General features: G+C 39.8%; 14 protein-coding genes across 65 annotated transcripts; 6 read left to right on the top strand and 8 right to left on the bottom strand.

Annotated features, from left to right (window-relative positions):
* Positions 1-85,053: 85,053 nt before the first annotated feature.
* Positions 85,054-138,688, bottom strand: TTC8 (tetratricopeptide repeat domain 8). The gene is made up of 15 exons (XM_080395112.1): positions 129,340-138,688; positions 121,268-121,297; positions 116,772-116,892; positions 112,277-112,340; positions 111,964-112,123; positions 110,974-111,063; positions 107,240-107,284; positions 100,685-100,770; positions 98,067-98,154; positions 94,403-94,513; positions 92,232-92,371; positions 90,751-90,925; positions 89,303-89,425; positions 87,407-87,490; positions 85,054-85,718 (listed from the first exon to the last, which is right to left on the bottom strand). The coding sequence occupies exons 1-15, from the start codon at positions 129,451-129,453 to the stop codon at positions 85,602-85,604; spliced, it is 1,548 nt and encodes a 515-aa protein (XP_080251238.1). The 5' UTR covers positions 129,454-138,688; the 3' UTR covers positions 85,054-85,601.
* Positions 121,305-259,363, top strand: EML5 (EMAP like 5). 13 transcript variants are annotated; one of them, XR_013929399.1, is made up of 43 exons: positions 144,690-145,300; positions 166,458-166,617; positions 169,560-169,658; positions 170,223-170,291; positions 172,805-172,990; positions 180,784-180,919; positions 183,836-184,037; positions 185,151-185,288; positions 186,049-186,305; positions 188,984-189,196; positions 191,035-191,202; positions 192,960-193,066; positions 193,458-193,576; positions 200,126-200,312; positions 202,122-202,227; positions 203,351-203,444; positions 205,469-205,569; positions 207,423-207,625; positions 208,698-208,809; positions 209,554-209,681; positions 211,480-211,621; positions 213,364-213,516; positions 214,357-214,488; positions 215,500-215,588; positions 216,379-216,555; positions 217,476-217,677; positions 218,861-218,987; positions 220,569-220,583; positions 232,756-232,834; positions 233,914-234,043; positions 234,774-234,872; positions 236,929-236,949; positions 239,672-239,845; positions 241,252-241,460; positions 242,483-242,640; positions 244,966-245,080; positions 245,528-245,716; positions 245,923-246,095; positions 247,312-247,474; positions 248,348-248,451; positions 250,132-250,285; positions 251,063-251,727; positions 252,554-259,363. XR_013929399.1 is itself a non-coding variant. In XM_080395099.1 (43 exons), exons 1-43 carry the CDS (start codon positions 145,104-145,106, stop codon positions 251,498-251,500), a joined length of 5,925 nt encoding a protein of 1,974 aa, XP_080251225.1. In that variant the 5' UTR covers positions 144,690-145,103; the 3' UTR covers positions 251,501-259,363. The 13 variants fall into 13 exon arrangements, 12 of the variants coding, with proteins under 12 accessions (XP_080251228.1, XP_080251227.1, XP_080251225.1 ...); XM_080395099.1 differs by having other exon boundaries at positions 251,063-251,163; positions 251,464-259,363; XM_080395102.1 differs by lacking the exon at positions 144,690-145,300 and adding an exon at positions 121,305-128,973 and having other exon boundaries at positions 251,063-259,363.
* A 1,508-nt stretch (positions 259,364-260,871) lies between these two features.
* On the bottom strand, positions 260,872-285,619 carry ZC3H14 (zinc finger CCCH-type containing 14). The gene is made up of 17 exons (XM_080395109.1): positions 285,460-285,619; positions 284,551-284,593; positions 281,372-281,486; positions 277,588-277,628; positions 277,050-277,245; positions 276,272-276,692; positions 274,265-274,425; positions 273,051-273,151; positions 270,320-270,472; positions 269,395-269,469; positions 268,815-268,971; positions 266,838-267,061; positions 264,973-265,093; positions 263,916-264,052; positions 262,775-262,869; positions 261,768-261,874; positions 260,872-261,154 (listed from the first exon to the last, which is right to left on the bottom strand). Exons 1-17 carry the CDS (start codon positions 285,493-285,495, stop codon positions 261,148-261,150), a joined length of 2,190 nt encoding a protein of 729 aa, XP_080251235.1. The 5' UTR covers positions 285,496-285,619; the 3' UTR covers positions 260,872-261,147.
* Positions 285,620-287,150: 1,531 nt separating this feature from the next.
* On the top strand, positions 287,151-337,671 carry PTPN21 (protein tyrosine phosphatase non-receptor type 21). Of its 4 annotated transcripts, none has more exons than XM_080395103.1 (20): positions 287,151-290,463; positions 294,015-294,385; positions 305,682-305,851; positions 308,482-308,579; positions 311,106-311,173; positions 311,589-311,659; positions 312,968-313,055; positions 313,349-313,437; positions 315,574-315,661; positions 316,384-316,463; positions 317,628-317,729; positions 318,405-318,465; positions 318,985-319,069; positions 321,193-322,658; positions 324,974-325,111; positions 327,460-327,681; positions 328,891-329,019; positions 329,337-329,571; positions 330,098-330,258; positions 331,140-337,671. In XM_080395103.1, exons 2-20 carry the CDS (start codon positions 294,206-294,208, stop codon positions 331,266-331,268), a joined length of 3,660 nt encoding a protein of 1,219 aa, XP_080251229.1. In that variant the 5' UTR covers positions 287,151-290,463; positions 294,015-294,205; the 3' UTR covers positions 331,269-337,671. The 4 variants fall into 4 exon arrangements, with proteins under 4 accessions (XP_080251229.1, XP_080251231.1, XP_080251230.1 ...); XM_080395104.1 differs by lacking the exon at positions 287,151-290,463 and adding an exon at positions 290,471-293,224; XM_080395105.1 differs by lacking the exon at positions 317,628-317,729 and having other exon boundaries at positions 287,252-290,463.
* Positions 337,672-347,545: 9,874 nt separating this feature from the next.
* Positions 347,546-389,629, bottom strand: SPATA7 (spermatogenesis associated 7). 2 transcript variants are annotated; one of them, XM_080395110.1, is made up of 12 exons: positions 389,418-389,629; positions 379,746-379,826; positions 378,996-379,088; positions 377,479-377,526; positions 366,400-366,533; positions 355,532-356,010; positions 354,361-354,427; positions 352,650-352,720; positions 351,665-351,718; positions 350,218-350,295; positions 348,688-348,745; positions 347,546-348,356 (listed from the first exon to the last, which is right to left on the bottom strand). In XM_080395110.1, exons 1-12 carry the CDS (start codon positions 389,455-389,457, stop codon positions 347,862-347,864), a joined length of 1,698 nt encoding a protein of 565 aa, XP_080251236.1. In that variant the 5' UTR covers positions 389,458-389,629; the 3' UTR covers positions 347,546-347,861. The 2 variants fall into 2 exon arrangements, with proteins under 2 accessions (XP_080251236.1, XP_080251237.1); XM_080395111.1 differs by lacking the exon at positions 378,996-379,088.
* A 12,047-nt stretch (positions 389,630-401,676) lies between these two features.
* On the top strand, positions 401,677-418,039 carry LOC308067638 (transmembrane protein 178B-like). Of its 2 annotated transcripts, XM_080396840.1 has the most exons (4): positions 401,677-405,881; positions 412,804-412,917; positions 414,173-414,310; positions 416,118-418,039. In XM_080396840.1, the coding sequence occupies exons 1-4, from the start codon at positions 405,503-405,505 to the stop codon at positions 416,360-416,362; spliced, it is 876 nt and encodes a 291-aa protein (XP_080252966.1). In that variant the 5' UTR covers positions 401,677-405,502; the 3' UTR covers positions 416,363-418,039. The 2 variants fall into 2 exon arrangements, with proteins under 2 accessions (XP_080252966.1, XP_080252967.1); XM_080396841.1 differs by lacking the exon at positions 414,173-414,310.
* A 170-nt stretch (positions 418,040-418,209) lies between these two features.
* Positions 418,210-426,533, bottom strand: PSMC3 (proteasome 26S subunit, ATPase 3). Its single transcript, XM_080396824.1, has 12 exons — positions 426,369-426,533; positions 426,191-426,271; positions 421,980-422,105; positions 421,114-421,218; positions 420,960-421,022; positions 420,355-420,492; positions 420,085-420,228; positions 419,724-419,872; positions 419,123-419,219; positions 418,832-418,977; positions 418,567-418,648; positions 418,210-418,426 (listed from the first exon to the last, which is right to left on the bottom strand). The coding sequence occupies exons 1-12, from the start codon at positions 426,393-426,395 to the stop codon at positions 418,316-418,318; spliced, it is 1,269 nt and encodes a 422-aa protein (XP_080252950.1). The 5' UTR covers positions 426,396-426,533; the 3' UTR covers positions 418,210-418,315.
* Positions 426,534-426,765: 232 nt separating this feature from the next.
* Positions 426,766-435,514, bottom strand: RAPSN (receptor associated protein of the synapse). Of its 3 annotated transcripts, none has more exons than XM_080396825.1 (8): positions 435,293-435,514; positions 432,488-432,826; positions 431,873-432,031; positions 431,433-431,531; positions 431,213-431,335; positions 428,485-428,538; positions 427,653-427,852; positions 426,766-426,932 (listed from the first exon to the last, which is right to left on the bottom strand). In XM_080396825.1, the coding sequence occupies exons 1-8, from the start codon at positions 435,506-435,508 to the stop codon at positions 426,860-426,862; spliced, it is 1,263 nt and encodes a 420-aa protein (XP_080252951.1). In that variant the 5' UTR covers positions 435,509-435,514; the 3' UTR covers positions 426,766-426,859. The 3 variants fall into 3 exon arrangements, with proteins under 3 accessions (XP_080252951.1, XP_080252953.1, XP_080252952.1); XM_080396827.1 differs by having other exon boundaries at positions 432,647-432,826; XM_080396826.1 differs by lacking the exon at positions 428,485-428,538.
* A 2,867-nt stretch (positions 435,515-438,381) lies between these two features.
* On the bottom strand, positions 438,382-502,047 carry CELF1 (CUGBP Elav-like family member 1). 24 transcript variants are annotated; one of them, XM_080396804.1, is made up of 16 exons: positions 501,873-502,003; positions 489,898-489,984; positions 484,903-484,943; positions 475,250-475,416; positions 468,966-469,153; positions 468,090-468,172; positions 467,637-467,685; positions 464,272-464,406; positions 464,004-464,083; positions 463,459-463,620; positions 461,972-462,053; positions 458,868-458,996; positions 452,153-452,266; positions 451,788-451,973; positions 450,771-450,914; positions 439,993-449,160 (listed from the first exon to the last, which is right to left on the bottom strand). In XM_080396804.1, the coding sequence occupies exons 5-16, from the start codon at positions 469,141-469,143 to the stop codon at positions 449,033-449,035; spliced, it is 1,470 nt and encodes a 489-aa protein (XP_080252930.1). In that variant the 5' UTR covers positions 469,144-469,153; positions 475,250-475,416; positions 484,903-484,943; positions 489,898-489,984; positions 501,873-502,003; the 3' UTR covers positions 439,993-449,032. The 24 variants fall into 24 exon arrangements, with proteins under 24 accessions (XP_080252941.1, XP_080252942.1, XP_080252930.1 ...); XM_080396802.1 differs by lacking the exon at positions 475,250-475,416; XM_080396805.1 differs by lacking the exons at positions 475,250-475,416; positions 501,873-502,003 and adding an exon at positions 500,399-501,830.
* Positions 502,048-502,142: 95 nt separating this feature from the next.
* On the top strand, positions 502,143-504,795 carry PTPMT1 (protein tyrosine phosphatase mitochondrial 1). 2 transcript variants are annotated; one of them, XM_080396843.1, is made up of 4 exons: positions 502,143-502,471; positions 502,548-502,628; positions 503,153-503,344; positions 504,596-504,795. In XM_080396843.1, the coding sequence occupies exons 1-4, from the start codon at positions 502,295-502,297 to the stop codon at positions 504,725-504,727; spliced, it is 582 nt and encodes a 193-aa protein (XP_080252969.1). In that variant the 5' UTR covers positions 502,143-502,294; the 3' UTR covers positions 504,728-504,795. The 2 variants fall into 2 exon arrangements, with proteins under 2 accessions (XP_080252969.1, XP_080252970.1); XM_080396844.1 differs by having other exon boundaries at positions 504,579-504,795.
* On the bottom strand, positions 504,765-513,538 carry KBTBD4 (kelch repeat and BTB domain containing 4). The gene is made up of 4 exons (XM_080396797.1): positions 513,410-513,538; positions 509,886-510,506; positions 507,266-507,372; positions 504,765-506,684 (listed from the first exon to the last, which is right to left on the bottom strand). The coding sequence occupies exons 1-4, from the start codon at positions 513,426-513,428 to the stop codon at positions 505,824-505,826; spliced, it is 1,608 nt and encodes a 535-aa protein (XP_080252923.1). The 5' UTR covers positions 513,429-513,538; the 3' UTR covers positions 504,765-505,823.
* Positions 513,538-519,045, top strand: NDUFS3 (NADH:ubiquinone oxidoreductase core subunit S3). The gene is made up of 7 exons (XM_080396839.1): positions 513,538-513,670; positions 513,794-513,856; positions 514,736-514,833; positions 515,099-515,248; positions 517,029-517,154; positions 517,451-517,570; positions 518,798-519,045. Exons 1-7 carry the CDS (start codon positions 513,625-513,627, stop codon positions 518,963-518,965), a joined length of 771 nt encoding a protein of 256 aa, XP_080252965.1. The 5' UTR covers positions 513,538-513,624; the 3' UTR covers positions 518,966-519,045.
* A 120-nt stretch (positions 519,046-519,165) lies between these two features.
* Positions 519,166-529,625, top strand: FAM180B (family with sequence similarity 180 member B). Its single transcript, XM_080396842.1, has 3 exons — positions 519,166-525,087; positions 527,573-527,652; positions 528,251-529,625. The coding sequence occupies exons 1-3, from the start codon at positions 524,895-524,897 to the stop codon at positions 528,695-528,697; spliced, it is 720 nt and encodes a 239-aa protein (XP_080252968.1). The 5' UTR covers positions 519,166-524,894; the 3' UTR covers positions 528,698-529,625.
* Positions 529,626-531,357: 1,732 nt separating this feature from the next.
* C1QTNF4 (C1q and TNF related 4) lies at positions 531,358-553,525 on the bottom strand. Of its 9 annotated transcripts, none has more exons than XM_080396828.1 (4): positions 550,153-550,663; positions 548,177-549,918; positions 536,278-543,298; positions 531,358-532,888 (listed from the first exon to the last, which is right to left on the bottom strand). In XM_080396828.1, exons 3-4 carry the CDS (start codon positions 536,312-536,314, stop codon positions 531,783-531,785), a joined length of 1,143 nt encoding a protein of 380 aa, XP_080252954.1. In that variant the 5' UTR covers positions 536,315-543,298; positions 548,177-549,918; positions 550,153-550,663; the 3' UTR covers positions 531,358-531,782. The 9 variants fall into 9 exon arrangements, with proteins under 9 accessions (XP_080252954.1, XP_080252956.1, XP_080252955.1 ...); XM_080396830.1 differs by having other exon boundaries at positions 548,177-549,233; XM_080396829.1 differs by lacking the exon at positions 550,153-550,663 and having other exon boundaries at positions 536,278-536,374; positions 542,028-543,298; positions 548,177-550,145.
* Positions 553,526-576,716: the final 23,191 nt, after the last annotated feature.

Here is a 576,716-nt window from a genome sequence, read left to right as displayed (position 1 = left end):
CAGTAGAATTATTCTTGTTCAACGAGGGTCCCTTTGTCCTGTAGCTGGAATCTGGGGCTGCTCTTGCCCTAGGACTGACAGGTCCATCCCCTTGAGGACTTAAAAAACCTTGCTGAAATATTTTCTGGTTGTTCTGCCTTAGCAGTGATGTGCAGTAGCAGAAGAACACAACAGAGTTTTAAGAGAACAGTATGGTAACAAATAATAACTTTTCATAAAATTTGGGGTTTTTTTTTGTTGGGCTTTTTGGGAGTTTTTCTGGGGTTTTTTAAGTAATGCTTAAATATGTTCTGGACTGCTTGTGCATTGATGAACCTGCATGACAGTCTCCAGTGGGGATTTCACTGACTTTCCCAAGTTCAAATGGGCATGTGGCAACTCGGGCTGACTGTGAAAAGAGGCATGCATGAGAAAATTGCAAGATCTTTTACAAGGTAATAAGATTTTTTGTTTCCCAAGGTGTAACAACTAATCATGTCAACATTATCTTGATAGTGAATAACATGCACACCTTTTGTTTTCTGCAACATTGCTTTCTTAAACTTCCATTGCATTAGACACATGCACACAGACACACACATGCACAAACACATCTATTATAAAGTTTTCTGCTGTGATTCCTCAATGCCATCTAGAAAAGCATCAAAGCTGCCACTGGCAGTTATCACAGCTTTGAAGACTGAAGCAACCTGCTTATTATCAAGTATAGTATCTCAAAGGAAACATGTCCTTAGCAAGAAACAACACAGCAAATAATGTCTAATTAATAGATGTACCTGTAATTTTAAGAAGACTGTCTTTGTCATGATGACTAGAAATACATCTTAGACTTTCTTGTTATTTCCAGAGTTAATACAGAATTAAGAGGACACTCTTAATGGATTTAAACTTATCTTCACTGAATATTTTCACAATAATTTGAATTCATACCCATGTAATGAATATCATTCAGTGAAGAAAATGGACCTCCCCCCTGTTGCTCAGTATCTACTATCTAGCTGCCCCATGGAGCTTTGTTTTCCAAGAGTCAGCAATAATTGTTCAGAGTTTAATTTCAAATTTTACTGCTGTCATTTATTACAAACTATCAGGGGGTTAATGTGAGAAAATCCTTTGATAGGAAAACTCTTTGGGCAGAAATCACATATTTATACATCTAGCACCCAGACTATTGCAGACCCTGATCCCGCTGTGGACTTTGGGATTTATTTCTATTGAATAACATTCTTTATAAGACTTCTCTAAGCCAAGGCAGGTTTATGAGCTATCCCATTGCATCCGTTTCCCACCCACTGATCCAAGTCTGAATTCTATAGAAATAGGTGTTGCTACAGAATCAAGACAGGGCCCTGAATACTGCTTTCTGAAAGGCATACGTCTGGAATTTAAATAATTTTACCTGCAAACAAAACCTCAGGCCAGCCATAAGCAATTGAAGCTCTTCTTAAGGCATCTGCTTTAATGTGTGCCACTAGGGGTGATGATATCCAGCACCAGCACTGGATGCAGTACACTTAAAACGGGTCCTACAGCACTGCTGCCATCCACCTTTTAGCTATTAGCTGAAGCTTCCACCTTCTGGCTCTGAACTCCATAACCCCTGCGATGATGGCCTGCAGGTACCCGGTGAGAGAATAAGTTAGAGATCTTCTCTAAGGCTAATGTTTAGCGTTGCCCAGGGGAGCCACGCAGCAAGTGGTGCTTAGAGAGCCCCGCGGGGCGCAGCACCTCTGTCCTTCAGCAGCGTTTCTCTAACTTCCCAAGACTACCCAGCCTCTTCCGAGAAAAGCACCCCGCACCGTCTTACACAGCTTTGTCACGGCAAGTTTTCACCTAACCTGTAAGAATCAGGCTGCATTTCAAACATTCACCTGCTCCTGATTTCTCCTCTTGTGGTCTTTTTTGGCTTGGCTGGATGCGTGCATTGCCGAGCAGCTTTATTTCTTGGTTTTGCAAACGCCCCAGGGACCGCCCCCCGCGGGCCGGGCGCGCCCCACGCAGCCGCGGCTTGGAAGCGCCGCGAGCGCCCGCCTGCTGCAGGGCAGCCGCCAGCCTCCCGCCGCGCCGGGAGCGGCTGCCGGCGGGCCGCGGGCTCCTCCCGGCGGCGGCCGCTGTGCCGCTCTGCAGGGCGGGCCCTTCCCCCCGGGGCCGGCGCAGCGGCGGCGGGCGGCGGGCGGGCGGGGTGAGGGCGGGGCGGCGGGGGGGCGCGGGGGGCCCGGCAGGGGGAGGCGCACGACCGCGGGTTAGGGGCAGGCGTAGAACGTTTCGAGCGGAGGCTCCATAGCTCAGTGGTTAGAGCACTGGTCTTGTAAACCAGGGGTCGCGAGTTCGATCCTCGCTGGGGCCTTGGTTTCTTTTCCCCCCTTTTTTTTTGTTGTTGTTTCTTTTTTCTTTTTCTTTCCCCACGTCGCGCTGCCCCCCGCCGCATACACGAGCCTGGTTTTGGGGTGTTGTGGTGGCGGCGGACCAGAGCGCGCGTGCGGGCTCCGTCGCCTTGTAGTAGGGGGACCACTTCGGAAACAAACACGGTAAAATCTGAGCATTAACCAGATTAACTCATGGCTGTGGTTCGTGCTGGCAGGGGAGTGGGGGGGACAACAATAAGCTCTTTGGGAAGCAGCGTGGGGATGGTTGAGTAAATATTTGTACAGCTCACAGCACAATCTCCCTGATGGGAGCTTTGGCAAAAGGCTGCTGAGGGGTTTAAAAGGAACAAATTGCCCCTGAGTGGAGAATAAGCTGGACAGGATTATCTGACTCTTCACAGCTTGTCAGGCAAGCTGGAGCTGTTGGTTTTATTCCTGTGCTTGAGGCTGGACAGAGGAGGTGTAATAATTCTTTGCCTTTTTTTTTTTAGGTTGTAGAAAGAGCTAGAAACATCCACACAAGTCCTATTGAGCACCACACTTTAAAAATACACATTTGGGTGTTTTTTGTTTTGGTTTGGTTTTTTTTGTTTCAGAAATGTTATGAGCAAGGCTTTTAGGTTCTAGCACCACAAACACCACAGCAATCGTTACCAACATCAAGCAGGGAAATTAATACATACGCTTTGGTGAGGGGAAAGGACATCTGCAGCGCACATGTTGCAAGGTGCTCAAACCATGGCAGAGCTGTTGAACACACAGGCTGCTGCTGGGGGCTGTTGCTCCGCATGCGGGAGGCTGCAGAACGGTGCGTGGGCTGTGGCGTAGTACTGCAGCCCCTGTTACACCCTCCTGGCTCCTATCACAGCTTCTCACCAGCCTCCGTTCTGTTGAGAGTAGATCAAAGCTGTGGTGGTGTACAGCCATTGCCATGGTGAGAGGAGCAGGGCTGACAGGCTGTTTCCCCCTTATGTCATGCTATACCACGACATCCAAAAAACATTTGAATTTGCTGTGCTTTGGGGTTCTTGCACATAGGAATTTGCTTGGAATGACTCCTTCTTTGCAGTGTTGCCTCCCCATCCCATCTGGGAACACAGTGCTTGGTCCTAATCTCACTGTTACCAGTTGACTATCATTGTAGCCAGTTCCTCAGCTCAGCAGTCCTCACAGCGTCCTTGCAGCAGGTTCACAGAGGTGGTGATAAAACCCATCCTTTGAGAGGATCTGTTCTCTCAGGAGGGGTCTGGACGAAGGCGGGATACAGTGCTTCTCCGTTGACAGGGCGCTGGGTTTCACCATGGCCAACCAGAGCATTATCAGACCCCTGGAATGCTACAGGCAGTCTTGAGAAGCCAGCAGTCAGGCCTCTGCTTGTAAGGGCTGTGTAGTTTGTTTAGTCTCTTGCAGGATCACCCAGAACGAACCTGCAGGAACTGCCCCTGCAGTTAGGTCTGGCACAGCCCAGCGTCATTGACATCTGCGGTCAGAGGACAGGGCTATGGCGCTTCAGCCGTTGAAAGGAAGCACAAGCGTGCAATGCTTGGCTGCTGTGTTCCCCACATCCACGACATATCACCGGAATAGGGTTCAGCTATTCCCTTTTGTCACAGCCACATATATATATATATATATATATGAGCTGTCACAGAGGCTTTTCCAAAGGCTGACAGGCTGCTGCGTGTGCTGTTACCGCCGCGAAGCAGCGCGCGTGAGACCCGCGCCGCCTCACCTCAGCTTTCCCGCCGCGCCGCCACCCCCGCACCCCGCCCGCGGCGCGCGCCCTTCCCGCCCGCGGCGCGCGCCCTTCCCGCCCGCGGCGCGCGCCCTTCCCGCCCGCGGCGCGCGCCGGTTGCGTAAGCGGCGGGCGATGCTGCCGCAGGCCTCCAGAGGGAGAGCCTGCCTTTCGCCGCCGCGCGCCCGCCCGGCGCTTCCCGCGCGCGGGAGCAGCGCTCGGGGGCAGCGGAGGCCGCCGGGGCACCTGCAAACTGCGCCCAGAGAGCGCGGCGTCGGTGCTAACAAGCAGAAAGGAGGGGGAGCCGCGGCGAGCGAAGGGGCAAGGGGCCGCGCTGCGCCCTCGCTTCCCAGAGGCCTGTATCTGCGACCCCCTCGCCGGCCAGTGCTGCGGCTGGGCCCTGCGGCGGGCGCGACCCGCCCCAGCACGTGCCGCTGAGGGGCTCGGGGTGCAGCCCGCCTCAGTGCCGGGCGGGCGGAGGACGGGGCGCGCTGCTGCGTGCTGCCTGACGTGCCGAGTTTTCTCCTGATGTGACTGAATTTTTATTTTCCAAAGACATTCATTACAGTTAAATGTGGCCTGTTGTAAAATAGCAGAATTGTAAGAAGAGTCTTACACACTGGTTCGGCTGTCCTGCTGTCCCTGTCGGCCGGGGTGACTGGCGGCTCCAGCAGGTGCCGCAGCAGGGGACAGGGTTGGGGGCAGCGCCGTGTGCGGTCCCCTCGGCGAGCGCGGCCGTACGGCCTCGAGCTAGTTGGCTGGCGGCACCGCTCCGCGCCTGCCCGTGGGACCCGGCTTAGCGCTGCCGTGCGGCCCGAGCAGCCGGTAGCAGCTCCCCCGCCGCCGGGGCGTGCAGACACATGCCTGAGTGGAACGCAGGAGGTGTGGCCAGGCCGCACCTGAGCGCTTTTTCCCCTGCCTTCTCCATCCCCCGTGGGACACCAATACACCATTGCCTGATCCCAGCCAAGGAGTGACCCCAAAATTTCTTCCATCCTCTACATGCAATGTCATCTGCACTCCATTTCTTGCTATAAAGGAAGCTTCATTAGTCGCTGTAGTTACAGAAGGTGAGAAACATGTCAAAGCTTTGCTCAAAAAGGCTGGGGTAACCTTCACTAGGTCCAGTGGTACAGTCATTGGTGATATCACTAGAAAATGCCTTTACGGTTTGTTTCTCCAAAGTGGTGAGGGGCCTGGATGGTACTAATTGTGTTTTCATTTTGGACTGCTAGCAGAGCCCCTGAGAATTACCCCAGCGTCTGGAAAGACACAAACCTTGCCATCCCTGCAAGGCATTCTGAGCTCATCTCAGAAATATTTCTCCTTATTATGTTTTTTCCAGGAAATTTATATCCATCTCGCTCAGTTCAACAGCAGGAGGCCTTGCACAAGAAGAGGCTGTTTTTTTCACGAGTCCACTATTTTTCTTTCCAGATATGTAACAAAAATTGACATATCTAAGCATAAGTTACTGCAGTGTGATATCATTTTTGACAACGGGAATAGGGAATGAAAGTCAATGACTGTGAAACTGGTTTAGCCAGCAGAGAAAAAATGAAACGTAAACCCTTTCAATATTCCACATGCTTTAGTATTGTACAGATGCTGCCAAAACATCATACATTTCTAAAAACCCCAACCAACCTCTCTCCCACCAAACTCCAAGCACTTTCAAAATCTAAGATTAATAAAGAATGTTTCTGTTTGTTTAGTCAGAAAAGAATGAAGAAATTCTGACTTGTGTTTCTGGACTTTCTGGAAGTACTTAAAGTTTGATGATTTTGTATTTGTGCCAGTGAGGTAAAGCCAAAAAGTGAAAGCTGAGACTTTTTTTTTTTCCCATCACCTGATGCAAATACAGCCATCAAGACAGTCTTCAATGAAGGGTGAAAATGTTTACTTGTAATAGGCTAAGGTGTTAACAGTAACACCAAACCAAAAAATGTGTTTGTCTTCTAAAGATACTATTTTTAGTCAGACATTGCTCTTTTACTTTATGTTCTTCTGGTTGCTAAAACAAGACAAAATTCCTTGTGCATGACAAGCTTATTACTTATTTTATTATTAATTAATTAATAAACTAATAATTTAACATTAACATTTAATAATTAATTAATTAATTAAAACCATTATATTATTATACTTATTACTTATTACTTGTGCATGACAAGCTCATTATTATGCTCCTAGTCAGGCTTTTCCAGGATGTTCCACACTTTGATGCCTGATCACTTATTTTTACAAGTTTAATGGTGCTGTTACTTTGTGTGGAGTTTCTTTCATAGGGTGCCATTAAAGAGTCCTTTAAAGGTGGGTAGAAGGAACTCTGAACACCACAATCACCAGCTATAATATTGATCCAGTCTAGTATATTCTGACCTCCAAACCAAGCTGTCTCCTTGTGACTTTTCCTCATCCTCTATCAATAAATCTCTCCCTTTTAAAAGAAAATAATTTAAATACAGCTGTTCAAGACCAGACGCAGGCCAAATGCATTCCCAGACAAAGTGAGAACTCAATGTTTTAGGACTTTGAATGATGATGCAGTGCAATCTTCACAGGGGAGTAACAGTAGATAAATCTGTGCTTACTGGTATTCTTGGCAAAAGACTGTGTTTCTGAGCTGGTTAGCTATGGATGGAGGGACAACTAATGAACCCATTTGGCTTCTTGTCTGGATGTTGTTTACTGTGATGTTAGCATATGAATAAGGATGCTTAAAAAGAACAGGGACATCTTTGGTAATGAGAAAGTGCAGATGAATGAAATCCTTCAGTGCTCACCACAAGAGTGACTCTTGGGTTTTAAAGAAAAATAATGTTTCCTATATTTTCAGGGAATCTTTCCTAACACTTGAAAAATAGAAGAAAAGTAAACAAATTTCTCATTGCAGCTTCCCAAGATATTTAACTAACAATGCAATAAGTGATACTAATCTTGCTTATATTTTAATATCGACATCTGTCTATAGGTTTTGATGTGCACTTCAGTAGAGAGATGTTGCCTATGATAAAAAAATGGCCTTTTTTCCATGCAGTTTATAATCTAATGATGGGAACACCAGGTTCTGACAGCATAGAATCTAGGCACAATACAATAGGTTTGAATACAATGAAATGCACAGAGCAGTAAAAGGGAGGGTCCTTTTAAAATCTTGTGTGTGTGTGTAATTTATTATGATTTGAGAATGGATGAAAAACAGCAAGAGAGCTTGAGTTCAGGAAGGATGAAGCACTGTTAATTTAGAATCTATGTATCTTATGTATAGGCAAAAAATCCCTGCTGACATCACTAAACTTGATGGACTTTTCAGATTATTCTGGCTTTCAGGTGACCAAAAATTAGTCTGTAAGTAGAACTAGTCTTAGGGAAAAGGTGAAGCTTAAATCAAATTTAGAAATGTGACACTGAAGTATTAAGAAAAATTAAAAGTAAGTTCAGCTTTCCTGCCTACTTCTCTAGGACAGGTTCTCTAAATGTATCTAGTTGCATAATTTCATATGAACATGAACATAAATTCATATGTAGACTGTAAATGGAGAACTTTTACTGTAAAATAAGGTTGGTACCAACTGGGTCAACCTCTAGTCAAAGCAGAGAAACTGCTCTGCTGACAACAGTGCAGGCAGAACACTAACTAATGCTGCAGGTATCTGACTGCCCATCCACATACATCTGGTTACCTCACAGACCCTGTGCATAGGCTTCTCACAAGTAAAGCACATTCACTCCTTCTGAAGATAAACAGAGGAGCTGTTCATTTTGCTCACCAAGTTACAGACTATTTTTGGACAAGGATGCTGTTGCTTGCAATCCCTCTGCTGCATCTGTGAGACTTACTAATGACCATGGTGCCTGTACATGTAAACAGTCTCAAATCAAGATACGTTCCCTCCTGAAAAGAGGCTATGAATGTCTGCTCATTCCCTTCAGAGGACTGGTACTGCTGATCACATCACCACATCAAGAACTTTAATCCATACCGAAAGCCGTTTGTAATAGAAATTAATGAGAAACAAACCCACAAGGACGAGTATTTATCACTGCATGTAGCAGCTGTATAGAGACAGCAGTCTCTACCAACATGCTAATTTTTTTTTAGATTGGTAAAACACAGCATTGAAAACCCATACAGTTGAACTATGCAATAAAGATACTATAATTTAAACGTGACCACATCCTTCTGTAGAGGCTTCCTCAAGACAGTGATGTAGAGCAGGGGTCCTCAAACTTTTTAACCAGCGGGCCAGTGCGCGGATGAAGTGGCAGGCAGTCATCTGCGGCTGCTTGGTTCCAACCCCGGGCATGGGGGGGGGGGGGGGCGGGGCAGGGGGTTTCTGTGAATACCGGGGGCCGGATTGAGGACCCTGGGGGGCCGTATCCGGCCCGCGGGCTGTAGTTTGAGGACCCCTGATGTAGAGTCTATATGCTTAATTTACACTGAAAGCACTGAGTGTTTTTTAAAACAAAGTAAATAACATGAGAAAGCTTAACTTTAAGACACTGAAGTGTAATCCATGAGAGACTTTCCTTGTCATTAGAAATTCCTTAGCTATTTATAACTTTTAAAGCATTGAGTAATGTGTGTATCACATTGGGCTCATCATTTTAGAGTTATCTGTATAAGAACTTGGGATGTGCATGTTTATTTTACTACTTGTAACTTGTTTTGTTGTAGAGGCAAGGTGAAAATAATCCCAGGAACTGGCTACATTAAAGAGTACCTACTATACTTGCAGAAGTGGGCTTCCATGAAGACTACTAATAGTTGGAAGAGTAAAACCAGATGATCTTCAGTACGTAAGTTTATTTTTAAAATCTTGGATTTGCAAGAAAGCAATACTATTTGCATCCAGCTATCATTCTGGGTGTTATCTGTATTATAAACTGTTCACTGCTTTTTGATCGTTACTCAGTTAAACTGTAAATATTTTTTGTGAATTAAAGAGTTTTGCTTTCTGGTGCAGAGAGCCCTGCGTTTGGTAATGTACCCTTCCCGTCAGCAGGCTACTAAGGAGCAGTATATGAGAAAGCTCTCCCTTCTTCTTTCATGTTTTGAACAAAAGGGGGTTTTCTTCCTAAGATTTTTATATTTTTCCTTATATTAAAGAGTTTCCTGGGCTCTGCAGATCTATTCTCCCATGAGGCTGATGGAAATGCTGGTATATTTGGGTCCTCTTTCAATGAATAATAGCAGCCATTACTCAGTCTAAAACTTTAAAAATTAAAATCACAGTGCATGTGCAGCAGATCTCCACGGCAATCAGATGTGTGTGTGCACTTCACCTTGCAAAGAAGGGCCTTTTGAGTCTACTAGATTTTTTTAACTTGCGAGGCTGGATTTATTGGGCAAAAAAAGCTTGTTCAGGTGTTATAATTAACTGTTTCATAACTGCAGGATCCTTACCAGCAGAATAGCAGGAACAAAAGGGTTCCTGTCCTGACATCAGTGGTTGACAGAGTCCCTTGTGAGATAGTTCTGAAGGGCCAAGGGGTCCAGGAAGGCCAGGCATTCTTCAGAAAGGTAGTCTTAAAGGCACAGGAGCAGGCTGTCCCCATACGCCAAAAGACAAGCCGGTGGGGAAGAAGACCAGCCTGGCTGAACAGACAGCTTTGGCTGGAACTCAGGGAAAAAAGGAGAGTTTACCACCTTTGGAAGAAGGGGAAGGAAACTCTGAAGGACTATAAGGATGCTGTGAGGTTGTGCAGGGCAAAGATTAGAGAGGTGAAAGCCCAGCTAGAACTCAGGCTGGCCATTGCCATAAAAGATAACAAAAGATATTTTTACAAATACATAGAAACAAAAGGAGGGCCAAGGATAACCCGGATAACCCCCATCCGTGACTGGATGCAGCGGGAAACGTTGCCACAAAGAATAAGGAAAAGGCTGAGGTAATTAATGCCTTCTTTGCCTCAGTCTTTAATAGCAAGACCAGCTTCCCTCTGGGTACCCAACCCCCTGAGCTGGAAGGTGTGGATGAGGAGGAGCAGAATGAAGTCCCCACAGTCCAGGAGGAAATGGTTAGTGACCTGCTGCTCCACTTAGATGTGCACAAGTCTGTGGGGCTGGATGGGATCCAGCCAAGGGTGCTGAGGGGGCTGGTGGAGGAGCTCACCAAGCTGTTCTCCATCATCAACAGTCCCAGCAAACTGGAGGTTAGTCAAAGTGATGCTCATCAACAAGAAGGGCAGAAAGGAGGATCTGGGGAACTACAGGCTTGTCAGCCTGACCTTGGTGCCGGGGAAGGTTATGGAGCAGATCAGCCCGAGTGCCATCACATGGCACGTGCAGGACAATTGAGGTTCAGGCCCAGCCAGCATGGGGTTATGAAAGGCAGGCCCTGCTTGACTAACCTGATCTCCTTCTATGACAAGATGACGTGCCTAGTGGATGAGGGAAAGGCTGTGGACGTTGTCTACCTGGACCTTAGTAAAGCCTTTGACACCATCTCCCACAGCATTCCCCCGGAGAAACTGGCTGCTCACGGCTTGGGCAGGTGCACTCTATGTTGGGTTAAAAGCTGCCTGGTCAGCCGAGCCCAGCTAGTGGTAGTAAATGGAGTTACATCTGGCTGATGGCCAGTCACAAGTGGTGCTCCCCAGGGCTCAGTATTGGGGCCAGTCCTGTTTAATATCTTTATTGATGATCTGGACAAGGAGTTTGAGTGCACCCTCATTAAGTTTGCAGGTGACACCAGGTTGGTGGGGAGTGTTGATCTGCTTGAAGGTAGGAAGGCTCTGGAGAGGGATCTGGACAGGTGGGTTGATGGGCTGATACTGATTGTATGAGGTTCAACAAGGCTCAGTGCCAGGTCACAACAACCCCACGCAATGCCACAGGCTTGGGCAGAGTGGCTGGAGATCTGCCTGGTGGAAAAGGACCTAGGGGTGCTGGTTGATGGCTGGCTGAACATGAGCCAGCAGTGTGCCCAGGTGGCCACAAAGACCAAGAGCATCCTGGCTTGTACCAGAAACAGTGTGGACAGCAGGACTAGGGCAGTGATTGCCCCACTATACTTATTACTGCTTGGGCCTCACCTTGACTGCTGTGTTCATTTTGGGCCCCTCACTTCAAGAGGGACATAGAGATGCTGAAACGTGTCCAGAGAAGGGCAACAAGGCTGGTGAAGGGTCTAAAGAACAATTCTTACAAGGATCAGCTGAGGGAACTGAGGATGATTAGCCTTGAGAAGAGAGAAGGTTTGGATTGGATATTAGGAAAAATTTCTTCACTGGAAGGGTGGTGAAGCATTGGAACAGGCTTCCCGGGGAGGTGGTAGAATCACCATCCCTGGAGGGATTTAAAAAACTCATCGATGTGGTGCTTAGAGACACAGTTTAGTGATGGACTTGGCAGTCCTGGGCTAACAGTTGAACTTGATCTTAAACATCTTTTCCAACCTAAATGATTCTATGATTCTATGAAAATTGGGAAGCACTGCCATGACTATTCTAACATCACCTGGTTGCCCCTTGAAAACATTTCTGCTGGGTACTGGCCTGAGCAGTGTGTCTTTGCTGCCTGCTCTGTGTACTCACAGGGGAAACATGTCTGCTTTTCTTCAAAAATCAAGCCATATTTCAAAGGCTGTGTGACAACTTTTGTCTTGCCATCAATGTGATTCTCAGAAGTGGTGAAATACCTGAGCAAGCTGTAACTTGTCCATGTTATGTACCAATGTCCGGGAAAATATAGCAATTTAGATTTCAGGAGCCTGACATCCAAGTCAGTGTCCAGCACCATGGGCTGGCTTTTTCAGTGTAAACTAAGCCTCTCATGCTTTGCTCCAAGTGTATCTTTTGGCTGGTTTTTGGAAGCTTGAGCTCACTGAGTCCAATGCACAACCTGTGAGTCTGAGCTCGTTCTTCTGGGCTCATGCTTCCCACTTGGTGAAGCGGTTTACCTGTTCCAGATCTGAGCCAGGGAGAAACCCAAAATGTGGGCCCTGTGGATGATAAAGGAGTTAGTGTTTGACAGAGAGCTTCAGTCCTGAGCAAGCACAGCAACATAAATGTAACGGGAGACAGTGAGCTAGCTGTGACATGCTGCAATACCACTGCTGCTTGTTTAACTTAAAAATGTCAGTCAGCCAATTAGTTCAGTGAAGCTTTTCAAAACATTGCCTGTGAGGTTATTATAATTAAAGTGCTAACACAAATAGCCCACATTCCAAGTTCTGAGCAGCAGAGAAGAAATCTCAACACGGAGCTGGACCTGATAGAAACTGTGCCGATAACCCCTTGATATTAGACAGAATCAGGGATTTTCAATGCCTGGTTTTCACTGTGATTTTTGTCTCTCTGCCCCACTGCATAGCTTGTTTAGCATGACAGCATGTTTACTCAATTCCCTTCCAGCCAGCTGATGAAAAAGAAGACTGCTGAAGTATTATACGTGTCCCTTATGAGCTGGGACTTTTACAGTATACTGCTCCATATAGTGCAGACAGGCTGTGTTCCAGCTGTGCTTCAGGGATGTAGGGAACTTGCTGTGCAGCTGTGCAGAGGAATTAGTGACTGCATCAAGCACAGCAACATCAATCAGGAAGAATCAATTCTTGCTCCTCCCCTCAAAGCTGCAAAGTGCCAGGGGCCAGCTGCCTCAGAGTTGATGATAAACACATCTAAGGAAATGTCAGCCCGGTTCAGGCAAACCTAATACTCCTAAACCACCACTGACAGGAGCCCGTATCTCATCCAGCCCTCCGTGATGCTGCTGTAACAGCTCAAGCCTCTGATACAGCATGTCTTTTATCCATTCTTCCATCCTCCCGTGGGCTTTCCACACATCCTTGCTCTCTTGGCTTCATGCTGCTTTGACCCTTCATTTGCATTTATCTCTTACTGTTCTAATCTGCTTTTTAAAAGCTGGTCTTTAATTTATATCTCTTTGTTGCTTTATCCCATCCCAAAAGCCCTTAGATATGCTTTTTCAATACACTCCCACAGACAAGTTCAATCTTCTTTTAAAAAAATGCCCCCCCTAAAAATAGATAGGTTTTCCTGTGATGATTTTTCAGTTTCTTTTTTTTTTTTGCAAGACATTTATATCCTACTATTCCAGCATTTCTAATGTCATTGAATATTCAGCTTGGGTTTTTCTGCTTCCTCAGGGGTTCAATTTCCTTTTGGCTAAGAAAGAGAATCTAGGTGAAGATGTAATGCAGCTGGACAATTAGCCACTAAAAATAGTTCACTAAAGGTCTGGGCAATACAGAGACCTCTACAAACATCAGCAAATGATGTGGATTCAGGCTGAGTAGTTTGCTTAATCCTCAGTGCTCTGCTAAACGATTTACCAAGGCTGCTTTTTAATAAACCTTCCTGAACCAACTGTATTCTCTTGCTATCAGCAGTCCCCAAACTTCTAAATACAGCTGCCCACCATGGCCTACAGAGTTTAAGTTAGAAATAAAATCGTAAAATAAAATTATAGTGAGATCTATATTGTTTTGTCTCATAAAATTTATGCCATATTTCCTTAAGTCAAAAGGACATCAGCAGTTACCTAATGCAATTGAATTAAAGTCATGTAACTGAACAGGTAAAATTGAAGTCCAGTGGGACTGAGTTACTAGAATTTGAGACCTACTTCGTTCAGCTGTGCCTCATTGGCTCAGTGTATTTCATTCAAATGAAACCGTTGTCAATTCACTTATACTTTGTGCTCTGTGGCAGCATCCTCAGCCAGCATTTTACTCATACCTACCTCAAAACTCCCACTGACTTTATCCTGAGAAAATGTTGGCTAGATGCAAAGTAAGGACTTCAGCATTTGGCTCTCAGTGTTGACAAGTCCATCAGTCCATATGTAAAAAGTGTATGGATAGAAGGAACTATTGACACTGAAAGTCAGTGAAGTGCAAGACTAAGAGCATGATTTACACTGTAAGTCTGCACAAGCTTGATTTTTAAAGGTAAGGTAAAAGGCACTGCTTTTTAGCCTGGAACATCAGAGTGGAAAGTTACTAAGTACTATTCTAGACACAGTGCTCATCTTTGGTTGTCACATGCCTTGAATTTCTGAGATGTGGTTTTGTTAAAGCTGCAGACAAGTTCTAAAATTGTTCAGACTCCTAAAGATCTCAACTAATCAGTTAAACTGTTGTTTTGTGGGTGAATCGAGGTTATTGCATAAATCTTAATTCATTACCTTCCCATGCACAATCATTCCTGTTTCACTTAATATTGCCTCAACTTTCTTTAATTTTCAGGTGTGTCAATCCCCCTCCCCCCCCCCCCCAAATCCATCAGAACATCCCCCCATTTCTGATCCTACAATGTGAAACTGTGTTTTCTAATGCTAGCTAGTAGGTATTGTCCTGAAAGAAGCATGAGAGGGTTTCTGACATATTTGAGTTAGCACAAAAGAGTTATGTGATAGCAAAGAGTGGTGGTGAGAAAACAGGGGAAAGGAAACCTTGCAGACAATGATAGGTTTTGTTTTTTCCTGAGGCTTCCAAAGCACAATAACTATGCAACATGCCAACTAATGCAAAGGATGATCAGACCTGTTATCTTGATAATGCTTACCTATTAAAAAATGAGTGAAGGATATAATTACACTGATTGTTAGCTGCATTCCAAATTACTATCTGTGACAATAACATTATTAACAGTTAAGCTTTAAAAAGCCAATCAACTAATTATCTCATGAGAACTATTCAAAACACTGTCCTTGTGATTATTATAATTAAATTTCTAATATATATAGCCTGTTTTTCAAACTTAAATTCTAGTATAGCTTGCTTCATGCAAATTGGCAAATGCCAGGACCTTGCAATATTGTAAAGAGTAGACCTGAGGCCCTCTTGTCCTAAAGTGGATGAAAGTATTCATTGAAATTTTAGTCAGTCACAAGAGCAGCTGAGTCTGGGTGGACAAAGAGAAAGAAGGGCTACAGAGGAATGATAGATGAGTCTGCTGAATCCAGAGATCAGGCGCACATTCACACGAGCAAATTTCTGAGCTGCAGGTCATCCCTAATGAGGTCTCAGCAGTGGTATCAACAATAGTGAACTCTGTAGCACCTCAAGGGCTGCATCTCTCTAGTGCCTTGACATTCAGCCAGTATACAGCACAGTGGAAAAAAACCCTACTCATCCCATTAACCTCTAGTACAAACTGTGGTACAACCTGGTCAACATAACCTGTAGTACAAACCCTCACAAACTCTTTTAACATTAACATTTATGTCATTGCTACCAATAATTGAGGGAGGAGACACTGAAGACAATTTCTTCAGAATGCTGGAAGTGAGAAAAACCAGAGGCTTCTTTTTCCCTTTCCCCTTGACCTCTTGACTGCTTTCTAATATCTTTCTGCTGAGCTGCTGCCTCTTCTACTGCAGTTCCTTTCCAGCTAAGTATGGCTTTGGCTGAATGATAACTTGGCATGGCAATTTTAGACTCCTGTCATTACTCTTCTTCCCCTCCAAGGCCCACAGAACAAATGATATTTTATGTAAAGTTGTTTTGCTAATGTAGGTAGTACTACTGTGATGGGAGATGCAGAAGCAAATTTGGTAAAACACCTTGCTGTTGAATCAAACATAATGAATACGGGCTGTCGTTTGGACTTACAATGAAGATTCCTTCCTTCCCTGCCCTCCACCCTTATTAAGCTGAGAACAGGAATCTAAGAAGCCAAAGATGTCATAACACTTGCTGTTTGACATAGGGCAGTCACCTGCCATTACACCTTTGTCTTAAATCATTGTTAATTACAGGCGTTCTGCCTTTGTACTGTTTGCCTTTGGATGAAGTCTTACCCTTTTTTTGAGTGTCCCTTTAGACAAGCCCTTAGGTGACTCTTGCTAATAACCTCATTTCTGTGACAGCAGGCTACAAGCAGAATCTATAGATCAGTTTCTACTTGAACCTAAATCAGACATAAAACCCTCCTGAGAGACAGATTAATCTTGCATGGTCTAGTAGCTGTCCCTGACCTTGATTATTGAAAGAAAATGACCCATAGGAAAGCTGATACAAAAAGAAGCATTTTAGTCACAGAATATTTATTATTAAAGATGTATTTTTACTTCATGGTAAGAATAGAACCTGTTACCTGATCTCCCATTTTTAACAGTCTGAACTGCTTTTATTAGTAAAGGACTATTATTATATTTTAATAAAGAAGCCTAGAAACGTTCAGGAAAGTTGTATAAAAATATAGTGAATTACATCCAGATGTGATACAGGGCTTAGGCACATGTGATCCATTCCAATGTAATCCATTTAACTATGGCAGACTGTCAGCTAATGTTACTATAGGGCACTACATGTATGCCTCAATTGCTCAGATAATTACTCAGTTCATGTTTCTCAACTGATGAAGATCAGTAACTTAGGAATATAATAAGTACTCCTTGTAAAAAAGAGGTACATCTCTTTGCAAACAAACCTACATATGCAAAATAATGCATGTTGTGTATTCGATAAATACCTTCATTCTTCCCATTTTATCTATTTTACAGGAATTTCATATAGATCAAAATTTGGGACTTGTCATTAATAACCTGAGTGTATCAGTTCTGTCACTGTGAATTAGTATATAATTGTACAATCTGTGGATCGGTGACTATTTTGACATAGTTGTAGATGCTTCAAATTATAAATAGTAAAGACCAGCTGGATGAATTTATATGGGCATGTGCCTTTCCCATCTGGGATTGTGTTACCAGACATTCATCAGGGGGCTAGTACAACCAGATTGAATTTGTTTGCTGTACCTCAAGGGTATGAGGTATTTGTCTCCTTCCTTTCTATTGACATGCTGAACAAGGTGCTTTTTGAGGTGCCTTCTGAGAGAGGTGTTTCTGTCACCTGCCAAAGTCATAGGATCTTCAGGCCAAAGGGTACCAGGGAAAAGAAAATCAAGCATAGGTAGATGCCACAGTGATGTAGCACGATACTAACCACTATTTCCTAGGAATATTTTGGTTTTATAGATGGAGATGAAACTGCTAATTGTGTTGACAGTTGCTGACAATTAGGGTCACTGGAACTCACTCATGGCTACTTCCCTTTGCCCTGACAGCACCGGTCACCCTGCATAGGCAAAGAACTGGCTTAGCAGTGGCCCTCCTGCAGAGATGTTTTAGTGCTTCCAGACTAACCATCTGCCTTGAGCTCCATCAGTTTGTCCCATGATGAGCACAAGTAGGGTCTGGCACTCTTCCTCTGCATAGGGCTGCTCTCGCTGCTGGCTAGCAGTCACCCCTTCCCATTACAGGTGTGCTGAGAACAGAAGCTCCATGCTGTGAAGGATTTCAGTATTTCAGAAGCTGGTGCAATTTTAAACTGGAATGACAATACTATTGACTGTTGTTCTTTGCACAGACCTTTTCCACAGCTGACAGGCTTATTTTATGGTGATATAATAGAGGCCACATTCCCTGAGTTTGCTTGTGGAGGTTGTCTGAGACTGCACCTTCACTAAATTGAACATCGATTTCCTCTGCTACCTTCCTCCACTCAAAAAGGCAATTTACTCTGAAAAGTCAGGTTATTCACTTGGAAAGAAGTTAGCTTGGTTTAACACTTTTATTTTGATAAATACAAGCTGGCTGCTTCTTATCACATTTATGTCTATAGATGCTTACACACAGATTGTTTCACATTTTGTTGTGGTATCTTTCCAGGTATTAAACTTAAGCTGACTAACTTACAATTTTCCAGCTTCTCCTTTTCCCTTTCTGCAGAAGAGCACTATAGTTGTTCTCATCAGTCTTCTGTGTGTCTTCAAAGTATTTCAGGTTTCAATTATTTCTTTAATCTTCTGAGGTGAATTTCAACAAGCTCCATTATCATGCACGTCTCAACTAAATGTTTGCTATCTGTTCTCTTCTAATTCTAGCCGGTGTTCCAGACCACTGACATGTTTCAAGAATCTGGTCACAACTACTCTATTTATGAAAGCTCAGGCACTGAACACTTTGTCCTTTTACATTCCTTCATACATTTTCCACTATTGCTGCTTAAGACCAGTGCAATGCTCTCCATCTTTTATCCTAAATGTATTTATAAAAGCTTTTCTCACTGCCTTTTATGTCCTTTGCTGGTTGCAGCTCATTTTATGCCTCAAATTTTCTGATGTTATCAGTAAATCATTTTAAGTTATGTTCAGTGAGTGTCCGTGTTTCCATTTTAAAACAATTAGTTTCTGATTTTATGTCATTAGCAAGCTTTTGATGTTCTCAATATTGAGCATTTACAATACTTCTTATCTCTCCTCTGCAGCTATTATTTTTTATCTCTCCTCCTCTGTTATTGTTTCAATATAGAACACTGCTGTATTCTATACCAAAAACGTCAAAAGGATATTTCAACACTGGCTGAACTTTTTTCCAGTTTTATTCTGTAAAATAGAAATCATAGCAAATCAATCCCATTTCAGAAGAATGTGGATTTTGACAGACTGCATATATGATGAAAATAAGATTTCATCAAACTTTTTGCAGCCAGCTGCTATTTTAATAATTGTGTTTAAAAAATGGACAACATCTGCAGGAACAGGAGAAAAGAAAGGGGAAATAAAAAATGGTCTGAATATATCTAACATGGCAAGAACATCAGATAATGCTCCATTACAGCAATGCTATTGAAGACCTACTGGCAATAGAAATCTGGCAAAGAAAGATCTTAGTGCCTTCTGCAGGATACAAGTGGTTGTGGGAGATCCATATCAAGGAACAAGCATGTTGCCCTAAGGCCATTTCTATGGGGAATGTAGATCATTAGGACTGTGGTACCAGATGGCAGAACTGGAAAACTTTTTCTATATGCACTAGTTATCCCTGCTAGTCTGCCAGGCCTCAATTATAGCTGAACTGTGTACCCTTTTCTTGGACAGCTCAGGTTTTCTGTTTCTAACTAAGTGATGAATTTTCTTAGGTGAAGAAAGCCCAACTAAGAACAAATCAGTCAGTGAGAACTGTCAAAATAGTGGAAAATGCTTTGTTGGAAAAAGTAGAGCTTAGGCCAAATAGATGTATGTCTGACTTTTACCTATGAATTAACTTTGGAAATCTGTCCTGCTATTTATTTCTTAACTTGAATAGACTGTAACTATAACTTGTAATCCATGTTAGATCCCTGTTCTGGAAGTATACTCTGCTGCTGAACTCAGCCACAGTGATGAAGCAGTCACAGGATCTGACCCATAAAACTCTGTGTCTTAATTGGGCATTGGCACAGCGTTTGCTCATTTGCTTTCCTCTGGGTATGTGGAGCCCCATGGTCCAACTGTCCTCAGCCCCAAGACCTGTGCTGACTCCTCAACTCGGTTAAGGGCATCCTCCTGTAGACCACCTCCATCCCCACCTGCATAGAGACTCTGATTAATAATTGCATCCTTCAAAGACTAGAAAAGTTTAATTAAGTTTTTCACATCTTTGTAAAAGCCCTTTTAAATTCACACCATTTTGCTGCTAGATATAGTGCACGAGACATGGCCAAAACCTGCAAAATCACCTCTAAGTTTTGGTGTCATATTTGAGAGAACTTCTAATTATGTCTTCCACAAATTAGAGCCTTCCTACTCCTTTGACCAAATCCAGAAGTTTGTTTCAAACTGAATTCCCTGAGTTTTTTTTTTTCTCTCCACTCTGCCACTTTCAATTCTCTGTGATTGTTACAGCAGATAAGCATCATTAGCAAATCAGTAGTGTTTGGCAGGCTGTCTTCATTCTCCTGCTAGGGCAGAGTTGTGCTGCTGTCAATAGCCCACCAGTTTTCCCAGATTTCCCAGCAGACACTGAGGCAAAGCATTCTGCTCTTCTAAACGAATTCTGTGACCCGGCTGGATCCAGTCTTCTTGAAAGAGCAGACTCTATAGCTCATTCTGGTGGCTGGGGAGAGGTGAATGCCACTGACTCACTGTTGATGTTATCTCAGTCCTGAAGGTGACAGAAGAAACATGAAATATATGCATGTACATGTGCTGTACAGCTTCCAGTACAGTATTGGGCCCAGGGCAGGGTGCTCTGGAGAGCTATGACACCAGAGAGCAGACTACCCTGAGCAGGCTTGGTTGGGTTAGTTCTCCTTACAGGCTGTACATAGTCTGTGAGTTGAAGGCTGAGCTCTTCTGATGTAATCATGAGTACAGAATAACAAACTGGAGTAAGGTTATAGACATATGCAGAGTTGATAAAGCCAGACTGAGTATATTGGTTTATACAGATAGTTCACGCTGTCAGGGGAACACTGTATGACTGACACAAATCAAAGTATATTTTTTTTGTGGAGAACCATCTGTTTGATAAAAATTAAATGCTTCCAAATGGTACAATGCACCTCACAAGGAATGTACTATATTTTTAGCATTAGTTAGAATGAACATTTCTTAACAACTGAAAATACTTGTATGAATGAGATGTAAGCAGTAAGTGTTAATTATGTCCAATTCTGCTAATTCTCAGATGAGTTCATGTATTGTGGCTTGTATCTCCGAAATGCAGAAGTAGTACAGAAGAGCTGTTCTCAGCCAGCCCAGTGGGGTGATCAGTACATAGTAAGTTGCAATTATAACACGATGTTCCAGGACTCTTGAGAGATATTGTCACTTCTGAGTGCATTTGTTTTTTATTCAGACACTCAGGTTTGCCTTATGCTTTGCAAACGCTTGGGGCAGACTGACATTTGACACAGCTTATGATCTGGTGTGTCTTAGCTCTGAATTTCAAACCAGCTGTGTCTTAGCTCACTGCTTAAAGCAGCTGATAATATCAGGCTGCCTTATAGTTTAGGCCAGATGGGACTCAGCTGACTTTCTTAGAACAGCTGGCATCTCAGTTGAAATAATTCTTGCAGCTAATCAGAAAAAGCTTGAAAGACCATATTAAAAAATAAATACATGAAGAAATCTGAAGCCTTTTGCATTTCTCTGACTGGAGTGTATTTGCTTTTCTGAGCTACCTCAGACTGGCCTTTTTTTATTACACTGCATCCCAACCCCACTGTAAGTTAAACTATTTAGCTAGTGCAAAAGATACAAAAGTTGTTACACTGTAAGTGCTTAAGACAAATACCAAGGCTGCATGCTGAAAGATTGTGTCTGATTGCCAGGGTTATGCATTGTGGAAGCAAAGCTTAGTTGAGGATTAACATGAGAGAAGCATGGGCATAAAGAGTAATGTATTGAAGGAAAGGAAAAGGTTGTTTACATGAACCTTGAAAATAGTACATTAACGAAAACAGTCATGTGGCTGAGTTTTGTTTTAGCTCAGTATCTAGAACTTATGCTGAAGCTGGTCAGAGTCATCTGGTTCTGTGAGTAATGCTGAGTGATTTAAGTAACATAAGGTCTCAGTGCTCTTGTTAAATTTCTGCTTTTGTAGATTGTTGACATTGCTTGTATTATGCTTACTTTTCTAGGAGAGTTTAGCTATGGCTGCTAATACTGTTTAGTGAAATGCTGTTATTTGTGTGCCTCTGTCAAAAATTGCCTTGTGCTGACACTGAAATGCGCTTCCCAGCCTCCAAACACTCTCCACTTTCCCATGGCTGGGTACTTTCAGCTAATTGTGATGGTACTCTGATATCCCTGGCCTGTGACAGGAGGTTTGCAAAATGAAGGCAAGGGTTTTGGACACGGTTAGATTAAATACAATGAGCAGAATATGCCATGAAATAGTATTTCTAATAAAAACATGGGAGTATGGGTCTCCAGTGGCTGTTGAAAATGGGCTGTGGAAAACATGAACAGTGTGTGTTCTGTCTCTTCCTAACTGGACCCTACCAGTTTTCCACAGATCTATACTGTTCATCATGGAGAATGCTCCTCAAAGTAAGTGTCCCGGACTGTGCAAGTGGTATGTAATGAAACCATAACAGTTCAAATAAGCATACAGATATTTGATTTTGTGACTGAAATGTACTACATCCTTGCTTACAAATTTCAAAGTCTACTTGCACTTAAAAAGGTGCATATAATGAGTTTTAAAACTGATGCCATTACTGCCACTCAAGTTGCTGGATTCATTGCTCTCATGTGCTAAGAGAAGGGAACAAGAAATAGTGACTGACCTCCAAAACATCCTTCGTGATTTGTATATATGCACTGTATCCCCTTAGTTATCACTAAATTTCCTGGGGTGGGTGGGGTGGGGTGTGAAGCTTCAAATGGACTTTGTTAGTTGAAAAAAAGCCAGCCTCTTAGGATTATCTGACTTGGCTGTTCTTCCCTCACTTTCAAACTTAGAGAGCTCTTTTTAAAAAAATTTGTAGCTGTTTCTAGCTGATTAGCCTTGCTTACACTGGAAAGCAGTGTGAGATTTTTCACCACAGAGCACATCTTCAAGTTTTCGGTTCTTTTTGATGTATAACACAGGTTGATAAGAACTGCTGTTGAAAGGAAAGAAAATTATGAGTGAAGAATAAAAATCTGCTGGTTAGATTTTCTTTGCAACACAAGCTGAAATAATTTTGACAGAACATTTAAAGAGACATGAAATAGGAATGTGGAAAATATTTTGTCCTCAAATTCTTTTTGACACAAAAATGAGGAAGAAAACTTGTTTATAGGTTAGAAATTCAGGATTTTTTTCTACTATGCTTATCCTGTTTTTTAATAAAAAATATCAAGGAAATAATGCTGAGCAACTGAAAGGGGAGGACTTGCTTGTCCTGTTTTAAAACACTTTGGCATTTTGTGTTGCCTGTCGTTGCAACATATCCTCTCAAACACATAAACAGGTAGTTGGGGGAAAAAGGTCTAATTTTTTTTTTCCTGTTAAAGGTCCAACATTCCTTCCTCCCATGAAGGAAATGATGAAAAATCTCCTCCAGTGGGGACAATTAGTGCCTGACATCTCAATATATTCAAGGTGGTAAATAATATCTAATACCTTATTTTTATTTGTTGTCAGAAGATGTTATTCCCCAGTACTCCATCTTTCATGCTTTACTTACATATTTTAAAAAGGAGTCAAATAATTGTTTTTTCTTTGGAAATCAGTATAAAAAGCCTGCACTATCCATATCAAAATTGCTGTTTACCCAGCTTTTCCTGTCCTCTTTCAAAATGTGTTAAGTGGACTGAAGTATGCATGCTGGGTCTGGATTCTAGTTGGGTATCTCTACGTAAACAAGGCCAGGTATATTTAGCATTTGATTAAGATGTACTTAAAGAAAATGTAGGATACTCTAAAAGTTTACTAATGTTGTAGTTTTTACTCTAATCAGTGTAGTACCAATTTTCCAGAATACTGATAGAAGCTAGGTGAAGTCAGTAAGGGCAGGCTTTGGATGAGAGTCAGACTCTACCTCTCCTTCCCTAAGAACAGAGCCATTAGCCGGATTAACCATTTCTAATTTGTGTAATACTGTCCTTCTTATCTCTACTTCCAATGCTATTTCAATGGATCACAGTGTTGTTTTCCCTACCATTTAATGCCTTGTGAAGTGGCACTGTGGGCTGTTGCCTTCCATCTCTGAGGGAGCAATGTGCTGGTTAGATGAAGTTACTTCTGAATCTATAAAGTGCACTGGAGTCACTTGAGAGTGTAAAGCGCTCAAGCATTATCAATATTTTTGCAACTTATTGGAGTCTGACATCTTTGATGCAGTTATGTTTATTTACAAAAGATATCTACAAAACAGTGTTTCTCAGAATTAGTCTTTGCTCTCAGTTCCAAGTTCAAGCAGTACTTTGTCCCAAAACTTAATTTCTAGACTTTCTAGGGTTTTCCCAGGGTAATATCTCATCAGTTTGTTCCTCTGCTGCATTCTCTAACACCGTTGTTGTTGTTCCTCTTGAATTCCCCTACTTCTCCAGCCTCTGCTAAAGCAGTATGCAGAAGCTGTTCTCCTGCATGATTCCAATTATTGACCAGACTTCTTTAGGCAATGATGTGTCTGGGTTTTTTTGATTTTTTAAGATGATAATTTTTTCCTTAGATTTATCCAAATGATGGATGACTTTTGTATTTCTCATTTTTCTTGAGGCTGATTACAGTCTGTACTGTATCTCGGGGGTGGGGTGGGGGGAGAGAAACATGCTGTGAAATGCAAGATATTAATTTTTTCTCTGCTGGTTTCTAAGATATGTCTAAACTGATGCAAGCCAACCATATTCTTCCCATCCATCAACTTCCACCCCCTTTCCTCTCCCCTTCCTTACTAACACTAGGCTTCTTCCTGAGCAGTGTGTAACCTGAGTTCACTTCTCAGTGGCCATGAGCACCTTCAGGTATTCAGACTGTGAAAGCGCTGCATAGCTTTCCAAATAGCTTGCACATATACTGGCCAATCAAGCTGTGGTAGAGTTGGTATTCTCAATATTGTCAACAAATGCTGGGCAGTACTTCTTGACTGAGAGACAGTTAAATTGTTCTCCAGCTCTACAAGGTGTTGCAAAACTCAACTTCTGATCTGCCACTGCTCTGAATGAGGAAGTCATACCAATGTGAATGAAGGTTGGAGTATATAAGCCTAGGAAACAGTACTAAACCTTCTAAGGGAGCTTGTGTATCTCTAAAGTAAATGAAAGTAGCCTAAAACACTTTCTGAAGGCCTATCTGTAACCTAACGTCTCTGTATTAATACTTGTCAGGAGCTGAAGTCATTTTCCTGTGGACTTTGTGCAGCATGTTAGGGAAGCTTAGCCTGTGCAAGAAGCTAGGCTGTAGTGAACTACTGGCTATCAAAAAGATTTAAGTTGCTTTAAATAGACTTGTAGGAATCTGAAATACTTTAATCGCCTAGCTTGCAGCAATCGCCTAGCATTTGCAGTGTCTGGATTTATTTATATTCTCCTAACATCGTCTGGAGCAGGAGATAATGGCTGATAACGTTTCCTTCTACCCCACTAACTTTCCACAATTATTGTACAAAGGTTTCTGCACGTCTTCCCAGACTTAAAGCACGGTGACAGGGCTGCCTGTGCAGAACAGGGATCTATTTACTGGCATAAATAGGAAGTGAAGAGTCAGGATTAGATACATATTTTATGATAAGCAATATGTGCAAAACAATTATGGTTGTGAAAGAGTAGGTGGTTCATTAAATTTTAAAGTCAAAGAATTTGAAGCTATCTGCTAGCTACAGCACAATAGGTTTGTCCTGGCCTTGGACAAGGGTAATGGTGTGGTGGAAACTTTGCTGTGAGGAAGAAAGCAATGTATATAATAGACATTACATCATAAGTACATATTTAATGTCCACTCTTTAAATCTTGTTTTGGATATTTCAGTGGCCTTCTTGACATCCCAACTCAGTTGTTTTCATCATTGCCGTGATTTGAACTTGAATTGCATGTTTGCCTGATGCAGGAGTTGGTTGGATGAAGCTCTGAATGACCCAGATTCAGGGTCCTGACGTCTGAACCCCTCAATGAGACACACAGGGCTTCGCATCTCCTGCTCCCAGCTGGGTTCAGCTACAAGCAGACGCAGATGAGGAGCTCGTTGTCGGGGCACTGATAGGCCTTACAGGCTCCAACTTGCCCAATTTGGGGTCTCCCCCATCCCACCCACAGCCCATGTCAGACTCCCAGAGCTGTCAGCCCATTGCCCCAGTGACACTGCAGTAGAGCTGGCCTCCAGCTCCCCACAGCCCGGCCCTACCTGGCCATGAGCCCCGCCAGGCTGGGCCTGCCCACAGCCCAGCCAGCCTTGGCCTGTCCCCATCCCCAGGGCAGTGCCTGGTGCCCGGGGCTGGGGCTGTCCCTGGTGCCTGGTGTCCTGCTCTGGGCTGGGGTGGTGGGACAGCCTGGGCTGCCAGGCCCCTGCACTGCTACCCTGGGGCACCCAGGCCACAGGGAGCTGCCGGCTATGGCTGCACCCTGCTGCCTCCTGTCAGTCCCGTTTCCAGCTCATGCCAGATGGGGTTTTCTTAATGAAATGTGAAATGCAACCTGGTATTTCTTTTTACCAGAATGGTCAACATAAAGCTCATTTGGGAATGCTCTTTCATGCCTTATATGCAGAGAGATCTCCCCGTAAGGTGGAAAACTCATTCATCCTGCAGGGCTGGGCCCAGTCTGAAATCAACATATCTGCATGAGACGTATCAATGGCTCATTTCAAACTTCACTCTCAGTTCATCCACATGCTGACACCCCAGACCTGCTGGTTCCTCCACATACTTTTCACTTCAGTGTTCTTTAATTTATGCTAAGTTTTTCCTTAATTTATACCATCCACAAAAGTTTGAGCTTATAATGCCCAAGAAGCATCCTGGAGTGAGACACAAGCGGTGGGCTGCTGCTGACAGGAAGGGAACAGCTGGAGTTACTGACTGTCTTGATCTCTGTCTTGATCTTTGGCTGGTCATTTGGGAGGCTATCCATGCCTGCTACATAGCTGCCAAGTTGACAGAAGAGAGCAGGTTTTGCTGCATAGAAAATTTCTAATGAGATTTTTCTGTTTCTCTGGAGTCAGAAAGCTAGGAGCTGTAATTGCTGCTCTCCTGCTAGGAAGATTTAAGCCTCTTGCAGAGGTGAATTCCCAATATCTGAGTCTTGGTTTTGAACACCCCAAAGTCTTGTGGACTGAAATACAGCAGTGATATATCAGTTTGGATTCTGTATTTTGATGGTATTCATCTCTAAGTGTAAAAAAATCAGTAGTCAGAAGACACCTCCTACTCAAATAGTCATATTCCTGTAATCACAAGGACACAGAGGAAAAAATGTCACCCGATTTGGCTGAATGTTCTCTGCTAATTCTCAGTGATGCTTATGCAGAAACAATGGTGGGTATTTTTATATATATACATACGTAATCTAACATCCTACCACCTATGTAAAATACTTAAGGTAGCGTGTGTGTGTGTGTGTGTGTGTGTGTAAAACTAGCTAGAAATAGTACTAAATGTAAGATGAGGAGCAAACAGCTTAAACACAGGGTCATATCACTGATGCTATTCGTGGACCAGCTACAGCTTTTTTTCTTTCTGCCTTTCTGCAAGGAACAATAGGTTCAACCAAGAGCTTTGTCAATGACAGGAGTTACTCGGAGTTAGCAGGAAAGTATTTTTTTTCATAAGGGACAGTGAAGAAAAGATTGGATTTGACTGACATGCACTTAAAGTTGTACATCATATTTCTGATCAAGGCAGAGGTGGAGATGAAACTTGTGTGGATTTCCTAGGTTCTTTCACTCTTCCCAAGATGGTCTGGATGGTTCATGCAGCTAAGCTGGTACCCCAGATGACTGCCTTGCTTTACACAGTGTGTGTTGCTCCCAGCTCTATCCCAAGTCATGCTAAACCTTGTTGATACAAGTGTAATGGCCCAGGATCTCCCTCCACGGGGTCTTCCTGTCACATCTTGAATAAGCATGACTATTATGTCATGGCAATTGGGTATAAAGGAGATCAGCAATATTCAAGTTAAAAAAAAAACCACTTGCTTCTAATTTGCATCTTTGGACTGAAAGTCATTAATTTCCAGCTATTTCTGTTATGGCTTCAGATTTCATTATCTTATTTTGGAAGACCTCTTGTCCCAAAACTGAGATTTTTTTCTTGACATTTTTTTTGGTGACACTTTATCACATATTATTATCAGTTGCAATTTTTCTTTTTCCTAGAATTTGTTACAATGTTCCAGAGATGTGTTATGTTAACAGAATTTTTAAAATACAGCAGTTAAATGCTTTTCATACATACACACAAAAAAACTTGTGTTAGAAAGGATGAATAGGACCTACATTCAGCTGCTGTTTGCATAGAATTGTAGAATTGTAGATTATCTTAAGTTGGAAGGAACCTGTCCATCCTCCTCACTGAGTCCGTCCTCCTACTCCTCACTGGACTACCTAAAACTAAACTATATGCCTAAGCGTGTCATAATAAAAATTAATTGGCCATAAAGAAATAAAATTTTATATACACTTGTAACAACTGGCAGGCTTCAAAAAGAACTTCTTAGATTTCCTATATTTATTAACATTTGGCCAAGATTTTAAGAATATGTAGTTCCTATGTGCAAGATATCATAAGTGGGTTTTGTGTTTATCATCAATCTATATGAAACATGGACATTTATAGTGTCTGTGATTAAAATCTCTCAATACTGACTTGTATATCATGTTCTGTTTCTCAAAATGGCAGAGGTTCACAGAATTAATAAAAAGAAAGCAATCAAACAGCAGACATCCATTGGCCTGATACAAAGTGGGACCAATAAGCCCATCACACACGGAAGCAGCCATCCGCGTTTCTCACAGTCCTTGCATGAAGTCCAGATAGCTGGGTCTTTCAATGACAAGCAAAGCTAGAATCAGCAGCAGTCACTCGCCTGAACCATCTGTTCTGTTCTCCATTCAGTGGGAAAGGAAAAATAAAATGGCATTGTAAAAGACTTGGTTAACATATTTATTGAACTCAGGTATCTGGAAGCATCCAAGGCACGTGCAGATTTTGTACTGGCATGAGACTTCTTTGAACTGATAATCTTTCATCTGGAAACTGGCATGGTTCTCAGTTTTGCATGTGTGTGTGTGCACGCGCGTGTGTATGCATTGAATCTGCAATGTGTTGTACATGCAGATGATTAAACATTTAGCAATGTTTCTCTATACTAAGATTATTAATTTGGGGCCATGAAGAAAAATGAGGTAAAGCATGGTTTAAAAGCTTTGAGGCAGAGCGTGCACTGCTTAAAATGGTCCTCTTACTTTTTGTTCATTTGGCATAATACAGACATAAATTCTCAAATGTGATCTGTAATAGAAAGCAGTATTAGCTCTATCAGTATAGAAGGTGGCTTTTGATATGCTACTTGTTTATTCAAATTTATCAAAAAGGACTGAAAATTTTAAATGCTTCTGCATATGCATAAGCATTTAAGAGCCAGATCAGAATTCAGTCTGGCTGTTCTGATTTAGTGCATTGAATGACTAATGGGATGAAAATCAAGAAAAGTGGGCTTTCTTCCACACTTTGCTGCTTGTTTGTCTAATTGTTTTAATCAGTTTGTGCTTTTGTTTCCCTATCTCTAAAAAGAGAAACATTTCACGTGTCCATATTTGTAAAGTGTTTTAAGACATCAACTAAATTTGGTCCATCAATGGAAAGTTTTATTTATCATCTCTTGTTCAGTGCTTGCTGCTTATGGACATTTTGGGAATGGATTCATCAGATGCAGATGCACTGATGTATTTGTGAGATCATTTAAGTTCAAGAACTAATTAGAAAACCTCAAAATATTTCTGAAGATGTTGAAAGAAAAATAATGCGAGATTTAACACAGGACTAAATTCTCAAGAGTGTAATGAATGAACGAATCTTGAGAAATGTAACAAACTAAATAACATGATAATGTTGACCAGTTTCATGCCTCATTTCTCTGTTAGCAGAATGGGATCAAGGAAATTAATGGCTTCCCAACAAAGCAGTGAGAACTCAATTCAGTCATTACTACCCAGTGAGTCAAAGACGTAAATTGCTAATCTTTGCTTTGTTGTTTTTTTTTAAGTCAAAATAAGGTAGAACTAAATAACTGAGACTTCCTTAAAAAAAAGAGGTGGCTTCAAGTGCATGTTTACAAAAAGGTTATTGGCTTCTTCAGGCGATCAGTTCCTTTTGACATCCACAACAGAAATTAGGTAGACTTTTCTGGAAATAGGATCAGATTCTTCTTCTGATACATCTAAATCTAATGTCGTGTTTTGGAACTCATATGGGTAACAGTTGGCAGTACTCAGACAGATATATGGACCCTGACAACACCCAGATGTATACCAGGAGCAGCAGACAAGCAGTAAAGGCTGCAAGTGAATATATAATGAAAGCCAGAGGATACGGTTCATGAAAGCAGTTGAAGAAATTTGGATGAAAACCCAGTGACCTTCCTGCTATTGGTTCCTGTCGACAAGTGGCAGACATCTGCCCTATCCCTCCTGCTATCTTGCTGGGTGTCTCACAATCACACAGGTTGAGCTGTGGAAATGGAAGAGTAAGGGAAATTGAGCCCTGTCCATTTAGAAGTGAACTTATGGGGCACGTGCTTTTATTTTTTTTATAGCTAGTTTCATGTAGCGATAATGAGCAGCCATGTGGCATTGCAACCTACTCTTTACTTATAGCATAAAACAGCTTTATTCCTGCAAGGGCAGAGCCAAATGTTTTGCAAGCAAGAAAGCAGTCATTTCAAATAAGATGTTTCTATAATTCTAGCACTTGGTAGTAAGAACTGAATAGCATAATTATAGGTAAGGAAGTGGTGGTTGGGAGGAGATGATGGAAAGGTTTTTCAGCAAACAAGCAGAGCTGGGTACTTGTATCCTGCCGCTGCTGAAGCACCACAGTGTCTCCAGAAGTCACCAAAGAAAATCTTTAAAACATAAGAACATACAATGAGCATGTCCTAAACAAAAGCATGTAGCATAAAATGGAGTACAAGCGTGTCTGGCCCATAATTAGCTTAGGAGATATGGAGAAGAGTCCTCTGATCTGAGGTCAAGGCTGGCAGATGGCTGCAGCCATAGAATCATAGAATATCTCAAGCTGGAAAGGACCCACAGGATCACATGCAAGTAGTTCTGAACAGATTACTTTTGAAAAGGAAATAAAAATCAGTAAGAAGTAGGGAGTAACAGGGTTTTTCTGTTTTGCTGCAGCAGCTCAAGTTTAAATTAATGATAGCTATACTAGGCTATTGTTTTCTTTTCCCACAACAGAAAATTTGAGAAAGGATGCTCTGTGCACCTTCCCAGGTGCTATGGGGTCTTGTATCCAATAAGAAAATATTTTAACAATTGCTTACTCCTGCACTATTTATAGGTGAGAATTTTATTTATTTGGTAATACATAGTTATACAGAGAGCGTAAAATTAGAAACAATATTTGGGCATGTCTCAAGATATGCTATGTAGATAGACAATGTCATATGTTGAACCAATTGTACTGCAACCCACTGTACTCCTCTCTAAAATAACTTTCTCTGTGTCACTATCTTCTGTCTCCTAAGTAGGGAGTCAATATGAATATGTTTATAATATGCAGAAGGGGTTTTTCACTGGTGTGAAATAATTACGTATAATCCACATTACACTGGGCGTTTAGCCAGCCAGGGTTGTAGGCAAGTGCCATATGTCATTTCTCAAGTACATGATACATCATTGCTTGAGACCCAAGCATATTTTACCACACACATTGCCCATCCATTTCTTGTTTTTATCTGTGGATTCTGAATGTTTTTCATTGCAAGCTCTCTGCCTTCTGTTCTCTTTGGAAATCACTTTGCTGATTATGGATATTATCAGCACAGCCAAGAGCAGAAATGATGCCATATCCTCATTTCATGTAAAATTGAAGGTTGTATTTGTGAAATTGATCTGTAATTATGATGCCCAGAGGAATTCTGCAAAACTAAGGAACAGTACAGATCCTTCATTAGCAGATTAAAAAGAGTAACGCTCAAAGCAGTTACTGAAAAAGGTAAAATTTTTCTCTGGAATCTACTTGCAGGTGTCTGGTATCTTCCATAAGTTATAAGGAGATAACAGTTTCCTTTTATCTGCCTGTCTATTCCTCTTGCAGGCTTCCTCTTCAAGAAACCTTTTTGGTTTAGTTGTAGGTTTATTACAGTATGAACGACCAAGTTCTTATTTACTTCTCAAATGGACCAAATAGGACTATCCGAATAGTGATGAGGACAAAGACATTTTAAAGTTAAACTGTTTCACATTGAACACCTCATGTATTTCTGCATGAGGTCCACTGGATCTGCAATAAAATACACTTTGCAGGTATGTGAGACTTAAAAAGGTGGTGAGTTAGAGTTGCAGTCTTGGAGGCAGAAGCCCTTAAGCCAGTAACTGTGTGATGACGATTTTCCCCCAGGACACAGGAAACTCAGATTCAGTTCTGTCCTTCTCATCAGGATTAATCTCATGTTTTCTGGTTTTCCTCCTGTCTGTGCAGGTAGACTTCTGGCTGATCTGTTTCATTTTGCATAAATCACAGAATGTCTGGGGTTGGAAGGGACCTCTGGAGATCATCTAGTCCAGCCCCCTGCTAAAGCAGGTTCTTCTAGAGCAGGTTGCACAGAGTTGCATGCAGGTGGGTTTTGAACGCCTCCAGAGAAGGAGCCTCCACAGCCTCTCTGGGCAGCCTGTTCCAGTGCTCTGGCACCCTCAGAATAAAGAAGTTCTTCCTCACATTTGGATGGAACTTCTTGTGTTGCAGTTTGTGCCTGTTGCCCCTTGTCCTGTCACTGGGCACCACTCAAAAGAGCCTGGCCCCATCCTCTTGACACTTGCTTTTAAGATATTTGTAGACATTGATAAGATCTCCTCTCAATTTTCTCTTCTCTAGACTAAACAGGCCCATCTCTCTCAGCCTTTCCTCACAAGGGAGATGCTCCAGTCCCCTCATGATCTAATTAATTAATTAATGAGTTTCCAGAACTGGGATTTGAGGTGTTTTCTCCAGGCTAGAATGTGATTCTCACAGTCTGGCTCCATGGTCAGAAAATGTTGTATCATCACTGGTGTTGCCCTGACAGCAGTGCTGTGGGTCTAGCCATGGAAATCTGGCCAAATCTAGCAAATGCACTGTGAATGTACAGATAGTCTGGGGAATGACTAAACTAGTGTTATTCATTTGTCTTTGTAGTGAACAGTTTCTACTTTAAAAGACACAAATAAAACTAAAGTGTCCAGAAGACTCCAAACTATCATTAATATGGTTGCACACTTTCTGTGTGGTATTTTCTCTTGTTTCTCACTGTGAAGGAGTTGATTATTTGATTTTGTGATAATTGCTAACAGATATAGTGGAGGAAGAGGGCTGAAGAAGGACATGAATAAGAAGTTAGAGATGCCAGTTATCATGAGACTACTTAGCTGCTTCATGCTTTAAGAATAGCAGAGGCACAGTGGCAAGACTGACAAAAATAATCCAGTTTGGCTCTTCTCCCATATTCTGTAGTGCCCTGCCATGAGCACAGCACCCTGTACCAGTTTCCCCTCAGTCACCAGCCTTCCCATCCTTGGTTACAGCTTCAGGTCCCTGGTCAGCCGTAAGCGAATGCCATTGCCAAGGGCTGGCTGTCACCCATGGAAATACACAGCATTTATTACCTGATGAGCATGTGTAGCCCTCGCAGAAACCAGCACTGCTTCTGGTATCGTTTGCCGATTAGTTTGAGATTATTAGTAGAAGTTCCCAAGCCATAAAACCCTAAAGAAAAGTGATTATTACAGTTACTTTATTATGTTCTCTTTTTTTTGAGAAGACTATTAATGGAATCCTAGGGAGAAACAGTCCCTGGATATGTGGGGTTTTTTAGCATTTGAGTATCTTAATTCACAATGAACTCTCCTTGTTAGGTAATTTGTACAGATTTGGTTAGTGTGGGGAGGTACCCGTGTTTGAGATTGTTAGCAATGCTGCAGATGATGCCAGTTTGCATGGTACAAGCTACTGAATGGATGAAAGAAATGTTAATAGGGTCTTACTTTGCAGTTTTGAATGGACTTTATATTAATAAAAATACTGACTTTCTAATCCTCGTCTGTTAAAACTCTCTTGTATGGTTTTCAAATGAGGTCCAAGGGAAATGCAGATATACTTGCAGAAAGAGTACTATAATTAAAAATACATTTTCAAAGCAATTAAAAGTGGCTAGGTTTCTGGATCATCTTTACTTTGATCCTGAAATCCCATATAATCTGAGTACAACTCACTTTTAATAGGATGATAATAGAATAGACCTCTGCTTCTCTTTTCTTTTTAAGCCACTGTGCTATGCTTTGGAATAGTCATGGTGTATTTGCTAAAGCTTTGAAACTGGGAATTCTCACAACTGCCCCTCACTGCTGGTTTTGTCAGAGGCTAAATATGTGCATTATAGGACACACTTTAGAACAGCACTTTTCCTTGTCACGGTGTCCTTATTTGTAGTCTGAAGATGATAACATTCCTGTACTTCAGTATTACAAAGATAAATTCATTAACATTTATTGCACCTGGGCTGAAGGCGCTATAGAAATGCAACCCTTGCCACAGTGCTGGTACTTGGATGGCACTTGGTAGTGTACATGATGGGTTTTGTGCACCCTTCAGCAGGCCATGGTTCAAGACCTGTCCTTTTAGCTGGGTTTGGCTGTTCTTCCTCCTTATCCTTTCTTTTCAAGAGTGTTTGGTTGTGAATCCCAGCTGTTAGTCCCAGTCGGTATCCCCATTTGCAGCAGAGGATATGTAGCATCGTGAACTTCATTCCTGCAGTCATGTGTCTAAACTACTTCACTGAGCGGGCCTTTACATTCCCTGCTAATGTAGTGTTTATCATCAGCTCCTTTTTTGGTATATTGTTCCACTGTCATGAAAGGAGTGGTTTAGGTTGGATTGCTTAAAGAATCACCACCAAAGAGTTTGAGTGAAATAGGTTTAATATGAATATGTGGAAATGCCTCTGCACAAGATTCGATGTCAAGGTTCATCTATTACTTATTGCATGGAGTAAATGCACAGAGATAAATCAAGTTGAAATTGAGTCAAATAGAGTTGGAAATAGCTTATATAGCTTATAAAGATCAAAGGTGTAAGAAGGTAAAGGAGATTGTCCTGTCGAGTCACAAGGTTTAGAGTGGACCACCTTGCTTTCTAAATTCTCACAGAGTTTAGGTGCATCTGGATCTTTTCCTAGTCTCAGACCTGGACAACAGTTTAGATCTACAGAAATATAAAGAGTAAGGGGAATTCTCCCGTTGACTCATGAGGTTCAGAATAGACCCCCTTGCTTTCTAAACCCTTATAGAATTTAGGTGCAGCTAGGTCCAATCTTAGTCTCAGACTTGGACATCGGTTTGTATGTGAAGGAAGGGGAGAGAGAGAGAGAATCTGTGCACAATTCAAGATTATCCATAGGACTTTAGCACCAAAGCAAATCAATAATACTTTTTTAAAATCACAAAAATAACCTAACGCTTCAAGCTTGCAATGCATATTATAATAAAGTATACCTGTTATAAGCTCCCCTTGAGTTCAGTGAAATGCTCATGTCCAATGCCTTTTGCATTCCTCAGTAGGTGAAGGGTTGAGCATTGAGGAACAGGGGTGTCAACCCAGGCCCCATGGTCAACTTTGCACAACAGCCCCTCTAGTACCACAGACCTGGTGGTTTGCAAGCTCTGAGTGGCATCCCACTGAGAGGGAGATGCTGGTCGCAGCCCGCTGCAGGCCAGGAGAGCTCAAAAGGGTCTCACTTTAGGACCACTGTTCATAAGGCTGTGAGATGACTGGCTTTAGTCATCAGCAAATTCCCATCCTGGCTACAACCTGAGTTGGGCATTTTGCCAAGAGTTACAAGAACTGTGGTCTCCTTGCACTCAGGTTACCCCTTGGGCTACAATCCGAGCAGGAGCGTGCCAGGGTTGTCAGGGAGTAGCTGATTGTCTCCATTCTCATTCCCTTCTTTGGCCAGTCAACGGGAGTTCCAGCACAGGCAGTGCCACTCTGCCTCAGTCGAGTAGGAGTTACTGGTATGGTCAAGGGGTGCTCAACTGCCTAACTCCTTACTCCAGGCACTGAGGCCTAGTCAGCAACTCCCGGGGTGTAGAACAGCCTGGAAAGGGAGAGAAATGCACCACCACAACCACTAATGGGGATGGAAGTAGCAAATGCATGAGACGGTATCAGTCAAAGACTCTGAAGTTCTTTTTCTTTGCTACTTGACTGCACAGGAACAAGACACAGTCTTGTTTTAGTCAGTAACAGTATCTTTACTTACAAGATGGAAATTCAGTGCTGATGATAATGTTGGGTTCTTACCCTTAGCTGAATTTTAATACATAAGCTGACATGTCAAAATGTAAGTATAAGCAAGATCTGAGATCTCTATTATTAGTTTTTTAAGTCTATCTCCCAACTTTAAGTTCAATGCAGGACAAAAGATATCTGAATTTAAATATATTACTGTTTTACTTGTCATCAATATAAATGTTAAGACGTTTTCTTTTCAGAATATGGGACTGCGCATCAGCACAAGTCATTAGCTGCAAACCCCTTTATGCAGCGTCATTTGCTGCTGGATTTGCATACATTTTTCTAATGACTCCACCTGTCAGCTGTCATGGTTTCTGCAGTATTTTAATATTTCACTGTTCAGAGTTAAGAAGGCTTATGAGATCTTGGTTCATTTATTGGTATTCAGTGTGGAGTTTCTTTATTGTGGGATGGATTATGGAAGCACAAACTGTTATTCTAATGGCTTCTTTGCAAGTGACTAACAATGTCTTATCAGGGGCATTTTATGTAGCTGTACAGTATGTTTAAAATAATACGATGTGGGGTGTGCAGTGGACAAGATACCAACATTTGTTTTATTTGTATTCTAGGACACAAGGGTATTAAGGAGAAATGAAATGGCAGCTGCAGCTGTTGTAGGCATTCCCCAAAGGGATAGCACTAATAGGATATATATCTTCATCCACAGCTGAGTTAATTTTGAAAGCAGAGAATGAAAAATGAAACTAACCACATATAACACAATCTTGGATAACAGGGGTGGGTAGGAAGTAGCTACCCTCACTAATCTGTGACATCATTGTCATAAAAAAGGAAATCTTTCAACTAGAAATCCTAAATGAGGAGGTTTTGTGAGGCAGCTGAAGTATTGGTCTGTCTGAAATAAAGAACACGCTGGGGAACTGTATGTCTAAAGGACAGTGTTTAAAGTCTGCCAGTACTGTAGATCTACACTGCTGGAAAAGCATTGTTCAGAAAAGGAATAACTTTAAGTCTTTTTTAGGCCTGGTATTAAAGGCTGTATTTTCAATGTTTATGCTGTAGATGAAATATAGTGATAGAAATACAAAGCCACAAAAATTACAAGAGAAATTTAGTTTTTAGTAAGGTCCTAACTTCATTCTGACTGGATTTATATTCTTCATTTCTTCTAAAATGGTGTAATTTTTTTAAATGGACCCAAATGTAGCTTTTCATTTTGTCTTTGAGAAGCTTTCAGTCTGTCTCCTACATCTCAGTTTATTTCTCTCTGGAAATTTGCCAGGTGCAATAGTGTGGGGGAAAATGCCTCAAACCTTTATTTAATCTTTACTTGAGTCTCCCACCCAAAAAGCATGATTCACAGTAAAATTTCCTCATGCCCAGTGATTTCTCCCCTGCACACTGATGGACTTGAATGTCTTAAAGCTGCATCTTTGCTGGCAATTCTGAAAAAATAAATGCTCCCAGAAGGACAGATTCACAAGCAGTGATGATGGCACGGGTGTTACATAGGCAAGACTAATTTACCACTTGGTAAGCTAATAGTACACAGAGCAGGTTTAGAAAAAGCACATCCATCTACAGGCTGGCTCTCTGAGGCACAGTCAACCTAACACACCATTCTGTTTCTTGAGTTCTGTTTTTAAACAGACTGATACTTAAGGAGCACAGCAACCTTGTCCTCTAAGGTTTCTGGCTGAAGGATTTCCTTTTTATCTCCACAGTCTGTCTCTATAAACCTACGGAAATGCCATGCTCTGGAATACTTGAGCCTTTATATAGAGCTGTCAAAATAGTCTTTGGCAGAGTCTAAGCAACAGATGTGTTTCCACGATCAAATGTTAGTTGATTTTGTGAAGTATCATCCTGCCAGTGCTCAGTCATTATAGACTTGTGCAGGTGCCTCCAAACCCGTTTTAGGCTTTTTGAGGAGCTCATGCAGGAGCAACACAAAACGTGTGGCTGAACTCTCTCCAACTGTAGGTATGTTTGAGCAGAAAACATTCACTGTTGGTATTAGACTATGGGAAAATCTTATGTTACAATGTGGATATGCCATATTATACATACTAAGACAATAGACAAGCACCTTACAGGAATGTCCTTTCATAGTGTGTGTCCTGTTACTTCTGAGTATGTCACAGCAGTGTAGGGTCCTTTGGAAAAGAGGTTGCCAAGCCTTGGTGGTAGGACTCTCAAAATCTGTAGATACTTTCTTATTGCTTTTCCCTTTTTTTACATTTTTTAGTTCCTAAGATATGTTTAGAAAATGAAATGACAGAGGGCAAATTATTAGTACTGAATTTCGTCAAAGGTTCTAGCTGCTCTTTCTGCTATACTTTGTGTGCCTTTTGTTTCAGTTCCTGTCATTCCAGGATTTTCTTCCCAGCTTGTGTGTCATTAAAGATGACTGTCACTAGCCCGTTCTCTAGTGTTGCATCTGGGCAGGTGCATGGGTAGATCTACATGTGTTCACAGTTCTACTGTGTTCACAATTCAAGGCTAGGCTATGTTCCCTGGGTTGAGCATGGTGAGTAAATAGGCCTGCGTCATTTATATTAAAATTGCAGATTGGGTCAAACTACAAAGGTCAAATCTGGGGTTTCAAACACCCATTAGCTGCTAAGATTCCAAAACTTCTCTTTATCCATTATCAACACTGAGGTTATTTTGTAAAATTTGAGTCTTTAGGGTCTACTTTTTCTGGGTTTGCTGGTCCAGAATACCATAACAATTTGGGAAACTGCTGATTTAAGTTGATTGTGTGCTAATTTTGGCTCAAACTGGAAGGAAAATATCTGCCCATTTAAATAAATTATAACTAATAAAATCTTGATTGGGCATAATGGAACATACTAAATTAGGTTATGTTAATACATAGAGCATTTGAAAGAGATAAAAAGCCTTTGTTCAATACAACATATAATCTTGGTAGGATATAAGAGTAAAGAAATCCTCTTTATAATGTTTAAAGGTATTCAAAGCAACAATTTTTTACATCTTCTATGAGAAGTAGAGTGAAAATATGATAAGCTTTCATTTCTGAAGATTCATTTGCTATGGTGAAGAAAAAATGTTTGGTTTTGCTCACTTGATCAAACTGTTTTCTGGGTTTTAATTTCCTTTTCCTGAAATGTCCAGAATGGGTTGCATTGATTCAGTGGCCCTTTGGGTTGGTTTTCTTTTTCTGTTTAGTCCCTGTAGAAACAGTGTAGAAGCTGTTGCTAAGAGCTTGTGGAAACAGAAGTGATGGTGGATTCTTTACTACCCTCCAGGAAGTTCATATTTTCCTTTGGTTCCCTTCCAATTTTGGAAACCTATCATATTTGCTAATAGGAAAGTTTTCCATGGATATAACCATTTCTCATTTATTTTTTCTCATCACTGTTGCTTTCTCCGTCAGCATAATTAGTTATACTAATTACAATATAATTACTTAGACTAAGTTCCATATTAAACCCATGTATATTACCAACTGTTCTGCAGGGGGAAAAAAAAGAGATACATGTTAAAAGCAATTTCTGAAGATCTGAAGCAATATTCTAATGGATCGGCAGCTACAGCTGCATAGTGGGACTTACCCAATAGAGAGAAGAGGGGTTTGTTTCTGATTTCACTGAGGCATGCGCAGTGCTGTTCTGCACCATGGAAACGCTTGTCTCAGTCCCTGCAGTGGAAGCAGTGAAAGATGAGGTTGTTTAAGTGACACAAATTATCTCTCCATCAGAGTGTGAGGTTGAGTTTTTCAAGCCCAGTGCTCAGAGGTTGCAGTAGCTCGGTGTCAGCACTGGCTCCTGCAGTAATACTTAGCATTGCATGGACAAAACCTTCCCCATGTACATACTTTCCAAGGTAACCACTTGTATTTCCGCAGGTCAATCAAAGCTCTTTGCAGGGCAAGAAGGAAAACTGAAAGAAACAACAAAGTAAAGAGAGAGAAAGCAATCAGCTATTCTGTAATACTTGTCTTAGACTCTGTGGCAAATTGCCTCTTGAATTTAATGGGGCCAAGTCTGGTTTCTGGGTAGTAAGGGAATTGTGCCCAGATATTTGAATGTAAAACTCATTGTACATGTGATACTAATTTGGGGGCAACATTTCTCATCATGCTGCAGTCCCTTTTCTGAAGCCTGCCTGTAACCTGGACTGTCACATTCCTATTAAAGAGTGTATCAAGGCCAATTACTGATATAATACCCTGCTTGGTTCAAGTTATTGTTTTATTAATTCATTGTAATGAGATAATGTCATATCTCACACCTCAAGTGCTTTTGCTTATCCTGGTGGTGCTTCACAGGTAATTGATAGTGACACAGCAGTGTCTTTGAACAGGGAGCTGCTCATTCAGGTTACAAAGCACTTTCTAGAGAAGGAGTCCTTTGATAAAACCTACTAGAAATAATTCTTTTCCCCTTTGGGAGAATGGAGTAACTCTCCTCCTACACCTGCCTTGCTTCACGCCCGGTGCCACACTGCCTGTGCTGTGGAGGCAGGGAACTCTGTCAAGCAATACACACTGCAAGACTGGAGCCAGAGCAACCATCTGGCTCATTAAGGTGTAGTGCTGGCAGAGATGAAGGTGAATCCTGCTAAATACTCATATGACTCTGTAGGGTATAAGAAGAAAACTAATGGGGCAAAGAGTCATTTGGACCTGAATGTGATCTGCTTTCCCCCGCTAATTGCTGAATAATTTGAGTAAAGGTTTTAAAGCATGAGGTTTTGGGTTTTTTATTTTGTCATTAGCCAGCAGCTTTATAAAGTAACATTTATGGTTAAGGCAGTCAAGACCCACTGTAGTCAAAATTCCTCTGTTCTGCTGCTGACTTAGCCACTCACTTCATACATGATGGCAAACGACACACCCACTGAATACTTCAGGTTATTCATAATCATTACCATCCTGTGATTCAGACAGAATATGGTATAGCTTCTTGGAAATCATTAAGAACAGGCTTTGCTCAAAACAAGAACTGGTTCTTTACTCAAACAACATGCCTGATGAAGTAATTATATGAACTTTGGTGTTTTGAAATAGCCTCCATATTATGTTCTGTTTAATGTTCTAATTATTCTTTAAGGGAAAATATTTTGAAATCCTGTAACTGAGCAGATCTTCTCCCTTTAATTTATTTGATGATAGCATGATGACTTCTATCTATATCTTCTGTAGCTATAGTTTGTCTTCAAGCTCATGGGAGGGAGAAACAAGAGTAGGTAAGTACATCAGCTACCAGATATATCTAGTGCTTTTTCTGTGAAAACTTTTTCAAATGACAGTAACCTAGCAATTTAGAAAATGATTGTGTTACCAAATAGTGCAACATGATGAGAATGGGTATGTAGAACAAAACTGCTGATGCTGTGGATCCGTTGTCCATACTACACACCTTCCAGGGGATTTCACTCCAGTCTATTTCTAGATCAGTCTTGAGAACTGAGTTCCTATTAGTGGTTCATGTAATGATCTTCCAGTTCATTTTAATTTGCAAAGAAACCAGGTTGTGTGTGCCAAGACAGCTTTCTGGTGTGACTCAAAGCACAGTGAAGTGAGCATTACTAGGAGTTCATTTCCCAAGTGCCCTCCGGATCTGAACTTAAACACTAGTGTAGATAAACCCGTCAGCTGATGCTGAATTAGCAGTAAGTATTTGAGGCATGTACCCATTAGAGGACTGTGCCTTGTTTGCTAAATGCAGAGGAAGTATCTCCAAAAACAACCTCTGTACTTTAAACTTCCCTAAGGCCTATGAAGTAGAGGAAATCTGTATTTATCTGTGATCTTAGTTAATTCAAACAGCAGTTATTTGGAAGAAATCGTAATCACTCCTTCTTGTAATGAATGCAAATGTTCAGATTGCCAGATGGATTTGAATGAGCGACAGCCTAATTTTGGCTTACAAAAATAACAATAAAAAAACTTAAATTGAAATATTTCTGGCCATCATCTACAGTTAGAGTTAAAAATGAACCACATGTGGAAATGTTTTGAGGAATAAGAGACCTCAGACCACTATGTAGCATTTGGGCCATGGATTCCACCATGTGGAGCCTTAATACGGTGTGGCAGAAAAATGTGATATTGCATAGAAGGTGTATGATTATCAGTCATGTCCATGTGTGTTCAGTGTTTATACAGTTTCCCCAAAAGGCCTTTGACTTCAGTAGCCTTAATCAAAAGTACCTTCCTGTTGACTAATGTCTAGTATTTATATTAAAAACTCATCAATTCTCAGAGTGACAAATAACCGAGTGTTGATCTTGGAGTATGAAATATGACTTTTTCCTAATAAGTGGAGTTACAGTTGCAATAAACCAAATGTCTTGGGATTAGCTAGAAATCTGAACAAAATCCATTATTACTAGTGTCTTTGCACCTTCTGCTACATTTGTCTGATTTGACAGTTTATTTTCATTGCAAAGTTGCTATTTCTTCACTGCTTCTATTGCTGTGTCTGCTTTAGATGGAGAATGTCTAGTTTTGCTGGAAACTATTTTCTGTGAGAATTACTGCACTCTGAGACACACCAAGAACAAGGGAAACATTTGTATTCACTGTGGGACCTCTTTTCTGGTGAAGTACCTATGTCAGAAGATAAGAGGTGGGGAAAACCACTACAAACAATAGGCCATTGAATATGTACTGTGTGTTGCTGCACTGCACAGAAGCCAATGAGGACTTCAGAGAACCACCACTTTTTTTTTTTTTTTTACTAGGTTGGTAAAAATACTTCTCTGAGATCAAACTTTCAGACTGATCCAGCCAAGTAGGACAGGAGAATGCATGGAGTAATAGGCAGTGAGACAGACAAAATAAGAAAGGGTTTTTTTGTTTGTTTTTTTTTTTTTTTGCAAATTAAGTATCTTTATCTTGAATCAAAGACAGTAAGTGCATCTTCAACATGCTATTCCATAAGAAGGCTGTATCTATATGCAATACTGATGTCTATAGGATGTAGCTGTGCATAAATAATAAAATAATCTCTCCAATTTGTTAAGTGGTGCATGTATTGCTCTTGGCCATAATAACAATACAGAAGGTGTAGGCTAGAGGCTAGAGGAAACTGCTGTTTCTGGATAACCCTGATGTGCATCTGACCAGGGCGAGATTTCTTTGGTGGAGATATTATCACATGCTCATATCAGCAGACTGTCTTTCAAGCCTCAGTGAGCCCTAAGGCTCCTCAACATGAAGGTGGCTGATAATAAAGCACTGGTTCTAAGGAGAGCTCTTTTTCTGTCTTGCTGTCTTAGCTACACACATTAATTGTCCTGCCGTTAGAGGAATAATTCACATTGTATAATTCAGTTCCAGGTACTGTCTAGGTATGGAAGGTGGCTGGTGTATATGTAAGGAAATCAAAGTGCCTTCTCTGTTCTAAGACAGTAGAAAGCAATAATGACCCATTTGCCTTTTCTGCTAAACAGAAATTATGAAACCCCTCTGTGCCAATGGACTTCTGATTGCAGGGGGACACAGAGTCAAAAGCCGTAGCTTTTTTTTTTTCTCTCTTTTTTAAAATTTATTTCTGACTTGTTCTTTTTATCTTAATTGCATGACATCCCCTTTGTGTCTCGGGTTCCTTCAAATCTCTGTAAAACAGCTATAAGAGGATTGCAGTATAACTTTTCTCATCAACAAAAATGCTCCTCATCAGATAAATTGCTACCTTGAACAATCATCTGAATGACAGCCAGAATCCTTGGAGCATGGGAAGGTGGTGAGAAAGGTAAGACTGTGTCCAGGCCCGGAATGGTCGGGTCTGGGGAGATTCTTTGTGATTCCCAGAGTGAGATTAAGACACAAACGAGGTCAAATGCCATAAAGAAAAGAAGTTTAATGGTACTCGCATAAAGGCAGGAAATGGAGAGAAAGAGAGGAAAAATAAAGTAAAGAGAGGTGCAATAGCTACCACCGCATGGAGCTGGGGATCCCGTCAGCCTGGATCGACTTCACGTCAGATGGGGAATTCCACTTGGTGCTGGTTGTCACGGTTCTTTTATAGATGTTCGAGAGTTGTTCACCCAAAAGTCTCTGCTCCTTCCAAGAGCTGTTTTGCATAGCCTCACCCCTCACTCGGCGGTGGTGCAAGCACCCATACTGTCTTATCAGAGAATTTTTCATCCTCTGGGGTCTGGGCGTACTTGCTGGGATGAGGGTACAAAACAGGAGATGTGTGGTTTTTGTGGTCAAGCAGATGCAGTGGTGTTTGGGTAAACGTCCGTGGTCCGCCGAAGCCAGATATAGACAAGTTCTCTACAGGGCCTCTGAGTCGGTTTGCGGTCATCCAGCAACGTTGAGACAGATAGTACAGTTCTAATAACGTCCTTCACAGACTGCCAGGACATTTGCAGAGATAGGGAAGAGTTCATATCATCTACTATCCACCCTACCTTGCTGACATTGCCCTCTCCATACTGCAGCAGCAGGCTCTACTGACATTTACCCAACATGGGATATGCTATCTTGAGAGCCCCATGTCCCGAGGTCACAGAAGTGACAGACAGAAACCAAGAGCTTGTGTATGCCTCTGCTGTGCTTCTCAGGGATGGAAACTTTTGCTACTAGAACTTTTCTGTGACATACTAATGATTCAGCATCCTCAGGACTGTGCAAAGAAAAGTGAAAATGCATTGCCTATGACGGTAACCAAAACCCAGGTCTCAGTGGAATTATCAAAAATGACACATTTCACCAAATGATACACTTCAATCTAAGAATGCCTTCAAGTAAGGAGATTATCATGTTCCTCTTGCAGCTCTCCCCAGTTTGCTAGCCCTTAGGCATAGCTGCTCACACACCCCCTTCTGCTTGTAAGCCCTCTTCCCTGCTGCTCTGCACCTCAAACCTAGAAAAAGAGCAGAGGTCAAATGGGCTCAGCAGTTCTGCTTCTCAGACTGTTTCTTAGTTTCACTTTGGGAGGTAATAGAAGGCCAGAGAAAGGGGAGCTTTTGTAAATGGATTGTAGTTGGCACTGCATGTACTGCTGCACAGAGAAGGTTCTGTCAGCTCTTCCCCTTTACCTCAGTGGTGAAAAACTGCTAGATGTTGAAATATGTCATTGGAAAGCTAAGCCTGAAAGGGCAGAGTTTTAGTTGTGAGGTGCAAAGTGGTATTTGTCTGTCTGTACCTTGAGGATTTTGTTTTAAAAGCCCCTTAATTTTAAAAAGCTATAGGTGTAATTCCTTCTGATGCTGGACACCCCCACCCATATCTAAATAACTTTGGAGGAGAAGTGAAGCAATACCTTATGACTCACTCTCCAAGTTTAGGGAAATTTGAACCTAACTAATAATTTTCATATTTAACATCATTTGCAATGTTTACTGATGCCAGTTCAGGTTATCCAGGTTTTTCCCACCCAATGAACTGTTAAGTTTCCTGACGTGGAAACATCTATACTCTAATAGAAGTCATCTAACAGGCAAGGCACACTCTTGGGAAGGCACTTGAAGAAGCCCGTCCTAGCAGTTGGGGGAATACTGAGAAAAGCAGTTAAGACTTATTAGTTTCAAAGTATTTAATGATAAGGAATTTCTATCCCCTGCATCCCTCGACAAACCCATCATAAATTGACAATAAGGTTGCAGTAACTGTTATTGACTATTTCACTGCTTAAAGTAACTAAAAAAAAATATCCTTCAGAAACTTGGGATAATAGAAAATGAATGCCATTTATTAGTTATTCTAATGAATCATGTTGCTATGAGACTTCTGGAAAGGCATAAAATGTCTTCTGATTTAAAATTAAGTATATTATCATATATGAGGGCCTGTTGGTATCAGTCAGCACAAGATTTCAAATTGCTTTGTGAAAAAGAAATGTTGATTCTTCATAAAAGATCTGCAAGGTAGGCTGGTATTGTCGGTTACTCCAAAAGGAGAGAAACTGAGGAGAAAGGGGGGCATGCCACTTGCTCATTTGCTAAAGCCTGAAGAGAAAGCCAGCACTTCTTCTTGCCAGTCTTCTGCTTTGGCCACAAGCAATTCCAACAACTTTAAAGAATTCCTGTTTGTGGTATGCCCCACTAGCATTAAAACTTTGACATATTTCAAGGTCCAGGAGGTATAAGTTATATATTATACCAGGAGGTATAAGTTAGGTCATGGGTCAGATCATGGTGTCTTATCTGTTATTTAATCTTTACATCATTAAATACTCACCAGAAATTTGCTAGAGTAAATAACAACTCAAGATGAGGCTGAAATTCTGTTACTCTTTCTCATTTGATGGGCTCGTGAGTGTTTCCAAGCTACTATGTCTGGGTACGCACCCTGACTGTGTCTTAGCACCATCTCAGGGTGATCTTTCCTGGTCGTCTGCCAGCAAGCTTCCTCAGGATTTCCAGGCAGCACTGGCTGCAATCAAGCCTCACCACCCTGGGCTAGAGGCCAAGCACAGATTCCCCTGATTGCACCTACTGCTCTTTTTACTCTTTCCTCTTAATTATCCAGATTTCCTACTAACGTAAGTGTAAAGTGTGAAGGATCAAGCCATCTGTACTTCAAGCTTTAGAGCTGGAGCCTATGTAAAGAATTCTGTGCTTGACATTTGGGTTTTACTTCAAACAAATAAAACTGCAGCTCAGATGATGCTGATAAGGTCATCAGTGCTCCAGAAGGAATCCTGCAGAGATGGTTCCATTGAGATGGGTTGCCTATGGAGACTTGCTATGACTATACTGTAATTAAGAGGACACCTGCCGATCCAATGAGTCTGAAATACAGAAGCCTTCCATGAAAAAATTCAACAGTCCCAGGCAGGTGATTTTCCCACTCACTGTATTGCTGGCAATAGATATGTTTTTTCCAAGTGTTGCTGCACTGCAGAGTGTGTCTGGGCCAAGATTTCTTTTTCTATAGATAACTGGAAATTAATGGCAGTTACATTCATAGGATTGAAGATAAAATTAGAACTTGAGAATATTTCATATGAATTGATCCAGATCAAGTGCCAAATTATCAACTAATTCACGTAAGGTTAACTTTGAGATTAGTCTTGTCAATGACTGTTCATCTCAATTATCACTTAAACCAAAGTATATTGTTATCCTATTATTTTAAAAAAATCACTTTATTGAATTTATGTATCATGCCTCGTCTTTGAGCAGCATCACACCTGAGACAGGCTTGTCTCACACACAGACTCACACTATATCCACTCGATCCCACCTTCAGCTTTCTTCCGTGATTCTGCTGTTTAACAAAATATTTTTTTCCATTTATTTTTTTGGTTTTAGACATAAAAAGCCAACTCCCAACAGAAAAAATGAAACTCCATCATTTGGATTTAGGAAATATTTTGCTTGTTTAAAAAAAGGTATAAAGAAATCTCAGCATTTTATAATGAAGAGCATTCCTGTGGTGATTTCAGTCTCATTATTCAATTATGTGTTCCTATAGCAGCCACAATATGGATAAGACATATACATAAATGGAAATAAATTGGGTAGAACTGTCAGGGCATCCATTTCATCTATAAATTTCAAATCTGTTCAAAGACTCTTTCCCATTGGGTTCTTGTCTTTTCAAGCTTTAACTGCTGCCAAAGAGATGGTGCAGCTTAACTGTCATAGATAAATAGAGGAAGTTTTACAGCAAATACCTTGTTGGAATGTACGTGTTTGTGGGTAGGATTCAGTTCTCTAGACTTAGATTCCTAATACCATTTTACATTTGCTGGGACATGCTGCCTGGCCTCCATTTGACACTGCAGATGTGGTGCATGTTTCCCAGGGTCTGTAGATGTTTAGGCAATGGAATCCAATGCTGCAGATACAGTGCATGGAGAAGTGTTATTCATGCTAGAGACCATGAAAGATGGGCCCTGGTGAAGGTATGGTAAAAAAAAATAACAATAAAAGGAGCTTTGTAGGGGCATCTTATGAAATTATTCTGAAATATCAAGGACAAGGAAAGCACTACTGGAACCACACCTGAAACTGTAGGTGTAAGTCAAGGAGGGGTACAGGTCAGGTAACCCCAGATGAAACTGTTCCAGTTAGCAAAATCATCTTGTGTGCTGTTCCTGCCCATGATTTTGAAGGACTTGCTTTCCTGCCATGTGATTGTCCAGTGATAGCAAAAATGTTGACCTCTCAGTCAAACAGAACTGATAGCTTTTCCCTTGTTTCCTACAGGGAGCACATTTTTCTAAGGTACCAGGGAGGAGAAAGGAAATTTGATAACACCCTTTATAATTTTCACTCTTTGCAATTAAAGGCAGTAAACAAGGTGTGAATTGACTTAATCCCTGCTCTGGATGTAGCTGTGATTTGATTTGGGAGAAATACAAACTCTGATTATAAACCCAAACTGCTAACTTTGTTTCATGAACAGGTATGTGCTCTCTGGTGCCTGGACCAAAGCTTTGTCTCTCAGAAAGTGTTTATTCCATGCTGTCATCACAACCAGAACTGCAGACCTTGAAAATCACATTTCCTGGTGTGTTTGTCATGCTGAGGTGTCATGAAAGGGACCTATGGAACCATGAATAGTTACTGAATGACAGGTCAGGAAATGAGTAATATAAAACACTCTTTTTCCTTAAACACAGGACACATTGAGACTGTCATTCAGGTTTTTGTGAGGGACACTCAGACATACTATGAACTGCTTATGACATCTCTAGCTCTTCCCTATACCTGAGTGATCCTACTTAAGCATAATGGTTCATATGCCAGTTAGTTGTTATGCTTTACTTACCTGTCTTGAAGCAGTGTCAACTGATGTCATGGATGAATAATGGAACAAACTTAAAACCATGTCCTCTGGCAAAAAAACCCCAACTTTCCAAGGCAAATAGGATGAATCATAGATAACATTGTTTAAAATATTTAAAAGTATGCCTGAAACCACCCCTGCATAAGCTTCCTTTAGCAAATCAGAACCTATGGTAGGATTATGAAAGCTAGACCATGTGTTTAGGTTCTTCACAGTCAGTTATTGCTGCTATTTGTGTAGATGACATCAAAATGACTTGTCAGAAAGGTAGGGAAAGAAGCTAGCAAAAAATTGTCGTTAACTTAGGTCTTCATGACTACACCATTGTATAAAGATAGGGCATGGAAACTTGGTGGCTAGTGCTTTTTGGTGGTATTTTGATGGCTGTGGGCATTGCCTAAGAATCCTAATGCCCCAATAAGCCTCTATTTCATATGCACATTTCTAAATGTGACTCCTGGTGGTAAGGGATCAATTCTGTCAGGTATCAGACTTCCCCTGAAAATGGCAAGTGCTGAATCAATTTCTTTGCTCTTGCCTTGCCTGCCATCCTTGTAACACTAAATAAGCTGGTATGTTGTGGTTATCTGTAGGAGAAGAAAAATGAGAGTACATGAGTGGATAGGTTTTTTTGAGCACTAGATTTCTGAAGGCCAAGAAGAGCAGCAAATACCTTCTTCTCTCTGTACTGTGCACACTCCTGCCTTTGGGGAAAGGAAGAAAGAAGAGTCAACACAGCACCCGCTTTAATAGCTAAGCTTAATTCACTGTCAAAAATATTAAAGTCATGACAATGTTATACAATCACATTAAGAAAAATATTGTTCCTATTTCAAAGACTGTCTCATGAGGATGATAAATTGTAAAATCCTGCTTGTCTCTTTTAAGTGAAACTATCCCTGAAAGAAGGAAGAAGCAAGTTGTTAGCTGCACAGTAGCTGGCTGCACTCATCTTTCAGCCCTGTTCCTCTCTAGGGGGAGGAGGAATTGGCAGTGGGTTGGCTTTGCTCTGCTCTGCAGGGATGGTGAGCAGGATATGCCAATCTGGAGAAGCCATACCAGCTTGCAAGTATACTCCAGACAGGTTTTCGTTTTCACCAGGAAATTTTGATCAGGTTGCCTGATGTCTAGAAGTCATGGAGAAAGTATCTTACTTATCCTGAAAATATGAAACATGAACAGTAATGTGCATGTGTTGGGCAATTCTATGGGTGCTACACAAAAGCTTCCTCTTCCCTTTGCAACCCAGATGAAGTATGATGCTATTTAGCATGGGTAAAGGAATCAGAAAATGATTGTCTGAAAATGATTTGTCTCCTCCCTGCAGGTCAATGCTTAACATGGATGTACCTGCTTCCACCAGCATGTAGAGCTGTCTGCAAAAGTTGATACCAAAATACGTTGAGTAATTACATTTGTCTTTCTGTTGTGTATTACAGAAACTGATGTTTAAGAGAGATGTAGTTTGAATGCACTTCTGGCAGTAAATATGATGTTGGATATGTGCCAGGCAGTACTATTACTGCAATTTTCTAGACATTATGTGATTTTTGAGAGTCTTGATTTTAAGTCAGCGACTGAAGCTGTTGTCAGGTTCCTTAGTGTGTCTCTGACATGGTGAAAGGAATTAACAGTATTAATTGTTGGCTCTGCCACCTAAAAGATCAAGGCTTTTCACATGTTTTGACAGCCTCTTTGTAGCTCTTTGGTGATGGTAGAAAAAAGTGCTGATGTAGATGGAAGTTCAAGGAATAAATATTGAATGTTCTTCACAACTTGCCCAGAAAAGAAGGTGAGTTTTAAAGTATTTCTTGAAGCATGCGGAAAGCACTTCTGTACATCACCAGGACTCATCATCATAAAGCTGCAGCTTTAGGCAGTACTTTATTCCTGATGATAATAATTCAAAGCTACAAAGAGTTTTTTTAGGCTCTCTGAGAACAGTAGCAAAAGCTCAGCAGGATCAGGAGCTCTAGATACCCTAGAGCTTTTTTTTGAGCAGGAAATCAAGAAAGGTGTCATGTCCTGAGCTCTTTGCATTTGGTGATTTCCCTGACCTTGCGACACAGTCCAAGGGAAGAAATATCAGTGGTGTCCCTCTGCAAGACAGCATTTAGGAAATACCAGGGATAACTTTTTTACCAAAGACATATCTGAGGTGCAATTTTTTCTGATACTTATCAGTAGTAATGCTGTATGCCAGTGATTCCACAATCATTCTTCTGCCTAAGTAAATAGGCATAATTTCTGGAAGTATCTGCAGACGGTGACTGATCCTCAGAATGTGGGATGGGCCTTGCACCTTCTTTGAAAAGATACGCATTTTGCTTGAGTTAATTTGATGGCATTTGCATCAGGGTGAGGCACAGTGCTTGTGCTGTTAGGTCAGTACTGAAGCAGCACTATCCACTTTGATGCCTTCTCACTCTGGCCTCTGGGGATTCATAACAAATTAATGCATCTAGTCAGTTAGGAGAGATGTTGGGCCATAGTCTTCTCAGGTTTCCACCCAGCTGCTCTGGAGTTGATTTCTTGTGAAATTTGCTGAGTCTCTGAACTGTTTAAAGTGCTAAGAATGTCTTAGCAGTTGAGGGACAGCGCCCTACACCCTCCCAGAGTTACTGTGCCAGAAGCAATGAGTTCAACACTTCAACGGACTTCATCTATGCAGAAGTTATTCTTTTTCTTCTGTGTGTTTGGAGATAGAAGCTACTCAGTTTTTTCTGTCTCTGTTAAAAGTGGGTCAAAGCCAAAAAGGCCGGGAACTGCACTGCATGTTGAGCATGTCAGGGTGCATGTGGTGTATTTGGTGTATTTGGAACGTGACCACATTGCATTCACGCTCTGAATACTCCCCAATGTGCTCCTCCTTCTGCCTAGAACTAGCTAGAAGTAATTTTTTTCCTCAGGTATTGACTTTATTTATTATACTGAAGTTATGTGGGTGGTTACTGAAAATGGTTTATTAAATCCCATTGCAGCAGAGCAGTTAAGCGGCTCCATGTCAGTGAGATAATGTGTATACAGTGCAGCTGTGGTTCAGCAGTGGAACAACATCCCCAAAAAACAGAAGCCCAGGTAGTCTGTGCTCTCCAGAATTTAACTGTACTTCAGATTACTACACTGAAGAAAGTGTTACTGTACAAGCAGGATGTAATTCCACATTTTCATAATTTACCTTTTCAAGGATATTACAGTTGCCTGTTCTGTAGTCCTAGTTCAAAAGCAACATATGTGCACAGGACACAAAGACAGTGAGAGCTTCAATCTCCTGGCTGTGCTGTAGCAGATGGTGCCTTTGGGATTTTCATCCACAAAATAAAATGGAATACACAGGGATTCTTATCTCATGTCCCTGACAGATCCACAGGCTAGGGATGAGGAAAGGAGAGATTGTTATGTGATTACTCATTGCAGCTCTGACTGCCTTGTGCTGCACTTGAGGTGGTGATTCATGAGGTCTCTCCTGGTGGCACAGTTCTAATCTAGGAGTTCCAGACAAAACTATAAATACTGGCCTTTGGACAACTGCCTCTATGGATGCAGGTAATAATCTCCAGTGCTACGGCAATAGTTGCCAGCTGCTTCTCTTTTTTGGAAACAAAGCACACACATAGACAAGGCATGAATGCTTTATTTGGCCACAAAAACATTCAGAAACATGCCCAACACAACAGCAGTATTCAACATGTTAAAGTAGCCTGCATGAAAAAATATATTTTCCTTCTATTCAGCAACTTGGCACAGATCCTATAACCTACTTCATTAGGCTGTATCAGTGTGTGCTACATGACATGATGTGATGTAGCTTGAGAGCATTGCTTCTCTCCACCACAAAGAGGTACATTGGATGCTTGGGCAGCAACTGTTATTAAATCCTCTGTTATCTGCATTTAGGCAAGTGATCCTTGCTCTGACGTATTTCCACCTAATAGCAAATTGTTTTCTTTGTGACAGCTAGGGGAAGCGGTTTTCTTACAGGGCACCTCCACTGCCATTGCTTTTGGAACTCATGTTGTGCACTCCCTTGATAGCTGACTCCCAGCGGAGTGCTTCAGAGACAATGCAGCAGTGAGTATGAAAAGCCTAAGCATACTACAGCATGTGCCAGGCCATTCCCACTGAACTAGGCAGTTAGATTCCTCCACGGCAACATTCAAATGGCAAGTATAAAAACAGAGGCGTCGTGGCTATCCACAGGTATTTAGAGTTCTGCACTAATTTCTTAAACCATAATGTTAAACCGTTGCAGGAAATAAATTTTGTGAAAACTCTGCTAAGAGGGCACCTTGCAAAAATAAAAAAGTTTGGGAAAATGTTGCAGATGAGCTCGAGGTGATTAACCAATCACCTTCAAGTATTACAGCCATACTCCCATTGATTTAGATCAGGGGTCCTCAAACTTTTTAAACAGGGGGCTGGCGCGCGGATGAAGTGGCAGGCAGCCATCTGTGGCTGTTTGGTTTCTCCCCATAACCCCCGACGGGGGGGATGCGGGGGGGTTCTGTAAATACGAGGGGCCGGATTGAGGACCCTGGGGGGTCGTATCCAGCCCGCGGGCTGTAGTTTGAGGTCCCCTGATTTAGATTATTCTATAGTTTTGTAGTTCAGTAACTTTTAGGTTGTACTTCTTTTGTTATGTCTTATTCTTGTTTGGTGGTGTGGTGTGTTAGACTTTGTCAAAAATCAAGGGTAAATGTTGTTCAAATAGATTGTACCTGCCCTGATAACTTTGAAGCTATTTCCAGACTCTGTAAAATTTATTATTCTCTAATGATAATATGGGTGTTGAAGTGAAAAACATACCAGGGCCTGATCCAAGTCCTTTTTGACTTCATTGATGTTAGTGGACTTCAAGTGAAAATACTGGATTGCAAATGCTACCAATGTATTATTTTATTTAAGAACAAAAATGTGCCTCACTTCAGATATTTTATGGATGTCTGGTTTAGATACAGAGAAAGAAAGTATGTGAAGAGTAACAAATGTCAGGAATTGTTATGAGTCTTATGTGGTCAGGCTAGTGGCCTCCCCAAACCTGTCTGCTGACTTAAACCCCCTAGTTACTTGGTTCAGACATTTTTATTCCTTGATTTTTTTCAAAAGCCTTGAAGTTGTCATCTCAACACAAACAGTGTCTGCTCAGTGTATTGCCTGACAGCTTAAATTGCAAGTCTTGCTTTATATGCTTTGAGCTGCTTGGAAGTATATTGGAGACTGTATGGCTGCTACCCACTGGGACCAGCATGATAACAGGAGAGATATTTTATGAGGCCACTTTATAAATAACTGCATTGATAATATCCTGCTATAATGAAGGCTCAGGCAATAAAAAAACAAGAGGAAGCACACTGCACATTACAGGAGTCAAATGAAATTCAAGGTGGAAAGCACAAACACATACTGTGGCATAGGATTGCCTATTTCCTCAGCATATTTGACCCTTAGCTAGAAGGGGTCCATTTCTGTGTCCTAACTGTGACACATCCTCTGAGAAAGACCAAACAACTTGCCAGGTGGGTGCAGGCTAGGGGATGGAGTTGTGGCTTGTGTAAAAATGGGCTAGAACGGAAAATACAAAAATTGTTGTTCCTACTGTTCTCAGACCCTGTGCATGTGCCTCTCTAGCCAGCGTGCATGACTTGTGGTGCAGCTCCCTGCTGACAGCCCTGGTTTTGTGCTCTGAGTGTCATGAGAGAAAGTCAATATTTTCCTAATCACGAGCACCAGGTCCGGAGCAGAGTGAGGACCAACCCAGGAAGCCATTGGAGAGCTAGCATTAGGCCACTGTAATGGCCTGATGTATGATGACTGTCTTGCATTGAAAAGTGAATTGGAGCATCACAGTTGGAAGCTGGAAGGGGACTGTGGCCAGAGAGAGACAGAAGCAAACTGAGATGCTTGGCCTGAAGTTTATGGGCTGACAACTGGGTGTGCACTGCCTTCTGTGGGTCACTGATAGCCAAGTCAAAGGGTTTAAAAGGAAGATTAAGGTGAAGCCTCAGGTACAGCATTTCCTCTATTAAATTTGTAAACTGGCTTTTCATACCTGTGTTGTTTAGTGCCCATGATCCGTACTGGAGTCAGAGGGGATGTGTGAGTCCAGACCCCTTTCTTTCTTGCCATGTTTAGAAGCAGCTACAATAGGAGCACTTGGGATCAAACTGGTAGTGCCATGACTAAGTAAATATCTAGGTCTCTGCTCTCCTGACAGCGACTTGCAAATATTTGAGCCATCAGACAGACAAGTTGCAACAAGAAGGAAAAAAACCCCAGGATACTGAATTTCTCTGAAAGCCTGGGGAGACCTAGTGACTGAATATGCGTGTAAAGCAGGGTAATGCTGCAGTCACCATGGCAGCATCTCAAATTGTACAGTAATATTTTGAAATGTAATATAAATTCTAATTTTTCAGTCTTAACCCATCAAATCAGTTTTACTATAAATATCCACACTATCCAGTCACTGAAAGAACTAAGGCTGACAGTTATTTTAAGACTGTCCAACCAAGGACCTAAAAATGCAATTTATATTCCCTGCCAAAACACACTCCTTCAATGAGAACAGAAGGATTTTGATTTTAGGCAGGCAAACCCAAAGAAATATAGAGATTACGGGAGGAACATGATCTGTACTTCCTCATACATCTGGATAATGACAACCTTTATTTGCTCAGCATCTGAAAACACTAGGGCAGGTTGTCCTCAAACTTTTTAAACAGGGGCCGGCGCGGATGCAGCGGCAGGCAGTCATCTGCGGCTGCTTGGGTTTCCCCCCCCAACCCCCGTCTGGGGGGGTGGGCGGGGGGGCTGTAAATACCAGGGGCCAGATTGAGGACCCTGGGGGGCCATATCCAGCCCGCGGGCTGTAGTTTGAGGACCCCTGCACTAGGGTGTTGTAGGCATGTACACAGGCATGGTTCTTACCATGGCTAGCAACACTATAGATCAACTAGAAAATGAAGGAAAGGAAATAATATATACACAGTAGTCTAGGTTAAAGTGAAGCATTAAGTTCCTTCAATAAACTTTCACTCAAAGGCTCTGTGTGCTGCCCTTTGCAGCCACTGACAAATTTAAATTAGCTTGTTTGTCAAAACCAAACAAGACACCATATAAGCATCTTGTGAGCCAAGTTACCCATGTACTGTAATGAGCTTGCAGACCCTCCAGGAATTTCACCCAGTTGTGCTGCCTCCATTTTGCTGTCTGACAGATGAAGATGTGCAGATGGACCCCAGGTAGCCTACAAGGTGGTTGTCTCCAGCCCCAAAGCTTTGTAACTTCAGTAGCTTGACTTTCTGCCTAAGCTAGGTACCCACCCAGGCTGTATTACCTGAATTTCCTCCTCCAGCTGATGTCTGGGTCTAGACTTCAGCGTACATACAAAAGGAAGGAACTAGCATTTTCTGGTCCTTGCTTTCCTTACCATGTTCTAAAAGCTATATCTGCATGAGTTTGTGGAAGTGGTCTCCATGGGTGCCCAGTCATATGGAAGGAGAAATAGTTACCAGAAAACAGGAGGCTGAAAAGAAGCAGATTTACACAGAGGGGTAACATGTGAAAGCCTCCCAAGAGCTCATAAGCACTGGAGACTTATGGTACTGTTGAATCCACAAGAACTTACAAATTCAGGACACAAAAAGGCTATATGCAGACAAAAACTGCAGTCCTAGTGAAACAAGGAACCCCAAGAGCTCTGCTGAACCCAGTAGTGTGTCAGTACTAGCCTCTGTGTCTGAGGAACCAGCCGGGGCCAGCCCCCTAGCTGTTGCTCCAAGCAGGTAACTGAGAGCATGTGTGCATACTTAAGGGAGTAATCGAATGTAGTCTGTGATGGTTGTCTGATCTCCATAATAACAGCTGGATTCCATTCAGAATAACAGCTTAATTGAGAAAAGGTGTTCTAGTGAATATCAGTTGTGATCTGTGTCTCCACCTGACTTTAACCTCTGTCAGGGAGATTCACAATAATCTTACGGGAGCTGTTGAAAAGTTATCAGTAGAAAACATGCCCTTATTCCTCAACATGCAAATGTAATTACTATGCAAAGAGCTGTAATTCGTTTTGCAGTTATTTGCATTTGTGGTGTAACTCTGTATACAGATGCTATTAGGTCTGAAATAATCACCCATTGTAGACCAGATTTTCTGACCCCACTCCCATTTTTGCCCCTGCATATGCAAGCCACATGGATATCTGAATCCCAGACTGCTCTTGCAGATTGGATGCTTTGAAGCCCAGATGAGAAAAGTTTTGGACAGAGATAAAGTGGTGTCCCCTATAAACACTGGAAGTCCAGTCTTATCCTTGGATGGAAAGCAATGGGCTACAATCAGGCATGATAGCTCTTACCCATGCTAGATCTACTAAGTTAAAAAACCAGTTTATTCGTACTCTTTGCAAGTTATATATTGCCATCTGTAGCAGCAGCTACATCACAGCCAGCATTTCTTTAGAAAATGAGTATTTTATTCTTTCTAATATCTGTAGAAACATTCAGGTGTTGCTAGAAGTTTTGCTGCTAATTACACTTACAACCAAAGCAATAAATAAATAAATAAAACATGAGATAATGACAAGGTGCTGAGGGTGTCAGATAAATAAAAGGATAATCAATAAACAAATATTTCTAATAACTGTTTCTGTGGAAACTGGAGATGCTGACTATCAAATGGAGATGCGAACTCTGTGACTCAAGTGCTGGGCCTGAGCCAAAGATCTGCTGAGTACTCACTACTCCTTCCCAATGCATTCAGTGTTTGTAGGATTAGGCCCATTTGCCAAGTGATGCTTGTAGTTAAATGAGGAAGAAGGGTTTGGCAAATGTTTGTCTATATGAGATTTTGGAATTCAGTCCATCCAGGATGAGGTTGAAGCCATCTCTGGATAAAAGATGGCATCCAAATAAGAAAGTGCAGGAAATGACACAACAGTGTGAAGACAGCATGGTACTCATTGCCAAAGTCAGGGAGCCAGTGCTGGCTGTGATGCTTGAGAGGATCCCTCTTGATCTCCCAGAGTTCCCATGTTATATCTGCTGGCCCTGTGTAGACACTTCACCTAACCTGAATGTGTGTGCATAGTCTGCATAGTCAGCAGACACTGAACACAGCTAAATGCCAGTTGTCATTTTTTGGTCAAGCATCTTCCCGTTGCACCTGCTGGTTTGCATGCAGTCCTCCTTTGGCCTTGCGTGTAGTCTCCTTCAGCTCTCAGGTGCTCACTGCAGGTCTGGATGGTGGCTGACATTGCTCCATCATTATCACTTTGGCGCCTCAGAGAGCCCCAGGAGACACTTGTGTGCTCAAGCTCTGTACAAGAGTAAGAGATGGCTCCACCTTCACCGGCAAAGGAGCAGATGGCAGGAACACATCTCAAACACTCAGAGCAGCCTTTGCCTGCCTTTCATCTATAGCCACATTGTGCACCCTCTGCAGCTGCCACCATCACCCATATGTCTGTGGCTGCTTTGTAAACACGAAGTCCCTTTCCCTTCAAGGCTGGATTTGTCTTGGGTAGGTCTCCTTGAGGTTGAGTTTTTTCTGTGTTTTTGTCCCTCTCCTTCAGCTGGAGTGAGCAGGCTGCAATGGGAGCCACACTCTCTCCTTCACCCAGTACCAGTCCCTACCACAACGCAGAGCCCCAGATCTGCCCATCTCCAGCCCACCAGCACCAGCACCCCAGCCCTAGGCAGGGAGGCAGGAGGGCTGAAAGCTAGCCCCTGATGAGAAGTGAAGGACAGCCCGATAACCGTGGGGGTCACCCATTGAGATGTGTGGGCAGCACAAACAATAACTGGCAGCACTGGCTGGTAGCTTCTGCCTGAGGAGGAGGAAGAGGAGGAAGAAAGCTTGTGTTACTGCATTTAAACACAAGCCAAATACTTACTCATGGTCATTTTCAGGCAGAAAATTTAGATGTGGTCTTCAGTCTTTTCTATTTGTACCACAGATGGTGAATACATTACCCAGCTGGTCCCATTTTTAGCTGTGAGTGCGTATGTTCTCTACACATATTCCTCCCTTTGCAGAGGCTCCCAGTGCAGGTGTTATTCTCCCCAAAACCTGAGCTGACTGGGAATTGCAGTCATGCACTTAGTGGTGGAAAAAGTGATGCATGTTAGAAGGTGGGAAGGTCACAGTTTCAATAACAACTCCCTGTCCCTCCTGCTTCTTTACAAGCCCTCTTTAAAACCTTCTCTCTTGCCAGGGGCTGAGTCTACCTCGTTATTTGTACAGCATCTGGTATTATCAAATACAAGTGTGGAGCCCTTGGTATTACCAGTGTATAAATGCTTTAAAAAATGTTCTTGGTTTAGGAGAAATGAGATTATTTCTCTCTGTTTATTTCCTAAGATCATACTTCTGACATTTGGATAATTTAAGTATAGGTAGCAGAAAGAATGAATAATTAGGAAAAAATTACATTTTTATAAATTTCTGTATAAAATATGAAAAAATGTTCAAAAAGCAAAGATGCTTCGCAGTTCCAGAGACACTTACAACTGCATATCCTTTCTTAATCTTCAGGTCAATCTGGAGCAATAATATGCTCAGTCAGAAAATTCAGTTGATAAAAGCAAACCTTAGCTCCCAGCTTAATGTGAAAACCTAAAACCCAGTATGTTGATTTAAAATAATCAGACACATCCTAGAGGTAAATATGAAATGCCACAGTTTCATACAGGACTGGATTTAATACAATAATAACATGAAATACAATGCAAAAGAACATTAAAAAAAATAATCAAAATCCTTTTCTAAAAAGTGCTGCCTCTTGCATGTTTATATATATTTTAGAGACAGATTTATTGTTCACAAAAGAAAATCTGTGAAAATATATTCGGGCTTTTAGCTGTTAAAGGCACCATGGAGAAGTCAAGGGAGACAAATATGTGGGGTTTTTTGTCAGTGGGGAAGTGGGGGACTTTTGTAATGGTTGATTTGGGAGCCTCAGAAAACTTTATTTTAGGATAAGCAAGGACCGAATCATGGAGAGTCACTTTTTATTTTATTCTACTTCACTTCTCTCTGGACAGATTCTAGGACATGCAGGACTCCCATTTTCTGGCTGATGCTGCTCACTGCTTGTTTCCCCTCGTTGCATAACCTGGTCCCAGCACCACACTACACACCATCACCCACCGCAGCAGTCGGTGGAGACCAGCCTGTTGAATTTGACTTCCTAAATAATGCATGGTGCTTAAATGACATGAGTTCTCGTTTCCAGACACAAGCCATTTCAAGCGTTGAAGTCCTTTGGGTGTCTTGTGTTGGTGGTGTCAATGTGGGCTGTGGCCCTGTGTGCGTCCCTCTGCCCTCCCTACAAAGCAAGGAGGTGAGGAGCCAGTGCTCGCTGCAACACTCTCCATCTCTCCTTATCCCTTCCTCCTGCAACCACACTTCTGCCTTTTGCAAGACCTCTGACACCCCACATGTGCCCATCTCTGCTGTCTGCCAGCTACTGCCAAGCACCCGTGCTGGCCTGGGGAGGGGTAGCAGCATCTCACCCGCAGCACTGTGGGCAGCATAAGAAATTCCTCTTGCTTCCAGATCCATACAGGCTTTCTGGGTGAAATCAATTAATGCCCATTGACCTCTAGTTCCTACAGACCCAGGGCTTCTGGCTCAGGTGGGCATTGTGTTTTTGGTGTGCATGGTCCCAGACTAGGCTTTGGACTCTGGGAACAATTATACAGAGATAATTGGCTGTACTTGGATTTCCATGTCTCTGGTGGAGATGTAGATGTAGCATTTAAGCATGAATTTGTTCTGCATGAATTTGCACAGGAGGCAAACAGAGAGGTCAGACTCTGCCGCGCTGAATCATGACGGCCTCTTAGTTCTGCTTGTTTGCCTGCCTGCTGATCAAGGTTAATAAGAGCTGGCAAGCTCCAGAGGCCCAGTTACACTGATTGCTTTTAAATTTTTTCAAAGGCCACACTGACTATCATGAGTAGAATCAACTATGCTGGTCTCACTGGAATGAGGTTTGCTTGCCCCAGTTGTCAGTTTATCTATTGAACAGGTGAACCTGCTGCTGAAATAAACCATCTTTCGTTGGTCAATATTGATTTAAGCTGAAATTGCATTGAAATGGGCATTGAAAGCATTTGAATAAATGGACCAATAGAAGGTCTACTTGCATTACAGTTTCTATATTGTACTTTCAACATCTGCCATGCAAAGAAAGTTACAGAATTAAATGAAATCTTATTCTGCTGTGGCTGACACCACACCCCCCGGTGACATGAGGACTGACAAGATTAGTCTTACTTTCACACTAGAGATGCTGCAAAAAAATCTATCATTAAACAGAATTCCTGCTCCATCAAATAAGTCTACAGAGCGTCTTCAGTTTGGCTTAGAAAGGCAACCCCCTGTTTCACACCTGAACTGAACTTCTTGAGCCTGCGTTACTGAGCTACAACCCAAGGCCCATATTCTCACAAGAATGAAGGCATCATTCAAGTTCAAGAGCACAGTCCCACAACCACTGCCTATGCCCTACACACTCAAAAGTCACAAGCCTCTAAGCAATTGCTACGGTAGTTCTTGGTGTTCTGCTACTGCCCATGCCTGAAATAGCTTCCTTATTGCATGGCTCAACGTTTTGATGTTTATCTTGCATTGGCACGTTGTTTAGAAATCATGATTTCTTCAGCTTAATCCTCCATGCACCACGCAAGCACAGTCCGACATAGCTAGTGCAGGTAACTGCTGTCCTGAGTTCAGGATAAAATTTAAATGTGATTTAATTTCAAACCAGTAACAGTGTTGCTGAGAGAAGAATGGGGAGAGATCATCCACTTTTTCTAGAGACTGTAAAGATGAATGTAGTATTGTATGGACTTTAAAAGGGCAAGCCTACTGCCTGTTCTGAAAAAGATGGTTCAGGTGTTTAAGTGTAAGGTGGGTACTGAGCTTTGAATACCAGGTTTACATAGGCACCTGTCTCAGGTTACAGAGAAATGTCTGCCTTCAAGGGTGAAAACAGGATTTCTGACACCTCTTCTCAACATTTCTGCCTGAGAGGACTCCCCCCCCTCAGCCTGCTGCCTGGCAGGAATCCTGTTTGGAGGTGGTTCACAGCCCCAGAGGACCTCAGCAGAGACCACCTAAGTAAAGCCACCCAGGTCCTGCATGCAGAGGATGGGGAAGATGTCAGCAAAAATACCATGCGGGAATTTCCAACAAAGTGCCTCAGGGCCAGCCACCCTCATCCTCACACCAAGGCACGGCAGGAGGATAATTCTCTGGGCTACATGAGACTACGAGGTGTATTTTCACCTACTGGGCAGAAGCAGCAGCACCAAGTGATTGCAGAGCCGTGATACCCTGGAGGAGAGGGTTCATGCTGCTGGGTTAGCTGCTCAGCATTAACATGTCCTCTCAGCCTTGACACTGGGCTGCCTTTTGGCTATCAAATACTGATCTAAAAGAAGGCATATGCAACCCAAACTATTTCATGGCTAAGCATTTGCAGACACTGCCCTCACAGTAAAGGCTCTGAGGCGATGTTATGTTAACAAGAGTCTGTGTGGGAGGGAACAGGGTACTGCCCTGCACTCAGTGCTAATGCTTTTGGTTAAGCATAATCCAGCTGAAGGCCTTTTCAGTACAGCAGAGTTCAGAGGAGGACTAGCTGACTGTGCTGGTTCAGAGGGCTCTAATGCAATTGTGTGATTAATTTACATCTGTGCTTTTGTTTGCTTTGAAGGCTGCATTTGGTGGAGATGGGCAGCACAATATGGCGTCATGGTTTTAACCCCAGCTGGCAACTAAGCCCCACACAGCTGCTTGCTCACTCTCCCCCACAGAGGGATGGGGGAGACAATCAGAAGTGTGAAAGTGGGAAAACTCATGGGTTGAGATCAAGACAGTTAAATAGGTAAAGGAAAAGTAAAGAAAAACAAGAAATTCATTCATTGCTTCTCATTGTCAGGCAGGTGTTCAGCCATCTTCAGGCAAGCAGGGCTCCATCATACATAATGGTTACTTGGGAAGACAAATGACATCTCTCCCAACATGCCCCCTTCCTTCTTCTTCCCCCAGCTGAGCATGACATCATATGGTCTGGAATATCCCTTTGGTCAATTGGGGACAACTGCCCAGCTGTGCCCCCGCCCAACTGCTTGTGAACCCTCAGCCTGCTTGCTGGCGGGGCTGTGTGAGGAGCAGAAAATGCCCTGACTGTGTAAGCACTGCTCAGCAATAGCTAAAACATCCCTCTGTTATCAACACTGTTTCCAGCACAAATCCAAAGCACAGCCTCAGACTAGCTACTATGAAGAAAATTAACTCTGTCCCAGCCAAACCCAGGACATATGGTCAGTCATTCCTACAGTACTCACTGTCCTCTGACAAGGATGACTACTGGCCTCTGCGAGCTGTCTGCTTCAGAGCAAGGATGAGTCACTGCCCCTGGGTAAATAGTGATTGCTACGATGACACAATTGAAAGAGGTGGAATGCACGAGGTAATTTCTTAATAAATATTTATTTAAAGGAAATACCTTGGGCTTAATCCTTCTTCCACTGATGTTAATAAAAGTTATGCAGTGACAAAAGGCACTGCACCTTTGTAATGTATTTTGACATCTGTGGATGAAAGGTTCTAAATAATAGCTAAGGATTATGTATTCCTCAGTGGGAACATGAACTAGCCCTCTGAATAAATTAATAAACACATTGTTATGTAAGTGTGGCAAAATGCTTCTGATGCTTAAACTTGACATGTTGACAAAAAGAAGCCGAGGATTTGGTTTATTTTGTTTTATTTTATTTTATTAAAATCTCATACTTGTAAGGCTTGCTTGAAAAATCCCCATGTGCTTTCAGTTTTAACACATTAATTCTCCAAACAGAGACAAATATTTCAGCTCTGTTTCACAGGTAAAGAAACTGAGATGTGCAAAAGGTCACTGAGACTTTAATGTCATGGGATCTGTGAATCAACAGCTGCACCCCTAGTCATTACAAAGATACAGGAAGATATTTAATCATTGTCATCATGAAAAAAATCCCCACAAAATGGTCTTATGAAAAGAAAGGCACCTTCCTGGTATAAAAATGTCAGAAAGCAGAAGTTCTTTGGGTTTAGATATTTAATAATGGCCAAGAAAATTTACTATGCACTCATTGCAGTATATCTTATATTCTACCCTAAATCTCACCATGAACAATGCAAGCATGGAAGACCCCAGATGGCTTTCTCTGGTGTATGAGATACACATTCCTGTCTCTGGGAGTTTCACCACTAATTTCTCAAAACTTCTAGGAAAGTTTTTCTCACCTCTCCACCCAGCTGAGTTTGCCATTGGAAACACCGCAGCACTGCTGGCACGTGCTAAAGCCTGTCCTTGCAGCCCCAGCACTGCAGATCTGCTAAGCGCCACTGTAATTAAGTCAAAGACCTTTCTTCCTCTCATCTTTCATCTAGATTTCTGAACTTATTTTAACCATTTGTATAGTGGTCCTCACTGTGATACTGGAGATTCATCTAAATATACCAAACTTGATCTCAAAACTGAAATGTCTACCACCTGAAAGTGGTATCTAGTGATAACACAAACTTGAAATCTGTTTTCAAGCATTAGACTACGTGGTAGTCTAGTGATTAGTGTTTGCTACCAAATGCTAGACAGCCTAGTATGGAGTATTACAAAATATATCATGGAAGTGCTTCTGTTTTCCAGATGCAGCCTACATCCTTCCTGCAAAGGAAGCCCATATAAATGACCAAAGGTTAAATTAGTTATCACCAGACAAGTTCTAGTGTTTCTGACTTAGTCTGGTATTGTATTTTCTGTATCTCCAGCAACTCCACAATTATTCTTCTGGAGCTGGACAAAGTAAAGATTAGAAGATGCTTTCCAGTGGTTGATAGTTTCCTTCAGAGTTGAAGAAGGATTTATTTGAGTTTTGGGTTTTTCCTTCAAATCTAGTGATTTGTACATGAAAGAATTTATTACCCTGCCTTCTGTTTCTGGAGCCCTAATCTACAAAGACTACTTTGATACCTATGCAACAATTTGTCAGGCTTTTTAAAGGCTATTTTTGTAAATTATTATACAGAGTAGATGCCCTGCCTTTCAGATGTTTGACTGGCAGCTTCTACTAAGAGAAAACCAAAAGATGCAACATCAGGTCACAGAAGGATGTAAGTAAATTACCAAACAGGCAATAAAAAAATATTAAAAATCAAGGAAACCTTATGATATTTCCTGCCATCCTGTTTTCTGTTCTACATGAAATTTGTTACTGTTTTTCTGTTGGAATGACAATTGGCATAATTATGCTGTCTATCTGTATGTCTTTTGGTATGTCTTCCAGTTTCAGTGACATTTGGCAGAGAGGTAATGGTCTGAAGGCTACGATGTTTTCACAGTTCTCATAAACACAGGTGGTTCTGTGCAGAAGGCTGACTCTAGTGCATTGACTGGGAGGGAGGTGGGGTGGGAATCTCATGCAGTATTAGCAAAGGATTCAAGTGATGAAGTATTTTTATATATGCTAATCATTGATAAAACTCAAGAACACATACCTTCTTCTATACAAAAACAATCACCTCAGAAAAAATGTCCTTGGGAAATCAGGTCTGCCCAGTCCTGGTGCTTAGGCATCTGCTTGTTCCCTGCCTTTTCAAAATGTTTTATCCACTTAGATGACTCATGGGGACAAGGACTGTCTCTTAATAGATGTCTGTACCTAGCACAGTGAGTACCAGTCTCAGCTGAGTCAAGGACTCTTCCACGGCAAGGCAATTATGCACTGATGGAGCCTGCTTGCTATGAAACAGTAATATGCAGATCAAACAGGTCAATCACTAATCTTCCTTTTCTTCTCTTAGACACAAATAATGGAGATTCTGCCTTCCATTACTCCTCTGGTATTAGTAGGAAGAATTATTTGTTACCACAGGAAATGAAAAAGCCAAAGATTAGACTGAAACTCTTTCCAACATAGTGGAGACTTTGATTCTTCTTTAAGTCTCTCATACCAGTAAGAGACTTCATGCACAAAGAAAAGGTGAAGTCTCAGTGTCGTGGGCTGGCAGTTCTAGATTGCGCTGCATTTGCTTGGAGGTAAGGGAGTATAAAAACCAAGGGTGGAAGAAAACCAGGCATTTTTCTGTTCTGTCTTTACGGGAGTGGGGCATATGTTCCCAAATGCATCTTCTCTTCATCCACCATTGTGGTCATTGGTGTCAAAAGGGTTCATTGCAAAGTTTTTATGTGCAAAGAAAGCGTCTGGCTGCTGAAGCAGCATCCACATCTGCTGTCACAGGCAGCACAGCTAGGGATGCCTCTTGGAGGTCAAAGTCTGTGGTTTGCTGCAGACAACCTAGGCCCAGCTGTTGGGTTTTTTCTCAGCTTTTAAACAGATACTCTGTTTGGTATGGGGTATTTCTCTCTGGACACAAATACAGCAGAGAGCAGCGCTTCCTTCCTCATGGCACAGCAGCTTGCGTGCAGCTTGCTTCCCTGCATCATGCCCTCTCTTCCTTTCCAAAATAATTGCAGGCAGAAAGCAATTACTTAAGCAATATTGTTGGTAGGATGATTTCTGTGCTACTGACCTTTTCCCAGCCCTGGGAGACCAGACAGGCCTTTTGTCTCCTGCTCAGCTCTGCCAAATGCAATATCTGCCTGTGCGAGACCAGTCTCTTGTTACCTCAGACTGTGATGGTCTTTTGACAGTATTACCTCTCTTTCTTTCCATTTTCTTCCTCCTTATCTGCCCCTTTCTCACCTGCTCCTTTCTCCATGCAAGCCCTGGCTGGTCTCTCTGCATGCCACACTCCAGCTGTCCTCTTCCCAGCATGGCTCCCACTCAGCCCCTTTTCCACCAGACTGGCACTCAGCCTGCCGGCTGCAGTGACCTTTCAAGCACATGTAGTGCTGTGTGTGCCATGAAAGCATGCTCCCCTCCACGTGTCACCACAGCCACAGCCTCTTGTAAACTTTTGACCCTTGCTTAGCCCTCTGCCATCCCCTGGCAGAAACAATGGCAGGGTTATACGCCTGGGTTTAGTTATCAGGGGCTGGAGACTGCCAGGGAATGCAGCGTTGCAGCTCTGATTACACTTACATGGGAGAAAAATACTCTTAAGGCAGTAGCTGCCATTTTCTTCTTGTTGGCATTTGCTTTCTAGGTTGTTTTTCCTCTGCTTTGATATGTGTTTTCTTTCTTTTTTTTCTATTATTTGTCTTTCGGTTGCTGCTCAGGACCCAGCTGTGAAAGGCTACATCCCTTGTAGTAATACAGCATAGTGCTCCCTGAGCTGTGTAAGAAGTCCCCATAAGAAGGAAGAGCATGGAAACAGAGAGGGCTGGCTGCAGTCCTTTTGGGATGGTGGGGAAAAGGCAGAAGCAGCAAGTCTGTGTATCTAAATTGGAGACTTAAAGAAATGACACTTTCCTTGATTCCAGGCAGCAGCAGAACAATTCCTCTGCAGTCAAAAGCTGCACAGGATGCTGTCCATTGCTTTTTTCCTGCCAGTAAATAAAAAAGTGACTTTCCAATGAGCTCCAGTGCAACCTTCAGTGCTCTAATCAGTGCTTTGCTTTTCTTATTTTCAGCACAACATTCTCCCACTGCAGTTGTGCTCTAAACAATTTATAAAGTTAAAAAGCCTTGCTTAGAAAACATTTTCAAAAGCGTTATCCTTTCACATAATTTATTTGCAATACAAGTTTGCTTTTCAGCTCCTGCCACCTTTGTATATCATACTCTACCTTCCTTCTCAATTCTAGCTGTTAGATGTGTGTTCCACCATTTCTTCCACCCTTTTACAAGGCCCATGTTATTTAATTGAAAAATAGTTAAGAAATGGATGGTGTGCTCTAAAAGATGTTGCATTGGGTGCAGTCATAGTGCAGAAGGGTTGGTTAAATGGCAAAAAGGCAATAGCATCATTCTTCCAAGGGAAATTAGCTACTGAAGATATGTTTAAGTACACAAGACAACTGGTAATCTACAGGACTTCTTTGAGAGCATTCATAGGCTGGGTTTCACTGGATAGTTCTTTAGAAGGAAATAAATCCCTCAGTCTGAGAGGTCCCTTCTGTGTAGAAATGTCATGCCTCACATCTTTGGCATGAGCTTTGCTTCTTTGGCCCCAGTCTCTGTTGTCTGTGTGGCTGGCCTCACACATGCTGCAGTGAGCTCTCCATCACTGTGCAAGCTTCTGTGCCTGGTTTGCCTCCTCCCCAGCCAGACCACCTGCGCCGGTGGGCAACATCTTGGAGTGGGAGACAATCTGGGACACTGCCTGGCAGGCAGCCTGGCTTGGAGGACCCTGGTCTCATTATGAACTAATGTTAGGGTCTGGAAAAGATGGAAGATGTCTGTCACTGAAGTTGTCCAAGTAATTAATCTGAGCAGATGACAAATGAGCATTCAACAAATAAGGGGGCAGTCTGTTCTCTTAAAAGAAAGTCTTTTGCTGGTTGCTTATACCACAGTGCTCAATTACATGGTCTCTGTTAACAAGAGCTCACCAATCCACTGACTACATGTCCTAGAAGTCATGGGAATCTGGCAAGGGCATATGGTTCATGTGGCATGTGTGTGTATATGTCCACATTGTATGTATGTACTGTATATATATTATAGTCACCTATAATGATTTTTTTCAGTTCTTTGAAACTGGTAGCCTGTGCATACTCTGGTGACTTTTTTACCACCCTTCAACCATTACTTTCCTTATCTACACCTGTCTTATTTGGGAAATAAAAATTGGACAGCTATTTCTCTAGTTTTATTTTGGTTTGGGTTTAAACATAAGTGATTCATTTTAATTGCTCCTTATACCATCTTGAGCAAACTCCTGAAGATTTTTTGTGACCCTTTATCCTCCTGTCCCTGTTCCTTCTTCCTATTTAATCAGTGCCTTCATGGGGAGGCTGAAGCCTTCTAGCTTCAAAGCCCTCGACATAGACCAAATTGATAGAGCTTATGGTTTCTTCCTCTCCAACATACATTCTTCCTGCAAGCATCGGTTTGAATATGTCTTCCAATAACAGAAACCTTTTTTAGTTGCTTCTTTCTTGGGCTCTAGCACTGCTTCCCTTAACACTCATTGCTTCTTAGCTATTGTAGATGCTGCCAGGCAAAAGCCACAGAGACAAACCAGCCCCTTGCACATTGCCTCCCTGCCATTACCCTTGCAGTCACCCAGCACCCCTGGGACCGCACCACGCTGCAGAGCTGGGGTGAGTTTGCCACCCTCTTCAGGTGATGCTGAGGGCTGATGCCTTGGTACCCCTTTTTTCTACCTCCACCTACAGCATTGCTGAGGAGGAAGAGCCTGGCTCCTTGCTCTGTGGAAATAGAAGTGAAAAGACTCAGCAGCTCTTGAGGCTAAGTTGCCACCTCTGTCTGAGTGGCCTGGATGGAGAAAGAGTAATAGCAACAAGCATGCTGTAGTGTTTGTTCCAGGAATGTGCTTAGTGAGAGCATATTTGTGAAGAAGGCTAAACCCATGGAAGGAAACACACACTTCTCCTTACCTGGGTTTAAAGCCCAGGCGGCCATCAGCTCTCCTACTCTTGCACCAGGCACAGTAAGCTGTGGTGCCTGCACACCCAAGAGTATCTTGGTTTTCCCCTGGAGCTGCCATTTGCTCTCAGTGAGTGGGCAAGCTCAGATTTCCTTTGAAACCAAATCTGTGGGATATTTCTTGCTGTTACAGAAAAGGCAGAAAGTTCTGGAATGTTTAGAATAGCATAGATCCAAACTGGTTTATATTTCAAGTTGCTTGACTTGGGAGGTGAGGCTGACTCAGGGCTTTCTTGTGCTTGACTTGGCAAAGTCCACCAGCTTTTACCAGCTGGGCTGTGCCTCATGCCTCAGCCTCTGAATATTTGTCTGTTTTACTCCAGACATGTATCCCTGCAATGCAGATTATAGGTAGGACAGGTTGTTGTTTATTTCTTTTCTACTTGGAAAAGTATTTTCCTTTTGTATACTTCAATGTCATCTGAATAAACAGTTCCTGTCTTCTTGTGTCATTTTAAAACACAAGTTGATTCTGCAGACAGCACAGCACACAGCATTCAATGTTTAAACTGTCTGTTCAGCTCCATGCAGACACCATGGCCTTGAAACGGGCACATTATGCCACAGCGTGAACCCACTGCAGAGAAATAAGACTAATTGTAGTTACTGGATTTAACAGATTATGTTTACAAAGCAGCTGTTTGATTCTTTTCATTTCTTGTCATGTCTTATTCCGTTTAAACTTGATATCCTATTTTTTAGCAGAACAGGTGCCACAACTTTAATGACTGAGACACAGTATCTCGTTATCCTAACAAAAAAAAAAAAAGTTTGCAGCTTATTGTTGACTTTCATGACAGAACTTGCAGACAGAGAAGGAAAGTGCAGCCAGGTTCAGGAACCCGATGAGTAATACAGAGAAATGTTAAATAAATTATTACTTATGCATTATTAAAAATAAGTCACACTTCTATAGCTCCTCTCAGATAATGAACTCAAAGCTATTTAAAATTAATTACTCAACTCCATGTAGGTGAAGGAACTATGCCATGTTGTTTTTATGAGAGGAGTAAGTGTTTAAAGTCATGTAGACCCCCCTCAAATAGCACCAGGGAGTTTTTCCCAAAGGGTGCTCTGCCAGGTAAGTGAGGTGGGCAGACATCCTGTTGGTTTTCTGGGTTTTAAGCTCCTGGAGCTGGGACTGTCGGTCTGGCTGGACTTGGCTGCAGTCTAGCCCAATGGGGTCTTCAGATTTTCCCACTGAGGCACTGACCCAGTATCCCTGACGCTGTGGGATACAGGCTGTTCAACTCATCATCCCAAAACCCAGAGCTGCCAAAAAGATGCCTCACAGTGCAATGCTGTGACAGGGTGCTGAGGGCTCCTGTCACTGTGGTTGAAGTCTGAAAAATTGTAATGCTGCACAGAAGAGGAAAAAAAGGCCACAACGCACAAATGCTGGTTTAACTCATGGGTAGGGGAGCTGCAACTGCCGAGACTGGAAGCTGTTGTGCCACATGCTGACAGGAGGCAGCAGGGCAGTATGGTCCAGTCTGCTGACATGCAGTGAGGAAAGCATTCAACTGCTGATGAACCAAATGAGAAAATTAAAATCCTACCCCAAATGATTTTCTGACACGGCATATTAAAAAAAAAAAAAAAAGGCAAAGACATTCGCTGGCATACTGACGATAACATGAACGTTACCCATAACACAACCGAGTTATTTTATCAGAGCTGAAGTGAACTGTACAGCCCGGATTACTTCCACTTTTGTAGACTGCATTGCAGAGAGTGCTGTGGGAAGCAGTATTTCGGGAAACATCATGGTTAGAGAATCTGAGCCCCACGAACCCAGGAGAGCGTGACTTGCCCTCCTTTCCCTGCGATGCTTGGGTTTGCAAGTGGCAGATGTTTATTTTTCCCAGCTTTAAGCCTTATTTTATTTCTCGTTGTCAATTGAGTCAAATTGCACTGTACACGTGATATCCTGTGACTGTGTTCCTTATCAGGCAATGGTAATCTTTCTGTGAAACAGCATATCTGAATATTTCCGTACATTATCAACCTTGCCCAGATGAAGATATGCTGCAGTCGGTACCTTCTGCACCTGCTCACTGCATCACAGAGGGAGCAGCAGTGAGACCCTGGAGGCAGAGAATGCTATTTTTGGTTCTGTGTTCTGAATCTGTATCTTTTTTCTCTCCTCCTAAACTTGTGTTTATTACCTAGTCATGTTTCAAAGAGGCAATGAATTTCTGCATTTAAAACACTTCCCTAGCAAGTGGTGGGCTTTCTTGATAAAGAGACAGATAGGAAGAACCAGTTCCGTTTCAAATCTCTGGAAATAAAGATCCTGGGAAATTATTGTCAAATCCTTCCTGTTTTGCTTTTACTTAAGCTGTTCCAGAGGCTTGTTATATGTGCATTGGGCAAGAGGTGCGTAGGAGTTGCCTCCAGTGTTGTGCTGCGAAGGGCCCAGGGGGTGTCAGAGAAGAGGATGATCATGATGAACACCCACCTTCTCCTGGGGCCAGTGGGCTTCCTCCAGGAGGTGAGATCCAGACGGTGAAAACAGGTGATTCAGATAGCAGTAGAAAGGCTGTCAGGACTTGTGGTGGTGCACTTCCCCCCCTCTCCAGGCTGCCATATGACCTTGGGAGCTACCGAGTAGGCCTCAGTGCCTGGAGTAAGGAGTTAGGCAGTTGAGCACCCCTTGACCATACCAGTAACTCCTACTCGACTGAGGCAGAGTGGCACTGCCTGTGCTGGAACTCCCGTTGACTGGCCAAAGAAGGGAATGAGAATGGAGACAATCAGCTACTCCCTGACAACCCTGGCACGCTCCTGCTCGGATTGTAGCCCAAGGGGTAACCTGAGTGCAAGGAGACCACAGTTCTTGTAACTCTTGGCAAAATGCCCAACTCAGGTTGTAGCCAGGATGGGAATTTGCTGATGACTAAAGCCAGTCATCTCACAGCCTTATGAACAGTGGTCCTAAAGTGAGACCCTTTTGAGCTCTCCTGGCCTGCAGCGGGCTGCGACCAGCATCTCCCTCTCAGTGGGATGCCACTCAGAGCTTGCAAACCACCAGGTCTGTGGTACTAGAGGGGCTGTTGTGCAAAGTTGACCATGGGGCCTGGGTTGACACCCCTGTTCCTCAAGGCTCAACCTTTTGCCTGTTGAGGAATGCAAAGGCATTAGACGTATGTGGCTGAATTCAAGGGCATATTATATATAATATTATATACTTACATGTATATTTATATTTATAAAGTGCCTATCACCATATTAATAAACATTCTTTGGAACCACTCTTGATGGCAGAGGTAAGAACAGGAGTCAGTCTGTTAGTACCTCAGCCCTTCTGTCTTCATCCAAGTTTAAAAAAAATAAAGCCACAAGACTTTGCTGCCAAATTTTTTTAAATTTAAAATTTTAATAAATATTTATTCAATATAATTTATTTAAATAAACAAATTTAAAAAGAAATAAAAAATATTTTAATTTAAAATTTCCAGAGGGCAAACTTTTAGTAGGTCTACCTCTGCTGTAATATATTGCAAGCTTGAAGTAGTTAGGCTGATTATGTAAACTTATGATTTGAAACAAATGTATTTGCTGCTAAAATCCTATGAAATGTGAATAAACTCTCTTTTCTCTCTCCCTCTGTTTCCCCACTTTAGATCTAATCCATTGTCCAGGGCTGAGACTAGGAATAGATCCAGCCTCACCTAAACTCTAGGAGAATTTAGAAAGCAAGGGTGTCTATTCTGAACCTTTGACTCAATAGGAAGATCTCGTTTACACTCTTACGTCTTTGACCTTTATAAACTATTTCCAACTCAACTTCAACTTAATTTACCTAAATGTGCTACAAAAACTGCCCATAAAAGGGATGATGTGAAGGTTTAATGAATATTATGACATTCTTAATAACCTGGTGAATAGTTGACTCTTATTTCTGTGTGTATATGGAAGAGCGTGAAGAGATGAAATCTGTGACGAGTAATGGCCATATGAATAATTTATTTGACACAAAATTATTTTGTATTTTGACAAATATTTTGTATCTCTATGAAAGCAGAAGTTCCTGAGGCAGTGCAGTTTACCTCTAGGGCAATATACTTTTTTCTTATCTTCATTTCCCATTTTCTAGCAACAATCTTGTTTACTTTGTCAGAATCCATCATTAATAATCACTTTTCAGGAGTTTTCTGACTGTACCAGCAATTATTTTGCCATTCTGGATTACACATTTCTGAAGTGAACAATAGCCTATACATTCCATATTTTGTAATAAAGATATCACAAGAAAACATTTATGGTTTTGTGAATAAACAGAACGGATGTAAGATCTGAACAGAACGATGTACAGGTTTGGGATTTGATTGCATTTTTACCAAGTGAAAAATGACATTAGGATTAGAAGAGAAATATTTGTTGAACATAAGAAAAGGTTACCTCAATGTTTTTGTATTTACAAGATGGTATTCAAAAGAGGTATTTTTATACTCATCAGGGAGCCGTCCAGAGTTTATGCAGATTTGACATTTTCTTCTTTCTTCTCTATTTGTATCTGGAGCCCAGGGTGAACGGCCGCCTTGTTTGCTCTCTCTAAATATCTTTGTCTGGGCATCTGTTGATTTAGGCCTTGTGAATAAATAAAATTAAGAGGACCTCCTGCATGATTTAAAAAGAAATGCTATTTTCTGAATCCTGACTTGCCATTTCTGGTGTTAGCATTATCTCACTTGGACAAACAAATGTCCTCTTCTCCCTCCACACAAACATATTAGCTTTTCCCTTGCAAAATCTGCAGCAAGTGAACTTTCCTGACATTAATGGGAGGTGACAGCAGGCAAGGGAAGATGCTGCCTTTGTCCAAGAGGAGGAGAAGCACTGTGAGCCCAGTGCACCCGCAGCGCTCCAGCTTCCTCCACAGCTTTTATTCTCCCAATGCTTGTGAGTGTTACTGACAGAAATCTAAGAAAAAATCCTTTAAGAGTTCAGTCCTGTTACCCCCCTGCACACTGCCTCTCATTGTTGCTTAAGGAGGACCACTAACACAAAATCCTAGTGCTCAGTGGGTGCAAGCATTGAAAAAGGGGGTCACCTGACAGAAAATCCATTAACTTATAACAATAATAGCAGCAACAATCCCGCTATTTTACACATATGGAAGTGGGGGCACAGAAAAGCACAGTGTGCTGAAGCTAGGAGCACCAGCTGGGGCTGGGGTGCAGATGCTCCCCTTTCCAGGTCTCTCTCCCCTAACAGCTAAACCAAATTGCATGATTTCAACCTGTGATTGCTACCTAATATCCTTTAGTAAGCAAGACTGTAACTTGTCAGGAGAGCCTCACACAGCTCTTTGAGGTTCAGGTATCCTCACTGACCCTCCATCATATTTATGTTGCATCTTCAGGAGAACCAGGCAGTTTGGATGAATGTTCCTCAGCTGGCAGCTCAGCGGCTTTGTTTGTATGATCTAACTCACCTGAGCCCTTTTTTTACATCCCATTTACATGTTTGAAGGCTACCATGCTAACTGTACCCTCTTCTAATATTTTAGCTCCCACTTTTTTCAGATAGTCCAAACCTAAAGAGGAAGGAGGTGAAAAGGACAAAATCATAGAGACAATACACCACACAACTGTGCAATGATAGATCATGTTGGATATGGAAAAATGCTAGTTATTTTAAGGTTGAAGGTGCTAAGAGTATCAGAAAAAAGTGCTGAGCATCTTCAGCATCTGTTGCCCTCAGCAGGAGCAGAGACACTCAACTTCTCTCAGCTGACACTAAGCACTCACCAGGATCATCCTGATAATGAGCTCAGACAAATCCGTGCTCCTTGGCTGGCACTATGGAAGGAGATATGAGAGCTGTCACACAGCAAGTGGAATGGACACTGTGGCTTCACCAGCCATGAAAGAAGCCTGGAAAGCCTTATGATTTATTGTCTTACATACAAATATGGTCTGTGAAAAACACTACCCCATGGCTGTAAAAGCTAAACAACACATTGAAGCTCCAGTCTCCAAGGCTCGTGCAAGTTGTGGGGGCTCCCTGGCAGGGTGGCTGCTTCGTCAGCTGCTCCTTTCTGCCCTGTGCTGGCGGACAGCCAGTGCAGAAGCTGCTGCTGATGGGGAAAGGGCTAACTGCAGCAGTTAGATGGCACATGTGTGTGACAGGAACAAGTGGGTAAATCGGGACTCTTCACCAGGTCAATTTGTTTTCAGGAATCTCTTCATGACTTCCTATTCCCCTTTGCTTTTTGCCAGATAAGGAGGATATGCAGGTGATGGGGAGGTGAGGGTGCTGACTCTTAGTAGATCTGGAATGACTCTTGTGTTTACTGTGTCCTCATTAATGCCCTTGAAGGGCACACTTCTGGCAGATCAAAGTACCGCTTCAGTGCTATTTAGCACATATTCTTCAATATTTGAAATCAGAAAGAAAGTTTCAAGTCCTCTCTCTGATCCAGAAGATTCTTGGTGGAATGATGTTACCAGCTGACTTCTCAGTTCTGCCTCATATTTTACCTTCCTCTAATATTTTCCAGGAGTTTAGTCACCGCAGTTTCTTCTCACCTGCCCTGTGCTGACCCTATGCTGAGAACATGGCCCATGTCTAACTGCTCAAAGAACTCTCCATCCCTTTCATACTCCATCCATTTCATGTTCCACCCCATTCCCTCCTGCCAGAGGGAACTCATTGCCACATGGCCTCCAGCAAGTCTCATTGCTCCAGCAGGAGCCCCGAGTACCTGTCTCTGTGTCCTGCAAATTCCCTTAGTGAAATGGATATTTGGTAGAATATGGAAATGACTTGTGGGGATGACACCTATCATCATTATCAAGACACTATCTGCAAACTTGCCTGTCCTATGTCCTATTTTCAGTACAACCCTTTCCTTTCTTAATTCTCTCAATCTTATCTGATACTGTTTATGGTCTTTGTCCCCCAGCACCTCTGCAACATGGTGCCACACTAAGATCCCTTCTCCCCAGCATCGCTTTCTCCAGGGCTTTTAGCCACTTTTTGGTGTGATGCACTCCCTGGCTGCCAGCTGGCTTGCATTTGACTATCAGCTGTCCTAGTTTCAGCTGGGACAGAGTTTATTTTCTTCTCAGTGGCTAGTGCAGTGCTGTGTTTTGGACTTGGTGTAGGAATGGTGTAGTTGTGGTCTTCTTGGTTTCTCAACGGGAGGGCTGGAGGGGCACAGGAAACTGGGCAGGAACACAGCCAGGGTCAAGAGGCTTTTCCTGTTGGAATACCAAGAGGTATTCCATACCATGGGGTGCCATGCTCAGTATATGAACTTGGGGGGTGTTGGCTGGAGCTGCTGGTCATTGCTCAGGGTCTGGCTGGGCATCGGTCAGCAGGCAGTGAGCAGCTGTATTGTGCATCACCAGTTTTCTCCCTTCCCTTTGGATTTCATTCCTCTCCCCTTCTTCCTCCTTTTCATCATAACATTACTGTTGTTATTATTATTGTTCTTTTCTTTTTATTTTATCTTAATTGTTAAACTGTTTTTATCTCAACCCTCGAGTTTTACATTCCTATCTGATTCTCCTCCCCAACCCCCTGAGTGAGGGGGGGAGTGAGAGAGCGGCTGTGTGGCACTTAATTGCATGGCACTTAATTACCAGCTGGGGTTAAAACACAACACAGGACTACATAAGCAAAGTTCTTGCTACTGGTGCACACCTTCCGCTTCATCTGGGTCCCTTCATATCACATCCAGCACAGCAGGGCCAGCAATGGCGGTGTGGGCTCATGCAATAGGAGCACAGGACAACCTTGGGCAACATAAGCTCTCCTGCAGGGTACAGCTACCCAAACTTGTGCTTGTCCAAGGACCTCATGTGGCATCTGAAGCTGGTGGGCTGGCCACTGACAAGTCCAGCTTTCTGTTTGTGACATGTAGGGTCACAAAGTGAAAAGCTACAGTATAGTGCTGTAAACACACAGTGAACTTGCACTGCGGAGGAGATGGGTCTGGAAAGTGTCCAAATAGCACATCTCATGCTTAGCAGGGGCAATTTGACAGCGCTGTTGTGAACATCTCAGGGAAGATTATTCTAAGCAATCTATTATCACCATACATTTTAGAAATTGCAGAGATTTAGTATGTTCTGGAGTTTCTGGTGTACTGCAGAAAGAGCAAGAACTTTGCTTATGTAGCCCTGCATGACAGCAGTCAAACACAAGCAGTGGAGATAGCTAAAAATAAATACTGTTCATGTCTGCTGTTGTGATCTTCTTCTAAACCTCCAGAACACGGGAGAAGGACACCAGATTAAATGCAGGTTATCAGGCTGGAAAAGGATGACATTCCTGATTGTCAGCATGATCAATTAAATGAAATTTAATTTGCTTTCCAAATGTGTGCACAGGACAAACCCAAAGCATCCAGTAGACAAGCCCAACCAAAATGGACTGTTCTGCAGTTCTCTTCAAGCAAATGGCAAATCTGAACCAATTCCAGAGTTATTGGTGGCTGTATGGCAAAGCTGGCCCGATATGGTGGCAGCTCAAGTGAATGGAGCTGAAGCTTGTCTGAGGAATGCATTTCTTTCTTTGGGAAAAGCCAGGCTTATACAGTCAGCAGCTGGAGGAAGAAAGGAATGCTTTTGGGATCATATAGACCAAACTGCCTGGAAACAGTCATGAAGAGTGCAAGTGCAGCGTGGCAGGATGAACACATTCTGAGAGAAAATATGAAACTAGGTCATAAAAACTGAGGAAAGAGGAGAAACCACACTTAATATTTGTTAGTGAATCCTAGGTTGCTTGGTAGCTCAGGTCAACTGTCTGATCCAGAGACGGAGTTCACAGTGATCAGAATCATTATTCCTGTTTTCAGCTTACTTTTAAGAAAAACTCTCAAACATTGCAAGTCTTATTCCAGAAACTAAAGGTGCTTCTTACACCAGCTGTCATGTGCCAGCCTGTTCCAGCCACACAGCTGAGCTGTAACTCCCAGGAAAGGGTTACAGCTCCCTGCCTTATCTCAGTGGTAGCAGTGTGCCAGCCAAGAGAAGTGGCAAGCAGCCTCCTGAGCCTTTCAGAGCTATGCAAAGCCCTGGGGCAACCACATCTTCTCAACAACTTCCTTTTAAAGGTAAGACAAGCCTTAAAACAACGTCTTGAGCTGTCTGTTGAGGTTTTTATCAAGTGTAACTTTAGCTGCTTAAAGCTTAATCAAAACCTGACCAGAGATGCTGTATGGATACTGAAGTTTACCCATGTAAGAGAGCTGCCCTGACCAGTTGGCAGCATCGCAGGGTGGTTGGTTTCTTCTTGCCCAGTGAGATGTACTCAGCCTGAGAGTGCTCTCATTCCTCAGCAGCTGTGAGGGGGTTATTGTATCTACTGGTTCTCTGCTGTAAGCAGTTTCATCACCTACGTAGAGATGAAAACATTGGTACAAGCCCCTGAAATCAGGATTGATGAAAAAAAGATGCTTTACTACAGGTATATATACAGTGCTGATGGGAAGCACATCACTGACTACCTGCTGTGCTTATGTGTGGAAAAAAGAGCATGAAAGAAGAACTTTTCTTCCTTGTATCGAGCTCCTTTGCTGTTTTTAAAACAAAATGGTTACACTCAGCATGGTGATAGGAACTCCTGAAGGGGCAGAAAAATGTTATGACTGTGCCTAGCTCTGACTTTCAAACATGCATGGTCAGAAAGACAAGTGCAGAGCTGCTCCCAGGAGCGTGGCAGCATGATGTTCACCTGTGCTCTGTGGACCCCTTAAAGACCAATACATTTATAACTATTTGAGGCCTGTTAAACTACCTGCTGTGGTATCTTAAACCTGAACAAAAGTGGGACTTTCAGAGGGGGAAAGAAAATTTATTTATAGTATGTACATCTTAAAGTACCATGTAACAAGATGCTTGAACACACTTGTATGGGTAAAGTTTGTCTGTTTGCATGTGTTTATAAACGTGATTGTGTTGCAACATAACTTAACCTTGGAAAAGGCAACTATGTTACTAGGTGAAAATCTCCAAAGGTGACTTCATATAACATGAGAACATTGTTTCCAATCCAAATAACACTGCAGTTTTTCTCTTACTCTTCTTCATGCAAGATCTGTGCCTGAATTACTTTGTTTGCCCAGAAACTTACAAGTATTCAAAAAAACCTGTAGATGTGGTACTTCGAGGCATGGTTTAGTGGTGAACTTGACTGTGTTAGGTTAACAGTTAGACTTGATGATCTTAAAGGTCTCTTCCCACCTAAATGATTCTATGATTCTGTGAAATGACAGATATTTAGCCAGAAAGGAATTTGCTTACAATGCGTGTATTGCTTCACATCATGTCATTGGCTCATGTTGTAGCACAGTAGGGTCCACCATGATAACATGATCTGAAGTTGTAGGTGATGACGTGACATGAGTCATGGGCTACTCCAAGAAACAACTCTCCATCCCCTTCAAAATCAAATAATCTGCCCTTACTCAGGTTTTGTTTCAAGTTCTTTCAAGTTTTGATCGAATGGTAAAGGTATCTATGCTGCTGCTGGTGTTTTTTTAGTTTTTAAAGTCTTTGGAGCATCTGAAGCTTCAGCTGAATTAGAACCACTTTCCAGGTTTGCTGAGTATGTCTAACTTTTTCTTTAAAGATGATGTTGTTTTCGGGTGGACAGTCTGAGACCCATCACATAATGCCAGGGGTTTGAAAGTTTCTGAACTTTGCTTGTAATTGCTTAAAAAATAATCTGTTTGATAAATATATACACATCTTCTAATAAAGATAATAAAGATTATTATAGGGGTGGTTGCAAAGTATAAATTACCGCAGTCATTTATAAATAGCCACATTATGTTTACCATTAATTTTCTATTTTTTACAAATATACATATACCCCTGCAAAACAGGATCTCTCATTCCACCCACCTTTCCCAATGTTCATTTAGACCGGGTTCTAAGGAACTCTTGGAGAGTTATTTCCTTCACTATCCAAACTACTGCCCAGTTTGAAGATACAGGCTCTTTGTGGATGTCTTGCGTATATGTAGTAATGATATTCCTGTATTACACTGCAGAGATTCTTGATATATGACCTTAGAATGGTTTGTGGTCCCCTGCTTATTAGCCTGCCTTCCCGGGATTTATGTTGAACTTCAAATATTGAGTTCATGCAAGCAGCTACCATTTAATACCATAATAAATAAGTGCTTAGTAATGATACAGCATTTTAAGTCTATCTCTTAGACATTACAGGATTGTGGGCAAAAGTCAGAAGCTTTTAATTTTTCTGCTAGGCCCACATCAGTATGTCTGGAAGAACCAACAATTACATCCTTAAAAGCCAGGACAAATACAGGCATCTGGTTTTGTTCTACCAATGAAAACAACATCATTAACCATGTATTTTAGATGATTGTGGTTTTATCTGAACCCTGAACTGTTAGCTTATGGTAATTCACAGGAATAAAAGCAGTCTAAGGTTATCTTCCTAAATTCGCTTTTGTGTGGTATCTCATATACAAATAGACCACAGTCACTTGGTGGAAGGTTTTATGACCCTTGGTTAGGATGATCTAAATGTATTGTATGTAAGGACTAATGAGTTAACGTGTAATTTCTTTGAAAGTGCTTGGCATTATTATAGGATATAGACCTGGCAGAATATGGAACTGACAGTATTATAAAATAATACCAAAGCTAAAATGTAAAATCTTGACAATTACTTTACAGTTGTTTATACTGAACAAGCTGAAAATGAGATGAAATTGCTGGGGTGGTCTGCTTGCTGGAACCAAGTTTCCTGGCTCTTAGTAAGTTTGCCCTTTCCATAGTGCTGAGCAAGGTTTACATCCTGCTGTTTCTTCTTGTACCTCATTTCTAATGGCTTCAAGACTTGTCTTTGAAGCAATATAATCAGTTTCACTGGCAATACCTGTCAAGAAGCAAGCAGGACATGGGGAAACCCCCCACAGTTTTATGTGCTGATACATTCACATGCACAATTAAATATAATGCATTTTGTGTTGGGAAGAGAGCTTTTTGCTATGAACTCATTGATTTGATCTCTTCTGTTTTTCTGATATATTCTATACAGATCCAATATCTAACTAGGAAGACTTTTTCAGCTAAACCTTTATGACCCTTTTTGAAACTAAATATAAGAAGGGAGAAGGCTGTGCGCTAAGCAATTGCTGTAACTAACCAACAGATAGAGAAGGTAAACATAGTACCTGCACAGATCATTCAGTTATTCAGTGCACTCCAGGGTATGTTTATGTGATAGTTTTGCAATAAAATCTGATTTCTCTGGTGAAATACTTACCAGATTTAACCTGATTACAGACACTTCTGAGCATTTGCAGCTCTTGGCACTCTCAACCTCTGAAAACATGAACAGCTAAATCAGTAATACAACTAACTTACCAGAACAGGAATTCAAATGCAATTGGAGAATGACTGGAGATACAAATCTGTCTATGACTTGAATACCAAGGTTTCTTGGCTTTTGCTTCATTCAACTTCTGAGGCACAAAGAGAAACTTAGTTTTGTTTTTATTTATAGCAAAAGAAGCATTTTGTATTTTACATCCACCATCTGCTCACTTGTTCCCAGTGATGGCTGGGATATCAGTAAAATACTGCTCTGTGGCCCACAGAGCTTGGTGGTGCAGAATTAGTGTGTGTACACGCAGGCATCTGCCGGGAACTAGAAGCTGCAGCAGCCCTAGACCTTAAATAAATTCCAACATTGTGCGAGTTGCCTCTTGCCCTGGCCCTTTGATGAAAGCTCACCCTTTCTTTGAGTCTGATTCCACAGCAGCTTCATGCCCCACTTTTTATATTGCTGTAATATGCCTTTCATCTGGAAACATGCTAAAATGGCAATTCTGAGACTTCCTCTGGAGTAGGTGAGGAACCAGGTGGGATCTCATAAAGCCTTTTACTTGGCTTGGTAACTTGCTGGGCAGGCAGATGCTTTTCCCCTGCACCTATCCGTTACCTTGAGCTGATTTTTGGCCTGCACTTCAGACTGTTCAGTTCTGTCCTTGCTGAATGGGGCACAGCTGATACCTGCCAGAAAGTTCTTTCACAGCAACTGCTTCTTGCTGCTTAGAGTAAAATGGCATGTCCAAGTGCATTGTCCAAGTGCATTGGGGCAATGGGTTCTTCTAAGCAATGTCATACTCTCTATGGTAGAGAAACAGTGTATTTGGTCAAAAATAACTGTCACAGATGCCAGTGATGGCTCTGGTGACAAAAGCAAAGCAGGCATTACCTAAAGGAGGCAAAATGGCCACGGTCCTACTCAGCTGTGGCACATCCAAATGATGGTTCAGCTGCTGGTGCTGGAGCATAACGAGTACCCCCACTGGCTGGGGGGTGGGTGAAGAGGGGGGATGGCACATGAATGAGCTTGAAATCATCCATCAGAAAGAAGACAAACAAGATTTTTTGTACCAAAACTTGCTGCTGCTCTGGCAGGTAATTACTAGTCAAGCACAAACTGGGTTCATTAAAAAGAGCTCCAGGCTTAAAATATTTGGCCTGTGTCATATCAGAGATCAGACTGAATGACCCCCAAATCTCACCCTCTAGCCTACAAAGACAGGAAGCAAAGAAAAAAAACAACACCAGGATCAAAGCAACAAAATGGGATCGTCATGCAAAGTCTTACAGTGCTTCTTGAACTGGCACCTAATGGCATGGCAACCTGCTTCTGTCCTGCCCAATGACCTCTCAGGATGCTTTTTGCAGCCAAAATGGTCCATAACCCTTAACTGTGAATTCGGATTAATTTCAGCCACAGTCTTGCGGCTGGTGCTGTGGCTATAACATCTTGCAAAACAATCAAAACTCATTAATAACTTAACCCTTCATTATCAACTTTTAAAAGGATTCATCCACCAGAAAGACTCCAGCAAGATGGCCAGTCAAAAGACCGACCAGAATAAATCGGTGGTAGCGTCCATAAACTGTACAGACCTTTCCTGCAGGGACATAGAAACTTCAAGACCTCCCAGACATCTGCTTTGATGCCTTCCAGGCAGCATTGTTGTGGACACCATCTCCCCTGTAGATTAAAAAATTGTGTTGTCTTTTTCATTGCATTTTATTTTCTACTCCTAAGAGGCTTTATAAATGCTGGCTGGACATAGCTGGAGCTGTGCTACAGGTTAGAGGAAACATGATTTCTGCATTACGAAAATGTTGCTTGCAATACTAAGGTCACACCGTCCTAACATGATCCTACTGCAGAAATGAATACAGATTTTGATGCATTGTGTTGTGCTATGTCGTCCTCAATTAACTGAAGGTGGTTTGCCCCAGGACCTGCCGATTCATCTGTTCATTGGAGCTCACACTAAATGAGCATATAACAAAATCGAAAGATTCTTCCATGGCAAACAGCCTGCTCATTCATCTGTTGTTTCACTGTGGTGCTGTACTCATTACCAGATTTCATTTAATTTGTACGTGTGCTAATTGTGAAAAAAGTGCTGTTGCACCCTTGCTTTGGGGCATGAAAGGTCAACAAAGCAAACAGGTGCTGGCTTTTGGGGCAATCAAAATACACTGTGTTAAAGTAGATTTGGAATGGCTTGCAGATGTTGCACATTAGGGAGTTAAAAGGTTTAATCCTTATTTAGAACTTTGTCTGTTTGTGTGTGGGATGGGGCTTTTTAATAATTAATTTGCACAAGCATCTTGTGTAAAGGATTCCTTACAATCCATAAACCTTCTTCCTTTCAGTCTCCACACATCCCCCAATATTAAAAGAATAATCATGTCAGATCTCTATGTCAGACTAAGGAGTACTGTCTGCTAAAAAGTGGAGTTATTCAGACCATTAACTTGAGCAGGATCACAGTAAGTGGTATCTTATAAGCACCTACGAGGAACTATTGAACTGTGACACTGGATTAAAAACTGAAGTTGTATTACTAGTGTCTGTTCCAGATCATGTAGAAATAATCTTATTTACTATGCAATTTTAAAAATACTTTAATAGTATGACATTCAAAAATTCTCAACAGTTGTGTTTAAACTGCCAAGACAAACATTTTATTTTCTGGTAGCTTCCTAAGTTTGGCGCTGTCAACTGGAAACGTATAACTACAGTAGATCAAAGGATGGAACTTCCCTATAAATTCTTCCCTTTCAGCAGAAAGCAAAATCTTATTTACGAAATGAAAATTACTGGTAACTAAGGTTCTCTCTTAATTAGTTTGTGACAAATTTCTGACAATATAAAGACCAATGTGGAAAAAATATTTCCATTAAAGATGCTGCATCTATTCACCCAGTAATGCTTTTGCATTTCACAACATGATGTGACAGCAGCTAATGGCAGTGTTTCCAACTGGCATCTACAGACTGCTCTGTAGGGAAGCCTGTGGGTACACTTCTCTAAGCAGTCCAGCATCTGCCTTCATCAGCTACAACAGTCATACAAAGATGAGGGTGGGGAAGTAACGACTGCCCAAAAGGAAGACATAATATTCATAAGCATGTTTAGGGTTGCTTCCTAAACCAGGATAATCCCTTCATGTATCAGAGAAACATGAAAACATTTTAAAGGCCTGTTTCAGGATGTGCCATTTCAGAATGCCTTACCATCCCACGTTTCTTAAAGGTCTTTTAAAAAAGTCAAGTTGGCAGGTCATGCAAATTTATCCCTTTTAGTCAGAACACAAAGATGTATGACAGAGAGAAAGTCTTTGTTGCTATTAGTGGTATTCTTGTAGTTAGGATGATCCAAATATTTATTTAGCAACAGTGCTTATGTGGTAGCACAAGTAACCACCCAAACACTGCTTTGTTCTCAATTACTAGTACTTAACCCTGCAAGCTTCTAAATATCCTTTGACCTCACAGAGATGAACAATAAACTCTCCTGGGTAGAGAGGAACACACATATTTATGCTATTTTGTCCCAGTTCTGTGGAGTCTTTCAAAATATGTTCAGATGGCTCACTAATTTTCACGGCCATAAGAATGTAACTTCAACTTATATAAACAAATGAGACAAACCATACAAACTGGAATTTATTTTATTCATACAGTACAACAAGGAATATAAGAACTTCTGCTTTACATATGTATTTTAAATTCTTTTTAGGAATTTTACTTTTAAAACTTAACATGCAGTTTGAAGACCAGATAGGAAGTACTCTAACTCTATATTACTTAACAGATTGTCACACAGGAATTGTTAAAAGCACTTTTTTCTGCAGAAAAGTCAGAAAAAAAAAATCCTTTACAATGTTCGTTAATATTAAATGGATACTTGCTCATATACCAGACAACTATTTCAAAGTTGTCATACTGACAGTATCCTGTCATTCCTGTAATATCTCATGTATGTAGCTGCAACATATTCTACCTGCTTTTTAGTAAGTGATATGTTTTGAGATGACAAAAACTAATCAGGACTTTTCAAACTTTCCTGCTACTCAAAGTAACACAGGCTTTGCCACAGGAACGCATTAAGTATAGTTTATCTACTTAGAGCTAGTATTTTCAAAAAGATGTATGGGACATTCGCTCTAGCTAACTTTTTATATAATAAAAAAAAAGCTAATCAGAGCATAGCGAAGTGCTGTTTTAACTGTTTGATGAGCTGTTGTGTATCAACATGGCCTGGAAATGCTTCTTCTGACTTCTGAGCAGCTGTGTAACTCCTCTGAAGATCTCCAACCTGTAAGAAACACACAAACTAATTTTGTAAATCCAAGCACTGCAGTATTTGCATCATGTATTCTGTGCAGTACATTTCTGATGCTCACAGATGTTTAGACATAGCTGGTCCTGAGAGTGAACGAATAAAAGTCAGTGTGGAGGCTTCTGAACTCAGGGTTCTGTTCCCCTTACATTAAGGGATGAGAATAAAAAAGACAGAAATATGATTTAATGGGAGGAATGCTTCAAGACAGTAATTTTATATCCCATTCCACATGACTTCCTGGAGAATGGACAAGGTACATCATGCCCAGTGCTTGAAGTCAGGAGGAATAAAACCCAGAAGATTTGGTTTTCACCTCCATAGAAGTGCTGTTGTATATACAGGCAAAACACACCAAATCAGGCCTCTGTAAAAGCGCCAACTCCACGTGATTTCCTGCTTTCTCACAGAGAGGCACAAGAGGGAGAGCTGATGTTGCTCCTCTGCTGCTTTTAGAAGTATGTTTCCACATTGTTTCTTACTTCGTGAACTTTCTTTTTTCCTTAAGAGCCATCATTTTTGGAAGGAGGAAGTGTATGTAGGGAAAGCATCTGAGAAAGTGGGTTCAGCAAGAAAGAACTCAAATGTTTGTGAACACATCTAGTAAAAGTGATAGCTCCTGGGTGGAAAGGAAGAAGCTATGGAAAATGGCAGTGGGAGGCCTCTGTTGCCTCTACATCAGTCAACATAGAGCTTCAGTGCAGCAAAAATTCTCTGAAGGGGAAGAAACCAGGGTCCTGGCCAGAGAAGTTATGTATTGTAAACCATGGCCTTACACCAAATCCAAGGATTACATTACCGCACTGCATCAACAGCTCGTTGATCTGGCCATCTGTCCCCTTCCATAACCTATACAGGGTCTTTGTGCAAAAGCTAAACAAGACATTTGCAGACTAGGATTTACTCCTTAATCACTAAGTACAGAATGCAATTATTCAAAATCGTCTTATATTTCACAATGGAGAGGATACACTTACAAATTAATGGGTTGTTCTCTCCTTGCTGCATGTACTTTAGTATCTGTAGGAGTTGAGCGGCCCACACAACACAGACTCATAACAGAATCTTGACGGTGTAGGCACAAGCAAAGGAGCAATTTTTTCTTGTGAAAAATGTAAAGACTTGTACAAGTTTCTCCTTATTAACAGGAAGGCTGGACATGCTGATAATTCAGTGTCTGAGACACTCTGTATGAAAGAGATTACTAACACACAAAATCCAAAGATTGTAAAGCTGAAGAACAGACTTTCCTTTTGAGATCAGTAAGATCAGGGGATGAACAAATTATACTCTTTCTATAATTACTGATAAATCATATGATACTATTTCACTTCACATTCTGAAAAAGCCAACAGCTAAAGACTGTAAATGGAATTGTTAACCAATTGTTCATCTTCTGGGTGTTTGGAAAAGCATAAAGTTTCTTTATAGCTCTATAGTACATAGTTGGCCTGACTTACTCTCAAAAGCAAACATTTGAATGCCTACTTTTACACACAAAGCTTCTGGGTATTAAAATGAGAATGTAACTTTAGTTTTCCTTGAGTTTATGCACTCTGTATTCTTTCATCTTACCTATTTGGAATTCTCAGTAATAACAATAAAAACCCAACTGCCCCACCAAGGCTCAATTTTTAGATTACAAGAACAGGATAGTGCATTACCTTCTCTGAGAGTATTGCAAAATTGAAATGGGGCTCATACATATGAGGTGCTAAAGATGAAGCAGTCTGCAGCAAAGCTCTTGCCTATGTAAAGAAAGAAAAAAATCACCAGTGAAATCTGGGAGGGAGGGAGGGGAACAAGAAACTAATGCAATTTTCATCATTCTTAAAAGAAATCATCCTGTGTCATCTTTACTAGGCCTTTACTAAGAAAGCCATCTCCAACTATGCAAGAGTTACACCAACAGTACATTTAGGCATAATACAGTCTAATAGCATTGAAATGAGTAAGACTCTTGGCTAAGTAAGAAAAGACATGTAGGAACTTAATTAAGCAATTCAGTCTGAAACAACGAACACAATATATTAATAGAAAAAAACTATTTACAGTCCCACTCCACTGTATTTATCTGTTGTCTTTGACAGCACCAATTTAAGCATCCCTGAAAACCTCAACTTTATCATAAAAAATGACTGTTTTCACACTCAAAAATTTTACAAATATTAACTCTTTATTTCTGCTAGCAAAATAGTAGCATTAAAAACTAATGAAAAATTAAGTCTCAGAGTGTGGATTTTCATGCTGTAAATCCAATACAAAATTAAGGTCAAATTGTGAATGCTTTTACTAAAAAATGTGGAACTTTGGGGGGAAAAATGATCTTTTAAAAACAAAGGTATCTGTAAACTGTTTGGGAAAGCAGAGTTAAGAACTTATTAAAACTCCCTGAATCTGACAATTTTGAGTACATGCACCAGTACTTACGAAACAACATTGTGAAATAAAATAAAATCCAAGATAAGCAAAACATCTTAACATTTTTTTTATTCTGTGCAGTATTTTATTGTTGTAATGATCCCAATTTTTAATTATACATGTGATACAAGAAGAAAATAGAAAATTTTAAGCTAAAACCTAAAATAGACAGGAAACAATTTATTATAATGGAAAGGCTCTGTAGTGTTAATTATTAGCAATTGCAGCCTCCACAACTGGACATTAAGTTCCACCTGGGAATTAAATATCTGTGAATTTACTGATTATGAAACTGAAACTAAACCCAAAGTTTATTTGTCACTAGAAACATCCAGTGCTGGGTTCATTTCAGTGTTTCCGTGGTAGTTGCTATGTTATCTGAACAAAGTTAACATAGAGAATTTGCTCTTAGAAGTATTTACAAGTCTCTGCATCACATTGTAGCTCTCTGATGTATATATGAATCTATCAAAATAGGCTTGCTCTGATAAGAATTAAAACAAGCCCACAGTAGTTCAAACTGTCCAACAAATGCATATTAATTCTCCCCGTGTGTGTATAAAAAATGCATGCATTTAATCCACTGTGCATGTCAATTATACACCTAAGTGCGATACAACTTAGTCTACTCACATTAGGTAAGATGAACCACCAAGCTTACTGATGCAATTTATCAAGAACCTGCTGCTTTGGGACAAAACTCTAAAGCAATCTCCTTGTTGAAAACAATCTTTTAAGAGCTGATGTGATTGCTCTCTTCTGCCACCCAACAAAAGTATATTATCTACATTTATAAACTGAATATATAGTTGAAGTTGTAATTTAAGTGACAATTACAGAGTGATGTGTTTTGTTTTGGGTATCAATTTAGAAAAAACATCTCGACAACTGCAAAGCCACTGCAAACCCTGTTTGTCTTTGATGAACCATTAGGGTATGCCTAAGAATGAGCACTTTAATAGGAGATGGCATGACAACATGGAGATTACACTGAAACATGCATAAAAGTTATCCATGTTTTCTGCCCGCAATAGCTGCGAGATGTTCATATGATGACTCCACCTCAGGGAAATGACATGTTTCTAAAGTACAAAAGAGCCAAAGGAAGCATTCTGCTGAGGCTGAGATTCAACACCAACCTGTTCAATGTGACCTTTTCGCATTTCTAGCACGGCCAAGTTGTTGTAAGCTTCTGCATAGTCGTTATTGTTGACTAATGTTAGCTTGAAACACTGGTAAGCCAGGTTCAGGTCTCCTATTCCCTAAAAGTAAGATTGTATTTTAATTCGTGAAAAGACTGGAAACAGCACGCATCTGTTTTGTCATCTGGAGTATCTTTTCACCCATATGTAATACCATGGAATACAAATTACAATAAAAACACATTGATCAGAACCATATGTGCTTTCTTCCCAGACCCTCTCATTTTCTACTTATTCATTCTTCCTCCAGACAGAATTGTTCCTCTCCAGCACAAACTTCCACACTCCAAGTGATATTCACTTCATCTAGTTCAACTTTTAGATGACTAAGGTGTCATCTAAAGACTACAGTATCTGCTAACGTCTATAGTAGGGTAAGGAAAACAGAGATTTCTCCAAAGGGGAAGTCATCTTGCCTCTCTGTCTCTACAGAGATTTTAAAAAATCACACATAAACCTAGTTTTTAGAAGATAAAAATTTAGGAAGGTTAATTTCTTTGTACGGAGCAGCTGACTACTCTTTCATGCTCTAGTGTTATGACCAACACTGATACAGCATCATGTTAAACATTAGAAGTGCCAAATGCTGAAAAATACAGGCACATTAGCTCAAATGTTTTAGGCAGTATAAATTAATGTTCTTATCCTAGTTGGAGTACAATCAAGATGAACAGTTGAGTTTCTCTCTGACTTAAAAATCATAATCAGCATTTGAAGACAGTTCTCATTGAAAACCTGTCACAAACTTTTATTCAGTAACCGCACTCAGCGCAAGCAGCTAAAGAGAAATCTAACACAACTTCTGGAAGAACATCTGCAAAAACAGGCAATGAATGCGAAGTAGTATAGAAATTTAGCAAACTTTATCACATAATTACACAGTATTCCTATAGCTGCCTCTAAGACAGAGGAACATGCCTTTTCAACTATGACATACATAGTGGTTTAGTGTCTGCTATATGCTGCTGAATATGTATTTTTATGACAACAAAATCAATCTAATGTTCCATGTAACACAAATAACAGCTCTGAGAAAAATATTTTAAATTCAATTTTTTTGTCAGATTAGCTTGTTTTGCAGCAAAGGCCTTCAAGGACTGATATGTGTTGCAATTTTTTTAGAAAGAAGGGAAGGTTAAAGACAGTGGGGAGGAAGAATCTTTTAGCAGGAATAAGCCACATTCTGTGAAGATTTACAGAACTTTTTTCTTTTGCCTCTTCCTCTCTACTGAATTGCAAATAAACCTTTAATGTGTACTGCACTTTACCCTGTACACAATCGGATTTCATATTTCAAAGTAGGGCAATGACTCCTTCCTAGTTATTCTTTTTCCAGTTTTTGTAAAACAGTACTTATTCAGAAAAGTGGTTAATATTTTTCATACCACAGCCACGTGTCCCAAGTTGTACCACACATCTGCTGTCTCCTCCTCATTTTCAGCCAAAAACAGTGCACGTTCAAATGAAGATAGCGTCATATCATATTGCTGGGCATAGAAGCAACAGAGGCCCAGATTGTTAAAAAGCTGGCAGTTATAAACACCCATCTGCAGGAGCCGTCTAGATTGAAAGAAAATATTTATTTTTTTAGATTCATTTCAAGTAAGAGTTCTGTTATAAATGACAAAGTTCTCTCCTCTGTTCTCCCTGTTCTGAGAATGTGCAACAACCAAGCGTTATAGTCTTAAACTTGGTAAAGGTTTCATGAAGAGCAGTCCAGGGCATTTTTTGATTAGTAAGAATCAAACTGTGCAAAACAGTTTTCATGTAAATTAGATAGCCTCTGTCTTTTTGGCTGTGCCACATGATCTGACTTTAAGACAGAGCTGTATGCAGACTTTTTCAATTTCCTCTTTCCAGTCTCTCAACCCCAATCAAGCTGCAATTTGTTTCAGTTGTAACTCTTCAGACTTCAGTATTTCGCTTGATTCCTGCACTTCAGCACTGCTCTTAATCAGTAAATCTAGCATGTGAATCTACACTAATCTTCCATTTGAAGCATAACTCAGATTTTGATTCAAATTTATGTTTAATGTGTCTTTAGAATGGAGATGTTTCATAAAAATTTTGTTTAATAATATTTATAGGAAAGCCAGATATGCTAAGAGGGCCAGGGAAAAAGAGGGCTGCTGTCAGGGGTGTGACTGTGAGTTTCTGAACGTAAAGCATAAAAGAGCTCTGGTCCAACAGAAATTAGGTGGTAGTGTTTATACTGACTTCATATGCTACTAGACTTAAGAACATGAGTCAGGCTCCTTTGCACTCTGACTGTATCGAAATACAAAGGAAGCAGCATCATTTGACACTATCTTTTTATTGCTTTCAATAAAACATGGGGAACCCCAGCCCATGTTCAAATAAGGAATTTTGTGGTCACAACTGCTTGTGACTTCAGGTGGAGTTTTTCCTTTTGAAAAGACTACTCTTTTTCAAAGGACTAAATAGCAAGTCCATGTGGCTTCTGAATGCAACTGAAGCTGAGAGTAAGGTCCAGTGTTCTCAAACTGCCTCATGATGTGAAAGATTATTTCTTGTTTGTTAATCAATTAAACTGTTTAGTAATCAACTGTAATCAATTTAATCTTGTTTATTAATGACTTAAATTGGTTTTATAATCTTTGTTGATACTACTACATACTCCATATGCAATGATGACAAATTTTTGACAGAAAGATGCAATTATCGCTGGCCAAGAAGATACCTAAGTTGGTAACCTGCTTTTACGGTGATATTGTGCAAATGATCAATCACCCTCCTATGCCCATCTCCTACTGTTCTTTTCTTGCTATCAGCATTACAAACCCCAAGCCTTTACATTACCCTCCCACACGTTCAGTTCCTCCTCCCTTCCCATAAGGGTAGATACCTATAAAATCGCAGAGCTATCTCAGGCTGGTCTGAATAAAAATGGTTACTACCAATGCATGCAATGGCTTCCACGTGAGTATTGTCTTGTTTTAAGACGTCTTTATAGTACTCGGCAGCCGAAGAGATATTGTTCATTTCCTATACATTTGGAAAAAAATCAGATTAATTCTACTTTTTATCACCGATTTTTAACATAAAACTTATTAAAATGTCACTCTACAGAGTGCTTTATCTATGACCTGTACAATACTTAACCAAGATTAATTACGTATGCTCCTGCAGTTCTCTGATCATACAATGCAACATCACCGATTGGCATCTTCACAAGTAACATGTGCATCCACAAGAAGAATGCATATTAATCTATCAGTGCAAGCTGTACCTGTCATTACTTCTATGCCACAGCTACAAAAAAGAGATTTTTTTATTTATTTTTTAGAAAGAAAGATTGTTCAGAAGCTTAGCATGTGCAATAGGCATTTGTTACTTTTTGCATAACGACTTCTAATACACAGTACTGTGCAGTCTGTTTCCCAGTATGGTAACATACAGTAGACTTATTTACCCAGTTAATGTCTCAATTATTTTCAGTGCTGTGTAAGTCAACTCATTAATTGCTCTGAACACAAATGAGAATATAATTGCACACGAAGAATTATCACAAGCCTTTGAAAACAGGAATCATGGATTTAATATCAAAACTTGTACTAGCTAGGATATGCCAGTGAAGAAAACTATATTGTATAAAATATATGCTTGGATGTATGCTACTTGGAAGATTAATTAGGGTGAACTCATTGTTGTAAACAATTACACTGCTTCTGAGCAGTGCAAGCCACCAGATGACTCTACCCCCTATCAGAAGAAAATAAATTAAAAGATCAAAACACACTCCCATGTTTAGAGAGGAATAATTTCTACCTGTGTGCTGCAGATACACTGTACTCTCAACATGACTAAAGAGTAAGTTTTTATTTAACCTCAGCATCATATTTAGCAATGAAAAAGGTATTTCCTGTGATTAAAGGAAATAGTACTAAAACAGCCCCTTTAAAAATAATGGGGTTTTTAAAACCAAAAAAGGTCTACATCTCTTCCCACTGTCAAAAGGTAGTGACATAGAAGAAAAGCTCTAATTAAGATGCCTGATGCATATATTCCACTTGTGAGTCTACGTGATGAGAACAGCCTTGTGCTGCAGTACAAATCTTTGCTAACGGAGCTCTAATCCTGTACTCGGGTATCAGTGCAAAACTAGATCCTGTCAACTATATGCTGCTTTTTAATAATTCCTTGAAGAGCTATGCAATGCTATGTATGGTTCTGAAGAATAATGTCCATATTAAAAACTGTTTAACAATTCATAAAGAAAAGCCTCCAAAAATTAGCAGCTGTTTTCTTCCTTGCTGAAGGACAAAAAGGATCTAATATGAAAATGAATTAATGCTTAGGGGTTAGATAAGAATGATGATATCAGGAAAGAATGCCAAGTATGAATTCAGACGCAAAAAAAAAAATAAATTCATGACTTTGTTTAAAACATTTGTTCTGGAAGAGCATCGTTACCAACTTTCACTGAAAGACAATATTAAGTTCACTATCTTTCATGAAAATACACACTTTTAAAATACAAAATAGATTGTTACCAAGCTAAAATGAAGCTAGTTTAAAATTAATCCTACTTAAAATAACATTTACTTCCTAAACTAAGAAACATTCACATTCCAACTGTTCTCACTGGCTTAAGGAACTAACAGTAACACATAGTGCTAATAAAGGCAACACTGATGAGTAGACTATTGTGCTGTTTAATCCTGCTAGCAGGCTGTTGGTGACTTGAGCAGTTTTAGTACGATTAAACATATATGAACTAGACCTAGCTACATGGACAACATCTGGACCACTTGACTTAATGCGGACTTGCTTTTGTGTGTCAAGGGTAAAAAGGACCTCACCAGTGTGATTAACCATTTAAACAAATAAGCCTGCAAGGCTCCCCTGACACCACTTTGGTATCTTTGTGCAATGTTACCTGTTTTGCATTAGCGGTACTGAAAATCAGCACAGTCAGTTTTTGATACCCTTACCATTATATTTAACTATTGGCTCTTTTTTCTTGCTCAGGCAGTGAACTTTGGCCACAATAAGGATTGCACAGTGGGTGCATACCTCGTAAATTCTGGCAATTCCACAAATAAGAGTCACTTCTCCAGGAAATCGATCTAACCCTTGCTTGAAAAGGTTCAAAGCTGTTACAGGCTGATCCAAGCGCAAATACACCTAAGCAAATAAAAAGTGTATATAAATGTTAAATGTCTGACTTTTATACTTGTACTGCTGTTTAACAAGGGATATAAATAAAAGGGATGACACCTCCCTTTATGCAGTAAACCATTAGTTGAGATGGTGAATTAATACTGGGAAAATAATGGAGTGAATACTGAATAAATCTCTGTAATACAGATAAAATAGGCTACTTAGGATAATTAAATTTGCATGCGTATCAACTAGACATTATTAATTCATCTGGACATCACTAATAAACCAAAAAAACTATCTTGTTATTTATTATCATATCAAAATAACATACTTTGACACTGAGGTGAAGGTATCACTCTGAATATTTTCCTGTTTAATGTATTTTTTAAAACTTACGTGTAATCTTGGATCTTCAGGTTGATAGTACTGAAATACCGAAATATTTTACTTAGTCAAATAAGACTGCACTGCACAGAGCAGTGACACTTTCAAACTTCCTTACTGCTCTGCCAACCTCCCCTGTCACAAACAATAAAATCCCGTAACAGAAAGAGGGCAGTTTTGCCTCTGTGATTTTGGCTCCCATGTTCATTATGACAATGTGTGATGTGGATAATGTAGTGTGAGAACTAGACAAAGGGTATCAACATACTGACAGAGACCACCTCTGCAGCTGTCTGAGAGTACAACTGTAAAGCCCTCCTGTTGTGGGGCATGGTAAATACAGCTACAGCAAAGGAAAAAACCCCGCACACCTCCTCTGGGAAACTACATGGCTAGAGGGATTAATCTGTCTCCTACTGAGTGGAACAGTGGTTTGAGTGCTCCTGTTGCATGAATATTACATTAAATAGTACTAATACTTGATATGACTAAAAAAGGAAAAGAATCTGTGACTGGTATCCTGACACAAACATTCTGTGATGCAATGTAAGAAAAATATCATTAACTGCTTCTGCCCTTGAGCTTCATGGACTTCTGAGAGCCAACAATCTAAATCCTAAATTCTTTATTTGCATCCCTACAGATACATACTGCTGTAGACATTTGCAAAGAATTCTTCCCTATGACCACTCAAGTGACATTCTTGTGAAAGAACTGTCCACTGTTAATTAAAGCTGATCACTGGCAAAAAGAAATAAAATACAAGCATTTTTTCCCCAGTCATTTCGCTAATGTCACTTGCTTTTCCTGTATTAAGTTAGAAAATTAATTCCTTCTTGTGAAAAGCAATAAAAGAGCGAGGGGGGTGGATTTTGGGGTGGTGGCGGTACTTGGTAGAGTACGACTGTACTACCACCACCATCAACGAATACATTTTAAATGGACAATGTATTCCTAATGCACTCTATCTGGGCATGTTGCTGTCTCTAAAATAGACTTCAACTCATTTGCTATAGTTTTTCATGTATAAACCATCCAGCAGTTTCTGATGAATATTATGTCTGCATTAAACTTAAAACTTTAAATAATTGTCCCATTGTGACTGTCATGCTCCTTATATTTTTCTAGCAGTTTTCCACAACTAAATTACTCTGTAAAGAGTTTCAGTGGAAAGTAAACAGATAAAAAGAGAATACATGATAGCTGATTATAACTTCTTAACTAAGAAGAACCTTGGTTGCTTGCTTTTACTCCTACATGACACCTATGTGAGTGACTTGTACAATTTATCCTAAATATGTGTAGTAAGCCAGTGCACACTGCCATAATTTCGTTATTTTCTTTGTTTGAACTGAGAGAAAATTTTAATTAGCAGGTTTTTTGGTTTGTTTACTTGCTTGTTTTTTGACCTGATCTAGCTATGAAGCACACCTATCTTCATATTTTGGGGGCAAAATGTGTAAAAAAAGGAGGACAGGAAACTCCACCAGATCTGCTCCTTTTTCATCTTTTTATGTTTGCTTATGAAGTACCTTTTCTGAGCATTATGACTCAGGTCTGCTCTACTGCTTCATCTGGAGATTCACTCCAAAGATGCACTCACTACAGGTCCTCTGTGTAAATATTACACTAAGTCAACACAGCCACAGTGCTCTTCTATGTAATTCTCACACCCAGTGGCATATCCCACTGTCCAACATCTCTGCAGACTGAAAAGCTGCTATACAGCTGAGTAGCAAAAGAAATTAAAAGAGAGGTGGGACAATTTCCACCTACTTACAGCTGCTCTGGGGAGACCTGCTCTTTAAGAGTGCTACAGCTATAGTCATTAAGTTTTAGCTGCCATACACAGAATGGTTCTATTTTCTTTTTGGTATCTCTCCGATCTCTTGTAAAAGTATCCCATTTCCAGCTCTTCTGGGTCATGAAAGACTTCATAACTTTACAGCAGCCTCGGTATTTTGTTTTCTTTGGTCTTTTATCTTTTTATAAATTACTTTTCAAGGGAGAGTTAGCTTTCAGGAAAATAAAAAAACAGATAGCTGTTGCAATAATGAATATAAACAGGAAACTAATTGGTACTGTAGTATTGGTCTGTTTGCACAGAACTTGATGCAATCCTATTTTTTCTAACAGCTGCTTAACTCAAGTAACTCTTATCTTTTCAGTACTGTCAGATTGAGCTGTATCTCAGTGCCCTACTCTATTGACTGTCCACCCACAGTCACTAAATCATGTTGTGTGATGCTTTATACTTCAGCGAGCTGGCCTATGGACTGGGAGGTGGAAGTTCAAACACATCTCCTACCTGAGCTAGTAACGATGTGGTGGGATGCCTATCTCCCATAACAAATCACTGTTAATCCAATTACTCTGCCAATTTAATCACTCTGTGTAGTGCGTATGTTTTGCAGAATGACTCCTGGTAGTGCCACAAATCTAAAATTTCTAAGCTCAATTGTGTAAACCAACTCCTGTATTGAAGACAAGTCTTCAGATAGCAATGATGATCATTTAAATACAAAATGTAAATTGCTTAAGAAATGTAAAGGTAAAGCAAGTATCACAATATGAATATCTGAATTATCCACTAGTAGTGATGACTTTTGATAGGCCTGTGACAGCTGGCTTAAAGGGAGCTGAAAAAGAGCAACTGATTTCATCTCTTTCTGGGACAGAAGGAAGAAAACTGCAGTTTAAGTTTCTCACAGGCCACCTTTCCTTGAATGTCTGGAAAAATGTTTAGCATCTGATGGGTACCTGGTAATTCTGAGGCTTTGATTCTTGTTTTGATTTTGCTTGTGAAACTTGGGATTTTGAGCTATACTCTTCACTTACTGATTTATTGCAGAGGTGTCCTAGGAAACCATATACAGCTACACTGTTCATACTGGAACTCCAGTAATTCTTAGCTATATAATCCTCATGGGAGTTTAGAGAATAGAATACAGTAATGCAGGAGTGTTTGGTGGTGGTTTTTTGTGTGAAATCTGGAAGCTCCAAATTTTTTTGTGAACTATAGACTTCCATTTCAACTGTTAGCATGTACTGCCTCAGGTCTATATGGAGATCACACACTATTAAACTTAATGGTGTATCAAGGTCAATACTCAGATATTCTGGTGTATGGTCTTCCCAGGGATAGTCTGGAATTTCACTTCATTCTTAAACAAAAAAATCTATGACTTACTTTTGCCAAATACAAGACTGTATCAACCATGTCCTGTTGCTTCAGAGCTGACTTAAATTGTTTTTCGGCTTCACGATATAATCCTAACCTAAAGAGACAACAGATGAGATACACAAGGTATTTGTTTGTTGGTTCTGTGTGTTGATTATTTTTTTAAATAAAAAAATAAATTAAATAATTAAGCAGTGCACAATAAGCCAAACATGTACCGCCCAAAGGCATACTTTAAGGTCAGGTATTTGTGTTCATGTTAACAAAAACCATGCTGTTAAATATATTAAGGTTACAATTCATTAAATTTGGCCCCCTTTTGTACATGTAGCCTTCTGGTGCTAACTGAATAACGACACACTCATTTTCATAGGACTCCTTGCTGCTCTTTGTACAGAATGGACAGTAGAAAATGAGCAATACGTCATGCCTCAACTTCTACCCATATAGTTTTGGAGCAGAATTTCCTCACTCACAGCAAAGAACAGGTAGATACTCTCCACTGTAAAGGTTAGGGAACACGTAATCATCTATAAAACACTCTCTCCTAGCCTCGTACAGGAAATGGTGAAACTTCTGTTACTGATGTTAAAAATCTTTAGCTGTGCTTTGAAAACATGTTGTATTGCAAATGGCACCACAGCTTATGACTGTTCATTAACACTGACCAAGGCTGAGCCCATCAGCGATGGTGGTAGCACCTCTGGGATAACGTGTTTAAGATGGGTGTGGAAACCTGCTGCAGAACAGCAGCCAGAGACAGGCGGGAGAATATGTGAGGGAGATAACTGCAGACACCGGGCCAATGCAGGAGGAGGGCCGGAGGCGCTCCAGGCACCAGAGCAGATTCCCCTGCAGCCCATGGCGAAGACCACGGTGAGACAGGCTGTGCCCTCAGCAGCCCATGGAGGGTAATGGTGGAGCAGATCTCCCCCTGCAGCCCCTGGAGGACCCCACACCAGAGCAGGTGGGTGCCCAAAGGAGGCTGTGACCCCTTGGGAAGCCCGTGCTGGAGCAGGCTCCTGGCAGGACCTGCGGCGCCATGGAGAGGAGCCCAGGCTGGGGCAGGTTTGCTGGCCGGGCTTGTGACCCCGTGGGGGACCCAGGCTGGGGCAGCCTGTGCCTGAGGGGCTGTGCCCCGTGGGAGGGACCCACACTCGAGCGGGTCATGGGAAGGACTCACGCCGGAGAAGTTTGTGGAGAACTGTCTCCCATGGGAGGGCCCCTGCTGCTGGAGCAGGGAGAGCGTGAGGAGGAGGGAGCAGCAGAGACAAGGTGTGATGAACTGAGGGCAGCCCCATTCCCCATCCCCCTGTGCCGCTGTGGGGGAGAGGGGGGAGAACTCGGGGGTGAAGTTGAGCCTGGGAAGAAGGGCAGGGGGGGGAGGGTGTTTTTAAGATTTAGTTTTTATTTCTTGTTACCCTGCTCTGATTTGATTGGTAATAAATTCAAGTAATTTTCCCCTGAGTCAAGTCTGTTTTACCCACAACGGTAACTGGTGAGTGATCTCTCCCTGTCCTTACCTCAACCCACAGACATTTCATCATATTTTCTCTCCCCTGGCCAGCCAAGGAGGGGAGCAATAGAGTGACTTTGTTTTTTGGCACCTGGCATCCAGCCAGGGTCAACTCACCACAGCTCAAAAAAACCAAACCACTCTAATCTTCTAAAGAACATCAAATAAAGGTTAAGGATAGTGAGGAATTTCATTAGTTAGAGCACCTAAAAAGAAGCAATAGTTTCATGCCAAGATAGAACATAGAATTTTAAAAGGCTAACTGCTTTGTATTATCAACCTGTTCCTACAAGAATTGCTTGTAGCATTGTAAAGACTGCAGATGATGCTTCAGTTTTTTAACAGTCAATATGGTATCCATATGTTTTATGTTCCTGGGACAAACACATTGTAAAGAATGAAACGGGGAGCTGCCTCAGTACTTGTTTGGTTTATGGGAAACAGGGCTGTATCAAGGAGGAGTTCCACCTGATTTGGTAGAACTGGCTGTTACAACCATAGCTAGATCCTCAGCAGCCATTCCGAATGGCTTGCAACAAGCTCTCCTCCCCGCTGCTGCCACTCCTTCCTCAGAGGCGTATCGTATCGCCGCAGTGTCAGGGTACCCCTAAGCCGTTAGTAACAGATGCTCAGGTATGGGGTGCCAGCCCTGAGGCCTTGTGGCTTTGGAACTGGTACTTAGTGGGCAATGTAACTCTGGCATAAAGTGTCTAATACGAATATTTCATTTTTTATAATTTCATCAATTTGAAGCCCTCATTGACAGTTAATTTCTCAAGCTAATATTGTAATAGTCATTTTGTGTGGTCTGTTTTAACAATAGTTCTTTGCATTTATTTACTGACTTTTCAAACAATGACTCTGAAACACATTAACAGAGGTGAAGATGCAACTAATTCAGTTACTTAAAGGTACTCAGAGCTGATGCCTTTACCTCAAGCAGTTGAACATTATCTCCTGTATATTAAAGGATATTTAACTGTAAGCACAGCGCTCTCCAACTAAATACTTACTGAACTGTTTCTCAGCGTTCAGCATTGTGTAATACACCCAGCAGTTCAGGCCCTGCACTCACACCAACTGATCATGGAAAAAATGAAAAATGGCTTACCTATAGTAGCACTTCCCAATTTGGACTTTCCACCACCAGTCCTTGAATTGTGCATGCTCAGTGGCAAGGGCTGCCAAATCTAGAGCCTTCCAAAACAAACCCATCATCTTAACATTAATACCTTCAATGTTTACACAGAGAAGAACAACACAAAGTGACCAATATAAAGATTTTTGTAAAGAGCAAATACTGAACAAAAAGTCCGGGTAAACTTGAGGTGGGGGCACTGCTTTATGTTTACTATTTTATAGCTTTAGTGCATAAAGTAGCTGAAAGGATAATTTGTCCCTGTAAGAACACGTAACCCAAGCAGCTTCTAGTAATTCAAAAAGAAAATATAAAATTAATTTTATCAGACTCCTGACATGCTGCTTATAGAATATTTGTGTCTGCCAACATGCTTTTTCTAAGCTTCCCATCATTGTTCACTAAAAGTTGTTAAAAACAAGTAAAAATATACTAAAATAAAAAAAAAATCAGTTCAGCCAGTTTGAAATACTGTAGAAACTGTCATCTCATTGCTAATATCAGGCTGCCTCCACTTCTGGGAACTCTCAGATATGTACAGTAAGAAATAATTATTCTTTTTAAAGTCCTATGACATAAATAATTGCTTTGTGACAGATCAGAAAAATAGATAAATATTCTAAGAAACAGACAGCTTTTGAAGAGGGTGGAGGTCTAAAATCTCTTTTATCTGGTATACTGGAAAATTAGGTATGCTAATCAATGTGCTACCATCAGCCACTACAGACAGAATCTATGGCTTTTCATGTTTTAGCTATAATTTCAATATTCCTGTTAAAACGAATAGATATGTGTTCTGTACCAAAACCTACCAAAGAAGCAATTGTTAGTGTCCCTTGTTTCAAAATTCCATTTTGTCCCAGAATGTATCAAAACATGCTATGTTATTTATATTTTCGTGGTATCTTCAGAAAAAGTCTAAAAAGCTTTAATGCAGTATTTTTATAGCAAAGAACTGACCTTTTTTTTTTTGTTTTCATAAACATTTTGCAGACCACAGAAATCAGAAACTAGCTACCTACTATGAACAACATGTAAAAGTTCTGTGCACTGGCCACTCAGTAGCAGAGGAACCAATAATTTCCAAGAAAAATAAAAGATCTGAACACTTGAAACACTAGAAAAAGCCTAGTTTAGTGACATCTACCTCTGCGTTTCATACCTATTCTTCCTGCTAGCAAAACGAGGCTGTAAGTAATCAACAGGTATAGATTTGACATAGCACAGCAAAGAGAGCAGAGCTATGACAACATAGACAAGTTGCTGTCTTCTGGCTCTGTGAGAAAGAATAATTTGTTTTCTGTAGCAATTCAGACTGAGAAGTTGTATTGATGCTGTCCTCAAAGAGGAGGAGATAGCTGTCATTCCCTGCCTCTGTGACAGGAGAGAGAAAACTGAGGAAATCTTACAACTCTGAAGTCACTATTTCTTCCAGTTAGGTGGAACCCTTGACCTCAGATGGCAGCTCTTATCTTGGTTGCCTTTTGTTTCTTAATGGCTTTGCAAATTGCACAACATCTATAATGGGGAAGAAGCTTGCTTCAAGACAGAAGTTACTGGTTTCCCTCCCAATCAAATACTTTCCTTCATCTGATGGTATATAAGCAATTTTTTCCCAGTACTGGGAAAATTTGGGAAAGTAGTTGATGTTAAAACATTGGTTACTTTTGTTGCATTTACAAATGTATAAACAATGTGCGTGTCTATCAAATACCACACCTGCTTCTAATGCAGCATGAGCAGTCACTTAAAATGAGTGAGGATCATCCTGCAAATAATGTGCTTCAAAGAGTTTTCCTTAGAGTGCTCTGATGACAAGTATTCAGGGAGAAGGACTGAACTTCAGAAAACGATCCCTTCTGCAGCTACACATTCAGCTTTCTTTCTGGTATCCTAATTATTTCTGATAAGTATTTTATGCAAGGCTAACAATTCTGGCTGCTCTTGGAAGGTGGGAACTAAGACTGCTTCAGGCTTAGTAGACACTAACATCAGCAGTTTATCTGTCAGTGCAGATCCTGAATTCTTACTGGGATTTTATTACTGACATCAAGAAGCAAAGTATGACTTCATTTTAAAGTTAGTTTTTGAAATTCAGTCCTGTTTTTATACTTTCCCATTAAGGAATTAGGAAAGGAATAGGAAAATCCTGTTTCTGACACTTTACTAGTGATCGCAAAGACTTTAATCCAAAAAACCTACAGATGTACCAATATTTCTAAAAAGTGCTTGCCTGAAAAGGCTTTGTTCTTATCGGTGTCAGCTTTTTGCATGGTAGTAGTTATAGACTTTCTGTTGTATTACAACACAATCTTTCGACAACATGGCCTTTGCAATGTTAGTAAATTGATTAAATTAGACTTTTGAGTCAAAGCCTTCACCTTGCCATGGCAATACCAACTGCTAACATATTTCAATTTGTTTGTTGCAAACTTTTTTTTTTTTAATTGCACAGTTTAGGTACAAATCAATGTTCAATCTGCACAGCATGTTAATTTAAAACCAATCTATAATAGCAGTACTAAGCATTATGCTTGTCCTGCACTCCTGTGCATTGCTGAATGTTGGTACAGTTGTACTAATAACTAGAAGGGAAAAACAGCATGGATTGTTGATTGGCAGATGCTGGTATGTCTTTTAAAGGATTTTTTTAGTTCTAGTGTACATATCAAAAAAACCCGAACTCCACGCTGATTGTCCCAGAAGCTTTAATAAACTTTAGGATATAACTGATCATCTGGACATGTTGGTCAGCTGAAATTGTTACTCTATAGAGTACTTAGTATAGTCAGTCACTCATGTATGCAGGAGCCCATTTCGATAACAGTCTTAGCCCTAGGAAGCCTTTCAGAACAAATTTATTTTACTCTGATTTTACTCTCTTATATTTGTGCAAATAAAAATAATAAAACCCCCCCATACTTAGTGTGTTTTCTGTTAACAAAAAGTTCTTAATGAATCAGGGCTGTTTTTAAAGGAAAAAGAACGTAGATTCTTGAATCGTAAATGTATGTAGCATGATTTTACCATTACTTTCCTCAGATAAACTATATTATAACTAAGAATTCCAAATTGTCTACCAGCTATAACTTGGTATAAAACATATTGTAGGGTTGTGGTAATTTACTATTGTATTGCAAAATTACATTGGTAAACGTACATTTGTTTGAAACTTAGTGATTTCATACACAGTATTGTATGCACCAAGAAATTAGATAGATGGAAATGACAGCAAGCATCTGATACTTCTTTCACGTGCTGTTGAATGCCAGTAATTCTCCCAGCAACAGTTATTGACTAAAGTCTATTTGTAGACAAATCAATACAGGTTAGTCTGTAAGATAACCGAGTAAATGACATTAGCCATAGTCAATTTAACACAATTTCTTGTCATGTCTTCCAGATTCCTATACTTTGTAAATCTAACAAAGTTCCATTATAAATAGATTTCTATCAGAAAGTATAATCTTCAGAGTATTGGGAAGAACTAAGGAAATATCAGAGCCCATGACTTCTGGCCCTAAGTATATATTGTACACTCATTGCTATTCTCAGGACAAAGTGTCTTGCCATCATTACCCACCTGGGAATAACAACAGAATATGATGTCACAGTCTACGGCTGAAAAAAGGAGCAGCTGAACTATTTCTGGACAAGTCTTTTTAACTGCCCTGCTCTTACAGCATTTAGCTCATAAAATGGCTTTCAGAAATAATTCAAGGAGTACAGAAAGTCAGTTATTAAATATATGTGTTCCAAAAGAAACAAGTCAAGAACAATAATGGAAGAGGTTATAGTAAATTCTTCAGAGAAGTATTTAATTTTTCATTAAATAAGATGAAAGACTTTTGAATACATTTTCAGGTGCTGAAAATGCTCAGTGCTTCTCTCTTCTTGCATCCCCATGTTTCTGATAATTGATAGATTACGGATGTATTTACTTTTAATTTGAACCAAGTTCCTAGCATTATTTGTCCAGTTAAATGCACACTGATTAATGACATTTCTCAACTGAAATTGCTGAGGCTTTTTCTTTTTTCTTTCCATATACGGGCTGAATATTAAACAGAAGATAAAGAAAAGTGCCTTTGCTTCTTAAATAATGCAGCCGAGAACAATACAGACTGTTCCAGATCAGCACAGTGACAAAGGAAGGATATTGTCACTACTACTTCTGTGTTTTATATGCAAAACGGCAGAAACTGATCTTCCAATTTTACCCTTGCAGAAAGTCTGCAAAGCAGAGTCTTTTCAGTCTATACAGTCACAAACTGAAGCCAGTTTCTCAGGCTTCCAAGCCTTTCAAGCTCTTTCACCTCATCTCATGCAGCAAAAGGTTGGTTGTTTTTTTTTTAAGAATGTGCAACATCACACAGTAGCAGGTGATACAAAGATGCAAGAGATGTCAGTGAATGTTCTAATAGATGATCAAGCAAGATCCAGATCAACTCTTTAACAGTTAACATAGGTACTGTTTCTTTGCTGAATCCTAAGTGACCAAATTATTTTCAGGGAGAAGCAAGAAAATTGAGTTGGTGAAATGCCATTGGTAGGACAGGTGTATAAACAGTGATGCAGCCAAGTTTAAGCAGAAGTTGAAGTACTTCTTTTTTTTTGTTGTTTAAGAAAAATGAATGCAGATGAGGTTCAAAAAGAAGGGAGGACAGTCTGGAGAATAAAATTACATTGAAAACAGTGTAGAAAGCACAGAAGAAAAGAGGAATGAAAACAAATGAGAGAAAGCAAACTGAACAGTTTAAAAGAAACCCCAACAACGCTTCAGAGATACGTGTTACATTATAACCACACTTTGTACTGTGAAGTGTGACACAATTTTTTTTCCCTACAAGATGCTGTCGTTAACCAAACATGTTGATCTCCTTCTCATTACATAATAAACAGTGGTGACTAAGCTGATGCTTCTTTGCTTAAGGATATTTATTTAAATGGATAGGGTGTACAAAAAATTATAGGCAAAACTTTTCCTGCAAGGCAGTGATTTGGCTTTCTCTGCAAGGATTTCAAAACACATGCAGTACAGTGTAAAAACATCTTCCAATCTTTTTTCTGGAGTGCTTGGAAAAATCCTTGTGTTATATGAAATCATCTGTCTAGCCTAGAGATCCTGCATGCCCTTAAAGTGTAAGCCACAGGCACGTGTGGCATCTTATGAAGTGACCCTTTTATTCTTAGTGAACTGAGTTCTCAGTAACAAACAACATAAATTTTAATTATTAGTGGCATAAAACCCAGGCACTTTCTTCATATTCAGTATCAGACTATTTAAATGTTAATTGCTATTTTTCTCTGACATTTATGACATTTGCACTTACTGTTTCATGCAATAAATTGACAGCATATAACTATAATCATTTGATACTAGATTAAAAAGCTTCACATAGCAGTACATTTGGAAATGTTTCTGATCTACGTCAACAAATACAAAATTTGTTGTGTGTGTTACCGACTAACTGGAAATTTTAAGTTCAGATCTAATCACACACCAGTCAGCAGTACTGCAGAAAATTCAATAACCATTTAGTCAGCTATGCATTATTGACACAAACAGTTCTTTCAAACAACCTTTAAGCAGAAGTTTTGATTCCATTTAAACTGAGTGCATATACTTAACATAGTAATGAAACATTTTGACATTTTATTCATTGAATAAATTAATTATTTCCCTGGGTCAACTGCCAAAGAAGTTCCGCAACCTCTATCTATTTCTGAAAGTTTAAACAGTATGTACCCAAACTTGATCCTACCCGTTCAGTGCAGTAACATATGAAGAAGCACAGAAGAACAACTTTGGGTAGGGTAAGAGGGAAATTGTATAATTAGGAAAACTTTTGGAGAATAAATGTTACAGCAATTGCATGGAAAATACAATCTTTCTCAATACCACAAAACACCTCAGCACTATGGAATAAAATTTCTAGAAAGAGTGTCCAAAGTCCTATTCATGTTTTATTTTTCCGCAGTTTCACCACATACCTTTTCTTTCTATCCACTCAAATGCATAAACAATCATCTCAGTAGTTTAAAATGTCAAACGATGTAAAGCTCAATCATTACCTATTTTGTCAGATATATTCACCTTCTTCTGTTAACGGACAGTCACCCGTAACTTATTGCTTATTCTCAAGCCTCAGGAACTCAGAACTTTCTAAGGCAGTTCAGCTACCTGACGTGTAGTTTCAGCTACTGCTCAGGTTCCAGTAAACTCCATCAACATGGAATCATTAGACACAGGGATCTTACCATGTTGATAGATGAGGGACCTGGTTTTAAGCATTAGAATGTTTTGCTTCTCAAAAAAGAGAGCAATCTGTACCTTGGTATTTGCAAATTATCATCCCTGATTATCACCTCTGTAAGAAAAGATTTCTCTCTCCTAAACAACTTTTAACATTTCACTTCTTACTCAGATGTGATGCACTACCTGGATCCTTAGTTTAACAGAATACTGGCAGAAATACCAGAATGATACTTAATAAAGACTGAAAACGGAACATATGAATTACTCACATTTTTTACGTCATTTTCATGGTGAAAAATATATTCGAACAATGCCTGTCAGAAGAACATTTAAAACAATGTCATATTTGAAGACAAAAATTGATATTATTTTAGGAATGCAGAATCTTGATTATGTTAGGCAGAAATTAATTCTTTGTGAAAGCAATCACATTCACACTTCACAGTTGCTGACATTTACATTTAATTAAGACTTGAAAAGACAAAAACTATAGATGTGCTACATTGTCATTACAGAAATGCATTTTAATTCTTAACTTGTTGCAAGAGATTAGTGGAATTGTCTCTTATCTTTGGTCCTTAAAGTCACTTTACAAAAAAAAAAGGCAGCTATAATTTGAAAGTGAATATAGATTTGAAAACCTAGTACCATTTTCATGACTTTTTAACCGTAAAACCACCAAGTGGTCTAACAAAGACATTTTGCTATGTATAGTTAGGTGCTTATGCAGTGCAAAATCTACTTAAACATAGGTTTATTAAGAATGTAAGCTAAGCGAATCTTGCCTTAGGGAAAAAAATAATCTAAACCCTTCAGAATCTTGGGATCTGTAAAGGAACAACCTATTGTTACTTGTAAATGATAAATGTTAATAATATTGTGCTTCTGAAACTCAAACACACCACCATAATATCAAAGCTTAAAGAAAATGCATGCATCAGCTGTGCTGTGGTAACTGCTCATAAGCCCCCCAACAATTGCCCGACACTGTAACTGCATCTTGTTTACTTCTGTAGAAAGCTAAGCCAGTCATACTACCTTGTAGCTGTTCTGCACCAGAATATAGAAAAGTATGTAACAGGTAATGGGGATGGCATTTTAAGTGAAGGAAATTATGTTGAAAAATAGAGACTGGAAGCCTCTATTCCCAGAAATGTAGGATGGGTGCTAGTAACACAAAGTTCCATTGAGCTGAATCTTGATCTTTTTCTGCATCCAAATCTCAGGTCTTAATTGCTTCAAAAGAACAAAATGTTTTTCTAAATTCTTATTATTCATTATGAAAAAAAACCCTAAAAGAAATTATTACCCCATGAGGAAAGAGATAAAGAATGAGACAAAAGTCTTCTAAGGGCTTCCATGACTCTTCTGCCAGCTTTTCTTAGACAAAATTCTTCAATTATTTACCTTATGGAAACTAGAGAATTACTAATGAATTGACACGTCTGGTGAGGAAAGTAAACCAGAACCTACTTTTCTTCTACTTTTGGTCAGAAAAGACTATGAACAGATGATTAATGAATAATTACACATAAAAACACATTTATAGGGAGAGGAGAATAAGTGGATAACAAAAGAATCAAAAATAAAGAAGTAGCAGAACATTTCCTCCTGTAGTTCAGGGAAGCATTCAGTAAAAGTGAGTAAATCTAAAGTGATAAAACAGATGTTTTCTTGCCCGTCTGGCACAAGGAATTTACTGCTGTTATCTACAGGCCCTGACCTTCAAAAGGATTTAAATGACTGAACATTCATTTGGATAAAAATACCTAGATTTATCTTAGTAACTATTAAAAATCCACAAGCTAAAAAAGAGAAAACTTCCTGTTTCATGCCATAAACCAGTTGCTAACTGAGATTTACCAGAGGCTTTGTCTGGCAACAGCTGATACTTCATATATCTACTATGGGGTTTCGGGTGACAGTCCTTAACATGGCTGATGCTAGGTCAGAGAGAAGCAACGTTCCTGTGTACTTCAAAACATCAGAAAACTTAGTCATGCAATGAAAAGATAGATAACCTAACTTAAAAAAAAGATGTGATAAATATACTTTGCAAACACATAAAGAAGAAGTAGGCAGGAGGAGTATATACCACCATGAATACACGGCTAATTATGTGAATTTAATAGTTGCAAGATTTACCGTCTTTTTGGACCTGTGAGAGATGACAGCTCAGAGTTTTAAAGCTTTAATCAATAACTCTTACACAGAGTGCAGTTTGCAGTCTCACCTCCTGCTTTAATGTTGTCTTTAGCCTTAATGTTGTCTTGTTTAAAAAAACTATAAATCCATGTAGCTCCAAATTTAAATTTAGATCTTACATTCTGCGTGAAGTGTTAATGTCATAACGTATTAGCTTCATAATACTGACAAGTACACTTGCTGCCTATGGATGTTTCTGTGTCTGCTGCTCTACATTTTCTGGCTTAAGACACTTTTCATACAAAACTGAAGGAAGACAGAACTACCCCATTGTTCCAGAAAATGCTAATTAAAATTGTTAAAAATATTTATGTTTCTCATTTCTGAGAGCTGTTGCTGAGAACTAAACATTTGGTATGAAAGCTAACCTACCTACTTAAATAGTATATAGAGTTACCAAATGATTAAAACCTAGCTGTCTTCAAGCAGAAGAACTAAGTCTAGTTTCTTATGGATGTGTCTTGTGTTTCTTAATCCTTCCCAGGTTTCTTACATTCTTCCTATATGTATACAGACTATGATGGATTTAGAATAACATGTGTGCTGGCTGACTGCTGGCAAGAACATATTCGACAAAAGGTCTGCAGTTTTTTCAAAGCTGATAAAGAACTGACTTATAACTGCCCTCAGACGATAGTTTGGAAGTCTTTCATTATCTCGCCAGACTAGAACTTACTATATTTGATATTGATTCTTCTGCCTGGTTTGGTTAAGTGGCTAAGGGACAGAGGTATAAGGAGTGGTGAAGAACCAGTGCAATCTCACAAAATTTATTACCTTTGAAAACCACATTGAAAAGCAATGCCCTATATCAGTCTAGATCAGGTTTTAAAAGCAAAGGAATTTGTTAATCATTAGGAAAATTTATTAATGGAAGTTTTGGACTGGAAGAGCTAATTTCCACCAGCAGATTATTATGTATTGCTAGTCTTCTAATGGTGTCCATCACTACGTTTCTCAAAATAGACTGAATACATATGGGTTCTTTCAGCTCTAGGTTGCTAGTCAAATGTAGCTCCTGAGAGTGTGTTTGATGGTTGTTTGATACCTTGTGCAAAAATGGGTTGTTGGTCTTAGACCAACAGTTGTTTTTTGTGAACAAAGAACACCTTCATCTATACAACTAACTGGTTGTGTTGGGGAAAGATTCAGCTGAAAAGCCACAGAGTGATAAAACATTACACAACCTTTAGGTCCCTTCCACTCAGAGCTAAAACCCGTAAGCTGGGCAGATAACCTTGATAAATTTGTGCTATTGGCAGCTAAGTCTTAGTTTCAATGTCTGTCAATCGTAAGATCTTAACTAACAATTAAGCAGAATTCTGAACAAAAAGATGATTTTTTTAATGTAAAAAGTATTAACTCATGCCATAAAAACAAAGAGAAAAATCAAAACCATTTGAACACTTTTAGGTCAGAACTGCCATCTATTTGTACACAGAACTGCATCTCCAGACACTAAAGTGAGTTCTGGTGTTTTTTTGCTTCCTTACTTTTTTTTTTTAGCCGTCCTTCATCATTCCTATGCATAGTTCAAAGTTATTTACCAATGGAGTATTTTATTCTATACAAGTGTTTTTCCCAAGTTATACTTTCAACGTAACCTCTTCAGACATATTTTCAATTTCAAGTCTTGTAATCACCACCAAAATATAAGTAACGCACTACTTTTTCTGAATTTCACGTCTATAACACAGTTCATCATTGTTTGTATGCCCAATCCCACATACCATTACATTAGAATCATAGCAGAAAATAAGTAAAAGACATCACAACATTAAGCAAAATAGTTACATACCTTTGCCAGTTTGGGTTTTTGAGCATATTTTGATAAATTCAGTCGAGACAGATTTATGAAAGGGCCATCTGGATTTGTTAGCATTGAAGCCTGAAGGGGAGAAAGAAGTTTTAAAGTGGGAAGATCCCCTACACTTCTTCTGAAAATTTTCAAAATATTAGTAGCACACAAAACAAAAATACCCAAAGAAAGCACTTGTAGAAGCATTGCTCTACTGTGCAGTACAGACTCTTCTTACTGAATTTCATCTTTTCTGAAAGCCAGGAATTTGTCCTTCTCCCATACAGTCCCTGAAAGAGGTTGCATGAATTACTTTCTGGAACTGCCTTTTTCTTCCTTCTCTCCACTACTTCCGTAATGTGCTTAAGCATGTATTTTGGACTAACTGGTGGATGGACTGAAGGGAGTTAGGATACACAACAAAAAAATCTTCAAGAAAGATTTAATAAGATCAGTTCATACCTGCAATAGTGAGAAGATATCACATTTTGTCATTAATGTGATGTTAATCTGTATTACATATTTGTGCCAGTTGCAGTTTATTGATCTTACCAATAGAATGAGAAAAAAATCATGTAGTTTATTTTCTTTATCTTCTGAAGTGACAGACACTGAGACATTAGTAACTATTTTCAGTAAACTGAAACACTCGGAGAAGGTTTCAACATAGTTATAGTGAAATCATGTCATATTCTTTTCATGTCCTTCAGTGAATAAAAACAAGCCTCACAGAACTTGTGACTTTGGAATTTATGTGATTTTTTGTAAACTTGTGAATTTATGTACATTTTTTTTATATAAACAGACTAGCAAACTAACAAGAAATAGTATTTTAAGACTCTTAATTTGAAAACAGTTTAAATAAAAAATTAAAACCGCTCAACTCTGAACTTGAGCTTAGATGCAGCTTTTAGGTCAACTACGATGACACTGTATCAGATACTATAACCAAGAAAGCCATAGTTTTGAGAACGGAGTCAAACAACTTACTGTTCCTAGCCTGGCGTATCTCCCAGAAGCACTAGTAATTGGACGAGCTGTGAGAGCTGTTCGAGGTGTTTTTATAGCTTGTTCCATAGTACTTGGCCGTCCACTTTGCGTGCTGGGTCTCACAAATCCTGTAATAGGTCTTCCTGATTGAGTTACTGGCCTGAAGATGTTAAGCACATTATCCTTACTTGAGTGGTATTTATCAATAGAGAATTTAAACACTTATATGTGAAGCACTTCATTTTCAGAAGTTAAATTTAGGATTTTCTTATTTGTAACTAGTCACATTTTAAAAAAATAAACAATCTCATACCTAACAGCTGGGCTGGGGCCTCCACCTTGGCTAGTTCCAGGGAGTTTCAAAGATGTTCCTGGCCCTATAAAATAAGAGCATTTCTCACTTCACATTGAGATACTACACTCTTGTCCAGGGGACTTTAAAAAATGATTGTGTTTTACAATGAACTCGAAATTTCTTTGCTCAAACTGAGGGGACATAGCACTAGACAAAGAAAACGAAAAAAAATACTGTACTGTACTACTGATGAATTGTCAGACTATTGCAAGAAACCTGCCACAATGAACTTGGGTTTCTCCCTTTTACCCTCCCCATTCTCTCCCCCACCCCACTTGGAGTGAGCGAGTGAACGGCTTACTAAGTGGGGCTTAGCTGCCTACTGGGGTTAGCCCACAATTCTCAAGAACATCTTAGCAGCAACAGGCAGCACCGAAGTAAGAAAGGTTACTGAACAATGAGATCATGCTGATTTGGAATGGCAGTTTTCTACCTGGGACTAAAATAGCAGCTAAGTAAAGTAAGCCCACACTTTCAGCTATAAGGCAGATGGGTAATGATCTCTCATGTCATTAGACCCATGTAGGACCCCACCTACAATTCAGCGCACCATAAAGTTCAAACTCATCCATATCCAAAGGTCACCAATGAAAATACGGAATTGGCTTGTGCTTAGGGGAACAGATGAAGGGTCCCTCTTTCCACATATTTGTTTTGACAGTGGATCAGTAAGAATTACTAGCTCCTGCATGTACACATTCCATCGCCTTCACTGACATTTGATTATAGTCAGTTTTTCTAACTTCCTGAGTGTCTGACAGACTGCTTTAAAAACTTGGTTAAAAGCAAGATATGACATTTATACCTTCTAGTCTGTTCACTGCTTGTTACCACGTACAGAAAGAAATGAGACTTAAGTTCACATAGCCAGTTTTTGACAAATCACCGTTACTCATTTACTAACTTTCCAGATACTTATGAAGTAGTTTTATTCCAAATGCTTCCAAGAACTGAAGTTGAACTGATAGGCAGAGTTTCCTTCCTTCTTTCCCCCCCCCCCCCAAGATAAACCCCAAGCTTGCCCTTTTTCAGTCTTTTCTCTCTCCCACCCTCAAGCTGCAATTATCTTTGCGATATTACCAGTCCACTGTTCAAGCAAATTTAGTAGCCTTGCTCAAATTGGTAAATTCTAACTCAATCTAAATAACTTCTAGCTTTTAATCCATGCTAACACCAAGCACCTCTGACTCTTTAATTATAGTAGCCACCTGGCTACAGCTGTATTTGAAGTTAAATAATACAAAACAGGTATTAGTTGCGATGTCCTTGGTAAAACCAACTAAACATGTAAGTGATGCTAAAATAACCACCAAAACTCAGCATTCTCTCTCTTCTGGCTGGTCGCACTTAGGATCTCTGTTGCTTACCCGCTCTTTATATTCCTGTGGATCTTGATTTATCGACTCCATAAGCGAAAGGGTGGACAGTCCACCCAGCAGAATTTCTTACATGATAACTAGGGCGCTCTTCTGAGAAATGGAGAAAGTGCCTTTCAACTTTACAAGCTAGCAGACAATGAACTGGTCTTCCACTTTATGAGCCTTTTTTTAAACAGTTACAATAATATAAAAAAGGTAGGGCATTAAAATCCATTTTCCAGACCTGTTCTTTTAGTAACTACAATTGTTTTGTGCTTTTGGTATACTGGCAGAATGTTTACAGCGTTCAGTTCCCTTGATCCCACCCCAGGCAACTCAGTTCTTACTTTAAGAATCCCAACTGAACTAGCCGTGAACAGGCATCAAGAGGCCACAGAAGTGCACATGGCCGCTAACAGCAACAGAATTTACGAGCGTAATTTCAGCAGACTGCAGATGACTCCCTTAACTCCCTAGTTAATGAAATAGCTGTGATTATCCATAACGCCTATCAGTATAAGTTTCTGAAAAAATATGTTGTCAAGATAACACTTTTAAACAAGGTTACAGCATTAGCTGATAAAATTGATGGTGTTAGGAGTCCAAAGGTAACGTACTGGGAATTTCCTGTAAAACAATGCTATAGAACATTTTTATTAATAAACAAGACTGATGAAGAATTAACACAGCAGAATTATAAAATTTAAAAACTGGCAGAAGATAGATTTCCTTATATATGTGTGAAAAGGAACCACAGAAAAGCAGTGGTTTCCAGTGGACCCTATACAATTTAGTAATTACTTAATAATGCAAGACTGAGAGCAAAATCATTAAGATGGTTTAATCTGGAAAATAAGATATGCACAGACACAAAACTGAAATGGAGATGCAACCGATGCAAAAGGATTTGAACTGCTTAGTAAGGAAAGTACAGGCAATACCAGTCGTAATATGGGAGGTATGACCACACACTTCTAAATTTGTAAGCTGTAATTATAGTGGGGGAGGATAGCCTGGAAGATTTGCCACAGTGAAAGACCCTGAGTCAAGATCAACTGGCTAACACACTTTTAACAGCAAAAGAAAAAGCTCACAGTCAGCAAGGACCCATTATTATTATTATTAAATCATATGTAAAAGTGGAAGTGATCACAGAATCACAGAATGGTTGAGGTTGGAAGGGACGTCTGCAGGTCATCTGGTCCAACCAGGCTCAAGCCAGGCCACCTAAAGCCAGCTTCCCAGGGCCCTGTCTAGATTGTTTATGAGTATTTCTAAGAAGGGAGACTCCACAACATCCCTGGGCAACCTGTACCAGTGCTCGGTGATCCTCACAGTAAGAGACAGTGTTTCCTGATGTTCAGACAGAGCCTCCTGTGTTTCAGTTTGTGCCCACTGCCTTTGGTCCTGTCACTGGGCACCACTGCAAAGACTGGATCTGTGCTCTTTGCACTCTCCCTAGTGAGATCTGTGCTTACCTTTTATATAAGTGTAACAAAAAACACTTCAGGTGTAAAGTAAAATCAAGCTGTAGAAGAAAAATGTATTTTCTATGTGTCAGTAGACTGTTGTCTGGTTTGATCACTGCAACTGAAAAAGCATGCAATTAATTGGAAAGGGTTAAGAAGAGAGTGTAAAGACAACTCAAAAATTAAAAAGATATACCTCAAAATGGAAGATTGTTTAGCTTATCAAAGGAAAGATCACTGGATGACTTAATGACAGTTTTAACTACTTACTTTGGAAATATACCTTTGAAAATAGAGACTTCATATCAGGCATAAAATGTGCACAAAGAAGCAACAGCTGGAGCTATAGCTGATAATTCCTACTAAAGATATGGCATACACTGATAAAAGCCAGCAAATTTAATAATTTACTAAAGACTGCAGGGGGTTCTTTCTCTCTGGGAAGTTCTTATACTTTCTGAAAAATTATATCCAAGCTCAGGCACATCTAGTGGATTTGAAGCACCAATAGCAAAGTCTTATCTCAGTGATTCAGGAGTGCAGGCTATATTATAATAATGGTTTTCTTTGGCTTTGAAATCTGTGACACATTATCCAGAAAGTCACCTTTTTCAGTTTAAATATAGTATGAACGTATTTTTCTAGAATGCCTTATATCTCAATAATATTCATCAAATAATTCTTCTTGGCAAATGGTCTCTACCACAGGGGGCATATAATCAAGTAAAAGTCTAAATTATATGATTATGCTGTTTTAAGACAGATACATGTAATTAGATTATTAAATTGCATAAACACAACTTGAGTACTGCTTGACTGTTTATATGTGACCAAGCATGTAATGACAATTTTTAAAAATTTAATCAGAGAAATATGCAATTTCCTACTTCTATCCAGATAAGAAAAGCTTTTAATGCTTCAAATATTAGTTCTGGTCTGCATCCAATTCTTTCCTTGAACTCCTTGACATGGTAGGCGGTTGAGAGATGTATAAGATGCATAAAAATTCCCATGTGGACTGTACGAAACAGAGAAAAATAGAAATAATGCCAAAATGTAGTGGAAGACTAATTACTGCCCACTTAGTAGGGACCTGACAAAGGTTAAAAGAGCTGCATAAAAGAAACAATGACAGGGCGGAAGAACTGCCCTGGGAACGAAGAAAGGAAAAAGTAGAGAAAAGCAGAATAGAGAAAAACAGTTCAGAAAATGTTTGTGGGAAATGATACAAAAAGGTGATGGCAAGTTTGGCCAGACTGTTGCCTACAGTACAGGCATATGGATGAGATTCACAGTACATCAAGGGTGTATCTTTTTCTGTAGTTTCCCACAGTGCCTAAAGAAGCCAGAAAAGAGTAAAAGAAATCAATGCACTGATAGAAAACAGCTAGTGAGTACAGAGATGTAGAGGAAAAGCTGACAAAACACTGTTTGCCTGACAGGCCTGAGGACTACGCCAAGCTCATTATCTCACCATTGCCATGCAACCATAAAACAAACTAAATCTTTTCTTGTAGCTAGAAGCCATGTAAGGTCACCTCAGTATGTACTACTTTATGCTAGATGACAATCCTGACCAAAAGCACTCTTGTTGCTTCAATGTATTTAAGTGAACGTCATTCTTACGTGCGACTTGAGCAATGGCATTTTCATCTAGTATCACCTCTGCGATTCCCTCTTCATCCATATCGATTTCATCCACGTACACCATTTCTGTCAAAGCTCGTGTTTTCAGGCTCCAGGCAGCCTGAATAAGGATAAAGTGAAAAGAAAAATATCTTCAAGACACCAAGCAAATAATCTAATCAGCAATTTTGCCTTTTTTAATTATTATTCCTGTCACATTTTTAATAGGCTTGAAGAAGGTACTGACTTAAAACAGCTGGGTATATCCATCAGTTGCCTGACGGAAGTGGAAAGGGGAATAAAACTTTAGACAACTCTTTTGGAGTGGAACAGCTACAGTCACTGAGTTTGGAGGACAGAATTTCATGCCTCATGAAAAGTTATGCCTAATTTAGGTCACAGGCAATCCTCTTGAGATCTTGTACTTTTGAAGAAACCCGCAGCTAGCAGTGCCATTCAAAACCCACCACTGACAGACACTTTATTTAAGTTGGGATGGGAGAGGAAAACCACTGTGCTGCAAATAATGCCCTTCTCAGGCACGTGTAGAGAAAGAAGGAAAATCTTTTAACCAGCAGTTAAAGATACAGTTTTTGTGGGTAAGTTACTATTTACAAGTGACAGGCATAGGTACAGGTAATCTAAAATTCCTTTGTTCAAAGCATCAGCTGTAAAAAATGTGTAAACCTATAAATTAAGCATCTCAGACTGTGAGATTACTGAAGTATTTGTTAGTGAACTGAACTGACAAACTACTAGATTAAATGTCTTGAAGGATTATGTGAGCCGTGTGGAAAGGCAAGCATAATTCTAGCCTATGTGACAAGTTTTGTGTAGATTGTAGATTCCCCAAATCAATGGGGAAAAGAAAACCAGGGGCAGACACACAGAAGTACCAACAAGCACAAGTGCAGATCCAACCACTCTGATAACTCAATATGCTTGTAATTTACTCACAGAGCTGGCACAATAAGGGGAGCCACAAGACCAATGCCTGATCTTCTGACAGATATTGAACATATCATCATAAATTTTCCAGAGTAAAAATCACTCCCAAAACAATTAGATTTTTTTCTTTTCTGACATGGACTACGGCAGTCTGGTGGAAAAGTATGTTTACTATTTGCTAAGGAGACATTTCAAAATAGAAACGAGACTGATATTACCTTAATAGAACTGAAGGTCAAACAGATGGAAACATTTGTTCTTTAAATAAGAGGTAGGAGAAGATCTTGACCTCAGGCTTATTTATAATTTAAGTAATCATTTAATGGGACACTTCTCGTTCATCATGTCTCAGACCATCCCTTCCACTACACTTCCCTCATATTTTTATTCAACTTCATAACTGTCTACCAAAAAGAAAGCGTATCTAAAAATGTTGAAACATTTAAGTCTCCTTTTAAAAAGTGCTTTCTTCCAAGCAGAAGGAGAGATTTAGCCAGACAGTTCAACCACAATCAGAAACCTTTGTTCAAGTATAAGGAGAAAGGTACAGGGCAGGATGATTTGAATCTAGGCCAGACAGACATAATCCAGATCTGCTTTATTATCTTTTAGTTTTGTCTTATGTAGTAGGGTGATAACCTTTAATTAGTATTGAGATTTGCAGTTAGATGTTCAACACTTAACTGTTTTTTCATTAGTCTATAGAAGTATTTAGTTTGTTGAATTCTTAACACCTTGACAGTACTCTGCTTTTTTTCAATAACATGTATGTCTGAAGTCAACATCACCATGTCCATATCAGGAACATGCTGAAATTAGAGCCCTCGGTATAGCCAAACACAGGCTAATTTCCTAGTGGAGATAAGAAAAGCTGCCCAAACACACAAAAGCACACCATAATTTCATATCAATACAGTTCATGTAAAGTCATCCTCAAAACCCATCTGTAATTAGAATTCTCCAAAGTAATGAACTTTTCCTAGGAAACGAAAATAGCAACTTCTCTATACTAATTGCTAAAACTGGGCCCAGTTTGTAACATAAGTGTATTATTGTGATTTTTCCAATAACAAACATGAGACAAGGTGTTTTTAAAAGCAACATCTCGTTGTCATTATCGGACAAATAACTGTCATAAAAAAATAGATTACTTAGGCTGCTTTTCCAGTCTTAAGTTCCTAGTCTGAGGATTCACAACCAACAAAAAATTAAAATACTGCATATTGTTCCTTAATTAAACATCAGTCTGTAGATTATACTATTGCCTGCAGCAGTGTTTGTTACAGGACTTCTGATCAAAACAGCAAGGGAGAAAAATGTCAAATTCACTACTTAAGCTATAGAAAGATGACTTTTACCATGGGAGACAAGACTACAATTCAAAATTCCTAACTACTAGTTACAAGATCCATATGAAACAAAAGAATCATTTCTGTGCATGCACAGTTATGCTGAATATTCAAAAAATCAAGGTGTGGGAAAAGGAATTAGAAATCTATATTGACACATAAACACAAAGGGAGATGTAGGAAAAAGCTTTTTTCACCGAAAGAATTAAATTAAATTCCTGATACCCTTTTCATTCATAACAAAATTGCTATTTACTCCTAAAATGTCCCATAGGACTTTGTCAAAATTGTGGCATATGGCTATTGTGTTACTTTTAAAAGAAAACCTGAGAGATGTACATTTCTCTGTTAAAACTGTCCCCAACAAATTTTAATATTTTTTCTTGTTCATAAAGTAAAAGTGTCTTCTATCACATGAGATGTAAAACTCTTGCAAGAATTTTCTTAACAGCTCAGTAATTTCAACTTCTGCTGAATTTCTATAAAGAATTTGTACCAGTAGTCCTGGTAGTTCGTATAGATACTTTATGCTTGTATGAAGTCCACTCTCTGCATTGCAGGTTTTAGTTATCCAGAAAAAAATTTAACAATTCTGTTCATAAGAAAGTACACAGTTTTAGTAATTTACTGTAGTACGATGCACAGATTTTTCACTCAGTGAAAACCTGTAAGGGTTTAATCTGAAACTAATGCAGAACTTCAGCTGAAAAACTTCAAATAAAATCAATGAGCAGCATAAAACTGGAAGAACCACGCTGTCAATAGTGAGGGGAAGGCTCACTTGTAATCATAAAATGCCATAAAAAGAAATGCACGCAGTTCTGAATAATCACATGACAATATTATTTACACTTTGAATTAGCACAAGTTTGTCCACTCAAACTGTTGCCTCAGATTCCATTTATATTATCTGCTCTGTCTTTGCAGGATCAGTAATTTGTTTTGTGACAAGCAACATGTCTAGTGTTTATGAAGAAGACTTGCACTTTTATGAAATAGGCACTTAAACAGTAGCAAGAAAGAGACAGCTCATTTCAGACAGCACACATTCACAACATAATAAAAGATTTAGCTTGCTTCACTCATAATCAGAACAGAACTTTATAATAACTAATAGTAATTAAAGAGGGAAGTGATATCATAAGTACCACAAGTACAGAAATACGATACAGTATTTCTTAAGAAGTCTAAACTCCAGAAAGAAAAGTGACAGTGTTTATCACGTAGCTCCTGAGAACTGGTTTGTCACTGAATTGAGTATCTTCCTCTTATTCCTGCAAAGTCCAAAAAACAAATTTAAAAAGATAAACTTAAAATCTAAATCTAAATGTATTTTCTGAATCTGGTAATGCACATTTCTAAGAGGTTTCATTCTCCAATAATCCTTTCCATTATCAGAAATTTTATTCCGTACACAATGAAAACCCCAGAATGCAACAACTACCTTGTGAAGCGTAACCTTTAAAGTCAAGAAGATACCTGACAGTATTTCACTGAAACCATTTTGTCTGCAAACAACTTGCATGACTTCATTGGAATATAATTGGAGACTTGTAAAATATGTTATTTAGGAGTATTTAAAGATGCAATTTCACATTGCATTCAATCTCTTCTGACTGTGGGCTGGAACCGAAAGATGCCACCACCTGCACATTACTATTTTTCCGAGTGCAGTATTTGGTGCTAATGAGTAAAGAGTGAAAACTAATCAATTAATTTCAGTCTTCCATCACTTACACAAAGCAACATCATGCAGCATGAAGCCTACCAGACTCGACACAAGGTAGGCCATGAGAATGAGCTGTAGGAGCCAGAAGGGCATGGGTAACAGCCCACCACTACACTGCATTAGATGACATATGAAAGTGAGCCAAAAGAGCATAAACATTGTTCTGTCTGTGAAATACACATTGGCTTTTTCCTAATCTCATCAGCAGATGAAGGTCATTCAGTTCAAGACAGATTCAATTTAGCTTTTACAAGGCATTAAGCTACTGAACTGCTGAATAAACCTATAGGAAATATATGAGGGATCAAATATAAAAGTTGCTTATTTAAATACCCCTTATCAAATGTACTGCCTTACCAATGATGAAAAACAATTTTATGCCATTAAGAACAAAACAAGTATTATTCAGTATATCAGAGATTCTTCCGAATGACTGTATCTAGTAATTGTATTTATGAAAATAATTTTACCTGAAAAACAGAGTATTCAGAATCAGCTTCCTGAAAAGAAAGGAAAAAGAAATTGAGGAATGGAAATGCCAAACAATAAAAAGAACCAAAAAAAAAAAAAAAAAAGGAATTATACTCTGTGACCACCTCATTTTGCACAAACATTTTATTTCTGACACATATATCCAAACTTCCATTTTATTACATTACCTCAACTTACACACCTTATGAAGCTAATCAAGTGTTTTACACAATGAAAGGAGATTTGCAGTAAGTACATTTTTCAGGTAACTTCTGTGTTCTTGCTTCTACTGGATCATGTTGGCCAAACTGCAGATTAGCATTACAGAGTTATTAAACCGAAAAATGGTACATTTAAAAAAAAAAAAAAAAGAAAAGAACAGAAAAACTCAGAAGATGTAAGCAAATCTCTCAGAAGTTCATCAGGTTATTAGGCCACAGGGTTCAGAATGCCTGTGTAATAAAATCCATCTTTGTGCATTTTTGTTAGCTGCTAATGGTGATCTCACTGACATCACTGAAGTACATAAAAGACAATTTCTGCACATGCTGGGTTTTTTTTTTTTTACTTTTATTATGGAAATTATGTATTTATTGTATTCTGGACAGTAATGCTGTAAGTGAATAAACATCAAACTAATGGCTTATTGCACCATCCAATAAACTAAAGGAAAACTATCCAATGTACAAGCCAAAAAGCAGGAACTTGCATCTGCTTGAAAACTTGAGGTAAAAGTGAGTAAATACTAACAACAGAAAATATAGGTTTATCATCATTTGTTGTATAATTATCAAGTTTATATAATTTTTAAACTATCCTTCAGGGATTCTACTGCTCACTTCCAAGGACTGGGGAGGAATTTTTCCTCTCTAACATATTAGCTTTAGGGGGAAAGACAAGGAAGGTAGGAGCTAGATGTTACTTTCTCTAAATCACTATTAGTCTTTTGTAGAGTCAGATCTTTTCTGTTCCTGGAGGTAGTGGAAAATTTCTTACATATCTGGCCTTCTGTAAATCTACCAGTTAAGCCAGCTACATTAGATTGAATATAGAACCTTAGAGTAATTCAGGCTAGAAAGGGTATTCGGGAGGTCTCTAGTCCAAAGCCCTGCTCCAAGCAAGGTCAGCTATGAGGTCAGTTGAGGTTGCTCAGAGCTCTGTCCAGTCGGGTCCTGAAAACTTCCAAGGACAGAGACTGCACAATGCCCCTGTACAACCTGCTCCACTGCCTGACTGTTCTTACAGAAGAACGTTCTTCCTTATATCAAGCCAAAGCCTCCTTCATTTCTATTTACGTTCACTGTCTTTCACTCCACGCACCACTGTGAGGGGCCTAGCTCCATCTTCTCGATAACTCCCCTGTATGTATTAGAAGGCTGCTATCAGACCACACCAAAGCCTTCTCCAAGCCGAAGCACTGCCAGCATGCCATTAGCTTCCTTTGCAGCCCAGGGACATTGTTGGCTCATGCTTCACCAACAGAATGGTAAGGTCAAGCTTGCTCTTTTCATCTACAGTGTGAGACATAGTTACTTCTTTCAATCTGAGCATCTTTACTCAGTAAATTCCATGACTGCTGGGACCTGAAGCCTGATGATGCTCCCACATCTTCCTTTTGCAGTGTACTGGAATTTCTCTGGCCTTTTAAGGATCATATTTGGAATCACAAACTCGTTCACTGGTGTTTGAATGCATAACACAGCTTATAAACTGAGTATTCTGTGGAAGTAAATGTTAATTTCAGCTGTCTGTGATGTACCTGGGCTTGACATAGGCACTGAAACTGCCTTTTTTATTTTAGATGTATGATTAAATAAGCTCCAAGTTCTTTTAATATGTTGTTTTATTTATAGTATTAGTCTTCTAAAAATTAAACTGTTCTAGCTTAAATAAGTAATAAAGGACACTGAGATATTTCAGCTTGCATTTTATTCACCCATTGTGTCCGAGTGTTCCAGCACATATGGTGTACTGGAAAACGGTTTAAGAGCAGTAGGTGATCTTCCATACCATATGTGCTACAGTAACTAATGAGGACAAGGTTAGGACTATTACATCAACACTTGCCTTGATGTTACAGATGTGTATCTTACTTCAGGCACTGTGCATTAGTTTAAAAAATAATCTAAAAATAAAACAAATTTGCTTATGTAGGAGCATTCATATTACTAAAAATTTCAGAAATAACAACCCTCATCACTTTGGAAAAAAAGTAGTTGACCAATAATACTTACTAAAAACATTGCGCTCTCATAATGGTAGGTGATAGTATGCATTGTTCATACATCCTAATATATCATTTCAGAATTTGACAAGTAATTTAAGATTTTAAATAACCCTAAAGAGGTGATAGAACCCTCCCATTAAACACAAGACTGGAACAACAAAAACTAACATTAAAATATGATCTATTTTAGCATGGGTGGATCTAGCAGTTGCTACTCATGCAAGTAATCCACTGGAACTAGATTCCGAATAAAGATTTCTTTGAGAGGATTAACAAATAGCATTGCCCTGTAAGCTTGTTTCTCAAAACAAAAGGTCAAATTTATTCTTCATTTACACGTATAAAGCTCCTTTGAAATTAATAAGATTGTAAAAGCAATGAAGGAAGGATTTAACCCAGATCTCTAAATCCACTGAGGGCATTTTAAAATTAAAGTTAATGTGTAAAGTCAGTTTATTTGAAGACAAAAAATATTTAGAAAAAATAAGTCTTCTGATGCTTATAGCCTACAAAACAGAATGAAACAAAATAACATAAAATATTCTTAAAAAAGCTTCATTCTATAATTAATTTCAGGTAAGTATGGCTTAATACATGCATAATACTAAAATAAGTATAGTCTGAAAATGCTCTTCAGATAATAAGAGCAGAAACACAGAAAAAACATTACCCAGGAACAATGACTTCACTATACATATTACTAATTTTGATGCACAAACTTAAATCATTAGTCTCTTGAATGAGTAACTGATTTCAGTTGAAGATGCTTTTTCAAATCAAGTTCCATGTACATGAACATATCCATGAGAACTTTATTATGACCTTACTAAAACCAGTGTGCAAGTAACAGTAGCTGAAATTTCACTGTGGGAGAGGAAAGGATGAATGAACAAAAGCAAATGCTCATGCTAGAACATTAATCAAGTTAAAGGCAGGCCATCCACTGTCTGTCTATTAATTAATTAATTAGGCAATTTTTAATTTTATCATTAAACTACAGCAGGTCTCATAAATCAGTGCTGGTTATTGCCTTGAATCTGACATATGGAACACAAAGAAGAGTAATCAGATTAGGTAACTAATCAGGATCATCAACAGAGACAGCCCTGGATTGTATTTCCTCTAGGTCATGCTATTACTATAAACGTAGAAGACAACGCCTGTTTACTTACAATAGGAAATAATTAAACTGAACATCAGTGCTTTATGCATTTGTGTGCCCAAATGCTAGTCCTAGAAAAGTATCTATCCTGAGACAAGATTGTCAACACAGAAGTAAATTCCATCAATAAAATTGATATTCCTAATTCTTAATTGAAGAAATGCGCAGGACATTTTAAAGAAAAAATAATTTCAGTCTTCCATAAAAATCTAACTCAGTAGTTAGATTTTTTAATAGTTAAATATGTTAAACTTTTAAAATGTAAATTTAATAGTTAAATATGTAAATAAGTTAACAATAGTTAAATTGTTCTTCTATCAAAATGTTCAGCACATTACATTCACTAAAAACTCTTCAGGAAAACATAATTGATTTTAAAATGTGTTCTTTATGAATTCAAGTTTGTAACAGCATAGCACCTGATACTGCTACATAAGAAAATTCCTGACTCATGCTCAGTTGGCTAAAAGGTCAACACTGCTCCTTAAAAACCTCCTGGGGCTTATTGCATCTGCTGACAGAATACAAAAAGAGTTATACACCAATTAAGTTAGTTTCTAAATATATGTAACTATTGATTGAATTATCAATAAAGTTATTTTTGAGACTTCCAGATAATCTTTTACCATTTTCTTAAAGAACTTCTTAAATATCATTACATTTGTGATGAAAACATAATCTGAATACTACGCTATATGTACAGAGAGTGGTAAATTAAGAGATATATCAAGAAGTACTGGTCCAGAAATCTTATTACCTTTATTAAGTGTGACTGGCAAAAATGCTTACTTTAAGGCTAATGTAGAAAGCTGATTTCAGCTGCCCATAGTTTTGTGACAGCGTTGTGGATGCAATGGAACAGGAGTGGTGCCATCAGTTAGCAGACCAGCTGACAGCTGGGAAAAATGGACAGGCTTTCAGACAAGCAAAATCATCTCTTTCAGGTATGAAAATACTCCCAGATTATGCACTTTCAGTCTCTTCCTTTAGTTACTGTTACATTACATGTCTTAGAAGGGAGAAGGCTAGTTACCTGAGCATGAAAAAGTTCTGACCTGTAACAGTCACAGTTTAACTCAATCATTCCTGAGAATCTCTTTAAAAAGATACCATCTCCTGTGGCTTTGTTTATGTCACATCCTAACGCACACTGTTCAGAGAAGTGAGTCCCTGAACAGTGACCAAGGCTACTGTTCTTTTAAGATCCTTCTCTCCCTAGTTGCAGGGTTGAGAGGCACATGCTTAGCAGAATATGGGACAAGAGGATGAGAACAGATGGCACAGTGATTACAGCAGTTGAATATTCCCTTGTGCTGCACAGCAGCTCACTTAATCCAAACTTTCCCTCAGTCTTGTCATTCATCTGTTTGCCTTCCTGGAATCAAACATGACATATCTTGGGCCTGATCTGCAGAAGTGCTCCCATTAAGGGTTTGACCATTAAATGTTTTAAAATTGCCGTGTGCTTTTTAAGCATAACGCATGGGTTAGGTACCAAAAATTATACTTAATTTTAGATATTTCTCCAGATCATATGAAAATACTACTAATGTAAGTCACAGATGGAAGACAGCACCATTTTCTGGTAGGCAGCTGAAGAAGACAGAAAAAAAAGTTCAATCAAAATATTTAGAACCACTGATTTCATTAACATGCCACCTTCACAAGTAACAGACTCCAGGTATTAACAGCCAATCTGCCTGAGAATGGTCTTGGACTCTTAATTAACTTTTTTAAAAAAGTAATCTTAGATCACTTTTCTAGTACTCTCAACTGTAGTAACTGATACGCTACCATTAGAATAAATACAGAATAATGTAAAATAGTATTAGACTAGGCACACCAGGAGAATTAAGCAATGCACATCACTTATTTCAGTTCCAATTACCTAGCGTTCAGCCTTGGAGTTTAGTATCTTTCGAAAGTTTTATAAAAATGTTTCCATTAAATGCAAAGTATACATGCTGCAATACACAAATACGATTTCCTTTTTTGTTCTGTTGTATTAAGTAGGTTCAAAATAGTTTGTAAGATAATTAGAAATTGTTTAACAGATTTCACATGTAAGATTTTGTGTGTTGAGTTAATTTGAGTTTGGTTCAAGTTGCAGTCTTGAAACTTATCTAACCAATATTCTGGTTTCTCCAACCTGCTGTATCAAAATAAACAGGTGGTATAAATAATGCTACATCTTCTCTGCCAGGAGCTGGGCTCTTTGTCTGGACTAAGAGAGGAATGATGGAAGAAAATTGTGTCACCGTTACATTATACACTATAAAGTACAGTATACTCCATGATCCTTCTGAAGAATCATGCTGAATTGCCACTTAATAACCACCTTTCCATTTATTTTGTTTTTAAAAAAACCTCTAAACTTCACTTATATAAAGTACTTAGAGGAAAACCCACTTGCTGGTGTCTGCAAACTGGCAATGTGCTTTACTTGAACACTGCTCTATGAAGTCGTTTCAAAGAAAGACTGAAACATCGTTCCATGCTCTTTTAAAGGATTGAAGAGGAAGACTGATATTTTCCAAGCTGAAGTAGATAATTTTTTATTACTTTTAAAAGTCATTAATTCCTGCTTAAAAAGAGCTCTTAATAAGGCTTCCTCAAGGAGATTACACAGGGCAAGACCCAAATATTTCAAGACTGCTTCTACAGAAAGCAAAGACATTTCTTTTCCATCTAAACTTTCAGGTAGGTTTGAAATACGCTGCTGCAGAAGGGTACCTTTTTCCAATAAAACTGAGAACAGGAATATAGTTCTGAAACAAATGTACTGAAGTTATAAAGTCCAGTCCTTTTCAGGCAACCATGACCTGGAACTCTTTTCAAAACACTGATAAAACTTGACCTTAAAAGTCAGAGACTTCATATAGGACCTCCTCTAAGAGCTTGTGATTTGATGTAGTGTAGACACCATTCATATACCCATCATCCACTGTTTCTCAAAGCATAATTATCTTAAACAGTTTCACTCTTTCATTTTTATAAGATGAAGCTTACAGGCTGGCATGATCACTTCAAAGATTAAATTAAGTGATCAATTTTTGTTCCAACTTTATATAGTATTTGGAAAAACTCTCATAGTGCTGGTATGTAAGGTCTGGGTTCTCTAAGCAGAATGTGCAGCTTTATCGAAGAAAACGATTCAATTTATATACTGTTTGTAGCATGTGTGGTCAATATTTAGAAGAAATTAGGAAAACCAAATGGAATCTCCATACTCTCATTGCTGTTTCGCTATTTTCCTCCCAAACTGTTTTCCCAGCCTTGTACACCACCTACTCCTTACCCCACTTCAACAAGTTCCCCATTGCAACTGGAAACTGCCCAGCAGAAGTCTGGAGTTGCCCAGTGTAACAAAACAGTTTTATACTTGAGCTCCAGCCCACAGCAGCAAAGCAGTTGTCTTTATATTATTATGTTGAGATCATTGACTAGAAAACATTTTACTAATTAAAAAAATTATTAATGAAGAGCAACAGAGCACTATGACGTTTACAACTCATATTTACTGTTATTATCTGTCTCAAAAGCTTCTATCACAAACCAAGTGCTGTACTTCCATATGCAAAGTTACATGTATCAAGACCCAATAATGTAAATACACATAAATGAACCAGGACTTACATAGAACTAATACTCAATCCCATTTAGTGTCCAGGACCAATTTTCTTGGAACGTCTTATCTGCTAAAAATTTTTCGGCTGATCGCTCATTAGTGCCTTAGAGCATATAACATAAACAAAAGCATCTTTTAAATATCTATTTTGAACCAGTTTAAACAATTATTGTGCTTTGCATATACACAATTGTGTGACTGTGCCGCTTGCTTTGATTCTTTTGTGAAAAGAACTGACTTGAAGATTCTTAAAATATGTAGCTATAGGATGCTTTGAAATACTAATTTACTGTAAAGTATTTATGGTGAAGATAAAATCCATTCAATTACTGTTTTCCAAATATAGCAGTAAAAACGTTTACATGCATACAAATATTAATTCAGAAACAATATTCCCAAACCCATACTTCTAAGAAAAGTGTGAGAAAATACGTAGGTATTGAACAATAATACATGGCCAACACTCCTGCAGGCTTTGCAGCCGGAGAACGAGCAGAGAGGCAGGGGAACGCCTCCGGTCCCGGGTAGCCCCGTGCAGGGGCACAGCCAAAGCGGGCGTTTCTCGGCCTTGGCGGTTCAGCCCACACAGCCCCTGTGACACTGAACACCTGCGCACAACCAGCAGCGGCAGACAGCCCTGATGGTTATTCGCTCCTGGCTTTTCCTCCTTTCACTCCACAGATCTCAGGTGAGGTAACGCTCCTGCTGCGGGGAGGCCGGCCCCCGCCGCTGTCCCGGCTGCACCCGCGGCGGCACCGGGTACCCGCCGCGCTCCCCCGGCGGGGCGGGGGCTGCCGGGCCGTGAGGAGCTGCCCCCGGACCGCGGTCAGGAGGGGCGCAGGGAGCCCGGTGAGAAGATGCGGCCCGGCCCGGGCCTCCCGGGCCGCTGGTGGCGTATCACGCCGCGCCGCGCCGGCGGAGCAACAGGCAGCGGGGCAGTCCCGTGTGCTCGCCCCGTCGGGCGGCCGGGCCGGGCCGGGCCGCCGCCGAGCGACGCCACCGCCTCCCGCCACGGCCGGCCGGGCCCGCGGCCTCCCAGCCCGGCCCGCGCTACCTGTCCGCCGGGCGGCCCCTCCAGCAGCTGCGCGCAGAGATCCGAGCACTGCCGGAACTTCCTCCGCCTGAAGCAGCTCCAGGCCTGGAAGAGCGGCTCCAGCTCCAGCCCCATCCCGCCGGCGGCAGCTCGAGCTGGGCCCCGGCGCCTCCCGGCCCGGGGCGGGGCGCGGGCGGCCCTCTGCTGCCGCGGGACCGGCAGGCTCCGCCTCGGCCTGGCCGGGCCTGCGCGCCGCGCCGGGAGGCGCCGGGCGGCCCGTGGGACCGGCCTCCGCGGGGCCCTGCGGCCGGGCCCGGACAGCCGCGGCCCGACTCCAGCCAGGGGCTGCGGCACCGCGCCTGGGCCGAACCCTGCCCGCAGGAGCCTCCCGCGGGCTGGTGCGTGGATGACCGAGAGCAGCGGCTGGTCTGTGACGCTGGGAACGGCAGCCGTCAAATAACTCCGCTGGTTTTACCTGTGTCCCATGATTTGCAGCCTCCCAGTTGCCAGGAATGAGGTTAAACATTCTGTGGACATCCAAAACTTTTTTTTTTTTTTACATGCCTTCCTTTTGGCCACCTTTTGCTCCTCTTCCTGGTCTGTTGAGACTTTTATTCCACTGCCAAGCCAGTGTACTGGCCTCTTACTCTTTCCCCTGTTGCTCTGCGTGGGTCTTACCTTTTTGGTTGGTTGGTTGGTTGGTTGTTGTTGGGGTTTTTTTGTTGTTGTTTGTTTAATGTGTAGCTTCTGTGTCTCTGATGGGAACTGCAAGCTCAAAGAAAATGCCAATGATGAGGGTAATGACTGAAAGCATGAGTAGGAGACTTGCCCTGCTGAATAGGTAGTAAAACTGGTGCAAAGATTATGAAGGGCCATTTCGAACTGGAATATATGCCTAAACAAGAGGATACAGTCATTGAATCCTTATTCGAGTAAAATGTCCTTTAGAGTCATGGGAGTCCTGGCTGAGGAAAGTACAGACTGCTGCAAACAACACTTTTCAGTCTTGCAGACGCCATTAGTTCCTTTAGTTCATTAGTTCTTGTAGGGGAACAATAAGACTGAGATATTTAGAGATGGAAAAAGCTGGAATCCAACTGCTTTTACTTTTTATGTATTGTAAGATGCTGATTGCAACCATCAGCCCAGGTAAAAGGAAGAAAAAAATCTCCAGGGATGCTTGGAGAAATAATTGAATTTGTGATGTGAAAATATCTGATGGGTGAACAGTAACAGGATAGCTAAAAGCATGTCATTGGCATTTTAACAGATCATTCTTGGTTTACTCCTTCTGTCTCAACTAAACTATCAGTTTGTCCAAGATCCATGAAATGGATATCCAGGCTAGCAAGATCAATGCCAGGTGGAAAGGTGGAGAAACAGAAGTGCCAGTCCCAGGACTACAGCTTCTTCTAATATGGGACTAAGTGGCTTGAACTGAAGTAGCAGCTATAGACGTCTGGGTTTTGGTTGTCCCATGGAGAGTACACCAGAGTATTGGGTTTGCGTGGCGACGTTTTAGTAGCAAGGTGTCTACAGGGGTGGCTTCTGTGAAAAGCTGCTAGAAGCTTTCCCTGTGTCAGGCAGGGCCAATGCCAGCCAGCTCCAAGATGTAGCCGCTACTGACCAAGGCTGAGCCCATCAGCGATGGTGGTAGCACCTCTGGGATAACGTGTTTAAGATGGGTGTGGAAACCTGCTGCAGAACAGCAGCCAGAGACAGGAGTAAGAATATGTGAGAAACAACTCTGCAGACACCAAGGTCAGTGCAGAAGAAAGGGAGGAGGTGCTCCAGGCACCAGAGCAAAGATTCTCCTGCAACCCGTGGTGAAGACCATGGTGAGGCAGGCTGTCCCCCTGCAGCCCATACAGGTTAATGGTGAAGCAGCAGAGCCCACACTGCAGCAGGTTTGCTGGCAAAACTTGTGACCCCACAGGGAGCTCATGCTGGAGCATTCCATTCCTGAAGAACGGCATCCTGTGGAAGGGACCCACACTGAAGTTCATGGAGAGCTGTTTCCCATGGGAGGGACCCCATGCTGGAGCAGGGGAAGAGTGTGAGGAGTCCTCCCCCTGAGGAGGAAGGACTGTCAGAAACTACATGTGATGAACTGACTGCAACCCCCATTCCTCATCCCCCTGTGCCCCTGGAGGGGAGGAGGTAGACAAAATTAAAAGTGAAGCCCAGGAAGAAGAGAGAGGTGGGGGGAAGGTGTTTTAAGATTTAGCTTTTATTTCTCATCATACAACTGTGATTTGATTGGTAATAAGGCTAATTTTTCCAGGTTGAATCTGTTTTGCCTGTGACAGTAATTGGTGAACAATCTCTCCCTGTCACTGTCTCAACCTACAAGCTTTTAGTTATGTTTTCTCTCCCCTGTGCAGCTGAGGAGGGGAGCGATAGAGCGGCTTTGGTGGGCACCTGGCATCCAGCCAGGGTCGATGCACTATAACAGGGGAGCAGTGGTCTGAGTGAAGTCTTTACTGGGGCCCGTGCCATCCGCAGTTAAGGAGGGTGGAAGGGAAACAGCACAATAGCCTCTATCCATTCTCTTTTTAAGTCATTGTAGGAGTCCACGTGTGGTGTATTCCCGCAAAATATTTAGGAGATTTGCACAAGGAGACACACAGTATACCTGAGGTTGCTCAGAAGAGTGAACAGTATTTCCTGTTGCTCTGTCCAGACTGTCTGCTGTGATACTGTATGCAGTTGTACTGCTGTGACTGAGTAACTACTGAACTGTACAATATTATCCCATTCTGTTTACAAATTCTTTCAAATGGTAAATCCTTCAGCATGTATTTTATGGTCTGGCTTAGCACAATGAGCGGGATGTGCTGTTCAGACAGACTGAACTTTGGTCAAAACCTAAAGATTTATTAAAAACACTAACTTGAAGTTCCTCCACTTTTGCATATATTTATGACATGATCTGTTTTTAAGTGCTTTACATGCTTGTTGAGTGAGTTACTGCATTAGGAAATTCAGCACATCTGGGCTGCCACTTTTTTATAGAACATAATGTGAATGGCACTTTTGGTTTGTAGAGATGTATTCTCAGGTCAGTACATTTCTTACAAAGTTGTTAGATTAAAACACCAAACTGGTGTTGGCTGGTTTACTGGAAACAAATAATGCCAGAATGTTTTATGCTTGGTGTTTTTAGAAGGCAGTTTTCTTTTGTGAACAGCCCACCACATCAGTTAAACATGCCATTTATCTACACAGGAAAACAGAGGAGACATAGCTCCTAAATGTATTGATTGCAACACTTCTGTCTTAAAAACCTCATAATTAAAGTGCTACATGTAATTTTTTCTCTGTGAGCACCTGTTTTAAGCCTTAATATCTTAATGACTACTTCCAGACTACAAAGTAAATTAAATGTCAAAGGATGCTCAGAATGTTTGATTATAACAGTCTTTTTAATTATTTTCATTTTGAGGTAGTGAATCAAAACAAAACACAAGGAAGCAGTGATTGTGGGCAGACACAACAGATTAAGGTTTCCAAGTACTCTGTCAACATGGGAACCATGCATTCAGGTGAGCAAGTAGTAGATCAGTTGTAGATATCATCGACTACTCTGTGCTGTGGATCACCTGAGGGTGTTTGGCTTGACAAGGAAACTGTTTCCTGGTGAAAACAATGGATCATCAAGGTGACTTGGCTTTCTAGCAGAAAGCAGTGGAGACCCAGAAAGAGGCATGAAGCTGTATGCTTTATATGGGGGGTGAACGTGGAGTCTCTCTGATGAAAGCTGGTGGCTTTTCAGCAGAAAAAAATGTGATGAGGCTGTGTGACTAGAAATCAAGGGGAACAAATTGTGAGTCATGTGAGCTGCCAGTCTATGGTCCCTGGTCATGGGAGGATGCCCCTGAAAGCAAGAAAACCAGTAAGCATTTCCAATAGCTGCCTTGGGAAGAGAGGTAGAAAATGAATGCTTTTCATATAAAAGAATTGCTGTATATTTAATCAGTAATTCATATATTACTGGACTTCAGCCATAGTTTTATAGCACCAAGATTCTACCTATAACAAGAAAGGTCACAGTCTTCCAAAGTTAGCCTTTTAGATACTGTCATATGGCTTCTCAGTAAAAGAAAGGGAAAGATGGTCCCAGAGCAATTTTTATTTATTGTATTTGGTAATCAAGCTGAAGTAATATTGTCCTATGGCAGCAATTAGATCAAAATGAATCTTCAGCTTTTTTACAACTAGGTTTTACAGTCTTGAGAATGACAGGAAAATTCTTTTTCTTTCTTTTCAAGCTGTAATGTGGAAAGGGATTTTGCTCTCTGTTTGGCTGCATATAGGAGAAGGAGTGGGTTTTTTTCAGTTTCTACATTATGATATGCATCTAATTCAAAGGTATGAAGCTGCAAAGAATTCTCCTGGCAAGCCTAATTCATCCACCCATGGCCATGTGAACACTCAGAACTAAAATCATGAATCAAAAAACTGTACCTTAACTCAAAGTTCAAAGAAAGATGAATCTAATAATTTTTCAGCAATACTTACATGAGGAAGAACCTTTGATTATTATAGTTCCAAATGTAAAGCAGCTGTGGTTCTGGATACTTAGCTTTTATAAAAACATTTACTTTCATGGCCTACCTACCAGCATGTAGAATAGAAACACAGTCAGTCTCCTCCTGCTTCCAGATCATATCACAGTTTTGTCTGAGTTCCAGAAGCTACACAGGGTGCATTGAACATTTCACTGATAAGTGCTCCAGACAGACAAGTTCATATAAGGCTAGGAAAAAGCAAAGATGGACAGAGAAATGTGTGTGCACCCAAGTCAGCAGTTATGGTACATAGAAGTCCCTGCTCATGTGTTGCCTTTCTACGTGCACTATTCAGAGGATGAATATAGGCCTGAGAATATCTGTGTTTGTCCTTCATAAAATGTTAGCGAATGTCAATTCTCTAAACTGTGGCACTGTTTTGGTCTTGGAAACAGCTGTCTAAAAACTACGTCATGATCCTGGAGCAACATTGCAAAGATGACTCAATCCAATATTGACAGATTTCTGTCTGAGCAGAGCACTTAGACATACAATTACATGTGATTCAACCTGTCCAGCCTTTCAAGTAAGGCGAATCCCATGGTGTAGATACTATTTGCATCCCTGGAGTCCAGTCCTACCTCAGTAGCAAGCATAAAAATGCGTTCTGTCTGTCACAGCCTGCTGCTGCTACTAGGTGAGGACAAATGCCCAAGGGTGCCACTGGTGTGCTTTCTTGGCACACTTATATCCTGGCTTGCCTCTAGTATTGGCACGGGGATCATCCTATGCATGTCACCTTTGAAGTCTTTTCCACTGATAATGTGGGCTTTCGCTTCTTGTGGAGTGTTCTGAGCTTTTTAGTATGGGGACTGTCATTTATCGTGATTATCAAAATCCCCAGATTCGAACCTTTTAACGAGACTAGTACTTCCTCCAAATAATAATCTCTGTGGGTAGCCACATTCCACTTCTCTAACTTACTGAAATACTCTAACTTACTGAATAAGACACACAAAGTCCCTGTCTCTGTGTGCTTTGTAGAGCCCTTTATGGCAGTACCCCTCCAGAGTAACTGCATGAAATCCGAGCAGCCAGCAATTAGATTCAGGGCCTGTGACCAGACTACCTGCAGGGAAAGAAAAAGATGTAATCTGTTGCAGCTGAAGTTAGGTGACATATAAATTTGGGACGTTTCATACCTGTTCAACTGAGCAAGTCACCATCCATTTGCCTACGATGTTTATTTTCAAATAAACCTGGATCTGAATACTTATTTCTGGCATGTGTAGAGGTACCCTTGCACACTTGTGTAATTCTCAGATACAGCACAGAAGCTAGATGGGCAGCCCAGCAAGTATTTCTAATACTTGCTGCCAACTTTCTGGAACACTGATAACAGGATTTTGGAAGCCAGTATATGGTAAATAGCACATTAAGGAATATGTCAAATAAGACTACATAGGAAAACTTGCAGGAACACAGAAGTCCTTGAAAGGATGTGTAAACTCCCTGGCTGACTTAAGTTATAAACAAATCCTGATCATGGTTTAGGACTAACTGTAGGACTGGTTGGTGGTGCTGATTAATTATCCTATGGCATATGAGAATATGCGTACCACTTACCCCATTTTTCTAAAGCCATTGGCTATCTTGAAGTTGGACTGGGTGAGTCTGAGCCAAAGGTCAGTGGAAATTTGTCCCTGCAAAAGTTTTCTACATCAAAGGTTTTTGTTCTTAGGGCTTCAAGTGGTTGCAACTCTGTACGCTAGTCCTTTGTATGTACACCTTTCTATGCATGAAGTAAGCCATGGGTGATTTCTGAGTTATCATAGTAATTTAAGCTGTATATGCTAGATCTAAAAAGAATTCAGCCAACTGGGCAGCAAATGAGTGTCTTTTGTCTGCTAAACATAGCCATGCTACACAACTGGCCTGTAAATAAAATGACTCTGCCATCAAATTGTATTCAGTGTTGGGCTGACAGAAGCCTGGAGAGCCCGTTTGGCTTCTCAGAGTTTTCTCACACTGCAGTACATGAGATGATGCTCAGTTGCCCTCAGATGGGTGACCTTTGTTGTTGGGAGTGCACAGTCACAGCTTGGGAGACTGAACATGCTGGCCCTCCCCCACAAAAGTGAGAACACGGTATTTTTCAGACTCTCACATTAGTACCTATGAAGTATTAAGGAGCAGTTTTAATCTCTGGAGCATTTCCTTTGTGATGTCATTTATTCAAAGATATATCTGACACCCTATCTGAAAGCTGGAAGTGTTATTTATCACAAGACCGCTATTCAGTGGCTTATGGGAAATTAGTGATTGGTTTCAGTAAAATCAGTCGTGCTTAAAAATCCATGTTATACTTCAGGAATTATCACTTCTGGCATACCTGTGTACAGTGTGTGGGAAAAGAATAATTTTGAATGTGTGTGGAAACTGCTTAGGTCCTTTCCCACAGGTCAGGGCTAAGACACTAAGTAGCTTGCTAAAGCTATCTGCTTTTCACACACTCTCCCAAAATGAGGAAAATCGATTCTGTGGAAAGATGGGACAAAATAAATTTGGGGGATCATACCTCGGATGTACTTAATTTGTGGGAGAAGAACAAACTATAAATGTCCTGTTTAACACTGATGGAAAAAAAAATCATAATTTAGTAACAGCGACATCCTGGGAGAGATTGTCTAGGTGGAAGACGGGTTCCACTGTGTGAAATGTTACAAGTAGTGTTTATACATTATATTATGAAAAGTGGAAGTTGTTTGGCTTGAGTGCAATATAGGCTTGTCTGCATTCTTTTTTCAAAAGTTTTGTAGTCTCGGGGTTAGTCCCTTCCGTTACTTTAAGTAGAAGTGGTTAATTTGGGTGTAATACTCTAATGTCTTCCAACCATAATGAATCCCTCTGTGTTCATGGTGTCAATGCTATCTTGGGGGATCAATAGGTATGTGATATAACTATAGAAATCATCAGGGTTTATGAAAGAACGGTCACATGCTTGTCTTGTGTAACTATGCATGTTTGTTGTATTAAAAGTGACCTGACCTTAGTTTGTGTGTTGTGAGAGACTATTTTCATCTTCAGTGAGAGGCCAGGAAATTCAGTGGTGCTGCTTTATTTACAGCTGGACTATTGTGATGATATCACTGTCTCCTAGGTAATTTGCAGCTTGCCTTAATTAATTTGAACAAAAAATAGAAAATTCAGGAATTAGAAGTAAGGGACAGTTTAATTCCTCTTCTGTCTGTTTGACAGAATGATGAATTCAGTCATCATGAATTCACATTATTCTGATAAAAACAGGAATAGAACCTAAAAATAGTTCTTAAAATTCTGTTGATATCTTAAAATTTCTGCTTCTGTCAGTTACTCATCTCAAGATGTAAGAATACAGAAGAAAGATGTAATTTGCTGCTCAATACAATTCACAAGGGTTTGAAAATGAACGTTGATGTTACTACATGTCTACCTGCAGATGGCCTCAGCCAGAGATCTCTGGGTTGCCTTTGAACAAGAGCTGGCATCATGGAAGATAACATGCAAAAAGGGTTCATTCTAATGATTCAGATTCATTTGATGTTGGTAGAATTGAGAGCAAAGAGCAAGTTTTGTCTTGTGTGCTTTGAATGAATGCAAACAGGACTACAGATGAGGCCACTCTGAGTGCTGCTTTCTGTGAAGGCCCATAGTCGTGGCAGAAGAGCACAAGGAGGAAGTTCCCTCTTTACATGCTATTTTCAGCAAGAACCCTGCCATCTGAAGTGCAGGTCACATAATAATTGCTTGTAGAACCCCATTCTTGCTGACTGTAGAAAATTAGGAGAGGTCATGCAAATGAAATCGCATTAAGAGCAGAGTTTCATGCTGAGGCTTAGATTTAGCATCAGGGAAAGTAATTTGTAGTAACAGTTGCAGGTTTCATTCTATGACCAGCCAAGACAACAATATGCATCAATAGCAACTATTGCTGTCACAAATAAGAATACTGCTGCTTTTTGCTGATCATAAATGATATCCTAACCATGGTCTAGCTGAGAAGGGATCATCCAGTGGCTGATAACAGAACTTAGGTGGCAATACTGTTCAGGTCCCAAGCCATTAACATTCATATGGCTTTAGGTGTCCCTTATACTATTAACGTCTGGACTGAATGTGATATTTGTGATCAGATCCACGCCTCTTTTACTGTACAGGATGAACAGGATGTTTTTCAAGTGAGATTGTTACCTTCCTTATCTTTAGTGTTTCATATGAGACACTATTTCTTGTTTGATGCGGATGCTCTGTTGGCTGCGCTGAATGTAGATTGGTGTTCATTACACTAGCAGGAATCAATGCAACTACAAAAAAAAACAGTGGTCTATGAAACAGACTGGTATGTTATTTCCATTTAAAGACAGGTTGCAAAAAAATTTTGCACTGACGAATGAATGCTCAGCTTAAAAAACTGGGCTTGACACTTTTCTTTCTTTTCAAGTTTAGAGCAGCTAAACTAGCACACTTATTTGCAGTGGTTCCTAAATATCAAAGTAGAAACCCTGATAATAAGTTAACTGTCATATCTGAAAAGTTTGCTGTAAATGTGTTTGCTCATACATAAATATGTACACACACATAAACATGAAAGCGGTGGAGAGAGAATACTCTTGGCACTCAGTCTACAGTATTAATTACAAAGCCTTTCCAGCATCATCACTTGATATATAGCTGTTCCCACAAAAAATTATGTAGGTGCCCTACAAATCTACTCTGTTCCTTTTTTCAAGGTTTGCATTCCACTGCTGGATTAATAGTGCTATGCTGTTTTTTAAGTTTCTCAGTATTGAGAGTTAATACTGTTACTTTTTAAAATGTTTAAATATTCTATTGAGTATTTATATTATCACTGGTAGATGATGTCATATTTGATAAACCTGCATTATTGCATGTTGACTTTATGTAGTGACATACGGCTAAGTTCCTTCATGATTCCTTTTGACAACTAAGCTTTTTGAGAGCTTTTGCAAAGTCGGTACTGTGCATTATATTTTTAAAAGCTTGTCAACTACTGTGTAAAAAGATGTTATCTTGACCTGGCAATTTTTAATCTAATAATTAGCATCAGCCAGCTGAAATTTTAATTCATCCCCCCCAAATATTAACAACATTATTTGGGGCTGATCATCCTACCCTATCCTAGTTGTAAAGAAAAAACTGAAAACAGGTAAAAAAATTACCCCTGCATGCAAACAAGGTGTTACTTCAAAGGTTTTTGATGACATCATAAGAGGGAGCCATAGATAACTGTCACATAAGCAGAGTTTAAAATAAATTGCATTCTATGTTTAGTTTAGTCAACAGTGGAAATCAATTGATTTTGAGAGTTCGGAATCAGATTTTCATCATAAGTCTATTGATAGAAAATGCATTGGAATTTAATCAGCCTCTCTTTATGGGCCTCATTTAAGCCTGTTTAGGTTGTCATATGTTATATCAAGTGCTGGTGCTTGATCTAAGTTCTTCAAATCACCTTGATGAATAACTTCAGTACACATGTACTTGTACATAAAATGCAAGCTGAAAAAAGCTGTTTAGATCCAAGTGCGTGTGTGGTGACTAGAGCCATGTTGTGTAAACACAATGTCATTGCTGAAAGAAACTGAATGCTTCACTGAGTGGCTTCAAAATGTATTCTGGTGTCAGATTGTTGGCAGTCTGAAACACAGTTTTTTCATTGTTTATAGACCAAGAAGAATTTTTTCACCGATGTGTTCCCATGTGCTAACACAGATTTTAGGGCCAATTTTTGAAGTTTGTGATAGACATTTTAAGAAAGAATACAAATGTTAGTGCCTAACTTCTGAGACTAATATTAAACATAATTTTCCTACAGTAACTTCAAATCTGGAACTAAATGTAGAAGTGCTTTTGCATTTATTTGGAAAATAAATGTGCTGTAATGGAAATTCTTAGACTGAGATTTTTGCCATTAAAGTCATGGTAGGAATCCTCTCAGTTTCAGAAGAGAGAGCTGTTGAACTTCGCATTACAGGAGAGACCCTAAAACAAGATCTTCTGGTAAAGATGTCACAGCTAATGAAGCCAGTATATGGTTTTCAGTAATTGAGGTAATTGTGTTCCCTCTGCAGTTTCAGCTGGTATTCTTTACTGATGTACTTGCATCACTTCCTGTCCTAAACACATGTATTTCTGCTTTAGAATGCCTAGAAGCTGTTCCTTTCTATACTAATGATGGATGAATTTAATTTCAGTAGTGTTTTTATCTTGTACATCCCTTTACCAGCCCTATGTTAGGAAACCATTATGTGAGGACATTTCTAAATCAAATTTCTGTGAATAAATATATCGCAGCCTTAGCTGCTGTCTGTACTGTGAAAATTACATGTTCTTATTCTTTTTAATAGGGTGCCTATTTCTTCCAGTGCCCAGAATGAATGTTTATCAAAAGCACAGGAATACAATTCCTATGATCATCAAGGTGTAATTTATTTTGCAGAAGCGGGACACATTAATGTCTGTAATACTTAATTTCATACACATATAGTTGTTTTATTTTCATTTCAACCATTGTATCTAGTTTATCAATCAGTACTGAAAGAAAACACATGGATTTGCTGTTACCAAGTTTAGAACCGCTATTAAAATGGTTACAATATTGGATGATGTTTCCCCATAGGACATGGTTTTAAAGAGCAATTGCATTTTTCTCTTCAGAGCATGTCAGCTACAACATTCTGAAATTGTCAGAATTTTTGGAGGTAAAGTATAATGTACTCGTGGCTTGCTGCTCTTTAGCTCATCATTTTCCCACACCTTGTTATAAAGGTATCTCCTTGTGTGACCATACCCTGTACATGTTCCCATCTTCTGTTTTGTAGACTCTTCTGTGTTGAGATTTGAAGAAATCACTGTTTTTCTGTGCCATTTTCTTAACCTTAATTCCTTTGCTTCTTGATGATGCAGTAGACTTACTGATTATTTTCAAGGATTCCTACTTGTAATGTTACTTTAAAAAAATATATCTCTATTGTTAATTTAATAATATATCTTAGTCTTTTAAAATGTCTTAATAATTTGCATCTTATGTGTTGGATGTTATGGTACAAAATCTTCCATTAAATTTTCCATTTTCTGAAAGACAGTTAACTCAAATAGTATTTGAGTTTGATGCTGTCTTTTTTTTTCTTGACTTCTTATTTTTATCCAGTAGTAAGCAGGCCTTTTTGATCCTTAGCTTTTACCTCAGTGCTATTGAATGGTAGCAGGTAATTCTCATTACTTTCTCTGTTAAATAGTTTTATTAGTTTTGCAAAATATTATTTTCAGACATTGTGTTCCCATAATGGACTGAGACCTTTTATCCCCAAGGATGTTGAAATGAACGTTGTCACTGTTGCTTATCTGCTGCATATTATATAATTACTACTTGAACCAGGTACCATTACTTAGGACTTAACAGAGAATAATCACTCATCTCGTGTGCTCTGGCATTAGCTGTTGCAAGAGCATTTGTTGAAGAAATCACTTATTTAAGCCTTGTTACATTTAGCAGAACTTGAGACGCATTGTAAATATATTTACAATATGCTAAGAAGTATGTCTTCTTATAAGTACGCGTTGTGAGACATTAAAATGCCACTTAGTTGATTTTCTTTAGAGAAATGATGTACTTGTGTCACTGTGTATTAACCAAACACAATTTGCCGTGATGTATCTGACATCATAGGAAAGACGTAAGCCCCATCACAGGTAGCTGAGGCAGAACAGCTAAATACCGTCTTTCACGTGTCAAATACCGTACTGGCAGCACACAAAATGTCTTATTTGGCTAAAAGCTTGTTTATTTTCCACTACAACCATGGGTTAATAAACCATATCTTTCCCTTCCCTGCGAATACCGCCCGACCTCACGGATCCTGCCGATGGAGATCAGCACCGCGGACAGCGCCGGCCGCCGGCACGTGCTAGCGCCGGGCCGCCCGCGCGCCCGCCCCGCCCCGCCTCGTCCCGCGGGGGGCTTGGAGAGCGGCTGGAAAGGGAGAGGCCGCGCTCGGTGTGTACATCCCACCAGAGAGCGAATGGAGAGGGACTGGTGTCAGTCCCAGCGCACCTCTGCGAGGTACACAAGGAGGCAGCGCTGGTGGCAGACGGCACGGCTGCCAGTGGCCCCTGAAGCCCTGGCTGCCCGCTACCAGGGACGCTGGGTGCAGACATCTAGGTTGGTAGCGGCTAGAGGAATTATGGTGTCAGGCCTGAGTGGGAACACTAGACAGAGTAAGGGTGGAGGAAGAGATGGTAATGCTACGCTGCTTCCTACTCCTGGCAAAAACAAATGCTGAGTGTGTAAAATTTCATTTGCACCCTGTATGTGTTAGGGGTTAGCATAAGGTTAGCAAACTACGGCCACGGGTAGTTTTCCCCTTGGAATCTCCTCTCAGCCGTTTCCCCATCTTAGAGGTGGTAGTCAATTCCAGGACAATCAAAAGGAAATATTGGCTGTGTGGGGTGTGACATGCAGCTCTTCCCATCCTCCTTGCATTGCATATATGTAGTTTTTCTGACTATCATTATGGGTTCTGCTGTTCATTATGGGAAACATGATCACCAACTGCAGTTAGAGCCAATGTCATTACATAATAAAGTTTCTTTCTGATTGCTGTCCAGAGGTCCAGAATTTCACTTTAAGTAATAATCTAACAAAAGTATGTATTTATATATAGAGAAGAAAGTACAGACACCATAATTATGTATTTTGGTACATTCATGTTTAAATATGCAATAAATTTGCAAATGTGTAAAGAGAAAATTTTTACACAAAAATATTCCCACTTTCAAATGAGCTTTTACAACAGCAGAAGTCAAATAAGTAAAATAAGTATCAAATGCCTATGTCTGTTGATAATCAATCCAATTAACATTTAAAAGCTTGAAACAAGTTTTTCCAGTCATCATGTACATTCGGTATTTTCAAATCTACTTTCTCATAAGCTTCATCTTATGAAGGAAACAGTCTTGCAGCTGTAATCTTATTTTTAGCCTCAATATATTTGTAACGTTATGGAGCTGCACAAAATCTTACTAGCAGTTTGATTAAATGTATATTGACATTCAAAACGTTCTGTGGAATTCAATGGGAAGCAACACAGAAATGCAAATTTTTGGGGGTTTTGTTTTTCAAAAGCACGCCAGTGTTCATTTCTTTCCCATATTATTTCCAGAATAGAACTAAGCATCATTGTTATAGACCTTTTCTGTAACCACCTTTCCTATCAAAAGAGCTGGGGTAGCAACAGCTGTACAGAGTTAACACCAGCGTAGAAGGAGTAATACATTTTGTACTTCTAAGACGAGCTGGTTGGGAATTTTCCAGTCTGTTTCCCTGGCTAGTCTCCCATCTTGGGGACTCCTGAGAAACTGCAGCTACACAGGTTCCAAGGTGATCTGGCTGTTTAGGAAGCAAACAGAATGGCAAAAGACTGCTTATGATTTCTGAGGAAGTAACATTTACTTTATCTGTTAGTGAACATATATGACTTTTTGTCCTGATTAGGGATAAAAGCCTTTTTCTTTCTTTCTCTCAAAAAAAATAATTTTTTCACGGAAGGGGAGGTTTCCTTGCCTTTATATTTGAGTCAAGTTTCAGGCTGCATGGGGAAGCTCTCTGCAGACTTCTGTTTTGCGCCTTGTGTTGTTTTCAATAAATGTGTGGGACTGAAAGCTGCATCTGATCCTGCTGTTATGAAAATCCTTATTGTCAGAGCCTGAGAAAAATACTGTCTTTCAGTCTTCTAGACTGTGGAAATATGTTAATATATAGCTAACTGACTAGAATGCCTAAATGCGTGTTTCCACAAAAGAACTCTTTTTCTAAAACAATGGAAGGAATAATATAATATTAAGTTTACTCAATACAGATTTAAGAGGAAACCTCCCACTAAAATGAAAATAGAGTAGCATGGAAAAAATGGCTTAACATGAAATAACTAGTTAGAAGTAAAAGTTTTGTGGAAGAAATGTCAATATGACTAATGAAATAATAGAAGAGAAACAGAAGTTAAAGAAATGGAGATTAACAGATAAATCCTGACAAAATACACACTTCGAAAGCCAAATCGGTGCTGGAAGTAATAGGAAAAGAATTGGGTTTATTTTCAATTCTCAAAACAGGCTAGTTATCCAGGACCTTTTAAAATAATTATTCAAGTTTTTCGTGCAAAACTGTTTGCATGATCACATAATGTACATTTATTTAGCCAGCTAGGTACTTGGTGGTGCGACAAAGCCGGGAAGCCGCACGTTCTGATCGAATTCTGGCCGCGGCGGCGGGCTCCCCGGCGCTGCTGCCTCACGCAGCACAGAGAGGTCACCTCCCGGTCCCCTCCCCACCTGTGAGACTGGACAACGGTGACTTTCGCATGTAAAACGCCTTGAGATCTATGGATGAGAAGTCGTGTCACGAGGAAATCAAGGCATGGATGGGGAAGTAACTTTTGTGTAGTCCATGAGGCAGGCGGTGGGCTTAAAGGGTTAAATATTAGTCATTACAGATTTCGGTTGGCATTTTCTTCTCGGATGAACGGGCCCTGGAGGCCGGCAGCGGCCGCGGGCTACGAGGCGGCTTCCACACAGGGCTGAGGGACCGATCGGCCCGGCAGGCGCCGGACGGAAAGGCAAGGGGCCGGTGAATTCCCGGGGGGGGCAGCAAAAACAGAAAGCCAAACTTGGGGAAAGGGGAGAAGACACAGGCTCGCTTAAAGAGAAAAAAAAAGGAAAAATTGTAAATAAAAAGCCCCCCCGAACGCACGAAGGCGCAGCCCGTTCCCCCCCCGCCCCTGCCCGCGCCGCCATCTCCTCACCGCCGCGCCTCGGCCCGCGCCTCGCGTCGCCCAGCGGCCGTGGCGGCGCGCGCCCTTCCCGCCGCCGCTGGCGCAGCCCGCCCGGCCGCCTGACGGCGCTGCCCTCGGCGCAGGCGCAGGCGCAGGCCGGGGCGCGGTGGGGGGGGCCGGCGCGGCACCGCGCCCTCGCTTCGCGTCCCGGGCGGTGTCTCAGTGCAGCCATGTCTGGCGGCGCGAGGCGGCGGGGCGGGCGCGGTCGGCGGCGCCCTCTGTGAGGCGGCGGCGGACGAGCGGCGGCGGCGGGCATTCATGTCGGCGGCCAGGGATTAGCGCGGCGGACTGCGAGCCAAGCGGAGGGGGCGGCCGACCCGCCGCCTCCTTCCCGCGGGGTCTCCGGCGGGAGAGAGCCGTACCCGGCTGGCGGGGGCGGGGGGACATGGCTGACCGGAGCGCGCCGAGCTGCCACCTGCGGCTGGAGTGGGTCTACGGTTACCGGGGCCACCAGTGCCGCAACAACCTCTACTACACGGCGGCCAAGGAGATCGTCTACTTCGTGGCGGGGGTTGGCGTGGTCTACAGCCCCCGGGAGCACCGGCAGAAATTCTACCTGGGGCACCAGGACGACATCATCAGGTACCGCCGCGGGCCGCCTGGCCGCATCCCGCCGCGGGCCCCCGGCGCCCGGCTAGCCCCCCGCCCGGCTCGCCCCCCGCCCGCTCCTCCCGGCGCCCTGGCGCGGGGCGCGAGTACCCACCGGCCGCCCTGGGAGCCGTCCCGGTCTCTCCGGCGATCCCTCCCGCCTCCGGTCCGGCGCCCCGGGGCTCGGGGGAGCGGATCGAAATACGTGAAGGACAGTCAGCGCTTCCTCGCCCCCGCCGCCCTCCCCGTCCAGGCTTCGCCGTGGGTAGAAACAGCCTGGAAATAGCTGTTGGTCGTCGGGTATAGCGGGCCGTGGCTGTGCCGGTCCCCCGTGCCGAAACTTGCCGGGGCGCCTGTGCGGCCGTCGCGGCAGCCCCAGGGTCGCCGCTCGGTCCCCGGCCGCCCCCGAACGTCAGCGGGCCGGCGGGAGGTGAGGGGGTAATCCCGTGTGTGCCCTGAAGTACTTGGGCTGCGGAGGAGGGTTAATCTACGGCAGGTAGACCTTTGGCTCACGTTTAAAAGGCAACGATTACGTGGGGAATTAGTGGTTTGCCTGTAAACTCATGCAACTTTTAGGGCAATCTTAAAAGATCAGCCTTTCTTGGAAAATTGTGGTATCCCCTGTAGCTCAGTAGTTCAGTTGGCAGAAAATGTTATCCGGTGCTGCAGTGCATTGAAAAAAAAAATTACAAACTGATGTCGCAGAAGAAATGTGCTGGTGTTATTTCTTAAATGTATTGTCACTCAAAGGATGCTTTTATGAGCCTAGTGGTGCTGTGAGATCAATGAGAGAATTTGAGGAGAATGAAGGGCAGATGTGAGCCTGAGTCATCAATCCTTTCCCTTCCAGTAGGTGTCATTGCGGATGGATTTTTAAATTCTGATTTCCTTTCTCTTCCTGTTAGGGTAAGAGGTAGCAGTAGACAATTTTTAAGGTAATTTACAGCACAAAATTTGTTTTCTATGATGCTTAGTTCTCCAAGGCATGTCTTTAGTGTGTGTTACTCATGTGAGTAACAGGTATTACCTGCAGAGAGCAGAATAGATGTTTTGTCTTTCATTTAAGCTTTTAGACACATGAGAAAGCTTGGTCATAATGGCCACTTTTTTTTTTTCTCATTGTTTAAATCTTCTTGCAGAAATGTAAGTAGTTTTGAAGTATGACCGTGAATGTCCCGTAGAAAGGTGTCATGTCTATAGTGTATTTTTCCTTGGTGCTAAAAATGTGAAGAAAAAGTAGGCAATGTACCATTATAGACGTTGTACTAGGGGAGTTGAATCAGAAGTTTGAATCCCTGTTATTCGCATCATTTAATGCTTTAACATTCTCATTCTAATCCATGAAAAAGTGTTTCTTAAGAACTGCTAGCCCTCTCAGATGTCAGGTGTTGCGGGAAATCCAGATCCACAAGTTCACATTGCACGGAGGAAGCAGTGGCTCATTACTTGTTCTGATCTAAGGTCCAAGGTTGCTGTAGTATAATAGTACACATTTAATACCATGTATTCATGCGTGCTTGTGAATGACACTATTTCAGTAGGGCTCCTTATAGTGTAAGAATTATGTGGTTTGAGCTACAACTGGGGAAGTTGTTTAGGTTTTCCTGTGGTAACAGTGTTTTGCTCACTCTCAGTTTTGCTACAGTGTGCAACATTTGGCCAAAATGGGACAGAACTCATTATTCAGAATGGCACTAAACCAAAACAATCTGTCTTAAGTCAACAAACCGGAGAGATACTATCTAATTTTTGTGGGGATGTACTTTGATTTTTGTGGTACCATGACCTGGCATACTGGAGTTTCTCCTGCTTTGAATTGCATGGATGCTGTGAGGATATAATTATGTTAAAGCATTACAGTTTTATGTAGTTGAATTTTGCATGCTTCTTAAATACAAAAGCTATACAGAAATGTTAGTATGCCTAAAGAAGAATACTCAACTTAAAAGCAGCATGGCTATTTCTAATAGTAAGATGAGACTTGCAGTGATCAGTGTTTCACTTGCTGCTTTTTCTAAAAGCAACATGGTACCATTAAATGCCATCATCCTGTACTTTTCCTGGCCGAATTTGGGTACCTAGACATGTTAGCTCTCTGTATTTAAAGTAGTCATAGTACAAAGGTTGAATTTTAAAAAAATGGATTTTTAAAATACCAGAAATGAGGTGCAAAAATTGCATTATATAATACAGTAATTAGTGTTACTGATTTTTCTCTCAGAAAATAGCAAATTTAACAGTTGTATTGCAAAAAATTGTGTTTTAATAGGCTCAGCAAGTACCTTCCAAATGCTGAGGCGTTTGTGATGTGTTAGAGAAAGCAATGGGAGGATTGAGTGTCTCTACAAATATGGGACCTCATTTGTGAAAGCAAGCCTAGTGTCTGAAAATCTTAGGTATTTAAAGAACCAAACTTCCATGAGCACAGCTCCATAGCTACAAAGATTAAGCAGTATATATTGCATGCTACATGGTGATGATATTAGTACTCTTCATTTTGAGAATTTTTATATTATTTGCATGATTTGATGACATTCTAATTTTATGTATCAGTCAGAAAGAGAGGAATTGCAATTCCAGAGACCGGTTCCTTAATAGTAGAAACAGTATTAGATTAATGGACAGCTAGAGGATATTTTCCTTTGGAAAATTTCTAGCACTAACAGTTTGTCTTCTGTTGTGAAGTTTTACCTCCTTTTATTAAACAGAAACCTATAAATTTGCTGTAAGATTGTTGTTATGATTAGATGTTTTAATGTAATTTATTTCCAGTGTAAATGTCTAATCTCAATTTTAATCACAGTATCCACCCCTCCACCCCCCCTACCCCCTCCCCGTCTCAGTTAATTGTGTATTGGAAATAGGAGAGCTCTCTTTCTGTATGTTGTCCCTCAGTTGTATCAAACAGTCTTTTGGAATAGAAGAGGGTAATTAGGATCACTTGTGGCCTCTTTTATTAGTCTGGCTTTTTAATTGAACAATCACAGTCATCCAGCTCCATTCTGTCACTAAAAGGGCTTCTCTTGCTTTCTGGTGAGCTTTTGATTCTTATATTTTGGGGTTTATCTCTTACGAGAATTAATTTCCAGAAACCAACCCACTATTCTGGAAGATAGAAAGTATCATGTTTTCAGTCTTATTTGCCTCACATTTCTTATGCATCTGCGCATTTTTATTGAGGTCCTGGGTGCGTGCAGACACCTGTGGAACACATCACTTAGATGCAGAAGTGCTTTGGAAATTGGCATCTTTTGGAAGTGCTGATGACTGAGGCTTTTTTCTTGCATTTTTAGGAGTAAATAAGAAGGAAAATCTTGTGCATGAAATCTCACGTGGCTTGCTTTAACGGTGCTGTCCATTGCCAGCAGCGTAACTTGGATGTACACTGTGTTTGCAGAAGATCCCCTGTCTGGCTTAGGCTGTGTATGTGTAGGAGATACTAATTTTGAATATACACATGAATTATTCCTTCAAAGTTACTGATTTAAACTGTGTGTTCTACAGGATTTTATAACCCACCAAACTAGCTTGTGCAGTGTAGATTGGTTTGCTTTATCGTAGAGGAGGAAGCAGCAGTGTCTTGGTATGTTCAGGTTAGAGCTTTCCTTTGTTCTCTCTTCATAATTTTAGTGGTTTAGAGGAGCATGGCTTTTTTAATGTAGGCTGTCCTTCCCTTGTCTGAGAGCTTAGGGTGATCATATTTAATCTTGATCTCTATAAAGATTTCAGAAAATGCCCCTTCAGAGTATTAACTTGTCATACTGGAAACTGATGCTGGTGTTGAGGCCCCTTATCTGCCTGGGCTAGCTAAAGCATGTTCATGTACCTTAGTTTCTCTGATGGAAGGTGAGAAAATTGGAAACCCTGAACACATCCATTTTTTAAAATGAATGTCTCCTGGCAAAAGCCTCTGATGTTACCTGGACTATTCTCTATGCTGACATGCTCCAAGGAGACTTTTAGAATATTTTTTTTCCTTTTGATGCATGTTTTCTCTTCCCCCCTACCCCCATACTAGGCCTGTGACCCATCCTTTTTTGTGAGCTTAAGAATACTGGAATTTTTCTGGGAATTAACTCTTCGTGTGACATTGATGATGCTATTGAAAAGCAAAAGCAAAACCTAAGATCGAACCAGTGCATCATTTGAGATCTTTAGTAGACTTGGCAAAAAGATGTTTTGCTTTCCTTGACATTTGTTCTTCAGTTCAAATGTTAGCACCCATTCGTAAGCCTGCCCTTGTGTACCGTTATCTCTATGCTGGTGCAAAAAAACTGCACAGCCATGCAGGTCAAAGAAGAAGAGGAACTATGTTTTTCTGTCAAAGGGAGACAAATCAGGAAAGAGTTGTTACCCCATCCTACTTTTTAAAAATCCATCATATGAGTTAGCGGGAAATAATAGCGCTGTTGTATGCTCATCCAAGAACTTTCTCACCAGTAAACTGTAACTACTTGATTAAGATATCTATGATACATTTAGGTTTTGTTCCTAAACATAGTAGCTGGCTCATCTTATGCTAGAAAAAAATGCTTGAATTTCTGCTGATAATACAATCTCTAGCTCTGCTGTAGAGCAACCATAGGCTGTGTTTAATAAGTTAATTTCCCTACTTGTCTAGAAATCTGTGTATTTTTCCTTGTCTTAGATTAAGTCGGGGGGAAGGAATCATGCATTGTCTACCCTGGGACTCGCAGAGTTCTGTTTTTAGGGCAGATAAAACTTCAAAAATCATGCAGAAAATATTAAAACTTTACTGTTAGGAGTTCTAGCACCAGAAACTAACAGATCCCTTGCCACAGAGACAGAGGACAAAGAAATTGGTACTATCTTTAGTTTGGTTAAAAAATCTGGTTCTTTTCCCCTTTGTGCGCCTCTGTGTCCAGGACTGTAGAGAGGTAAATTGCATGCGTATAGAAGGCAGAGATATATGCAAGATAGACAGAAAGAATTTCTCTGTATTCTGGCAGAAATAGGGTTTGTTTGTTTCCAGCAAAATAGTTCACTTGTCTTAACAAAAGCTCTGATTTGGACACTTTTTCTTATTTATTGATGTGAACTCTCTAGGCATCATCTTGGACTTTGTTTCCCAAGGAACAAAACGAAGCAACCAAAACTCTGGCCACTTTGAACTGCAGTCTTTATTTAAAACTGTCATCTTTCACATTTCAGAATTTGGCTCAATCTACAAGAGGTAGTCCTGCTGGAGATTCTGTGATATTGCTCCTGTATTTAAAGACAAAACAAGCCATTTCTTTCTAGTGCCAACAATTCTGAGGTTCTAGTGAAAATCAAAATGTTTAAAACCATGTCTGTTCCCTGGTGTTAGTGCTGTCCACCAGCTTGGTTTGAAGGAGATTTTTCTGCCTGTTGCTGCACCCTCAACATTAGTCTTAACCATCAGCATCCAAGAAATTGTTGGACTTTGTCAGCTGGTAAGACTGCTACTAGGTACTGCTCTCAGGAGGCAGGTCCAGGCATTCTTATGTGTGGCTGTCAACTGTGGTTTGCCATCAGAAATTCTAGCAGTGCAGTGATTAATCACATCCTAGTTTGGGATGATGATTCTGGTCTTTTCCTCATCCTCTCTTTTTGTTAAATATGCATTGTTACGACTTTTAGTTGTTGGACGACTTCTGTAAAGATGCTGTGTATTTCTACCACCTCCTTGTATCACTGCCTCTTTGTTCCCTTTTCATTATTAGATCCATGTCATGAGAAAACCTTAGGAAAGAAGATAGTATCTTTTATCAGAAAAAGAGCCAAACAGAAGGTTTCACAGGAATGTGGAAGGAGGGATATAGTTTTGTTTCCATCTTTTCTGCTTCTCTAGTAGACTGACACCCCAATATCCATGCTAGTTGTCAAAACCCTCAACAGATAATTGAAGTAATTTAAATTTAAGGTACCTGCTGTCAGATTTATTGTCTTGTCCTTGTCTGGAATAAATGGTGTATGTCTCTGACCTAACTCCAGATGACAGTCGAGCACAAATGTTAAGCAGTAGATACTATGTACAGCTACAAAAGTCTCTCAGATGGAATTCTATCAATTGGTTTGGCAGCAGGTCCGTGAATTTTCACCAGGAATTTCATGTTTAGTTGTGTATTTTGGATTCCAGGGAATGTAACTGAATGAATACCACAGTTGCCACATGTGGAGATATCTCTTAGTTATCCATTACATGTGCAACCTCTTCTGTCTTTTTGTGTAACTAATGTGATAGAGGGAAAACAAGCTTGTTCTGGTGAGGAATTCATTGCATGCCCTTGAATTCTATGCAGTCCCGATCTTTCTTTCTAGAAGAGAACTCTGTTGTTTATTTGTTTGTGAAATGTAATCTCCCAAATTATTTCAAGACTCACAGCTTTTGAAGAAGGCCAGTCATCCCCCTTTGGATCTTCTAATAACTTTACCGGAGGAAAACAGGAGTAAAATCAATCTTACGGTTTCACCTCAAATGAGAAATGGGTCATGCATAGAAACACCTCAAAATCTTGCTTGTGCTGTACTTATGAAATTTACAAGGTGCATACGTTCTGGATTATTAGGGATGGTCCTGGGAAACCAGTCTTTGTCCTTAAGTCCCAAAGAAAGTCTTTGGTAGGAATCCTTTCCCTCTACTCAGCACTGGTGAAGCCATGCCTGGAGTACCGTATCTGAGGTCCCTCGTCCAAGAGAGATATGGTGCTACTGGAGAGAATCCAGTGAAGGGCTGTGAAGTTGACTAAGGAACTGGACCATCTCTCTTGAGGAAAGGCTGGCAGAGTGGGGACCATTTAGCCTAGAGAAGAGAAGGCTCAGATAAGGTCTAATCAATGTATATAAATACCTGAAGAGCAAGTGTAAAGAAGATGGAGCCAGGCTCGTTTCAGTGGTGCCCGGTGACAGGTCAAGTGACTTTCCAACCAAAAATCAAAACTGGAGCCCCAAGCTCAACAGTAGGGGCTTCCAGAATTAGAGGTTCAATTCCAAAACTTCAGGATTTTGGCTACAAACATCAATTTATGAACATCTTCCTACGTGCAAATTCAAATAAAAATAATTTCACGTAACTATATAGTTAAGGAATTAATTTTATATTATTTTTTCTTGAAGAAAATTAGACATTGAGAATAGATTTTGTGTTTTTTTAGTATGTAATGGAATGTTTGCTGTGAAACCCAATAGCTTTAATAGTTTGTTTTCTTCAAAGAAGAGCAGGCTTTGGAGTACGTGCTGGAGCATGACAACTGAGGTTCGTTCTCCATTCACACTTGATGAGGCAACAGTGTTCTTGCATTAAAGATTGAAAGCAATGTAACACTGAAATGATATAATGTATAATGTTCAGATAAATTATTACAGCAACCCAAATCTCTTGAATAGATTAACTCACCAAGCTAATGTACTTTCTGAATAAGGCATTCTCCTTTTCTGAATACAATATGTTGAAGGACTGATTGGGTTTTTTTCCAAAACTTTGGATTTTAACTTCAAAATCAAGTTGTCTTCTTAGCTTATTCTTAGACTTACATGGTGCCATGTTTGTTTTGTTTATACTAAAGATAAATCCATCTACTCTTTGTAATCTCCAGATGATCTTTAAGGGCATAATCAGTTTATTTCCCTCCATTAAAGAGCTTGTGACTTAATAGGACCTAAATTATGTCATAATTAAACTAATCAGTACTCTTATGAACCTCTAGCTCAAGTAGCTTTTGACTGTCTATCAGCCAAAATGGCATTTCTTACAGCAGAAGTAATTGCTAGGACAAGGAGTGAGGTAATTACTCCATTGACCATTTCATTTTATGCCATGGTTCACAAGGAGAAAGTCCCAGTTAAGCTCTGTCCAGCTTTTCATGTTAAGTGAACTTTAATTGTCAAATGTGTAAAAGTCTGGAGGGAAGATTCGTGTTCAAATCTTAAACACATCAGCGGGAGAGAGGAGAGAGAATGATCTGATTTTTCCTTGAGGAAAACTGTTTTCTGGGTAGTTCTAGAGCTGTTCTGAAACATGTGTTATACCAGGCTGGAAGATCTTTGAGGGATTTATTGTCAGATCTTCATTTCAAGTTCTTCTTTACTGAGAGCTTTGTGTGTCATCTTTTTAAAAATATCTTTTGCTTGGATTTGGTTTGATAAAATTAAAATATTTTAGGAATATAGAATAAAATATTACCTGGATTCAGTTTTGAAATGGGACTAGAGTGTGCCTATCGGTTAATATGCCTGCATACCATTGAAAACTTTATTTTTTCTAATTAAAACTACATTAATAGAAATACCAAAAATATCCAATCAGAATTGAATATCTGAAACAGACTAGAAGTTGATTAAAGTAGATCAACGCAGCAAGGAGCTACAGGCTTATGAGCGTGCCTTCATGCATCGTGCTTTTCATAGCCAGCAGTCACATCACCTTCTGATCTGATTCTGTCAGCACTCACAGGCAGGGTCAGCTCAGGTCAATACTTAAATGAGGAAACATCTTGGTGCTGTAGAAAATGCTTTTCGTGATTTGGTAGGTGGCTCTTCTTCTCAGAACTGATACAACAGCATGAAGGTCTAGGACAACATCAGAGAACAGGAAGTATAACCAAAGGCTTAATAATGTTTGATCTTTAAAAAAATTAAGGGATTTTTCTGTAGAAGTTGTGAGGTCTGCCCTAATATTTTAACTTTTCCAAATTGCAGTCAGAGCAATTAAGATTCTGCTTACCTATGTTTTCAGTGTTTTATTTTGTTAGTCCTCCTTTTCATATAGGTAAGAAAGTAGATTGTATTGCTGGCTGCTTTTTAACAGCATGATGAAATTCACTTACTAGTGTGCTTACAAAGTTATGATAGTGATAGACCATAGCTTAGCATGTTTCAACAGAAGAATTCTTTTGAAGTGTTTGTCTGAAGTGAAATGTTTGGGTTTTTTTAATGCAAAATCTAAAGTTTCGGATAAGACATAAAATAAATTTCATTTTTAAATGTTAACTACTTAAGAGTTGATTTTTTTCCCCCTTTCTAAGTGTTTTAGATTGAAAAACATAGTATACTAATTCTGTCTGACATATCGAAAATTAGTTTAGATTTTACTGTGATTATTAGCAGAAGCACTGTAAGCTTTTTTAAAAAAATACATCAGTTGAAACAAAACCTGAAATAATTATAAAACCTTCCAAAACAACAACAATCATAAAAAGTTATTTCTAGTTTTATGTCATATACAGCTTTTGTTTTTTTAAAGTTTAAGCTGACATTGGCATAAAACTAAAAAAGCCAGGAGAATTTAGTTTTACACTTTGTAATATCTCAAGGGGTTGTTTTACTTCAAAATGTAGTTTACCCAGTTTTTCAAAATATTATATCACTTGTAGAGTTAATGTTTGTGATTTAGGACAGCACTTTTGTCTAGCATCAAGGACTTGAAAAGAAAAATAATTTGTTACTCATGAAAGTGGCAAAGCTGTCTAATCTGTATTGATAAGGATCAGTCAGATGCTCAATTTAAAATTTAGATTTCTTAAGTTACATTTAGAATTATGCTGTTGTAGTATTGGCAAGGAAATTGCTTTATGCACAATATATTTATTTGAGTTTGAATAATTGTTACTTTTGGTACTTCCACATGGTAGACCAAGTTACTGAGCACTTAAAATAACTTGAAAAGAAAAATTAAGTATCATTTCCTTTGAATTTATGTGGCAGAAAGTGAAAGTTCCCCGGCTACCTTAATAATTCAGTTGAATGTTTAACGTAGATGCTATTGAATGTTCTTTTCAAAATACATATAGTCAAGATTTTCTGCACAGTGAGGTTCTGATATGAGTGCCATCTGGTGTAGTATGAATTTCCCCAGGCGCATCAGTGAAGCACCTTAGAGGATGTTACAGATACATGTAAATTACTTGCATTGGGACACATTGCTCTGGTTACACCAGTGGCTAAAGGAGACTTTCATTTCTACAAGAAATAACCAATGTCCTTATTTGCATTGCTGTTGTAGTTATTAAGATAGTAATAGACTTTGAAAATGCAGTGCTTGATTTGCACAAAAAAAAGTCATAATCAGCCAAGACTGCCTTAACTCTTGGTGGTAAAAGGTACAATTTGAATTTTTAATCTGGGCTTATAACTAAACATAAATATTAGTTCTATATTGCAAAAGATACAAACCACAAAGAATTGCAGCGTGTGCACCATCTGATATCACATCCTTGGAATATTTTTGGTGTTGACCACCTTTACTTCCATTTCAAGTTCTTGTCTTTCTGCTTAAATTTTGGTCATGAAAATAGCAAAAATGATAACAGCATTACTAAGAGAGAGGACAAACTGATACTTGTTAGTAGCTGGTGTCAGAGTTGACCGAAATCACTTTTGGAGGTGTCTCCATCAGCCTGTGATCATGAGGAAAATCTGTCCTTTGAAGGCCCCGTCCTGACATACCTATTATTTTGGCAATGGGTAAGATATTCCCCTTCCTCTATGCTGCATTTAAAGCAAGTTGTCTTTGCCTGACAATTTCTCTTAGAAAAGCAGTTTTTGTTCTTTTGCCTAGCTGCTAGAGGATACCTGTATTATTAAATCTCTAGAGAAGTATTCTTCTTCTTCAGAATAACTTTCCTTGGCCTAGTTGAAAAAGACTTTCCTTTAACTGGAAATCCTCAGTACTGTTGAGAGGCTTCCTGGATCTGTAAGATGGTGCCTGATGCTTATCTTGCTATGAAAGCCCTGGGTATTCAGATGTTATTTCAAAAGATGGAGTGGACAATCCTTCCACCTGTTTTTTTCACAGTTTTCTAATTTCATGGCACTGCTTGATCTTCCAAGCATTTTCAGGAGTTTTCTTTATACTCTGTATTGCTTAAGCCTGCAGACATGATGGATCAAGACCCCTATCTGTATGCCCAGATCAGTCTGATTCTTTTGCTTTAGAAACATGTGTTACTTCCAGTCATTTTAGTCAAAACAAAACCAAAGTAATTCCATCCTAACAGCCATGTCCAGCTCCTTATTGCTTAAATATTCGTGCTTATTGCTTAAAAACACTTTGAGAAGTGTATTTGAGGACTCACTTTTTTGGAGGTATCTTGGTGTCATTTTTCTGTGGGTTAGCGTTGTTTTGCATAAGAATGATGTTCCTATGCTGAAAAGCAGTGGATTCATACAATGAAAGTAGTAACTCCTCTTGAGCTGTGAATTGAAATGCCTCTTTTTCTGAGCTGAGGTAAGCCAATTTGTTCACAGGATTTTTTTTTTTTACTTTAGACCATCTAAATATAAACAGAATGATTAGGTTTTGAGATAGTAAGTGGAAACAAAAGAATCTTACATGTACACTTTCAATTGGTTCCAAGAGATTTCTCTGCGTTTGATTCACCTAACAAACTGCTGGGATGAATATCCAGTCTTTAGAACCAGGACCTTCAGAAAATCGTCACCTATGCATCCTTCTAGAACAACCTGTGTCTAATCAGTGGATGGTGGGTAGGATTTTTGGCTGGCACTGGACACCTGAGCAGACCCTGGCATTCTGTTCAGATTTGAACTTTCTTCTGCACAAGGATTGCTGTGACTTTAGTGGATGTTCCTTGGAGCACTGAATTGAAGAGTCAAGAGAAATGGGTCCAAAGAGTTAGTGATGTAACTTTGGAGGAAATAATGTCATTTTGAGCAGTGTTTGGCTTTATAGGTACCACAAGTGGTACTTCCACTGATGGTTTAGCCAGATCTGTGACAGACAACTTGCAGGGAAATTTTTCATTTGCCTTTTACATTGTGTTGACTATAGGATGTACTGTAATTCAAGCTTCCCTTGCCTTCATACAAGCTATATTGATTAAATATTTAACATAAAATTATCTGTAAAAAAAGTGCTTGATTCAGGTGAAAAATTCAGCTGAGCAGAACAGAAACAAAACTGAGGCAAAGAACCAGGCCTAAAAATAAAGCAAAAGTGTCCAAGCTGAAAATCATGTATATAAGGTGCTCATGATTGTAGTAAAATCACTCTGTTCTTACCTCTAGCTCACACTTTTCACTTCTGATTATATTTTTTTTTTTCTACCAGAATTGCAGAATGAAATTTGCAGATATGGCATAGTTTTATAACAATGTTCTAGAAGAGTAGGTGTAAAAGAATTGTTTTACTGCTTTACTTCTTTCTGCTTACGTGGTCCATTTCTTGTGACTAAATCTAGTTGGATATAATGTTAAAAATAACAGTAACCCTTCAATTTGCTGAGTTACAGGTGCCTGAAAACATTACACATACATACAATTGGGAAAAAAACCCAAAACCTACTTAACAGTAGAAGTCACTTAAGAATACTTACATGTTTTAGATATTTAAGGTGAGTGGTGGTGAAGTGCCTTCATTATATCAAGATAGTATGCACGCAGAATGAGTGGATTACTTTTATGTTTTGGTTAGCTGACAACTGTATAAACCTTCTCCTGACTTTTAGAACTGCGTTAATCCTCATTCCCTGTTTATAATCCCTCTACAAGAGCAAGCAAGGTGATTGATGCTTTATCTTAGATCAAGACAAGGCATCTGACAGCATTTGGAAATTGCCTCAAGATTTATAGCGGTGAGTGTGACATTTAGCTAAGCAGTCATCCAGAGTACTCAGGGAAATAACAGGAAAATTTGAAGAACTGGTAAATGTTTGGTTTGGTGTTTTTTTAGATCGATGTTGCACTTCAGATGATATTTGCATTTTTAGTTACCAGTTCGTCTTTCACTTACTGCTTTATGAATTGCTGCTGCTTCTACCACAGAAATTAATGCCATAAAAATGAATAGCCTTTGGAATATTTTTCAGTAATAAATGAATTTTAAAATAATTGTGAATTTATATTTTGCTAGTTACAGCATATGCTTATGATAATGAATATACATTACATGACTGTTCCCAATGAGGTAAACTGGATCAGTATTCTTGAGATAAACACAATTTTAGAGCAGAAGAGTTGTATTTTCTTGAAAGTGCTGCTCATGAATATTCTTTATCCATCATCTTCTTTTTAGTGGCTTTTAGTAACTAACTTCATGAGCCCACGTGTGCAACAGTTTTCATTGCCTACCAAATACACATTGACCTTGGAGTCCTTGTAGTATTCTTACATTTTCCCATGCTGCTTTTCTGTTATGTTTATGGTTCTGGTATATGTGGGGAGCTGTTTGTTTTAGCAGACAGTATTTCATGTAAATACCTCTGTGGCCTCCATCACATTTTTTTATAGTTTTTCCAAACAATGGTTCAGATGTTGTTCCAACTTGTAAGTGGTGTCTTGGCTCATTTCACCATTCTGGGCATGAAGTTAGATGCTGGGATGGTAAATTTGAGACAAGTGTTATAGATGTCCTTAGCTTTTCTTTTCTGTAGGAGAACACCTCTGAGTTGGCAAGATAAAGATTGACTTAGTGTTCTGTTCTGCTCTAAACCTTCTTTGGTTGGTAATGAAGTACAGTCCATTGAAGCACAGAGCATTGTGCTTATCTCAGCCTATTTCACTAACAGCTCTGCCACTGCTTTCTTCCCACCATTCCTTATTTTAAGCCAACTGCTAATTTTATCAGGGTGACCTTTCTGTATAAAATAAGAACCTTTCAAAAGTTGTCACTAATTATTCTGTGACTCCACTCCTGAATATTCAGACGTTAAGTTCTCACATAGTCAGTTAGGTTTTTCATAATATATCCCATAGGAGAGAAGACTGAATTGATGTTTAATATACTTGTTCAGAAATATGAAAGAAAATTGTACAATCTGTGATTTTTTTTCTAATGTAATACTAGAAGATATAGTGTAAATTTCTACAATAATAGAAGATTAATCTTGTTAAAAACTGTGTATCTCTTGTGGAGAAGCATCAAACAGTAATGACTGGATAAAGGGTTGTTTGAAGGTTTTTATCATGATAGTGAAAGATTGTACCTCAAGCAAGTTCGGTTTTTTTGTTAACTTGAGGTCAGAAGCATCCAAAATAACCTTTTTCTGGAAAGAAATTTTTGAAATTTTCCTGTCTAAAAGATTTGAAGTAAATGATTCTTTGACCTTTAAATTATTTGTCCTGTGTATTTCTAATTTGGCAAACAGTGCAATGAGCATGCATAAAAAATGAGTGATTGTAACTGTGATAGGGATTTTTGTCATTCACTTTCCCTTTTTAGCCTGTATTTCATTGCAAACTTTATTCTAAAGTAAATCTTCTGATTTTACAACCATGCTTGTCTCAGTGTCCACATAATTAAGTGGCTACAGCATGATAATCTTTACTTCTGCTAATTAAGTTAGCTTGTAAAATGGTTAGAATGGGAAATCGGTTTTTTCACTTTAATTTTAGGCCACCTCAGTTTTTTGATCTATGATAATTTTTTAGGTTTGCATACTTTTCACCAGTTGTATTCAGGAGTGAAGAAGTGGTTTCTAACTTTGTGACTGACAGATACTAACCATATTATTTAAGAGTGCTTCCTGATTTGTTAAGGGATCTCTTTTGGGTCATCAAATGTAGTTGCCAAAAGGAGGTGAACAGCTGGGCTGCCTCCTCCTTATGTTATGGGCAGCTATTGAAGTACCTTTTCTCTCCATAGGTCTTGCTCTTCTATATTTTTTTTCTCTTCCCCCTCCTTTTGCTTTTTTGTTGCTGGTACTAGGGAGGTTATGTTTGACACTTTGTATCTAATAATGGTTTAAAGAATGATTCTTAAGTCCTTGCATTGTCTAATGAGGAAAGAAGGAAGTTGGATATTTTTTTAGGTGGGATTCCATTCCTTTATTATCTCCAGGCTTTAGTATGTCACATTATTGTACAACCAGTTGTTATAATCAGAATTGCTTCTTTTATATTAATAGCTAGTAAAAGATAATAGGACTTTGTCTTAGCAAATTTATCTCCAAGTCATTTTGGAGTATGTTATTTCTGACTTTTCTGTGAGAAGAGTTTTGCTAGGCAAATGCAAGTAATTTTGCTGCCTTCTCGTTCAAGGGTCATGTTAGAAAAGAAACTTTCCTCAGAGTGAAAACCTGGTGATGAAAGTGTTAAGATCACATAGAATTTGAAAAAAAACCTAGCACCCCTCTCAGTCAAAACATGAGGTCTCCTATTGGGACTTCCAAAATCATTCATATTTGAAAAGAAGGGGAATATCTTTCGTTCTAATTTCTTTGCTAGAGATGGTAACTCTTTCACTGGAAAGCTTAAGTCAGTCCCTTCCTTGGCAGTGGAGGAAATGACTATGCAATACAAAAATGGGCATCTGCATAAAGTGGTATACAGTTTGCAGAATCTTTTTCCTCAGTTTTGTTTGATGAGCTGGGAACTTTGCACCAGCATTAACTGTGCTCACTCTTTTTCCTTTTCTTTGAAGTTCATCTGCTCTTCCCCCTGCCTTCTGCTGAGTTTCAGAACAGATAGGAGCCCAAAGTAATTATTAAGGTCCTCTAGATTGCTTAAAAATGTTGCTTGTTAATATAAAACCATTCAGATTTGGCGGGGGGGGGGGGGGGGGGGGGGGATATGGAACAGTAAAGACGTAAGCTGTAGCTGGGAGTAATCAATGTACACTTTTAGTCTGCCTTCCCTGTCTCCAGTTCAGACTCTTACTTTGAAGTTGGATGTTTATATAATTTAAGGAAATATGGAAAGCTATATATATAAGGAATATAGAAAGCTGTATTTGACACTATTGATGCTATGACAGTAACTGTATGGAAGACCCAGTAGTGATGCTCCATCATGAGTACTGCTTTGTTTTGTCTACGGGAAGTAAGTGTGCTCTGACTTGATCTGTTTAAACTTTGATGAGAGATATTTGCTGATTAGAGCTCTTTCTGCTTTAACAACTTAAATAGTGTGACAGAAATGGTTCACAGTTTTTCCTGTCATACTTTCTGGGGAAATATGGATAAATGAAAGGAAATAAGAAAATATCCACAACTGTATGTAAAAAATATCTGTAAACATACAATGAAAATATTTTTTTTGTCTATTTACTCATGGAAACAATCACACACTTGAAATTAACTCTTAATGGGTATCTGAGATGCTGTTATTTCACTGCGGTACTCTTTTGTGCATTTTTACTGGTGCCCTAGTTTTATGAAGATCAGGAGTAGTCACATGAATATATTCTTGGATATTCATTGTTGCTAAGGAAACATCATCTTTAATACTGTATCCTTGTCTGCAGCTTGTCTGTATTAATCAATGCCTGTTAATGGCTCAGCACAAACCCAAGTAAAGATGGAAAAAATCTTCATTTTTTTAAATAAAAAAGTAGCTTATTATAGACTACTCTCCTTCAGGATCCCCTGCCACTACAGACCTTACACAAATCGGATGGTCATGTCCACATCTCTGGTTTCATCCCAAGCAGACACAGTATGGACAGTTTTTATACTTTTTTTCATAGACTGCCATTACTATATAATATCAGTAGTCTAACATAGGTATTGTACAGTGCATGGATCTGGTCAAAATGGTGGGAATGCTTATGTGCTGCCATAGAAGAGAGAAAGAACCTTTTCTGTACAAAGTATAAAAGAGGAGCTTGAATGCGCTAAATTGAGAAACATACCCCTTTTAAGTATGGTGTTAAAATTGTACTACGCTATTTCAGCCTGATTTGACTATGTCTAGGAAAAGACCTGTCAGTCAGAGATATCAGTAGAAATCTGTTTTCTGCAGGTCTATTTGGTTTTGTTGCAGTAGTGACAGGCAGATTTTTTAAATTTTCTACTTCTGAACTCTTCTGAGAAGTAACAGATTTTATATCCAATTTCAAAATTAACTTAGCAGTTTGTTAGCCTAGTTCCTGCTTTGTTTCAAGGTCACATTTGCCTTTCGGACATTTTCCTTCATATCTGCCTCTTCAGAGACACTACGTTATATCTAACATCTGCTCTTAAAGCCCAGGTCAGAAAGGCCAGAGGCAAGCAAGAAAGCCTGAAGAACTTGCCTCATTAGGAATGTTTGTTTCCTTTTTTGGACAAGCAGCAATATCTCGTTCATCAGCTTAGTCATCCTCAAGGAAGAGGAAAGATACCAGGCAGAAGTTTACAGTCTAGCTGTGTGGGCTAGATGCAAGCAGAGCATCAGCAGCCTAACCTGGATAGGTCATCCGAGCTTTCATTACTGGGGCAGTAAAAGGAACCTGAGTTCTGTCCTGAGTGCAGAGCTTCTCCTTCCACTAAGCAATATCCTCCTTCTCTGTAGGAGAAAAAATGCAAGGAAATCAATGTGCGGTGGACAGTGTACTTAAGTCTACAGAGCCCACACCAACAGATTTGGAAGCTGTCTTAAGAGCTAAGCTGCGCTCGTGCTTTTCTGCCCGTCCTCGGGGACTGAGTGGATGGTTAGTAGGCAACTACTTCAACTACCATCTTGGTAGTTGTACACTGTTAACACCTCAGTAGAGGTGTCTTGGAGATCTTACTAGGGATATCCAGACAGCTCTGCTCTCATTGCTTGATCCTGTTGCCCATGAGCCAACACGGTGTCTGTATGGCAAATGTTTATGGTTATCCATATCCAGGCACCCATTCTAGTTATATTTTTTCTTTCTGCCCTAAGAAGCTGTTTACAATGCATTGCTTGGGACTATTTTAATAATGGAAGTTCCTGAATGTGAGTTGTATCAATACTTTTACTTTAGAGGTTAGACCAAGATACTGTATTTTTGTATTAATTTCCATGCCTGTAATAGTTACTTAATCACTCATAGTCCAATCAAAGAATTAAAAAAGTCCTTCATATTGCTTAAAACTGGAGTCTAATCCTTGAATTTTGATCAGGACTCAAAATTTCAGACCTGGAATTCTGCATGGTGCCCTGTGGGTGTAATCGTAGCAAAGGCTTGCATATTAAGGAAAAAGCATCTTCTTATCAGTCACAGTTCAGATAAAAATAATGTAAATAAGAGTGTCAGTTTCTTTTCTTAGTGTTGATAATAGAAATTGCAGTCCCTTGACTCTTCCCATGCTTCCCTTTTCCATTTGTCCTGATAGCCAGTGAGATAAAATACATGCAAATAATACTTTAACCGATCCTTCGCAACTTGGTCTGGAAGAAATGATGAGGGAAGGTGTTTTCAGGTAAGGATTTCCTCAGCGACTGTGAATACCTCTGCTCTTCAGTTTCCCTGAAATCCCTCCATATTGGCGTTTTTGAAAAAGAAAAAAAACCAAAACTTGCATTTTCTTCTACTTCCAGTGACTGTCTAGAGTAGCAATTTACAGTAGAGACTGAAATGATAGGGGAATGGCGTTAGTAATTCTACAGCATTATCTGTTGTGACTAAAATACAGGCTTTGGATCTTAATATGTGCTGCATTATCCAATATCAAGGCAGAATTTGACCTCGGTTGTTTAAGTCAGTATTTTATATCATGATATAGAAAGAACTAATACTATGATATTACTATAGTTATTAGTTGACATTTATTAATTAGAAAAAGAGGAAACGTTCTTTATATTCGCCTAATATGCTTCAAGTGGGTTTAATTGGCACGCCTGGGCTAGGACAGTGTTTTCCTGGCCCTTGGTAGTGCATTTACCATTGTCCTTTCCATCTCTGATGCATTGCATTTGTCACTTTTGGTCTTTAAAACCATGCTAAGCTAATTTTTGGTTGCTGGCGTGTTTTGTAAAGTGTGGCATGTGGTTGCTTTTGCATGTGTGTGCATCCAGGGTGGGTGGTGCCTGAGCATTTTTCAAAGTCACAGTTGTGGGGTGGTTTTCACCTTCTGAACCCGCACAATGCACCAATAGCAGAGTTAAGTACAGGATTGAAGAGTCATGAATCAGTCATAAGACTGCTGTGTTTTTACTTTTTCTCTGAGTTTCAGTCTCTGTCTTCCCTGCTCCCCCCACTGCTTATTCTTTACACTTACTTTCTTTTCTTCAATTTTATTGCCCACGTGGTCTTATCTCTCCCCCTCTGTGGTGGCATTGTAAAAACTAGGCCATTTTGAACACAGCATTTTCTCCCCCTACAGATGCTTTTCTTTTTTCCCCATGTGTATGCCATCTGCCTGCGTGTGCTCTGGGAGATGGGCAGGTGTTGGTCAGCATTAGGTGGCAGAACTGAAGTGAAATGTGTTAAGTTTTTCATGCCAGCTCTTCTGCATTGCTCTTTAATGATGAAGTTGCCCTGTCAAATAAAGGGAGGGCAAGAACCTGAGAAATAACTCTGGAATTGAAGAGAAGCAAAGTGGGGCAATGTTGATTGCTTGATCCCAGTGCTGAGGATAATGCAGAGTAGCAAAGAAGAGGAATTCCCATAGAAAAGTTACAGCTGTCTCTCCAACCTGCCTGCCCTGCACCAGTAGGCTGGGAGTGGGCAAGATCTTAGAAGGGGACATAGCCAGGACAGCTGATCCAAAGTGACCAGTGGGATATTCTATACCATATGATGTCTGCTCAGATATAAAAGCTAAGAGTAAGTAGGAGGAAGGGGATGCATTAATTATTTACGACACTTGTCTCCTGGAGCAACTGCTAAGTGTACCAAAGCCCTGCTTCCTGGGAAGTGGCTGAACATCGCCTACTGATGGGAAGGACAGAATAACATATTTTGTTTTCCTTCACTTCTGTGTGCACGCCTTTTGCTTCATTAAACTGCCTTTATCTTGACCCACAAGTCTTCTTTTTTTCCCATCTTATTTTCTCCCTCCCTCTTCTGCTGAGGAGGAGAGTGATAGAGCAGCTTGGTAGGCACCTGGCACCCAGCTAAGGTCAACCCACCACGGAGGTCCAGAGATTTTTACCTTTTGTAGAGAGTTTGAAGTTAAAGGTTCCTCTGAGTTGTGCATGTGGAATACATCAAGAAATATTAAAAAGCTGTATTAAAGTAGGGGAGGGAAATGTATTGCATAATGTAGTATGAAATACTAAGCAACTTCTAACATGGCTTTCTCTTGCTGCTTTTTTTTAATATATATATTAAAAAAATGTATCTATCTTTTGAGATAGATCTTTCTTCTGGTCATTTCCTGATTAGCTTTATTCTGGCTATTTCTTCTGTGTTTATAGACTCCCCTTGTCTTCACCCTTTGAACTTCATTTATCAAGATCTGTGTTCAGGTGTCAGATCATCTTACTGTTGCAAAGTGCTTAACCTTTTTCCTTTCCAGGTGATGTTGAGAGGATAAATAGATACAGTATATATTGTTAGTGGTTCTGTCCTCTAGTTTCTCAAGATCATTACTCTATGTGGTATTTCTCACATGATTTTGGACTGCTATACCTAGTCTGTATAGAATGTTATGAAGTAGCTTGTTAGGGTTTCTGTTAAAATAGATTCTTTCTTCCTTTTCTTATTATGAAATATGAATCTACAGCTCTCATGTCCTCCCTTGCAGCTTGCTTGCATAAACAAAACAAAAAGTACCTTGCTGACTAGCATGCTTTCTAGCTTGATCCCAGATTTAACAAAACAGTTGTGCTGGTGCTCTGCGGACTTTGAAAGATGAAAATGCTAACTATAAGAAAATTCTCTACAATGTCAAAAATGTGAAAAATTATTAATTATTCAAAATCAACTATTCCGAATTGTTCTCTATTAAAGTTAAGATATTTAAATTAATCTTAATCTCACTTCAGTTTAGTCATCTGAAGTTGACATAACATCTAGTCTAAGATAGTCATGCTTTGGCTTGCTGTACAATCAGCAGAGAGATAACTTCAGAAGGCTATTCAATCCCCTCATAAAAAGGACATCATATAGTATGTGGAATGAAGTACTTACGGAGATGCATCTCTCTCCATTGACGATAGGTGCGTAGATAACTAAACACCAACCTTTGTTGTCCATCCTTTGTGGTTTTAAATGTTAAAAGAGCAGAGAAAGAAAGGGAAAACAGGTATTTTTTAGTGCATATAATAAACCCTGTATTTTGGAACAGAGGATTAGTGGCTATTCTGCAGGTAGTTTAATTGGAGAAGGCTTGAAGGTTCAAATTCAAGAAAGGTGGTGGCATGTACTACTGTATCAAGGGAATTTTACAGCTATTGTGGAATCTGTGATACAAAATTACTTGTTAGTATCTAGTATCATTGAGAAAATATTGTAAAATAATTTTAAAGGAAAAATATTAATGCAACCAACTAGGCAAATGTAAAAGTTTCATGCAAAAATATTTTATGTCTTTTTCTTTGGCAGCCTTGCTTTGCATCCTGAACGTGTGTTGGTGGCAACAGGTCAAGTTGGAAAAGAGCCATACATCTGCGTGTGGGACTCATACACTGTGCAAACTGTATCTGTTTTGAAAGATGTTCACACACATGGTATAGCTTGCTTGGCTTTTGATTTAGATGGTCAGGTATGTAATGACTATTCTTCTTTCAAGCACATAAATTGTTTATCTATCAGAAATCTTGTTATGTAGCTTTTTCTTTTTTTAAGGAAGTGTATTGACTCAGGTTTTTTCTGCTTATTCTGAAGTTGAGGAAAAAAGTTGAAATTAGTAGTGACTGACAAATAATCACATTTGGCAAGAACATTATAACTTCAAAAGAGTTTGAATGAAGATGCGATGTTAGGGAGATTCTTGTGTTCTGTGAGCCACAGTTTAGGGTTACACCAAATGGTTAGAGATAGTGGACCTCCCCTGTGCAGGGGCATGTCTTGTGCACAAAGGTAGTCCCATAGTGTTACTCATCTTGGACTCTGAATGTCTTCAGGCAGTATCCCCTTCTCTGTCACTCATTTTGCACTTGTTGATGGCTCTCCACATTTTGATTGTTTGTTCAGACTCATGTATCCTGGATCTAAGAGTCAGGAAAAAGGTTCTATTGGATTATAATTTTGTTACTTCAAAACATTCAAGAGCAGTAAATAGGTTCTCAGAGGTGCTACTTATAAGGGAGATGATTTTTACCAGACACTTGCTCCTGTGAGTAAAGAGGCTTTCTTGATTGACATGTTAGAAATGGAAAATACACATTAGGTAGCAGCTGAAGAGGTATTGGCCGTGAAAGTCCTTTCTGCAGTTCTGCTTGCATGGATTTATACAGCACTTCTTCCCTTCCCACTTAGCCTTGCAATGTGATGTTCAGATTTAGCTATGATCTCAGTTCTTTTTGCTTGCTAAAAAGGTCAATATCTGTTACTACTGATTTCTCAAGTAAGGATGTATTGTAGAGACCAGTTGCTGTCCTTAGTTAAGACAGTATCACATGGAGCTTTATTAAACACAAATAGAGGAAATCCTAGCTGTAACTTAGCTGTAACTTGTGGCTGTTAAAACATGCTGTAATTGTTCTCAGGAGGTTTTGAGTTTATTAGAACAGATTTTATCATTTAGATTTCTCATTGTTCAGGGAGTCAGCTTCTTTACAGAACTTAATTTCTACTTGACAGGGGTATCTTTTCTCTATGTTGTTCTTGTCTGTGTAAACTTGCATCACTTCCTCTTGAAGAGCCTTAATAATTTAAGGTCAAAAATATATCTTAGTTAGGATTGAAGTCCCCTAACTCTGTGTTCTAAAAAACACTGTCTGTGATGTGTTTTAGGAGTACCCAGTACTGATTCTTATGTTTAAAGCCATAAATGGTCAGAATTTAAGCTGTCCACTTTTCTCAGCATTTCTGTATGATCACCTTTCTCATTGCATTTTTTGTGGTTTCAAAGGAATGTTGGATACAGGTTTTTCAAGATCTGCATCTCCAGAATTGTCTCCATATGGAAATAGAGTAGAACACAAATCCAGTTCTGGAAGATCTGCAAAATATCTTTGTTTGCATCTTGCCTATCCTTTTACATCCAAATTTGTCAGAGTCACTGACCAGGTTCTTTTAGAGGGTTCAATGTTTGATATTAAACATACTTATTTGATACATTTAGCATTACATGGGGTTTTGATTTAATAGTGATACAGCAATATACTGAAATCACAACACAAACAATTGCAATATACAGATGAATCACAAGAAAAATGTGGTTCCTATTACTGGTTTGCTTCTATGTGATCACTGTAACGACGCTGGGCGGCATCTCCAGTCACTAGGAAGGAATATGTGGATTGAAGTGAGGTCAAGCTCAAGGTCTCTTCAAAGTTTGTTTTATTAGTTGTTCAGTTTTTATATTTTGTGTTGGGCTGTGCCACAAACACACACTCTCTTTCCCAGCCCCAACTAGTCTGGCTAGCTCAGGAAGACGTTATTTATTCTTGATTCACTTTTGTTAATTGTCTTGGGAACCTGATGATTCTCTGGTGCAGCTGTGTTATCTAAACCCAAGATTACCCTACAGTCTCTCTGGTTTTGAGAGAAGTTCAGCTTTCTTTATGGTATATTCTTGCCTGAGCTTGCTGGCTTTTTGCTCTTCTCTGGGCTATACTCCACTGTGGGGGTGTCCTGGTTGGTAACAAGATTTTCTAGTTCTCGGTTCTCCTAAGAACATAATTTAATCTCCCTTTTTGAGAAGTCCGTGTATCAGCTTCTGTCTGGAAAGGCATCACCCAATTTTTTTGTGATGGATATACATAGTGGTAAAACTATTCTGCATTTATGCCCCTCGTTCTGTGGTACGACTGGAATTGAACTGCTTGGAGGTGTAGCTGGAATTGAAACTGATGTTCCTTCTGAGATGAATTCAAGGTTTCTTCAAAGATGGAATAGGAAGGTTGGACTTTACAGTGTCTGAAAAATTGAAATTGGCATTAATAAATAGAGCATACGGATAGCATTTGTATTTAATTTGTTTCTTTTTCTTCTCATAATCTTGGAGCTTTTCAGACAGTAATTATGTTATTGGGAATAGTTTTCTGACTTTGGGGAAAAAATAATGAAGTTTGGGGTTTGCTTTTATTGTTGCAAACTCACTTTGATAATCTACATAAAAATTGAAACTCAGTTTGTCTTTAATGTGTGCAGGTATTAACTACTGAACAGTGAAAAAACCTTTGTCCTAAAATTTTCATTTATACAGATTAAGATGTCACAATTCATGCATAAACTGAACAAATTTCTCCTGGCTGCTGCTTGCCATGTGTGCTGTATATAATTTTATGTATTAAACTTTATAAATCAGAAATATATTCTTATCTGAGAAGATCTTTCTTCTTTATGATCATGATGTAACTGAAGAGAAGCATCTATGGAAGCTTTGGCATAAGATGTTGTATCTTTAGTTTTCTTCCATATCAAAATGTAGCTACTAGCTCAAATACGTTATGAATTTGTTATCAGTCAAAATGGTGACTACCTTTCATTAATATATTGAGTTAATTTTATTTATTTGTTTAATTTTGACATTTTTAGCGTTTGGTCTCAGTTGGTTTGGATTCAAAAAACACAGTTTGTGTATGGGACTGGAGAAAAGGAAAATTGTTATCAATGGCTCCGGGTCATACAGACAGAGTAAGTATAACTGAAGAATTTGGGTGTCAATACAATTTTAGTTTGTTAAACCATGTCTGTCGATACATACTAAAACTATGTCTGAACAAAAACCAGTTTGTTTTAGAAAATGAATTTGCATAAAGCTTGGATATGTATTAAAGTATGTAAAGATATTTAAGATATTTACCTCTCTTTCAAAAACAGAATGTGTAACTCACTGTTTATTTGTCTGTAGTCTGCTGAGACTGTAAGCATGTAGGGGAAGTGCAAAATTAATACACTTCCTAGACCCTAATCCCCATATAGGAAATCAAAATGCAAATAATCACTTAAATTTATCTAGTCTTTAAGTGAACCTTAATGTTGTTTGTACCATATGTTCTAATTACTGTAGGAAAAAATACCAAACAGAATATGAGCTATAGCAATTTCAGTATTGAATGAGGGGATTATAAAAAGACATCCCAATAGTTCCAATTAAAGCAGTTCAGACTGTTAATTTGCTACAAGTTTTTACTGTTTTAACTGTCCCATACTAGAAAGGCCATCTCTGCTGACATCCTTGGGTTCTTTTATGTGCAGATATTTGATATTTCTTGGGATTTGTACCAGCCAAACAAGCTCGTCAGCTGTGGTGTAAAACACATCAAGGTAATGAAATAAATGTTAATTCATTAAATATTTAAACTGCAGTTGTTTATACTCTATAAAATATGTAAAATAGACTCTAAAAGGAATATATAATTATAATATGAAAAGTCTTCTGTAAGAATAGCATTACTTCTTAGGAACTGGAATCATGGATCACACCTGACTACCCTAGACATTTTATAAGATACACATAGTGGAAAACAGGCCATTTCTACTCGAAAGAGTTCATGCCCTGACAGAAGGAATGAAAGAGTTGTTGGTAGCATTGTATGTAATGATCGTAATATAATTTAAAATTTAGGTTGTCTAAAATACACTGTTTGAAATCCCAAATAACAAAAACAGGATGTTTATGTTAAGGTGAGTCCAGATACACAAGTTTCTGATTCTTACACAATAGATGTTACACTGCGGAGGTGAAATGAGTTGAAAAACCATTTCTTACAGTTTGAGAGTATGAGGATACAGTGGAAAGAAAGGAAAATGCTTGATCTTTCTTTTAATTCTTTTTTTTCCCCCTGCTGTTCTTCTTACCTTTGTCATTTTGAGCACTCTGTACCTGTTACAGGATTCATAATTTGGACAGTTAATGTCTTTTTCAAGTAGTGTTTCATAGAAACACTTTGTTTGATCCATGTACCAACTGCCATGCAGAAACAGCTTTTTTTTCAGGTTTAGCTCTTTCAGCAGGATTATCAATGCTTGACTGCCATAAAATATGTTTCCTAAAGTCACTGCCTTTTCCCATGCACTGTCTTCTGTGTTACCACATAACAGCAGTAGATGGCAGCTTGAAAGTTCTGTATTGCTCTTATGTGTAGGTTCCTATAGCGAGGAAAAAATGTGTTGCTTTTTATACAACAAAATTTTAGATTAATATGTATTAATGGTTTATTGAAAAAAACTCGTTCAACACGTTGGCTAGATTGCATACATCTTTGATTTAGCATAACGTTTAGCATGTAATTTACAGATTTCCATAAGCTTGATTAATAATGATCTTTTTTTTCTACTTCAAGATCTAAAAGGACCATTATGCCAAGTGAGCTAATATTTGCCAGCCGTGATTTAGTATATTTAAGGTGGCTTTATGATATCAAAGCATATCTATTTAGATAAGCAAAAGTTTATCTGGACAACTTTTAAGGTTCTATGAAGCCTTTTTAAATACCAATAGCATTTTAAAAATAATTGGTGTTTCCTTTGAGAAAACATTAAGTAAAAATCTGAATCCTATAGATTTATAGGTGTTTGGATCAGGCAAGAGATTTTTGTTGTGCGTTTTTTTTAAGCTATCCCTTCTTGTTCTTTCAGGTATCAATAACTATCATGTTTGTAATACTAAGTTATGTAGATAATTCCAGCTGGGCTGATATTGAGGAATTACTTTTTTTAGATATGTTGCCTACTTCTATATTAGAGCTAGGTGTTTGATTTGTGCAGTGATTGTGCAATTACTTCTCAAGCAACTGTGCACTCTGGTTAAAGAAATACTAGTTAAGATACAGGGATTTGTCTAGTCAGTATATGGTTATTTCTTAATTACAGTATTGCTGGTACAAAAATCTGTTCATTGTAACTGCTAACATTGTCTTGTATTAATTGAAGTCTCTGCTCAGAATTTTGAATAGATTATTGGTAACAGAGAAACTTGCTGTGAAATATGTGAACATTATAAATAAACATGTACACAGGGAATATGCTGAGACAATGTAAGAGTAACCTGTCAGCAGTGATGAAATAAATCATTTTCACATTTTGCACTGCATTACTCAAGCAGCTTCTTGACTTTCCCGTGTTGCTTGTTTGTGGAGATCTCAGAAACTGGAGTGTAGCTGGATATTTGGTTGGCAGGTATTGTGCTCTCTCAATAGACTTTGCAAGTCTTCAGTTTCAGAGTCATTAGAACATGTTGCATCATCTAGGAGGAAATTCACTCTTATGTGATTGCTTTAATCACATGCTAATGGTTTATTAGAAAGTTCTCAAAAATGTCCGCCTTAGATGGCTGGTTTGCATGATCAGTGGTTCTGATGAGAAGTGGTAAGTCTATAATAAAACCAGCTGCTTTCAAACAGAGCAAATGGAACCTTATCAGAAATGTACGTGCTTAGATTGCATCTTTAAATGCTCAAAGTAACATAAAGTACAAATGCAGCATTTGCAAAGTGGAAGTCTGACATCAAAGACAGATCAGATAATTCTATTACGAAACACTTTTCAAAAATGTCTGAAAATACAACTGACTCACAAGTTATAATTTGAAATATTTTTTTGATTTAATACTGATAACCCGAAACTTCTTCCCAGCTAGTCTGCTAATGCTGATTTTATAGAAAGATAAAGTTAGTTAATAGCATAAAAAGTTGTTAATCAACTGGAGAGCTGAAGCAGGGAAAATGGTATGAATGATGTTGTCTTTTGGATGTAAGGTACTACTCTTTCAGGTGTATGCATTAAATTACAGGATATTAGCGAAGTATCCATTTTTTTTAAATCACTTTATGTTGCAGTTCTGGAGCTTGTGTGGCAATTCATTGACACCAAAACGTGGTGTTTTTGGCAAAACTGGTGATCTCCAAACTATATTGTGCCTAGCCTGTGCCAGGGATGAAGTGACATATTCTGGTGCACTGAATGGAGATATATATGTGTGGAAAGGAATCAACCTTGTACGGACAATACAGGGAGCACATGCTGTAAGTATATCTTTTTAAATTAATATAAAATGTTAGATAGATTTCTGGAGAGCTGGAAAGGGCAATGCAAGATCACGTGGTCTGTGTTCCTAAAAAATTTCAGTGACTGTTGCCTATGATTGCTGTTACGGTAGAAAGTGAGTGCTAGACTGAGAAATACATTCAGATGTCTATTTATGTCTCCCATTATCATTGATGAGGAACTTAGTAATCAATAAAGCCTGGAATGCATTTAAGTTTACTCTTAAGTAGACATGTATTAGTCTGTTCAATTACCATGCGTGGGTATATATAATGACATTTTATATACCAGAGTTGAGTATATAGCTGCTTGCCCCCAAAGAACAGGGATCTGCTTTGTCTGACTTTCTTTTGTGGATGCCTCATTAATCCAAAAGCATCTAAGGTGGCCTGGACACCTATATTTAGGCAATTGGTGTTGAAACAAAGAAACAGGTCGGCAGAGAGGCTGTGGACTCCATCCACTTCTCTGTCCATTTGGTGACACTTGCAACATGGCTGGGCACACCCCTGAGCAACTTGCTGTTATCTGAACCTGCTTTGAGCAGGGGTTTGAACTAGGAGCTCTGCAGTTTTCTCCCAACATCAACTATTCTGTCATTTTGTGAACTGAGTCCTGCTGGCTGGTTGTCTGGTAACTCTAGAGTCCATTGATTCTATGAACTGTAATGTAAGCCCAAACGCCTATCTCGTTTGTAGACACATATGTTTTAAGTAATTTTAGCTCGATTCAATCACTCTTCCTTGACCTATGTTTCTGCCTTTTACTGTATTCATTCAGCTTTTTAGAACAGTATACAGCTTTGAAAAGTGAAGACATATCAGTGAAAGTGTAATAAAATTTTTTCAAAAGTGCTTGGTAAGACTTCCTTTTACTTTTAATCAAAATGTTTAATGTAACTATGAAGTAACTATGGGTTTGCTGCATATTTTTTTTATTTTATTTTCCATATTCTTTCAAAGCATATGGTTTTGCGATTAAAGTAGGTAGCAAAAAAACACTTAGTGGTTTGCAATCTAATTTGTGTATGCCAGACTATGAGAGTCTTCATTTTCTGTCATAGCAGTAAGTCATATGTGGTTATATAATGCAAGATTCAATTTCTAACTTGACCAAGTATCAATTCAAAAACAAAGCAAATCAATTTCTGGTGGTTTTAACCTAAGCAGCATGAAAATGCCAAGGTAACTTTATGAAGCTATATTATTTGCTGGTTGAAGGTTGATTTTCATTTCAGAGAGCATTGTACTTTCTAGATAATGTTTGAAGTTCTCTTATTAACAATTGAAAATAGTGTGAAAACACAAGCATATGTGTTCCTATATTGCAACTTTGAAATTCTAGGTAAAATCAATAGCAATTATTCTTTCTTACATTAATGTGTTTGTTTTAACTGGCAGTATTGGACTGGATGGGATGATGTATATAACTGAAGTATTAAAATCACTCTTTATGATTTGAACAGGTAGAATGGAGGGGACCCAAAGTGATGAATAATATGTATGTGGGAGAGGTTGCAGTCAGTCTGTAGTAAGGAGACTCTTGGTTTACTGATGATTTAGAAATGTACATTCAGGACGGTTGCAGCTTGTTGAATTAACTAATAATTTAAAATTGATTGGACTGCTTATTCAGACAGCTGTATAATGACAGTGTATCTGATTATGAACAAAAATAAAGTTATGAAGAACATAAGTGTGGGAAACATAACCTAGACTATGTTCTGCACTTGAGATTTCATTACATACATGTAAGTTATGTGTATTAAAATACATATATACACACATGCATACCCTCCTATATGCATCTATAGAAATACTAAATATATTAAAGAAAGCCCAAATTATAAACCAAGAAGTAGGAAGGTATATTTTAGCTTTCAAATATTCCCTGATTCTTATTCTATACCTTCAGATTTGGTTTTAGTGTTCATATTTAGTATTCAATAGTGTTCTGTTCTGTGTTTTCCTAAGGTGATGTGCACATTTACTTTTTGATGTTGAAGTTAGTGGAAGTAAAATTTTTAAAATGCTTATACTGCATATGCACACCTGGATTCCCAGAGGCAAGAATGCACTTTGTCTTCTATCCGAAACTGATCAGGAAAATACACTCCCATCCTGTTAAATGCTGTAGTAGACACCAGTCCTGTATATTCATGTATTTGTTACTTGGAGTGTTAGAGTTCCAATAGTTTATTTCTCAGAATAACGCAGTGCTTTTCAGCTGTTTCAGTGTGAAATGACCCAACTGATAAAAGTAGGATGATGAGAGCTTGTTGCTCCATTAGCTTATGTGCTGTGTCGGTTCTTTGTTGACCACAAGATCAAATTTGAAGTGCCTTGCTCCTTACTTTCAGTAGCGTCGGTGGATGGAGCTCAGGTGACCTTGGAGTAGGTCTCATCTAGCCTTTTAGTTCTGCTTCTGTCCTTTAGGCTCAATGGAGTTGTAGTTTCCAGTACTGAAAATTAAGTAAGGGCACTAGTCCGTGGCTTTGGAATTGATTTTCAGAAGAGATTAGAACCACTACAAATCTCACCAATTTCAGGGGGGAAAAAAAAACCACAATAAAATCTCTTCTGGAAGCTTACTTTCCAACAAAATTAACCCTTTTTTTTTTCTTTTTTCTTTTTTTTTCCCCCAGAAGAATACTACCTTAAAGGATAATGTTGTCAGACTATGTAAGCACAAAATAGAGCAGCTTGGAGTAAGAGTGCCGCTTCAACCATACTAAACTATTACCATCATGTTTTACAGTTATTTTATACTTAATTTCAGAAATCATTTATCAATGGAGCTTCTCATCCACTCTTTTAAAAAAGAGATGCAAGTGTAAATGATAACATTTGTGATGTACATGTGTTAAAAGCACAGTGTGCCCATAGTAGGGAATTGATACAGATTTTTGTAGACTATATGACAGTGCTGGAATTGTCCCTGCATGCCTGTTTATCACCCTGCATTATTACTCCTCGACAGGCTTGAATTAAACTGCAAATTTATTCAAGGAAGGCATGTCTTATTATTTGCATAAAGTACCATGTATTCCTTTCTTGCAGCATAAACAGTAGGTATCTGAGATGCAGGAAACATTTTCTAAAGTACATTAGTGATATGAGGATATAGTTCATCCAGCTGGCAGTGGTCTACATTAATATAGAAAATGGGTTCTTCTCCAAACTTTGGCTATCTTTGTTACAGTTACCCTAGCTGAAAACATTTTTCATTTTATGAGTAATTCAATGTGAAAAATAAGCCATGCTGTCCTAGTATAAGCAACTGAGGAAACAGACAGCAACTTTAACACTAGCAAGCAAAATAAGAATTCACAGCTAAGCCAGATAATCTGTCATCTGTCACAGCAATACTAAGAACTGTAGACAAGAAAGAATAGTTTCCAGCAGATCCCTATCTGAGTTTGAGTAGTAACAAAGTTGAAAGCAAATAGGTTGGGATGACTGGGGAATTAGTTGGAATAGGACTGGAGAGTTCACTTAAAGTAGAAGTAGGGGTGAAAAGTAGAAAAAGATGGAAACGAGCAGGGGTTAAGAGTAAAGACACAGAGTTCATGCGCAGGGAACACTGGATAGCAATGGGAATCTCAAATTCTAGTTTTGCTGATATCTCCTAAATAATATGACTAATAATGAAAGCTTAAAAAGGGAGAAAGAAAACAGAGCAACATGAAAGCATATGTAAGTTCACTGGCACTGGTAGTACTTCAGGAGATTATTTGCAAGCAGCGCATCTGATTCTGGAAAGTTAACATATACCTTGGCTAAAAAAAAAATACAGTTTCTTAGATGTCTTATTTTTGTACCAGCGCAAAGAACAGACTATGGAGTCTTCTATTTATTTTATCATCTTATATGTTCTAAATTCAAGGTAGACCATGACTGTTAAGATACATATATACACACAAGATGTTACTTGGGTACTAAACCAAAATAGCATCTTTATTTAAAAACACTGTATGTTTTAAAGATTCTTGTATGCTATGCCTTTGCCTTGCATAGTAAATGTATATAAGATGCTTTCTCAGCAGCTGAATAATTTATTTTGAGATAGTCTTTCAGAGGTGCACATTAAAGTTGTGTGGATTGATGTCAGAAACTGAGGTTAAATAACAGGCTTGAGGTTAAATAACAGGCACACTGTTAAAACTATTGCACGCCTTTGTCAGTTTGCTGAATACTGATTAAATATAGATGGAAACAATATAATGAACTTAAATGAATGGTTTTAAGCTCGTATCATGTACCAACACATTAAGTTATGGCGTGTTTTTCTCCTACTGCTTAGACTAGTCATGAATTTGAAAGGTAACTGTCCATTTATTTCAGCCAATGAGAGGCTTATAGGCAACTATTTTAAATTCTTGTAGTAATATACCCATTTTCTAACTGTTCTGTGGGTGATTTGTTAGATAGGAAGATTAAATTTCACAGTAATGGCTCTCTATTGTAGACTTACTGACACCAACCTTAAATGTTTGCATTCCATTTCCTTGCTATGCAGTATATATTGGGAGAGACAGCGTCTTAGGATAAGTGCTGAACATACATGTTGCTTTACATGGTAGCATCTATGCCCTGAATTGTGTCTAGGAGTAAAAAGGAGGCACTGGGGTTCTTACTGAACTGTTATAATGTCTCTGTTCTCTGTGTTGCTCAGCTGTAGTCACTTCTGAAGTTTCCATAGGATTTTTCAAGCTTGATACTAATTATAGCAAACTGCAGTCATGTGTGTTAGGAATGGCATAGCCAGAGTTAGTGTGATGGATTTTATATAAACAATTGCATTTAGATAAATTACACGTGGTTTTTGTCTATTGGAGGCAAGATAGGTACAGCAGCAATAGAAACACTGAGACTACCTCACTATTGGAAGCTTCTTGGATATAAGGAGTGGCAAAATATTCATGCAATAGAGACCATCTTTGTCAAGTTCTTGTACTTCTCCAGCTTTGAACTATCATTTCTGATAAATCTGGGCATTTATTTCTTTGTTCTCATTCAACTCCTTTTTTTTTTTTTTTTTTTTAATTTGAGGGAACACAGATGTGATATCAACTGGTTATATTGGAAAAATAGGAAATATTCTGCATTCTGAGAAGACTGCTGATCAATTTGAGGCGTTATTTCCAGAATTTTTCCATTCATTAGGAAGTGTAATGAAAAATTTATAACAGAATAAGGCAGTCTGTATGTCAAACTTCGTAACTTTTAAGGTGGAAGACTTATCTACACCCTATATTTTGATTCAGGAGCACAGTCGATCTTTGTTGCTCACGCTATTCAGTTGGATCAAACAAAGTCAATGCAATTGTTTGCCTCTCATTTCTGGTAGAAGGCTATTGACTGTCAAGAATCACATTATGTTAATGACAGTTTCAGGCTGAATGATTAAGAGAAGCATGAAGAGTCCAAAGTTGAGTTGCATTAACAGTCTTGGCAGTTCCTAAAAGGAAAGATTTAGTGGAAGAATTATGACTGGCCAAGCTACCAGAGTAAAGAAACTGTCTTTTCCTCATTAAGTGTGAGCCTAACAATTAAGTGAAGACTAGCTAAGCTCAGCTTCTTCCATTAGGTACTTACAGTCTCCATTAATAAGGCACTTTTTTTGTAGCTTTCATCTAATAATTCTATTCCAGTGGCACATAGACTGAAATGAGAATGTCCTATTACATTTCAAGAGATTGAGCAAGCATAACATCTGTGAAATCTCCTTGACAACCAGTATGTCCTTTTCAAGATAAGAATATTCTGTGAAATGGAAAACAGATTAATCCTGGATCCACTTGATCTTATCTTCAGAACATTCAGCCAGCTTCCCACATGGCCAAATGTCTGATTCTTTTTTTAATACTGACTAATTAAATCATGGAATTCAGAATGAGTTAATTAAAGGAAAGGGAATAATTCTATTATCAAGGTTGCATTCCAAAAAGAGCTTTAAAATATTTAAATATGCCAGAACTTGGTCAGAAATCAGTATATGGTACAAAATGAGCCAAAATTCTTCTAGCCTTTTTTTTGCTTAATGGCACTGAAAAGTTAATGCAGTAAAACAGACAAACAGACACCACACCCCACCCCACACCCCCCCACACCCCCCCCCAAAAAAAAAAAATACAGTTTGAGTAGTATTTTCAAAAATCTCTAGGCTCCTAAAGAAACAGAAAGAGGATTTTCAGGACATTAGAGATAATGGGAGTTAGCCTTTTAATCTGCTTATGATTTAAAAATTGCACTACACTTCTGTTGAGGCAGATACTCCTCCTGAAAATATGGCTTGTCTTAAAAGCCTGTATCCTGAGGATGGACATGACATGTCAAGAAATTTGAGTTCTGTCACCCTAGTATTTAAATTTTGATTGTCATTTGACATTCTAATATGCTTTTTTTGTGAAAGCAGAGAGATTTCTTTTTTCTCAAGTTGGAAAGTGATATTCTTTCTACTTGATGCTGGAGAAGCAAACACAGTCCATATTATGATTAGTCTATTACGATATTTTCCTTAGTTATAATTTTAGAAAAAACAGATTAGTAGGAGAGAATACTCATGAGTACTTGGGAATTCTCACAAGCCACAACACTGGATGCTAATTTGTTCTGTAAGTATACAGCTTCTCCCAAAAGCCAATCTGTCCTTTGCAAATTGCTTTCACTTTTGGATTTACTGTGCTTTCTTACTGTGAAATTCAGACCCCCAGCCAAAGAAACTATTGGAAGTTTACAAACCTGAAATTTCATAAAGTATTCTAGAAGATATATGTATGGTATTGGCTCTTCTACCTTCTTTTGTGCAGGAGTTAGAGACAGATTTTCCCTTCCACCGTTTTTAATGCTCTCCTGTTTTCTTTTGTCATAGCTGAATATTAAATATTTTCAATAAAAATACATTTTTTAAAAAAAAATCTTGTAGGCTTATTAGCCAAAGTTGCCCTTTCAGTAGCTTTGCTTACTGAAATGTGTGAGCTACTACTGAAAATAAGACTAACGAGTTGTGTAAGTACGTGTGTACTTACGTAAGTAAGTGTAAACATGATACATTATCTAAATAGCATACATCAAATATAGTGGCTATGTGATACAGTATATTGATTTTAATAATGGATATATCCTCCTTATCTCTTCATTACCCTGAAGAAAACTTGTATCAAGTGAATTAAAGAAAATATGTTGGGGTTTTTTTCCTGATATCTAATTTTAAAATGAGTTTATATTATGTATTTTTAAATGTTGTAAAGAAATCACTGTTTTTCTTATATTTTGCTTCTAAACTTAAGTTTTACATCAGTAGTCTTTGGCTTAAAATTTTAAACAGTCCCAGATGTTTTTTATCTGGTTGCATAGAAGCTGCAACAAAGGCCCTGAACCAAGCCTAAGGGAGATCAGTGGAAATCTTCCTGCTGACATTTGTGAGAGTTGGACCAGATCCTAAGGCAAGAGGATACGAAACTAAACAAACTCGTTTCTAGGGATAAGAAGCAGCATCACTATGATCATCATCTTCAGGATGAAAGCAGTATTACAACAATTCTCTTACCTTACTGTTTATCATTGAATTTGAATTCTGCTTGGTTTGAGTTTGTTTCTATTTCTGACTCTTTCATATTTAAAGCTTGTATTAATTGCATGTTTATGCTATTTTCAACAGCGTAACACATAGGAAGACAATCAATACTGGCATGGACGAGAGTTCCACTTTCCCTAATGGTATCTCTAATATTTATATACTGTTAAAAACAACTTTCTTCTCTCTTCAGGCAGGAATTTTCAGTATGAACGCATGCGAAGAGGGGTTTGCCACTGGTGGCAGGGATGGCTGTGTTCGCTTGTGGGACTTAAATTTTAAACCAATTACTGTGATAGATCTCAGGGAAACAGACCAGGGATATAAAGGTAAAAAAGAAGTTTGTCACTTTTCATATACAAATAAGATAGGAAATTTACCAGTCTTTTGAACAAGAAAGGACTTTTAAAAGGTTGTTTCCTGTATGTTACTGTGAACTATTTGCTAGGAAGGAAGAAATTTGATCGTGCCTACTCATATGAAGGTTCCATAGTACTTCAAAGTTACTGTAAAACATAATATGAAGTTGTAATTTTTTTTCTTTTAAACCAATAAAATGCACATCTTTCTATAGCACAGCGGCTTTTACCTAGAAACAGTAATGCTTTAAGAGAAGTTAGAAGCAACAGTGAGATCCACAATGTAAAACAGTGGAGTACAAAAATTGCATTTGCTAGTTACACAAATTTTCATAACTATTTGGAAGTTACCTACAGTTTCTTAGGGCTTAGAACACTGCTTACACATTATACCTATGATTTCAATTACAGTTTATGGCATGCTAAAATTTTACATTTAGCAGTCTGTAGCATGTTTTGTCAGTGTTCTAGATATTGTTGCTGTAGTGATTCAGGAAGAGAATTCAGATGTATGCTAAAGTAGTAATGTCAGTTACGATATTGGTTTTGCTGGCATTTGGTTTTCTTTGCCCCCAGTCACTTTGTTATCTTCTAGTATCTTGCCATAAATTTGGCAATGTGCTAGAATGTCTGATGGCAATCAGATATTCAGGATCAATAAACAACTGATTACAAGTTAAATTTTCTTATCCTGTAATTGACTTCACATTCCCACCAAGATTATGAAATATTGCAATGAGATGGAACTCATTCCATTTTAAATGCCCTGTAGTACACCATCTCTGTTTTAAATTGAATTTTACTCAGCTGCTGTTTTTGAGCTCTGTTGCATGTAGTTGAAAGCTTTGTTTCATTCCCCGTTAATTCTTTCCAACTTGTTCTCCACTCCCGTTTGCCTCTCTTTTGATGGAACTTTCTTGCCATGAACTCTTTTGGTTCTTCTTTTGTCACTTACGTGAACGCCTTCCTCGCTTTTTGACTTGTCAGATGCCCTTGACAGAACTAATAGCTTCTTAAAAATGCTGAATTTAATAAATTCAGTTTTCTGAATTTCTTCCCTTCAGTCTTTTTTCGTATTGTATCCTTTTGAGGATTGCCTTTATGACCTGTCCTTCTACTCATTTTCTTAATTGCTTATTCTGCTGCTGCTATACCTTACCTCTTGGTAATCTGTGAACATGAACTCAAGTTCTGCATCCTTGTGCATGGTTCGTAGAGCAGTTAGCTCTAGATACTTCTGCAAGTAGTCAAACTGCTTTTCAAAATATCTACCAACACCAATAAGAAGCTCCAAATTACTAAAACAAGTATCTTAATCATCCTTCATCAAAGATTCTGATTGTTTCCTTCTTTACTTTTTAATCACTGTAGACAATACAGCCATATAATGTCTTGATTATAGGGCTGAATGGTAAGGTGGTTATATTCACCCGTGCAGCACAGTAGGAACAAATCTGTAAAGCAAAGCAGCTGGTGTGGAGGTAGAGTAACATAATAGACACATTTTGAAGGGCGTTTGAGGGGCATTAGGTCTAGTCTGGTTCAGTGGACTGGACATTGTATTGCAGTTGGGAGTGCACTGAACGCAATCCTGGATCACATCTTACAGTTCTGTTCATATGGAGGGAGTCTTATTTGTACATTTGAAGGCTATCTTGTGATGTAAAATATGGTAGGTAGGCATGATCAAGACCTTTGCTTTGAAAGCCACCTTTGTCAGAATAAAACCATCAGTGCAAATGCATAAAACTGGACTGCTAATAACCCATTCACTGTTTCCGAGTCTTGCAAAGTTTTTCCAATGTAGATTTAATAACAGAAGGCTCTTCTTTTCCCTCTACATAGTTAAACCTCCTTTTTTTCAGTACATCAACTCACACCATTGCATTATTCCTTTCTCTCATCCAGTAGATACAATTTTTCTCACATATTAATTCAGAGTAGTTTTTCAAAGATTATTTTTGAGCTACTGTCAACAAAATTCAGTGTTTAGGCAAAGGGGATTACATTAGGCATTGCTACTATCTGATTATCTACACTTTAAATTGGCAAAATTGAGTTGCACCATCAGAATGTGATAAATATAGTCTGTTTTAAAAGGTGCACACTGCTAAGATTGGGCATCTAAGACTAGACTGGGTTCACAGTATACAACTGTCCTAACTTCCATTTTATTATTCCCAACCTTATCTACAAAAAAGTGCAGCTTTTGAGTGCTCATTTCCACTGTAAGCCTGGAAACTAATTCAGTGTCTAGAAATACATGTTAAATTCCATCATAAACCCTTCTCATCTCTCTGTATGTCGTTTCTGTTTGATTTATTTTTATTTTCTATTTAGTGGGAAAAATAATTCCAGATACTATTAAGATGTTACAAAGATTTGCTTTAGGGGGAGCATCTCAGAAACAAGCTGGCAAGAATTAGGCTTTTTGACAGTCCTACATATAATGCATGTTCCACCAATGCTGCTGTCAAATACTTTATGTTCATCTAGCTAGTACTAAGGTCCATGGTTTGATCAGAAATTGTAATTTATGTTGTCTGCTACCTTTGATTAAAGATATTAAATGTGTAATTTCAGATGCAAATGTCAGTATTATTTTTCTTTGTCAGAGATCTTGTAATACAAGAATTGGGTACATGCCCGTTATTAAAATAAGGCTCACATTTTATTTATTTTAGAACTTTTGTAATGCTAAGCTTGAAATGTTAATGTTTCAAGGGCAGTCTCTGTTATATGGAATAGGTAAACAGAGTAAATGTAGGAGTAAGAGAAGGTATATGGATATTTCTTGATATTTTCTTTCATGTTTTGTCATGTGCTATGTTATCTTTATTTCACAAATTCTCAGGGTGTATTTCCTGGTAATAATCTCTTCTACAGGTCTGTCTGTAAGAAGTGTTTGCTGGAGAGGAGACCACATACTCGTTGGGACACAGGATAGTGAAATTTTTGAAATTGTGGTGCATGAGCGTAATAAGCCTTTCCTGATAATGCAGGGGCACTGTGAAGGGGAGCTGTGGGCTTTGGCTGTCCATCCTACAAAACCACTAGCAATGACTGGAAGTGACGATCGATCAGTCAGGTTAAATCTTGTTTGTTTGTTTAACTGCATACAGTTTTATACAAACAATTAATTTTGTAGATAGCCTTATTGAAATGTGTACATGTAAAAGGTATTAAAATGCAGCATTGAAGTGCTGCTGAGCCAATGAAGTTATACATGAAATTAGTACTCTCTAGTAATAAAATATAGTGGAAATGCATATTTCACAAAGATGAAATGTACAACATTTGAACAAATTTCATTTAGCCTAACATTAACCACTCATACACAGGTATCCTCTGTGTGTTTCCTTTCCAGGAGTTATGTTAGGTATTCACAGGTTACAATGAAAAAACATTGTAAAAAAAACTTACAATTTTTACTCTTGCCATACTCACTTTGTCACGTTGCAAATTAACTTTTAGCTGGGGCGTTTCGTCAAACTTAATGCATGCACAGTAAATAGAATCTATATTCTGAGAAGACCCAGTAAATTACTCCCTTTTACAGGGTCATCTTTCTTTTGTGTTAAAAACACCTTTTCTCTTCTTTCTTAGAAATTAAATGTGTTGGCATTTTTGTTAAATAAATTAAGCATAACATTGTTAAGCAAAGTAGTAGTTGAATTATGGATATTAAAATAATGCTGTAGAATTCCAAATATATCTTGTAAATTATAGATGTTGTAATGTATCTTGTAGTAAGAACTTACATGTTATAATATTGTCTAGTTATACGTAAGGATAATAATTACTTGTTAATAGGAAAGGCTATGTTTACAGTGAGCAAAGTCTTTAATTGTTCTTTAGTGTTCTTCTTGGCTAAAATGATTAGCAAAATAGTGGAATGTTCAGAGTGATCTAACAGTATATATTGTTATGTCATTCTTTTTATATTCAGAAAATGAAACAAAATTATTCTGCCCCTGCATTTTGTCATTAAATTAGATATGTAAAAAATCACTATTTTACATATAAGAATATTCACTGCTGAATGCAAAATTCACACTTTTGTCTTAGATTTTCCTTATGGAAATTTATTTTAGAATAGGACACTACTATGTCCAGCATTCTGCGGAAATTGGAGGCTTTATGATATCTATGACACCGCTACAAACCACTCCTTACATTTGTAATTATATCTTTATTTTAGAATTTGGAGTTTAATAGACCATGCTCTGATTGCCCGGTGCAACATGGAGGAACCCATTCGCTGTGCTGCAGTTAGTACTGATGGAATCCATCTTGCTCTTGGAATGAAAGATGGCTCATTCACTGTGCTTCGAGTCAGGTATGTTACAAAATTAAAAATAGATGTGTTACTAACTCTTTCAAGTGTGTTATGTAATTGCTTTTATAAATTGTATGGATATTGGCACTGTAGTGACCATACATGAGATCGCTTACATTTCTGTTTTAAATTACTGATCTTGAGGGTGTTCAGATTTTTTTAAATGTGTGTGCTACATGTATTCATGTTGTTCCATAACAACACATTTGAAAAAGTATATTTGTCTATTTGCGAAGAATGGCAGTCTTCTAGGAAGTGTTTTACTTCAGGTTTTAGCTTTACTGATTATTCTTAAATTATTAAGAAATATATCTCCATTACTTCCTAAATTGTTTCCATGTGTTGGAATGCTCCTGTCAGCACATCATGCATACAAACACAGCGCTGCTTTGCGGCTGTGATCCCACAGTTTTAAAGTGAAAATGAGATCTGTCTCTCATGTTAGTGAAGTTTTTCTTCCGAGTGAACAAAGATCTAGTAATCTACCTGGTTAACTTTTTCTGTGGACCTAGCTTGAACAGTTCCTTTTTTCCCTCTCCCTCAGCCCAGTGCAACATCTCCATGTGTTAGTGTTCCCTTCTCTTTTTTTGGCCAGAAGCCCTGCCCAAGTCTAAAAATAGGAGTGGGAGTGTTGTGTTTGTACGTATGATACTGAAGTTCACTTCATCATTTCACAATTTTCTCCCTTTCTAAAACCTGGGAATTTGACAGTGTGAAAAGGCTCTGCTATACTTATGACATGCTTTCTTTCATACTACAGAGATATGACTGAGGTTGTTCATATCAAAGACAGGAAAGAAGCTATTCATGAGCTCAAATATTCACCAGACGGGAACTTCCTAGCTGTTGGTTCCAATGACAGCTCTGTGGATATATATGGTGTTGTTCAGCGGTACAAGAAAGTTGGAGAATGTATTGGATCTTTAAGTTTCATCACCCATATGGATTGGTCTTCGGACAGTAAATACTTACAGACCAATGATGGCAATGGGAAGAGGCTTTTTTATAGAATGCCAGGTAAGATTCTGAGTTGCTTTTGTGATACTTGTTAGCCATTACTGAAAGAATATATAGTAGTTTTGTAAAAACAGCCAAGTACAGATCCTCGGTCAAAGCACTGGGTTATAGATACATTTTTTTTCTAAGTTCATATAAATATTTGTTTTATTAGAATAAGTACAGCATTTTCTAGCAAAGGTGCTTAAATAATTTCTATCCTTATGTGTTTACTCTTCTTCATAAAGCATCTTTTCATGGTAGAGATGCTGGCTTATAATGTATTTCTCAAAACTAAATCTTTACTCCTACTTTTTTAGAAAAAGTATTGCATTCAAATTCGATTTTGCAATAGCTTAATAGCTTTGTACTTACTAAGCTTGGTTATTAAATGGATTATCATTTGGTTGCACTGTATGTCTTTTAAAATGTGTGAAAAAATTAGTATGTTTCATCTCGTAAGAGTCATCTGGTTTTCTACAGCTATGTTTGTAGCAGAACTGAGGAATTTAACTTAAAAGAGGTTTTACAGTGAGAAATTTGTAATAGATAGAAACAGTTGGAATGCAAATGAATTTGGAAGTATAATGGAATTAGGTAACTGCAGAGAAAATAAAGAGTACCGGATGTAAGGATGCCAGAATGTTAGGAGTTGCTGGAAACAAAAAAATATTGAATATCATGTGATACACATGATTCAATCATGCAACCTTCAGAATGAATAAAAATATCAAAATGAAATTTAGCTGGGCAGTCTACTGATAACACAGGTTCAAATGTGTATTTTATGGCAGAGGACTGTTCAAGAAAATTAGTATATTATGTAAAGTTAAAATACACTTTTCAGTTTCAAAGTTTGTGACAACCCCAGTATTGTAAATATTTTCAAGACAACAGTCTTCAAAACTTGACTGAACTGTCCCATACTCTTGAAACAGTTTTCATCAAGATAATTCCCTCTGCGGAGGACGCATGCACAGAGTAGGTATAACTTCAAGCTTCGAGTTTAGTAGTCCTGATACAATATGTCAAGGGCAGTGTTTGTTACAAGGTTTGACTTGTTTGTTCCGTGTGTGTACACTCTTTACATAATATCATTATATATTATCACCACTTAGTATATTCTCCCTTCTTTTGTTGCACAATATTTATGCTTTGCACTGTACATTATTCATAGTTCCATGGAGGTTTTTATAACTGTCTTTGCTGAAGCATCTAATTCATTCAATGCACAAGTTCGATTTTGTGCACTGAGGCAGAAGATAGGTAAGAAAAAATATTAAGTGAGAATTTAATTAGACTGTAACAAATGCACACACATTGGAGGAGCAATTTGAAGTTATATAGGCAGCTTTCAGCCTGGTGTTTCTTGATACATTAGAATGTGAGGTTGTGAAGGCTTGTCTGTGAAAAGAGTTTAGCGAAGTCAGTGAAGTTAGAGGAATCTCCTAAATATTTCAAGGTAGTGATTGGAATTATATAACACTTGAAATTCCACTACAAATGAGTAAGGAACTTACAGTTGGCTAATACAAGATCTGTAGGATTTAGTCATGGATATAACCAGTATTAGTAGTCATCGTTTACATGGATTAATGATTGAAAGAGATTACAAGGTAAACCTTGTCAAAGGGTGCAGTTATTTCATCCAAGCTGAAGGATCTTCAAACAGGGCACTTGAGTTCCTTGCCAGTTTTTGGAGGGGTATATAGTAGTGTATACTTTTCCTCAAGTGTGGGGTTTTTTATGTTTTGTTTTTCTTAAGTTTTCCTTTCTGATTTATTTGCCGTTTTATCTTTTCTCTATGGCGGTTCTTTCTTTATTCCAGTCCACTTGAGTTCTCCCTTGCCCTATTCCTCTGTTGAATACTTACCTTCTTATAGTACCTGAGGCTGCTCACTCCTACATACTATTCCATCCCCTCCCACTAGCCAGAATGCAATTAGCAATAAGACAACTGAAAAAAAACCAGCCCAGTTGCCTTCAAATTTGTTGCTGCTGAAGACTGATGTGAATTGTTGGCACTGTCCTGCTCAGGTTCTGCAGTTGCACACTTAGTCTGACTCACAACTTTTACATTTGCTTGCATTGTTCTTGTGTTGCTCCTGCACTCTGCTTCTGGCCATTCCTATATATGTATTAAAATACGTATATTAAATGGGCAAAGCTTTGGTCTGACTCAGTTAAGCTCTTAGATGAAACTTTGTGGGATTGGAACAATCTTGCTACAGTTAAAGCTGCTGATGTGAAAGATAATGTAACAAGGTTCTAAGCATTAAATTGGTATTTTCAGTAACACACATTCTGGCCATATCTAAATGAGTTCTTCGGCTTTTGCTCTAGGTTGATCCAGGTTTCTAGAACAGTTCAGCAACAGAATTTTCCTAAACTTTATCTTAAAATGGCTACATGTATTTTTTCATAAACATTTAAAAATAACAAATCCTCAAGCAAATAACAAGAAATAATAAAAACTGTAAAGATCCAAACCCATGAACTTCTGTTAAATAGTCTTGAGAAGCCTTACTTCTGATCATCCTGTTGGTCATAATAGAGAATATTAGATCAGGACAGTTTTAGAAGTCAGGTTTTAATTCTGTCTCACTTGGATTTGATTTCTGGAGAACTTAAAACAATTCTACATTCTTTAAGATTGCGTAAGTGAATGCTGAAAAATAGTTCTTTATTTTTGTTCTTAGGTGGAAAAGAAGTAACAAACAAGGAGGAATTAAAAGGCATTCAGTGGGCATCATGGACCTGTGTTTCTGGCCTTGAAGTTAATGGAATCTGGCCCAAATATTCAGATATAAATGATATAAATTCTGTGGATGCAAATTTTATTGGGCAAGTTATGGTTACAGCTGATGATTATGGAATAGTAAAGCTCTTTCGATACCCATGTCTAAGAAAAGGTAGTACCTTCAAGTTCAGTTATAAACGTATATTTTTGAATTTTGGTTATTCAAGAAAAAGGTTTTAGAAATCTTGTTTTTTGAAAATTATAAATGGCAAATACTTATTTTTAAAAGTTTAGTTTGAGCTCAGAGGTGTAAAACAATAACAGGCCGGTATATTAACAGCTGTAATAGTTACTGTATTTTATTTGCATTTTGAATAGGATAGCCAAAAGTTCTGCCTGTATTTTATTTCGTAAAGTAGATATCTCTCTCTCTCTCCCCCTCCCTCCCTCCTTCCCATTTTAAAAATAGACTTTCATGAGGTGATGCAATATTTTATCTTTTATGAGATACATATATTTTAAGTATTTCAGCTTGGTCTTCAGGCAGTTTTCTTCCTCTGTGATGGAGATTTGGGCTAGGAACTAAAAAAAATTCCTAAGTGATTAGAGGCAATAAAGAAGTGAAGAGCAAAATGGTCCTGTAATCAGAGTATGCCACTGTATGTTATTTGAAGTTTAAAGACTTTTCCATCTCATTTTTCCTCAAAATTTTACTAGCAATAAGGACAAATCTCATGACAATTTTAAAACTGAAACCTCTGAAGCAAGGTATATAATTTTCAAGTTTACTGTTCAGGACTGAGTGAACAGGGGAGAGATGTGTATCTTTTCAGATGAGAAAGGCTTTATTTTTTCAGATCTGTTTGAAGACATCATTTAAGTTGAATGTTACAAATTACCAATACCAGAGATAATCTGTCTCCAAGCTGGTAACATGATGATGGTCTCAGAAAACCTGTGAAATGTTCCCTAGCTTTTAAGAAGAGCCCTTTTAACCTAAGAAGTTTGTCTGGGACTAGATCAAGTCTCTTCAAGTTTTGAAAGGGGATACAAAAAGCTGCACTGTTGCATCATTGCACTTTGCAGCATCATGTGTTTAATGCTGGCTATGACTGCATGATCTTTGTGATAACAGGTCTTAGGATATGTCTTCAAGCAACATGTGCTTACAGAAATGGTTCTTTTTTTTTTTTTTAAATGACTGATATTCCTCCACAGTTTTTCCGACTCTTTGTAAAAGGTGATATTAAAAAACATTTCATTTCAGTCTTTCCGGTTTTATTTTTAAAGTGATAAAGCTTTTCCTGGTACCTGAGGTAATCCAAAATACGTTCTTCAAAACAGTCTTCTGTCCATTTGAAGGAGACTGTTCATTCCCTTTTTATTGCACGAGAATTATAAAACCAAAGAAAAAAGGCGCAAGAATCTGTGTAATGGTGTGCTACTAGGAACATCTTTTTAGTAACTGATCCAAAGATTGTGTTGTAATTATGTAGCTGTCAGTGAAAACTTTAACTTGATGTAGTTATACCACTACTGCCACTCCTACTACTGCTGAAGGTGCAAGGATATGAATGGCTATAAGTGCTTACCACTCAAATTGCACAATGGGAATCAGTTCTACAGCATATTTAACATTTAAACAACTGCATCTTTTCAATATAGAAATAATAATTGGCAAAATCTTTGTAACAAATAGAATAAAACTAATACAATACATTTTTTTTTTAAAATCTTCCCTTAGCACACCTCGTACAGCACTGTCATATGTCTTCTCTCTGTGTTTGACTTAAAGATATTACATCCTGGAATCCAAATTTTTAAATTTATCTTAGATTAAAATTTAGGAATAGTACAAAAAGTTGCTGCTGTTAATTAAAATATCACTAGTAGTTATAATATCTTAATTAAACTATTACTTTTCATAAGGGTTCTTTGATATGTTTTCCTAAGGTGCTTCTGAAACGTTTATTCCATGTATGTTGAAAGAGACTTTTATTCTTGTTCTAGGAGCAAAATTTAAAAAATATCTTGGTCATTCTGCTCACGTAACAAATGTCAGATGGTCGCATGATCACCAGTGGGTTGTGTCCATTGGGGGAGCTGATCATTCTGTCTTTCAGTGGAAATTTGTCCCTGACCGGAAGTTGAAGGATGTTCTTCATATAGCACCCCAAGGTAAGTAACTTCATTAAAAAAAAAAAAAAGAGAAGTAAAATTCTTTGGTGCAAGTATAGAAATAAATATTCAGAATTGTCAGGGTGCACAAAATTGTTCTTTAAACTTTGCCGCTGCCTGAAGTACCTGATAGCATTGCCTAATACTTGCCTGTACCCTGTATGCTCAGTCTAGCAAGATTGTGAAAAAAGTTTAACCACTGTGTTCCCTGTGCAAAGGGAAATTTAAAACGTTGTGTTATAGATTTATGAGTTCTGTGCATACTAAATTGGCAACAACTGGATGCCCATATATCACTGGGAAAAAAAAAAGTAGATATTCATTTGATTAAAATTTTAATTAATATTTAGATGAAAATTTGAAAAAAGTTAATTACAATGCTTATTTTTTAAAGCAGACTATGGGTGTTTAATATTTGTAAAAATACATAGATCATGTTTCCACCAGTGACTTAATACAACAGTTATGATTGTTTTTCAAAAGCAAACAATTAAACTGAATGCCTCACTTGGAAATTCCTAAAGGAATGTGGAGAGTCCTTTTGGGAGATAAGTATGAAACAGACTGTTTCACCTCTAATTGCTAAGATGAGATGAAGATGTATCAGTGTGGACCCAGCTAATAGGTAGATGAATGCTGGTTCAATGGTGGCCTTGTCAGTGCCAAATGAGAAAGAAGCAATAGTTCTCTTCATCTCCTTGGTGAAGCCTCCAAAAAGCCTTTAACTGGTTTGATCGTTCATGGTATCAATTAATTTTCAACTAATTATTTCTCATAACCCCTAATTTCTCACTAGCTGCTGCTTCCCAAGGTAAAGTTTCTGTATCTTGTGTGGTTAAGATTCCTTGTTCCTGGATATATAACCTTAATTCTGGCTGTCTGGCAGTATGTGCGACACACTATTGATGTTAATGGCTTTCCTAACTCTGCAGTCTGCTACCATTATCAGTAGCGGTATTGTTTTTCTCTAGATCACTGATAAAAATGTTAAGTAGTATAGCTCCAACAATTGCTCTTTATTGCATATTTCTAGAAACATTTCTTACTGAGTGGTCATTCTCTCTTTGCAATTACATTTTGAGATATTTTAAAATCTGTTTGTGTTCTGGACTGATTTTGTGTCATGTTTCTTAATCAAAAAGTGTGCAATATTCAATCAAAGGTTGCAGAATGATCCAAATATATTACCATTTATCAGCCAGGACGTGCTTTTCAGTTTCTTTTGGAATGAAACTGCTACATTATCTGGCTTTTCCCAGAAACATTAAAAGACTACTCTTTTTCACCGCATTTCCCCCCAAATTTTAGGACTTCCCATATATGATTTTTTTTGTTTTGTTCTGTTCCTAATCTACCTGAAGGGTTGCTACATGCATCAGTGTCTCACTTAATCATAATTTTCTCTTTGGAGCCCTTTATTTCTCTTGTTAGTTTTTGGCAGGTGTTAGTTTCTGCTTTATACTCATTACTTCATTCTCTTCTGTTTTCCTTTCCTCTTAAATCTGATGGTGATAAAATTTTTTTAATGAATGAAAAGTAACTTGCTCTCAGAAAAAAAATAATATATCATACTGACAAGTTGGCTTGTTTCTACTGTATCAGCAGAGTTGACACTGTCACCCTGTCAATTATTAGCAGTTTATGTTGTAGTTAACACAAGCATTGATTATCAAATAAAACATTAAGCAGTTACTGTAAACACTTTCTGTTTTTTACTTAGGTTGCTTCATATTCTGTTTCTGTTTTCTTGCTGGCAGAGACTCTGGTTGATTCTAATAGTGATGAATCAGATTCAGATCAGTCTGATGTTCCAGAGCTGGACTCTGAAATTGAACAGGAGACACAGATCACCTATCGTCGACAGGTAAAGATTTTAGTTTTAATGGCAGTTGGAATGCTTCCCGGTGTTTAAGTTGGTCTTTTGTGAAGACTTGTTAAAATCTGAAAACTGGAGAGACTGAGATCTGAACCAGGAACAGGCCAACACCTTTAGAATTGTTATTATCTGATGCATTCAAAACAGTAAGATACAACAGAGGCAGGAGAAGTGATTACATGTATTCTGCCTCATTGTAGTAGAGGTTTGGTTGTAATTTAAAAGCAAGTTACACTATACAATAGCCACCTACAGTTACTGGGAGATTTTTTTCAATGATGTCAGTAAAACATTTTTGTGGGTGGTTACTGTAGTTGAATTTTCAGAAACATGCTTTTCTTCTGAATTTCTTAATTTATAAGTGTGCTCTTTCTTAAAGGTTTACAAAGAAGATCTACCTCAACTTAAAGAGCAATGCAAAGAAAAAAGAAAAAGTGCAGCTTCTAAGAGACGAGAGCGAGCTCCAGGGAACAGTATAAGATTACATTTTGTTCATGGGTATGAAAACTAGGTTTCTTTAAAATATACAAGCTACATTTTGTGTTTTGTAGATTGATGTTTATAATTCAATAATCTTATGAAAGACTTCTAGGTCACTTGCTTTGTGATTTACTGGTTTTATTTATTTCTGTAAAAATAAATTTACACTAAATTAATAGAAAGCTTTGATGCCAAGCTAGATGAATTATGAACATGAATTCTGAAGTGAATTTGTGCTGAAGCTTTAGCTAATACTTATTGTTCGAATAGAGGTTACTAAATATAGTATTTAGCTATCACCCATATTTTTCAGTTTCTGAAAAGTAATAGTTTTTTGGTGTATTATTTTGGAAGCTATGGCAGAGACTTGGTGTAGTTGAAGATGATTGGGTTCTGTACTAAGTGGTGTTTCTACCCAGTGTTTTATTAAAAAAAAAAAAGTATGAACTGTCTGTACCTAATCTGAAACAATTTACATGTTCCTCTGCTAGTTTAGGTATTAAATTTAATTCTTAATAGTACCTGTAAGTGTGTTAGAATTCAGTTCCACTTTATTTTTGGTGCTAATTTGACTAATAAAATTACTTTCAGATGCATCCTTGAAATCTTATGATTTCATTTTTAGGATTGGTAGTCTCACATAACTTTTCATAAGTGAAGACTTTTTCATCAGTACAAAGATGAGGTGTTTTAAAGCAAACTGGCAGTAGATGTTACTATATGTAAATAATAATCAGAAATATAAATTCCCTTGAGACAAAGCAAAACCAAAACTTTTATTAAATTAAGGCATTGGAAATCAGGTAATACTGTGTTTTTCTTTCTAAAGATACCTCTTTGCAAGAATACAACTTCTTTTCAGAGATATTTAAATGAGGAGATAAATTACTGTCTATAACGACACAAACATTTTTAGAAGGGCTCCACATGGAATGCTTAATAAATTAATTGACTAAGAATAGTTAATTGTTCAACTCAGCAATTTTTTCTGTAGAAGACATGGAGTCTGAGGAATAGCTTTGGAAATAATGACAAGTGGGCAGTTTGGTACAGAGTTGTTTTTTTTATTTTATTTTTGGTGCTCCAGAATTCTTAGTTGAAGATTTTTGTATCTGTGTAGAAAATGCATTAAGGTGGGTAGCTGTGTGTAGTCTTTAAAATTTAGCCTAAGAACCAAACCAAATGATCCTGAAGAAGATGTAGCACAAGCAAGGGCCCTGGATCTTTGGGATTATTGTTATTTCCTTCACAACAGAAGTGAAGCTTGACCAGAATATCCAGGAATGACCAGAAGTAGAATGTCCAGTTGAGTTCTGTCTGGTTACCCAATGGGCATCAAGGAAACAAATGAAGAATCCATGCTGAACAACAGATTTTTCTCAGTGTCCAGGCTGTTAACTTTAAAGTGACCCACATCCAAGTGAGTAATAGGCATATTCGCTGATTCAGGAAGTCTGCTTTGCTTCATCTTTCTTTAGCTGCAATGGAAATGTCTTGGATGCTCCTTGAAAGTGTAAGAAGTAGTGCTTTTTTGAACTAGGGGAATAGGAAGCCCTTTTTCCTTTCTTTGTTTTTGAGCACATTAGTTTTGTGTTTTGAATTTGTCAACTGCCTTGAAAGGTGAACTTGTAAAAAAAATATCTTCATAACCTGTAAGAAATCTTTTAAACCTCTGGTTACTTCCTGTTTTGGAAGGGTATAAAAACCATAATGCCGAGTATGTAATCCAGCAATTTGGCAATGAAAAAGCAACTCCTGTTAACAGGTTAATCTTTAAGTGCATCTTTCTAAAGAGATCCGATGCAGTCACTATCACAAACGTGTTATTAAAGTGGTGTACTAGTTTGGCCTCTTGACTATTCTTGTATTTTCTTTCTGCCATGTCTTTGGCAGTGGTGGTGGTTCAGAAATATAAAAAGGATGCATCTTTTGAGATATTCAGAGGAACAGAGGAGCCCCTTTTTCAAACTCAATGCTTATCATACTTTCTTTTTGCTGGCAGGGAATAAGGATGCAAGTGTAATACTTATGTCCTGTATTCTGCCAATGCTATGCTACTAATCTCACAAGAATGGTTTGGTTTTTACTGTTCAAGACGTTTAAGCAAAATCTAGTTTTGGGATATTCATTGAACTGACAAACATTGTAAGATGAAATTTGCTTGTGTTTTCAAGATGGCATGGGATTTCTCATGCTCTTAAATGAGAATCCTGTGATACCTTGCATGGATTCCTACCAGAGGGCTACAAATAGCATCTGAAGAGGGAGTAGGCTATGAGTGGGTCCTGTTGAGAAAACACTATTGCCATATGAAAATATTCTAAAAAAAAAAACCAACCAACAGCCTCTACCTTTGTGCTAAAGACTGACCTCAACCAAGTTTATTTTGACATTTGGTTCTGGAGATTTTTGGGGAAGGATTTTACTATTTTTGGAAATTTCCCATATATACTTTGAAGAGTAACATACAGTTTTTGAAATTCTTACAGCCTCAGCCAAACTATGGACATTGAGTCTTTTCCCAGAGAAGACACTACTTGTGAAGTTGCCCCTTAGTTGACTATAGATACATGACTTGCAACTGTGGGTGGGATCCAGCTTCACATTAAAGAATTTAGAGTTGTGTGCCTAGAAGTAGGTGGGTTGATGTGTGCGCCTAAACTTCCGTCAGTCAGTAGATACTCAGTCACTAGTCAGTGGAGCATAAGGAGTGATTTGGCTCAAGTAAAATTAAATGCTGACTGGTTGGTCAGCTGGGTAGCCCTGCAGGTTCAATTGACTGCATTGATTAGAACACTGTTGATTAAAGTATAGGTGTTAATGTATCTAACACACATGTCAACAGCTGCACTGACATGTCTTAATCTCAAACTGAATCCAGCCCCTGCTCTTCATGACCTTGGTAGTGGCAAATATTTTTTTCTACATAGTTTTGAGGTAGCTATCTTTTCTTCTGAAAGTTACTGTCATATTAACTTGAATCAGTCCTGGATTAGCTGTTGCTGAAGACCACTTGAAAATACCAATTACTGCAGAAAGCAGTGTTATGTTTATTGTGCTTTGTTATATATTTTCCAGTAACTGTGATGCAGAGCTTGCTTTCATTATTCTTTTGTTTCTAGTTGATAATCAAGATGCCTTGTAAATTACTTCTGTGGTTTGTTTTCTGCATGCAAAGATAGTATTTCTCTTCATGCTTTTTCCGAGATTAGTTTATAATCTTGGTTCTAAATTGGTTTAATAATATGGAGATATAAATATTTTGGAACTGTGTAGCATATTCTCAGGGAATGATCTTGTACACTGAAACATGCTGCTTTTCATCTCTGCTTGGACTATGTAAGCCCATCACTTTATCCTTCTGGTGAGAAGTACCTATGTAGTCAGGGAGTTAGTAAACTGGCATGTGGGAAAGACAAGTTGTGTTTAACTGGTTTACACAATGTCTTTGCACTGCTTGATACTTCAGTAAAATGTGGTTTACTTGAATTGTAAACAACTGATTCTACACTTTTTTTTTTAATTACTGGAGGAAGTGAACTAAAATTCAAACTTCTGATCATAAAAAAGTTATAGGTATGAGTAATAAGAACTGTTTTCCTGCATCCTAGATACGTTTTGGATGTTTGGGTAGTCCTGTGATATATGTGCCATTAACTACTCAGTTTCGCTATGCTTACCTTACGGTATATAGGCATTTGTTATAACAAAAGCTGGGAAAATTCTGAGTTTCAGGGTTGCAGGTAGAAGGATCTGAGACCCTTTTGCTGTCTTAATGCTTTTTACTTTTATAGGTGACTGCTCTACTTGTAAGAAATTGTTCATCTAAAGCATTATGTATTTCAGCATACATATTTTTGTAGCTGTTTTTTAAAATATTCTCATTTAGGGTAGTCAGCATTTTTTTTTTTTATTATTCTGTGCTTGCAAAGGAAATCCGGTTTTTAATAGAGCACAGTGCAGAGTGAAGCCAGAGGAAAACAACTGAGCATTGATAGATCCAGATATCCTCTTCGGCACTGTGCCCGCCTTTATAATCCCTGCTCCTCACTGAATGTTGTCATGTCCTTAAACTCTTGATGTTGCATACTGTGAGTTACTTCTGTTTTCTTTTGTCATAGTTACTGTAGGTCATTGTATATTATGTTTCTTTAAAAACTAATTGCTGGATATCAAAGCAGGATGCAGCCAGGCAGGGCAAGCAGGCAGCACTTTGGATCAGGCAGAAATCAGCTTCAAAGCATCTACACATGCTGCTGCTGGGGGAATTGTTAGTGAAGGATCTGGGTGGAGGAAGAGCAAAACATGACTGAAGAGTCTGCAGCTTGTTGTGAGTCTAAATTGTTGGTCACCTGGAGAAGAGCAGGGAGCAGACATACAGCTGAGCCTCAGACCTAAGGGAAAGAGATTTTACTAGAGACTGCAGGGACAGTAAGTCAAGAGACACTGAAAAATTGCTGGGCTGGGACCAAACCTGAAGTTAAGAACCAGCCTGTGAGTACTAATCTAAACAGTGGGTTGGAAGGAGGCTTATTTAAAAACTTTTATATCTGTGCTTCAACAGTTTTTGCTGAACTTTAAGAAGTTCAATTTTCTTGTTAGTGCTCTAATGAGACCCAGCTTTGGACTTCTCAGTATTGCAGACAGTCAAAATCCAGTGAAGTGGCTGATACACCAGATGGCTGTGCTGCCATCAAGAGGAACCTGGACAGGCTAGAGGAATGGGCAGGGATGAATTTCATGAACTTCAGAAAGGGGAAATGCAACGTTCTGTATCTGGGGCAAATGGACCTGGACTATCTGCTGGCCTGTTTAAAAGTTTTGTGAGGTGATTTTAGCATTTTTTCCCTAATCACATATGATCTGACATAAGTACCATTATGTGTAGTGTAGGTGAGCCAACAGAAATACAGTGTGTTCAGACCTGCTTCAGGTATGTGCTGTGGTGTTTTCCAGTAATGCACAGGTTTAGTAATTGTGAACATGGATCAACAGCTGGAGTTTTCAGAACAGTATTCATTGAGCTACAATTGGTCAGCTGCCTTAAAGATTCGTTGCTTAATCAGTGCATGTGGTTGCACTGTGTATGCAAGGAAAACTATGTATAATTTTATGAAAGGCTTTTCTACCTGGACTGCATAAATTCTGTCATTTAAACCTTTTAAGTGCCTCATATGCAGTAGTTGTCTTCATGCAATCCCATTCAATTTGCTGTATGACACTTACTGATGTGTGTACAGATGCTCTCTGTCTTATGTCATAAAGACCTGCAACTGCAGTGTTGCAAAAAGATCCTGCATTCGTTTTCTTCTTAAAAATAATGTAATTTTTCTGTTTATACATGCTTGTAATTAAGCAAATAATATAATGAGAAGTATAACATAGACATTGGAGATTTCTGATAGTTTGCAGCTGCTGATGGTGAAAGTTTAGTTATTTTATTTGCCCAGAATGACTTGTTGAACATCTTCAGAGCTCTTTTTAAAATTAGTTCCGTTAAAAGTTGAGTGCAAAAATACTCAGGGTAGAGCCTTATGATCCTTAAATAAAGATAATTCATGGCCAATTCAAACACATTCAAGTGTCATTCGCTTCCTGTAAATTTTACTTTGTATTTAGAAAAATAACCACATTTTGCCTGCATCTTTGTAAAATAATTAAAAAGTTGATTTAGTGAAGATCCATAAGAACAGAAAGAGGTTAGTTGGAGAATTAATAGAAACAGGATATGTCATGAATATAGTGTATTGTATATATCAGAAGAAAGGAAGGAAGGAATGCAAATAACATCTTTTAAATGTTATCTGCGTTGAATGGCAACAGCAGCATTTTTAAAACCACTATTTTAAAAATTGCTGTTTGTTTAATGTTTTTTAGGTTTCTGAACCTCTTAAATTACTTCTGAAATTAGGACCCTAGCCTTTCTGAAGATGCCACCCTTTGGTATTTCTGGGATGCTTAATCTTAATCACACCTAGGAGGAAATGTATATACTATGATAGTGCATACAGGCCTCAGTTGGAAATTCGCCAGCCTATGCCAGTTGCTGTATCAGTACAGAAAGGAGACAGGTTTTCCTTCAAAAAATAAACTGATCTGGAATAAAACACAGACATTTGTTTTCTGTTAGCAAGTTTCCAGAAACTTTGAGTTTTATGATATCTATGTTGTCCACATTCTTGTGGAAACTTTTGCTGCCTAATTTTTGAGCAGTAAGAGATAGAAAGTGTCCAAAGTATTGGTTTTGTCTGTTTCATTTAATTACAAGTTGCATGCCCAACAATTACTAACTATTGCTTCCTCTTCTAAACTGGTTGTGGAGAGTAACTATTAAATAGCAGCCACTTTCAAACTAATGCTAGTAGTACTGATGTCTGAATAGTAAATGAAATTGATAAATTGGTGTTCCTGTGGTAAAGAAAATTTGTTAATCTTAAAACACCAAAACACAAAATTGGTAAGTAATCTGAGTTTTGATGTGTGCAAAACGCATCTTGCATAATTTTGTCTCAAAGTTTCAGTATACGTGGTTATGACCTTGATGAACAAACTTTTTTCTTTTATTAGTTACAGAGGTTACGACTGTCGAAGCAATTTATTTTACACTCAGACGGGTGAAATTGTATACCATGTCGCAGCGGTGGGAGTGGTGTACAATCGACAGCAGAACACGCAGCGCTTTTATCTAGGTCATGATGATGACATTCTTTGCCTTGCTATTCATCCCTTAAAGGACTATGTGGCAACAGGCCAGGTAGGATGCATGTTTATCGGCAATAAGAATTTGAAGTTGTTACTACCGTATTTAGAAAAGCCAATTTTGGAGGAAGAAAGTCCAGTCTACATTTATTCAGGTGGAGGACTGCATTTCTGTTGCAGATGGAATCATGCTAAAAAACTGCAACATAAACTTTTTTTTCCCAGTTCGTTATATTAATTCTGATAAGAGACTATAGTTGATAGGTGGCAGGGTTTTAATCTCTTTTTAAGAATAGGTTGATATTTTTTATTTGGTACTGTGTTGCTGCTTCATGATAACAAGTAGAAGAAATGTGAAATTAAAATGTTTTGGGTTTTTTTTAGCTTAGTTGTGAAGTTAGCTATGTTATTGTTACTTTCTTGTGTTAGAAGTTAGCAGTTATTACATTCTGATGTTTCAGTTTCATGCATTACATTTTTTGTTATCGCCTATAATCAAATTATGTAACTATTTGTACATGTAACACAGGTATGTATGTTGCTAAAGTATTTATGATAGTTCATTTTAACTTTTGCCAGACAGTAATTTCAGGTAACTTTTTTTCACTCATTTTTTTGGACAAACATCTCTTAAAATAAATGTTTATACAGCAGGACTTGAAGGTTTTGAATTGATCTTGCAGGGTTTTAAAATTATAATTATCATTGTGTTTTTTATTATATAATAAATTGGAGAACATGTGAACTGAATTTTTTTTAATAGAAATGAACTTTTGCTTATAATGCCCTTTATTTGTGTAAAAATGTTTGAGATTAACATAATTTTGCAGGAGAGTTCAGCGATTAAAGCCCTAAACGTGAGAATTGATTCTATTTAATTTTGGAGTAGTAAAAACTATGAATAAAAATGTGCCTGGGTTTACTATATTTTAAAATACCTTATGCTATCAACAAAAAGATATATTCCATTATATACTATTTTATGTATGCACATTATATATTGTTGTGTGCTACGTTACCAGCAGAAATTAGATAATGCAGTCATCAAATTCCCCACGCAACACTAGTTCAGATTTTCCTGATAGTGGATGTTATGAAAAGCTTTCCAAATACCATATACTAAGTTTATAGCAAACCCAGAAATAGATCCTAGTTTTCTTGAGTTCTTCCCCTGGTCTTAAGCACAGGCGAGTGCTCTTCTGGTTTTGCGGCCCTCTTCTGTGTACTGAGGTGCAAAACCTTTGGAATAGCAAATAATCTTGTAAATGCTGACTAATAATGCTTGTACAGAGTTGAAAAGAATAAGTTGTATTCCATTTCTTACCAAGTTCTATTTACCTGCGTTGGTGCCATTCTAGTGGAGAATAGTCCACAGGTATCAATGCATTAGAATGTGACCTGTAGGCACTTGTAATGACACCAGAAAGGAACAGAAGTCACTTGGATTTCTCAAACACAGAGTAGCTTACATACTAGCAATAAAAATAACTTTGTGTTTTTAGACAAGGAATGATTGATAGGGAATTGATGGAATAAATATGCCACAGTGAGATCAATGAAGGGCTTCCCCCCGTGCCGTTCCCCCCCCCCCCCCCTTCCCCAAGAGGACTCTAGTTATTGTAATTAATGTGCCTAAGTTCCTTGGAGGGAAGAAAGAGCTGCTTTACAAATACTACTCCCCAGCTAGGAGAAGGAATCGTACTGCTAGCCAGACAGAAGTAATACTACATTTTATATACTAAGTTTTATAACTGTAATTTCTTTCAAATACTTTAAAAAGTAATTTTCAATATTATACTTTTAAATAACTGTGTGAAGTAACTGAGAAATGGAAAAAAATGGTTATAAATGTGTATACTTTCAGGTTGGTCGTGATTCTTCAATACACATTTGGGATACAGAAACAATAAAACCACTCTCAGTATTAAAGGGCTATCACCAGTACGGTGTTTGTGCTGTTGATTTTTCAGGTAATAAGTATTTATTTATTTATTTATAATTTTCCTTTTCTGTGTGAAAGTACAAGCTAATCAGTTCTAATGAGCAATTTGGAATTCCTTTACACTGAAGATTTTTTTTATTAGAGATACTCTGCAGTGCTCAGTTTCAAATGAGAGAGTCTGTCTTAAAGTGATCGTTCATTAAAAAGAGCTACTGTGGGCTCTTGCACATCAGGAAACACAAGAACAGATTCTGTACCGTTTTATAGCTGAGCTGATCACTTTTCAATTTCTTTTGGCTCTGTGAGGCAGGTGCACAGATCTTGAGTGCGATGTCTACCGTTTAAGCAAATTTTTGTGCAAGTTGATAATGTGTGCACTTTTTTAAATTAAATTCTGCAAGCCAATTGGGTAGCACACCAATAAATTCAGGAAGTTCAGTTACAGAGTTCTGGGAAGCAACCTAGCCTCTCTCTTCACCTTACATGAAAATAAGAGACGGTCAGTTAAATCTTTTGAAATATTTACACCCCATACATTGAATTCCTGTACCAGTATTAAATTTCCTCTTCTCCAATGGCTTCTATTCATTCTTTAATGGTTTGTACGTATTAAATAGGATCTCTAACCTCACAGTGAAAATGTGTGATCACAAAGATGAGTAGTCTGGGGTCTTTGATGCTTCTTACCTTTATTTGGTTCTCCTTTTCCAAGATGGGAAATAGATGTTACACTATTACTAAGTGTAAGGATATCTCGTAAACGTCATGGAATTGCTTCAATGCTTTCCTGTTTAGAAATTAACAGGGGCTTTCAGAGTGAACAGAAAATTCTCACAGTACAATCTGTGATGAAGGTTTTTGTGCAACTATGTCAGCAACTAGCTGAACAAAGGATTTGATACAAACACAGAGGATTGAAGTGCAGTTTTTAGACAGGGTAACATGATGTCCTAAACTCCATTCAACTGATCACTCAACTTTAAGACCAAACGATTGACAGGCATGCCTCTAAGCACATCATACAAATATTTACCTCTTTGTACATTCTTCTTACAATATTTGTGAAGTTATAATATTCTTTAATATGGTTTCTTATTACTGCAACATAATGTTATCTATCTACTCTCTTAATCATAAATTTATTTTTCTAGCGGATGGGAAACGATTGGCTTCTGTTGGAATAGATGACAATCACACTATTGTACTGTGGGATTGGAAGAAAGGAGAAAAGCTTTCAGCAGTAAGGTAGGAATTTAACTTTGCTTTAGAATTTCACCTAAATGTACTTTCAAATGACAGTAAGTAAAATGTATTCATTAAAGAATAATAGTTCTCTAAAAATTAGCTATTTGTATCACATAAGTAATACAGGTGATAACAGTTAGCACAGCCTTAAAACTTTCTTTGGAAGAAAAAACAGGCTCTGATAGTGTCAACAAAGATTATTACAGTGACAGCTCAACTGGTGAAGAAAGGAGACATAGAATATGAGGTTTTTACATTTATTTGATGTGGTCAGGAATAATTTCTTTAAAACTCACTCCATGTGCTTCTGTTGGCCCTTCCAGAGATGGTGATATATGCTCTGCTTTTTACATCCTTTTCATCAGAGGTCACATCTTTCTTGGGATTGTAGTTTGCAGTGATTTTGCTCAGTTCTCTTTTCTTCAGGGTTCTTTCCTTTTCCTTTCTGAGTCCTGAGCAGCCTGATCTAACTCTGAAGTTATCTCTGCTTTGAACAGCAAGTTGGACTAAATGACTTCCAAAAGTTAAATATTTTGGGTGTTTCTTTGACTCTGTGCAGATTAATTCGTATATGTTTATTACATAGAGTTTTAATCCACAGGATAGAATCTTATTTCTAATGTTGAATAATGTTTTTGACTTGTTTTTTCTAAGGAACTATTGCTTTAAATAGAGCAGTAATGTGAGTTGGTTTTCCTCCAATCTGCCTGGATTCAGTATGTATACTCTAAATATTGTTCTAGGTAGGTTTGAAAGGGATTTTTTTATTCTCTGCAGGTAAAATTTTAAAAGTAGCAACTTCTTTTTTATCCCTTAAGTTCATTGTTGCTCTTCAATGACATTGATTCTAGTTTTCTTTTTAAACACACTTTGAGTTTCTTACTCACTGAGGAATGAAAATCCTGAATAGGTGATGTAGATAACTGGGAAAGGAGTACTCTTCTTTATTTGTCAGAAGCCCTGTTAGCTTGGCTTCTCTGAAGGTAATGGTTTGGACCTTCCATTTGTCTGCTTTTTATGTGATTTCCCCTCCCCCCCTTTTTTTTTTGGTTTGAGTGTTGCGCCCCCCCCCCCCCCTTTTTAAATTCCTTTACTCTCTGAACCCACCAATCTCACTTAATTCTTTTTTTAAATCAAACTTTAACCAGTTTATACTGGATTAAGTTTCCGGAGTGTTTTTCCTCCTACCTACTCAAAGGAATTGAAGAGAATTTTTGAGAGCAGCATCTATACTTTGAAGATTACATTGTGAGTTTGGAAAGAAAGTGGTTCATGCTTTTACTACTATTTCATTCGGTGGTCTGAAAATGATGGAAGGCAAAAGATTATTGCCACTGTTGGACAGGGAGCAAAGGCATTAGAGGCTCTTTTGTATTTTAAAGAAAAAAACCCTGCTGGTAAGCATTTCTTTCCTTGCATAGGTAGCAAACAGTTGAAAGCTCTTTTTCAAACTGTAGGACTGAGGAAAAGCATTGGTTTTATAGAAGCATAGTAAGAAATCTAAAACGTACAACAAGTTTTAATGGTTTTGGAAACAACTGAAATTTTCCATTTAAAATGGATGTAGCAGCATATATTTTAATCCAACAAGAAAAACTGAAAAATTAATTAAAGGTGGATAAGAATAGAAATTTATTTTCAAAACAAGAGACTTTCAAACAAGATTTACAACTTCACACCTGTAAGTTTAATTATGAGCTGTCAGAGGTCTAAATGGCATATACTAACCTGAATGGAAATACATATTATTATGCAAATAAAATGCCACCTAGTGGATTGCTGAAGTAGCATAATCACTTGCCTACTTTGGAAACTGAAGGGTAATGAAATAGAAAGTAGAACCGGACTCAGTAAGTTGGTTCATCGACTTTCTTCCTCTTCTTAATAAATTATTGTTAAAGATTTGGAAGTAAATGTTAACAAAATAGAGGAGGTTTACATTAACAAAAAACCTTCAAACCATAACGTATTTTAAAATATGAATAGTTATATTTTTATTTAAAATATTTTGCTTTGCATTTCAGAGGAAGCAAAGATAAGATTTTTGTGGTTAAGATTAATCCTTATATGCCTGATAAATTGATTACAGTTGGAATTAAACACATGAAATTCTGGCGTAGAGCAGGTAAGGAAACTTTTTCTGTTATTTATACTATAAGAGAAGCAGTATTTATACTTTGTTTCATGCATTAAAGGCAAATGTTTTCTCTAGATGTCTGTTAAGTTAACTTGCCCTAGTAGAAATAACGTTAATTGGCATTATGGCAGTAGTGGGAATTCTTTTTCAGATCAATTTTCCATGTAGCTAGAGCTACACAGGTAGAAAGGACTCTGGGTTTCCTACTGGTTTTATATCTAATAATAATATAGCACATCTGAAAATGTTAGAGCTGCTCTAAAATCATAGAATGGTTTTTGGAAGAAGGACCTTCAGAACATATATGTTATAAAGAGGCACAGATGTAAATAAACTTAAGGTTATAAAAATCCATATACAAAAAATTCAGAGAAAGTACTGGAAGAGGATTCATGTGCCATTTGAGACATGTTTGTTTAGATAACTCTGCTGAACTTGGCAATTAAAGCCCAAGATAAAGCAGCTTGCTTTATCTGCTTGAAAAATTTTGAAGAAAAATCTATTCCCTGAGGAGCGTGAACTTCATTGTTTCAAAGCTCAAAACATATGTAAAGATATATGGCCACAGAACACTAGCTTATCTGCTAAGAAAGTTCTAATTATTCATGCAGAGTTTATGCACATCAACTCACATGAGTCCCTGGTAAAGATTAATTGTGGAGAGAATAGTCTGTGATGAAAAAATGACACTAGTTTTCTCAGTTCTGGCTCCAACAGAAAGTAATCAAGTTTGCCTGAGAGCAAGCTGTCAAAGTCTATATAAATTATTAATTTTAATATTTAAGCTTGCTATCTATAGAAAGAACAAAGTGCGTTGGAGTATTTACTGAACAAATTACTATAAATTCTTTAGAAAGAAATCTTAACTATGATAAAAGCCTGGAGATGGTGATTTTGATTAAAATGAAATTGTTTAAAATGCTTCTTTTCTCTCTGGCGTTGCTCAGTCAGCAGGAATCAAATTTCTCTAATGCTACAGCCCATCTGTGTGAAACCGCCATGGCACACTGGGCAAGGCAGTCACCATCAACCACACTTAGCAGTATTAGTGTGAGGAGCAGAGTATCAGTGCACTTTAACAAATGTCAAGGCTCTGAATTCTGTGCTAGAGCAGGTGCACTTGATGTGAGAAGTGACACCAAAGTATATGCTTTGGACTGAATTTCCATCAGTGCCAAGTGATGGCATAGTGGTTCAGAGACATTGCCTCTCTAAGCGTGAGAACAGTATGACGTGTCAGGTCCTGAGGGCCTTCTCTGTTTCTCTGAGTATGAAGTTTCTTGGAGGGTCATAAAAATATAAATCTGACTTTCTAGCCAGAAGTTACTATACTTCATACCTGCCAAGTGATTTTAGATATAGTACTTCAAAGAATTTTAAAATTTACACAGCTGTAACATTTCTATCATCTAGAGACCAATATAGAAAACCTCTAAAAATAAAATCAGAAATTCTCTCACTGAAGGCATATCATGAAAAGGGTGGGATGTCAAGATTTAAGCTTCTTTTTTTCAAGTTAATTTCATTAGGAATTTCTATGAACTTTGTGGTAGATGTTAAGCTTTTTGTTTAGATGTGAGTTTACAAATGCACTTTCTCTTTGTGTGTCTGTGTGGGTATATGTACATATTCAAGTAGTGAGTTAAAAGTAAGGTTTTTTTCTTGAAAGATGCCAAATGGTAGAAAAAAAATTTGTTTTGTGAGAACTCTTCTCAGGCTCAATTTTTTGGGGAGCACTGGTGAACTAGAAGAAAAGGACTTGTTACTCTGGGTAAGGTTGTATAGTTTTTGGACAATAATTCCAAGCAAACATCTGATGGCTTATTTTTTGTTTGAACCAGGAGGAGGACTAATTGGGAGAAAGGGCTGCATAGGTGCATTGGGAAGAACCGATACAATGATGTGTGCAGTATATGGCTGGACTGAAGAGATGGCATTCTCTGGAACTTCCACCGGGGATGTGTGTATTTGGAGAGATGTGTTTCTCATAAAAACTGTCAAAGCACATGATGGTCCTGTGTTCAGCATGCATGCATTGGAAAAAGTAAATAAACTGCTCATTATTTTTTTTTGATGTCTGGACAAAAAAGTCTGTGAATTTAGACCTTTCCCAAATTCAGGAATCCATGGCTTTATTTCCATTACAGAAGAGCCTTGTGAGGTCCAGATTCAAAATAGTGTTTTATGCATGTCTCTAATTCTTGTTATGTAGCGTACTGTTTCTCTAACCCTTGTGGTCCAGCGACAATCTTATTCAGTAATTTTCATGACCTTTTACTAAAGTAACAATAGTAACTTATGATAAGTAGAAGTACTTTCTGATTTAAGCATCCAGAAGTTTAATGCAGTATGTGAGCTTGTGAGAGAGGAAGATCATACGCTTACTATTTTGTGCTGTAATTATCATCTACTAGTAGAACCATTCAGTCTGTAGATCAGCAAATACTCTTACCTGATTGTCAGCTTATGTCAGTGAGTGTTCCAGTTAGATCACTTGTATGTTTGAAGTAATGTGTATATTTATGGTTTGCTAGGTTAAACCCAGTTACTCTACCTTTTAGTATTTGAGTTTCAGTATAGTAGCTTTGGACAAAGCATATGTTATTCATACTGCAAGAACTAATTACTCCAAAAGAAAGTATTAATTATTTGGTATTAAGTATACCTGTTGCTTCATTGAATAGTTGTAAATAATTTTTGAAGACAGAATGGCACAAATATGCATATATTTGAACAATTTAAGCACTAATCAAATTTTTGTGAGTGGTCTAAGTTTGGTTTGGAGTAATGAGGTGAAATGCCAAAGGGTTATTGAGGCTAAATACAAAGATAAACATTTCAGTATGTGAATTAATTTTTTCTAATGTGGTAGAAGCGTATTGGTTAGAACCTTGAAATCCAGCACGTGTGCATGGACTGTACAGAACTGTGCTGCCTTCATCAGGAGGAGAATTCAGTCACGTTGTTGCTCCTGATCTTTTCATTTATAAGATCTGTTGTTCTGTATATTACAGTGTGTTGTATATAATCAATTTTCAGTATTGGCAGGAATCACTGGAAAATTAAGGAAAGATAATTGATTATAACTTGTGATATTTATTTATTTATTTCTCCAGGGATTTGTCACTGGGGGAAAGGATGGGGTAGTAGCTCTCTGGGATGATACCTTTGAACGTTGTCTCAAAACCTATGCCATCAAAAGGGCTGCTTTGGCCCCTGGATCTAAAGGTAACACAGACTTGATGCTATTTTTTTATTCTATTTAAAATACTTTATTTAAACAACTCTTTCTGTGGAATTGCTTCCCCAACAGGAGAAAATCCACAATTGACATAATGAATACTAAAAATGATTTTTTTGTTTTGGAGAAAGAAGGGGAATTTAGAATTGTGGTCAGTTTTGTAAGTTATTAGTACATTTTATGACTTAATTTTCTGTAAATGTGTACGTCTTTAGAAATTTAAGAAGATTTTCATTCCTATTATTTCTACTTCTATTTATTCTTGATCTTACAGTTTTCCCTATCTGATAATTCTGGATAGCCTTTTCTTCACCCCCCTCCCCCATTACATTTGGTGTGTTCTAACGTATACGGCTTGATTTTTCAAAAATCATAAATGGAAACTCATACCTGTTTAACAAAAAAACTGGGTTTGAAGGTGCCATAAATGGTAGTAATATGTTTATATAGTTGATACTTCACATGCGCATTTTTTCACTAAGATTGCCAATGAGTCAGGCTGATTAAACTTCAAAGACAGTTCGTTGAGAAGAAAGGTTAGTGTCAGTTGGTAATCATTAAATACACCCAGCTGGATCCAAACATGTAAGTTCTTCCATGCAGGAGTATGTTTTTACATGTTTACTACTGAGTATCTTTTTCTACAGTGAGAAGTAATGTGCATATATGTGAAAAATCCTCTTTAAGACATATTTGAGAATCTTCTGTCATCTAACATTTTAATGTTCTAGGTCTCCTTTTGGAAGATAATCCTTCTATACGTGCCATATCTTTAGGACATGGTCATATTTTAGTGGGCACAAAGAATGGTGAAATACTGGAGGTGGATAAAAGTGGACCAATAACTCTGCTGGTTCAGGTACATGTTAAATATCAATCAAATATTCCATACCACAAACACTTGTATTTTTCAAGTAAAGACTGTTGTGAAATAACAAGCATTTAAATTACTATTGAAGTTAGTGAGTTACTGTCACTTCACAGAAAAAATCTTTTTTTTTTTTTTTGCTAGGCTAGATCATTATGACTCCTCAATGAGAAAAACAGATCACAGAATTTCATGTAGTAATTTGTTCAATAAATTTATCCTTTCAAACAGGCCAAGATCATATTTGTTTGTTTGTTTTTTAAAAAAAGCATGTGAAACAGTGGATTCTCCCAAATTTCTTACTAACTTTTTCTGAGTACTAATTACTCATTATTTTTAAAAGTTGCCTCCTTGAGGGTTTTTTTTAGATTGTCTTTGTAATTATGTAAAAAATATTTCAGTTTCCTTTGCCATACCAAACAGACTGCATTTCTTAAGCCTGACTGCCAAACAGATTTTTTTTTACATTCTGTCATCATAGGAATTTCTTTCATACTTAAATAAAAATCTGTGGATCTTTTAAATCACGCTTCTAAGTGGCCACTGCAATATGTAAAGAACAAGATTATTATTAATTTTTAAAAGAATATATTAGAACTTTAAGGTAAAGAAAAAAATCTGCATTACAGAGTCATAGAATAGTTTGGATTGGAAGGAACCTTTAAAGCTCATCTAGTCTGGCCCCCCTGCAATGACCAGAACATCTTCAACTTGACCAGGTTGCTCAGAGCCTTGTCCAACCTGACCCTGAATGTTTCTGGGGATGGGGCATGTACAGCCTCTCATGGGCAACCTGTGCCAATGTTTCACTACATTCATCATAAAAAGTCTTCCTTGTATCTTGTCTAAGTCTACCCTCTTTTAGTTTAAAACCAGTACCCCTTCTTCTATCGCAATAAGCCCTGCTAAAATATTTGTCCCCGTCTTATAGGCCCCCTTTATAAGTACTGGAAGACTGCAGTAAAGTCTTCCTGGAGCCTTCTCTTCTCCAGATGGAACAACACCAACTCTCAGTCCTTCCTCATAGCAGAGTTTTTCCATCCCTCTGATCATTTTTGTAGTCCTACTCCCCGCTTGAACAAGTCCGTGTTTTTGCTGTATTGAGGACTCCAGAGCTGGACGCAGTACTCCAGGTGGGGTCCCACCAGGGCAGAGGGGCAGAATCACCTCCCTCAACCTGCTGGCAGTGCTGCTTTTGATGCAGTCCGGGATACAGTTGGCCTTCTGGGCTACAAGTGTACATTGCTGGCTCATGTCCAGCTTTTCATCCACCAGTACCTCCAAGTCCTTCTTGGCAGAGCTGCTCTCAGTCCCTTCATCATCCTAGCCCATATGGATACTGGGGTTGCCCTAGCCCTGGTGCAGGACCTTGCCCTGGGCCTCATGAGGCTCACACAGACCCACTTCTCGAGCTAGTCCAGGTCCCTCTGGATGGCCTCCTGTCCCTCCAGCATGTCAACCACACCACGCAGCTTGGTGTCATCTGCAAACTTGCTGAGGATGCACTTGATCCCAGCATCTATGTCATTGACATAAATGTGTGTGAGGATTATTTCTGAGGCAAAGGTTTTCTATAGTACTAATTACTATAACTTGCACTTCTGCTCTAAGTAGCAGATTGAGGTTTATTCCAAGTTCTATGTTTCTACTCAGGTATTTCTGTATTACGCTCCAAAGATATGCATGTTCTCTGTCCTTTTTTTTTTTTTTTTTTTTTAATTACTTCCTTAAATGTATTATTTCATATTTCAGTTTAAAATACAAAGTCATCTGACTCGTGTTTTTTCAGGGTCACATGGAGGGGGAAGTTTGGGGTCTAGCTACTCATCCTCATTTACCTATTTGTGCCACTGTAAGTGATGACAAAACCTTAAGAATATGGGATTTATCTCCTAGCCATTGTATGTTAGCTGTTCGCAAATTGAAGAAGGGTAAGATGCTTAATATGAAAAAATATTTAACTGAATTCAGTTGATATTTGTTAGCATTATGAATCTTTTGAAAGCAAGACTGAATAAATACCTTTCTTTCCTCAAATTATTTTATTGATGCTATGTTCACAAGTTATGTATCCCTTAAGCTAAATAATCTTGTTATGTAATACTGTTCTTAGGATTATTTGTAATTGTAAGATAGTTAAGTCAGTGAATTTACGATAAAAGTTACATAAATCTGCTGTGTTATTGCAAGATTTTTTAACACTGGAGAACTTCAAATCTAGAAATTTTTGGAAGAAATCTTAGATGTTGAATCTCTCTTCTTTGTCAATATTAGAAGAACCTGGAATGTCAAGAAAAGAGAACAGACATAAAATTCTTACTCATTGTATACTATGTAACTGAATTTATTTTGACAGGTGGAAAATCTCTTGTAAGTGACATCATATAAGGAGACTTTTTTTAGGATTAGACCAGACTGGCCTTAACAAGCTTTTAATTCTGTATATACTTCACTAGACAAGGGAATAGAATAGGCTTTATCTTTGATCCAAACATTATAGGAAGCTTAGTTGAAGATGATTTGGATTAATAAAGTAAATGTAAGGTCATGAGCTGGCACAAACAGGGATTAAAAAAGAAAGTTTTAAGTTGGTGAAGTCTGCTCCAGTCTTAAACCTGCTATTTCTTAATATTTTTAAGAGTAGTTTTGGCAAAAAAAGGACTGTGGTGACTTCATTTCCTGATGAGGCACATTTTGAGATGCTTTGGTGATCTTAGAAAACACGTGTGTACTGTACAGAAAGAGCTGGATGCTTCTGCGGACTGCAGTAATGGAAGTGAGATAATATTTGGTAATTAAAAAAGACAAGACTCAATGAAGAAAAAAATGTCTGTGTAGCTGAGGAGTAACTGAGGAGCGGAAGGCTCAGGATGTTCTAGCTGATCACAGGATGACAATTACATGTGATAGTGAGGTATTTTTCCCAGGATGTATTGAAGTATTAATGTAATTTACCAGAGTCTAATCAGAATATTTTTCATCTACACTTCTCATCTGCATTCAGATGAATGAAATAAAACTGGAAGTTGGGTATGGAGAAGGAGGAGCAGCAGGATAATGAATGAGAAGCTAAATAAAGGTTTACTATCAAGTTAATCAGAGGAACAAATAACAGGGAAAAATATTTATGCTAATGGAAAATTCTGTCATGGAAACAAATCTATATAAGCTGACCATAAATAAATTTAGATTGGAAATTAAGCTGGTTTTCAAGTGAAACTTGACATATTTATTAAAAGGATTATATGACACAGTGATCGTGATAGCAAATGACTGGATTCTATGAGTCCAGAAGGTCTTTTCCAGCTGTGTTCCCAGAGGAAATGGTAACAAACAACTGGCACCAGATGCTAAGGAGGGCAAATAAAAAATATACATACAATAGTGATTAATCTGTATTACTAATGTAGAACACTGTCAATTAATATGCAGATAAATCTAATCTAAGATTCTGGGGTTGTGTACTTGTTGATTTTTCCAATAGCTTCTGTGTGCTATTGCAGATGTAAAGCTTGAAAATTATCTCGGCAGCATCTAAAAAATTTCATGAGACTATATATTATAAGAAAAGCTTTGGTTTACTGCTAGAAAAATAAATCTAAAAGAGGGATTATGCACTGTACCTGTACCTGATTTACCTGAAGTAAAAATACCCTTTCTGTATTCCTCATAGGAGGTAGATGTTGCTGCTTTTCTCCTGATGGAAAAGCATTAGCTGTTGGTCTCAATGATGGAAGTTTTTTGATAGTTAATGCAGATACCCTGGAGGATCTAGTCTCTTTCCAGCACAGGAAAGATGTTATTTCAGAGATCCGATTTTCTCCTGGTAAGTAACTTAAAATTAACATTTTTATATCAAGGTTGTTCAAGCAAGCTTTATAACCTTTAAAAGATAAAAGAAGCACTGATATGTAATACTCTTTTACATGTAACAAGTTAGCAACACTAATATTATTAACATTTTGAATAATACTGGGTGTGAAGTCCTATATTTCTCATTTAAGGATGAGTTTATTGTAATAGGTTTGCTGATAGTAACCTTCTGAATGCAACAGTCGGTTTTAAATCACGAACATCCCGCAGCCTCCCTAGGTCCCTAGGGTTCCACTTTATGAGCTGCATAAGTTTGGCTCTTCGCTGGGGTTACTGTTAGCTAATGAGAGTGCTTGAAACTGATGTGTCAGAAGTTCTGGCATCATCTTTTTTTTCTTCTTTTTCCCCCTACAGCACTCCCAGTGAGGCTAGGTTTTTTCAAACAGTACAGCTCTTATTTAGGAACTCAACTGTATGACCTAAATTAATAATACTACTTCAGTGAAAATACTCTTCTGTAAGAAAAATATGTGCTAATTACTGATACCAGTTCTCATGCAACATTATTATTCAGTCGTCTAAGCCTTACCACTCTCTAAGAGCAACAGATGTTTAAAATTTCATCAAGTAATTTTTATTGCTTGAAGATGTAATGATATAATGGTTGTATATTTCATACGAATTTTGATTATATGATATCAACATTAGTCTGTCAGGGACTGTGTATAAATTAGCAAGCTAATTTCAGAGAAATATTGAGTTGGTTATAGCTAAATCCCAGAATGTACTTGTGTTTAATATATGGAGAACTATGATTTTGAAAATCTCTTGTGTTTCTACTGATGTGTTTTAGGGGCTGGAAAGTACTTAGCTGTGGCATCTTGTGACAACTTTGTAGATATTTACAATGTAATGAGCAGTAAACGAGTAGGAATCTGCAAGGGAGCCTCCAGCTATATCACACACATGGACTGGGACATAAGGGGTAAGCAGAATTTATTCTAAAAATCTACTGGAGGTTTGATTAAATTATAGACTAAATACAGTACATCTACAGTATGAATTTATGGTATCAGTGACAGAGTTATTTCTTCAGTTTATGAATATGCTCACAGCATCTGAATAAATATAAATGGTAGTAAAAATAATGGTTTTAATATATTTAGAAGCTGTGCAATTTCAAGTAAAATAGATTGTCTCTATAGATGGGTTTTGGGTTTTTTTTTTTTTACATCTTCTGTGTTTATTGTTTGACTTCTACTTGAATAATGTGCTGCATAATGCAGTTGCATCTGTAGCACAGGAATATGTATCATTGTCAAAAACAGCAGAAAAACTGGATTTCCTGTCTTCCTGGGTCTTAATATGTGATTCATTTAAATATTAACTTTAGCAGTTTCTTACAAAAACAAGGCAGTGCAGTGATGCAGTCTGTTAGTTCCTGCTCTTACGCATCTACTTAATCGTTTTTGAAACAGTTTAGTTTAATTTGAAAGTGTTATAAGTTAGCTTCCTCTGAGAATTTTGAAAACATGAAGGGGACAGAAATATTAATGAGAATTTCCCTCAGAAAAATATAGTATAAAGGCAAGCAGAAATTAGCTGCTTGGCAGCAGCCACTGGCCAGGTAGCATATGTGCTTCTCAGTCCTGAGAGCGCTTTGCATACTGGTCAGGCAGTTGACACAAACAAGCTCTGAATTAGACCTAGTACATTTTGTCTACCATCTGATGGGACAACCATAAACAGGAGAGAAGTGATGCATTATTGCAGTTTTCAAAGAGAGGAGGAAGGACTGTGAATTTAAGGGGTCAAAGAACTCAGATCTATAGAAGCCCATACTTCCAGATCCACAGTTTGTGTGCAAATTTTTCCATTATTTGAAAACAAATAATTTGTGTAATATTGTTAGCAACAAAAATTTCACAATAACTTTTTTTTGTAAAAAGGAATCTTCTATTTAATGTTAATATACAATATGTAATGTGTTTTATAGGGAAGCTTTTGCAAGTCAACACTGGTGCTAAAGAGCAGTTATTTTTTGAAGCTCCTCGTGGGAAAAAACAGACAATTCCTAGTTTAGAGGTGAGGAAATAGACTGCCTTCTTAAATTGTTTGCCAGGTAGAGTTATGATGCAACTGTCTATGCCACAAAAGAGGGAATGGTGTATAAAACTACAATTATAACTGATCTGTTGAAAAAGCCTCTGTTTAAGCATTCGCTGTCCTTTATCCTTTTTTGCAGCCTGTTCAATTAAATAATGTAATCAGAATGATAAAATGCAGTGGGGATATCACATTTGTCTCGTCTGTTAAGAAATGGACACTTGGCTGACACATGCACTCATGAAAATCTCACTGGACTTCTGTATGCCTCTTTCGGTACCTAAACACCTTTGAAAAGCTATTGCAGATTATTTAGCCCTAATCTTGCTGTGGAAGACTTCATGCATGTCTTTATATAACAATGCAATACATAATTTACATAGGCCAGTGTAGTGCATTGTAGCTATAATATTGATTTGTTTTCTCAGACATAGAGCATTGTCATAGGGCAGACAGTGAAAATGGATAATTCTCAAATAATGTTTTCTATGAGGTTGAAAGGTAGGGTTGAAAAATAATTTTTTTTTTCCAACCTGGAAGGGCAGGTAAGGTCAATTTTTTTTTTTTTTAATAGTTCTAGAGGTTTTAGAACTGGAAGTTAATAGAGGTAAAATTAAGGGTCTCTAATGAAATCTTGAATAGTCACTGTTAAAATATTATCTTTTAGATGTGACATATCTTTCAGTGCAAGGACTTTTTCTTGAAATAAGGTATGGAGAAAACTGCCTAGGAAGAAGCATGCTCTGTCTCAAACAGATTGTTTTTGTAGGTAGAAAAGATTGGCTGGGCATCATGGACAAGTGTTTTGGGCTCTTGCTGTGAAGGAATCTGGCCGATAATTGGTGAAGTCACAGATGTAACTGCTTCATGCCTCACTAGTGATAGTAAAGTATTAGCCACAGGAGATGATTTTGGATTTGTGAAACTGTTTCGATACCCTGCTAAAGTAAGTAATTTTCAGCTGTTCATGGAGAAGACTGAATAAAACTGCCTTTTCAAATGTGTAAAAATTCATCACTCAGAACAAAATAATGCTTTTATACTTTTGTCCGTATGATCAAAGAAGGCATTCAATATTACATTGCAATGCATTAAACTTTCAGAGTAAGAATGACCATTCCAGGTCAGATGTAAGAACCATCTCATTCTGGTGGCATGGCAGTGCCATGACAGTGGTAAATGCATAGGAAAAACTGTAAGGACAGGAATGGGACAGGCACTGTCTAATAATATCTTGGGTATTAGCATCCTTAGCGTCGTTTTTATCAGTGTTATTTTTAGCCCCTTAAGCTCTTGTTTTGGAAGATATTGAACACTTCTTCGTCACCTTCATTTAATTCCTGATTTTATAGACCTTCATTCTGTCCAAACTCAGTCACTTTTCTCTAAGATGAAGAGCTTTATTATTTAATCATGCATCATAGACAAGCCGTTCCAGAAGTACATTATATTTTTACTGCTTTTCCAGAACCTTTCTAGTTTCCTGTATATTTATCAGTAAATATGTCTTCAATTTGAATATTTTGCTGTGCTAGGGATGGTAACAATGCACAAGTATTGACTTGTTTATTGGAAAAATAGTCTGTGTGTTTTATTCTTGATCTGTTAGATTATTTTTTCTTTTAGGAAAATTGATCAATACTGCTGTAATCTGTTTATAAATTCTTGCATGTTTGGTATGGCAATATTAACATTTCATGAAGTTGCTATAGTAGAGGAACTTGGCAAATAATGTGATGCACACAAATGCAAAACAGCTGAAGCATAAACTGTAAAGAAGTAAAGAACACGTTTTGCACTGGTAATGTGTTTTAGTTCTATCTAGCACTTGTTAAATTTAGCTGTGTCTTTTCTTCTACCTTCTAGGGAAAGTTTGGAAAATTTAAGAGGTATGTCGCTCACAGTACCCATGTAACAAATGTCCGTTGGACCTATGATGACAGTTTGTTGGTCACTGTTGGAGGAGCAGACACCTCTTTAATGCTGTGGACTTACGAAGTGGAAGGACACAGGGATAGCAGGCAGTGTGACAGTGAAGAGTCTGATCTAGATTCTGAAGAAGATGGAGGTCAGTAATAATTTATAAAACCAACTGGATTATACTACATTGAGAAGACTTAATTAATGGAAAACTGCTAATTTAGAAGTACAGGTTTTACATATGATTGCTTTAATCTTAAATAGAGAAGATGCTTCAAAAACATTAAGCAAAATATATTTTGGGGGAAAGGACTGATAAACTGTTGTGAAGAAAATGAAGTGTTTGTGTCAATGTATATAAAAAAGGCTCTTGATGTCTTTTAAATGAAAAAAAAACCTAAGTGCCAATTCTAGGTAACTTCCAAAAATCTATATAAATAAATACATTCATCATAGTTTAGATTTGTACACCAGTTCTAATGGTATTATGTTGAAATCTGTATAATGTGAGATCATAGTTATCTTGATGTTACAGCATCTGTTTTGGTAGCACAAAAACATAGTAGACTGAGGCAGACTGATGTTCATATATGGAACAATCTATTGCAAGATCTTAATATCAGCAGTTAAAAGTGTTTATTACATTTCATAGAATTAACTTCTATGGTTTTGCCATACTTTGTTTCCTTTTCATGTTATAATTCCAAGGATTCATAAGCCTCCAAACTTGTTCTCTTTGCTGCCAGGTGTAATTTTCCCCCCTTGTCAATTCCTCAGTCTTGAAGCATTTTTAAACTATCACTGCTACTCTTCAAATAGTTCTGTGTAATAAATTAATTTCAGTTTTCACTGAAATCTGCTAAATTGCCAAAGAGACACTTTAAATATTAGAAGCATATTGGGAAGAATTTTTAGGCACTATCTTTCTGCTTAAAAATATTGAAGACTACATCCAGGACAGATCCTGAAATAGAGAACAACCTGGCACTAAATCTTCCAGAACTTAACAGCAGGTGTCATGTAGTGAGGTCCTTTGTTACTGGCCCTGAGTTAAGGCCAACCAAGCAGAAATGGGATAGCTTTGAATGTCCCTTGAATCTTTGTTAATAATTTTTTTCACAAAGATGTTGTAGAGATTTTTTTTTTCTTAGAATGTCTTCTATTAACTATGTTCATGATTCCCAGCTACTTTCTTTCTGTTGTGTATTTAGATTACTAATAATACATATTGTAATTGTTGTATTCCAGTACATTGTTGAAACCTTCACAAATTTTGATTGAATTTTTTTTCTGATATCTTGTTTTGATACTGTTCATTCTGATTTTGTTAGGTTATGACAGTGATGTGACAAGGGAAAATGAAATTAATTACACCATCAAAGCCTTATCAACTAACATTAGACCAATGTTTGGAATTAAGCCTCATCTGCAACAAAAGGAGCCAACCTTAGATGAAAGGTAAGTGCTAAATTACAATTCTAACCCAGAAAGCAATCTGAAAAGATGATTAATAGTGAAACATAATTATATTGGAATATATGTGCAACTTAAAAGGGAATGTAGAAAAAAAGTGGAAATACTATTTATTTTGGGGGGGGGAAAAACCCCAACAGCACAGCTAAAGAAAAGTCTTGTCTAAGGACTAGACTGGATCTCTGTTTCAGAGAGCCTGAAAGACTACAAATGATACATGTATATTATTATGTTGGGTGAGTTTCTTGAGATAATTGTTATTTGGTGGTGTTTGACAATATATTCCTTTTGAAAGTTAAATACTGAGTGGTATCTAGTGTTGGTATTGTAGGCGTGAACCTGTACAATAGTTTTATTGAAAGACAGCTTTCAATTTTTCGTTTTTGCCAGAAATCTAGTTTAACTAATTCAGCTGTAATTGCTCCTTGCATTGTTTCTGTCTCCAGATAACTTCTACCTTTCTTTGAAAAATTCTGTCCACAGTGGTTCTGCAATTTCTATTAATGAGTCTTGGAAAACTGATTGCTTTGCAGAGTTAGTTGTGTTGCCTGGTTCACTATTGTATGCTTTAGAAGAGAAGGGGATGGGGAGCAGAATAGAGTAAGACCAGCAGTTAAAGTAGATGTGACATAAGAAAAAGAATTTTTAACCACTAGAACGTAATCTGCTGCAGAATCCGCAACTGAGCACAGGACCCTGAAAGTTGTTTGTTGTTCAGCAAAATAGATGTGGACAGTGTATGTGAGGGAAAAGGAAAGAGGGATTCCTACAGTGGCAGTTGTGGAACGCTAGTATTGAAGAGAGAAGTGAGGAAAACACAGCACAATAAAATTAAGTAAGGATGTAGAGAAATAGCAGATTGGAAACTTCCTGCAGGAATGTGAGGAGTTCTGTTATGATGCACGTGCCTGTTTCAGCAGTAAAGCTGACAGATCTGTGATGCCCTTGTTGAGAAATGCAACCTGACGTTTGTGGGAGCTTTGGTGTCACTTTTGTTTTTAAGTTGTGCTGCTGAAGGGAGAGAATGTATACCTGCCTATAAAGCAGTGACTTCCTATTTTGCATTTAAAATGACAAATACTCTGTTTATTAACCAGATGCATTTGATGTGGAAGTCAAAAAGAAATAATATGCATGGTGTCTACATTTTGGATTTATATTTACTCTTGTTAATGAAAGCTGTGATAAATATTTTTTTAAATGAGATTGTAAGCCTCTTGTATTTCTTTTTATAATTGTTTGTGGAAGCTAAGTGAGTTATGGTTTTCAGTTTCAAAGAAAATATTAAAAAAAATTAATTCTGTAGTAAGATACTAGGTTCCAATTCAGAATGCATAAAAGTTCATGAAAGAATTCCATTGTCTGCATTGTTTAAAAGTTTGGGGCCCTAAAACTTCCAAGAGAAGTTTTTGTGAAGAATAAAACCGGTATATTGTTACTGTATGCATTTTAACTTCTGCTAAAGTTAGTATTGTGTAGGATTGGTGAATGTTTTAGTAAGTCTGCTTTCATAAATACTAATTTTAATTTTTTTTTTATTTCACTTTCCTTTTGCTTCCTATGAAGGCAGGGGGTAGTGAGGTAAGTTCATTTACACAAAGTCCAGGATCAATGCCTTTTAATAACTTGAGCTGCTCGGGAAAGTAGTTATCCTTTGAAATAGAAGTGAAGACTTTAATTCTTTACTATTAAATAGTAGCTTATTAATGGGTAGAAAAGGGATAAGCGATAAAGAATAAGTCCAGTTCTCGGTCTAAGTAGATGTGAATGGATGCTAAATAGAGTATTTGCAAGGATGTAATCAAATCTCATCCTATTTTCCTCAGTACTTTGGAGTGGCTAAGGAACAACTTGACTTAAGTAACTGTAGTCAGAGAGTTCATGTAACTTCTTGTGGACTTCTGTAAGACTATATCACATTTTTGGTGTAGAGGTCCAACATAGAGTAAAAAGTGTGGGGAATATTTTGCAGAGTTGCCTGAAGTGGCTATACGAGCTGTACCACCATGTCTGCACCACTGTGTTGGAGCTAATGAAGCTCTGGGGATGAGAGTAGCCTGGCATTTTACCAATGCACCTACACTACTTAAGGATCTGAGCTAGGTCCCCATAGCATTCATGTGGCATGCAGAGTCACTAGCTTAGGTGCCTGCATTAGGTAATTTGGTTTTACACCTACCCTATTTAGTATATATGTATACTCAACAACATGCTCTTACATTTGTAGCACAGCAGATCCATAGGCTGTAGGCCACCCTTCAGACTTGTAGACTGAGCTGCCTGGACACTTGGACCTACACTGGTTAAGAGAGCCCCTCTCATATCGACCTGGATCCTGTTTCCACAATGAAATCACATTCCTGTGGTGACAGATGTTAGAATTGTGTCAATCTCTGTGTATCCTTCTGCAGACAATTTGGCATAATAAAGCAAGCCACTGTCTTTATCTAAATTTTAGATTCTACCACTGGCAACCTTCATCAAATTAATTCTGGTTTTTAGCCTTTTAAAAAATGTGTATCTGTAAAGTCAGTGTATTTCTGTATAAGTTATGCAGAGTATGTATAACCTGTACAGACTTTTCTTCTGTATCACTGCCATCCTCAGCTGTACCAGGGAGAAAAAAATATAACAAAAAGCTTGTGGGTCAAGATAACGACAGGGAAAGATCACTCACCAGTTACCGTCACGGGTAAAACAAACTCGACTTGGGGGGAAATTAAATTAATTTTTTTACTGTGCTTTGATTTACTTAACTTTGGTAATAATGAGAAATAAAAACTAAATCTTAAAAACACCTTCTCCCCCCCCACACACACACACATTCTTCCCAGGCTCAACTTCACCCCCGAGTTCTCCCCCCTCTCCCCCACAGCGGCACAGGGGGATGGGGAATGGGGCTGCCCTCAGTTCATCACACCTTGTCTCTGCTGCTCCCTCCTCCTCACGCTCTCCCTGCTCCAGCAGCAGGGGCCCTCCCATGGGAGACAGTTCTCCACAAACTTCTCCGGCGTGAGTCCTTCCCATGACCCGCTCGAGTGTGGGTCCCTCCCACGGGGCACAGCCCCTCAGGCACAGGCTGCCCCAGCCTGGGTCCCCCACGGGGTCACAAGCCCGGCCAGCAAACCTGCCCCAGCCTGGGCTCCTCTCCATGGCGCCGCAGGTCCTGCCAGGAGCCTGCTCCAGCACGGGCTTCCCAAGGGGTCACAGCCTCCTTTGGGCACCCACCTGCTCTGGTGTGGGGTCCTCCAGGGGCTGCAGGGGGAGATCTGCTCCACCATTACCCTCCATGGGCTGCTGAGGGCACAGCCTGTCTCACCGTGGTCTTCGCCATGGGCTGCAGGGGAATCTGCTCTGGTGCCTGGAGCGCCTCCGGCCCTCCTCCTGCATTGGCCCGGTGTCTGCAGTTATCTCCCTCACATATTCTCCCGCCTGTCTCTGGCTGCTGTTCCGCAGCAGGTTTTTTTCCCCTCCTCTTAAATATGTTATCCCAGAGGTGCTACCACCATTGCTGATGGGCTCAGCCTTGGTCAGTGGTAGGTACATCTTGGAGCCGCTGCTGGCATTGGCTCTGTCTGACACAGGGGAAGCTTCCAGCAACTTCTCACAGAAGCCCCCCTGCAGTCCCCCTGCTACCAAAACCTTTCCACACAAACCAAGTACAACTGCTCGGGGTGGGTAGTACATCTTTGTCATTCCTTGTTGTGCATAGGCTTGTTATATTGACTGCCAAACATTACAAGAGCTCTGTCTTGTAGCGCTTTATTGGAATTGTTGTATTCTGAGGATTAGAGGTGTACACCAGTGTAGAATGTGCCTCTGAGAATGTTTTTCCAGTAATTTTGACTTTGTGTATAAAGGGGATTCCTTATGAGAAAGTATCTGAATATCTTTTACTGTTGAGTGTAGGAGGTGTTTAATTCTGTATGGGAGAAGATGGACGTAAATGTTACCAGATAATTAAACTCTAAGGCTACGTATAAAGACCATACCAAAAATAATGTTGCTACTTGATTGTTGTACCTGACAGCTGAAGTGGAACTCATAAATCCTTGCCATAGTGAAGTTCCCTCTATGTAGAAGGAATACGATTATTATTATCCAGAGTATTAAATGACATAAACAATAGAATGCTAAAGGAAGAAGCATACATGAAATCTCATCTGTTTCCTACCTCTGTTTCACAAAAGCACATCTGTGAAGGCGAGAGTTGTAGTCTGAGGCCATCGTCTGGATTTAGAGTTAGAAATTACTCAACTGGGTACCCAAAATTGATTCACTAAAATTATTTTGATTCTAATATTATTAGAAAGGTTAAGTTGATTGCACCTTTGATGTTGTAAGTAGTAGGGTGACATAGGAAATCAGAGTTTTAGGACATTTAGTCTACCAAAAATTAAAATACATATCACTGTGTGGGTCAAAACAGTGTCACTCCTTTCTCCTAAAGCTCTGTGGAAAGGAATTAAATAATCCCTAGGGTTAGAAAGGGAGAATAAGTGAAAGAGGCTGCAAAACACTGCAGTCTGGTGAGTAGGTACGTTCTCTGTGAAGTGTGGAACATGGGATTCCGCTTTTGATGCATCATAGTAATTTTCCAGTGACCCTGAATTAAAAATGTAAATGCATTTCCCAGAACATGAATGTGAACAAAGCATTATTTTTGGTTTCCAATGGAGGTAGTGTCCTGTTCTCCGTTTTCTGGGTTTGTTCATAAATTATGGCTTTCCCTTGCAATAGCAGAAGTTTAAAAAAAAATTTTTTTTCCCCTTCACAACACAGTTTTACTAGGAGCAGTGGACATTTCTGTGTCTTAATCATTTTTATGGTTAACATATTAACTCAGATGTGAGTTGCATCAATTTATACTTCAATGCAGGACTGTCTTTATTTTTTCCTTCAGGACAAACATGATTTTCCCCACTTTTTTTCTGGGTTTTTTTTTCCTAACAGTCTTGTCTAAGCAATTTGATAGTTGAAAGAAAATGAGAGAGAGAGAGAGAAGTATTTTTTGAAAATAAGAGATGCTAGTGCCGTAAAAGTTGATGTGCTCAATAGAAAGATGTTGAAACCTGAAACTTCTTAAATTTCAGGCATGTTTTTTTAAAAATTAGGGATGCTAGGACTCAAGATTTTATTCAGATTCATTCAGTTTAAGGTCTGCTTGCAATATAGTTTAAGGTTACGTCTACTCATGATATGTCATTCTCTAGTTGTAAAATTACCATGAAATATATTTTACATTGGAATATTTACTTTAACTTCAATTGAAAACACAAAATGGCATTGGCTGTATGGGAAGATCCCAGTGTTGTTTTTTGGTTTGTTTTGGGTTTTTTTTGTCATGAGGATTATTTCTCTCTGTGTGGAAGGATGTACATAAATGCATAACCTATTTCAGATTCTTGAGCATTCATAATGGGAAGGGAGCTTACAAACTATTTACAAACTAGTCCTGTACTGATCCAGAAGTGAAGAATTATTTTTTTTTCCTGATACAAAGGGTAGATAGATGTAAATTGTACTTCTGAGGGTGTGAAAGAGGGAGAAAGCTACTGAAATGACGGTTCCTTTGTCTGAACCTTACGTCATCCACATCCATTTGCAAGTTGTTCAGCACTGTTGTCTTAATTTTCTGGAAAGTTTTCCCTAACAGATGAGACAAAAAATCTTTTTCCTTCACCTATAAGTGGAAAAGACTGATAACTAGTGTCCTCCTTGCTGCAGTCAAATTGCTAGGTAGTTCTTAAAAGAAAAGCAAATCAAAACAAAGGAAGTGTAACTGCTAATCAGACTAATGAAAAGTGCCCATGCATAGTACAAATATTAGGAAATAATCTGTACATGCCCATATATTCTGATGATTAATAATGATGTTTTGCTAGTTTAAATGTAGGAGTAGGCATCACATACAACTGAGAAAACCCATCCAGTGCACCAAATTTGTGAAACAGATTTCAAAATATCTTCAGTCAACAAACTGAATTCAATAATGAAAAAACAGTATGTATCAGCAGTGCTCAGTACCCCGCACATTTTGACTAGCTGAGATAAATGTATTTTAGTATAACTGAATGTGTTTTTCTGAGTGAACTTGAGCATCTGTCTTCAATAGCGAGTTGACATGTTCTATTCACTAGCTCATTTCAGGAAGTTAAACTTGCACAACTTTGAGTAATTTGGCTGTTGTGTTTAATTCTCTTTAAATGCTTGATATACTTCAGCGGGTTTGGGGTCTGCTTCTGCTTGCTTTCTCTGTTTACAGTACGGATCAGTCCTAAGAATTATATTCTCATGCCAACACATGTTCATGATTCTCATATAAGTGAATGGGAGCTTTCTGTACAATAGATTTACATAACCTATGAAGTTGTGAATAATCCCCTTGTAAAAAGAAGTAAACGAACCAGAAAGTCAATAATAATAATAATAATTTCTATAAATAATTCACTGACACCTAGCTTTCAGCCAAACTTGTATAAGTAATCCTTTTCTCTTTCCCACCTGCTGCTGAAAAGAGGTTCCAGGTAATGCTTTTATTTTGCTATCTAGTCCATATTTTACTATCATCTCCCATTTTCCTTAAAAAGCCATCTGTCACGTAGGGTGCTATGCCATGCACCTCTCACTCTTCAAAATATTGCTGTACTACAGATTTTAAATTTATATGTATTCATTGTAGCTGTATTCCATACAATAACCTAGATATTTATTTACTTAGCGCTAGAAAATTAACTACATAGAACATTAAACTTGCATGTTTTACAAATAGTATTTTTCAATAATATTTATTAAAATACAGAGATTAGCACTCTCTACTGGGCAGCTATGAACCTCAAAAGTAGATTGTTTTACATTTGATGGGACAGTCCCACCTGACATGTCAAGTTGTCTATGTTGTTGAATTAATTGAGTAATAAATTACCTATATCTGCATTAGTGCATACAAAATGGCACTTACTATTCATAGGGCACATGAAAATAATTATGACTAATCACTGTCTAGAAGCAGCATTTAAAAACTACCAGGTTTCATTATCTTCTAAAGGAAAGCAGACCTCTAAAGCTTCATAGGTGGCTTTGACAGTCTTACCAAGAGTAAGTGGAAGGAACTCCTCCTTACTTTTAAAATTAATTCTCTACTTCATGCTTGCCAACACCTTTTGGGGAGGGAGTGAAAGTCACTTCCTGCTGAAGGCTACTGCAAAATCAGTTGCCAAGTTCTCTGCAAGTCCCCCAGAGTACAAGGTGCAGCTATGGTGACCCTCACAGGAAGGGACTTCTTTCGTACCAACAGCTGTAACTTGCTCTATGAAATCATGCCCAAAACAACACTTGGATTTTTAAAACAGAAATAAGTGTTGTAATTGGCATTGTCATTAGTTACCATGGAACTCAAAGAATTGATGGCAGTTTATATTAACCACAGAAGACCCTCCCTTAATAACTTTAGAAATTCAGTACCAAGAATAAAAACAGTGAGTGAAATACAACAACATGATACAAGACAACCATGAAAAGGGATTTCTTTGTTTCACAAACTACTACAAAATGCTTGTATTCCATTTTTTATGGTCTCATAACAAGGATTATTAAACTATATATATAGATTCTGTTATCATATTGAAAATTAAGTGCCAATGTTGAGGTATTTATTTGCCCTGTGATAGATGGCTGGAACTCTGCTTCCATATGTTCAAACTGATCCCATCTGTATGTGCATTCACCCCAAAATGTTCATGCTCTCCTTCCCATCTTTTGCACACAGTTTATGATCATGCAGCCAGTTACACATACAGGTATATGACCACTGTGTGTTGTATATGCATGCCATTAGTGGCTTCCCTGCACATTAAATAGCAAATGAAAAATATCTTCAGCCTTTGTACCTTTAAAAAAGCATTTGGAAAATGTATTCTGGTGTCCTTCAGCATTCCTGCTTTTAAATGCACAAGTTACAGTCTTTAAACTTAACTGGGGAAAAAAATGCATATGTGCTTGTAATTTGCATTCCAGTTCCACTGCTCTGAATCAATGAGTTAGTCTGTCATAGGTGGGTACTTATATAATTGTTTAGGTGACCTGTGAGATAGTATAGCTGCATATAGACTGTCAAGTTTTATTGACCAATGTACATTTACTTTACCCTTTTGTATGGTAATGTACAAATGTAAACATACTTTAATGATAGGCTAAGGATGGATATCAAACCTATATTTGTATCTCTTTATCTGTACAGCTTTTAAGTATAGATGGTCTTTTCAGGTAGTTGCGTAATGTGAAATTGTTTTACCTCTTCTCCCATTCTATCACAAGGGATTAGCAGACAGCAAACGCTATAAAAATGCCACATTCTAGATCCGAGCAGCAGAGAAGTCTTCACTTCCAGTCAGCTCAGTTCCAGTAACATAGACCTGTGCCAGAACCGTGTCCTTTCAGTTTTTGTTGCTTTCATGAAACTTCAGCTGTGCTTTTCTGCTCTATTTAGTTTTTCTGCTTTCTTTTTCTCTAATTGGCTTTTTTATCTTTAGGGACATAAATTAAATAAGGGGGGGCAGGAAAGAAATGAGACTTAAGTGCTCTATCAAATGTGCGGGTGACAAGTGGAAGAAGGGCTCTTTATGCTGTGTTTTATCAATTTCTAGAGCAACAGTAATAAGACTGTTGCTGAATTGTCCATGACAAATCAGAAATTAAAAATATAAAATGTTTGGAAGCGTTCCGGAGTGAGCAGGAGGTGGATTGGGCAGTTTTGCTCAATCTGTCCCTACCCCCATCTGTGAGGCAGGCCTGAGCTCCAGTGATGGAGCCTACAGCCCTTGTGTGCCACTTGCCTGGTCAGCACAGGATTGTCACTCGCTGCTTCTCCAAAGCTCTCTGGATAAACTATAGTCATCAAGTTTCCAACTGCTATTAAGCTTGCCTTTGGTGGTTTCGGTGGGTTGTTTTTTTCAGGGAAAAACTAGTTGAACATACTTTTCATTTTCTTTACCTCAAATATATGAATTTCAGGGATTTCCTCTGCTGCTTTAGATGTATCTGTGTTATTTCTTTGGATCTCCGCTGACCTATGCAGTCCTCCTCAGTCTCTGATTTTTACGTATCTTTGCAAGAGCAGTCAAACAGCACTAGCCTCTGACAACTGATAATTATACACTGTTTCTCCTAAATAACAGCATTTCTGGGAATACCTTTTTTTCTCCTTAGAAGCTCTAAATCCAGATGGGCATAAAAATATTTTTATGGATACATTGTTAGGAATTGACCTAAGAGAACTGGGCTCTGTTCCCTACAGTTTGGACATCGTGCTTTAGATCAGGTGGTTTTCTGTGTGGTAATGCGTAGTAGTCTCCTGTCTTTGCACTACTTTTCATAGATATTTTTTTTAATTTATTTTTCAAGTGGCATTACTTTGAACAGTAGAAAAAGTATATCAGTAATAGAGAAATTTATGCAAGATTACTAGATCTACAATCTTGATGTTCTTTTTCCATCTGCTGGCTGCAATGTAATCTAAAAGAAGCTACATTTAAAGATTTCCTTGCTGTCTTAAAAGCATCAGAAATTGCATGTGTCTGTCAGCTATAAAAGCTCTCTGGAACTGTAAGAAGGTTTTATCTTTTTCTACTTTATTCAAGAAAGTTTGGAATTTTTTTCTGCTGGTGTATGTGTAAGCTAGCAATCATATCTTGGACATTGATGCCTCACAGCTGAGTCAGGTAGCATTGTGATTTTCTTTTTAGTCCTTAATATGCGTGTCATACAGGGCTGGATTTATTTTTTTTTCCTCCAGAGGCCTTTTTGAGTTCTACCACATGCCAGTAGAAGCAGCATGCACAACAAACAGTACACCAGTGTCACGTTTCTGCAATACTCCTTACTGTGCTTGCTGTTTGATTTTATAGCTGCTGCATGGGATGAGAGAAGAGGTAACATGACAGTGGAAAACTTGTGAACACTGATAATATTTATTATAGGTTCCTCTTTTTCCCACCTCTCTGATTCCTGGGGAAACTAATGGTTAGGACCAACAGAATCACTGGTGTACAATCTTCCAGTTTTCAGCACTTCAGCATTGTTCCTGATTTCCGTGTTTAAAAAGACAAAGGTACATGTTGTGTTTGCTTAATTTTAAAAGGATTTAAAGTCAACATTATGTAAGTTTTAAAGGAACTACTTTTGTATAAGTATTTTTTAAGGAGCTTCTTGCATTTATAAGTGTGGTCCGAGTTACCTAATAAATAAGCAGCAGTTATGGAGGTCTGAAAGGATGTAAGGGATTTTAATTATAATTCAAAATAATAAACTGTAGGTAGGAAAAAAAAATGGTTAGCAGCTCTTAATATCATTAATCTGTTACAGAAATCAGGTATTAGATATATTTCAATAACTATAATTCTTAGGCATAAAATAAGAGGATATGTGTAATCATGGTTATGTACAACTCATTTAACTTGTCAGTCCTGTTCATTCTCCAGAGACTTTTGATTGCACAGACAGAGAACTGGTTATTATTTTGCCATTTAACTTCAGAAATCATAAGCACTAAAACTTGTTCAGTTTTAAGCAATTCTTGTATTCATATGCAAACCCCCCCCCACCCCCACCCCCCCGAAAAAACCAACCAACCAACCAGCCCCAACAAACAAACAAACAAACCTCCACAAAACCCCAAATCACTCTAAAACTCAAACAAACCTGTAATTTTTAATATTTTGGGAGGTCAGAGTGACCATTTAAAAAAAAAAAAACATATGGAGGGGGGAAAAATTGTTTATGAAAGAAGAGGGTATCGATGTAAATTTACCTCAAATGTTTGATGAAGCTATCTGATTATTACCCCAGCAACAACAACAAATTTTGTTTGGGTCTGGGCTGTATTGGTTTCTCTCTCTCTTTGTCTCTTCGTTTACTTGAATGAATGAGGGCAGGTTTTTATTCTCTGTATCACTGAAGTGCTTTCAGAAAGCCCATTTCCCATACAGAACCTGTGCCTTTTAGTTTTTGTTCATGCATTTCAGTAGTTTTACTTGACTGGATTTGACCCAATTTGAGTAGCACACAGTGATAAGATGGCTTCTGCGGCACTGGGAGGTACCTGTTGCCCCTTGATCAGTGTATTTATAACTAAAATTGCTCATCTACTGTGAAGGAGGGGAACAAATATGGTCAAAGACTTTTTTTTTCTCTCTGCAAAACTTTAATGGACCTCTCTCCATGTATATTTAATATGACAAACATTGTGACCTGTTGGGAGTGTTTTCTGTTGATAATTTAGAAACTTCTAAATAAAAGTTTAGTTTATTTTTTAAAAAAACTAAAAAGTGAGAATTTTAATCATATGTAGGAATATTATTGTTGTGATATGTGACAGGCTAGATGAGAGGATGCTAGGAGTCAGGTGACTGGACAGAAGAGAAGGAAGGACCTGGAAAATAGCTGGGGAGGCCAGGAGTTTTACATCAAGTATAAGACCTGGAAAGAACTCACTGGAAGACAGTAGTGATTCAAGAGTGGTCATGAAATTCGATGTTGGGAATGCTGACAGAAATCAGATATATTCTTTGCCTCCTATACTGGGCAACATGCTAGTATAGATGATGAGGGCAGCCCAGACTCTGCTTGGTTTGCTTTTCCTCCTTTTTTCCAAAAGTGAGGAGAATACTTTTTCACCTTCACAGGCTAAGGGACAGGATGCTATGGCTGTGAGCTAGGTCCAGGCTGTTTTTCTTACTCAAAAAGAAATTAAAATGCCTTGCTTTTCTGTCTTGAAGTGTATGTGAATTCCTTCTAACTGGTAGACCTCTGAGAGTAAAAAAAGATCTGTAACTGAGGACCTTTGAGAATGAAGTCTGGGGATACATTCCCACCAGACATATTTCAAGCAGGACTGAAGGTGTGTATTTAAATGCTGCTGTCTTTTGATATTTGTCTCTGAGTGAGGAGAAATGTAGTGCATGTCCACATGTCCCCAGATTTTGCCTGTACTACCAGTTTTTAGAAGTCTGTTTTCCAAGAAGAGGAATTTTGGAGTAGCAAAAAACAAGTGTTAGACTACCATTCTTTGTGAAGTTCTACCTCAATAATTGTTTTCTGTTTTAATTTACACTTATTTATAAATAAATATGAAACATGAGCCTTGGTTATTTTCCTTCATGCCTTGAATTTTTTTATTCTAACTTTAAATTATTATTTCATACTTTGTTGTGATACCTTTTTTTTTAATACGGCCCATATCCACTCCCTATGAAAAGACTCACTGTCTTAACTATCTAATGTAAAGTACGCTATTTCTTTTTGGATCTGGATTTGAATTTTCTATAGTAAAGATTTCACATTTCATAAAATCTAGATTTATGATGCTGAGTTAAATATTTCAAGTACCTCCCTCTGACCCTATCTAACAAAATAACAAGTTTTAATAAACTTGATGTTTGGGTGATCCAGGCTTCTGACAGACTTCTTTACTAGACAGAAATTTTTCATTATCTGTTTTTCTTTTGTAATTTTTTTTCCATAGGTACTTTACAAGCTTCTAAGCATAGAGGAAGTAACTGAAGTATCTCAGAACACAGTTTACAGTTGTAGTATAGTTTGCGTTACATTATGTACAAATCTTTCAACTGGTGATACGACATCAGTCTATAAATTGTCCTAAAAATAGACAAGGAAAGTGAAGAAATAAAACTCAGAAAATGGTCTTTTATTTGACTGAAAAAATATTTCTTGAATGTAGTTCAGAATACACAGTGTACAAAAAATCATAGTCTGTTGTTCTCAGAAAAGACACACACTGAAGTCATTCAGGAGTGCAGATGGAATTAAAAGTACTTCATCCTAAAAAGGGAATACTAAAGAGCTTTATGTGTGAGATTTGTTTGTCACACTGCCTACTGGATTAAATCAGCTGGATTTCATTGAATCTATATGTAGAATTATTTTTAAATTAATGATTCTTCTTAAGGGGCAAACTTACAGCTTTCTTTTCATGGCCACTTATGCTGCGTGTGTAGAATCAATAACCAATGCTCCTGCAGATTACTAGAAATAATTGCATAATTTTGATAAATGAAATTTACTTGTTTGCATCTTCCTTTGTATAGGAGCAGTTGAATGTAATCTGAAAGATATGTTACAGATATTTATCAAATGTATCTAGTTGAGATTTCTTGATTAAATCTGGGCTATTCAGAACAGTGGAACATAAGTTATGGCTGATATTCGTGCATTTGCATGGTGATGGTTTACTTCCAACTAAGCGCTGATCAATAACTTGTTTCTGTTGATTGAAGTAACACTGAATGGGCAGGTTCTTTCTACAAACTGTTAGAAAAATAGGAAAAGTTAGGGCCTACTGGAGGCATGTGGGAATAGTTCTCTCAAGTATTTAGGTTGATCAGGTAAGCCTTTAAAGTTTACCCAACAAAAATTGCTACAGAGAAGATGAAAGTACCTTAAGAATATACCATGAAAAAGCTAAGACGATTATTACCAGTGGTCATTTCATTGTAAAACAAGCTTTGTATTAACCTCGTGGATTGTTGAAGAATTGTTGGAAAACCTAGCGTGTTAAACAAAGATGTTTGGGTTTTTTTCCTTTGACAGAGTTATTTCTTTTAAAGATGAATACAAATATCAGTTAGGCAGGATAGGGCTGTAAGTTTTCCATATGCAATAGCAGGTTGGAAGGTACTGTTGTTAGTATGGAATGGGTGACGGACAGCCTTCTCTTATTCACAGTTCTTTATTTCAGACCACCAGTTAGTAGGGCGTTGCCACAGCCAGAGAAACTTCAGACAAATAATGTTGGGAAAAAAAAGAGACCTATAGAGGTAAGAAAAACTTCGGCCTCCTCTTCCTCTCCTTTTAGGATTGTTTTTTGCCAAAAATTGACACCTTTGTGGACACACTAAGTGATTGTTTCATTTTAAATGTGTCAAAGATGGGATTATTGAATAATGAGTAAATATACAGCAGAAAAGTGGGAGATAATTTTTTGTTTTAAAATCCAAAAAGCCTGATACTTTTTCTTGAAAACAAACTGTAGCACAACTTAATTCTTAGTAACAATAAAACCTTTTAAATGCAGTGTGTAGAAAGCATTATGTCCTGTTTATATAACTGGATTATTAGTGGATATATTATAGCTAATAAAACAAAACATCTTTTACTGCAGGGTTTTTTTTAATTTATTTTAACACTTTGTTTAAAATTCATCGTTAACAGTTCTAAGAATAAAATAATTTTTTAAAATCTGCTGATGCCTTTAGCTCAGGCACCTGTTTTTTAATTATATAGCCAGTGCAAATAAATATACTCACTTTTGATTAATCTGAACTGGAAATTTCACCTAACATTGAAAACTGCAATGCTTCATATCAACTGAGATATTTTCTGTGATACAAAACAAAATGTTTGGTGTAGCATAATAAATGGCCTTTTGCCATCTGTGTGCTAGAAGTTGTAGTCTGTAATTCAGCTTTCTTAATTGCCAGCTGGAACTAAATTGTGGACCAATATTTGTCATTCTTTGTTTCTTATCTTATGCATCAAAAAAGCTGTATTCTCAGCTCACTGTAATTTATTTATTTATATAGATGTGTACATACATGAGTGACTCTTTCTGTGTATATATATATATGTGTGAGTGTGTGTGTGTGTATGCACATATAAATATCCTACAGCATCCACCAAACAGAGATGATAAGATGACTTTACTGTACAACAAGAATAAGCAGCAATGGAAGCTGACAAGGAAGGCAGGATCTCAGTTTCTGTTGGTTTGAGACATAAACTCCTTCTCCTTTACTACATAAGGACATGTTTGAAAAATAAAATCCTGGAAGATACAGTAAAGTTCATAGTTGCTTTAAAGTTTTGAGTATCTAATAGATGTAAATATCTTTTTTAGGACCTAATTTTGGAGCTGGTATTTGGGTACCGAGGCAAGGACTGCAGAAACAATGTGCACTATTTGAATGATGGTGCTGATGTAATATATCATACTGCGTCTATTGGGATCTTGTATAATGTGGCAACAGGTAGGCAAAAACCCACTCGAGGAAAAATGTTTCTTCATATACATGGAGTTACAGTTTATGAAGTAACTGGCATGCTTTAAATCCTATAAAAGTAAATGGGGAAATTAGTAGTAGTAGTAGTATCATCATTATTATCATTATTATCATTATAATTGTTTGCTAAAAATTCAGTCTGTTGAGATGATTTGTAATAGCTGCATAAGCAAGCTAAATATATTCAAATGTTTCTGGTGACTAAATTTGGAGGAAGTAAAGATTTGAATATTTTGGTATCAGCTTTCTGTAATTTGCTTGTTAAAATTATCGCAGAAGGTATAACACCTGAACAGTGGGGTCATTGTAGTTATTAATATTTTTTTTCTAGAACCAAGTTAGTATTTTTATTTGGTTTACTTTTCAGACATCCGTATCAATACATTCATTCCGTATAACCTATTTAGTTTAGATAATTTAGACCTTTTAAGAGTAACACAATGCAGTTTGTTTCTGTGATATTTGAGCAACGTGATGGAGAAGGCTTGAGGAAATAGTTTGGAGTTACTGAGTGCTATGTGTTAAAATAGAGATAAAAAAATTGGAAGTTTCTTTCTGTTTCTTGGTTATAAGCTCCGAACTGCAACATCATCTTAATGCTGTTTTCTAGCAAATATAAAATTTTCAACATAACTGTGTCTATGTGTGTATAAATGTTTTAATTAAAAGTTGGACTTTTTCATTATTTTTTTTTTAGGCTCTCAGTCTTTTTACCAGGAACACAATGATGATATTTTGTGCCTCACTGTAAATCAGCACCCCAAGTTTACCAACATAGTGGCAACTGGCCAAGTAGGTATGTTTGTATTTTTGTAAAAAGAAATTAACTTAAGAGCATGCAGTTAGGGCCTTGTGAGTTCATGATTAATCACAAAAATATTTGATTATGCTATCTCCGTTTGTATGAGTGTTACTCAGTTACCTGTCCTCTTTACATGTTTCTTTGAGTGTAATTTAATAAAGCTGAACAAAAAACATTGAGGCATGAAAGAAGATTAAGCTTATCTTTTGTTTGAAGTGTTATCAAAATATTTTTTTTTAGAAATCTTAAGCCCCATGAAATTAGTCTGGTTTTATTTAACTATCAGAAGCTTAATTGAGCTAGCTTTCATTTCTATATGGACTAAACCCAGAGTTCTTAAAATAGATGTCACTTTATGTAGGTTTTATCTCGTCAGGCAGTTTTATAATACCTACTTGGTGTTTTGATAATATATAGTTGTAATATTGTAGGCAGAACCAAAACCCTAATGGTGTTTCCCAACAGATAAATTTAGATTTAGGGGGAAAATATACATGTTTCATAGTAATATTAAGTGCATCTATGAACTAACCATGTTAAAAAAAAAAAAAAGCAACCAAAAAAAACAACCAACAAAAAACCACTGTGGATCTGCATCGCTTAACTAATACTGCTGTTTCCAAATTTTGCCGAATAGTGTAGTTTTTGTAGTCCTACAAGCCAACTGCAGTTTTCATACCTTCAGTTGTTCCTCAGCAGATTACAACCCACGTTGTTTTCCTTAGTGCATATAACACAAAAAAAGCTTAGTTTTAGCCAGAGTAGCTTTTTTTTTTTTTTCTTCCCTGTAGGTTTGGTTTAGATGTTTCATCTAAATACAGTCAGTTTGTCAGAGTTTACTACCTGCTTCCCTCTGTCTTTTGGATTTTTAGGTGTGTGTCTCATTAAAATTGACTCATTGATAGTAGTAACTCTTTAGCTAAAATAGCTTCATTTCTTGGTGAGTTTCTTGTCTCACATCAGTTTAAAGAAACCATTAATCGAAATAATTTAAATGGAAAAAATAATCACCAGATTTTTGCCTATCATTTGATTGCAAAGACCATTTGCGGGAATAACAGACCTTTTATTGTCTAGGAGTTTGCTTTTTCAGCACATTTCATTATTTGGCCATTTGCCTTTCCATATGATAGAATATATGGGAAGAGTGTAAGCATAATGTGAAAATTTGTTCTTTGCATGGATTTTCTTCAGTGTTTGTCTTACCCAAGAAGAAACACAGGACCCTTAATCATTTCTGCATCAACTAGCAGGAGAATAATTTTAACTGTTTCGTAACATGGATTAAGGCATGTAAATCAGGAGCAGATGACACTTAAAAATTAGGCTACAAACATACTTTTAAGGAGAGAATTAAATCTGAAAAATGAACTGGAAGCAAAATATCTTCAAAGAACACTTATTTTTAGATTCTGAACAGATGTTAAGGAGTACATACTCCATAAAGAATATACTTAACTGATGCTACTTTTCCAGCTGATATGACTTGCACAAGCATAGTTTCACCAGCAGGATTTAAATCTTCAAAAGATTTACATAAACATAATTTCAAATATTTTTACACAGTAATGCTGTATGTAGAGTCCCAGTAATACTTGCCAGTACCTGAATAGTCCTGACTTCTTAATGCTCCTATAGAAGAAAATTGGGTGTATTTGCCACTTGTCAAGATCAGACTCAAACATTACTTCTTAGCAGAATAGCATTCAGCACTTTTTTCCCCACTTAATTTGTTAAAATATCAGTAATGTCTAAAATACGTTTTTTATTTAGTTTGGCAGAGAGAGACCTAACATACACCAAAACTAGATTTTTATGTTGTAACTCAAAACAGAAATCAAAATATATTAATTCTATGAATTTTTATTTCTGATGTGAGGGCCTTTTTATTGTTCATCTTTAACACCAAAAGCAGTGTTGATGCTGCTTCAATGCAAAGAGGTGACATCAAGGTGTGTGTTAAGAAATTACACTAAATGTGGCATATATTTTCTTTAGCACTTTATCTTATTTCTGGTCTAATTATTTTTCTGCTGCTTTTCCATTACAGGAGACTCAGCAGATATGTCAGGTAAGGGAAATAAAATTTTAACATCTTCAGGTGTAGTTAGACTATCTAGTAATAGTCTACAGCTTTATAGAGGAATAAGTGATGTGGATTCATTTTTAGTTTATTAAAACCCTGTATCAGTCATATTACTGTCAGCACTGAATATAAACCACAACAGCTCAGCAAATTGTAAATATAGAAACAATTAAAATGTTAGACACACTTAAAACGTACTTTTGTCGTAACATAACCCCTTCTTGCTGCCCAGTGATTAGTGAGTTTCTAATACATACTGCTACTGTAGCATTCCTGTGTATGCTTGCAGGTTGCATAGACATGTTGGGGCTGACAATTAACATTTGTTTTAGATACTCAATTGAGTATAATTTCAATATGCATTTCTAAAGTAAATTCCATTGAGGAGGCCTAGGTGACTGAGTGAAAAAAACCAATCACTTTTCACATTTATGTATGATTGTCATGCAGTTATTACCACTGATCCAAAATGCTTGTTATGATGTCAGTTTAATTTTTTCTGTATCATTTTGGGTCTTTGACAGTTTGATAGTCTTGACTGAGCTATTTTTTATTAACTTGTTTTTTCAACAGTAATCTTAAAAACTCATCACCATCATGTGTGAGTGACTTCATTGTTATGCAGCCATAATTGTCTTGTGACACATCTTCAGAGATGCATAAATGTGTGTTCACGTGTAACTAGAAAGTATAATAATCTTCATGTGGATCTAAAGTTTGTTCTGTGAAGAACAAATATACGATGGCATTTTTAATGTGTGTTAACATTTTTTAAATACGCCAATTTATGCTTGCTCTAAGGATAGGAGGAAGACTATAGGTACCTTTTCTCACCTACTGCAGCTGTAGTTTAAGCCTGTGTATATTACTGAGCTCTGTTGTCACTGCCTGAAACCAGCACTCTTTTCTTTAATCATTAATCTGGAATCCAAGCTGCCGCGTGCCTTCATTAGAAAGTTGCGTAGTTTCGCTTAAAATTTATCGATGGCTATTTGGCAGCTTTCTTGCTGGCAACTTTCACTTTTCTAGTTCCAGTTTTCTGTTGTCTACAGTGAGGCAGGGGTTGTTGAAGCAGTAATGTTTGTGATAGGCTGGAACGGCAAATCAAGTTTCATAATGACTTGGTATAGGTTTGCTTCATTGTACTGAAGATATTTTTTGTCCTGCCAGCCCGTAGTAGCTTTATCTAACTTCTCCCAGGAGATGACACCTTAGAAAATCTCTCTTGTGAGAGCAGACATTGAGCAGCTGGAGTACTCCACAGTGTCGCAGGACGCAATGTCAGGACAGAGACTTGCAGAAGAAGGCCATCAAGTAGGAGGACTCAAGAGTCCACGTTCTCTGTCCTGCAAGTCTTGCTCTGAAAGATTTTGTCAGTTCTTATGAATGAAATCTAGGTGAAATTTTGTCTGCCACCCAGAAGAAAAATTTTGACCAAGGCTATAGGGCAAGTGTACAGGTCAAGGGGCAATACAGAGCTTTACTAAGAGGAGTGCTGAAGAGGAAAAACCAGTTCAGAGCCATAATAAAGCTCTCCCTTCCCTCAACTTTGCATAAGGGCAGCATGCCAGTTGTTGCCAGCCCCTACCCTTTCTGTTTTAATGGCATGTCTATACTGTGCTGTAGTACCTCTCAAAAGGTGATGGTAACAGCATGTTGGTGCCATGAGAGGAAATTCCAATGGGAAAGAAGAAATTAGGAAGATTGTTCTAAAGACTGTTTTGGAAAAGCTGTGGAATTGTGCTGAAAAACTTAGTTTCATGTGACTAAAATTTTACCTAGGTCCCTGTGCCTACTGTTACCCATCATATGTGTGCCTTTGAGGGACTAGATTTAGCTGATCAGAAACACAAAGCATGGAGCTGAAATAGAATTTAGTCTTTGTGCATCTGGGTCTAGGACAGTAACCAGTAACCTCCAGACTCTGCAGTTCGATCACTAGAGATCAGAAGTAAAAATGTTTGTGAGACTCGTGCTGTCCTGGATATGCCCTAGATTCTGTTCAGAGATTGCAAACTGTACATAGATTGCAAGATCTTTGGAGAAGGCATTGCATTTGGAAAAAATCTAATCATCATCATAATAGAAACAGTCCACATACATTAGTAGCATGGAAAGACAGTTCTTACTGCAAAGAGCTTGCAGTCTAAACAATGCATACTAAATTAAATCCCCTAGTTTTTCTACATCAGTAAGCAAGCTGATTATTCAACTGACGCTCTCCTAAGAGAGGATGCATTTCAGACAGATGGCCATTTTGTAGAAAAGGAGATTTTGGCTTTGCACTGTAAACTAATTTCTCTGTAGCTATCCAAAAGCCCCATGTCGAAATTGCATTCTTGATGATCTGTTTAATATTTATGAAGGTTTCTGAGTTAGCATGCTGAACTAAGTTCTACTAGGAGAAAACCAGGAGAGGACAGCTTGCTTTCAGAGCTTCTGCTGTGCTTCAGAAGTCCAGTTAAGCAAAGTTTTCATCTCCAGTAGTGTATTATGAGGCCAGCTTCTTAGTCCTTCCTAATGGTCCTGTTTGCTGTAAATTGGTTTCCAAAGGGAAGTCAATATCTCCTTTCTTTTCTTTCTTTTTTTTTTCCACCTGACCAGAACAATTTTATTGATCTTACTAAAAAATATTAACTGCTTCAATAAGCAAATCATTAGATCTTTTCAAACTGTATACTAATTACATATTTTTATATTTGTGTAGCTACAGCTCCTTCTATTCATGTGTGGGATGCAATGAACAAACAGACACTGTCGGTACTCCGGTGCTACCATTCCAAGGGTGTTTGCTCAGTCAGTTTCAGTGCCACTGGCAAACTGCTGCTCTCTGTAGGGCTGGATCCTGAACATACTATTACCATTTGGAAGTGGCAGGAAGGTAGGGAAGTGATTGTTTTTCATAAAATGTGTTTATATTGTTAGAGGTATGTTGGCTTCAGTCAAGAGCAATTGTAACATGAAAATACCAGCAGATTGGAAATTATTACAATAAATGCTATACACTATGCACTGTACAAGAAGAGGTAAAATAAATGTACTTACCCATTCTAGTAACTGTTAAATCTATCTTCTTTGGAGCTTCCCAGCTAGAATAATTAAAGAAAATTGTAGTCTTCATTCTTCCCTCACACACACCCCCACCCCCCACCCCCCCAAGTAATTTCTTTGCTGTTTGGTAAAACTGTAAAATCTTTTTTGTTCTCAGAAGAAATTTTCTGTTATTCTCTGTTCTTCTCTAAAGTCTGATTACATGACTAGGTTGTTGCACTCCTAAAATTATCCCCCCAAAATGGCAGAAATATGATGCCAGTACAGCTCCCTTATGCAGCTATGTAATTGGTGTCTGAAGATACACATGTTTTCAGATTGTCTTTGGTCTGAGTTCAGGATTTAGGCTAAAATGATTCAGTCAGCTCCTTTCTTCATCTCCTTTCCATCTGGCAAAGCCACGCCCAGATTAGGAAGCTGATTCTCTAGTCTCAGGGGGTTTATTTCCTCTCTCTTGGGAGATTTCCATTGATCAACTAGTATCTCTCAGAAATTTAAAGATCAGCTATCAAATTAATGAAAAGTGACCCTTCGCAGCTTGTCTGCTAGATCCTGTGGAGCTGGACACAATGTCAAATAAACATAATAAATTTGTATTTATACAATCTTGGGTAGTATGAAGGATGTGCCTATGCAGCAATGCACTGCCATTTCAGTCAGAATGTGCCTGTGCTCTTTTTTTAAGAATTGATACAGATTCAACAAGGATCCAGACTGAGGAATCTTCATGTGGGTCAAAATGTCTGATTTTAACACCTCTGAAGAGACTGGAAAACCATTACCTTTGAATCTGAGGCCATATGTAACAGTTTCTGCATTTTCTGCAGAAAGGACAAAATTTTCTAACTTTGGACAAAATTTGCAGAGAAGTCATTCATTAGTCACTTGTAATTTGTCCAGAGTTTGGAATTTTCAGAGGAGTCATAGGAATTTAAGAGGAGATAGAAACTTACTTGGATCTGAGCTCCTAATTCTTTTATACTCCAGAGGAAATTGAAAATTTTAAGTAGATGGCACCTTCATTAGGTGCCACACTTTGCTACTGGGTCTTATTAAATGACTTTTTCTTTTTTAATCTGCATCTTAATTTAGTTTTAGTGTAGGAGCAGTTTGTGCTTTTCTTCCCGACCTGTGTGGTCTTGGGTGACTCATCATTCTCCATAATTTTTATAGTTTTTTAAACATAAATGTGTGGTTTTCTCAGCAAATTAAAAGCATCTATTTTCTTTCTGCCAGGTGCCAAAATTGCCAGCCGAGCTGGTCATAACCAGCGTATATTTGTAGCAGAATTCAGACCAGATTCAGATACTCAGTTTGTTTCTGTGGGAGTAAAACATGTGAGGTTCTGGACACTAGCTGGAAGAGCTCTTCTCAGTAAAAAAGGGCTGCTGAGCTCCATAGAAGATGCCCGAATGCAAACAATGTTGTCTGTAGCTTTTGGAGCGGTATGTACCTTAAACTATTTTAAAATGCATACAAGCAAGCATTTTCTCACTCTTCTGCCTTTATTCCATTCAATGAGACTTTTCTAACCTGCTAATGAGTATGTCAGTTGTTTTATTAACCTCGGTTTAGCGTTTCTAATACTTGCCTGCTGGTTAGAACAAATACCAGCTTTCTTTAGAACAGAAAAGATATGGATTTGTATGTTTTCGAAAGAAACGAACGTAGGTGCTTTGGACTGATGATATGCTGCTTGCTGCTTAATCCAGGTGAAACAAAGCTCACTTTACTGCAGGAACCAAACAGCAGAAATGAGGCTAATTTTATGCCCGCCAGGGGGTCATTGTGCTATAATCTGTATGCATTGCTACGTGTGTACTGGTACTCTGAAATACTGCACAGTACCAAATTTGAGGAGTGTTCATATAAGTTGCTAAAACAGTTTTGCTCAATAACCAATTCCAGTTGGTTTTAAATGTATCCTAATAATTTGCCCTTAAATTCAGAGGTAATTACATTTTTATTACCTTTCAATAACAGGAAGCAGAAGTAAAGAACAGGCAGCTTTTAGTTAAGTCAAACTGTTTTCTTTGTAAAGTAGTGGTTATTGTAGTCCACTGAGTACCTACACCTAACAACAAAAGTGACTGCAAGCATAATGTACATAGCAAGGGGGTGCAGATTGCCTGTTTGTGTGAAATACCAAAACCGTTCTTGGGTTTCTACTTTTTTACCACAGTTTGCATGCCTGATAGGCTGAAAACATAGATAACGCTATAACTGAAGTCATTGCATTTCTTCTTGCAGTGCAGAGCCTATTAGCTACAAGAAAGCATGTTTCAGACTTCAAGAAGGAATATAGTAGCTCATTGTTTTGACCCTACAGGTGGTTATTACCAGTTCCATAGTTTGCTTTTCTACAGGAGCAAATAAAAGCAATCTAGCCTAAATGCAAATGGTGATGAATGTTTTTCTTCCTGCCTTACTCAGAATCGGATGATGAGTGTATTTTTCCCCTTTTCAGAATAACTTGACGTTTACAGGTACTATCAGTGGAGATGTTTGTGTTTGGAAGGATCATGTGTTGATACGAATTGTGGCCAAAGCTCACAATGGACCTGTTTTCACAATGTATACCACATTAAGAGACGGTTTGATCGTTACAGGAGGCAAAGAAAGGCCGTGAGTTGTCTTTTTCCTTTTTTCTGCATGCACATGTATTCTTTAAAAATGGTTTGGATTCATTCCATCTAGCACTAGGCAGCTGAGACATCAAAGGTAGAAGAGTAGTCACTTTCGGATTCCTGAGTAGGTGGTAGGAAAAAAAAGTAGCCACCACCTCCAAAGTGCAGGTAAGCCCATATGAGCTTCAAGTACCTTTTTCCATTGATTATAAGAGAAAGCCTGGGGTCGCTGGGATCCTGACCTGGCGTCTTGCTTAAGTACCTGAAGTCAAGGGGGATGAATGAGAATCTAAATGATGTACAAATAATTCTTCATAATTATAACTTCTAGATCACAGTCATCTTTCTAAAGCACACATGCAAGTTTCTTCAGGCATTTTATGATGACTTCACATTATTTTGCTTAAAAATAATTTATTTTACGCTTGCCTATTATGTGAATGATTATTAGTTATATTGTATTATCAATTATACTGCATTACATCAGTCAGGTAATGTTTCTCCAAGTACAGATACACAGTTATGAAACAGATGATACAGTTCTCCCTCCTTAAGCTGAAAAGGCCTGAACTGTTATAATCAAAAGTAGCCTTGAAATCACTTTATCATGTTACTAAATGGTTCAATGGTATGTATCACAACAGTATTATTTTTGAGAGAAGGCAAAAACATTTGGTTTGAAATACAGCTTTAAGCATTAAAAGTTTCCTAGTCCCTGGTGGGTTGCTACTTTTTCTGAAGTTGAACTGAGGTTGTTAATCCAAGTAACTTGCGCAACTGTGATTAAATAAATGAATTATAAATATTATAACAGCATAATGCATAGGTTCTTTTAAGGGAAGGATCATTTAGTTATGATAGCAAACTGTCTTCTCTCAAATCTAAGGTACAGCAGCATCCTTTGGTTTTGGGATTGTAAGCAAAATATCTCTTCAAGCATTTGAATCTTTTCTTGGTACCATGCTGATGATTAAAGGGAAAAAAAAATGCTTCAGCTGTAATAGAGTCCATCTCATGTCATGATAGTGTTACATTTTGCAGGACATTTCCTTAAATAGTCCTCAAAGATCCTGGTTGATACTCAGAACAAGCTGAAAACTTACTTATTCCTATGGCTGAAATATTTTCTTCTAGTATTTATAAAACATCACCACGGTTTTATTTGGAGAATGTTCTCGCTGCCACTTAGCTTCAGAGCTAATTAGTATTTGACCTGAAAGAAATAGTAATGAGTAACAGTAAGAAACAATAATTCATCCCCTGTGGGAAAATGGCATATTGAAAGTATACAAAGCAAATTCTACGTTTAGGAAAACTTCATGTTTTCTTGGCATTCTTAATTGCAGTTCACAAGCCTCTTTTAATAAAATCTTTTTGCTGAGCATGGTGACCAATCGTATGTCAAAACAGTGCTATTGGGAAGCAAAGAATATTGCATTGTAAGGACTAGTGATTTGTAATTTGTTACAGTTATTTTAGTAATAATAGTACAAAAGCAGTAATTGTGATTAAACTTTCTGGAGTTCTTTGTCAGCATTTGTTCAGTAATCAAAGTTGTAACACTGGCAGCTCAATATTGTGGAACATAAGGTTTTCTTTTCTGTTGCGGGAGATTCTTTTCTCTTTGAGGACAGAGAAAACATGTCCCAGCTCAACTGGAAATGCCAGATTTTAAAACTGTTTCTTTAAATATTGCCTCCTTTTTAGAAACCTTTTTTTATTTTGATGTGTTCTTTACTGAAATACCAGTTCTCTTGAAAGTGGTTGGGAAATGCTTAGTGCTTTCATGATTAGTATTTATTAGTTGGGTATCATGTGCAATTAGCATTGTGTGATTTTTCTGCTATATCTTTGTAATTTATTTCACAGTGATGAAGATAGTGACATTTTCACAAAAGTGAAAATCTGTTGTCGTTTATTTCACAGTAGCAAAATACATATTTCCTGTTTCTCTCAACTATATTTTGATAGTGTCTGCCTGCCTTAATAATAAGATGGCAGTTTGTTCACAGACTCAACTGTTCCTTTGACTAGACAAATTCCCTAAGAGTACTAATTCAGACTAAGCTTAGCAGTGACCATCTTTCACCTTGTTCTGTAAAGCAGAATGAGGACTTTGAATGAGTATTTCTTGCTTAGCTAGGAGGCTCAGCATAATAACATCACCTGTTTGGTAAAAACAAATGTAATCTTTAATAATTTAACACATATAAAATTTCTCATTTACAATACATTACATAAAATAATATAGTTCTTTCATACATTAATTGTCCTTTTTTGTGTGAGCCATTATACTTACGGGTTGTTCCTGATTTCTTCATAGTTCAAAGGAAGGAGGAGCAGTTAAGCTATGGGATCAAGAGCTGAAACGATGTCGTGCCTTTAGACTAGAGACAGGACAAATGACGGACTGTGTTCGCTCTGTTTGTAGAGGCAAGGTAAAGAAAGCCTCATGTCTTTAAAATAAAGTTTTTATAATTTGTGGATTGATCTATATCATTAAATATATGATATTGCTTTCTCTTATAATTAGTATTTGAAATTAAAGGTTGAGCTAGAAGGTGTCTGCAAGTGATTTTACAGCAGGAAAAAAATCAGCTTTGGGAGGTCTTAGTCTTACTTAGGATAATATTCTTTATATATTTTGATTAAAGACTAAGGATTCCTTTTTTCTTTTTACACTTCAAGTATCTGACTTACAAGCAATAACTTTGTACTTTAATAAATCATAAAGGAGTTTAAAAATAAATTACCTTTGATTATTTGATTACTTGATTTCGGCAAACATCTTGGCAGAACGATAGGTGTTGGTTGTATCTTTATTACTGTTCATCACAAGTAGTTAATGTATTATATCAGAGATAATTCTTTCACTGTTGTTCAAGGGGAAAATTCTTGTTGGGACAAGAAACGCTGAAATAATTGAAGTTGGAGAGAAGAATGCTGCATGTAACATTCTAACTAATGGTCATATGGATGGACCAATTTGGGGTCTAGCAACACATCCTTCCAGAGATTTTTTCCTTTCTGCTGCAGAAGATGGCACAGTAAGACTCTGGGATATTGCTGAAAAGGTAGGTGTTGGAGAATAGTTGTGGTTCAGGAAAACAGAACAATAAATTAAAATCGTAGACTTGTGGTGGTACTGAGGACTTGAAACTTGTTTTTTAATGTATTCTGAGGATAATTAATCTGATAGTGGCAAACTGTTAGCATAAGGTACTTGTGAAATATGAACAAATAGAAACATTTACTCTTCTGGGTTTTCATTTCTTCACAGAAGATGCTGAACAAAGTCAGCTTAGGACATGCAGCTCGTACTGTTTGTTATAGCCCGGAAGGTGATATGGTAGCTATTGGCATGAGAAACGGAGAGTTTATTATCTTGCTTGTGACTTCTCTAAAAATTTGGGGGAAAAAAAGGGACAGAAGATCAGCGATTCAAGATATCAGGTTAGAAAATATAATGCCTTTGTCTATTAGCATTCTATAAATCGTATTATTTTGATTTTTGAAAATACAATTTTATGTTCTGAGGAGCATTGCAATGGTGTTTCAGAGAGCTGGAATCAATGAGTGAGTTGCAGAGTTTGTGTGATTACTCTGATACTAGGAATAAAAAGGAAGGGGGAGCTACATGAAGATAAGAGATAGCAATCAGTCAAAAAAGAGGTAGTACCATCGGGGGAGCGTCAGATGGTATCGCCAAGGATTAGTTAAAGTGAAGGGTGAATGGGGAAGTCAATAGACAATAGGAAGAGACCATCCTAATCAGGGAGTAGATGAGAAGGTGTGAAAAGGAGCAGGGTGAAGGCTGGTTTGTGAAGGACAATGGAAATGCCTGTCAGTTTGTTCTCCATTGTGTTTTGTTAGAAGGGAGTTAGCAGACATAAAATTTTGCTTCTAGTTCCTGAGTGGAGGACAAGACTGTTCCTTTTGTGAGAGAAATTGGCTGGGAGCAGCTGAGGGAAGCTTCTAGTGAGCCGAGTGGGAGAAATATGAGCAAACACAGATCTTGATGCAGGAAGGCAGGAGAGCCCTGCTAGGAGTTACGGGGTTGCTGGAATCAGAAAGCCGTCCCAAGGGTATGTCTTGGAGATAATAGAAATAAAGAAACTTCCCTAGTAACATAAAAGGGACTGTGAGGAATTTGTTCAGCTCAGGAAGCTACTGAGTTTCAAGACTAGGAAGGAAAGCTGGAGGAAAGAAATCACTTTGCAAAGATACATTGGGCAGATGAAAGATTTGATTTTACATCTTTTTATTCGGTACGTTTAATTTAGAAGGTCTGGCTTTTCTGCATTTACAGCATTTCATTTTTCTAGTTTGTGGCCTTGTAAGTGTTACGAGTCAGTTATAAGGGGCATGTCACAAAGTCCTTAGACCATTGAGATGGTAATGAGATCAGATAATGAACAGTTATTCCAGAGATGTTCCCAGTTCACTTACATGTGACAGCTGTACCAAAATTCTTGTCACATTCTACTGTATATACCTTCTCTGAAAATTTTGTTTCAAAAGCTGTTTGTTTAGCAGATGAAATAGTCTACCTCTCTCTCTTTAGTTCTGGATAGCAGATATTTGAATTGCAAATTTACTCATGCTTCTCAAATATTAGAATCTGTTGTAAGTGCCAACATGTGTTCATAAAAGCCTTTTATCTGTTCAGGTTTAGCCCGGATTCTCGTTACTTAGCAGTTGGTTCCAGTGAGAATGCAGTGGATTTTTATGATCTGACTTTGGGTCCCACGCTAAATCGAGTCAGCTATTGCAAAGATATCCCAAGTTTTGTGATCCAGATGGACTTCTCTGCAGACAGCTCTTATCTCCAGGTATCGGTCATTAATTGTTCAAAATACTGAGTGGAGAACGTGCTCCTGACAGATATTCTGCAAGTATTCTTCTTGGACAACTGTTATAATTCGTTGGAGTAGTAGGTTGCTCTCACTAGACTGTTACTTTGTTGTTGTGGATGGCAATAATAGTTACCCTGAATATTAAATACAAGAAATAAGCGTAGGAACAAGAAACAGATTTCAAAATCACTGTAATGTCTCTCCGTGCCTTTGTACTTCTGATCTTAAAAGAGAAAGGAGTACAGTCTGTTATTCTGTACACCCCAGACACTTGTGAATTCTTCGTATCTCTGACCGGAATGGTAGCATTACACACAGTTTCAGTGCTACCCTTTGTGGAGCAGCTCCAAAATAGTGGTGTTACAACTGTCATCCACAGGGCTCAAGACATTTCCTAAAATCAAAATAAAGTAGGCATACTTTTGCTTTCTATGTTTTGTTCAGATGTTGGAGGAGAAATAAGCTTCAAATCAACAAAAACTATCAAATCAGCATCTGCAGGCCGTGTCAGTTTTAAAGACAGGAGTTTATTTTTCCTTATTTATTTATACGCACACATATACACACTAACACAATATATATATATATATATAAATAATATGTGCAAAACGTGAGATGTTTCAGTTATTTTTTTATTAATTATTTTAAGATCTCTTACGCTTTCGGTTGCTTTATGTTTGTATAGATTTGTGAGAATTTTCAACTCATTGAGCAAGTTTTATTCATGGCTAACTTGCTTACAGAGTAAAAATAACTATCAAGAAAATGCTTTTCAGATTCCTTTATAATGATATTTTCATTTTTTCAAATGAGTTCATGTATTCTGATTTTTCTGCGGTCATCTCAAAGGTCTCAACCGGGTCTTACAAAAGGCAAGTCTATGAAGTGCCTTCAGGAAAACAGCTTGTGGACCAGGCTGTGATTGACAGAATAACATGGGCTACTTGGACAAGGTAAATGATTCACACATTTACACCTGTCAAAACACTTGTAACTTCCAGGAGAAGCACCTAGTGTTTAAGAACATATTTCATCCCTTCATTCAGTCAGATATTTTCTTTTAACGCACCCACCTGCTCTGGCCACAGATCAGGTAAGTACAGTACAGCCAAAGGCAGTACATAGCAGATTCCCTTGGTAGAACATGACTTGTTTGACTGGTGAGGATGTCTGGTAAAAACTGATCTCTCTAATGTGTGCCTTCCAGTTTCCTCTGTATCTCTAGCTTCCTGTGGTGTATCTTTAGCAGCAGCCTCAGTAGTTTTTCATTGCCCTGTGCAAATTACTTGGATACTGCACTATTTGCTTTAAAACAGCAATTCGGGGATAAGAGTACAGGGGAAATTAAAACATCAAAACATGAAAAGACAATAGAAGATTGTGATAATTCAAGTTTTATTTACACTGTTATACTAACGGTATCTATATATTAAAGTTGCTATTAATATTTGCATATTAAAAGGTGTACAGAACTACTTTAAAATACCTTAAAGTTATTTATTTAATTCAAAATAGACTTAGAAATTACATGAAGAATGATACCATATTTTACTTTTATTTCACATTTAAATAATTTATTTTATATTCCATGCAAATCTGATTTCTTGTGCCTTACTTTAGGCTCCTTTGCCTGCTTTCAATTATTGTCCTGATCAGTACACTCAGACAAAAATTCAGAATAAATGCTTGAAAGTTTTCCACATATGAACTGCTTAAAAAATAATAATCCTGAGTATTTGCTGCAAGACATGACTAAAACTACAAGCTTTTCAAAGCGCTCTGAAAAACTCGTTTTGCTAGCTTTCTGTTCTCTGTTTGGTTAATCCATTTTTGTCATCTCTTTGATATGAAAACAATAAACCTGTGTTTTCTGACCCAGTTGAGTATGCCTGAAGTAAATCATTGCTTTCCGAATGTAGTGTACTGTGCTCTGATTTGAGGGGAAATAATCATAGAAAAATTCCCAAATCATTCACCTGTTAACAAATGATAAAATGCTTGTTTCTGTGTGTTCTTGGAAGTATGCATATACATTGCAGGCGCAGAGCTGAATAAAAAGCAACTTTTCACAAGGCTTTGCAAAGGAAGTCTTCTATAAGTTTGTGTTTTGGAATCTTAAGATAATTATGTTTTCTGTTAGGGACAATTTCTCTCAGTCTCATTATAATGAAGAATATTCACTGGACTCAAACTTTTCATCTCATTGATATGAAAATATTACAGAATCAATAAAACATAGTTATAATGAGAATATACAAGTTTTTATTTTCCAAAAGCTGAAACTTACTCATCTAATGGTTATGGTGTGACATTCTATTTTTAATTTTTTTTTATTTTTTTTTTCGGCAAGTGCTTTACTAGACAGGATTAGTACTACTGATTTCACCTCTGCTTCTTCGTGTTGTCATGGGCCATGTTAATTGGGGAATTATATCACTGAATCAGTTTCAGAAGCAATTATGGAATGATACAAAAATTAATTACATAGTAAAACCTATATGAGATGTGTATGTGTAAGAATAAAATGTAAGAATTACATTTTTACAAAACCAGTTACAATATGAAGCTGCTATTTCCTGACTCTATTGTGTTTGCTGTAGTTTTCAAAAGAATCTCTTGCTCTTCTGTTTCAGTGTGCTAGGGGATGAAGTAATTGGAATCTGGTCCAGGCATGCTGAAAAAGCTGATGTAAACTGTGCCTGTGTCTCTCACTCGGGAATCAATCTTGTAACAGGAGATGATTTTGGCATGGTCAAGCTGTTTGACTTTCCATGTCCTGAAAAATTTGTAAGAACCTGTTTTTGCATCGTTACAAGTACTGTTGGTATTATGGTCTTGTATTTTTTCTCTAGAAGACGTATGATGGAAATACTTCCTTCTTTAAATTTGTAGCTTTTTAGTGCATCTACGGAACTTTAGCTCTGTAGTTTCATGAGCATGCTTCACCTCGGAGTTTCCCTACCATTTTGTGCAGTAGCTCTTGCTATAAGCTCTTGTAGGTGTTAGTATCATCTGCCAGTCTGTATTAGCATAGTGCCTTCATACCGAAAATCCCAGAGTCCTTAGTTTTATTTATCCACATCTCCAGTCTCCACTTGACAGATGAGGAGGACAGCTGGTAATTTTAGTCCCATCTGTGTATTTCCATGGATGAAGAGTTTACAGATTTTTGGCTAACAGTAGCACTGTTAATTTTCAGGTTTTAAGACTGCACATTGTAAGCTGCTTACTTATAATGAAAATAATTTTTTCAGTGGTAGGAATTTTACACAAAATTTAGAGGTTAATCATGTGACAAGATACAGCTCATTTTATTGTGTTAGCTTGAGCATTGTTCCCAGTTTGCAGGTGCTGTCTCATTTTGTGGCAATTTAACCTGCATTGCAGCTCAATAGCAGTTCCCCTTCAAGGGATCTTTCATGTTTGAAAACCTATGTAACATTCTGAGTGGTGTAAATACATGATGCAATAACAAGGTAGATAAAAAACATGCATGCCTTGTATGATTTAGGAGGACACAGGCTATCTATACTCTCTCATATTATTATTGTGGGTTTTTTTCAGGCAAAACACAAACGATTTTTAGGTCACTCTGCCCACTTAACTAATATTCGATTTACAAGTGGAGATAGATACGTGGTCAGTGCTGGAGGGGATGACTGCAGGTATGTATCCTTTCCATTATTGTCAAAAAGTACACAGCAGTGGATATGGGCAGTCCATAACAGTATAAAGCTCAAGTTCAGAGATTTCATCTTTTTATCTGTGTGCTTGTTTTTCTGTTTGTATATAAAGAAATGGGTATTTGCAACAAAATAAACAGCCTGGATGTTAGTATGAATTGTTAAGATTTAATAAATTAAAATGTTTGTCTGTATTCAGACCGTCCTACTTTTAACTGAAATTTTTCTTTTAACAATATTGTAATCTTATATCTCATTTTTACTATCTTTTTGAAAACACAGCTTATTTGTTTGGAAATGTGTGCATATGCCTCATTGAGAGAGACATGGAGACTTGCAAAGAGGACACTGCATGAAGTACCAGGCATGAAATACCCAGGATTGCAATGTGACATCCTGCTGTGCCCTGCATGCTTAAGAAATGGTGCTGATCCAAGACACAGAGCAATCTGTCTCTGAAAGACAAGTATCTAGATTCGGTCAGAAGGATGGACTACAACAAATACACTGAGGCAGTTAGATTTGCTTCATTATCGGATAATCCGGGTTTGTATTTCATTCACTGCCAGATGTTGAAAATTAAATATGTGGAGAAAAGGAAAAAGTGAATTGTTAATCAATGTACAGTTTCACAGTAAGATCCTGGGGTTTTGATCAAGAGATGTTATTTCTGACCTAGTGCTGTACATTGATCTGTTTTCAGCATGAATGTTTCTCCTTTACATTTTGGGGTCTGAATATCATGGGGGAAAAAAAAGAGTATTCCGTATTTTATTACTGAAAGAAACCATATATTAACTCTTAAATATATAGTATTTTAATAAATTTAATTATTATAGTAGAAATTATATTTCTATGACTGGTCAAAAGGAAACATCATTTGGTGAACCAGAAAATGAGAGCTGATTCCTTAGAACTGAAATATTTCTGTATTTAGAGGCCTGGGTCACAGTCATGTCTGGTGAAAGCCGTTGGATATGCATGATCTTCATGGCTAATTTAGTGTTTTTGTTGCACTTAAACATTAAATTAGTTCTGTGAGCAAAAATAGATTTGCTCACTTTGCGAGTGCCTTGCCCCACAACCTAAAAGTCTAACTCCAATTTTTGCCTTGTGAATAGAAGTATTCTCAGTGGAAGAGAGATAATTGCTGTGTTACTTGACTGGGCTGTTAGCCTCTATGCTGGAAATGTGGACTAGGGTGAGGGTTTTATAGTCTTCGTAATCGATAAAGCTTGGGATGTCACCAGTTGCAAAAATAGAATTTCATAGCAATATGAATTGATTTTATTTTCTCAGCATCATAGGGGGGATTCAGAGAAAATATAAACTTTCCAGACATTATATTTTGTACATTTGAACTTTTTAACAGAGTTAAGACTAGCCGGGAGAGGTCTCTACTTGGATTTCTCTCATGATTGTAAAAAATGTCCAATCATATGCTTCTTTAAATGGACCTGCTGTCACCTCTGGCGTAAGTGCATTTATTCTATCTTGCAACATAACTAAGACTCAAAGTTGAAAAAACATTTCAGTGATAATGAAAACCCGAACAAAGCTGTATTTTGGGTACAAGTGAGGAAGATTTCATCAGCTGTTTGTCTAAGTCATGTCCTAGAGATGCATTACAGACTGAACCTGTTTTTTAATCGGTGCAGTTAATTTTCGTGCAGCATAGAAGGGAAGCCGAAGTCAGCAATTATCGGCAATACTCTCATAAGGACATTCTGCTGTGAACATAAAGCTCTTTTTCTCTGTGTAAGCCAGCATCGCTTTAACAGTGGCATTTGTTTAGGTCAGTCAGTAGGCTTTGATATGACTCACCTCTCACGTTCTCTTGTATCACTTAAGGAGGGATGGGAGGGCTTGTGTATAGAAGGGGAGAAAAGTTCATGGAAGCCAGACTTCCATGCTCTCCTAGGTCCAAAAATCCTTGTTATGTGCTATACAAAGCTAGTTATCCAACAGTCTTAGATAATATATTTTATACATCAAGCTATAACAAATATTTATTTTAAATAAGTTGAAGAACTAAACAATTATTAGGTTTCTCAGCGTGGTGGTTCTTAGCAAAGCCTTGCCAGTCATGCAGCTGCTATTCCACAGGAGCAGAAACTCTGTGCATTCGGTCACGAGTGTACAGGGAAATCTTGCTGGTAATGTTTTTGACTTTAGGGGAGCTGCATATGAGAACTGAGATTAGACCTGATCTGTCTCATAACTTTGTTGCCTGCCTGTTTCATATGAAAATTAGTATCTGGCATTTAAATCTTATCTATGCCAGAGAAATTAGCTGCAGTATGCTACGCTATAGCTGTGATTCTATCCCTATTAAACACATCTGTGCAGGACTCCTTGACTTGGAAGTAAGATTTGTCCTGCCTCTATTTTTAAGTTGCCTTTCATCTGTTCAAGTCGGATGGCTGTTAAGAGCTCCCTCGTAGCGTGTTGTACTCGGACTGCCAGATCAAAGTCCAGATTTTTCTGCCTCTGAGTTTTCCCCTCAAAATCCTAGACTCAGTGTCTCGCAGCCTCCTGATCTTCTGTAGGACTTCCCCCAATGAAGGAGGTATGTGGGCTATGAAGAGGTTTGTTCCTCGGATCCCCATCACTGGTCATGTCCTCTTCTCCTCCGTCTCCCTACCCCCTTAATTAATGGTGTGCCTCTCCACTGATAATTTGTCCGTGGTGCTTTTGCCCTGAGGAATCTCAAACGCCACACCAGCGGTGAAGTACCAGAGGAGCTGCTGGGCAGGTTGCAGCGGGGCTGCCCTCGGCGGGGCAAGGCTGATAGCTGCAGTGCGCAAGTCTGAGCCCCCGGATCTCCCTGCTTCTTCGCTCTCTTCCAAACCTCACCGCTGCCATTAAGGGCTGGGATGGGAGCTGGAAGCTGAGGAGCTCTTTAAAAACAAAACTACCAGCCTTGTTCCTTCTCCTGCAGCCAGTACTGGTAGCTAGTATTTTCCCTGGCAAACTGCTCAGTGGTTTGCCGGGTAAAATGGGGTCAGCCAGCTGGGAAAGGTCATGAACATTGAAGACCGGAGTGAGTAGTCTCAGTTGCAGGTTTTATCATGAGTACAATTTTTGTAGGACAAGCTGCAATTCTCTGCTGAAAAGAACAGCTGGCTGTAGGCATGGTTAAAGATGACAACTTCGTGGGGTTTTTGGTCTTTTTGCCTGTGATGGTGCTTGTTACAGTGCCTCATTTGCTGTTTACATTAAATACTACTGTAGTAACTTGCTAATTGTTGCCACCCGTGCTTGAGGCACGGGAACAGACTGCTGTTTAGGTAGGCAGTGGGAGCTCGTGGCTGGTTGCTCAGCAGAAAAGCCAGAAGATGACACAACCCCATAGGATAGGTCAGGGAAGAAGTTGGAATGTGGAGGAACTAGTGACAGCCTTTTGTTTGGAAGCATCAGAGAGAAGAAGTGTGGGCAGGAGGGCTCTGTCTGAAGCTGGAGGAAGCCTTTTCTGTGATTATACGGCACCAGAGAAGCGGAGGCAAAAGCTCTTTGTATAATTTAATCACTCATAGTGGATGATTTTGATTTTGCTCTTCAGCTTAATTGTCTAACTCTTCTTCTGGCTGGCAGCAAATGTGCATATTTGGGATCTTTAGAATCAGCAATATGTTCTATAATATAAGAAATAAACTGGAGAAATGATTTGATAAAAGCAAAATGACGTTTCACTTAAAAAAAAATAAATGTCCCTTGAAAGCTATTTAAATGTGCTTAGAAAAAAAGAGGAGAGAAGGAAAATCCAGCTCCTAGGAGCAAACAAAAATTAAAAATAAACACATTTAGATCTGAAAATTGCTGTAGTGCAGGAATTGAGGAACACAGTTAAGGTTAGGTCAGTGAGAACAAATTAGCCAAATGTATTGAATCTTTTAGACTTGAAATCATCTTTTTATTCTGAAGGAGGTGGTCATTGTATATGACTTTCTGACTTTAATAGAGAAGGCAAGGGATGGTGTAAAACCAAAGATAAAGCATTTCAGAAAATTAAGGCTTCTTTATCACTTGCTGACAACTGAAGGAAAGTTACACGTTTGGAGCAACTTCTGACTTTGCTCAATATCAGAGTTTCGATATTAGCAAGATTTATTTCAGAATAATTCTGAACTTCCTACAAATCGGGCTAATACTGACCCGGAATTGTACCATCAGAAAGCAGACAGATTGCGGACAAGTGATCTCCTGGATCTGGAAACTAGATCAAAATAAAGGACTTTAATATCAGGAGCAGACTTTGATAGCATTCTGGAGGGGCTTAGTTTAAAACTGTGATCCACTTCTCAGCTGCTGCCTGAACCCACTATTTGACATGTGAGTTTCCCAAGGCAAGCAGTGCCCTGCTTTCAGCAAGCCCTGAGTGTCCGCCTGTGCAGCACCTCACCTGCTTTCTCGATTGCACCCAGCAGTGCTCAGGTCTTCACTTGCACATTGATTTCACTCTAGACTTACCCATTGGAGTCCCTTATTGGACTTGCTGCACATGGCGTAGTAGTGTGACAAGCGAAGGATCTTGGTTTCAAGTACAGTTCTTACATGGGCAAAGGTACGTTGCCCTGTGTCACTATCAGTGTCACAGATGTGACAAGCCTTAATCTTTAAAGATTTTATTTTTTTTAAATTCTGTTAGCATAAGCTATGGGCAAATGTTATCTTGTCAGTGTTTTGGACAAAGTCAGTTGTCCTGTAGACTCTACAGAAGGGGAAGTAAGGTTGCAAGTCACAAAACAAATTGCCACATCGGTGATTTTATGTCACTAGTTGTATTGCATTTGCATATTCTTTTGTTCTCATGGTTTTCTTACGCTTCCTCACAGTCTGCTGTTTTCCTAAAGTGTATAGCACCATTCAGTTTTCACTCATGTGGACAGATAACGTGAGCTTGCCAAAGCCTGCTCTGCGTTCTTTACACAGCCACTGTGGTGTGGTTAGACCAAGCCTGTTTCTTCAGTTGTCTCCAGCTTCTGCTCTTCAATTAACTTTGACTTCAGACTCAAACTCTGCATGGCTCATTTCAGAAAATAATATGCATAAAAGCCACAATAGGTTTTCTTGCCAAAATCATTCATAAGTAACTAAAAATTAGCAGGTGGGTTTGGGGGGGGGGGGGGGGGGCGGTTCTCCAGTCTACTTGATGCTAGAACAGGTAACCACTCGCCATACCCTTCTCAGGTTACCAACCGCGTACCAGTCAGAACTGCGATCTGGTTTTTTGTTAACTGTTAATCCAGCAAACCAACTAATTCACTTTTTCTTGCAGGGGGGAGACAGGGCAGGGGGTGGAGAAAAAAAGGACATGAAACTTGTGTTCCCTTTTCCCCACTAGTGTGAAAGAAAACGACAGGGGAAAAAAATGTGTTAAGGTCTGACCACGGTGACAGTAGGCACTTCTCATAATTTCCCCTTCTTTTTGAAATTACGGAACATAGGATGGAGGAAACAGTAACAGGAAACCAGTAAATTTAAGCCCAAAGAAAAGGAGAAGGAAAGGAAAATAAAGGGAAACAGGAAGGAATGCTCATAAATGGGCAAAGGCAGAACCAAAGAACCAGCACAGGTGCGGGTGGGTGGTGAGTTCATACCTATTTCTGGCAAATACCATTTCAAATGGGAAGTATTCAGCGGCTGGTTGTGGAGTTTAGGGACTGGAGAGCAGTAGGGTGCTCAAGGAAAGGCTGCAGGCAACTTTGTTCGGTCTGGTTTTGGGAAGACACAGCTGCTCCCTTTCATTGCTCTTTCTACTTCCACACCTATGAGACAACTATTTAGTGCTGAAGTACAGCAGCTAACACAGATAAACTGCTGTGGGAGTGTGTGCATGTCGGTAACAAAGAAAATACTGTAAATACAAAAATGCTGTGTAGTACTGAGAGCTCAGGTAAGAATGTAAGGATGTATTTTAAAATGCTACTCATCTTTCACACAGAAACCAAACACGGATTGTTTTAATAGGCCTCTTCTGATTTATCCGTATTTTAGTTTCCTGTGCAGCTGAGCTTAAATGCGTTCTTTAAACAAAAAATATTAAACCAAAGAAATGTTACAATTCAGAAAACTTCATAACCAAGCTGTATCAATTACGGCCTCTTTCATTTCTTTGCTGTTGAGCATTATTCACCAGTTCTGTTCCCAGACATGCACAACATTTAAGATGACAGACATTAAAGCTACAGCCTCTATTTATTCCATTTAATTCAAGGTGTGATGGAGACAGGTATCTGGAGAGGGCAATTCAAATCATACCGGAGCTGAATTTTCCTTTGGTGGTTCCTTGCCTTAGGCCTCCAAATACGTAGGCCTATGAATTCATACGAGTAGAAATAAATTAGTGAAGTTCTTGATTTTATCCTGTAATAAACAGTTACAAAAGAAGGAAATAGCTGACTTAAAGTAAACTTTATGTAAAAAAAATCCAAACTCATTACAGGTGCCACTTAGACAACTGAACTGGACTTTTACCTGTAGCAACTCTTTGTAAGAAAAGTAAAATTTGTGCACAGATAGCTGGATTGATGCTTCTCCACGTGCTAGAGGATGGTTGAGTCTGAGACATGAGATGCAGTATGTTCTTATCGCTTGGTTTGTTTGGATTTCTCTTCCAAAAGCCAAAATGTGAGTTTCCTGAGTTTCTGTTGCTTGTTGTGGGATAACGTCAAGACCCTACAAAGTTATTTTGGCCTTACTGCCCTTAGTAGTACGTATCTTGCTCGGTTCGAGCACAGATGTCATGTGAGAGCTTATTTAAACAAAAAACAGCCACCAACAAATCTCAGACTCTTTTTGTTTCTTAAAAGATATCCCCAAAATTATTGTCATGTTCGTTCCAGGTGTGCCTGATTCACACCGTTCTATGTTCTTAGAAGGCAGCTAGTTGTACCCACCTACGTAAGTGGGCCCAACATGACAGGTGTTTTAAACGAGAGGATTAACGTCATTAGTGCTTTACCAGTATTTCTAAGATGAATTCTTCTTTCGCAGGGGACAACTGCTGTTATCCCATCCTTGCATGTAACTGCAGCTTTCATAAAGCTAGTGCTGCCTTCGGCTGGTCTCAGTGAGGCTCAGGCAGGAGACAAGTGCTTAAGGAAAAAATGTGGATTACTGAAACAAGTATGGCATTGGTGGGTTCTGAAAGAGGCAGGTAGTAGGGGTGGTTTAGTTTCAGTCTTCTGCAGGATTGTAAGCCTTTTGGGGAAATCAAAGTTATTCATGTAATATCCTCCAAATACTCATTCATTAGCTTTTGCCATTACTCTTCTTGCCTTCCCCCACCGCCTTCCCACAGGAGCCCTTAACCCAGCTCCTCCCCTCCCAACCCCCAAATAAGTATTTTTTCAAGTGTAGTGGCTGTGAGAGGTCAGCCAGCTTCACCCACAGCTTTACTGTTACTGTAGTGATGTACAATATGAAGCCAATACAAAGCATTATTATGTTAACTTATTTAGTTGCAAATTCTTGACATTGGGGAGAAGGGAGGATCTCTCCGTGCCCAGCAGGTAACAAACAGGATATTCATTCTTCCCAAGCAGCAAAGCAGTTAAATACATTTTTCCAGCATGTTACTTAACATCTGAGTATGTGATGTTCAGCTATGGAGCTGTAGATGGTACTTCCATAACGCTATGATTTTTCCAAATACGAATACCACCCAGGACATGCACTGTACTGTATTCTTTAGGAATTTAACACATAAATATACTTTCTAAAGAAACTCCAAGCATGAACACAGGCACAAATTGCATGAAAGAAAAAAAAAAAAAAGCTTTTATGTACTTTTGTGAAATGTTGGTGCTGTTGGGTAGTACTTTTCCACCTTTCTGGTCTATTTTTCCTTTAATTGCTACTAATCATTGTGTTGTGAGTTTAGGTGCAAAATAGCTTTTTTTAAACAAAAAGCAGTATCTGGTAATTATAAGCTTTGTTTATGCTTTTTAGTTCAGTTATGGGTATACAGCATATTGTATTAAGTAATGGAAAAGCTGCATTACTGATTTGTGAAGAAAGTTAATGCATTTTTAATGTAAAATTTCATATAAGAACACACTCAAGACCACAATGATCACTTAAAATAATGTAACAATCTAAGTAAATGCATTAGAACCATTCCCTTTGAAAATACATTTAGCTTTGTGGCTTGGTTTATTCACCTTTTTTTTTTTTTTTTTAGCAGAGAAAAAGCAGCAGCTTGCCTTATGCTAAGCATTGTATGGTAGGTTATAAAACATCAAAGCTGTTGATATTCTGCAATGGGGGTAGTAAGAGTTTTCTGCTGCCCTTACAAATGATTATGTTGTCATCTCACACTGAAAGGGAATGGTGGCAGCTATTTCAGAAAGGGACAGCTAATGAAGGCATTGGAAAATTCTATAGAAAAATACTATAACTTGCAGCCTTTCATCTGGAAATCCATTTCAGCATTGCTCCGTGCAACACAAGGGCACACCCTCTCCTCCTCCACTCCCCGTAAGGTCACCTTAGGAAAATATTTTACTGTAGTTCTTTAAGCTTAAAATCCAGTTGTCTGTTCAGATTTGTTGTGTTTCATTATGAGTGTGTCAGATAATCCCTCTTGCTTTAACAAAAAAAGAAAAAAACGAAAAAAAAAAAAGAAAAAAAAGGAAAAAAAATATATATTAAACTAGTCCAAAGGTATGGTCATGTATTACTGTAATAAGGATCATGGTTTTAAGTGTACTCCATTTTGGTTTCCACCATGAACATCTAATCCCTGTAACAATGTTGTATGTTTGTTTAAAGTACATATATATATATATATATATATTTAATTAAATGTCAGATTTTTGCATTAATTAAGATTTTTTTAAATTTGAATATGAACTTTGAGTACTTTATTTCACAAAAAGACCTAAAAATACTTTCCTGGAGTGTTATGTTTCAGAATTCAATACTATATTTGTCAAATTTCAGTTTAAAATATGTAGCTAACATTGTTTTCTGATATCAAATGTAAATATTTGTAAAAAGAAATTATTTTGTATATTTTTGTGAAAATGTAGTTCCCCAAAAGACATGAAAGATTTAATAAAAAAGTGCATTTATGTTACTGCTGACCACTTTTTATCATTATAATACCACTTAAACACCTCCTGGCATTATTTTTTGCAATTTAAGTCCCAGGAACTTTCTCAAATGAGGTAATTACAAAGCATACCCGATGTCAGGTGTACTGGAAAGAAAAAAGGATTCTTCAGAAGGAGATTCAGAGAGGTACCTTCTCTCTTCCTGATATAAATGGAAACATCTGAAACCATTTACTTTCAAGTCAAGTGGTATTTCATTTCATAGGCTTTTTAACTGGAGCACAATGTCATTAATTGTTTAATTGTTCTTGCTTATGAAGCATTTTTGTTCCCTTTGTGTTTTCCCTGCTTGAGAAAGTCTCAGGGGTATGATGACTATTACATGGAAAAAATACGCAAAAGACAAGCCGTTTGCTCTCTTTTTCCCTTGTGTGGAGGTGAAGAGTTCAGTCATAATTTGCTGAGATGCTGGTTCAGTTGTATGCATTGTATCCAAACATTTGCTAAACAAAGAATACTTTTAGTACAACGCAAATACAGGAATGAGCTTTCTAAGAGCTTCTGATGCTATACTTACTTCTTCAACACACCTAATCTTAAGCAAGAAGCATTACCCAAACAGAACACAAACTGTGCTTTGGAAGTTTTTAATGGAATTTAAAGTAAAACTTTTCTTACACAGACATTTTCTTCTTACAGTGTAAAAAAAAATGTAAAATTGTTCAAACTTACAAACTTGGAAAATTAGAGACATTTCAAGTATCCAATCAACCTCATTTTATGAAAACGATGTATATTAAAAGTTCCAAATGCATGAATTTTTCTAACATCATGTGCCCCTGGCAGTTAATCTTCCTTTCTGCTACTGTCCAAAGGAGGCAAAATTCAGTCCCAAGCTGTATCCTAATCATTCACTGAGGGGAAAGAGAAAAACAATTCACATAGGTAAGAATCCTACCAGTCTGTAAAGACGGTTTGAGAACTTATGATTAAGACCTCTGCAGATGGGATCAGTTGGAGCGAAAGGCTCATGTGATTTGACTGTCTTTTAAGACGGGCCAATGACTGCAGCTTTGGCAAGCTTGCTACTAGTTTATGAAATCATGGATTGGTGATGGGAAGGAGCTGTTCTGCCAGAAACACTCCAAGAAACTTCTGACCATTTTGTGGAAAAGACAGCTTGGACACAAGATAAAACAAGGGTAAAGAAGAGCTGATGTTGGATTTGCAGCTTTATTCAAATAAAACTCAGTAAACAGAACACATCTGGGTCAGGATTCCAGTGACTCTGCCATACCCCAACTGCAGGGCACTTGTTTTCCAGGTTTGCATCACACTAGTTAATGTTTATACTACTAAAAACAAACAGTACAGAGTTCTCTTTAAAAGAAAGATGCCTGTAGAGGTATCTTTCTTCATACAATCTTCATTGTTCATCATACACACATTACTCCTGTGAGTAAAATAATACTGGTGACATAAGTCACAACATGCACTCTAAACCTCATCAAGGAAAAAAAATCTTACCTGGTTTGAGTTCGAGTCCATTTCAAGGCATGGCGTGGAGGTACAGCAATAGTTGGATGGTAAAAAGTGCAGTCTGGTCTTGTACACTGGGTATTAAATCTACAATGCTGAAAAGACAAGCATTTCAGAAGAGGCTACTCAAAGATGGCTGGCTGAACAAGCTGACCTAGAACGTGTTACATGCACGTTTGTATGACATACCCGAGAGATAAATGAATCAACAGCTATTCGTAGCTATAATGCAGACAAGCACAATCAGTTCAACCCACTGACAGAAGGAAATCCTTTTGAAAAAGGATTAATTATGAATTAGATGCACCAAAACTGCCCTGCAAACAAGTGCAAACGCTTTGCTTTTAAGGGTTTACAGAGTTCAGGTCCAGTCGATCTGTGTGTACAGGTTAGGACCCTGACACCGTGTTATCTGCAAGGCAGAGGAAAAGCCAGAGCATCTGAGTAATAACACCTGAGAACAGAGTCCTGAGGACCCACTGCATTTCAGCAAGTTTGGGCTAGAAAAAAGCACTAAACTTACTGGCACAAGAATATGTGGGGATACAGTTATATAGAACCTGAGTTATAAAGTCTTGTACCATATAATTACAGTAATATCCTTTAGGATAACTGGGCAGTCTTCAAAGTTTTTGTATATTGAGGCACATCTGAAGGAACTGCCAAGTCTGAGACTTGCTCCTTCCATACAGGCTACAAGCTATCCTTCTCCCCCTCTGCCCCCAGCATCCTCGCTGGGCAGATTTTTGACAAGCGTGATGGCTGACTGCCTTTTTGAAACTCCTCAGAAGCATCTGGTAGAAAGATTATGAAAAAAATGTAATTTTCCAAATTCCTTAAGTCACTGCTTTTGCATATCCTGTTTCTGAGCTACAGTTAAAATGTGAAAAGTACAAGCAAAAATCATTAAATGCTAGTGACGTCTCCTGACCCAAAGTAACGTATTTCAAGTATCTTTCCAGAAAGAAAGGGAAGAGATAGGAGATAATTCTTACTTTGGGGTGATAAAATGGACATTCCATTTTCTTACAAGCAGGAAAAAACTTGCACAGTGGACTACTCGAGGATATAGACGGTGTGGGTAGTAGTGCTAATAGTAGAAAAGAAAAGAACAGGAAGTGAACCTGGATCAGAATAAATTGCTTTTTTAACATGGTTCCACACAAACAAATATATCAACCCTTCTGCAAGAAATTATGTTTTATGATACACCAAAACTCTGCAAGAAATATGGGAAGCATATCCAATGAACTAAGTGGATCTCATCCCAGGGCAGAACAGAATGCCAGGTCATCGTTAGTCTCTGTTCTTCACCATTGCGGGACAGAAGGTACCATGGTCGTGGCAATGCTTCCAACAAATTAAGCAGAGATTAGGCAAAGAAATTCAAATGACAGAATTAAACAGCAGCGAGCTTGTTAAGAGTTCAAGCTAACTGGACTGAAAAGTGCAGGCAGTGCACTTTCCAGGAATACAGAGGAACTCTGGAAAGGATACAGGAGGTAAGCGCATAGTCTGCCTTCTGGCAAAATAACAAAACTACATCATACTATGACTAAGGCCTAAACCACTTCAAAAGATTGTGACTCCAGCAGAGTAAAGGCCCTCCCTCCACCTTGGCACTGTTCAAAGGCTCAGGAATACAAACCCACACTCCAAACACAGCTATTGCCTTCACCAGGTAACCTCATCCCTGAAAGTCATCTCATCATTGCATGAGGTTAACTTCAAACAGTCTCATTAAAGAAAAAAATGTTCATACAAAAGACAGAAACCTCTTTTCAATTTGTGTCACAAGCTCTTGGTACAACACATATCCAATTTTTTTGATTATCCAACCCAACAAATCTGAGTAAAACTGCCATGCTGGCTAATCCCTTCAGAAGGGACTAGTTGTGCAAGTCACCATTTTGGCCTTGCAAATATTTCATACAGGCTCTTGCACAAGAGCATTTTTCTGATAACAGTTTTTGCAGTAACACTGGATTAGTATTCTTCATCTAGCATTAAGAGTTGAAAGAAAAATTAGTCAAATCGAGGAAAAAAAATTTTTTTCACCACTGTCAGTTTCTTCTAAAAATACTGTTTTCCCTTCAGCGCCTTTGTTTAAAGCTCAGAACAACAAGATGTGCTCACCTGGTTTAGGAGGTGGATGGGGGTTTCGTCGACTGGCGTGAGTGTAAGGACAGTCTGGCTTAGTGCACTTTGCATCGTATTTACAGTTTGGATGGATGAACAAGCATTTATCAGCAAATTTGCAGTTCGGAAAAACTCTGAGGGAAAAGAAATTGAGTCGTAAGCCCATACTCAGAGCAAAATTCCCCAGCAGCTGTTATGCATGAAAGCCAGAATATCACAGAACTCCAGAACTACAACAGGGCTTGCACACACGTGTTAGTTACTTCCAAAGTAGGGCATGCAGGTGTCGTGTGTACATGAACAGGTCTGTATTTATTTTCCCTGTGGACACTCTTGACATGCAGTAATTAAGTGAACTACCTCACACTCAGTGGAGTTTGGCAGCAAACTACTTGTTGCAAGCTAAGACGCATTGCTCTGAGTGTGCAGTGCAGAGCAGGAAAGGCACTGTGAATTCAGACCTTCACACAGAGGGGCACAAAATTCCCTAAGTAAGGTGGTTATTCAGCAAAGAGAAAGTGTCATTTTTAATTTAGTTATGTAGGATTTTAAAAGAAAACTCAAATATCTGAGTAAATGAAACTACCCAAACTGGTAACGTTTATCTGAAAACAGAAATTGTTCTAGACTGTTGCTGCTTGTGGAAGAGAAGTCAAAGGCACACTGCACATTCAAGAGTTAGCCTCTGCTTTCAAATTAAAAAAAAAACAACCACAAAACAAAACAAAAGTCACTGAACTAGCAGAAGAGTGTCTATTGTTTGAACAAGACACCAATTCCCACATCTCTAAGTGACACAAAAACAGCAGTCTGTATGCTAAACTAAGCTTTATTCTGCATGAGCAGAGCTGTGACTCTTACTTATTGAAACCATCACTGTATTCCGACAAGTGGTAGATGGGAGGAAAACAGAAGACATTACAGTGCGATAATCTAGCTCTGATCCTACCCTAACAGACTTACACCACCTCGGAATATTTACTGACACAGAGGGGAAATCTGTAGCACTGAATTAAAAGTAACACGTCAAGTGGATGAGCTTTGTGCTACTCACTTGCAAGGTAGTGTGGGGTGATGGTACACACATTCATCTCCATTTTTGCAGGCAGGCCAGTACTTGCAGCGCTCAAGCACCTTCTCCTGTTTTTGCAGCACATTTAACTGTTCCATATCCACTAGGAAGCAAAGAAAAAAGAAAAAAACCACCAAGCTGGGACCTTTATGACTCTACATCCGATTTGGCATACACAATATAGCAGAACTGAAATTCACAATATTTCCTATTAACCGTCTCCTTTTAACCCAATTCTTGACAAGCCTCTATAAATCAAGAAAAGTCATGACAGTAAAAAATTATGTACAACCATACTATCTGAAGAAAATACCCAAAACTATGAAGTGAAAGAAGTCATAATATTGGACTGACAGCTGCCTTTTGGTGATAAAAGATCAAACTTGCACTGTTTACAAGCAAAATAAATTCATTTTCTTCACAAATCCAAACTGAGCTATTAAAGTCAAACAGACCAGATCTCGATCAGACAAGACAAAGATTCTTCAACTGAGCCTTAGTTACAACTGTTCTGCTAAGCCGTATGTTAATAATAGCTACGCTTCCTTTCTCCAAGATATTTTTGACTCTAGAAAATTATTTCAAGAAGTAAAAAAAAAAAGAAAAATTAAAAAAATCAATTTTTACACTAGTCAGATAGGAATTATTAGTATGAGGGCACACACCAAAAAAGAACCACTTTCATGTAATTTGCTCAGACAGATACCACAGTTACTGCAGTTAAATGACTCCAATTCAAAAAAGTATTTTAAAAAATTCCAAGCTGAAACATTCAATACCTTCACTACTCTTAAGGAACCTAGGACTTTGACTTTCCCCTATTTATTTGTAAAGACTCATTCTGCAAATTCTGGCAAATAAGCATATGCCTTCACTGTTGTTTTAATTTTCCCACATCTGCCTAAACCTTTGGCTTTTCAAAGCTTTCCAGGACTGCTGAACTTACGTCTCTGATCTTACTAGTGCCACACTGCTCCAGCTGCATTCCATCCTCAGCCTCTTTTATGCCGCCTTTGTGCAATACACTGAAGCCAAGTAACGCTGTCCTACAGTAAAACCACACCGTTTGTAAAATCACTTCCATGCTGACCTGATTCTGTGTGACCTACAGTCACACCCGTGCTACTTCTGGCTAACATAGCCAATCAAATAAGAATCCTTAACAAAGTTACTGTACCAGCAACACTCTCCTGTACCAAATGGCTTTGGTCAAAGTATGAAAGAGACTATACTAGTAAAAGCACAGATCTGCAAGTGTAGTACTCTAATATATATTTCACTGTACTAGTAAAAATGTGCCAACAGATATATAACATTCCTTTCTTCTTTAAGACTGCCTGGTACGCGTAGTACTGCTGCAGCCAGTGGGACTGAAAGGACATGGATTTAAAAGATCTTTGCTCTTCCGCCATGGCGCTCTCAATCGCATTGCACGTTTACAGCTGGATTCATGACATAACACCACCTGACATATTCTTTAAAGTTCAAGGCACGGCAAAACATTTATCATAAAATGTCCTGTCCATCAGCATGGGGACAAACCGTAATGGATCAACCACAAGTGTGGATTTCTGGCAATGAAGACAAACTACGTTTTCAAAAGAAAACCAACACATTTTACCAATACTGAGATGTGTGGAAAACTACCTACCTGCCGTATTGCTCTAGTTTACCAAGATGAAGGCTTCTAAAGATATGGCCCTACTGCACTACAACCTTTCATTTGCCTAAAGAATGTTGAAGAATAAACACTATCACTTTGACTCCTTAAGCACAATATATCCAAGAGTTCTACTCACAATCAAACCACCACATTAACGTTAGATCCCATTGGTAAGCATAATTACCATCACAGCTCTCCAGCTGCCTGGTTACAATTTGCATCTGCTGAGCTCGAAGGCCTTTTAATCCTTTGCCAGCACACATATTTTGGGTAACTGGCTTTAACCCTTCAGTTATACACATATCTTCCTCTTCTTGATCAGAAAGGTATCCTGGTGGACTGGGCACACCATCCAGTGTCACGATGAACTTGGGACTAGCAGGTTTCTCCGGCTGTGTAAGCTGATCTCTATCAAAGAAATAAATGTAGTAAAAATAGGTTTTCTGACTTAAGAGCTTTGGGTAAAAGTGAGTTGCACTAGTAACTAAATGCAGCACAAGCTAATCTATGGAGAGTCATGCAATGACAATCCTTCTTTTGATACTACTGTTAATGTACTCCAATTAACAGTTTGCCTTCTAGTCTCCCTGAAGCACTGCTAAGAAATACAGCTTGCTATGGCATACAGCAGAGAATTCAGCAGGTACATTTCAATTTGTTGCATTCTGCTTAGAGAGATCTGAAAGCCATTTACAGACACAGCTAAATAAAGGAGTGATTAATCTTTTGAGGAGTTTAGAGACAAAAAAAGTGAGGGTAAATACCATTCTTGGAACCACAAACCTTTTAATACACAAAAGAGGTGTCTCCCCAAAAATACTGAACAGCACATTATGAAACAGTGGGCACAAAAGTTTTGGGTATAAAAGTTTTTAGGACTAGGAAGAGAGAATTGAAATACTGACACTAAGAACTTCGATGCCCAGCCTGATGAATGGATCAGTCTAGCCCAGTATCCTGTACCTGACAGCAGTCCAAGTGGATAAAAGAGGGAGTATAAATAAGTTTTCTCCAATCTTCCATGGTCCTACCCATTTCATCCAAGGGAGTTCCTGAGTGACATGTGATTCTAAATATCTGAAAATGCACTATGGAATTCTCATCTTTGACAAACAGTGATGGTATAAACTTCAATTCTCTATGACATTAGGCTAAAAGCAACTACAGTGTAGAATGCCTTTAAGAGAGAAAAAAAGCACATTCAAAACGTTACTAGCCAGAACTTCCAAGTTCAACCAGTCAGAAACTGGCCTATTCACGTGCAAAAATCTACCACTTTCCTGTAGCACAGTCACAGTTTTCAACTGTGACATTGCAAGGTTATCCTTTCGGGTTTGTTTGTTCATTTATTTTTAATTAGCATGGGCTGTTTAAAGCCATTCATGGAAAGGAAACATTAACAGTTTCTCAAACACAGCAGCCCACAGCGATGAAGTACCTCACACTGTTCTGAGTGGATTTTAACTCTTAACAGGTAAGATACATAAAACTATTTGGTAGCTGGAGCTATCACAGCTTTTAACAAGTCAGGAAAATGGCTGTGTACTGGCCTTTGTTCCTTTGGGGAAACGAAAAAACATCTACAACACATCATTTGAAGCTGACATGAACTTTAAACTTCTCTTGGCCAAACTCACCAGCAAGGAGCCTTAAATCACCTGTCTCACATGCCACTTAACTGTTTGCTGGGTTTCGGGCACTGAGCTACCTGCATGCAGAATGCGCTGTTTTCCCTCCAGCATAAGAGCTCAGGATTCACTCCCTCCAGCGTAAGAGCACAGATTCAATACTGTGTTAAAGGACATTCCTTAAGAAATGTAATCTCAGCGTGAAACTAAAACTAAAGGCAATTTAAGCTAAGTTATTACTTCACTAAGATTTCAGAAATCAGAACAGCTATGACAAAAAGAGGCAGTACTTTTCAGTTCCTTCTTTCCTGCAAATCAGAGACATGTTCATGCTACAGTTCCCCTGGGAATTAATTTCCCTTTACAAGGATTTCTGGCAGGTTTTTTTCCCCTGCTATTCAACATCAGTCCATTTTCCATGATTTCATAGACACTGACTGGGTTGCCAAAGCACAAATACGACTGAACGATTCCATCTAAACCACAAATAAGCATTCTGACTAGTAACAGTCCTAAAAGAAGTAACTTCTTACCGTGTCTGTATTAGACGACCTGAGAGTACTCGTATTGCCTCTGTGGCTCTCTTTCCCAATTGCTGATTCTGTGGAACTACTTCCTCAGATAACTTGGGCTTCTTCAGGATAAATGACCTAGTATCTGTGTGGACCATAGATTCTACATCATAGTAATCTGATTTGGGAGAAAAATTACATAGAAAAAGAGAAAAATAAGCTTGTAATTGTACTCTTAAACTTACAGCACATTTTTTAATATGAATTTACATGACTGATAAGAAATTAAAATAAAATTAGCCTACTAGTAGCTTCTAGAAAACACTTCTTTGCTAATTCCACAGAAGGGGATCAAGAGGAGCCACAGGCCGTATTAGGCCTGACCAGGAAACTTTGTTACTGAAATGGCTGTGCTGAAACAGCACTGAAGGGTGTCCACACACACCCACAATCTCTCAGGCTTTCAACACTTACTGATGTAAGGCTTTTATTCCTTACAGATGTAAAAACTAGAAAATACTAGAACCAAAAAGGAAATCCTATTTTCACATTCACTGACCAGCAGTATTCAGTTTGAAAAGAAAAGATCACAAGACTTAACCTTGAGTCACTTGCAAGGTATCTTCAGTCACAGGATCAATCTGGAGCCGAGAAGAGAGCTCCTTTTGTTCAGCTCCTAAAAAAACCAGCAATTTGAAGCATATTTTACTGCATGTCAAAATTAAAATATAGATTAAAGAACTGAAGCATATGCTTCCAATTCCTTTGATTAGAAAAAAAACAAAAAAAAACCCCAAAACCAAAAATCACAACAACCCCCTCCCCACTTCTAATAAAAAAGAAACCATTCTCATCATTATAAACCCCTTTCTCATTGTTTCAGAAACAGCAACAAGTTTTCTCCAGCCAGATGGCATGGCACAACGCAAATACTGAAAGACTAGTCTTTCCCATAATCAGCACTCAGTACAAACCACGTCCTTTCTCCTCATTTTTAGAGGTGTTGACTATTCAGGTGGTCTTAAAAGAGGTGAAACAAGTCAGAGTAGCACTGTTCTATGTTTGACTTGTGATTTGAAAAAAATTACTTGGCTTTCTGTAACTGTCCTAAGCAAGCTGTCATTTCCATTTCAATGGCAAAAGAACAAAAATATTTAGCATAAATATTTCCTGTACAATAATTCAAAGACTGATAAAGCTTCTTCTTACATACTTTACAGACACAATTTCAACAATTTTATGTTGGCAAAAAGAGTCCAAACACATCTATATGAGAAATAAGAGACTGAAAAAATAAGATTTTTTTTAATAACAAATGTTTACCATTCCTTAACAATGACCATGAGCTGATCTAACAAAGATCTTAGTCAAACCAAATTTTACTCAACAACCTAAATATCTAAAGATTTAGCAAGTATAAACTAACTTCTTACAGAAGTGTTTTTCCCATTCCTCATTTCTATGATTCCCTGAAACTAACACAGACACACACACACATTTCTTTCTTTGTAACAAAATCGGATCACCTTGAACTCCTTCAACTGTCTGCTCCTTCGGCTCTTCTTGAAGCTGAGAACTCAGAGCAGGCAGTCTATTTTGCACATGTATTACTTCTAACTGAGATTCTTCTGGACTAATTCGAGTTCTTGGTGCAACTGGAACAGTCTGTTTCTGTGGAACTTTAAATAAAGAAATGATGATAAAAAATTTACACACAACCCAATCACTCTACAGTGCTATTTTTACATACGGTGCTAAACACTAACAAATTCCTACACACACACACAAAAAAAAAAAAAAAGATCCCAAGCACCTGTCTCCCCAAAAAGCATCTTTAGCTACCTGTAAAATTCTTAGTGTGAAAGTACATTTGTACATGTGCATAGATCACCCTATGAGTGGCACCTCAGAATATATACTTATAAGACAAAACAGCACGAGAAGGACTACAGCAACATCAGCAAAGTATTCATTCAACCACTTCTACACATAATTAATGCGGTACTTTCTTATGGTATTGAAATCACTTTTCATTCCATCTTTCATAAAATCATGATTTATCAATGTATGCTTTCCATACAGTGCCAGCTATCCTATGCTAAGGTGCTTGCAAATAGAAAATAAAACTCAATGACAGTTGAATCATAGAATCATTTAGGTCGGAAAAGGCCCTTAATATCATTGAGTCCAACCGTAAACCTAATATAGCCAAGTCCACCAATAAACCATGTCCCTACAGTCTTTCAAATAACTGGTGGTGACTCCACCACCTCCCTGGGTAGTATGTTGCAGTGCTTGACAATCCTTTCAGTGAATAAACATTTCCTAATATCCAATCTAAACCTTCCCTGGCACAAACTGAGGCCGTTTCCTCCCATCCTATTACTTGTTACTTGGGGAAAAGGGACTGACACCCATCTCACTACAACCTCCTTTCAGGTAGTTACAGGCCTCCTTTCAGGTATAGCATGGATTTTGGGGGTAGCAGCACAACAGGGTGACTTTTTTACTTGGCTTCTTCTAAGACTGTCAGAACTGGTTGTGAAACGCTAAGCGTATTCTTCCCTTGGCTGAGTATCACCTTAACACTCAACTTCTGACACATACCACTAAAAGGTACCACTCAGGACTGGATTTATAATTTATGACCTTACCATTTTGTTTTACCTATGTATTTCAAATTAGCTTAATTCCATATTCTATTCAAAATACTTTCAAAAAAATACATTAAATATTACCCCTGAAGTGGAACAGCCTGCATGATACTAAGATAAAAATTCACAAATCACCTCTGTATTAAACTACAAAGTGGTGCCTTTTGGTATCTCCACTGAAATAGTCTCATGTTGGTAAGTCAAACTACAAGATCACCACTGTTAAAAATCAATTGTTTTAATTTAAAATCTTCTGGCTATGTTCTACTTCCCACCATATTGCTATGTACACAGGAAAGAGCTTCCTGCATCGCCTGAGTATACTGTTCTCTGTGTCACTGCTTTTTTCAAACTGCTCATTCTTCCTATCACCTATAACGAAGACAAGCTGTTAATGCTTAGGAGGCACATTATTTGCTATTAATGAAGAAACATAATTTTCTTTTAGAAGTTTACTTTATGAAATATATTTTTGTAAGTAGTCAAGCAATTCAGTGGTTTACTAGAACTATTCTTAGTTAATTTTTCTTCAATTCTAAGCTTGACAATGATCTCTATTAGTCATCCATACCATTTATTCTGTTTTAAAAGCAGCTCACTATCCCACTTTTAACATGCATGGACATCTCCTCCAGTTCAAGAGCCTCTAAACACAGAAAACTCCCTACACATCTCTTGCCTTTAGATTTACTTATCAGCACTTGCGCAACCTTGAAAATACAAGTAACAACAACAGGGAAGAGGTTCACAATGACCATTTAGTAAATGTTAATGCAGAAGGAAGGTATGTGTTTCTTACAGTTAGTTTGTGGGTTTCGAGAGCACGAGCAGGCAAGAGAGTTTGGATAGCTTTCAGTCTTGCTCCAGATGGCATAAAAGTCATTGTTTAGGTAATATAGCGAATGCTCCTTCCCTGGCAATGTGCGGTACTTCCTGCTGACAACACTAGGTTTACTAACACCCAGTGAAATGAAAGCACACAAGAGAGAAGCTGGATTTGCCCCTCTTCAGCAGAAGTCTCCCAGCTAGAAGAACTGAATGCCTACATACAGGCATTGCTCAGTTGCTGTTATCAACTGCAACTCAATACCTAAAACCACTGAACTGAAATTGCAGACTCACTGTTTAAAGACAAGATACACTGATATACCAATCAGTATGTTACTTGTTACTTTGCTCTTCTATTACCTCCATCCAGTGCATTCTGGTCTTTTGCTATTTGGCTTTTTCTCCTCCCGTCTCTGAAGGAAGGAGGAGAGTGCAGGAAAAAAAAAGATCAACCACATAACCTGCCTAATTTTGAACACTTTCCCCCAGCAACTATCAACTTCAGAATAGTTCTGGCACTTCCATTTTGTATCTGTATGTTTTACAGACTTACTATCTTGATTAATGTATTTTAAATAACTCTTTCCTCCCTTGTTTATGCTTACATAATTCATCGCTGAAGACTAAATGTAATATTCATAGGACATGGAAAATCCCTTACGTGTATTACTGACATGCACTATTTAAGATTCTGTTTTATCTCTAAGCGTTTGGATTTATAAAATATAGCTTGGAAATATTATAGCCTAGCACAGACAAAAATAATGCTAATTACCAGTGGAATAATTGGTTGTTTTTGTAACAGATTCCTGTGCTTCAGAGATTGCTTTCAGTATTAAATTCTTATTGGCCTGTTTTGAAGGTGGCAATGAAGGTCTAAGGAAGATAAAAACAATTAATTAATTAATTGTACATGAATTGCAACAGAAACTGTATCCATGTTAAACACTGATATTTCAACAGGTTAACGCAGTTATACATAACACTGATAGAAATCATCATCTAAAATCAATTTATTCGTATTTGTTTTCAGCTTCTTCATCTATTCTCCAAGTGGATGGGAAGCCACAGAATGCTCTCAAAAATGAACGTCCAGAGGCATGATTTCACCTCTCAGCTTAAGTTGCTGTAAAAACATGCTGCTTCTGAAAGGAACAACTGCCATTCATTTCTTCCCACCTCTGCCCCACACATATCTGTGGCTGTTTGTGTTGGCACTAGTAATTATGCAACTGCCTCGGGGAGCAAGATCCAGCAGAAAACTGACTATCAAAAACATACTAGTTGTAAAAAGAGCTTTCTGTTTGTCTTTGAACATTAACAATAAGGAAGTTTAAGTAAGATAAATGTGCTATGGCACTGAAGTCCATATTCAATAAAGTGTTTTAGCTTAAAACAAATCTTATACAGGCTAGAACTGTAAACCAGTAGAACCATCTCTTCCCTAATTTAAATGTTCTTCCTCTTATTGTTGAAAATCAGATATAAACCACTGATGTACTCTGACTGACAACTGACATTCAGTCAGAATTAGGGAGCAGAAAAAAAGGAAAAACCTCTCAAGTATTTTGGAAAGTTAAAATCACCTTACAGAACAAGTGATAATTGGTTTGAAAACTATTCCTGGAATAAAACCAAAGCAATTAAAACTCGTGGAAAATTATTTTATGACACTAAATATCTAGTCTGAAACATGCCAACATTAATGTTCTTTTGCCAGTAAACTTTTCTCAAATGAAGTTTCACATGCCATTATAGCTTATGCACAACGACAAAAACAGGTTACAAAATCAGAGGAGAAAGAGTGGTATAAACAGGTATCTCACCCACAGAGTTGTGAGATAGTACAAAAAAATATAGAAATGGCTTACTGAATTTTGAGTGTCAATTTTCAAAACTGTGAACAGTTTTCCCCACCTTCCACTTCCAAAGTTTTTGTTCATTAAATTCATTCTTGGAACCACACAGAATCACTAAGATCTTAAGTACCTTCTTTCTGGCTTTGCAGGTACAGACACACTGCTGGAGATGCTTCCTGTCCGTGATCCATAGTCTTCCTCTTCCTCCTCGTCTTCCCCATCATTACAGAACTTTTTCACTTTGACTACTGAGCTTACAACAGGCAACCGTCTCTTCCTGGAGCTTTCCTCCTACAACAAACAAAGCAGCCAAAACAATTAATTTAGCATAAAACATGTACTAATAAGCAGCAAAGATAATACTGCAATTCTACCTATGGCCAGAAGACAGAGAACTTCCATTCAAGTTGTATGAGTCTAGGACTACTGCACGGTCTGCAGAAACAAGTGACAACACTAGAGAATATGCAAATCAGACATAATTACACTCAAACATATCATTAAAGATGTAACTGTAAACAACATTTAGAAAGCAAGAGGGAAAAACTCTAAAGTACAAACAATTTATCCAACATCTACAGAAAAAGCAGTTTTCCAAATAAATTCATGCTACCCTTCAAGATGCACCTGTTGAAAGTCTGATAGAGAAAAGTTAAATCAGTAAGAATGACTTTCTCTTCTGTATCAACTCTAATTTCAGATTAGTGTAAGGATTAATTTCTAGCAAGCTGGAATGTTCCAAAGCCAGGACAGTTCACTTTAGGCAGTGCAAGGTCCCTGTTCTGACAGAGCCACTCACCACCATGCACATGAGTGACAAATTTAAACCCCAGGTTGCGTGAAAGCCTATGAGAAAGCACACATAAGTAATTCCTGTAGGAACCATCACTCAGCACTGAACTACACAGGAGCACAATGAGGTATCTGGATGTCAGGTTTGTACACAGTTCCCTTTAAATGATCCTATATCCTCCAAGTAGAAAGAAAAATCCTAAGGGATGGGCCTGGACTACACCAATACAGAAGATTCATCCAGTAAAAAACCCAATACCTAAAAAAAAGACCTTTTTAAAGATAAAATTTCCCAAAGCACGAGAAATCGTCAAAAAGGTGGCAGAATACAGCACAGGTCCACAGTTCTAAGAAAAGCTCCTGAAATAGCCCTCTTCTAGACATTTTTCATGGAATAGTAATAGAAGAAAATCATCACAAGACCTTTTTCTAACATTTCCAAGAAGTAGTATTATTGTCATTCATCAGTGACATACATACTACCTTAAACAAATCACTACATTCTCATTATATTCTCATTCTCACTTCCCCATCTTAACAAAAAAAAACCCCAAACATCAGCACGTCTCTTTCTTCGTAAAGCATTCCAGATTTTCAAAAAAAATTTGTTGTCCTTTATACAGAACTAAGTAAGTAGTAGCAAAGACAGAGAACTATATAAGCAGTAACAAACACAAATGCACTTGGAATACAAGGTATTCATTACAACGTTAGCAGCCGTAGCAACCTTCATTCCTCTCACAAAGGGCTCTGATAAAACTATCAGCTAGGACTATCACCCTGCCTGGCTCTGTCTGGCCTCCAAGGTATGTAGGGCAGCAATCACCTTCTAGTTTGTCCTTGTACAACACCCATCCCAAAGAGATCTTAAATGCCATGGTTCTAAATAGTATAATCATCATAAGCAACATACCCAGGCTTTAGAAGCTAATGTATATCTAGCATAGGTATGAATAAACAGCAGCCCAAAAATACTGATTTACAGAACTGCATAAAGCTAGAGATTTACATAGCACTCACAAAAGATCATGCTGTTCCAATGATCTGGAGATCAAAATTACTATTTCTGATTCATCACGTGCACCATAACAATGAGCCCAACTCAATATAGCATGAAGATGTACAAGCTGATTAACTCAGATGCAGCAACCTGTCAGGTTAAACCTGATGTTAAACCATGCAGTTTCTTTTTATCAGTGGACTCAAAGGATTAAATCCCAAACCTACTGGTATCAGTGACAGAAGTCCTTCATTTTCTCTGAGGTCAAGATTTTACTGGAAGCGTACATAGTAATTTAGGTTCCTAGCAAGTGTAAAATATTGCAATAGTTTAAATCCTACTAACCTCACTGCCTACTTTATCGGCACTAGGTTTGGAGGTGGGTCTGTAATTTTCTGCTAAGCTGTCAAATGCTTCTGGATTGCACAGCTGGCCTGTTTCCAAAGACCTGCAGTTTTGCATGTCTAACTGCCGGCTCCCCTGTAAGTTGCCCTGTTGTGACAATCTGTGCATATGCACGTTGCCATCTGCACTCCTGCTAGCCGGTGGTCGGTAGATTTCAGCAGAAGGACGAGAAGAACCATAAGTTACAGTTACAATAGGTTTCTTCCGTGACAAAGGATTCTCCTGCACAAAGTTTAGGTCTTCATCAATTAGATCATCTGGTTCAGGTTTAATGTCAATTACAGCTTCAGAAGGTGACAATTCCCTCAAAGGCTTGACTGTAGATGTTAAGCGGGATGCAGAACCATCTTCACAAGACTGCCTGATAAAATAAGAAATTGCCAAGTATTAACTCATCTGCAAATAAAAGTTCTGGAAAATGAGAACTGTCTTTTAAACAAAACCAGCAGGGAAGAATCATTAAGGTATTAATGTTTATACAAATCTAAACACACTGATCACTATTTTTTAGTTTGATTAATAAATCTAAGCCCATTTGTTGCTAAAGAAACAGAACTGAATTCCTGATTTGATGTTTTTTATGCAACCAATTGTAGCAATGCTTTACTCTTCAAAATTACTTTGATCTTTCCAAGTATCTGTGCTCTTCAGACTGGCTACTACAGTCACGCAATTACTGATGTCTGAATGTGTGTTCATAGGTAAGAAGAACCTTTACCGTGAAGCAGTGTTCCTTTGCTCCTGTGAGCTAGTTGAAACTCTTGAGTCATTTCTTTCAGTCCGAGTGCTGGAAACTGCAAGAGGTGGTAAGATATCCTCACGCCTCCTCTCATCACTTACACATGAACTGCTTTTGCTGGAAGGAGGATTGCTCTCAAAGATACTAGATTCTGAAGATTTTACACTAGTTGGTTCTGTGGAGACAGGCACCTTTCATTTTCACATCAAAGCACAGCAATACAGATTTTGCAGTAAATGTAGCTAAGAAACTGCCAACAAAACATTGCACAAATCTGAAAACAAAACAAGCTGAAAGCTGTCTCAGCCGAAAACATCAGCAAGAAACACTCAGAAATAAATCCTGGACTCAGAAATAAATTCTTTATCTCAAAATATAAAGCAATTCTCTAAAGAGTCAGGACCCAAATGACCATATGAATTGATAACTACAGAACAGTCAGCCAAGATATTTTTTGAAACTCTTTTACACAGAAAAGATAAACCTATTTTCACTTAAAATTAATTTTCTTACTTACCAGTAGTCACAGATCTCAGCTTGTCCAAAACACCGTGGAGCCTGAAATATATGGGGGACAGGGAAGGAACAAAAAGAGAAAACTGAGAAATAGAATAACTTTAACATACATTCAGAATAATCACCTTTCAGAAACCAACAGCCTTTCCTCCCCTATAACAAGTATCTCATTTATCTAATGATAATTCACTTTCCATTGACTGATGTATGTTTGACCTCAAAAGGAAGGCTTTAAGTATCTTGCCTCCAGCAAGTCCTCACAAATGCAGGTAGAGCATTCATCACATCATCTACTTTTGGCACTTAGTTTGCAGTACTTTCCACTCTCAGTACAATTAATGGTGTGAATTAACTGTCTTCAAAAGGAGTATTTAAAAAAAAAATCTAACTTAAAAGCCTAAAGTGTAGCCGAAAATTTTACTTCATATATGAAACTCCAATTACACAGCAGAGTTAAAACATAATTCTAAATACAAACCTAAACAACATACAATTCACAGCACTTAACATACTCAGGATTCTTATAGCATGCTTTGTATGTAATCAACCATATTCTTTGAGACATGCTGATGAGCAAAAATATTTCAGTAAGGCACCAAATTTACTGTTTGCCTGTGAAAAAGGCACCAAGCTGAAGCAATATGGAAAATCAGGCGGCTATAAAATAATAAGGCTAAACACATATTGCAGTGAGAAGAAAGGTGAAAAAAAAGGGGGGGGGGGGGGGAATCCCCACACTTAAATGCATTTCTTACTTGGAATTCAAACCTGATCACGGGCACCTCCATAACTTAGACTGACTATTAGAAAAGAGTTAAGAAACAAAAACATACTGAAAACTGGGAAAAGTAAGGAAGGCTTATACTCACCTCCTTGTGAATTTTCACTAGAACACTCTTAAATTTGTCAGCTCAGCTCTGTTATCATACGATATCTCATATCAGCTTTCACACTGACCTCTAGAGAACTGTGACCCGACACTTGGTTCAGAGTAAGTGTTGGCAAACCAGCAGGACTACCAGGTCTGCCACAGAATTGTTGTGAAACTTTTGCCATGACCCCAAAATTACCAGCTACAGAGACTAACCAAGGAAGACAAACCTTGTTGAGTATTGTATTTAGCCAGAAACCCAATGCTGAAGAATGCAAACATACTGGGTTGCCTTTAAAAGCATGTAAAACTCCCAACTACAATGCTATTTAACTTTTTTTTTCACCAGTCTTCTTACAGCTTATTGCATAGGTTTCATCTTGTCTTCTTTTATATCATTCTTTTTATATATTCATTTTATTCATATATTTATATATGAATATAAATATATATATATATTTATATATATATTTATATATTTATATATTTATTCATATATTTTTATATATTCATTTTATTCATATATTCATTTTATATCAATACCTACTTTGTTATCTGACAAAGTGCTCCAACATTGAATTTTTACGTGTAAGCAAATGGGGTTAACTGAATTGAGATTAGAAGACTCATTACATTTGAAATTTAAGCAAGTGTCAAGACAAGCTGGAGGTGCAATATCTACATATAGTTGATATCCAGTTCTAAATATATTTTTTTAAAAAAACCTAAATCTTTATTTCTGTTCCCTGCTGAAATTTGCTTTCTCTACCTCTTAGTTATTTTTTTCAATGAAGTTTTGGTTTCATTTACAAAGCCATAAAAGTGTTTTCTGCTACATATTATTGTGTTATTTCTTACTCTATAACAGGATTCAGCCAAAACCCTAGTATTAGAGTTACCCTCATCAACTTGCAAACCTCAATTTTTCTAACTGATTCCCAAAACTACTATGGGAAAGACAACCACATGACGTACTGATACAATGAAACCCACATATTTTGCCTAGGCAGGGCACAAGAAGGAACACAGAACATAAATGCCTGTGTACTTTTAAAAAAAGAGGTGCATGCTTAATTCCACTTTCTCATATTTCTGACAAATTCCAGGAAAAAATTGAAAACTTTGAAAGTAAACTCAAATTACAGCCATACAAGTTAAACTGTGTCCTGGTTAAGTTCCTCTTAGCTTGTGCAGTACTGTGTTTCAGATTTGGTGTGAGAATAATGTTCTCACAGATGTTTTTAGTTGTTGCTAGGTAATTTTTATACTAAGTCAAGGACTTTTCAGTTTCTCAGGCCCTGCCAGCAAGGAGGCTGGAGTGGCACAAGAAACTGGGAAGGGATACAGTCAGGACAGCTGATCTGAAGTAGCCAATGGGATATTCCATACCACAGAACGTCAAGCTCAGTATATTAACTGGGGGGACTTGGCCACAGCCTGCGATTGCTGCTTGGGGACTGGCTAGGCATCAGTCAGCGAGAGGTAAGCAACTGTATTGCACATCACTTGTTTTTTAACCCTTCCCTTTGGATTTTGCTCCTCTCCCCTTCTCCCTCCCTTTCATTCTAATTGTTTCATTGTAATTGTTGTTGTTATTATTGGGGGGGGGGGGGGAGGGAGTCCTATTTTATTGCAGTTATTAAATTGTTCTTCTCTCAACCCTCAAGTTTTACATTCCATCCTGGTCCTCCTCCCTATGCCACCTGGGGTAAGGGGTGAGTGAGCGAGTGGCTGCGTAGTACTTGGGTTTCTGGCTGGGGTTAAACCACAACACACTGCCACATAGAAATCCATCAGTTTAAACTGTTAATACAGTGAATTGTAATAGCTGGAACTAACTTTCATTTTCTGTCAATGTTTATGGTTTCATAACATACCCAACTTCTAAAATGTTACTCTCTGCTATTTAATAGCATAAAAACTCCCAACCAAATAAAAGGGAACTTCACTAATCACATAAAAGAAACACTGGAAGTGAACATAACTAGTCAGTATGAAAATTTCAAAGGAAACCAACTGAAGAAGCAGAAAAAATGTAGTATTTCTCCAGTCTATGCAAAACCAAATAATGTTCCTTCATACTGTATTAGGTTAGAGAATCAGAAATAAGATTAACTTGAAAACATACACAACTCTGAAAGCAAGAAAAATCTTTGCAGTGAAATATCTGTGTGGATACTCTTAAACACTGAGTTAATTAAAGGTTTACACTGTAAGACAAATTCAGTATTAGAAAATGCATAACGGCCAAGGGTATCATACAGCATAGCATAAATTATCCACACTCAGGATATTCAGGAGTTTAAATTTAGTTGCTAATTTTCCTGCTCACAATAATTGTGGGGTTCTACTTTTGTTTTGTAGAGCTAGGTAGTGGTAATAAACAACAGCCCAAGAGGTGGGAATACCTAAGCATTTGGTGCTAAGCCTTGTCAAAGACAGTATACAGAATTAGATCCACTGCTCATCTGTCCTGATACAGTAATTCCCATGCACAACAGCAATCTGAAGCACTATTAGCATAAAACCAAAGAAGTTTATCTTTGAAGAACTATTTTACATTTAACTACAGCAAATAACACTCTCATGTTCACAGTGGGCTTTGCAGAAATAATTTTAAGTCAACATATGGCCCTCACCTACCTGAGCATTTCACACTATCTTCAAAAATTCAACTGGACTTAAGAGGAAGCACAGACTACAAGCCCTCCAGTCCTTTGCAACTTAATTATCATTTCAATAGCCTAACTTGACAGACTAAAATAATTACCTTATTAGAACAGCAACATAAAAGTGTTAATTAATGTAAATTACACAACAGGAAGATGAGTAACTTCTTAAATTCTCAGGTTTCACTTATATAAAGCAGTCCTGATTACTGGTAAGAAGTGTAACAAGTAGCTTACAAACATACCATACAGTAAACCTGACAGTATTGTTTCCCAGGAAAAGGGAAAGGTCTTCCGTCATCTGCTCCTGACTCTTCTTATTGGCCACCATAACCATAATATAATCAGGGAGCTCTTCATCTAATAGAAAGAGAAATATGTTGTTTTAAAGTATAACAAATCATAAGACATAGCAAACACCCTTAAACATGTAACCAGTATATTTTTTTCCTGGTTTACTACAAAGACTCTGTAGGCAGAGGATTAGGTAAGCAAATTGACATGACTTCCATTACCTCTGAGGTTCAATACAAGTTTCAGCTATGTAAGGAATAAAAGGTAGTCAACCTCACAAGAGCATGAACTGAAGATAAGATCAAAGTATTTAAAAAAGAATAAATAAAACAAAAAAAGGACAAGATAAAAGAAAGCTACTCTGTTGCCTATATCTTTTTACTTGGAACGCTAACAACCATCTACAATTGTCGTAATTTCAAATATTGCCAAATATAGCACCTTATCCTTGTCAAATTTCCTTTAGTCACAAAGGCCAAACAGATAAATAACCCTTTCTGATCAGTGCATTAAACAAATTAAAATTGTATTCACTTCCAGATTTTCCATCTACACAAAAAAAAGCAACCAAACAAACAAAACCACCAAAAGCCAGCAAGCCCAATTGATTCTCTAACTCCATAATGAATGCAATTTCATACGCAGGGAGAAATCCATTCCCTTGCTGGACTGCTCACACAGGGTACCTCTACTCATCAGAATGCCACTGTTCTCCAGTAGCACTCCATGACATGAACGTAACGACAGTAAGTGAAGATAGTTGGGAAATCCACTTCAAATTGTGAATTTGAACAAAGGCACTAATATAGCTGTATTCATTTCACCAAGTTAAGGCTGTACACAACATTAAAAAGACCTAAAAAATGAAAAATGTGAAATAGATCTCAAAATACAAATCAAAGGAATTGCCTTTCTTCTATGTTTACGTATCTCGTAAATAATTCATCTGTACCCCAGACTACAGATATAACATTCATACATCACACCTGCACTCCAGTATCACTCTTCAAGTGTTCCAACACAACACATTCCAAGCCTAAACCAAAACTTCTTTTTAGTGCTTTGGGTTTTTTACATAAACTACAAGTTGCACAAGATGGATGGATACTCAGATCGAGGAACTTTGAATAAATTTTATTTTTTTGGCCAAGCTACTTTTAAACCTGATCAGCTCCTCAGGTGGTTCAACATAAAGTAAAGAAGATACTTTAAGTATAAACCAAAACATTAAGTTAGCACGATTACAACAACAGTATAATAGAAGGAGGAAAGAAAGAAAATAACTGCTTCCCTCAGTGACTGCACTAGCTATTATGCCAATTTAAATTGTATGCCAAACTACAGCGTTTGACAATTTTTATACTGATGAATATTTAAATATCTTTATTTTGCTTCACAGATACAATTTTTTCTTTTTTAAGTTCTACACAAATAAGTTTCAACACGTCTTGTTGAAGACTTTTCAAAAGAAAAAAGCTAGCAACTACAGAAAGAAAGAAAAGCATGGTTCTTGCCACAGAGGCTAGAATGAGGGAGAACTGATTTTTACTAGCTACCTAAAGAAGAAATGAAGACGCTTTGAAAAACATTTCTTGAAAAGTTATCAAATATAATCAAGTCAAGGCAAAAACTCTGAAAAATGACAGAAACTGTGAAACAGTCATTTTAAAACAGACAAAAGGTCAAGTGAAGTCAGATTTGGTGATAAAGAATACAGTTATTTAAAGAAGTTTGGAAGTTTACTGAGAAGTGCAGATATTGTATGCTGATCTTGGAAACTGCTTTCTGAATACCGGAAACTGAGAGAACAGAAAAAAATACATAATCCACCATAGTTGGAATCAAAGATTACTAGTATTCTACCAGCATCTTGGTAGTAGAGATAAGAAAGGGTTTTTTCAGAAATCCATGAAAAAGCAAGACAAAGAATCAAGGACTGAGAAACTGAAACCTGGAATGATGGTAAAATACCCAAAAAGAGTTATTGAAAAAGAAAACTTTTGATAAGGTGAAAAAAGGTAACTTTACAATGAAAAAATTCTAAACAACGTTCCTTTGCACCTGCTGCATTCAGAATATCAGCTAATAGGCAACTCCCTTCTACAGAGTCAATAAATTTTGATTCCATAAATATAATGCCCCCCTGTAAATAGGTAGTAAGATGAATTCAAGATCAAACTACAAATTTTCAACTTAGTCCTGCAACTCATGGTATCTCTGAAATCTTCCTGAAATCCAAGAAGTATCATATCATACAACCAACAAGGCAGTTGCAGGACTGAGGTGTTCTGCATCCAACAGAACACTGTGTTAAGTTACCAACTCTTACTGCTGTAAAAACCAGCTGCTCTCAAGTACAACATCTAGTTAATCCTGGAATTAGGAAAAAAAACCCAAAACACAGACACTCACACTGCTCCTATCTCTCGCCTCACCATCCAAAATGAAATCTCACCCTGTCTCTAAGATTCAAGCTAATGTTGATGAAACATGTACCTAAGGTAAGCTCTTAATTTTCCCCTTAACAGCCAAGCTCTTACCTTTTGAAGACTTGTCCTACATGTTTCTGACACGGCCTTTCCACCTCCTAAAATAGCCTACCTCTGCCTTACAGTAATACCCTTTCTCCTCTAATTTTGACAAAAAAGTCACCCTAAATTCAAAAGGCTGTTGAAAAGATGCCAAAGGAATACTCCATTTCAGCATGCTCACAGGTAACGGCTGCTATATTTGCAAGGGTCTTGCTTTACATATATAATATTTCTCCCTGTGCTTCAAAGAAACTTCCTTAAACATTCACAGACATCATTGTTTGTTTTGTTGTTCTTTCAAATCTCTTGCCACCATTTCTCCTTGAAAGGGAAGATTGATAGCCTCCTTAGTTATTTCCTTTTAGTTCTTCATGTATCAATGTCCACATACTGCCTCCTCTTAGACTGTACATACTTTGTGAAGTCTTTTTTCATTCATACTAGTCCAACACTTCAGATAATTCATCTCAAGTTTAAGACTTCTGTATACAGTAACACAAGTAATAACAGGTAAATATGCTGTTCCATTAACTAGCTGGTTGTTTCCTATCTAACAACAACGAACATACAGAGAAGTGTAAACATATGATAAAACTTACCAACATAAGCACCCAGTTCCTGCAACTTTCCTTTTATAGCACCCTAAAAAATAATGAAATAGTATTTAAGGGATGGAGCAACACAGTATTTCTAACTGCAAAACGGTGGGAGGCTCAGCAAAGTTTGTCTTACTAACTGTTTGAACGTGTTTTAACACGTTACTTTTCCTTTTCCTATGCTCCGCTGTTCGGGATAGAAACGTAGCAACAGTGAGGGACTGACAGCGGAATAGTGCGAACTGCCAGGAATCTCACACTCTACCATACTTCCTATATGCCAGTTCCTGGTACTACCAGACAAACGCCAAGTCCCAGCTGTCCCTTTTTACGCAGAGACCATCCGGGCTCATAAGGTGCAAAGAAAACGAATCCCGAATGGTTTGATGAAAGGTCGCTCCCGGCTGAGCAAGAAAAATAACCCAAACAACTACCAGGATTTTCAAATTGCGATTGCCGAGCGGGAGCAGCCGACAAGACCTGAGGGTAACGGGGCGCACGCCAGGGCGCCGGGCTGCGGCTGCTCCCCCTCCCGGGCAGCGCCGGGCTCCGGGCCTGCGGGCCCGCCGGCTGCGGGGCAGATGGCAGCTGCCCGCGGGGGCACGGCGGGGCCCCGGCTCCGCTTCCCGAAGAGACGGCTCTCCTGCTCGTGCCCCTTCCCGGGCAGCCCCGAGGCCGAAGGCCGCCTGCCGCCGGTAACCCCGGCCCGGCTGGGGCTCACCCCGCCGCCTCCTTCGGCCGGGTGAAGGGGGCTGGGCGGTGCTGGGCCCGCTGCGCCCCCGCCGCCCCCGCGTCTGAGGGAAGGCCGGAGGCAGCCCGGCGCCTCAGCCGTCGGCCGGGCCTAGCCCCCACAAGCGGGGTCAGGTCCCGGCCGCGGGTGGAGAGGGAGCGACCCGGCTACTTCTCTCTCACCCGGATCTTGCGGCTAATCTCGGTGCCGATCTCCATGGCCGCGCCGCGCCGCCCCGGTCCCGTCCCGTCCCGTCCCGTCCCTTCCCGCCGCGCCGTGCCCCCTCCCCTCCCGCCACGGCCTCCCGGCTCCGCTCCCGACGCAGGCCGCGCCGGCTCTGGAGCGCCGCGCCGGAGAGAGCGCGGCCTCCGCCTGCGGCGCCCCCTGCCGGGCCGCGGCGGCGCCTCCGCACCGCCTCCACCGCGCCCCGCCTGGCCCTCGGCAGCGCCCTCCGCGGCGGGGCGGCGGGGGGTGCGGGGGTCCCGGCTCGGCGGGCACGCCCTGGCCAGCACCAGGCGCTAACGGAGCGGTAGAAGGTGGCCGAGTTCGCTCCGATGCCCCTCAGCAGCCCCCGCCTTCTTCCCGCGTCCCCTCAGCCAGCCCCTCTCTTCACCGCAAGGCTCCGTGCACCCTCTAGGTGCTCGGGACCCGCGGCTTGCCCGGGCCCGAGGGCGGCCCGGCGTGCCCCTGGCGCCGTGGCGACCGCGGGGACATGGGGGACGCGTAGCCCGGGCGGGGGCCTCCCCCCTGCCGGCCGCCTTGGGCCGCCCGTGGCCGCGAACCGCTCCTGAGGCCGCGGCTGCGGCCCGTCAGGCACCGGGCAGGTACCGGCGCCGGCGAGCAGGGCCCTGGAGTAACGGAAACAAACGCATCTTCTGGTATATTTCTAAATAGTTGCGTGTCAGAAGGTCTACTCGTAACTTGTACATTTCATTTGCACATTTCAGCTTTTTTTTTTTTTTTTTTGACTCTTCTTTCCTGGTTTTTGTAAAACTGGTTTATAAAGTCATGCCACATGGCTTAGGTAAGTATGGATACCATACAATTAACTACAAAGTTACTTTAAATAATGGTCTTTCTTAAAAAGCACAAAAATTGAAGATTTCAATAATTCATTTAAAAGCAAGTAAATAATGATAGAGCAATACACAAAGTATCAAAGTAACATTTAATGCCATATTACAGCTATGCTATGAAAGTATTTTAGTATTGAATTTTAATTTTGTGACCTCACACTAGACTGATAAGAAGCCTTAAAACAGCACACTTTTTGGTTTTTTTCTAAGAAAGAGGCTGCAGTATCTACTCATCTTACTGCTACAAGGGATCGGTTGCAGGGGCAGGAAGAACTATGTGGAGAAAACCCTTTAGGGCAGGTAACAGTAAGCAGAAGTCATGTTTGGGGCATACCATTATCCTTTGCACCAATGTCCCAGCTTCACTTCAGCTGATTTAGTGAGTAGTAACATTATAGAAAACCCAGCCTACAGATAAAGGGTCTTTTGCAAGTAATGCCGCTGGGTAAAACAAACTCCAGGCATTGTAGTTAACCGCTGTATTAATCTCTTTCTGCATCACTGCTCCTAATATAAACCAAACATCATACAGAGATAGCCTAGACTAATTGTTGCTAATGATCTGAGCTGGCTGCCTGACTGTATTTATAATACACTGGTGTTACGGTGAGATACTAGTAACAGATCAGTTTAGTTGCAACATTCCATTTTAACCTTCAAGAGATGCATTTTGCTCTCTTAAGATTTCAAGTAAGTTTTATTACTTTATTATTGGAATAAGAAAAGTCATTATTGAAGGACAGAAATAGGAATTGAATTTTTTTCATAACTAACTAATAGATTTGCCTTAGAAGGAAATACCGTGTTCTAAAAAAATATGTATCCATTGCACGTAACAACAGGACAACAGGAGCTCATTGTTTCAAGCTCAGAACTGCATTATGCATAGGAAAACTGCCTGTTTTCTTCTAATCTGAGAAATTCTATAATCTTAATTAGTTATGTAGTAGAACATGGGTCAACATTTCAGAGTGCCTTATAAGTAAAAATGAATCTTGCAGACGTGAAATTTTAGGCTTTCAAGCATATAATGGACATATTGTATGCTCATTTTACTAGCACCTTCCATTCTCTCCGCCACCATCAAGAAATATCTAATGATCCATAAAGACCGAACTATCTCTTGTTTTTTCACAAATAAGAAATGGAATGATGCAAAAACAGGGAGGCTTCAGAGACAGAGGCAAAACATAGAAGTGATGAATAAACTGAATTTGTTCAGAGAACGGCTTTGAGTCGCATGTAGAATCAGAGGTATTTGGACTTTTCAGTTCATGAAGTCACTATTTTGCATGGCTAGTGAGTAAATCAAGTTATTTTTCCACATGACTTCTTCATTGTTTCAGCATCCTGGGAATGCCCCTTTAACTAGTAGCTTCAGCACTATCCTGCCTTCCTGCCTGTGTTTTTATCACAAATGAGTAACTCTCCACTAGGCCGAGGAATATATGCATGCATACCACTTTTCTGCCTGGAGGGTGACTGATTCTGCTTCCTGTTTGGCTCACTTCCAACTTTCCGTCTTACCATTAGTTAGTGCAAAGACCTGATGCTGGACAGAGGAGTTCCCAGAATTGGAACAAGGTGAATACTTGCGTCAGCCTTCACCCTGTTGGCTGATACACTCAACTGCAATCACATATTTGGACCAGGATGGAAAAAAAAATCAAAACTGTCCCAAAAGGGAAGATGTCAATAAGAACAAAGTAGCTTTATCCCTGCTCCACTATAAGCAGGCAGTATTTCAACCTAAAGGGCAGAAACTTTTCTTTGTACTTACAGAACAAGGGCTGCAAAATTCAGCTGTAGGATATTAGTCTTTTCCTCTCATAATCTTCAACAAGAGAATAAAGAGTACAGGAAAAGATGCAGGTATTTCTACCCAAGCATGTCATGAGTGTTGACCAAGGGTTAAAGGGGAGGTGCAGGAGCACAGCATAGTGCCCTGAGGCAATCTATGTCTTATTGATGTGTCTTTATCAGTGTTCATCACATGTTCATGGAGGCCTTTCTCTCTGTCCTTTTCAGTTAGAGTTGATAGTTGGAGCAAAGCAGATAATAGAGAGCTGATGAGGCAAAAAAATGAGATAGGGCAAAATGGAGAAAATGCAGAAAACCCCAATGTTAGGCTACAAACTGGAGTTCTAGAAAGCAGAACAAAAAAATTTAATTCAGGAATAAAAGTTTGATGAGCTTCAGGAGAAAATGTAGGCTGCAGAAGAGCATATTGACAATGTCCTAGTCATCTCTTTTAAGATGAGGTGTTGTCTTTAAGGTAAATGTGAAGAAAGAAAATGCAACAAGGATTAACTACGGAAAGTAAGAAAACTCTAACGAATGCAGCTTCTAAGCAGGGAATCGGGCAAGAAATGGGTGTGATTGAGATTTACAATAGGAAATGTGTCAGATGAGGATTAAGACGTTGTTTCCAGTACAAATTGTTTAGAAATAGGAGGAATTGTTGCTGTGACCCTGAATTTTCATGGCTTAGATTTGTCATGTGTTGTATTAGTCATTTTTCTCTGGCAAGTAACCATAGTTCTGGCCTGTAGCAGATACCATTAGAAAAGAGTATCTGTTTTGGTTAGTTCTAAGTTAGTTTATTTTACTCAATATAAAATTTCCCTGAACTTTTTTTGTTCTTTTTTTGGCTTATGGACTGCTCATCATAACTACGGCTGATGTATGGAGGGGGGAAAAAAAGAGATACTACCCTGATTTGAGGAAAGACCATTGTGTCTAAGAGAAATAACTCAGAAGAATTCATCATAGTACAAAATTACCTACATATTTCTTCTGAGACTAGTGTCCTGCTGAGTAACATGTTATTTGCATAGTCGATTTGCAGGTTAGACCTGCTCAGACAGTAGCATGTTTGTGCACTTTACATTACCAAAATACTCTCTAAGTTTTGCCGTTCACATGAGTCAGTGTTCACATACTCACTTTACCTTTTTCCTCATCCCTGATCCGTTTCAAGTTTGTATGTACTTTTGCCTGGCTCACATGGTGTGAAGAGCTGTAAAATTTGAAATTGCATACAATTGCTGATTTCATATGCACGCAAACACACAGCGATCTCCATATATTTGTGGGACTGGAGTGCAGCCCCTTATATGATGTTTGCATTAGTTAAACACTGTAAATATTACTTAATCGATATGCATTTAATACTTGCTAAGACAGTTGTTATTAAGGGCATAATTTCTACTGACACCTTTGGGAGTTTTAAGTCCAGGCAAGGGATGAAAGATCAGTCTTTAGCCTGCATTTTCTTGCTTTGTATATGACCAACAGCTGAAACTTTGCAAGGACTTTTGTTTTTAGCTGCAGACATAGATGCATGCACATAGGTCATTTGGTACGGCACATAAGGATTAAACCTTGAAAATATTTCCAAGCTGTGTGAAAGTAAGACCAACAGAATTTTTGGTAAGAGATTTGCCTTAATTGGAAAGGCTCAAAATAAATGATCATATGATTAAAAAAAGCAAGGATTGCCTGCTATTTGTTGTAACCCCTATTTCTGTAATGCCCCTGTAGCCAGAGAAGCAGCTGTTCATTGCTGACATTCTCCCTGCCAAGCATTCCAACTCTCTGAGGTAATGGGCTACAAGCATACGGGCCTTTGCTTTAATTCTTTCAGCGTATCCTTCCGCATGGATAGAGCAAGGGGAACGCCTCCAGGAAAAGAAATTAAATGCACACACACAGAGGCACACAGAGACTGGTGATTTGAAAATATTCCCGAGAACACAATCTGCACGCATGCAGCGCAGCGTCACATGAAAGAGGCTGCCTGAAGAGCTGGCTGGCACAGGTTTATTTTGTTGCAATATTTTCTTCCACCCCCAGCTCTTTCCTCAGTGGAATGATATCCAGAGCAAGTTTTTTGAGACAGGAAGTGAGGAATGTTTTCACTATGAGTGATCTGAGAGGAAGGTGGGTTAGCCGAGATAGCAGCTGTTTCGGACAAGAGGAATACAGTAAGTCAGTTCCCGAGGAATACAGATGAGACGGCTCTGGGAAAAAGAGTCTTGGAGCGCTGTGAGGTTTCTTCGGCTACACGTATGTGAAAGGAGACAGGGTGTCTTTGGATCGCTGCACAAGGTAAGGGGAAAACAGGAGGCACAGGAAAAAAAAAAAAAAAAAACAACAACAACAAAAAAAGGCAGGTGATCTTCTCTGCTGTGTACTGTAAGACTAAGGAGTTCCAAGCATTTACTTTTTGAAAAGTAAAGGCTGTAGAATTGTGCTTTTGGAGGTGGGGGAGGTTTGAGATATGCACTTGTTGTTGCTCTTTCAGTCCAAGAGTCATGTCAAAGATTAACTGGTAAAACAAGGGGAGGGTGGAGTATTCTGATTTTTTTGGCTCCCCAAATATTTCTGAAAGCAATAGATGTATTTTAAGCATTTGAAATAATAGGAACCCTTTTCCACCGTCATATGTTGCAGTTTCACCTTCCTTGCTGTCATTCATGCAGGCTGTTCAAAAATTCTTTGTAAAATAAAATGCTAATTATTGAGAGGGGAGTGGGAAGTGTCAGTAAAGGGGAAAGATACCACAGTACTCAGTAATTGTTCACCAGTCGTGGCCACGTTGCTGAAATTATAATACAACATTTTAGAAACTACCTGTTTGTGTTGAAATATAAATGTACAAAGTTTGGCCAATAAAGACATTTTTAGCTGTTGCATGAAAATTCCAGGCTTGCTAAATAAAGGCTTGTTATTGTAGAGGTCATCAATGGGATTTGTAACTCCTGTCAGTATGTAGTTCTTTTTTGTTAAAGTAGCTTTATAACAACATAGATGTGTCCGAATTCAAAGTAATGCAGAAGGCAAACATGAGAGCGCCTAGCACTGCAGAAAGCACAGCTGTGTTTGCAAGAAGCACACATGGCTAGCAGTAGAAGTTACTGAATGATACCTCAGTGTTACTCATCAAACTTGCCTTTGTTCTGCAGCACTTATTGTATGTCAGGAATTTTTTTTAGTTGGCCTTTTGTGGCACGGACTGGAAGTTAGTTACTGAAGTTTTCCTTGTTATAAACGTGTTTCAGAAGAAGTAATGAAGATTATGTCAGACATGTACTGAGTTAAATTGTTTAGCATAAATACATAAATGCTCAGTAAGGCAATAAATGCAAACAACAGCTCACAACCTGAAGAGTGCTCCTGGCACGTTCTGAAAATTCTGCTCTAAACTCCTTTCCTATGCTTGCATTGCTACCTGTCTGCATAGGGCAATAACTGAAGGGCTGAGATTGCCTCATGTCAGCGTTAGATGGTTTGGAAATGTCACCTGTCAGGTCAGCCTCTGGTTAGCCTTTCTTATTTTTCTTTTTCTTTCTTTTTTTTTTTTTTTTTTTTTTTTTTAAATGCCCTTAGAATACTTTTCTAAGGGCCTGAAGGGGGCATAAAAGTTTGGAAGTCTTTCATATTCAGTGGTACTACATAACAACTGAGATTAAAACAGCACTGTGCTTTGACCACAGCTTTCAAAAAGATGAGTAAGTTGGTTTCTCTCGTTGCTGCAGCACTGAAGAAAGTGCGTAACTGTGCAAAGAATGTATTGGAAAATGGGCCTCGGGGACGTGAGCTGAGGTCAGTCAGCCAAAAGTTACTCTGCCAGGAATAAACCCAGTGTGAGATTCTGCTGGCAGTGGGCAGGAAAATAAAAGCTTGTCTGTACAGCATTCCCTGCATGCTGCTCCAGGGAGGCAGGATTTGGAGGATCAAAGTGCGGAGCGAGGAATAAAGTGGGGAGTCCCTGCGTATCCCTAAATTTTTCAGGCAAACCTGTTGCTATCAGTTATTTATTCTGCAGCTGCATGCAAAAATAAACAAGCTGGTGTTTGGGTCAGGGTTTTTTTTGATTCAATTAAGCTTGTAGGTGGTATCTGTTGGGGATGGAGATTGTGTAGGATGGTAGAACTGCTTCCAGATTATTAGAAATGTGGTCATGAGATATGCTTATTGTCATTCTTTGGACTAGGGTTGCAAAGATGTTGAGGAAAAATGCAATGCTGCCTCCTCCTCCTCCCTGTGAGGCCTTTGGCACCTTTCTGCCTTCCTTCCCGCTGTGCCGGGCTGCTTGCGAGGGACTAGGGAGTGGGATAGGAGGCTTTCAGCCGCATTTGGGGCTGTGTCGAGTAACACGTAGTTTCTAGGTACATATACAAATGTAAAAGTATAGCTACACCTTGGAGTTTAAACACAGGTGCGCTAGGAAGACCAGTCCGTTTCCCCCACTCCAAAGAAACGCATATGCTCACGTTATTCCTGTCTAAGTCAAAGAGTCTTCAGAAATTAAATTATACCTTTTAAAATGTGTTACTAATACATACCAGCCTGAAAAAAAAACATGTAGGCCGTTGTTTTCCCTTGCAGGCGGTGCGGCGCTGCCACTAGGGGTCCCCGGGCAGAGCTCCCACCGTGCGGGGAACCAGCGCGGCGGGCGGCGGGCGGGGCCGGGTCTCGGTGCCGGCCGCCAGGCGCAGGGCGCTCGCAGCGGTGCGCGGTGGCCGCGCCCCCCCGGTAGCGCCGCGGGGGGACGGTCCCGGTCCCGGTCCCGGTCGCAGGGGCGCATCGCCCCCGCCCCGCGGCGCAGCCCTCCAGCGGTGGCTGTGTCTGCAGGGTGGGCTATAGCCGCAGCGCCTGCCCTCCCTCAGCGCACGGGCCTGTGAGACCCGCCCCGCCCCCCTCCCCCGTATATTAGCGAATGTTTTTATTTCGCATGTGCTATTGCAGACCAGCGCTAGTAAGAGCAACTACTTTTGCGGGAAGAAGGTGCTTGACAGAGGAGAAAGGCGAAGCCTGTTGTGTTACGGGGCTGACAGGAGAGGAGGCGTGAAGGTGTTTACAAAAGGTGGGGAAACGGGTGGCTGCCTTTCGACTAGGAGTAAGTGTGTTTTTCAAGGAAAAATAAGAAAACGAATGGTGTTCAGAATTCACATGCTCTCTCGGCAAGGCAAAGCGTGAACTGAAACATCACACAGCACTTTAGCATAAGAACGAACGGTACAGCTAGCTGTAAATCAGGGAATATTGGAGGAGTTGGATTTTAATTGTTTGGTAGGAAATGGCTAAGGTGTGAGCATTAATGCCTCTCTTCCTGTTTTTTTGTGGTGTATTTTTTTTTTTTTTTTTTTTTTTTTGGGGGGGGGGGTGGGTGGGTGTCCTTAATCGTTTTTGAGACTGGGTTTTGTGTTTAATCCAGCAGATAGCAGCTGAGGCTGCATGCTGCTCTGAAAAACAAGCCAGGTTGCTGGATTTGCTCTGAAAGAAAATGGTTTTTTTCAGTGTTAGAAATAGCTTAGGCAACTCAGACTTTGTAGATGTATTTATTCAAGTATTGATTCAATTTAGAAATACTTACTTTAAGGCATTGCAGCCACATTTGATTAAGACTCATTATTAACTAGCCAGTTTAAAAAAATACCAACTTGCCAAAGACTGGTGTCACCTGTGGAAAAACCAGAAACTCTGGTGCTTATTTCGTTATTTGAATGCGTAACAGCTCTGCATTTTGGAAAGTATGCTCATTATTTAGATTTAGAGAAACTACATGTGTTATATTTCCCATGTTGCTATTCTCCTTCCAGTGAAAGTATTTCTCATTCTTGTATCCATTCTCTTTCTCTCCTGCTCCTTACTAGGATTCCAGTGAATGCCCCTTCTACTTGTCTCTTGGTGGAAAGCTTGCTTGTATTTAATGGATTCTGCTGCTGGTTGATCTCTGGAGACATTACAGCGCCTTACCTTTTGAGAGGAGATAGCTGCTTGTCCCTTCTCAAGGTCTCAGTGGTCATAGCTTTTTATCAGTAACCATCTGTGGAGGAAAAAGAAGATGCCGCTACCTTTTGGGCTGAAATTGAAACGAACTCGACGTTACACAGTATCCAGCAAGAGTTGCTTGGTGGCTCGTATCCAGCTGCTAAACAATGAATTTGTTGAGTTCACCCTGTCAGTGGAAAGCACGGGCCAGGAAAGTCTGGAAGCAGTGGCTCAGAGGCTTGAATTGCGGGAGGTAAGCGATAACTGTCGAGCAACGGTGTGATTTTTGTATCTGGTGCTAGATGACCTGTGTGGTGAATCCTTACCACTTGGGGCAATCAGTTTATTTTCTGGAGCAGCTATCCTGTGTTCCTCTCTTTTTCTTCATCTTCTGGTCTTGATGGAGACCTGGGCTACTCCAAAACAATTGCAAAACTTACGTTACAAAGCTAGGGAATGCCCAAGGGGAAGACATGTGAGAAGTGGCAGGGAATAGAAGATTAGAATGATAAACAAAGCAACTGGTTTTTAAACCTGAAAATGCTGAAAGTGCTGTTTCAAAAGACCCACAAAGCAACAACAAAAAATATTTCTGCCTAAGCAACTTGGTTAAGAATTACTGCAAGGCTTGAGGCAACTTTTAGCTAAGAATATGAAAGTGTTATTTGCATGTATGTTGTTTTTTTTCTGATGGATTAGTGCTGTGAAAAGAACCTAAAGCACAAAACATGGTAGGTGTTCCAGTGACCAATTATTTGTATTGCTTGTTCAAATACCACAAACATGTTTGCAGACACTGTCTTGCAGCAAGCCTGTAGTCATTTAGAGGGAGTGCTGGCCTCATGAGGCAATACAGTTTGCACTAGTTGAATCTGTATATATCTGTGTAACCTGCCTTTTTCCAAAAAAAAATTCCTTACTTGATATATTGAAGGATCTTTTTGCAACTGAAATTTTCTCTTCCCTCACGCATTTAGTGATTATTCATACATCTCCTGTAGTGAGTTAATTACTTCTGAAATGCTGAGCCACAAAATGTTGTTTACAGAAATCAACAGTATTACTAACATAGGAACCAATGTAATTGTTCAGTTGTGTCGAACACAGGTGGATTTGGTTGCAGTAGCTGAATGCTCTCAATCCTGGGTAAACTGACATTTCCCACTACAAACTCAACAGGTTTAGTTCATTTTGTAGTCATTGAACTGTGACAGCAGGTGCACTTTTGGGGGGCAGGAGAGAGAAAACCTGTAATGAAAGTTTAGTGTTGCTAACACTGTTCTGAAAAACATGCTTTTGCTCTGTTATGTGGTCTGCCATATAATGGTGTTTTGAATATGGGATTTAAATACAGGATGAAAACCCTAGACTTAGGTAACCAAAATAAGAGTAATCATGAAAATAATTGTTGTCTAATAACTATGATTTTTTGAAATGTTATATTTCCATTGTGAAGCAATGGCAACTGCTTATAGCTTTGCTTAAATCTTGAGCAACTAAATATTAGACTCAATCCTGCAAACGTGTATTGCTGCACATGGCATGCATTACTGCAGGATTTCTTAATAGGAAATGCTATATGTTGTCAGTTGTTTTCAGATTTTTTTTTTTGTTTGGAGAATAATAAATAAATTAAATACATGTGAATCCATTAATCTCTAAGTGTTTACTGTGGTTGTTTTCAATCCTGCTATGCATTCTTGTAGATTCTCCAAATGTTTTTTAGTATACAGTTATTTTAGAAAAATGCAATTATGTGCAACAGTATGACTTGTTTTTTACTTGCTCCTTTAGCAAAGGGAGAATCTAACTACTCTTACAGCTTTAGTGTTTACTTAAAACACACCAGATATCATATATTTGAAATTCAGTTACTGTCATGTGAATGGATTTTGTCCGTTTTATCTATCCACTTTCAGATGTCACTGCTAAATCAACAGAAAGTAAAGAATTTTAAATATATTTGGTCTGCAAAATGCAGAGGCTTTGTCTTCCTGAATGATGACTGCTAGCTTTTATTGAACTAGTCACAGAGTGTTGGAGATGCAGGTTTTTTTCAGCTGTTCTTCATTATCTCTTTCTTGGGAGCTACTCCTAAAAATCTGTTTTAAAAAGAAAAAGAGAAATATGGCAATTTCCTCAATTAAGAGTCATATATCAGACTAAGGGAGTTGACAGTACACTATTGAACTCAGAGCAGATTCTTTCAGTCATGCATTCTTGCGTGGATTATTTTGGCAGGAAAATGTGTGGCAATAAAAGGGAATGGAAAACAGGGATATAAATTACTTTCCAGAGCTTGCATTCAAAAAATGTTGTTATGCCTTTAAATAGTCAATTTGCCAAGCAGATACTGGATCATTCCTGACTGCTTGCTTAGTAGAAAGTTCTCAGAAAGAAAAATTTGCTCAGCACTTTGCCTAAATCTGCAAAAAGAACATTAGTCCTTGATACTGTAAAACACTATCTATAAGGTATTGCTTATTGTTAATATACTAAGCACCCTTAAAGCATGAGTGTGAATACAAAATGTTAAACATGAAAGCATGATTGTTTATTTGAATACTGAGACTTAATAATGCAGTTACAAAAAATGAGGCATCAATTTTGCATTACTGGGATAGGGGCGCTACACAGTTATGACATGCAGTTCTCACGCACCTTCAAAACAGTTTATTGCAGGAGGTATTAGGGTAATAGGTCTACCTTTTTATACATTGAATGGTAAAATCTGTAAATATTCCTTTCTCTCCAGTGTAGTCTGCAATTACTGATTTTGGACAGTGAGTTGAATGGCTTATTTTGAATGCTGTGCTGTCTTTTAAGGTATTTGTTTTAACAGATCTTTATGGAAGTCAGTAATCTTCAAGTAATGGTTTTGCGTGGCTAAACACTGGTTTTCTTTTGATCTTTCAATTGGAACTTCTCAGTTTCCAAGTTGTATACTAGTATGGACACATAATTAGAGTTTAGGAAGTCTAAAGTATGTTGGTAATTTTATTTTTTTACTGAATGTTAGACTTTACAGAAAAGTGAAATGAATGCATTAAATTAAGAACAACATCTTCTAGTATTCCCAGAATGTGACTCATCAGCAATAGGTATGTAATCCAGCTCTCTTAAACGGAGAAACTGGGGAAAGAAGCCAAAGGGAACAGGGAACATAAGTTACTTACCCTTTGTAATCCAGCCTGATTTTATCCCATGAGAGTGCTATAACCAAACTCAATTTATGCAGAAAACTGTTCTGGAATTACAAGTTTTGAAAAACTGCTCAGAGCTCTGATTGTTAGCCACCTTAAAAAGTATGTGCAACACTGCTCATCTTGCATCTGGGGCATGAGTATACAAATTAAATACCTGAAAACACAGAATTATTTTAAAAAAAGTTAATCCAGCTAGATATCTATAGGATGTTTGGCAGGAGAAGTTACAACCGATTTACCTCTCTTGCTGGCTCTTCTTTTATTTCTGTTTTCTAGTAACACTTCTAAACCAGAAAGAAGGGGCAAATTCTGTTACTGTGTACAAGCAGAGTCTGACATAACTTCAGATATGTGGTAGAAATTTGGGCCCGAGTACAGCAACTAATGGTAGGGAACTTCACTGGACCGTGTGTGTTGTGCGTATGCAAGTTCCTGTGTTTGTTTTGGACATGAATAGGAAAGAAGAAATCAAGGTTATCCAAGTCCTGAATAACTTCAGTGTTCTGAAACAGTGCTTCAGATATGCTTGAACTACGCTGTAAAACTTTGCTCTGAATTCTGAAATATCAGCTTTTGTTTGGAGAAAATGCAAAAAAAAAAAAAACCCAACCTTCAATTCAGTGCAGTGGTTTCTTTAATGTGTGTTTTGCATACTTAAAGAGTGTTTTTAAAAGAAGACCAAGTGCAACCATAAATACTCTTACATGTATATGCATTGGTAAACATATTGACTGGCAAATAAAAGTGGGGCCAAGTCACGACAGGTGTCACTAACATGATTACGTTTATACCTTGTATCAAAGTCTGACAAAACTTCAGCTAATGCTTAGAGAAATAAGAGGAGAGGCAGTACTCAAGGTTGACTTGTTGTGGTTGCCTCTCTGAACCAAATTTTCCTTATAATTAGGAAAGAAGAAATTGTCATGGAGTAACACATATAAAAATGCAGACCTTCAGTGTTATCTAGTAAATTAACTAGTAATCTAGTTAATTTAAAAGACACTACTTTATTGAAAACTAAACTACTCCATCTAAACCATATATTAATTACAAGCATGCTGTAATTGTAAATTAGGAACAAAGATCAATTGAAGGACAGAGCAGTCAGCCAAAAATCAGTAATTGCCTCAGTGCTGCTATTGTAGTTTTCCTTTTTCTGAAGGAAAAAAGCTGTGCATTCAGGTATAGGATTTATACTCGGTCTTACTATGCTGAGCAGCACAAAATTAACATTTTTCCATGTGGCAATAGTGGCTATTAGGAACTGTTGCCCCTTATTTCTTCAGCTTTTTTATAAAGTTTGGTCATAATTTGAATATACCACTTAATTGTATTTTTTCACTGTCATGATGTCTGTGAATTGCTTACAGTTTTATACTAATTTTCATAGTATAAATTTTCTTCACTTCTGAAGCAAAGACATTAGTTCATTGTTTAGTCTTTTTAGACTACTTTGAAATTTTGCTTTTCCTGTTTTAAAGCAATTGGGATTTAAGTCCCTGACGAATGGGACCATGATACTCCTTTAACATCAGTGCTGTGTAAGGTGGGAATCAAAAGCAGATATGCGAGTCCATGGTTGTTGGACCATTGGACAGTGGTGGGAAAAAGTAACACGATAAAAAAAAAAAAAAAAAAGGGCATTTTTCTACATTTTTTGGTCAAGTTGATAACTGAACTGTTTCTGCAAGAGGTTAAAATATGTTTTGGATGTAATGTCTTCTATGCACTGTGAAGGTATTGGTCTTTAGCTGGTAAATTAGCTATTTACCTTTGTCTAATGTAGTGATGAATAGAATCTGCCTCACTTGTCAGAAGACTGTTTATTCAATATATTTGAAGGGTGTAAACCACAGTGTATTGTGATTTGTGCAATGTTTTCATTTGAACAAATCAAAATATGTTAGATTACGTTGCAAAGTATTGATTTCTGTTTATTTCTTATCCCTGCTGTTTTGCTTTGAGCTATAGATGGTCATTGCTTTGTTTAAATAGCATTTGTGAAACCTGTATTGGAGTAGTTAGGAGAAAATTGTGTGTGTGTTGGAAAAAAGATTTGCATTGTGAAAGAACTGAGACTCAAGACTGACTTTTCTCTGCATTCATATAGCTACCCTACTAAATGCTCCCTCCTGCAGCAACAGTTGAAGAATTTGTCAGTACTAGAACAGTAAAAACAATGTAAATCAAAATACCCTGAAGTGAGTAGCTTCAAGATGGGGAAAAGGGTGGGATTTTTATGAGGCTAGCCCACAGCCCCTCTTTTTCTGCAAGAAGAATTGGTCATGGTAGTAAGCAGAGGAGTGCGGCTCTCCGCTCAGTGGCTGGTGCGTGGCAAGACTGCCATGTATTTTTTTCTCCACCACTTCCAGGAAGTCTTGGATCTTGTGCACTGGCCAGTCCAGGCTGCTCCAAATCCTTTCTCCCCTAGAGGTTGGGAAGATTTCTGGAGGAGGTTGTCTGCTGTGGTAAGAGTTGAGTTTCTGGAGGATTTTCAAGACCTCTTGTCTCCTTCCATAGTTCTGAATGCTGGGAGTAGGGTAAAGCTTGCACTTGGTACCTGACAGTCATGCATAGTACAAGATTATTGACGCAGTTCTCCTGCATGCAATTTATTTAAACTGTGATGTCCTGATGGCAGGAGCTGTTTTATATCCAAGCATATAATAAAGTTAGACGCAGTGGAGCCCTTGGGCTAACCAGGATTTTGTAAAGTCCAACTGCAGTGATTATCCTTCAATAATGAGAAGGGGGTTTCAGCATTCTGTTCAGGAAAGTCTTATGGGTTGTTTATTTGTTTGTACCAGTGTAAAAAAGGAAAAGCCTGAAAATGCATGTTGATTGCATTCTTCTGTAAACTTGTTATTGTTTCCTTTTTTAAAATTTCTTGCCTCACGTCTTAGGATGGTGATTCCTCAGGTCACTGTACCCTTAAGGCAGGTAGCAGATCGCATTAATTAGAAGGTGCTGTATCAACAATTAGAAAACAGTTCTCTTTTCCAGTCTATTTGTAACCTGTGGGATAATCTGTAAGATTTATAATGTAAGATATGGAAATTAGCTGGGAAATATATAATTAAGTACATAGGTTCAAAGCAAACTTGTAACACTGCTATGCCTCAGGGAAATGTGTGGTAAAGTCTATTTGTCCTCTCTGCTACCGTCCACAAAAAGTGGCTGCTTTTTTTCCTTTAGTCTGAGGTTTTACAGAGAAATTATTTTCCTCCTTCTTCTTCTTCCTCTTTTTTTTTTTAAGAGGACAGTAATGGTGTTGTCTCAAAATCCTAGGGAGCATAACTTCATATTATGTTGCCAAAAAATGGAAGGAATAGTTGAGTTTGGGAATCATAATAGGTGTTATTAAATTCAAGTGAGAAGATTACACATATTTGATATCTGGTATACATTTGTCATTTTTATTTATTTCCTAGATAGTGTAAACGGTGACTAAAATAGATAACTGGTATATACAAATGCTGTTTAGATTAGAGCCAAAGTGGAATTGTATTTGGGATGAGGCTGATCCATATTAAGGAAAATAAAATGAAACGCAGCGGTTAGTTGTAGCTAACTCGTATCAGGCAGTCGGTACAGGGAAGAAGGACTATCATTTTACTGATTCCATTTCAAATTATAAAACAGATGAGGAACAGCAAAATATGCTTAATAGATGTGGAAACTGATGAGAATTTTAAGACTTAGGGCTCAGTTTTTAATGCTTTGTAAAAGATAACACTTTTTTTTTTTTTTTTTTTTTTAAGGTGTTAGGTAATTTACATCCCAGAATTTCTCAGTAAGCTGTTTGTCAGCACCAATTCTGTAATGACATACAATCATGTAATAGTTTGAGCTGGAAGGGACCTCTGAGGGCTGCATGATCCCACCCTCTGCTCAGGAAGGCCAGCTTGGATCGGGTGGCTCAGGCATTGCCTGGGTGAGTTTGGGTGCCTCCAGGGACAGAGATTTCATGCCTTTTTGGGCTACCTGTTGCAGTGTTTGGCTAGTCATGTTGTGAAATATTTTTCCTGATCTAATTGGAATTTCCCACATTGCAGCTTGTGCCAAGTGCTTCTCATACTTGCAGTGAGCACCTCCAAGAAGGGTTTGGCTCTGTCTTCTCTATGTCCTGCTCTTGGGCAATTGAAGTCCACAGTAAGATTTTACTGTAGTCTTTTCTTAAGACTGATCAGCCCCGCTTCTCTGACTCTTATCATACATCGTGCCAAAAGATATAATATAGTCACCAACAGTATGTAGTTTTGTGGCGCTCATACCTGAAGAAGTCCTCTGTTTAGCTTAGGAAGTCTGGTTGACTTCATAGGTGAAGTCACTCCACTCCCACCAACTTGTCAGCTGTAATACTGCCTTGGGCTTTTGGTACTTTTCTGTTCTTGATAACTCTTAAACTTTTATGCAGAAATGCTTACTATTCCTGTCCGTAGTGACAGAAGCAGCCTGGTAGAAAATAACTGTACAGAAAGTATAGGTTCTTTTTATTTCTATTTGATTTTCTTCAGTGGGGTTGAGTCATGAATAAGTCACATAAATAAATTAACCTCAAAGTAGTGTTAGTCTTAGCAGCTTAACATATTTTAAGAATTATGTCATGGCATTCTTTTTAGCATTGGATGTTGTCCTGAACTGCTAATAATAAAATGTTTTAGCAATGAATAAAAATGGATTCTATTTTAATCAGTGCGAATATTCCAGGGTGCATAAGCTCCTCCAAAAACTCGCAGGATCAAATTCTGCCCTTGAAGTCAAGTGAAAGGTTTGCATACAAGTCAGAAGACAGGCTTGGGTCCATAGTATTTAGCTTGGCTTTCGTTTTTATTTTTGATAGTCCAGATTGGAGGAGTTTGTAAGGGAAAATATGGTGGCAGAAAAAATCTTATTTAAAGCTATGCTGGATTCCAGAGAATATTTTAAAACATGGAAACATTTTTCTTATTCTATTGCGCCAGTAACTACTTGGTTCTGTGTGCAGGCAAGAAAAAGTGGTCAGTGTTTTAAAGAAACAGACCAGTGCAAGTGATCATCATGCCTTTAAGGTAGGCTATATGTTCAGTCTAGACTTCAGGGTGTGGAACGAGGAGTATCTTCCATTGAAGAGTTTGAAACAGTGGCAGTGTTAATGGAAGTCTTGTTCTGTTCTTTTCAGAAAAAGAATGTTCTTTTTCTGCATACCTTTCTGTTACATGTCTGTGCTTCTCTGAGGTATAAATATACCAAGGCTGCAGATGAAAGTTGAATTATTCAAACAGTTGCTTAGAAATTTTTGCATGCATTTTTAGTTGGGTTTCAAACATGTTTGTGTGGTATCTTTTATAGGGGTCTTTCAACTTTGTTGGTGTGCTTCTGTGGTTCTGTAGCTGTTACCCCTAGGTTTCAGCCTCTGCTCTCACCCAGAAGGCTGCAGTTCAGCACTTCAGCTTGTGCTCAGCCCAGGGTTGATGTGGTCGACCTGTTGGGCAGGTGGGCTGGGCCAAAACAGCAGGCTTTCTTTTTTTGAGCTCTTCCTAGCGAGTGAGATCAAGTAGCTCATGGTGTGTAGTTCAACTTTAAGCGTTATTTTTGTTTTTTGGTCCTCTAGCTTACTTGCCATCTTGCATTATATAGACATTAATGTTTGTAACACTCAGAATTCTGTTATGGGATGTCAGCATCACAGACCGACTTTGGCTCCTGTGGCTGTGTGCGTGGTGTTATTAGTCTTGTAATGAAAGAGAAATACAACTTCTTAAATGCGTTATTTTCCTCGTTCAGTCTGCAGGAAGGATTGAGCTGTAGTCTTTCAGTACACTTCATCATTTTCAGTGTGTGATGTTGCAGGGAACAGAGTATTTCTTTCTTACTGGTGTTTGTGTGATACTACTGTTATAATTCCTAACATCTTATGGAACCTTAAGATACTGCTTTCTCAATGTCCTTGTGGGGTGGCAGAGGTTACTGCACACTGTATTATGGTTGGGGGATTGAAGCACAGAAACAAAAGCAAATGTTGTCTAAGGCATCAGCTAACTGTGTGTGCCTGGACTGAGAAGTTTAGAAAACTGTGTTGTTTATAGTATTTGTATTCAGAGATATATTCCTTTTGTCAACTTGAAACTGGAAGTATTTATGACTAATTAAATTTGACTCTTGGTTTTCAGAATTCAGAAGTGAAGGGCACACAGTGTCCGCCTGTGACAAATTTGGTTTGTAGGATTTGCTTTACAAGCACATCTGTTTCTGATGTGGGAATACAGTTTGCTTCTCTATGGTGATTTTTAAACTTTCCCAACCATGAAACTATTTTGTATGTATCAGCATTCTGCTGCTGCCTTTTCTCTGGATATGTTCCAGTATACTGAAAAACTGCTTTTTTCTTCTATGAACAGTTGTAATTCAATTTAATTATTGTATTACAGCCTGCCTTTTTATCAAATAGGACTGGAGTTATCTTAGAGTTCACAGAAGGGAACTTAGTTAAGGTTAAATGGGCAGGCTTCTTCCTTACATACTTTTTTTTTCTCTCCTGAATACTGATTTTTCAATTACATGGTAACAGTAATTTTAATTTCGGAGATATTTTTTTAAAGCATTGGAGGGGAAAAAAGCCACCAAACCCACCAACGGTCACTTAAAACTTTGCTGATTATGCTAATTTAGAGAGGGGCAAAGAAGTAAATTTTGCCAGTATGCCACATCAAAGGAACATTATGCCTTAGAATTGGGTCTAGTTGCCCAGTTTTGCTAATTTCCCAGAGGAAATGCTTTTATGGAATAGATAGTTTTATTAATTTAATGCTACACCTTGACTTCAGTGCCCAAAATTACTTAATGGTCTGTGCTGATACGGAGCATTAACTTTGCTGCTGTCCTTGATGTTTGGGATGTAGCATACCTGCCCATGCCGTGGTTGTTACATGCATAGTCAGCCCGTCAGAGCTGTAAGGGACAGCCAGCATCCCATGAGGGTAGTCTTCGTCCTGCTTAGGCTGTAAACTAAGATGTATGTATATGAATTTTCAGACATGTATAGGAAAGTACTAAAGTGGGTGTTCTCTACTACCAGCTGTTGCTCCCTAATGAATTTCGAATCTATGCTCCAAAGCATCAAAATGCTAGAGCTCCTGAGAAAACAACAGCAAATATGTTTGCTAGGTAGACAGTTTTTCCAAGTCTAATTCATAGATATTGTTGATGTAAAAAAATCATTATGATTAATAGATCTTTGTTTTCTAAAACTTCATCCTTAATAGCTTTATTTCATAGGAGATAAAAACCTCTGAAAATATATTAAGTGTTGGATTAAAAGTGTTGGTATTTCTACCATTTCTACATAGAATAATGTGTGTGTAGCAAGAACTTGGAGAATTTCCATGTAAATACCTACAGATGTACTTGGTAATTTGTAGCATTCCCTTATCTCCCTTCCGCAATTAAAAAAGTTGTAATTAGGATTTCTAGTTTTGCTGTGATAATGACATGAGTATTTTCCAGTCCATGTCTCTTTGCTGGTCCAGAACTGAATGAAATAAGTACTGCCACAGCAGATTTTAATTAGTTTAAAGATAGTGGAGAAATTAAAGTTTGAATGAGTGGGTCTCCTGTGTGGATTTAAACTGTACTGTGGAGTGATAAAAAAAATACTCTGGTCCAAACTCCTTCTCAGGGATCTAATCAAAGTTAGACTGTGCTGCTCAAGATGTCCAGTGGGATTTTGACATTCCAGGGATGAGCATCCCTCATGTCTCAGGGCTAGCTGTTCCAGTGCACGCTCTATTTTCTGTTTTGGCTTGGTCAAGAGTTGCCTGCTCAGGCAAGGTAGCTTGCTGCTGTATCTGGTCATTTTCTTGCTCATGTGATGAGCCATACATGTGCTTTAATGAGCTTGTCTTTGACTGACCAGCTGTCCTGTGCTTTTTTGTACATCAGCATTGCATGTGAGGCTGCCTGCCAGCTCCCCAGACCAGCCATACCTTGCTCTCTCCTGCTGCCCAATCTGCTGCCCCTTGTAATTTTATATTTGCCTTCCTCACTCTCTTAGTTTTTCTGTCACACATAAATGCTTACTACTAACATCTGTGAGTTGCCACAACAGGGTCAGGGACTTTTTGCAAATAAAGAGTAGGTTTGGTAATGTTTTAGGTAGGGGACCTTGTATGTGGATTGCTTATCTGGAAGTAATGTCTGCTTTTGATATTAAATGTCTCTCCAGTTCTCAGAATTTTCAATAACCCATAGCCTTAGTCGGTGTTTTAAAACCTTTTATTTCTAACTAGCAAGACTTCCATACAATATATTTTATCCAGTATTGTAATACTAACTTTTTTCATTACTGAAATACCTCTTTTTCAGATTACGTATTTCAGTCTGTGGTACTATAATAAGCAGAATCAGCGCAGATGGGTAGATTTGGACAAACCTCTGAAAAAGCAGCTGGACAAATATGCCTTGGAGCCAACTGTGTACTTTGGAGTAGTGTTCTATGTGCCTACTGTTTCTCAGCTTCAGCAGGAGATTACCAGGTAAACTTCATACATATGTCCATAATTTTGCTTTTAGCATTCTGAAATGTATGGTTGTATTTTAAAATTGTCTACTTTCCCCTCCTCTGCCTCTTTAGAATGGAAATTATTACTTCAGGCAGAATTTATGTTCAAACCATGTATTTATTTCCCTTTCAAATATTTGAAAATATGTGATAAACTAAGCAAACAACTAACTTTTTGGTGATCTTAGGAATCTATTCAAAGCTGTTTTCAGTAATAGGCATACTTGCATGGTCAGTGAATTGTTTTAGTCCCTTCATATTTGTCTCTCTTTTTTTTGAAGAGTCATATGTTGTTTTCAGGGACATCCTTCCTGCACAAAGCACATGCAGATTTTATTGAGCTATGCTTTCCTTGATTTTGCTTTCAGTACTTTCTGTACTTTCACTACAGTACATTGGCAAACTACAGGCTAAGCTTCAGCTTCTGAGGGTTTTGGGGGTTTTGTGTGTTTGTATCATGGACTGGGCAATGAAGGCGGATGTTAGCTTTGATACCATATTACCATGTCTACTGTGAATCTGGGCAACACCAGATAGGTAGTGCTGACTGTAGGGGAAAAGTGAAATCGATCACATATACTGGTCAGTTATTCCTATGGGCCTGTACATTGGCTTCTAGTGTCTTAATGTGCATGGTTGTTCTGATTTAGTTATTATTTTTAACAGGCAAATGAATACAAAACCAGTAACTGGATTGCAAACAGATATTTGTTATTTCAGAAGTATATGCTTGCATTAATTAACCCATTTAAGCTGTTGACTTCAAGATGGCCCTGCTTTGAGTGGGGAGTTGAACCAGGTGATCACTCAGATGTCCTTTCCAGCTTAATTTATTCTGTGGTTACATGAAACTCCTTATATACTCTGGTGCTAAAATACCTTGCTAGAGAACTTTTCCACTAATTGTGATGTGAAAGCTTTTCAGGGAGATAAGTCTCTTGGTGCAGACACTGGTGCTGTAATATATTGCTCAAAGCTTGGCAGCTTTAGTTTTTCTTTTATGTGTATTTTCTGTAAGATTAGTCTATTTCTGAAAACTCTGAAGTTTTGGGCTTTTTCTCAGCAATGTTACTGGCTTAAAAAGTCATTCTAGTAATCTTTTTTCTTTCTTTTTTTTTTCCTTTTTAAATAAATCTTTGGTTCAGATTCTGTGCTTGATGTATTAGGATGCATTAGAGTAAGACAAATGTCATGATGTTGCATTGAATAGCTAAACTGCCTGAAAAACCTTGAATATTCTTCTCTGACATTTATTTAAAGAATATGATGTTTATGCTAGAGCTTTAACAGCAATTTTGCAGTGTGCTGCCACATAGAAGGCAGGAATCTATGCACCAGCCTTATACTCAAGTCCTAGAAGATGGCACTTGCTTTGATGTACGATAGTGAGAGTCCAGATTAGTTTCAGAAATCTGCCAATTTTTTCATGCCTTTTCAATATAAATGAGATTGAGTATGTTTAAGCAAATTACATGTTTAATGCATACCAGGAAATGAATATGTCATAGACAAAAGAGAAGGTATTTGTACTGTTATGAGGTAGTGTCAAGATTCTTCGTCTGTATGCTTACTTTTAATATTAGTTCCATGGAAAGAGCTTACATTCTACTGCTTGACTAGGAAGATCTATTTCCCCAAATACCTTGCTTGATATGTGGTAGCTTTTTGCTTTCCCCTTTTCTTTAAGGCCTGGGTTTAATCCCAGCTATTCTTGTGCATGTTATCTGTCATATGGAATACTGCTTTTTTGTAGGAAGATCCAGAAGAGTCTAAATAATATTTATAAAATGTCACTGTATTTAAGAGGCTGTTAAAGGGTGACGGAAGAGAGCCATTATTTAGCCTGATTAAAATTTGTGTGACCTTTCTCATCACTGAATAAATTGCAGTACATGCTTCTATGTTCTCAGTATTAAAGCCTTACTTCACAGGAGTTAGCATACAATATGAGGAAGTTAAGCTTTTAAAACTAGACTTACAGAAGACAAGTGTCCTTCTTGGCAAAGTCTGTGTAGCTATAATGGCATTTTTTAGTTTTGAGGTGTTATGGGCTAAAGATAGGGTGTTCCATGGATTACTGAAAGGGGCAGAAGAATTCAAGAAAACAGTGGTTCACACCGTTGACACATGGCACAGCTAGTAGTGGCTGCATGTACAAGAGATGACCTAGGAAGAGGTCAGATTAAAGGGCGCCTTGAAAGCGAGAACAAAATGTACTCAGAAATTGTAATGCACAAATGAAAGTCACTTTTATGATTAAAGGGGTGTGCAACATTAGATCTATTGGAAGGGAGCGCAGCAATACAGCAGCAGTATACTGAACATTGTAAAGAGGAGATAACACTATTAAGGAAGGAACTAGTAAAAAAAGTATAAGGGTATGGTAGTAGATAGAAATCGTGGAGACTTTGTTTTAAAAGGTAGCAATATTTGATTCTGCAGTGACATGTGAAAGCTAAGGGAGGTGTGGGTCTGAATGATGAGAAAGAATACCCTTCACACAAACTGGGGAATGCAGAGAGGAATAGGAAATGCAGGCATATTCATCTGCACTCTCTTTAAATGGAGAAGACCATGTTAGCTTTTTCTTTTTTCCCCATGTAGGTATCAGTATTATTTGCAATTAAAGAAAGATATCTTGGAGGGCAACATTCCTTGCACACTGGAACAAGCAATACATCTGGCTGGTTTAGCTGTTCAGGGTAAGTAAGGCAATTGTGCCCATTAGCCAATGTTGCATTAGAAATGTTGGTGATACATTTTCTATTTATCACTCGAAGACTCAATGCAGTAAGTTATGGAAGGCTTGCTCCTTAGACCTTTGTCATACGGGCTGAGGACGGAGAGCAGTGGGATCACTGGCCCTGAACTCGCTGGCATTTCTGTGCAATCCTCAGAGGTCTGTCTGGGTATCTAATGTATTTTCAGGATCTGGGTTTGAATTAGACATTGGAGTTCCTTTGGGGGAAAAGACTTTTGTTGTCTGTTTACATTAACAGACCTGGCATCTGTTTCTGTTAATGAAGACTATTCTGACACAGTAATGAGAGAGAGAGATGTTTTAATAAATAACTGAATTTGAATATACAGTACTACTTGTATCTCCACTTTTTCTTCCAAATATCCTAACATGCAGGATTATTTCAAGTTAGTATGCAAGACTGTTAACAATTCTGTGTTCCAATCACTCCTGAAGACACTTTTCTGTGTTACCTAAATGGCTGCTTTATTTTTCTTAACTGCAGTCAGATGGGATATACACCAGAGAGCCACCAGCCCTAAGTCTGTCTGCACTGATTGTGTCTGGTGTTCCCTGCTAACACAGCTGTTTGATATTAAATCTCTCAAAATAAAAGTTTTTAATGGAAACACCTTTGTTTAGTGTGTTTGTTTATTGCTTCACAGTGAATGCCAGGCCAGTATATTGAACACCAACTGTAAATCTGCCAAAATTTAAAGGGACATAAAATCACTGGCAGTACATACATACAACTTAAGGGTTTTGGTGGGGGTTTTTTTGTTGTTGTTGGTTTGGGGGTGTGTGTGTTGTGGTTTTTGTTTTGTTTTTAATTATATGGGTTGGTAGTATCACTTTAAAGATGACAATTATGTTTTTTGAAAATGTGGTTACCAGTGGAGTAGGGTGAATGATATTAGTGTCCTGTTTATATAACAGTGAATCTGTTTAATCCAAGCTACAATTTAATGGTCTTCAACTGACAAAATCTTGCTTTGTTATTTTCATATCTTTGGACAGCATAAATGTGTCTCTGCTCAGTGAGTTGTTTATAGAAATCTTTCAGTATAATCCTCTTTCCAGATGGAAAACATTTATCCTTTTAGCTTTCACATTCCTTTTTCAGTCTTGTGTAAGAGAGAAGCTGTATGTGTTGATAACACAGTGAAAAAAGAACTCAGAAAAAATGCAGGTTCTAAATGAATGTGCTCCGATGACTGAAATAGCTTATACCAGGTAGGTTAGTTAATTTTAGCTGGTGAACAAACAGAAGCAGTTGTTTGCTGTTTTGAGTGAACTGGTTTCAAGAATGATCTGTATTTGAAATCATTACAATAGGCTGATGTGAAACACTGCGTTATCTCAAGTGCTGTGTTGGTGTAGCGTGTGGCCAGTTCTCCCCTTTTGTCATAAATAACTTGCATGTTAATTGTTAATGCTTCATACAAATTTGGTTTCTAAAGGTCTTTAAAATTATACTATTATGGATGGGAATCTGTGGTAACATAAATAGGATCTGTGTGCTTAGGGACTGTGTTCGTGGTTTTGGGAGCAGCCATTCTGTACAGACTGCTGTTCTGCAGTTTCTCCTGTCAGACTGGTACATAACTTTTCCAATTTAGAATGTTTTATTTCTCTTCTTTGAAATGTCGGCTAGTTTTTTCCTGGAAACAGAAAAAGAGGCAAAGTCCTTGGAATGCCCTTTGGCATGACATAAAATCAAAACTGTTGTAACATCAAAACTGTTATTAAGTCCCTTCTGAGCGTGCCCCTGAGCCTGGGAAGGCTTCTAGGTCCCACTTTCTGCACATCGGGGTGCAGGGAGCTGTAGAAGGCTTGAGAGCAGAGGGGTGCTCCAGCTGCACTGTGCAGTGCCTCAGTCCAGTTGCAAGTTAGAGCAATACTGCAAATAATTAACTGACAGGAAGAAATAAAGAAGATTGAGCTAGGCTTTTCTGAGGCAATGGGCACAAATCGAAATACAGGAAATTTCATCTCGACATTATAAATTTTCTGTTGTGAGAGTGGTGAGACACTGGAACAGATTGCCTGGAGAAGCTGTGAAGCCTCCATCCTCTGCATTCAAAATGTCAGAGGAGAAGGCTCTGAGACAGTCTGCTGTAGCTGACCCTGCTTAGGGCTGATCTCCAGCAGCCCCTTCCAACCTCAACCATTCTGTGATTAAAAAGCTAAACAAATAAAACCCCAGGGAACTAAGGAACTTGGAGCAGTACCATAATTGTTTTCATTTCCTCTCCTTTCCTATCCATAAGGAGTGTTAATCAATTTTTCTGAACAAGATAAAAAGATGGGATGTGGTTTTTCTTTTCCTCTTTATAAGCATTACTGGTTAGTTTATTCCATTGTTTTACTTTCAGATCGTAGTTCAATAGGATGGAGATTTGCTACTTGGAGATCGTGCTGCAATTAATCGTGTATTGAATCATTTTGTTACAAATGTTTGAATCCAAGAATTTTTTTTATTTTTTAGCTGATTTTGGAGACTATGATCAGTATGAATCTCAGGAGTTTCTACAAAGATTTGCTTTGTTTCCAGTGGTAAGTACTTTTTTAATCTGATAAATTTAAATTCTTAAATTGATAAATTTAAATTTGAATATCTTAGATTGGTAAATACAAGTTATTATTAAAGACTCCATGATTCATCTACCTTACTGCTCCCTAGGTTGTCAGTCAGTAAAGGTTTTCTTTGAGACTGGAGTGAGGTATGATACCTTATATTATACAGAAGCAAAAATATTGCAAAATCTTTTCCATTTTACTGTATATTACGCTGACAAGAAAGTTGGGGTGGAGATGTTTGTTTGTGCTTTTTGGTTTTGTTTGTGTGCATATTACAGCATCTAAGCTGCAAGACTAGAATGGAGAGTTGAGTCACCTGGGTAAAGAATATAACCATTTAATTTTGTAGAATTTTTTGTATTTCATACTTTAAATGCTATCTTACCTTAAGGGTTGGCTACAAGAAGAAAAAATATTGGAAGAAGCGACGCAGAAAGTTGCCTTGCTGCATCAGAAGTACAGGTAACATTTCTGAAACTTCGTTGCTTAATTTTGGTGTGATTGCTTCAGTTGCTCAGGAAGTTGGGAATCTCAGGAGACAGTGTGACTAATTTCACCTGCCATTTAAATGAGTTTTTCACTGATAGACCTGCATTAGAATTACAAGAATTTTTGCTGAATCAAAGTGAAAAGAGAACAGAATGACCAGTAAAATAGATGAGAATATTCTTATTTAAAATTAAGAATACAGGACATGATTACATAGTGTGACGTCACCTGCATAATGTTTCTGAAACTTGTTTATATGAAGTTGTAACCTCAGTAAGGATGTTTCTTGATAAACATTAGCCGATACTGAGGGCAGTAGAAATATAGAGACAGTCATTGTGCCAGAAGGCTTATGATCTTCAGTAAAAGGTAGCTCAGATGTAGCAGTCCAAGAGAAAGGAAAGTTCTCTGTCAGTTCATCAGTGAAAAAAGTTTGTGGCTATGTGAGAATACTGATTATTTTTTCCTGTGTTGCTTTAGAACAACAGTTTGAAATTTTAAAATCCCTTTCTCTTTGAAATGCATTTGTAACAAGATTGCATGGTTAAGGTTCAGTAAAGAAAACTTAATCTGCATGACATTAGGAAAAAGTGAAGAAACAGAGACTGATGATTGAAGAAGTATTGAAACATAAAAATGAGCATGACAGGATTTTGTGGGTAGAGATAATGTCTTTTATGAGATCAACTGAGGTAGGTAGGGAAATAAAAACTTTTAATCCATGTGACACTACTGCATGTCTGTGAGAAAACTGTCTTTGCCACTTGGCCTAATTAAAAAAAAAAAAAATCACCTTTACCTACAGATCCTGTCCTTCTCATGTTTTCAAACTGTTACAGTTAAAACCCTGTCAACATTTAGAAAATGACTGTGTGAAGCATCAAACTTCATCTTGGTCCTAAACATGTATCCTGCAATAGGAGAAATTCAGGTCTTGAACATATGTGCCAGAATAATTGTTCCGATAAAGTGAGAAAATATGGTGACAAGGATGGATTTGAAGAAGAATGTGATCATTTTCTACCGTTAGCAGAGATGATAATTTTAACTGGTCTGTTACCATTTACCTTTAGAGGTGCCTGAGAGGAATAAGTTACTAGAATCAAAGTGTAAAGGCTGAGACAAATGTATCAGCCATTGGTACAGGTGAAACTAGGATGTTTTGAAGGTTGCATGGATATCTTGGGGATGTTTTTCAAGTTTTGACAGTGTCAGTCAGAGTAAAACAAAGGGTTTTTTTTCTTATTGACAGTACTAGCTGATTGTTGTTTTCATTTGTAGAGGCCTTACTCCTCCTGATGCAGAAATGTTATATATGCAAGAAGTAGAGAGAATGGAGGGCTACGGTGAAGAGACCTATCCTGCAAAGGTAAACAGGGCTTTGATCTTGGTCTCAGTTGCGCTCTTCCCCCTATGTAAAAAGGGTCACTTCCTGCCAATATAAAAACCAAATAAATAAAATAAATACCAAAATAAAATAAATAAATATAAAAACTATTTTTTTATAAATAAAAACCAAAATAAATACCAAAATAAAATAAAACCAAACCCATGCCACCCCTTTTCTCCTCCAGAACAGTAAAAGTAGTTGCTTCTCATGTTTCTTTGCTTTCAAAAACTTTTTTTCCCTGTATTTGCATAAGTTTTTGCAACTTCTTACAGGACAGCCAAGGAAGTGACATATTCATTGGAGCATGTCTTGATGGTATCTTTGTGAAACACAAAAATGGTCGTCCTCCTGTTGTATTTAGGTTAGTATTGTTCTTTATCAAAATACCTTTGTGCACATCACATTTTATGTGTGTTCCTCACTAGCATGAATGACTCTTAGTTATGGTGTGTATTTATTGATTTGATAAACCTGAACATAGTCTTCTAGTTGTCACGTTACAGTAAATACTGAAATCCTTGGGGAATTTTTCAACATACTGACTGCAGGATGAATCTCTTTAAGCCAGATTAATTCCAAGAGATGAATTTAATATACATCCCGTTGCAAAATATTTGAGTGAAAAAGGAGCAATCCTCTGCACATAGAACACCTTAAGCCCTGAGATGGGCACATCAGTTTACTTAGCAATATTCAATTGTAAAATTATCCAGGAGTTCCTTTCATATATTATATAAAAGAAATAGAGGACAGTCACACTATAACATTTGTTTCATTATTTTGGATTCATACGTTGTTTTAGTTCATTATTTAATGTTCTGATGGTTAAGTTGTAGACATAAGCATGTCTGCAACTTACTTAACTTAACTTACTTAACAACATCACTTAACTTAAAATTCAATCTTCATGTGAAATGGACTGATTCCCACTGACTTCAAGAGGAGTTGCTTGGGAATCTTTGGACAGAATTTGTAGTAAATTTAAAAGCATACCTATTGAGATGTTTATAAAATGAATCTTAGTAATCTGTCATTATCACCAGAGCAAGAAAGGCTTTATTCTTAGTGAATTTTAATCTTCTAGAATTGAATTTTTGGCTGAATATGAACAGAATCTTGAAATCCACTGGCCCAGCAGTTAGTGGAACTCGTGGTGAATTTCTGGGGTTAGAGAAAGTAGCAACTGTGCTTCTTTCTATTAGTGCTTTTATATAATAGAATTTATAAATTCGGTACCACTAACCATCCTTCACAAAAATATCTCTACTTCTGCTGATAGGAGAGATGATGCCAAGTTCTTTTTAATTGTGTAGAGTGGCAGAAGTGCCATACTCTGCTTTCTTGCAGAATGAAGCAACAACAGCTCTTCTGTCTGACTTTCCAAGCACACAAGGGAGAGAGATGAAGTTTTGTCCATGCATTTCACATAATTTCCCAAGGAATTGTAGATGCAGTGTCTGTGTAAACATAAGAAAAAAGTTGCACATTGAAAAGCATCAGAAAGTATTAATATTCCAATTTCAGGGTCCAATTTTCTGTTGCTTATCTTTTGTATGACTGTGAGCAGTTCTACCAGGGATAAATATATCATTGTATTTGTGTGCATAGACAAATGACCCATTAGTACAATTTACAAAGAACTGGGTTATTCTTCAGATTGGTTCAAGTAATGTCATAATTGTGTCCATAAATGCCTATGAACCAAGGCCTTAAATTTGAGGGGTCTTTGTTCTACATCAAAATGAGGACGTTCATTTTTTTTTTATACCTCATGCATATGATGGTGAGTAGCTATAGAAAATGCTATCAGCTACCTCTATATAATGAAAATGGAAGTAATATAAATACCTTTAGAGAGAGTACTGTATGCAGATCATACCTCTTCCCTGCGTTTGTGCACTACAGAATATTCTTTTAACAAATCAATGATACAGGCTTTATTTACACTAACATACTACTACTGGATCAAAGTGCATTTATATTTAACAAAAAGTTGAATAAATATATGGTATTCTATTTTTTGCAATTTAACTTTTTCTCATCTGCCGATATGCATGACAGTTCTAGAAAATATGAATAATAATGCCTTAATAGCTCTGTTTAGTGTAGCTTTTGGGGTTTTTTTCCTAGAATGTATGGTTCGCGTTCAAGCAGTAGGGACGTTATAATTTACTGATAACTAGATATGTCTAAATTTGATCTAAAAAAACCCACCACCACACTTGGAAGAATTTCAGGTGGAAGCCAAGTAAGAAACTTATTACTGTACGTGCTGTGTATCTTCAAATGAGTTAGTCACATACACATTTTCCTTTCAGCAGTCTTTTAGTGGATATGGAAGGTGATGGTCTGTAACATGTTCATATACATTGATGAGCTTTTTATTTGTCCTTAGTCCTGTATCTATATTCTTGGTGGTGCTTCTCTTCTTCAGTTGCATTTTCTGTGATTTGAAAGTCAGAGCTTGCCAGTCATGCTCTATCCCTTTTCTCTGCAGGTGGCATGATATTGCCAACATGTCCCACAACAAATCCTTTTTTGCATTGGAGCTGGCAAACAAAGAAGAGACAATCCAATTCCAAACTGTGAGTAGATTTTTAATTTTATTTTTTCTCACTAAGGCATCAGTAAATAGACGCACAAATTAAGACTGCTAATTTAACTCAAAGGATAAAAACTACTTTTTATGTATGTTAGCAACTTTGAGCTGTATGAGTGAATTAAAAGTAATAATATTGTCTCTGGCTAGCTTTCTGTGGGAAGGCATTAAAAATCTGACCTTCTATGCTGAGTGCATTGACAGGCTTGGTTCAGGTTGTCATAAACATTTTCATCTATTCCAGTAAAATTTCAAGCATTTTTTTTTTTAATTTTTATATCAGTGGCATTTAAAGGTAAACATGGTCTTAGAGCTTTGCTGGAATGGGCCACAGCATTCCTTCCAGAATTAGTTTTATGTAGCATCTACCAATTGCCTTTGTCAAGAAGGCAGCTGTTAACAATGTTATGGCGTGATGTATATATGTCTACTGTAAATTGTATTAGTGTTATAGCTGATAAGAGTGTCTTCAACAAAAGGCTTCTACTTTCAACCTTCATAAATCTAATAAAAATGTTAGGCCAGAGTGCATGTTCAGGCCTGCAAAGTACAGTTGTGGGGAAAACATGGTGACAGTAATGAAGTTATATTAAAATGAAATCAGTGAATGCTAATTTCATCTTAAAAATTTCAGTGGCTTGTCTGGAAGCAAGCCAAGGGTATGCATATTTGGCCTAATATGAAAATTTTGGTTTTGTTTTCTGGCAGGAAGATATGGAAACAGCAAAATACGTGTGGAGGATGTGTGTGGCTAGACACAAATTTTACAGACTAAATAAATGCAGCCTGTAAGTAGAATACTTCAGCAGATATTTTTGGTGTCCTTGAAGCTTCCATTGGGAAGTGTAATATTTTGTGACCCTAATGTCTTTACTGTCCTTTTTAGGTGGTAGTAATTAATGACTTGGGGTTGGGTTTTTTTTCCTTAATCCTTTTTTGAGAAAATACTTACCACCAGTTTCTCAAACATGTTCTCCTTTGTAACAGAGGACAATGTTAAACACCAAAATGTTACCAAAAGTAATATTGTTTGGCCCTTACTGTTGAATCTCAGTGCTGCAACAGACTTCAGTTGCTTTGGGGGCTACTACTGCTAGTATGTCTGTGAACTACTGGAATCGCTGGGATTTTGGCCTGGGTTTGAGTGAACTGCTCTGAAAGGACACTCTAGAGGCCTTTAAAAGGGCGGGAAGTGTATGTGAAGCACTTCTGAAATGTGCTGGATTGACAGCTGAGAGGTATGTGGTCCTTTGGATATCCATGGAATCCATATAGCTCAAGTAGCACCAGTGCAAAATAAATTTAATACAATTCATCAAATTAAATTTAAATGGGCTGGTCTCCAACTTGTAAATCAAGGACTGGAATTTGAGCTACTCTACTGGTACAGCTTTCCTTCAGTTAAGTTACTTCGGTCAAAGAACAGAGAATGTCTTAAAAAAGCACAATTCCCAAATGTTCTGTTCCTCCTCTTTGTACACGAGAAGATAGCTATGGAGGCATTGGTCCAAAATTTGCTGAGGCCAGTGGGAAGATAATGGAATATTTTGTACCACAGATGACTCGCTAGTGTGTTTAATGCTAATTTATTTCAAAAGTGCAAGATTAATTTGGAATGGAGTAAACCTCATACCTCTAAGCTTGTAAACCTGGCTGCCTTTTGAGAGGACTAAGTAGTATTGGTAGATGTAGTACATTTGTGGGACTTGTGCATTGTTATCTGAGTAATGTCAGTTCTATAGTTCTGTATTGAATGTCAGTCTCTAGGATTACTTATTTTAACCCTTTCACCACAGCATGGTTTTATTAACAGGAAAAGTCCTCAAAATATTCCTGATTATCTCTACTCTCAGATTCCCTGTCATCTGGTCCTGCTGCTGAAAACTGTCTTATACATGCCCGTATTAAGTTCAGTTTGTTTTTTTCTTTATCTGTACATACCTTGTCTCTAGAGACTCCCTGGACTCTCCACCTGAGGAGGGCTCTCAGAAATCTTCCCTCATTCTTTCCCTTCCACGCTTTCCAATCCTTTCTCGTCCTTCACTCCCCAAAGGGTGAGCTGAAAAATCATCTTTCTTTCTGAAATCTGGTAGTTGCTGCATTTGTATTATTCTACTGTCTTTTGAGCTCTGTCTTGCTGCAAGATGCAGGGCAGAGGTGCAGTGCAGGGTGGGGAAAAAGGACCTTAAGGTTTCTGAACCTTACGTCCTGCAGGCAGTCCAACAAATTATGCAAATTTGTTACTGTTAGCTTGAATCTTAGAACATACAAATGCTTGTGCAGTATAGTCACACTTTCCAATTCCTGTAACCTCTCTAATGTTACATTCTGTAAACAATTTTGTATCTGGTCTTGTAGGACAGGTAACTTACAGTATGAGATTTTATATGGTGTTCAAATCTGGAACTAGGCCCCAGTTACTCTGCTGCTTTTTCTGTCCTGCTGCAGTGCTTTCAGGGTCATCTCCTTTTTATGCTTCAGGGAAAAGAGGCAAAGAAATGACTGAGGTATTTTGATCCTGGGTTGTGATTCTGCTCATACTGTGTGCGATGGGGGTTTTATGCACAGAGCACTTTCCTTTTGAGACTGTTGGGGAGGACTATTTAACACAGGGCCTGGTGCCAGAAATGGAGACTGATTTTTAACTCAACTTAGAAGCACTTTCCAAGGTTTGAAATAGGCCTTGGTGGTGTTAAGAATAATTTCTCACCATAAAATTTCTTCTGTAGACAAACCCATCCTGTTACAGTGAATCCTGTTAGAAGGCAGTCTTCGTCCAGGATGTCTATGGTAAGGAGAGCAAATAGTTTTATGTTTGCATTTTTATGGTTTTCGGTTGATTATTAGTTTCCTTCAGTGAAATAAAATGAGCAGTGAAAGAGATGAGTCTAGTATGTGAGGAATTGTTTCTGACTTATAGAAAAAGCTGCTATGTAATATCCGAAGAATGGAATTAAAATAATTGTGATGAAAAAATATTTTAGACACTTCTATTTTTAGTTTGATTGCGCTGCCTCTAGGACACTCATCTAGGAGACTCTTAGATGTCAGATGGCAAGATACACTCTTGAGTTGGTGGTGTGTGGCTTTGGTTTTGTTTCCTTTTCTTTTTATTATTTCTTTTGTGACCTCACAGGAGAAACCTGCATTGCAGATTGAGAGAAATGTTTTAAGACTAAGGTTTGGGGTGTGTGCTTGTATTATACATTATATATGTAATATTATACATTTTAAATAAAAAACCTTCCAGACTTGTTTTTAAAACAAATCATGAGTTGTTAACTAACAATAAGATGCTTGCTTTCTTAGCCCAAGCCTCAGCCTTATATGATGCCTCCACCACCTCAGTTGCATTACAATGGTCATTATACTGAACCATACGCTTCCTCCCAAGGTAAGTTCACTAAATCCAAGGCCACACTTTAGAAGGTAAAAGCTGTAATTTGCCTTTATAGCTACTTCAGCTAGAGCTGAGCAAATTCATAGGGTGAACATGGGATAGATTTGTACTACAACACTCACTGAAGTGCTTGCTGCTAATCTAGCTGTATAGGCTAACGTGAAATAGAAGCATAGAATCATTTAGGTTGGAAAAGACCTTTAAATCACTGTCACGTCTACCACTAAGCCACAACCCTAAGCGCTGCATCTACATGTGTTCAAATACTTCCAGGGATGGTGACTCAACCACTTCCCTGGACAGCCTGTTCCAATGCTTGACAACCCTTCCAGTGAAGAAATTTTTCCTAATATCCAATCTAAACCACCCCTGACGCAATGTGGGGCTGTTTCCTCTTTGTCCAATTATTGCTTGTTACTTAGGAAGAGACCAACATCCACCTCTCTACAATCTCCTTTCAGGGAGCTGTAGAGAGTGATAATGTCTCCTTCTCCTCCTTTCCAGGCTAAAAAGCCCCAGTTCCCTCAGCTGCTCCTCCTCCATATCCTCTCCTATGGAATATGAGCAAAGTTAGTTATGATAGCATACACAGCAACTATCAGCTGTAGGTTCCTTGTGTGAGTTTAAGCTGACAGTTGGTTTTTTTGGTTCATGTACCAAACTGGTACATTATTGTCAATATTGATGTTAGTAGCTGCAAAGAGTAAATTAAGCTCCCAGAAAATTCAGACAAAAAAATAAGAAGAAAATCCCAGGATGCAGGAAGAGAGAAGGTTCTCTCAGAGTTTGCTAGACTACAAGGTGGTGGGAGATTCAAAGGCGAAGGAATTCCACAAGTTATGGAATTGGTATACATTTAATTGAAAAAAGGAAAGAAAAAACCCAGGCAAACCCTAATTAGAATTCTGAAGGAATGCACGCTCCTAATCGGTTTACAGTGGAGTGATGGCTGCTTTCTCTCCTGTTTTTTCAATTGTTACACATTGTGTCTGTAATTAACAAAGTTGCTACCCTGAAGGGCTTAATCTAATCTTTTGCAACGTTGCCTCAGTTTTGATAGGAATCTTCCAGTCCTAAAAGTCAGCTGGAAAAAAAAAAATACTCTAACAACTCACTGGTAAGGGATTAAGAACATTTTCTATCTAAATAGACTTACACAAATATTTGTGAAGGTACAAGTATATACATTCAGAATGTAGCTGAATTCTTTCCAATATAGTGTTGGAATTATTGCTGGATACTTGCTACTGCACACATCCTATTTTTGAACATTTTTTTCACAAACAAAAGAATTTTTGATTGTCAGCAAAGTCAGTAACATAAGTGTGGCAATTATTTTGATGAACCTAAAGAGTTAAATTATGAAAGTATCTAAAGCAATGACTGAATTGTTCTCTTCTGGAGCTTGGCAAATTGTGCATCCAATGAAGTAATGGTTAAATTATTAAATGTATCTTGGATGTATAAACTGTTAGATCATTTTCTCTACCCATCACAGTGGGTATATGTTAATGTGTAAACAATGTATGGTAGTGGTTTAAACTGTCTCCAAAAGTTCTGGAGAAAAGTTAATTTAGTTACCTTTTTTTTTTTTTAAAAAGGTCTTGTGGTACTATATCTACTTACATATGGGGGGAAGAAGAGTTGAGGGGGGTTTGGTTTTGTTGTTATGGGGGTGTTTTTAGTGCTTTTTTTTGTTTGCATTTTTTTTTCCTTGCTTGCTGTTTAAATTGATCTCATTAGATTAGTGCAAACCCTGGTGTGGATTTCTTCCTTCAGTTAGTGTGGTTTAAGATTGATAGGGATTTTGTTTGACTTGGACTGAAACTTAGCAAACCTATCCTAAATGGAAGACAGCCATTCTTAAACTGAGACAATGTTTTCCAAAAGGAATTTGCATTATCTAAATTACCATAATAGGTTATTCTGGTATGCATACCTTAGGTGTCAAGAGCAACAAAAAAGCTGGGGATGGTTTTGTTTCCTTCCTTCCCAATTTTGATACATAGCTAAGAATAGCTGAGATTTTGAAAATCTCAGACATTGATTAGCTGTGTCTTAATAGAGGATATCTTTCTTTGATGTCTCGGACATAAAGATTGTTCTTAAACTTTCAGATAACCTCTTTGTGAGCAATCAGAATGGATACTACTGTCACTCTCAGACTAGCTTGGATAGAGCCCCTCATGACTACAGCGGTCGGATCCGCAATGGTAGTGTCTATAGTGCACATAGCACAAACTCCTTGAACAATCCACAACACTATTTGCAGCCGTCCCCCATGTCCTCTAACCCAAGCATTACTGGAAGCGATGTTCTCAGAACTGATTATGTCCCAACACATAGGCATAGTGCACTGATACCACCTTCTTATCGTCCCACGCCGGACTATGAAACTGTGATGAGACAGCTCAACAGGGGAATGGTGCACACAGATAGGCAGAGTCATTCGATGAGGAATCTTAACATCAGCAATTCATACGCTTATAGCAGGCCTGATGCCTTAGTTTACAGTCAACCTGAAATACGAGAACATGCTCACTTCGCTTCCCCGCAATCTAACCATTATCCATTTAACCTGAACTACAGTTTTCATAGCCAGTCGCCCTATCCCTATCCTGCTGAAAAGCGCCCCGTTGTTGGGGCAGTCAGCGTGCCTGAGTTGACAAATGTACAGCTCCAGGCTCAGGACTATCCAGCACCAAATATAATGAAGACCCAAGTCTATCGACCACCTCCCCCATACCCATACCCAAGACCTGCAAATAGTACTCCAGACCTTTCACGACATATCTACATCAGCAGCAGCAATCCAGATCTTATCACAAGGCGAGTGCACCATTCTGTCCAGACATTTCAGGAAGACAGCCTGCCTGTGGCACATTCTCTTCAGGAAGTCAGTGAACCTTTAACATCAGCACGCCATGCTCAGCTGCAGAAAAGGAACAGTATTGAAATAGCAGGCTTGGCTCCCAGCTTTGAAGGAATAAGAATTAAAGAGAGGACCATGTCAGCTTCTGCAGCAGATGTGGCTCTTCCAAGAGTTATCTCGGAAGGGTCACAGCCCAACATTCTGATGGAGAGAGCAAAGCAAAAAGAAAGTGAGCAAGAAGAAAGTGTGAACTGCGATCATAAAAAAACCCTTTCAGATGCCACTATGCTGATTCACAGTAGTGAGGAAGAAGAAGAATTTGAAGAAGAAAGCAAGGCTGGTACAAGTCTTTCTCCTCTCCCTGAAGATCAAACCCAACTTTCACCTGTTATGGGTGGTTATTCTCATGATTCGGTACTGAACTACCCTTATAGCCCTGTTGCTTCATCTGGTGGCCCTTTGCATATTCTTGAGCCTAAATTACATATTACTGAGACAGAAAAGAGAATTAAAGATATGAGCCCTGTCCATTTACTAGTAGAAAGTCAGGTGCAGAGAAGAGGGGAAGGACTGCTTACTCCATCTATGTCGGAATCTGATCTTACAACATCAGGGAGATACAGAGTAAGGAAAGATTCAGTAAAGAAGAGACCTGTGTCCGATCTTTTGTCTGGAAAGAAGAACATTGTGGAAGGCCTTCCCCCACTAGGTGTAAGTGGATATTATTCCTCTTGTTTTGGGTTGTTCTGTAGCGGGAGTTGTGTGGGGTTTTTGCTTGAGATTTGGGAGTGTTTTAACCAACCTGAGATGCTTTTAAAACATGTGAATTAAAAGCTACCTTAAGCTTGACCTTTATTTTTCTGGTTTTCCCTGACTAATGTTGCTTAGCTGTCTTTTATCCCCTTCTCTGCCATGTCTAAGTTCTGTCTTTATAGTTCTCCCATACAAATCCAGCTGTCCAGCCTCCATCCATGTGGTACACCTAACCTGGCTAGCAACTGTAGAATGAGCTAATTTAAAGTCCATTCTAGATGGCAAATTCTGCCCTACCTATGCTTATCTGGAACAGAAGCAACTCTTTCGATTCTACCACCAGTTTTCTAATCTTTCTCTCACTGAAAAATTGGATGTAGCTGAATGTTTACTAGTTTAAATTCATTTGCTTTCACCTTCTGACCTACGAGGGGGATCTGACATTAGGCAATAAATTCTTTCCTTGCATTCTTTTCTTTCCTCCATCCTTTCCCCTTTTCATATCCTTTCCCTTTTGCCTTCTCTTCAAGCTGTTTTTATCCCACTAAAGGCATTTCTTACTTGCCCTGTGTCTTTCTCCTACTCCAGTCTTACAAAGCTGTAAATAATGAACAACTGCAAGTTTTACCTTCCCTGTAATTCCTACTTCATAGAAACATCAGTGTCTGTGTGTGGGACTGTACAATTTCACTGGCAGTCCCTACCGCTCATATTGTTTCAAACTTTTGTTTGGTTTTATGTAGTCTGTGGCATATTTCAGGTGCTAATAGAGGAAGACCATTTTTATTATTATTTTGCCTTTTTAAATTGATTGTTGTTAACTTTGCCTGCCTCAGTTAGATAGTTTTCTGCACAAATTGACTGCAGTGAAACTACCATGTAACTTCTTCTACTGTAGTAACTCTTACAGCTGATGCCACAAAATCTTAACTTTATGGAAATGTTACGTATTTAAATAGTTTCTGCTGTCACAATTTTTTGTCGGTCAGACTTGTTATACATGGAGCTAAACACAATGAAATGAACCTTTATCAGCTTCAATTGATTTTATAATGGTGTATGGTTTTCTACATCTCCTTACTCCTGTTTATGTGGATTAGGAAAAAAAGTGATAACTTGCTCCTTGTATTCACATTTACATAGTCATCTAGGTTTTTGTTCTCCAAAGGTAATTTTTCAGATACTAATATGTCTACCAAAATCATAACCTGCCTTTTCCTTCTGATAGCTATGTAAATGTTCAAGTCAGCCTTTGAAATGAAATTGATATTAATACTTTTTCACTGGAAGTGTTCAGTAAAATACTTCATAGTTCAGTAACATTTAAGAGTGGCATTGCATAATAGAGGGTATTACCCTTCTGTATTCAATATTAAGATGAGGAGTATCCTGGTGAGAAAGCTGGCCCATACCAATGTTTGCACGTTTTGCTTTTCAATTAACTCTTACTGTTGGGTTTGTGTTCACTTCGCTTTTAAATGTGGTCTCATTCTCTTAACTCTGTCTACCTATTCCTTACTACTATTTAGTTTTTGAAAGCATTGATTATTATTCAAGCCACATATACTCTCACATTTTCAATGTATTTTTCTTAACAACCAAACTTAGCAACTGCAGGATTGTTGACGTTTTCTCTTAGGCTTCTTAAAAGAATAATTTGAATGCATTCTTTCATAAAAATCGCCCTTTGGTATTTTTCTCAAATAATGAATGGTAACTTCAATAATTTAGATTCATGGCCTGGTTGAGGGCTCAGATCTGTCTGCAGTTCTGTGTTCACATTTTGTATGTGCAGTTTGTTGCAAACTTAGTCAAACATTTGACTATGTTCAGATATCTTAAAGGTACATGCTCATTGTTATGCCCGCTAATAGGGAAGAAAAGTGTCTGCAAATTGAATAGTTAAGGAATAATTTTTATGTATTTTGGGGGTTGGAAAGTAATTTAAATTCTGTCCAAGAATGTTAGTTATCCAGGCTTGTTGCCTCTCACCCTCAGTTGTGAGCTTTGTAGGGAACAATATTTGTCATTCTTCTGCAGTTTCATTAACCTGTCTGGAATGAAGACAGACTTGTGCTGTGTCCTTGGAGGAATGTAGTCCCACTACCCTAATCTCTCACTGAAGTGCATATAAAAAAAAATTAAAAAGGTCAGAGCTGTTTGCAGAAGGGGTCAAGGAAGTATCCTTTGCTTAATTGAACTCATCTGGTGTCTGCTTTGTAACTTTATCAGATATTTAAGGATATTTACAATTTTTAGCTTTTCTTTTGCAGGGTATGAAAAAGAATAAAAATGATGCCAAAAAAATAGGGCCTCTGAAGCTAGCTGCCCTAAATGGACTAGCTTTGACTAGAGTGCCCCTGCCAGATGAGGGGAAGGAAGAATCAACAAGAGCAACAAATGATGAACGGGTATGTTGGAGTTTCTTAATGCTTGATTTTTTTTTCACACTAGTGATTTTTCAAAATGAAATGCATGTGAATGGTGCTTTGTGTTGACTTCAGAATACTTCAGATTCAAAGCAGCTCAAATACTGAGAATAGAAACAAAATGAAGAATGAAAGTTCTGATTGATAAGTCGTTGCTAGAAATATTGTGTGTAACTCAGATTTTTCTTTAAGATTCAAGATGACAGTGATTCAGATTATAGTTTACACTTTAATATACAGGAAGCAAATTAATTAGTATCTACTGATACATTTTTATGCCATCTTTCTGTTTTCTCTCTTGATTTTGGGGTTTTCCAGACTGAAAACATATGAAAATTGAAATTCTGAGTGTGAGGTTGTACTTAGTTGTAATTATTAATAATTCATACAAATTTTACAATAAATCTTGTAATGAAATTGCATCCCCAGGGTACAGCTTGTACAAATTGTATTTATGTTTTCCTCAGGTGGATCTCTGAAAATATAAATTTCTTAGATGACCTGCAGAAAGTTTAAATTCAGTAAAAGATGTCAGATCACACAGACAACATCAGGTTCTAGAATCTGAGGATCATTCTTCCAGAAATATAAGAGACTACCTGCTTGTGTCAGGGTAAACTGTTAGTAAATATACTCCAGCCTGCCTTGTGTATCATTAAGTAGGTGCAGGAAAGTGAAATACAGTCAATATCCAGCCTGTGAAGGGCTATGTAGAACAGCGCTGCCATCACACATCTGATCAGGTGCATTATCTAGATAAACCAAGGGCTGCAGTGATTATTGTGTATTCTGTGACCAGAGGTCTCTTTAGAATCCAGTTCTGAGCATGGTTGGGCATCCTCAGCTGCAGACCCCCTCTAGCTCAATTTACTGACAGTCACTGGGCAGGGATTAGAACCTGAAGGAACAGTCCTGCTCTCACCAGCTGCACTTCTAAGGAACAGACCAAGAAAATTAATTGGAAGTCACACAGTAGAAATTCAGTCTTGGAGTTTGAAGGGTTGGAGTGAGAGCCATAGGAGGGAGATTTGACTCTTCCATTTCAACACAGCTGAAGTTCTTTTTGAACTATATGTACACTCCTAGAAGATGCTAAGGGACAAAAATTAACATTCTGCTATTGAGATACAGTTCTACAGTTAGTACCTGTGTTGGTTATTTCCCCTTATTTTCAGCCATCATCTCTTCCTGAATTGACTTTTATTAAATCCAGCCATATTATTATTCAGCTAGCTCTACCCAAAGTGTTGAGGTAAAAGAAGAATCCATAAAGTAAAGTTCTGCAAAAGACATGTTACTACACTTTCTCCTCAGGCAGACGTGTGGAAGCAGAACAGATACCATTAAATGGGAGTTAATTCCTAAAACAGTTGAGAAGAGGCAATGCCAAGGAGACATGTGACATGAAAGGAAGTCCAGAGGCAGATATTTTAGACGATGACTTTAAAGTTGATTCAATACCTGTTTCATTGCGCAGCTTCATGTGATTATTAGTTTTGATGAGGGAATTTAGCCTAAAGATAATAAAGAAGTTTGTATTGTTGATTTATTGATGTGCAAATTGCTTATGATTGAGGTTTTACACCTTCCTCTGCAACACTTGCCATTACAGTTATTTGATACAAGACATTTTCTGACCTGATACCATGAAATAGTTGCTGTGAGAGGCTGAGGACATGTGACATAGATGAAATTTTCTGGCTGAAATCTTACATATTATTCCTCTAATTATTGTTGGCAAAGAGATGCTGAAATTCCAGAAGTGTTTTGTGATTTAGAAAGAGCTTGGGTTTGAAACAATAAATGGGGGGGTGGGGGGTGCGGGGAGGGGGGGAGCAGCTTATTACATAAACCACATTGAATTATACTAGTAGGAAATACCCTGGGTTTATACCTCAGCTGCAGTGTTCTAAGAAGGCTTGCCTGCTGTATGCAAGGTTTATTAATTTCAGTCTTAAAAAAATGTGGAATATTGGTAGTGAATTATTAGCTCATTGACTAAGGCAAGTGTTTTGTTTCACATTTTCAGAGTTTTTCTCCATCCAAAGGACATAGTTGACTTAATTTCTTTTTTTGGATTATGTTTTTTAGTATAGCATAGCTATCGGGTTTGGCCAAATTTTTCTGGGTTGTCTTTACAGAAGCTATGACGTAATTTTTCTTTCACCATTATTCTGGTATGTTTGTGGAAAACATTAATAGCTGGAAAAGCATTGAAAAAATATGTAGAAGAGAAAAATACATACATTTCATCCTTCATGAATTCTCTGTTAAAATAGACTCAGTCTTAGAACGTGATTTTATATGGTTATCCATGTTCTGCCTTTCAGTGTAAAGTTCTGGAACAACGGTTAGAGCAGGGGATGGTGTTTACTGAATATGAGCGCATTCAGAAAAAAAGACTTATAGATGGTGAGTGCTCAATAGCTCGGCTTCCTGAAAATGCTGAAAGAAACCGGTTCCAGGACGTTCTTCCTTATGATGATACCAGAGTAGAGCTAGTCCCAACCAAAGAAAATAACACGGGTTACATCAATGCATCTCATATCAAGGTGAGAGAAATACTGTTGGAGAAATATTTTGTAGTTGATGTGGTAACTGAAAATGGATTTGGCTATCAATTTTGGTTTGGTCAGATGAGTGAGAATCCCTCCATGTGTGTCTCTCCCTTCTTCTGCCGAGGTTTCTTTGGGGAGAAGAGAAACCTGTTTTTCCTCATTACCTAGAATAATGGTGGGTTAATTATTGGAGAGGTCTTCTATATTTTGCTTCTGTATTGATCTGCTGTCTCATTTCTCTCTATCTCATCTCTCTGTGGATTGGTGCTGACAGAAGGCATGTTCATTCTTCGCAGTTAAAAAGGCAAATAGCTTTAACAAACTGGGATCCTTTGCAATGATTGTGATATTTTTGAATTGCAGTGACAATCCTTATTATTTCCTCTTCCATACTCTCAGACTAGATCCACAAGACGCAGTAAGCTAGCTCCCAGCTTAAGCTTTTTTGGATGGTTAGAGGAACAGATGGAGCCAGGGAGAAATCTGCTCTTTCATAATCTTTGTTTGCCCTCCTTCCCTAGCTGTAGCTCTTTAAACGCTGTTTAAAAAGTGAAGAAGTTGCAGGGTGACCTCAAGAACCTTCAAAGCAGTTTGTTCATTTTTCAGTGGATTTACCTACTCAAAGTGCAACTGCGATTGCCTTCATTCTTTCTCTGAAAAGAACTGAGATCATCAAAGCAGCAGTTGTAGTTGCGTTGCTGTCTCCTTTGAATAAATCTGTACATTGACGTGGTACTGTAGTTTCTATACTTCAACTCCTTCACAAATGTTGAGTAGCTCTTCCGTCACTTCTCAAACAAGATAATATTTTTTGAGGAAACATCAGCTAATTCTCACTTTTTGGTGCGTGTAATTGCATTTACAGCACCAGTGTATGAAAGCTTCTCTAAACCTGAATTCGCTAGAATACCTTAAATTCACAAAAGAGAAATACAGTTTTATTTACTCACTTTTACATTATGCTTATGATGTAAAATACATTTGTTTACCTGTATCTCTATACAATTTCCAACATCGTGTCTCTTCTGCATCTAATGTGACAAGATACAGCTAAAAAATGGAGGCAGATATAACTCACAATGGGCTCCTACTTCTGCAGTGTTACTGTCTTTTTTTCAGTTTGTGCATTTTCAAATGGCTGACTTAAGAAATGGAGAAAGGGAGTTGTCAATAATTACTAACCTAATGTATTTCTTTTTACAGATCTCTGTTGGTGGCATAGAGTGGGATTACATTGCTACGCAGGGCCCTTTGCAGAATACATGTCAGGATTTCTGGCAGATGATCTGGGAACAAGGGATTGCCATCATAGCTATGGTGACAGCAGAGGAAGTGAGTATAAATTGAGTCAGGTTTCTCCCCGAAATTCCACAATGATTTTGTAATGAACTGTTAGAGAAAGGAGATCTTTGCTCCAGTGAGAAGAGTAATCAAAGATAAATATCTAGTCACCCCTTTGCCATTCTGTCTTGCTTTCCTTGGCAGGAAGATGTGAATTTGCAAACTCTTTCCTCTGGAAAGTTGGTTTACTTGGTGAGAAACCATAACGCTGTAGTAGTACTTATTAGAGGAGAGATACAGTTGTTACAGGAGCGTTAGTTGTATGAGTATTCTTACTTTTCTTGTTAAGCACATGTTTTACTTTTAAGGAAAGTGGGCGAGAAAAAAGCTTCAGATACTGGCCACGTCTTGGTTCAAGACATAACACCGTAACATATGGAAGATTTAAGATTACCACACGATTCCGTACTGACTCAGGCTGCTATGCAACTACGGGTTTGAAGATTAAACATCTTCTCACAGGACAGGAGAGGACAGTTTGGCATCTGCAGTATACTGACTGGCCAGAGCATGGCTGTCCGGAGGATTTAAAGGGATTTCTCTGTAAGTTGTATTTAATACTTTGTTTTGGGGTTGGTTTTTTGTTCTGTTTTTAATACCTTCTAAAATGGCTGCTATATGTGAATTAGCTTTTGATAAGTATGTCAAGCATTCTGCTGTAAAAGGTTTCTTCACACCAGCAAGAGATACTGAATTATATTTTTGACAGGAATATACTTGTCAGTTTGTAAAAGTGACTGTCTAAAGCCAAATATATCATTTACTAAAAGTTTATATAGGGTAAAACGTAATTGCATGATCTGCTACACATTGTATGTTCCAGTAGTAGCAAGAGGGCCATGGTGGGGAATAAGGAACAAGTCAAAGAAAGTCTTACTAAAGTTAGATGATCTTTATAGATCTGTATTGCTTTAGTTGGGATGTGACTTGTGATTTATACAGTGCAGCATTTTTCTGTGGGATGTCATTTGTTAAATTACTACTTTTCTGGTAGTCATACAGTGTAATAGCATGGCTTGTGGGGCCTCATCTCCTAAATTTGTTATTCTTATCTCGTTAAACTTAATAGCATACTTGGAAGAGATACAGTCAGTGCGGCGCCATACGAACAGCACTGTGGATCCTAAAAACTCTAATCCTCCTGTACTGGTACATTGCAGTGCAGGTGTAGGACGCACAGGAGTGGTCATACTGTCAGAGATCATGATCGCTTGCTTGGAACACAATGAGGTGATCTCTCTTTCTGTTTTTGCTTTAAATAAAGTTAGGTAGGAGAAGAATAAATGAACAACCATCAGATATTTACTAGGCAGGTTATCTGAGCTTTCCCAAGATGGGGCCTTTGGAAGAGCCCTTACAACTGTGGTTGAAAGAGCTCTTGGCAATTCAGCAGAAGTTAATAATCTTCTAGAGTTACTCACTTACACACTGGGCACTGGAATGCTCATTTGGATTCTTGACTCTGTAAGATGTCAAGTCACGGAGCGGAACAAGGTATGCCCTAGGCTATTAAGCATATTTCAGGATTTCACTCTGACTTTACCACTTTTACTTCATGCCTTAGTCTTAATGGATAATATTCAAGAACATGCTTTGTAGCCACTCGCTGTGCTTGTTATTAAATACTTCGTTCCCAAGTGTAGTGTTTTTGCAGTATCAGTCTCGGCAGATGTCAAAGCAGTAGTTTGATAGAACAAAACCTTGTCCTATCAGCTTTTAGCCAGAAGTGAACAGCTGTGAAGTGTTTATTAATAATATAATATGCCAGCTGAGAGTCAACAAACTGTTTTGTTGTGGATCCTTTTCCTAATACTGTGACAGACTTTTGAAGCCATTAGGTTTGTGAACACCCATACCCCATGAGATAGAGAAGTTTTACATTATGCCTGTTTCCCAGGTGAGGAAATAAGGTAGTCGTGGTCAGCGGCGTAGTGCAATCCATAGTGCAGGCATGGCCAATGAATTGCTGGAGCTGAAATTAGAGCAGCTGATTCTCCCTTTAGATCACTGGTAGTGCTCTGAACCCCCTGCTGACAAAGCGCAAGCCAGTCTCCTTGCTCGCCAGTCTCCTTGCTCACCAGTCACTGTAATGGTTTGTTCTCTTTCTCCAGATGCTGGACATCCCACGAGTGCTGGACATATTGAGGCAGCAGAGAATGATGATGGTGCAGACTCTTTCACAGTACACTTTCGTCTATGGAGTTCTCATTCAGTTTCTCAAAAGTTCTAGACTTATATAACCCCTGCCACTTCCTAAGGGACACTGCAAGAGTTTACAGAAAGAAAATTACAGTTGTCCAGGCAGACCTGCTCTCACTGGTGTTTTCTTTGTATGATGAATCACACTGTTACCTTTCAGGGCTGGTATGTGGCTGTTAAATGCAAGTAAGTGTAACAGTCCCTGCAAAGCAGGATCTTCGCTGGACTAAACTCTTCCCGTGTTCAGCTGCAGTCGTATTAGGGAATGATTTTACTTGTGCTGGTCTGTAGTACTTGCATATGTTCTTTAGAGTGATGTTACTCTGGGCAAAATAAGTATCTTACGGAATGGAAGTACAAGGCACAACTTAACAATTATGTTTTAAAACATAATGTTAGTAAACTGTGCAAAAAAGCTGTAGATGCACACAGGGTGAGAAACCTGCTCCTTGGGAATGTCAAGGTCTTATGCAGTTTCATTCTGCTTTCAATTTTATATTTAGAACAATACAACTATATTTTTTAAAATGAACTTTTGGTTTCCTCTGGTTTACTCGGCAAAATTAGCAGCTCTTAGATATTTTAAGCTGATGCTTTAAATACAGTTATTTTTATATTCAGTATTTTTTAGTTAAAAAAAAGATCCCAAACACCACAACTCAAAATTTTTTAAACAGCATAATATTTTCAGAGGAAAAGACTGACGACGTTTGAACTTTTAAAAAATCGTGCAGAAAGTACTAGAGGAAGCTATTGGTAGGTAATTGTAGTGCTGTGTAATAGAAATGACAAGTGAAAGATCCCGTTAACTGTTGCTAACTGCCATTTGAGCGGAGGCATGTTTACCTGTAACAAGCAGGGGAAAAATATTACCTACAAGGTTATTGGAAACAAATGAATGGGAGACAGTACACATTCAGTATTATTCATATATTTAGAGGACAGTTTGATTTTACTGGCTGAAATCAAAGTGGATGCAAATGTTTTAAGCACTTTTTTTGCTCTGTTATTTATGTAGTTAAACATAGAAACTATAATCATGCATTGTGTCATATGGTAATATACCATTACTAACCTGTTATTTTTGGAAGAGCCTTTTAAGTTGGTGAAGTGGAAGAACCAAAGTTGGAGTAAGAAGGTGCATAGTGGTGAAGCAGAAATGATGGTATGAAACATAACGGAGGTGGTGTGGCAGCTATGATTGCTGGTTTACACAGTGCAAAGATGAACTTTAAAAATGTTTATGTTCCCAGTCAAGAAAACCTTTAAAGCACTGGAGTTTTCTGTAGAATCCTCCAGAATATTTTGTCATTACTAGGAACAGATTTTGCTAATGCTGTGCAGTGTTGCAGTAAAGAATGTCCACAGAAGCTGTTTGAGAACACTTGCAGAATGTAAGAGCTCTTAGAGGTGATACTGGAGATGTGGGTATTTTGGTAGCTGTGTAGGTGGCTGAGTCAATGGCTGTGGCTTGGACCTGAGGATGAATTGTACCTTTGGTAGTTTCCATTTTGTCCCATGGGTCTGGTCTGATGACAGTATCCCTAAATAATTCTCTGTGGTTTTCAGATGGGGACGGTATGGCTTTACCTGCCTTTTCAAGTGTTTTGAAATGCCGAGTTGAAAATCCTTATTCAAAAGAGAGCTATTAGTTTGTAGATATCTGGTTTAATTTCAAAAAAACCCTAAGGCAGACCAGTCTGCAGGCATTTTAAGTGTCCATTTCCCTGGATACCTGCTTAGTGAAATGAAATCAGACTGAAAGTAATTTTTATCACTGGTGAAATTAGTTATTTTTCTGAGCTGTAACAAGGGTTTGGAAACTATTATGAATAATTAAACACCCTTCAAAACAATAATAGTCTTCCAAAACATTAACTAAGAATAATAAATATGTTGCCTTGCTTTCCTCTGTAATAAGCTACTTCTAAAAAGAAAAACATATGGTCCAAATGACTTTGTGCTAATATGTCATTCTATAAAAAATGTAGTACTTTAAAGTACACTGCATTAATCTAGTGCATTTTGTATGCTTTCAGGTAGTCTGAATTTTTCTTCTTTCAGTAAAAGTAAGACTGAATATTTCAGATGGGGGAAGAAGATGTTCTTTTTGTAACTATGAAATGCCTAGGAAGTATGAACTGCCTAAAGTACAAAATGAAGTCCAGAGGAAACCAGTTACTGAAGACTGATTCTTTATATATAAAATCTTGCAATCTTCTGTGTAAACAAAAGTATTGAAAGAAACAACTGTACTTAGCTATTTGTATCACGCTGTGTTTCAAAGACATCACTACTTTTTGCCACAGTTCACATCTATATTCAGAAATATTTTTGAATGGGAAGGTATGCTCTAAAATGTAGCTTGTACCTTTTCCATTTCTGAACTTTGGACTGTGATCTTCATAACCTGGTACATGCAGCTTTTAACGAAGCTATGTACAACCCCAACTTTGAGCAACAATTTTTAGCTATTCAGCAGTAACTGGGACAGAACACCAGGTATGAGGCACTAAAAGGAGCAGTTAAAACAAGCAATTTAATCCAAAACTTCCGGGATTATCTGAGGTGGGTGAGGAAATGTGTGTTTTACGGCTTTCTTTTCTGTTTTGCTGAAAGAAGTTGTGTTTACTTCTAGAGGCAGTTGCTCTCTAATCTGGTAGTCACCGTCTTGATCTATTTTTTTTTTTTTTTTTTTTTTAAGCGTAACGCTCCTACCTCCTCCACTTCTGCCCATCAGCAGTCTGTTTTTGCATTCATAGACTTGGTTTTCCTACTGAAGGTAGCAGAATTGGGTTTTTGTATGTAAGCGTATGGCTCCAAGTAAGCATGTAAAATGAGCAGTTTCTTTTCTAAAGATACCAAATGAAAACAAACTTTGCAACCTCCTGTAACAAAAACAAATTTAAAAACATATTGTTTAGATTTCCAGTTAACTTCTTTTAAAAGAAAATTCAATTCTTAGCACTTTGTTCTGAGCCTTGAAGAGGGATGCTTTTTTACATCTAGATGTGCTGAGTGCTTCATGAAGTGTTGGACATTATAAGAACATCCACCGTCCAAATCCAGTCACAGTGTGTATCAGAGGTGGATTTATTGGTCAAAAGCTTAAAATTCCACTATAAGCCTGTCCATTTTGCCAAATGTGCTTCTGTTTTTATGGGGATAAAACCGGATTATTACACAAGATTTGAGCTGAATTTTTTTAGTAAGAAAAGTTGTATGAAGACATTCTTGCAGTAAATGGCAAATGATGCTGATCTCTAGGGATGTCACAGCTCTCAGGGATAAATAAAGGTGCTATATACTGTCAAGAGACAGATTTGGCCGTCTTTTGTGGGCTAGGTGGAAAATGCTTTTTAGGATAAAATTCAATGAAGAGTCAGAGGAAGAACCCATAAATTGTAGTAAGGGTTTTTCCACATTTGATTTCTTTCTTGGTTGCTTGGATGAGAGATGTTTTTGGCCAGTGAATCTTTGTAGTCTTAGGCGAGCAGCTCTTCTCTAAGAACTTGTCAGAGACCTGTTTGTTGCAAAGATGTCACTGACTTAGCAAGCTTAGCTGTAGGCTGCAAACGACTCCTTGCCCTGTTCTGCGGGGGAGAGAAGCTCCATGGTACACAGAGGAGTGTTGCATGGCTTTTCTGCAGCCTGCACAGCAGAGCTTTTCATTTTCTGCTGTCCCCTGTGAAGAGCAGGGAAAGTTTTATGCCTTAGTATTGCTCTCATTGTGATATCTTTTGCACAAGTGAATGGTAAAAACTACAAGTGCAGGGTGCTGTGGTTTATAAGTAGAAATACAATTAATTCAAAGCAGGTGAGTAAGGCAGAGTTTCTGCAGTTTCTGTAGATGAAAAGCTGCTGTAAGTTATCAACATTTATTTAAAAAGTAAAGCAATAACAAATAAAAGTAAAATGAATTGTATTAAAATGGAAAAAAAATGTTGACATTTTGAGAAACATATTTTTGGCTCCTTTTATAATGCTGTGTATCTTCTTTTGAAGTGGCTGACATTTGAGCAATTTTCTCCAAAAATAGCTTCTTAAATTTCATAAGTAAGACTACCTGAGGCTGCTGCTATATTGTTGTTGTTGGAGCAGCTGTTAAAGTTGAGTGGCTAGTAGATTTCAATGGCCTCTGGACCAAACTTGGGAACTGCAGGGTTGTTTATCATACAAGATAGCTGTGTAATAAGACCTCAGTTTTATTATCAGTAGCATTACTAAACCCCCAGACTTAAAAATAGTGAATTCATTACTATACTTCAATAGTTAGTTCAAATTATTAATTTAAAAGAAACAACACTTCAATTGCTAAGAACTCTGTGCTTTAGGGTTTGGGTTGTGGTGGGTTTTTTTAATACTGCAAAGCCATGCAAAGGCAGAGTCCGCTCCTGCAGTTCTTCCTGATATTGTAGGAATTAAAATTGGCTTATTGCCAATGAAAGCTGGAGCCCTTAAAGCACGAATACTCACATGACTGCTTTAAATTTAAATACAGATTACAAGAATTAACCAAAAGAATGCAGCAGGAATGTGCATACATGAAGCTACAACATTCAAAGGAAAAGTAGCTGAGATAGTTTGGAAGAAATTCTCTTGTGAAAGTACAAAATATTGGAAGTAGAGAGTGAGGATTTGAGGAATGGCTGAAGGCATGTTGAAGAGGATTTGGAAGATTTTGTGTCCACAGTAGAGCTGCTAGAAGGGTTTGATTCATGTGGTATGTTTTTCATGGCATGGTAGGCTAAGTGAATATGTAGTCATAGGTGTTATTTTTACTGGCTTCTTAAAATGTGATTTTTGAAACTCCAAATGTTTTTTTCAGAGGCTCTGTTTTTACATATTTTCCTTTCCAGATATATTTAATGCGATCTGTCAGCTCAGTTTCTGTTTACTTATTAAAGGTCAGGTTTTTCAAACCATGGTCTCTGGTTTTACACATGCAAAATGCAGGGGGAATAGGCATACATGCAGTTTTGCAGTGATAATTTCTGATGAATGCAGGTTAGATTATTTGAAAGTCTAGATACTTTATGAATGCAGCCAGGTTTACAGTAGGTGTGAATTGCACCAGATTTAAAGCTGGGCTGAAAATCAGGCCTTTGAAATGCGGAGTTTAACATGTGCTTAGAAATTATGTTGCAGTGCAGCATTTGCAGTACAGTGATATTAAAATAATATAATACTGTGCTAAGGTAAGGGAAAAAACCCTTTTAACAGCTGTTACAAACCTGTCTGTAAAAAAGAAGAAAAAAGTCTTAGTATGATCCTCTTGGGGACCAGCTAACTTGGTGCATCCTGTTGGCATCACATATGTTACTTTAAGGTCTACAGGGGCTGAAAAAAAGGATTTGTTAACTTCAGTGAGCATTTCAAAAAACTATTGGTGAATGGCCTTTGGTTCTGTTGCTGTATTCCACATGATGCTGCATTCAGTGGTGAAGAGTAACCTCTGGTGTATTTGTTCTTTAGAAGTCTATTCTTCAGCTCTAATTACGGAATGAAGTTAGAAATCAAATGCAAGGAATCTAATGAATAGAATTTACAACAGATACAGCCTGTGATAAATTAGAGAGCAAGTCTGTAGATACCGTAATGTTCAGATATGCGGCAATCAAAACTACCAAATTTATTAATTTTATGAGCACAGTTTCAGAAGGTGCCTAATGTTTATAAAGGGAATTTAAATGCTGTTTTTCCATTTGGAAATATTTAGGTAAAATTAGGAGACTTTTATAATACTTTTAAAGATTTTGCAAATGCCATGAATTTTTAGAATGGTAGGAAACTTGATGGGGGAAACCCATGTAAAATCCTCCAGTCTGTCACCTTGCTAATCCTGGATAATTCTGACAGACAAGGTGTATATGATTTTTACAAAGATACATTCTTAAATTGCTTTGAAATACCCAACTTACCTGTTCGATTTATGGCTGATTGGGGTGTGGGGCGGTGGGCGGGGCTTGGATTGAAATTGTAGAGGCTTGACCTGGCAAATCGGTGGGTATGTACACTCCTGCATATTGCTGAAATCTCTTCATTCAGTTAAAGCAAATAGGTGTTCAAAGGCCTTTCAGCAGTTTTGTAGGATTGAGTCCTTAATGTCAGAGAAGTGCAGGATCTGGCTCCATTTTCTTCCATTTTCATTTGAGCCAGTATGCAAGGATTTACATGAGACTTTGTTTAAACAGTAGCAAACATGAAGTATTATTTTCTAGTACTAAGCTAGTGGTTAATGTGTCTGTTTTTGCTGTCTTGCCACCAATACTGTAAAAATGTATAATCAGAACAGCTTTAATTCTTGTAAAACTGAAATTGGTTTGTAAAACAGTGTACAAATTGTGTTTCATAGACAGAAAAGCTTGTATTACTGAATGTAATATATGTGAGATGAATATATTATAGTCTATTTTTGCCATGGAAATAAACATTTGAAGCAACTATGAGTTTTTATTGTTCCATTATTAAAAGAAAAATCAGGGAACTTAGTTTTCATGTGTAGTCCTAGGCTGGGACATTACCTTCAGTACACAGAGTTGCTATCCCTCTTCGAAAGTGCTGCAGGTACTGTCCTGCATCTCAGTACAAATATAAAACTTGCACTGTCAAATTCTAATAGCTGTCATCTTTGTGGCAGGGAAGTCTTGCACCTGCTGCACTATCATCATTGTTTATAATGTTTTGCATTTTCTAAAGCTATTTTTAGTATTGAATATTCAATTTCCCTGTAACCTTTAAGTGGGAGAAAAATGTTCTGAAAGTTGAAAAACCCTTTGCAAAAGCATGTGAGAGAGGAAACAGTTGATTGTATACTTACTTACTATCGTTGGAGCTGCTACCAATAACTAACACTATTGTGTATTCATTATTAACTGAAGTTCTTCTTCATTTTGTAATTGACATTTAGTCAGAAAGGGAGGTGGTCCAAAAGGCTTGCTATATGATACCTGATGCAGCACAAGACCCCCATAACCTCATGATAAAGGAATTGCTCACTGGACATCACAGTTTCACACTGGACAATTGCATTTCCCTTGTCTTTGCTAAATACCTGGTGTGCTGCCCGTTTAACTGTATCTGAAATGACCGGGCTTGTAACTGAAATCTGTCTTCTAGGTGTGCTCAGTTTGATAGCATTAATTGACTTCAGGCAAGACAGTAATGTATCAGCTATCTATGTACTTGTCTGATCAACCCCCCAAATCCTGGAGAATGTCCTGTGTGATGTTCGGTGTGGGCAAAGCTCTCTTATTTGCCATGGATTTAAAATCAGAAGAGGGAGTGTGGTTTCCTGGGGTCCTAAGCACATAGTAAAAACACCCAGCAGTTCTGATCAGTCTTATTATTTATACTGATTTTAGACCCGAGGCAAAGTTCTCTTGAGAAGCCTAGATTTCCAAATTGCTGTAAACTATAGCTGTTATTTTCCACCCACTGTAAAATCCCTCTTGGAGCCTTCTGGTGGCCAGAGTTGGCTGAGAGGGGAGTGACTTGACTCATGGCTTTGGCACAGTGGCCAGCAGCTTGCTTGGGCAAAAGCTCCAGTACTTGGTACAAGAGAAATCTGGGGGAGCTGATGAGAAAGATTCCTAGCCTGGGGCCTCGACTAGGGGAACTGAAGTAGCGCTCATTCAGCTGTTAGGGTTGTTTAAATTGTGAATAGCTGTGGATAGATGAAGGTTACATGAAACTCAGCAATGCTAGGTACCTAGCGGGAAGTTTTACATGTGACAGTTGCTCTGTATAGGATCCGATGGGTTGGGGGTTTTTTTTCACGCCCATTCCTTTTCCCGGAGGAGTCAATGACAGCATATAAATGTGTCTATCTCTCCACTATTTTTATGAACATCCTGTGGAAGGCTGGACTCTGCCTGAAGACGGAAGCTGCCCAGCGCCACAAAAATGTTGCCAGTTTACCTTCTGCAGCCCAAGAGCTACTTGAGGATGGTCACAATTCGTGAGTATGATGGGAACATCACTTACAGCGGTATTGGCAGGAGAATGGTGTTGCAGGAGAGCTGGAGTTAAGTGAGGGCTGGTGCATAGGTGAATGCTCATCAGCTCTGAATTAAGCAAGGTATTTCGTATTGCTGCATATCACGTTAGCTCTGTCTGGCTCTTGGGCAAGTTGAACCTTCTGCCATCAGCATGTGCGTTTGAGTGATGGCAGTTTTGTGGCTCCAGTGGAACGTAATACTTAGGGAAGTGGTGGTTCTGATACTTAAAAGCTAGTTCTGTTGATATTAAAATTGCTTTAAACTGGCCTTATTCATTCAAAGAAAACCCAAGTGTAAGTAGGAGATAGGTGAGCCTGGGAGTATTTTGCCACAAAACTTCTTTGTCTTTCAGAGGTGCGCAGGGTCGAAGGCATGCTGTAACATTTGACTTCATGGCATTCTTTGGGAGCTTTTCTAAAGCAAGGATTTCAGGGCATGTGCTGTGTTCTTGGGCTCTCTACCTGCAAAATGGCCCAACACAGATGTGGGAAGAGCTTAGAAAAATTCTATCCCATTTCTGATCATTCACCACATCTCCCAAACTAATCTGCGTGACAATCTTTCAGATAGACATCAAGTTTAAACCAAACATCTGCCATCCCCAACATACCAAACCAGTATTATTTGCTGCCCTGCTTATTCTATGGATTTAAAGTATCTGCTGTAATAACCAAAACCAACCACAAAAGACTTGCAGGGCTTGCAGATGAGGTTCAGATTATTTTTATTATTAGCCATTTCTAAAATGACGATCATGTGCCTTACGTAAATTTAGAAGGACATTGAATCCTTCCATGAACAGACCCCAAATTATCATACCCGGAGGCGAATGAAGAATTTTCACTGGTGTTAAGCACCTATGAAGAAAGCCCCTGTCAAGCCTGGCTAATACTGACAACCAGTGATCCGAAGGAACTGCATACTTCGTGTGTGCATGTCTGTATCTGATTTCTTCTGGCTGCATGCTGTGCTACTCACAGTACTGAAGCTGAAAATGTCTTTCCATTGACACAATCTTCAGCGAAAGACTTCAGGAAATTAGAAGATAGTTTGGGTTTAGTTTGATAATGTGGAAAATATTGTTTTAGCAGATTAATCAAGGTTCATTGAGTTTCTTGCACCATAGCAGTACAGAAATAAATCCATTTGTTCTGTAGTGACTGTTTCTGAGCCTCCAGGAATAACAGGTGCTCACTCTGTGTTCCAAAAACTTGAGTTGCCTCCTGAAGACCAGGAGCTGTAGGTGTCCATCAGTCACCAAATGTTTACTTCTCTCCCTGAATTAGGAGAAGCAATTTAATTTGAAACTATAAATCTTAGGGAATTGTACTGCTTCAATTATCCTCTTTAAGCCACCCTTTCACTAAAAAAATGACATTAGCCCTATTTCCTGATTCTTGTGGTACTGAAAGCTATCTGGCAGATGTAGGCCAGCTGTCTTAATGAAGAAATCTGATTAGATTTTCTTTGGGGGTGACTTCTGACTTGAAAAAGAGAAATATACAGACAAGAATCAAGTCTTATAAAAACTCGGGTTCAGTTAGGTTCCTGACAGCAGCTCCAGAAGGATTAAGGAGAAAATCACATACAATGCAATGGCTCAGCCGGTCTGAGACAGTTGCCCTGCTGATCCCACTTGTTATGGTGAAATATCCCCCCAGGACGCTGGGGCCAAGGGCTTGTTCCTTACAGGGCACTGGTAGGTGACTCTTTCTTCCTCTGTCCTGATGGATGGTTCTTTCAGCCTGACCTCAAAATGATCGCTACCACCTTCGGCAGACATGCTGAGTCTTCCTAGAGCGTGTGGGTTCCCGTAGCAATGCCCTGTCCAAACTAGAACATCTGTTTTCCCCTTCGTAAGGAGAAGGGAAACACTGTGTTGTGTTAGTAAGCAGGATGAAGGTGTAATTAGGAAAGAAGAGGAAAGTGCAATTGTTCACCAAAAAAAATAGAAACACAGGTAGATGGTTGAAGGATTTGTTTCCTCCCCAAGCTCCTCTTAAGTTTTGAAGGGCAGAAGAACTGTTCCACAGCCACGCCGATCAGAAGAGCGATAGGAATCCAAATGACAGGTATTAAATGCAGTAGCTTTGATGCACTGCGAAAAAACTAATCTAGCTAAAATAAGGAGCATTGCTGAGTGTATGCATTCCCTGCAGTCAGAGCAAAATTTATCGTTAGTGCCATGGTGTTAGTTAGGAGAGCTGCCAAGGCGAGTTTAGTGCTTTCAGTGCATGTTATGCCACGAAATTGAAAATAAAATTCTCCATTTCAGCCTCTTTTTAGGACAGCAGGTCAGCCTTATCCCTCTGCACAATGCTGGTGTTTAAATAATGACAAATAAGCAGAACTGAGGCTAACTTACATTCTCTGTTGAAAGAAACTGGAAATACTGCACTAATACTACTGACTGGGTTGTCCTGATACCTGTGAAGCCAACTCTGGCTGTGAGCTGGCCCATTGCTCACCCACTCCATAGCTTTGTTACGGTGGTGCTGGAGCTAGCATCACGGGTGCCTGATGGCAGGGGTGTGCTCTCACCTGTCAGTTGCTTCTTCAGGTAAAGGGATGGACAACAAGGAGCTGGCTGCGGAGATGTACCCGAGAACCCTTTGGGGAGATCTGACTGCACCATGAAGTGAACTGAACAGAAGCTCTAAGAGGTTAAAATAGTGAGGAACAGCCATGGAGAAAACAGATGCTATGGAAAGCTACAGTGAGGGCCTTTGAAAGATCTATGTTTAAGCTGAAAGCCCCCGTGTAAGGCTTAAGACTCTCAAGGTGGGAGGGAAGCTCGTTTCTGAGGAAAGGGAAACAGATGAGAGCTCGAGGAGCTCTTCTATCTTTTTCTTACAATCCACTGTTATCTGAGATGGTTGTGCCTGGTGTTTGGGAAGCCTCATAGCCAGCTCCCAAACCTATGCTATCTGTATCATCTCTGGTCTTGCTTGTGTCAAACGTCAGGAAAAAGCAGGGTGCCAAATTCCTCTGAGCTGAATTTCCAGTTGGAGAGGCTATACCTCTGAGGTCCTGCGAGGAATTCTCAGGCTGACAGGAGAGCTGATGGCCTTTGACATGTTGCTTCACTTCTCCTTTGGCATGTGGGCATGCTTACGAGTGAGAAACAGATAGCTGGGAAGAGCTGGGGTAACCTCACAGTTCTGTTACCCATCTTCTGGAACTGGGCTCTGGCTGCTGTGAGCTGTAAGCTATGCCGCAGCCCTCACGCAGATACTGTAAGAGGAGTCGTATGGGCTTGCTGAATTCTTGGGATAACTGCAGAGAGCTCTGTACCTCATGCTACAGATCATGCTGCCTGTCCCCTATGAGAATGGGATAGCATGGCTCGGTGGCCTGCCAGGCTGAGGCTGTGTTCAAGTTTCTCTCTCTCTCAGGTTTCATATGCCTCCCTGCTCCATTTATGTAGCCTTTACTTGCCCTTCTCAAGGTCTAATTTCATTCCCCCAAGGCAGTAGGGCTGGAAGGATTGCAGGGGAGACTCTGTGTGCCGAAGCCTGGGATCTACAGGAGCAGCGAGAGCACAGCAGCATCCCGTGCCAGTGCCCGGCGGGGATGGGTGAACAGCACCTCCCGCGTTCCTCCAGCCCGGAGCATGGTGCTGGGTGAAGAGCCCACACCTTTTGTAGGCCACTCTCACAGTTTAAAAGATGAATGCAAATGTAACTTGTGTGTTGTCACCTGGGTGTAAGGCACATCTCGTGCCCTTTGCTGTCTGCTGGAATTAGCTTAGTGGGCGAGCTGAAAGGATCAGTCCCTTTAGGAGGTCTGAAGAGAGAACCCAGCTGCTTTGGAGGCTTTCTACAGAGAACAGAAAGTCCTATGCGCAGCAGACATGGCATTCTCAGTTTTGGTTCCCTTCACTTGAATTAACTCTTCTTGTTGCTACTTGTGGACTGCCTGACACCCCGGAGTCCCCCTAGGTTTTCTTTAGGGCGGTTGAGATGGAGATGATCTATGGGTGCTCTACAGCTCAACTAACCGATGATTTGTCATGCCGGTGGTAATTGCTGATTCTCTCCTTTCCCAGCGATGCTTTATCCCTGTGACGTGCTCAGCTTCCGCTGGCCCGTGACCCACTGCAGGTTTTGAAACTGGATCTGCTGGCTGGTGTGACCCATGCTGGTGCCATGGCTGGTGTGGCAGATTAATTTACGCTCACCTGTTTGCAAATCACTTGCTTTGCTACTTGGAATAAAAACGGAAGATGGTAGTTTCTGAATGAAGCAGATTCCACTATTGATAAAGGAAACAGGAAGACCGGACTGCTTGTGAGTATCTGGTTTTGCTGTCCTGGAGAGGGAGAAACTGTTTTTATTAAAATTACTGTTCTGTTCCTTATCATCTGTGGTACACACCAGGTGTTAGCTCCTGAGACCAGCAGGTTAAGTGCCCGGGAGATGCCAGAGAGAAGGGCTTGGTGGCTCTAGAGGCATCATGCAGCTGCAGTGCCCTGCACTTGCCTATCAGTGTATGCTCCTCCTGCCTTGGGTGGTCAAAAACTAAAGTGGAGCGGTGGAGTTCCCCAGAGCTCCCTGAAATACACCCTGAGTTACAATTTTCTTGGTTTTTTTCTGTTTTCATTAATTTTTAGGTCTCAAATACTCAAAATATAAATGCTTCAATTTCTCTACCCCTGTATTGTGGAAGCTTTAACATAGGTTTGAAGACAGATGTTAACAAGTGGCATCTAAATTTCTACTCTGTGCCCGTGTCCTACCTGATAATAGGTCTCACCATGTTTCAAAAGATGGAATAAATAACAATTTCCCTTTCCCCTTTAGTTTCTTCCTACATTCCCTTTAATGTTCGTTCTCCATTGCTATTTCTCCTTGCTACCTTTCAGTGGTGCACAGGCAGAGGAACAGTAGCAGGGCACTGAAGGGTGTTAGTGGGATGGCTTGTTGGTCAGGAGCTGTGCTGTCACGGCAGTGAAACAGCCTGCATTAGGTCCTACAAATGAAGCTCCTGGGCCTAGTTTTTATTTGTGCTGATGCTCCAGTACCCTTGTTCATACTCCTTGCACAGATAATTGCGGAGGAAAAAAAAGTGGCTCTTTTTTTCCCCACTCTGGTAGCCATTTGTCCTTGAATTATAAAATGATACTGGTTGAGCTGCATCGTTCTACAACTACTGTTGCATAGCTGTAATGACCCTGGAGTCATTCTGCAGCTAAGCCTAAATGAAAAATGCGTAGGTGTCTTAGACGTGGAGCTGATCACAGATAAAATGATAGCTTGGGTTTTACTTTTGAAGGTTTTTGTTTTCTGGTCAGTCCTAAGACATCTAAGCACCTTTTTCTTTCATCACAATCCTTACTTCAAATGACCAAAAGCCCCACTTAATACTTAGTAAATAAACAGAGTCCTACCTTTGAAAACAAGAGTTGTGATGACAAAACTGTAGGCTTTAAAGTTTGTTACAGAGTGAAGTAAGAATAGTGGGCTTTTGTCCATTTGAAGTAAACAGTGATGGTGTTATGTACGTGCTCACCAGCCATGTACATCTGGGCAGAAATAAGTCTTTACATTGCACATCACAGGTGCTGACTGTTCCAGTTTGTTACTTCTGAGGCATTCAGGTTTGTAATGGTGTCATGACTACATGTTTGTGCCAAGACCTGAGTATATAGATATAAAAGGTGATGAGACAAAAAAAATCCAGAACAAAACAAACAACCCAGAGTGAAAAAAAACCCTCAGAAGAAAAACAAAGCATGCGCTGTTGATTAATGTTACCAGTGATGTGGGTCAGGCTTGCTATCAAGCTGCTTACACAACTTATGCTTTAAGCACCACCTTAAAGTAAATGTGAACAAAAGGGAGAAAGTTTTAAGCCCTGGCTAGGCTGCAATTGCTTTTTGGATCTGTAGATAAATGTTATCTATACAAAATCAATTAGTTTATCTAGAATATTTTTTCCCCACTATCTTGTGGGAGTGGCTGTACAATGAGAAACCTGTTCCTTGGACCGGGCTGACTGCTCCAGCTGCTGGGATACTGGAGTGCATGATCTTCTGGTTCTTTACCAGAAATTTCACTCTGGATCCAAGAAATGTTCACAGTTGTGGTTTAGGCAGACAGATGCTTTCTTTGTGAAAGGTCTGTTTTAATGAATTTACTTACTCCTTTAAGTTCCATCTACCCAGAAAAAATGGCATTGATGCTCAGACAGCTCATCAACAGGAAATATGGTCAAGGAACTGGTTTTGTTTATTTTTGTGTTACTCATACGACAGGAAATCAGTGTGTCATTATTTGCACCTTTTTGTGAGATGATGTCATGACCACTTTCATTGATGTGGTGTTTAGGTTTTTTTACTTGCAGAATTTAGATGGGAAATTCTTACTAATCTTTAATCACACTCACATTGACCACAAGCCAAAGTTTGCCATGTGATCTTTTTTATGATGTAAAAGTGATACAGTACAGTGATGGGTAGGGAGAAAAACCCCACCCGAATTCCATTATTGGCCAAGATTGGAGAACACAGAATGGTGGGCCCCAAGGGTGGGTGAGGTCCTGCATGAGGAGCAACAAGGCTCCGGTACATTTAACCATGCTCTTTAGTTTTTTAACTAGTCCCTCTGTGTTAAAATTGTTCATACAATAGAAACTGTACTTCTCCAGGTGCATCCTGCCCTTCCAGTCTGTGGGGTAATGAATACAGCTTCCTTGGGGATGGGAGAAGAGCTTTGATCACTTGTGATTGAGGACCAGCCATCCCTGCACTGTACTGAAGCAGCCTTTTGGGTGTCTTTGCAGTAAGATAATCTCTGATAGAGGCATACAAAATCCTCCCACTCTTACCTACTGTTTGGTGAGCTGGAGCACTCAAGCTGCAGGCCAGATTTACAAGGCAGCCAGCTGAGTGCAGCAGATGAAAGGCTAGTACCCATCTGCACAGCTGCCTCTATGTGGCTAAAATAAACCCCAGCCTGCTGTCATCATCAACAGGTGTGATTTATTACTGTGGCCAAAGCAGCCAGGAAAAAAAAAGTGTCTTTTGCTTTTTTTGGAAATTATGTTCTGCACTGCAATGCTGGTGACTGTGCCAGAAATGTTGCTTTTGTTTGATTTGCTTTATCTAGAGGTTTTTTGAGATTTCTTCCCCCCTGCTCCTCACCCCCTGCCAAAAAAAAAAAAAAGGTTATTCTTACCAGTGAAGCAGTGGTCTGTGTCTGTAGGAGATCCTTACAGCTGCAATCAGTTGCCTAGCTTACAGGCTCAATAGTCTTTGGCAGACACTCATGAGCCACATGGAAGGCTGGAGGTAGCAGTTCTATGAACAGTAACCACTGCTGGAGGAAGCAGATTAAGACCAACCCTAAGAGGTATTTGCGGACAAGCTTTATCTAGTTCCTAAGGCTTCTTGTATTTCCTCACCCACAGCAAGGCAACGGAACTTCCTGGCATTTCCACAGAGCCTGTTGAGCTCATTCTACAGTAACGTGAATGGCAGGTAATAGCTGTACTCTGCTTAGACAAAGAAATTTGAGCTGATTTTGTGCAATGCATGCACTAACTTCAATTTAAACTTTAATCATAAAATAGACTTTTATCCATTTGCTGTACAAGATGCCTGATATGTCTTCTACTAGATAGCCTTGGTTATCAATCAGTATACCCAGCTCAATCTTTTTTCAAAACCAAAGCTCGATGCAGAGCGCTATCCCCAGGTTGTCATTAATGCAAGAAACTGAACCCTGTATTTTAGTGTTGTGCCGTTTGAAAATTGTTGCAGTCTTCACTTTGCAGGAATATCAGCTGAATCATGGACAACTAGGATTAAACAGCTCAAGAGCTGCATATAAAATGGCTCAAGAGCTGCCATGTGCAGTAGCTAGAGATAAATGTCCTTTTCAGGCCAGAGAGCTGGCAGCAGGTTAGGCAAAGACTGACAGTAACTAATACTGCAAAATGGCTCTTTATACCTGTTGGTACAAGGAATAAGACAATTGAGTTCACAGCTGAGGGCTGAAGAAGGAATGACCATCTACCAGCACCAAAAGGAATTCTTATGGTTGGAAAGTTACCTGTCCACACTCATTCCTTGTTTCACCCTAGGTAATGCAAGGAAAAGGTATGTTTCTTATGTTCCACAGTTATTGTAAAAGGAAAAACGTTGATTATAAGAACTTCATGACTCAATGGGATTTAACATCAAACAATGCTCTCTTCCAGGATGGACAAACAGTTCCACCTCTGCTCTGCAGGGATGTAGCATACCATGTTTTGATGTGGGTAAGTTGAATTCCTGTAGACTATAAAATCTTGGATCTTTATAGCAGGACCACAGCTGCACTAGCAATTAATATATTATAAATAAAAAATAAATATTTCATAACTTACTATTACATCTTTCTAAAAATATATATCTAATCTTAATATTGTCAAAAAATTGTCCCGTTATATAATTATAGACAAAATAACAAAAAAATATTGTATAACTACCCTTTAGAGTCTATATTAATACAGAGATTAGTTAATGCCCAATTATTTTTTAGCATTTTAGATTTTAGCAGCATTTAAACAGAAATAAATAGTTTACTATTTAACAAATGGCAGTTCTCCACAGAACTAGCTCTATCGCCATTTACAGCTACGTTTTGGCTGCTACTCATAATAGTCATGTGAGATCTGAAGGGTGCCGGCAAAGCTTTCCTCAAGATCATCAAGACCCTTGTTGGCTTCCAAATCACTGTCACAAGTAATCAAGTTTAAAGTTGCCTCACGTGAGGGTGAAGTGTCTGGGCTGTCTTCAGATTTCACACAAGAACCAGACTCCATCCCAGCATCCAGCATCTCAGCGACACCTTCTGAGAAGTCATCCTTGCTCTGTCTCCCGTTTGAACTTTCCCTGAATACTGGTGATTCACATTTGCTTGGTTCCTTTAATGGTAAATCCATGTTCCCAAAGAATTCTTCACTTTCTGTAGCTTTTCTTTGCCTCTGACTTGTACTGGTAAACTCAGGCTCTTCCATCATATCAAATTCTTGCAGATCCAGTGAGTCAAAGGCTTCCCAGCCTGTGTGGATATGCTCCGCACCAGTGCCTGGGCTGTAGCCCAGATCTGCTTTCAGCACGTCCAAGAAGTGGCGCATTTTGCTCTAAGGGGTGAAGGAAGAAAGGGGTGACATTTCTCCAGCCCCACAGTGCCCATCTGCTCAGAACTCAGGACTTGATTCTGACAGGAGGAAAGGGAGGCTGCTTGCAACCAAGTCACTAAATTACACAGCAAGTTGACAGTTGTCCCTTTTTTGGGCCTGTGACTCTTGATCTACTGTGATCCACGAGTCTGCAAATCTCATTTATGGAAGGAGATGCTCCTCACCAAGCATTCTGTTTACCTACAAATATACCAGTGCATTTCCACTGTACTTCGGAAACGTCGCTGAAGTAATATGCAGAGAGGGAGAATATTACAGGGGCAGCACCTACCTCATCCAGACGGTTCTTATTTTCTTGAATATGACACTCAAACAGTTGTTCCAGAACTCTGCAAATGAACAATTAAATGGTATCACAGGAAGAAAACCAACTTTTAACAGATTTACATAAATTCCCGAACTCATTTTTTAATTTTCATTTCTTAGCTGAATGGGACCACCAAGATTGCTTCAATTATGCTCCATAACAAAAAGGGCTACCTGGAGCTGGTAACCCACTGGACACATGCTCAACCAGCAGACCCAGCTTTGGGCACCAGATGGTAAGCATGTGGTGATTTGTAGCACAAGTCTGGGTGTATGTGGTCTGCTGGGTCTATGCAGTGGAAGAAACCAAAAATCCAGTGGTGGTTCTACTGGCACGCTGAAGTATCCAAAATCTCTCAGGTGCACCACAGCGGCTGATACACACAAGTGTAAATTAAGGGGAGGAATAAAATCCAGCTTCAGAAAAAAATCCGGAGAAAAGTCCTCAGTCCTGACAGCTCTCTTCTATTGCTTAAGCAGGATGAGAAACAATTTCAGCACAGAGGAAGTGTTCTGTGACAACTAAGGTACACAGTCACTGGAACAGATTTCCAGGTCAAGTGAATTTAATCTAGCTTACCTGAGACATTATTTAAAAAGAAAAAAGTGCAAAAAGGGTTTTAAGTGATAACATTACTGTAAAAAAAAAAAAGAACCGGAGGAAGGTTGCTCTTGGAATTTTCTCAAAGATTAATTTTTTGATTTAGTGTATTTAACATTGTCATTGATAGCCTTGACATGAGGGGGGGGGGAAAAAAAGAGAATGCACAGAACAGAAAAACAGCTGGGAACATTATGAGCCCAGAGGAAGATCAGAATACTATGTTGAAATTATCAGAGTACTATGTTGAAATTAGACTGCTTTGAAAATGGAATTACAAAAAAGGGTTAAAAATCTGTATCAGAAATACTGCAGGGTTTTTTTGCTATAAACTGAAAGCTCTTCATGAGAAAGAACTCGTATGGAAAATAATTTGGGAATACTACTCAAATACATTAATTGTATCATAACTTATTGTTTAATTATTGAAAAAAGAAAATCTGATTTAGCAACTGGTGAAGCCTTATCTGAAACAGTATGTAATCCTGACAACCCATGCTGAAGACCGGCTTCACACTGGAACAGGAATAAAGGAAAGGAGATGGAGGATCTGTTGTGTGAAAGATTAGTAACTTGGTATATTTAGTAAAACAGATGTTGCAGAGCAAAACAATTTCTTCTTAGTGTTACTCCACCTAGGGTTCCAGGTCAGTTTCTAACAAAGGCTTCATCTCCTGGTACACAGCAGCAGATCAAAGCAGGTGACCCACAGGTCTTTCCTAGTTCCCCATTCTTACATGAAGCAAAATAGAAACAGAAACAAAAGCAAAGGATAACTGTGTAACTATATATTCGTAAAGGCAAAGAAATGATTACTAAACACTACTTTCCTTTCTTATAGAGTCCATGTGTTTCTGACACAGCATTACAAATTCATAAACAATTGTAACCTACCTGTTAGAAAACAGCCCGAGGCTAAGAATGTCATTTGTTACATCTTCAATGAAAGCTAAATATAAAAGCTCTTCTTCTCTGTAGGGAGAACAGAAAACCCAATATTAAATGTTTTAAAACAGCGACACATTACACTATGTAGTAAGCCCAATACCACTACCTTTATGGGAAATGCCATTAAAAGACTGTATAGTTCTTGGCCCCAGCTGCGGTTTTTCAAAAAGGTAATTCTACCATGTCAAGCAAAGCCTCTCATTCAATTTTGAATGATAACAAACCCCGTGTAAAATACCAGACTGTTAGAAAGGTCACTATGGTGCTTCACGTTTATGCTGACTTTCTGGCGTGGTATAAATTAGCACAGAGATGCTGAGTGAGGATACCAGCAAATCTTGGAAAGCATCAGAACCTGTTTTGCACTGAAGAAGAAAGGGGTGCTAACTGGGAAGAAATTGTAAAATTGCAGTTTGATGCTCTGAGTAAAGGCTTTCAAAGTAGCTTCTAGAGAATCTGACTGCAGCTGAGAATTACTAGTCCTCAGCGGAAGCTCAGAAAAATGTAAGTGCTTATTTGACAGCCTCCATTCCTTTCAAACAACTCTTTGATACACAAAATCCTTGTTAGTGTGAGATGTTAGCTTTCACCTCTTCAAACAAATTTTTCTCTATTTTAATACCTGTTAAGGCCTTGTTGATGCCAATTGCTCTAAATGGGAGACTCTCGAAAAGTTTGGAGTTCTGGAGTTTGGAAAGAAAACCCCCAAAGAAAAGATTTCAGTGCTGTTTAATAGCATCTTTCTGAATATCCTGAAGTATCCAATCAAGCTCTATCAAATCATCCTCCAGTCTTAATAAACAAAAATAAGAAATGGGATACCACTTGCATGACACTTGTTACGTAAAATTTGTCAGCCAGCCTGAAGATTGTCATTTTGGTTCCCTCCATAGTCAAGACAGCTATCTATAGCTGATCTTTGATACCTATATCACCTCCTTAAAGTTAGGCAAGAACAAGGCTCTCCTAGAACAAAAAGAATTAAATGACTTTCCCAAGGTCACACGAGAAAGTATTGGCAGTGTTTCCGAATGTAACTCAAACCTGTTCTAATTCTCATCAAATTTCAGAGCAGAAATGTGGTTAAAAAAAACCCCAACAACTTGATATTTTGCCATCATTTTCTTCAGAAATTACAGACCAAAAAAGAACTGGAAATGTTTAAAGTATAGCCACTGGATGAGAAGTCTATCTTGCTTACAAAGTTATAATGAATTTATTTTTAGACTCACATTAAAATTTTTAATTATGTAACAATTCACAGTCATGTCAATTCTACTGCAAATGGTGAACAACAGTTTATTCTGAGTCCTCATTTACTGTTTCATCAGTTTTGAGGAAGAGTTTCTAGCTTAAAGTTGCACTAGCAGAAAAATGGTTTAAGGATACTTACTCAGCCTCTATAGTCCTCCGTGCTGAAGGCTGCTGAGAATACAATGATGACTCCCTAATCAGAAAATCAGAGAGTAAGAAAGAGCACAACATTCTAAAACCCCTCTATACTACCTTGCATCTCACTTTCTTCTGGAAACATGCTGTGCCATTATCCCACTTCCTCTTTGAAAAAAAAACACCAGAACACCCCCAAACCTTGTTCCAGTAGCAAAATTTGGTTTTAATAAATAATAAAAATTATGCTGAAGCCTGAAAGACTATGGTTCAAGAGTATTAAAACACTTCACTAGATACAGTGCTCCAATAGCTCAAATATTTCAGTGCTACTTCAGATGCTATACAGACCTCCACTATCCATAAGAGTGCTTTTTTTACCCAGAGTACAATTTTTTTCTCAGGTAAAAATGCCTTTGTATGAAAAAGCCAGAGAGCGAATCAGCTGGGAGCCCTTGGGTTCTAACCTGATTTCAAACACTGTTTTTGTAGACAATATTCTAAAACTCAGTATTACATTTTCAGAACAATAAAATGTGGGAAATGCCTTCGGTTTGCAGTTCTCACAGATCATAGATTCAAAAAGCTGGATGTCTGAAGACCCTTTCCCCCAAAAGGAAATACCAATTTGAATACCAATCCAGTATTTAGTTGTAGTGCTGTATAAGGAATATGTGGTCTGTAAGCTCAGATGTACGCTCAGACGCACAGAACTAAAGCCTCTACTAACCTGTCATCATCTCACTCCTGACAAAAATACTCGCATATTTCAGAGCTCTCTTTTTTTATTGGCTTCCCAGTGCAACTATACCATAAGAAAATAATGGATTCTGAAGCTGGGAAAGGCCATTGATGTAAAACACCCAACCAAACAAAAGTCCTGTGTGAAGAGACTTATAAAGACTAGTCAGTGCTTATGGCCTAAGAAGCAACTGTACAGAAAGCAAGAAGGAATGCTTCAAATATTCCTAATTCTGTAAATCAGGCACCTTAGGAAGGAGTACGGAAAAGCAGCTATTCCTCTCTCGGGTTCATCCACAGTGTATCTTTTATCTTCAGCCTACAACACAGAGATAAAAATGTTTAATATCTGTGCAAATACACAGCAAATTTTACCATTAAAATGAACCTAATAACCCTCTGTCATTAGACAGCCCTATAAATTTTATGTCTTCTCTGAGAAACTTCGGACAAACTGAGACAGCAAAGGCTCATCAGCTTTGACATCCAAAAATTTAGTCAGGAGCAACAGGAGATGAGTAAAATTTCTCCCCTGACAAGTACGTCAAAGATGAATTTGCTGAAAGCCAGAGGGGGTCAATGTCACCAACAGGAGTAAAATCTGGTATGCAAAACCAGGAACCAGCACTCTAAACCACATCTCTTGAGCTGCTTGCACAAATCTGATGGAAAGTAAAGTTGCTGACTATCTGCATTTTAAATGGTAATACTCTGAAAGGGCCACTGTAAAGCTACATGACTTACTGCCATCACTTTTACAACAGCCAAAGAAAAACTTGGATATGACAGGTGTGAAATGAAATCAGAAGTTCTTCCTGGAACTGAAGTGAAGCCTTCTAAATAATCACTTAACTTTTTCTTAATGAGGTCAGATGCAGATCAATGCAGGGGGTCTCACTTCTATTTTCGGGAAAGTTATAAATACATACTCTCTCTCACCACTCTCCTCCAATGAGTAAAGCATAATTATTTGCCTTAGTAAGCTAGAGACATGAAGACTCTGACCCTGTAGCCTTTATTGAGAAAGAAAGTCCACAGTTATTCAAGTACTTGTCTTATGTTTGACAGGGCTGGCTGTTTAAAGACTCATCTGTACAATGGCTACAAGATAAAGCCTAAAGAACGAACCTAACTTCTGATCAAACTCTTTCCATCCAAATATTAGCACAAATTAAGACAAAATAACTTCAGATTTGAAGTCTTAAGAAATATTTCAGGTGCTTCACCTGCTTCCCTCTGCCTCCCAAAGATGTTTGTGTTCTGTATCATCTTTATAATTTAATAATCTTAAACTACCAAACACTAAGGCAATTTCTGAAAGACCAAATAACTGAAAAACTAAGTTCAACTGTCACAAACACTTTAAATTCAACTTGAAATGATGGATGCAAACATTTCTGTGACTGACAAAAAAATACTAAGGGCTTGTAGAATCTGAAGTGGTGTGATTTTTCATTAAAGCATTCCAGATACATTCAGCAAGACAGAAAGCACACAGTATCAAGGAAAACTTCACCACCCACTGGTCTGAGTGCCTCCTCAGAGCAAGGAACTCCTTAGCTCCAATTCTTCTGTTGAGGGCTTTTTGGAATATCTTATCCAATGTAAAAATGAAGGCAAAAATTCCTTGAAAAAGAGGTACCTTCTTCTGCTGAAAAAAAATGTACCAATTATCTATGAACTTAACAGATATGTAAGTGATAGTGCACTTGTAAACTGTTGAAAAAAATTAAGATTTTGCAATATCCTAAGATCTCTTCCCATGCCTTAGTATTTTTTCTTATTGTTTCCACTTGTTCTTCTGAAACTCCCTCTCCTCTACAGAACTAATTCATCTCACGAAAATAAAGAAAATTAAACTTAAATCAGTAGTATACTGCTGTGGCAGAGATCAAGCATATACTCGAAACGATGGTGAAGGGTGTGCGAGAGTACCCAGATGACTGATAGATGTGTTACCTTAAATGTGATCTTCTGCTGTTCAGTCATGACTTTTCTCTCAGATGCTCTGTCTGCAGATCGAAAGCTACAAGATTTAAAGATAGATTTCCAGGAAAGCTACTTTTAAAATATGCAGAATGAGAACACCAGTGCCACTGTGGAAATTTCCCATCAATCTGAACAGGACCTAGCACTAAAATGTCTCGGACGGTTTAGAAAATATCTGCCAAGCTTCCATTCACATAATAAAACTAAGTTATAGTTCATTTTGAAGAATGATAACAGTCATAAATAGGTGATCCAAGTCCATTATTTGGCTGCAAATTTACAGGGGATAGCTGAATTATCCAAAGTAATTGTTCAGAACTGAGAATGGAGATGATCCTACGTACATTAAAAGTGCACCAGGAAAATGTATGACCCACAGCCAGAAAAACAGTTGCAACATGGAGCTAAAGCTATCATAATTCCAGTCTTATGAAATTCATACTTTGTTCTAGGACAAAACCAGAATTAGGCATGCAGGCACTGAGGACACAAAAGAGAAAAGATTTTTCTTTATGAGGTAGTATTGGTAAAACCAAAACTAAATCTAAACTTTAATTTGCTAAAAAGGAGTTCAATGCAAGAGAAGGACATTAATTTTGTATAAAATATTTCATATAGGACATGTCTGAAGGCATTTAGATTAAAATGCTAAGAATGCAATGAAGAGCTGCATTCAAGAGTTAAAAAAAAAAAGGACCTTTGCATGATGTATTAATTAATGAACTGGAAAGTGTGAGACTACAAGGGCAACAGTGAGGAACTACTTGCATGCTTATAGCAGTTACTTCTTTATAAGACAGAAAGCACAACTATACACCAGAGAGAGAGCAAAGAAAAGAGAGAGGGAATTACTATCCCCGGCAGATGCAAGATCCCACAGTTTGGATTTAGTTGCAGTTTGTATCCAATTTGTATAAATGAAAACAGTTCCTCCGGAGGGAAGACAACAAAATATGCCAGTGAAAAAAGGAAAATCATATTCTGTTCTAGCTTTTGCTAAGGCATATCTAAAATAATTTCAGAATAATTATTCTGGCTTTATGCAAATGTAAATGAGAGCAAAACATGTTGCTTTTGTAAAGATACTGTTATGATAACCTCTAAATTCCACGGTTTCAAAATAATGTTTTAATCTCTGTACCTGATCACATCAGTTTGCGTTTGAGCTTCCACATGCTGCTTACAGTGATTTTTCCTTTTCCTTCGAGCAGGAGTGTAATACCTGTACTCTGACAGGGAAGATTTAGCATCTGATATTAAGGTGCGTGGAGTAAAAGGTTTTCGGCTATCAGTAAAGAATTCAGAGTGCCTGTCTAGAAGATCCCCACCACGTTCTTTGGAGTTGCTTCCTTTGCACCTCTGGGAATGACTAATGCTCACAAAACTATCAGTGGAGCAACTGCATGATAGTCCAGAGCGTTTTCTTGGTGTACTTGACATACTGACACTTGAGTTCGAGTTAGATGCATTAGATTTACTCTGAAAATCTTTTCTGGTGTATTTTACTGGACTGGAGTGAACCAAGCCATGCTTGCCGTAAGGAGACAGCACTCTTGATAGGTATTGTGCCTGCTGAGCGCAAGGGAAGGGACTGTCTTTGTCTTCTGCTTCCAAGAAACTCTAGGAAAAAATAAAACAAGATTTCATTGCTTTGCAAGTTACCATCTTTGCTCAAGTTGGTACTCCCAGCTATTATTGTTACCAGCTTGAAGGTATTTTCTATGTAAAAACTTTCTATTTTTGTTAAGTCAAACTGGTTTCAGAGCAGCCCCAGTGCTAACAGATCTTAAAAGTTAGTCGCTGGAAATAACAGAGTAGTTAGAAAATGGTTTGATTCAATAGCAAAACATTGGTGCTTTGTTACAGAATATTGATGGCTACATCAAACCAAGAGTTTTAATCATTTTAGTCCAAAGGCTCAATACATTTTTAAAAGTCAAGGAATCATTGCATTGAGGCAATTTATTTTATCTGGGTATGTTCTGTTCATACCACCTGGGCAAGGTAACATAGACATTATCTGTAATTATTCTACTGACTAGTTCACAGTACATATTCTCACCAAGTGTGGAGTTGTGGCCTCTCTCTCCAAATCCTATTAGCTTTAAAGTATATCACACACCAGCTATCTTTAGAAGATGTATATTCTGTAAGGGGCACTGCTCACTGATTCAGCTAGACCAACATGGAAAATACTGTTGTGTGGTTAAAGACACAGAATAAGAAAACTGTAACTAGCTGTTTATTCCATGTGTGACCTTTTTCTTCCTGCAGGTGGGAGACGTATATCTTTGGAAGGGCTGTACAACACAGGATGTTGTACACCTTGTGTAATGGCACCCTGCTCCACAAGAAATGTCCTAATTGCTATAATAATACCATCAATGTCCTCCAGCAGACAAAGTCAAGTTTCTGTCCTGTTCCCCTTTCGGTTTCTCAACCCAGCAGGTACATAGACAGCTGTGAAACTTTCCCTCTAACACTACAGAAAGCCAACAGTGCAAGTAGTTAGCTCACTACAGTTAAACAGGTCAGATAACAACATGCTGAGTTTATGAACAGTCGATTGCAGGTGATGGTAGAGAAATGGTGTTACTGCTCCTGCTTCCTAAGTGTTCAACACATTAGAGTTTAAATATGTACCTCAGTTCTCAGAAACAATCAATGTTACTTTAAAAGGATACAGTTAAAAGGCTACTAGTTAAGACAACAAACTAATACAGACAAATCAGTAGTACATGGACTAAAATTATGATCAGCTAACCCACTCCTCACCGAAAGCAGCACAATGTAAGTCTACTTTGTATGCAGGCTGAAGTTCAAGTGTCAACTTTAGTTAATAAGAAAGCCTAACTGTTGTTTTCAGTAGCCATCTGAAATTTTGAATAGAAACTAGCTGAACAAATCTCATTGATGTGCAGGACAATCAAAACAAAATGGGAAAAACTTACAGCAAAAGCTCATCTATGCATCTCTTCTCTTTCTATTTGAGATCTGTAAGGTTATTACTAAATCTTCACAAAGTTAAAAAGTCACTGAAGTGAAGCATTGCAACAAATATTAAGAGTAGTTAATAAGGAGGAAGCCAAGTACACCAGAGACTAGTGATGACCTTGAACACAAATCTGTCCTATGGAAGGTGATAGGGAATTTTCCAACAATTTTAGAAGCCTGGGTCTTACGAGAGACATAATTTTAATGCCAGGGATAAGAAAACAGTTAATAACAAAAAAATCAGAATTTGAAAACTAAGTCTGTCATTGAGAAAGGTTACAGAATGAATTATTTGGAAAGACCATGCTATTTTTTTCTGCTTTTTTGGGAAAAAAAGTAATATCTTAATGATTAAAAATTCAATATTATTCCTGAATTTTATTATGACACTGTGCCAAAGACAAGTAACACTGAAATGCAACACTATCAAAGTGACAACTTGAGCTTTTTTCTTTTTTTTTTTTGCCAAGTGAGAAAGAACAATTCAATAGACATTTTATTTCTGTCATAGACTTTTGAAAAATTTGCAACTTCAAAGCATAAATACCTGGACAGAGTATATGCACTAGTAAACATGCTTTACAGTGTGTCTGAAAAGTTAGGAAGCATCTTAGCAAGACAGCTGTTGTATATCCTTTTCCTACCTAGGATACAGCCACCCACTGAATATTCTGTCAGTCCCTGGAAAGTATGTATGACATTTTACAATTTCCAAGGACAGCCATATTGCAGAATTAGCAGATTAAACCAGAAGCCTAACAGCAAGCAAAATGTTGTATAAACTCATTTCATCCACATGCATAAAACTATGTATGCAATGTTACACCGGACTGTATGATGGAGAAGAGATGACTCACACTGTACGTACTCAAACTACCTAGCGTACAACTCCCAGAGACGGAGCTTGCACCTAGGCCCTGCAACAGCGAGGGAGACAAGCTCAGGATAGCATTATTCTGGAAAATCTCATTGCCATACTCCGCAATCAGTATAATACAAGGCAAAATAACAGCTAAAATGACACCTGAGAAAACCCAAAGCAAAATCAACTGCTAACAAACCCGAATTAATTCAGTTTTAACTAAGTAGCCAGTTACACTCAGGCACTTCATATAGCTCCATATCAACAACAACTAAGTGCTGCAACATTTAAGAGAATGTTGGTGTTTCCTAGGAAGAAAATTCAATTTCTCAGGCCAGTTGAGGACCATATTTTTAACAAACCTGATGTTTACGTTCAGATAGGCTAACAGAGATTAACTTGTTGATGTACCTCCACCATCTGAACAAAGAACAGGAGGATAAGGAGAGACCTGTACAGGCCATAAAGCTCTGCAGTCAAAAAAGGGAGAAAGGGAAATTGATTTTCATATGTGTCTCATTCATCTCAATTATGTTCCTATCAAACAAATAAAATTATGTAGAAGCCTTACGTTACTGAAGTCACTGACGGAATAGCTCCCCTATAAAAAGCCTGAGACAGAGTGCATCCAGTGTGATGGGACTGAAACACATGCTGTGATACGTACTTATTTATGACATACAACCCTAACTGCCAGTTGCGAAGATTCACAGATTCACCCAGCAGCCCATCCTGATCTTATAATTAATCCACGCGGAAGTTATTTTGAGAGACTAACACCGAAGCACGGATTCAGAGGATTTCCAGTGGCGCTTCATTGCCTGAACACAATATAAACCTGGAGAAAATCCTCAAGAATGCTTCACTTTTTGAAAATAATCAGGTGATTAAGATGTGGATTGAAGGTTGGATGTGTGATTTTCCCCACCACTGGGGACATTGGACTAAACTCCAACAAAAGTGGCAAAATCAAATGTAAAAGAAAGTACCTGTGGGAATTCTCCAAGATAATCAATACTTGTGAGATTTTTGAGGTCTCCTACTGGGGGAGGTATGGAGGGGGAAAAAACCAACCAAACTTGGAAATCCTTACACATTTGTTGGAAATTCATGACATTGTAACCTACTAATATACAGTACAGGATAGTAATACATTACTAGTTTACTAGTAAAATATAGCATAGTATGTTACCCTGTGTAATTCATAGTATAGCTTGTAAATATACACTGATTTTTCTATTCTATCATTCAAATCCTAAAACTGGTATTCTTCAAAGTTCTAAACAATGACTCTTACTGTATAAATGCTGCATTTTCTCATAACACTGCTACTGTCACTGCTTTGAATCTACACTATTCCATTTTTTTCCTTTTCAGGACCCCTTCATATTTTAAATTAAAACTCTAGATGATGAATATATATTTTATGGCATGTAGTAAATGCTATTTAGAGGAATATTAAAGAATGCAGGTAGTTTGTCAGCAAAATTAAGTCACAGATCATACTGCTGTCATACTATATAGTTCCTTCACAATTCCAATATACCCCCATGTCAGTTAGACTTATCTGTGCTACTCCAGTACCCCAAAATGTCCATAGTTGCCAGTGCCTAATGCAAAGAGGTTGTTGTGTTTTTTTCAGTTAGCTGAGCCAAAATAAGCCCTTCTTGATGATGTCTCATGTGAACCAACTTTATTTTACTACTACAGCATAATTAAATGCTGAACTGATAACACACAGTAACAATGCCGAACAAATGCCTGTGCTAGCAAGCAGTATAATAAGGCTTACCAGTGTGATTGTTTGCATGTAAAGTACTTGTAGTGGTAGCTCAGCACTATAGAAAACAGATAAGACTGGAAAGTTTCAGAATCCACCTATATAGATGTTTTGAAAAGCTAATTCCATACCCTTCAGCATGTATCATATCAACAGCGTAATTTTTCTTGTATACTTTTTACTCTCAGAGACTAGAACAGTTCATGGAGCTGCAATATAGATCGGATTTTAGAAGCATTTTTGAACATATGATGACTGGTGACCTGCAATATACAAAATAATAATAACAAAATATATTAAGTGATATTGGTCAATTACACAACTACACCTCATGAAAGCCACATGTTCTATTCCTTGGAAGCAGTTGAGCTGATCCTAAACCAAGACAAATGTACAGGGTAAACATGTAAATATCCTAAATTTAAGCATTTCTTATGTATGAGGAAGCTTACGGCAGTTCTTTTCTTTTCCTCCTCAAACGTATCGTAAGCAGAACAGACCAAGTAGCTAAGGTAGTGACTAGATCGAAAGGCAAACCCAAACTGCATTTCTGTCAGTTTTGAGACATACTCATTCAAGTACTGAGAAAGAAGAATGTCTTTTGAAGCCCTTATCCTGGGGTAAACCTTTACAGCCCAAACAGGTAGGCAGTTCAGCCTCCAGATACACAAAGAAATCAGGAACAAGGAACTATGTTGGTGACTTCAAAAAAATTCTAAGGAGTGTCAGAGAACGGTGTTTGTCTGCAATTTGTCACCAACACCAAGCTTTCAAAAATTATTTGTACACCTGTGTTTGTATAGGCAAGTTAACCATAAGCAAGTATGTTCATTTTTCTTTTCTAATCTGTATCTATAGAAACATCAGATGTTTAGTTGGGGGGGGTGGGGGAGGGGAAAAAGAAGAGAGAAAAACATGCTACAAATATGCAGTAACTCACTGATTTAAAGATACTTTGCTCTATTCTTCAGATACAATTAAAAACCCAATTATTCCATGGAAGTATCACAGCTTTGGACATTGGCACTATCAAGAACTATAACTAATGTAATTTGGAGTCAAGAATCTTGACACCTACCTTGCTTACCAATCTATGTTCCTATTCTATCCATTCAATCCACTGTAATTTGTTTTGAAAGATAAAAATCTACTCAATCATACATTTCAACAATAATAACCCCTCCAAAAAGTTTTCATAAATTACATTTATGTTTCAATTTTGTTAGTCACAAAACTGGGGTAAACAGAATATTACTTGCAGCAAGCTTGTATGGAAAGGACCCCTAAATCGCCATAGACTTTGTGGAAAAGAAAGTTCAGTAAAAGCAGATCAAATCATATTGCTGTCATCTGATGGGCAAGAGAAGTAACAGAGAAAGAATCCAGATTTTTAAGTTACTTTTACTTTCTAAAAGAAGTTTAGTTTCTCAAGTCAAAAGCCACTGAGGTATCAGCTGCCTCATAAAAAACAAACTGAAAACAAAGCTTGCCAAATCTATTTTTGCATAAAAGGTCCAAAGGCACCTCTCACTGGGGTCACTAAAGTTACACTAAGATGAATTTAAGTCTTGAAATTAACTTATTCTTGTATGAAAAGGTCTTCCAACAGAAAGTTCATCTATCAGCATAAAACGAGATCAGAGACACTTTTTGAACTGCACTGTCAAGATACAGAAGCTGTAATAAATTAGCATCTGATTCTTTAACTTGAGACAGCCCCATTTATAAGCCACTTCAAAAGTGGGCTGAGCACCTGCTCTCTGCAGTCTGGACAGAGCAAAGGTCTCCTGTAGTACACAACAAGCTGCCTTTACAAGGGGGTTATGAGTGACTGTATGTCATCTCTTCATGTCAATACACACTTTGATAATTAGGTAAGAATTCAGAAAGGCAAGAGAGAAAATTCACACATATATGTGAACAAGTAAGACCTGTATGAGTACAATCAGTTTGCATACTGGCATCAATAATAACCTTTTTTCTCATTCAAAACTATGTTCCTGTTACAATTCTTTCCTTTTGTGTGTGTGTGTGGGGGGGAGTGTATTCAATCGTATAATGCATTATGTTCCCACTGTCATCAAATACTGTGATGTTATTAATAAGGGTTATTACTGAACGTGCATATGGAAATGTAGCTTCAAACAACCAGCATGAGAGGTGACTGCCACTATGAAGCCTGAAAGGAAATCTGTACTGAACATTCCCGATGAAAACATCTTTCTTTGATGCTCAGAAGGTTCTTCTGCTTTCTTTAGTCACTTACATCTCTCATTCTGACAGAACTAATTCAAGCACAATACATCTTTTCTGGCTGTTAATATCGTAATGGTATAATAAATCTTTAAACATAAGCCATTTGAGTAGGCAATTTACACAGCCACATGTGTGCTGCATACAAAATTAACATGGGAGATTAGAAATGGTTCATGGTGTTTCTTAATCTATATTTCATATGCAGAAGCCAATGGTCATAACTGTCATTCCTAAGAAATCAAAAAAAGTCTCAAAAAACAGGCTGAAAGGGATTTTGAAGTATCAAGGCAATGACAACCATACTTCAAATGGTTAAAACAGAAAACTCACACCCCTACAGAGCAGCCTTCCTCCAAATGATTTTTTGCATGGATTGATTTCTTTAAAAAAATTTGTTAGCAGCCAATAATGCCTATTAATAGGATTATCTGAACATGGGATATGAAATACCGCATCTTGCTCAAATCAGAGATTTTACTCACTGACAGCTCAATTCAGGTTTTCCTGCTTCGGAGGTAAGTCATACTGAGCTTAACACAGTTCACCCTGCTGAATCACTCAGATGAGTGTTTAAAAACCCAAATCAGCTTTGTATAGAAAAATAAAATTTAAAATCTAAGGATTCCACTAGGATGGATACAGCTTTCCATCTGTGGCAGCAGTTGGAAAGACTACATGGTAGTGCCATTCCATGCACAGGTGTCATGGTATTTTCCAGACTCTGTCAAACAGCCTTTTCTATTCTGAGAAAACTTTAAGAGTAATTCATTAAAGAAGGAGTATAAGTAATTTGTTGACAGATGAATGAGAGGATACCCACAAATACGCTGCTTATCCATCCTCAAGCTTTTCAGTCTAAGTAAGCCTCTAAATATTTGCTTAAAAATTACATATTCACAAAGACACACAAACACAAAACTAGCAGCCCTTTCAGCATCCATGTGTAGTTTATCATCCTGTTTTGATTAACTTTCACACATGAGGTCAACCATCATTACTACGCTACATAAAAAAAAGAGGAGCAGAAGAGAAGTCCAGGTGTCCCCAGGACACCTTATGCTTTCCCTGCTCCTCTACTTTACTGTAAGAGATAAAGTACTGTCCTTGAAGTAATTCAGTTGCTAGCGATTCCATCCGAAGTACCTTCTAAAAATAAGCCTGCTCCTTAGCTTCTCTTAGGTCTTCTGCTAAAAGCAGAGAAATGCATGATGCACCATAAACATCTATCACAGCTTAACCCACGGCTCTACATGGAATATTCTTATCTCTGTGATCAAAATATTATCTGATTAAAATCACAGATTATTTTTAAAAGTCAGTAAATAAATCTAGGTAAGCACAACAGAGATAACTTTCACAGATCATTACATATCATAACAGATTCTCACATTACAGTAACTTTACATTTATAACTAGATATAACAGAGAAAGAATGTTCTTGTGCGTTTAAACCCACATACAAAACAGTCAAAGAGCAGGCCAGTCAGGTTAAAGACCGATTATAGCTATTCAGTTTCATTGTCAGCTCAATGACACTAACTAAATCACAGAGGTTTTAAGAAATGCATAACATGCAATATATGTTTTAGAGGAATTATTTTTACTTCTTTTTTGGTTCTACCATGCACAAAGCACAGTTTCAATGGAAAACAGTTTCTGTGCTCTACTGTAGCATTAAATAATAATAAATGCAGCTATGTGAAAAATGAAAATGATGAAATAAAGACACCAGACTTAACAGAATGCATAAAAAGTGAATGCTAATGAATGAAGACTTTTGAAAATAGAAAGTCAGGTGCATACATCAAAGCTGGTTAGCATGTATTTAGCCTATAATCTAGCCAGACATTGACCTTGTCAGAGTTACAAGGGTTATTATATTTTTATATACATATGTATGTATGTTACACTAAATTCATATACAAGAGTCATATTTCATTACGAAAGAAATTATGCATTATGAAAGTAATTGAACTTATGTACTCTTAATTATAACAATGGCAAAGCCAGGAGAATTCTACTTGCTTCTTTTTCTTACATTCCTCTAATGTAAGATGCTTACTAAGCACAGGACCACATTCTACTCTTGCCATTACCTCCTTGGAAACCTGGAGTACTCCAAGGTTGACTGCTTCAAATCTGTGCTGGATCTTATCCCAACCTAGGAACATCCGAATTCAACAGAACAATTTTTGGAGCAGTTCCACAAATGGAGGATATACAATCAGCTTTTTCCTAATGGCAACAGTGACAGCAATTATTACTGTGTGGCAAAAACCCTCTATAGGTACCCTTAGCACTTGTTTGCCAGCTGTCACCTATTGATATATCCTGATGGTTAAAGAAATACCATTAAAATGGCTAACATCCTCACAATGCATTAGAGGACATCTAATTGTTGAAACAGAAGAATTCTCTGCTGTTGTATAAAGAAGCATAGGAAATCAATGTATATTTTGGCAAATTACGTAAAGTTTAAATAGGGCTACATTTTTAGCACAAAAATATGACAGCCCAATTACTTCCACTGCCTATGCTTGTGCCAAAAGGCTCACTTACAGGTTTTCACTTTATATTGACTCACTGCTGCTCTTTGTTTATACTATACTGAACTGTATTTTGTAAGTCCACCAATCAATGATTTGATTAATAAAGTGCCAGATAGTATTTTAGTGAAGATTATTCTTTGTGTTTGTAAAGTAAAAAAAAAAAACCCAAGACAAAAAAAGTGTTGTATCCAAAAATCACTTTTTACGTTTGGTTAAACGTTGATTTGGCCAGTCTCCCAACATTTTCTAAAACATACTTTTCAGTTGATAACTTGAAATTCAGACTTGGACGGATTGTTGAATTATACCCAGAGGCTATCCAACATAAGGACAGCTGCAGTTTCTGTACAGAATACACTTTCAAGAGAAATGGTGGGAAGGCACCTGTAAGTAAGTAGGTAAAACTGGGATAGATATTATTTCAGAAAGATTTTGTTTTGCAAAAGATTAAAACAAAGGAAAAAAGTAACAGACTGTTATAATGCTACATTAAAGATCACAGGTGCATCCTTTAATTTTAAAATTGAGAATTTATGCAGTAATTGGAGATGCATTTTAAGCACAATTTACTTGATTTTGCAATGATATAATTTAAGGAACTTCTCCTGCCCCCAGTCTGCTGAAAAATAAAGATGGAAGGACAAAAATGGTATTAATAAAAAATAAAACTTGGATTTAAAATATGACATTTCCTCCCTTTTCTTATGCATGCCTGTGCTTTCTTCTGTAACTAAGAGACATGTACTGAATTCAAAGCATTATTTCTCTGCATTGCAATAAGGTCACTCCTGCCTGCCTGCTGCAAAAACCAGTGACACAGAAAGAAACTAATTGTAAATTTTCTGTACTATTTGGAAATGTTCTCCATCTCTACGGATATTTAAACAACATATGAAGCATTTGCTGTTAAAATCAGAACTAAAACATCACTCTGTTTTAAGTTGCAATTGCTCCTTTACAGTGACAAACATGAGACTAATTTAGTAAGGCTAATTATTAATTTATTTATTATTTGGAAATATACACCACATATCTGGATGAAATGCTGGACAAAATAAGTGAACCTATGTATAAAGACAGAAAAGTACTTATTTTGATGGCTTTAGTACTATTTTCAGTTTCAGTAACTACAATTCACGCATGTAGCATACTGTTAGATATGAAATGTATTTCCAAAATAGGACTTTGGATACAGAGAGAAAAAAAAGACTCTTGATTCTTCTGCTAGAAAGGTTAGTGGTAACTAGAATTCTGCCTTAGAAAACGACAGAAAGCTCTGGAGTGACAAGAGAGGACATGGGAATATCAGCTGAAATGAAAGCAAGAGAACTCAAGGGTAACTGAACTGGAATTTAGCACAAGCACTGTTCATCCAGATACCTACCACCTTTGTCAGAAGGCCAAGACGTGCATTTGGTATTGGGCACATGCCAGGAAGACCCTTATCTATTTTCTGCTGCTTGAAATACACCAGTCCTCCTTTCAGAGCTGCTGCACAGCAGTGATCATTTGTTATTATGGGAGGCAAGTAGACTATGATATCTACTAAATAAAATTAAAGTATCTACCTTTCCAAAAGAGGATGGCAGCAGCCTTCCACTCTCTCTTGAGCTGGATCGGGAGGCAGTTTTGCCCATACTCATTTCCTCTTCACATCTGGCTATCTTCTTTTTCAGTTTCTCTCTTCTTCGCTGGTCAGCAACTTAGGAAAGAGATAAAAGCTTGTCAGATCAAAACTGGAATATTACTATATTACCTTTTTTTTGTTCTAAGTGATTGGATGACAAGGTAGGGGTTTCCAATTGCTCAGCAAAGTCAGACTATTGATATATGTTCCACTTGGAACACACGGCAATTATAAAAAATTACCTCTATTCTTAGAAGAAAAATATTAAGAGTATGCTAGTAGCTGAAGCTGTCTTAGCTGAAGCGATACCTTAAGCTTCCCTGAAGTATTCTCATCTCACAACTAATACACCACTATGCAGGAATTCCAAGATCAGTATTGCTAACAAAGCACTCTGCTTTACACTAACCTTTACAGATAGAACTCATTTGACTGTACTCTCATCCAATATTTCAGAAAAAAAATGAGTTTAACGTTAGTAAATTTTACATATAAAAAAAATATCCATGCTCACACCATGGAAAGACAGTGAGTAGTGTCCCAAGTACAGAAATCCATGGCAAAACAAGCAAGCTCCTGTCAAGAACATAAAAAATGAAGGGAAACGCTGTGAAAGGGCCACTGTCAGATCAGTAGGGGAAATCATTATCAATCCACATTGGTCTGCAGTCTAAGAACTTGTTCACAGTGTCCATGCAGCACAGAAGGTGAGTTAAGTATCTGTACCATTAGACAGAGAGGAGTGCAAAAGATGAGTAAATTTTCTATTTTCAAGTTTGCTATCTGGTCACCTACATCTGATATTTTCATAATACAGTCCAACGTTTTTGTGTACTGTAAGCACCCAGGAGCCACAGAAGAAGTTCACAAAGTTGAAAAATCCAAGCAAGGCTGATGAAAAACATTAATGATTTCATTTACAAATGGGAAAGAAGAGGGTTTATATAAGCAAGCACACTTCTGGAATCTGTATACACAATGAAACCTGTCTTAATTTGACTAGACTTCTCATTCACTTAACACAGAACCAAGTGTATGAATGGTTTGTTTGATACAGTCACAGAGACAGAAAGGACTATGAGGATCTCTTTTTGGTTTCATAATCTATTTATACCATACTCTCATAGACCCCAATCTTCACACACACGACTATGCTTAACATATGGAAATGTAAATAACTTTGCGGATTGGTGTGGTACATTCTTCTAGACAGCTGAGAATTACAGCAATCTGAGGGCATTTAATCAACCCTCAGAATACATTCATCTGTGTACATTAACCCTACAGACATGTTAACCTCTAAGAATTAAGTACATTATCCATTTTATTAAACTAAATTATTTTTAAATATCCTTTTTAATTAAATTATCCTTTTTAATTATTTATCATATTTAATTAAATATCCTTTTTAAACTAAAAAAGATTATTTTAGATGCAAAATCCTTGCTTTTGTTTCTCAGGGAAATCCCTCTTTCTCTTTCTTTCAGTTCTTACAATTGATAGGTAAAGTACAAAGTAATTTATTTTATGGCTGCTGATTAATTCAACATATTCCATTTGAATAGTTACAATATAAAGTTGCTTTTACTACTGGAAAAACATTAGCTGAAGTTAAGATACGCTAAATTCTACAAGTCTGAATTTAAAATACACCTTGTATCAGCAGGAAAAAATAAACTGTACCATTAAATAAGTAAAACTCAATATTTTTCTTCCTACACTAAATTATTATCATGTAGCTATTCTAAAATACTATTATTTCTAATTGTTTGTCTTAAAAGTTACAGATGAGCACTCAAAAATTAGCTACATTTAGAAGTTTTATATGTTTGAGATAAATAATTGTTCACAGTGGACCAACAGAGTGTGTCTGTGTGCGCGCATGCACGGAAGCTGTAAAAACTCAAGTCTTGCCTACTGCTCAGGTAAAATGGTGATGGCTGAAATGAGTGTTGAATAAATACCTAGGGAAACAATGAATGAATGAGAACTCTACAAAACGAACATGCAAATTATACAGAAGTATGTGTGTCTCATTTTGTAAGTGCAAGTAGATGTCTGAAACAGAAATTTCCTTACACTCAAGTGCTTAGGTGGAAAGTGGGTTTGTCTAAGACAAGACAGGCTTAATCACTGCATGTTCTACCTGCATCTCATGGCTTAACAGGAGTTTCTGAGCAAAGTGCAAAGCAGTGTGAATATTATTGCAAAACTGAGTTCTCATGTTATCCTTATTCCGCTCTTCACAGGACAAAGTCTGAGATTTAACATACATGGACAGACTCTGCCTTCACTACTGGCGTTCAAAGCCATAAAAGCTAACTACTGTAAACCTCCTCCAGGACTGTGTGCTACAACTTCTCAGCCAAAGCATGGCTTGTGCCCATAAGTACAGAAAAAATGAAAGAACAGTAAGTATTCCAGCTAAGGCTATCTTTGGATGTCACAATGACCCATTGGGACTACTGTCACCTGCACGGGAAATAGAAAGTCTTTGCCTCACACCAGTCATACAGTAAGCTTAGCTCAGCTAATCCATTAAGTGCATTCCAAAAGCTATCAAGTCAGTCACGCGTACTGAAAGGCAGAGCAGACACACACAAAACAGAATGGCAGAAAATCCCAGCAGTGTACCCATCTTGTTGCCAAATTTGGGAATTTTCAGGCTAGATTGGCTGTAAAAGCTAGGAACCGTGAAACCAGCAAAGCAGGAGAGAAAGAAATCCTTCTGGAAAACAGCTAGTGTAGGTGTAAACAGACAGCTAGATGTAAGTTAGGATAGCCCTGAGGCAGACAGCAAGTAGCACAGACAAGAGTACCGGCAGACACACAGAAACACGCATGCTGCCTGCCTCCCCTTACTTCACATGTCCTTTCCCCAGGCAGGGACTGGAGAATCCAGTCTTTCCGTTTGACTTTAGCCAGACCCAAAGGCGCTAACTACAATATTACAACTGATGGGAGCTGAAGATACCTGAGGCTGCCATACATAACCACTCATCCTGCAGCTGTGAATATATTAAACAAGGAAAAAATGAGACCAGCACTCAGGAAGAAACATGCAGCTTTAAAAGGTAGATTTATCTGTTAATTGAAAAGGCTGCACTGTTTAAGGTATCTTCTGCTTTAAATCAATCACAGATACAGCTTCTTTAGTTTTCAGTGAGGTTAATAAACTAAATTTGACAAGATTGCCTTTGGCATACTGCATAGACTAGTAGGAAGTAAACATCAACTGCATTTGTTAACACTTAATAATTTTACTACAACTCGCTTTTACTGTACATTGGCTCCAGAAGCATATCACACTCCTAGAGTTAAATACGGGACAAGTAAGTATCTTGTGACAAATAAAAGGAAAAAGAAAACCACTTATTTTCTTTCATATCTTTAAAAAGGGAAAACTAAACGTTTAGGAATAAAAAAATACATTCCATAGATCCAAATAACATAAGTCCCTTTGAAAGCCTTATTGCAGACTTTGAGATCAATCATATCTCATTAACTGCTGTGCTCAAAACCACCACAAATATTTATGGTAAAGAGAAAATGTACTAGAATATAAACAAAGTGGGTATTTTTGCATATCAGATAAATTCAGAGTCTACGAAACTAAATTCCAAAACTTACTGCACCTACCCCATGAATCTGTTCTCTTAATTCTGTTGCCAATGACAGGAAGCATAAGAAAGACTATAAATTTTAGAAATCAAACTGTAGCATTTTTCATAAAAAGCTACCTATAAAACACTGATCAATCTTGTTAGATGTAACACTTTTGCCTAAACAAAAACCCTTTTTGCAAAGAGTACACCACACTTCCAAAGCAGAGATCACATTGTTATATTCCCCTATTAGAATACTCTCTACAGGCTTAATTCTGTTTTGCTGAAGCCTACCTAGGACTTTTAAGGACAGTACAATTTGGAAAGTCAGTGGTTGTCCTTTGCTCTGAATCTCCAATCTCTAAATTTATCATATGTCATATCACAGTACAATTAGCATTTAACCTTCAAGTTATCTAATTTTTGATGTAAATAATCCATGGCAGACAATGAAATATTAAGGTAGATTTAAATTGAGTTCAGCTTGCAGAACTATGTATCTCAACAGAATTGTCCAATACTGAGCATTTCTCCACTGTGCTTTTGTATCAGCTACTTTTGTAGGAACACACTTCTGGTTATTATTTCCCTTATGAATTCTCTTAGACAAGCAATGTAAACATCAGCCTCATTTCTGCTGAGCTTGAAGTGCCTGCAGTGACCATAATGGAAGTGTTCAGCATATCAGCTGGTGACATGACTTCTGCAAGCAAGCTCTTCCTTTGTAAGAATTTTTAGCACCAGCTTCCTAGCTCTACAGAAATTCCCAGTACACCATGATTTAAGAACCTGAGGTGAGATCTCATCAAATGCAAATTGAATTTTGCCATTAGGTATGGAGTTTGAGTTTCTCATAACTCTAAATATTTTAACACAGAAATTTTAATTTTCATAACTCTAAGAGAAGATTCTGCAGTCCTTCACATCCACTACCAACAGCACCGTTTCACCAAACAAGGGAGGAATCACCATAAAAAAAAGGTAACAAAGGACTTAAGGGCTTGATACTGCCTTGCTTCCATCCAATAGAAAGTAATGTCTGTATCAGAGTATGTACTTCAGAAACATGACACTACTTGGCAAAGCTACTAATGATTAAGTTTGGCCATCGCCAAAGCATGGAAATAAAGCGTAACAGTGAGATGTGAATCCTTCAGGGGAATTTCAGGAGAGGCTAGAAGGACAGGATTATTCCAAATCAAATCCACTTCTGATCCTTGTAGGGGTTCCCCATCCTACAGACACGTCATAGATACTTCTGTCAGCTGTATGAAGAATACAGTAGCCTGTGCACAGCCTTCTACACGGAAATTGTGAACGGCTGCACCAATGCTGAAGAAAACTCCTGAGCCTGCTCAGGTAAACCTCCACTCAGGTACCCTTGAGAGGTCCACCTGGCTTCTAGGTGGGCTTGGACAGTTGGTTTTGTCTCAGGGTACCACTGGGGCAGCCCCCAAGGACAATGTAGACATACTGTACTGAACTAATACTGACAGTAAGTGGAAAGCATACTTTTATTCCTGTTCTCTGGTATGCTATAGCTATTTTGTAATCCTCAGTAACAGTGGAAAATGGTATAAACCCGACAATTTCCCCAGTGGGCAGATGGTAAAGCTAGGTAAATTCAATCAAAAAAACAGGGACATATTTTCAATAACAACAGTAATTTACTACTGAAACAACTACAAAAGCAAACTTCCTTTTCTCTATTTCTTGATCTTTACAGGCCAAGACTGCAGGCCCCTTTTGCTTACGTGCTTTATTTACCATATTCAGTACAGTTGTTGAATTCCATATTAGCACAACTGGATGAGATTTTTGGTCTGCTTAACTCATGTCAGACTAGATGAACTGATGTCTTTTTGCAACTACAAACTGTGAAAAATGTATTTCTGATGTACTGAAGACATACCTAAAATTAATTACCTCAAAAAAAAAAAAGAGAAAGAAAACCTTTCTGCAGAAGAACTTTGAAGTAAATACGTACTGCAAAAAGTAAAATTACTACAGTTAAAAGTACAGACTCATAAAGATATTTTTTTTATACAGCGTGCCTTCCTGCTCTCTTGATAAATACACTAGAGATATTTCCAAAGACATACTTGGAACTCTGAAAACATACATATTAGAATTATCTGAGTGTTTGACTCTGAAGAACTTATTTTAGTTGCTTATAACGTTCATTTTCAGAAGTGCATATGTAAAGACCAGACTCAACAGAAAAGTTAAGAATCAAAGATTGGGAGATTTTGTGAAAGCTTCTGGTAAAACAGCAGCAACAACAAAATATACAGGACAGCTTTTCATAGCATAAAGCATAGATGGATATAATGTAAAAATACGATCACATGAAAAACTAAAATTTAAATTCAGAATTATATAAGAATATATATTTCCTGGTATTTCTACTTGAACCTAACCCCCCAAAAAATAGAAAAACAACATTACTGATCAGTCTGAATTGTCTCTCCCCATCTCTCACCTCCACCCAAGTATTCAAGTTCCATCAGGCTAAAATAGATTTCTGCTGCGTAACTTCTCAGAATACTCTTTCTCCCCATGCCCCCTTCTTCTTCCTCCCTGCCCTGCCTTGGTATCAGAGAGAGCTGCATTCCCAAGCACACTAATCACTGGGTTCAGGCTGTACTATCAATATGCCCTGTGGAAAAACCTCTAAACATATGGGTTAGTACTGTTAGAAACCAGGCATGTGTAGCAGCAGCTGTCTTATTTGGCATAGCTTTTGTCAAGTTTTCTGGCACAGGTTCCACAACCACGGACCTCTAATGGCCACTGGTATCAATCAACATGCTTAGACTAATTCTGAACATAGAAGTTTCACATTTCAAGAAGTTTCACATTTTAACAACTATTTTAAGTCAATAAGGCTGATCTAATACACAAGAACATGCTCACTGCTAGCTCAGTGGCATGGCACCTTGCCTACTTTGCTGCCAGCTAAGATACCAGGAAAAGAACAGTGGAACCTAAATCCCCTTTAAGGACAGAACACACTCAGTTGGCCAGGGAGAATGCCAACTACAGTATCATGTTTAATTCTTAAACACTAATGACTGATTCGTGGCAACAACCCCAAAGGGAAATACCTGCTATTTTAGCAGTTCATGAGGCACATTTTCAGGCGACGTTTTTTAACACTATCTGCAGGAATTCTGTTTTGTAACTCTATGCTATTAATAAATCTTTGCATTTCAAACTGAAAATTTACCACCCTTCCCAAATTTCTTTTGAAATAGACGGGGAACAGAAACCTTCTCTGTGATGCAATGAGTAAGATGACAAGGAATACAAAAAGAAAAAAGTAATAATATGCTTTAGTTGAGACAATGAAAGGCACTGGGAGGGTAAAGCGGTAAACCCCTCGACCTCAGTGATGCTATGGAGATTCTGCCAATATTTAGTCATATTGATGTTGCAGCTGTGCCTGGATAAATTATGTGTCCTATCTCCAGCAAGAAAAAAGAAATCGGTTTGAAAATATTCTAAAAATCCTTTCCCCTTACCTTCTTCCTCAGTACATTTTCAATACTCTTACTGCCTGAGCTACTGGCTGTCATCTCCACATAATCCACATAAAAGACAGAGGAAGAAAAACTATTCTATGGTCAACTGCTAGAGACACTACAAATGGTATCTGGCACTGAGCTGAACACCTGAACATGTAACAAACACTTAGTTGCACTATTATTACAGTACAAAAATCTGTAGTTCTTGATGAACAATGCACAGAACAGTAGGAAAAAGCCCCAACCACTCTAATTTTAGGTATGAAATAAACTGAAATAATTTTCAATTTCATTCTAAACACCTAGAGTTTGTAAGAATAGTGCCAATACTGGGCAAAGGATGCCTCAGTAGTCTTAGCCTTAAATACCTCAAAGGCAGAGACACTAATAATGAAGAATCTGAAAGTAGGTGTACCCCATGCAATTATCTCTTTGCTAACTCTGCACAAACTTCAGCCTGTGTGACAGAGTTTCTTATGCGTTTATAAAGTGATCTCAGTCAGGTGACAAAACATGAAAAAACCCAAGTCAGAAAAAAGTATCAATTACATGTACACATTGAGCATTGATATTAATCCTCAAAGATTTTTATTAAGAAAAGACAATCTTATATACCTGGTACAAACACATACATGAAAAACCTGGACCTATTGCAGTTGACACATTTTTGAAACTGGTCATCATGAAACAACAATTTCAGCTATTGTTGAAATTGCACGTATATGTGCAATATATGCACACTAAGGCATCTAAACCCCTTATATTCCACCACCCAAAATCTGCCTTTTAAAATTGGAACTATCAGGATAAATGCTTTCAAGTAAATTCAGTTCTAATCCTGACAGTGTTTGAATTGGACATCTGGAAAAAATCTTTGAGCTATACAGATACTGTGACACTGGAACAGGTTACTCAGGTTGCAGAATTTCCATCCCTGGAGGTTTCCAAGACTTGGCTGACTGATCTAGTGTTGGAAGAAGTCCTATCTTGAACAGGAAGCTCAAGGAGGACTAAATGACCCATGAAGGTTCCTTACAAATAACATTTCTGTGATTCGGTGAAAGCAGGTATATGACAGAAGCTGAGCTTCCAAATTATTAGAAGAAATGACAGTGCACACAGATTGAGCTGCTGAAGACAAATCACTAGACAGGAAATCCATGAACCAGTGTCTCTCACCTCTATCAGGTAGAAACAGCTTTTTCTGAAATGGTAAACAGAACAAGCAAACAAGCTATATAACTTTTAGCTGTGTGTCTGGAGCAAGTGCTGAACTCCAATGAAATCAGATGTTGAGACATTTCTCTTGCTCTTGCAGAAAAAAAAAGGGAATCTCCTACTGCAAGAAAAGTAAGTTTGCAGCATTTTATGCAGACCATTTAATATTAAAATGTAATGAGAACATTTTTCAGCATTGCAAAGTAAAAAGACTACATTGAGGAATATTGTAATAAAAAGATATTGTTTATATAAATTTGTTGTATTTCTTTCTGTTCTATCTTTCACTTGGCACTCTCACTTTTGTTGGAGAACATAAAACACTTCACAAAATAAAACCTGAAAACTGGGGCATAGACATAATACTGTCTGCAGAAGCCACTCTTTTGGGAAAAAATACATCATTATTTATTGCTTTGTTAACCAGATTTTTAAAAATGTAAAAAAATTGTCACTTTACAATTGCACAATTCCTCTCAGTGCAGAACATCAAGCAAACAAACCGTATGTTAGAACTGAGCTAAATTAAGGATACAAAGCTCTAACCACAGTGGATACTTCTTGTTCTCCCAGAGCTAACATTTCTTCCAAATGAATCCTGTGCTGCTGACACGGATCCCAATCCTTGAGCTATGATGCTCAGCTTCACTTTACGAGCTAGCTCTATTTTGGGAATATAATAAATTTCATCTAAGTAATGATTAGCACTCCCAAGTCTTATGCTAGAATAACAGTAGGTAAATTGAAGATTTTTTTTACAATCAAAGGCTTTATTTCCCCCCCCCCCCCCCCCCTTGCTTTATGTTTTCTTCCTTTGTGAACAGGAAACATCTTCTAGGGCTGCATTAATTGTATACGTATTTTAGTAACATAAAACACAGAAGAAGCTTTTTCCAGCCCAGTTTGAAAATAGGTGAAAGAAAAATTTAGAGAAGAATTAGTGTACCAACTTTATCAAACAGATGGTTAAAAAAAAAAAAAAAAAAAAGCAGCAACAAAGGTGAAATGTTTCCATCAGTCCCTGTACAGGAGATTAATATTCTGTTTCTGACCAGGACAAAATTACATAACCAGACACTGGTCTGAGTAAGATGAACTGAAAGAGAAACATACTGCACTAAGCTTTGCTATCTGAAATGTAAATTTCCTCACTACAGAGCACACCTGCTAGTGTCATGACAATTACCTGTTAAGGTTAAGGCACTGTCACTGTCTCCCAAAATGAACTCATTATTCAGGGAAACTCATTCTGGTGTGAAACACAAAAACTATCAGCTCAGAAGTATTTTATATGTAAAGATAGCAGACTAAGATAAATGGGCATTTGTTGGTACTGAGAAAGACCCAAGACCTGAAAAGCTATGGAAGAATATCTATTAATTAGGGAACCTACAATTCTAGAAGATGCAGAAAGAAAATCTACGTGAGGTTTTCATTACACAAACACACAGCTGCAGATATTCTTCTTACACCAACCCTGTATTTCATGCTTGTTTCAAAGCAAATCTTGGTAGAGCTGGAGCACAAGAAGGAAGACATTTTTCAGATGTCTCTGCAGAACAGGTGATCTGAAATTCCTGCTGCAGTCTGCTGACTCTAGATGACTCCCTGCAATACTGTTGCTACTTATGCTGCACCTTTTGAAAGCAGAAGGCAAGCCCATATATAGCATCTTGATCCTGGTGCAGCTTCTTGCTTAATGCAGTGTTAACCATTATGCAGAAGTACTGAAAAAAATTCTAATGAAACTGAGTCTTTCTGCCAAAAAGATGACTGATTTCCTGCATCAGCTCTAGTTACTCGGGTAATTTTACAAGGCAGTATCACTCTGGCTTGACTGGATTTGAGACTAACAACAAAGTATTCTGTCCTCAGAAGATTTATCTTTCCATCCTAAAATAACACTTTAATTTCCTCCAGTACCTCAGCAGTTGCAACTAAATACTGATTTGAAGGAAAAAAACCCTTCCTCTAACTGCATTAAAGACAGAGAAATAACAGAAATATACCTTTGTTATTTTAACCAACACTTACTATTTACCTCCTTTGATTAATACACTTAATTTGGTATACCATAAATCAGTGATTTGAAAGTATTGCTCTTCAGCTAACACTACGAAGTAAGGCTACAATACTGATATCTTTCAACAGTGTTAAGAAGTGAGACAACTCGCAGAAAAAGTAACCGTGGTTTAATCCAGGCTGTGGGGCTGTACACTTGTAACTGGCTCTGTTTTCTGCAAAACAGAACAGGTAGTTTCAGTCCTGGTCCACAGGTGCCCACATTCCCAAAATTAACTTGACCTTGCACTAGTAATCTCTCTTCTTGAAAGTTCAAGCTTACATCGTATCACAAGAAAGGAGAAAATGCTGCAATTCTCCCTATGCGGTGCTCCATTGACTGTGTGGATGAAAAGAATCCTAAGCAAAATTAACTGCGATCCTAAGCAAAAATAATCACTGACAGACTAGGTCCATCTCACTCGCATTACATTCACTGCAGATTCTTACAAATAGCTGGAGCAGGATGCGAAAAGCTGAAGAAACAAGTAGATACATGAACTGCTTTATTAAAGGCTCTAGTCTATTGTTACTCCTCCATTCCTCCAGCTCTTTTGTTTTAAGTTAGTTTTACAGCTTTTGCAGAATTAAGGTATCACAGATACTTACGTTTGATGCTGTTCAACCTACTTTTGGGCACTGAACAGTCTACAGCTGCTGAAAATAAGAAAAAAACAAATGTGAGTGATTCAAGATTTACTTAGGTTTTGTGATGGCTAGAAAGAAGTAACAATAAAACCACACAGAACAAAGACTACTTGAATTTGAACACAGCGATTCTTCTCCATTTTAAAATATGCTAGTTACTATGTATTTGAAGTATTAAGTTGATACTAATACAGGCAGAGAATCTGTGAGATAAAGATGTCAAAGTAAAATATATTTGAAGGAAGAATCATCACAAATAAAGATTCCTTACAAAAGTTGTCTATACATTTTGTGCTGGTAGCATTGAACTGCACACCTGAGGATACTAAGTATGTTACATGGTAGAGAGAGAACAGTGTATTTGTGACCATGGCTTCTGGCAGAATCCAAAGTCCCCATGTACCTCCCTTTAAAGCAGACATGAAAAAAAGGAGGGATGATGAAGAGAAGCAGCAGAGCCACCTCCAACCCTATTTCTGAACATAACTAGAAAAAGAGTATACATTGTTTTGGGAGGCATTTAGATAACATTCATTTCATAACTCTCTTAAAACTTTCACACATTTAATTTAAATACTCAGGACATCTTATCAAGCCATAGCATTCATATGTTTAGGACTGAGATCCCCATGACAAGTTTATGCCATGAAGAATGAAAATAGGCTGTGAACTGTACAACATTAACGACTATGTACAGACTTTTCTTAGCTCTGTGCACGATACTAAGTTTTTAAACACAGTATTTCATACTCCTTACATGACCTAAAAAAAACAACACTTTGGCCGTAATAGAGTTTGATTTCAATAGCAGCACTGACCACAACGTATCGTCAGTTCATAGTGGAGTAACCACACATAGCTAAATCTGAATTTTTTTTGATCAAGATCTCAGCATAATTAAGAAAGATACAAACAGGTACAAGTTCAATAGGCTCCAGATTTCATATTTGTCTTCTGATAAACACAAGTACCTTCTAACATTAGAATACATGCAAAAAAATCACACATTTTTAATGCTCAATACAGATTAGTAACATGATTTTCTCATTTACAAACATACAGGGCAATTTTCAAAGTCCTTAAAGCTCACTAATACAACTGATTACAACATGAACAAAAGACAATGAACATTTTTGAAATAAATTAAAAGACATAGTAGTCTAAGTTTTACTGGAAATGTTCTGCCTTTGTTCCTAAAATAAATTCTGTATGTTTGCTCTTGTGATCATCTCCATGATTAGCAGAATGAAGCTTATACAGGACAAAGTATCCTAAAATTAAGTGTTACCAAAGATACTACCTTAAGGAAAATGTGTTCATCCAAAACTTACAATCCTTGTTGACGTCAATTTGAGTAAGGAACAGGAAGAAAATTACACTTCCTACAATCCAATTAATTCCCTCTTGATATAATCCTATTCTCAGAGAATGAGCTAAACCTGGGGGTAGAGAGTTCATTCATATATGCACATTTTTACCTTTGGCTGAAAGGATTCTGCTATAATGAAAAACCATGTGATCTCTGATCAGGTATTGGTTAGTTAGGCTTCGAGAGGAGTCAATGCAGAAAGCTGTAAGATTAAAATATATCTGAACATTACAAAGGCAGGCACAAGAACACTAAAATTTTAAACAGTTATTAGCTGCAACTCGAAGTCACAATCTTTAAATTACTGTGTGCTTCGTTGCTCAACAGCAGTCATTTTTCTTTACCTGTTACTATCACATGAAATCATCCTGTCTCCTCCCCTGCCACTGAGCCATTAACTCAACCAATAACTACAGAAGTGGCTGAAGTTTGACTCCGAAAACATCAGCACCAACACTTCCCATTTCTCCATTCTATGATCTTTTGAAAGAAATGTCTGAAGTGGCAGTACAACACAGAAATATATACTAACCCACATAAACTACTGACTGTAAAGGAATATGTTTAACCCCAAGGGTTCTTTAAAGCATTAACCTTATATATATTTCAGCTAATATAGATGTGACATCTTTCTATATTTGTTTATATTGTGAACTGTTTGTAGTTAGTACAGTCAAGGCAAAACTTACTCCTCAAAAGTATTTTCAGTAATGCATACTAAATGTAAGTACTAATTAAACTTCACCAATTAAGCTCAATGCAAAGGTTTTAATTATAAAAACATTTGAATCATAAAATCAATGAATTCACATAAAAGGAACCATATCAACTTTCTAATGAAAGCATACATGTTACTTACTATTACTCTTGGTACTTAAGTGTCCTTTAAACGGACTTGCTGGACCACATCTGGGAATGACAACAGCTGGATATTCATTCGCTTTAACAAAATGTCAAATAAAACACAAATGTTAAAAAAAAGAAAATGTATATTTTAACATACAAGATAAAGAACAGAATCTTTCTTCAAAGAACTCATGAAAGGCTGTCATGGACTTTTGTCACAAAGGAAAAAAATATTTAAACATTGTATATTATGACTGAAATACAGCAGTGTAGTTAAGTAATTTAGCCTAAACACCAAGATACAATAGTAGTGCTTTCACTAGTTCAGGGAGTTAAACAGCAGAACAGACAATTAGATCACTTCAGTCTGAACTTTACATCAGTCATCAAACTGCACAGAGACATAGCCACGGTTTTGTACCTATGCTAACCTCCAATTTGTTTTAAAGTTCTATTGATAGAATATTATCATTATGTCAAATGACTAATGTGAAAAACAAAGTTCTGCATCTCCTCAAAAATAATGCTGTACTGTCAGGCTCACAATTATACCCTGTTGTGCAGATTTCAAAATGTGTACCTGAATTAATTGAGAATCTACAACACTTTTAGAACAAATTTTAACAGGAGATATGCTACTACTGATAATACTACTGTATACAAAACATTCCTTTAAGGCATCCAAGATATGTAACATGTAAAGCAAAACAAGATCTCTTGAACTGACTACATATACCACACTTACTTAATATTGATTCTAAAAGCATACAGCCAATTCCTACAAATTTATTATTACTATCAAGGTCCATACGGTCTTCCCATTCCCATCCTACTTCTCATCTGTCAGTGCAAGAGTCTGCAACTGCCACGTAAGCATCTCCTAGCAATTGGAGGCACTACAGCTCCGGGGCAGTAACTGTGCTCTACACTTAACTGGTCACCTCCAGCTTTCCACTCTTCACTGGATGAAGACACATATGGGACCTACCAGAGATGAGTGGGAATCTCTTCTCAGTGGCCTCCAGCTGGGCTGACAAAGGCAGACATAATTACAAACTGACTGGGGGGTGCAAGAAGCAATGCTGAAAGCCATGCCACACATGTGAAAAGCCCCTTAATCCCACCTCTCGTAACGTACCTCCTGCATGCCCAGCACCTGGCTTTCCAGGGCTTTTTTTCCCATTTTTTACTATTCTATAATGACTGTTAGAGTACTATTGCAATTATGTATGTAACTACTGTATTCTATAATTTTAAGTGCAACAGCATGCTGCACAAGATGGTTAAACACGGTGTCCAACTATTAATTAGTAGAGATTGCAGCAAACCAAATCATTCCTTTAACAGTGTTTTAATATAATTTCCCCAAAAGCCTTATAAAAAGACATATTGTACTAAATTTCAGGTGACTAGGAACAGTTTGGGAAGCAACAAGAAGTATCTTAAGAAAATAAATAAAATGAAAATCATTAGCATATGTTGAAATTTGCAAGTGTTGTCTTGGGAACCTGTTGTGAAATGACACTAAATCTGCATCCATAAACTCAATCCCTGCTCTTATGAAGCACAAAAAATACCAGGGCAATTTTGAATTAGTACCAGGATTTCACCCTTAGAAAAAACAGCCTTTATAAACTATGGGCTTCTGTGGCTTCACAGTGTTAGAGGTGGTGTCTGCAATAATAGTGCTCCCACTACTTTTTGCTGTGAAGCTGCCAGACCAGCATTAGGGAAGTTACAAGAAGAGGGAGAAAGCTACTGCAGATTTTTTTTAACCCTGTCCTGCAATCGGTTTATCTTTATGCTGTTTTCTTTAAAGCCAAAGGACAACATTCCTGTTCATCTGCATCAATTTCAAATGGCTCATTTTAAAATTCCCCTCATGCTATAATTCTTCCTAATAACTATTTGTGATTTAAATGTACATAGCGACAATGTTAAATTATTTTTATATTAAAATTCCACACACAGCAAGAATTTATTAGATCTAGAGTGACTGTCTCCACAATGACAGCAAACTTTTGTCAGTAACTGCTTTATTTCTTGCTTACGTATTATATTTCTCTACCATACACTATTACGTATCAGTGGTATTCGCAGTCTAGCTGGATACCCACCCTGAAACCCCTGACTTTCTGAAGTTACAAAGTTCACGTGTTTAAAGAATGCAAGTCTTGGAAAGACTTAAATGTTATATTATAACATTGCAGTTGATAAAAGTTTGTCCTAATGATAAAAAACGCCACATGTGCCAGAAATCTAGATTGCAGCAGACACCTAAGAATCAGAAGTGTTTCATTCACAGTTGCTCGAAATAGCCTAAATATTTAGGTATTTTCTTATTTCAGAGCTAGGTTACAATTCCCAAAGGAGACACACATGGTACTACTAGATAAACGTTTACACCACCACCTCTAACTCATGTTTATGTGACAGAATCATAGAAAGGTATGCATGAACATCTTAAAAAAAGCAGACATTGTTAAAACTACAGTGGATTCTCTTCAGGGAAGCTAAGTGACTTTGTCCTGAGTTAAAGATGCTCAGAAATCCGTTGCTTTTACTGCCTTCAGCTGGACATGTGTCTGTTCAGCACTACAGGAAAACCAGACGATTTTGAAATGTTCACTTGCTTTGCATCACCAGCAGATGGCACCGGGACAAACTCTATCCAAAAACCCCACTGGCTACTGTTTTGTCCTTTACAATCAGTCTGCATCAGGCCGGGGAAGTGGTGGTGGCGGTGTGTCAGCTTACCCCCCCGCGTCCATCCAGCATCATTATTTCATAGGCAAGAAAAACCATCAGAAAGGGTCAGGAGGGAGAAATTAAAACATTTCAGCCTCCTCTATTTCAATTATGGACACATGGCCAGCACAGAAATCACTCCCAATCGACCCAGAACCCCCCCATTTGCTGAAATCTCAAAGGCACTGGAAAAGCAGCACCATTTGTCAAGCGGTCACCGACTGTGCAGGTGCTCATGTCCCTTGCACAACGTTCCCAAAGCTCAGTGCCTCCTGCATGCTCTTAACTTCTGTGCCACTGAGGAAAGGTTTCAAGACCCAAATCCAACCAGATGGATTTGCAACTCTGTTGTTGCTAATTGCAGGATAACACCACTAAGTGCTTTCACACCTATCTCTGAACTCCCCTAGGAAACACCTAGGCCTTTACAATATTGACCCATTTTCAGGGAAGTGGAGGACCTTGAATAAAAGCGTTCCTGACTGCTCAGATTTCAGAATACCCTTGAAATGCCAGGGTTGCAGCCCCCCTAGTACCTGGACCTGCTCAAGACTTTCATGCCATTAACAAATGACATCTTCTTGCTGTTTAGAACATTTCCTTGCTGGGCAAAAGTTTATGCTGAACAGCCTTTTTTTTTTTTTTTTTAAAATATCTAGTTGGATCCTGGGGGCTGTATCCTGGCAAACCGTACATTTTTCTTACAGCTTCAAGTAACAAACAGAACAGTCTTCAACTTAAAAATATTTCCATGAACAGAACTTGTGATGAAGGCTTCCTGAGGTCCTCCTGTGGCATCCTACTGTGCTTACTCCTACACTCTCTGACTCTCATGCTAAACAATGTGAATGAGATATTTTTGTAACCTGTTCATCAATGAGAGCATTTGAGGCTCTCTCTCTGTGAACCACCCATTTTCACAAAACAAGTAGCAAATTTATCACAGAAAAAGGGTCAAAGACACTAATTTGGCTGAAATAATGCTTAGCACTATTGAAAACAGAAGAGGCAAAGAACACCAACAAGTAAACTTTTGTTTTCTTAGGATCCCAGACTGTTTTACATAGACATTTTATCAAATGTATCATTTCTACACTGAAGTCAATTTATAATAGCCTCCCTATATCTTCAGTCTGAAAGTCAAAAACACTTTTTATTGTGTCAAATATTTACAATTAAGACCTGCATTGCTAATGTCAGAGGAGAAACTGGAGGATTTGGTATGAGGAAGATACCTGATGCATTTTACTTTCTACAAAACAACTGAAGTGAGGCAGAAAGTGTTAATGTTCAAACATTTCACAATTAGAATTTCAGGTTGTCTACTGACCTGAACAGGTATTTGTTTAGACTCAGACTGTGTTTTCAAAGTTATGTGCACAACAGTAGAAACTAAAATTAAATTGAAGGCTTAGATATGTAAAGAAAATTTTAAAGGAGAAGATGGGTTTTTCAGCAAATTACATAGTAACCAAATATAAACCAACAAAAGGATGATAATTACAAAGCACAGTAATTAGAGCACCTGGATAGCTATGGGAGTGAAGGAAGCTGTTTTGGTTTAGGACTGAGCAGAGTGAAAGTGGCATGCATTTTGGCTACTCTGCCTCTTTCTTTCAAAACCCTGCACGTGAGTGAGAATTTTTTCAGTGAAAAATTTTCTACTGTTTTGATGGTTCTCAAATAATTATTTGAGAATAGGAGCACGTATCTGAACCAGACTTAGCAGAACCAATCCCAGTACTTGCAGCTCTGGCAATAGTTAGGTTTCCCAAGTAAAACGCACACTTTCTACTTACAATAAAAAACTCTAAATATTAAAACCTGGTTACGAAAATCCACACTAGATTTAAACATCATTTATTTAAATAAGAAACTAATTTTTCTATTTTTAACTATTTCTCTTTTTTATTAGCGTGATGATATACTTAACAAAGGAGAAAAACAGGATGCTCTATTAGCTAATACTACTAATGAGCCCTGATATCCTACTGTCATGGCTCACATCTTCCTACCATACCCCCTAAACTCCTTCCAAACTCCTCAGTTGGCTGCCTTTTCCTTACCTACAGTCATTCCCTCCCCTCACTCTAAAACCCCCTGCTTGCTCAGCTGTGGCTGATGAGTTGCTATAGGTGTTATAATTGGTCATCTAAGCTTCTCTGGTCGTTTATCTTTGACTGACTAGTTCTTATCCTCCAGTTGCGTATCTGGGAATGAATACAGAACTGAATTACTTTCTCTAAAAAACGTATGTTAATTTGTTGGGTTTTCTCCTACCCAGCCCCTGACGTTTGTTCCCCTAAGACTCCCGCTTCTTACTCACAAATGGATGAAGCTGGCTAATAGATGCAGAACTGGAAAGAGGGAAACACCAGCAGAGTGGTGAGCCACCCACAGACTCCTTCTTTAGGAGAACAAGTTAAAACATGGCACGTCTCCACTGCTTTTCTGCCACACCTATGCAACCATGAGGGACCTTCAAAATGGCTTTAGATTTAGCTGGTTTCAGAATGCAGATAGCATTCCATATTATTTGAAAGTTACGGTGGGGAAAAACTGAGCCCTGCATAATCACACCCATAATTTTTCCCTGTTCATGCAAGTGAAACAGAAACCTCTTGGACTCATTTCTGGTTTCAGTGATAACAAAACTCCTATCAATTCTGAGAGTATAAAATCTTAGATGTGAAGCTGGCTTTAACAGAATCACATTTAAGATTTGTTAAGAAGTGTCAGAATCCACCAGAGGAAAAAAGATAGTTATTATTTTCTAAATTTTCTGAAGGATGGATGAATAAAGCCCCAAGAAGCTACAATACCCCAATTTTGAAATAAAGTCCCAAATGTTCCATCTGAATTTTGCATGGGATCATTTGTGTCAGAGGCAAAGTAAGATGAAAATGATACAAAGTATCACTCCCTGACATATGCACCATACACAATGTTCTAAGCCATTAATTAGATGGGTGCTATTTATACACTTACTATGCTGGATTACACAAAAGCTCTTCTTTACTCCTACTCCTAATGCCTAAGAGGTCTCTCAGTCCTTTACAACTAATAATTTAACAGTATTATGCATAAATTAAAACAATGCAACCAAAATTATATTTCAGTTTCAAGAGTCAAACCCTCCTCTGATAAATTTAAGAAATCTAATTAAATAGTAGCCTTGAAATATGCTGCTTGAATCATATTTGATGAAGTAATTCTTGAAAAATACGTCATAATTTTCCTAGCTACAGGTTTCACATGACCTGTAAGGGAAGTTTTAGATGCAGGTTACTACTCTATTCATACTCCAAAAGCAGAAACAAATGGCCGTGTGTGACAGCAGATACGAATTGCTGGCAGAAGCAACAGAACTAAGTGGGTCCCATGATCATTTCCTTGGGCAGCACCTCTACAGTTAGCAGTGGCCCTGGCAGATTCCAGTTTTCTAGAAGGACACGTGAGGGATGGCATTCCTAAAGTGACCATATGCTGCTTTCAAGTGATGTGTACAGCTATCAATACTCATATCACAGTTTAGAAACTTCTGTCTTAAAAGGTTACTGCCCTGAGCTCAGTGGGTAGCTGTGCCTGTGCAAGCCAGCACAAGGTAATCAGAAGCGTATGCTACCATGTGCTGTAATAACTCTCCTGTGGGAATGGTGCTCTGGTTCAAGGCTGCTAGAACACCAGCTCACGAGCACGTCCTACATGACAAATGTATGTGCTGACTTCTACTACTACATGAGACTCAACGTTACGTCATCCCATGAACATGCATTTTGAAGGTGTGTCACTATCTAGTGTCAAACTGACCAACAGATAAAATACACGTACATGTCTAAATGTATAGATACACTATATTTAGGTTCTTCTATACATAACAAAAAAACCCTCTTTTGTATTATCTGTGCCTACAAGGAAGGCGCCTCTCATTAGTGTTATTAACTTCCACCCTCTCGTATTTCTAATTGAAAATGCACTTGCAAAACTCTAATGCACAGCTGGCTTCACCCCGAATGGAGAGCAGAGAAACCTTGATCCACTGTGCTTCAGAGAAAGTTGTGGGGTATAATCTGGAGCAAAATAACTAAGGGGTTAATGACTGGAATCCTGTTTAGTTTAGCACATATTTTACTTGAAGCACAGAAGACATCTTCAACAAAATGGGACTAATCAAGTACTTAACTCCTATTACAAATTTAAATTATTTGCTGAACAAAGATGGCGTTAAGTCACACTAAGCACCTAAACTCAACCATTGTAAGTGATTTGCTGAGCCAAGGTTTTAATATGGTAAAAAGTTAAAGACGTTATTTTTCTCCCCACTTTCAGTTAACATGTACCACTATGTTTCAAACATAACTTCTAAACACCCTTCTTTTTTGAAGATACAAATAGATTCTTTTTCAACTTCCCTGCTGTTCAAAGGCAACTTCAGCTTCTGAAAAATAATTTGGTATCACCAACCAACGCCTGAGTTTAAAAAAAATTGTTCAAGTGGCAAATGAAGCCATATAAAGAAAAAAAAGGAATTTGGAAGTCACAGATGTGTGTTAACACCCTTCCAGCTCCAGTCAGATTAGTGCAAAGATTTCCTGCAATGCAGAAAAAAATCTAAGTAACATGGTGTTGTCTGTAAATATGCAAAGTATTTTAATTTTGTTTTAGAATATTTGAAGCCTGTGCAAACTGCCTAAACCTAACAGCAGCCTCCATGCAGCAATAATGACAACTCCCTCATTGTTGTAAGATAAAAGTGACACAAATGTGTCATTGATTAACAATAAGCATACCATTTCACTGCTGTTCAGGTATGCGCCAGTCACTGGCTGTGGGAATTACACACCCCAATGCAGAAGACTAGACTTAAACAACACAGGTGGTTTAGAATTGCAGTATTCAGATTATTTGAGGTCATACCATAAATTTGCAGCTATATTAACCAACTTCTGAAATTACTACAGTAAATGACTTGGAGGTTTATACCTGGAATTTAAGGAAAAACTTAAAGGATTAATTCTTCAATATTTTTCTGGGGAAAAAATCTCAGCCTTATTTGAACTTTGAAAAGACCTACAGGTAAATCCTATATAGTCTAACACATCAACAAAAACCCCACCAAACTTCTTTTTGCTCAGCATTCTAACTAGAGAAAACAGAAACTCTGATACAACACAAACATAAAATTTTGGTTCTTTCTTTACAAGGCCAAGACCAAACAAGAAACTCTGCACAGAGTACACCAGGGCATGAGATAGGGTATCCCTCCTCTTCTGTATCAGGTTCTGGATAGACAGTGCATGGATACAACTGTCTTACAGACAAACCACAAACATGATGTGTTCTGCCTCTCATGAACTGTTTGCAAGCAATTCAATGGCTGTTCTGCCGAGCTTGCACACGGATTTCTAGGTTAGTTCACTGTAAGGAATTAGTTACCGCTGCCTGTGCTAATCCCTGCTGTCGTAATGATTCTTCCTGTATGTCTGCGAAATGAGACATTGGGCTCCCCATTCACCTACTACTGACTCTGTAATAACCTCCTACACAGACAAGCAAGAGCTTCCTGCGTAAACAGACACACATTCATTCTTTCCTACTTTTGAACTTTTTCTTTTTTTTAAACAGGAGTCATTCCTGCAAAGCTTGCTGCAACCTGAAGGCAATTTAGATCTTGCATCCTATTTATTCTCATTTTATGGTCAACAGACCATCAGTCTGCTTTCTGACTGTCTACAAAAATATTCTGGGAATCAAAAATAAGAACAGTCAGAAAAAGGATAAATTTGTAATAAAATTGCCTTCACGCTACATAAAACAGCATAAAACCAGGATGCACAAGACACTAGGTTTTGCTCTGATTTTCATATAGCCATGTATTATTAGAATTCATGTCCAGACTCTACTTTGATGTCAGGTATCCTCTGGAGTGACACCTGCCACTCTCCAAAGGCTGGAACTGACACCAAGATGCGACATGAAAGCACAGAGTTACCTCAAAGGATCTGACCTGTGCAGCAATCCACGATCCTGGCATCGCAGAGCAGCACTGAACAATTCCTACCACTGAACAATTCCTACCACTGCTTTACATTACGCATGTCATTAATTCAGATCTAAAAATATTTTCGGAATTTTCCAAGAGCCGGAGCTGGGCAGTGCAAACATGCATGTTTATGCCTGTTTTTGCCATGAGTAACAAATGCCCCTAAGATCACCCACAGGATCAGAGCACAAGAGCAGTCCAGAGCTGGTTAAATCCGGGTCAGGAATCACTTTATAAGACCTTCAAAGCTTTTGAGTCTTTTATTTTTCAATTACACTTGTATCAAAACCCCACCACACCGAAAATCTTGGCTCTACAGCCAAACGCCATGGCAGCGACGTCCTGCACCCCGGGCAGCCCCCGCACCGCAGCGCCGGGGAGGGCGAACGCCGCCGCCGCCCCGCGCAGGGACGCGGGCCCCGGCCGGGAGGCGGCCGGCACCGGCAGCCGGAGCCCCCGCAGCAGCACCGAACACCGCTGCCGCACGCAGGCGGGCGGGTGGTGACGGTGTCCGCTGAGCAACGTAAGGCCACGTTTCCAGCGAGTTACAGCCTCCGAGGGTCTGACGCGTAACCCTTCCCAGCTCCGGCTGCCAAGCCTCGCCCAGTGCCGGCGGAGCAAACCCCGAGCCCCCTCAGCGCCGGCTGCGTGACCGCGGCGGGGCAGCCCCGCAGCGCGCTCCGTGCCCGACGCCCGCCCTCCACCCCGCGCAGCGCCGCCGTGCCCGCCGCCACACGCCGGCGCGGGAGAGGGAGCCGCCGCCCGCCCCCAGCCCCGGGGCCCGGCCGGGACGGGGAGAGCCGGGCGGCAGCGCACCCCACCGAGGGGCAGCCCCCGCCCCACCGGTCCTGTGCCCCCCGCTCGGCCGCGGAGCCGCCACCGAGCCCCCCGCACCTTGGCTCCGCCTGCTGCCGCTCTCCATCCTCAGCCCCATGCTCCCGCCGAGCCCGGAGGGGCGGCGCAGGCCGGCGCTACGTGCGGCAGCAACGGCGGCTCGGCCCCCGCTGCGGGCGGGCGGGGCGGGGCGGGGCGCGGGACCTGGCTCGGCCGCCTCCGGCGTTGCCGTGGCTACGGGAGCGCGTGCGGCCTCCGCGCCGTGCGGCTTCCGCGCCGTGCGGCCTCCGCGCCTGGCCCCGGCGAAGCTCGGTCCCAGGGCGGCTCTTCGAGCGGCACGCCGCGGCCAGGCGACAGCTCTGCCCCGCCAACGCGAAGTGCCCCTTGTTCTTGTAACCTGACAGGAAGCCGAACAATAATGGCTGCCAGGGGGTGGCTTGAGGCAAATTACTCCTGTTTCAGACGAGCGAATGGCAGATTGAGGGCCTGGAGCATTCCCCGTGCGTTGCATTGAAGAAATTCAAAATAAACAGCACCTTAGAAATGAACTGCAAAAGGAAACTTTGGAAAAGCAGCGTTTGATCGCACCAGTGGTGAATGCATTCGTGCTGATGTGTTGGATTTCAACTGTTTGAAGAAGCAACAGGCTTATATTTTACTTTTTGTCAGGCAGGCTGCTGTCTCCCTTAACGTGCAGTCTCATGGGATTTTTGCCAGAAATCCCTCTGTGTGCACATTCTGTGACACTTGTTCTCCCCAACAGGCCAGGGGTGCTGTGCTCCCAGCCACAGCCTCATGTGAAAAGGCCATGGCCACGTGTCATCCCAGCCGGGGGAACATTACCCTTCACCACCTAGAAATTGCTAATTACAGGGTAAATACAGTTTTTTAATGTGATTTCTACCCTTCCTTACGTGCTAGGAAAAATAGTTTGAATATAGCTCAAAATCATAGCAACATCAAGGGGATGGTATTTTAAAACAATTTCGCTTATTTCTGCCTCATCCAAAGCTCCCAGAAAGTCACACAAACATTCATGCCAGATGAAACCTGTAGTTTATCTACCCCAGTATTTTGTGCAGACTCTGCAAAAAGCCTCAGAAATATTTTAAGCAGTCGACTGTTGAATATTAGCTGAAATGTCCTGCTAACTCCTAGCCATTGGTGCTCAGCCTGTGATTTCCCTTAAAATTTTAGATATTCCCATTAGCTATATGAAGTACTCTTTGGATAGGGCCTTAATTCTTGTGCTTTGCATTATAGCAATCATTTTGGCATTCTGTTTTCTGTAAAATAATCTATAAATGTAGTCTGTGTTAAATTCGTCTGGGAGAGGTCAGGAGAGGGAATATATGCCTTGGAAACCCGTTGATCCTCCATCCTTTGCTGGTCCTCTGTCTTTCTCGATACTTTTTTTATAAAGTGTCTATTCTCATGGCATTTCAGCTACTGTCAACTGTGATGCCACAAACACCTTACCTTTTTGTTAAAACAATTTAATAGCATTTTGTCATCTTCTCTTAGGTGTCTTGGATGTGAGGGCAATGTCATGAAGAGTATCTGTTCTCACTCCTCCATGCAAAACCTACAAAACCAGAAAGCCCAGCCCAACAGTTTTTTTGTTTTTCATTCCTCTGCAGCAGATTATTGATGGCGTTGTGAAATCAGAGATCTGGGGAAAGGGCTTCAGGAAATTAGTTACCGTAGTTATTGCGTTTCAAGGTCTCTGGTTTAGTCTTTGATGTGATCTAAATAGTTAAATCTGTAGATTGTAGAAGTAGAGACAGTCTTAAAACAGTTTCCATTTCAGATACCTGAAGATACTAGAACGTAAGTGCATGAGATTCTCACCTCTATGTGGTATTCTAATCATCAGGTGTAATACTCACTATTGTCTGCAGAGATCATGCCACAGAAAACACTTTTCTCTGTTTTCTTTTTTTTTTTCATTTTTAAATGAGCTCATAATAATATTTTTGTACTTTTAAAATACTTTCTTTGTTTCATTATCTGAATTCTGAATTTCAGGTTTCTGAATTCTCAGTGTGCAGTACCCGAGTAAGTGTGCAGTGTGCAGTAAGAAGGCTGTTCTGTCCAACCCAAATGATGGGTTTCTCATAGTGTCCTCCTATTGTTCCTATAATTTTTTCCCACCATGTAGTTAATTAAAACACCCAAATGTAAGTGAGCATTTTTAGAAATATATCACAACTATTCTCCTGGTTTCTAGGCAACACTGAGGGCATGCAGCAATTTCCACTCGTTCTCTCTGTCAATCAGCAGCCACAGCCTCCTAGAGATGTCCTAATTCTGAAATTTTTCACCTCCAATGGCAACACATACCAAAGCTTTATGTGTTTCTAACTGGTCTGACCTATAGTCCTTTGGCCTTTGGCTCCCTTTGATCTGTGAAAGTATATATATTCTAAGTGTAATTTAAAAGTAACCCAGATCTATGGCTATGTGCTAACACATTAAGTTCTGTAACACATACTAAATAAAAATAAGCCTTAACAAAAATTGAATGAGTCCTGGACTTTGATCCATCAAAACAAGTACAGAAATAAAGAACACAGATTACTGCAGAGAGCCTACCACAGTGGGTGAAGAAATAGCATGATAAAACCTGTAAGATTTTTCTTTTCCCAATTTGAAAAAGACCAAACAGCATTTAACGTTGTTGGGTGTCTTTTTTCAGCAGGGCATTTTCCTCTTTTCCTTGGAATGCATTACAGCAGAACATGGTTTTAAAATGTACCTACACAGGGTGGGAATGAAAGCAGCAGGAATATGAGTGTCACATTTGCAAGTGTAGATGTGTATCTGTCCCTGCCCTGACATGGACTTACAGAACTATCACCTTCTTGCCTACTACCTCTGTTCTGTGTATCATCCAATGTAGGCACCTAACTGCTATGAAAATGTACAGTTAATACTGATGGCAACAAAACAGAATTTTTCAGCCCAGGGTAGTGTTTATTTTTGTGGAAGAAAAAAATCATTAGGGAAAAATATTTCAAAAAAAGGAAATACTCCATATGATGCCCATTTTCTTTTGCACGCTTAGCCCACAGACAGGACAATTTTCCTCTGAAAAAGTACTGTGTGTCTGGCAGGACTTCAAACAGTTACCTGCTCACTTGGGACAGAGGTCTCTTCATAATGTCAGAACTCTGCATATGTGAGATTTGGCTTTCTTGGAAAAAAGTTTGTATGTACACTGGAAAATTCAAATTGTGTTTCTTTGGAGAGTCTTTGCTTATTTCAAGCCATTGATTTTCTTTCAAGCTTGCTTTTCCTTACAGCTGTCTATCAAAGTAAGCCTACATATGCAGGTAGAAAACAGAGTTATAGGATCATAGAATTGTTTGGGTAGGAAAAGACACTTAAGATCATCAAGTCCAACCGTTAACATACCACTGCCAAGTCCACCACTAGACTTGCACACCATATTCACAAAGTATTCTAGAAAAGCCCTCACACTTTATGATGGAAATAAATCTTCTGGGTTTACTTGAGTTTTTATTTGGCATCAGTGCCCTTTCTCAGTGAGGGTTTGTCACCTGCCTGTGGCTTTTGTGGTGTGGGCATTCCAAGCCCCTTGCTGCTGCTCACAGCAAGTTGCCGCTGACTTGCAGCAGTCTCCAGCTGGCACATTCAGACCATTAACCTAGCAATCCGTTCCTACACCATTATCTGGAAAGAAAATCATTTCCCTGAAAGATCAGAGGAGACAGTGCTTTCTACATGTATTTAAACAGGCTGTCTCTCCACGGTTTTTTGCTACCCACTTAGGAAATTCTTGTGTTGAACAACTGGAGTAGCTCTCGTGCAGATGGTGTGAGGTGAAAAAAAGAAGACTTAGTAACTACTGAAATAGTTTTTTTAAAAATAAAAAAACCCCAAACATATTTGTACAGGAGGAATGGTAGGTTCTTTTCTGCCTCCTGTTTGCTGCATGTTCTTTGGTCATACAGTTCTTGGCATTACTAAAATCATGTACAGTCTTGAAATATCATTGCAACTTTATAATGATAGAAAGTTATGTGTTCTGGCAGGACTGGAGACTCTCCCTTTTTTCATGGCAATGCATGTAGTTGTTTTGTTATTGTGTGTATGATGGCAGCAATACTCAAAGACTTTTGTAAAATGTTAGGGCTCCAGCGGGAAAGGTGATGCAGAAACAATTCAGAGGAGATGGTCCATGTCTTAAAAACTGCAGTTTTTAAGACCTTGTAATTTGGAATGCAATGAGGGAGCTAACTTAAAGGAAGAGGGAATGTGGTAAGGAAGATGAGGGAAACGGTAGACATATGTAGTGAACACAGCGTTAAACTGTCATACTCTATTTATCAGCTTAGAAGAAAAAGTCTCCCCTGCAGTATGAATAACTACTAAAACCCTTTCAGGAAGCTGCTGTGCAGGTGTACTCTGTACAACTATTCTTTCTCTTCAGATCTATACAGAGTCTTACAATGCATGTATCCCTGTGACACAAGAGTATTTTTAAATGTGGCAAGGAAGAAACCTCTCTAAATTGTGTAAGATGTTATTCTCAGCTGTAATGTAAAACCTAGTAGCTGGGGTGACTCAAGTTCTGCTTATATTTATTCTTACACTGTGTCATTTTCTGTTTATCTATTGTTCCTATGAAAGTTTGTAGACAGGAAGCTTGTATGTGAAAAACTGTCCTTTATTACAGCTGCTGCAGGCTGTTGTTTTCTCATTACTTGAACTATTAGGTATTAAAGAATGCAGACTGCAGTAACTAATGGAATAACTGGAATTTTAAAGGGAAAAAATCTATATAAATGTCATAACTCTGTTGTCTAGATGTAAGAAATGCTTTATTTTCTGATAGGTTTACCTATTGTGCCACACAGAAATGCTTACTCATAGTAATTAATGAGATACAGGATGAAACCATGTTTTTAATATTTCAGTTAATATCAGGAAATTAGGACTCAGATTAGACATACATAAATGATACAACTCCATTAAATCCAGTGAAGCTATTCCTGCTTAGGCTGAGATGGATTGTCAATGTCTACCCAGCCTGTGGCAGCAGACACAAGAATGTCAGTGTGGCACTTTGTGTGGCCCGTCTACCTTCTATGCAGCTACCGCAGCATGCTCAGGCTTGCCTGGCAGTGTATTAATCCATGCACATACCTGAAAAAAATGGAACCCTATGTGCTGAAGAGGGTTCCTTCAGCTTTGTTGAGATCAAGAAGAGGAATTCTTGAGGGCAGCTTTAGAATTGCCTACAAAAGACAGTACAGATATACTGTGATTTTCCACAGCACTTTGATAATTTTTCAGTATCTTCATGAATGTGAAATACGGTTTTGCTAGAAAAGGACTTAAATTCCCAACGGGAACAGTTTAGGGGGTTTATTTCCATTTAAGAAGGAACTGTAATGACATTGCCTGTGTGTTTAAGCATACTGAAAGATGAAGAAAACAGACCGAAAAAATCTCTAGCATACTGTGTTTCATGAGTAATAGCAATTTTGGTCATGTTAACCACTTGCAGCTATGTGTGAAGGAAAGTAATGGGCATGAAAATGGCAGGAATCAAAATGGACTGTGTGAAGTTTAACTGTTGCAATTAAATCCTCTAGGAGTATTTCCTCTTTGGAATCATTTCATTAATACTAAAAAAAAAAAATATCTTAGGAAGAATTGCCATAAGTACTTTCTGTTATATTGTCTAGGACTTTCCTTCAGCTAAAAGTTATATTCCAAGGGAAACGTCTGCTACTTACTAAATTTGTGTGTTTTTACTGACTTCACAAGATTTCAGGAATATCCATGTTCAGATTTAGACAGAACCTGAATTTTGCTGGTTTAAAATTTGGCATAAAACCTTTTTTTTCCCTTCCCGTTAACACATTACATGCATCAGAAAAGAAAGGGACTTCAGTTTGGTGGATGTTTCACAAGCACAACAGTCAGGATGCTCAGGGTCTGTTTATAGCTTTGTCAGTGACTTGTGTGACCTTGCATACACTGATTCAGGTGCCTGAGTAGGCTGCAGTCTAAATCACCTTAATGTGATTCATAGTTGGTAGTAAAAATGGAGACACTTAGAGTTAGTGCACTTGTCTGCATTTTCGGGGTAAGTCTTTTTGCACTGTGCTTATCATCAATAGAAACAGAAATTACATCAATCATTTGAATAATAAATATCTAAACTGCAGATATGGATGAAGCCTAAAAGGAATAATATTTATCCCTAATCTAATGTCACAGAAGCCAGTTGGGCCAGTGATATTAAACATAAATATAGGTAATGGACTATAGCAATTTCGCACAAGACTAGAAAGCATTGAATTTACTCTGAATACACAAATCGGTTATATGGCATAGAAATAAAGGATAACAGGACTAGCATAGGGAGAAGTCCTATGTGTTATAATGGTTTCTTTAATGACAGACAACATTATCATATAAATCTTTTCCATAAGCTGTTGAATCTCTGTCTTAAAAGTTGTATGCAGTCATTCTTGCAGCCCTCTTTAAAAGTTTGTTCAAAAATTCAATTCCTTATATGGCTAGAAACCTTTAAATTAATGATCAGTACATACTCAGTGAATGTTGTACCACGATTAGTTTCATGCTTTTCTATTCACTTTTCAGAGGTTAGGATTCCCATTACCCCAGTTCATGTTTTCCTTCATATGTTCTAATAAATTCTTTGCTAGAAATGTTTACCTGATTCATATGAATTTTATTTTCCAAGACTTCCCAAGTTCAATTAATATTCCTATGTCTCTTTCCTCCTGTGTCATCTACTGTTCATAATAATATTTACTCTTTGTCCTCCAGTGGACGCCTTTGCACTTGGTGCTACTAATACTAATTGTGTTCTAATCTGTACCACAAAAAATTGCAGTACTAATAAATACCTTCCAAATTATAATCTGTTCCTTCTCGGTATTGGCAATACCTTCCAATTTCTGTCATTCCCACATCCCCTACATTATAAATATGCACAGTTAGCTATTTTACAAAATGTACTGTGAAAGTATAAAAAGTCTTCCAGGATCATCACCAGTAACCTTTCTCCAATCCTCATAGATCATTTATCAAGAAAAACAGTTTTGGCTCCTTTTAGCTAAGTGCATCTCAAGAACCTCTCAGGTTCTATGTGGTTAATTAAAACCTAATAGGGTTTATTGCATTTACTAATTACTTCCACGTGCCCTTAGTTTCTGCTTTCTTTAAAATATATCCTTGAAGAGTGCTGAGGTCAACTAGCAGGCCTGTCACTACCTGCCACCTCCTTTCTAGATGACAGATAACATATTCACAACTTTCTAGTTATTGGTATAACCTTGAGCTTGGTAGCTTGGTTATGGCTAGTCATGTTCCTCTCCCCCATACAATTCTCTTTTCCTTTTTTCAGTTTTCTCAGAACGATGGAAGGATTTCTGGAGAAACTTCATTGTGTTGCAGAACTTCATAAGCTCTCTCTCTCTGATAAGGACCAGTGTCCTCACCTTCATCTGTGAAAGGCTAAAATACCCGACAACCATAAGGAAACACTCTATTCAGTAAGTACCCAGTAAACTATACATTAATACCACAAGTTAGAAAATCTAGCAGGTTCTTTCCACCTCAGCAGAAGTTATGGGGAAGGAATTTCTATTCCCTTTATTGGAGGTGTAGTAATTTGATTCTACTGGTGTTTGTTAATCAATCTCCAGTTCTAGGGATTGAGGAGATAGCCATTTAAGACACAAGTTACTTGATTGATTAAAGCTTAATACAAGTTTTAAATAGCCTCAGTTGTTCTTGGCCTTAACAACATTAGCAAATTTTTAGGTGGGATAAAATATCTGAGAAGGAAGGTCGCACACAGACCAAAGCAATTATGATCAAAACAGGATGGAGGTAAACGCAAGGCTCCCTTTAAGACTGTTGTCTTTAGATTTGCAGACATATAGCTATATTGTCTATATTTCTAATATATATACACATTAGATATATAGATATATTTTTCTTGTTGCTTTGGAAATGACTGGAAAAAAAATGGTTCTTTTAGTACAAGTCAAGACTGTAGCAAAAATCTTTGATTTACAAAGTACACATGATGATGAGGGTAGTTGAGCCATGTCAGTTCTGCTGCTTTGTGTGTAAGAAAAATTGTTACATTTGCTGAAAGTACAGGTGGACTGTCTTTTTTTTTTTTTTTTTTTTGCTACCGACAATTTTCTTTTCATTTGAAGATTTCACTCCAGTGTCTTTTGGATCTCAGTAGGTTTGGAGGATTACATTACTGGTAACTAGCTTGAGTTTTCTGTGTCGTGGCTGCTGCAGTGTTACTGATCTGAAAACCTGTTTCTCCAAAATAATGAAACATATAGCTCTATTGGTTTACTTTTGGCAGTTCCCATGGCAGCCTCTCCAGCTCTAAAGATGCTATGGGTTGTCAGACTGATGTGTATCCAATGTTTGCAACAGCTGGATTTACTCCTACCACTATGTGTGAATCAGAACTACTAACAAAAGGAAGTTGACTGCCTTTTATTACTAACCCCTGATTAATGAATAATGAATGTCATGGTAGAGGGTAAAGTAGGCCAAAAATAGATGTTTAATTATATCATTCCTAAAGCCAAACCTCAAATATTATTCATCTTGGAAAACTTTGTGACAAACAGCCACAATCTTAGAGAATTTTCACGTGCAAAGCACCTGTTCACTGTGTCTCAAAACTTGTTGAGTTGTGTTCATTGCATAAACAAAGAAAAAATCCCACTTGTTTAAATATCCATCCCAAATCAGAGTGAAGCACAACCAGGCAAGTCCTATCTGGCATGAAGATGCCACACCTCTGAAGCAGAAAAAAACATTGAAGGGTCAAATACTAAATATCACCTTATTTGTTTTAGAGTTTGTCACAGCTTAAGTAAGTACTGATTTCAGCGCTTCAGGGAATTTCCTACAAGAAATGGGGAAACAATAGGATCCCAGATTTTCTGTAGTTTGCCTTCAGTGTATGTCTTTATACCCAATTATGAGAGAAACAAAATGCACTACAATGTTGAAAAGCATGGAAGATAATGCAAAAAAGTTTGCTTTGTAATTAAAATTATAATAGATCTTTAATGAACATATCTGTGTTTCGTTCAGTTTTGGCCACTGCTTCTCGAGACAGCGGAATGAAGATTGAAAAGACAAAGAGAATTATGGGAGTAAGAAAAAGGCAGTTGACATACAAGGATAAGTTGACAGGTATAGATTTCTGTAATTACACAAAATGGAAAATTAAAAAGCCTTTGTGATTTATTCTTTTTGGACTGTTACTAAATCAAGAATGAGATATCTATTATAATTAAAGGATGCTGCTATATTGCCAGAAAGTATTATGAAATGCTGATTTTTAACCCAAAGAGCCAACATGTATAATTTATAGACGTTTGTGGTAATTGAGAGGAAGGGTGGTTTTACGCAAAGATTTTGTATAGAATAAACTGCTGGAATAAGATGTACATTTTTACCAAGCAAAACGATAGTAACAGGTATGTGTATGTCTTGATTCTTATATTATTTCTTTAACAACAATATTTTTCAGTATACCAGTCTGAGTTCTTATGTCATAAATTTGACCTCTTTTTTTATTAAGTGTTTGGGCTTTAAAAATTTCATTTTAATTTTTCACTGTATTCAGGATCCTCATGAAATTAGATGAGATGCTATACCATTCTATACACCTATTACCTCATCTGTAAATGGCCATAATAATATTTATTCTAAAAGGTTTCCGTGATTCACTTTTGCTAGTAGAGTGTTTTCAGATGCGCAGCTGGAAGATGCTGAAGAAAATAGAATTAGCTGTATTATGTTTCTCCTTGAAATATCAAGTACAACATTGGCAAAGGCAAGTTATTAATCTATCTAGCAAGGCCCTGTAATAGCAAACTTTCATGCCTGTTTATATATTTAGTGGCATCTAATGTTAGTAGAGTCAAATTTCTGTCAACATTTTTATAACCAAGTTACTCTTAGTTCCAGCTTGGCATTCAGAAAACTTGCACCACAGACATACTCTTTTGCACTACCTCTGAACTCTACAATGGAGTCCATTTTTACCGCTGTCTGTGCAGACAGCTAGCTCGATGGTTACAGAACCTTCTCTTATTCCATCACCTCCTTTTACTCAAAATGCTTGCCAACGTAGTTCTGTGTTAAATTATTTTCTTTAATTCCATTAGTGTGGCTACAATACTGATGGATTTGGTGGTGCATGCTCAAAATGAGATCCACAAGATATTTAGGTGCCTAACTGCCACTGACTCAGAGTTGCTTGCCTAAGTACCTTTGGGAACATGTGCTATAGTCATTTTTAACTATGGATCAGGACTAATTGGTTTGGATTCCCGAATTCTTGAATAGTCAACAGGAGATGTTTTAAAGGGGCATCTTTTTCTCAAAGTGAACACACAGCACTGTCTGAAAACTGTTTATTTTCAAGTTTTTTTCACCTGGGGATAGAAATCACTTGTCACTTTTGAAAGCTTTGGTTGACAGCTCCTGTAATAAAACAGTCACCAATTCCCAAGACTTTCAGTATTTCAAAGAAGTGTTCGAAATGAGGGCATGGTCTTTCACTTAGTAGACAGCCTTGTGAAACTATTTCTTTGTAATAATAAAAAAAGGAAGAAAACAAGAAAAACCCAGAGCGCTTATCTGAGTTGTAAATGCATCTTATAATACAACTAATTTTATTCTGCAAAAATCCACACGTCAGGGCTTTTGGTTTTTCTTCTTGTTTGTGTTTTTTTTTTTTTTTTTTTTTTTTTTATGGAGCAAAAGATACAGTGAGCAGAAATGAACAACCACTCCACAGTGAATGAACAATGTTTCATTTGGTTCATTCTGATGGAGCTGCACCTCCCAAGCTGCTGTGTGAAAAAAAACCAAAGGCAATTCCTGTAGGTGATGAAGAGAAAGGACTTTTCCTACCACTCTAAGGGCTGCAGGCAGAACAGGGATAGCAAAGCAACAATAAACTAACGGCTTTAGCCAGAACTCCCTACCCATAAGAAGTTAATGGTGCTATGAGATAGAGGGGAAAGGACCCTTTCCAACTTGATCCCAGCTTTTCATTGACATCAGTTTTTTTTAAAGGTAGTATTAGCCTCAGCAATCCTGCTCTTTGGTCTATTTCATGTTTGTTTCTGTTGAAATTGAGCCAAAAGCTTGAGGCATTTAAAGATGTCACTACAATTAAATGGCTCAGCTTGGAGATCATTTGCCTCAGCCCTAATCACTCCAACAGCCAGCACAGCCTAACTGTGTATCTGGAAAATGGTCAGTGTTTCTTCTATTGCCATACTACCATCTGGAAGGAAAGCCATGTAGCTGTGGTGACTGAGCTCCCTCTCCTCATGACCATTAGCTGAACATGGCTCTGAGCCTACTCTCGAGATCCAGCTTACCCACCATCTGCCCTGCACCATCTCAGAGCTCTCTTGAGGTGTAGACTCCTGGTCAGCAGCTGATAACTCCTAGCTTTTCCCTTGTTCAGTGTAGACTATTTAAGAGCATGCTATAACCAAAATATATAGATGGTAGCCTATTTCTGGGCTTCCTACCTCACAGTAGAGTTAGTCCGTTGGAGATAAATGGATAAGAAATAATACTGACAGCTCTTAAAGGAAGGGGCACAGGGGCAAAGAATACTGGAGGGAGGATAAAATGGGAAGGGTGAAACTGCTGGTGAAAAGATTTTTAAAAATGAATCTAGAAAAGCTGTATGCTAAATAAGGAGACAAAGGTATATGAAAGGGTGACAATAAGTATGCTTTTAAGAGGAGTTTTCTGTTGTGTGTGTGAAGCTTGGGATAATTTTTTTGGCAATTTGAAACCCATAAAAATAAATGACATTTCTAGTGCTTTCCTGCATCCTAGCTCATGGGGCTGACCAGGCCATCATTCCACAGAGGTGTTTTGTTGCCACAGAGATGTGCACAACTACTAGATCATCCCTTCTGCAGAGCTTATCCTCACTTTGCTTAAATATGTGTAAAACCAGGTCCGATTGAATTGGCAGAGTCATTGGACACAAAACTGGTGCCACAATGTGAGTTGCACCAACTCAGTTCTGTCTTTCAACAGCCTTTGTAAATCAGTAGAGCTCTGCAGTCTGCACAGGGCCTTATCGAGAGGGCTGGTCCCTTGGGAGGGCGATTTGGGTCAGAGCAATGGGACAGGTATGCTGCCCACAGCAGAGGCATTTACTTTGCTAAGAGATTCCTAAACTGTTGACACAGTTCTGTTCTTATGACAGCTCCTGTCCTACTTTTCTCTGCCCAGGAACTTCTGCCTAAAAATTTTTCAGCTTTCCTTACCCCAGGCTTACATCAGTAACTAGTTTCACTGCAACAAGAAGGGAGGCTTAGTGCAATTTTTTTTATTCCTCTTTACAAAGTTGTCTTCCTTTGCCAACTACTCCCTCTATCATTTAATTGTCACAAAGTCTGAAGCTAGCATCTGCTTTCTGCTTTCCTGGGAGGAGGATTAGTCTGATTAGCCTGCAGGGACTGGGAGAGTATGCTCACCCTCTAGCTCTAGCTTTGGGGGTTCCCCCCGTGCCTGGGGACCACAGCTAAGTGGACCCTGTAGTGGGGCTCTGGAGGAAGCAGGTTTGCACAGAAAGATGTGCCTGCTGTTTCCCAAGATGTCTTTCTCAAACTGAGGCTGGCGTCTAAGCTGACACACTGCCAGGTGAGTGCCCATGAGTTGGCATTGTTGCATCAGCACGGCACCTTGCCAAGAATGAAAACCACAGTCAGGATTTTGTGCTCAGCATTCAGGAATGCAAAGTGGATGACATTGAAGAAAGAATTTCTGAGTAGTTTTTCTTGGCTGCTACAACAGGCCTGGACAGTCTGCTGTTCTTGGGAAGATACCCTGGCAGGAGGTAGTAGGGGGCTTGGGGGAGGGAGGGGCTCATTAGTTTTCTGCTACATCAGCCCTGAGGCTGGGGATGGAAAGCCTTGGGAGGAAGTGGAGCACCACTCCACCATATTTGTCACTTTTGGAAATGCAGAGAGAATCATATTTTCTAGCTCTAATTTTTCAGCTGCTCATATGCATTTTCCACCTTCATCTGTATTGGTCTGCTCTGCGTGGAGACAATAGAGATGAAACAAATGGTTTCCCATGTGGGTTGGTTTGGTTTTTTTGTTGAAGCAACTACTTTTCTTTGAATTACAAATTCAAATTTCATTAGTTTGTCTAAGGAAGTCTGGGCTCTGCCTTGCCCTCCTTTCTTCTCCTCAGGCTTTCACAATTGAAAGAAAAGGTTCTAATCCAGTTTCCTGTTCCTGCTGCTGTGGCACTGTGGGCCAGGAGCAGCGTGGGCTGATCATAGTTCTTGGCTGCTGGTCTAAAAAGCATCACCAAGTGAGTGGCTTCTTTTTGAATGGAGAGCTTGCATGCTAACTGACTATCCAGAGAGCTTTGCAACTATACATTTTTGTGATCAGTTATTTTTTTAATGTAAAAAACTCAAGGTGTTTATCTGGTATGACTTAACAGTAAGCTGGTTACCTGCTGTGTGGGACAAAGGCACACTCATCAAATGTATGTAGAAATTGCCCAGAAAGGACTAAAGGGATTTTCTCTACCCTTCAAAAACACAGGTTCCAGAGCATGTCTTATCCCGCTCTTCATTTGAAAGATTTTCAGCCTATAAATACTGAATGGTAGCACATGGCGCTCAGTTCTTACTGGAAGCCTTCTTTAAGAAGAAGGAAAGCCACGACCCAAGAACTGGAAGAAGATAAAGGTGGGTAGGTGATCAAGAGCATGTGTTCTGGTTTCAGCTGGGGTGGAGTTAACTTTCTTCTTAGTAGCTGGTGCAGTGCTGTGTTTTGGCTCTGATGTGAGAACAATGTGGATAGGACACTGATGTTTTTAGTTGTTGTTAGGCAATGTTTGTACTAAGCCAAGGACTTTTCAGTTTCTTGGGCCTTGCCAGTGGAGAGGGCTGGAGGTGCACAGGAAACTGGGAGGGGACACAGCCAGGACGGGTGACCCAAGCTAGCCAAAGAGGTATTCCATACCATATGATGTCATGCTGAGTATATAAACTGGGGGAAGAAGGAAGTGGGGGACTTCTAGCATTATGGTGTTTGTCTTCCTGAGTAACTGTTATGTGTGATGGAGCCCTGCTGTCCTGGGGATGGCCAAACACCTGCCTGCCGATGGAAAGTAGTGAACAAATTCCTTGTTTTGCTTTGCTTGCATGTGCAGCTATTGCTTTACCCATTAACCTGTTCTTATCTCAACCCTTGAGTTTTACATTCCTTTCCAATTCTCCTCCCCATCCCTCTGGGTGAGGGGGGAGCAAGCGACCAGCTGCATGGGGCTTTGTTGCCAGCTGGGGTTAAACCACGACAGCATGATTTCATGGTCTGAATACTCTGCCAGCAATTCACATTTTGGAACCTCTGCCCCTGGCATCGCCATGCTCCACTTTCTGGCTGTGCTGGTAACTCTGCCTCTAGGGCTATGCTGTGAGCCTCCCTCTCCCATCCATTTTTTGTTCTCCGAAGTAATCAAAATTAACATGGATTAATCAGCTACCTGGTTGACAGGCTCCACAAAGAGTGGCTCTGACACAAACGCAGTAGCACAGAGGGGAGAACAATTGGAAGGAGTCTTCTCGTACATGGGGACTTTCTAAAGTGATTGCCTTGCCGAAGCCCCTGTCTTCTGAAACTATAGTCTGAGAAACTGGTGTAGAGAGTAGGGTGGCATAATAGGATTGCAGATTTAGGAAATGTGAATATTCGGATCTTTCCAGGAAAGAGCTGCCATAATTGAAGGATTTTTCCGTGTTACCTAGAGCAGTGATTGTATTTGAAAATTTTCATTCTTGTGGATGATGTGGAAGACCTGATTTAGTTGGTATATGTAAAAAAATTCTTTTGACAGCAGCCCTTTCAATTTGTCTGCCTTGAAGGCATGAATGTGCAGCTGCATGGATGGTGATCCCATCTGTCTGGTGCAAACCGCTGAAGAGGATGAGGCTGAAATGTGGTTAAAACAAGCTTTGTCTGTGGTTGCTGCATGTTTCCACCAGGCATAAGTGCTCTGGGAAGAGAGGTGGTGCCCTATTCTGGGCAGGGTCCCTGGCAGAAGCGCTGCGGAGGGTGTTCAAGTTGTGCTCTGTGTGGCCGAGAGAGCAGGCAGGGCATGCAGCTCCATCTCCTACAGCTGAGCAGTTGCTCCTGGGAAATAATTCAAAGTGCTTTCAACAAACAAAACTAAGGATTTTAAACCTGGGCATTACTATTTGTAATTTAAACTTTACCATATCACCAGATCGTTTTGTCCGGAGAGCAGAACTGAGCAGATGATGCCCTAGCAACTGGCTTTTGGGGGCTGACGGTCCAGCAGCTGCAGGAACAAGTCCCATAGAACAAGCTGGATCAGAAGGGATTTCTTGCCCTTGGAAACGCTGCATTTAACTAATGGCTTGGATCTAGCCTGCGTCCCATGGCATAAAGTAGATTGACAATGTTCAGCTTGTCTTCCATTAACTGGTAACGGCGGGTTGAGGAGAGACCGTAACCCCGACGCCAGCACACGCCGCTGCGGCGCGGTTGGTGCCCCAGACGGCGTTAAACCCTTGATCCGGGCGCGCGTCGCTGCTGGCCGGCCCGACCCCCGCCCTCGGCCCCCCGGGGGCGCGGCCCCGGCGCCGCGGGGGCGAGCCCGAGGCAAGAGGCAACGGGCTGGGGCCCCGCTCGGCGCTCGGCCCCGCGCTGCCCCGCAGCTGCCGCCCCCGCCAAGGCCGCTCCGCCGCGCGCGGCCGGGCCGTTGCTGGCCGTTGGCGCGGCCGTTGCCCCGCGCGCGGGCCACGAGGGGCCTCGTGCCGCGGAGCGGGAGCCCCTCGCCGGGCGCTCTGGCGGCAGGAGGCGGCGGGCGGCCCCAGAACCCCCCGGAGGCCGCGTCCGGAGCGGCCCGGAGGCTGCACCGCTGCAGGACTGACCTCGCCGCGGGCCGGCACCGGGAGCGGGGGCCGCTGGCCCCGGTTCCCTTCCGGGGGCGGTGCCGCGGGCGGAGGCCCCCAGCCGGGCTGCAGGGGAAGCGCCCGCCCCTGCCGCCCCCGGCGCGGTAAGATGGCGGCCGCGGCTCAGGCGCTGAGCGGCTCCGGCCTGCTGCTGGCCGCCGCCGCCCTCGCCCTGCTGGCCGTGGCCATCGGCACCGACTCCTGGTACGAGACGGATGCGCGGCGGCACCGTGAGCGCTGCCGCGGCTTCGGCCACAAGCGCAGCGACCCGCCCGGTTCCATGTCGGCGCCCAGCTCGCACCTGCCGCTCCGCGCCCGGCCCCCGCGGGCCCTGCTGCCCGGGCGACCCCCGGCCCCCGCCCCGGCCGCCGCCGCCGCCGCTCTGGACTCGCACTGCGGCCGCCGCTTCAACTCCACCGTCTCGGGGCTCTGGAGGCGCTGCCACCGCGCGGGCTACGAGCCGGACAGCGAGGAGCTCATCCGGAAAGGTGCGGCAACGGGCGGGTGGCCCCGGCCCCGGCCCCGGCCCGGCGGGGAGGCGGCCGCCTGCCGCCGCTGTCCGTGGTGCTGAGCGGGGCTGCCGGGGCCGCGGGTGGGGCCGCGGGTGCGGCGGCTGCGGCGCGAAGGGGCTGGCGGCGGGCGCGGCCCCGCACAGCCCCCGTGGCCCCGGGTGCCTCTGCCGGGCGGGGGGCGGCGAGCGCGGCCCTGACACGATCCCGGTCTCGCGTGCGTCTCCCTGCCGGCTTAAAATGGTGCAGTGCTGGGTGGGACCGCGTCCTCGGAGAGACCCTCTGCGGCCCGGCGCGGGGCCTGGCCCGCCAGCAAGGTGTCGGTGGGCATTGCCCGAACCCTGACACCCTCTTGGTATTGAGCGCTGAGAAACATACGGTGTCGTTTATGGCTCTGTGGTGTTTGTGGCAAGGGGAAAGGGACCTGTTGTTCCTGTGCTAGCATGGGGGTTCTCGTTGCTGCAGTGCACTGCCCAGCCTTCATGGTGGCAGCTGTCACTCAGGGCTCTAGGGGTTACAGGAGCCAAAGCTGTGGGTCTTCTGCTGTTGTGGTATGTGGTACAAAACCAAGCAGTTCACCAAGTATGAACAAAATTCCTGGACTGGTTGGTATAATGTGGGCTGGTCCGTTAAGTCATAATAAATGACATATAAACCAAGCTTAGGGTAAGAAATGCCATGTATGGTTAATGATAAACAACAGGACTTACTGTTCCAGCAGGTACATATTAGCACAGGGAGAGTAGGAGTTGGGAGAAGTGCTTCCATTGAGGCACAAAATGGAAATGCTATCTTAAGAAAGTGGGAGCAGTTCTTCAGCGTGGCTTCCAACTGTGATGCCAGTCCTGCACAGCAGAGGATGGATAGACTGGCACTGTGAAGCTTAGCTCGTCTTTGTCCATTCTTTCCGATGCACAGCAGTGATTCTTAGAAACTCTAGTGCTGTGTAATTAGCTTGTTTCTCTATTTAATCTCCTAGGATCCATTTTATGCGTTTTTATTTCCACATTGATCTCATTTCACTAAAAGGCAGCTCATTAATTTCTTTCTATTAATTGTGCCTGTTATCTAAACTATTTTTTTTCCTTCATATCAAGCAAGTGCTTTCAGCTCCCATTGAGATTAGCAAAAGTTGGGGGAAAGGAAGAACACTAGCTTGATCCTCAACACGTCTGTTTCTGAGGTATTTTCCCAACACTACAATGGTCAGAGAGGCTAGAGTCTGCATCCTGCATGCACAAGGGCGTTACAGGGTGGTGAATGGTATTCCTATCTGGTGTGTAAAGCTGGAGGGACTCTAAATCCAAAAGGTTTTCCTTCTACTTCCTTTTTTCCTTCAGCTGTTCTAATAAAAGAGCTTGCCTTTCCTACAAGCCTTGCTTCTCTCCTATTCTTTGCCTATTAGGTCTGCAGTTGCTTCTGTAAAGATTTATGTGTCATCTTACAGAGGGAAATTATTAATAATAGTTCTTGTAGAGTCAGATCTTTAAATAGATATGACTCTCTTCTTATCCCTTCCCCTGACCTGCTTTACTAGCAGCCTTTCCTTGTTCCCGCTGTGTCTATCTTTTCTCTGACAACTGTGATTAAGCAGCCTTTTCCAGCCAACGGTCAGGTGTGGCTGTGGCTGAGCTGTTCTCTCAAGCACGATACTGAATCTGGGGCTTCCAAAAAGAAAAAAAAATGGGTGGTTTTTTTCCTAGTGGGGGTTGAAGATCACTACTGTGCACCTCTGAAGGTCCTGCTTTCTCCTCGTTTTGCAGTAACTTTTCAGCTAGCTCTTTGGTGATGTGTGATGCCAGCTTATACTCCTGATAATCTTTAAGCTAGAGGTTTTCATAGGCTTTTAGCAACAGGTGAGTACGTGTGTGTGTGTGTGTGTGTGCACAAGTCCTGTGGTAATTTTGGTTTCGGTTTATACTCTCCATTTTTCTAGTACCTCTGGAATAAGGTTTCTTTTCTTTCTGGGTTCTCTTGAATTCTGAATAAATGACTGAGTGCCTAAGTACCCTTATCCATTTAAATAATTCTGTGGATTTCTGTCTTGTATTTATCTATTGGTATTAATACAAAGCAATTCTGTGGAAACTTTCATACTTGAGTGTTTTAGCTGATGATGCCTATACATGCCTACGTTTATATATCTAAAATATATATATTTTTAAAATATAAAATGTATTCACTTCATATATTTGAAAGGAAAAAGAGTCAAAAAATGTAGTGCAAAACTGAGAAGTGGGAAATGTTAAAATGTAAGAGAGGAATGATGTGTGGGATTTTTCTTAAAATGCAAACTCCCTATTTTGGACCTGTGAAAAAATAGATGGTTTCATTTTAAAAATACAGTTAGGAAGGCCAAAGAAGAAGTAATATACAAAGGAAATGGGGAAAATGGAGATTAGCAGTCAGTAAAAGATAACAGCCAAAAACCTGAAACACTTGGTGGAGAAACTAAAAGGATCTATGTGTGTGTAGGGAGGGACTCTCTGAGTGTAAGAACTTGAGCATTGTACATAATCTTGTAGAGCCTGTGCTACATGGAGTACACACTGGGTAACTGGTGCTTCCACAAAAACCTTTTGCGTGGAGAACTTACATAGTGGAGTCCTGCAGGGATTTATTGTATGCTGTTTAGTTGTCTTCGCTGTTAATAGGAAAAAAGTGTTGCTTACAAAGTGGTGACAGTAGAAAATGTTTAATTAGGAAAGAACCGTTGTAATAGGTTGCTTTGGATAACTTGATGGGTTCATTTGAACAACATGCTTTTTAACACCAGTAAATTGAAAGACTTAAGAAAAGGTTCATCACTGTTCATAAACTAGGGATTTTACTGCTTTTCAAGCTTTCTTTGAGAGAAATCTGGGGTGGGACTGGTATGTCTTCCGTCTACTGGGCAGAAATGAATTCATAGTACCATGATGTAGCTGAGAAAGAGAGAAGAATGACTGGATGATTAAGCAGAGGAACACAACAGTTTGTGGCAGTAACGAGGCCCTTGAGAGAAAACTGCTCAGGCCTGGTGTCTGTACTTCCCATCCTTTCCAACTAATGATTAATTGGAAGAGTTATAGGAATGACTGTGGTCTGTAGAGCATCTGTTATAGCAGCATATTTCATAAACTCAACCTGTTTGGTCATGGCCAGTGGTAAGTATGATCTGTCAGGAAATACGATCTTTAAAGGAAGGTTGATTTATCAGACCTAGTGTCCTTTGGGTGGCAGTGTGGACAGAGTGATACCATAGCTGTGATGCACTCCATAATCCTGGGCAGAAATGGCAGGGAGCTTGAGTGACCACTTGGTCCTGGGGCACGAGGAGGGCCAGACCTCATGTGGTAGCTCAGTGTTAACTGCCCGTGGCTGCTCCCTGGCCTTGCTCACGGTGAGGAGAGGGGCTCTCCAGCTCTTGTGAGAGCCAAAGTGCTCTAAGATATGATCGGGCCAGGTAGCAGCACTGCAAAGGAGAGCCCCCTCCATTTCCTCCGTCTAACGCTGGCACACAGGCAGTACAGAGAAGAAAACCCACATATTTCAAAGTCAGAGAGAGATGAAAACTAAACTGAGAGAAAGCCAGGGTATGCTGAGCCCAGGATTACAAACTGCATGTGTCACAGCAGACCTGGGTCTGGGTTTCCAGGTGTCTTGGCAGCTTGGGGACAAGGGGCATGTGCTCTGTCCAGGTATCTGGAGGTCCAGAAATTCTTTCTAGCCAACATCCTCTGATCTTTCCCAGCCTTTGTGTTGAGTCAGGAGAAAGGACTCATCCAGGGACACTCAGGTGTAGTGCCCTAAGGGTTGTGAGAGGGTATGGGAAGGGGACCTGTCTGCACTTGCAATCCTGAGGGGAAAAGAAAAAAAACACCAACACATCGAAGACAAGGTGTGAGAAGTAGTGTTGGTGGGAGAGCACAGGCATGTAGCTCAACTGTGAAAGTGTCAGTGTGACACTGCTGGATGTAGTTCATTGCTGATTATGTTTGTTTTTTTAATCAAGAAAATAGCACATGCAGTGCAACTTTCATAGCGGTCTTTTCATGTCCCTAAGAAATACTAGGATCAGCCTGGCTGTGTAACCTTTTTCTTGTACACATGCTTTATGACACGATGACATGAGCTAATGACATAAGCACCTGCCCTCTTCTGTCCTATTCTCAACTTACTCATGTGCCAAAAAAGAAAACACTTACTTGTTCACCACATGACTTGATCCTATTCAAGCCCTTGCGTGAAGACAAGTTTTTAATTTTGGCAGGCTTTCTTATGGTGCTGGTCTAAGCATGTTATAAACAAAAAATCACTTTGCCAGCAGGTTTCTGAAATGGAGGGCAGGATGCTGTCCCTATTTTATAGCCTGCGATTTAAGGTATGCAGGGGCTTAGGACAAAGGACTTACTGGAGTACCTTAGAAATACCTTTGACTACATGATAACTTTGAGACTGAAAACCTGATTTTGATTTTTTTATTTTCTTTTTTCTTGATTACTTAGAGAACAAGATGTTATATCGCTGTAAATGTAGCCCTGTGGAGTGGCTATACTTGAGTGCGTAGTGCAAAATAGACTTGGAGATTCAGTCAGAAAATGGGAAGCAAGAACTAGTGACTGCAGATGCAAAATTTGGCTGCTGAGGATCACCTGGGTGCATGTTATAATTTTCTGGGAGAAAGTGGGTAGGTATTCATCTGAGAGAGCATCCTCACTGATTCCTCAATCCCCTAACTCTCTTGCCTACCTGTTTCAGCTTTTCTAGCAGACCTACAGAGAGAGGCCTCCCTTGCTTTGCCTGTGGTAGCTCGCACCGGAACAGGTCCAGCCTGTGTTCTCAGAGAACTGGGAATCTTGCTGGAAAAATCACTTGTGATGGTGTGACCAAAGACTGTCACCAAGCCCGTGCATTAGAGTTCAGCACTGAGCATAAACCCTAAAATTCGCTAACTTCCAAGCAATTTCTTCATTTTGCAAACTTGCTGTTTTAATATAATTTTATGTGCTATCAACATAAAATTAGTACTTTGAATTCTGGTGAAGAAAGGATTAGAAGTAAAATTTTTAAACTGATATTTGAAAACTTCTGAATAACCAGAGTTGTATAAGAAGGTGGAGATGTTTTACTTGTAGACTACATGTGGACTCTTACAATAATGCAGAGCAAAGATTTTCTCAGTGACATTTAGCTGAGGATTCTGCAGCTTTGATCATAAGGGATATAAGTCTCTAGTCTTTGATTTTTTTTCTTTAATGAAAGAGCTATAAAAGTAGTAATCCTTGCTCTTATATGAAATACTGCTTCATATAAAGTATTTTTATAATTAGTGCATAGGTACAGGTGCATAGACATATGCTACCTATATAGGTAGGTGCATAGACCTTACTTTTAATTAATCCAGTGCATTGTAACCTAAAATCTGATGTTCTTAGTTTGTACCGTAGATGTATTTCTCAACAACACATGTAAATCATGTCAATATCGAAATTTAATTCAGTCAACAGCTACAGGTAAAATTTAATTAGGTACTGTGCTATGCTGTATATGGCCTAAGATCCTAATTCAGATGTTTGCAGCGGTTTTGCAGATGAAGTGGCATCCTCTGTTACTGGGTTATCTGGCTGGTCCATTTACTTGGGTAGCACTACAGACCTTGTAGTAGTAGGGGCCCACTTGAAATGCTTTGCTGCTCAGTGGCTTTTGGAACTCTAGCTTTGAGTTTTCCCCTTTTGGGGCGTGTTCTTTGCACATCTGGCTTGTTCCACTCAGTAATGAATGTTACTGTTTTGTTAATGTGGGGAAATTCAGATCCCCCTTCCCTCCCTGGCCTGATGGCTGGAATTGGCCAGGCCTCTTGATCTTGGGAAGCGGGGCCTTCCTCTTTGCAGGTCCTTGCAGGAATCAGGTCAGTACAGTCCCAGTCAACGTTGTTAGAGGACAAAATCATGCTTTCTATTGCTGCGGGAGCATCACAAAGCCCATTTCTTCTCTGGGGTTTTCTAGTGTCTTTTGCAAAGCTGGTAACTGAGGCTGCATCTCCCTGCTAGTGATTGTTCACCAGCTTAATTAGCTCAATGGCGAACTGATTGTTCATGAACAGTTCTTCTGCCCCAGCAAACAAATAGCGGTAAGGACCCTTAGCCACTGTTTAAGGGCTGTTTAACTTCTTTAACTGTTTAGCTTTTTTACCTTTTTGGCCCTTTTCTTCCACCCTGCCATACACATTTATTTTCCATCTTTAAGGGCAAGGCACCTTCCTCCCCCTCCACCCCTAGTAACTTCTCTGTTACTGGTCGTTTTCTAAACTAAAAATCTTCTCAAGAGGAGTGTGCATGTAGGTTCATATTTGCACCTAGGGTACACTTTTCTTTAAGCTATAATGGAAACAAGCCTAGTTGGGTACTACTGTTCAGCGAAAGTAAAGCAAAGAGCCTATGACTGCTGGAGTGAATTCAGACTTGTCTCCCATGCAGTTCACTTCCCGGCATTCATTCAAAATTATCAGTGATTGAACTCTCCTCTTAGAGACAAAGCAGTCGTGTTGGGACTCAGCCACATTCTTCTCTCCTCAGCCATCCCAAAGAGATTGTACCACTCTAGGAAGCTTCTGATGCTGCTTTTGGTGACTGTCATTACTGTTTACCTTCAGCTGTTCTTTCCTGCCTGCCTGGATCAACACCTTGCTTTCTCTTTGCGGGTGTTTCTTTGTAGCAAGGCTCCCTCCCCTCCTAATTCCCAAAGCCTTTGTAGTAAACAGAAATCTGTTGTTTGTTTGGTTGGTTTTTTTGGTTTTTTTTTACATGTGCTCTGTCACTGAACTAAGGCTTTCCCTGTGTGACCTTTGCTGGGTCAGCTAACTCAGCAAGTGCAAGGCACAGGGGTTTCATGCTGTTTCACACTGATGTCTCTTTTACAGGAGTTATTCAGCGCTGCACTGCTGTGAAGTACCACTACACCTCCAGCTCTCTGCCTCGCAACTTACCCATCAACATCACAAACACCATCCGGCAGGATGAGTGGCATGCACTGCGTAAGTAACCTGAAGCAGCATACAAGACTGGATTACTTCATGCCTTAATGCAATGCCAAGTGAGGGCTCTGAATCAGCTAGCTGTCACTGGGCTCTAAGCATAAATAGAGGAAGGGCAAGCAGCTGACCATATAATTGGAAGGGGACATGAGACTGGAGGGGCTTAAGCAGTGAATCCAGGAATACGGGCATGTCTCTAGTGTGTTGCAAGGTGTAATCGTATTCTGGATCTGAGGACAGACAATTCCTAGCTGGCTTACAGCAAAGTTGCTCCATCATTGTGTAGTCTGTATAAATCTTGTTGCATTTTTCTGTGTGCACCCCAGTGCCCTGATGCAGCTCCCTGGCAACGAGCTCTCTTTAGGGAACATCTCAGTTTGTCTCTGCAACCTCCTGTTACCAGCTCCTGGCCCACAAGCTGCCTTATGCCCAAGTCTTTCTCATACAGATGACTGACCTGTAGCCTGTCACTGAGAATCATTTGATCAGTTTTTTAGGCTCCTGCTTCTCTCTGTGTTTGTTTTCTGGTTCTATTGTCTCATATAATTCTGCCTAGCCCCTGTCATGTGAGCCTCAGTGCTGAGGAATTCCAGCTGGAGACTGAACTAGGAAGAGACAAGAACAACACTTGTATTGTGGATGACAAATTCCTGTTCATATTGTTGGTACCCAGGTTGGGTTTTTTTTAGTGCTTGTTACTGGATTTGTTTCCATCATACTCTATTGATTTGCTCTCTGCTTCTGTCCTCCTGCTATTCCTCTTTTCAGTTCACACTACCTGCCTTCCATGTGCTAGTCCTTTACTTCTCCTCAGTGTCCCCTCTCACTTCTTTTACTTGTATTTTCAGCAGACACTCATCCAACAAACTTCATCCCAAAGAAACACACCACATTACAAAAAAAAAAAAGAAAGCCCCCTTGCATTAGTAACATTCACTATTTGTTGCCATATTCATAGTGCACCCCTTCTGTCCCATGCTGGGGAGAATTTGGCCAGTATTCCTCTTCATCAGGACAGAAATGCTTTCCAGTTGTACAGTGCCCAGCAGAAGGGAGTCAAGTAAGCGGGATTCCCTCAGTTTCAGTATAATGGGCAAATTGTCTACCTCAAAGAAGCTACAGGAGTTGTCCTTGGGTGAAGTATAAACTTCAGAACCAGCAAATCTGAATCTGTCTGGACTACCCCAGGCTGTCCTGTCTGGCTGCTGCCATCTTCACATCTTCTTTCTTGCTTTTCTCCTTTCTCTTTCCTCAGATCTGCGGAGGATGACAGCTGGCTTCATTGGCATGGCAGTCTCCATCATCCTGTTTGGGTGGATCATTGGTGTGTTGGGCTGCTGCAAACAGCAGGAGCTCATGCAGTATGTGGCTGGGCTGCTCTTCCTAATGGGAGGTGAGAGCCTTTCGCTTCTACTCCTGAAGTCACCACAGTCAGAATTGCTGGCTGGGAAAGTGCTCTTAAAAGTCAAGTCAGCCCACAGCAAACACATGAAGCAGTTCCTTAGCGCAGCAAACCATCAGCACAGTGCAGTTACTAGTTCCAGCACTGGGCAGGACCTGTGCTTGCATGGGTACCTGCATGTTTCTGAATAGACCCAGCTGTATGTTAGTGAGCCTTCTGCTCTGGAGAGCTGGTGTGTAGCCATAAGGACCATGTGCACAGTGAGCACAGTCCTCTTGCCTGCTCTGAGTGTGTGGAGCCTGCAGCTCCTGTCAGACAGCTCAGCTCAGTTTTCCCTAAGGAATCTTAACAAACAGACAAACAAAAATCAATATAAAGTACCTTGCTGCTGCTCAAAGATGCCCACATCTTTGGGTAACAATGAAGTCCAAACCCAGCTAAGCCTGGACAGCACTGGCCCAGGGGTAAGGACATGAGCTCACTGCTTGCCAGGGGTGTTACATCTATTCTTCCTGGCTAGGAGCAGACTTCCTGCATGGCCAAAGGTTCTTCTGAACTTTGATTGTTCAGCTCAAAAATGGGCTCAAAAATTCAGCTTTGAAAGGGGCATAGCAGCAACAAATGCACCAAAATCATGAGCTACTGAGATGCTCCAAGGATGAGGACTCTCAAATTGCAAGCAGTAATAGAGAACTTTCAAGTATGAAAAATGAGGCTCTACTTAAAAGCCAGAGGCCCTGTCAGCCCTGGAGGCCCAATGTCAGCATCCGTAATGGCTGCAAGCAAGGAACTTGGTGGTGTACGGCATCTGTATCAAACAGCTAGGTATGGCACTGGTTTGGTGCCACTTTGTGAGGCAGGGATTTTCCCTTGCTGTAAGTAACCCTTCTCAAGGAGTTTTTTTGGAGAGCTACACAGAAAACCACCCTGCTGACATGGTGTGATGCTTGAAAGGCTGGAAGTTAGGCTTGTGCTGACCTTGATCATCTTACATGCTGCTTAACTGCAGCTTCCTTTAGGAATGGGTTAATTTATTTTATCACACAGCAATGAGAGAGGTAAGTACTGTAAGTGGAACAGGCAGACTGGGTCCCCTTTGAGTGCTTCTGCACTTACTGTGATGGGCATACTGTCAGCAGTAAGAGCTGTCACTAGTATTTAGAGACAGATCCAGAGCTGGGGAAAATGACCACCTTGACCTTGAGTCTAGTGTACTAGTGTATATTAGACAGAGTGCCTTGTGTTACAAGTTTCTTCAGCTTTTTTGCTGCTCTACATAGGTGCTTAGGGAATGTGTAGCAGGATGACAAAGACCTGGACACTTTCTGTAGGCCTAGGCTACACCTGGTGGGAGTCTGATGTTTCTCATAGAAACTAAACAGTGCTGTACGCAGCTGAAGCCCAGGGCTTCAGCTAGTTACAGGAGACTGCCCAAGTACTGTCTGGAACATGATGACATTAGTCATTGAAAATAAATAAAGTCTCAGGAGAATCGAAGCATGATGAGCTAAAAATGATGGAGTTTGAAATACCAAGAAGGAACTAAGGCAATATTGGTTATTTGTGAAGTGAGGTATCCCGTAATCCTACACAGCTTGCCTTTTTTTTCTTTTTCTTTTCTCTCCCCTGCCTTGCAAGAAGAGTGACTGGTAGGACTAAAAAAAAAAAATAAAATAAAATTAATTCTTGATTTTGAAAATTCCTGACTTTGAAAATACATAGGGAAAAACCCGAAGAAACCAGAGCATAATTAACCTGTCTGAGGGCAGTGTAGAACCCTCTTGCTTTTTTCCTGCAGGTACATGCTGTATCATCTCACTCTGCACATGCGTAGCTGGGATCAATTTTGAGTTATCTCGCTATCCTCGCTACGTCTATGGGCTGCCAGAGGACATCAGTCATGGTTATGGCTGGTCCATGTTCTGTGCCTGGGGAGGCCTGGGCCTCACCCTGCTGGCTGGGTTCCTCTGCACGTTGGCCCCATCACTCAACACTTCTCGGGCATCTGTACAAAAACCCAGACAAGAAAATGGGGCTGTGTGACCTCGGCGGGAGCAAGGAGAGACTCTGGAAAGCGCAGCCTGGGCAGAGCTGTGGGTTAACACCAGGAAGAGGTGGTGTGTCAGCGTGTGGAGAGCAGTGCCATAGCTGTCAAAATACCAGCCCGTGGGATGCTGCTACAGCCTCCAGTCATGGACACAGACACTGCAAGTAACTCCAGGTTTGAATTATTGGCAATTTGCTCATTGATGATTTAAGGGGGACAGTTCTTTTGATTTGTTTTTCTTCTGTTTACAAGGGATTAAGTCCAAGGCTGTATCTTTTTTTGTGCTTTTTTTGAACTGTACCTCCATGGTCCTGTTATTGTCCAGTTGTAAGGGATGTTTACGCACCAACTCTATTGCTGCAGGTCTGTGTAACTCAGACCCAAATTAGGGCAAGGAGCTATGTGAAGTTGGCTTGAACACTTTTGCAACAGGTGTGTCTAGTGTTGGCTCAGGCCATCATTTCCCAAAAGAACCTTGATCTAAGCTGAGGTTTAGGCCAAAGAATTAGCCCGTTCTTAGTATTAATTTATTTAAATCAGAAATCTGTGCTATTCCATGCTGTGGTATCAGCTACTTACTCACCATGAAAGCCGTTTCCAAAAGGAGCCAGCTGTAACTGAGCAGCAAGACTCAAAAAAATCTCTTACTGGCTTTAGGAAAGGAGGGGAAAGTTTTCCTCAGCTTCTTACACAGGTAAGGTTACTCATTTGGCTAACTAACATACCCTTGTTTTAATGGGGAGATGTATGCAACATGCAGCTTGTAACTATTCCACTAGAGGCCAGGGTGTATTTCTGAAAGTAAGTCATAGTTTGAGCTGCTGGGATCAACTTTCACCCCCCCAACACTGTGTGGGTGCAACTCCTGTTCTGTGAAAGGAGATGAGTAATTCTTCCCAAGCTCAAAGAGCAGTACTGCTAAAATAGCAGATGTACAGCCCCCTCGAATATTAACGTCCAAAGGAACTGCAATGTATTTTCCTCAGGAACGCGTGGCTTCTGCTCACTTCACCCCTTTCTAACGTCAAATGCCCCCCGAGCATGGCGTGTCAAGAACACATGTGCTCCGCTGGAACAAGCTCCCTCTCCAAAATGAGCAGTAAGGACCAGTGCAAGTACTAGGGCTAACTCAGGAACATCAGCCAAAGTACTCTGGGGTGCTTTTTTCTTTCTTTTTTTTTTTTCTTCCCTCACATCCCTACCCCTCTCCGAAGTGTCCAAAAACTGCACAGGTAAAGATGAGATGGCCAGCATTTGGAGATGTTTACATTGTATTTAAAATACAATACAGTGGCATGTAAGATACTTAATGCTAAAGTCAGTGTATTTATGGAAAGTGTAATTTTTAAATGGAAGTTGTAATTCTCAACTGGCATTAAAAGTATTGAAAGACTTGCTCAGTAGATGAAACCTGGAATTCTTTCTGACTAATTACCAGACTGTTTCACCAGAGAGCTCATTTACGTATCAGCAATGGTGTTAAAGCTTCCAGAGTTAAGTTTAAATGACAAAGTTAAAACATCATTCCTGTGTGAATAGTGTTCACTTCTCTCTTGCAAAATGTGTATTAGTTCAAAAGTTTCAAAGACTCTAACAAAGCTGTCCAGTCTGTTCACTGGCTGCACATACAAAACCAGGGGATGCTGTCTGAGCTGCCGTTCATCAATTTCCAAGTATACTCTGTTGGTCCTACTCCAGAAGTAGCACAGCAGGATTTAATCCAGTTCTAGTGGGAGGACGCTCCAAAGACAACATGATGGGCACTGTGCACAGGAGGTTCTCACCTTCCTTTTTGCAGATGTAGAATCACCAAGCAAGGATGACAGCCCCAACACATCATGGATTTGTTTTTAGAGGGGAAAAAATGCTTTATTTTTTCCAGACAGAAAGTAGTACAGTCCAGTCTAGTCCTGTCCTCTGCCAAGGCCACAACCTTGGCTAGGCAGAGATCAGGCATAGTACTGCAGATTGGCTTTTTTCTTTGCTTGAACCTCCAGGATTCCTTCCATGTAGTCCTCGTGGGTGAGCTCTGTAGCTCCACGGCGGAGGGCAATCATCCCCTGCCCAACAAGACAGTATTTAGAGAGGCCATGTGAGCACCACATCATATCAAAGCCATTACTCCATGCTGGCACGCTGTGGAAAGCTAGCTTTCCTATTTCCCTCCCATCAGCGTTGGCTGCTGCGGAGGAATACTTACCGCTTCAACGCACACAGCCTTGCACTGGGCTCCATTGAAATCATCTGTGCAGCGAGCCAGTTCCTCATAGTTCACATCAGGGCTGATATGAATGGGAAAGGGGAGTGGGGAAAAGTGAGAACATGTACCAAATAGAAGCAGCAAGGTATGGAGCTTTCTTAAAACCCAACAGTGAGTGCTCAACAAGAGAGCACCTACCACCCCACAGCCCTGAGGTACCACCAAAAGTGACAAACAGCCCCAAAAGGCCATGTCTCTTCCATACCTGACATTCATCTTGCGTGAATGGATCTGCATAATTCTGGCTCTGGCCTCCTCATTAGGCATTGGGAACTCAATCTTGCGATCTAATCGTCCAGAGCGGAGCAAAGCTGGGTCCAAGATATCAACCCGGTTGGTGGCAGCAATCACCTAAGTAGAAGTAGGGTCATCAGTCAGGCAACTGGAAGGCAGGCCTCTCCTCCCTAAGGATCCACCAAGCTTCTTCCCTTGGGCATTGTTTTCCATCCCCTGCTACAGCACCCTGGACCTCAGCAGCACTCTGTTAGATCCCAACCTTGACTTGTGTGTTGGGCTGGAAACCATCAAGTTGATTCAGCAGCTCCAGCATGGTCCTCTGCACCTCCCGATCACCAGCCTTCTCACTGTCAAACCTGAGGAGGAAACAAGGATAAAACTATCAGTGTGAACCTGACTGCACTGCCCCTGGTTTTAATCACATAAAAAGACAGAATGACTGTGGTTCACACTCCCTGGCCAAGGTCTTCCGAATCCCTCCTTGAAACTACAGGAAGTCCTGTGCTGATGAGGACTGCAACTAGAATCACTGTCAGCAGCAGCTAATTTTTTACTGTCCTTGGAGCTGAAGGGGGCTAATGTTGTCCAGGCCCAAGTAGTAAATGAAGGTGAATATTTCCCTGTGCCTGATACAGTGATCAGAAAATGGTTTTGTACAGTAGGAGGCCATCAGATAGATTCCAAGTCTCATGAACTTCGCTCATGAGCCCAAGGATTGTGGCAGCTGCTATCTGTCCGTGACTGGCTTTATGCTCTGCTTCTGAATAGGCCATGCTTTAAGCTAGGCTGTCCTCGCATATACGGGCAAAGGGGGCTGCTAAGCAGCTCCTAAGAGCTTCACAACATGGCCTACACCTCACCTTTTAGTGCCAATGGCATCCAGTTCGTCAATAAAGATGATGGAAGGAGCTTTTTCCTTGGCTAGAGCAAAAGCATCACGTACCAGCTTAGCTCCATCACCAATGAACATCTGCACAAGTTGTGGACCCGCAAGCTTCAGGAACGTAGCCTGAGAAATGAAAGAGAATTCTATGCCTTATTTCTCAACAGGGTCAGCTCTAAGTATTACAAGAAGCCCTTAATTAAAACAAACAAGCAAACAAGAAAATCCCAGCCTTTGTAACACCAGTTTGTATGTATGACCCCTCTCCCCTTGGAGGTGTTCTTTTGCTTTTCAGGTACTATTCTAGAGCAGCACACACTCTGAAAGGTTCCTTTTACCTTGGTCTGGGCAGCACATGCTCGAGCTAAAAGCGTCTTCCCCGTTCCTGGAGGCCCGTACATAAGGACTCCTTTGGGCGGCTGTATACCCAAGTTTTCAAATTTCTCCTTATGATTCATTGGCAGGACAATGGCCTCCACGAGCTACCACAAAAGAAAAATATTAATACAAAAACCCATTCCCCTCCACAGATCCAGACTGCCTGCTTCAAGCTGAGGTTCAGGGACTGTTGTCCACAGCCACACCAGAAACTAAACATAAAGTATCACCTCTTGTATTTGTTTATCCAGCCCCCCAATGTCACTGTACTGCTCTGTGGGTCTCTCATCCACCTCCATGGCTTTCACCCGTGAATCATACTCAGTAGGTAGCGTCTCCAGGATCAAGTAAGAGTCTTTGTTCACCCCCTGTAAACACAAGTCCTTTGCTTTTAACAGGCCCTTCAGACAGCAATTAAACATGCGATCAAAGATGATTCACTAGACCTCAAGGATGCAGGAATAACCAGCTTTGACACTGGCACTCATCAGATCACCACAGCTTGGCACAGTGGACAATGCCACAGCCAACCTGGCACATTTTAAAAAAAGAGGGGTCCAATTTACTTATGATGCAAAAGATTCGTTTTAGAAAGCTTACTAGGTGATACCTAGATTTTCAGCACCTGATTGTATACATGAAGAACACACACCCCAAACTACTTTTCTATACTACAAATACAACTGAACCCCTAATATCTTTTCATTAAAATTTTAGTACAGAAATGGTCTTAGAGAAATCTGGATAGATTTGTCTCCTTTCTAAAGGGCAAGACATACGCAATTTTCTGGCCAACGTAGCATTGTATCTTAACAGCCACAACAGCATCACTCACCACTAGGTCTCCAGGCTTCAACTTCTCAGCATCAACCAACCCAATAACAGGCAGGAAATAAGTCTGTGGAAAAGAAATCAAAGCAAGCAAAACCAGCCATACTAGAAGGTCCTTATCAGCACTCCTCACACCTAGCTGGGCACATGGGACTTACCTGACGTGTAGAGGTTTTGATCACAGCACACTTGCCCTTTCTCTGGGAATCCAGGTCAATGTTTGCTCCATCCTCCTCCTGGTCATTGGGGTCAACATCCAGCAGCTGAAAACCAGAGCAAGAGACTTCACGACAATGTAACCAGGCTAGCAGAACGACGCCAGAATTAACGCATCTAAATTACACGCAGTAGGAGAAATAAAACTTCCCACCACCCATCAGCAGTAGAATCCTGAAAGCATTAAAGTCCTCCTATAAAAATTAATTTATTTCTTTCCTCATGAAGCAGCACACAACAGCACATAGAAAGACACTACAAAGTTCAGAACAAAGTAGTAGCTAATGGCACTGATTTCTCCTCCTATTACTGCAGCTCACATTAAGCCTTAAGTTCATTATGTTTTAAAACACTAGTACAAACCACGCCTCTTTTTTCAAAAAAACAGAAAACTATCAGCATTTTTTTGGCCTATCAGCAGAATTACTGAATTAAAAAGAGAACGTGATGTAGTAACAGAGCCACTGCTTTTCATTACTGCATCACAGGTTTCAGAAAGCACGCACCAAATTTCACATGCCCAAGTCTACACTAAGCGAGGCTGTGTCACCCTCTGATGGCTGTTACATACAGATGAACAGTAGCCAACATGTAAGGAACAACCCAGAGAGGAAGCGGGCAAGTGATGTGCACTTCTAGGTCACCGACAAAACCAACAGAAAAACCTGAAAGTCTTGGCTCTGGGAGGATCAGTAGTTCGAGAATACACCATGTCTCAAATACCTGCCGAGTTGCCCTGCCCTTCTCCCTCCCAATATACACTGCACACACTTTCTCACATTGCTGCAGGGAAGTGCACCACTCTCACCTCGATCACGTTAGAGACAAGGTATGGCAGGGTTTTGTTCACTTTGATCTTCTCACTGTTCTCTTTGATCTTGTCTTTCATAGCCTGAAGCTCATGGGTCACTCTCAGTACCTCACTCTTCATGATCTGGATTCAGTATGCAGAAAGAGATAGGAATAACATCAGAAGACTAAGGCAAGATAAAATTCATACGTTATTCCAAAAGTAAAAGAGTTGTAAAAATTAAGTCTGAGGAAACAGTGGGTATAAAGGAAAATATAATATAAAAAGAGGAAAAGCCAGCAAATTTAGCTAAAATTGGTTAGGAATCATTGGAGGCCATTCTAGTGTCCAACTAATCAATATCCTTAAGTCATTTGTTCACTGTGTCACTGAGTAACCTTAACCTAATCAATGCATCAGCTTACAGGGTTGCAGTATGGCCTAGATAAGGACATGACCTAGATAAGGCAACTGTGTTTTGGTTTTCATTTTTTAATATATACAGATACACAGGTAACTAGATATGTAAACACACACACACATCTGTATGCATACACATACACACACTTATTTTAAAGTTATATTTTGCTGGGTTTAAAGAAGAATTGTGTGCTGGAACACTGAAGCAATGACATGCAATAGCATAGGAACAAACAGCCAGAAAAACTTTAAACTGGAAGTATCACAGTACAGAGCCAAAGTCAATTGAAAGTAAGAACAGGGAATGGCAGAACTGAGGCTTGTGCCTACTGGAAGCAGCAGGACTAGCAGCACCTTTGCGAAGAGATGTACTGCCACGGCTTCCAGTGGAACAAAGAGAAAGACGGGTGCCATTTTTATGAAGTTGTTCTGTTCTACAAGACCACATGTATCAAGAAAGACATATGAGAAAAAAATATATCAACTGCCTCTGTAGTGAAAAAATACTCTTTGGTCTCTCAAACATTCAACACTGCAGCAGTACACAGTATTTGTTCCCTACAAAGATAGCTGGGTCCTTTGGAAAACAGTGGAACTCACAGGACAACTCAGGTTGAGAGGGACCTCAAGGGGTCTCTAGTTCAACCTCTTGCTCAAAGCAGGGTCAGCTGTAGGCTCTCACTAGGTTGCTCAGGGATTTCTTTGCCCAACCGAATCTTGAAAACTTCCAAGGACAGAAACTATACAATTTCTCTGGAACAACCTGTTCCACAGTCTGACTGCCCTCACAGTGACAAGGTCATCTTCATACCCCTGTGGAGCCTCTCATTTTTTCAATTTACGACTAGTAATTTATGGTTTGAATTAACCTTAGCCTAGGCTTCAGCAAGATATAAAACCTTTCTATAAACAAAAAAAGAAACAAACCAAACATACATGACAGCTCAAATTCCTACATCTTTATAGAATTTTAACTTTTCTGGTGCTTTTACTACTACTTTGGTCAACAGCTCAATGTCTGGAGATCAGCGATGAGTGGTGTCCCTCAGGGGTCCGTACTGGGACCAGTACTGTTCAATGTCTTCATCAGTGATGTAGACAGTGGGATCAAGTACACCCTCTGCAAGTTTGCAGATGACACCAAGCTGAGCGGTGCAGTTGACACGCTTGAGGAACAGGAGGCCATCCAGAGGGACCTGGACTAGCTCGAGAAGTGGGTCTGTGTGAGCCTCATGAGGTTCAACAAGGCCCAGCGCAAGGTCCTGCACCTAGGTCAGGGCATCCCCTGGTACCCATACAGGCTGGAGAATGAAGGGATTGAGAGCAGCCCTGCTGAGAAAGACCTGAGGGTACTGGTGGATGAAAAGCTGGATGTGAGCCGGCAACGTGGACTCACAGTCCAGAAAGCCAACTGTATCCCAGTTGGTCTGCTGCGTCCCAATCAGGGGAGGTGATAATGCCCTTCTGCTCTGGTGAGACTCCACCTGCAGGGCTGGTCCACCTCTGGAGCCCTCAATTCAGGAAAGCCACGGACCTGTTGGAGCGGGTCTGGAGGAGGCTACAAAAATGATCAGAGGGCTGGAGCACTTCTCCTGCGAGGGCAGGCTGAGGCAGTTGGGGTTGCTCAGCCTGGAGAAAAGCAAGCTCCAGAGAGACCTTATTGCAGCCTTTCAAGACTTAAAGGGGGCTTGTGTGAAAGATGGGGACAAGACTTTTTAGCAGGGCCTGTTATCGACAGGACAAGAGGTAATGGCTTTAAACTAAAAGAGGGTAGATTCACCACCTTAATCATAAAAAATTTCTTCCTTATATCTAGTATGAAGCACTGGCACAGGTTGCCCAGAGAAGTGGCAGCTGCCCCATCCCTGGAAAGGTCAGGTTGGGTGGGACTCTGAGCAACCTGATGTAGTTGAAGATGTCCCTGCTCATTGCAGGGGGTTGGACTAGATGACCTTTAAGGGTCCCTTCCAAACCACACTATTCTATGATTCTGCTACCTGTAAGGGAAAACACCTATCAGAAGTTCTGTACTCACCATCCAACAGTAAGTACATTTATACCTCAGACCAACACATCCCATACAGGTGTTTCTCAGTACTGTCTGGCTGACACCCGCATATGTTTTCCTCCCTTTCCTGGTCTGTCACGCAGCTTGAAAACACAGTTTGTGATCCCTGCTGAACCAACTGTAGCACCAAATGGTTTCAAGAAAACTGGTTAGACCTGAATTAGCTTACATGATTCTGTTTCATGGGGAAATCCACCCTTCTCTAAAAAACTGTCTTTTTAAAACACTCTACACCCAAACAGAATTCTGTGCTGTAACACATACTTACTCCCAGGACAGAACTATTACAGGAGCCAATATAGAATCTGTCACACAAAAATGCAAACAATTTAGAAATTTGATTTAATAAATACAGTCTGGGAAATATTCAAGGAAAATTGCGCGAAGGGAGGGTGCCAATAAACATTTCTCAATTATGATGCTTTTACTATAAAATAGAGAAGACTACTCTTTACTGTATTCAACAATTTAAAAATAAGACACACTTATTTTTGTTATCTTTAAAGAATAAGAAAGTATGTTAATAACAGAATTATGTGCGGAGCCTGAAGCAGCAGGATGAAGTTGCTCTGTAGAATTTACAAAATAATTTCTCTCAATATTGCTAACATCAGGCATCGAGACAAACTTCTACTGAAGTTGTAAGTGCTCTTTTCTCTGATATGGGTCTATCTTAGGACAGGTCTACCCAGGTCTGTCCTCTTTAACAACTTAACGAATGACCCAGAAAAGAGGATGGAGTGCACTCTCACCGTGCTTGAAACCAAACTGGGGGGGCACTGCCTCCATGCTCAAGGGCAAGGCTGCTGCTCAAAGGGTCCTTGGGAGACCAGAGGCATACAGAAACCTGACAAAATTCAAGGATAAATGCAAAACCCCACGTCCGGGAAGGAAGAGCACCTTGCAATGACACAGGCTGGCAACTGGTTGGCTAAGGACCAGTCCTGTGGACAGAGACCCAGGAGTCTCCACGGACAACAGAGTGAACAGGAAGCAGCAACACGCCCTGGAAGCAAGGGTGGTAAAAGGCATCCCAGGCTGTACTAACAGCAGCGTATATGGAACAAAGCGATCAGCCCCCCTTACTCAACACTTGTTAGGTCCTACCTAGAGCACCCTGTCCAGTTTTGTGCCCATACAGCAAAGAGATGGATGAACCGGGCTGAGCTCGGCACGGCCCCCCCGCCGGTCAGGGGCTGGAGCGTGGGCGCTGTGGGACGCAGTGAGGGCTGCGGGTAGGAAGGGAGTGAGAAGGCAGAAGGTGACACTTGAGGCAGCGCACGGTGGGCGGACAGACAAAGGCCGACACCAGAGAGGTTCAGCCCGCACGTCAGGCAAATCCGTCCGGCCCGTGCCACGGACGCGGAGCAACCCGTGGCTTTCGAGATCCAACCAGATAAAGCCCTGCGCAGCCCGGGTGCCCTGCTTTGAGCAGGTCAGACCAGAGACCTTCTCGAGCCCCCTCCTACCCGAATGACCCGATGATCTGCCCGACCCGGGCCGCGGCAGAGCCTGCCCCCTCCCCGTGCCCGGGGCCGCTGGACCTTCGGGAGCCAGGGCTCTGCACGGCGGCCGCCCCTGCGGCTGCCGCGGCCCTCGCTCCTTCAGCGTTCCCCCCGCCTCTCGCTACTCAAGCTACCGTTCCCGATCTAGCGAGCTGCACCTTACGCCCGTCACCGAGCGCCAGCAACGCCCCGCTCCCGGCCCCGCTCCCGGCCCCGCTCCCGGCCCCCCGCGCTACCTTGATCTCGCTGTCGAGGAGGCGCGTGCGCTGCACGATCTCCTCCGTGGACATCTTGAGCACCTCCTCGCCGACGCCATCCTGCGGGGGGACAACGGCAGCGTCACCCTCGGCCCGACCCCGGCCCCGCCGCCGCACCCCCGCGCCCGCCAGCGGCCCCCGGCCCGCGGCCCCTCACCTCCGACTCATCCCACACCGACGCCATCTTTACGACAGCGCGGCGGGCTGCGGGCGGCAGATTCCGCGCTGCGCGGCCCCGGGCGCAGGGCGGGAGGCAGCGGGACAGGCGGCTGGGGCGGCCCCGCGGCCCCTCTTCTTCCCCGTCTCGGCGCCCCGCCGCCCCTCGGCCCCCGCCGCCCCGAGCGCGGCCCCGCGGCTCTGCCGAATCTGCCGGCGCGAGGGGCAGGCCGCCGCGCGGTCACGTGCCCCGGCCAAATGTGCTGAGTGATGGCCGCGCCGCCATCTTGGTGCGGGGCGGGGGGCGGGGCCCCGTGCCCGGCGGCGGAGGCAGGCGGCGCGCTGCGGCGATACCCTTTATTGCCGTCAGTCCCCGTACAGAGCAGCGAGGCAGCCGAGACCGAGGACGCCCCCGCCGCCCACCCCCAGCCCCGCGGCTGCCAGGGGCGCCAGGCACAGCCTGAAGGGCCCCGGCCGAGGCCCGCGGGAGGGTCAGACGTAGCCGGGCTTCACCGACGAGCGGCGGCAGTTGGGGCAGCCCCGGGCCCCGTTGGTCTGGAGGCACCTGCAAAGGGAGGAGGCCGTTTCAGGGGGTGCTCTGCGGCCGGGGGCTCCCCCAGCGCCGCCCCCGCTGCCCTTCCGTCTGTTAACCGGGTAACATCGGGATCAGCTCCCCGCCCCGGGCGACGCTGGAGCCCGTTCCCAGCCGCTGCGGGCCCCCCCTCCCCTCCCCCCCCCCCCCTCCCGCCGCCCATCGCGTCCTGCGGTGCCCTGTCAGGCTGCGGGTTTAAATTCTTAATTTTCTGAACCAAGTGTTTTGTCACGCTCGCGATTCTTCTGAAAGTCAGATGATGGCACAGCTAACTCTCATGCCAGCGGCACACCGACAGGCCTGGCTCCTCACCTGCACCGCAGCGTACCCCCGGCCCTGAGGGAACGTGGGGGGGATTCAGGGGCAAACCCCAAACTGCCCCGGAGAGAAGAACTGGCTCCCCCACGAGAATTCACTAAGAACCTGTGAACCGGGCTAAGCACCCACAAGGTGAGGACAGTGGTGAACGGTCATTTAGAGGACAGAAGTGGCATGGCTGTTACGGCTCCATCTCACCCTGCCAGGCCATGAGTTTCATGACGCTGCAATGTGTGCTCTGCACCCCTTAGGGCACAGTGAACGGGACAAAGACCTGGGGAACAGCATGCATAGGACTGTCCTACTGTGGGCACAAACCGTTCTTTCCTATGACTAATGTGGTGACAAGGGTCTTTAGTACTTCCAGCTCATTACTTTAAGTGGAAGAAGTGGGAGCAAGGCAGCGCCTGGAGCTGGTTGTTCTTCTCCCCAATGGACTCCCCACACATGCCACAGTACAGCTCCATTTCCTCCACGCATTCATGGAACTTCACGACATGGTCACGCAATTCTTGCTGCTGCCCCTTTGTACGATAGATCATTTCGCACAGGCAGTGGAGCTTCAGCAGGCCAAGCTGCACATGAAGGGCAGAAAGATAAGAAAAGCAAATAACAGGGTGAAGACAGACCAGTTACAGAAAGAGTGGAAACCACTACAGCTCCATCAGCCAGCTAGAGAAACATCAGCACAGAAAGCTACCTGAGGGACAGGATCAGTCATAAGGACATCTGGTCTCTCAGTACTTCCTGCCATTAACCCTACATCTCTGTAGCACAAAAAGGGACACCAGGTTTGAGGTACTCTGTGGCTCTTTCATCAAAATGGTTTTCCTGAGCTATCCATGATGTAACACTGTGTTTCAGTTCCCTTTGCCTCCAGCCAGCACAGGGTTCCAGCTGCTGCTCAGGGCAATAATATTTTTCAAGGAGAGATCCCTAATCCTCTAGCTCTCTGCTTGCTTCATACCCCATTTTTACTGCTTCCCCTTCCCCTTCGTTTATTCCATTGTAACTCCTCCCTCACTTTGTTCAGTCTTGTGCACTGTGCAATGGCGCACATCTAAACACTTCATAACAAAGCAAGTCCCAAGTACTGACTGGTTAATACAGATGCGTTAATAAGCAATAACAAGTTCAGATACTTTAACACTTAAGTTGCCTGACAGAAGGCTATGGGCAGTCCCAAAGAGAAGCTGTAGGATCCTACCTTGTTCCCTAGTCCCTCTGCCAGCTCCTTTGCCTTTTCAATACTTTCCAGAGCCTGTGAATGGAGAGCATGCATCATCAGTTCTCTGTCTGATATATCAAAAACAGACTTGTATGAATGCCCAATGGGAAATATTAAAAGAAAGAGGTATAGAGTAGAATCTGGAGAAACAAACATCACTGCATTTCTGGAGATCCAAGAGAACTGTCCCACAGATTTCCCGCCCTCCCAAAGGTTCATCCATAAGAAAAGCTTGGTTTCTGAAAGACCACAAAAGTATAAAAAAATTAATAAATCTGAGTGCTACATTCCTGTTCCAGTCACGTAGTGCAAAGTATGGGTATGATGTTGGCAGAGGCTGATGTTTCCAAACAAAGAGAATACAAATATATTTAAACTCATTCACATATCCTCATTGGGGTTGGGATGAAGCACGAGCAAAGCAAGCCTTTTTCCCATCATACCCTGCAGGCACAGTAATCGGTGGGCAACTCCAGTTTCACTTGTACAAGCAGGGAGGAAAGGGATCACCACCACCAACACACCACGCTCTTCCATTTCTTTCCTTGCTGTTCAGATATACACTTTGTCTTATTTACATATACGCAGTGTGATGCAGGATTGTGCTACTATCCATCTTTTTCTATCTGAAGGGAGGTATTTAGCATAGCAGCTGTTACACCAAATGAGTCTCTACTTTCCCCTAGATGTCACAGTGTTCCTCATCATTCTGATCATGTCTCGGTTTTCCAGAACTGTTGAAATCTGCTTCAGATTTGACCAAGAGGAAGAAGAGGTCTCCCTTATGAAGCAGTATTTTTCAGAAGGAACGTTATAAATTTCTACCCTATAATATGGCATTACTGCTGTTCTAGGAGAAGATGAACAGATGAGATAAAAGAATGCACTTTGAATGCAGAGGAGATGGCATTAGACCTGTGGTGGCTGCAAGAGCCTAGGATAAGGACCTTGTAGAAGTGGGAAGCATGAACTGAAGGCCAGCAGGTAGAACATAACTGAGAGCTGGGCCTAGGAAGAGTGACCGTGCACTGGAAAACCCTGAAATTAATGACCGGGACTAAGAATCAAAGTGAAACACGTGGGGTGGAGGAAGAGATGCTGAGAAGTCCAGGGGACAGTTTGTCTTGGACAGGAATATGAGACTGCACAAGTTTGAGCAAGCAGGCTGTGACAGCAGCCTGGGAGGATCTGTGATAGCAATGACTATGTGCAAATGAAAGGAAACTGACTAACTGGCTGAGGAGACTGGGAAGATGAAGGAAGCTAGCACAAGATTAGGGAATCGGTGAGTGAAAAGTTAGCAAACTGCTTTGTTAGGCAACTGATATTGGAACGAGTAGTATGAGAAATGGAAACTGGGACTGGCAGGTTGAGGACAGGCCCGGGTGAGTATTCAGCGCTGTGACATTTGAGGTGGTCACGTTTGGGGCAATGGGCATAAGGTCCCTTACCCACCAGGGCAGACTTCCCTCTAATGCCTGGAACTGAAAGTAAGATTCATCTATTAATTCTCTTCTGTGGGTTTTGGTGAGATTAGGACCGTGTGCAAAGCCCTCACCAAGCTCTCATACGTGCTTGTGAATCAGAGGGTGGCAATGGCTGGAAGCGGGATCAATGGATGGAAGGGTTTGATGAGCACTCTGAATATTCTCTTATGTAGTGGCCTAGCTGCTGTGTCCTGTCCCATTCTTTTGAACACAAGACACAATGCCAAGAAATGATTACACTGAACAAAGTTTTTAACTGCACAGTTTCTTCTTCCATTGCAAATGTAGTGTTTACTTACTGAGATTGCAAGGTGTATCTCAATCAGCTGATTCCCTGCAGTAGGCCACTCCCAAGTTCAAGGTGCTGTCGGAATCTCTGACAGACACATACTCAGTTTCCTAATATCTGGGACGCTTTGTTTGAGCTAAAATTCTCTGAGTCTCATATGAGTGATGAGTGAATCTTCACTGTATCTACATGCAAACCAGCATCCTGATGTGGCCTTGTGCAGGCATTCCAGGTTGTTCAGCACTACTAGTTCAAGGCTACCCTTTGAGCATCTCATTCTGCAGCCTCGTAATGTTCCTGCAGCACAATCTGCTACACGTACTGCAATCTGGATTTTAATACATACACTGCCTAAGCATTTTCAAAACAAGTAACGTTGCCCCTTTGTATTATGTTGACCAGTTGTCTATTCCCAAATGATCTTCTGTTCTCATTTCTCTGTTTCACATCACAGTTCATATACCTTCAAAGTCTCTCTAGGAATTTGATGCCATGTTTGTCTGAAAAGCACATGGTGGAGCCGTAGAGCTGTCTAAACATCATCACTATTACTAAGAGCTTAGTCGTATAGCTAAAAAGTAGGCAGCAGAATCTATGGCAGAGCATAAGCCAATTACCTACAATGGCAGGAGTAGGCTTCCTTCCCTCAGTGCTGGTTTCTTCTCAGTACAGTACTTAAAGTCATCAGGACTGACTAATGAGACAATTCTGTAAGTCAGCAGTCTGACTCAGAGTGGATGTTCGTACTGTTAGTAACCAATTTCTGGCTGAGGGGCCATTTGGAGAAACGTGACTGTACAAGCAACAGACCCTGTTGTACAACCAAGGGGTACAGGTCTCTACCGCACTTTGATGGGCGTACAGTTCAGAAAAAGACTGTACGATTTAATCTTGCCTAACAAAATTCTGTAGAAACAAGTTGGTAACTGACCTTGTCCAGCTCCTTTTGCATCATCCAGCACTTAGTCACTCCTAGCAGCACCTGGACCAGGCCCAGGCGGTTTCCAATCTCTGTCATGATGCTCATGGAGGAATCATATCGAGGAAAGGCTGTCTGCAGAAGCAGGGAGGAAAACATGTGTTTTGCTATGGCCTGCTTTTCACACCCTGTTGCTATCCCCTCTAGCCTTCCTGGCAGGAAAGAGCTGTACCTGCACATCTCTGCGACTGCGATGGATATCTGCAAAGCACAGCAGACACAGCGCTTGCAGAGGCCGGTCACCATGCTGCAGTGCAATCTTCATGGACTCCTGAAAGGAATTGTCTATGGTCAGTAAAAGAGCTTATTCCTGGTTCAAAACAGCAGGGCTGGGACTGTGCACTCCAGCCACTGGAAACTCAGCTCTAAAGAAATGGTACAATCTTTTTAAGGCAAGTAAAGTCTTGTTCACATGTTCCCAACCAAGAGCCATGAATAGACCCAAACTGTTGAGGCCCCCTGGGCTACTAAAACCACAGCTCTAAGATGGGGAAGCACCATGAACATCTAGAATCAAGAGTGAATGCCAAGTATCTTTCTTCCTCCCAGTCCTGTAGGCAATATCCCCTTGCAGAGACCTCTGACAGCTCTGCATCTGCCTGCGCCCTATACCTCACAGCAGTCCATAGCATCTGCCAAGCGCCCCAGCTTCCGATAGGCCACTGCCATGTGATACTGGCTCATTGCACGGTACTTCAAGCTCCAGCCCTTTCCATAATCATTCACCAGCTCAGCTGCTTTACATGGAAAGAATAAGGCTTTCTCGTAGTCCTGTAAGGCAGACAAGCAGATAGACAGTAGTTACAGCAAATATAAAACAAAAAGAAGTTAGAGCTGGCAAATCACCCGCATCCTTAGTTCCTGCCTGTTTTTGCTCATATAAATCACTATTTGCTTGTGATAGCAGTAGAAATAGAGAATCCATGAGTTCTGGCTGCCAGCCCTGTGTGCAGACAGTACCTCCTCTGATGTGATCTTCTTTGAAGCTAAGTTTGATCTTTTAAACACACAGAATATTCACAGCTGCTTCTGCTGTGCTATGTAAATTTTACACTAATCTTACTGTGAAGGAGAGCACTCAATGAGTGTCTTACAAAGAAGAGAGCTTGCAATGCCTTCTCAGTACTTCACTTTCTATAGCAAAGAAATAAGCTGAAATTCACACCATTTCCAATGCTCTCCTGAATCCACGCGACAATCACCCTTCCGCCCCTTAGGTTACCCCACCTTTATCTGGGTGTAGAAGTTCCCGAGGCTGCAGCAGACTCGACACTCCAGCATCTTGTCATCATTGTTGTGTGCGTAGCGTAAAGCTTTCTCAAAGCACTCCAAAGCCTTCTGGAAAATGCTGAGGCCTAAGAAGGCATTGCCCATGCTGAGGCTCACCTGGCCATTCAGCTGCAGGCTCACAGTGGTACCCTGCATGTTCAGGCATGTCTTACAGTAAGAGATTGTTTTCTGGAATTCACAGAGTTTCTCATTGCTGCGAGCCAGGTTTAGGTAGCTCTCTGTAAGGTAATCTGGGTCTTCCAGCTCCCGTGCTGTGTCAATCTGTACCACTGCAAACTTTAAGTAGAAAAGAGAGTGTTTATAAAAGTGTGTCATTTATTTAAATACAGCTTAAGCATCCGTGCAGTAGCACCCTGTACTGGAGAAGTGGCTCATCTCCGAGCAGGGCAGAGAGGTCCAGCAGCACAGACTGAGAAGCACAGTATATATATTAAGTGGTTATCTTGGTTTAAAAGGCCTATGAATGGTCTGAAGAAATCTTTCCCTCTCTCCACATCATCTCTGGGGCAAGGTAGATGAACTAGGCTGGCAGTTAGTGGAAAAAAGCTAAATAGCCCTAAAGAGAAGCAGGCGAAGTAGGATACTGTTGACACAATGCAGCTCAGTTTAATTTAATCCACTTTCTCTGGAATGGATGAAATATTAAAGTATTCTGTTGATAAAAGAAAGTAAGCAAGCCGCTTCTTTCATAAATTTTTTTTTTACTCACAAATTGCAGTCTTGACAGTTTTTGTTCTATAACCTCCAGGATTCATTGTATACAGTTCTCTTAAGTGTTTTGAGGTCTGTTTCTTTTAGACTGCAAACTCTTCTGGGCAGTGACTGTTTCGTGGTGAACCAAGCAGACTGCTGGCTGAATTAATACCAGTAGCAAAGGTAAATATTTAGTCATTTTCTCAGTACGTGTTTTCGTTAGAGATTATCGGTTAGGTTTCTGGATAACAATCCCCAAGGCCACCAGTTATGTGCTTTTATTGTATAGTGGCAACAAATAATAATTTAAGCAACATTTTACATTCTTCACAAAATAAAATAAATAAATAAATACAGAAATTGCATGTGTTTGGGTGTATATGGTCTGTTTCCTTAGCACTTTAGGAAAACTGCTATATGGATCCACTAATGTGCATAGCTCGTGCTTCCCCACATTCCCTTACCTTTGTACAAGTTCTTCATTACTTCCTGATCACCACAGGGTCTTTCCTTGGTGTGAAGTAATTTTTCTCTCCAAAAGAAGTTAAGCACCTTAAATCCCATCCTTAAGTTCATGTGTTTAATTCTGACCCCTTGTCTCTGGTTATTTCCTCTTTCAGCGGTTTGTTGCTGAAGTTCTCCTTCCTCTACCTTTGATCACTTTGATCAGTTTGGCTGAAGCCATTTTTCCTTCCTAATACTGGGAAGAACTAAAATTCACCCACTCTGATCCCACTTTCTGTTCTCAGGCAACAAATTAAAGTTCAGGTATACTGAGCCCACTCCTTTGCCTGTTTGTTTTCCACAAAGCCCTCAGTATTTCCTTCAGGCAGCCACATCTTACCTTTTTTGCTTCCCTCTTCCCTAATCAGTCTGTTGTTTCTGCCACCACCTAATTCCACATCACTTACTAGAACTGTTTTTCTTCGAATGTTTTCCAAGTGTATTAATATCCCTCTTTTCTTCTTCATCCTGAAGTATTTGGTTTTAAATAGGGCTTTGACATGTGCATGGGTTTACTAGTAAGAAGTGTTCCCCCCCACCTTTCTATACAGAGCTACCAAAATCTTTTCAATGAGATGTGGGTACCCCGTTCACATTTTCTGCTAAATGCTGAATGATTACCGGTTTAGTAAGAGGCAACCAAAACCACCAGGACAAGAATATCAAGGCCCTTTAGCAAGACTCTATTTCAAGCTGGGATAGTTTCTTAAGACGGTTACAACATCCTCTTGTGTTGTCTTCCGGGTTCCTGAGTCACCCTCCCCAACACTGCCTGCTGCTCTCTGTATGTATCTTTCCAGATCCACATATCAGCTTCTTTTTGTTCATTTAATCAAACAAGTTTATCCTCATGCTCTTGAAATGTAACTTCAGCTTCTTTTTACCACTCCTCCTTCAACCCCACATCCTTCTTTCTTCTATACTGTCCTGACAACTGGGAGTCCCTCTCTGACCTCATCCATCACACCCTTCCTGGAACGTCCCTCACCTCTCCTCGCCAAAAAAGCAACCTCTTTCCCCCCTTAATGAGCCCCCTTGCAAATAAATAATTGTAATAAAAACCAATGTAAGATCTGTGTTAGATATCAAACAGCAGTAGCAGTTGAACAAGATAACAGACATGTCTCCACAAGATTGCTGCTTATTCTACAGAATCCACTTGGACACCTCTTTTTACACTGACATAACACTGATAACAGGTTTAAGTGGAGCAAAGGCCCTGTTTTCATACCTTTTCCTGAAGCCTGATAACATCATGTGCCTGTATGTGGGGAATAAATCAAGAAAGGTCCCCAAGATTAACTGGAGAACATCAATAACATGGGAATCCTGAGGGACAAGACCAATGAAAAGCAGAATTCTGTGTATCTTGTGGGCTGGAGCTATTGGTCAGCACAGTGATTACAGCAGCCCACAATATGCACTCAAGAGCTGGTATGTTCTACTATAGACAAAATGAAAGCCCCGATTTCACATTCTGATCTCCAGCCACTTTCCGTAGTGGGTGCGACACAATGGCATGCATTCATCTCCAGTTTGCCTTACCTTCAGCATATCTTTGTATCTGCCCATCTCTGCATGAGCAGTGATGAGGCAACCCAAAACCCGAAACCTGCCAGCAGGATCCGCAGACTTCTCCAAAACCCTCATCCAGACTCGCAGGGCCTTTTCGGTCTGATTAGACTGGTAAAGATGGAGTCCTTTCTCTATCTGTTGCTTTGTCTGGTCCTGACCCATCTCCCATGAATTAAAAAGCCTCATACACTAACATCTAAGGACAGCAAAAAGGAAGTGCACAGAAGAGAACACAACATAAAATGCCCTAATAGAGGAGGGCAGGTTGTGTGCTCAGCAGGCTTGGAGCCATAAAAGCCCAGCCATGTCAGGGGGCTGGAGCTGTGGTAGGCAGTGGCAAGAAGTGGTTGCTCAGCACTGAAGGCAGAATCCCAAATCCACCGGGCAAATGTCTTGCTTGCTAGGACTCCCTCAGCGCATTCGCCCGTCCAGTCCCATAAACAAAGAGGAAAAGCACAACAGGGAGAGAAAGAGAAAAATCTCAAGCGACAGGAGTGAAACTCTATCTGAGCAGCCAGTGTTGGTCTCCTCCCCATTGGCTACAGCTGCGCCTGCCAGTCCGGCTCACACAGCTCCCAGGAATGCTAGTCAGGCTTCCCAGCTCCCAAGGTCACGGCAAGCCAACTGCCCACCCCTGCCCGCCAGTATGCAGCTTATAAATACCTCAGGGAGAGACAATCAGCTGCAGTCACAGGGATGTCTCAGTTATCTCTTTCCTCTCTCTCTGGCCATCCCCTTTTACAAGCACTGCTGCTGGTGGGCTAGCCTGGGAGGTAACAGCCTCAGCTAGCATAGTAGCTTTAGGTACAGTACGTGCCTTTAAAAATAAGGTATGAACTAGAAGGCTCCAGCATGTACACACATGCGGTATTATACTTGCAACAATGTGCCTGATACTTTGCTGGGCAGAAAATTCAGCCTCCCTTTTGAGGACCTCAGCTGGTAATATGGCCAGTTTCTGTGAGCAAAGGTCAGCTGTCACAGATTTGCTGCAACTATGGCACTGATGTAATTTCAGGGACAAAAAGAAGCTAACCATCCTGAAAAACTGTTTATGACTGACAGCTGCTTAATGCCATTGGATACCTGTGACACTCCCAAGAGTTTTGAAGAGAAGTTGTCAAAGGCACTGCTAAAGTTCTGCATCCAAAACTTGCTGATCTTTCATGATGAATGACAACAAGGACCCAAAGCAACAGATTCATGCACTTTCTAATTGCGTAAGAGAATTGTTAAGCTCCATTAGAACACAGCTTTAACTCTGCTACACACCTCTGAAGGAGTACAAGTTAGACTGATTCCTCTAGGAACCATACCCCCATTAACGTCCTGCATTTTTAATGGACCTGGTCTTTGTTACCTATGTATTTACTCTGTCCTTTGTAAGAAGAGATACCAAACTTTAGGGCAGGGAATGCCTCAGGGAAGTCAAATGTTTTTTGTATACAGAAGTCCCAGACACCTATTTTGGGATCCTTCTACGGGGCAAAGAGAAAAGATGTCAGTTCAGTTTTAACGTCTGACCCGCATACAGAAGTAGGCACGTCTCCAGCTGCCTCCCTGCTTCTATGTGAATTTGGTGGCAGTTCTTCCCCAGGCAAAGGTAAGTACCAACAGAATCATCTCACAGGCCACCAGCTGGACCATCCTGGCCTGTGTCATGGCTGCCTGAGGAAACACAAACCCAAGGGAGCTTTCCTGAGGTAATTATCCCTAAGGAAAGCAGGACACAAAAGAGTAAGGAACCACAGTCTACCCAGAGGCTTTACATCACAGTGGTCACGATCCTAAGAGATTCCATCCATACCTTTATCAAAATTTCCCTAGAAAAATATTTTTAAGAGCATTTTAAATGGTAGAAAAGTCAATCAGACTGATTGTCTTTTGGGAGCTTATATACTCTATGATATTTGTGTTATTTAATTTAGCATTGTTTTTCAGAGCAGTGATGTGCTAGGTGGTGTTTCAGCATAGACTCTGTGTACTCTCAAACTGAGGAAGTAGAAACTGGAAAAATCTACAGGTGGCTGAAGAAAAGTAACACTGAGGGCACAGCTGGTTAATGTGCAAAAATCACTTCAGCAGCACTGTTAAAATTATTATCTAGGTACTTCATAGAGTTTTAGAGCTTCCATAAAAGTCTGATTCAGAATTGGAAAGTCTGTCCTCCCTGCAATAATTCTTGTATGCGTCTCTGGAGGTGGATGGTGGGATGGGCACAAGATGCAGAAGACCAGTCTCCACGGAAAGCACTGATAATGGTGAGGCCATCAGATTTCTGGACTTGGGAGAAGTTAAGAGGCCAGGGACAGTGACCGCTGGAGTCTGCTACATAACAGAGTCAGGCCAGGACTCAAGAAGGGGGAAAACAAAACCCGTATCATTCTTTGCTGGAGAAGGCTACTTTGCAAAATTAACTTTCCACAAGTAACCTGCCTGTAAGTCAAACTCCTCCTGATGGATTTGGACCACTTCACTAAAGCACTGCTCCCCTCTGTTCACTCCTACATCCCAAGTCAGAAGAGGATGCCTTGCAGTCTGACAAAACTCAGGAGGGAAATGCTCTCTCATGCATTTTGTTGATCACACTGGACTTCCTTGCTTTTGAGTTCTCCTACGAAACGGTGCTTAGTCTCTTCAGAATCAATTTCCAACTCACCTACTGAGATAAAAACTTAACCTTGTAAAATAACAGCTAGATCCATCAAGTTCAAATTGGTCATTTAACAAAAAGAAGAAAAAAAAAAAAAAGAAACATACTCTGATATGAAACACACCACTTGGAGACCAAGGCAGCTGCCTAAATAAGAAGGGGTAAACGGGTAAAATCACCAAGACACTGACTAACTTGTGCTGCTTCAAGAAAGTAGCATCAGAGGGATCATCAGTCTGGGGCTCAAGACAGCTCTAGTTCATACAAGATTCAGGCATGGCTTCTACAGTAAATGACTCACAGTCTCTTCTCAGGAACAGCAAATTAGCCAGCAAGGCGCATGGAAACACCAAACTGGGGAATCTCACCTGTCATGCAGTGGAGCTATACATGCAGTGTAGCTAATCGCACAGTCACTTCTTCAGAGTGACCACACTGAGCTGCTTGTCCTCCGTATTGCTCTTCGAAACATATCCCCGGTGACTCCTTGCCATATGAAGACAGCAGAACACGGCTGGTAAAGTCAGGAAGATTGGAGACTGGAGTCAAAACAAGTAGTGAAAGGTGGAGGTGGATGTGAGGAAAAAAAATTCTCCTAAAACCATTCAACATCAGAACTTAATCTACAGGTTTGTGTATTTCCTATTGATGCTGACAAATAAAGCAATTCATGTGAAATGCTGATTATTTTCAGACATTAATACACTGGCTTTTATTTGTAAATTGTGCACTGACTGGTGGTGGCCTTTTAAATTAAAGAAAAAAATCTTAAAAAAAAAGCCACCTACCCAGGGGGATCTAACATTAGTTCTGTAAGATACAACTGACAGCTTTGACTGTGTAAGATGAGGCTAGCCAACTTTTTGCACAAGTAGGAATCTTCCATCCTGCCTAAACAACGCCTTTTTCTGATTCAATTGTTTCTCTCCATCCTTCATCTCAGACATATCTGAACTGAAATCTCTCCAGCCTCCCTTCTCAACAGCTGCAAATTAACTGCGGGGATCCCAGCATACTCTGCAACAGGTGGCTCAGTGCCTTGCTTTGGAATTGGTGCACTGCAGGGAAAGGAATGCAGCACTGAATCCTGATGCTTGCAAGTGCTCTCAGGTTTACAATCATGTAGGAAGTAATGGGGTGAAACAGAGTATGCCAGATAACAGGGGAGAAGGACACGGAGGAGAAACATAGCTGCCGCGAAAATGCTTGCAGTTTCTGAGATGCAAGATAGCAGAAGGAAAGAGTAACATCACTACATTTTAGGAGCTTTCAGAAACATGGCAAAGTCACAGCTGTTGTGGTACATTCCTTCCCAGAGAGGCAATATTAATGTCAAACTTGTGGCAAGTTTCTAAACAAATTATACAACGTAACTTAGTTCTAAAAGCAAAGCAGGTAACTTTCGTTTATTACAAAACCTGAGCTAGTAAGTAATCCCAACCCATCTGGGGTTTTCCTGTGTAGTATTCCCGGGACTAGGAGCACTGGGGACTGCAGATACCTTCACGTTACAGAACCAGGATAGGTTCAGCAAGCTTGGCCATGTTCCTGGAAGGGGTGAGGAGGCAGTGCCAGGTATGGGGCTCGTAGGAGCAGTATGAGCTGGTGCCTATCTAATCCCACACACCACCACGCACACGTGCTGTTCCTGTACAGCTGAAGTCTGGTGTTATGCCAAAGTTATTTAGCCCTTGGAACACCATGAAGCACAGGGCACAGACGGGCAAGTGGCTACGCAGCACCAATTCTGTGAGGCTCGATATGCCTACACCTCACTCCCCAGTGTATCACATATTTGCATTATGCAACATTCTCAGCTTTTCTTCATCCAATGTATAAAAAGGACTTGACTACCAAGTGATACAAAATGGAGCCTAAACAACCAAACAACTTTTTCCATTTCTACTCAAAGCAGCTCATCTACACAGAGGTAAAAATCCCCACTCTCTCCTCATATTCCCACACTTGGACCCAAAATGAACCTCAAGTTTAAGACACAAATACAACACACAAAGACTCTTCTCAAACAGTTTAATAGCAAATAAACAAAGGAAGGTACCACACTTGGCATATACAAAATGACTTGTTGTCGGTGTGTCTGTGCAATTAAAACAGCTTTAAGTTGCCCTTTGGGACAAAAAGAAAAAACACACACACACAAAAGGAAGAAAACTCCTTTAACACATACTCGCTCGTTCCAAACTTGTAACAAATCTTTTCATTTTTAAATCCACTACACAAACTCTGCGATCAGATAAGCAACATGTGCTCCTCTGCTTTTTAAACCATTAAAGTAAAATTGTAATTCTCTACAGAGTACAACACAATTTCACACAAAAAGACATTTTGTTTTGCAAATCAAAACAAGAAAAAAAAAAAAGGAACAGCTCAAACAAGGTAAAGAAAAGCATTTCTACGACTGAACCACAACTTTGAGTTGATTAAATCCCATTACTGCAGAACAGACTCTACATTTGGTCATAGTGGCAATTTGTTTTCTCGTCACATTGTGAATCACTTTACATTGTTTTCTAGTAGAAAAGGCAAAAAACTGTACAAAACCCCTAGTGTTAAATACAATGTTTGTACCAATAAAAAAGCCCACAGGTTTGTCTCCAAAATGTAAATTTTCTTTTTAAATTATTCACAAAAAGCAGCCAAAAATCAGAAAGGCAGCTGCTGCTCCACTGTCTCAAATCCATTAAAACCACCACAGAACAATTAAAACAACCAAAGAAGAAAAGGAAAGAAGAAAGGAAAGAAACATCCAACATTTGGCATTTTGGTTTTCTTCAGATATTTTTCCACAGGTTTCCCCGAAGTTCCTTATGGAACCAAATGCGCATGTACAGAAACGTATTGGCAGTTTCTCAATACACTGCAGGGTACCAGTGCCCCCCACCAACACAGAGCCCTGTGCATTCAGACTGTGGGACTAACAGCAGCCAGCCCACAACCCTACCTCCCAAAGAAACAAGGCTCTATCCTTTTTTCATCCAGCCTCACGCTTCACTCCCAGGTATATGTACCATATCCAAACGTGTTCTGTCTTGCAGGCAGATTAAAGACTGTCTATGCAAGTCTAGCCAATATCTGTTGAGAATATTGTATTCTCAGCCAACTCAAGAGTAGGAGAGAAAAAAAATAATCCTTTTGCATCTTTGTATCATTCCAAACACTGGACGAAAGTAAGACTTCAATCAAACACGATTTGTTTTCCCAGTGAAACTCCTTCTCCTGGGATTTCATTTCACTTTATTTTCTACTATTACGATACCTACACGAGCTTACTTCTCCTTCTGACTGAAACTTCATCACAGCACACACTATTCAGGTGCCTTCATCTAGAAGCTACATCCCAGTTTCTACCTGTGCAGATGGTACGTAGGGTAGGGGGAAGCCTGCTACCCAGAAAGCAGTAACCTGTTCTAGTCCATGCAGCAAGCCAGAAAAACTGCTTAGCTCATTACCCAATTAAAAATTAAACAAAAACTAAAAAATCTCCGTAGAGATTCCCCAGCTAAGGCCCTTGAGAAGAGAGCTGGGGATGGTACCCTGTTCAGGTAACAGCTTCAGAGGCTGTTGTATTGTGCTTGTCACTTGGGAAAAGAGCCAGCAGTTGCAGGACCAGGTTTACAAATGCTTTTTCTGGGGTATTTCAAACACTTTACTTCAAGAGCTAACCTAAACCCTTCCAGGATCCTGCCACCAAGGTTTGACTAATGGTATTAAACAAGGGCTGGACTTCACAAGTATGTGCCCTGAATTATAGAAAATGCTCATAAAGAGTGCTTCAAAGCAGCCCTAGCTTCAGATAAATTTGGGAACAGAAATACCATGAAGCTCCCCCACCTTCCTGCTGCCCCTTCCACTACAGGAACAGTGCAACCAAGTCCCTGGGAGCCTCTGACAGCACTGGAGATGGAAAAAGGTCCAGGTGCTCTGTCAGACAGACAGTCTAAGTGCACAGGTAGATGCCTTCAGGTGGCTTCCGATCAGATATTTGTCATACCAAAAAAAACCAATTTAAAGGATACCTTTGAAACCCATTAAATTCCTCAGTTTTTGCACAAACTATAGAAAACAGAGAGGTGAAGGTGATATATACGAGGGTGTGAAGAAAACAGCAGGAAACATGCAAAACATTTCTGGGCACGATCTTAGTTTGAAAGATTAAAACAATCATCACATTTTGCTGAGGAGATTGTAGTTACAAAAAAACCAAGCATGCTGGAGCTTAACAAAATACAACATCAACTTTGATCAAATTTTCACTGCAGACTGATAATCACACAGGGGAGCAGGGGAAAAAAACAATAATAATAATAATAATAATAATAATTAAAAAAAAATCAATAAATGCCAGAGCAAAAACGTAGCTACAATCAGACGAAAATGTAGTTCAAGTGTTTTCTGCTGATGCCACTCAAGTCACAAGTTTGAACTCAAAAACACATGCTGTCTCCTCAAGCATAGAAACCAGATCAGCAAAATGTGACTAGGAAGTCTCCTGAAAGATTGAGTCACACCATATAATTGACTTTTTCTTCAAAACTGTGTTTTTAAAACTGAGCACACAGAAAAAACTAAGCCTAAAAAGTGATTGGCTGTATGTTCACAGAAATACAATACTCCACAAGGTATGCTAGCAAGGCTGCTCTGAAGACAATTACAAAGAATCAGATTCACAAAATCAAGTGGTTATCTTACGAAGGTCTAGAAAAATAGAAATTCTTTTATATTCAAATGCAAGTTTAAATATTCCCCTTCAGCAGTCTTTCTAGCAAAACCAATTTGGCAGCACAAAAAAAAAAAAAAGAAAGAAACAAACATAATAAAAATACACATCAGCATCAAAGGTCAACACAAGGTCAAAGGTGAGAGTTCAAGCATCAGAGAAGCTGAAGAGACAAGGATTTGGACGATGTACTTGAACGCCACATCGACATGCTTTAGGCACAACGATGAACAAACGGCAGGAATCTAGAAAAAAAACAAACCAGAAAGAGGGAGACCCACTGAGTTACACAGAGCAGTACATCCAAACACGGAGAGAGAGAACAAGAATGGGCACTGTACAATGAGATCTCCTGGGGGAGGGAGTTGACAGGGAAGGGCAGCACATGCCAACGATGGACAAGTAAAAGTCGAAGTACATGAAGGACACCAAGTAAACATCAAACTGCCAGAAACCAAATGGAAGCAGAGGCCTGGATTTCCCTCTTAACACCCAGTCTGCGGAGCATTCCACAGCCTAGTGACACATCGGTTAGCATGCACTCCTACACCCTGCCCCGAGCCCAGTGTCTCCACTAGCTCCGTTTAGAAGAAATGAGCAAGCTCCCTCCCCAGGAGACCGACTCCAAAAAACATGACTCCAGGGCTAACATCTGCCCACAGAGACTGAGACCGTAAGAGACAAGACAGAGGACACAAGGGATTCACAGGTGGTTTGACGGCTGAGACTTTTCTTGCATCCTAACATGGTAAGTTCTTGGGCAGTGGAAGCCCAGGAAATCCATGTTCTTTCCTTCAGCTACAGTCCCTTCTCATTCCCTAGGAGCCCATGAAACTGGGGTTGGGTGACTTGGAATGGGGGGGAGGCAAATAAAATTATACAAGACAAAACCTCCACGCATCAGAGAAGAATTCCTCAAGACTTAACTGCCAGTTAAGACTTGTCCTAACTGAGCACTTTTCATACCATTAGACCTGCACAGGGATTTTCCATTCCAACCTTTTATATAAACAGCCCCCAGCTCCCTGACTTTGTGAGGAGGGCATTCTGGGCTCTGAGAAGCTCTACAGTCACTGTTGCCAGATTGATGAATAGATAAAATGTGTTTCCTGAAGCTTTCTTAAAAAGTTTATAAATACAATAATTCCTGTATTGAATGGTATCAGTACCTTTGTTTCCTCCCCTCAGCTTGTGAGCTGCAAGAGACAAGGAACATTTTGGGAAGAATGCAGGCGGTAGGGGAGAGGAGGCAAGTTTTTTCTTTTTTCTTCCTCCCTTCCTGCCCCTGCTCAACTCCCCTGTTTGTGGCCTTATTCCTCAGCACATCTAGTCTCTAACCAGTAGCTTTGAGACCAGAGCCAGGTGAGATTTGTCTATCATCTTATAGCATTTCTAGCAAGACTGAGAACAGCAGTGTGCATTCTAGTTCCAAAGCAACAAGAAGCATGTTGTCAACTAAACTTGCAACACTCCATCGCTAGAATTGACATTAATTTGCTCTTTGTACTTTCCAATTCAGGGAAAGGATTTAGTATGGAGTTTAAACCAACTTCAGCAAATGGAGTACAACGTGACTCTTGCAGTTATTTCTATAGTTCTAGAAATACTCTAGATAGTCTGCAGATAGCTGTAAGGTTTCAGTCCTAAACCAGAAAGGCAAATTCATTACAAACTGAGGCATGGGAAGCAACAAGAGGCATGAAATCAAGTGACATCTAAGCATGCATTATAGAAATTCTTTGTGTGATTTATGTGTGTGTGGGGCTTTTGATAAATATTTTTCAAATAAATCAGCAATTTTGAGGGGAAAGATTTAAGTTTCATAAAAGCCCTGAGGAAGGACTGGCCTACAAGAGCAGAGCCATGAGATGCTGGACAAGAACTAAATAACTAAAGTTACTCCAGTCTGTCCTTGTTTTGTTCTCATAACTGTGGTAATTCTGCCTTCTGTGTTTTATATTTTGTGGTAGGTATGCTCAGGAATATATAACATCCTTATGTTTAAATGTTTGCAATGAGAAGCTCTCAAAGCGTTTTACATGTTCATAGCTGCACCCTTCATTTACAATTTGCTTTATCTAAGTTGCTTTTAGGTATTTCCACATGAAACAGGAAACTGTTCTTCCCTAACTCCCAACCACTAACAAGAAGAAACACTTCAGTTAATTCTATTGTGCAAGCAGTATCTATCATGCTACATGACCTTCAGTGGTCAGATAAAAAGCTTCTTCCTTACAGATGCTTTTGTTGGTGAGAAATTTTCTGAGGCACCTACTTTCCAGATAGTAGCACCCACAGATGGTAAACCACCTCGCCATTAAAACAGAAAGGAAAAATTCACCATCGTTATCTCAGGTACTTTTGAAAAACTCCAATCCTCATTCTGGTTAGAATTAAAATTGAATCACTATATATCAAAGGCATTTTCTAATAATGCAAGCCTTGCATTACTGGAAGAAAAAACTGAACTACAAAGATATATCCTATTTTGGACTCTGATTATTTAGAGGACCAGAGAATCTATGAGTATGTTTACTGCAGTATTTGATACTAAGTAGCATCAGACTAAGACTTCAATTGTTCATAATACTTTCATCTTATGGCATATCTAGTAAACTCAAATGTCTTCTGAGCAAAAAAAATCTATGAAGCAGACCATTTCCATCTTGTTTCTAAAGATATGTAAGTATTTCCCGGTGGCACATGTAATATGTAATATGGAATACATTTAATCAGAGGTCCTATTAGCTTTTGTTATAGAAAATAGAGATTCTTTGGTTTATGAGAATACAGAATACCTTGCCCATGTGGCTAACTAAGCCAATCCTCCTGCAGTTTATTTGGACTCACCCTACTCTTATCTGACTGTCCAGGAAATAAACCATTTGACACTGATTTGAATTGCACTTGAATGACAGCATGATAGGAATTAAAATAAAATTTTAAAGCCTCAAGTCCCCTAAATCCCAGACTTGCCTGCCAATGAGTGAGGAAGAAAACTGACTTTAGACTGGAAGGCAAGAACCACTGAAATCTCCAGAGTCAGGGGCAGCCACCAGACAGAGAAATGCTAACTTTATCTGATCGGTTCTGTTATCAGAAAAAAATCTGCCCAAGTCACAAACTTGATACATTTATTAACTTTGGCAACATACATTGACACACCATGAAAGGGAAATCTGAAACAAACACAGAAAAGGGCAACATCTTCAGCTGGTGAAATTTGATGCAGCTCTACTGAAGGGAGCAGAACTGTATTGATTCAAACCATCTGAGGATCACGTCTTTTAAAATTTAACCTGCATAGATTTCTTTCTTTTTGGCAATACTTATAGTTACGCCAGTAAGGCACAAGAGCTAGCCCAAGTTAGGTGTCTTAAGGTGATTACGTCTGGGAGGAGTCACTGATCAAACTAAGCCACAGTGTAAACTGGTGAATCTCCTAAAGTCAATAGGAGTTGCACCTATTTGCAACAACACCAAGCTTGATCCGTAAGTATTGAGTACGCACTATAGGATGCAGAAGCTAAGATATCTAATTTTGGGCAACTGAAATGACTAGTAACGAGGCCAGAGCATCAGGTTAAAAGAAAAACAGGACAAAGGTCTCAAGATAGTACAGTGGGGTAGGATGCAAAGGAGGTAAGAGTGACTGTAGAGACCCCAGAGCACAGTGCTCTCCTCCACTGGTTCACAGCATTCGTCTTCCCCATTTAGCCGTTGCTGGGCTGCAAACAGGCCACTGAAAATCAGTAGTTTCAATCATGCACATCATTATGTATGTAAAACAATCACATTCAGGATTCTACAAAACCCTGGCCTTTTTTTCCAGTGAAATAATTTAGGTAATAAATATTCTCCACCCTGGAGCGGTATAAAACTTCTATAAAAATAGAAACAACATTCTTGGTTACAGCAGGTTGCACTTGGAGCAGTTGCTCCCAACTATGGTTTTTTTTGTTTGTTTGTTTTTTTCTTTTTTTTTTTAAAAGTATATTATTTATTAAAAAAAAAAAATATCCCGTCATCACCCTGGAGGCCTTCACACTCCAACACTCTCTTCTCAGAAAACCAGGGCACATCTTTCCGTGCAGAATTCAAGTGTACATGGTTCACTTAAGTGTATGTTTATGTTTCTAGAGAGATTCAAATAATTAACATAGAAGGGTACCACATGCCAGCGTAACTGGGAAATTTGGCAGTCTGGCCTTTGAACCTTTGCCACCACAAAATGATTTGAGTAATACCGACAGATTTACCTGCTTGCCATCAATATAGACAGACCAGCATTAACTAACTGATTTTCAATTTAAGAATGGAAAGGGCTTTTCTTGGATGCTACAGATCAGGCCTTGTATTTCTGAGGTCTGAGATCCCAGGGGACCCAGTCCCTGGGAACGCCTGACATTCCTAACTGACCACCAACACACAGGTGCAGATTCTGAAGGCGATCTCAGGTTTGATGGGTTTCGCGCTCCTCCTGTGGGAGCAGAACAGAAAGTCCCAACTCTGCGTCTGACCCACACACTCACTATTTAGCAGCCGGCTCCCAAATTGCAGTGTTAGCTGATGCCCTGGGAAACAGCATGATGAACCAGGAACACAAAGAAAACAAGGAAAAGGAGAAAATATGAGGTAAATGGAACTTCTGTTAAAGATGCACAGAAATTGTAAACTCCCTCTTGTGACAGAGGTGAATTTTGATGGTTATAAAATGGGACTCTTACTACGATTTCTTAAAACAACTCAGGCCAGAGTGTCAAAAGTCCTTTGAGCCCCCTAAAACCAGCGTGTAACAAAGGCCCTTAACAACCCATTAGCAATTTCACAAGTGTGCAGAAAAAGTGTATGTTTGTTGAAGGAATGTGTTCAATTTTCCTTCAGTATAGAAGATAACAACTAGTACCAAAAGGCAGAATAAGACTGAATGGCTTGATGCTCTGCTCTGGTTCCACAGCTCGTGTGTTAGCCTATTTTGCACTGATACACACCACCTTAAAGGAAAACTGCAGCATAAAGAAACACCACACTAATTGTTTTTTTTGGTTGTGTTTTTGTTTTGGTTTTTTTTTGTTTGTTTGTTTTTAAAAACAACCAGGAAGTTATCTTTGTAACAGTTAAGACTGAGAAATCAAACCCTATGAGAACATGTATGAAACAGGAGCCTCAAGAGCCGTGTTCAGGTAACTCTGGGCTTTCCATCCCAATTTAACAGTCATTTTAATAGAGAAACAAACAGCACTTACATTATGCTTATCAGAACGAATTCAAAGTAATACTCTGTAAAAAGAACATTATTCCACAGAAATGGGGAATGTGATGAACTGTTAAGAAGAAAAATTGTCAAAATAATTCTGCAGGTTACCAGGGATCAAAAATTTCTTGTTTCCAGCCCCAGATGTATTCATCCAGACTAAGCTGTCTGTCTCTATACATTTCTACAAAACCTAGTAAAGTACATCACGTAAGTTTTCTTAAATATGGAGAAATTCACTGCATCTCGTTAATATTCAACTGTAAATGGACAGTAACATTTTTCTGAGCAGGAACATTATCTAACAATTTTATAAAGTGCTGTGTACATTCACAATGCTATACAAATGCTACTTTATATACAGAAAAAAAAAATCACTGCAGTTTTCCTTTGGCTTGTTAATGTATTCACCCTTCTACTCTGTCTCCTGCTTTAGAGATGATTTACTAAATCCCCACCATGGCATACAGTTAAGGAAATTTCAGAGTGGATGGGGCATGACAAAGGCTACATGGAGTCAGTTCTTTGCTCACCCAGACTTGGATGGGCTCAGTTCTCCTTCCATCTCTGTTTTCATCAGCTGTTCCGTGTTATTTCTGCTTTCCCTTCTCCTATCCCCCATGGTGGTGTGGTGTCAGTTCTGCTTCCCCTTCTCCTCTCTACCCCAAGGCAGTGTGGTGTCAGCTGCTGCTGCTCCCTTTAACCTTCCCTTCCCACCCCCAAGGAGCTGGCATTGGTCCTTCTCAACACACACTGGTTACAAACACAGCAAACTTCAAATAAGGGAGAAAAAAAAAAAAAAACAAAACGAAAAACCTCAGCGATATGGCACCTAAACTCCAAAGTAAAACACTGGAAACAAAAGCACAAACTTGTCCTCCATTCGAAGCGGGATTCTCAGCAGAAGCTGCAGCCGAGTCTTCAAGGGAAGATGTGCCAGACAGAAGGCATAGGTCAGCTTCCAGGACTGTAAAAACACAGCCTTAGGGCTTCGAATCACTAAGTGCGCTCCTCTCCAACTTACCAGAAGATCCTTCTCACTCCAGTCCCGGAGGGGAGGGGCGCTCAGTATGGCTTGCTGTCATTCTTAGAGCGCTTGAGCTGTACTTTCAGACGCTTCATGCCAATCTGAAAGCCGTTCATTGACTGAATGGCAGCCTGTGCAGAGACAGGATTGTCATAACTTACAAAACCTGAAGAAAAGAAAATACATAATTACACCATGCCAAAGCTGTCCAGAACACCTGCTCACAACTGGAAATGCAGGTACTCACAAGGTAAGACAGGCTTGCATGAAATGCCATTTTCAGCAGCTCACAACTGACTTTTCACAAAAAACTTCTTACCAAGGGCTCTCAGACAAAGCATTGCTTTCTGATGTATGAAACTTTGGCCAAAAGACAAAGCTCAGAAAATTAAAATAACATTTTCTAGTCTTCCAACAAAAACGAGTACTGCTGTTTGCTTTATAGGAACTCATATCTGGGAGAAAACCAAACCTGGAAAATTTTAATCTATGTATGAAAGCTCATTAAAGATAAAAGACTGAAATTGCCCTCTTGGCAATATGAGAGTAGATTTGCTTCCAGTGAAGTAGCTGTCAAGGCAGTGTAGAACTTGTACCGCTATTATGTTTAGGTTTCTCTCAGATGAAAAGAAGTTATATATCATTTCAGGCAAACAGTATCCTCAAAATAAACTTCTCCAGGGTTTTGAAAGAACGCATTTTAAATAATTCCAGTCAATGGCTAGCATCACTACCTGGGGAGATCATTCTATACACAGGTGTTACAGCCTGACGCTTAGCGTACTTTTGTGTTCTCATGAAGCATCAGATTGTCCACATCTTTTGGCTCAAATACTAAAAAATACATGCTATTATGTAGGGACAAAGCTATCAAAGTCATAGAGAAAGGCTCACCTCTCCTATTCCATCACAAGAAATCTCCATCTATCACAATAGTCATGAGAGCTTACAGCACTACAAAAATGCTACAAGTGCTTGCACTGGGGTTTCAAAGTGAGGAAATTAAAACCGTGAATCTTTCAGTCCACACACACAGCCTCCTACTACACAAGCTAAGGAAGAATATGTTCTTTGCTCTTCTGTCATCAGACTTTAGCAGTTAACGAAAAATAATCTGTTTGGATAGTAACAGTAGCATGACAGGTTGATTTACAGTTTTAGGATACACTTCCACCCTCATGTGCCTCCCATCTAAATACACAACAAGCAGAACAAAATTAGGACAAAAGATGGTTACTACCAAAGTTAGGTAGTAAATAACAACTGAAATGGTTTTACTATTACAAAGTTTTCAAGAATTAGGAGGCAGCTTTAAAAATTGCCTTCAGAGCATTTACAGAACATCAGAGTTAAATACTCCTGCACTATATGGCAGCCATAACAATTATATACAAAAATATTAACAGAAGTAATTTACAATGATAACATAGTAAGCAGTATATACAGCAACATAAACAATTAGTGAAGACAGAAAGGGGGAAGAGAATGAACTATACTGTGATTACAGTCTGCAAACACAAATCGTAGTGAATTATCCAGGGCCAAAACAATATAATGAGGCATAACAATATGAAATCAGGAGAAGCAAAAAGTCACAATGAAAATCAGGAAAATGCAGGTCAGTGCTAGAAGAGTTCGGACTGATTTGTTTATTTTTTAGAAATATAGAGAAAAAGTCACTAGTTGACTTAAAAGCTAGACTAGAGAATATACTGAAAAAGACATTACTCTGAAGAAGTCACCTTGCTACAGGTAAAATGATTAGACTCAACGTACCAAAACACTTGCTCAGATTGGTCTGCTTGTCAATGAAAACCTTGGCAGAGACAACATTTCCAAATGGCATGAACATCTGCAGCAGATCCTGATCCCCAAACTCCTGGGGGAGATGGTAGATAAACAGATTGGCTCCCTCTGGACCTTCAAACAACAAGCGGGAATATAAATTCAGAAAGAGCATGGATAACATACACCCACTTTACAAAAAAAAAAAGTGTGGAAGAGCCATTCAAGCCAAATTTTCTAGATAAAACAATGAAACTGCTGTTTGTACTTCTGTAGAGTACCTGATTCCAGAATAAATGAGCATGACCCTTTGATGGGATTGATCATTCAAATAATTCTAGCTCTTTCTCACCATTTTTGCTTGTAATTTCCACATTGTGCCAAAACTGGTTCACAGATCTTTGATGTAATGAAAACTGAACAGTAAGTTTGTGCCCCAGATGCTGACTAAAGTAAAAATGGCTATGCAAAGCTTGCAACCCAAAGAAACTCAGTAAATCTCAATACAAAATACAAGTAAGTAATCGCATTACTTTTCATCTGACATCTAAACATCCTACAGTCTGCTGAAAACTTATTCCTACATTCTTTACTTCACATGTTAAATTGATTCTGAATCTGAAGAGTGAAGAGATTGGCATTAACTGCCTGTGGGAAGAGGCGGAGGACCAAGAAAACAAAATTAACAAAGCCACAACTGATTCTCTGACAGTGGGATGTATCAGGCTGCAGACTCAAACTCTCCTGTCCCCTAAGAAAATGGAAGAGTACGATTACTAATTATTTAAAACTAGACAAGGCCTGGGAGAAACCTCCCGTATAAAAACTATTTTGGACAGCCCTTAACAGAGAGACCTCATAGGTTTTTCTTCTTCATGTTCTGTAACTTCATTCGTAAGAACGCTGCCAAATAAAAGCTCTGCAGGTAAGGTAGCTGCAAGGGCTGAACCTGCCCTTTTGAAAAAAAAAAAAAAAACCCTCAGGTTGTTTCTACAACTTTCTGCCTACCTTCTTTTTGACTTCCTGCTGCACCAATACTCTGCTGTGTTAAGAGACTCTGGTTATAGAGCGTAGGCAATGCAGCAGCAGCATATTGCTGGATTCCAGAATAAGCCTGCGTGAGGGCTTCCATTGTGCTACCTGTCCCATTTGAAAGACCACCACTGCCAAGTCCTCCATTTAAGGCTGCCATTCCTGTATAACAAAGAGGAAATAAAGATGACTGAGTACTTCCACTGAGCCAGACCAATTATCTTTCAAAAACTCTTCACTATTACAAAAAGCAGGGAGCAGAAAGAAACCCCTACAGAAACAGCACAGCCTCAGAAATGATAATCAGCTATTCCCCCAACCCACCACAACACGTAGCTTACCTGCTAAAGAGCTAACATTGAGGCCTGCTGTAGCCCCTGCCAGTGTCTGCAGTGCTCCAAGAGAAGCCATTGGATTAACAGAGGAGCTGCTACTGGAGCTAGGTGAGGAACCTGCTATTAAAATAAGATAATTAAACTTCAGTATTTTTTTGGTCCTGATAATTCAAATTCTTCATTAAGTTATTTCTGTAGAAAATGCTAGTAAGGAACTGATCACGACAAAACGGTATACTTCATGTCAAAAACAAAAGAATCCCAAACCCACACAATTTGACTGATCGTACTACTTATGTATCTTCTAATGCCTTCCTACATTTTTTAAAAAATTCTACTTCACCATAACACCCATCTTTTGTAGAAATTACAATTTCATTAACTGCAAGACACCTAAGGATTGAGACAATACAGGAATGTCAGCTGAACTTTGTACCTCAACATAAGGTGACCAGCAGCAATGCCCGTTTCCTGCTGACTAAAGTAGAAATCACTTGCTATGTATTAACACCTATCCTTGAAACACCACAAAAGGTGAAAAAGACCTGAAACATAGATACTAGGGACATTAAAGAAAGCTCCAGTCAAACCAAACATATGGTTTTCCTATACTGCCAGATCAGGAACAGCAGATGCTCAGATTATTCTGACACATGAAATAATCTTCCATTTCAAGATCCTGCGGCAGCAGCTGGGGCTAGGGCCAAGAGAAGACTTGAAATGTACGTCCAAAACACACCGTCTATCCCATTGACTGTGCCATCAATATCTTTAACTAACGTTTACTCAGGAAGAGAGGTTTACAGATACAGTACCTAGCAGCTTATACAACATGCCAAATTCTACAACAGGCAGAGTTAGTTCTACAGAAATAGACATCAAAACCATGAGAAAAAAAGCTTGCCAAGCTGGTGCGTCAAAAGAAACAGAAGTTCAAATTAAGGACATCTACAAAGATTATGGACATGATAAAATAAGAAAAGAATAGTATTTTACATAGCAGTGGTCTTCCTTACAGGTTTGTGGACTACTTAGAAAACCGAAAAAGGTAAATATGAAAAGCTATGTATATTGCTATTAACCCAGTTAAGTTTAAACCTACTGCACAAGATGCACAGGAAAATATTTACAGCTTCTATAAATTAAAAGATACTGAAGACTGGTGCTGTGGAGGCATGCTGTAGTCTTCTTTCAAGAGGAATTTATTTGCCTGACCAGGCGGGTAACAGAAGAACTGAAATTCAGGCATTTTCAGTTCCCTTCGTGTTTCTGTGATTCTCAGTTATGCTGTCTACATCGATTACAACTTCGAAAAGAACTGTTAGCATCTTTCAAGTAGATTCACACACACTACATATTCACCACTTCCTATATGTGCTACAAAGTCTCTGCTGGAGCAGAGTATGGTAGCTATTTAAATGGAACACAGCAAACTTACTTAACGAGTCCTAACCAAAGCAGCTGCACCTAACAAAAGCTGCAAGCGAACCCAGGGAGCTGTACTTCGTATCACTGTTTAGTTTTTGTACCGACAGAGGAAATGACAAATCTCGTCTATGAAAAGTTCTAGATAAACTCTCTTAAGTCAGAAATTGAAAGACAATGCCCCAAACTACATTTTAAGATGCTTACTATGAAGAATAGGAGACACTTTCCATCTTATAATCAGCAGCATATGAAATGTTGGAAAAATATAGAGAACAAGTTACAGTATAACCCTCAAGTTCGCAGAAAAAAATAGCACAGCTAGCTGAATAAAATCCAGTGCTCAGAAATGATACAGCTGCCTCAATTTGAGAATACCACTTGTTTCTGCAATGCTTCATTGCTAACCTGCATAATACAAAAAGACACATTTGACAGATGAGAACACCATTAAAAAAAACCCCCAAACACACCAAACCACAACCCACAACAAAATAGTAGTGGTATGGGAAAAAAAGAATGAAGCCAATGCTAGAAAGCAAAGTAAAAGAGAGAATGGATGCCTTCCCTACTTTAAAAAAAAGTGGTGATTTTAAAGAAATTAATTTAAACCACTAAAAAAGCTGCACACAGTTATTTTAGTTTAGCTGACTTTATCAGAAATCTCTAAGCAAAACAAGGAATGCTTTAGTACTGAAGACACCAAGAAAATTTAACATTGTTTGGTTTGTTTTATCATATGTATATAGGAATTACTGTACCAAGTCAGCACTCCATTTCTGACGACGACTAAAGGCAGATAGTGACAGCAGAGCAGAAACACAGGGCAATTACAAAGGAATACTTCCTAGGTATATTTTATATATATCTATATCTATATATCTGTCTCAGTACAACAATTTGCAAATCTAGGATTGTTTCAGCCAAGGGAAAGGTCTCTATTAAAGTTATGATTTTCATTCGTTAATTTCAGTAACACCAAATTGTTTGACTCTACTATGTTCTAAGGCATGAGTTCTACAATTTAATCATGCACTATACAAAAAAATAGCTGTTATTTTTGAACTGTCAGCTGACAACTTCACCTGATATTCTGTAATCCTTGCAGAATATCTAAGGACTGGTCTTTCCCCATTCATCTTCATCACAACACTAATACATTTGTAGACTTCAATCATATCCTCCTCCAATGTCAGTCTTCTATTTTTCAGGCTCCCTCACTGCTCCTAAATAGGGAAGGTGTTCCACAGTTCTAGTCATCCCTTCTGTTCTTCTGGTTTTTTTACGTGTATTATTTTAGATTCAGAAAATGGCACACAGTAATGGGGACAGAAAACCAACATAGCTTTATACATGTTCATTACTCCATCCCTCATTCTTAACATTGTTTCTTGCTGGTTTGGGTGGGTGGTTGGTTTTTTTCCGCTTGCTATTGAGGTTATGTTTTCTTAGATCTATCTTCTAAGTTGTATCTAGTCAAAAAGGCTAACTCTAAGAGTTACTTGAAAAGGTTTTCAGAAAACTGAATACATAGTGAAGAATAGCTATGAAAAATAATGAAATTTAGACATCAATTACCAGGTAAACTGAGGGAACAGTAATTCTGTTCTAATTCACTCAACTAGCATCCAAGCAATGAGCTAAAGAGCACTAAAATTCAGGCAACGAATGTGACTGAACTGTACGAGACTTAGTTCCAGCAAATGAAGAAAGACTATGATCTCTCTGAAAACAATTTTGCTGGACACACTAAAGCCAGGAAAGTTATCTAGTCTTTGCTGGACCTTTGATGCTTGCCTTTGAAAGGATGAGAAATGGAAACATACATCAGCTTTGGCAACCATTCTATTTTGCTATGGAGCAGACAACTCTTTATTGATGTTCGAGCGAAAAAGATGGCAGACAAGACACTCCAATCCTGAGATACTTCTGTAGTATTTTCTTGAACGTCCTTTTCACAAGCTAGCTGTTTAAATGAGTTTAAGGCCATGGTCTCTGTAACATGAATTACCTATAGGTGGATACAGCAGAGGTCTGTTCAGTTCCAAAGAACAGTTGCTTTATTGCAAGGTTGAAGGTTTTACTCCATCCTATTCTACATTAAAATACACAATACTGTTTGGAAGTATCTCAAAAAATCACCTGAAGCGAGTAGGAAGACAACAAAACAATACACTCGCCACCACCTCTGAGCTCAACCATTCTGACATGCAACCTATCCGTACTTCACAGACTGCAGGGTGGACTTCCCAGTTCCCCAAACACAAAATATATCAGTGCAGATGAAAGAAAATAAAAAAAAGTAACTACACATAATGACTGTCTGGATTTTTTTGCCAACTATGCAGTTTGAGGACAATCTGGGAGAGATGTCCAAATAAGCATCAGGTGAACATTTGGACGACAGATGGATAGAAGTCAAGCCGGTAGTCATCTCATCTGCAGTTCGGTTTAAGAGGTTATCACAGTAGATGTTGCCATATGTCCCACAGACAAGGAAGGCATTTACTAACACCCGGTATGGAACAGCTATATACTGAGCTTTTTCAAGGTCTAGGTATGGTTCCGGAGGGATGCTCTGAATGTGTGAAGTCCAATAGCCTTCTATGTGAACGCACACGTAAGTATTAATCAAAAGAGAATTTCAAGTTTGCTTTTATAATAGCTAGTTTAAAGAGTTAAACTGTATAATTACAGGAAGTATCATGAGACTGAATGCTGTCTGTTCACAATGAGGCTTCCCCTTCCCACAATTTAAGTATGGTTTTAAAAGGTAAAACATTCACATATCTGATGAAAAGCACTGAAACCATTTCAGTTTGATGTTAGTTACTATGTACAGACCACATATCCTCCAGAACTTATTTCTTTTGAACAGAGCTAATCACTACTCTTTTAAAATTATACTTGAAATTAAATTTAAAGAGCAATACAATAGTGACTGCTTCATGTTATAAGCCTGTGAAAAGTGAACTGATACCTCTGTATAGGATATTAATTCAAATAACCCATCATGATTACTTGATTGTTGACACATAATCATTTATTAGTATGACTGGCAATCAGAAAGCTGTCTGGATTCAGCACAGAAGATAATTAAAAATGAACTACGCTTACCACCCTGTAAGCCCCTCCACCAGCACTGATCATAGCAGAACAGAGTCCCGAGATACGCCTCTCATCAAGGCAAAAGTAACCTGCAGAGTGCTGTGGAACAGCCAAAAAACACAGAAGGGAAACCAGTCCTAAAGAATCACACAATAGCAGCAGAACTTCAGTTGAAAGGGACCTGTGTGGATCATCTAGTCTAGTGGTCTTCTCCCAGCTGGTCTAACCTCTGAGTTAGGTCAGCCTCTTCAGGGTCCTTTCTAGTTGCATTCTCAATCTCTGAAATGATGGCAGATTCCACAGCACCTCTGGCACCAGGGCTCCTCAGCTTAATTACTCGTACCATTAATTTTATTTTTCTTTCATATCCAGTCAGAATTTTCTTTGTTGCAACTTGTGCCCATTGCCCTTGTGCTTTCATGTACACTCCTGAGAAGAGGCTGTCTCTGCCTTTTCTAGCACATCTGGCATTTGAACTTCACAACCTGCCAGTCCCTTTCCCCACCTCAACAAATCAGAAAACAAACTTGCTCCTGTCAGTAGATGAGAGCACCAACAAGGATATCTTAATTCTAAATGCCAGTCACAGCAAATTGTAACCGGACAATTCCAGCTCTGCTACTGCATGAGGAAATATGGGAGAAGCTCTCAGATACATTCACCTTCATGTTTCCCCTATGATGAAGAAGCATTAGTGGGTTATAAATGCAGATCTTCTATAGCTTCAACTCTGGCTTTGGTTATTTTTTTTTTTCTTTTGGGTGTTGTGTGTTGGGTTGTTTGTTTTGTTTTTTGGTGTTTTTTTTACATTATAGGATACCATAGCTGGGACTCAAGATAAATTTTGAAATGTTAATCTTCATGAATTGCTGACCACAGTTTTTATGTAAAAAAAGCAAACCTGTCCAGCAACAGAACACTTTTTGAACTGGATTCTTTCTTGGGGATTTCTCTAAGTAGAAAACTCTGCAAAGCACTCATGGTTTAACTCCTGATCATGTGACATAAGGTTTTCTAAACAGCTTTTCCTTGTAATCTCTTTACGATCTCTTAGTCCAGCTCCTTGGTCCTCCTACACAATAAAAAAAGCTACCTGTGGAAATTTCAAACACTCCCCAACCCCCTTTGGTCTCTCACAATCACATGTGAAGATGTCAGCCTTGTAGGCTGGATTTCAAAATTGGATATGGAATTTGGTTTTTCATGACAAACAGAAAAAACAAAGTCAAACCCACATGCCACGCCACAGGTGCTGGAAAACTAACACCCTGAAAATATAGCGTCTCTCTTCCCATGTCAGGATTTAGAAATAAATGAAAATAGGATACAAATAACTGAGTAGGATAGTGATCCTCATTTGTGGTAAAAACTGAGCATGTCTGATGTAAGCACAATTTAATTTATTTTTGTTTTCTTATTTGTTGCATTTAATGGTCACATTTAACAATAAGGCAGCAAAAGAACACTACTTGGACATTTTAGCCTCTCTGGGTAATATACAGACCCTAAAGTGAAAAAAAAAAACCCAAACCCAAACAACCCAAACCCCCAAACCCACAAAACCAAAGCCACCCACAAACAACTCCCCTGCTGCCCTCCTCCAGAGAGCAAGACACTGATTTTTCTGTGCAACTCAGACATTCAGTTCTAGACAACCAACCACTTCCCAATAAATGTGCTAAGGGTCTGTTTATTCTACATCTATGAGGTTGTTAGAGTATCTCTGTCTTCATTAATGCTAGAGGAATATAAACTACACTGTTCTAGAGTACAGAATGCATTACTTCATGCTTAAGGCATCTTCTACCTCCACGTCCAGGGGAACAGGGTACATTTGCCACAGTACCTGCCTAAAACCACAGATAAACCAAGCAAGCATTGTTTAATTGTAATAACATGACTGGAAAGAGGTCGCCTACCTTTCTGTTTCATGACGACCTCAAAAATTCTTGTTACTCGGAATTAATCTGACTATTTGGAAGTAGGAACACAGCAGGCAAAAAAGCCTTTGCTGATGGCAAAGATGCTTACCCTAAAGAAAGGCCAGTGGATCTACCAGTAAAACTGATTATTAAAGAATCAACATCAAAGTGACAAAAAGGGACAGACAAAACAGGTGGCACCTATCCTGAAATGACCCCTAAGGCAACCCATGTCATAACCCACTACAGCATAGGCAGTCTCTTACCTGAGCTGGTGAGCACACTCAGGGGACTGCTGGAGGAAGTGAGCGCAGCAGTACCACTCGGTGTGTTCTGAGCTGCGCTGGCCGCAGCTGCTAATGCAGCCAGGTTCTGTAATTGCATCGCATTCAGTCCTGCAACACATTGAAGAATGCACAGAGTTTCTCCTGTAATAGTCACCATCACCCGAGCTTAACAGAACCAGCAACTTCAGCACATCACAAGTGAGTAATAGGAAGGAGCTTAAAACCAACAGGCTTAATATTAGTTACTGATCTTTTCTATACTGTGATTCCTTGTTGTAACGAAAAAAAAAGAAGTTTTTCTTTGCTCAGATAGATGAGTTTCAGTAAAAGATCAGGTAGTCATGATCCCAGATGTAGAGTCCAGAGTACAAAAATTTTCAAGCAGTGTTCTCTCCAGTCACAAAAGCATAGCAGCTTTAACTGAGAGTCGAGCCAGGGTGTGACAGCTCATCTGCTACAGAGCTTGTCTCAACACCAGGCCAATAACTTAATTTCCTTTCATGTCCCTTTCATTGTCTTTGTATGGGAACAGCAATAACTGCAGAACTCTTTCAAGAAGGCCTACATACCACAGTGGCCACAAAGTCACATCTTTAACCCACCATCAGCTGAGTATCAGCACATTCCGTTTGGTCCCCTTGGCAGCCAACAAGCAACAGGCAATTACGAGACAATGTTAACTGGCAACTCCTGACCACAAGATCACCCAGTGTATGTGTAGGCTAGTCAGGTGGTCAAACAGAACTGGTAAGGAAAATGGGAAATATTAGGAATGTTTGGGTAAGAAGCCAGGAATACTGGAGGGGGAGGAAGGTATCCTTGTGTGGACAAAGTTTTACTGGTCAATTTACTCATCTGACTCACCTTAATTTTGAGTCACAATGTTTAAATGAAACCATTTGGTCAGTACTGACCCTGTAGTTTGCCCACTTCTCCTGCCACGGTATTATCATTGGTATTGGTCTTCTGAATTCTGTATTTTAGCCATCCTTTGGTAGGCTAGCTCCATTCCTCCAATTCTGCCTCTCTTCCCTTCTCCCTTAATTCCCTTTCTTGTCTCCACCTTTGCTTATTCTAAAAATTCTTCCTCTTTTCATCTGACTTCAGAAAATCCATACTAATTCTTCCCTACAAAATTAAAACCAAAATTCAATTGATCACCATTCGTATAACAGCATTGAAACATCCTAGGCAGACATGGCACCTCATCTTTTGGATGCTCAGTAAGTACTTTGTGACAAAGCACACTTCTCAAATAATTAAAATCTCAGGTTCATAATTTAAGTATGTAAACAGACAACATAAGAATGTAAGTGACAATGCAGTATAAACTATTTTCTAAAAAACTTCTACCACCTTTAGTATAGTACACTTTTTTTTTTAATCTTTTCCAGTTGTTTTCTCTTTGTAACGGGATCTGTTTCCCTAATCATATTTAGTGCCTGAAACAAGAAGATTCTGCCTTTATTTACTAACATAAAAGCATGAAGTTTAAACCAAAAGTTGTATTTTTTGTTTTTATTGTGCTACAGAGGGTTAAAAGTGCAAGTGTTAGAGCTAGTGAGGAACAGAGCAGCTTGCTTCCTTTCTGAAGCAGTTTGGCATGTGCCAACTGCACCTGTCCTCTTGTCATCACATTGTTTTCCCATCTGCTCCCAAACAGGGTCAAGATTAAATTTTGTCTACAAAGTCTGATATAGTTTGGGATCCAATTACCTGCTTAATTTTTCTTTCCATGAATTTCAAGAACAGCCATCAGCTGAGATATTAACAGGGCTTTGAAACTAAAACACTTTCTGTGAGGAATCACAGACTTGGAATAATTCTTTCAAAACACCATGCAACATGCTATTTATACATCTGAGTTACCAATTTTTCAGGTGTTTTTTGTAAATAGTGAAGACAGAATTACCCTAGAAACTTCACAGCCGACCTCAGCTAGTTAACCCCTTCCCCAGTCCTTACTGCAGTAACAATATCAACTACTGCACTGTTTTTCTCCTTTATTACCATTTGTTTTTAAACAGACAAGAGGGGGAAAACCAGTATCATGTGTGTAACAAGATCTATTATACATCACCACCACAACGGATATTGGTGAAACTAATTTTCAAAAAATTGCTTTTGAAAAGGGTCTTAGATCTAAGAACTCTGAAAAGGTCTAACACAAAAAAAATAAACGGAGCTAAGGTTAGAATCAACCTCAAGTATGAATCAAAGTTCTTACAATTGAAAACATTACACTTTGCAAAAGCTTGTAATTGTTACTGATGGGTGTACCAACACAAGTCAGATGTACAAAGACGCTTAACGCTTTTAGATCAACCTCTGCACAAACAGGGTATGTAATATTGCGAACTACTGTATAAATCCAGGAGGCAATTTTAAAGGTTAGTGTTCGGTATCAAAACCTATAGTTTTAAAGAATGTGGTGAATGGAGTTACTAACATGCTTTATTATTCCCCACCCTGTGAAGACAAAAGGGATTTGCAGCCCCAGTACTACTATACTTTGTGAATATTCTGACTAGCAGTCCACAGCAAGGAATTTGGCTCATACCTATTAAACTGGTATTTCTTTAACAGTAATGGTGCAATTAATCTTAATTCAAATGAAAGAATTAAAAAAAACTGAATGAAGGGCTAGTTCACATTCTTAACAACATTGCATTTTCAATTTTGATGTATTTAGAACAAAGAATTTTAAACTGGAAACCTCAGAATCCATTATCACTAAAATACATGCATCAGTGCTTACTTGAAAACACAATGCTTCACATATGCACCTGTTTGGATGAAAATAAACATACAGAGACATCTTTCTGTACCCATAAGGGAAGATAATTTTAAATGCCAGAGGTAGGGGAGATTATCAGCATATCACAACTTACCTCATGGACAGTGGGTAACTAAGATTAAGAAGGAACATCCAGACTTGTAGCACAGGATTCCAAAGAAGTGGGTAAACTCGGGACTACTTATTTCAAATAAGGTTAATGTGTCTACAGCCTTTTGGCTACCTTCTCTACCCTCCTCCTCTTTTCTTTGGCACTGAATTTGTCTTCTGGTGGAAAAAAACTCACCTCCCATTGGGTGGAGGCTGCTCAATGTGTTCAGGTTCCCAGAAGACGCAGCTGCTGTCTGCTGAAGGAGCTGCAAATAAAGCTAGACATTACACCAAAAAACAAAACAAGAGTGAGAGTGAGGGCTGGCTCTGCTTCTGGGAGAAACTGCATCACACCACAGCCAGAGTGCCGTCTCAAAGGGAATTCCCACTGCCCATGCACCATATCGTAGCAAAGCATAAAGAGAGTGCCCCTTACACAACACAGCCAGAGCACCACCATAGTGAAAATCCATGTCGCCCATGCATCACATTGCAGCCAAAGCAACAGCACAATGCTTTCTTCAGTCAACATAATCAATGCTGAAGGAAGTTTATAGCTAATACATCAAGACAAAAACAGTAGAATCAGTAGTGAGAGAGAACTATTCAAAGCACCTCAGGCAGGATTATCACCCCTATGGATAAACTACATCAAGCCACACTTTACAGTTGACACTGTAAGGACAAAATGGCAATGCCATATCAAAACCAGAGAGGCACCGTGAGAGGGAACCCCCTCAGCTCTCCTCAACCACAGCAGCCATGAGAAAAACTTCAAGCCTCAGCTCAGAAGCTGTTCAAAGGAATTTCCTATTCCTTTCTGCACTAAATAGGTGTTGTTACGAAAAATTCCAATCTATCAAACCTAAAGCAGCAGTAAAAGAGGGAATACCTCCACTTCAACAGTACACCGTATCAAAAATGAGATATAAGTTTCCTTTTCTATTCCCCAGACCTTACGTAGCATGAATACAGTTCTCATACTACTCTGGCATGAGGCAGAACACATCAGTTATGAAAAGTTCACCCTTCAGGGACATAGCAAAATCAACTAAAATCACTGTCAAACAGCAGACTACCTTCTGTTGTGTCATTTCTGCTAAGGAGAGTAGCTTCTCTATATTTTCTGTAGGGTTTTGTTTTGGGTGTTTTGTTTTTTTTTTTAGTTTGTTATTTGGTCTTTTTTGTTTTGTTTGTTACTGTGTGCTGTCAGCTGCTTGTTGCTTCCAAGCTGATCACCTTTTCTGTTTGGACAGCACCAAGTACTGTTCTAAGTTTCACTGGAAGGGGATAACAGAAATAGAGGCTGAAAAAGGAAAAATGGAAGAGGAATACAAGAACTATGTCATCAGAGAGACACAAAAAGGACATTTATATGGATAAACACTGAGGCCATAACATACGAAGAAAATCTTCCCTGTACAAAGTCATTCTACAGAAGACAGGAAAAAAAAGTTTCAATAATTAGGGTTACAGCTACTGGGGGGCTGGGATCCTCACTTAAATGTATCCTGACTAGCTGTTAGCACCTAACTTAATTTCAGCCTCCTCATCCACAAATGGGGATTAAAAGCCCTACTCCTATCTATCAGGAGCCTTCTAAAACCAGTACATTAAACACTACAAGACAGTCAGACACTATAATCCCTGAAGAAATGAAAAGAAGCTAAATCAGAAACTCACTGCTAAGTATTGGGGTCCAAGTGTGTTGAGACCAGCCAGATTTCCCCATATTGAGGCAGCACTGATCTGTTGCATTTGTTGCTGGAGTTGCTGAGCAATTCGTTTCTGCTCTTTGTCCTTCTGCGTGTCTGCAAATTTTACCACAATGGGAGAAGAGCAACCCTGCAAACAGCAATTCAAACAATTACATACTTGCTATCCACAGCAGTCACAGAAATACTGCATTAAGACCCAGTCACTAAAAGCATTCCCATCCCCCCACATGCACGCACACATACATACAAATATATATTCAAACAGAACATTTCAGTAAAGGTTCAAAACCTCATTTGCTTTTAATTCTATTTTGTATTTTGTTATTTTCTCTGAAGTATGTATCTTGAGCTCTAATAACAGGAGTGGAACAAACACAAAGGTCCAGGACTACTATTGGTGAAGAAACACACACTGCACTTTCTCGTCCTCTCTGCTCTCTAGTCCTCCAAACTTCATAGTGTCTGCCTGACAAATTACATCTTCTCCCGACACCCACTAACTTGTTTTACCTCCATAGTTTGTGCTTGGTGCATTGCTTTGATCGCTGTTTGTGCCATGGCTCTTGTTGTAAAAGTCACAAATGCACAACCTGGGGAAAGAACAAAAGTGAACCAAGGCATATTCACTACATCTGCAATTACTGGGATGAATAAAGAAATTAAGATGCTGGTGGCAGTGGGACGGGGAGAATCAAAGAAAGAGCTGAAATGGCACCTGAGTTATGAAAGGGAGCACCCAGTGGAGAACCTTTAACTGTCAGAAAAGCTTCCTGCTTACCTCGGCTCAGGCCATCTGGGCCCCGTAATATCCTGCATTCTTCAATCTGCCCAAAGGGGGAGAACATCACTCGGATATCATTTTCATTGCACTTCTTGGATATCATTCCAATAAACAACTTCCTATCTTCTACTGCTAAGAAATCAAAAGATAAAGAGTTATTACCAGCAAATATGTGCTCACTAGATCTTATTTTTTCAAGTCTCTTCCATCAGCTGCAGTTATTTCCCCGGTATTTTGGGTAGGGGCTTGTCAAAACCAGATTCCCAGTAACAGAATCTCTTCAGTTTAAGAGGATACATATGAGAGACCTCAATGAACCTGAAGAATGCCTGTTTTAAGTTTACATTTTGCTACTGTTTCTCCCTTGCAAGCCTGTGAACTGCAAAAATGTAAGAAAAGGAAAAAAACATATCAGATTCAGCACTTCCCTGAACCTTCTACATTCAGTTCCTGGTGAGTGAGAGAAAATCTGTATGTATTTTATGGGACTATTTTCATCCTTTCTCCTCTACCTTTTTCTATGTTTAGATTACCAACATACCTAACTGCATCTAAACAAGCAAGTGAGCTGCAGAAAGCTTTTCTAGCCTCTTTATCAGGCTAATCACTAAAATTCAGATCTGCCTACTTCCTCACGCTCCTGTCTCAACAGTGGAAGCAACAGCAGTTGCTAAAACAGAACATTTTTAGTTCTGTTTTAGATTCATCCATTCTGATCTGTACCAAAAGCATGAAAATAACACCTCAAATCAGAACATTGGACTGTGTGCTACTGTATCTTGCCTCTAAATGCTGATGCTACTAAATACACTACAGTTGAAGAATACCTTTCAGTGTGCAGACTATTTAAAAACAAAAGATATTTTTCTTAAACTTTTCAGTTAGTGGTTACTAATGTCAGTTTAAGGTCACCTAAGTGAGTGGTGTAATCTCAAATCCAGAGCAGACCTTTATATGTCTTGTTTTACTTATTTAAGGTTGCTTATCAACTCTGAAATACTTGCTTTTAAAGGATGACGCAAATTATGCAGAATACCATTAGGAAATATAAACCAGTTTGCAAATACAACATTCAGCGCAATATTAAATATAATATGATGAAGGCTGTAGCAGAATTTCAAGCTTCAGGAGAGAAAGTCTTCTCCTATTTAGTACCATGGTGAAGTGAAATCAACTTATTTGCTGAGCCTTCTACAGTGTTGAAGAGGAAAATTCTAAACTGTTCCAGCTGACATGACTTAAACTATTAAATCTTAATGTTGTACCCAGTTCACTTTCAATCTTAGAGCAGAAAGCTGCTTTCAAATACTTTTTGCAATCCATTTTAGTTCAAGAGATCCAGAATCCCTTTTATTAATGGCAAGTTAAAAATACTTCTGTAACTGACACTTTCTTATTTGTCTTTTCCCCTACATCTTTTAATAAAACTCATATAACGACATAATATCCTCAGAACCGTCACCCTAAAATTCAATTACTTTCTTCTTCTTTCAGTTATTTTCCCAGGGTATTTCTGTGTGCGTATGGGTGTGTGTGTGTGCATAATGCAAAATCAATTTTTGTTTAGAGAACCTATTCTGTTTTCCCAACAATACTTCAAAAGAATTACTACTATCTAGATATTTACACAGAGACATGTCCTGTATCCACATGGAAGAATTTGCAGATGGAATTACTCCTACTATATGTTACCTGTATATCCCATCTTCTGTTTTCAATTATCTTAAGACATAAGCTTTCTGGAACCAGGATTATCTTCACCATGATGCAACACTAATCTTATAGTAACCATGGTAAATGAAGAAATTAAAAATCAGCCAAGCCTAGAAAGGCTGAAACACTTCCTTTGCTTATCTTGCAACAATATAGACACCCACCCACCCACCTGAACATGCATGTATGTGCATATATAAACTCATGATGGAAATCACAGGAATAAATGATCATTTACCCCAGCGGTAGATGCTAAATATCTTAATCCATCTGAAATGGCTGGTGTGCAGAAATATTCAGTTTTTGCTCTACTGAACTGTTGAGAATTCTCAGTCTCTATTGTATACTACAAGCAGCAGCTTTGGCTCTCACCCTAGCTGCAACAGGCCTTGCTTCAAATTGGCCAAGCACTTGAAAAAGCATTTCTAGATTTCATAGAACCACAGAACGGTTTGGGTCTGAAGGAACCCTAAAGATTGTCTAGTTCCAACTCCTCCACCACCGGCAGGGACACCTTCCACTACACCAGGTTGCTCAAAGCCCCATCCAGCCTGGCCTTGAACACCGCCAGGGATGGGGCATCCACAGCTGCTCTGGGCAACCTGTGCCAGTGCCTCACCACCCTCACCATAAAACATTTCTTTCTTGTGTCTAATAAAAAATCTACTCTTACTCAGTTTAAAACTGTTACCCCCCATCCTGTCACTATACTCCCTGATAAAGAATCCCTCCCCATCTTTCCTGTAGGCCCCTCTAAGTACTGGAATGCTGCAGTAAGTTCTCCCCAGAGCCTTCTCTTCTTCAGGCTTAACAATTCCAATTCTTTCAGCTTGTCCTCATAGCAGAGGTGCTCCAGCCCTCTGATCATCTTCATGGCCCTCCTCTAGACCTGCTTGAGCAGGTCGACGTCTGTCTTACGCTGGGAGCCCCAGGGCTGAACACAGTACTCCAGGTCTCACCAGAGCAGAGCAGAAGGGGAGAATCTTGACCTATTACCCCTTCTTTTGATGCAGCCCACGACATGACTGACTTTCTGGGCTGCAAGCGCGCATTGCCAGCTTATGTTCAGTTTGTCATCCACCAATACCTCCAAGTCTTTCTCCACAGGGCTGCTCTCAATGCACTCACTGCCCAGCCTGTATACATGGTTTGGGATTGCCCTGACCCACATGCAGGACCTTGCACCTGGCCTTGTTGAACTGCATAAGGTTTGCAGGGGCCCACCTGTCTAGCCTGTCAAAGTCCCTCCAGATGGCATCCCTTCCCTCTAGGGTATCAACCATAGCACTCAGCTTGGTGTCATCTGTAAACTTGCTGAGGGTGCACTCAATTGCACTGTCCATGTCCCCAACAAAGATTTAAACCACCTTAGTACAAAGAAGAACTCACTGGATGTTTCCCTAACTGACAACATGGTTCTACCACAAGCAGCAGCAGTGGGAGATACTGAGTCATGGAATTTTAGAGACATCACTTACACTACCTACTATATTGAAAACACACCTTTTTTTTTTTTTTTCCCTTTAAAAAAAAAATCAGGTTTCCAATTCAAGAAGCCTTGATCAGCAGCTGTTCAACAAAATGAGAATCCTCAAGTTTCCCTATTAGCACAAATGATGCTACCAAACTCAGACTTCAGTGAAGCTTACCATTACTCTTTTCACTGTCAGCTGGTTTCATCTGGATAGGATGGTGCATCTGAAACGTAAAAAGATTATTTAATCCTAGATGCATTCACTTTATACTATAAGAAATATATCCCATAAGAGTTGTGGAAGAAAGAAACAGCCTACCTAAACTGCCTCTACAGAAGTGCAAATGTAACAATACATAGATTTCTAGAAGAAAGCTTTCCTAATAATATGCCACCACTCTTCCTCAGGGAGTATTATTGGAGCCATGTCCACCAACTTCACTATCATGTTATTTTCCCAAATGCTCAAAAACTCCCTTAAGATCTGTTATACAAATCTCATAACATTGCTCTTTTGAATAGTTCTTTTAAAACAGTATTTGAGGGCAAGATAACATGTTTGTAGATGAGTGGTACCAGAGCTCAGAAAAACAAAACAGAATTGCAAACAAAGCATGGCTGCTCTTACCCCTGGGAGGATCTTCATGTTGTGAAGAGCATTCTGTGCTTCTAGTGCAGCTTTACGGGTATAAAATGTAACAAAACAGCACCCTGCAATTGAAAGAAAATGCTAGCCAGGAAAGAACACTATAAATCTTGATATGCTGCACAGAAAATGCAAGTCCCACTTCTATCCTTCCAATACAAAACACATGGCAAGTAGAACAGGTTAAGACATTGAAATAGGTAGGTACTACTGATTGCAACTGTTTAAATATTTCTAAATGTAAAAAATAGGATATATATACACCCAACATCACCAATGCACAATTAAAACAAATGTTTAGATACATCTGCCAAAAAACTGCTGGCTACTTTCATTATCAAACTCAACAATTATTTGCTAGTACCAAAGACTTACCTAGTTTCACAGGAAATAAAATATTGCATAAAACTGAACTGCAAATCCAGGTACAGCATTTAGTTAGGAGTTGATGTACAAAATTATTTGATGTACACAAATGATTAAGACCTCAATGTTATATTTTATCTGAAATTATGACACTTTCAGCAACATTTTGATCATATCATAGAATCACAATGACGCTCGAGCAACACTGTTATTTTGATGTTCTGCTTTGTAATTATAATCTATCCCTACCACTTCTGAGCATTAAAAAGAAAAAAAATTATCATTTTTCTCAGCTCAGCTAATGACTGGACTACAGTCCAAGGATATTTAGACACATACATTTAAAGACTGTCAAGCCTGGGTTTTCATGCACACCTGGTCACACAAAGCTCCAACACACAGAAATGTCTGAATAAGCAAACATCTAAAATGTTAACTATGTGAAAGCAGCTGAGACCGCAAGTCTCACATGAGGAGTAAAGATGTTCTCACCTTTGCTTTGAGGAGGGTTTTGGCTCCTGTCCCTCAAGACATTGATTTCATAGACAGCACCATACTGTTCAAAAAGTTCTCTTAGATCCTTCTCACACCAGCTTCGTGGGACCTGGCCCACAAACATCTTGATAGCATCTAGATCAGGTTGATCTGGGTGATCCAGTGTGCCATTCATTTTCTTTGATCTATGAAAAACAAGAAGAAATTTCTCGTTTATATCTTTCCACAGATTCTAGATGTTACCGCATCTAGAAGAAGCATGCTTACAGTGAGATAAAAAAATAATTCTACAAATATGTAAATGTATATGATTAAAATACACACATAAAGAGAGACCTTTGCACATTACCAGTCCTGCATACCAGGATCATCATCCACATTCACTGGCAAGCTGTGTACTTGGAAACCAGACACTCTACACAGCTGTTTAAAGCTTCTCTTAACATTTGTTCCTATAATGTAGTCAACATCTGGGATTCAGGACAGGACATAAATCTCTTGAGATGACTGAAATATATCATTAGTTCAACCATGTAAAATTTAGCAGAAAAAGAAACCAGAAGAGGAAGGAACCTAAACTCAAGTCCACCCACAGACTGCTGAAGTTATCAGTAACCTGATAACTATTTCAGCTTCAACTGAAAATGAGAGGATAACATTTTTTTGTTGTTGTTTTTAAGTGTGACTATGTGGAACTGTTTCCCAAGGTGAAGACCCACCTTAAAACAGAGGAAAAGGTACAAACAGATGAGAAGTTTCATTAAGGGTTTACAAGGCAATAGCTCTTTGTGAAACTAAGGAGCTTTCAACAATATTTGGCAAAACAACAGGCTTAGGTTGTACATGAACAGGTTGGGATTGGACATCTAGTCAGTCACAGATTGAATCAAGTAATGGTAGAGTTAACATAGAAAAAAGTCACTTTTAGACTACAACACCACAGGAGTTTTGAGTATGGGAATCTCCAATAGGCTTCAAGGCATTACATCTAGCCATATGAACAGTTTACAGACTATTAATAAAACTGTGTTATACTCCACCCAGCTAGCTGACAGTCATATACTGCTTTCTGTAATGACTCCTCATCATTTGTCAAGCTCAATGAGAGGTCTCGTTATCAGTAGTCACAGCCTGGTATACCACACGACACAGTGGAAGAGTAACTGTAATTACACCCTATTGTAGCTATAGTGATTAGTAGGTTAAAATTGCTGACCAGCCCCTGCATAATCCAGAAAGGACGTGGGGAGTGGAATAGTAACAATACAACGATTCCCCCAGCCCCCAAACCCTCTGCTGAAGAATACGGGTGGCCTTCTTCCAGAGTAATCGGCTCTCCTCATCTCTGCTTTTTTCCTTGAAAGATAGTTTTTGAATGGCTTATTAACCGCACATTACAGTAAACAGTGTTCCTCTCACTGTCCATCTGCAATCATATTCCCTCTGAATAGAATTTTAGAAGAAAAAAATTCCAAACCAAGTAATGTTTAGTTAATTTTCCCCCTTAATACACTGTTCAGAGCCTAAGGAAAAATACATGCCAGGGAAAGCTCACAATTCTATAGCTGTATGAACAGATCTCAGAAACAACACAGCTTCTTACCAGAAGGGAAGGGAATCATCATAAATCCTTTCACTCCTCTTTATCTTTCCATTCAGAAAGAGTCAGCAGCTCTCCAAACAGCCAAGGCAAACAATACCTTTTACAACAAGGTAAAATACCTCTTTCCATTCAATGTCTTTTCATTTCAATTGAGAACAACTGGATCATTCACCCTCTTCCAATAATTATTTTCAGCCCTGCCTTCTATGCCATGGGCAGCTTCAAGAGCGTAGCACGGCTCCTGTTAATTGGGCAACTCTCAACATAACTTCAACAGTATTCAAGGAACCTTTCATTCCTCACTAAAAGGTTTAGTCTGGAGTCATTAATAGGGAAGAACAGAAACCTTTCTCCCAATAATTGATTTAAATAACTGATTTTGTAATAGCAGCACCTGTAGCATATTAGTACTGCCAAATAGCATAGCTTTATTCTTCCTTAGTGCTCATCCCCCAAATTATTAGATTGTTTCCCCCCAGCAAGAATCCAACATCAATTGTTGATGCCCACTAGGATTTTTTTCAAGAAAACAAACTGCAGGCTCTCCTCTCTTTTACCCCCCTCAAGGAGAATTAATCAGATAGCAGAAGCTTCAGAGACAGCAGTTGCGACTATCTCTTTAGTTACAAACTTAGACGTGAAGACAAAATACTTACACAGGGCTAGCATTCAAGGAACAATGGTCCACCATCATCTCTGGGAGGAAATCCAACTTGAACGCAGCCATCACCTCAGACTGTGACAAACTACTAACACTAAATCAGTGTATTGCCTAACCCCCAAACAACGCCACTTCCAAAAGTCCTGCAGGTCTTAACACTCAGCCACACAAAAAACACTCAAACCACAGAAACAGAAGCTCAGGGAGACCAGTAATAGACACCACAGAAACAGGCTGGACTGGGAAAGGGACATGGAATCCCAGATTAAAAAGGGGATGTGACCATGTGAAGGGAGGCTCAGCTTAATACACAATGAAAATGCTGATGCACTGGGCTTGTTTTGTGCAATTTTCCCTGGCGAAGCAGTACTGAGTGCACTGTCAGATAAACAGAGTGTCAGATCCATGAAGATAGCAATGGGTAACAGAGCAGAAAGAATACAAACTCCAGTCTTTCCATCCCCAACTAACTCCTTGCCTCCCAAAATGGCAGTCCAAGGCCTTGAGGTTCAGACAGACTAATCAATATCACCAATATTAAGGCGTGAAGTCCAGAGGTTCCTTCACCGTAACCATTTTCAGCAGCTGATCTCACTCTTTTTACCTTGTGCATTATTATTTTGCACACTCTCCTAACTAAAACGTTCCTCTGAACCTGCCAAAAACATCAAAGCCAAGGAATTTTTGAGTAATCAATCTTAACTACCCCAGAACATCAAAACCTACTCCTTTTATAGGAGAAACATACATTGTTCTGTAAACAATACTCTGCCTGTCATGCATCTATAAATGTAGAGACATATAGAGTCTATAATGATAAAGAAAGGGAAAAACACAGTGATTTGTTGAAAACTTTAATAATCTTTGAAAACACTGATCAGAACACCTCAGCAGCCTCATCATTAAAACAGGAATAACATGCCAATCAAGGAACTGTGAGGTGTATTTATACACACAATACAGACCTCTTGTTACATCTCCAATACCCAAACTAAAGGGACGATAATCTGGATAATACTGGATGCACAGGGAGATGCAGAAATACTTGATTGCAGACGGTGACTGCTGCAGAGGCAGCTGGGTGTGTCTGAGCACTCCAGGAGGAATGATTAGTTCAAGTCCAACATGAATGCAGATAAGCCTTATGTCTACGGTAGATATAACCACAAAATAAACTCTTACAGCATCAAGGAATGCATGCTGGTGCAGCTTCTTTCTTGTCTGTCAATGACTGCAACATGAACTTGCAGTTATTTAGACTGGCCAGTATATAGAGCTTATTTTACACTTGCAGAGTTACAGCATGTCAATTGTTTTTTCATAAATAACCATTTTCAACCTTTGGAAGAGAAAGAACATTTCCAAATATCTGCCTACAGTGAGGTTAATTAAAAGGTTATTAAAAGGAGTTAGGCCTCTTAATACAAAAAGATAGGCATGTTACTGCAAAATAAGAAGACGTGAATTTAGCACACATCAAATATCAACAGTAACTACTGCATACATGCTCTTACTATGTGGTAAACACAAGGAAACTTATTCTTTAGTGAAAATGTATAAGCTACCTGCTAAGCACCACTGTTAAGAGCATACAAATAGGCACTACAGAGCACAGGTCAATTTATTTGCTTTCAGTAAATTGTTCATATGTACCTTCAGACACATCTTAGAGGTTTCCCACTTGGAAAATGCCATGTTGTGTAATACACATCACGTTCAAATGTTAAAATTCAGCCTGGAGCCCACTTTATGGATTTCTCCAAAATAAGCCCACAAAGACTTCAGATTTGTATGATTAGAACAGCAGAAGATACAGTGGGGAGCTTGCCACTGTTCACATAAACCTATAGATCGACACTATAAACTCTGGCCCTAACTATACAGACCAGAATGTATTCCTTCTGGTCTCCCAGTCATCTTTAACTTTTTAGGCAGCCAGTAAAATACCCCAGCAGCCACTCTCACCGTAGGTTTGACGAAAGATGATACTGGCAACAGATACCCTAGAAAATGGGGTTTTAGTTTACTGAAGAAAATCACTAAGTCAATTTGACTTGATCCTTTCCCTCATACCTTTGCTCTTCAAAATGGAAGTCATATCTACTTCTTTCATCAAGACAAAACTGCAACAAGTGACAGGCACTGTCACACTTATGCTCCACCTCAAATTCAGTCTACTGGCTTTGATAATTAAAATGTTAGTTTTGTGTAACTATCCTGCTACATATTAACTTCAAAATCTCATTATAGTCACTCTATGATGTGCTCACTTCATTTAATGAATAGTGCCAAAACTATTTCACATGCTATTATATACAATCTGGGGGAAAGGAAGAATCAATACTAGAATATTGAATAAATATCTGAAGGTATGTTAGCAAAGACTCAGTGCCTCAAGGTGCCATACTTCTGCAGAAACAATGACAATTTCAGGGACAAAACACTAGTGTACAAACACAGGTTTGTTTTAACATTGTTTAGTTGAAGGCATCATCAAGGTAGTGAAATTAAAAAAAAGACTGAAACTTGTGAAAATATCAGAGTCAAAAAAGATAGTATTTCTCTACTGCACAAAAGTAAGAAGAATTAAATAAGGAAGCAATGTTTCTTTAGAATTATAAAAAATAACAAAAGTTATCCTAGCCATTGCTCACAAAAAGAAAGAAAAATAAGAGAGCTAAACACACTTATTTTTTGCTCAGATGTCAAATTCCTGCTGGCTTCCAGATCCATTCTTTGACAGTTTCTATTCAAAGGATAATAGAAACAATGTTGGAAATTCAAAGCTCTATGGACTATAGCTACACATTTAAATGTGGTGCTGGTCTGACAATATGAACATTAAAAACTTCTACATACTACAGATTAGATCTCACTTTTTTTACACTTCTGAAGCTCTAGATCATGTTGCAGAATATACCACTATATGCTCCTCAGAGATTGCAAAGTATAAATGGTAAAAGTCTTGCTTTTATTTTTAAGTTTCCAGAATTACATCACATCCTGAGGCACAAAAGCTAAAAAACTCCACCACCACCCCCAAAAAAACAAACCACAAGAAAAACTGTATCATATTTCACTTCCTAAGAAAGCCTTGCTCATTTCAATGAGCAATTAACTCTGAAAGCTACAGATAATACCATCTTTTATTTTATACAGTCTGAACCTCAGACAACATATACAAACCCAAAGCTGAGGGACTACTGGGATAGTGACAGCAAACTATGGGAAAGGATGCAGGCTACGTGGAAATCAGATGCTGTGAAGCTTTGAAGGAGGCAGGTCCTAGAATAAACTTCCCCTTGTATTATCTGTGCATATCCAGATCCCTACAGTGTTGCTGAATTGCAGGGTTTTCTTTAAACGGATAACCCTAGGTTAGATGCATAAAAACCACTAACTACTTGTCAATATTTTGTTGTTTCATTGTTGATCATGTAAGCAAGTGGTCAGAATATTTTCTGCCTATGTTGAAATCCAAACTGTCTCCCCCATGCCTCGCTGGGTACAAAAAGCCCCTTACCTAGTTGCCAAAACTGCAGTTTCTTCCTCTGCCAATCTCTGTGACAGTTATGCACTGTGGGTACGCAAATCTGACACATTCAGAATGCTGAATTTACCATCAAAATACATGAATTTTCAGGCTGCTTACAATTCAGATTAAATTAACTGAAAAACATTTTTGTTGATGTGTTTTGTTGATCATTTTTGTAGGTTTCCAGGTGGAGAAAAAGGACAGGAGGGGATGACAATTGCTTTTATCTCAGAAATAGCAAAGTTTCACGGTACACTGTCTTATGTATTTATCTAAGAGCATTTAATTTCCCCATACTCTCCAGACCTAGATGGATTTTCACAAATTAGCTAAGTAAATTTTATTCTAAAAATAGTTTATAATAAGCTTTTTTCCCCCTCCCCTTCCTCAAAATATTTTTTTGGGAAAAAAACCCAAACATTTGAGGTAAATAAATACATTCATGACCTACTTCTCTGGCTTGTGAATGAAATGCTGTTTACCTGTAGCTTCTATTCCAATTAATTCTGTGAAAGCTTAAAAGGAGTGTTTTTTGAATTTTCGTCTGACTGAAGAATCCGCAGGCCTCCCAGCTCTCTGCCAGCAGATGAAGCAGCAAGTCACCTATGTCTCTGGCTTCTAGGATGATGTTTTCTCTGCCTAAGCACTCCTAGAAAGGCAAAAATGAAGCAGCAGCTAAACTTACCCTTTTATTTGATAGTAAAGACAATCGCTTTAAAATAAATTATACTAAACCTATTTTCTAAAATGAGGAAATCAGGTTATTTTTTCTGGAAAAGGAGATAAAACTTCACACTGAAGTGAAAAAAAATTGTTACTCTAATGAATTCTAAGCAGTGGAGCTTATAAAAAGGTAGACAAGAAACACAGGTACATTTTCTTTTAAATGGTCTATGGCTTCCTCCAATACATATGCTGCTTTTGAAAGCTCTGCTCGTGTTCTTCCTGACTTCTTGCTGCTATGCATCATTCACTTGAAACTGAATCTACGGCCACACAATTCACAAAGTAGTTGTAGCTTCCTATGTTCATAGGAGTAAAGCAGGAAATGGCCAAAGGCAAATTTGAAACTGGTAAGAGGGAACACTTCTTACTAAATTCACAGATAAAATAAATATTAAGTGGCAGTGACTTTTGTAATCCTGTCAAAGCTTGACAGGGTTTGAGTACAACTGGGTGCTTCCAGGGGTGTATTTTCCCGCTTCTGTTTACTGCACATATATAGAAAACCCAACTGTTTTTTTTAAACAGAAAACCCATGGGCTATATGCATGAAAATACTACCCATGAGAACTACCTCCTTCTAGCTAACATTAGGAAGGAACAACTAAGTAACTTCATCTTTAAACACAGACTAATCAATAATTATTAAGATTTTAGATCCATTTGTCTAATGCACATGGCACTATAGGCATTATCAGAAGGAAACCACAAACTAGACTCTGTCCAGCATGGCAGTTCTCAAGTTCCTTAGTCACAACTTTTTACCTTTCTAAATCAACACACCTGGTACAAAATCTTAAAGTGTAAATAGATATGGAAGACATTGCTTCAATAAAAACCACAAAAGTTACTGTGGTTTTCAAAAAGTTTAATCAGTGGCAACTGAGATCACAATTTTGAGGTGGCAAAACGATATATCAAGTCCTATACCTATACAAGTCTGTTGTATGAAGGGGTTCTGAACTAAGCTGGTCAGAAAAGACCTGTCGCTTGAACATGCTGTTTCAGACAGGCATCAAGGGATTGCAAGCTGTGGTAGAAAAGGCGGCCGTTCCCAGCTCTCTACTAACCTGATGATTTCCAGATGTCACACAGGAAACCAGGACGCAGTGATGCTTTCCTGGGATGCAGAGAACGAAGAATACTGTTTGCTATACAATAAACCTCAACACTAGTGAGGTAACCCTTAACACAAGATGCCAACACATGTAAAACAGAACTAAACCAGCTGTTCCTATGGATTTCTTATCTCCTTACAATAAATCCAATGTCTATCAAGATCCTTCAGTGGCTTCTACCTGTTTAGCTGTGCAGACAATAGCCAGACTAGTTCAGAGCTACTTACAGACCAACGGGCAAAGGGCAAGAATTGACCAAGAATTGTTTTGACCACCTTCTCACTTAAAGCTAAATGAGTAGGAACTTAATGCCTTGAAACATTTACTACTCTGACACATTTATTTGAATATGAACAGCGAATTAAAAGGTTTCCAGGAAAGAATGACAGTACACAGCTTGTGCATTGTTTCCTTCAAAAACAGGCCAGTAAAAACCCAACTGAGCTTTCTCTAGCAGATATCTATAATTTCTATTAATCAAAACACTTCTAGATTAAAGCATAGACTGCACAAACACACCCAGTTCCCCCTGTTTGCTCCTCATGCTGCACACCTTAGTGCAAAGGCATTTCAAAGGGCACCAGCAAAGTAACCTAGAACACCAGGTCTTTAGACAGGCCTGTGACTTTAAGCCATCATTTTGCTACAAAGTCCAGGGATCAGCTAATGCTCTGACAGAAAGAAACATCCTTGACCTCGATGTTAACAGTAAAAACAAGTAAGGAAGACTTGTATCTATATTATTATCCACACATCAACACGTGGCTTTGACTGCCACGTGTTTATTTGTCTGACCAGTCTAGATGTCCCTCTTGCTTTAATTTCAAATAACAAGCATTGAAGTGAACGTGCATATCAACTGTAATAGGTCATGTGTGGTTATTATCTTCTTAAGCAGCTAGTATCTCCAAACTAACTTTTTGAATGCCAGCTAAGAAAGCACAGTCTTAATGACTGATATAACAGCATTCCTCCCCTGAGGAGGAAAGAAGATGGTATTTCATACAAAGGGTAGTAGATTTTTGGAACTGCGTGTTCACAGGATAGTGCAGACACAATAAACTTACATGACTGCAAGAATGGACTGGACATGTGTTTGGAAGAGACCCATCAGAAGCTACCAGGCAAACCACAACAGGTTAGGCCTGAAAACAGAGGCCAAGAGACCACTGAATTAGTTTCATGGTAAAAACAAACACTATAGATTAGTAGCCTTTGTGAATGGCAAAGATAGGTCAGAAACATTTCAAAGAGCTGGATCATGCCTAGGCAGTTTGTGTTGGGACAAAAAAGTACTATGAAAAAAATTAGAGTTGTCCTGTTAAAACTACTGAAGAACTGAACTAGACACATACTAGGTAAACGCTAATTAAAAATGCTCAGCTATTATAAACACTATATTCAACTGCCTTAGTAATTAACACCAAACCAACCCCCCACCCCTCGCAAAACTACACAACAAAAACCCCCAAACCCCCAAAAACATACCTCTGGACTTCAGGAAATGTGGCAGCACAGTTAGTAACTAGTATATACTTTCCCCTCTTTTTAAAATGCCTTGCAATTGCTTTCAACATACCATCATACAACTGATGAACAAATTCAATCTGTGGCATACTCAGTATCTGGCTCACTCCTGAGGGCAACTTAGACCAAATGGCAGACAGTAGCTCTGCAGTATGAGACCTTACCTACCAGGAAACAGGTCACAACATCTGTTCAAATCAGAGAAGCCAAAAAACCTTTTGCTATATATATTATTTGCCAATAACTGCTAGTAACAGAATGTCTAACTAGAACTCAGAAGCAGCTGAATTACCAGTCTTAAGACCTTCTTGCAGCAGATTAATGACATTCACAAACTTCTAAGATAGCGGCCTCCAAACTTCTTCAGTTTTCCTCTTATCTCCCCATGACACGTTGCCTTTTTACCTGCTTGCCTGAGAGGGGACATGAGTGTGCTGTGAATATACTGACAGGTCTGTGGGTATCAGAATTCTGCGATGTGAGGGATGCACAGCTCTGCAGTGATCTGCTTCTCTAGGGCAGAACAGCTGCACGATGCTACCCTGAGTTTTACTTTCTTAATGCATAGCTCTCAGCTAGAACAGTAGCATGAGGCTGCTAACACAGTGCTTGACCCTGCTGCAGCTGTCCGCTACTTCAGTGATGATACTACAAAGGCTTGCATAGGCATTCCCAAAAAGAGAAAAAAATGGAATAGACTGGCCATGAAATCGTCTCCTGACGATGATCTCAACCACCTGTCTCTGACCATAAAATTTCTCATTACCCAGGGCAATGAGGAATAAGCAAGCTGATAGCCTCCAAAACTCTCTGATTTGAGATTACTGAAATATTTTTGCATTATTCTGAGGTACATCGCAACTATTATTTCCAGAATCTGTATCTATTCAATTCTTTTTTACACAAAGGCAGAAACTCCAAAGAACTTCAAATATCACAGTCTGCAACACAGCCATTTACAGAGTGACGGACAACTTTGGTTAGTATTTGCATGGATTCTTCCAAAGGCAGCCAGTATCTGCCCACCCTGTTTTCATTAAGATGAAGCATTAGGATAATAGTCTACTACATGAACACAGTGAAACAAATAAAATAGATGTCCATGTTAGTAAAATCTTCAAACTAAAATATTCTCCTAGAAACTCCAACTTCTCTATGATGTTTATGTCCAACGATACTTTAAAATGCTCCCATTAATCTTCTGGGGTTTTTTTTGCTAGCTTTAGACTTCAGTTTTAACTAGTTCCCAGTTGTGACCTTCAGAAGACTGATCTGAAATGCATATTACAATTTCTGTCTTTCCCAGCTAAATTTTGTTTCTTTATCTTGCATATTTCATCATTTTTTCTAGACTAAGGGAACAGAGAAGGAGACAAAATCAGCATTATCAGCTATTTCTTGGTAGTAGTAGTGAATTAAAAAAACCCAAAACACAACAAAAACAACAAACCAAAACAACCCACAACACAGCAAAATTTGCTGTGATGCAAAGACAGTAGCAAAGGCCTGGCTAAGAAGACACTGTATGAAAGATACAAGACACAAATAAGCAGAGGAGCAAACTGCCAAAAGACCAAATCATGAATTTGGAGCAAATAATACATGACAACCTATTAGAGCATCTGTACTTGTAGAACAGATAACAATAAGCCTTAATGCAGGTTTGCTAGAATAATTCATTTTGGTAAATCACGGACAAGAAGTAACCATCACATGTTCATCCCTCTTTGTAAGACATTTTACAATTAATAATTGATACGAGGAAGAAGCACTGATGTATGAGTCCCAGAACAACTGCTTTTAAAGCAGAAGCACATAGGTTTCTTCCCCTCATTCTACGAAGACATCTAAACATTAAAAACAACAACAAAAACTGTAAAAATTTAATAATTTTATCCTTTTCTGTAGGTTGTGGGATTGTTTTTTTTTTTAAATAGATGTGAAATGTGTATTTTGGGTACTGCTTAAGCTCTACAGGAAGGTATGCAAAAGAAAATTTCAGTTAAAAATAATTTTTTTAAACATCTGCCAATATTCGAGCAGACTGGGAAACATTTTGAGTTTTTATGATCACAGTGCTGGAACACAGCAACAGTTATATTTTGTGAGACAAACTATGGAAAACTTAAGTACCTAAGAGAGATCTGAAAGACCGACAGACACTTGGTCACTGTAGATAGAAAAAAAACTCTTGAGAAGTCGGAAAAGTGGCTTGGTCAAAACAATAGTAAGAGGAAGTAAATGCAGCAGTATGACATAGGATAGGAGAGAAGGCAGGAAATGTGACATCATCACAAAAGTGAGGACATGCATTTCTAGCCTGTGAAAGGACAGAGGACTACTAAAAGGAGACAGGATGGAACATTTCAGGCAGCAGCAAGGTTTGAGGGTTCTCCCCCTTCTTTTTGTTTATTGACTGAATTCAGACCATGGGACACACAGAAACCATAGATGATAAATCACACTTGCACTTCAACGTTTAGATCTTCAGTAGAAGAGAATAAGAATTATAATTCTTGCAGACTATCTTGTTCTGAAAGCAGATACAGAAAGACTTACACCACCTCTCCCCTCTCCCCAAATGTTGTCTTTAAGCTTAACAAAAATGACTTCCCCACCCAGCCCCAAAAGTTTGGCCAGAAGTTTATCTTCGGGTATTTCAGCTTTTTGTGTAACAAACAACCCTGCAAGCAATTCTATGGAACAGAATACTTTAGACCTCCTTCAACTTTTTTACTTTGTAAACAGAAAGACAGGACCCAGAAAACTGCTTTCAAATAGACCTGTATTTTCCTGTCTTTTCCTGTATTACAGGAATCTGCAGCTCTGCACTTAGTCAAAAAGATGCACTGGAAACAAGTTTTGTAATCTCTGCAATATTTGCTAGAGAGATTTTTAGAGAATCAACTACACAGATTAGTATTCTGCCACTAAAACAGATCCAGAAGTTACCCTTCTGCTAAGGAGCTGGAAACCCACTGGGTCCTGGAAAGCTCATCTCCACGCCAAACATGCCACAAAACAGTACAATGGGCAAAGCAAATACATTTACACAGAGAATTGCTATGTGGTTGCATATTGGACCCAGGGGAGACTACACAAACAGCTGTACAACCCCAGGACAATACCACGAATGAAGACTTTTGTATTACCTTACACAGAACTACAATGAATTAAAAATGCCTTTAACTAAGGTTTTTTGCAAGCAATATACCTTGTGCATGTGTAAGGAATAATATTAAAGTATGAACTGGTCAGTTACTTTTTACTTCAGAAATGTAATGTGTAATCTTAACTCAAAGGAACAAAGTTGGTACTAATAAATTATTTTAAAAGCTCTCCTTATTGAAAGGTCCTAGAATAGCAGTCAGACCTGTTTAAAAATCTTTCTGAAGTATGGTAAGACTCTTTGCTTTCTTCCTCTGTTAAGTTTAAGAGACCCTCTGGACTAAACAAAGCAACAAGTTTTATTGTCCTTTGCAGCCATCAGAACAGCCATACAAGCCATTCTGAGGAGTCCTTTAATCTCAAATTGTTTCTCCTGATAGTACTATATACAAATCAGAATAAGTTAATATTACACTACAGTAAAAATTCACTCACTATTTCTCATTTCATATTACTCAAATGAAATCTTTTTATTGCACATTACCTGAAGAGAGTTCAAATGCAGCCCAGACAGCTCCAGGAGAGCACACCATGCAATTAAAATAGTAATTACTGCAATAATTTCTACATAGTGCATCAACTTAGAACACGGTAAGACATGATTTTCCCTGGCTCTTGGCACAAGGATGCAAAGGCATAGCTTCAGTATTGTCCATGAGCAGAGCAGAGGAGATCGAAATGGGATGTGGTATCCCTGGAAAAGCAAACAATTCTATCTACCACATGTGTTGTGGGGTAGAAAAGACTAACAGATGCAACAGGGGATACTCCAGCATCACTCCTGGCACAGAAGAAATGCAGCAGATTTAGGCAGTGGTTGCTACCTTGTCTCCTAAACAAAGCTGAGACCTCTGCTATGTATTTTGGACAAGCAGCCATCTGCAAAACTTCACTAGCTATTAAGCTACACATGCAGAACCATAATAAAAATGTCAAAGAGTACGTTTCTGAAAAATAAACTTTCCAAGCCTCTAGAATTGTAAGAGAAACAGTATAATATATGTGCTTCAGTTTCAACTTCAGGAAGAGCTAAGCCCAGAAAGAATGAAGAATACTACTTTGATCCAGAACAATCCCTCCAAACAAATCTATAATCAAACAAATTCACATCTACTTTTGCAAACTATAAATGGCTTTAGAAGTGCTAAGGAAGGATTAACTTCTCTTATGGCAGAAGAGATGAAGTTCCTTCTGAGTAGACAATCCTACAATCTTTTAATGCCCATTTTAATCTCCATGCCGAAGTCCTCCCCTTTGGAAGGGGCTCAGTTCTGCAGAGATTTTATTTGAACAGATACATTTCAAGTAAAAACAGGTAAGCTGCTCTTCTTCAACACACAACCTGCCTACCAATCTGTCTCAAAGGAGTTTTCATTAGAGCTTATGTTCAGAAAGACAACAGGATCACCCTAAAGGAGGGTCAGGGGAGTAAGAACAACATGAACACTACAGTGCTCTCTGTTCACAGGGCATTTAAACAGTACAAAGGCATTTCTGTCCTACTACTGGTCCTATCTACTGATACTAGTAGAGTATCAGTATGGTGAATGTGGATATGACAAAAGTCAAAAGAGAAGTAGGAGTTCCTCAGTCTTGAAACTGTCAATGCTCACAACACACTTTTAAGACAGTAATATCTGGCAGAAGTATAACTGTTTAATCTGCTTTGGCAAAGCATGGCATATAAATTTCTAAATACAAGAAGCAATCCTGAGTCTCAGAGTAAACTATCTATTCAAAAACGTGTCTGGTTAAAGATAACAGCTACTAGAAAAGTGGGTAACAAAAGTGCTATTTCAAAGGTCACTTGATTGCTTAAAGCAAAGCTGACTCCTCCTCAATTTTATTCCCTGACCAGACCAAAAGCAGAATACCATCAATTTTATTCTGATATATCTGTGTGGAGTTAATCATCATAAGAAGTCTTTCATACCAGGATGAAACAATTTTACATATTGTCAGATGTTCAAGAAAAGACTCAGTCCTCTTTCATGTGGACACCTTCCTGCATTCGCATTAAGGCAGATTAATTCAACTTTAAGTTGCTCTTAAGATGAGAAACCATGGAACTTACACCAAATAGAAGTGTTTTGTGACTTATTTTCAGTCACCATAAACTTGATGATTATTTCTGATCTACAATCTGATTATTTTGTTATTTAAGTAATCCAAATCTATTGATTCTGGACCTGTGTTTTGTAACTGGCAGAATCCCATGTGTTTGGAAAAGCTGGGTCTAATCACAGATTTGTCTGTCTCAAAAGATACAAACTCTTCAGACAAAACCACAAATATAATGACCAGTATTCTCTCTTTCCTATCTGCTGTACAGTCCTAACAGAACAGCAAAGGAGCAGGAATGGCAAAGTACAGAGCACCAGTCATTCAGGAAAGAAGTTGAGTGTTCTGTAACATCCACAATGCTTGGAGACCAATGCTCCAAACACAGAGGTCAATTGCCAATTCTCTAAAAATCACTTAAAAAAGAAGGTGTTCCTAGGCTTCTTAATCCAACTTTAGCTCTTTCTACCCTGATGAGTAACACATGGAGAGACAGGATATCCTTCATTTTAGAGACAAATTTGATATTCTTTCCAATAAAGACATAACTAAATCCTTTCCAATGCATTTATGAAAACTGTAGCAAGTGTCTGACCATAGTAAAAAACAAGTATTTCCTCAAAATAGTATCAAAACTCAACTCTGTCTGGTTGTCTACAGAGTAAAGGCACACCATAAATATTTTTGCCATAGCACAGGTGATTCATCAGATGAGCAACAATCACCACACTTCGAGCATGACAGTGTTACTTAAAACAGTAGTTAGAGGTCACTTGTCCTTAGAGGTGAGTTCCAACTCTTCAGGTGCACAGTTACAGTCTGATCTGTTCTTTTGTTACTTGTAAGCCATTGCAACTTGCTAAACCACAGAAATAATAACTAGATCACTAAAGAGCTTTTTATTGGGTTGTCAAGCTGACTTTATTTACCATGCAGTCAAACCATTACAAGAACCAAGCATAACCAAAGGACACAGAACTACTCAGTTGGAAACTGAAGAAGAGAGCAAGGGGGAATTGTCTCAGATGTCTCATGAAACTACACCCTTATTGGACTTAAGACATTAAGAAAATTGCACCAGAAGATCCTTGCATTTGGCTTGAAGCATTTTCATACTAGACTATGCTCCTGTTCTGCTGCACGTAATCTGTCTCAGCCCACAGGGAGTTGTTCCACTAATATTCACCTTTAGGGTTTAACGTACTACAGAGCACTTAAGATTTGATCTGGTCAAAAAAATTACAACGAAGACACACATTTCTACTTTGCAGTTAATTATGTTTCTAAAATTACTAAATTACAGATGGAGCTAAAGAAGCCTATTGACTTGGTACTTGCAGTCCTAAACCGTTAACACTCCCAACCCTATTTAGCAGTACAAAGGCAGGAAACTGCAGAGTTTAAGATGCAGGGAGCACTGCTCACTGCAGTGGAAAACCACTGCTTTCTTCATTGAAAGTAAAACCAACTTCTCTCTAAACCTTTGAAAGGAAGTGCCAATATGCAACTGAGTGATACAAACTGTAGTTGGTTCATACCTGCAGCTATGCACCTCTCTCTAGCCGTTCCTGTCTTCACTCTAAAAGATAAGGAAAAAACAGACATTTGAGTACTCCAGAGTTAAAATCAGACACAACATGAACCCCATCTTGTAAAATACTGAGGACTGTGAAAGTAAAGCATATTTATAATAGCAGAAGTCATCATGAGGTGGTAACAACCCTCATTAGACTCAAAAAAGAAACCGCACTCTCAAAAATACACAGAATAAATGAAAGGATACAAAAGAAAGGACAGCAAACACAACATGGCTGAAAACAGTAGTTTTGTAACTTCCTAATAACATTCTGTGGACTTACCCTACCTGTCTGGCTCTCATGAAAGAAGATGAGTTACTAATAGCAGTATGCACAATTCTAAACTCCTATATAACATTATTTTGACAGCAGCAGCACTAACAGATGCCAAGGAACCTGCAGATGTAACTCTAATATAAGACAGCACAGATGGAAATGTATGAGAAAGTTCTGGATTAGGGAACACAAAGAACTAACATCACAAAAATGGAAAAAAATGTTATTTCTGTATCTTAGGCAAATCATCAACTAGGAACCACACAGATTTTCTGTACTAGCATCTCATAAGTAAGGGATGCTACTTTTCGATTCAGGATTCTCTTTCTGCAGATTCATTAACTGATCCACATCACAAGCTAGTGTATATTTAAATACAAACTTTGCAATATTCTTTCAAAAGAATTTCTCCTCTGCTTCCTCCTAGGTTATTTTGCAGAACTACACTCATGGTAGTCAAGCAGTATTTTACAAAAAATCCAAATCTGTTTACTTATCTATAGGTACCAAACCAAAACCTGCATCTGTCCGCAAGGAGAAGAGTTATACAAGACTATTCGAGTTTCCGTATTTTCACTGCCTTGCAGGTCCCTTCACAATCTTTGTTCTATATCCTTTGAGAAGTGTGGATAAGTGACCCATACCCTCTTTTAACTTGTCTTGTAATATACTTAGATATTTATCACATATACTTATGCCCTCTTTTCCAGAGGGAGATCTCTTGAGAATTTTTTAATCCCTAATTTGTAGTAATTTTCAATTGTTCTAATTTCTTCCTGATTTGTTCAATGGACTTAATAAAATATTATACCTTCTAAAGGAACATGGAATCCTAAACACAGCAACAAAAATTTTTCTTATAATACTAGTTAAGAACAATAAAAATCAATCCATCAATGTTGAGAAACATAACTCTTAATTGAAATGTGCATTTCCCAAATTACAAATTTATCTTTTCTAGAATATTACTGAAAACTGACTATTGATCAGGGAACACTTTACACACTTATTTTTGTTCTGTTTCACCATGACATTCTGGATTATGAAGTTCCTACCAGTGATTCTGGCAAATACGCTACCTGAGGACACCACCTTCCACTCCGCCCACATTCCTTTGTTTTTTGAAGTTTAAATGAAGAATATTTGTTTATGGCCAAAAAATAGTTTCAGATTCCTACTAACAGACCTGTCTTCAAAACACCATGTAACACAACCTTTTTGTTTTCTTCCTTTTCAACTCAATCTTTGCCAGATATTTAAGCCTTATGGAAGTTGTCATAAACACCATTATATTTCTATGATAATCAGAAAAAACTGAAATACACAGCTCACTAATCTTGTAAATGCTTAAGAATATACTGGTAAACTACTTTTTAACGTTAAAAAGAAAATCTTCCCTTTGCACATGTACACTCAAGAGAATTAATTTAAAAACTTCAAAAGGTACCAAAAGTACAGCTATCAGCCAGAGGAACCCATAATTCTTGGATACCTTTGGGAAAAAACATACACCTCATTGAATCAAAGGCAAAATCCAAGACAATAAAAACTTTAAAAAGCAAGCAGCCAATCTGACAACCTATAGAAAGCCTGGGAGAATGCTCATAAATCATAAATGTTTCTCAAAACAAAACTGTTTTAGTATGGTTCACTTAACTGCATGTAGAACATAAACACACCAAATACTTTATCCAAGTTTATACATCAGGCAAACCTGGCCCAATGGCCAAAGAATCTGACAACTTTATTTCTTCTCAGAAGAAATCAGGACTTGAATACCTCAGATCAAGGCATATACAGCTGGCATGACACTAGCAATGTGTATAGCATAGCAATTTCTGTAGTTAACTGACATGGCAGCAAGCTCTCGGGCAAACTGCAGATTCACCCCAGCCCAGCATCATACACTGAGAATGTTTTCAGTTGCACCAGTGTGGGTTCTTAGTGGGGACCGCAAAAGAGTTAACAGGTGTAAATTGGGACATCTCATCACAGCTTTTGCAAACAAGATTTCTCCTGAAGTTTCCCCTGCACCCCCAAATGAAGTGCTGCATCTGAGTCAGATGCCACTTCCAACTTCTTCTGTATGTAGCTGGGAGGAACTATGACACCACCTGAAAATTCCATGTAGAAAAATGAAGGTTTAACACAGCCCTGCCAGATTTAAGAGTGACAAAATACACTCTTGCTGATGAACAAACAGTTGTAGCTTATGGTATGCAATATAATATAAACAGAACTACAGCTGGTAATGAAAACAAATGGCTCTAGCCACTAAGTAGTGGACAATGGATGAGCACCCAATAAATATAGTGATACTGCTTTGCTACTTAGTGGCAAAAATTCAGTCTCACCAGCACCCAGGATCATCTATAAGAGAACACTGGATCATTTAATGGGTTTTGATCAATGAAATTACTGTCACTGTCAGCACTTGTCTAGACCAGTTAGTTCTGATTTCTCATTACATTTTCCAGGAATTAATGTTTGTGGGATGTCAAGATTACCATTGACAATTCAAGAGGCTAACAGATAAAACAGACCACATAGCTCAACCTCAGATACATCCTGGCGTCAACAATCTCCTATATAAATCAATGTTCAGTCTGGACTCTCTGCAGATGTACATACTTTTAAGTGCCAGTATGGCCAATAATAAAAACTTGGAAATATAAAAATAACTATTTCTCCAGAGGAAATGCAGAGGGGAGGTAATGATGCATCAGAGAGTGAAGGAGCTAGTGCACTAGATTCGTTTGCTTACAAATAGAGAGGCCTATAAAAATCCCATGAAGCTTCAACTACTGTACAGCTTAGGCCACAATCCACAGAAAGCATGTCACCTTCTAGTAAACATTACACATGAGACAGCAAGACAACAGAGAGAGTGACAACAAACTCCTACAGCACCAAAACCTTATCAAGGAAGCAGCCATGCCTTCTTATCTGAGAAATGTAGTTCTACTGCAAACTTCACACTACCCAAACCTCTCAGCACCAGAAGCTACTTGCTCAACGTAAGGCAACAGCTCCCAGTCACTGTGCCTGCTCACTTTGGCAGAGCTCTCAAGGACTGTTGTCCTCAGTGTTGCCAGCACAAGTACTAATGTGTGTACAGGTTAGCAGACAATCTCTACAGTTAGTAAGTAGACCAGTTGAATTACTTGGGACAGTATATTTGACTATCAGAATGTAAGTTTGTTCAACTTAAGATACAATAGGAAGAATAGAAGAGGTGCACATTTGGGGACTACCTCATATTAAGGGGAAAAAAAAAAAAGAGAGAGAAAGGAAAACATCTTAAATGCCATGCTTCACGTTACTGTAATGAGAACATCATAAAACACTTAACATCAGGGATGCAGACTGTATCTGCAATGTCTGTTCCATGCTCAGCTATTAGAACTTAAACATTCCCAAAATCGATCATTAGTCTTGTAACCCATAATGAAGGTGTAAAGAGACACACTTTCAGAACGCAAAACAAAACAATCCTACGGTCTATGGTTGAAAACACAAGACTGGGGCTTAGAAGACGTGAGTTCTATTACTAACTATGGGACTGAACAGCATTGGACAAGTCACTTTATGGTCCTAGGAGTTTGTTTGTACAGTATTATCATCTTGTTTTTCTTTGTGAAAAGGTATTTTGAGAACTAGCAACAGAATGTATTCAATAGGAGTCAGAGTATCATCCCATTGTTACAGCTGCATCCCAGCTGAAAACCTAGTAAACAACTTCATAAAAAAAATCTTTCCACAAAACATTTGTCTGTTAGTAAAAACCAAAGAATCTCACCAACAAAAGATTTAAGCTTGCTATATCCTTCCACATTATGGCATTAAGAGACTCTCATAATGTCTCAAGAGTTGCAAATACAGAAGGTACACACTAATGCAACATTTTATTTACTTGTTGAATGAGGATCCAAAATATTCAGAAAACACACATTCTTGTTTTGCTTTACAGATACAGTACACACCACAGGAAGACCTATCAAATGCAGCACAAAGTTTTATAACTTCTTTAGAGTAAAAGATTGAGGTGCAGTGAACAGAAACAATATCCTCAGTTTAACCACAAGGACTACTTCTAGAAGCAACCCTAGCTGAACTTTGACAACCTCATCTATCTCAGCCACAAGATTCAAATACTAACACTTTTACTCACTTATCACTAAAGGCAAGATAAAAAAATCTCAATGGGATAATCATCCCTGTGCAGTGTTTAGACAGACACAGTTCACATAGCTCTCTGTTAAAAACGTCTTTTTATAATGTTGGAACTGATGATCTTTAAAGTCCCTTCCAACCCAAATTGCTTTATGACTCTACAATATCAAGGTACTTACACACTTCTTTTCCTTTGTGCAATCAAAAGAAATAGATACAAATACAAACAGACAATAAAGAAGTTTTGTATGTCTCCCCACAAACATCCTCAAAACACTATCGCTATTCTGTACTATTACACCTAAAATACTGGAAGAGGACACAGTACGTATGACCTACTGTCAGCTTCAGAGGGAAAATAATTTTGAGGTATCCCAATTTTGAAAGATCAGAATCAAACTGGATACAGAATTTCAAGTCTACTCCGAATTTGTATCTGCAAAATTTTTAAAGTTTAAACATTTATATTTTATTTCAAAGAAGCACAACTAAGAAAGACTGATTTACCTTAAGCTTGTATGTGTCTCTTGCTTGGCTTATATTAGACAAATATTTGCCATGAACTCTACCGTGCAGAATCTGCCATTGCCACGCCTGCAAACCAAAGAGTAAAAATATTCTCAATTATTTTTATTCCTTTTGTAATAGGCACATGGTCAAATCCTTTGCAGAAGTAAATGGATACAAGTCTCAAATTACACTTTTTTACATCGGCAAAGAACTGGAATCAATGCTCTATTTTAAGGAATGAATATTGGTTCAAATAACTTTCAACAGCAAATTTTAACACTTAAGAGATTTAATATTGGGTGTGTAAAGCTGAAGCTTTACAAAAAATATTTTGTACTATTTCTTTTTCTTCATCAGAGGCAAACATTGGCATTGCTATGGGAACATCAACTTAGGAATGTCCTGACTTTCGTTCAAAAACCCAAATGAAATAAAGTCTAACTATTTTACTGCAAAGCAGTCCTTCCTAAGCTTCTACTCAAACTCTCTGAAGGTTTCTCATTTGTCATCATTTGCAGCATCACTTATACATACTTCAGTTTCTTTTTTTATAATATTTACCCCCCTCTTCAATGTCTTTATATAGTATTTGAAGCATACAAACCACTGTAAATAATATAGAAAAATGAGAAAAAAAATCTGCATTAATTTACAACCTAATACCTGCTGAAAACATATCAATGCATAAACATACGCAGCACCTTGAAGCATTATTTTTGTCTGAATACCATTCGCAAATGTAACACCACACTTAAGATGAACTTTTCTGTCTGAAGATGCCTAACTTTCATTCTCCATTATGAACATCTAAAATCAACTAACAGAATGTCTCTCTTACTTATGATAGCAGCCTTTTATTTCACAAACTACCTTCATGGCCCATTTTATGACTCAATCAGCCCCTCCAGGATGCTCGCCTGTGGCGATTAATGCTCACTAACTCTTGTGCCAGCCGACAGCTTTGCTTGCTCTCCCTGCTGTATAAGGCTGGATCCTTTGCCTGGGTCGGGGGAGAAGGGGGTGCGAAGGATCAAGAGCATCAATGCACTCTGCCAAGAACTAGAGAGATTCAGTACTTGCTTGTAGTTTTATGCATGTATTTTCACACGTTCTTCACTTAGACACTTCTCCATCAATTCTTTCCGTTCACTTTTCCTGGAAGGCATAGTATGACATCAGCTGGTTTCCACTGCTAGCAGGAGGACACTCCAGAAACTTTATGACCAAAACAAGTGCTATAAATACAGTCTTGGCTGCATGAGGACTCAAAATAGACATAAAATCCTCTTACATATCTTACTGGATTCTCAGGGTTTCTATACCTCAGTATCTGGATTCTGAAAGCACTTTATACTTCCTAAATCAGAACCTCAAATGTAACCGTCTACGTGGCACGTTATCTTTTCTCTGTCCTCACATCAGGGAAGTTCACCAGTTTCATCCCAAATGAACAGCAGGCTTCTCTATACAGCAGCATCAAACACGGAATGTATCAAATACCACATTCATAAAGAAATATGTTGTGACAACATTTAGTACCTCCCTGTCTAAACCAAAGTGATATGTGCCATAGAGGGTAACACATGCAAACAATTCTTTTTTTCTTGTTGTTTGTATTACTTCTGTTTGTATTACAGAAGACTGGACATAAGCTCTCCATAAAGATTACATAGAAATGGGGTGGAAATACAAAGGAATAGATCAAGATATTCCTACTGTAGATCCAGTTTAAGCTGATGCTCTTGCCAAAAGAACAGAGAACTCTGCCCTCATCAGCTATCCATCCGCACCTCTGCATAACAAGCCTGAGAAAGGAAATGATCCAGGTGTGATCTAGCCTACCAATAACAACAGGAAAATAATAGTTCTAACCCAGACATGCTCTCTGATTCAATTCACTGCATAACCACACAGATGCTCTTGGCAGCACAAAGGAAAAGGGAAACACATGAAAGATGGAACAAGCCTCTTTCAGAGTAAAACTGGCATATGCTCATTCAAATTACTCATGGAACTACATCATCAGATTTAGGTGCCAAATTTCAAATCGTTCTCTACTGATTAATCCTTTTTAAAAACTTCAAACAATAAATAAGGCTTCCAATACTTCCATTAAGGAAACTCTATACTTGTAAGCATATACATGTTCTTCCATATAATCACCTTTACTGTCCCAATTCTTTGCCAGCAGACTGCCTCCAACTTTGAAAGACATATCACTCCCTATCCTTGATTAAAGTATGTGATTTTAAAAAGCTGAATCATAAGTAAATCTTTTTTAACTTTCACTTTTCACTTATTCTTCCTGAAGTTCAATACCAGTAATTCTTTTCAACAGCTGTTACAAGTTTAACTAACTTCAAATGAACACTGGACTTAATTCTAAATTCTTCTCACATGTCCACCCTTAACCTAATGTTATTTTTCAACTGTATATTTATGACATAAAAAAAAGAAATTATTTTTGTAAATCATAAAAGCAATAAAGTAAGAAGAAAATAAAACATTACCCCTTCCTGTGGAATTTCAGGACTTCCAAAGGATGTCAGACAAAAGCTAAACTTCTCACTTATCTCCAACCTTGATAAAACTTTTCTGCAAGCAGGATAATAATGTAGTCAATCCAGAATGGATACTCAAAGTATACATGGCAAATATGATTTCCTGTCCTTATACATCTAAAGCATTGTATTTTGCTACATGAATCACTTGAACTCCTGGAAATAGGCAGAGCACTGTTACCCATTCTGCACTAGTGGGCAATAGGTGCAAGACAAATTTACTATATATGTAGCTCAAAGTATCTGCCTTCCAAGAAACAAAACTGACAGCTCAGCTTAGCTCTGAACACTGTCACTTTCTTACACTCTTACACTGTCTCACATTCTTACAAAATGGAATATTTAAATCCCCTAACGCCAGGCTGTAGAATGGTACTATCTTTCATCTACTCAATGCACTTGAACACATACTTCTTCAGTGTTCTACCCATTTATCATCGCATCTTTCAGAGAACCGACAAACAGTATTTTTTAAACATGCAATAGTGTACCTCCAAGAAGCCTCTGAAACTTCCTAATCATATTCCTACAAGACTACAAGCAAAAATTAAGTATGGTACCAGAAAACACTTTAGAGGAATTTTACAACCCTGATCACAGGCATCAAACAGTACCAAGATTCACTGTCAATTGGTATTGTAAATTCTGAAACAGTTTAGATTATTTTTTTGCTACTTTGCTCTGGTTGGTTTACACAGAAGGATGTCAACTGTGGAGACAGGAAGTGGGAAAGCAGGAAGAAAAGCAGAGGGCTTTAAGAGGATGCAAAAATTGGGAAACATACCAGGGCACTTAAGACAACAAACAACATCCTAGAAGCTCCATATTCACAAAGAATTCCATAGGTTTTCCAGATGCAGATGGAACAACTACTGCAACGTGTCCCTGCTAAACCAAGCATGATCAGAAAACAGCCACACAAGAAAGTTTCTTGAGTTCAAGCAGTTCAAGAATGAGATGACCCTCTGTCACCAATCACAGTTCCCTGCCTGCAGACACAGTGTGATTCAGACATTGCCGGGGCAGCTGAGATTCCCAAATTTGCCTCCAAAATTTGCTTCTTCTGAATCTGAGATACACACAGCTTTCTCAGGAGGAAATACACTGAAAAGACTGCAGTGGTAGGAAAGAAAATAATTCAGACTGAGTTTATGGACCATGGTCCTCAACAATGATTTTAATAAGACACTGCCTTCTGTTTCACAAGTGGAAAAATGTTTTCCTCACTCAAATTCAGGAAACAAAAGGCCTGATGCCTATTTGCATAGATATTCAAAAGGCAGCAGAATTTGTAACTGGACAGCACCCCCTAAAATCAGAAGTAGCCTATAACCCATTTCCCTCTCCCTCTCAAAAGATCTCTTGCCAATGTTAATGGTGGATCCAGTTGCTACCACTGTTTTGAGCACCCTTCTGCTACTCAGAGAGCATTTTATTGACAGCTTACTACAGTGTCAGCAGCCGACATACTTCCTGCACTATTTGTTCACAAGATCTACTACTTACAAAAAGCTATTAAGAATAGTCATCCCAATGTGTGTACAGCCTTAATACAAAGATTATGCAAAAGCACAGCCAGGGAAGTCCTAGTTACAAGTTTCCAGCTCTTCCTAACAAGGTATATTCTACAATGCCATCGCCTCAGCACCAACTTCTTATTCCAAACTAAGCTGGCCAGGGTCTGGCCCCTCATTAATCCCCCTTACCCACAACAAGCAAAGACAGCACTCAGTTCTTACAGGACAGGATCTAGCTTTCATTAATCTTCATGGCAGACAGTGACATCAGGCCTTTTATGGAAAGATATAGGCCCTGGCTACTCACTCCCCAAAGCAGGCAGGGACATTAAAATACTCATCCCAGAAGACTGCAGCTCTTTTGGAGCTTAAAACTGTATCTTTCTGATGCCACTGCCACCCACTACACACTCTCCCTTCAAGACATCTGCTTTCCCTCCTCCACTCCCGGTCCCTAGACTTCCAACTTGGATGAACTGCATTTTACAAAAAAAGAAAACGTCCACAAACAGATCACCTTTCACTTGGAATGCCAGTCCTCCCCAGAGACGCAGACAGACAGACGAACGTTAACAACAGAGACTGTAAGCCCTGGCTCTCAATTCTGCTCAGCAAATGCCGAACGCACACAAGACCAGCCACACTGCCTAGTTTGCTAGCGTGCTGCTGTTGTACAAATATAGAAAGCAGAAAGTAGAACAACCGTTTCAGCAGAACGGATTCTGCTCAGCTCTCTGAGAGGGAGGAGCAGGGAGCTGAACCAGCTGAACTGCTTTACCCATACATGGTCTCTGAAAGAGACCATTGCTAAGACAAGTTCCTTTGCATATGCACACCCTCATTCACTGTCACAAGGTGCAGGGGAAGAAAAGAATTAAAAGCATACAAACTTAAAGGAGTTACTACCTTGAAATTAGTTCCAAGCCCATTTTGCTTGAGCCCACCTTAATCACATAGAATTGTTATTCTATGAAGAATCTATGAAGAAGATCCAACAGAATCTGGGCAGCAACTCAGAAAGACAAAAATCTCCCTTCCAGGGAATCCCCACATCCACCAGCATTTCAAGAACTACTGAACTGGCCAAGTCTTCCTTGTTGCTTTTGGACACACATATCTGCATACCAAGCTCTTGGTTTGACCTTCTTCCCTGACCCAAAATTGAATTATAGCAATCTTTTTAAGCCCTTCTCCCTTTTAAAGTATTTTCCCTAAACCAGTAAGCATGACCTCCCACTGGTTGACACAAACTACTATGGTGACCTGCGCTATCATGTCTGCTTTCCCAGTAGTCCTTTTTTGCCAGTGTTTAAACACAAACTAAATCTTTTTCTATATATTCTTCACAAAAACAGAAGAAAATCACTTTTATGCAGCATCCCCATCACTTCCTTCTCCCCCCCTCCTTTCATGTTCTGGCACAGAAAGAGAGCAAAATCAATGTAACTGAAAACCCAAATTCCTAGGTATTCAAAGAAGACGACTAAGAAAAAAAGTGGCACAGCCCCTGATTTTTTTAGTACACAGGAATGACAGCCTACAAACTCAGTAACAGTTTCAGTTATATACAAAAGCATAATTTTCCTTAAGAGAGATGTATTACCCTATGTTGCTGCCTGTTTCTTATATTTAGTGTATCCCACGTTTATGTGGTGATACAAAACTATCTTGCAGAAGTTACCAAAAAAGTTCTCTCATACAAATATGCGGAAATTGCAGCTTTCAACTCTATCAGGAATGTAGTGACCAATTCAGAACTCTGAGAAGTGCACTAGTCAGGTAGTTCTGTTAACGTGGCTTGTAAGTAGATACAAAAGTGCTGGCATTTAAAACAATTTCCTTATTTTTCAAATTTCTCATGACTGAGATACTGGTTTAGGCTCTCTGCAAAATGAGGAAGACACCAGCATACTGAGAATTAGCTGTATGGCTACGCATATCCTGAATTATTTTCCTTACAAGAAAGGATCAAGAATATGTGTCCTAGTCCTGCTCCCCTGAAAGCAGTCATGAAATGCCTATTAATCTTAGCCTTCAACTAAATACTCTTGAACTAAATACTTGAAAAATACTTTAAACCCCCCAAAATTGTAAAGCAAATTCTGCATTAGAGAGTCACTGTCACAGCAGCTTCCACACTGTGAAATAAGACAGTACCACCTACAGCCAGCCTGTGATAGTGATCAAAATCTGGCACTGGACACACAATTCAAAATGTAATATTAGTCCATAATTGTCAGAATATTCTCACTTACCTTTTCCTGTCATATATGATCACAGATTTCTGAGCAGTCAAAACTTCTTTATAGAAGTAAATATACAACCCTTTTTCCCCTCAAAGAGTTTCCATATTTATCTTTTTCAATGGTAGTATCACTTCTAATGTCGCTTGACTGTTCAAGAAATCTTTACCATTTTGCTCAAATTGTGCTAGACATTGTAACAGTCACAATACAATGATGGGGAAGACAGGAATGTTTGGAAGGAGGCACAGGTGAGTTGGCAAAAAGATTTTGAGATGGTGCTCTGCTTAGGAATCTAAGCCTATAAATGAGAGAAGAATTACTTTTACACTGTGCTCTGCCTAGACATAATGCAAGGGCTAGATGTGAAATTGAAAATATATTCTCTTTTCCTGAAAGACCAGTATCTCATTGCCTTCTGAAGAATCATTTATCAAAACTCTATCTTGTAAGATTTTGATGAGATATTAAGATGCCTGGTGTCTATCCTGCAAATCTCTACATATAGTAGATGAAGAAAGATGCTACCGTTTTTATATGTAGTCTTAGACGTTGTCTGCTAAATACTTCATATGAACTACAGACTTCATAAATAACTACCTCCTCTGCTTTGGAAAAAAAAAAATAGACGTGAATGCTCCCTTTCCTACAGATTCTGAAGGGTTTGTGGATAGTGTGCGTATGTTAGAATATCTTTTGAACTGCATAGTTTGAAGAAAAAATAGCACAGCATATTCATGGATTCAATGAAAACCTGAATTCGAAGTGATGTTTGGAGAACAGTAGTTTTACTTTGACATGTGAAATACTGAAATCTAGTTGGTAAAAATTACATTATTTTTGTGAAAAGTGCAGTACAAAATAGCCTGCAGATAGAATTGAAAGCTACCAGAAAGAATAATTTTGATGAAGGTGAAAGAAAAAGCCAAGGTCCTGAAAAACTCAAATTAATTTCAAGTGAAAACAATGTAAGACATGACAGAACTCTTGTCAAAGGAGTTCTTACAAGAATCAGGAGAGAATACACAGCATGCAACCATAAAAACCCCTCAAAACTGTCTGCAAAGGAAAGCCTGCCAAATATCATACCAGCATGACACTGGATACTCAGCAAACATTCTCTTATCCACACGCTCATTCAAGATCTCCTTGAGGTGTGCTGCTGAAAAGGACAAAAAACCCAAAGGGCCTGCTCATTTCAGCAGTATCTAAGCCAGTTATTCCAAGTTACATTTAGAAATAATTTAGTTAAACCAAAGTGAAAATCCCAGACAAGTATGATTTTAAGACCAGTTTATACAATCTTAAGTCTACCTTTAACTTAGAACTACCTTTAACTTAAGAACTTTTAATACAGCAAGCCAAGCCATTAAATCAGTTACAAATCTACTCTAAATCAGTACAGACTCATTACCAAAACTCGCAGTTTGTCAGTTTGCCACTAGTACGCTGTCTCTAACAGAGCAGCCAGTAAACCAGCTTATCTTTTCTAAAAACAAAACAAAAAACCAGACCATGATATGCTGAGGATACTGAAGACAGAAGGATAATATGCATACATGGGACAAAGATGACAGCTTGTGGACGAGGATTCCACTTCTGGCATAAAGCTTTCACACACATACCTGTGCCACAAACTGTATCACCTAAACTGAAATTCTTTGCTAAGAGTTGAAAACTACTGAAGACTTCTGTTCAGCTATCTAGCTGCTCACTGTTCATCCTGAATTCAGTTAGCAACAATGCCTTTTCTTTTAAAATGCAGAGCTAAGATGGCTGAAAGTTTTATGTCACTCAAGATGTCAGAAAGATGACGTCCTTTACCTTGGACGATGACTGTGCCATACTACATTGCTGTCAAACAAATAAGCCTGCTCTGTCTATTGCAGTTCAGACTCGTAAGCTATTCATCCCTACAGCAAAGGATTTCCAGACTAATATGCACTGCAGCTTTAAAGCAGTTTACATTTTCCTCCTTGCTCTATCCTAACTTCCTGCTTTGACCTAATGTGTATTTTAGCTTTACGTGCTTGTATCTCTCTCAGGTGCAAACAAGACGACGTCCAGCTGATGTTTGAGAAATCTTTTTAAAAATGTGAATGCTAAAGCTCACACTTTTCACTGCTGTGTCCCAAACACAAGAGTTTTGGCAAGATATTCTAAAATACAGATAGCAACAGCAGAAAAGGTGCTATCTTGCATTTTTTCATAGAACACAAGCATCTCCAATGACAGGAGGAAAGGCAATAAAACTACTGGTTATTTTCTTCCAATCAAGATAATCTCTTGCCTCAAGAAATCCTGTAACAGGATCACAACTCAAGATACTGTGCTGCAGTACTTCAAGAGAAATACCCATTAGAGGGCCTAGATAACTTTTCTTATTTTACAACTCCCATTCTAATAAACCCTGAAGTATTTTACTGTCCTTTGATTTATACTGCTTTTTCCTCTGCAAACCAACGATCAATGGATAAAAATGATATTTTCTTGCCTGAAGGCAGTTACCAACACAGTGAGTAACTCTGCCATAGACTTGGGAATGGTAAACTAAAGGACAAGAAGCAATACTGAACATGCCCAGATTGAAATAAAACATAAGACACCCATGGCAAGACTGATAAATAAGAATGCAGAAATATAAACCCGAGTCTGTTGGACTCTCGCTGCTGTTTCAGTAGCAAAACTCACATTATGACTTGGAAATGACTGGGATGAGGACTGCCTCATGGATGTACTGCTAAACAACAGTCTCTATTTCAACAGCCAGAACAGTGGGTTCTAAGACACCAGAGTTAGAACTAAGCAAGAAATCTCAAAAACGAGGAGAATTTGTAACACTTCCCACCTAGCCTAAAAAAAGCACTAAAAAAAAAAAAAAAAATAGAGCAGGCCCTCTGAAGAGGTTTGTGGCACAAGACCAAAGCAGCAAACAGATGAAATTAAGATTATCAATTACTAAGTTTCAATAACCACATTCCAGAAAAAGATACAAGAAATAGTTAAGGAACAACCACCTCATAACAAAGTTTCTTACGAAATTCAGAGATTGGATTATAGGTAGTATTTTACTTAACTCAATACAAGTCTAAATATTTAAAGAACCACATTATCTTTTATGAAATTCAGCTAATTCAGCATAATATTGTGTTTGCAGTAATTTCAAAAGAATAGTTACACAATATGATAAGTATTTCTCTAATGTCAAAGCTCCATAATTTGTTTCATCTAATGATTCTTCAACTGATATAAAGGGTGCTTGCAAGGGACCTTGCAAATTATGGATTTATTATTGATGAAATATACAACTATTGCATATCTATTATATGGCCACCTTTCTTGCTTTTCCCTTTAGAACAGTAGCGTCAGGCAGCATGTCTTCAGAATCCCTACTCTTAGCAGAAGTAACAAGTTATGGACACCCTTCCCACACCATGTAACGATAATCTTACAAGTACGCCTAGTGTTGAAGGACCAGCAAAAAGGTGGATACAGTAATAAGTACACAGTACTACTGTGGAGTTCTTTACTGTATCTCCCATTGTGAAAGAGTGGTAAGTTCTTCCCATTATTGTAAGCCATATACTTTCAAAACAAAACTACCCAACGCATAAATCTTTGTATTTTAGCATTCATGATTTTATGAGTCACTTTTCAATCGTCTACTTTTCTAGAGATGCTGTGCTCCTGCTTTTTTTTGCATGTAAACATAATTTCCTAAGCCTGCATCTATAATTTTGTTTCGTTTACAAAAAAGAAGCAGATGCATCTTATGTATAAGGGCAAGCATGTAACCATGGAGGTAGGATCTGGGACTGATTTCTCTGATGTAACATTAGAAACTGACAGTGAAAGGAAAACCACAGTCATCGAAGAGTGATCATTCAAAACCAGTGAAAACACTCCACAGAACAGCATACACTTCCCCAGAATAAGTACCAGCAATGATCTTGAAAGTGAGCACAGGCTGAAAGAGAACAGTAAGCACCTTAAAAACCCCAAAATAATCCTTTACACCATCATATTTTAAAATCCCCATTTGGGGATTTTAGTGATATATATATATCTGCGTCCATGTCCCTAAGCAGATACGAGAATTGTACTCCTGCCCTGGGGATTCTTCATCAGCAGGAATGCAACTGAAGATATTAAGTTGCAGGAAGCAAGCTGCACCCACCTTAACATTTCCTATCCCAGCGTAAAGACATAAGAAGTATTTTTAAACATCTAGCACAGCAGTAGTATTTTCAACAAAGCTGCCTCTTAAAGACACGGGTCCAGATACAACTCTAGGAAGTACAGTATTTCACATTATGCAGAGCTCCCAAGAACATAGCTGAGGGGAAGAAAAAAAAATATGATGGGTTTATTACAGATATACAATGCCAAATCAGCGCAGTAAAAACTATCTGATGAACTAATCTACAGAAAAGCAGTAAAGAAGACAGCAAAAGGCCCAGGAGATAATTTACCAATTATTGTGATCACTAGTATAAGGAGTAAGACTGAAAAGACAGACACAAAAAATAATAAAAAAATAAATTCAAGATACTCTAAGTCCAGTTGCTTGTAGACCAGAGGCAAAGTGTACTTCAAGATTTTCTCAATCAAACGTTTTCTAAATCAAGCGAGCTCCCAGTGAAATACACTCAATGATCATACCTCAAGCAGTACATACAAGAAAAAGGCAACGTTTGAAAAATGCTCCCTGACAACTTCTGGCAGAAGAGAATGCCTGTGCCTTAGAGGTGAAAGTGTCTGGGCCACAGTTCCTCAGGAATTCAAAGGAGCGAAGGTTCCACACTTTATTATAATGGTGCCTCTAAACTCACTACTCATGAACAGTCCTATAAATAGCTCATTCTGTTATCAACCTCTATTGCTTCTTTATGTATTTATCATTCATGTTACGTTCAGTCTCTCCTGGGTTTTGTATTTCGTTTCCCACTTCGTTCCAGTAGCGTCCGTCACGCCTTCTCACGCTCGGAGACCGCAAACCCTCACACTGTGCTGAACTCCAATTCCCCTGCTTCTGCTTCTCGTATACCCGACTTACCTCTACACACTCCGATACCGGCATACGTTTCACTAGTCCAAAAGACAGACACCTACCGTGCACCCAACGACAGGTAACCGCACCCCCCGTTCCCGGGGTAAGCCGCCGGGCCGCTGCGCTGCACCTCAGCCGCCCAGCCCTGCAGACCGACGGCGGCCGTAGCCCGGGGGAGCCGCTCCCCCGCCCCAAGGGCAGCCCCGGGCCCGCCGCAGCTCGCCCCCCCGCCCCAATGGCGACGCCGCCTCGGGCTCCGCTCGCACCTGCAGCGCCCCCCGCCGCCGCCCCGCGGCCCAGCGGCGCCCAAGGCGGCGTCAGCGCTCGGATCACACGCGACAACCGGCGGCCTCCGGTTCCGGGCCCCGCAGGGAGCTCCCGGCGGGGCGGCCACCGCCTCCGGGGTGGCGCGCACAGGGCGGCGGCGCGGCGGCTGCTCCGCGGGCCCCAGCCCCGCCGCGCCGCCGTGGGGAGCGGCGGGCGGGAGCGAGCTGCCCGCCGCAAAGGCTGCCGCCCCGGCCCGGCGCGAGTGGCCGCCCGGTGGGAGCCCAAAGGAACGAGGGAGGGGGGGGAGAAGGAGAAGGAGGAGGAGAGCCGTTACCTGCGCGAGGCGGATCGCGCTCTCCGCAGGCTCCGCTCCGCGCCGTCCCTGCCCTGCCCTGCCCGGCCCGGCCCGAGCTCCTCCTGGCGGCCGCCGCCCTCACCTGCCCCCAGGGATACACCCGCGCCCCGCTCCGCTCCCTGCGCCGCCTCAGGCCGGCTCCGCAAGATGGCGGCGCTTCCGGGAGAGACTACGGCGGGCCCGAGGTGGAGGGGCCGGCGCCGCGAGAGCGCCCGCCCTCCCCGGCCGGGCGGCCCTGCCGTGCCCCGCCCGACACCGCCCCGCTCCGGCAGCCGAGCGCCCGCCCGCCACCCCCCTTCTCCCGCGCGAGCCCGCCGCAGGCTCCCCCGTCTCCTCACGCTCGGTGCGGTCGTCCGCGGTCCCCCCGCGCCCCTCGGCCGCCCGGCGCGGCGCGGCCCGCGATGGGGCTGGGGCTGGTGGAGGCGCTGGGCGCCGGGGCGGCGCGGCTGCTCTTCTACCCGACGCTACTGTACACGGCGGTGCGGGCGCGGCTGCCCGGGTCCCGCCGGCCCTGGTTCCACCGCATCGACGGCGCCGTGCTGCTGGGGGCGCTGCCGCTGCGGGGACGCAGCCGCAGGGTAAGGCGGGCGCGGCGGGGTGGGCCGGGCTGGGCCGGCGGTGCCTGACGGTGCCTGACGGTGCCTGTGCCCGTAGCTGGTGGCGGAGGAGAACGTGCGCGCCGTGGTCACCCTCAACGAGGAGTACGAGACCCGCTTCCTCTGCTGCTCCGCCCAGGTGAGGCCGGGGCGCTTGCCCGTGTGTCCCGGGAAGGGTCTCCCGACGTTCCGCCCGTCCCGGCGCGGGTGAGGCCCCGGCCGCCTCCAGCCGGGAGCCTGGCACCCACCGGGGCCTCTGGCAGCAGGGACGGGGCCGCTTCGTGCCGAGGCCGGCTTGTAAAACTCGGCGAGAGAGAGGTAAAACGTGAGAGTTTTACAAGTGAAGTGTCACAGCTGAGGGGAGGGAAGGGGGGCTAAACCCACGTCCATCCCTGTGCGAGCACAGCAATGCCTTTTGTTCTGGGACCGGATCCCAGCTCCGTCCCTTTCGCTGAACCACATCTTCTCAGTTCCCTTTAACCTCTCCTTCCTGAGAGCCGGCACTACAGTTCTCACACATCTGATTTAAAGGGCTGACTTTCAGAGCCTGCTTATGACCCCACTGAATTTCCCAGCTGTCTCAACAGGTTCTGGGTTTTCTTTCTGCAAAATAAAAAACGCACCCCAAAAGTTAACAGATTAAATCCATTATGTCCATTTCAGGAATGGAAGACAATGGGAGTGGAGCAGCTGCGTCTCAGCACTGTGGATCTGACTGGAGTCCCCACCTTGGAAAACCTCCACAAAGGTGTTGAATTCATACTGAAACACCGAGCCTGTGGTAACAGTGTCTATGTGCACTGCAAGGCAGGACGCTCCCGCAGTGCCACCATGGTGGCAGCATATTTAATTCAAGTAAGAAGGATTCTGTGCTAAATGGGGTTTATTTTCATACAGTCTGAGCGAATACAGCCAAACTTTACAGTTTGCTTTTGCTTAGAAAGCCTAAAGCACGTACAGGTGCATTAATATTCCATGATTTTATGGAGTTTGGGCTGGAGGTCCATGTTAAGAGAGGTAGATAGATAGGCCCAAAACTTACATTGCTGTTTTGTAGAATGTGGCAAATGCAGAGTAAACGAACAAGTGAAACAATGTTCGCTGAACTGAGGTCTAAGCTTTCTTTGATGATCTAGTTTATCTTTGCACACTTGGTTCATCTGCGCTTACGATTCTGTCAAGGTAACGCTTCCTGGCAATGAGACAGTGGTGAAGCCGCAGTATAGCTGCCATCATTCATCTATACGTCCTGCCTCTGCCAGCTGTGTTACTAGCACAGGCACTGACAAAGATGTTCTGATCTTAGGGAAAGAGAACTGTTGTTGCAACAAAGCTTTGAAACATGTGGTCTCATGGTATCTGTTGCTGGTTCGGGCATATCAGTCAGGCCAGGAAGCTGCTCAGTTTTCTGGGCCATTAATATAGTAAGTTCTTAACAGGTTTTGGAAGATTCTGCCATTCTTAATTCTATGGAGGAACAGATTGAGATTGGAATAACAAGTCACTCATGAGGACGAGTTCACTGAGCAGATAAACATCTATTTTTGTTGTTCAGATTTTCACCCTGGTTAACTAAAATGATAAGCCTTTCTAAGCCTTTCAGTAAATATAATTCAGGATCAAGAGAAGGGACTTTGGTTTTCTGAGTTCTCCTCCAGACCCAACTGGGTAAACCAGAACTAAGAACAAAATCCCACCCATGAATTGTTCTGTTGGTGTTATTAAGTGTTCCCTGGAAAATTTTCCCACTAAGTGCTGAAGAGCAATGAGAGTACTAGAAAAGTTAAAAAAAAAAAAATAAAAGCAGCAGGTTGCACTGTTGCTCTGGACTGGTGGGAACAGGACAGGGAACTATTCACAACATGATGGAAGCAAGAAAGAGACAGAAAACGGAGGTTCCAGGCAGCAACCACCCCTCTTTAACTGAGGGGCTCATTTCATGAACTTGCATTGACATTCAGGCCCCTCTGAGGGGAACATAAAGTCAACAGAAGGGGTGAAGCAGCAAACTTTCTAACAACTCCCATGTCACCTGTAGCCTTCAGGAAGGCTCCATTGACTGGTGCAGGGATGGAATAATGGATTGCAGGGTTTCTGCCTTTTCAGCTGCATCACTGGAGCCCTCGGGAAGCAATAGAGGCTATTGCCAAGATCCGTCCCCACATCCTCATTCGGCACAAGCAAGTCCAGGTCCTGGAGACATTTCACAGGAACACAATCACTGGGACAACTGCATAGTGCCAGTAAGAACTATCAATATCTCTGTCTTGGCTGCTTTAAAAAAACCTTATGTTTTAATGATCTAATGAAGGCTTACGCGTTTTATTTCTTGACCATCAACAAAAAAGTTTTTACATAAATCACAGTAAAGGGGAGGTTGGGCTGTTTCATGAAAGCTTTCTTTCCTTATGACTAATATCTTAGTTCTCTTGAAGCCCCGTAGTTCTTCTCTCCCACACGCAGTATCAGTGCTGAGCTGAACTGCAGTCCACAGGAAGCTCTATAATATTTGAGGCAAAAGAAAAGAAAACTTTGTCTCAGCAGAGACTTTATTCAGGTTCTTACCCAAAGGGTTACAGTGCCAACAGAGAGGGGTAGGAGGAAGTGGTCTTGATTCCGTCTTTCACCAACACTATGTTATGATTACAGGTGGGGATTCCCTGTACAGTAAAGGAAGGCAATGTTCTTACAAACTATCTCCTTCTTTATGCTAGGTGATGACAGCGCTAAGCAAGCTCCCAGTTTGTTACCACTCCTCTAGAAGTGCTGAATAATACAACCTACTAAAGGTCTTGGGCTCAGCTGTGGAATCTTTCTGCTGTAAATATTTCTGCCAGTCCCTCCTTCTGAAACGGGGGCACGGGAATGTTTAAATAGGGACATCCCTGGAGGACACAGTGCACATCTAACTCTGTGACTGACATGGCAGCAACACAGTCTCCCAGGCAGTTAAAACTAGTAGTCTGGGCCAAGGAGGATATTGTCTATATGCCACGTGATTTGTTACTGGTGGGTTGGTTTCAGGCTAAAAAAGCCATATGCTGCTCTTTGGGCCTTGAACACAAGCAGCTTATCAAGGGATCAAAGTAATATAGCATTTAGTCAATCTGAAATCTAAGATGCAGCAATTCAACTTTTAATAGTGCTATGTAAAAGAACAGGCCCACAGCCAGAATGCCTGTACTTCTTCTGCACAGGTATAGAGGGTGGAGTCCTTACTGGATGTTGTGAACTTATAGTAATTGGGACTGGTGCTGAGGGTGGTAGGTGCCTCCGAGCTGCACAGCAGAACATCATCGCTGCCCTTTCTATCATTTGGGCCTGTTCTTCCTGCTTAGGCTAGGACAAACTGCAGGTTAGTGAGCAGCACTTTGATGCCACTTGTGACCGTTACAACGGAGGTGGCTGGGTTAAGTTTAAAAGTATTTGCATCACCCTTTTTATAGCGGTCACGGAAGACGTAGATGCTGCCATTGCAGCTGGCAATTTTCCAGAGGGATGGTACTGAGCTCCAGGCATCTGGCAGGCATAGCCGGGTGAAGCTATCCAGGAGGGGGTTATAGCACAGCAGCGAATCCCCCTCGGCTACAATGAACACCACATCCTTGTGTACAGCAGCATGCATGCGCCCTGCAAAGGGCAATACGTATGGCTTCACGTGGCATTTCTCCGTGTTGGTATCATAGCACTGAATGAGCCGAGAGGGCTTGGTGAAGAAGTCCAAGTCATTTTCCTCCCCACCCAGCAGATAAATGACACCATTAAGGTTTACACCTGCAGCTCCAGAGACTGCCACTTCCAACTGGCTAGTCTCTGTCCAGACATTGTCTCGTACTCTGTAATATATGACTGCATTAGAGAGAGTGTCCTGCAGAGTTTTACCCCCCAGTGAATATATTGCATCCTTGCTTGGCACAGAGACAAGGGTGTGTTGGAGCCGGTCACGGGGCAGAGGGGCACACCATTCCCAGTCTATAGTCGCATTGTTGCATTTCCACATGCGTCGTGGAATGGAGCCACCAACGACGTATAGGTCACTACCGTGCTTGCAGGCTGCAGTGATCTGATGACACAGGCTGTTCTGGCCACTCACGCTTATAGAGTCATCATCAGCACAATGCAGAGAGACAGCAAGTGAATGTGTACGTGATGATTCCTTTCCAATCAGGTAGATGTGAACATTTTCTCCAATCACCTGAGAAAGGAGAAGCGTGTCAGCAGAATTGGATCTGTTTACACAAACATCAGTGATGCCTAAGACCGAATTTTTTGTCTTGGGACCCACCTGTGGGCAGGTGTGTGATCTGCTTCCCAAGTCCTGCCACCCTACAGTGTTGAGGATTCAGAGCCTCAAAGTCTTTTCAAGATACCAGTCATATCTGACATGGCAAAACAGCAACAAAAACACTGGAACCCAAGTGTCTGCGGTTTAGGTAAGGGCTGGTTACATCATTGATAGCGTAGAGTTATTATAAGGGAAATGCCAAACTCAGATTTCTGAATGGTCTCTTTGGTAACTGAGCATCTAGTGAAATAAGTTACTTTGTGGCATTGTTCCAGTCACTACTGAAAAGCAGCCTCCGATTAAACTAAAAAAGCTGTCAGTGGGGTTGCTATTTATGACAATGAAAGTATTCCTCATGCAAGCACCAGGAATTTCAATGGCATTTGTGTTTTGCAACTTTCAAGTCACACCTGTGAACAGAACACCCTACCTTGGGAAGTGCAAAACCAGCAAGCGCTACACCAACCCCAGAACAGAAGGTCTTTTTATACCTTCAGACTTGATCGCAGCGTCTCTGAAAAGCCTGCTCGCTCCTCCTTATTGAAGTTGATCCAGGTTTCTATAGCAACTGTTGGATTCTGAGAACATGGAACGCCATCTGCGGTGTGGGGACAGAAAGGCATTTATGATTTCTAGACAAACGTGCGTGTACTCAGGAACATCCTTTTCCTGTGACTCCCACCCCCACTCCCACCACAAACCATACTTTCTAGAGGTGCGGGGGGGGGGGAAGACACAGGGTTTTATAGATTTTGGCAGACCTGAACAGCACTGCCAGCCAGACATCTACATGAAATTAATTTGGATAAAAGTCAGAAGGCAGGGCTACTAGGTCTTAAGCACTTTAGATAAGCTTCAACAAAGGAACCGGTGTCTGAGAGGAAGAGGGCAGGAAAGAGAACTTATATTCATAGTGACAATGACAATATTTAAGCATTTACACAAAAATATTATCTTATTTGACAATCTCAGCAACTGCCTTTCTCTCTCTGGTCCTAGAAACCTATCTAGCAAAAGCTGTCTGCAGAAATTTTCCTTCTCTGAGTGCTGTCAGACAGCTGACCCTCAAGACTGAGCATCTGGTGTTGTTGCTATCCTCTTAACGTTTGGAAATCCCCAACAAGCTACTATAGCTTTCCTTAGCAGTGTGACAGTAGGAATCACTCAACAGGCTGGATCAGATTTCAGTTTGTTTCCAGACACAACTGGAAGTTTTGCTTATGACACAAACTATTCCAGCATTGTCATCGGTACATTACCTAGAAGATTTTAAGTATTTAATTCCAGTTTGAAAGCCAGCAATTATGCCTGTATTCATTGAGAGGCTTCCCTATGAAGATTGTCCCATTTTGTAATCTGCTTTCTTGACAGACCCTGAATTCAATGATGCTGAAGGCATCAGACAAATTCTCACACTTTTTCTCTATACTGGAAGGGAGGAGAAAAAGTGTGGACCAAAAGCAGGTATTTCAATTATGTTTATTAGTAAAAGGGATTTCCACAGCTGTCCATCACATGTAGTGGTCAAATGAAAAAACTTTGATTCTGAAATGGATCCTAGAGTGCAACAAAATATAAGCTTAATAAAATAATATTTCTATGAAATTAATTTTAATCCTTGCCACTAATAGATTCCTCTATTTAATTCTGCATTAACTAAACAAGGGTGCAGGAATTGTAAAAGAAAAATATTTTCCCTACCAGAAGCAGGAGCACATTTCAGATTTTAACCCATTTTATGAGCTAAGTTTTGGCATAAATATTGAGTAGTGTGATTCTATATGTGGAAATAGATGATGCATGGAAAAAGAATTTTATTGAGCAATTATTTTGATTTAAGACCACAAACACTAAAGGCCATATGGTCAGTGCATGGAATCCCTAGGAAGTTAAGGCAATTAACCTCCATATTTCATGATTTTAGGATTTTTTTTTTAAATGAACTCACAATTTGGTTTAAAAACTTTAGCTAGGTAATTATCATGGTTTTATTTTGCTATCAGTACATATTCCCAACACGTTTGTGACTGAATTGCTTTAGATGCAACAGACATAATACAATGTAATGTCTGTAAAGACTCTCATATGCATAGCATCAACTTTAAAGGCTATTTAAGTCTTACGGACAGATTTGCCAGTATTCCAAATAAACCTGTCATGGTAGGTTTATTGTAACAGCACATAAAACATGTGACACGCAAGATGTAGTTATTTACTCATTTACAAGATTATTTAATTAAAGCAAGAAAGGGGCAATCTCTGGTCTGAAGTCCAGAACATTTGAGTGTATGAGCTTCTTCTATGTTCTTGCTTCCTCTAGCAATGATACATAAACACACAAAAATGGAGTTGTGACTGCAGCATCATGGAGAACTTTTTAAGTATTGGCTGTACTTATTAGGGCAGCAGAGACTCTTTAAGGATAGGTGGCAGTTGGAGTAAGTTGTTGATGTGTTGACACATCCTTCACAACACTGAGTCATTGCATCCATTACTGTGGAAGGCCATTACCTTTACAAGAAGGGTAGTTACTGTATTACTGAAGATGTAATACTTCTATTTCAGTCAGCTGAGTGCCTAACCTAAATAATCCTAACAATTATATACAACTGTTAATAACACTAACAGTCTGAAAATATGTCTTATGCTCAAGCCTTCTTAAAAATGTTGAGTTCTTGCATTACTATGTTAAATGATTATGAACTAAAGGAAAAAAAAAAAAAAAGACTTTCACAAGATCTTCATTTCTGGTAAAGGCTTCTTCGTTTTACTTTTAATGCAAACAAAAATACAACAAATCCTTGAAAGTTAGTAAATTATATTTAGAAAACCTGTAATACTTCTGACCTGTTGACTTAGGAACTGCTGGGAATTACCAGCATCCTCTATGTCTCTTTTGTATAGCTTAGATGCTTTACACATTCAGTAACAATAGGGTTTTTTCTGATTAAGTTATCCAGGATGTTTTGCTTCACTTAGGTTAGCTAAGCCTCTGAATAGACAGTGATTATGAAAGCTTGGATCTTTCCATATGTTTTGTTCAATCCCTGATAGGCTCTCTGAAAGTCTCTTTCTATATCCACATCCTGGCTAGTCTCAAGAACTCCTTACCTGTAAGGATGTCTGTCAGTAGGCGGAGAGGCAGGTGTAGGAACTCCTCTGTGTCTTGCAGTTGAGACAAATGTGACTTTGCACAGTGTTTGGCAGCTGTGTAGAGCTCCATGTCACTGTGTTGATCTGCCAACCACATGACCTGCAGACAGTTCCTAACCTGCACCGTACGGGCCAGAAAACGGGAGCACTCTTCAAAAAGAGCAGTCAGCTGGTACATGTCTGCCACTTCATAGGTTTCCTGCAACTCCTCTGCCCTCAGCTTTACAGTCCCGTGGTAAATATAGTCCACAAGAAGTTGAAAGACACTCTCACTAACATCTTGCAGCTCAATCACCCGGTTGTGGGCCTCTTTTAGGTTGGAAGTAAACATAGAACGAAAAAAGCAACTCTGAGCTGAGAGGACCAAACGGTGCAGCTGGAATTCTTTGCCTTCCACTGATATTGTAACATCAGCAAAGAGCTCATCCTCCAAGCATAATTTCATAATACCCTGGGCCACACGGCCTGAGTGGGAGCGGTCGGTAAAGGTGTAATTCACAAAGTAGTTTTCTTCTGCAGAGGAGCCTCCAGTCTCTTCTGATGAGTCCATGGTGCTGCACAGATCAGATCTCCAGCAATCTGTAAAATCACAATAATTATATGACTTTCTCTCTCCACTAACAAGATTATGCAGTACTTCAGTGTACAGAGAAGAATCAAACATATTGGTAAGAGGTCAGCGTATTTTAGACCAAATATAAATAGCACAGCCAGAAACTTATGCTTGAGCTTCAGAATTTCAAACAACAAATGAGAAGCTGGCATAATTAAAATTATAATGTATACTGAACTTCCAGTACAGTGAGCATCACATCGCAGAACTGGGAGATATGTGCGTCTTTTCACCACTCATTTCACCGACACAAAGAAAAGCAGCAAGTTATTCAAGTGGAAAGTCTAGCAATTGCCCTAGTAAACTTGCAAAGCCAAAAAAATGTGGCAGCACCATAGCTGGGCTAAGTGGAAAAAAGATTACAGTATCATACTAACAAAGAGCACAGAAAGCAGTTCATATCATCAGGAGGAGTTAATTACCATCCAAAACCCAACATGGTGAATCTGTGCAGTGGTATCAAGTGAGGTGAACTTGTTTTTACCGAACAATTGTGTAAGATGTCTGCCAGATATAAGCACCAGTCCTTCAAGATAACCAAATGAGATAACTGATGGTTATACTCAGCTTGTTAATGCACCAAACACCTTCAGCAAGCAAAATAACCTGTTAGGTGTTGTTAAGCACTGTCTCCCAAGTGTCAAGGAGAATTCAATTTAAAAGATAACAGCTCTTCAGGAGGAACCAGAGACTATTTGCAGAGCTCCAAGCAAGTTGTGGGTTAAAACCCCTTCTGAACCAGAAAAAGACTGCTGTAGAAAAGAGCTCTTTTTCACATGGCTCTTGACAGCATTAGGAGCTCGTAGATGTCTGCTTGCATTCACTTTAAACTTATTTTTACACATCAACTATCAACCATGGTAACTGGTATCACAGATTTCTTCAGTTAATACTGAACATGATTTCCAGCACAGCGTTAATCCAGGAGGCTCACAGTTATTCTTCCATGCTTTATTTTGTTAAACGTGCATTTGCTTACAATAGCTGTGATTGATACAGGAGGCCTCCTGAGTTCTTTGCTCAAGTTCTGGTCATGGGAAGTAGCATCTACATCCCTAGTCATCTGGACAAGTCCATCCCATCCCTGATGATGGCCTGCCTTAATTATACCCTTACTGTGATTTTAAAATAGTTCTGGTCTGTCTGAAAATTACCTACACGTTAGTCTGTAACAGACTGAGGAACTGCAATCAGCATAGAACACATCAGTACTATTTTTCCAGCTCTACCAAGTACAAGCCTATCCTGCAAACTGGCTCCCACTTCAGTTAAAGCTCCTACAATCATAGAACTATTTAGGTTGGAAAAGACCTTTGAGATCATCAAGTCCAACCATTAACCCAGGACTGTCAAGTCCATCACTAAAGCCTGTCCCTAAGCACTGCATCTACTTGCTTTTTCAACACCTCCAGGGATGACAATTCCACCACCTCCCTGGGCAGCCTGTTCCAATGCTTCACCACCCTTTCTGTGAAGAAATCTTTCCTAATATCCAATGTAAACCTCCCCTAATGAAACTTGAGGCCATTTCCTTTTGTCCTGTCACTTGTTACCTGGGAGATGAGACCTACCCCCACCTGCCTACAGCCTCCTTTCAGGGAGCTGTAGAGAGCGATAAGGTGTGTCGTGTCATCCCCCCCTCCCCTCCGCCCTGAGTCTCCTCCGGATTAAACAGCCCCAGTTCCCTCAGCTGCTCCTCACAAGACTTGTTCTCCAGACCCTTCACCAGCCTCATTGCCCTTCTCTGGACACGCTCCAGCACCTCTACGTCCCTCTTGAAGTGAGGGACCCAAAACTGAACACAGTATTCAAGGTGCAACCCCACCAGTGCTGAGTACAGGGGGGACAATCACTGCCCTTGTCCTGCTGGCCACACTGTGTCTGATACAAGCCAGGATGCTGTTGGCCTTCTTGGCCACCTGGGCACACTGCTGGCTCATGTTCAGCTGGCCACCAACCAGCACCCCCAGGTCCTTTTCCACCAGACATCTTTTCAGCCGCTCTGCCCCCAGCCCGTAGTGCTGTGTGGGGCTGGTGTGACCCACGTGCAGGACCCGGCACTGAGCCTTGCTGAACCTCATACAACTGGCCTTGGCCCGTCTGTCCAGCCTGTCCAGATCGCTCTGCAGAGCCTTCCTGCCCTCCAGCAGATCAACACTCCCACCCAACATGGTGTCATGAATCCTTACAGTCTTGATCCTGTTGATTCTTACAGTCATGGTGCTCAGAAGCTGCAGCCCAAAATGCCAAAGCACCAGGACATGGATGTATGAACTACTCCACCCTCTTGGTCCGGCAGAACCAGCTGCCCCCCACCACCTTGCACAATTTCCAGAGGAGCAGTGCCGCGTCACGAAAGAGCAGCTAAAGACTACCGTAAATCTCATATCCTTCTTCATAAACACAGAGTTGCCCTTTGCATCTGTGGCATCTCCACCATCAAGAAAAAGAGGTGCAGGAACAGTAAAGCATCTTGTAAAGCAGAATCTTGCACTTAACGCGCATTTGGCGTTACGAAAGCAATGCCCTGCCGCATGCCATGCTGTAGGTGACAGCGTACCCACCCCGGCACACCCGCTGCCTTCCTTGCCCCTGGCAGGGTCGCGGGCGCCGTGCCAGCGCCCGGCAGCAGGGAACGCGCAGAAACAAGGGACGGCAGCCCCCCGCTGCGGGCCGGGCCGGACGGAAATCCCGTTCTCGGGGAAGACCCCGTCTGGGCCACGCTAACGCCGGGAAAACGGCCGGGGAGCTGCCCCCTCCCCACGGCGCTGCTCCAGCCCGGGGCTCCGCCAGGGCCCCCCCTCCACGCCGGCACCCCCAGAGCCGCTGCCCTCCCGCCGGGCGCCCGGCACGGCCCCGCGGCACCCACCTGCGGCGCCTCCCTTCATGCCGTCGCCCCGGGCTGCCCCAGCCAGCGGCTGCTCCGCGCCCCCCGCCCCGCGCCGCCAGGCACCGCCGCTTCCAGCCACCGTCCCGGAAGCGGCCCCGGGCAGCTCCTCGCGCGCTTCCGCCCCCCGGAGGAAGCGCGGCGGCGGCGGCGTTTTCCGGTTCCGGTGCGTGCCCTTGCCCGGTGTCAGGGCGGGGATGCTGGCGGCGGCGGCGCGGCGGCTGGCGCGGGCGGCGCTGCGAGGTGAGGGCCGCCGCCCGTCCCGCGGGGGCTGCGGGGCTCGGCCGGCTCGTGGCCGCGGGCGGGCCGGGCCGGGCCGGGCAGTTGGCGGGGGCGGCCGGTGAGACGTGTCCGTTTCTCCCGCAGCTGGCGTGGGCCCGGCGACGGCGCAGGCCCGGCTGACGGGGAGCTCCGCCGCGGAGACTCGCCGTAAGTGAGCGGGGCGGGGGGTTCGCGGGCGGCGGGGGCCGAGCGGGCGGCCCTGTCAGCACCGGTCCTCAGGGCAGCGGGCTGCGCCGGGGCGGTTCCGGGGGCCGCAGCCGCCCGCGGGAACGGCTGGGGCCTGTCACGCCTGAACCGGAGCGTGGCACAGAAAACGGCGCTGCTGGTGCCGGTGCTTGCTCTGGGTTCCCGTCTGCGTCCTTCGGGCGGGCCCGGCGGCGTATGCTGCGAGAGGTTGTGCCTGGGCGGCAGCTTCGTAGCCCCTCACTGCCCTGAGCCTGGAGGTGTTTGTAATCGTAACAGAAATAACCCCCCCAAACCAGAAAGGCAATGGGAGATCCTAGGGTGTTTTCAGTAGGAGGGGGTTGCGTAGATGCTGGCACGTTAAACAAAACCCGGATTATTTTGTCTAGGAAAAAAAATCCTTTCTAGACCCAGGCTGAACGTCATGAGCAGTACCGAGGTTCAGATTATTCTGCCATCCCTGGCTCTCTCTTTTTCATCTTACTTGCGTGTCGTCATTTTGTTGGACAAAAGAAAATTCTGTCTAGCACTAATGCACACTTCTTTCCTTATCTAAGTCTCTAGTTCCACGTTCTGTGTACCACAACACGTGTCTGTTGATATAGTCTAATCTCTATTACAGTGTCCTATGTACTCCACTGTACATACATGTTGTGTGTAGCTTCAGATTTACCATAAATAAACTTTGCAGGTTACGTGAACCTGCCCGGCTTCTGCCGGAGCTACTGAGAGACAGCTAGACTGGTTAAAGGGATTTTCTAAGGTAGGGATGGGACTTACTATTCTTTCTGTAGCTTTCTGTACTCTCTGCCATAATCTTGGAAACTCTATTTTTCTCTTTAGCTACTGTCAGACCAAAAAATGAGGTAGAACAGAAGCAACTATGTGCTTTTGGGGAGTACGTGGCTGAGATTCTGCCCAAGTACATCCAGCAAGTACAGGTAGGTGCTGTACAAGAAATTGTTCTTGTGGGAGGGACAGGACCCAGTGAACATACTACTGTTTGTTAGCTGTTTTCAGAAGTTCTGGGGAAGAAAGATTGTCAGAATTACATGAAAATTACTGCTATTATTAAGCCCCTTTATCTGATGTCATTATGTGTCTGCTGTACCATATACTATCTTTGTCTGGGTGTTCTGCTGGATTCAGCATAACTTCCATTCCCGTTGGTGTTTGTACTCATGCTCTTTCCGCTATTTCCATTAGGTGACCTGTTTCAATGAGCTGGAACTTTTGATCCATCCAGATGGGATCATTCCAGTTCTGACCTTCCTTCGAGATCACACTAATGCCCAATTCAAATCCTTGGCTGACTTGACTGCTGTTGATGTCCCATCTCGGCAATACCGCTTTGAGGTAAGAACTGCTTATAGGTGCAGGACTTGGAGAGTTTCAGAAGTGCTGATGGTTATAGGTGCTGTTGCAGCTCTGACCACGTTTTTTTGTTTTCTGACAGTGAAAAGAAAACTCACTCTGAAATGCTGGGTTTTATTTAAACTATTGATCTTGGAAGCAGTAGCAGAACTGATACTGCATGGATTCTTACCCTGTCTTTCCTTTTGTGCTCTGCTGAAAGTCTCTTTCTTTTTTTGTTTTTTTTTTTTTGGTTTTGCCAGAGTGTCTAGAAACTCCTTTCTGGCCAGATGTGAATCGGTGCTCTTCCTTTTTCTGCTTAGCCCTGTCAGCCTCTGTTGACACAACTGATCATGTTTTTCTTTTTAAGTCCCATCAGTTGTCTTAACAATTTTCCTCGTCTAAAAAAATAAAACAAAAAACTATTTCATTGTTTTAAAAACATTCCCTGACAGTCAAGACCAAATAGGAGATGAGGCAGATTTTCAGAAAGCTCTCAGAAGATTTTGGGTGCTGAACTTCCACTTTCAGTGAGTATTGGAGATTTGATTCCCACAGATGATTTTAAATATCTCACCGTATAGCTTTTCATAGCTGCAGGAAAATTGCAGCTGCAAATAGAAAATGAAAAGATGTCTTTGGGGAAACTACAGGCTTAGCATATTTTCTCACCTGCTATTAGAAAGCTTTGTTCACAGAATTGTTGCAAAGGTGTTATTTAGTTTGACTTAGGAAGATCTGTAAAAGACAGTGGCAGAAAATACCTAGGGCTTGCACGCTGTTGGAGGCTGACTATGGTTTAGGGAGCCGTACGGATGAAGAGATGTATGTCTTCATTTCCTTTCCCTTGTCCAATCTGGGCCGACTGTCTTTTGGGCAAGAGAAGTGAATTGGTAGATTTTTAGTTCCCAGCAGGTGACAAGGATAATGAATAATAGCTGATTTATTTTCAGTTTTGGTTTATCTTTTGGTATTAAATCCCTTACCAACACCTGCCAGAAAGCATGAGGTGGCAGTTTTGCCTTATCTATATTAGCTGATCAAATGTCTGTTGTTTTCAAATATAGCTCCTTGCTTTGCTAATAATGGCTTTGACTTTTCTGTGAAAAATCAAGGTACTAGATTCATAGGGATAATGGAAATATAGACCTTAATGAATTCACCTTTTTCAGCCATCTTCACAAAGGCAGTATTAAACAAGGCTACACAATTTCTTACAAATGTTTGGGGGTTTTTTTTGTCAGTCTGCTTGTGGTAAGTATTCCTGCCTCGAGAGGTTCTAGTAATCCTCATAAGCAGCCTTTTTATGAGTACCTCACCACCAGAAGAGTTAGAAATTTTCCCTGGTATCCAACTTCTTTGCTGAAAATTAAGTGTATTTCTTCTTAGCTTTCTCCCACCACATGCTGAGAGTAATTGATAGCCATTTTCTTTGTGACATACTATTGAAAGGCTATTGTCAAGTGTCTCCATCCTTTCAGTATTCTCTTTTTTAAATTCAGTATCTTTCTTTACTTCAGCTCTTCTTCATCAGTCAAGTTTTCTAAATCTGGCATCATTTTTGTTACGCTTTGAAGGACCAAAGTGATAAGCTACTGGAACCTCAGTTGTCATAGTGTCTTTTAGTGCCCAGCTCTGAAGTGCTGAATGTGATTCTGCTAATAAAGAGCATTCAAAGTAGTCTTTGAAATAGTCTTTGTGTGCCTTTGCTTAGCCAGTGCTGTACTGCAAAGAGATCCATAAATGCCATACATGACCAATGCTGCCTTTTATTCTGCTTCAGATTGTGTACAATCTCCTGTCTCTGCGGTTCAACAGTCGTATCCGTGTGAAGACATACACTGATGAGCTGACACCTGTTGACTCAGCAGTGTCTGTGCACAAGGCAGCAAACTGGTATGAAAGAGAGGTGAGTGCTAGTGTATTTGGGAGCAGTCTCTGTGGGGAGGGGCTGTTATTTCCTGGTTAAACTGATACCCAGGGCCCTGAGGAAGAAGGAGAGGTGTTTCCTTGGCTGCCTTTTCACAGTAGTAGATAAAAGGGTGTTTCATTTGCTTTTGAATGAGTTCCTGCATCAGTTTCACTGGCACTGCACAAGGCCAGGCATGTAACTGAAATTTTATGGACATATTTGTGGAATAATATGGAAGGGTTGGTTGGTTGTTTTTTTTTCTAATCCAACTCTCTTGGCTCCCTTTCATTTAGGTCTGGGACATGTATGGTGTTTTCTTTGCCAACCACCCTGATCTAAGACGAATCCTCACAGACTATGGGTTTGAGGGCCATCCTTTCCGGAAGGACTTTCCACTGTCTGGTTATGTGGAGGTAGGAGATACACTCATGTTTAGTTATCATATCTCTCCAATACTCCTATCTGAGTCTTGGTACAGAGATGTGACTGCTTTACAATTCTTTGAAAGGCACTAAGGGTGTTTCGCTTGTCTGTGTTCCAGAGGAGTTATATAGATCTCCTGCATAGAAATTTGAGGTCATCACAAATACCATCCATAGCAAGGCAGCCTAAGGCCAGAGACATTGAACAAATTTCACGTGCTGTGTACCAAAGATATCTGTCGGGCAGAGAAGGTGCTTGTAGCATGTCCTCCGGAAGTGTAAACTTTCCACTGCAGAAGTGGAGATTCCCAGAGGAATAAAGGACTGAACTGACCTTAATACAGCTGGAACTCCACCGTGTTGAGTTTTTGTAGGCCTAGATTATAAAATTCTAGTTGAACTGACTTTTGCCATTTATCAAATATTTACCTCTGTATGTCAAACCACAAGTGAAATGAATGTGTTTGGTATCTGTTGAGTTTCAAATGACCACCTTGCAGAAGCAGTCATATTTGGTGCAGTTCTAAGATTGAATTGAGTCTCAGGAGAAAACAGTGAGGTTCTGCAAACAACCGAGTGTTTTAAGAAAAATGGAAATAACAGCAAATCCTGCAAGTGAGTACCAGGCAGCATCTCCTGAGCTGTGGTTTGGAGACCTGGACTGGCATGGTGAGGATAAAGCAAGCCATTCAGAAGTGTCTGGTACTCACCTGCATTTCACCCTGGTTGTCTTTTTGTCCTGAGTTTTGAGTGTTTAAGCTAAGAAGCACAACTAAAACCAAACAAACTGCCATATAAAGACAATTCATAAGAGTAGGCCCCAGCTCTGCCAGGTGGACAGGACACCTTATTTCAGTGACTCGGGAGAAATTCCTTTGTCATATGATGAACTAAATGCGTAATTCCATGTGGACTTCACATGGACTGTAGGCTGGCACTTCTAATTCAGGGTGGTTAGTCAGGACACCTGAAGTACATAGTAGCAAAGAGGAGGGTTTTCCTGGGGTGTCTAGAGCTCTTGGTGGCATCTGGTAGGCTCTTCTTTAATAATGAGGAGAACTGAAGCTGTGGCAGAGGGCTGTGGCCTATCCGTGGCATAAGAAGTAGGATTGCCTGTACCAGGTGGCAGTCTGGGTTGTCACTGTGTACAGCTAATAGCAGAGAAGCTGTGGGGGCTGTATTGAAAATGACTGGTCTGTGTCCTTGGTGCTGTTCTAGGTGCGGTATGATGATGAAGTGAAACGGGTAGTGGCAGAGCCTGTGGAGCTGTCTCAGGAGTTTCGCAAGTTTGATCTGAATAGTCCTTGGGAGGCATTTCCTGCCTATCGGGCAGCTCCAGAACACCTGAAAATAGAAGCAGGAACCAAGAAAGAAGATGCGAAATAGCAGCAGAAGGAAAGGAGATGCACTGCACCATCCTTTCTGTTCTAACATAGTATTTATAATAATAAAAATCGTTAAGAAAATCTTGCCTGTTGTGATCACTTGAGTAATGTTGTTTTACAACTAGATGAAAAGCGTAGAGTGAGGGATACTAATTTATAATCCTGATAATCTAACTGGTAGATGTTTTTCTGCGGCTTTGAGTTGTAAGGCACTGGATTTGAAGTTTTGGTTTGCAAACCAAATGGAATCCAGGCATTCCCTTTGGCTGAGATGCCTTATATACACTGCTTCCTATGGCTGTCCTGCAGATGTAAATCATCACTAGGAGACCGTACTGAGGCAGCTGTGTGGCTTAAGCAGTGGGACAGCAATATCTTAGCTCCAAGATGGGCATTTGGAAGACCGTAATAATACAGCAAACAGGCAAGGCTTTTGTAGGTGGTTCTAATACAGTCGTTACTAGGACAACACAAGAGGTACCTGCATCCAGACCAAAACAATTGTGGCAATCACTGCATTGATTCCTTGGGAATTAGGTCAGTGCCTGTTCTCTTGGCAGAAGGAGTTGCAGGTAACCTCTCACGTGCCATTGCTTCATGCTGACTTTTTCTTCACAATCAAGCAGTCATTAGTTTCTTGGGCATCTTCAGATTGTCATTTTTCCTGCAGTCAAAAATACCTCCCCTTGTCCCACAGACAAGAGTCTATGCCTTTTTCTCAGTATTCCAGTTACTTTGAGCTGTATGAGATAATAGCATTACCACTATCTTTGCTGTTGTGGAAAAATCTCGGCTTGCTCCAAAAAAGCTAGAAAAATACTGTAGTTTTGGTCCACCCGCGACCTGTGTGAATGGGATTACATTACAGCAGTCATCAATTAATAATGTCCCTTGTTAGTAGTCCAAAAAATGCATAACGCAGTTCTGCATCAGAAAGCTGACCTCATTAAGATCTGAAAACTATTGTATAAGGAATTTCATAAAATAATTCACAAGGTGTTTGTAGAGTTTCCCTGAATCACTACTTAAGCTTTTAAATGGTAAAAGCACTAATTAGAAAAAGGGTTTGGGGGTAGTTAGAGTATGGGATGGAGGAAGGGATAGGACAATAGTGAATTCAATCAAGAAAAAAAGGGACAAGTACTTGTGACTAGAATGTGATCTGTTTTCAAAAATAAAGAGCTGAACTGTATGGTAAGAATCAGTTTTCATGTTTGTTTGTTTCTACCCCAGCCTTGTAAGCATGGGCTTAATTTTTTTGTTTGTTTGTTTCAGGCTGCTATGGCCTTTGGTGTCTGGGATGTGACTCAGAACAGTGTTCTTTAGATAAAATTAATAGCATTTGCCACTCATCTGAAAAGTTAAAACTTTTTATGGGAAAGAGGAAAAAGAAGGGAACACAAATAGCAGAAGTTTGTGTTTTTTTACAATGCTTAGCTGCACTTCAGATCTGCCATTAGTTGAGCTGATTCAATAGGAAATGTGCCTTTGGTCCTTCTTACAACATGTTTCACAGCTGGTTCTGTTTTCTGTTGCAGTGGCTCTTTCTGCATGCCAGTGCCTATTGCACAAGACAGAAAAGTTCTTGGCACAACTTCTGTTACTGTGAAAATTCTTTGTAAAGCACGTTCCCCTTCCTACTGCCCCCCCTCCCCCGGCTGTGTTATCCCTCCCCCACCCCAGGTTGCTTGAGTCATTGTGCCAAGTCTCCTGGTCTATGTATCGTTAAAAAACATGTATTTCCCAGTATGGTAAGTCAGAAGACTGACGGTAGCAGGAACAGAGGGAAAACTGCCATTTGAACATAACGTTTGTGCAGAGGGAGGATTTGATTGACGTGACATCAAGAAATGTTAGACACAATGGCCTGTCAAGTTAAACAACATGCAAGGTTTGCTAAAGAATGTGTGTACTGGAAAAGTAGCCAGCCTGGTGGGGACAGGCATTGGCTCCAGCAAGTCTTTAATACAGGACAAGAAAAAACAGCCTCAAGTTGTGCCGCGGGAGGTTGAGATTGGATAGTAGGGAACATTTTTTCACTGAAAGGGTGGTCAAACCTTGGAACAGGCTGCCCAGGGAGGTGGTGGAATCACCATCCCTGGAAGTGTTCAAAAACCTTGAAATTATGGTACTTTGGAACATGGTTTAGTGGTGGACTTGGCAGTCCTGGGTTAGTGATTGCACTTGATGGTCTTAAAGGTCTTTTGCAACCTAAACAATTCTATGATTCTATTGTGTAGAATAGTTGCTAATGGACCTAAATCTCTTCTCATTAGGGAAGCCTGGGAGGATATGAAGAGCGCCATTTACTCCCCCAAATGCATTATGCCCGGGCACAAGCGGTTACATAGCCTCACAAAGTTGGCACGCTGCCAATGTTGGCACGCTGCCGCCTCCACGGCTCCTGAGCTCCAGGGGCTGTTCCTGCCTATAGAGCCTGTGCGCTCTGGGATCCTTGTGGCTGCTGGGCACTTGCTTCGTGCTGGGCAAGGCAGTAGTCAGCTTGGTCAAGCACAAAGCTGTCTTCCAGATCCTCGGTCCCTGCCCAGTCCATACTGGCTCATTTGCCTGGGCTGGATTTCCCAACTGTAGGAGGATGTTGGATGAGATGCAAGTCAGATGTAGCTGACTTACAGACACACTATTCAGAAGAGAGATTTTCTAGTACTGTGGAGACAAGGAGAATTTTAGGTGATGACTCACAGTCACCATGTTGAGCTTCCCCAGTTGAGTAGGTTTTGCTGGTGTTTTCCAGAACAGGCATTTCTCCCTACAGCCAGGCAAGCCAACTCTCCTCCCTGAGAGGAGAGGGTACCCACCTGCATCATGTCCGCACAGCCTGTGTAGACCCTTTTAATTATCTCCAACCAAAATCCAGACGGGGATTTCAGCTGGGCCTTGCACTCCCGCAGAACAGAGCTTATGGGACTACTGGGGGACAGGCTGGGTCACAGTACACCCCGTATCACCCATCACACTGCATCCCGTGACATCATCTCCAAGTCGTGTGAGGTCTGGGGAGTGTGGGGGTGTGTGCCCTTTTGTGCAGCAGGTGCAGCGGGATGGGGCCCTCCCTGTCACTGTTACACAGCCCATTACTCCTTCAAGCAGTGGATGCCACTCACAAACTGGAGGGAAAAAAAAAAAAAAAAAGACAAGGAAAGCATTTGTGTAAGGACCAGCAGCACCATACCTGGAAAATACCAGTATAACAGTGGAGGTCCCATCTGGTTATTATGGTCAGTGCTTCACTCCTACTTCCCACAAGGTTTTCTTCCTTCTTCCCCTCCAGTGACTCAAACCTCACCTTCCCTGGGAGCCTTGTATGTCCTTCTTCCTTCCCCTGTTTCCTCAACCACCTTCTTCTCCTCATCTTGCTCCCCTGAGTACCTGCCAGACAGACCCAGGCTAGGGACTGCGGTGTCCCCATGCTGTGGGCGAGATGTTTGAAGCAAGACATTTCTCCACTTCTATAGAATTTGCCTTTCCTGAAGACACTGCCTATCTCCCTGCAGTCCCACTTCAAAGAAACCTCCCTCCCAAGGAGATTGTTTGGGTGCTCTATTAAGCACACCTTGTGCCTCAACCAGCATCCAACCAGGTCCTGCAGCTTTTGATGGCTCGTATCTTGTTCCCCTTCCCCATCTTCCTTCTTCAAGCAGTCATGGTGGAAAGGATGAAACCAGTCAAGGTGCCCCTGAAGAAACCTGGCTTGATGTGATGTTTTGAAACCACTCCTGCAACAGATGGCCTGACCAGAGGGAATGCAGAGGGACAGGGCTGTGCATACTCAGCTGTGAATACCTGGCAAGGACAAAATCCCTCAGGAGGAACAGGTGCACTGCCAACTTTGCAATTGTACACGTGGGGACTATGTGCAGCTGCCTGAAACTCAGGCTTGTTTCTGTGCACTGTATAACTACTGTGGCTTTACAAACAACTAAGGCATTTGTTTATCACTCTGCAGCTGCCTTTCTGTGCAGGGTTGTAAGGCAATTCTACAAAACCCCCCAAGCTCAAGGCAGTATCTACTACCGATGCCTGACCCTCACCTGCCACTGTTATCTGTCACCTAAGCACAGCCCCTGAGCCTCCTCTCTTCTCCCTCCCACCAGCATGGGTAGCTTCCTCTAGACACTTCACAGAGTCATAGAATCGACCTTTAAGATCATCAAGTCCAACCACTAACACCGCTAAACCCTGTCCCTAAGTGCCACATCTATGCATTTTTTAAACACTTCCAGGGATGGCAATTCCACCACCTCCCTGGGCAGCCTGTTCCAATGTTTGACCACCCTTTCAGTGAAGAAATGTTTCCTAATATTTGATCTAAATCTCCCCTGGCATAACCTGAGGCGGGTTCCTTTTGTCCTGTTGCTTGTTATCTGGGAGAAGAGACCTACCCAACAGCTGCAAGCTGTTCTTGGGAGATTTTCCTGTTGATAAAATCATGTATGGCCTTCACAGGTGTTGGCCAAAATCCTGGACTCCTTATGTCACGTGCTGCATGCTTAAGGGAGGATGTTTCATGGTGCATGAGACACAGGACTTTTTTTGCATAGTAATGAAGACAAAGTCATGCATACGCTGTGGATCGTAAGGAACTCTGGCACAAAACAGAAGGCACATGAATCTCCCTGCACAGATGGGGCATCAGCATCTGCTTCGAGTAGCATGTGATTCACAGTTTAATAACAGATACCTCGTCCCAGAAGAGAGGGATGCAACTAAAGCATAAGCCGCAGAAAATAATAACTGGAAGAAGTGACTTGAAGATAGCCAAGGCTATGACAGAAACACAGGTCTTATTTCGATGCAAACTGAGGGTAAGAACAGCTCTGGATATTGAGGGCCCGTCCTCCCCTGTCAAATCTGGGACTCTTCCACTGCATGCTGCTTTTCTTCATAGCTGCTGTGAGCCCATGTATTGCCAGGTACAGCTACAGGTCCTGGAAGTTTCAGAAGATGTGCTACTTCACACACTGACACCTTATGAAGTGGAACACCATCCCTAACCTCAGTAAACTATCTGATGACAGCAGCCACTACAGACAGCCTGTAAGTTGCTGAGAAAGGTACGCTTTTCAGCTCAGCTGCCTCTTCTCTAGGCAGACTTCTTTCCCCCTTTAACCTGGGGGAGAGGGTATTATTTGTACATATTATTACCTACTTATATAACCCTGGCATCCCAGAACGTGTTGCAGAACCCAGGACTACTTGTGCCATACAGTGTGGAAATACAGAACAGCTTGACTGGGGTTTGGGCACTAACAAAAGTGCAAAGATGTGTTGAGAACACAGATCTGCTGCAAAGGTAACCTGACCAAGTTTTGTCTGTGTAATTCATATCTAAAGCAGACTGTGCTCATCATAACCCAGAGTCTTGTCACAGGAGAGGACAACGAAGTGCTAAAGTCTGGCTGACTCTGATAACTGCTGTTTGCTAGGTTAGTATGCTGAGTTACCCCTTTGAGAGATTTAATACAGAACTAATAAGTGACACTTCTTCTGCCTGCTTGTGTGTTTTGGCTGCCCTTCCATGGATCTGCACAGACTGCCGGCCTTGTCTGTGATGTTTCAGGATTGCTTGCAGATTTTCAAACTCAGGAAAAAGGAAAACTGAAAATGAAGCCAAGGAGCTGAGCAGAAGTGTCACGGAGATGTGACAGAGGCACTGTGCAATGGTGGGAGGGACCAGGAGGTCCTCTCTTCTTCAGAGGCAATCGTGTAGCAAAATTTTTTTGCAACTAATAGCTTCCTATAATACATTGCAATGGGAAATGAGCCTCTGGAAAAGAAGCTTAAACAAATGTGCCAAAAACTTCACAACAAAGTCTTCCAAGTTTCCAAAATATGATGGAAAATATCCTTTGGGGTCAGCAAGCTGAACTGCAAGCCCTTCCCAGGACTGCAACCATAAACACGGAAAGATGGATTCGTTCCAACAGAGGCTGCTGGGACCAGAAGCAGCGAGGGAAGGCGCCACAGCAAACCGCTCTCGCTCCACAGACGGCACTGCCCACGGCGGGGTGGCAGCTGCTGCAGGGCAGGGTGCTATGGCCCAGGTGCAGCTCAACACCTGGCTGATCCTGTGCGTGTTTGCTGGATCCCCGAGGCTGACAGGTAGGAAGGGCACCTGCTAGCCAGGTGGCTTCTTGGCTTGGCAAACTCTTCGTGTGATGCCAGTAGTGCGATGCTTTGCCTGCTTCTTCAAGGGTGGTCAAACACTTCAGCTGGCTGTGCCGAGATGGGAGAGAGCTGGAGTCCCAGCTGGGGGTGTTCACTGGGGGAGCTACTCGTAGCTACTTGCATGATGAAGACCTGCTATTGTTTTTGGTGGCAGGGGGAGGGTTTTCTGAGGTGTCTGCTGAAAAGTTCTGCTCCTGCAATAATGTTTATGGGTTTTTTAGATGGGTTTTTTTGGGGAAAAACCCTCTGTTAAATGATAAAGTAAGTAAGGGACCATTTTCCCACCTCCAGAGGATATTTATATTATTATTTCAATACATTAATTGTTATACTTTGTTTAATTTTTGTTTTACTCAAAAAAATCTAATACTGCACATATTTATGAGACAGTTACTAATAACAGCAGTTTGGTGCTGTCCTGGGTTCAGCTGGGATAGAGTTAATTTTCTTCCTAGTAGCTGGTACTGCTGTGTTTTGGATTTAGTATGAGAACAATGTTGATAACACTGATGTTTTAGTTGTTGCTAAGTAGTGCTCACCCCAAGTCAAGCACTTTTCAGTTTCCCATGCTCTGCCAGTGAGGAGGTGCACAAGAAGCTGGGAGGGAGCAGAGCCAGGACAACTGACCCAAACTAGCCAAAAGGGTGTTCCATACCATAGAACATCATGCTCAGTGTATAAACTGGGGGGGGGGGGGGGGGGGGGGGGGAGCTGGGAGGCGCTGATCACTGCTTGGGGACTGGCTGGCATCTGTCAGTGTGGGGTGAGCAATTCTATTGTGCATCACTTGTTTTTCTAGGGGTTTTTATTTCTCTCTCTCTTTTTCCTGTCTCCATTTTCATTACATCATCATCATCATCATCATTATTATTATTATTGTACTTTATTTTATTTCAGTTATTAAATTTTTCTTACCTTAACCCACGGGTTTGGCCTTCTTTACAATTCTCCTCCCCATCCCACTGGGGACAGGGAGGGAGCGAATGGCTGCGTGATACTTAGTTGCTGGCTGGTGTTAAACCGTAACAGGTGGCTGTTCACTAAATTCACTGACTTTGCAACCAACCAGACATCTCTCATCAGAGATCTGTGCACCTAGCTATCAGTTAACAGAGAGAAGACCAGCAAACAAATTGTCAAATGACACGTATTTTTTACATGATCTAAAAGCCTCCTGGCACATCCATGGAGCAGTAGGAAAGAGCAGCTACATCCCTGCTCACATTCCAAAGCCACAGCTGGCTTGGATCAGGGAGCCTGCAGCTGTGCAGAGGAACAAACCCCTGAAGCCTGGGGGGTGGCAGTGAATTTCTTCAGGCAGCTTGTGCATCTCCCTGAAAAGCTTCAATCAAGAATGGAAAGCTGGAAGCTGGATTTGGTAGTAGTCATCACACACATACAGTATTAAATAATATTTCTACTTTTTATAAGCACCTACTGACCTTAGCTCTGGAGTGCTCAACATAAATTGTCCCCCTTTTTTATATGAAAAAGTCTTTATCCATATAAAAATTTAAAATAATAATAAAAAAGAAGATCTGGGAGCTTACTGTTTTATATGAGCTTTTTCCATTTCATGTTTCTTGAACTGAAGGATCAGTCTGTAAAAGGTAGAAGAGGGTCTTGGCTACATGACTGCCCTGATCAACACAGGGAAGGGAGGGGGTGCAGCCTCCCGCTTACAGTCCTGGACTGAGGCTACTTGTGTCTCCTTTCCCACAAAGTAAAAATAATAATAAAGGCAAAATAAACGCAGCAAGTTAAAGCACTAGAAGCATTAGTGAATGAAAAATGAAGAATTCTTAGTAGTAATGTGACTCACATTAATTAACTTCCATTCCTCTGGCCTCGTATCCATTTTTCCCAGTTTTAATAATGTTGGATGACCCAGTAAGGGGTTAGCTGGACATGAGCCAGGATAGATCCGACCAGGTTTCTTTTACCCTCACATTCTCTCTCTGCCAGTGGCAGGTGCTCAGGAAAGAAGTATAAAACCACACTAAGCATCAGGTTATGTGTCCACCAGCAGGCTGAGGAGCCTCCCAGCACGCTGCCTCCATTAGGCAGTGTCACCTTCTCCAGCAAAGCCTGCAAGCAACCAAAACCCATCTGTTCAAAACTCACCCATACTCAGCGTGAGGGGCTTCCTCGCTGCCTGTCAAAGCCAGTGTCTTTGCTGCTGTAGGCTTTAGCTCTGTTGGCAGGACAAAGGGCCTTCATATCCAAAACTTATGCTTGACACCCTTAAAACCTCTTCTGCTTCTCTTAAAAAGCTTGTTTTGCTCATCAAAATCCCATGGTCAGCACCTGTCATGTTTGGCAAGCTATGAGTGGCAGCTCAGAAATATTGAAGACATTAATGACAACCAAAGCAAGTGTCATGGTCTTGTGCTACCAAATTCTACCTGATGTCTTCCAGATGAACATCCTCACAGCAGGAATGATGCCGGCACCAACACACCCCGTCACAGCCCAGAAGATGCTGACGTCATGTTAGAGGTCTCCTAGGTGTTGGGGGGCCCTTGGGCCAAGACACTGTTAGTGTCCACACTCCCACCTGCCTGCACGTGAAAACTCACATGTTCTGCTAGTTCTCATCCCTGCTGGATTTTGGGAGTTCCTGGAGAATGCCTCGGCAATGCCCTAACTGCATTTGTGCTCCCTCCCATTGTGGGGTGCAGCTGAAGGGGGCTCTGACCCCCTCCATGGCACCTCACGCCTCTGGGGTGGGGCAAGGAACCATCCCCGCTGGGCTAGGTGACTCCGGCACCCAGTGGCCAAGCCCCCCACCCAAGGCCACCATGCTGGGGAGATGCTGCAGGCAGGACTGTGGCGGGAGAGGCAGGGTGGGAGGCGAGAGCTGGATGGGTCCCACGGGGAAACCGATATGTGGGGCCGGTCACTAAAGGGGAAGGGGTGTGGGGCTGGCAGAAGGCATGGAGTGGGACTAGGCGGGCCATGGGCAGCGAGTCAGGGAGCAGCCGCCTCCCAGTCTGGCCAGTGATTTGGCAGCATTGCAGATGGCCTTACAGCTCTGTTAAAACTGGCGGAGCGTTTGTGCTGGGCTTCCCGTGCACATGCTCCTCTTCTCTTCCAGATGCTCTGGAGAGGGCTGGATATTCAGACTGACGGGACAATCCAGCTGCAGGATGAAGAGCTGGCCTCCCTGCGCCCGACACGGCGATTCATGCAGATTTTAGAGGATGAAGTGCCCAAAACACCGACAGAGATTGAGCAGCATCTGAGATATTATTCACTGACTGACACCCCCTTGCCCCTAACAGAGTTTGAACGTCTCCTTTTCACCAGCATTTACTGTGCCTATCAGGTTCACTCCATGCAGGGTCTGGATAAAAATCTCTGGATTAGTTTTTTCTCTCAGCTGGTTGATGAAATCTTTCGTGATCTGTGCAAGGGGCTCTGCCCTGCAAATACCACCCTTCTCCTGGCTTCCTGGCCTTGGAAGGAGAAGCCTGCACATTTAGCATCCCTGAAACATTTCTATCATTCTAATCTGGCCAGGACCAAGAGAGACACTTACTAAGGGAAACTACTGTACGAAAGGACACACCTGACTTCAGCTGCACCCTTGGTTATTTTGAACGCTTTGTACCAATTTGTAATTTGTACAAATACACCACACATTTTTTGTCCTGCTTTCTGCATTGCACTGGCAACCCTCTAAGGATTTACACACCAGCTTTTATTTTTAAATTAAATAGGACAAAACTATAAAGTGCATTTCACCCTTTCCTGTTTTTTTTTTCTTTTTCTTTCTTTTTTCTTCTGTTTCTTTATTGCTTTTTAAGTGGACTGTGCTGAAGGGGGCAGTGTTATTTAGATGTGTTATCTTTCCTGATCACTGATGCTTACTGGGGAGATGCCCTGGCAGGTTTTTTCAGGATGTTACACTGGTGTCCTAGCTGACTTAATTTCAGATGATTCAGTTCAGCCTCCTATATTCCCCCTGTGGTTTCAGCCAAATACAGTATCTTTTCTCCTCTCCAGTAACCAGCTAAGCAGATTTGGTTGTGGTTCATGATATAGCTCACATATTTAATTTCAGCTTTCTGCTTATGTAGCATCACATTTTGAGTCCATAGTAAGTAATTTCCCATCTCATGTATTAATTTTTCTTTAGAAAGCAACCTGAAAATGTATGTATTCCATGAAGCTTTCTAGTATTTGCATATCATGTGTACACATGTATGCTGCTTTGTGCCAGTTATCAGTTTGAAATATACTTCCTTAAACCTCATTTAAATTCCTAAGGATTGTGACCTAGTTATTTCTTCAGCAGATTTTACCTCTTCTATGAAGTATTTTTGTACAGCTATGGCACTTTACAAGCCAAACATAATAAGTACACAATCGCTATCCTCAAAATAAAAAATACAGTTGTTTTATAGAAAGAGATCATTAACCTTTCTGTCGTACACATTGCAGTGTGGAATTAAATGAATGTAATTATCTACTTGGGAAGGTTTTGATTTTTTTTTTCTCATTTCTACTAGGTTTCCTGCTGCCATTATAGGTACATTCATTTTGAACATTTATTGCATGCACCTAGATGATGGGAACAATAATTCCCTTTCTATCAATATACTCCTAATTTTCCATGCTCAACAAAGGAGGCACGTGTGACATTCAAAGTGGGAACTGCTAGCTTTTGACCTAGTTAATCTTTTCCCAAGCTGTTGTTGCCCAACAGATGGAGAGAAGGGCTGGTGAGGCAGGAATAAGAAGCCTGGAAGCAAGACGCCACAGAGAATGGTTTTAGAGGTCAGGTTAGGGCTATGACAGGAGAAGATAGATTTATACAGTCCATAAAGCAGGTTGGTTGTTGCCTTGTTGGTTGGGTTTTTTGTTTGTGTGTTTCCCCAAGAGGTGTAGGAATTAAGGTTAGTATTTCATTTGAACTGTAACTTCTAGTAAACTAGTGGCCCACTTAATGTTCTTCTATTCTTACGATAGTTTTTACATACCTCCAATCTTTACCCTTCATCCTCTTCCTAAATATGCCCCCAGTCTTTAATGTCTAGGATACATATAGCGTGGTGGAGGCAGGGAATAGCTGCAGACAAGCCCAGTTCAGGCAGAGAGTATCATCAAAAAGCTGAGCTGGGGTAGCACTAGTGCATGAAAATGTTGTCTTGCTGGAGAATACAATGGTCTGAGCTATATGAATGTCTGGATAAAGGCTGAGGTGGTTGGCTTGGTGACTCAGATGCAAATACACTGGTTTGAATTCAGGATTTTGTTAGGATCAGTTTAAGAGCATTGCTATCTGTTGAGCAGATTGTAAATTAAACTCAAGTGAAGTTGCAAAATTTCTTGCACACTCAAGATGATGCACTTTGCAGTTTGTCTTTTGAGAGACAAACCAGGATTCAGCTCAACTGAAACAGCACCAGTTGCACCATGACGAAGCCTCCAGCTTTCTGCTTTCCTACTACCTGCTCAGTGGTTCCACCATCACTCCCAGCTGCCCTGAGGAACACATCAGTGTCCTCTGCAGCCACATCAGTCCCTTTACAGCAGCACTACAGCTCAGCGGAACACAGCGTGTAAGAAACCACTGGAACACAGATGCTGAAAATATCACTTAATGGTACCTTTGAACCCATTTGCACTGGGTTACTGATAGAGCGTATGGCAGGTTGGCCATACCCTTGTACTCAAGGAGCTTTCCTGGAGAACGTAATGCCCTGCAGTCAACACTGCCATTGCATGGCGCGATACTACCCACACTCATACATTATGAGCCTGCTCCTCACCCAAATATTAAGAGATTTAAAACACATTTGTAGTTCTTCTTATTTACCTTGCTTCTGAGCTTTCAGAGGATGGTCCATTCACAGATTTGAGCCCTCATCCTCTACTACAAGGCTAGAAGCCTACTTTTTTGTTTGTTTCTATATGTATTATTTTCATTGAATGAAAGCTGAAGTTCCAAAACACAGCTTCTTCATCAATGTCAGATTGAGAAAAGCACCAAATGTCGTGAAACTTGCAATAAAAACATAAGAGGTACCAACACTTCACACCATGGATGATAAAAAAGAGCGTACAGAGACAGACTGGCTCAGTAGCATGTACTGAAGCTCCTATGATCACCATGCTTCTTTCTCTCCTGAACTGGTACCTCAGCCAGTGACAAGCACACAGGTCTCCCAGGTAACAACAAATTCCAATCTGAGAAAATTTTACATCTTTTGTATTTTTATTACATTTATTTTCATTACATTTATTCCCTCCCCAGATATGCAAGGAAAGTCACCACATCCTTTGCTTTCTGGATGCTGGAGATCTGCAGTAACATTACTGCAGCAGTTTCCTGATCCTCAGTATCTCACTACACTGCCCCACCCCTGCCCCAAAACTACCTCATGCTTTATGCTTAAATCAAACACCAACACAGGACACTCACATACAACCTGTAAAGACCTTTCTATGGATCAATGGCAGACACAGAAGTGGCCCTGCAGATCGGGCACAAGCGTGCAGCATAAGGAAAGCACTGGACACATGATAGCATGCTCGAAGTAGAGAACAATATTCAAAGAGGAGCTATACCCAAGTCCACGGCACCTTGGTTTTTCTTATGCTCCTTGCACAGCTGCATTTAATTATTTTGACCCTTGGGGTTCGCTGGCACCTGGAAGCCGCTTTGGCTGAGCATCTGAATAGATCAGGAAGCCCGTGAAGGTGATGTACTTGCCATGGTTGCTGTAGGCACCATAGCCATCGTGCTGATGGCTGTAGAGCCAAACAGTGTCCCCATACTGCAGAGGCAGCATGATACTCTGGCTCTGCATCTCCCGCCTCTTGGAGTGGTTGTCATCATAGATCATGGCCTGCACCTCATTGTGGTTCTTCATAAGCTTCACTGACATAGTCTTAAAGGGCATTTTGCCAATGGTGAAGGAGAAATAGTACGCACCAGGTATACGACATGAGAAGATGCCAGTGGAGGAATTGAAATCTTTTCCAATGTTCACAAATTCGGTGTCAAATGTGATTGGCTCATGCTGGGTTTGCTTGTCATCTGTGCCCAGGAGACTCTGTGAGCGGGCAACAGAAAATGCAGAGCGAGGATCTTGTTCCCTGTTGGGTTGATCAGATAACACGTGTCGCTGTGAAACTTCACTTTGCTCTCTGGGAAGTTGCTGAATAGTGTAATGGTGTGGCCCCAGCTCTTGGGAGCTAAGAGCATTCTGGAAGAAGCCAGAAGTGTCTGGATAGATTAGGTAGCCATTGAAAGTTGTATAGGGGCCCACATTGCTGTAAAGAGCATATTTGGGATCTCCATGTAAACGCAGCCAAACTGTGTCACCGTAGTCAAGTTGCAGCATGGCACTCTGGCTGGCTACTTTCCGTTCCTTGCGGTGATGTTCATCATACACAATCACTTGCACCTCATTCTTGTTTCTCATCAGCATGACAGACAAGTTTTTCTTTGGGTATTTCCCAACAGTGAAGGAGAAGTAGTAGGCTCCAGGGATCCGACAGCGGAACAATCCAGTCTTGGGATCAAAGTCATTGCCAATGTTCACATATACTTTGTCAAAGGTAATGACCATCTCAGAGCTCCCTTCCATGCTGCTGGTTCTGGCCACAGAGAAAGCAGAGCGAAATTCACTACTGGTGTCTGCTGGGAAGCCATCTGTAGGCAGAAAAATCATGCAGCAAAGGAATCCAAAGAGGATCTGAACCTTCAGTGTCATCATTGTATCTGAAAGGAAAAAGAAGCATATTTTAGCAGTAATTCCATTAACTTCCAGTTTATGAGTTGAAACCCAGACTTGATTCTTGCTAAACAGACATGAAGGACTATGTCCAAATATTGAGAAGTTCCCAGTGCATACTCTGATCAGTGTACGGGACCATATCTCACTTCAGATCCCAGCACCATTTTGATATTTTTCTAGAGAGCGCTGGACCTTTTCTCCCTGTACTCATAGGAAGAACAAGAATCTTCTCCTTTGAAAGCCTCGCTATGCTACACTTGTCTGCAAAACACTGTGTTGCTCACAATGCAGAGGGATCTCAGCTTGCTGGGGTTTGCCAGAGCTTGCTTTTGTAGTGCTTTTATTCATAAGACCAAGGATGAGACAAAGCCCTACACAGACCCTGTATTATATGACTGAGATACAGCTGAGGGTCAGGGAGAAGATGACATATGCTCTAGAGTTGCCCATGCAGATGCCATCGCCTAGCCCTGCACTAGCTGTCTCACAGGATGTGGAAGCTGGAAGCCGAGTAAGTTGGTAGACCCCGTAATTCAGACAGACTTCACCATGAATCTGTGAAGAGTGTAAAGAAACTAAAAAGGGGAATGTTGTCCTGCTTTCAGCGGGGATAGAGTTAATGTTCTTCTTAGTAGCTGGTTAGGGAAGGAAAGGATGACAATGAAGAAATTGAATGAGATGAAAAAAAGGAAGGAAAAAAGAAATAACAAAAGGTGAGTCTCCCAAAGTATAGAATCCCCAAGAGAGATCTGAAATACCGAAAGCATACCCTATCTGGATAACAGACCAGAGAGAAAAAACTTCCTTGACCCTTGAAAAAAGCGGTAAGTTAGGAGATAATAGGATTTTTTCCTTCTAGTTTCTGTAATTTTTTTGGACCAAGGCCAAAAATCATCTATTAATGCTTTCAGGCTGAAAACAAAACTGTCAGTCATTCCAGTGAGAAGCTTTTCTCTCTGTCACCTCATTGTGCTTATTAAAATATCATTCAGGCTGGGAGGCAACTGCCTGGTTTGCAGTCTGCTCCATCTGTCACCCCAGAACTGGTGCCTTGCCAGCCTGCAAACAATGAATTCACAGACCAGCAGAACAGGAGCAAAACATGCTACTTGTTGGGGGAAGGGGTGAAGACAAATCCTGAATTAGAAAGGATAAAGGGGGAAATATTTGAATCAACTGGGATGGCCGAGTAATAGAAGTAAAGCAGATGTTATCCACATAGCCTGTGAGGCAGCAATGGGATCCTGTTTTGGCAAGATGTGATACCTGGAATCACTCACCAACAGGAATTCAGCTTGACCTACAGTCCCTGCTCTTTCACACTTCAGAATAAAACTGAAGTCTGAAATGCAGCTCTAATAGATATGAAACCAAGAATGAACTAGATTCTCAATTACATGAAAGTGACACACTAGCAAAGACAAAATCAAATATCCATCCATGCCCTAATTTTACATTAGATTACTTGTCTCACAAACACTTCAATATTTTCCCCCATGCCCCTGTTTTCCCTGCCTTAGCCTGCTTCTCCTGAGCACATCCATAGACCCCATGGGTTGCACTGAAGGGTGGTGAGAGAACTCACTGGTGTCATACTGAGGCCACTTTGAATCATATTTGAAAGGTCACGGAGATCAGAAGAGATCTCTGGTGACTGGAGAAAGACAAATGTGCCCATCTTCAGAAAGGACAAGTGAGACCACCCAAGGAACTACAGGCTGACTGGCCAGTTAGCTCCTCACTTTCGTCCCTGGGAAAATCAGAGTGTTCTTGGAACACATTTCTAGGCAAAGGACAGGACATCATTTAGCATGTGTTGATCAGCTGAGGGTAGATCATGTCTAACCAAACTGATTGCTTTCTTGTGAGAAGAGACCAGTGGATGTCACTTATCTTTTAGCAAGGCTTTTGTTAGGGTCTCCCAGAGCATTCCTGTATCCAAGTTGTGATGTTAGAATCTAGATAAGAGGACTACTAGATGAGTGAGAAACGGGCTGGGTTGTCAGACTTACGGGCTAGTAGTGTTTAATATTTAATTTCAGATGTCCTCTTTAATATTTTTCATCAATGACCTAGAGAAGACGACAGAATACCCTCTCATCTAGGATGCAGATGATACCAAAACAGAGGGCTTGTCAATACACTTGGAGGCACAGCTACTATTCAGAGGGACTGAGACAGGCTGGAGGAATGGGCTGAAAGGAAATTCAGCAAGGATGAATGCAAATTCCTGTACCTGGGATGGACTGACCCTGTGTGTTTGTACAGGCTGGCGACTAACCGGCTGGGGAGCAGTGCTACTGAAAAGGATCTAGGAGTCCTGGATAACAATAATTTATACTTGAGTTGTTGCTGTGCCCTGCAAGTAATGAAGGCTAACAGCACACTGGGGTGCTTCAGCAGAATGTGGCCAGTAACCACAGGCAGTGATTATTCCCATTTAGCTGGCATTTGAATGACTCCAGAAAAGGGCAGCAGGATCTCCAGCAAAATGGATCAGGTCTGGAGCACCTGCCCTCTGAGGAGAGGCTGATGGCCTGTTTAGCATGGAGACAAGAAAGCTTTGGGGGGAACTAGTAGCAGTCTTCCAGTATCCATGAAAAGGTTACTGAGATGACAGAACTAGGGTCTTCACTGATGTGCATGGTGGGAGAATAAGAGAAAATGGTCATAAAATCCAAAGGGAAAAGTTCAGACCAGATATAAGAAAAATAATTTTATGCTGAGGGCAATTAAGGATGGAACGGTTTGCCCAGAGAGACTGTGAAATCTCCATCCTTGCAAGTTTTCAGAACCAGGCCGGATTAAGCTGTTGAGCAACCTGGTGAGCATACAGTGTTGGCCTTGCCTTCAGCAGGAGGTCAGACTAGAGACCTCCTAAGTCATGATTCCTGGTTCTATAACTGATTCCCATAGCTACTGCCTTCTCACAGCTGAAAATTCACTCGCTACTAACTCTAGTGATGACACTTACATGGAACTAACCAGCTAATGGCAGGTCTCACAGACAGACTGTCTTTCATCCAGCAAATTAATTTAAGAAAGCATTTTCAATGGAACTATTAAGGCATTGCTAATTGCCATGCATCTGCTTTCATGCTGTCTTCATTTTACCTCGCTTCGCCATTAAGTTTGTGAGCTCCTCAGGGCAGTCTCTCTTCCCATGTCTGTACAGCACTTGGCTATTGCTGCCATTTAAACAACACTAATAGGCCCTAACATCCCACCAAGAACTAAATCCCAAACTGTCACACTGTGAGCTCAGCCTCTGGTTCAGCAGTATTATTTTCGCAGAATGCAGAGTGCTCTATCTAGCATGGCAGGTTCATTTCAGCTTCCAGCTTAGAAAACCAAGCCCTAAAGGCAAACTTACAGGGGCTATTAGTTGTTTCTGATTCATATTCATCCATTGTAATTCCAATGATCACCGTAGTGTGGCTGCAGGCAGAACCAGGATGACTGTGGCATGGCTGCACAAAATGACAGGAAAGGATTTGGCATTTGTGCTTTTAGACACACTAACAAGCCTGGTTCTAAAGCACTGCCTGTGCCCCAGAGCTCACTCAGTGTATCCAGGAGTCAGGGAATACACTGCAAACACACCACCGCTGGCCAAACCCCCACAAAATGACAAAACAGTTTAATAAACTCTGTAGTTAATCTGACCTTATGTTCCTTCAAATGACCACTATCCTTGTTTCTATCCCAAAGCTCGTTTATTTGTAATAAGGTCACTTATTAAAGGTTGGATCACTCAGTTACAGTTGCAAAGACTCTCTCTCTGCTGTGGCAGTCTCTTACTTATCAGCTCTTTCCAATAACTTATGGGTAAGTCATTTAAATAAGGCAGTTAATTATGCTGTGTTTCTATTAGCAAGCTGTTTCCTTGACAGCTCCCACTCACCACTTTCAGGACTATTTAGGTTCCCTATCTTTTTAAAATAATTTAGAAAGTATCTAATAACTGCCTCTCATACTAAACCAATCTAAGAATAATTTGCCAATCATTAGGAAGACTCAGTTAGCTACAAGGCTGCCATAAACAGAGGCAACTCACAACAACTCTTGGACTTGAGTATTAGCATAGCAAGTCTGAAACATAAAGCTTCCAAAATGCTCTGTTACTCCCCCAGCAAATGCTCCTGGTGCCCAATTCTTTTACTGGGATAGCTCTCTTACAGCAGGGAAGAGATAGCACCAGGGACGTGAGGCTGGTCATGGACACTGTGATATCAGCCTTAAGTTCACGCTATGACATAAGTTTCAAAACTGCAGAGTTTTGAGTGAAAGACCCAGGCTGGAGATGAAAAGCAGGTCTTCATCACGGGCCCTTTGTCCCCTACTCTACCACTCCTTATTGTTTTAGCATGACAAAAGTATGCAATGAAGCTAAGCAGACCCAAAGGATAAACAAGGTATGCTACTGCCTTTACACTAGGCAGTACCAACAGAGACAGCAGCCCTCAGGGAAGAAGTCAAGCAACTAATTTTGGAATAGGAGGCACATAATACATGATGGAGCTAAACAGGTCTCAAAGGCACTGACATTAAATTAATGACCTGAAGAGGCTAAAATGGTAGTGACTCACATAACAGAACAGAAGTGGCAAATCTTTTTTGAAAAAAAAGATGCAGAATTCACCATTTGCATGGCCCAGGAAACTTTAATAGCTTCATGCTTGCTGGAGGTGATTTTTCTGTCCTAGAACAGAATCAATCCACCAGTGGAAACACAATTAGCTTTACTCTCCTACTGAAATCCATGGATTTACAAAAGGACTTTCAATAATAGAAAGGTCACCCCATTCCTAGACTTGCAGGCCAGACCTTCTTGTAAAACTCACAAGGGTTTTCTTTTTATTCCAAAATATTAATGAGCTAGATTCCCTGGTCCTACCTTAGGCAAGAGTCCTTTAATTTCCGTGGGAGTTTAACTCAGAAGGTCACTGAAAAAATGAGGTATGAAGCAAAAGTGAAGCAGTGCAGTTGGATTAACTGTTAGTAAAAGTTCTTAAAATCCTGTAAGCTGTAAGAGCAAAGCTCTGTTCTTCCTAGTTCTCACTCTAATATTTAAGGTCATCTGCAAATGTTTCAGTTATTTGAATCAGTGAAAGCCTGTGTAATGAACAGCTGTCTCAGACTATAGTTAGCAAGGTAATTTTTTTCCCAGTTACCACATACTGTCTGTTCCACTCATCCAATACAGATTAAAAGCATCAGATAATGATGCAAATGCATCACTTCTCCAACATCAAGAAGAAATTAATTGTAGCAGATCCTCAAAAGCAAAATCTGTATAAAAAGTACTGTGTGACAAAATAAGGATTCACTTATGGCTTCAGTCTTCCTCTGCTTTTGATGCATGTGGTTTTTTGAACTCTGGAACAACCCTGAGAGGCACAAAATTGTCTGAAGTGTAGAATCATAGAATCGTTTGGGTTGGAAAAGACCTTTAAGATCGAGTCCAACTATTAACCTAGCATTCAGGATGCTTTTTGGAAACTATAAGCCACACCTTGAATGACAGAACTGTATGGCATTAATATAGAAAGTACTTAATTTTAAATGCTTCCTTGAGTCAAGGGAGTCCTTTAACATAATAAACCAGCTTCTGTGTACTCAAAGATCTGTGGAGAGACAAAAAATCTTTTGAAGTGCCTTAGCTCCAGCCATACTCAGGAAAAGAAAATTAAGCGACTGTATTTTGGCATAAACCTCTGACGTTAGCCTGCCCCTCAGATTATTAATTAAACGTGCTGTATTTCAACTGAAGCCCTAAACTCTTATTTAAGATAAAATTATGATATACAAGATTCACTGATCAAAATGGAAACATGATAGTACTAACATTAAGATTTTTCTTCCTATAACAGCACTGAAGGAAATTTGTTATACACATTTGAAGTGCCAGGGTGACAACTGTGTCTTTTGTTTTGGCTACTGTGTATATTTTAAAATATATTCATTTAGACAGAGAAAGTGGTGTTTTAGTAGAGAAGATGGTTGAATAAACCCTATGTTGGAGCAAGGAGTTATTCTAACAGACTTAATGCTTTAAAATGTAATATAATATCTTTTTACATCCTTTTCTAAGTGAACAAATTACACAAATCCAACTGTTTACTACGTACACACTCCTCAAGCAAACAAGACTAAAAACTGTAAAGCAAGGAACCTACTCTAATACTGATCAGAAGCGGAAGAACAGAAAACATTGTTAGAACATTTGAGTCTAAACTGTAGTTCATAAAATGTGTTGAATGCTATGAAGCTGATCTGCGCATGCAGTTAAAACAAACTGCTGATAAGCTGCCACCGAAATCACACCAGCAGTAAGTAGTGAAAAAAACTGGCCAATGCTGGGAATGAGTTCAGTGATGAATGGTTTCTGGGAAAGCGTAGGCCAGAGAAGACTGGAAGCCATGGCCTGAGAAAGCCTGAAGTCTGCTGCTGTACAGTGTTTATTAAACACTGCTACCTTTAGACATAAAACACTAAGACCATTTCAACAGTAGGAATTTTTGCATGGATCCTGTTAAGAGTTACAGTAATGCCAGAGTTAAACCATCTCTTTTCCCACCCCCAAACCTAATTTCCTTTTTAGCCTGGTTTATGTGTGCATTTCTTTCTTCTGGTGCACGCAAAAAGATGCTGAGCCTGTGGAACAAGGCTTTGTTGAAGCATCCCGACTCCCCAGGAGGAACCGGATTGCTGCACCAGAAGGCAGATCACACTGGCATAAAGGATTAACAGAGACAGCCTGGCCTGGAATACCAGGAGGTATTTTTATAGGTAAAAGCAAGTAACTGACACTTTGGCAGCACATGCCATAAAGATCTCAGTTAAGAGAGAGAGAGAGGAAGGCCCCAAAAGGCAGGCTGGCCAGTGCCAAAGCTAGCTCTAAAGAGACAGAAAGGGACAGAGACCTCCGAAAATGGAGTAGAGGGCAATTTCATTGTTCCAGGTGGCTGGGCTGGAAGCCATGTGGTGGGAGGACTGGGGTTTTTTTTCACTTTGCCTGTGGAGGTAAAACCATACGAAGCACAGGGACAATGCCAGACGGACTGCCCCAGCAACAGACCTACTGGAGTGACTGACACTTATGAGGAAGAATGCTGAGCACAAGCAACACAATTCAGGCTATTTCAAGGAAAAATGGGAAATTATTAGTTAAAAATGAACAAGACTTAGTTACAGAGATTGTTTTATTTTAAACTCCTCACTTGGCTTAAGATATTTAAACCATGGTAGTCTGCTGAATTGCACATTGCTGTACTCTGTAGAAGAGCTTTTAAAAGATGCTTACAGTCTAGAAGACATAGGATAGGGCATATAGGTAATAACAAGCAAATGTAGCATAAGATTTCTGACTTTTACTATGATAAGTATGGGAAAAAACCAAAACACTGCAGGATTAAAGGTGTTAAAATGAAAGCATCAGCAAATAAGATGGTTCCATTTCATCCTTCGAGCAGCTGGAGTCAACAAGCAAGATCCAGTTACTACGACAGCAGTGCTAAAGGAGAATCTGAAGAGGAAGGTAATGGCTATACAGATCATGAGAGACTCTCGTAAGAGGCAATGAGGGAGAAAGTTTAGAAGTGTTTGCAGAATACATTTCTGGGTTAGGGAGAAAAACTGGGAACCTAAGGAAGACACAGATGGGCTCAGCATCACAGACTACTCTTGTAATTTTTCTCTTTTAGTAGGAGTTTGGGCAGGAAAAAGATGAATGGTTTTCCCAAGAACTATGAAGCACGGGGACTTTAAAGGGTTGATAAAGAATGAAAAGGCTGTTTAGACAGCCCCACTGAACACAAGCTTGTTCTTAGGTTTTCCTGAAGTGGTGGTGTAGTTCACATCCTTAGGGGCTTTTCTATTTTTAAAAATATCTCTGCATTATAATCATTAGGGTAAACAAAGCTTTGAATGACAAAGTGGAATCACTAGGTGGGTGGAATGACACTAGAACCAGTACTCTAGAACCAACTCAGATTCTAACCCCTTTATTCTTTCAATTTTATTGTTACATACCATGGCCCAGTTTTTCTACCCCACTTCCTTCCAGTGAAGGAAAGTTTAGTTCTTGGGATACTCCCCTCTCCTTCTGTTAACAAATGAAAGTCCATCAACAGTTCAGAGACTATACATAGGTATTTACAGTATTTACTATAGGTAGGTATCTACAGTGCAGGTAACCATTGATTTTTTTAAACCACACTTTCCTCTATGCAGCTAAGCAGCAGCTTCCTTCAATGCAGCTGAATGAAAATTTTCATCCTCCAACCATGCAGACCAGAAGAGGAAGTTCCTATGCTGGTCTCAGAGTTGATGCCCTATTTGTCAATTTTCTTTCAATCCTTAGTTGTAACAAATACTTACAGACATTAAAGGAAATTTCGTCAGGATGAGAGTAAGTGTTCCAGCTAAACACAGGCTGTACTGGCCTTCCTTCCTGTTCCATACTGCTACTTTCATTCACATGCCCAGCTGTCCAGCAGACCTGTCAGGTACAGCTCAACAGTTGGGGAAAATCTCACAATGATCCTTTGATGTTCTCCTCTTGTTCTCTCATTAGGAATGAAAACAACTCTTAATAGTGGGTTTATTTGTCCAGGAACTAATAGGAACCCGTGGAACCTGACACCTATAAAGCTGCACTAAATAGGAAAGTTATTTTAACTCTATACATTACAGGAATTACAACTTTTGTGTTACACCTTCCTGTTGAAGACTGTTGTACATGAGATTGTGAAGACAGTATAAGAGATATTGGAACCTGTGGTGTTCTCTCAATGTTTATTTATTGTTGTATCTATAATGGTTTTATGTCTTCAGTTTCCTTCCTGTGAGTCTGTGCTCCTGCACTGTGCATCAGCCAGTATCTAACTTCAACTGCTATGTAAGGTCCTATTAAAAATATAGAAAAAGTTTTAGATTTTTCTTGCCTCTTTTCTTCTCTAGCTGCACAGCCACACCTTCTCTTTCTCTCTCACTTGAGTGGGCACATAATTCTCATTTTTCCTGGAATTCTGTGCCTGCAGTTGTTGCTTCCAACCTGTTCCCCCACTCACTGGAACGCTGCCCTCCAGTCATTGCTCTAAGACCTACAACATCACCCACCTGGATAAAAACTAGAGGGAATATGCTGGTTCTTGCTTGTTGATCATTAAATCACAAGTTTAGATGAGCCTGCGGAGTCCAGTAGTCGCCCCCAAAGGGTAATTAATGGATAGCTGAGTGCCAGCTGGGATAACATGCAATGACAAAAGCATTTTTGTTGCCTAGTCATGTCTGAGCTCACTGACTGCTGAGCATTGATTTAGCGATACAACCAAAGATGTCCACAAGTTGGGTAACTCTGGTCCCCCTCTTGATTACCTGCAGTTAACTGAAATTTTCAGGAAGGATAAGATTCAGTTCCCTTTGCTGGATACATCAACTTGTAACACTGTTTCATGAATGGAAGCATAATTGCTTTGCTCTTTTTATCCATCAAAGACTGCACTATACAACTTTGAGAAAATGTCACATGCTATTGACTGGTATTTTCTGACAGCAGACTGCAAATCCATCTGAAAAAACTCTGTCTGTACCGGGGCATTTGTCTTCAGGAATGTTGCTTTCCTTGGTAGTTTTTTTCTTGTCTTGACAGGTAAGGCAGGAAAGCATGCTGTCTTTTAACATCTGCCATCCCACTCAGCCAAAACATCATTCATTTCTTTTCATGTCCTGCTGTTTCATTACTGTGAAGATACTCAGAGAACACTGTGAATTGCACTGCAGTGCTGCTCTTTACTTCCAACATGCTGCAACATCTCAGTCTGGAAATTCACTGAGCTCTACTTTAGTGATGAAGGTGATACAAGCATTAAGAACCATGTATCTTCCATCTCTGCTCTGGCATCTTCCTTTCTGCTCCTCCTCCTGCTGGGTCAGGACACAGGCCTGGAGCTGGAGAACTGAGAAGAAACAAGCACCATGCACTCAGCACCAAAACAGAGGCCAGTATTATTCCAGAATGAAAACCTTGCTCTGACAAACTCTGTTTGGGGAAAGGGTGGCGTCAAAGTCCACATATGCTAATGAGTCTTTTTTCCAGTCCTGTTCTTTAATCGTCTGACGTGACAATCCTGTTGCTTTCATACCCAGTGCATTGGTAGACAGCTCAAGAAACAAAAATTTAAAAAATAATAATTGCATGTGACTACTCCCCACTTTTGTCACTAGACAGTCTCTTGAGACCCAGTCTTCCCTTGGGTGGTACAGCAGTTCTTGATTAACAATGACATTCTGCAATACACATGGTGCTCTTCAGTATCAGTTGCTTTTAATGCATCAGGTTTATCAAATTCTTGGCCCAGTAGCATTCTTTCATGTCTACAGATACACAGCTAAAAGTACCAAAGTAAATTAGCAAAGTCAGTCATTGTCATGTTCGTTAATACTGACCCTTCACAATCAGCAATGTGCAGTTCCCCATTTCCAGTGGTCTTTTCTGCCAAATCCCTTGTAATGAGACCTCTCTGAAGAATCCCTATAGGCAGCTGGAACCTGGGCCCTTCCAACTATTTCTCAGAATGCTATAGCTGGTGCAAACAAGACATCCCAAAGCTGTGAATTGATAGCTGTTATCTTCACGAAAACGTCAGTTTCTGCTTCCACTTTTTAAACTCTGAGTATATTTTGGGCCATGCATTTAATCAACTTGTCATCTTCTTCAACAGGGAGCTATGAAGGCCCACCCTTAAAACCCATACAAGTAAAGTTTTTACAATTGTGCCTTTTAACTTCAATTTTTCTGTGACAATCTGACACAGAGGTGCTGCTGCCCGCAAGGCAGAGTCTACTGCCCTGGCTGGAGGGACAGACAGAAACATTTGCTGAACAATTTCCTCAATACACACATTGTTTTTCAAAGTCTTCCCATACCTGCTTTCTGGTTTTATATTGTTTCCAGTATTTAAAAAACAGCAATCCCCTCATGATGACAGCAGAATTGCTTGTGTGACTTATTCTGTAAAACTCCATCTGCACTGGGAAGCTGTTGGTAAAAGGCTTTGGCATTACCATTAAAAAGCGCTGCTGGACACTGCTGTTTACTCATCAGTTCCTCATTCACAGTGAGAATGTGCTTAGAGCCTGTCAAGTGTTCACAGATTCCACACTCATCTGCGTGACCAGCCAGATTCCTCCTAGGCAAAATTGCCTTTGACAGCTTGAAGCTGCTGCCTCTGATTTTTGCTTATAGGAAAAGAATTTTGCTAAAATACTAAAACAATGATTGCAGCAATCCACTGGCAGCTTTTACGTAACTTTTAGACCCTAACTGGACAAATTAAAAAAGAAAAAAAAATAGCATGCAGGATATGGCTGCTCTGAACACTGTTATGCAGATGCTTTATTTAAAGCAGGATATTGTTACATTGCATTAAATATGCAGATCATACCGACAGAAGTATCATTTGCAATAGCCCACACAATTTCCTCACAATTGCACTGAGAAATTTCAGCCATGCACCCCTAAACCCAAATGTACACATTCAATATGTATTTCAAGCCAGTGTTCCCTCTACTCAAATTCTTTCAGTCCCCTACCTTCCTTCTAGCTACTTCTGTCTAACACCTTTCCTTCTCAAGACAATTATCAACAGCTTCCAACAGATTACCATCCGTGGAACCCCCTCCAGCATGTTCAATAGTTTTCTGCCCAGCCTCTCAGATTTCCTCCCAAGCTTCCTAGAGAACAACCCCTCCACCTTGTTGCCTCCTCCCACCAGTAAAAAGGAGATTTTTTTTACAGCAGCTATCCTTTGCTTTATCTTCTTCCAGAACCACCTTGTTCCAAAGCTGAACCTCCTTTAGCACTGGGTCACAGAAAGCCTTCTTTTGGATACCCTTTCTGTCTCTCAAATAATGACTGGGTTTCATATACTCATATGAGATGCAAAGAAAGCAAAGGGAAGGATGGAAGAAGAAGCAATGAAATAAACTCAGGCAAAGTAACACAAGCTAATGTGAAGCACTGGTCAGTCCTTGGGTGGAAAGGATATGAATTTACTTTGAAATACCTGGAGCACCAAGTGACTGGCTTTCTAAGCAAATCATAATTTTTCCCAAAGTATCCAAGCAGCAGTAGAAGAAGGGAACAGCAGGAAAATCAATCAGAGCTTATATAGTGTCAGTTTGTGCTCACATGTCCCAGAGTAAATCAAAATATGAGGATTTCCATCAATTTATGGATAATTCTAGTGTAAGAGTGTTTAAATGACACCAGATTATAATGCTAATATGTTACAGTTCACTGAACAACAGCTGCATGAAAACAGCCTTCTAAAAAGCGCAGTCTAATTCTTCATTTTCTCCTTGTCTTGTTGATTCAACACAGATTTTTTTCCAGCAGTTGCTTTGCAGCTTTTCAGTCCCAGAGAGTACCTGTTTTCATAGAAAAAATTCCCTATTGCCTGGTTAGTATAAAAAACACTACTCCTCCCAGTGTGTCTTTAACTTCTCTAAGAGCTTTTCTTTTTGTCTGAGTGGAAAGGTCTAAAGCCTGGGGGGAGAGGAAAATCTTTCTCCCTTTAGAGGATTAAAAAATTCTTTGGCTGGGCTCAAAACATGTTCTATTCAGGATCTTATGTGCATCACTCCACTGCAGCATCCAAAAGAGATGATCATTGCTCTCTTACTTCTTTCTACCTATCTCCTCAAAGAGATCTAGGGTTTTTTTCACCATGCACAGGGGACCGTCTGTTCCATTTACATTAAGCAATATACATAAAACCATGAATACTACAGGACCTAGATTTTCTCTTCCTGGAGAAATGCCTTAAAAGATCAGTTGTAGAACTGTATTTTATTTGTATTCTGAAATCCAGTATTTTACTTCATTTTATCTCTAAAAAAGCATTTTTGGACTATGGCCTTTCATTCAAGGAGTAAAATACTAGAAGAGTTTGTATTTTCAGTTCAGACCATTTTGGTTACTGCTGATCCTCATCCATTTTTCTTCCATATCATTGTTTACAGCATTCATAGTCTCAGTCAAGCATCTAATCCAGGGAATTCAGAACGTCCCATTCCCTATGTCTTCTCCAAAAAGAGAGACCTCTTTTAACTGTCTTCTGTTAAGTTCTTATTTTTCTTTCAGGCTCTTTTCAAAAAGAGCTGCAGTGTTCTTAGGGCTGTGCTATCCTTGGATATCAGACAAACATCAGAACAGGGTCAGCAGGCAGCTTTTATTTCATTTGCATGAGATGAGCATGCTGCCTTCATAAAATGATAGAAGAATGGTCCAGAAGAGAACTTAAGATGTCAGATTGTCCAAGGTGCTTTTCCATGATAGGATCACTAGCCTAATTCCATTCTTCACAGACACTAGCTTAATTTCATTCTTCACAGATAACTAATTTGTTCTCAAAATGGAGTCTCTTCACAACACCCTGAGACCAAATATCCAACAGTTTTTATTATCCTAGGTCCTAGAAAATTATTCCTGCAGTCTAAAATAATCTTTCTTTCTGCTACTTGTTGCTTTCTGCTGCATCCACCATGAGTCCAAAGAAAAGATCATTCCCTCCTCTATTTTGTATCTGAAGATAATATTCCCCTGCCAGCTTTCTGGTCTTTGGGCTAAATAATTTCAGTTATTTTAAACTGTCTTGCAGGTCAAATTTTTCTGTCCTGTGATGAGTCCTGCTGCTCTTCTCTAGACTCTTTCTGATTGAATCGCACCTGTCTCAAAGTGTAATAACAAAATTTTGCATAGCCGGCAAGCTGAGGCTTTAGTAATACTGAACAGAGCAGGAGGATTGTTTCATATGTCTTCCAGGCTATGTGTCTTTTATATATCTGAGCAAGATGTTTGTCTTCATTTGCAACAGCATGACATTGACTCATGTTCAGCTTGTGATCTATCATAACATTCAGATTCTTTTCTGCAGAGTAGCAATCTAGTCATTTACTTTTATCTTATGCTTACGCAGTTGATTATTCCTACCTTATTGTAGTACCTTGCATTTATCCCTACTGAATTTCATCCAGTTCTTTCCCTAGCAGTTCTTCCAATTTGTTGGAATAATTTTGAATTCTAATATTCTCCTCCAGCATATTTCAAGCTTCACAGTTTTATGTCCCTGACAAATGTGATACACCCACTCTTTATATTACCATCCAGGTCATCTAAGAAAACACTGAACAAAAGCAGATCCAGGACACACTGACACAGCTATCATATCAGTTTTAAGCAGCTTGTGGCCTCTCTGAAGGACTGGCACAGGCTAAAAGCACACAGATTATGAGGCATGATTAAAGAACCTACCGTTCAGAAAATCATGCTTACCCAGTTATAGCCTTCTTCACCTGCTATGCCCTGTGCTTCACCAAAGCAAATATTTAAATTAACGTGCAGCCACGATCAGGAATCTCAACTTTTACTTACAAAAATCCAAATCTCTCACTCTTATGCCACAAATATCTTTTAATATGTAAAATGAACAAAAGCCAATTCTGATAGAACCTGCTGGAATACTGAAACAATGAATAGGAAAAATGTGCCCAGCTCTCTTCATAGACTTAGGGATATATTAGAAATGTCATAATTTATCACATTCACTGTAGTTACACCACAACACATGTTGGAAGAGATGCAACAACGCAGCTAGTTGATTTCAATGGACCAAATACTTTCTTTGCATCTGCCCTTGACCAAAGGACTACAGGTTCCTTCCCTTGGAGATCAGGCACCAGCCGTGGTGGTCACAAGCAGGCACACAGCAGACAGTAAGCCTTTGTGTACACAGGAATACTGACAACAGTGGCTTGACTCTGTCATCTGGCACTGGCTCTCATTCCAGTACCAGTCTCCCCAGATTCCTTAACCCAATAGGGACAGTTTTCCTGGCACTGTGGCTGAGGCACTGGCACAGCAGAAAACATGCATGGGGTGAACTGACCAGCTGGGGGGTGAAGAGGGAGAAATAGGACTTTATGAATTTGTACTGTTTCCCAATGGAGCCCTTGTAATCATTTGTTAGCCTCTGGAGTAGCCAATTATTGCTTGCTCTGTGATCATCCCCTGATTCTGGCTATGTTACCTCTGCTGGAAACCTCAGACCTTTGATCAGATGCAGCGGGAATTCCTCCTTTGTACTCTAACCTGTCTGGAGGAAGGATGCAACTAGAGAGAGACCTTGCAGGAAAAGAAAGCACTCGGGGAGACAAGGGATTGACAAGAGAGCCAGCAGCACAGCAATTGTGTATTACTGTCTTACCTCATTTGAGCATCAGGCAAATTTCCTTACCTGGAACAGGGGCAAAGGGAAAGGGAAAGGAAAGCTGAAAGGAAAAACAAAGTCCTGACTTTACTTCAGCTTGGGTCTGCTGGGTAATTTGACCTACACTAAATTTCTGGGTGTCAATCAAGAAAAGCCAAAGCTTTTAATCTCTGCTGGATGAAAATCGGAGCCAGTCTTTCAAATATCGTATGATGAATGATCAAATTGCCAAGCCTTAATGTGTCTTCCAAGATGGCACAAAGATCCTTATCCCCACAGACAGTCAGTAAGCTGTAATTCTAAGGCAAGTGGAACATAATTTTCCTTAAATTGTGCACCTTGGAGAGGAACATACACTCCATATTTGGGGCATTTAAAAGGATGGGTGAATGGAAGAGTTCAGGAGTAAACTCCACCAAATCCTAACATCTGACCTCAGGTGCTGGTAAAAAAAGCCCTAGACTTCAGCATTTTTAAGACTCTAGCAATTTTAAGCTCTATTTTTTGCTCTATTCTCTTGCCTTAGAGTCAATGTAAAGATGAGTATCTCTTGGGGGGAGACGCTTCTCAGCTGAAAATATTATATTCTCAGAGGTACTCTCCACCATGGAAATCTACTGTCACTATCAGATTATTTCATTTCAATGCTCTCTGACTATAACTAACCATAAGAATGTGGAAATTGTAGTGGAATGACAGTGATCACTTGCAGGCTCACTTCATGTGCACTTTCCACTAGCACTGTCCTCTTTTACTTTTGGTCTTCATGTCATCAGGTGCTGTGCACAGAAGGTTAAAACTATCTTGGCTCTTTACACCTTAGACATACAGTGTTTCTCTGTGTGCCTGTGTTCATCTGGATTACTACTTGATACAAAAGCAAGTGTTCTAAGAATGGTGATCAACAGTCAGCCTTGCTGCTGTTTGGAAATATGTCTATTATCAAAATGAAGAATATAAAAGCTATCATACACCTACTTGACAATAGGTCACAGTACAGTTACCCTGTATTTCCGCAAGTTTATCTGCTGCCGTTGTGGGTCCACCCAGCCTCCTGTATTTGGAAAATATGAATGGTTGTCAATGAGCATGCTCTGGAGAGCACAGCACAATGGACAGATGATCACACTAGTAAAACATAAATAACAACAAATGGGATTCCAAGTTTTGCTGCCAAATCTCTGGTTCCAATGTATTTCATTTCTGCATCTGTTTATTCATCTACAAAACAGCAAACGTCTATGACACTGACAAATTTTCAAATTTAAATCAATTCCATGTGGAAGCCATAGGTTATCCATTATGGAGACCAAACATACTTTGAAAGTGTTGCTTCTTCCAAATGGAAAATACGAAACATGTTTGTAGAGCCTAGTCCGCTAACTGTTCACTACTCTAAATTATGTCTTTTTAGAGGGAAGGAGAAGGAATGTAGAGGGTAATGCTGCCCTACTGGGAATCCTCTTTCTTCCTTGACATATCTTTTACTGCTATAAATTAACCCTTAAGAATGGCTAGAAAAGCAAACAGTTGCCATATGCCTAGACAGGGTTGCAGCCTCATTGACAAAGTATTTCAAAGTCTTGTTACACATCATGTCCCTGGAGAAGAGAAACTGCAGAAGGTTGCAATAGCATCAGAATGAATAATTGAAGCATGGCTCATTCAGTATGTGCATAAACTGAAGGGTCACAATGCTGCCTTCTAGTCAGCCGGCAGCGCAGGAACTCACCGAGTGTCTGCAAGAAACATCATCGAGAGATGCTGACCCACTTCCCTGGGAGATTTTAGGGAGCGGGTTGAGATGACTGTGGGGTTGCTAAGTACACAAAGAAGGATTAAACTAGATCATCTGACATAAAATTGTACATTACAGAATCAATTGCACACGCTGTTCTTGGGAGAGCCCTTGGGACGCAGTTCCCCCAGCAAACTGAAGTAGAGATCCATGCGAGGTTAATGCCATTTCCCACCTGAAAAACTGCCCCTGCGGGAATTTTCCAGGACGCCCTTTCTCCCGGCCAGCCCTGGGAGGTTCTCTGACCTCGGCTCCACGTGAAGCGGGCCAGAATGTCATACCGTGCCCTTTCTCACATCGACTCCAGCCATTCAATAGTGGAAGCAAAAGAGGCGAGGGAGGGTCGCTCGGCCATTCCTCGCTGCTGTCCGGCCTCTCGCGGGGAACGGAGGGGGAGCGCAGCCCGCCCGGGCGGCCGTCGGCGCCCTGCCCGCCGTCCCGAGGGCCGGGGGCTCGGACACCGCGGCGTGCCCCGAGCGCCCGCCCTCCCAGGAGCCGCGGCCGCCGCCGCCAGAGCCCCGACGGCCCCTCAGCCGCCGCCCGGGCACCGCTCCGTACCGACGGCCCCCCGCTCCAGCCGCCGCTGGGGCCGGGCCCACCCTCGGCTCCCCCTCCCATCGCCCCGTCCGGCCGGGGAATCCCAGTGCTGGCCCCCGGCCCTTCAGGTGCAGCCCGGCCCCGCCGGCAGCGGCTCCCCCGGCACGGTACCTGCGGCCGCCCCGCGGTGGCGGCTCCGCGGCGGCGGCTGGCGGCCGTTGGCGGCGGTTGGCGGCCGTTGGCAGCGGTTGGCGGCCGTTGGCGGCGCGGGGCCGTTCGCGGGGCCGCGGCGCTGCCTGCGCACTGACAGCTCGGGAGCCGCGGCGGCGGCGGGGGCCGGTGCTGGGGAGGGGTCTCCGGCACCCGGGGCTCCGGCGCCGAATCAGTGACGGGAGGAGGGCCCGGGGGCGGGCGGGAGAGGGGAAGGGGAGGGGGGCTGCGGGGCGGCGGGGCTGGGAGCCCCTGTCACAGCCGGCGGCAGGTCGGCCTCCGGGAGGCGACGGCGACGGCGGGCGGGGGACGAGTGGCAGCGCCGGCACGGGAAGGGGCGCCGGGGCGATGCGGCGGGGCGAGAAAGCCGGGCCGGCCCCCCCGCTGCCTTCCCGGGAGGGGAGCGCGCTGGAAACCGGCGCCGCGGGATCGTGCACCAGCCGTTCACCGCAGCAGCGCCTGCGGCGGCAGAGCGGGGCCCGGGGAGCGCCCGGCGCCGCCCCCCTCCCGGGGCAGGCCGCGGCGGGGCAGCGGGCGGCGGGAGCGGGCAGGCCGCGGCGGGCGGCGGGAGCGGGCAGGCCGCGGCGGGCGGCGGGGCAGAGCGCGGTCCCCTCCGGTCCCTGGCGAAGCGCCCCCCGGGGCAGCGCGCCCGCCCCGGCGGCCCTCGGGCAGGCGGGTGACGGAGAGGCAACCACGGGGGAGACGACAGTGCTGTGTTTTTGGTTCACGTCTGACCTTCTGCTCCGGAGACGTGTGAGTCCAAAACCTTCTTTACAGACCGTCTGTGTTACTGGGTCCCGCAAAGGCTCGCATCTCTCTCCAGAAGGCTTGGCTTGCCTTAGATCATCAAGGATCAACAAGGCTGCTACTTGCTCCTTTGAAGGTCAGCATTGATTTTTGCTGACAGCAAAACAGCAGCCTTTTCAGGTTACTGCTCTATGTTTAAGAGCACATTTGGGGTTTTGAAAAGCATGTTTATTGTTAGCCCTGTAAAATCTAATGTTGACTTCGAGAGTGATGTTAAGATCTGAATGTTTAAAAGAAGTACTAGCTCTCCAGCACCAAAGGTCTTTCACTCTCCTATAACCACCTACTACGGAAGAAATCTGGATGCTAATGTACTCCTCTCAGTACTGATGGGGCACCTAGTAATGCTTCTCCTCGAGGATGGTCCAGCCTTCATTGCCTTGTGTTGGCATGCTCTGCTTTCCAACCCCCACCTCCACTCACCCCTCCTGTGGCAGGCACCAGGGCTTTCCCCTGTTGCAGCAAGCACTGGACACATTTGGATCAGTTTTCACACTTTCCACTCCTCTCCCTTCCTCATGGAGTGTCAGGTGCACCCTTGTACCATCCCCACAACAGAAAGCAAAAGAAGGGGTGTGGGGTGTGGGTGTGGGGTGGGGTAGGGGAAAGAAAGAATAGCTTTCCTCAGAGAGGAAAAGGACTGGCAGATGGAATGACCAGAAAGCCATTTGCTTTTTTTGTGCAAGGACACAGTTTATGACATAACAAGAACTTCCTTCCACTCTTCCACAATAGCATGTCTAATGTGGTGTGCACATCATATCAAATGCCTGCCACCACACAAATCCTGCCTAGCTCTCTATCCACCAGCATCTGCATCGTCCCTATATCTTTTTCCTCCCCTCCTACAGAGCAAAACAAAGGGAACGATGACAAGAAGAATGAAACATGAGAGAGTTACAGACTAACCCTCATGCGGTTCTGGTAACAGCTGTCAGCTGAAAGGAGTATCCTGGATGGCCTCACATCCAGCTGGTACTGCTGGCTAAACATATTTTGTGCTCTCTTAACAGCTTCTTTACACATTTCAAAGGACAGATTACTCAACACCCAGTTTACTGCTCCTGGAGGAGTGAATGGACCACTGACTCCCAGGAGATGAGTATGCTCATCTTGAGCATAGCCCAGACAGACGCATTCCTTTTAATCACCTAGCAATGATAGCAGTGATGACTAATTTTTCAACAGTATGATAGAATTGCCCTTCTAAATACATATGTTGCCTCTGGGGTCAAAGTGATTGAGTACTAAGGTACTACAGTACTATAAACCAGCATACATTTTGCATTGTCCTCTGTAATCCAGATGGGCTGTGCTCTGCTTTGCCTCTGCCAGTTGTGCCTGTGCCTCTGTGAGATTTTCTTTCTCACTAGGGCAATACTGCTACATGTCTTCTCTGTCCCAGCTGGGGAGAGGCAGAGGGCCGAGAAGTGGGCTGTTTTTCCCTGGAAAAGTGTTGAAACAGAGCAGAGCTGCCTTATCTGTGGGTCCCTAGGAATGAGGCAGGAGAAGGCAGAGCTTTTGTGAGGGGAAAGGAATACGCTTCCCAAAAATGGCAAAGGGAAGAAGGAAAAGCTCCAGAGCTCCTAGACCATCTCATACTGTTGCCTTCACTGCAGGTGAAAGTCTTGCCCACAAGGACATATCCCTTGAAGCCTCATAGGTGTACTGGAATGCTTTTTTGCTGTTAGTATCATGAAAATTCTCATGGCATAAGTCATTAATAAATGGCAGCCTTAGATGTGTAAGAATCAGTGTTACACAGCTCAGTTCAAGGCTCCATGGAAGAGGATGATCATACTTGTTTTAAAACTGATTTCAGTCACTTGCACTCATGATTTCACTCATTCATTCACTCATACCCACAAGCACCAAAAGGTTTGCTCAGGACTCTGTGTGTGTGACATAAAGGACAAGGGATACTAGCTATTGAATCCTTGGTATGTCTCTTAGGTTTGCTTACAACAAACCGTAATTTGGACAAGCTCTTTACATCCTCTAAGTAATAAGGCATATTCCTTATTACGAGTTTTATTTCTGTACCCTTTTTATTGATTGTACTCTTAGTAGTCACTATGTGCCATATTTTTAATCTCTGATCTGTACTGTATCGCTCTAAAGATGAGAACTGTCAAAGTAAATAGTGATTCAAACAAGCCCAAGGATTAAAAAGTTTACCACAAGAATATGTAAAGACTTACCAATAGGTAAACCGACTTACAATGGGACAGTATAAGGGTAAACAAAATAAACCTATGTGGTCCATTTTTGATGTCGTAACAGTTAACAGTGAGGTCCCTCAAAATTCTGTATTAGGCTGCTGCTGGTTTGTTTATTACTAACCTGGAAATGGGATGATCAGCTGTTAGCAGATGGCATCACTTGACTTACAATGGAGTCTCTCAACAGCAAAGAAAAGGCATCATCAATGACTATCATGGGTGAATAACTAACAGGATTTTTTGAGAGCCCACGTGCAAATCCTGTTCTTGGAAATGAAGGGATTTGGTGAGCTTCTGTTGGTTGGTTTCTTTTCATGGTCTGGGGTTCTATGATTCTTAGTCTCCTTGGGGGACATAAGCCTGTAATTTCCTTTAGAAGAATTCAAAGCTTGAGCCTTGGGGTCATTGATCGTATCAGGTATCTGGAGTGTGTTGTGATGGCAGAAAGCCAAGAAGGGAGATATTCTGGCTTTGTTGAAATCTAGAGTAGGTCCATCTAGAAAGGTAGGTCAGAGGGAAAGTATGATTACTTATGTAGAGGAATAGCTCTATGCCATGTGCATGAATGAGGAGAGAACAACAGATGTGATCAGTGCTGGATTTACTATCATTTCCTTTTTTGCTAATTCAAAGAGACTTTCGGTGCATGTGGTGCAAGCCAGCAGAAATGCAGCATAGGTTATGTTCATGTGATTGAATTGTAATCCTGGGTAGAGTAGGAGCACATTAAAATTCCTTGAATGACTAGGTTGGGAATCATTGGCAGGGGTCACAGAGAAAAGGGTCAGCAGCAGGAAACGACAGAAAAGCAGAAGCCCATGTAGCTGACTGGCAACTTATGACACAAGGTGAAAAAACATCTGGAAACCACTCAACTTATCCCATAGGTGTTAGACTCTCAGCAAGTCACTTGCTGAGGAACTCATCTGGCAAAATGTAACAGAAGATTGCAGGAGATATCTGATAGGAGTTCTTGCAGGAAGGTGAGCAATAGCTGCTGGTGACTTCATGAGAAAAAAGGCAGGTCAAGCCAAAAGCACAGTGATAACAGGGCAGCAATTTTGCTGTACTTGATAGACACAAATGCTGATCTTTTTCACTGGAGAAGCAGCCAGGAAGACACAAAACTGACAACAGGAGAAGAAGGTAGAAAAAATATTGTTGGAACTCAATGTATGGCACACATAAGGTGTCAAAGAATTTAAAGAGAAGAAATATTTTACTTGCTTATCTCCTAATGCTAGAGCCGGGGAAACAAGCACACACAATAAAAGACAGTTCTTGATGATAAAAAAGAAATCTGATATAACTGACAACACTGAAATGTCAGAATGATTCTCATGGCTGGCATGTTGAGGGCTCACATAACCTGTGTAGGAAGGAAGGTGTGGTATAATTCCGTGAGATGTGAAGTTCTGCCAAGCATTTCACTATGATCAAATGCAAAAAGAACGTCAAAAATCCTGAAATAAACTAAGTATTTTCCCTTATATTTGAAGAAGTTAATATATGTCAGAAAGGTATACAGCTCTGAATACTACTGGGACATCTACAGACACATACATCTACAGGCCTTGTATATACTCAACAACAGATTAACTGACACCACAATCAAATCTATCTAACTCAGGAGAAACAGGCAAGTAAGCAAACAAACAAAAAGCCAAACAACCGATTTAAAACAGTTTACCTAGAAACTAATCCTTATCCTACTACCAAAGAAGAAAGCATCACCTTTCCAGGTATTGACTTTCCCCTTTATTTTTCAGCCTTTGTCCCTTTTCTTTAAAAATATTCTGGAAAATTTAATTCTGTCGTATATCAATAAGATACAAGTGAATATCATAACCAAGTCTTAAATGGTTATATTCTATAGTATTGTCCTGGTGTCACCTTCTAAAGATGAAGATCAGTTAGCATATGCAGGTATGAAAGATTAACAATACCATTGTACTTGCACCCATTCAGAAGCCTAAACAAACTCCCACAATTTCTAGATAGTAACTATGTAAACAGGGGTGCAATTATTTCCTTAATGCATAAATATCTTAACTAAAATGGTATGCACTGACAGCTAAGTTCTGAGTGGTTTTAGTGCTAATAAAATCTGCCTGAAATCTAGAAATTACAGATCATTTTACAAAACTATCTTTTATATCCAAATGAAGATAGTATAATTATTTATTTTAGGCACAGAATAAAACCATATTGAAGTCATCCTGTTCTCGGTGTGTAACTAAATATAGGTACTATTGGTTTTCCTGCAAGTCTCTTGAATTAAATTCTGTATTATGTGGACGTTCACCCACAAAAGTTAAAAGAAATTGTCAACTCTGAGCTGTTTTCCAGAAAATCAGAATGTTAAACTCTTGATCCTCACTCTAAGAGACTAACCAGAATGTGAGAGTCAAAGAAGCTGAGAAAAGTCTTTACAGGATCGATCAACCTTTTCAATAACTGAGTTTTTCAATATTTCAATTTGGCAATCTGCATGTTATCAGAATGCTACCATATTCCTCACACCTGTGTGTGTTTAAGATTTGATTCTTCAAATTTTTCAAATTCTGTAAAATTACAATTTTTTATTACTATCAGCTCTCCTTTAGGCATCCTTGGTATTCAAGATCCCTCCTTATCAGTTGAAATTATAAACCAAACATCCTGCCAAGCTATTTTTACTGGTAACAGCACACCTGGGAAGTTCTGAACCTATGTGAATGTAATGGAACAATGGCAAGCAGTGCTGGTCTAAGCAATAAACTCTAACCTTTTGAGATTTTTTTCTTGTCCCTCAGACGTGCTCTTAAAAGCTTCAGGGTGAGTATTTAGGCTGTCATGTTGTAAGCCATGTTAGGAAATGGATTTGTCTGGAAAATAGTCCAAGAAAAAAAAAAAAAAAGAGTGTGGTTCATCACCTGGATGAGTTCCCTGGTCCTGTTCATTGAGCATTTCCACAAACTGTTGTCCTGGCATCTGTCAGAAATCAGGCATGGACAAGGACAGCCTGAGGCAGTGTTGCCAATAGAAGAAATGTTTGTCAACCATCATCGTCAAACAGCCTCCTGCAAATATGTTGGGTCTTTTCATGAGGCTTACATAAATATTCTGGATGTGCTCAGGTTGTTCCTTCAACTGCCTTACATGGCTGCAAAACTACCCTTTCTCTAAATTTGATCACAGGCCGATGATCAGCATGCACAAACACTCCAGCTCTTCAAGACAGTCTTTTTCACTTCCACAGTTCTCAATTTAGCACTTAACTGTGCCTGTTGAAATAAGCTACCAGTCTGCATGTGTGATAAGTCACATTATTTTGAGTGAATAATGACACAACAAAAGTGTCTGCAATAAATCACCCCTCTACACTGCACTGCCCACTCAACAGAACACAGCCATGAAGTCTCATTTCTTGAGTGATGGTTTTTTCACTATTTTTGATTTCAAACAGTGCTGTGAAATAGCAGACTCCTCTTTCCCTTTCCTGTTAAATCCAACTTTGATAGAACCCCAGATATTCATAACAAAGTCCAAGTCATTCACCACATGTATGTTTCTGTAAAGAACTGGCGATTGTAGGGCAGCACTAAACTCATTTTTTTTAAAAAAATATGAACAGTGTATTTCTTGATGACATCTCCTAATTTGGAAACTACCTTCTCTGTCATTCTTGAGACTTTGATGCTATGCAAGATGGGTGCAAGTCAGTTTAATCACTCAAAAAACAGTTTTCCTTCAAAAATTCCCTACACAACTGCTATCTGTGGTTATACGTATTTAACTCAAGAGGCAAAAGAAGGTAATTTTGTCTTTCCACCTGTGCCAGCTCCTTTGTCTGCAAATGAGCTTCACTATTTGAATCAAAATATTTTCCTGATATTCAGATCTCTAATTGAAATCATAGGATGAACTTAACACACATTCTATTCAATATAATTTATGAATAACTTTCTTTTCTTGTTATTCATTCAAGCAACAATATTGAAGTACAAACTATATTCCATTTTCTTCTAAATACCCTACATAACTGGACAGAAACTGTCATCATGCCTTCCTTTGCAATTCTGCCCCTGCTCCCTGCAAAAGACTACTGTGGTTTTGATTTGCTTCTCCATTGGAAAAGGAAGCTTGATCAGATTTCTTCTATTTGGTAGTTTCTAACACTGTATATAGTATTTCCTTGTATTAAGCTGTTTAGAACACTTGCAGTTCTGAAAATCCCAAACCTTCACATTCAAATGTTTAATTCCTTATGCAGAATGCTCCAGTCCCCCTGAAATCTCGCATGTGAATCATGCAGTCTCAGATTGTTAGCTATACAGTTTTCTAAGCAATTTGGACATGCAGAGATTGCATACAAAGAAGTGCTAGAAGTTATAGTGTGTGTAATTTTACTGTGCACTGCTTAAAACTACAAAGAACTCCATATTTTTCAGAATGCTAAGTGCTTAATATTGAATTAACTGGATGTTTGTTGTAAACATTTTTCTCAGTAAAAAAACAGTTTCTTTTAAAGAAATAACTAATACCTTGACCTTGAGAGAAACTTCTTTTCTGTTATTGCCGTTCTCGAATACATCTCTTGGATATCTGCACTCCTGTTAATTGTTTGGAAATTGTTTCTTCACACCCAAGAATTTAGCCCAGAAATTCATGTTTGTATACCCTAAAGCTGTATCATTTTAAGGCAAACCTGTTCTGCTAAACTAAAAAATGCCCATCTCAATGTATACAATGAAGTGGATGTGCAAAGCTATGCATACTACTCCAACCAAAGCTTTATACAGGCTGACTTTAATGTTTCTTCCTGATTATCAACATATTCTACACCTAGCTTCCTCTATAATACTTCAAACTATTGTTCCAATTTACTTAAATACAATGGCCCATAAATCTCAGTCTCTCAACCCAAATGTCTCCAAAGAATTAAAAACAGCCCCCACAGTAGCAATGAAATGTCTCCTGTGCCTACTCATCACAGGAAGCAAAGTCATTCTTGATGAATTCTATCAAGTTAAGCTACAGCAACCACCAGCTTCTTTCTCGTCATTCAGCAGCACTTCCATGTTAAAATTCCTGTCAGTTACATGAAAAGTCTGCCCCTCTCCAGGGTGTATCAAAGTTCAAAATAAAACAAAACACATCCAGTTCTTCGATATTTGTCTCCCCAGTTCCATGGCTGCAGGCAATCTCTAAGTTCTGTGTTTTCTCAGTCATTTCCCTTTCTTTTAGATTTCTGTAAAATGCTTTTCCCTCTCTCGCTTCACAGAGACGGTTGTTGGCAGAGGAACCTAGGTACTTGTTAAGCCCTCCAGCTCTCTATATAACAGGACACTGTAGAGAAAAGCAGGTATTTCATGTGGCAGGACCTTACATGGATTGTTAGAGATAAGTGTTCAAAACTTAGCAATCTGAATTATTATGTACTTCAGTGATTTATCTCTAATAATAGTACAGTGTCTTCTGATACACTTGCATGAAGTTCACGTCCAAAGGGACTCACACATCACAAAACCAGGTTTCAGGCAGACTGCTGGCCTGGCAAGTGGTTCCTGTTCCAGAGAAAGGATGTGTGTTGTTGTCTGAAATGCTGTGCTTTCTCTTGCCCTCCCTTCTTTCCTCTTGCACATGGTGACAAAGGTGTGTTTGTTGGTGACTGATGCCAGGGAAACAGAAAAGGATCGGGTGATTCCTGTGTATTCCTGTTCAAACAGCTGCCCACCCGCTGATTTCTTGTTTTTCTTTGCTGTAATGACTACACAACAACCAACCACACAGCTATGCCTGTATGACTGACACGACTAAATATGCTTCTGCTGAAGTGCTTTGTGCTGATTTATGTGTATGTTCTGGAAGTTTTTCCCCAGCTGTTAGCTTAAGGCACACAAGCCCTGAAGCCTACACCTTGAATCCTGCGTGTCCTGTCTACTTCATGTCCCAGCTGCCAGTTGGGCAGCCTATTCTTAGATCTCCTCTATGCTGCCAAGTCCTGCAATACAATTACCAGTAATGGGTTTTGCCTGTCCTTGAGCCTGCTGCGGAGTGACACGAGAAGCTTCAACTTTCTCACAAAACTCAGCCCTCCTGGGGGAAAAAAGTGTAAGAAAAGCCAAATGGTCTAATTAGCTTCAGCCTCACAGTCTGCAAAGGACAGACATCAGACCTGCTTGCTGCAGGAAGAAAGAAGGTTATTTCTCCATCTCCTCAGGGGCTCATACATTTCCCAAGGGAGCAGAGTTTAAAAAGAGACAGATAAAGAAAAAAAGGACAAAGAAAGGCAGCTCAGTTCCCTCTTTTCTACTTTTTCTTTTCTCCTCAGAAGCTGGGATTTGTCCTTCTTGGCTCATCTCCTAGTGGTGCAGCAATTCAGCAAGCTAGTAACAGCTGCAAGATCCAGTGGCTGGAAGGACCACAAGTGCTGGTCTGCTAGCACAGGAGAAACAGTCACTAGCTGCCTAGCTTCTGGAGAGGGCTGGCTATGGTCCCACCACTTCAGAGAATGAGATCAAGACTGAGACAAGCAGGCATTACTCAAGTTTTTTCCGCATCCACCTTGGAAAACCTGTTCTCTAGACCCTACTTTCCTTTCAACAGCAAAATATAAACAATGTCTATAAATGCCATGCAGGCATTGCCACTGTTGAAAAATCTTGAACCTTGATATATATGATCAGTAGCATGCTTATTCTGCAAGTAATTCCAAAGGCCTCTGTGGAGGTTTCTTGTGAAATTAGGAGAAAGTCTCCCTGAGTAAGAAAATCAGAATCCATTGCAAAGTAGAAGTGATTATAAAGCTTCCTTTCACAGTCTATAATTAAGGTATGCTTACACGAGAGAAAGATTAGAAACCTGAGGACCCTGGAAGGTTAATGGAAACTCAGTTATGCCTTTTTCTTTATATATAGTCTATTTCATTTCCCTTCTAGTTTTTGTCTTTTTAGTGAAAGGATTTGGCTTCACATATTTACAGCAGACTGGAAACAGGAATAAATGCTTGACAAAGCACAAAACCTAATGCTGTATGTCACAAAATGTAAGTAAATAAATGGTAAATATAGCCAAAGGACTTCTGAAAATGGTCAAACTCACTGAAATGTCAGAGGGTTATGAAAGGTTTATAGTAGGTACTTGAAAGGCTCAACCTTTAGTAACAAAACTGCTTCAGAAAAACAACACGTTCTGAGACTCAGAATCACACATCTTAGAAAAGAGAAGAATTAAAGAGGGCAACTGAAAATTTTATAAATGTCTGGAATGTGGCAAACCTACATCTTTTAGCTGGTCATCTTTCCTCTGACTAAAATTGAACAGAGAATAGTTTGTAGTTCATCAGCATCATCTGCTGGATAGAGAAGGGAATACATTTTGGAAACTGCAAAAACTAGATATGATATATAGCAGTATTGTATTTGGCAAGTCATCCAGAATAGGCAGAACAGTTCAAACTCTTTGTTTTATAGTATCTCACATTTGCTTTTCTTTCTGGAATTTTTCCTCTGGTAAAACATGGGGATTAAATAGGGATTTTCTGCCTAAAATTCCTAGCTTCATGTAGCGGAAAGAGCTGCGCAATAACTGTAGGAACAGGAGACATTCTAAAATTACAATATTGGCATTTAATTACAAATGTAACATTTACTAAAAGGGGATTAATTACTTTAGCTGTAGAAACAATTTGAGCATCTTTACAATGAAACCCAGAAAAATAACTCACAGTCAGAAGGCAGCAGTCTAAGTCACCTTAGAAAGAGAAACAGAAACTGGGCTATGCCAGAAAAACATGAAGCACAGTGGGAAATAGAAGTATTGAATGCCTTGGCTGCAAGGGATGTCAGGTGTTAATTTGGCAGATTGAAAGCGGGATGTACTTCACGTGCACAGAAAAGACAGTCAAACAATAACATCAGCAGAACTCTACAGGGTTTGTTCTAAATCTCTCCAAAACTGAACAGATGTTGAGAATCATGAACAGCTATAATAGACACAGATCAGTTACTATCTTATTACTAGATATATTTTTCTGCAAGGCCAATGCTGTGTTCTCAGCAGAAGGTCCTGTTTCTCACAGAAGGGCAGCCGTGCTGTGGACTGAAAAAGAGTTACCACCCTGCAGCGCTCTCTGCCATGCCAGGGCACAGCAGACCCTTCATGAGTGGGGGCCTGCTGCAACATGAAGGTCTTCTGATGCTACAGAGGAGCCAATGGAGCCCCAGTACTGCTGATTCTTGTGAGAGAAATTCTCATTCTTTGGGTTATGCATTAATTACTGTCTAAAATTGGGTAATTCTGAGGGATGGGTCATTTCCTTCTTCCTTGTGTACAAAGAGTCTCTCAGAACTGGGAAGCTATTACTTTGACTCTTCCTTATGCCCATATTGCCATGGCTCATGGGGGTTCAGAGTGAAGAAAAATGTAATTTCAGGAACACAGAGATGTTACAACAGAACAGATAAGGACATCTTTAGTCTGCTGTCCCCTATGACAGAAGACAATTAGTAGTGTTACATTTTATACTGTGATTGCATCTAGTACATCCTATGTGGTGTAAAAAAAACCATAAATTGAGTAGTTATTTGAAATACTTTTCTTTCTAAACACAGAAAAACCAAACCCATAAATGCTGGAAAGGAAAATGACATCTTCCAAAGTCATAAACTTGCATTATATAACACTGCACCACAGCCCCAGCTACTGATAGCTGTGTATAGATGTGATAGAAGAAGCACTGTGGTCCTTTTAAATGCTCATGAATATAAATAAATAAACACATACTCTTTTTCTGCATCTTGCAGCAGGAGGTTTGACTATATAAATATATTATGCTTTAATAAAATGATTTTTCTGTATGTTTTTAACTTTTAATTTGTAGGATTTTTTTATATTTTATTTGTTTATTTCTGTTTATATATGCTGATACTTGCAGCTAAGACAAAAATCTGCAGGAGTTGAGAATGGTGGCTATCCAAGTTCTGGTCCTTTATTAAGTCCCCCAGAGATCCTTGTAAACCTCCCCAGCCTTGACTGACTTAAACAATTGTTCTTTTTCAGCATTTTTGCCACTCCTTCCGCATATGCTTTCCTTCCAAAGCTTGTAGAAGCTTCACAGAGCCTCAATTCTTTTGAGGTGTTTATATACAGCAATATAGCAGGCAGACAGTCTCAAAATTAAAACACTTAGAGCCCTATTGACAATACAGAGTGACAATACAAAAGTGAATTCAAGAAACAAATGGTTGGAGGTGAAGAATAAGGAAGGTCAAGTAATAATAACATGAGCATGTTCTGGTGACTGCCTGTAATTCTATGTAGTTTTTTAGTTGCCTAAATGTACTTAGTTGCTATTCTTTCATATAAGGTTGCAGAGGTGAATTGCAAAAAGGGAGCTAAAGGAGACATTCTTTACTTTTTCCATGACTCATCATGTATCAAGGTCAATGTAACAAACCACTGAGATACCAGTACAAGTTACAGAATAAAATAACAGAAGTTGGAGACAATGGTAAAATGAAGGGGTTGATCAGTGATGGTGTATGATAAAAACACCATTATAGAGAAGGGCACTTATAAATAAGTTCATGGAGCTGAGGAACAGAAGTAGAACCTGGAGTAGCAGAGGAAGAATAGCACAAAGGAGATTGGCAGCTGAAGAAGCAAACAGGGAAGATCATGAAGTCATCAACATTTTGAATGACACTGAGCATGTGTGGCTCAGGAGCAGACGCTCTAGTTGTAGTGGAATGACTTGTACGACAAGTATTGACATTTGGTCAAAGAATATGAGAGCAGATCTTAGATTTATTATGAAGGTAAACAGAGCATGAGAGAGTCATATAAAAATCATGGTCTGTATATAAAATCATGACTATATCAGAATGGCTAGGAAAGTGAATCAGTGTGATTGTCAATGAATGATCATTTAGGTCTTGATCAGCTCAGGTTATGAGCAAGCCATGGAGAGGCCAAAGAGAGGACTGCACAGAGGGAGAATGGTGAGGAGATGGGAGCTAGATTTTTAAGTCCCCGAGCTGAAACCATGTCACAAAGAAAAGAGGCAATGTTACAGAAAAGATTCATGTTGGATAATAGTTGAAAAAGAAGGAAAGGAGAAAAATTATTCATATGGTTCAGAGTAGGGAGAAGCGTCAAAGAAGGAAAGTAAGGTGAACAAGGGATGCAGGGATTTCAAGAAGCAGGAAACAGTGGTTTTAAAGGCTCAAGACAAGGTGAATAGGGTAGGAGTTGAGACCCTAAGATTTCCTCAGGACAGTTGATCATGTGAGGCTAGAACACAAAGGCTCCCCTTTATGCACCAACTGAAACCTCTCTCTCTTTTCTGAGGGCATGACCCAACGATTCAGTCCTTCCTTTTGTTCAGAAAGGCAACTAGCATGAGAGAACAAAAAGAAAAATAGCTAAAAATATACAGTGAATCATGGAAAATTATATCTGCTAAATTTCACAGTGTACTGCTATTGCCATAGTTACCTTGGTTGCTAGATTACCGCAAGCTGTTTCTTTGCTAAATTTTCCTGGAAGCATTGCCAATTTTCAGTTTGGTTTCAACATAATAGTTTAATAAAGAGTAACTCTGAGAGCTCACATTGCCTCCTTCTATTTCTTTTTTTGCCACCTCCCCCTTTTATTCCCCTTCCTAAGTCCTTAGCAAAGAGTTTTCAAAGGCATCTTTTGCCAAAGGTGCAAATGGACTTAGAGTAGGATTAGCACAATCTGTTAGGTTTCTGGCTCTTGATTTCCAATTCAGTGAAATGTAAGCCTCTGTTGGAAAATGAAGTATTACTTACAGCTGCTTTCTTTGGTGGTTTTTCTCATTCCATCCAACAGAAAAGTCCAGCTTGTCAGTGGTACAGGACCATATATCACAAAGCAAGAAAGTAAATAATAGTATGAGAGGCGAAACATGAAAAGACACTTTACGTCTTTGTTTTTCACTGTTTTCCAAAACTAACAGCTTCCAACCGTGATAATAATCCTCAACTTGAGAAAGGTAGAAACTATAAAGAATGAAAGGGACTCAACCAATGAACTTAGTGACAGCTTCTTTCTCACACATTGCAGAGCAGCATTTCACGTGTGCTTTGAAAAACAGAGCTTTATATTCTGCCTCCAGATGTATATAACTAGTCCTCTTTTTTTTTTCCTCTTACCTTGTGAAAATCCCAGAAAATTAGCATAGGTAATGTATAATGCTACAACAGAAGACGATCTGACTAAAAAAGTAGGGAAAACCTTGTGAGTTAGATTCACCATTGCTGTTGATGCCTGCTTGGTAATGCATAATGAAGCACACATGCAGTGTCACACTTGCAGAGCAATGCTGTTGACCTTTTCCATCTAGAAGTGGAAACACTCCAAAAGAATGGTATCCTTCTGGCAGATGTACAGGCTCATGAACTAAGTGACATCTTCTAATTGGTATCCTCTGGCCAAGGAGTCATAAAACTACGATGGTCACAACCAGACCACATTTGGAAACAGACAGATGATTTTGTCTGACGTAGCTCCTTAGAATGTAAAAACTGAATGCCTCTCATTTTTCTTGAAGAGGAGAAATAGGATGATTGTGGACATCTAGAAGGACCAGCAGTTATTCATGTGGAATATCAAAACTATTCAGGGGAGAACTTTTGACAAGAAAAATACCAGCTTGTTAGAGACAGGGGGAAAAAAACCTGGCTGCAAAACCAGGAAGTCACCGTTTGGCTTGATTCTTGAGCATCTCAAGCCAAAAGCTGACCAGTCAAAGAAACAACTTTATGAGTCACCAGATGCAGAAAGAAACTTTCATGCTTGCCAGCAGCACACACATAAATGCAAAAAGGATGTACAATGGATATGTAATCTCTTGTGCTTCGAGAGACAGAAAAAAACAAGTTAAAAATAGAGCTGAAGGCAGTGCTTCTGGTACAAAGAGCTTTTGGAGTCAAAGCTCTTAACCTCTTAAAATATGACTTAGTCATCTATTTATACTTATTTTGGGTAATACAAATTTAATTCCTGCTGCTACATCATACTTTTGAAGATCCTGTGGTTAAATCATAAATCATTATGTTTCATCTACAAAACAGGTCAGTAATATTCTTTTGTTGCTGTGTACTCCTTCTGGATGGTGAAGAGGAACTCAGTAAGTTCTCTGAAAGTGAAGATGTATTTTCTCTTAATAAACAAACACACAAACTTGTACCAGGAATGAGTATCAGGGAAGACCTGGCAGGAATCAAATACCACGCAATAAGACAGGAAGAGAGAGCAGGTGTACAAAATATACATATAGTGTCCCTTGAAAGTTTCTCTGTAAGAGTGCTTCTTTTGGTGAGGGAATTTGGTATCACCATACAGTTGTACAGTGTACAGTTGTAGACTGAGAGAAACTATGGAGAGTAGGAGTGTGATTGCAGACTGACTGAGCTCTGGGATAGGTTAAAAAAATCATAAAATACTGGAATGATTTTAAAAAGAAACAAAAGTTGTAAGCAAGAAGCATATTCAAATCTGAGCTCTTTCAAAGGAAAATTATAGTATACATCCACAAGTAGGTCAGCTCTGAATCATTAATTTACGAATCTCTCTCTAAACATATTTACACAGGTAGTTTGGTGTAATTTCTATCTCAGATTTCCTCACATCTACTCTCAAAGTAAGTTCATTTACCCTTGAGCAAATGATATACAAGGGCTTACTGTTCCAGTGCTTACACACATGCTGTTTCCTAGGAATAAAGTCTAAGGAACTTCTTCTTAACACAGAAATCTAAAATGAACATTGGATTCAGGTTCCTTAAAGGAGAGGTCATCTTGCATTTAAATTAATCTTTCAAACTCCCCTGCACAGTAAGCATCCATTAATGTTGCAGGATGATGAGCTGTTAGGCAGAATTAAAAATCTCTCCCAGGTTTACAGTACATGATGCAAGACCTGTCCAGAGCTATCAGGAAGGAATCCTGGGGTTAAACATTCAGTCATGGCCATCTTTTCATAATGAAACATGTAACAAAATTAGAGAAACATTTCAGATGCTAATATTTAAAGGTGTATTAGAAGTGAAAAGCTAATATTTTCACAAACTTTGATAGTCTGTGCCTTCTTCCTACCCTGTGCAGCCACATAAAATTGTTACAATTCCTCCTACATATTGTCTCCTTCAATCAGTATTTCTTGCCAAACTATGTGGCCAAATGACACACAGTGTGTTGTAAAAGAAAAGGAAGATTTCCAAGAGAATTATCGAGCTGATAGATTGGCACTCCTCCTTTGTCTTTTAGAATTGTGTTGACTTTGAGGGGGAAATCCTATTTATGCAAATGATAGTCAGTGTAATAACATTTCTGAAGTCACACATTTTCAGTATTTTGAGGGACAGAAATGAGGTTTGCGTTCACTGGAATTCTTCCCAACACACCTCAAATCTAAAACTGTGTGGCAACTTTCCTTGCAAGTTACTGGAAAAGGAGAAAACAGAGAACCAGTAAGGTTTCTCCATTTGACCCAATAAAGCCACATTCCAGGGTGGAGTAATTCAGATGGAGGCCTCCAAATTAGTGGCTGCTCTTGTGGTTTTTTTTTTATTAGTCTGGTTTGCTTATGCAAGAAAGGTCATGTAGTCATGAGGAGAGAGATAACCCCCCGACCAATTTAAGAGGTGTTAGCTAGCTAGGGAGTCAGCCTGAAGGTCCTGAGCAGAGAGTTGGATCAAATGTAATTGCAAACTACTAACATAGTGAACATGCTGCCCTTTGCTCAGCTTGGCAAGTAGAAACTGGGGGAGCAATCTCTATGTGGAGGTACTGAGGGAGTGGAAGAAAGGAGAAAAATCCAAGGACAGAGTTCTGTACGTCACTATGCTCCATTATTTCTGCTACCAAGAAAACAAGTTATTTGCTAAAAATATAGCAGGCCAGTGGCTTTTCTTGGCACTTCTCTCACTTTTCAGAGTTCTTTGTTGCAGAGGAGTGAGTAGAAATGCAAAACATTCTGTGCTTAATGGATGGCTCTTACTGACATCCAAAAACATACAGAAATCCCCAAGCAACCAGATTACCTCTTGAACTGCAGGACAATCACAGTGAGCTACCTTTAACACTGCAACTTGTGTTTTGTTTCTTTCAGTCCTTCAGTCCCTTGGCTAAATAGGTTGCAAATATATGAGGCTTGACCTGATCCAAAATGTTCCCGTCATCAGAGGACAGAAATACATTCAAGCAGGCAGATCTGCACAAGCTCTAACAATGCTTTTTGAATTGCTATTAATTTTAAGCAGTTACAGAATTTACAGGCTTTATAGTCTGATTAAATACTTGAAAAGCTGACATTTTAAGAACAGTATACAAAAGAGCCCTTATAATTACTACAACTTCATCTAACAAATTTTAACCTGGAGAGGGCCTTGCAAGTTTGGATGTTAGAATGATTCAGTATTGGATTTCTCATTTAGAAACTCAACTAGCAAAAGTGTGCTATTAATCAAATACTTAAAATTTAGGCTGAAATGCCATTTCATGGCAAAAAGGATTCAAAATACAGAGGAAATCAGGAGGTAAGAAATTCTAATCCCTCTCTTCCTTAGTCTTGAGAGAACTGTAGTTTATTCATAGGATTTTCTGAGAAGGCTATGTGCAATAGTAAAGACTTGATGATCCATTAAGTCCTTTCTTGTCCTATGCTCATACGAGTTTAATTTTGCCAGAGCCAGGGGACAACATGGAACCTTCAACAAAGTCTAATCTCTGCCTGAAGAGAACCACTTCTGTAGTTGCTTCCAGACCATAGCCCTTGTTAACTGAATCCGTTGTCTAGGAGATGTAAGTCAGCAAAAATATTTTAAAATTTTACTCACAGATGTCAAGCAAGTTTTTAGAGGAGGCACCTACAGCAGAACCGTTAATGCCAATAGGCAATATCATCCCTGAATATTTCCATCATGTATAACATAAATTAACAAAAGGTTCTGTGAGAATTTTCTGAGCTCCAAGTTGAAGAAATCAAGCTTTATTTCTTTCATCGAACTTTAAAAGGGAGATACTGGTTTCTCTCATCCCTTTAACTGCTTCCTGACAGGAGCAGACAGCAGGTTTTGGCTCAGCAGTTTCCAAGGTCACATGTGGCCTGTGCAGCACAGCATGGTGGCCCTGGCCCAGCCAGGGCTGCCCCCTCACCACGGGGCAGGGGGCAAGGCATGAGCCTGCAGGGCAGAGTACTCAGCAGCCAGGGCCCAGCCCTACAGCACCCAAGCCAGGCAAGCAGGTCAGAGCCAGGGAAAACAGCCAGGCTCAAAGTCAGACCCTGAACGGTGGCTGAGAGCCCAGAGCAAACTCACACCAACAAGACAGGCCCAAAGCTGAGCTGTAGAGTCAGTCTGCCATGTCAGGGCCTAAACCAATAATGCTAATAGGCATAGCTATGGCACAAACAAGAAGGGGCACACCCGCAACATAGCCCAAACCAGGACTGAAAGCCCAGGCCTGATATTAAATGCAGACCTCAGGCCCAGGGCAGGGCTGTGGGTGGAGGAGGCCTCAGATGAAGCCTGTCAGAGCCATCAAGGCCTATTAGTGCACTAGGCCTCATAGTGCACAGGCCCTGACAGACCTCAACACAGGACACACCTGAACTATATAGTGTGTTGCCCTGGAAACAGATGTGCTTTTATTGGCACTTTGCATATAAGCAGGAAGATGGTCAACAGGCTGGATCCCCTCTCCTGTGAAGACATGCTGAGGCAGCTAGGGTTGTTCAGCATAGAGTAAAGGCCAGGCCATGCCCTGCCCCAGGGAGACCTTACAGGAGCTTTCCAGTACCTAAAGGGGCTGACAAGAAAGCTGGAGAAGGATGTTATACAAGGGCATGTAATGATAGGACAAGGGGGAATGGCTTTAAACTAAAAGATGGTAGATTTAGATTAGATATTAGGGAGAAATTCTTTACTGTGAGGGTGCTGTGCTGAGGCACTGGCACAGGCTGCCCAGAGCAGCTGTGGATGCCCCATCCCTGGTGGTGTTCAAGGCCAGGGTGGATGGGGCTTTGGGCAGCCTCATCTAGTGGAAGGTGTCCCTGCCCATGTAACTAGATGATCTTTAAGGTCCAAAATGATTCTGTGAACAAAAATTCTTTTACTTTCTTCTGCATGTTTTTCTGGGTGGTTATCAGTCTGAAAGTCTTGGGATCTATCTTCTACCTTTCACAGTGACTATCAGTTAAAGCTGGTTGAAGGTGAGCAGGTGTCACATAAGGACCGGTATGGAAAGGCTACCTGCAGGAGTATGAAAATCTACTGAGGGGTAGGGTTTTAGGCTGGATCACCATTAATTAGATCACAAAAAACTGTTAACATGAATCCTCGATTGCCTAACACCACCACTTGTTTTGATAGTGTGGCTCTAAACAGCCAGAGATGTTGCCATCTTTCCTAAAAATGGAATTCACTGGGGCAATGGTTTCCTGAACGAAAAAAAATTTAACTGATCTTACAGGCACTTCCCTTAATAGTTGATGCATTTCTGAGATGGATAACATGCAACATAAGAGTTTGATTAGAGCAAGATCTCTGGAATTAAGCTTAATCATCTTGCTGAACAAAAGAAGCTGACCCCTTCTTCCCGTGTGCTCTCTGTCTCCATTGCCAAAAAGGTGTTGCTCCAAGTGGCCTCACTACAAAGGCTCTCCACGTTCTGCCTTCAAGGCAGCTTTGTCCAGACTGCTCTGCTAAATCACAGTGGGAAGCAGATTAGGTGCAATCAGGCTGAAAAGCTTTGAGCCACAAACATAATCTGAGATTACTGCTGTTCTCCCCAGGACCTGTGCAGCATTAAAGACTGCAGATAGTTTCTTACCCTTCTTCAGCCTTTACATGGTTTCACTGAGCTGCACCTCACATCGGGGTATGAGAATGACGGATGCACTGAATGGATGAGACACTGGAAAACTAATTTCTGAATCCACAGAGATGGGGAAAGCATGTAATTCAGGGTATTTAAACTTTGGAAGTGTTAGAAAAAAGGGATTATTTCTGTTATGCGGAACTGTCAGCAAATACACTGCATGGTTTTCACATTTCTATGTTGCATTTCCTACTCTATGCAGTAGATGGCAGGAGCCAATCAAAAAAATCTCACTGCAGTAGAAGTAAATTGATCAGACGTTTGTTAGATTCTCATGGCTAATTTAAAATAATTTTATAGCAGCCTTTTTACAGTTTTGGGCATTCTTAATGCACATAATATTTCCCTTGTTGTAAGGTTTAATTTTTTAATATAACTTGTGTTATTAAAAGATCAATCTTTCAAAATTGTGTTGATATTTCAATTTTTTTTATGAGTGCTGACATTTACTGGACAAGTTTCATAAACTTATTAACTTAAACTACACTTGAGTTTCTGGTTCTATGATGTGAAATATTTACTTACATGTTATTTGCATTTGATTCCATCAGTCATACTACAAACAACAGAAGAGAAACATGCTTAAGGCATTAAAAAAAGAGAAAAAAAAATAAAAAAGGAGAACTAATCATAGCAAGCATAGGTCCAAAGATTCAGTTGCAATAGATGAACCACTCTCCCCAGATTTAATAAAAAAGAAAATATTTTACTTTCTGACTATCAATCCAGATTCCTAATGAAATATTTAATGTTTTTTTTTTTTTTAAAGTGGTAAGCAAACTTGTAACTATGAGGAGTATAGCAGTCCATTCTCAGAATTAGTTGCTCATTGCATCTTACAATCCAAAGAGATATAGCACAGAAACATAAACAAGGATTCTAAGAATTTCTTCTTTGAATTCAGCATGGTCCAGATGGCAATCCAGGGACTATGTAACACACTCAGGTCATCTCTGCTTCCTGAGAGGAGGCAAGCATGTGTTTGATAGTGTGTGCTCTTTGCCCAACTAGCTGAACACCTCAGCTTATGCTTGTAGAAGTCAGAGGCATTAAGACTGAATTTCCATGGGAGAAGAGAGGGAGGCTGCAGCTGTGCCTCTTCTCAAACAGGAGTGTGGCCCAGCACTTAGAACCCCCATGTGGCCTGTGAAACTGCCACCTGTCTTGTGTTGCTGGAGGGATTGAATTGTGTTGCTTTCAGATATCAGAAGAACAGGTGGTTAATTGTGCAAATGTGAAACCAGGCAAGGATTAAAATAAGTGTTACTTTAACTGAATCTGGATGTCATGTAATGCCATTATTTCCAGCTATCACTGCCTGGATTATTAATTATCTCAGGTGTGACTCAAACATCTGGCTAAAAGGAAGAGATACCACCACCCCTTTTTTTCTGTTAATAAACAAAAGTTCCCATTAAAGTGGATTACCAGGGCATTGACTGTTGATGTAAATTTGCCAATGCAAACTTAACTGATAAATCTGGTTTAACGTGCATGAGGAGTTCAGAAGAAACAATTTCTTCCTCTTAAGTACAAAATTTTGAAATATACTTTCTGTTAAACGCACTTGCACACTTGTAGACAAGCAAGCTCACTCTACGCCCCCCCCCCCCGGCTTCAGCTGTCAGAGCCTCAGAGCCTTGGACACAGCATTTGTCCCCTGCCAAGGCTTTGCTTTCCTGTGCCCATGGTCAGCTCTGACATCTGCAGCTGTAACCTGGGACGAGACTGCGGTGCAAGAAGCTCTATGAGACAAAGCCGAGAGTAGCCTCACTGGAGGCATCCTCTTCGGCTCAGGCCCTTCCTCAGTCCTTGCCTGAGCTATGCTGCAGCTATGTAGACTGGCCACGTACCTTCTGGAGATGGATCCACTGATTAGAATCCCTGGGTTGCCTTTGATCTGTTACATCTCTGAAGACTTGTCTGGCAACCACTGGATTGTCAGCTGACCTTGCGTGGTGTCACCGGAGTTGCTTGGGCACAGTGGGACTGCACCCTTTTTGGTGAGGGCACTGCCCTGCCTGCCTTGCTGTTACCCTCAGCTCCCAGCTCACATTGCCTTGCACAGCAACTCTCATCTGCTTCTCCCTCACACCAGGTCACTGTAACCAACTCTTAAGGGTCTTTTCTAGTGAGACAGTGAAATACAAATATAATCTCAATTACAGAATGTGTAGTTACTTATACCTAATAACTGACATAGTTTCAACAGTGTACCAAAGCAAAACGGTGTTGAGAAAACACTTGAAAATCTGCTCAAAGTGCTCATTTTACACTGAGCCTGCTAAATCTCTGTGATAAACCGAATAATCCTAGACTGCATCGTTTTCCAAGCAGGATCCCAGTACTGTTTTGGTTATTTTGTTGCTCAGCTGCTGAAGGCAGAAATATATTTTGTTTACATTCTCTCTGGCGTAGGAAGGTACCTGTTCTCATTGATATGCTATAAAGAAGCTGTAATATATTTAATCTAGGCAAAGGGGAACAAAAGACAAATGTTTAAAGCCATGATTACTTTTCCTCTAACCTTTGCTGGTCATGAAAGAAGCAGTTTGTTTAAATCCCGTATGATAAATTTATTAGACCTTCAATGAATTATTAGCATTATTAACTTTAGCAAGAGAATGTTGGAGTTTTTGGAAGACAAGAGAACAATTTGAGGAACAGTTGGTAACATGATACAGTGGAGTAGAACTGAAGGTAGACCTCAAAAGCCTCTGATATGTAGCGATGGTATTTCTCCTGGGACGTGTAATCAGTGACAGTCATGTTTATTATATTATTGAATTTCTATTAATTATTGAATGACTTGTAAGCTCAGGAAGCTACTGGCCACTGCCTGGTACACTGAGTCATATAGACAGTCACTGGTTAAAAAGGTATTTCTCTCATCTCTGCAGCTCCTCTGTTCTAACAAAGCCACACAGGTCTCTGGCCATAGTACTTTCAAACTCTAAAGCTTGTCCTTCAAAATCAAGCAAATATATACAGATTTCCTTGCAGTCTGTTCAAACATGAGAGCCATCTCGCCCAAAAACTTGCAATTCCTCACACTGGATCTGTTGCAATGTTGTAAAGATGTAATTTGGGACACTATGATGGGAGCCTATGACCCATGAGACTGAGACACCGTGAAGTCTCAAAACTCCAACTAGAGAGTTTGTCTGTTAAAAAGTGAAGTTCAAGCACTTACCATTCCTGTTAGATAAGTCTTCAGAATATAATACTGTTAATCTGATGCCATTTTGGTTTGGAGGCTACTGTCTTGGTTCTTATTTTCCAAGATTAAGATAGCCTGGATTGAGAGCTCTTTGATGAGTAAGGCTGGAAATGAAGTGGACCTCTTGTCCCGACCTCTAGCCCCTGGTGTATCGCTGCTGTTTGTAGACCCTTCAGCATAGGCCAAGACAAGTGTGGTCCAGAGAGCTATTTCTTCTTCTCAATGGTGAAAGCCAGCCCATTTTGGCCTGACCAGATGGATGTTACTTATTGGCAAACTTGGTGCCAGTCATCTGATTCCTTCTAATAATTGCAGAGTGGCTACCATTATCTCAGTTTTACTATTTTTATGCAACTATATCAAGCAACCAGATATTGTGAAACCTTTTGTTTCCTGAGCTAAACCAAGCAGTCTTGTGGTATGACTGGGTGTGAGGTAAATAAAATGTTCCACAAATAGGTCTTCACACTACAGATTCTCCCCAAATCCCTTACTTATATATTTCATTTCCTTCCTTTAGTGCTCTGTGAAATACCCTCTATTCAACAGTTTCTTCTTCTGCTACTTTCTCAAAACTATAGTTTGCCTGGACACAAGATGTATTTTTAAAAAGCTTTTTCAAATCACTTAGCTCCCTGAAGCCCTAGTGGAAGTGGGGAAGGCTGTTTTTTAATGAGTCCTGAAGGCAGCATAGAGGCTGCATTGACCAAAAAATCAAATCACATTTTTAACAGAAATTACTTCCTTAGTCTAGCTATGATCTTTTTGTCCATCCTGAACCTTCCTCACCTATACTCAGGCTCTCTTTCTGTCTCTCTCCACCTTGATCTACTTGCATAGTTCCATCAATTTTAGTTGCAAAACAATATCTACTAATTTAGCCAGACAGTACAATGATGTATTGAACAGCCTATTATAGCAGCTTTGTGTCAGACTGACAGTATTTCTAAACTTACATCATGAGATCTATTGGAAAACCTTAGAAATTTTGGAAGACGTGATTTTGGGGGTTTATGAGTCGTTAAGTATAGCTCAGATCATGTGAACTTGGAAGAAAAATACGGAAGAAAGCAAGGCCACATGCAATGTATTTGTATTGCTGGACAGAACTTTAAAGAAGCAAAACTAAAATTCTCTATGTTATTTTCAGACAATTTTTTTTCCTGATTTAAAATAGTTTCTTAAATCTACGTCTATGAAACTGAAAGGCTAGTGGATAAATTTCACCTTATGCTTCCATCAAGACTGCTATTCACACAGAAAGAGAATTGAATAGAAGACTGACTATCTCTACTTCAGAGATTTTTGTATTTCTAAACTATCATTAAAATGTCACAATCCCACTGCAGTCCTGTTCATGTCAGGGTTTTCTCTCTTATCACAGCAGTCAGTAGGTTTGGGATCTTTGCTTTTCTTGCCATTGTGCACAATTTAATACCATCATCAGAGGAGGATAATGATTGCACATTACAGAAACTTTTTGTGTTTTCAGCTTCATATGCCAGAGTGTAACTGAATCTATTGGTGATTTAAATTATTCCTTAAATTTTTGAGGTTTCAAAAAGCTGTCTGCTCTTCCTCCAGTAATAATTACAGACTATGGCAAATCAGCGCACTTCCTCTGAGTGATCAGAAAGACCATATTTACAGACAAATGCAAGAGAGAAAGGACTAATAAATTTCTGTCAAATTTTCACACCTTGATGCTATGACAGGTCACTGGCAATTTTTAAATGAAAATTTATTATCAAAGTTCGTATTAATTAGCCATCTCAGCCCCTGGCAGAGGCCAGAAGATTAACAGATCTTGCAGAACAAACTTTTTTCATGCTCTTACAGGTGATCTCTCCTAATCAGTACAAAAGCTGAAAAAGACTGGATGTGGGGCCCTGCCATCCCAAGGGCCAGTCAGAATAACCTGGGGGAAAGCTGGGCAGGCATGTTGAGTGACACTTCGTGCACTAAGCTGAGATTCAAGCTAGCTTCCTTGGGAGCAGCTGGAGGAGCACCCAGAGTAATTGTAGGGAACTGGGAGGTATTTGTTTAGATGTTCCCTATGCCATTGTCTTGCCTTGGAACTCAGAAGACTTTAGACACCATTCTCAGTCCCAGGGCAGAAGGGATGATCCAGAAGACATCAGTACTCCATCTTACAAGAGTTATAGGTGCTGTCTTGACACTGTGAGTCAGGAACCTCCCAGTTGCTTCTCTGCCTTTCAGAGGAAATGGGAAAGCCCTCTGTCATGGTTTAACCCCAGCCAGCAACCAAGTACCACGCAGCCGCTCACTCACTCCCCTCCCAACCCCAGCAGGATGGGGAAGAGAATCTGAAAAAAAGGTAAAACTCATGGGTTGAGGTAAGAACAATTTAGTAATTGAAATAATATAAAATATTATAATAATGATAGTTTTAATAACAACAACAACAACAATTGTAATGAAAAGGAGAGGGAAAGAGAGAGAAATAAAATCCAAGGGAAAAAAAGGGAAAAAAAGACTCAAGTGATGCACAAGTGATGCTTGCCACCCACTGACTGATGCCCAGCCAGTCCCTGAGCCAGCTGTCCCCAGTTTATATACTGAGCATGCCATTCTATGGTATGGAATATCCCTTTGGCTAGTTCAGGTCAGCTGTCCTGGCTATTCTCCCTCATACCTTCTTGTGCACCTCCTCCCTGGCAGAGCATGGGAAACTGAAAAGTGCTTGACTTAGGGTGAGCACTACTTAGCAATGACTAAAACATCAGTGTGCTATCAACACTATTTTCATGCTAAGTCCAAAACACAGCACTGTACCAGCTACTAAGAAGAAAACTTAACTCTATCCTAGCTGAAACCAGGACGCCCTCCCTAC

Source organism: Falco punctatus (assembly GCF_963210335.1).
Source record: "Falco punctatus genome assembly, chromosome: 7".
Taxonomy (NCBI): domain Eukaryota; kingdom Metazoa; phylum Chordata; class Aves; order Falconiformes; family Falconidae; genus Falco; species Falco punctatus.
The sequence above is the reverse complement of the archived record's forward strand: the minus strand, read 5'-3'. Positions and strand labels throughout refer to the sequence as shown.

Bases quoted from the DNA above. Each gene is read 5' to 3' on its own strand.
- TTC8 (XM_080395112.1), bottom strand. From the start codon at position 129,453: ATGGGGCTGGAGCTGGAGCCGCTCTTCCAGGCCTGGAGCTGCTTCAGG. The intron at 94,514-98,066 runs GTAAGTCATAGA...TTATTTGCTTAG, and splicing joins CAGTCTTGTATTTGGCAAAA to GTGTATTTGCGCTTGGATCA. The intron at 90,926-92,231 runs GTATCTACCCTT...CTTTCAATCTAG, and splicing joins ATAGCTCTGCGATTTTATAG to ACGGCTCCTGCAGATGGGTG.
- EML5 (XM_080395091.1), top strand. From the start codon at position 145,104: ATGGCTGACCGGAGCGCGCCGAGCTGCCACCTGCGGCTGGAGTGGGTC. The intron at 185,289-186,048 runs GTATGTTACAAA...TTCATACTACAG, and splicing joins TTCACTGTGCTTCGAGTCAG to AGATATGACTGAGGTTGTTC. The intron at 245,717-245,922 runs GTAGGTGTTGGA...ATTTCTTCACAG, and splicing joins TCTGGGATATTGCTGAAAAG to AAGATGCTGAACAAAGTCAG.
- ZC3H14 (XM_080395109.1), bottom strand. From the start codon at position 285,495: ATGGAGATCGGCACCGAGATTAGCCGCAAGATCCGG. The intron at 277,629-281,371 runs GTATGTTTGTAA...CATATATTTCAG, and splicing joins ACTGTCAGGTTTACTGTATG to GCTCCACGGTGTTTTGGACA. The intron at 269,470-270,319 runs GTGATCCGATTT...TGGTTTTTTTAG, and splicing joins GACAGTTGAAGGAGTTCAAG to GAGCTGAACAAAAGGAGCTC.
- PTPN21 (XM_080395103.1), top strand. From the start codon at position 294,206: ATGCCGCTACCTTTTGGGCTGAAATTGAAACGAACTCGACGTTACACA. The intron at 318,466-318,984 runs GTAAGGAGAGCA...TTGCTTTCTTAG, and splicing joins CTTCGTCCAGGATGTCTATG to CCCAAGCCTCAGCCTTATAT. The intron at 322,659-324,973 runs GTAAGTGGATAT...TTTCTTTTGCAG, and splicing joins AAGGCCTTCCCCCACTAGGT to GGTATGAAAAAGAATAAAAA.
- SPATA7 (XM_080395110.1), bottom strand. From the start codon at position 389,457: ATGGGGCTGAGGATGGAGAGCGGCAGCAGGCGGAGCCAAG. The intron at 352,721-354,360 runs GTAACACATCTA...TCTGTGTTGTAG, and splicing joins AGCAGAAGATCACATTTAAG to GCTGAAGATAAAAGATACAC. The intron at 351,719-352,649 runs GTGCCTGATTTA...TTTTCTGATTAG, and splicing joins TTTCCGTACTCCTTCCTAAG to GGAGTCATCATTGTATTCTC.
- LOC308067638 (XM_080396840.1), top strand. From the start codon at position 405,503: ATGGCGGCCGCGGCTCAGGCGCTGAGCGGCTCCGGCCTGCTGCTGGCC. The intron at 412,918-414,172 runs GTAAGTAACCTG...CTCTTTCCTCAG, and splicing joins GGATGAGTGGCATGCACTGC to ATCTGCGGAGGATGACAGCT. The intron at 414,311-416,117 runs GTGAGAGCCTTT...TTTTTCCTGCAG, and splicing joins GCTGCTCTTCCTAATGGGAG to GTACATGCTGTATCATCTCA.
- PSMC3 (XM_080396824.1), bottom strand. From the start codon at position 426,395: ATGGCGTCGGTGTGGGATGAGTCGGAG. The intron at 419,873-420,084 runs GTAAAAGGAACC...TTCATTTCTCAG, and splicing joins CATGTGCTGCCCAGACCAAG to GCTACGTTCCTGAAGCTTGC. The intron at 419,220-419,723 runs GTGAGGTGTAGG...TTTCCTCCTCAG, and splicing joins GATGCCATTGGCACTAAAAG to GTTTGACAGTGAGAAGGCTG.
- RAPSN (XM_080396825.1), bottom strand. From the start codon at position 435,508: ATGAGGCTTTTTAATTCATGGGAGATGGGTCAGGACCAGACAAAGCAA. The intron at 432,827-435,292 runs GTAAGGCAAACT...TTCTACTTAAAG, and splicing joins GATACAAAGATATGCTGAAG to TTTGCAGTGGTACAGATTGA. The intron at 428,539-431,212 runs GTCAGTTACCAA...CTCCATTCACAG, and splicing joins TGCAAAAGGAGCTGGACAAG to GCTCTGGAAAGTATTGAAAA.
- CELF1 (XM_080396815.1), bottom strand. From the start codon at position 471,298: ATGGCTGCGTTCAAGTTGGATTTCCTCCCAGAGATGATGGTGGACCAT. The intron at 467,686-468,089 runs GTAAGAGCAGCC...TTTACGTTTCAG, and splicing joins ACATGAAGATCCTCCCAGGG to ATGCACCATCCTATCCAGAT. The intron at 450,915-451,787 runs GTAGGCAGAAAG...TGTTGTTTGAAG, and splicing joins AGCAGGAAGTCAAAAAGAAG to GTCCAGAGGGAGCCAATCTG.
- PTPMT1 (XM_080396843.1), top strand. From the start codon at position 502,295: ATGGGGCTGGGGCTGGTGGAGGCGCTGGGCGCCGGGGCGGCGCGGCTG. The intron at 502,629-503,152 runs GTGAGGCCGGGG...TGTCCATTTCAG, and splicing joins TCCTCTGCTGCTCCGCCCAG to GAATGGAAGACAATGGGAGT. The intron at 503,345-504,595 runs GTAAGAAGGATT...CTGCCTTTTCAG, and splicing joins TGGCAGCATATTTAATTCAA to CTGCATCACTGGAGCCCTCG.
- KBTBD4 (XM_080396797.1), bottom strand. The intron at 507,373-509,885 runs GTAAGGAGTTCT...CCCACACCGCAG, and splicing joins ACTGACAGACATCCTTACAG to ATGGCGTTCCATGTTCTCAG. The intron at 506,685-507,265 runs GTATAAAAAGAC...CTCCTTTCTCAG, and splicing joins CGCTGCGATCAAGTCTGAAG to GTGATTGGAGAAAATGTTCA.
- NDUFS3 (XM_080396839.1), top strand. From the start codon at position 513,625: ATGCTGGCGGCGGCGGCGCGGCGGCTGGCGCGGGCGGCGCTGCGAG. The intron at 513,857-514,735 runs GTAAGTGAGCGG...TTTTCTCTTTAG, and splicing joins CTCCGCCGCGGAGACTCGCC to CTACTGTCAGACCAAAAAAT. The intron at 514,834-515,098 runs GTAGGTGCTGTA...TATTTCCATTAG, and splicing joins AGTACATCCAGCAAGTACAG to GTGACCTGTTTCAATGAGCT.
- FAM180B (XM_080396842.1), top strand. From the start codon at position 524,895: ATGGATTCGTTCCAACAGAGGCTGCTGGGACCAGAAGCAGCGAGGGAA. The intron at 525,088-527,572 runs GTAGGAAGGGCA...GATGTCTTCCAG, and splicing joins TGGATCCCCGAGGCTGACAG to ATGAACATCCTCACAGCAGG. The intron at 527,653-528,250 runs GTCTCCTAGGTG...CTTCTCTTCCAG, and splicing joins ATGCTGACGTCATGTTAGAG to ATGCTCTGGAGAGGGCTGGA.
- C1QTNF4 (XM_080396831.1), bottom strand. From the start codon at position 536,314: ATGGATGAATATGAATCAGAAACAACTAATAGCCCCT. The intron at 532,889-536,277 runs GTAAGTTTGCCT...TTTTCCTTTCAG, and splicing joins AGAAACAACTAATAGCCCCT to ATACAATGATGACACTGAAG.